This window comes from Toxorhynchites rutilus, chromosome 2, assembly GCF_029784135.1.
Source record: "Toxorhynchites rutilus septentrionalis strain SRP chromosome 2, ASM2978413v1, whole genome shotgun sequence".
Taxonomy (NCBI): Eukaryota; Metazoa; Arthropoda; class Insecta; order Diptera; family Culicidae; genus Toxorhynchites; species Toxorhynchites rutilus.
In genome coordinates, this window is record NC_073745.1 from 340102159 (window position 1) to 340678874 (window position 576716).

General features: G+C 38.2%; 4 protein-coding genes and 3 pseudogenes across 12 annotated transcripts; 4 read left to right on the forward strand and 3 right to left on the reverse strand.

Moving 5' to 3' along the window:
- Window positions 1–1810: 1810 nt before the first annotated feature.
- LOC129767318 (NEDD4 family-interacting protein 1-like) lies at window positions 1811–4095 on the forward strand. Its single transcript, XM_055768048.1, has 2 exons — window positions 1811–2127; window positions 2739–4095. Exon 2 carries the CDS (start codon window positions 2753–2755, stop codon window positions 3440–3442), a length of 690 nt encoding a protein of 229 aa, XP_055624023.1. The 5' UTR covers window positions 1811–2127; window positions 2739–2752; the 3' UTR covers window positions 3443–4095.
- Window positions 4096–15209: 11114 nt separating this feature from the next.
- Window positions 15210–16680, forward strand: LOC129767337 (60S ribosomal protein L8). The gene is made up of 3 exons (XM_055768080.1): window positions 15210–15318; window positions 15653–15805; window positions 15875–16680. The coding sequence occupies exons 2-3, from the start codon at window positions 15668–15670 to the stop codon at window positions 16520–16522; spliced, it is 786 nt and encodes a 261-aa protein (XP_055624055.1). The 5' UTR covers window positions 15210–15318; window positions 15653–15667; the 3' UTR covers window positions 16523–16680.
- A 16808-nt stretch (window positions 16681–33488) lies between these two features.
- Window positions 33489–271765, reverse strand: LOC129771963 (uncharacterized). Of its 9 annotated transcripts, none has more exons than XM_055776132.1 (14): window positions 270926–271765; window positions 213351–213365; window positions 145134–145319; window positions 113545–113890; window positions 112547–113195; window positions 111575–112470; window positions 110754–111510; window positions 110516–110683; window positions 51689–52004; window positions 51337–51357; window positions 50981–51223; window positions 45459–45635; window positions 45347–45387; window positions 33489–35404 (listed from the first exon to the last, which is right to left on the reverse strand). In XM_055776132.1, the coding sequence occupies exons 3-14, from the start codon at window positions 145236–145238 to the stop codon at window positions 34432–34434; spliced, it is 4692 nt and encodes a 1563-aa protein (XP_055632107.1). In that variant the 5' UTR covers window positions 145239–145319; window positions 213351–213365; window positions 270926–271765; the 3' UTR covers window positions 33489–34431. The 9 variants fall into 9 exon arrangements, with proteins under 9 accessions (XP_055632107.1, XP_055632108.1, XP_055632105.1 ...); XM_055776137.1 differs by lacking the exons at window positions 213351–213365; window positions 270926–271765 and adding exons at window positions 44574–44589; window positions 213131–213284 and having other exon boundaries at window positions 35261–35404; XM_055776133.1 differs by lacking the exon at window positions 213351–213365.
- On the reverse strand, window positions 181954–182025 carry LOC129772288 (U4 spliceosomal RNA; annotated as a pseudogene).
- Window positions 271766–317533: 45768 nt separating the features above from the next.
- Window positions 317534–317780, forward strand: LOC129772262 (U4 spliceosomal RNA; annotated as a pseudogene).
- A 204521-nt stretch (window positions 317781–522301) lies between these two features.
- Window positions 522302–522382, reverse strand: LOC129772195 (U4 spliceosomal RNA; annotated as a pseudogene).
- A 9282-nt stretch (window positions 522383–531664) lies between these two features.
- On the forward strand, window positions 531665–533294 carry LOC129767144 (uncharacterized). Its single transcript, XM_055767766.1, has 2 exons — window positions 531665–532955; window positions 533022–533294. Exons 1-2 carry the CDS (start codon window positions 531753–531755, stop codon window positions 533292–533294), a joined length of 1476 nt encoding a protein of 491 aa, XP_055623741.1. The 5' UTR covers window positions 531665–531752.
- The last annotated feature ends 43422 nt before the right edge of the window (window positions 533295–576716 follow it).

Below are 576716 nucleotides of genomic sequence, written 5' to 3' on the forward strand. Positions count from 1 at the left end.
ATAATAAAAACCTAACATTTGGCGAGTAGTAAAATTGAATTACAATTAAGTTCAGAAGTCAATTATACTGAAATTTCAGAATCTATAAAAATGTCAGTTGTGCTTCTATGATTTCAAACGCTAGCATTAATTAATGAAAAAACGGTCATTTTATTTAATTCGATTAATTTTGTTACAGAATAACTCCGTCCACGCAACAATCATCAGCGATGGAGATCGATCCACGGTCGAAATAAGATAGATTCATCCATACAACTGTTCTGCTCTGCACGATACATCGGGCTGCTGTTCTATAAATAACTCAATAATGATCAATCAACTGTCTTCGCTGTCCGGTGGTCTAACTGGATAATGGATGATCAGAAGGAATACTCTTACGCCTACAATGCTAGTGAGCCTAAAATGAATGAAAATAACACTTTTTTCTCCTCCAGATTATTGGATTCTGAATCCAATCGAAATGTCAAAACATCGATTGCCGATTGGATTCTTTTTGGCAAACAATTTGGTAAAAACCTGGGTCATGCGGATAGAAACAATTTGGTGGTCTAAAAGAATCCAATTGAAATGTCAAAAAAGATCCAATAATCAGGAAGGGAAAGAATTGTTACTTTCCTTATAATAAACCATTACATAAAGAAAGTATGGTTATGAAAGGCAAAAATAATCGAATTAAACAAAACGATTGAACTACATTTTTTCATCAATTAATGCTAGCGTTTGAAATCATGAAAACACAACTGACGTTTTGGTAGATTCTGAAATTTCAGTATTTTTGACTTCTAAACTTCTCTTAACTTAATTGCAATTAAATTTTACTTCTCGACAAATGTTATTATTCTGAACGCTAGAATTAAATTATTTGAACTTTTTCCATTGAAACAACTGAAAAAATTCAAATCATCCAAATTACAACATTTATTTCAATTCTAGTTTGGTCACAAAAGGTGAATACACGAAGCTCAAGTCACGAAAACGTTTGCTTCTTCTATAAAAGAATCGTTTGATAGAATGGGAAAAACCGGCAGCATGGGGAAGAAAGCTGCAATAATTTTTTTTTTCAAAAAAAATGCACTTGAAAAATAGATTCGATTGAGAGCCCCCGCAGACTGCATACTTTTTATCGGCAGACAGTTTGATCGAGTTGGCCTGTTGGTGCAAAAACCGACCCAACTGGATCGGTGTAATGTGCACATATGCATATCTCTCCATACTGCTTAAGTCGGCCGATCAAACTATCGGCCGCAAAAAAGTCTGCATTCTGCGGGGGCTGTGAGTCCGCATGACCCAGGTTTTTACCAAGGCGCTTGTATAAATGTATAACAGGTGAAGCAACATCATCCCTTCAATAAGAAGGGAATTACGGTTTGTAGAGCGGGGGTTGTTTGTTTTGTTATTGCTAGGATACGCCATTTTTGCATTTTCACATGCGAGAGTAGTGAATGAACTGGATAAGAATGAAATTCTGCAAAATCATTCCTTCATTTTCACATAAATTCGCAAAAACCGAACATAGTAGGCATCGTTTGAATAAGCGTCGTAGCAGTTTGTAGGCAGCCGCCGGCAGCGTTCTGATGATCTAGAGATTTTCACCAGAGCTGTTTGTAAACAATACCGACAGCAATTCCAATATGGCTGAAAGTGCATTTCATATGATTGTTTCACCTGGTATATATAGAGGCGCCTTGGTTTTTACTAAAACTCTCTTCATTCGCCCAATTTCAAAGCATCAAGGCACGAACAGAGAACATACAATTTCCTCAGTGTATTCAGCACTTTGAGTGTCATCTCGCTGTCAGGGCTCCTTTGTGAATTCATCCTCACCCTCCCAAGCGAATCAGCTATCAAAACGGAGAACGGCAAGAAAAACCAACAGTAGTAGATGGCCGTGGGATTAGCGACGAAAAAAAGTCACCAAAGAGAAGATAGCACAAGTTCCAATGGAGTGAAGAATCGATATAGGAAAAGAAACACGTATTTGTTTTGTTCTTCAGGGAACTGCAGAGAATAGCTCAGTGCTGTTGAATTTGACATACAAAGGGAAAAAAGTTTTCTGATCGGTAGTTCCATTGGAGGGCGAATTTTGTGTCGGGTTCGTCAAAGTATTCGCTGGGGGTAAAGTAAAAGGTAAATTTCGTATTTGGTTGATCCGTGTTCGTGGAATTTATCTCTTACATCACTGTTGTCATATATTTTTGGACGATACAATTATTTGGTGAGACCAATATGAGCGAAAGACGATAATGAAAATTGTAAAATTTGTTTTCGGTGCTTTGCAATTGCATTGACATTGTTATGATCGTTTCCTGGAAGTGAACCAGGAAAATCGATAAACTTCAAGTTATAGGGTAGTGGCGCTATCTAAATTACATTAATCAAGAGAAAGGCATTAGTGATGCTCTTGCTGGTGAGTGTTGTGGAACATGCAAATAATCGCGCTGACCGATGACACGATTCGCTCGCAAACGTGACGATATTATGAGTGTTGTTTTTTCGTTTGCCTGTATTCGAAGGTTTCCTAATTATAAGCTTTCCCGCTTTGGTGGTTGGGCTGCGAATGAAAAAAGCGGACAGTTTAATTAATGAGAGCAACATCATCGTGATGTGCTATATTCGAAAGCGCTAAAATTTCCCGTTGAAGGTCACCAATCTGTTGCATTGGCTTAAGCACTTACGAATTCGGATTGCGAATAAGCTACGAATGAATGACTTAGTTTTGGTTCTTGTTTATTTTTCAGCTCACAGAAACAAAATGCCGCCGGCCAACAATAACAGTAACAACGACGATTTACCTCCGCCGAAGGCAGATTTCAGCGCTCCTCCGCCATACGAAGCGACTGACAATGGAGCTCATAACCAATATGCTAATTCACATCATCCGGAGATGACCACAAAGTTACCAACCTATGAGGAAGTTCAGATGGAGAAGATGATCAATCACGAGTTGCCCATCCCGCCGGGAGTCAACGGGCAGCTTCCTCCGCCGCCACCGAGCATCACGGGACTCCCACTGGGACCGGCAGGCCGACCAATAGGCGGAACGAGCGGTGGTCCAGCGGTTACCTTTATAGCGATCGATGCTGACGGAGAAAATATTAACGCTGATAACAGCCTCTTGGGGACAGACATTGTTTTCGTGACTGCCTTTTTGGTAGCATTCCTGTTCAACTGGATTGGATTCCTGATGCTGACCTGTTTCTGTCATACAATCGCTGCCCGCTACGGAGCTTTGTCCGGGTTTGGACTATCTCTGGCCAAGTGGACACTTATCGTAAAACATTCAACTGATTTTGCCTCACACGAGAACTCTTGGCTTTGGTGGCTTATAATGGCCTTTGGGTTTTTGATTTGCGTTCGAGCCCTTGTTCAGTATATTAGCATCAAGCGGACGTGGCGATTGCTGTCCACCTCCGCCCAGGAGCGGTTACTTTTCTTCTACTGAGTTTCGTGTGTTGCCTAAAGCGAGCGGAAACCAACAGTCCCTAGAATGACTAGAATATACACTATCAAGTTAGAAGATAGGGCTCCGAAGCTATTAACTGAATGTTCAAGCCCATTTACAAGCTTACAATCAAATGCGATGTTCAGTAGAATGCCAGCAAGTCATCATCAGCGTTTCGCTGTTTCTAGTTTTCATACTTAGATTAGTAAGAATCATTTAATCGCGATTAAGCATTCCCCCGTTCTTTTCTCGAACATTTTGTTGCTTTAGTTTTCTTTTCTTTTTGTTTTGTTGTATCACTATACAATCAATGGCTTAACAGCACAATGTTTGCTGAATTGAGCACTGAGATACTTTTTTTTTGTTATTGAAGAATCCCTGCATTTGAAACGGCCCAAGCAAACTGGACAACATGGATTGTAGTATATTTGAGAACCAAGGCGAGCAAAAGGCAAGCTGGTCTTCGAGGGTCAAAATAGATGTACGGTCAAATGGATATCCGACTTAACTATACAGCATACATATAGAGAATATTTTTGTACGTGTAAATAGGCTTCAGTGTGAGTGAAACAAGGTCAAATCCAACTACTACTTATTGTAAACTTAATGCACGCAAATTTTATGTGAATAAAATAAATTGTAGAGAACAACAATGGCTTGTCAACTTTTATTCTTAACATTTGAAATTTTGAGTAGCAGTAGTTTAGAGTGTATTGTTTACACTGTATTTTATCGCTGTCAGTTTTACGAAAATTGGAAAAAAATTGTGTTACCCGAAAAGCAACGGCGAATTGATTTTGCGCAAATTCCGGAACTGGGTACATTAGGGTGCCAATTTTTTTTTTTTTTTTTTTTTTTATATAAATCGTTTATTTTTACAGGCTCAGTTACATTAGTTTAAAGGAGCCGAATTCTTAAGTATATGTTTTAAAACTATACATAAATAATTTTCCTAACACTATGGTTAGTAAGGTGGAAAACCGATTACTCGCGGTTTACTCGAGTTTAGAGGGTGACATCTTTCAGGAAAGGGATGGGATATAAGGGAATTGTTACAATGTTGATGATCACACTCGATTCTTAAATCTATTGTATATTTACATTTCAACTTATTTTACTGTTTATACCAAGGGGGCCAATCGCTCGCAATGGATGAAAAGGAGGGTATAAGGACATAGGTACAATCTCACACGAAGATCGATAGCTTTAAGGAAAACATATATTTGGGTCATGTAATCAAGGTCTAACCGAGCCAACACATCTCTCACCGGCACATTGGGCTGTCTTCCTCGGGCCCGAAGGGAGTTTTCTAAATTCGATCTGGCGACAAGATACATCTCGCACGACCAAACAACATGCTCGATGTCGTGATAACCTTGACCACAGACGCAGAGATTGTTGCTGGAAAGATTGAAACGAAAGAGAAGCGCATCTAACGAACAGTGATTGGACATGAGTCGGGAGAAGGTGCGAATAAAGTCCCGACTCAAGTCCAGACTTTTGAACCACGGTTTGAGGCTAACCTTAGGGATAATCGAGTGAAACCACCGGCCCAATTCATCTTCGTTCCATTTGCGTTGCCAGTTAGCGATGGTATTTTTACGGACTAAAGAAAAAAATTCATTGAAGGCGATTTGACGCTGGTAAATGTCGCCTTCAATCGCACCTACCTTTGCTAATGAGTCAGCCCTCTCATTACCCGGAATTGAGCAATGTGAAGGGACCCAGACAAAGGTAATGACATAACAGCGTCTGGATAAAGCACTCAAAATTTCTCGTATTCTCTCAAGGAAGTACGGCGAGTGCTTTTCCGGCCTCACCGAACGGATAGCTTCGACAGAGCTAAGACTATCCGTTACAATGTAATAGTGTTCAACAGGTCGTGAGGCGACGCTGTCCAGCGCCCAGTATATCGCTGCCAATTCAGCAATATACACTGAGCAAGGATTCTGAAGACTGTGGGAGGTGCTAAAAATTTCGTTGAACACTCCAAATCCTGTGGACTCATTCATAGAGGACCCATCAGTAAAGTACATATTATCACAATTGATACCCCCATACTTTGAATCGAAGATCGTTGGAGCGATCCTCGATCGTTGATAATCTGAATATCCATGGATATCCTGTTTCATGGACAGATCAAAATGCACAGAGGAATTGATGTAGTCAGGAAAACAAACACGGTTGGGAATATACGAAGAAGGATCAACCTGCATGGAGATGAATTCATGATATGAACTCATGAATCCGGAGTGAAAATTTAGCTCGATCAGCTGCTCAAAATTCCCGATCACCAATGGGTTCATAACCTTACACCGGATGAGGAACCGAAGAGATAATAAATTGAAGCGATCTTTTAGTGGGAGTAGGCCTGCCAAAACCTCGAGACTCATGGTATGCGTTGAGGGCATACATCCCAACGCAATACGGAGACAAAGATACTGAATTCGCTCGAGTTTAATGAGGTGTGTTTTGGCAGCTGATTGAAAACAGAAACTGCCATACTCCATCACTGAGAGAATAGTTGTTCGATACAACATTATAAGATCTTCGGGATGGGCTCCCCACCAGGTGCCGGTAATTGTACGGAGAAAGTTTATTCTTTGTTGACATTTTTTACTCAGATACCTAATATGGACCCCCCAAGTACATTTGGAGTCGAACCAGACCCCAAGATACTTGAATGACATAGCATGAGTGATCGGTTTACCCAAAAGTTGAAGCTTTGGTTTTGCTGGTCTATGCTTCCTAGAAAAAACCACCATCTCTGTTTTCTCCGTGGAGAATTCGATCCCTAGCCCAATGGCCCAGGTTGAAAAATTGTTCAAAGTATCTTGTAAGGGTCCTTGCAGGTCGGATTCGTTTGATCCTACGACAGACACCACTCCATCATCTGCAAGTTGTCTTAGGCTGCAATTTTGTGTAAGGCAATTGTCGATGTCGCTTACATAGAAGTTGTACAAAAGGGGGCTTAAACATGAGCCCTGGGGGAGGCCCATGTAAGAGAACCGACTTACTGCCGAATCTCCGTGAGAAAAGTTCAAATGTTTCTCACAAAGCAAGTTATATAACATATTATTCAATAGAGGCGGCAGACCCCGAGAGTGTAATTTGTCTGACAAAACCTCTATTGAAACAGAATCAAAGGCCCCCTTTATGTCCAAGAATACTGAAGCCATTTGTTTTTTTTCGGCGTAAGCCATTTGAATTTCTGAAGAAAGCAACGCAAGACAATCATTCGTCCCCTTGCCCCTGCGGAACCCATATTGTGTATCTGAGAGTAAGGCATTCGTTTCAACCCAACGATCAAGGCGAAACAAGATCATTTTCTCCAACAATTTCCGTATACAAGACAGCATTGCTATTGGGCGGTACGAATTGAAGTCGGACGCGGGTTTTCCGGGTTTTTGAATAGCTATAACTCGTACTTGTCTCCAATCATCCGGAACAACATTATGCTCCAGAAACTTATTGAATAAATTCAACAAGCGATGTTTGGCCACATCGGGGAGGTTTTTCAACAAGTTGAACTTAATTCTATCCGATCCTGGAGCCGAATTGTTACTTGAAAGGAGAGCAAGAGAGAATTCTACCATCGAAAACTCGGAATCAAGATCGCACCTATCTTGTGGTATATCTCGAACAATTCTTTGCACGGGAGCGAAATCGGGACAAACCTTTCGCGCAAAATTAAAAATCCATCGATGTGAATGTTCCTCGCTTTCATTCGATGAAGAGCGATTTCTCATGTTTCGAGCCACTTTCCATAATTTTTTCATTGACGTTTCTCGTGACAAACCTCCCACGAAATTTCGCCAATAAGCACGTTTTTTACCTTTGATCAAGTTTTTAAATTGATTTTCAAGGTCTAAATACGTTTGAAAATTGTCAATGGTTCCTCGTTTCCGAAAAGCTTTAAATGCATTCGATTTTTCTACATAAAGCTTTGAACATTGGCTATCCCACCATGGATTGGGAGGCCTTCGGTGGAACCTGGGATGGGTTTCGTTTGAGCGCGAACCGCGCTGTCATGGATCAAACGAGAAAGGAAGTTATACTCCTCCAATGGAGGTAAACCATCTCTGGAATTGATGGCTAGAGTAATCGCGTCCGCATATTTTTTCCAGTCAATGTGTCTTGTGAGGTCATATGCCATGTTTATAGATTCAGAAGAATTCGACCCAATGGTGATGGAAATTTTGATTGGCAAGTGATCACTACCGTTGGGATCCTGGATTACATTCCACTTGCAATCTAACGATAGTGAATTCGAGCAAAGCGAGAGGTCAAGAGCACTTGGGTTAGCAGGAGGTTTAGGCACACGTGTTGTTTCCCCAGTGTTCAAAACGGTCATATTGAAGCTGTTACAAAGGTCATATATCAACAATGAACGATTGTCGTCGTACTGTTCCCCCCAGGCAGTTCCGTGAGAGTTGAAGTCTCCCAAGATCAATCGTGGCTCAGGAAGGAGTGAGCACATGTCAACAAGTTGTTTGCGGCTAACCGCAGCTCTCGGAGGCCAATACAAGCTGACAATACAGAGGTCTTTGCCTTTAATGTTTGCATGACAAGCAACAGCTTCGATCCCTCCAATAGGTGGAAGGTCAATTCGGAAAAATGAGTGGCACTTATTGATCCCCAATAGCACCCCTCCGTATCTGTCATCACGGTCCAAGCGTATAATATTAAAATCGTGGAAAGAGAGATCATCTCGCGAAGAAAGCCAAGTTTCGGACAGAGCAAAAACATCACAATTGAACTTATGAATTAAAAATTTGAATGCATCCAATTTAGGGATAAGACTACGACAATTCCACTGTAAAACAGTGATATCTCCGACCTCTCTATTCAAATTAGACATCAAGAGAGATAATCATTGCAAGGAGGGGCCATGTTTGCATCAATTGTTGCAAAATTGTCTTTAGTACTGGAAGCATTGAGATGACAATGGTTCTGATGGAATCGGAAACATTAAAACACGTGAAGATTTGATCCACAAGGTCAGTCAACTTTATAAATCCCGATTGGGAAGTTGAGCTGGACGCAAAAAAAGGGACAGTTGGGGTTTTTGATGTCCCCTCGAGTGCTGGGTCGTTCGAAGGTGAACTATTCCCACGGAAGCCAGGAGGAACCTGATTTTGCTTGTCCGCTGCACTCGATATTTTAGGCAAGCTAACATGGGGTACCACCGATGGGACTTGTCGTTGAACTTTGGGAGTGGACACATTTTTGCGCCGGGAATTCCCTTTGAAAATAAACGGTGTGCCCTCGTTAGCTGTATCCGCTTCCAATTCGTCAACTGGCAGTGAAGCAAAGACATTGTTTGTTGGTAATGGTTGTTGAGCCAGTGGGGAAGCGCCCTTTAAGATATCCGCGAAAGTGCGTTTCGAGCGTTCCTTCAAAGAGCGCTTTTGTTTATCCCAGCGACTCTTGTAAGTTTCACAAGCTGAGAGCACGTGTGGGGATCCCCCGCAATATGGACACTTATGCTCAGTCGCACTGCAGGATTTCCCCTCATGTTGCTCTCCGCATGTGGCACAGCGCTCCTTGTTGGCGCAATAAGCTGCTGTATGACCAACTGACTTGCATTTGTTGCAAGTCATGGGCTTTGGCACGAAGAGTCGCACCGGCAGCCTCAATTTGTCCACCATAACGTAGTCAGGGAGGGCGGCACCAGCAAAAGTGACTCGAAACGAGTCGTACGGCGTAAATTTCTTTTCTACTCCTTCCTGGGTAACTTTTCCAAGTTGGCGACATTCCAAGATTTTGACTTCCATCGAAGGAAGCCTCTTGAACCTGCCAACTCCCATACTTTCTATAGTTTTGCACGTCAGACCCGTTTCAGATATAACGCCCCCAATTTCTACGTTATGGGAGGGAATAAAAACTCGATATTCGAGGATGAAATGCTTATCAGCAACAATATCGTTCGCGTCCTTTCGGTTAGTCACGACAACTCGCAGTTTGTTCGGTCTTACTTTGCAAATTTCCGAAACAGAGGTGTATCTTTTCAGATCTGTCATAATCTGTACGACCCTCAAGGCTTTACCATTAGGTTTGGGCCGGAAAAAAACAACCCAAGGACCAGCGTCAGGCGCATCGTCCGGATAAACCCTGACACGGGGAGCGGAAACAATAGGAGAGGAATTCGAGGACAAGGTTTGAGTGGGGACAGTAACATCAGAGGGGGGAAGGGATGTCGATGATTGGGTGGAAGTATTGGAGGAATCAGGGGAAAGGTTTGCAATCTTTTTTTTTGGAGGGGGGCTTGGTAGTGTGAGTTGACTCGTCCCCAGAAGAAGAATCTTCGGGCATAGGAGTCCGTTTAAGGGACTTACTACACCCTGCTTGAGCAAGCGAGGGGGAGTCTGAAATGTCCATGTCTAGACCCCCACCCTCCTCCATTCTTAGAACGAACGATTATTATCTATACAATTTTTTTATCTCACTTGAAAAAAAAAAAAAAACTTAAATAAAATAAAAATAATCACATAAATTTGTTGTTCCGATATGCGCTCTGTTACCCTATTAAGGGAGACACAAAAGTCACGCGCTACGGAGACAACACAATAGCAGAAGTTATTGTTGTACTCAACTGAGCGTCAACCACGTGTTGACGATGCCGTTATGGTTATTGATCCACTACAGACGCCGATCCAGACCACTGCAGAGGCGCTGCTTCCTCGGTTCTGGCTGCTTTGGGCACTTTGGGCACTAATTCACCACAGAACACACGAGAAAAAAAAACCAACTCGTTGGGGAGAAGAGAAAAAAAAACTTCGAGAACAATGCTTGAGGAGTGATGAATAGCACATCCAGCTCCATCAAGTTGTTAGCGAGGAATGAAGGGTGCCAATGAAAATGGTCATCTCTAATTGCAAAAAATAACCCCATAAAAAATGTTCACCACCTCGAAAAAACACCCTATGCCAAATATCAGCTCAATCGGAATTAAGGAAGAGTGGTGCAAAGCGGTCAAAGTTCGAGTTTTTTTGAAACTCAAAAAATCACCAAGGGGGGAGTAAAGGAAATCGGGGTTTTCGAAAAAAAAATTTTGATTCCAAATGTTATAAAATGGCATTACTCGTCGAGATTTACAGTTATCTCGAAATTTCGAGATGTAGTGTCATATCAATTTTTTTTTGTCAAAAATCGGCACTCTGGAAAACAAATTTTTGAGATAACTGTAAATCCCGAATTGTCATGCAATTTTAAGACTTTTGGCATCAATTTTTTTTCCTCGATTTCCGGTGATTTTTCGGTTTTCAAAAAACTCAAATTTTAACGTTTGTGACACCAGTAAATGAAGTCCGAATGAGCTAATATTTTGCATAGCGTATATTGTTGTACAAATGAACATTTCATAGCATGTTCCGAAAGAAAAATCGAAAGAAAGAAAACTAATTTTATTGCCCAAAACCATACTTTTCTTTTCGTATTAACGTTTAATAAATCCATCTATAGCTATAGATCTTCCTAAGGCAAACCCGTCATAAGTCTCATCATCCATGATGAGACAATGAGGCTTCTTCACCATATTCTGCAGTTCGTCACGATTTGGAGCCTTCTGCACTTTGCACGTTTGCAGTCCCTACCGGTCCTTGGCTCTCTGAACGAAAGACTTGGACAGATTCCACTTCTTGAACACATACCTGATCAAAGCATTGGAATTCTGCTTGAACGCTTTCACGACTCACTTGTGAGCCTGATCACTAATAGAACACCCATTCTGATCGCGTTTCTCCTTCCGTTCGATGCTCAGGGTTTCGTAGTAGCGTTTAATCACACGATTCACCGTTGATTGCACGATTCCGAGTTGTTTTTCGATGTCCCAATGAGAGAGTTGAGGATTCTCCAGGTACTTGCGCAAAATTAATTCGCAACATTGCTTTTCGGGAGATGCCATTTTCCAATTTTAAAAACTGACAACGATAAAAGCACAGTGTAAACAAAACACTCTAAACTACGTCTACCCATATTTTCAAGAGAAAATATCCAATGGGTAATTTTCTACAGCGTTTTTTGCAATTTGATGTGCGACACCCTTTAGTAGCATAAATAATGTGCTCTCAAACATAGGCTAGAACGCAATCCGCACATTTAGGGCTTTCCTCCTTCTTACTTCTATTTTCGCCCGATAAGCTGCTTTCCAGAATTTGAATTCTGCCCGACAGTGCCACGGATCAGCCGCCTTTTCTTATCACTTCAACGGACTTTGGTTTTTTTGAAGACAGGTGGTGATGTCGTTTGAAATTGAGAAATTAATCATCTTCTGGAATGCATTGACAAAACAAAGTTGATTCCGGTATGACGTAAGACCGTGTCGATTCCCTTTGATTGTCCTCGCACAACAGCGCTACAGCAACAGTGTACTTAGGCTGGGGTGACACTGGATTGGAGTACGCACGAAACCTTGATTGTACGATAACTGACGAAGAGAAACGAACATATTTGTTCGATTGAAGCTGGCGAATTCGAACGAAATAAGTGGGAAGCAATGTAACCAAACCAATACAATTCTATGTAGTTGTTTCTTCTTCTTGGATAGCTCTAACGTTCCAGTGGAACTTTTGCCTTCTCAACGTAGCATTACTTGCGTCATTTTTATTTGTAATACTTGGTTGAGATTTCTATGCCGAATAACTCGCCTTAAATGTACTCTGGAGTGGCAAGCTCTAGATTACGCGTGGCCGGAAGAATTTTCTTTGACGAAAAATCCCCCGGCCAGAACGGGAATCGAACCCGAACCCCCGGCATGATAGTGTGGGACGCTAACCATTTCGGCCACGGGAGCACAGACTTAATATATATTTTATCTTTGAACATTGATTTAGCTCAATTAGCTGAGATGTATCGCTCTAACCTGAAAGATCTCCGATTGAAAATTATGCTTCAATTGAGAACATACAGTAATAGAACTCGAATTCGTACTCCTCCATGCAGATCTATTTTCACTACTTTTGAAAGTCGAAAACAAGCTTTCGAAACATTCTACTTAGATAAGTTATAGTGTTCCATGAGAGTATGCTATCTGTTTTCAGGAAACTGATTTTTGTTTATTAAAAAATGATTGTAGATTATCGAATGTACGAACATTGACTCAAACTCATATTTCATCAATGGTGTAATGGATCAGAATGTTTACTCAAACATTCTGGAGGAAACTATGACGGAAAGTATCAACAAAATAGGATTTTATCAAGGATTCAATTTTCACCAGGACAATAACCCAAAGCACAAGTAACATGAAGTTCGCACATGGTTGCTTTACAATCATTCAAAAGTTATTTCGAGCTCCGTAAAAATAAACAAAGAGTATTTTTACTATCCATTATATTATTATTTGTTCATCTACCTTTTAACAATAAAACAAAAATTAAACGAAGAAAAAATATTCACAACTTGAATAGTTACAAGTTGATGAGATGAGGGGGTTCAAAAAGAAGTTGTGTCATGGATTCCTGCCCTTCTGGTTATCTGAAACAAAAAAAACCGAACAGATTCTAAATTAGTAAAAATGCCGCTATAGCATGAACCTCGGACAAGTCGAAAACATATTTTTTGACAAAATGGCGGCCATTTGTTTTTTCTTACGTTTTTCGATTTTTTAAAAATATTCAAATTTGAAAAATATTATGTTTTAGAGATTCGTGCGATAGAGAGATGCATACAGATTGTATTCATATCAATTCGACATGAATCAGTTCAGTAGAACTTGAGATATCGTGTACGCCAGTTTGAAAAATCTAGTTTCGAGAAAAACGCTTTTGAAGTTCATTGCTATGGCCGTTCCAGGCCAGATACCGCATCACTAAAATGGCTCTAACTCGGTAAATAATGGAATTTTCGATAAGTCCTTTCTAGGGTATATTCTTGAATGACTAAACTACAGAAATATGAAGAAAATTGTTTTGGATTTTTTTCAAATTTCTAGACTAGAATACTGCCTTAAGGCCGGTTTAGAGTTCTCGTGAACGTGAACGTGAACAAACTCTTTTTTGTTAATAATTCATTAGTCCATATATAAAACGCAAGAGAAACATCCTGAAACGATAGGAAGAAACATTTTCTAGTAGAAAAACATATTTGTATTATTACGATCGAACATATTGTATTATTACGATCGAATGTCCCAAAGCATTCTGAAAATTATTTCACTGTGAACTGTGAATATCAATTTACATATGTTATGTAACTCTCGAGTTTTTAGGGAAAATTTCCATGGATGCAGTTTCATCCTATCGGATCTCTGCATGGGTTGGAAAAATTCGTTGATTCGGATACACTCGACATCACTCCTATTAAGAAACTATGGGAGCAATCTGCGTAGGAAAGTTAGAAAGCATCAAATTTCCAATAACAGGATCTTAAAAGCCATTTGATGGATGGATGGATGAATATTTCTTTCTTTTCTTTACACCAAAAAGCTCACAGATTATGGCTAAAGGCAGCTAAAAGTTGGGTTATCATCAGTGTTGCCACACGTACAGATTTATCTGGAAAGATACATATTTTTTTTCCCTTATTTTTGGTACAGATTCTGTACGGTACAGAGTACAGATTTCCGTCAAAAAGTACAGATTGGTACAGATTTTTTCCGTGTGTGAAATTTCTTATATTTGAAGAAAGCAACATTAAGGTACATGATGACTTTTACGCCGCAGTATCGCTTGGTGCTGCTGATAATAAAGGATTTATAATGCAATATTTGATCACTTTCATATTGACGAATTCGTTTCCAGGGTTCTACGGGAATATACAAGATATGGAGAATAAATTCCGTACCCTTAAGGTGAAATCGATGCCTTGTTTGTATCGTTCTCCCTACGCCTCACCTCTCGGCCTCGAACAAAAAAAAAACTCTGAAATCGGTTCAGCAACGATACGATGAACACTATTTTGAAACCAAAATATTTGATCAAACATAGTGGCTTTGTACAACCATTAGCAAACACTCGAATGACTTGCAAATGTAAATGTAGTATTTGTAGTAAATGACTGAGTTTTTGGTTTCATTCAAATAAAATATATTTTTTTTACAACGAAGATTTTCGATGGTACAGATTTTTGGTACAGATTTTTTGAAGATAAAGTACAGATAAGAAAGAATTTTAACCCCTCTGGTACAGATTACAATGTGATAACATTGGTTATCATACTGATGATGGAATCCTGAAATTGATCAACGCCTTCGAAACCGAATTGAAATTTCAATTACCGTACGAATATGTGTTTGAGTCTATGTTCGTACGTTCGCTAATCTACAATATTTCTTTAAGAAATAAAAAGCATCTGTTTGAAACCAGATTTTTACACTCATGTGAACACTATGACTATGTTTTTTCAATGTGACACTATGTATAGTGGCGTGAGTATTCGAGTTTGAATCACTGTATACGCTTCGTTAACAATAAAATAGTTCTGCTTACTTAATTTAATATTGCTTTAAAAGGGGTTAGCCATAAATAGTTTTGATGAGAAAAGCAAATACAATACCCTAAACAATCAGGCTATGCATTACAAAAATAATGAGAATGAACATGATTGATCGAAACTGAGAAATACTTGTTTATTCCTGAAACGTAGGAAAATTTTGGTTAATCTCAATTATTACGAAATTTTTACTGTTTTCAACACACTTCAAGTTCTTTATTTTATTTTTGGTTTTATTTCAGTGTATATGATGCCGAACCCATAATAAACGCAGAACATTGAAACGCAATCTCTATTTTTCTGTTGTCATCTGTCAAAACAGAGAACTGCGTTCCATCGCTTCCTCCTTTGCGACATTTGCTTGCATCTCTCTTTCTTTCCGGCTCGTACCAGAGTCAAGTGAACACACATTTTGTGTATCATTAAGATTATTTTTAAGCCCTGTAAGTGAATCTTCTGTTGAATTTTTATGCTAAATCTGGTGAATCTAACTTGTTTCTTTGCGTGGTGTTAAATTTTGTTGGTTGCGTTAGCTTTTACGGGAAAAAATCTCTCAAAATCCAATTTGTTTTTGATGATGTGTGTTTGGGGTTTGGAGTGATTTTGACATTACACAAATTTTGTATCGCATTGGCAGAAATGTGAAAACATGTTGCGGTTTTAGTTTTGATGTCACATTGATCTGCGATTACCAAATTAAATAGTGAAGAACAATTGCGGTCTGCAACAACGCCCTGTATGTTTTAATCTTAACCGAAGTATTTGTTTTCATTTTAGTGAGCATAATTTGCGATGGGTCGCGTCATCCGTGCACAGCGTAAAGGTGCCGGGTCTGTCTTCAGAGCCCACACCAAGAAGCGCAAGGGACAGCCTAAATTGCGCGCCCTCGATTATGCCGAACGTCGTGGTTATCTGAAGGGAGTAGTTAAAGTGAGTAAACTTCAGTTCTCCAGCCACGACTAGTCTTATTTACTTTACACGCGCCATTGTTGATTGCAGGAAATCATTCACGATCCGGGTCGCGGTGCTCCGCTGGCCGTGGTTCACTTCCGTGACCCATACAAGTTCAAGCTGCGTAAGCAGCTGTTCATTGCCGCCGAGGGTATGTACACCGGACAGTTCGTGTACTGTGGAAAGCGCGCCCAGCTGCAGATCGGAAACGTTCTGCCAATTGGTCTGATGCCTGAAGGTACCATTGTGTGCAATCTGGAGGAGAAGACCGGAGACCGTGGCAAGTTGGCCCGTACCTCGGGTAATTATGCTTCAGTCATTGCTCACAACCCGGACACCAAGCGCACTCGTGTGAAGTTGCCCTCGGGAGCCAAGAAAGTGCTGCCATCCGCGAACCGTGCTATGGTCGGTATTGTTGCGGGCGGAGGTCGTATTGACAAGCCTATTCTGAAGGCTGGACGCGCATACCACAAGTACAAGGTGAAGCGCAACTGCTGGCCGAAGGTGCGTGGTGTTGCTATGAACCCTGTTGAGCATCCCCACGGTGGTGGTAACCATCAGCATATCGGTAAGGCCTCGACCGTTAAGCGAGGAACTCCACCAGGTCGTAAGGTCGGTCTCATCGCTGCCCGTCGTACCGGTCGTATTCGTGGTGGAAAGGGTGACGAGAAGTTCAAGGAGAAGGAGAAGAAATAAGGCGATAGTGGGAAACGGATTGTATCCGGGATTGCTGCTGTTCGTATTGATTCGGATATCTTTCTACTGTAATTATAACGCGGGAGAAGAAAGAGCGAGAGAGTGGAGGAGTAACATCCTATGGAATGGTTAAAAATAAAATAAAATTCCAGCAATTATTTGTTTTTTTTTGTTTGATGTGAACTAAGTGGTTAATTTTTTCCTACAGTATTAGTTTATTCTTCACAAAGTAATAGAAATCGAGTCGATGAGAAGTTTGCTCTTTAGCCTCATTTTACTATTGTAGATACTAAGCAAAGTCGATAGTATCGACCGAGTGAAAGCTATCGGTGCAATTGTTATAACTTTTCCAGTTGTTTGGTTTGCTCGTTGCATACCTTCAGAGAATTAGTTTGTTTTATTTTGCGTCTCTGATATTTTCTATCGGGGAACATTTCAGGAACGCTTAAATATATGCAAATTGAATTACATGAAGTTGGAGCTAGAACTAGAATCGATAGGATTAAGGTACACCGGGGTAAGTTGAAACATGAGGTAAGTTGAAACGGAAGCCATAACTTTCACTAGAAATGTTTTTTTTTGTTATCCCATTAGTGCCCAACGTATGAAAATTAATACGCAAAAATGCCCGTTTTTGAAAAACTGTTTTGATGAAACTAAAGTGTTAAGCGCATTTTAAATGATACCACATGGCAATTTAAGAGTGTTTTTTTTGTCAGTGTCATTTTATCTGTCATTTTTGTTGTTTTGTTGTGTATTGAAGCTTGCAAAGTTCGAGTTTAATAGAGTCGCAAAAGTAAACATAAATTTATCAATGTTTTATCTCTTAAAGGATTCTGAATTGCTCAAATCTGTGACACAGCACTACTAGACGAGTGTAAAAAATGATATCTAGCAAACAATCCGAAGAGAATTATGAAACCGCAAAACAAAAATGTTTATTTTTGAGCGTATGAAATTTCATACGCTGTGCAACTACGGTATATTTTTTTCTCAATAGGATATATCAGCTTCCCGATAATCCGGAGGAGCTGTGCAATTATCTGATTGATTTGGACGAAGACGCTTTCGAAAATCTAGTGTCAACAAATGATATTGGGGCTGATTCTGATGCGCGAATGTGAAGTGACAGCTCGGAAAAATTGCCTCACTCAATTCCCGAAGGCGGCTGTGAGATTTTTACCTTGAGTGAACTCTCATGAACACTCACTCAATTCCCGTGGGCGATTGCAGTGGAAAAACATGCCATTTTGTGACTTTTTAAGTCGTATCCTCATTTGTTATCGACTAGTACCAGCAATGGTAGCCAAAAATAGAATTAGGCATTTGCAAAGGATTTGAACGATCTCTAATAATTCGCCGTTCCAAACGGGCAATAGCTACTGCAGATTCAAAGATGAATTCATCATCTACTTTATGAAAATTTTCGGAAAAAATAGGCAATTTCGAATGCAATCCAGTTAAACTGTGAATTTTGAAATGATTTATATTTATTATTAACATGTAGTCAGTTCAAGTATTTGGTATGCTATTACTAATGACAAGAATATACAACTTCTGCAGCCGCTATAACGCGTTACAAAATTAAAATGTAAGTTTACAATAGTTGACCCTAACTGATACGCGAAACTCAATTCAGCATATCATTTCCTTTCTTCAAAAACACAAATCAGACTTTCAAAAATTACGAAAAGCTACTTAAGTAGTTAAAAACCGTATATGTTTAATCAACTTCTTCCATGTGTGAGGCATTCTCGGTGTCATCCACTAGTGGAGGAGCATCTTCATCAGTAGTTGCGGATGGAGTATCATCTGTGCTCATACCTTCGTCCTTATCCATTTCAAAACCCAGCTTGACCATAAGGTAGATGCGAGATGCGTGCTCACCGGGCTCATCCAGTGAGAATCCAAACGATAACAGCGCAGTTTCGGACAGTGGAATTACAAGATCCTTGACAGCTCTATCATTTTTATCGGCTCATTGTCTGTGAACAAAATTTAGCTTTTAAATTTATATAAATGCGATAATAAATATATCTTACCTTGATGGCTTTTATGTGAGGTGACTATAAAATTAATGTTCACTGTAATGTTATAAAGAATAGTCAACCTTCCGATAAACTTTTAGCAATAATTACGCTAAAATCAGCACCGGACACTAAGTGAAAAAACGAATGCGGAATCAAAACACGGATGCGAAATCAAAACAATTGAAATAACATACACTCATATTAATGCAAAGGGACTATGCAAAAACAGATTTGAAAATATATTTTTATTTGTTTTCTTATCCCAGTGATACTATTTTTCATCAATTTTAATAAGAGGAAATAAGAGGAAAACGTTTATAATGATGAACCAAATTATTTCCTGTACATATTTGTAACAAGGAATGAAAATTTTTAAAACAAAAGAAATATATATTCATGAAACACATTGAATACATAGAGCCTTTGCAAAAAAACACAAGCTTTGACATATATTTCAATGAACACTGCACCATTTGTAATTCATTGAGTATTTTACTCCAAAATGAACCTCTCACGTCTGGGCAATCGCCTTCGGCGATACGGTGACCTGGGTCATGTGACTTTGAGGAGTTCATTGTTGTCACATCCCATTCGCGCTGGAGAATCAGGCCCATTGACTTTGTCATCGTGCCCCCAAGCGGTGGAGACAGCGATGTGGATGCTGGAGATAGTGACTCGAAGGACGGCCCTTCCGGTTTTGGCAAACAAGCGAATGTCGAGGGCAACATTGAACGAGGCCAATCACAAGAATGCTCCTCGGGCAGCAGCAAGAAGCGGAGAGCCAGACACTGGGAAAAATTACCTTAAATTCGGATGCAGATGCAGCCGTTGTTCTTGAAGGACATTCACCTGATCTTAGTGATCTCTGCTCGAAACATACAGTGTCGGACAATAGAATAGGACCACAGCTCAATCCAAAACAGAAAGTGACAAAACTTTGAGAAAAAAATTTCCATTTAAGTGCATCAAACCATTTACAAATTGTAAATTCCATTCTTGGAAGAAATTAAAATCATCCGTAGTTAAACCAATTGTCCTTTATTTAAAAATGCGTTTTAAGCATACTTACTGACTAAAATAACGCGACATAAAATAGGACCGCTTTAGAATTCATGGTAAAAAAAATTTAAAAAAAAGGAAATTCATACCGTGATCGATTTGCAGGGTTAGTACTTGGTGGTATAACCCTTATTACGCATCACTTCTCGCACCCGGTTCGGCATCGACTCCACCAGCTTTTGGCACGTTCTCAGCGGGATAGCGTACCACACCGCCTGGATTCTCTCCCACAGCTGCTGCTTGTTTTTTTGATTTTTCGGTGTACACCTTACGTTTAACTATTTCCCATAGGTTCTCTATGGGATTGAGATCAGGGGACTGTGCTGTCCACTCCATAACGTCTACCTTATTATCCTGGAACCACTTTTTAACCGTTTTAGCGGTATGTTTGGGGTCGTTGTCCTGCTGGAACTGCCACTTTAGGGGCATCTCCCACTCGGCGTGTGGCAGCATTACTTCCCGAAGTATCTGGGCGTAGAGATGCTGGTCCATAATCTGGTCGATCCAGTACAAGGGACCCACCCCGTACCAAGAAAAGCACCCCCACGCCATGATGTTACCTCCTCCATGTTTGAATGTTTTATTTGTATACTGGGGCATATACGCACAGCCGAGTGGGCGATGGACCCGGAAGAGGAGAAACTATGGAGAAATGTGCTGTGGTCGGATGAGACCAAAGTGAACCTCATCGGCTCGGACGGAAAGAGTTGGGTCCATCGCCCACTCGGATGTGCGTATATGCCCCAGTATACAAATAAAACATTCAAACATGGAGGAGGTAACATCATGGCGTGGGGGTGCTTTTCTTGGTACGGGGTGGGTCCCTTGTACTGGATCGACCGGATTATGGACCAGCATCTCTACGCCCAGATACTTCGGGAAGTAATGCTGCCACACGCCGAGTGGGAGATGCCCCTAAAGTGGCAGTTCCAGCAGGACAACGACCCCAAACATACCGCTAAAACGGTTAAAAAGTGGTTCCAGGATAATAAGGTAGACGTTATGGAGTGGACAGCACAGTCCCCTGATCTCAATCCCATAGAGAACCTATGGGAAATAGTTAAACGTAAGGTGTACACCGAAAAATCAAAAAAAAAAACAAGCAGCAGCTGTGGGAGAGAATCCAGGCGGTGTGGTACGCTATCCCGCTGAGAACGTGCCAAAAGCTGGTGGAGTCGATGCCGAACCGGGTGCGAGAAGTGATGCGTAATAAGGGCTATACCACCATGTACTAACCCTGCAAATCGATCACGGTATGAATTTCCTTTTTTTTAAATTTTTGACGTAGGACTACGTCTTTCATTTCTATACCGGGGTGTAAAATCAAAGTTTCGAAAACGAAAGCGTTACGCCGGAGACCGAGATTTTGAGCGTTAATAGCTCCTAAACAACTGAACGAAATTGTATGATAGACACTTCATTCGAAAGATAAAATGTCTACGCGTTCTATAGTTGTTACTTTTTGATCCAAAAACTTGTTTCAATAGTCTTAAAATTGCTTTCAAAACAGGCTATTGAAATCACCAATCGGTATATAAGCGAGCGCCGCTCGGAAATCCACTTAGTTCTAATTGAACAGCGATTGGAGCATGTTGTCGCTGTTGTGGTGAAGCTCTTCGTTTATCATGAAAGCGCGGATGAACGGTGTCACCAAGAGCCTGTTCGTGCACCTTAGGCCAGAAGGGAATCCATCAGGAGGAGAGTGATGCCACAAACGATTCCCCGGGAAGATCTCGAAGCAGCCGCTACACACACACATACACGCGCGGAATTCTTTCCGTTTGGATGCCATTCAGCATCGAGAAAGATCCGGAAAATTATCTGCCAGTTCCTCTGGGAATTTAAAATTACATTCATGTGAAAGAGTTTATTTTAATGTTTTCTATCCATGTAACACTGTGACCAAATATGTTTCAATCAAGTGCTATTAACAGATGGTTATCGAATTAGCATTAACCACTGGTGGGCTTCCAGTATCGAGGAAAATGTGGAAATATCTAATCGTTACTGAAAATAATCTGTCAGTTCCTCTGGGAATTTGAAAATACATTCATGTGAAAGAGTTTATTTGAATGGACTTCCAGTATCGAGGAAAATGTGGAAATATCTAATCGTTGCTGGAAAATAACCTACCAGTTCCCCTTGGAATTGAAAATTACATTCAAGCGAAAGAGTTTATTTTAATGTTTTCTATCCATAAAATATCCAGATAATACATTTGAGTTTGTGATTTGTCAATCAAGTGCAGTTAGCAGGAAAGTTTCTGAAGATTATTCTTCAGAACAAGGTTTTTCGTATCCTATATTGGATGCATAAAACCTTGTCCCCCAAATATTCATTTATTCATTCATTCAGAATGGATTTAGATTCAACTTCAAACAAATAATCTCTAAATCAACGATAGTCCTACGTCACCCTTGCGGTTGTACCATAGGTATAACCCACTTCCTGTTTTTTTACCATGAATTCTAAAGCGGTCCTATTTTATGTCGCGTTATTTTAGTCAGTAAGTATGCTTAAAACGCATTTTTAAATAAAGGACAATTGGTTTAACTACGGATGATTTTAATTTCTTCGAAGAATGGAATTTACAATTTGTAAATGGTTTGATGCACTTAAATGGAAATTTTTTTCTCAAAGTTTTGTCACTTTCTGTTTTGGATTGAGCTGTGGTCCTATTCTATTGTCCGACACTGTAAATGGTCTGCCGTTCAAATGTTCCATTACCTATTTGACGCAGATTTCGTCGGACTAATCACCACAGAGACAAATAAGTACGCACTGCTAAAAGGAGATACAAGATTCCGTGTGACCGTACCGGAAATGTACAAATTTCTAGGAATTGTGCTCGTTTCCGGATACGTAGAAGTACCAAGTAAACGGTTCTACTGGGAAGCAAAAGAAGATACGTACAATATGCTGATTGCCAAAGCTATGCCAAGGAATAAATTTGAGCAAATCATGAAATATCTGCATTTCAACGACAATTTACTCAATGATGGGTCCGACAAATTGTTCAAGGAACGACCTTTGATTGAACATGCGAATGACAAATTGCAATCTATGCAATCCCTATGAACCGTTGGACAATTATGCGTAGAACGGCAGTACACGAAAGTGCTAATAAACCATACAAATGGTTATTGAAGTTGAATTTTATGAAATAAAACCGTTTTGTTCGATATTCAAATTATTTCCATTTTTGATACTGTATCGGCTCAACGTATGGAATTTCATACGTCAGATATCTTAACTTCCAAAGAACTCCAAACCAAAATATTGAGTTTCTCCCCCGTTTCGGGACTAACCTAGATGGGCTAGAAAGTGTCATGACATTTGGATCAAGTTCTTGTACACCTGGGCAGTAATGGGTTATTTACACGTATAAAATAGCGTGCAGTGTATGTGCGCCTAATACTAACAAATACTAACGCGAGGATCTTTATAGCATACTTGATAAATGTCTAAGTGTTGGGAATTGATGAGCACCTTAATGATGCACCCTTGGCTGAAGAGAGAAGAAACATTTTATAAACTGGCTACACTGTAATCACTTCTGTTCATTCCACAATATATAATTATACAGTCATTCGCGGACTGGGATTTCTTTTACACAGACAAGACCGTCGTTTCCAAATGCTCGTATAATACTAGTTTATTTCCATTCCTTTTACATTGGTGCACCCTGACTCAGAAGGCACAGCAGGGGAGATAACTGCTTGTGCTGGTTTTGCTTATCTCAGAATGTGTAGGCTAAGAGAGATAATAATGTTTACGAAGGAAACATTCTATGTAAAAGGCAATAAAAGTTTATATCTATCTATGCTATGTTTCTACTGTAATCTATCTTATCCTACAAGCCATGTGGTATAACTCCTCCGGGGTGAAAAAAGACGCGTGTCCTCAGGCGTTTTCGTTTGATGCATTTGAAGATGGTGGATTTCTAGTTCTTCTTTTTCGTGAAACTCTTGACAGTATAGTTGTTGATAGCTTTTTGTAATGTAGGAGAGCAAGGACAAGGATAGTAACAGTTATTATCGTTGAGAGTGATATTCCTCCTAGTAGGCTCCAGTTCCAAATTTCATTTTTGTATTGTTTCAGGTACACATGGTCAATCTTCTTTCTATTGGAGAGGGCTATGCTGTCTACTTCGTGCAAGTCATTTTCTTCTGGTTGTTGGTCGATGAGAAGGTTGTGCATTGCTCCTTGAACGACTGTGCTTTGGATGGTACTCTCTCTAGTTGTGAATGATTTGTTTTCGAATTGGATACTGCAGTTTGAGAATGTAATTAGAAAGTTTCCCGTAAGCGTGCGGTTATCCGGGCCGCAGTTCGAATTTAGAGATCCATTCTTCGCATTGTTGATGAGAATAAGATTGTCTGATATTGCCTGAATTTCTGTTTTGGTTGTTTGTTTTGTTTTGCATTGACTTTTTTTTCCAGCCAACATAGGATTTATACAGGTGTCGGTGTACCTGTTAAGGAACGAGCTTTGTTGTATGTACTCGTCTGGTTTAGATGTTGTGTAAACATTTTTTCCAAGCTTTATCACGAAGTCTGGGTGATTTGTAATAATTTTACCTCCTTGGTTCAGTGGGATTATGCGGATAACTGTACCTTCTTCTTGTTCCAGTTGCGGAATACGAGTGATGTACAGAAGTGTATTCTCGCTGGTAGCTATTTTCGGCTTAACTAATCTCAACGCTTCTTCAGGGAGATCAACAGTTACTCCTTGCTCTTCCAATACGGATTTAATTGTATTGATTTCGATTAGAGAAAGAATCTTGTTGCTTGCTAATGAAATTTTAGATAGCATTATGGCTTCTTGTATGTCTTCTAGGATCTTGTTGATGGTATCGATTTTGATTATTGTTCTTAGCGTCTCCATTTCGTCAAAAATTATTCTGTTCTGGTTACCTTCAATTATTTCATTAATTGCATTTGTTAACAATTGAAGTCTCTTGCCTATCTGGTTGTTCACTTGATATTGTTTGTTATTGCTTTCAATTAGTTCGTTCATCGTTTGGTTGATGATACGTAAATCTTCAGCATCAGGCGTTCCACCAATCCATTTCCAGACCGTTCCAATTATTTCGATGCTCCGTTGACGGCGGGATCTCTGCGGCTTGATTTGCATTAAATTAGCGTATAATTCCTTAACTTTATGTTTAGCAATTTGAACAAAAGGATCATCCGACTTCTTATAGACTACTGTGGTTAAAAGATTGATAGTAGTTTCTATTTCCGTTATGTTAATAGGATGTATAATATTTATATTTCTTATTTGTAATTTACATTTTCCTATCTTTACTGTGAGAATTGGTTGATTACTCACATTGGTAATTTCTAGTTCTTGGCAGTAACAATTAATATTGATCAATGTTGTGAATATTATAAATGTTAAATACATTTTGTATGTGAAAATTATATGGTATTTGTATTGTTTCTTAACTTATAATTTTGATTATCCTTATTATTGTTTATATTTTATAATCGTGGTTGAGTTTCGTGTTTCTTCTGGGTTATGAAGTTCACGATTTTTTTTTTGCGTTGAGGGAAACTGAAAAAAAAAATAATGCATGAGTTTTTTTTTGTGAAACGCTAAAACGAGGTTAATTCTTTTTTCTGTTGATGATGGTGATTCTCCTGTTGAGTGGGGACCTGGAAAAGTAAGAATTCAATTTAGTTTCCTAATTCTTTCAATTTTGTTCTTATGTCTTTTAACGTTTTTTGGGATATTTATAGTTTTTCCAGTACTCTCTACACATTTTGTCGTCGTGAAACGTGGATCTAGTTTTTTCCTCGTGGTTTTCTTAATATGAATGTTCTGACCTTCGTTCACTGTTGGTGGTTCTTCTTTGGAGTCATTGTGTTTTGTCATTTTCTTTGAGGTTTTCTGGAGATTTTTCGTTACGTTCTTGAATAACCTTTGTGAGTGCTCAGCAATCATAGAAGGATCTGTAATATTTTGTTGATTGAAAATAACCTCGTTTGGGGTAAACGATGTGGCTTGATGTGAGGTGTTGTTATATAAAGAAGTTACAATTTGAATGATCTCTGGGGATTGAAGATCTTTAAATTTATGCTTGTTGGTATTAAATATTTCAATTATTGTACTGTGAGTTTTTTCTATTTGTCCATTTGATTCTGAGGATGATGCAAATTCTATATTTGTTCCAAAGTTGGTTAAAAAGTCTCTTAGTTGAATGCTAGTGAATGCGGCTTCGTGGTCGCAGATTATTCTTTTCGGAGGGCTAAATGTTCTAAAGTATTGTGATAAGGCGTTTCTAATGTCGAATAAATTACGTGAGTTTATTTGTATCAGTTGCAGATGTTTTGAGAAAGTGCAAATTAATGATAGGTAGTAGCGTTTGTCAATGCCGAAAATGTCCATATGTACTCTTTGGAATGGAGCGTTTTCAATTGGACGTGGTGATATTTTTATGTTATACGGTTTCCTTTCATATTTGTGTTGTGCACAAATTGGGCAGGAATAGACGAGACGACGAATTTTCTTCAGCATTCCAGGAAAAAAATAAGAACGCTTTATCTGGCTTTCGACTTCGGAAATGCCTCGATGGGCTCGCTCGTGTTCTATTTTTACGATTTCGTCTTGTCTTCGTTCTGAGAGTATATCTTCGACCATGTTTTGCGTAATTACGAAATGACAATCCGAGTTGGAAAAATGTTCTTTGTATACTTCTTGGATTGTTTGAAATAGACATTCGGGAGCAAGGATAGCGCTTTGCTTCCCATTGGAACATTCTTTTAAAAAGTTAGTTATGTTTTCGTGATTATACTCAGTTGAGCATATAGTGGTTCTTTTGTAATTAGGAAATGTGTTTTCTGTTAAAATTGAATTGAAGCTAGACGTTCTGAATATTATTTGATTTCTGTAGTTGTTTATAGGTCTTTCAGTGAAATGCATATAGTGATCATCCGATGTTTGAGCTGAATGTACTGTATCAGCATGGGATGAAGGGGTGTTTTTTTCTAATGATATTGCGTCTAAAGTGTTTTTGTTTTCTACTTCGTTAATGTTGATTTCTACTGAGTGCGTCAGCGACGACGTTTGTTTTTCCAAAATGATATCTATCAGTTATTCTTTTTCTAATTCCGATAAATGTTCAGTCCGAATAAGTTTTGAAATTGTAGCCTTGTCTAATGTTGTTTTAGAGTCCATTGGTATTGGTGACAATGTCTCAAAATTATTCACGTTCAGCAACACTTTTCTAATGTTTTCTGTATTTGGTGGTTCACGATTTTCGGTTCGGACTAGAAAAGTAGTTCTAAAATTTTGAGCTTGATAAAGTCCAGGCTCAACAATAATTTCTTCTGTGAGTTTTGTTGATTTTCCTACGAACCAATCTCCATTTTTATCGCATGGTACAGTGGTTAGGTGGTTAAATTGTTCCAACTCGTTGGTAATATAATGTTTGGAAAATTTAATAATTTTGCCATTTATTTCTAATGTGCCGAATTTGTAATTAATTTTCCCATTGTATTTCGATAATGTTTTTGAGCCTATTAGTCCGTCAAAAAATGAGTGAAATTCAAGCTCATAAAATAAAAGGAGAGGCATTCCGTCTAATATTTGTGCTTTTACTTTGGAAGAAATAATACTATTATTTTTCACGCACTCTACTATGAGGGGTTTAATTTTGATTGAATTTTGCAGAATTCCGGGTCTTATTAAATTTGTATTTGCTCCCGAATCAATGAGAAATTTAAGATTTTTGTTCTCATGTTGTATTTTGAGATATGGTAAATAGTTGTGATCTATTTGTCCGGATCTGTCGCGGGGATTTCTAAAAAAATTTACATCGATGTTGTTAACGATGTCATCATCGTCTTCGCTATCCAGTAGCTCATGATTGTTAACTCTTTTATTTAAAGTTAATTTAGATCTAACTGAACCGATTTCCATTGGTTCAACTGTTGTTTCGGGTGCATCTGGTTTACGTCGCCTAAAGTCTTGTTTTGGTATGTTGTTAAATCTTGAATGTCCTTGATGTGAATGGCTGTTTTCTTGTCCCGATGAACGAGAAAATCCAGGTTCATTCTTTGGCTTAAAAAATGCAGTTTGTGCGGGTTGAGCTAAAGGCATATGAGTCAGATTTCTATTAGACTCATTCGACGTGAATTTGCATATGAACGCATATGCGTTTTCAATAGTTTTGGGTTCTGCTGCCTGTACATAGCCAAAATATGGTTTCTGTAGTCCACTGACGTACGCTGCTAGGCTGTATTCGTCGATGAAGTCATTTATTGCTTCCCAGTGGGCATTATACTTTGGATTTTGCTTCGCCAACGATTTTATACTACACACTAGTTGCTTCGTTCTTTGGTAATGTTTGTTCACATTACCGTCCATTTTGTTGTGCCATAACTGGCAATTATAAGTGGATAAATCCTGTTTGTCACCGAGCGCTGTTAATAATATGCTCTTAATTTCATTGAATGTGGTAGGGTTTCCGTTTGTGCAAAGAACGTCTTTGGCATGCCCTTCTATTTTGTTCGATACTGCTGTAAGGTAAATTTGAAAAATATCCGGAGAAACTAAGTTTTCGAATATTCTTAATGTTTTTTCTGCTGTTTCTAACCAGCTTGCTAATTGCTTTTTATTGCCATTAAAGGATGGCAACATTTTTATTGGATCAGGGATCCGGAAGGGGTCACCTTGGGTAATTTCTCTCCGAATTGAGTCGTCGGGACGATTTACAGGCGCAGTGTTTATGGTATTCTCAGTTCCGTTTCCCAATTGAGAATCATATACTGCTTGTCTAGCCGTGATATTCTCAATTGCTTGCATCATACGTGCAAGTTGTTGAGTAATACCATGTAGTGGGTTAATCTCATTTGATTGAGGCTCCGTCATGTTGAGAGTCTCTACGTTTAAGTTTAAATTTTCCACAGGAATATGCGAATATTCCTCCGACTCCGTACTCGTGTCGGATTCGTCGGAACTGGTATCGTTCTTTTTACTTTTAAGAAACGATCCTCTTGTTTGCTTCAAAACGTCTTTAAATTTGGGCATTAATTATCCCTTTTAGCACAAAGTTTCAAATTGAAATTGAAGAAAACCGTCTATCTTGTAGTGCGGTAATCTTACAGAGAGCTCGTGTCTATCTTGTAGTGCACTTATCTCACAGTGATGGATTTATTTGTAGTGGCGCGAAATTCTCTCTCTTAGAACGGATTTTCAGCGCACTAACAACTAATCATTAATCACTGGCTGGGTTTCTAATTTGATATCACTTATTTCACTTATAGTAAAAGAGAGACAAAAAAAAAGAACTCACCCTTTTTTTTTACAATCGTGTCCTATGGTTCGCGGTGAACGATGCCGGTTTTCCGGATGCCTGCGAGCGGGGGGGTCCTCAACTCTGAACGGCGGATTTAATCCTTCGGCCGTAGATGCTTGCGCGGAACCACTTTTGATACGCTTTTTTTAACGTATTACTTCCACTATTTAACACTCGCACGGTCACTTCACACGATTCCGGACGGCTGCGCCAATTATACAGTCATTCGCGGACTGGGATTTCTTTTACACAGACAAGACCGTCGTTTCCAAATGCTCGTATAATACTAGTTTATTTCCATTCCTTTTACATTGGTGCACCCTGACTCAGAAGGCACAGCAGGGGAGATAACAGCTTGTGCTGGTTTTGCTTATCTCAGAATGTGTAGGCTAAGAGAGATAATAATGTTTACGAAGGAAACATTCTATGTAAAAGGCAATAAAAGTTTATATCTATCTATGCTATGTTTCTACTGTAATCTATCTTATCCTACAAGCCATGTGGTATAACTATATATCATTCAGTAACGACGCGTTGTTGTTTTGCTCTCCGAAAGTATCCGTGGTTGTTCAGTTTGCTCTCTGGTGTTTCCCTTTTGTTCTTTTTCCGGTGTTCCGTGTATCTCTGTTGGTACCTCCATAGGTCAACAGGTTATGGGCCCAGATGCCGGAAGCTAATAAAGAAGTGCTTGTGCAGTTTTTGCTGAGAGCTGGTTTGCCGGAAAGTGCGGTGTTTTGCCTTCCGAGAAAAGTTTTTAGTGCGGAGAAAAGCGAGAGAACAAAATGGCGGACAGCACGCGTGTGTCGTTTGCAAAGTTGAGCAGCGGCAATTATGTTGCCTGGAAATTCCGTATGAAGGCGCTTCTTGAGCGTGAGGAATTGTGGGATGTGATTGAAACAGCGAAACCGGAGGAAGAGTATAATCATTATCAGCAGTGGAAGAAAAATGATGTGAAGGCTCGTGCGACAATTTCGTTGTTTATTGATGACAGTCAGTTGCGTTTCGTAAAGAAAGCCGAAACCGCGTGTGAAATGTGGAATAACCTAAAAGTCTATCATGAAAAAGCGACGATTGGCACCCAGGCAATGCTCCTGCAACAGTTGTGTTCGATTAATCTCGGTGAGGGTGGAGATGTTGAAAAGCACCTCGAAGAAATCGAAAATTTGTACGATCGGCTTGATAGTACCGGTGTTGAGATCAGTGAGCAGTTGCGGGTGATAATGATGCTGCGTAGTTTGCCTCCGTCTTTCGCGAGTTTTGTGACGTCGTTGGAAAATCGGCCTGGAGGCGATTTGACGATGGATTTAGTAGTGGCTCGATTGCGCGATGAGTGTAATAAGCGGGCAGTTTCGAAGAAGAAAGAGTCCATAAAGTGGATGCCAACGTGAACAGAGACAGAGGAAGTTGTTTTTTCTGTAAACAACCTGGCCATTACAAGAGGAATTGCCGCAAGTTTGCTGTATGGAAGAACGGGAACAGTTCAGGTGAACCGAGTAACGAATCGGGTTCGGGACAGCAGCAGAAGGCTAAAAAGATGCAGGCGGAAAATTTACAACAGCAGGGAAAACCAGTGGTAGCAGATAACGTTTTCTGTGGTGCCGAGTGTTTTGTTGCGGGTAGTGCTATTCCGGGAGCATGGACAGTCGACAGTGGGTGTACTTGTCATATGACAAATGATCGCGAGTTTTTCCTTGAGTATAAGAGCAATGTTGTTGTTGATGTTACTTTGGCCGACGGTACGAATACGAAGTCATGCGGTATTGGTAGTGGAAACGTTATCGGTGTGAATGCTAATGGTCAGCGCGTTGTTATTACGTTGGAGCGTGTACTCTATGTCCCCACCTTGGAGGGAGGACTGGTTTCGGTGCGGAAGTTATCCGAAAAAGGATTCACGGTAGTGTTCAACATGAAGGGTTGTGAAATAAAGGACTGCAACGAGAAAGTTATCGCATTTGGTGAGATGGTTGGCTGCCAGTATAAGCTGAAAATTAGTGAGCAGTGTAAAGCTGTGAGAGATTGCCATACGGATCGGTGTCAACACACATGGCACCGTCGATTCGGTCATCGTGATGTGAATGTGATGAACGTTATCACTTCAAAAGGATTGGCCAACGGATTCGAGATTAAAGACTGCGGAGAGCGTATAGTCTGTGAGTTCTGTATCAAAGGTAAATTAGTGCGAAAACCTTTTCCTCCGTTAGTTGAGCGCAGATCGAAACAGCCATTGGACCTGGTGCACACAGATTTGTGCGGACCAATGGAAAATGCGACGCCGAGTGGGAATAAATATTTTATTACCCTCATTGACGACTACAGTCGGTTCTGTGCGGTATTTCTCCTTACATCGAAGACTGAGGCAGAGCACAAGATTCGGGAATACGTTCGGTGGACCGAGAACGTGTTTGGGCGAAAACCTAAAGTGATTAGGTCTGATGGAGGAGGCGAATATATCGGTGAGTCTCTAAAGCAATTTTACAGGACCGAGGGCATTGTTTCGCAGTATTCTACGCCGTATACACCACAGCAGAACGGCATAGCGGAGCGAAAGAATCGCGCATTGCAGGGAATGGCCAACTGCATGTTGTTGGATGCAGGGCTGCCCAAACGTTATTGGGGTGAGGCCGTGGTTACGGCAAATGTAATTCAGAATCGATTGCCATCAAGGGTGGTGGATAAAACACCTTACGAGCTGTGGACCGGAAGAGTGCCGGATTTGGCTGAATTAAAAGTGTTCGGGTGTGAAGCCTATGTACACGTACCCGACCAACGACGAAAGAAATTCGACCCGAAAGCGAAGAAGTTAGTATTTGTGGGCTACGCGAGCCAGCACAAAGGCTATCGCTTCCTTGATCTCGCAACGAATTGCATCACAATAAGCCGTGATGCGCGCTTTCTGGAACTAGGAAATGGTTCAGCTGGAGGAGGAAAAAGTGGTTTCTGCAGAGAATCCCGTGGAACAGGGCGGTGATAGTGCGAGTGATTCTGAAGAGAAACAAAAAGTTTTTATTGAACATCGTGAAAATCATGAACAAGACGAGTCTGAATATGACGATGCTAGTGAAATGAATGAAAGTGATCCCCTGGGCCTCGAACCAGAGTTACTAGAAGAACAAACAGTGCTGAATCGAGGGAGCCGGCGTACCCGGAGTGTACTGCCTGAACAATTCAAGGACTATGTAGTGGGGCAAGTGACTGTAGATAAAGAGCCCGAAGATTATAGAGAAGCAATGCTAGTGACAGATCGAAAGCATGCCATTAACGCGGAGATAGCGACACATGCAGTGAATCAAATGAAGGAGTTAGTATCGTTACCTCCCTGAAAAGAAGTAATCAGAGTGAAAAATGTATTCAAGATGAAGCGGAAGAAAGCATTCAAAATCGTTTTTACCGATGTCTGCGTTTCGGTTACCCGAAAGGCGATGTCAGGTGTGCTAATGGCGATGGCTTGTTGTTGAAGCATATGTGCTGGAAAAGGGCGTTACACAAGGCGAAATTTAATCTGAACTTCAAGGCTGAACCGGAACCGTGTCTCTACCTACTTCATGGAAGGAGGAAGGTATCTCGCTTGAAAAAAAAAAGTGTTATACTAGGAAATGGCCGCCGACGCTTTTAGTATATCGATCAGTCCGGCTCAAATTGAATTAGATATAGATAGTAGTACTCGGTACTCATCCAGGAGGAGTATTGGGAATGGATGAGCACCTTAATGATGCACCCTTGGCTGAAGAGAGAAGAAACATTTTATAAACTGGCTACACTGTAATCACTTCTGTTCATTCCACAATATATATCATTCAGTAAAGACGCGTTGTTGTTTTGCTCTCCGAAAGTATCCGTGGTTGTTCAGTTTGCTCTCTGGTGTTTCCCTTTTGTTCGTTTCCCGGTGTTCCGTGTATCTCTGTTGGTACCTCCATAGGTCAACACTAAGTTCGTTGGTTTCAGTTCACGATGGGTAGACAATAAACCGTCCATTGATGGGGTAACCTCTTTTTTGCATCGGAAATCATGTTTTCGTTCCGCTTCATATGGACGTAAAAATAAGATTGCGTACGTGGGTGTAAAATTAGTGTCAGGGGGAAATGGAACTGTGGATTGAAGTCAGTGGAATGAAGAGGCAGATTTGTATTCATTAGTCGAGTCAGTTAAAATAACCACTAACTGGACTAGTTCATCAGACATCCTCGATAGTCAACGCTAGTCATTTAATTTTCTAGTCAAGTCACTTTTTGTTGTGGGCGACTACCGGAGCAGTTCTAGTCGAAGCGAAGCTACTGAGAGTAGAGTCGGTCTTCATTTTTCACCTTCGAAGATTTCTGGCCCTGGTTAGAAGTGTGTTGTGAATAAAAGATGAAAATGAAATAATACAGCGTGTCCTAATTTTGTACTTTTATGTTAACATTATGTCTTGGATATCGCTTTCTATATTTTTATCATACTTTTTAAGCTTTCCTAGAATTATAGGCAGGAATACTTGCCATCGGCCTTAGCTGCTTCCAGTCAAACGGCTCTAAACAGAATACTTCAGATGTACTTTGAGGGATTAATTTGTGATACAAATGACAACGCAAACAGCTTCTTATGTGTAGTTCAAATACAGATATATTTCCCCATTTATTTCACAATACTCAACATATCAGTTTAGTGCCGAACGACCGCGTCTTCCGATTGATTCGATTGGATCAAAACGTTGTTCTTGAATGTCTCGATTAGTTCACGTTACAATTGCCACTCTGATTACCGCCTGTCGCATCGAATCGATTATGTAATTGGAATTAAGTAAAACGGTACATACTGCTGCGGTTTGAATATTTTTGCCCTTTTTGCGTCCGTTTCCGGGTTTCCTTACCACAAGTTGGGTTTTGAATACTTATTGTTGATACTGTAGCACAGAAATAATTTATTATTTGCTTCGATCTCAGCTCGATAGGAATTATTGATATTGATTTAAACTTATTTATCGTAATCATAATAATAATAGCAATAATTTTCGCTATTCGTAACAGGCGCTTGCCCGATTCATAAAGGTTTCCTAGTAAAACTTAGCATTCGTTTTTTGGGGGAGAGTGGTAAAATGATAGAACGAGTGATTAAACGATTGCACGATATTTCCAAAAAGGGAGTAGTAATAACGTAACGATGAACATTTTTACTTAGTAGCGTCTTTTCAGCACCGTCCGTAAAATTCTCTACGAATAGAAGCAATTGTTTGGAAACAAGTTACCTTCACTTATGCTGCCTCTGCGTGTTTAGGGTAAAATGGACTGTAGGTCTATATATTTGTTATTTTCCAAAAAAGCAGAAAACTTTTGGTTTTGAGTATATAGTTTAAGCCTGTCGATTTCAAATTCAAGGGTATAATTTCATTGTCACTTTTGTTTCTATGCTATGTTTTCAAATGTGGATGTGTTTTGAATGAGTAACTGTTTCAAGCGCAAGTTTTAGATTATTGGATCACATTCATTTATAGGGCTTTTTCTGCTTTATTTAAATATATAAATAAGTATTCTCTTACTAAACTAGATAACTAAATTACTATCCTTACAATTACTATCATTATATCCAGTCAATCCGTTTGCTAGTCTAAGACTATTGATCTTATTGTTTATATCGTCCTTTCCCGCTTCGGCGATCTGCTCTCGATCATCATCGTTAACCTGTGCACCGTTGCTGCGGTTGCTCTTCTGATTGTTGTTGGAATCTCCTTCCGCTTCCATGTTGGTAACAACGTTGTCTGGGACAGTTGTTCGAGGCGGCGGCGATGGGACACGTTCACTGAGCGGCGTTACCGGAGCCGATCGAGATTTGTGCGAAATGGGCGTCGGATCCGGGAAAGTGTTGCACCCGAAGGAAGATGGTGGCTTGATTGCCGATATCTTAGGCTTTGGAAGGACAGCGAGATCTTTGCCGGGGAAAGTAGCTCCGTTCCCACCACCGTTTGTAGACATTCGGATAGAGGATTTGAGCAATTTTATCCCGTTAGCGGGCGCTGGACTGGTTGGTGAAGCGGGACCATTGATGCCCTTCTGATTTAGCTTACCACTGGGGATCGGCACGTTTCCGATGTGGGTGGTGCGAACGGATTTCATGGGTGAACCGTTGGTGTTGGTGTTGATGCTGTTGGTATTGCTAGTGTTAGTGGCCGGGTTGTTGTTGCTAAGGTTACCATGGGATCCCAGGGAAGATCGTTTTTGGCTTATAGCTACTAGTGCCGCGTTTGGGGATCCACCTGCTGCAGTGCTATTATGGGTCGAGTGCTTTATGGATGAGAGCTGCGCGTAAACGGACGAAATTTGTGTTTTTGGCTTCAGATTTAGCGACGTTCGGCTGCTGTTGATGAGTGCCGACGATGATGGTGATGATGGGGTTGTTGTGCTGTTGTTTCCTTTTGCAATGTGATGGGGATGGTTACTATGGTTGTTGGCGATTGCAGGAGATCGGAGGCCATTGCGTAGAACTGGCGCATGTGAGGGGGAAGCTGGTTCACTTCGACTGTGGAAGGGAAGATTGTCGTTAGTTGGTCAGAACAGAACATTGAGAATATAGTTTTTCTTCTCATTGACAGACCAGCAAACATTGAATCGTATAACTAGCGTATTTACAGTATCCTAAACCCCATATTTTTGCTGGTGTATTATGCTTCTAACTATCATATACATGCAAAAGCGTTGGCGATATTCATACATGACAAACGACTATTCTGATACAAATGTACGATTTATTACATAGAACAAAAAACCAATTGTCGGAAAATATTCGTGAGGTTATAATTATCTTTATAACCTCACGAACCACCATCTGTGTACACGATTACATTTATGATTGTAGAAACACAAATTATTCAATTTACTTTAAGTAGAAGGGGGATATAAATGTTTAAAATGAGTGGTGATGATGGTCAAGAAAATGTTCACACGGCTGTCTGAAATATAACTCTAGAGCAGTTAAAACTCGTACATATGATACGAACGAGATGCAATCGGATATATCATTCCTGGTTGTCGATTGTGTGTTAGTGGAAATATCATATCAAATCCATATAGAAATGGTAAAGTATGATTCAGTACCGTGTGTTTTGCGTAATCAAATAATATAAAATAAAAATATCCTTTAAATTTAAAAAAATTTCAAGCTGCTCTCAGGCCTGCTAATCTGGTAGAGATTGATTTGCCTTCCTTAATAATCAATTTAACGATCACCACCAGACGTCGACACTGCACATACGTCATCGCGGATCTAGATGTGTCAAACTCCTACTATGATGTAATATGTTTTCAATTATTATTCAATACGATTTACTGACGAGCGATTTTTCACAGCACATAATACGGGTTTTCCCAGTACTACATTGATTCAAATTATACATGAAAATTGGTATGTAGGGGTTTTTGGGGCCGGGGAAGGTTTTCGTGATATTTTGAGACCCCTCCCCCCTCTCTAAGAAGGGGGCTGCCATACAAATGAAACACAAATTTTTGCATTACCCGAGAATTAATCAAGCAAATTAAACCAAATTAGGCATATGGAAACTTTAGGGTGCAATGAATGTTTCTATGGTGGTTAGATACCCCTCCCCCCTCTCTTAGGGGTGGCTGCCATACAAATAAAACACAAATTTCTGCATTACTCGAGAATTAATCAAGTAAATGTGCGGGACGAAGTTTGCCGGGTTAGTTTCGGTCTAGTTTCGAATACTACCATAAAAGTGTCGAAATTATTCGAATTTTCATGTTTTTTAACGATTTTCCTCAAAGAGAAATTATGATCATGGTTTGTCCATCTATGATCATGATGTGTCCCAAAAAATGAGCATGGTTTGTCCGGTTTTAGAAATCACCGTTTTTTGAATGAAAAACTTCGAATTTCTAAATAGGAGTTGCGTTTCTCATTGCTTACTTAGTTTACTGTCATCATATTGATCATTCAAAATTTAGGCTTTCTTCAGAATATTGCCTTTTCTTGGAAATTTTAAAAGTATTACCCTCAACACACTCAACACAGAGAAACTTTATTTGTGCTATGCGCGAAGGACACCATAAACAAACTGCAGCGCGCCAAGCGGACAAAACAACATTAGTGAATCGGACAACTCATGATCAGAATTGAGGCCTCGAAATGCGTTAATTACGTAATTTGGCTATGTAAATCTGATACAAATGGTGTGCAAGCATGATGTTTACAATATTTGTAAGTGTTATAATTCAGAAAATGTCTGAATACGTGCCAAATAATCATCTGGTGATTGACTAAAAGTTAGCTCGAATGAGTGACGCATTGACACCAAGAGAAGGTGGGTTTTATAATCCTTTAAAACATGTGAATCCGTAAAAATATACTATAAAACTACTGTAAATCACGAAAAAGACAATTTTATTTATATGTTTTAAAACATTCGAATACCTGATTTGACACAGGTGCGCTTAATTAGAGCATTCAAAAAAGTGGACAAACCATGATCATATTTTCGACATTCACCGACATTCTCTAAAATCGTATAAAATGCGATGAATAAGTTTTTATTTAAAGCGTTTTTCAATAAGAGCGCTGCAAAAGTTTAAAAAAAAAAACAAAAACGGTTTTGGATGGCTACCACGGGCACGTTTGCAGAAGTCCAGACGCTGAATCCAATTTTCGACGGGTTTCAAGCATAAATCGGCCGATACTGCTACGATTTCACGTTCGATATTCGTACGAAGTTCATCAATCGTCGGTGACTTGTTGGCATAGACCATAGACTTGACGTAATCCCACAGGAAATAGTCTAACGACGTCAAATCGCACGACCGAGGCGGTCAATTGACTGAGCCATTTCGTGAGATAACACGCTCGCTAAACTTGATTTTCAATAAATCGATTGTTAAAGCTGTGTGGCGCCGTCCTGTTGGAACCACATATTGTCCACGTCTATATCATCCAACTGATTTGGGTCTTCCTCAACTGATGCGCTAGCGGCAGCAATATTCTGAAGACTATGGGCACTTCTTTGTCTCACAGGCACGGTAACATTTTGTACTGTGCCTGTGGATTAAAATTTTTCCAATAGACGCTCAATTGTTAAGTTGGCAGGACGATTATGACGACCATAAATTGGACGGTAGCGCTCTTAAAGTTGAGACCATTGACTCCGAATTACGGAGTCAATTTTAATAATCTCGACTCTTTGTTCGATCGTATATCTTTCTATTATGAAATGGCAAACCTCACTGAAGAGAAATGTCAAGAGAGCGGGCAAAAATATGGCGTCGTTTGCTGTCCCTATCGGCCTACTTTTGTAACGTCTAAACTCTTCAAATAATTCATTAGTAACAAGTTCCGGGCACCTTCTCTCGACTCATGTCCAGTCACTGTTCGTTAGACGCGCTACTCTTTCGTTTTAATCTTGCCGATGGCAATATCTGTGCTTGTGGCCAAGGTTACCACGACATCGAACACGTTGTTTGGTAGTGCGAGGAATACCTTGTTGCCAGATCGAATTTAGAAAACTTTCTTCGGGCTAGAGGAAGGCAGCCCAATGTGCCGGTGAGAGATGTGTTGGCTCGGTTAGACCTTGATTACATGTCCCAAATATATGTCTTCCTAAAAGCTATCGATCTTCGTGTGTGATTGTCCTTATATCTTTATATTCTCCTTTTCCTTTTCCTTCGCGAGAAATCAAATCCCTTCTTACTAACAATAGAATAAGGTGAAATGTAAATACATATTAGATATAAGATTAAGAAGGCTTAAGAATTGAGTATTATGAATGTGAGTGCGAACGTGAGTGTGAACATTGTCAACATATCCTTATATCCCATCCTTTTCCTGAAACAAAATGTCACCCTTCTAAACTCGAGCAAACCGCGAGTAATCGGTTCTCTACTTCATTAACATTAGAATTAATAAAAAATGTTTATATATAAAGGGTGTGTCACATCAAATTGCATCACGGAAAAAACGCTGTAGAAATTTAATTTTTAGGAATTATATCTTCAGCTTTGGTTTTATAATCAGATAAGAGTGTGTAGATCACGTTGGCCATGCTTCACTGTCAATTTTTCGTAAATTTGGAAAAATGTCGTCGAACGAAAAAGAGCGTCGTGAATTAATCTTGTACACTCATTTCGAGAATCCGGAGTTGTCACATCGGGACATCGGTAAGATGCTGGGAATCGTCCAATCCACGGTCAGCAGAGTACTAAAACGATACTTCGAGGACCTAACCATCGACCGGAAGGTGAAGAACGGCAAAAATGGATGCTCCGTCAGTGAAAAAGATCACAAGCGCGTAGTTAAGCAGTTTAGACGTGATCCGAGAAGTTCGGTGCGGGATGTCGCCAATAAGCTGAATTAGTCAAGTTCATTCGTCCAGCGGACCAAGCAGCGGGAGGGCCTGCGTACATACAAGGTTCAGAAGGCTCCTAACCGCGACGAAAGGCAAAACATGGTGGGGAAGACGCGAGCCCGGAAGCTGTGCACCGAAATGCTGACGAAGCCGCATTGCCTGGTAATGGACGACGAAACCTACGTCAAAGTGGACTTTCGTCAGCTGCCGGGCCTGTTGTACTTCTCCGCAGAGGACAAATTCAGCGTTCCGGAGGAGATTCGCAAGCAGAAACTATCCAAGTTTGCCAAAAAGTACATGGTGTGGCAAGCGATCTGCTCTTGCGGAAAGCGGAGCGCCCCCTTCGTGATGACCGGCACGGTAAACGGGCAGGTTTACCTTAAGGAGTGCCTACAGAAGCGCATACTACCACTATTGAAGCAGCACGAGGGCCCGACCATCTTCTGGCCGGATCTCGCTTCGTGCCACTATTCAAAGGACGTGTTGAAGTGGTACGAAGCCAACGGGGTCACCTTCGTGCCAAAGGAAATGAACCCGCCCAACGCGCCGGAGCTTCGCCCAATAGAGAAATATTGGGCGATTATGAAGCAGGCCCTCCGGAAGAACCCAAAAGTTGTCAAATCGGAGGCGGACTTCAAGAGAAAATGAATTTCTGTTCAAAAAAAACTACAACCTGACGTTGTACAGAACCTTATGGACGGGGTAAAGAGGAAGGTGCGAGCATACGGGCTTGGGCTCGAAGTATGATTAAAAAGAAAATGCCAAAAGTTGTTTAATAGTTTTCATTTTACTGTCTAAAATTTTCAAAAGGATCGGTCTACTGGGCGAATTTCTACAGCGTTTTTCCCGTGATGCAATTTGATGTGACACACCCTTTATATTTGTAACTATACAGATAGGAGTTTGGCTCCTTTGAACTTATGTAATTGAGCCTGTAAAAAAACGATTTAATAAAAAAAACAAAAAAAAAGTTCCGGGGACCCTGAAAAGGTTGCGTGGTTTTGCAGAATCATTTCGAGAAGCAACGATTCTTTCTTGCCTTTGCGAGAACAATACATTGATTGGTCATATGTCGCAATTTGTTTCTTTATATCAATGCACGCATTGCACTGAGTATTTAACGAGGGGCATCTTCCGTGCCTCGCCATTCAACCAGCATCAAACACGCGTCTAACAGATGCACACAGTTGCAGCAATAAAAATGAAACATCACGAGAATGACCGTTTATGATGAATCGTCTCGACTCTCGTCAAAAACCGCAAAAACAAAACCAAGGCGCCTCTATATATACCTTTATACATTTATACAAGCGCCTTGGTAGAATAGAAGGTGGAAGATTTACGGGTTTTGGTTGTGTTGAACTTTGATTGCATTAGGCGGCGGTGACACTGGATGCAGAAAAGTGGTCGTACGAATTGTATGCAATAGTGAAGCTAAACAACCACATTGAGTTGTATTGGTGTGGTTACATTGCTTCCCCCTTGCTTCGTTCGTATTCGTCAGCTTCTATCGAACAAAATTGTTTGTTTCTATTCGTACAATAAAATTTTCGTGCGTACTCCTATCCAAAGTAACCTTAGCCTTAGTAGCCAGGAAGATAGGAAGTTCACATACCAGGCATACCAGTCAGTTACTCAAATGGTACAAAATTGAATGCGTCAACGAATAACGTTGAAAGAGGATATACAGAAACTAATTACATATTTCCAAATCATATTTTTCGCATTATGAAAAAGAACAGAACATATCACGAACTAAAATGTTTAATTTTTTTCTTTGATTTCAGAAATAGTATTCTAATGTCTACTATGTTTGGATTCTAGAGCAACTTGGAAGTTTGCCTTTGTCAGCTATTGTAATTATTTTTCCACAATTAGGGTGCTGAAAACATCAGTCGTCTAAAACTAAGACGCAAGCGCAAGCAAAACTTGCAACCTATTTCCCATACACTGTCAAATGTTTATCCGTCAAATGAACAAAAGATTGTGTGACTCTGACTTTGATCGTTTACGTTTTTGGTCGACGTAACGAGAAGTCAAATTGAATTTAAATTAAGAAAAATACTGAAATTTTAGTTTCTGTTAGAATGTTAGGCCCTTATGATTTTGAACGCTAGCATTGATTTAGGATAAAAATAGTTCGTTCATTTCATCTGCTTATTTTTACTTTTAAAAACAACACTGTTCCCATGTAGTGTTTTTTTTTACGACGCAACTGGTCTTGTTTAGCAATGTGGGCCTTATCCAATGGCCTGCGGATCGGTGCGGCGTGTGTAGCACGACAATATTGGAGCAACTACGTCATTTATTGACGATTATAACTCACCACAATAGTGGAACAACAAAATGTTTGATCATAAAAACAATAACATCAGAACCGATATGTTGGAGCAGTGAGCGTTCGCATACTGCTGTGTAGTGGCTGAAACAAAATTTAAAAAAATACACAAGTATCATATTCATTGTTGTTTACCATTGACTTGTAGCATGCATCATGTTGAATAGATGGAATGCCGCCTTAAGAATTTTCCACAGAGAAGATGCAACACATACATTCTAGCGACAGCTTACTTACTATGCAAGCGTGGAGTTGACTTCGCAAATATTCTCTTTTCGCTTCGTTGTTTCTATTCTAGCGGCTGCATAAGTTGCCCGTTATTGACAGCTCTGTTCGGGAAGGCACACAAATGGACAGAACAAATGTATGAGGAAATGGGAATGCTTCCAATTTTCATCAATTTAAACCATATACAGACTATGGGATTATAATATATAGCATATGAAACAAATCTTATAAAATTTCCGATTCGATTGGTATGCAAATCGTTAAAATCCGTTCGCAGCAAAAATAGTTATTCACGTTAACTTTATTTTATAAAAACGTGACCTGTTTTCTGATTTGGCACCCTTAATGTAAGACGTAGTCCTACGTCAACACATCGTAAAATTGAACTTAATGACATCATATACGTAAATCAGACAGATGCAGTTCGAGAGTCACATAAACGAATAATTTGAATCAATATAGTACTGCGAAAAATAGTTTTACATGTTGTGAAATATCATCCAACAGTAAATTACATTAGATCGCAGTTTTGGACATATTAAATAACATTATGAATTTATGACATCAATCCATCTAATCCAGTTCTAAGTATTGAGTGCTCAATAAGACAATATGCTGAACTATACGTTGTAAAAAAGCTTCTTTAGACCAAATTGAAGCTTTTGTAAACCATCAATGTTTACCTGGGTAATATGCCAGAGAAATGATTTGAAAACGTTTATTCAACTGCAAAGCAGCTTTTGTTTTGATTATTTTTGTTGACTGCTTGGCATTACATTTTTAAGTGTTCTATCGGAGCAAATGGAGGATGGAGGATTATCGATGCAAAGATCGTATGTTTGAATCTTGGCCATTTCAAAAGTTCAACAGAAACTGAACAAGTTTTATCTACTCTTAGAAAAATCCTCGGTCGAAAACTACCAAATACATTTGGTAATGCAAAATTAGTAGAATGCACAAATTTTTTGTATATATCGTCAACAAACCCGCATCCCTACCAGTGATTAGTATATTTTACTCGATAACATTAGTAAGCTTGGATATTGTCATATCTGAAAAGTGGTGAGAAAAGCGCGTATTAACCATTTTCATTGTTCCCATGAGGCAATACGGAGGTGTAATAAGGATATAATTCTGATACGTGCATTTTCGGCGAGAAAATGTAGCCGATATTGGGCTTCCGAATTATGGTTCTGCTTGACATATGTGTTTATTAGTACAGTCGAAGATGACTAGAGATTGGTAGTATTTACCAAAAAAAAATTATATTTACTAATTATTCCTCTCAGTGTAGTAGCTGTAAAAAACTCTAACAAGCGTCTGTCAAGGTGCTAAACAACTAATTCTATCTATAGAGACTTGGTAGAAGAGAATAATGCATTCTGACAAAGATCTTCTTCGATATTGCTGTCTAAGTAGAGCTAATCAAATCAGAACATGGTCGGATAGACGTTTCCACCACAGCTTGAAGTTGAATAAATGTTTTCTGATTGACTTTAAACTGTATTTAACGAACAATATTGGCTATATCTCAATAATTTCTCCTAATTTGCTTGAACAAGGCTTGTATAGAGGATTTGATGACAATTAGTTCAGGCATTATAAAGCATAAAGCCGAATAAAATCATCATAAAAACGTCACACTGACGGGAAATAGTTAGTTGGGAAGATTGTTGATGTTTATTTCAAGACAGATCTACGGTACAAGTTGCGGTCGTTTGGTCACTAAGTCGGTTAGGAAAGCGGTTTATGAAAACAGTAGGAATGAAAGCGTCTACCTAAAGAACAAAAAAGAGAGGTTAAGGTCACAAATGTTCGAAATTCGGCATTCTCTCTACGAGTTCAGTGGTATTCAACTGCCACTACTGCTAGCTTTTTTGTTTGAAAATGCATCATGTGTATACGAAGTTGTATGAAATGCAAAAACACGATTTTCTATATCATTGATGGATTAAGTCGTATATCGGCATAACGATCATCCTGGTATCGTGATATATACATGTTACATAGCATTTCCGGGTCACATCGCATATCGGTGTGAAAAGCATCGCATATCGTTATATAAGACTTTATATGCGCATAAAATATGGCATATACGTATATCGTCTCTACTTTTGCGTGTATATGCCAGTTATATGCATCATTTATCATCCAAATGTGTCTTGGATGTATGTATTTCGCCTCCAATTATGACTATTCATGCAGTTTAATGTTTGCTGGGTGTATATCGTCTCCACTCTTGTATGTATATGCTAGTTAGGCGCATCATATACCACTCAATATATGGGGTGAATGATGCTGTATATTCGTTAGTTATACGATTTAAAGTTTGCTGGGACGGAGAATTGATTTTTGTTATTGACATTACGATAAGATGTTGTGACCACATGAAGAGGATATGGCATAATTACCTCGTTCAACTAGCAAGGGACAGCATGAAAGTACAGGTATAGTCAATATACAAATTCATTTTTTCACACAATAGAAATTAGTTTGTATTTTCATAAACATTTCCACAAAATAACAAACAACATTCTCTTCAACAAGTAGGGATAAACAACACCCCTTACGAGTTCGCAAGGTGGTTTTGGTAATTGATTGACTCTAGGGGGAACCATCCTTTCTGGCACCATTCCAGCGAACCCTTGTCCGGCTTGTCACTATCGCAGCCGTTCCGGACAAGCGTCCACCCGATTGTGCAGCAGGTGAAGGATGCAGATGATGTTAATAGCACACAGCAGAAAGAATGATAATAAGACATCGCAAAGAAATACCTGTCCGAGCTGAAGTCTACGGAAGCGGTGGGTTTCCGATTTTCGCCATCATTTGGAGGGAAGCCAAACGTTATCGGTAAATCGGTGGTGGGGTTTTAAGTGGACGATGCGTTTAGTAATCAATGAATAATACAATTAGCACATGATCCGAGCGGCATGTTTAGTGGGAGTTACAATGGTGTTAGTTATATTAATATTTTGGGTACAAAAACGAACAAAAAAATGTGAATTGTAACAGTTAGGAATCGATATCTGTTTGGGGATTAGGTCTATCGCCAGTCTTTATGAACAACCGATAGAAACACAGACATGAGTAACGGAGTTGACGACATTTGAAGCGGATCGCGTTCACCGCAATTTCCCGATAATAATTTATGTAAATGAAGGTGGGAGTCACCGAGTCCCAATCGATGCGGTTAATTCTAGGGGTTAGCAATCGATCGAAGAACATGGGCACAAGGGACAGAGCGCGGCAAATGGAACAATATAATCGATGGCTAATGGATCCTAATCCGTGGATAAATCGATTAGCAAGAAGACACTCGAATTCTGTGAAATTTCTAATTGGGAAGAAGTCAGCCACAAACAGAGATCGATGGGGAAGGTAGCTTATGAATGCTCTGCGTTGAAAATGAGAAGAAAAGAAAGTAAAAACAATCCGAAACTATGAGTACCGGTTGGCAAAAGCATTAGGGGCAAATAACCGGAGAAAACTTATCCGAATGAAAAAAGAAAGAAAATACGATAAATGGTTTGCAAATGATTATAATTACCTCGCTAATCCTTCCTGTCCACCGAATGACATTGGCCTTAACTGTGGGATAGCAGGAGAAATAATATCCTCATATGTTCGATAGGTGCAATAGGCAAAGTGAAGCTACTTACCCTCTCAGTCTGTGTAGCTGTGCTGATTGTATCAATAGTCTTATCACCGGAAGCTCCTCCTGCGGTACCGTCGGATACGAGCGACAATCCTGCCTGGAGCTTCTCCCGCTCGATTTCGTACTTCTCGATCAGGTTCTGCTGCTGCCGGATGGTGCGATCTTTGGCGGTTAGTTCGCCCTAGATTTTGGAAATAAACAGGGTGATTCATAAATGTTGTCTTCGTTTTAAGGCCTGCGGTTGAACTATTTTACAATTGGGATATTTGCGAATGTTTTTTTATTCAAAGAAAGCAGTGACAAAGCGCTATAAGAATTGATCTAACAGAAAGGACCGGCATGACAGGCATGGATTCGAATGTCGGAGAGAAGAAGTTGATGGATTGCTCTTACGAAAGTTATGTGCATTTTTGCGGTGCTCGTTATAATTTCAATATACAATAGAAGACAAAATTGAGAAAAGAAAAAGTTTTTGCGTGCAAATTGCTATGAATATCAAATTGATTGTCCATTAGTTGATCCTCGTAGTTGTTTGTTGCAAAGATACGGTTGAGTATCTGGATATCATGCGTCCTCGTATATTCGCACGGAAGATTTTCAAGAGATTTTATTTTTATATACCTTTTTTACGTAGAACTACGTCTTTCATTAAGGGTGCCAAATCAGAAAACAGGTCACGTTTTTATGAAATAAAGTTAACGTTAATAACTATTTTTACCGCGAACGGATTTTGGCGATTAACATACCAAACGAATCGGATTTGTTTTATATGCTATATATTACAATTCCATAGTCTGTATATGGTTTAAATTAATGAAAATTGGAAGCATTCCTATTTCCTCATATATTTGTTCTGTCCATTTGTGTCCTATTCCGAACGGAGCTGTCAATAACGAGCAACGAAGGGGAAACCGTATGATGTAAAGTATCCGTGTACAAAGGAAATGAAGAAGAACGAAGGGAAATATTTGCCCAGAGTATAAACAGTGGATCTCGCTGAGCAAACTTTCATTCTTTGCGAGGAAATCAACTGAACAACATCGTTGCTGGGCGAGCTGGACGGCGAGGGATCGAATGCCTTTCTCAAGGCAATGGGGGTAGAGGAGTAATATTATGGATAAAGTAAAGTTTTCCAAGCGCCTTTTTGAAGGTTACAGACGAATGAACTGAAGATGTTGAAAGTATCAAGCAAGGAAGGAAGGCAAACTTTCAGTATCGTTCTGTATTCAAAGCAATGGATATCGCTTTTTCTTCCTTGTTCTGCGTTATCACATGTCTTCGTTTCGGATTGAGCTGTGGACGCGACAAAATTACTCACTCGCTGATGTCTCTGGCATTACAATCATTGCATTAAACTGACGCCATTGAATTAAAGTTCTGAGCTACACAATTGTGTGGTAAATCATCAAGCTTGGCTATCGTCATCTCACCAAGAATATAAATTTTCTGGAATTTTGTCAGTGATTTGGTTTCGCATGACGGTAGGAAAACTCTCTCCACAAAGGATGACAGCTAAGCTAATCTAGACTGGCAATACAAACGCAAAGGGCTTCTGTTGAGAAGACCGCAAAACGGAGATAAGTGTGTTTATATTGAGTTGCTTAAAGCCATCGATATATGGATATTCGTACGCGCACGCGCGTGTTTCATAACCCGTACGTAAAAATAGTACATCTTCGCTACGCTGAAACCCCATTTGTATCTGCTCCCTTGTGCATTGGCTCTGTAAAGATGTAACAATTTTAAAGGCTATGATTGGTGATTGTTTGATGTTGCAAATTATGCAGTTGTAATGATAAATATAAACAAGGAGGGTAGATAGCAGGAGAGAAATATTTACGCTAGGGTATTGGTAATGAATCTCTGCTGAGGCAATTATTCAGCCTTTTTCCAATCAGTTAACATTGTTTGTTTTCTGTCATCTGTCATCTGTCATTGAGCTGACGCTATGGCGAAGCAGGTGTTAAGGTTGTGCACCAAAAAAATATTTGGGGAATACCAAGTTATTCAATAAGTTATATTAGGTTAATAATTTATTTGGGCTCGCGTGCCAGTCGCAAAACTGCTTTCAACTAAGATTGCATTTGCGCTAATCTTGTTCATAATGAAGCAGTGCTACTCTTTTCGAGGTTGTTGAGATTAACAGATAGAGTTTATTTCGTCTATTTAGTCACCAAGGAAGTAAATGTCATTCTGAAATGTTGTATGTGATTTGGTTTCACTTGCCAGTAGAAAAACTTTCTCCACAAAGGATGACAGCTGCGCTTATCTCGAGCAAGTATTGTTCTGCGAGCACAAGAATGAATCATCAAACAATTATCGTCAAATGATTCTACAATGAAATAACAATTCAGGGCGACCAAACTGGTAGAATGGTTATTTCAAAATTTTCGTAGCATTATGAAATAATATCCGCACTTATAAACAAGCGACTTGAATTAAACTACAGCGTAGTTCTACCTCAACAATGCGGTCGTGTCTTGAATACAACCTCCTATAATTTTTTTTCTCAAAAAAAACGTGTTAATTCATAATATAGAATACATGTTGGATACTTAAAAGTAAATTTAAATTATTTATTTTTATTTTGAAAATATTTTGATTCCATTTGAAATCCACATAAATTTTCGCCTTCCAATGAAAGCACACGAAGCTCAATGCCGTCAATGCGAATATGCTCTTCACAATCAGAATCAGAATTCAAATTCAATTTCAATAAAAGAAAAGCTAGATTAATCACCCTTGCAACGTTTCATTTCCATAGCTTTCATTGTTAGAAAACAACACAGAACTTGAATGTTCAGGTGTAGTTGTATTGGTAAACTCGATCGCGTAAGCGAATAATAAAACGTCAAATATTATCTACCCCATATGCACATTTCGTATTCTCCGCTATCGAATCCATAACCCATAGCACCATTTGTACGTAAACTGTATCGAATTATCCTCGATACTTCGTTTTTCGCTAGAGGCTCTATTCAGATCGGTAGCAGAATAAAAACGGGATTGGGAGAGGGAGAACATAGTGCTCTGGCGAGCGAGCGGGAACATTCTCCAGCCACTGCAAAATCACAACTACGTGGATTTCCGAGCGGTCACCTGTTTATATACAGACTTGGGTAATTTCAATAGACTGTTTCAAAAAAAAAAAATAAAATAAAATAAAATAAATTAAGCTATTGAAACAAGTTATGGGGTTAATAAGTAACAAGCATACATTCTGTCAAATATGCACCGGGAATTGTAATTTTATATTTTCACGCTGAACATTTCTATTTTTTTTTATTGGTACTACAGTCAGTGAATTTAATGTCAATTTTGAGCGATCTGTCATTTAGTTTCCTTACATCATCTTTAAGAACAAGTTTTTTTTGCTCGTCGATTTTTAATGTTGTGATAATTCTATTGGTCAAAAATATTGTGTAAAATTTATATATATATATATATATATATATATATATATATATATATATATATATATATATATATATATAGAATTTATTTTCAATTTTCACTTTCGGTTTTCAATCTGGAAAATATCTTTTTTACGCCCGGCTTGAAATGGGCTGCACATTGATGCGGCTTTTGACACAAAAAAAGTTCCACGAAAATTGAATGATCGGTCGGAACAAGTCAGTAATAAGTTCAAACACATCACAATAAGTTCTGAATTCACTCAGCAAAATAAAAATATAAATGTATTATCTTTGTTTTTTTTTACATCAGACATACGTTTAGAAAGTTTTTGTGGTCTTGAAAAGGGACGATGGTTTGCGCGGTTTTTTTTAGAAGTAGCCGAAGATGGCTGATTCAAGATTCAATCTGGTCACACTAGCTCGTTAGAACAATACACTAGCGTGTCATATGTTAAGATTTTTGTCTTTATTGCCACTCACTATTCATCTCATCTAGACACACACTGCAGCTACAAGAGATCCTACATTTGTTCCACCCCCATTATTTTTATTTCCTGACAACGCTAAAATCAACATAAATTCAATCGCACATAAACACTATACTCCTGACGTTATGGAAACCGACGAAGTGGATCCTTTATTTTGGACGGTACAATTTGAGGGACACTGATTTGAACAATCAGATCGAGCTGCGCGTTTAGATAATTCTTCACATTTAACAATCATCCAATAGTTTGTTTAAAAAAAAATATGATTTTACTTATGGTAATAGATACGTTGAAATATTTGCAATCGATAGATGTAAGCATTTTTGGAATCTATCAAGATACGATCGAGGTAATAGTGTTCGAAATATTTATTTTTTTCGGTACAAGTTCACTTTTGAGTTTTAATTTTACGCCCTAAACCTTACTGTTAAACGTAATCCTACATTGGAAAACGTTCTAATTCTCTATCGACTCAACACAAAGTAGTGCATTGCGTGCATGATAATGTGTGATATTGAAAATATTACGAAACATAAAAAGAATTTTCTTTGTCCTTGTCTTTGTGTTTCTTTGTCTTTTTGTTTCGTGTTTTATAACAACATAGAAGAAACTTACGACTCTCTAAAAATTATAATTAACACTGAAATTTTCAATGTTTTGGGACTGAGGTTTTAATCATATTTTCGTTCTTGCTTTTGAACACAACATCTAGGCGAGACAAACGACATTCAATCTTGACACGAAATTCTATTTTCAAAACAATTAATCGTTTTCTAGTTGATTAGATTTCGGAAGAAAGTCATTAAACGCGGCACCCTACAGCATAAGGATGTACTTTTGACACTTTGCCTTGGTGTCGGTCAAAACACAAACTTGAGTTTAAAAATGGTCACATTTATGACCATAAGACAACTGTGTACTATGTGAGACAAGACGGCGCACCCTAGATTATATTCTTTCTCGGACCCACCCACTCTCACAAACACAGTTAGCATCAACCAGAAACAAACAGCCAACCAGGAGATACGTGCATTCATGTTTCGGGACAATGGGTGATATCGAGAGGCAGTTGCAGGTCGCACATATTCAACGGAAAGATCACAAGAATTTCACGGGCCCAGAAGAGTGTTAGTGTGATTTTATATAATCTGACACGACACGTAACAAAAGCGTTACGTTTCATACGTAGACCTTGCGTATTTTTTGGAAACTCTAATTCAATCCCATCAATCATATATCATAATGAAAAGCATAGGACTTGCAACGTAACGAAATACAATTAATAGTATAAGTTAGAAATCAAAACGAAAATAATTCATAATGTTAGCTACCTTTCGATCCGAACATTCTTTTTGTTTGAAATACATTTTTTTCATAGAATTAAACAGGCGTTCCAAAATTAGCTGCATTGTAAGGACATAGATAAACTAACCTATATAATAGATGTCACACATCGTGCGAGTCTATCGACTAAATTTGAAGCGAAAGTCAAAACCAAAATGAAACTATACAAAACGCTCTAGCGCATCGTGTTTATCTATGTCGGGTGTAAAAGATAATCTATAGCCACTATCCCTAGTTCATGTAAAACTAAACAAACAGGAAATTGAACGTGCAAATACCTGAAGGTAAACCACCTGTCTTCTGAGATCCGCCAGCTCCTGCCGCTGGTCCTCGAGCAGAGCCAGTGCCACCACTCCGGACTCCTTGATCAGGGTGTTCTCCTGCTGCTTGATGTCCACGCTGGCGGCACTGGCACTCTCCGTTGGTGCTGTTGCGACTCCCGTCGTTACGTTTGTAGTGGTTGTAGTAGCAGTAGTGAAGAATTGCCCATTATTATTCTCAAATGGGTTGAGAGTGTCGGTCTGGCGGATAGATTAAATTATGACACCACATTAGATAATTTCGCCAAATATGTGTTTTTTTTTTATATAAAGTATTAGGATAAGTTAAAGTAATTAATTACAACACAACCTACCATCATCAAATTTTCTTCATCCTTTGGGTATATTATAATATTTTGGCAACGGAGCAGACATAAAAGGGCAACACACAGCAACGAGACGGGGAACGGCAAAAAGGATGAAGAAAATATGAAAATAAAACAAAGAAAACCAGATGAAAACAACTTAACCAACTAATTCGCGTATAACCTAGGGAAATAAATAAATAATGTACACAGTATTATTCACAAAGTATAAAATCAACCATCAGTGGTAAATGGGCATTTCAACTACGAGAGGGGGTGCATTTTACTACGTCCAGATTGTGCACACTAAAAGTGTTCGTTCACTTTTTTCAGGCCAGACCAAGGCCACATAACACCTTACCTCCTGTAGAATCCGACGGAGTCGCACCAGTTGCTTCTTGAAGTGCACCACGTCGTGGAGCATCGAGTTCCGCAGCGATTTGTCCAGCAGGGTGAGATCTTCGGCCGAGTTGGTGGCCGTAGAAGCTGAGTCCGTGTTGTTGTTGTTGAACTGGTTCAGGGTGGCCGTTTTATAGGCCGCTGAAAGGGCTGTTCGTCGAGGGAGGCTATCCATCGAACGAGGACTGTCGGAACCCAGTGTGCCACCGTTGATCGGGGTGGCATTGTTCTGCAGGCGCCGAGTCAAGAGTCGGGTAGCCCTGGCCGGGAGTTGAGGTCTGGAAAGAGGACAGATAGCGATTCTGGGAGTTAGTATATGGTGTTGTTGAATAATAAATATGAAAAAAAATTGAACATAAAATAATCTTCTTTGGTAGTAACGTTGTCATTATCAGCTATGAGTCGACGTGAGTATCCTATGCCTCGATTTTATTCACTATGGACTAGAGATGGTCAAAACGTTTCGACTCAGAACCATGTGAGACGAATCGGACGGCTCAAGGCTTTGCTTAACACTCCTATACTCGCGCATTGGTCTGTCAGACCGAGAAGTCAATAATTCGTTCATTTCTCAGAAAATATCAACACTACGACTTTGCGATTCTCTCTAGCTTCGTTATTCGTCGTTCGTCATCGTTTAGCGTATCGCATGTGTTGATACAAAGGGGAAGTGTCCCACTTTTTAACACTTTCGGTCTGACACACCGACGCGAGTATAGGAGTAACTTTTTTGGACAAGTGCCTTTTTTCATATTCTAGAATATTGTTGAATGAAATGAATAAAATAATGTTAGTGGCGTGGAATATTTATTGAATATTATGCATAAGATCATTACAGGACTATTCTTATTCGATTTCAGTCCCTTTTGTAACTGAATTGAACGGATCCATATAATGACTATTCGTCGATATATTCGTCGTTAGATTCATACGTTCAAAAGAAAATTATAAATGTTTGACTTTTGTATAGTTATTCGCTAAATATAATGGTCATACATATACACACTTGTGAAAGAATTTCACTTGTGGAAGAATTGTAAACTATAAACTGATCGGTAGCTCATGGTAATTTTTAACAATTACAGTTTCTGGGATATTTTTTAATAATGGACAATATCAAAAAGAAAACAAGAAAAAGAAAAGCAAGGTCCTAGAAATTCTTTTATATCATCTTTTTACGCCTCATCTAAAAAAGGCATTAATTCTTAGTTTACCAAGAAAACAGAGATAAAGAATATTAGAAATATGCAAACTTGATATTCCAGAACCTTTATCATCTGGTAATTATCTGGAAGGTCGTTATACATTCTTTTCTTCGATAAAAGACCCGAAAACACGCAACAACTGCATAAAATGTGAAAAAATATGTTTGTTTCGAGCATTCAGTTATGCTATGTTCTGATTCTTACTTCAATGAAACCATAATCGATTGATACGTTTTTATGTTTTTTCATAACTCTTTATAATTCCATGAATTATATTCAGTTGCTTACTTTTAATAAATAACAGTGAAAAATTTGAAATTCGTTATTTGTGTTGGAGTATCATAAATTACTCTATTTTGAGGAGGCTGACTATTAAAACATAATAAAGACGAGGAAAACATATTTTTTTGATTTTTTTCATTCAATCATACCCTCTTCTTCAAATAAATGCCAATAAAGCCTGAAAAATGCACAAAGACAACATTACAAAGAAGTTCAATTTTTGGTCTGTGACATCGTGCGCGAGTATACGTGTTATGATTTTGCACGCGAGTAGGAGGGTTAATAAGTGGTTCTTTAACATATTACACATGTAAAAAAGAGAAAAACATTTTACATTTTACGGATAGACCAACAAAAATGTGAGTTCTTTTTATGAGTGGAGGGAGAATTTTTTCCATCAAAATCATTTTCACTGCAAGTTTTACAGGCAGGGTTGCCAAGTGTTCCGCAAGCATTCTCTCCAAGATAGCGCCGCCAAGTTTCTGTTGACATCGTATTGTTTGCACCTTCAGTACCGAATCCAATCAAGTTACTTCGGTAAATAGTCCTCTACAATGCAATATAACCATCCCATCCATATAATCTACCCATCCAGGAGACCTCATTCAGTTATACAAAACAACGATATTATCAGTGTTAGAATATGGCAGTTTTTGCTTCCGATCAGCTGCCAGGATTCATATTCTCAAGCTGGAGAGAATACAATATCGTTGCTTGCGTATAGCCATGGGGTGTTTGCATTCGACACATACGATGAGTCTCGAAGTTTTGGCAGGAGTACCCCCGCTTACTCTTCGGTTCACAGAATTATCCTACAGATTTCTCATCCGTTGCAAGATCATGAATCCATTGGTGATTGATAACTTCGAAAATCTACTCCAACTGACTCCTCAGTCAAGTTTTATGTCTTTATACCATGAGTACCTTACCCACGACGTGTACCCTTCACCAGGCATCTCCAACCAAGTTTGCTTCCCATACTTTTGCAGTTCCTCTGTCATTTTTGATCTGTCCATGCGACAAAAAATCCATGGAATCCCAGATCATCTACGCTCAGATTCTATTCCGCCGATATTTTCGGCAGAATATGGGGGCATAGTTAGATCTGATAAAATTTTCTTTACTGACGGTTCATTCATAAACAGGTCCACTGGCTTTGGCATCTTCAATGAAAATTCCAGTGCCTCTTTCAAACTCAAAGATCCTTGTTCCGTGTATGTTGCTGAACTGGGTGCGATATACTACGCACTGGGGATCATTGAAACATTGCCCATCGACCACTATTTTATTTTTTCAGATAGTCTCAGCTCATTATAGGCAATCCGCTCAATGAAGGTTGATAAACGCTCATCTTATTTCCTAACAAGAATAAGACAACTATTGAGTGTTTTGGTCGAAAAATTATTCAAGATTACCTTACCATGGGTTCCCTCTCATTGCTCGATTCCGGGGAATGAGAAAGCGGACTCGCTAGCTAAGGTGGGCGCTTTAGAAGGCACTCTTTTTGAAAGGCAAATTGCTTATAATAATTTTTCCACATTCCTCGTCAGTATACGCTCGTAAGTTGGCAGCGCATGTGGAGTGGAGATGAGTTCGGTCGTTGGTTACACACGATTATCCCTAAGGTCTCGACGAGGGCATGGTTCAAGGGATTGAATGTAGGTCGTGATTTCATTCGCGTGATATCTCGGCTTATGTCCAATCACTACAACCTAAACGCGCATCTCTATCGCATTGGGCTCGCAGCAAACAATCTTTGTGATTGTGGCGATGGCTACCACGACATCGAGCATGTTGTCTGGTCGTGTATCCAGTTCCATGCTGCTCGCTCTCAGCTCTCTAGAGCACTAAGAGCAAAAGGCAGACAATCGGATATCCCCGTCCGGGATATCTTAGGTAGCCGTGATCCTGATCTTCTGCTTCATCTATACCTGTTCCTCAGAAACGCCGATGTCAACGTTTAATGATGTTTCCTTCGTTGTGTCCCCGTTTCATATCCCTCCTATCCGATCGATAAACTTTAACTTAGTCGCGGCAATACATACACACACTCTTTACAGACACACGGGCCAAAGGTTGTGCAGTCCACTGATCATTCAACAAGAGCCAAAGGTTGTACCGCTCATGACAACTCTACACGAACTGATGATTGCGCCGACTAGTGACCATTCTATCCTGGATTCCTCGAGTCGAGAAAGATGCACCACGCTAGATATGAGGTATAGACTAGGGGGGCGTTGCTGATTAATGGTCAGCTGCATCCCAATAGGAAGTATCCCGTGTCGGGCACACGTACAGAGCATTGAAGACAGCAACATCCCAATTACGAAAACACTCGTAATACTAACCTCGAGCCAACCGCGAGTAATCGGTTACATATTACTAACATAGATAATAAGAAAAATTGTATTGAACTCCCGGCCCCGTGTGGCTAACGCCATATGAGCCTTTATAAAAATATATATTTTGGAAAAAAAATGCAATATTTTCATTATACAAGATTCTCACTCGTTTCGGTAGTCTGAATAAGATCATAGAAACAATCTTTCACGAACAGTTTTCTTTCCTTTATTTAACTAATTCCATCAATATCTATTCAGTTTGGGTTACTAAAGCGCGTGATAATAACTCCAGAAAGCTGTTCTTTACATGCTCGTGGTTTATTTGAGAGCCTTGGCTTATTTTTGAAGAACTGTGACTCTTCCTTTTCCACCGCATCAAATAAACGACTCATGATCTTACACAGCAAACATTGAATCGTATAACTTTACAAAAGATAAATCACATATGAATTCGTATCAAATCACAATCACCTCAAATATCAATCAAAATATGGATCATATATATCTTATATCGTATAAAATGCAAAAACACGATTTTTCCTGTCATCGATGGATTAAGTGGTAACATTGTCGGATCGAATCGTATATCATTGTGAAAAGCATCGTATATCGTTATATACGGCTTTATATGTGTATAAAATATGGCATATATGTATGTCGCCTCCACTTTTGCGTGTATATGTCAGTTATGTGCATCATATATCATCTAAATGGGTATTGGATGTATGTATATCGCCTCCAATTATGGCTTTTCATACGCTGATCAGTACGCAGCCATATCTGATATACACAAAACGAACATTTCACACAGTAATTGATTCATAATACCATTCTATCGTGTTGTATTTTATCTGGATTTCTTTTTCTATCATTATATAAACAGAATTCCAGATGCAATATACAATTAGTAGATTATAATTTCATTCACGTACCATACATTAACTACTGGATTTCAGGATTCCAGATTTCTGATAGCCAATTATGCATATTCCACATTTGAAATTACTGATTGTAGATTGTTGATATTAATGTATCATGTATCTGCAAAAAGGAATCGGAAATCTCATGTCGATATTCAGTCGTTTTCTTGACTTTTAGTTTGCAAATACAATTTATGCCAAACTGATAATATTAAATTTAGCTAACGGATTCCTGTCCAAGCAAGCGTCCAAGCAAGAGGAGCAATGCATCAACGTTTTGCTCACATGTTGAGTTAGCAAAATTGCCTAAGGTATCAACTGTCACTGCCATGATATTCGGGTACTGTTTGTCAACAGCCAGGAAGCCTGGATCGGTGGGAAATAGAAAGCTGGAAGATGGTCAGATGGTTTTCAAGCGGAACTTTAACCTTTCCGTCCCAGGTTTGTCCGATGCTTCGTTCCAAATTTACGAGCCAATTAGTAGACCCAAGTCTTTGCGTAAGGAGGTGGAAGGAAGCCACAAATGGTTACCACAATGGCACTCGCTTCTTCCCTCGCCCTTCCTCACCCCACGCCCGATATGCAAAAAAATCAATAATTTTGCGAAACAGTGTGTAGAAAATGCTCGTTTTTGCACACTTCCCATCAAGTAATATCAACCAAACTCTAATCAATTACTCACAAGATATTAAATTTTCATCTGCCGTCGCAATGTATGAATAAAAACGTCGGAAAACTTGAGCTAGTGCTCTGAAAGTTAAATTTTCATTTTTCAATTTTCCACAATGGTTTTGTGTGTATTGGTGAAAGCATCGTTATTTTTTCGACACTGATGCCAAACAACATCATTGAAATAGCTATTGAAACCGCTCAATAAAATGTTATTCCTGAGTCATAACGTTTCATAACGTACATTTCAGGCAGACATCTAAGCTAGTTGACGAAAAACTTTAAACGCGTTTTTCCCGAAACTAGTTTTTTTTCCAACTGGCGTACACAATATCTCAAGTTATACTGAACCAATTTATGTTAAATTTATATGAATACAATCTGTATGCATCTCTCTATTGCATGAATCAATAAAAAATCATATTTTTTTTTGCCAATTTCACTATTTCCAAAAAATCGGGAAATGTAGAAAAAAAAACATTAAAAGCGGTATTTTTTTTTTTCTTAAAACGGTCACCATTTTGTCAAAAAACATGTTTTTGACTTGTCCAAGGTTCATGCGATATCGGCATTTTTACTGATTCAGAATCTGTTCGATTTTTTTACGTAGGACTACGTCTTTCATTTCTATACCGGGGTGTAAAATCAAAGTTTCGAAAACGAAAGCGTTACGCCGGAGACCGAGATTTTGAGCGTTAATAGCTCCTAAACAACTGAACGAAATGGTATGATAAACACTTCATTCGAAAGATAAAATGTCTACGCGTTATATACTTGTTACTTTTTGATCCAAAAACTTGTTTCAATAGTCTTAAAATTGCTTTCAAAACAGGCTATTGAAATCACCAATCGGTATATAAGCGAGCGGCGCTCGGAAATCCACTCAGTTCTAATTGAACAGCGATTGGAGCATGTTGTCGCTGTTGCGGTGAAGCTCTTTATTTATCATGAAAGCGCGGATGAACGGTGTCACCAAGAGCCTGTTTGTGCACCCTAGGCCAGAAGGGAATCTATCAGGAGGAGAGTGATGCCACAAACGGTTCCCTGGGAAGACATCGCTACACACACATACACGCGCGGCTATTAACAGGTGGTTATCGAGTTGGCATTAACCACTGGTGGGCTTCCAGTATCGAGGAAAATGTGGAAATATCTAATCGTTACTGAAAATAATCTGCCAGTTCCTTTGGGAATTTTCAAAATATATTCATGTGAAAGAGTTTATTTGAATGTTTTCTTTCCATGTAACACTGTGATCAAATACATTTGGTTTTGTGGTTTTTCAATCAATCGCAATTAACAGGATAGCTTCAGAAGATTATTCTTCCCCATCAGTAGGATATTTCCGTATCCAATATTGTATGCGCCCGCAATCGATTATTGCTCAGTCGCCGAAAGTTCCGAGCTCAGAGAGTTCATTCCCCTCTAGTTTGCCTTCCAAATTGTCATCGTAAACCACACCATCTCTCGATTCAATCACACACAAAAAGCATACTTAAGCGATATTCTGGTGGTGAGACACATTCATTTTTCGTGAGGACATCGACAAGACAACATCGTTGCCTAACGTGCTGGAGGAGGTGGACGGCGAAGGATCGTCACATACACGCGCAGAACTCTTTCCGTTAGGATGCCATTCAGCATCGAGAAAGTTCCGGAAAGATCTAATCATTGCTGGAAAATAATCTGCCAGTTCCTTTGGGAATTTTCAAAATATATTCATGTGAAAGAATTTAATTGAATGTTTTCTATCCATGTAACACTGTGACCAAATATGTTTCAATCAAGTGCTATTAACAGGTGGTTATCGAGTTGGCATTAACCACTGGTGGGCTTCCAGTATCGAGGAAAATGTGGAAATATCTAATCGTTACTGAAAATAATCTGCCAGTTCCTTTGGGAATTTTCAAAATATATTCATGTGAAAGAGTTTAATTGAATGTTTTCTATCCATGTAACACTGTGACCAAATACATTTGGTTTTGTGGTTTTTCAATCAATCGCAATCAACAGGATAGCTTCTGAAGATTATTCTTCCCCATCAGTAGGATATTTCCGTATCCAATATTGGATGCATAAAACCTTGTGCCTCCAACGTAACGCTCTCGTTTTCGAAGTTCTTCAAATATTCATTCATTCAGAATGAATTCAGATTCAACTTCATACAAATGATCTCTAAATCAACGATAGTCCTACGTCACCCTTGCGGTTATACCATAGATATAACCCACTTCCTGTTTTTTGTTTCAGATAACCAGAAGAGCTGGAATCGTGTATGCCCATGGCATAATTTTTTTAACTCTATTACTTCATCAGATTGTAACTATTCTAATTATGAATATCTTTTTTTCCGTTCCATTTTTGTTTTATTGTTTAAAGATGTGTGGATAGTGAAAATATTATACGTTTTATTTATTCGGATTTTGAAAAAAAGGACCGAAATTCGTGCCTCTACACTAGAATACGCCCTTAAAACATGCACAACTAAAACTCACTTCTTGCACCAAAACTGTACCGGGTGAATGTATAGAAAGTGCACCCGTGGCCGAGTGGTTAGCGTCTCACATTATCATGCCGGGTGTTCGGGTTAGATTCCCGTTCTGGCCGGAGGATTTTTCGTCAGTGAAATTTCCTTCGACTTGCACTGTGGTCACGCGTATTCTAGAGCTTGCCCCTCGGAATACATTGAAGGCGTGTTATTTGGCTTAAAAATCTCAACTAAGTATTAATAAATGACGCTAGTTAATGCATTCGTTGAGACGGCAAAAGTTCCACAGAGAATGTTAACGCCATTCAAGAAGAAGAAGAATGTCTAGAAAATATCATTCGCGATTTCCATTCTAGTCTCGCTCCAGCCAGGGAGCAGTGGACATCCTTTTCTCAAGGCTACGAATTAACTGTTGTTGTTTCGACGTAATACTTTGTCTTTCAGTGAAAGCGCGAAAGATTTTTGCTGCAAACGGATTTTAATGATTTGCATACCAATCGAATCGAAAATTCTCTAGGTTTGGTTACAATTCCCTAATCCGCATAGGGGCAAGAAGGATTTCTAAAGCTAATTTGAGGAGACAATTGACAAATAAACTCTCAACATTAACACACGCAAAGAAACCAGAAGAAAATCTACGTTTCTCTTTGTGTTCAGTTCCGAATCTGCTGTGTTCTGTTTGAAGAAAATGTGGCGATGTTTTAGTTTTCGCAGTACCATTATTGCGCGTTTTTCAGGTACTTCAATCTACGTTTAGCAACGTAATGAAACAAAAATGTGTGCTTGTTATACAAAAATTCACTCTGACCAGAGCCGGTGCACCGAACTAAATTGTGCCGCTGTTTGATTTTTCTTTCATTCTTCCATTCTTCTTACGTACCGTGCAAAAATTATCAGCATCAGGAAAGAATGCTGCTCGCTCGTTGAGACCGTGATTTGCAATCGCAAATAGGTTAATATGTATGAGTGTAGTTGAAAACAGGCGCAGCTTACATTGCAATATGGTAATATCTCTATCTCTCAATATCTCTCCACATTGCCCATAGAGTGAACGTTGCATCTGATTCGCAGTAGCATGTAAATATTGAACCTCACATATACACATGTTGCGCCTTTTTGACAGCACGAGCAGGTAAGCACGGATCGGTAGCAGAATTGGAATGCCTTCAATATTCGTTAACTTAAACCATTTACGGATTGGGGAATCATGATGTATACCATATCAAACAAATCATAGAGAATTTCCGATTTGATTGCTATGCAAAACATTAAGATTCATTCAATTGAATACGATCTGTCGATGAAACAATTTCAGATCAGCTTCGACCAACTTTCATTCCCCGTATTTTTAACCGAAAGTACCAAAAAGTCAATTGCATGAAAAGATACTTCATTGATGGGTCTCGTCTCAATGGATCCACTGGCTTCGGTGTTTTCAATGAAAATTCGAGCGCCTTCCGTAAACTGCAGGACCCTTGCAAACTGCAGGAACCTTGTTCCGTTTATGTTACTGAACTGGCAGCAATCGACTTCGCATTGGGGATGATCTCCAACAAGCCTGCAGACCATTACTTCAATTTCTCGGATAGTCTCAGTTCGCTTGAGGCTCTCCAATCGATGAAAACTAGTAGGCACCCATCTTATTTCTTCACAAAAGTGAGGCAACAGATGAGTGCACTGATCGAAAGATCTTGTAGGATAACCTTTGTATGGGTCTTCTCTCATTGCTCAATTCCTGGCAATGAGAAGGCGGACACTCTCGCAAAGGTGGGTGCCCAGAAAGGCAAACTGTTTGATACACAGATTTCATACGATGGATTTTTCAATTACTGCGTCAGAGTTCCCTCTTTAGTTGGCAAACCGATTGGGACACTGGAAATCTTGGGCGGTGGTTATATTCAATTATTCCAAATTTTTCTTTGAGAGCGTGGTTCGAAGGTTTGGACGTAAGTCGTGACTTCATTCGTGTAATGAGTAGAGTTATGTCCAACCACTACTCGCTAGATGTGCATCTCCACAGAATAAATCTTGTTCAAAGCAATGTCTGTCGGTGTGGAAACGGTTACGATGACATCGATAACGCAGTTTGGCAATGTACGGATAATTACGCAGCCAGAGAGTACCTTGTGAATGCCCTTCAGGCCCAAGGAAGACAACCCTATGTTTCTGTTAGCTACGTGTTGGGAACTCGCGACATCTTTTATATGCAGTTGATCTATATGTTTGTGAAACGGTCTAGTATAAGAATTTAATGCCTTTGTGTTTTTTTTATTTTTCGTTCTTAGTTTGTTTGTCTTGTCCCCTCATCTCACCGTCGCCCACCCTCGACAGATAGTCGAACACCAGATGCTATCCCTGGTCATTATGCACAATGCTACAGTGCGTGCGGCAACTCTCGGTTCAGACAACGATACCTCATATCCATATCCCTAACCTGACCCGTCCCACAAAAATTGTTGCCTCTCTAACCTCGAGTAAACCGCGAGTAATCGGTCCAAACCTACTAAACAAAGATTTAAGTTGAAATTGTGTATATACAAATCTTGAATTAGTGGCTCCGCAAAGTTTATGCGATTGAGTCTTACAAATAAATGAATTGGAAAAAAAATAAGATTCATTCGTAGCAAAAATAGTTATTAACCTTAACTGCATAAAATCATAAAATTGTTATCTGTTATCTGAGTTCCACATCAAAAGAGGAAAGAAAGGAAAGCGATGTGAAATAGTTGAAGTTAATTTATCTTTTTTTTTTAAACTGATGTAATAAATCATTGAATTGAACCAAATAATTTCGCGTTCCTTCGTCAACAATGTAGTCGTGGTTTGATTTTAACCCTTTCACCTTTCACAACGAGTCTCACTCGTAGTGCACTTGCGTATCATAGGGCGCGTCCTACAGCATAGTAGTGAAATTACTCGATGCGTTATACATCGAAGCGTTTGCATTTGGTCTACTCTTTTGAAAATTAACCCTTTCTCGTACAACAACGAGTCTCACTCGTGGGTACTTGAATAACATAGGGCGCTAGAACGCTCAGTATTAAATAATACGGGAAGGGGTTAAATCGTGAGCTAAAGGTCTGATGGCGTAGATTGAATGTTTAGTGACTCTTCAACAGTATAGTAGCGGAACGAGGGTAGATGAAAAGGTCCGATTAGATGTTAAATGTTCGTCAATGTTCAAATAATCCTAATTGTTTAAGAAATAGTCTCAGTTAGATGCAACTAGTTGCATTCGACTGAGAAATGTATCTAGTCTATTTGCTAATTCGAAATGACCAGCGAACACATACTATTGTGATCAGGGTTGCCAACTATAATTTTCAAAAATCAGGAAGAATGAAAATAAAAATTTTTGGGAAGACAAAAGCATCATTTAAATAGGATCAAGGTGCAATTCTCGATTAGTTCAGCCGGTGGGATTACACCCTTCAGCCATACTTCGAAATAATGTGTTGCGTTGTCGAAGCTTGCCCATCTTCTGACGGAATACATAATACATATTCTCATATAATTTTTGAATCATGTATAATTATATATCATACATGTAAAATTTACCAATCTGTGAAGCTGCCATCCTTGAAGTATGATTCTGGAGTGAGAGAAAAAAAAAGATTTCGCAACACTATCCTCGATGTCAATTCATTCAAATCTTGTTGACAGCATTAAGCTTCGTATTTTGTCATTGTGAATTGGAAATCATAATGGATGTTTCAAGTGGAATAAACGCACTTTTAAAAGGAAATTATGAATGAATTTTACTTTTTCTGCTTATACGCAGAAAAAGTAAAGAAAACTGCTGCAGGGCAGAGACTGCAGAAAACTGCTTTCGGGCATGCTAATCTGATGGAGCATCTTTCTTTCACGTTTGCATCATCTTTAATATATGTCGACAATGTACTTCCGATACAATCCGGTCAATCGCTTCGGAGTTCATAGATAATAGGGGCTGTCCACATACCACGTGGACAGAAAAAGCACGATTTCAGACTCCCCCCTCCCCCTCCGTGGACATTTAAGTTTATTTTATTTCAAATTTTACTAGCTGTACCCTGTTGTACCAGCTTTGTTGTGGCTCATTGTTGTTGTACGGTAGAGAAATGAGCAGCATAACAAAGCACATGCTTCATTTAATTTTGAAATAATTGTGAGTAAACTATATTTTTTTGTTTTACTATTATCAGCGAAGATATGCAGGCTATCTAGTTTGCTAGCACGCAAACTCGTAATGTACAGTTGACCAGGTGAAGAACAAGCCGCATCTGAATATAAACTACACAACTTCAAAGATTGATCTTGAGCTTTAAGCCGGCGCCACACGATGTTACGAATATCGGACGCTCGATGGTTCGACGCATCGTGTAGTCGATGGACGAGCTTCGAGCCTCCAATGTCGAGCGTCGAACATTCGCGTTGGAAGGTAATCCGTTCGTTGTGGATTACCTTCCAACGCGAGTGGCACGGGTCATAGAAATTTTGTCATTCGTTGATTCGACACTCGATGGTATTCGATACACCGCTACACAATTCGTCCGAATCTATCCTTGACAGATTGGTTTGTTTACAAGTTGTAGAGGAAGGAACTATGAAATTGATTCATAAAAATAAAAATATTCGGCAAAATATTGCAGCTTAATAATGTTGATTTCATTCATTTTTAATTTACAGCCTGATATCAGTACAATTGCTACGGTAGCAAATTCAACACTCGCATCGTCATCCAGTTTCCAAACGTTTTTGATGGTAAATAAAAACAATAAACCAAATCCAAATACTCGCCGATTGTTTGGACCGATTGCATTGAATCGAACAGTCACTTCACCGTGTAGCAGCACATTCGTCACAACATTTGTCGATTCATCGAGTCAAATGTTTGAGTCCAATATTCGAGTGGAACGTTGGACGAATCGTGTAGCGACATTACTAATTGAGGGGCTTAGAATGAAAGGGGTGTAAGTGGTTTGATCGATTTCTCTACATCGACTCTCTCTTCTGGTCATAACTTAGCTGCAAATACATTCCCAGTTGTATTTGACAATATGGAAGATAGGTCAAAACCTCATCTATCGGATTCTATAGCGAACTTAAATTGGAACTTTTTTGCAGTTGAGTTATTAACTAAAGAAAAACTTGATGGAGAGAAATCGATCAAGTCACTTACACCCCTTGCATTCTAAGCCCCTCAATTGTGATTGCAAACGCCAATCGAATAAAAATAAATGGGTTGAAAATCATTTTTTAATACAATTCAGGATGTTTTCAACACTTGCAATAAAATGTGGTGATATCACATAGAATACATAGATACAATAATGTTAATTCAAGTTCACAGCTTTATTTCAGAAGTGTACTTATTCCATCGGGAACATATTCGCCAGTAATAATCCAATCAACCTGATTGATTCGCTTCCATTAGTTTCGTATAAAATTCCAGTTGAACCTTTTTCACATACATATTCTCGATCGGACGAAAAATTATCCTTTCATTTTGGATTATGAATTTTTCATCGCACAGCAAATCGATGGGCAGTTGTGAAATGTTCTATACAAGACCCAGTAATTGCTTTGACAAATGCATCGTTTTATGACAGAGTTACAGCGTTCCAAAACCCACTCAAAATTTTCGATGTCGCATTCTGGTCCTTTTTTTTGTTGAGTGCAGATCTTTGCCCACTCCGGAATATGATTGATCACAGCAAATGCCGATTCATCTTCACTCTGGATTTCCGATTCACCTTTAGTCAGTAGCGCAATACGAAAAATACGAAGGTTAATGAAAGCGTATTTATAATTTTATTATTTTTCAAATCCTTGTCGACCATTCTGCAATTCATTAACGCTTTGTGGTCGTATGTCTGCTATCAGGCACCACAGCAAGCAATCATACTAAATACTTTATCCTACCACATGCAATAATTTACACTTCATTTGTACGAATTTCAATGTCTAAAGAATTTGATTACAAATTAATACGCAGTTTCTATGGATAATAGATAACGGACTCGGTGTAAACAAAAGATTATAATCGTGGAGAGATAATACGATCTCATTCAAGGGAAATTATGACGACTTACACACTTACACATTAAATCTTAGGAATTGAAAACAGAATTTCTAATGCTTTGAAAAATTTTAACTTTTCGAGAAAAGTAATACAACAAATTTATTTTACACATCTTTCCGCATGAAAAACTATACAGACATTTTTATTCTAAGACTAACTGCTCTCGAGATGGAACAAAATCTATAGAAAATTTTATTTGATTAAAAAACCATATTCGTAATATCATGAAAACTCAACCATTATGGAAATGTTTAATTTTTATAGTTTTTGGTTATAAACGTCTATGCGTAGCCTGTAACTATAAAAGTCATAGGATCATAGGAAATAGCTCAGTCGTTCACAGTTCACGTGAGTCATTTTCAGAATATGGATTTCAGTGAAGAAGTCCAATGATTTAGTCAAAATATATGAAGCACTCTCAGGCAACTCAATCAGTTTATTGATACTTACGAAATACTCAGGTTGGGCGGAGTTATAAAATTCTTGATCACGAAACAGTTTTTATTTATTTTAGAATGTATCGGTGACTATATTTGAAAAAAAAGACGGGTGGGTAATGTCAGGGACATAACCGGAGTGACGTAGGACTATACAAAGGGGACAGCTTTTGCTAAATATATATTTCGAATATATATTTTTATTTTCTTCTCCTACGTGAATACCTACCTATCTACCTGAAAAATGGATTAGTTTACTGTTTACTGTTCATGAACATTTTGGGGGTTCTGAAAAGAACCTTTGGTGTTGTGTTTTTGCGTTTTTTTTACAAACTTGATTCTTGTTTTTTTTCTGAAGGCTTTGTACTTATTAAATGTTCAACGCCGGACATCTTTCGGCGTATGCACATATCGTACAATCAAAATGATGGCTGTGATAGGAAATGCATAGGTGGTTATCAGCTTATTCACTATCATATATTTCACTATTGAGCATATTATCGTACCTTAAACTGTGGTTTCGGGGACGAATGAATGGTAAGATTTGTAGTCTCCGCAAACAGAGTAAATAAAAATGAAAAAGAACTGAGGTTTTGGAGACGAACTCTACGATCTGTCGAGAAATAAACGAGCTAGAAGCGTTCTGAAAAACCAACAGTAAATACATGGACGGATGGCCTTCGGATTAAAGTCCTTTAAAATAAGAACAGAGCAGCAGGAAAAACATAGCTCATCATGTTGATCCTTAGTTAATTTTCTATACAATGCAGATGTAACGTCAGTCAATTTTCAACATCAGTTATCAACCAAAGAAAGCAGTTCTTGCTACCGAGAAAATTCGTTAATGCCATCCTGCATACAATGTGTTGTAATTTGAAGCCACTTTTAATTCGGAAACCAAGCATGGGTTTGTGAAAACTGAATGATCAATTTAAAAGACCCCAACCATCAATAAGTTCAAGAACAAGCATAACCAAAATAAATCAGTTTATATTATATGTCATATTATGTCACTTTAGAATGCATTGGTATTGTGAATAACTTTCAATAACTCTTCTTTGAATGGTTTAATGGCCCTGAAAAGCGCCGTGTTTTACGGTGGCTGGTTTTGCCACCAAAGCAGTCTGTATAAACAAACTTTTTCCTTCATCTACCTGCTGCCGTTTTGCGATTGCGTTTGCCACTCGCTGAAACTAGTTGTTGCCTACGAACCGAATGTGCTCTGTTTTGTAGGCGGGTTTTCTTATTGTAGTGAGCAGCTTTGCAAGCCAACTCGAGCACTCCGGCGGCCGAAATTCTATAACCGCTATTAGGTATACTGGTGCTCCGGCACCAATCCGTTGATGCGATGTGATGTGAAACGATGCCATACAACCACACTGATTTACGGTTTGAAAGAGAATGATATATTTTTCAGCGGATCCGCGCCTTTTGTACTCTAGCGGTACACGCTCACAGGATAGAGACAAATCGGCAGACTCAGCCAAAGGGGCGAGTCCAACCAGACGAACGAATGAGCGTTTAAAGGCAGCGATGGCAAAAAATACATTCATTACGATTTGTTCGCTCGTTGGATTCACATACAGGCTAAAAAGGGTCCTTTTCAGGATCACAAAATTATCTAAAGAGTTTATTGTTTTGTTATCACTCGATATCCCCATCTTGTTCGGCTAAACCTTCCTGTTTAGCGATTTGTTGCCACTCGCCACAGCTTTCACAGTTGGAAAATTTCTTCCCATCCAGCTTTGTGACTTGTTTTACAGTAAATTACATTCAATGCGACGTTCCGAAGCACCACTCAGTGTCGCATTGGAGGCGATTTTAACCTGTAATTGAACATTTGCGATGACAGTGATACAGTGTCGACTTTCAATGTGGGGTCATAATTTGGACCCCGAACTCTATGTTTACAAAAATGTTCAACTAAATATGTCGCATTACATGTCCGTCCAATTAGCTAAATATCGAACTAATTGTAAATCGCTGTACTTTCAATCTGGAAACAATTTAAGAATTGGTGAAAATTGAATAATCAGGAAAGTCCCCAAGTATCAATAAGCTCAGAACAACTGCCAAATTCACATACGCATCAGATCCTGGCAAACAAATTATGAAAAAAATCAATTTGTGTTTTATTATTATTTTGGATATTATTTTAGAAAGCATTGAACTGTATTTCGTAAACTCTTTTTTGAAAGGTTTAATGGCCCTGATAAGCGCCTTGTTTTATGGAATGGTTCCAATTTAGAAAACTTTGTACTCGTGGTTTTGAAAAAAACCATTTCGAACGCCCTCGATGCCGCCTTGTTCTGGATTTGCCACCAAAGCAGATTGTAAAAAGAACAAACTTTTTTCTTCTGTTACCTGATGCCGTTTTGCGATTGCGTTTGCCACTCGCCACTCGCTGCAACTGCCTGTTGTTGTCTTGATGTCCACCGAATGTGTTCTGATCCGAATGCAGTTTTTCTTATCGTCGCGAGCAGCTTTGCCAACTAACTCGATCACTTCGGCGGCCGAAACTAAACAAGGTTCGAGCGGGATTTTGCCTTTCCCTTCACTTTTCCTCCTTTGCCATGTCCAGACATGGCTGCTTGGGTTGGTTTGTTGATGTGTTGTGATGCGAACCGATGTGGTGTACGGTTTGAATGAGAATGATCGTTACGGCAGCGGAGCGGGGATCTTTATGCTGACTGGCTGGCTCGAGAATTACGCATGTGTGAGACTGCGACCAATGTTTCGTTCATTTTTTTCTTTTTCCTTCCCAATCGTGCTTCATTCTATTTCGCTGCTGCTCTGGTTGCCCGTTTTGGTCGGTACGATTTGAGGAGCACAAAATGGACCAATCAAAAATGGGCACATAGTGCATTTTGACAATGCTTGATATTTCACAATTATTCAATTATTTATCTCAAGAAAAATGAAATGTTATTCGTTATGATAGATGCGTAGATATATTTCCTATCAATTGATGCAAAAACCTTTGCGATCTATTGAGAAATGCTCGAGTTATAAGCGTTCCAAATCTTGCATTTTTTCCTACTTGTTCAGTGCCTAGATTTCCATTTCACCCCCGATATCTTCCGGTTAGACGTAGTCCTACGTCAAAAAAATTATTATTCGTGTCCACGTGGACATACTTTATACCCCCTCCCCCCTCTCCGTGGACAAGCGTGGACATTTTGATGCCCCCTACCGCCCCCCTCCCACTAAAGTTGTCCACGGTGTATGTGGATGGCCCCATAAACGAAATGAAGGGTGAGCATCATACAAGTGCGGACCGAAGAGCATTTTTGTGTAGGCTATTATGACAGTTCTCATTAGCAGTCTATTGATGACGGATAATTTTTATTCCGATGAAGAAAAAGTACCAAATCAGCAAAAATCAGGATCATTTCGGTAAAATTCGGGAAAATTTAATGTTTGTCAGGACATCAAAGAGCGTGACGAAAAGTCTGGGAAATCCTGAAAAATCAGGAAGGTTAGGCTCTCTGATTGTGATTCACAAAAATTGTTCTGGAGAAATTGCTTTGAAAGAACAAGTGTTGAATGCAGCCAGTTGCTTTTGAATAATGGTATTTCTCAAAGAGCTAAGATCCACTGAACATAGATAAAATTTTGCCTATCCCGACTTTTATGTTTACTATATCACATACTATAGCTGTCAGCAACTCACAGGCTCGCATGGCACTTTGGATGCTTCTTTCCGCATCCAATATCACCACATTGCTCCGCCATACAAACGTAAATTGCCCACGAAGACAGCTGGGTACATGAGCGAAACAACATTGGCATTGGCTTAGCAGACAATAAGTCATTCGTGAGAATAAAAACTTTTGGTGCGTGACGGAGTCCCATATTTATATTTATGGTCGGAAACTTCGTTCAACTTTGACACGGTTTTGTGTGTACTCCGGCGGTGTTGTTACACCAACCGAAGGAAACCAAGTTCCGCTCATGGTCGCTCACCTTCAGCACCACGACCACCGCATAAACCAAAATAAAACAAACGGTGTCAGTTTCACCCCAGAAAGGATAGGAATAGACACATGCGGCAAAAATCGATTTACGTTGGTTAAAATTTAAGCGCAAACCTCACTGCTGCTGATGCGGCATCTCTTGCTCCACTTTCGGCTGTTATTGGTCTCGAAGGACCTTTTAGGGGCACAGCCGGAACGTCCGCACAGGAACTATGATGGCTTTTCACTCTACTCGGACTGGGTGTACCGCAGGTGACCATTATCCGTGGTCTCCCTGCTCCTGTCAGGGGTATTTGAAGGTGTGCTGTTCTTTGATGACTATGATTGCTTGCGTTAGTTTGTGATGTGGTTCGACGTCGTGGAAGATGTGGGGAATTTATCCTCGCTCGACCATCAGATTGGATGAACAAGTTGTCCGATGTTTGCAGGTCGGTACGTACTCTACGCGCCCCCACTGGGGAGTGTGGATTCATCGTCACTAATCGAATTAGGACTGCTCAACCGGTGCACATTCGGGGTGCCTTTATCACCGAACTTGTGTGACGGTGGACATTTGATATGTCGTTTATTCGACACCTATAACTATTGCATCGAATCTATGGCAGTTTTGTCATAAACGATGAAAAACTAATTGTTGCACTTAGCCGGAATGTTATTGGCCCACAAATATGATATCAACAGGGTGGAAATTTCTCAACTACTAACTTCAGTGGTGAATTTGGCGAAAGCTTTTCGTAATTCTTGCACTGATTGTACGCGAGGAGCTCTCTCAACTATGCTCTATTTATTATGTATGTCGTTGTTGCTCAGAGAGCGACCTCGAGACCGGCATTCGACCGAGTGTTCGTCGCTTCTGAGTGGATTACAAATATTGAACATTAGCAGACAATCGTTGCATGCTTCCTGACCATAACCACGGTACGGTTCACTATTTTGTGTGTAAACATGTTCTTCCCCTGTGAGAGCAAAGGCTAGGGGCATGCGCAAAGGGAATAAAATATGTTCATTTTTCTCAAGGAGGAGAACATTATGCTGGTGGGAGCATTGCTGGTGAGAAGTGAATAATAAACGAGAAACATTCCTTCGCTTCGTCTGTCGACATCATGTCCTGTGTATAACGAACCCACTTCATTGAATGTACCTACTGCATGGTGGCGTTTTTATGTACAAACTTCGGTCTGCCAAATAAGAGAGAAAAGGATTCCGGAAAATGATGTCATTGGCAGACACTATTATTTATGGTTGAAAAATTAAAAGAACTCAAGTTTAACAAGTAACATAGGATGAGCCATGCCAATTCCAGTGGTGAAATAATACGGGTACGGGTATTGGCATAAGCTCAATGAATTGTGGGTTGGAGTTTTTTTTCTCAAAAATTGATGATGTTTTTTTTCATCTTCCATTTTACGAATGAACTGACATAAATTACGGTTAATAATTTCACCCGCTGCGAGCCTCTGAATGCACTACGGCTGGAGGAAATTAACAGTAATTGTGGTGAATTGAATCGCCCATCATGAGCTAATGAGGACACGCGAGCATCTTTTGTTTTTTACCTCAAGATTCGAGCGAGATTGAATACAATGAACACTATGTATGCGTGTTATGGGTCCGTTTCGGGTGGGAGGAGGAAAGTACAGAAAACGGTGATTTGGTTGGGGCAAATGAAGAGAGATGCATTCATTTGGTTCTCCAATGAGCATCGATGTTAATTATACAATAACAGCAGAGTATGGTACATGTGAGTAGCGGAAAACGGAATGTATAATCTGCTTCCAAATGAATGGGAATCTTCACATCCATGGAAAGAACCTGAGGTTATGAGTTTCATTGAAATGTCAACGTTTAGAAAAGTTTATGAATAGTAATAAGGAACGAATAGGAGAACGTGAACTCTTCATTGACAACTTTGTGCTAATTACATCGCAATAGTTTTCAAAAGTTATTCAAGTGTCGGAGAAAGTATGAACTACGATATGGTGACTCGCACAAAAGGATAAATCCACTCGATCTAGTTTTGAAACAAAGTTCTACTTCTGTAATCATTCATGTGAGTTGGGTCCTTTTAAAGGATGCGAACGTTTTGAAAAAACTGTAACATCTTAGCGTATCATTTTTGCGTCATTTTGTATGAGGTTCTTACAGTTCCGTTGTCAAAAAACACGCCACGATGACGTTTTCGAGTGGCGAGTGTAAAAATACGCATGTAAGACAGAATAACTTTCCATAGAAATCATTTTCATGAGGCTGATAAGATCACGGGAAACAGCAATAACAACATTGAGTATGGTGAAATTTTCTATTCTATCGGGAACAAATCCACATGACACTTTGGATGCTTCTTTCTACATCAAATATTGCGAAAAATTGGTGTTTTCTTTAACTGCCACCAGCAGACGATACATCATTCACGAGAATCAAAAATTTGTGTGCGTGACGGGGTTCCATATTTTTTTCAATATCATGCCACTAATTATACTACTGATTGTGGTCAAATTCTATACTCTAGACTTTGGGAAGCAAATCTATATCTATATACTTCTATATTAGTGTTTCTTATTTTAATTTAAATGTACAGTAATGTTCAAAACAAAAATACAACAAGTGCTTTACTTGAAAATCCAAATCATATGAATGCGTGGTCAGTCCTTGTACATGGCAAGGTATCGGTTATTTTGAATTTGACGCTTCGAAAGCTGGAAAGGTATACAGAAACGGGTGTACCGTTTGAAATCCGTACACACAAAACTCATTCGTATTTTTATCCGGAGACGGGCGTGGAGCTGTTTCAGATCTTTCGGCACGGAATCGACATCATTCGTCTTATTCCAACCAGAACTTCTTGGCGAACTTCGACATCTTCTGGGTCCCGAGATTCTCGGGAACATCTAACATCTTTGGCAGTCACATACAGTTTTCTGAAATCTGGAATCCACTTTCACATATGTCTCGTGATCCATTACGCAGCGGTGTATTTTCGTTAACTTCTGGTCGTACAACTTCCGGCCTGACTGATTTTTTCCGGATCCACGCTTCCGATCAACAGTCAGACGTTCTTCGGACTGTTTTATGATACTAGACAACGTGGAACACTCGATTCCTTTTTTCCGATGGCACGATGCGACAGATTCTTATTCTCGAAGTACTCGTGCAAAACATTCTCCACAACATTCCACTGTTCTTTCGTCGCCATTTTCAAAACTTTTGCACACCTGATGAATTCAACTCACAAACAATACACATTAAACTATGTCTAGGCAAAAACTCAATTAATTTTATCCAACGGATTGAGTCAGAGCAATTTGAGTTTGAGTCAATCGGATTTTAAACGGTACACCCTCTAATAATGATTTTGTCCATTTGATTCGGGACAGTTTAAAGACGTTTTTTTTAAAGAAGTACTTCATCGATAGAAGCTCCAGAAGGCTCCGATACTTATACGGAAGCATCTTCAAGCTAAACCAGAATATACAGATAATACTATGAGGGGTTTTCGTTGATCAATTATAACAATTTCGATTAATTATTCCTGCTATATGTGTGATTTTACAAATTTGATAAATGTGGTATGTAACTTACATAATGCTTAACCGAATGTAACAATAATTCGAAATTTTGAATTTTGCCACTTGATCCCCTCTGACTTAACGCCGAAAATAGTGGGAAAAGCGTAACATTCTACGGTCAGAAGAAATAAAACTGAACTTGATTGGATCCGAAGGAAAACATTAGGGTTGCCACTGTCATTCTCACTTTCGCATAACATATCCCCTATTCTTTTATCCATATCTGTCACTGGACTTGTCATTCATCGTTCAAGAAGTTAAGCCTTATCTCGAACATGGGACATGTTTCTACACGTTTATAACGTTTACATTGAAAAAATGGACAAAAATTGTCGATTTTTCATGGCTTTACCTTCACACGCACTGACGAAACTACCCATGCAGCATTAATCACAGTAACCCATGAGTCAGCATAAAAAAATGACAGATCTATCAGTCGAGCTCTAACCGTGATGGCGAAAACAGTGAAGCTACTCCGTTCAGAAGTGTGCGCGTTCAAAAAACGGTATCCCACCGCGTCGAAAACGGACATCGTGCGGCACTTTGTGGACGCGGGATACGCCTGTTCCGGCATCTACAAGATCTTGGCACTATTGGACAACAATCAAAGCATCAAAAGAAAGCCCGGTTCCGGTTCCGGAAGCTCCAAAGGGTGCTGAAGAGGAAGATCGAGGGAAAAGTGGCTACATCGCTGCGTGCGCTTGGCCGAGAGATCGCTTGACAACCGGCCAAAAAAAACCTACCTAGCGAACATGGACATACATGTCAGGAAGCGGAAGTCCCGTCCACAGGTTTCGGAGCTGCAGGCAATAACGCAGCGGCAGCGGCTGAATAAGATGGTCAAGTCGATTTTCCCGGCGAATCGTGACGTGGCGGTGGTGATGGACTAATAATAGATATTTACATATATTTCATGAAGAAGAATAGATATTTTCATATGGAGAGTGGAAAGAGTAATACATTGAGTCAGCGTGAATAAGATGCTATATGAAATGCAGTAGGTAATGCATTCTATTTGACCATATTTTGAAGCGCATGCCTGTCAAACATCTCATCCGTAATTCAGGGCCATGTCCGCCCTGAAGTTAGTTATACAACTGTCCAACGATAACGTACGATTAGCGTTGGCAGAAAACATTTCATCTTTGGCAGCAAAAAAAATGCTTTTTTTGTGTACTGAAGGGTGAATTGAGTAAAAAAGCATCTGATTCAAAAGCTTTAAACTGCTTGTATGTATGGGAGCAGACAGCTCTTTTCGCACTGAAATGCATAGAAAAACAATGAAAAAAAAACTAAATGGACGTCAAATATGCTTCTTTTCATTTGTCACACCGCACAAGAACAGAAAACCGTACAAAAAAAGCGCACAAAAACAGGTTTTAATGTATATAAAAATGGATTTCTGTCTGTCTGTCTGTCTGATTCTTATGGGCGTGGGAACTACTGAACCGATCGACGTAAAAATTTGTATGTAGGGGTTTTTGGAACCGGAGAAGGTTTTTACGATAGTTCGATACCCCTCCCCCCTCTCTAAGGTGGGTCGATCGGTGGGGGTTAGGGCTGCTGTACAAATGATACACAAATTTCAGTAGTTTTGGGATGCAATAAATGTTTCTATGATGGATAAAAACTCCTCCTCCCTCTCTAAGGTGGGGGGGGGGGGGTGGTTGGTAGTGTGTGTTACTTCCATACAAATAAAACACTAATTCTCTAACTCGAGAATTAAGCAAGCACACGAACCCAAATTTTGCATGTGAAGATTTTAGGGTGCAATAAATGTTTCTAAGGTGGATAGACATCCCTTCCTCTTTCTAGGGCGGTGAGGGGTCGGCTGGTTGTGATGCTGCAGAACTCGAGAATCAATAAATTAACATAAGGGGCAAGGGGCAATAAATGTTTTTATAGTGGTTTGACACTCGCATAATTCGAGAATCAATCAAGCAAACGGAACCAAATTTGGGATGTGAGGCTTTTTAGGTGCGAGAAATGTTTCTATGATGGTATGGCTCTTCTGGAATGGAGAGGGGGTTCCACAACAATATTACACATATTCCGACCAAACATGACAATTCAAAAATTTCGGAAATCTCTGAAGGGGAATGGGAAAATTCGGAAAATTCAATTCCCATATGTTCTGTGTTTCACACAGTGACAAGCGTTGTTAGTCCATTTGATGTTTGCGCCAACGAAATCCATTCTTGTTCGAAAGTGGAAATGGATTTTAAAGTGATAAAACGCACTCCTACATCTTCTTCTATCTATCTATATAAAAAAAATGGATTGCCGAATGTGTTGATAAGAGCAAAACTCGAAAAAGGAATTATCCGATTTAGGGCAATCTTCATTCTATCAGATTTTCTGTATCAAACATTTACTCCATGTAACGGAGAAACATGTTATTTGCAAGTGATTGAAAATTTTGTCTGAAAATAACCTGATATTATAATGAAGAGTTTTGGTAGAAGTCCTTGGAAATTTATATTAAAAGTAAATTGTAGAAGATCAATTAAAAGATGAATCAATGAACAGTACTGCGATTGGAACCATGATCGTGAGTAAGAAAACCTGAATGTTTGGAGGTATTGATAACACAAAATAAATTTTGAGCGGGATGAAGTTTGCTGTGTCAGCTAGTATATTATACAATATAACATGTGCTAAAATTAACTTTGGGTGTAGGTATGCTCTAAATTCAGGAATCGTCTCGTCGAGGTGAACGACAAGAATCGCGGACATATCGATTCATTTCTTCGAATAAACCAAATAATCTTGATGGAATAAAACAACCAATATTAAAATGGTTGACAAAGAAGAAAAATACATTTGAAAGAAACATAACAAAGATATGCATTTTTTTGTGCACCTTGTGCTTCAAATCAGCTATATGTTTGGTATATTAAATGTGATAAGAGAGTTATTGGACTGTATTCCATAAGCCTAACTTGGATCGGCAATTAGGATCAATCAAACCTGCCGGCTCCCAAATAAAGCTCAGTCATGAACGATTTCAATGTTTTGGAGCATGAGGGCGACACAAGATCAAACGAATAATTGTAGGCGAGTGAAACAAAAACAAAATCCTTGGACGTTATCAAGTGCGCAATAATTCGCAATCGTATTGCTGAGTATTTGCACATGCTGATTTGTATTTAGTGTCGAAAAAACGTGAACAGTTTTTAATGCATGAAGGCGAAACTGAGCTGCGTAAAATTAGTGTATATTGGACGGAACCAGTCCGTGATAGAGCACGGTCTGGGCAAAAGCTTGATTATGGTTGCATGCATGGTTAATTTTTAGCAAAACGATTATATTGATAATGGATATATCCGAACATGTATATATGCAAAGAACCACTTATAACCTAACAAAAACATTATAATTCAATGATTAAATTTACACTCTTCAACTTTATAGCTCGAATACGTTTTAATGTATTATCACACGTAATTTACTTGACTAAAGGGTGTGTCACATCAAATTGCATCACGGAAAAAACGCTGTAGAAATTCGCCCAGTAGACCGATCCTTTTGAAAATTTTAGACAGTAAAATAAAAACTATTAAACAACTTTTGGCATTTTCTTTTCATTCATACTTCGAGCCCAAGCCCGTATGCTCGCACCTTCCTCTTTACCCCGTCCATAAGGTTCTGTACAAAGTCAGGTTGTAGTTTTTTTTGAACAGAAATCCATTTTCTCTTGAAGTCCGCCTCCGATATGACAACTTTTGGGTTCTTCCGGAGGGCCTGCTTCATAATCGCCCAATATTTCTCTATTGGGCGAAGCTCCGGCGCGTTGGGCGGATTCATTTCCTTTGGCACGATGGTGACCCCGTTGGCTTCGTACCACTCCAACACGTCCTTTGAATAGTGGCACGAAGCGAGATCCGGCCAGAAGATGGTCGGGCCCTCGTGCTGCTTCAATAGTGTTAGTAAGCGCATCTGTAGGCACTCCTTAAGGTAAACCTGCCCGTTTACCGTGCAGGTCATCACGAAGGGGGCGCTCCGCTTTCCGCAAGAGCAGATCGCTTGCCACACCATGTACTTTTTGGCAATCTTGGATAGTTTCTGCTTGCGAATCTCCTCCGGAACGCTGAATTTGTCCTCTGCGGAGAAGAACAACAGGCCCGGCAGCTGACGAAAGTCCGCTTTGACGTAGGTTTCGTCGTCCATTACCAGGCAATGCGGCTTCGTCAGCATTTCGGTGTACAGCTTCCGGGTTCGCGTCTTCCCCACCATGTTTTGCCTTTCGTCGCGGTTAGGAGCCTTCTGAACCTTATATGTACGCAGGCCCTCCCGCTGCTTGGTCCGCTGGACGAATGAATTTGACAAATTCAGCTTATTGGCGACATCCCGGACCGAACTTCTCGGATCACGTCTAAACTGCTTAACTACGCGCTTGTGATCTTTTTCACTGACGGGGCATCTATTTTTGCCGTTCTTCACCTTCCGGTCGATGGTTAGGTTCTCGAAGTATCGTTTTAGTACTCTGCTGACCGTGGATTGGACGATTCCCAGCATCTTACCGATGTCCCTATGTGACAACTCCGGATTCTCGAAATGAGTGCACAGGATTAATTCACGACGCTCTTTTTCGTTCGACGACATTTTTCCAAATTTACGAAAAATTGACAGTGAAGCATGGCCAACGTGATCTATACACTCTTATCTGATTATAAGCGAAAGCTGAAGATATAATTCCTAAAAATTAAATTTCTACAGCGTTTTTTCCGTGATGCAATTTGATGTGACACACCCTTTATACGGAACAGCCGCATTAAGCGATGTGCATCGTTAGGCAGCGTCTGAAAAACAATGAAAAACTGCGAACATGCTCATTGCACATAAAATATGATAAACAGAAGGATTTTCCAATTGCATTAAGGTTACGATGATACGCACTGAATTCTTTCACTTTCATCGTCCGACCGGTCGAGTGCTCAACGCGATCACCCCTCGCGGTGTTTTCCGCCAACCGAATAATTGAATCGGATTCGGTTCATAATAGGGTCCTACACCTGAGTTATGATTCATAATGGTTTGATTTACTCCTAATTAAGAGATGAAAGGAAGGCTGCGTGTGTTACAAAATCTAACGAGTTGAGTACGCATTGGGCGGTTTGTTTGAACATTTTTCCGAAGCTTACACATTAATCCCCCACTAGATTCATTGTATGAATGGAAAGGTTAAATTTAAACAAAGCACTGTTAAAAATTATCTAATGGAACAAACGAAACCATCCGGAACATGCATTTGTTGATGTATCGCAATGATCAGATGTCACATCTTGTCTATATTTATCAATTTTGTGCTCAGTGATTGTCACCTATTAGCAGCGAAGCGTAGGATTTATATACAGATATAACTGCCGTTCTACGCATAGTTGTCCCATGTTCCAAAATCAGCAACTGTGAAAAACGCATTAAAGTTTCCTAGCATATTTGTCTACCAGAAGCTTCATGCATCTCAATTTAGCAATACACTGAGTTTTTTTTAACTATTGTTTAATGAAATGTGAGAAGTTCTCCTCATTTGAGTCAATCAATGTAGGATACGAACTTTAAAAATCATGGTGGGACAGTTATGCCTAGAATATCAACATGGTACAATTGAACTTGATGTTGTTTTTTGAAATGCTGGGAGCAAAACAATAAGTTTTTTCGTGTTTTTCCGAAAGATTATGCATTAAAACATCGTTTTATGAAGAAGAGAGTGATCTGCAATACATTGCAGAATATAAATGTCATTGTTATTAGGCATTCGCTATCAAGCTGTACAGGTGTTCTGATAAACTTTTTTTTTATTTGTTTGAGAATTTGTTCGTTCTTCCAAACCAGAAATGAGTATATTAGCCCTGCTGAAGGCGTGACATAAAATTCTTTTTCTTGAATCGATTTATTTTATATGGATCTGGAAATACATGATGGGACAATTATGAATAGAATATCAACATTAGACAATTGGGCTTGATGTTGTTTTTTAAAAGTTGAGAACAAACTGTAGCTTTTTTTTGTGTTTTCATCGTGTTTCAAAACATCGTTTTATGAAAAAAAGTGAAGTAGTCAAAAAGTAACGTGGGACAACTATCAACAACTATGTAGAACGGCAGTATAATACAATAAATTCATCAATGCATTAGGGAATCTGAAAAAAAACAAGAATTATAGACCAATTCCACGCCAAATCGACCAAAAACAGAAAATTTTGACCCAACCCTTTCCGATTTTTTTTTAATACTTGGTACTTATGGTGGAAGCTATACAAAATCACAATTTTCATCATCATATGAACCATTTAAATTACGACAGATTTATAAATAGGGCGTATTCAAAAACGTTGATGTTTCTTCCAAAAAAATCATAACTCAAAAATGTCTGATAAAAATATTATGTTTGACAAAGTTAATGAAAAACCAACCAATTATTTAGAAAAAAATAACATTTCAAATACGCTGTTAGAAAATCTTACTCAAAAATTTAATTTAATATTCAAAACTTTTTTTTATCTAAAAACATCCCCCCTTCGATATTTTTATGCATGTTTTTATTGGAAAACCCTTCTATTTTAACAAAGTTAAAGTATAGTGGTATCGTGTCGGACTAACCAAAAGAGTAGAGATATGAGTTTTTGGAAATTTATTAATTTCAATACTTTGTGAAATCGCAACGCTATACATAACGTTTTATCCTAGGACCAACCGTTCTCGAGATATAAGATAAGCTATAAAAGATAATTCCTTATAATGAAAATAATGTTAGTAAAATATCGGATCGTCAGTCGTAGTGCAATGTTGCCACATTGAAATATTTCCGAGCTAAAAAATCTTTTTTAATCTGTAGTGAAAACAGAAAATCTGCATTAGAAACTGTATAACGGATTTGGCACCTGATAAGACTTTTGCATTAGATTTAAGTACGAAGTAATAATTGCATACTTGTAGTAAAGTGTATATATCCTGCTTATCCATATTTTGAATCTCGTGATCACTGGTATAGCTTGCCTGTAGTATCCTAAATAAGACTGTTTTTCAATTTTCAGGCCTATGCAAAAAGTTTACTGTGCAATTCTTCCTCGCGCGGAGGTCTAATTTGATCAAAAATGTGTAATATCTTAGATTGAGAGTTTTAAATTATGCCAAACAAAAAATAAAAAACATTTTAAAATGTATTTTTAGGGAAAAACGTCGAAAATAAACATGCATTGAATCCTCACTTTGCTTGTGATGTTTTGACATCATGCAGGATTTAGCTTCGATGTCGTTTGACAACTGTACTAAGGCTCTTCTCCCTCGGATTCTAACAAATAATTTCGATTTGATAATTGCGTTCACAGTTTCTGTAGCGAGACTGTTTCAAACTTTTGTTTTATTCGCATTGTATTGCGAAAAAATACGTTTTCTCTCTCATTTCTTGGCACATTTGATAGTAGCGAAAATAGTTCAGTTCAGTACTTTCGAATTGTCTGATTGAGTTTGTTAATTGTTGTGTAAACTGATCAAATATTTAAAAATTAGTTTATTTTGTTACAAAATCTGTATAAAGTCTGCATGGATATTCAATAAACTGTAATCTGTAATACAGATTCTTGGTCAAAAAACATGGTGGAAATCTGTATCATTACAGAAAAATCTGTATATGTGGCAACACTGTCGTAGTGTCCAGCAGCAGTATGTATTATCAAAAATTTCACGAGCATGATTCTAATTATTTTAAATTGGTTATATATCCAGAAGGGTTAGTCCTAGGATAAAATGTTATGTATAGTTTTTCATGTTGACTTGCATGTAGATTCTATTTTTCATGTTACTTCTCTTAAAAGGTTAAGAGTTCACAAAGTATTGAAATTTCATAAATTGTCAAAAATTCATACCTCCATTTTAAAGTCTGACACGGCACCGGCATCACTATCCGTCAAACTTTGTTAAACTAGAAGTGATTTTCTATAAAAATATACGAAAAAATATCGAAGGGGGTGTTTTCAGATATGAAAGCTTTTAATATTAAATTGATTTTTTTTAATAAAAAATTTTAACAGTGCTTTGAAATTGCTTTTTTCCTTGAATGGTTCATTGATTTTCCAACAACTTTATCACACATCATATTTTAAGGAGACATTTTGATGTTAAGTTAAGTTTTTTTGAAAGAAAGATCAATGGTTATGAATACGCCCTTTCAAAAAATCAGTCGTAATTTAAATTGGTCATATCATTCAGTGTTTTTGAATACGCTCCATTTACGAATCTGTGGTAATTTAAATTGTTCATATATTAATGAAAATTGTGATTTTGAATAGCTTTCACCATAAGTACCAATTTTCAAAAAAAAAAAAAAAACGGAAAGGGTCGGGTCAAAATTTTCAGTTTTTGGTCGATTTGACGTGGAATTGCTCTATAATTATTGTTTTTTTTTTTAGATTCCCTAACCCAGTGATGAATTTATTGTATTATACTGCCGTTCTACGCATAGTTGTCCCATGTTACTTTTTGACAATTTTCACTTTTTTTGCGTAAAAACGCCTAACCTTCCGGAAAAACACAAAAGGAAGTTATAGTTTGTTCTCAACTTTTAGAGAAACAACATCAAGCTCAATTGTGAATATTCTATTCATAATTGTCCCATCATGTATTTTTGTATTTTAGATCCATATAAAATAAATCGATTCAAGTAAGAGAATTTTATGTCACGCCTTCAGCAGGGCTAATATATTCATTTCTGGTTTGGAAGAACCAACTAATTCTCAAAAAAAAAAAAAAAAAAATTTTAATCAGAACACGTGTACAGCTTGATAATGAAATAATGAAAATTATGATTTTGGGCAGTTTCCATCATAAGTACCAAGTTTGGGGGTCTCCGTAACCACATTGGTTGCGCGTTCGCTTCGTATGCGATCGATCGTGAGTTCAAAACTCAGGGCCCTCATTGACCATCTTTGTGTTGTTACAGAATAACTACGTCCACGCAACAATCATCAGCGTTGGAGATGGATCCACGGTTGAAATAAGATCGATTCATCCATACAACTGCTCTGCTCTGCAAGACACATCGGGCTGCTGTTCTATAAATAACTCAACAAAGATCAATCAACTGTCTCCACTGTCCGGTCCAACTGGATAATGGAAGAACAGGTAGAACACTCTTACCCCTAAATGGCTACTGTGTAAATGTGTACTATATGCAATGGTATAGAAGGGTATACACTAAAGTCGAAAAATGGCAACTGTGTAATGTGCTAATTATAGATATTTTAAACATGTGACATGTACACGATTAAAATTCGGCTCGGTTACAGCTAAGATGCTAATGAGCCTAAAATAAACATAAGGGATAAAAAAGTACCAAGTTTAAAAAAATCGAAGAGGGTTGGGTTAACGGTGTGCAGATTTGGCGTGGAATTGCTCTATATGATTCATTCGATCTTTCTAAAAGTTATTGTTTCATATATTTGTTTGTTCGGAAAGTTCGTGCCCATTTTCTCATGATTTTTACAAAAGTTCTCAACAGGTCAATAATCAATTGAGACTGATAAAATGAAACTAGAATTAAATTTGTATTTTAATGGAAATTAGTGTAACGCAACAAGATTGTTTTTATCTGCAAAAAATCAGGGAAACACGATGAGTACATGACTCGACCGTGGATTATGATATAACCTCACTCAAGCTCGCATTCAATCGATTACGGACTGGTCGCCAACACCACGCTTGGCTTCGAACACCAGCGGTCAGACATCGAAGGCACGGCCAGCTGAAGCCCTCCAAGCGGACACCAAACCCAGCCGAGCGCGAAAATGCAAAGTAACGACACCTTTGCCATCAGACCGTGCCTTCCACACTCGGATGATGATTTGTGGTGGGCGGCGCATATCGCGAAATGAAAGCAAAAGTTTCCTAAGGCACTTTTTGCGGCATCCTAACAATTTATTGGCGATATCGTCGACCAGGTTTCTTAAGGGGGGACTTCAGTCTGGCAAATCGAAGAAATCAAATTTTTGTTTTTTGTATACTTGGGAAGCTTGTAGCCTCAGAAATGTTGTCCTAAAAGGATTTTCGATATTTGATTGCGTTGAAAAGTTACAGCCGAAAGTATGAAGTCACCTCAAGGGACATAGTTTTGCTGTATGAATTTTTAAACGCGTTTTTCTCGAAACCATGTTTTTTCAACTGGTGGTATCTGGTGATATATCAGGATCTACTCGACCGATTTGGCTGAAATTTTTTATCAGCATATAGAAATGAATTATCTAATAACAATAATGAATTATCTAATAGCCGTTTTTTGATATATAATTTTTTCGACTTTTTATGTGCTTCTAAACTGCGATTTTTCATGAAACATAATTCTTTTTTTTTTAAAAATGGCCGCCATTTTGGAAAATTTTCGAATTTTCAAAAACCCCTGTGTAACGCTTTAGGTACTGTCCTAAAGTTTCAAAATAATCATTGGAATTTGTTCTACGACACCCCGTTGCTTCAGAACCGATATCACTTGCAAGAAATCGGTTTTCAGACAGCATCTACGCATCCAGCTGTTAACAGCGTAACAATCATTATTCGTGCAAGAAAAAAACCAAAACAACCGAACAGTTCAGTTTAATCCTAACATCCGAAAAAAATCACGAACATTAATTATTTTTCGACCCTCCAGACAGGGGTCCCCCCTTAATGCCGGGTCACGGTGCGCTTTCAAACCGCGGGCGGTTCTGCCGCTGTGTTAATTAGATCGTGAAACGTCTTCATAATGGTATTAAAGGTTTTATTCACTCACGCTGGGCTCGTAATGAGGTCTGAACCAAGGAAAAGGATGGGGAATGAATTGCGAAGACTACTAATGACCGCGCTGAACGCAGTTGAACTAAAATAATGTCATTATCTGACAAGAAGCATTGGCATTGGAGCTTCTGCGTTCCGAAATGGGTCCGATACATTTGTTGGCAATCCCAAATCCCAGTTGATATAATCCTCCACAGCACATATGTTATATTCCTATTATTCGTTGATCTGTTTTATGAAACATATATGAGTATTTAAAAAAAATTGTGATGAAGCCCCACGCATGTGCTTAGTAGTTTATAAACATGAATTGAATAAACACTGTCTTTCAAAATTTCGATGCATTCGATAGTGATGATGTGTGTTCATTGTGTATATGCGAGTGAAATTGTCTGGCAATTGGCAATTCGCTACTGGCGGTAGAATTGCATAAACTTTAATTGTTGGAAAACGTTGCAATTTACTGCAATTTGGTACAATGACTGATGATTGAACAGCTCTGTTTATACATTTACAATTGCATCGATTGTATGCACACCACTGTTTACCAATCCAATCGTAATATAAATGTTCAATCAATCGTTGGTTTCCTGATGCGTATTATATGATTCCATCACGCGATTTATGATAACGATAAATAATAAGCTGTACAATTTTTGGCTCCAGAAAACGAAGGGTTAGCGGTCAGTGCGCCTCACACATATCTCAATGGAAGCTGGAACACGCCTAACCCTGAACTTGTCAACGAGGAGTACGAATAATACGGAACCGTATTGAAAAGCCTGGGGAAAAGCCGTAGATGACACTGCATGGCGACGCCGCGGTTCTTCTGTGAAACGCAGTGGAAAGGACAGAACAAATTTTTAACAAATGACGTCGTGGTAAATATTCAATTCACGGTCTGTCATGGATTTTGACTTAATTCGTTCCAATTAGCGTTTCACCGAGAACGATTAGTTAACTGTTGATAAAGTTTATCATTTCGCTGACTCGGGTTTCTAGTTTTCTAGCCCGATGATCAGCATCATTTCAGCTTCCACGGGGGATATAATGTAATCTCGAACACTCCCGGCAGCTGTCACTCAATTCGTCCTCTGTCGAAACACCATGGTTTGATGAAACGATAGACGAAAGTACGATCGGTGGATAATGTATCTTCAATCACAAGCAGTAACAACTAGAACTAACTCGAGATGCTCTGTTTGGTGTTTGTTAGCGGAAAAAAATGAACCGATCAACACACTTAAGCCAGCTGATGCGAGCTGTTCGTTCCATTCCGACACGCCGGGGAGGCTTCCAGGTGCAGAAAAAATATGTATGTAAATATGTTTCGCAGCTCGGCAATGTGCAGTTTTGATTTGGAGTTTTTTATAGAGTGGAACTTGTTCCGGTTTGCGTGAGCTGAAGTGGTATTTTGCTGAGACGAGTCGGAAATTGTTTTATGCGAAATAACACGTATCGCTACAGAAGAAATATATACAGAGTGATTCACAGTAATTGCCAGCGTTTTTCAATAATTTCTTGTTCAAAACTGGTACATTAAATACACATTCAAGTGGTTTTATTTCAAAAATTTTTCAAATGTCAACATGACGTGTAAATTTGTATTCAAATTTTCCTCGTCGCGAAACAGGAAATGAGTCCAAATTGTTTCTGAAAAACAAGCTTCAGCGGGATATCTTCAAGACGCTGTTTAATAGGTGTTCATTGTGTATTGTAGTATTTAACACTTCTTGTTAATATTCTGTTAAGTATTAAGTATTTTGTTTCAATATTGTGCATGTATACTTACTTATTAGTTAAATTATTTATTTATTTGTTTATTTAATTGTTTATCCATTATTTATTCATTATTATGTGAATATTCTAATGTTGTTCCGTAGATCAATTAAATTTCTTATTCACACTTGCCAAAACATAAAGAACCAATTCGAATTATACAGACTATTTTCCGTTGATCATAGCACATAACGATGTTCATAGCTTGCATGATATCGTCGTGTTGTTGTATACAATAAGCAAGTCATAGGAATGCGTTTAGGAAACATTTTGAAAACGTTCACTGTTCAAGCGATTCTTAAACAGTTTCCAGAGAACAGCTTCGAGACTGGTTCTGTGCCGGGCAGATATCGCTTGATTGGTCCTCTTTGAGATGGCACTTAAGTCACGCGCCTTGTAAAATCCGCGGGACAGTGACGGAAAAGGAGCCGTGATTTTGCACGCTACAGCTGCAAGCAGTCGGAGTTTACAGAAGATTCATCTTCCACACCATAAAATGTTTCAAGGGAAAAATTCAACCAAAACCAACAATTCGTCAGTACTTGACATGCGATGGAAATAGTTAGAAAGCGGATTAGGCGAAATCCTAATCAGGCCGTAAGATAGTTAGATAACTAAAAATATTTGTCATCCGTGCAACGATCTTTGAAGAACAGACCTCCTAAAACATTTTTTCAGAGATTCTCCGTAAACAACTAGAAACTAGGGGTTTCTGGTAGTCTAGCTGGTTGCGAGCCCGCTACTAAGCGAACGATCGTGAGCTCAAAACTCTTTGCCATTAATCAACCATATTTGTGTGTCATTCTAGCTAACCACTTTCATGCAACTCCGTTCACACACGCTCTGCTGCTCGAAGTAAGAAACATCGAATTATTGATGCTATTGATGACACAACAATAACAGTCGCATATCAATTGTCCCGCTGTGTATGGTGCAAGTGTGAACATTGAAACAAACAGGAACACTCTTACGCTGAAAAGGCGAGATTGTATAATTCACCACATGTTATCAATAGGATAAAAATGTACACGATTAATCACGGCTCTGTAACAACTCTGTGAAATTCTTCTTCTTCTTTTTATTCTTCTTCTTCTTAAATGGCACTAACGTTCCTAGAGGAACTTCGCCGTCTCAACGTAGTATTACTTGCGTCATATTTATTAGTGTTTAGTTGAGATTTCTGTGCCGAATAACACGCCTTGAATGCATTCTGAGTGGCAAGCTCTAGAATACATGTGACCACAGTGCAGAAAATCGAAGAAAATTTCTTTGACGAAAAATTCCCCCGCCCAGAACGGGAATCGAACCCGAACCCCCGGCATGATAATGTGTGACGCTAACCACTCAACCACGGGAGCACCAATGTGCAATGCTAATGCCTAAATAATTTTTTTCCATCTAGAAGCGTTTGATTTATATAAACATTTTTATGAGCGACATTTAGCCTGAATTACCCTGTAAACCGGATACTTAAAATACGTAGGATAGGTATATTTTAATCAAAATTTGAACTGCTGTAACATCTTCAAAGGTTATCTAACTTGAATGCTTGCATTATTTAACTGGAAATGGCCCGCAATAAAATTGCTAAGGTCATTTTATACCGGAGATATTCCGAATCTCCAAAAGACAATTAGAAATCGATTTAATAGCACATATCAAGAGGAGTTCAAATCACTGGTTGTTTTACCATAGCGCTTCTAGTGGTCGGTTTTGGAAAGTTTAGACAGCAGGTTGTTTGGAAAGTTTCGTTATGCTTTTTCAGTAGTTTTAGATGAGAAATTTTTCAAATTTACCTCTGCCTTATTGAATGTTATTTATCGTTTGCTGGTTAGATTGAAACTGGAAAAAAATGATATCTTTTATACACTCGACCGGTCAATTGTGCCTTGCCGCTTCATTACTTGCTCGTTTTTGTCGGCACAGTCATAACGTGGAATATTCGTATAGATAATGCTGCACATTTTTAATCATTCAATTTCAATTGGTTGTTTCTAAAAATGTATAATTACATATTATGTACAAATATTTCCAAGCGATTTATATAAGAAATGATCGAGTTATAAGTATTTAAAATCTTTCATTGTTTCGTTGTATGATCACATTTTTTATATTTTTTACATCTATGCCTTCCTATTGAACGTAGTTCTACTCTTAAAAAATCAACACGAGTTGAGACCTATCAGCCCTTGCGGTATTCCCGATAACGAATAACGGTATTGTAATTGTCATCAAGTGGGACTTGAAGTCGTATCCTATTCTGTTCTCGATTTAGGTACAAAATAGATATCTTAAGGAATGTCTTTGAATGACAAGTGCTTACATGAGGAGGTATTCCGTTTATGAAAGTCCTAATTTAATTCCAAACTAGCCTGAGTGTGGAATTGCCATTCTGATCCATGGTCTCTCGTAGACAACAAAAACAGAATCGTCCTATGTAGTGTACTTGTTGAAGTATAACCAGTTTGAGCCAAACAGAGCACAAAACAAAACAAAAAAGGTTAAAAAGTCTGTTATTGTTGAAATTCGACCATAAGCGGAGAATATTTTTTTCGATTTGAATATATACAGGATTCAATCGTTATGGAAAACGTTAGTCTTGTTCAACACTCAAAGCAGCGAACATTATTTGTTCCTATTCATCATAATAGTGCCGAATGAATCTTGTGGGACTAAACACAATAAAACAAAAAAAAAAAACGTGGGGATTGGTAGGGTAGGGCGGAGTAAGTTGGTCAGTGACGATATCTTGAAATCTGAGCGTCCGACAAATTAGCGATTTATAGATGAAAAAATGAAAAATAGCGAATTGCTGATGCAATAGAATAAGCAAATTGGAAAAACTTTTTATTAAGTTTGTTAGAAAATACGAACATGGTGCCAATTTTTCCAAGAATCATTCACTGTTTGCGCATTATAAAATTTGTTCTGAAAATGGTTAATAATCATGAAAAAACCGTTCTAACGTAGAGCAAAAGTTTATTGTATGTATTAATTTTAAATCTTAATGGGAATCGATTTGAAAATTATTTTTATTGAATTTTCATGAATATTCTATTTCATAATAGGAGTACCGGTAAGTTTCTTCGTTTTTTTTATTCAAAAATTAATGCTTGAAATTAATTCTGCAAAAATGGTTACAAATTTAATATTCAAAGTATTACCCATCGCTAGTCACAACTTTTTCCCATCTTTCTGGCTATTCACGGATCCCTTTGCGGAAGTAATTGGCCGGTTTGTTGGCTAACCACGAATCGATCCAACTTTTGACTTCATCAAAATTGGAGAAGTGCTGGTCAACCAGGCCAAGTTGCATCGATCGAAAACGGTAGTAATCGGACGGAGCAATTTCTGGAGAATATGGCGGGTGGGATAGGACCTCCCATTTCAGCGTTTCCAAGTATGTTTTGACCGGTTTCGCGACATGCGGTCGAGCATTGTCGTGCTGCAAAATATCTATATCGTGTCTTTGCTCGTATTGTGGCCGTTTTTCCTTCAGTGGAGGGCTCAAACACATCAATTGTCGTCGATAAATGTCCCCCGTAATGGTTTCATTTGGTTTTAGCAGCTCATAGTACACCACACCCAGCTGGTCCCACCGAATAGACAGCATAACCTTCTGGCCGTGAATATTCCGCTTGGCCGTCGATGTTGATGCATGGCCGGGGTATTCATACGTTGCCCGATGTTTAGGATTGTCGTAATGGACCCATTTTTCATCGCCAGTAGCGATTCGATGCAAAAAAACCCTTTCTTTTATGCCGTTGGAACAGTTGTTCGCACGTGGAAAAACGGCGTTCGACGTCTCGTTACTTCAATTTATACGGCACCCAATGTCCAATCTTTCGGACCATTCCCATTGCTTTTAATTGATTAATTTTAATTAATCGGATATGGTTTGCTGAGCTACTCCAAGTGTATCTTCAAGATCTTGTTGCGTTTGTGACGGATCTTGATCGAGTAAAGCCTTCAATTCTTCAAACTTCAAACTTTTTTGGAACGTTCTTCGTCTTCCAAGTCAAAATGACCACTTTTAAACCGAGCAAACCACGTCTGACACGTTCGCTCAGTTGAAGCATGGTCACCATAAACTTCCACCAAAATGCGATGACTTTCCGTAAGAAAACTATCTACGATTGACTTTGCCTTGAGACGACAGAAAAACTGTACTTTAGAGTTAGTTCTCAAATATTCTTTCACTCTGTAATAATATCCGAAGTTTTATTCTGAAATTGACTGAAACTATTTTATAGTCCTACATCAACAATGAGGTCGTGTTTTAGGTACAACTTTATATTTTTCAAATAAGACTATCATCTGTTTCATAGATTTTATTTATGAAATTATTCTGAGTGCTGGCAGATCTGACTGCAAGTATATCAAGATTATCAAGGGCATGAGGATCGTAATTAGACTTGGAATTGCTCAGTTATACGAAGACGTGATCGATAGTATTAGGAGACCGTTTTCGGGAATCTGGAGTAAAGGTGCCTTCCTTTTTTGAATTCACGACTGGTACGTGTTGGGTTCAGGATTTTTGCGGCAAGAAATTTTCCCAACCTACCATTTAGGTGAGACCACCATCATTATTGGAAAAGTGCATAAGAATGATACGATATTCCAGAAAAAAAACCGTAGTTTTGTCGAAACCCAACTGGAGAATTGCTTAATTTTTTTCTCGAAGGTGCAAACAAAAATTTGTTTTTACGCTCCAACAGTTTTATTTAATTCAAAAATTATCCCAATACAGAGTTGATTTCGAGTTGAATCGAGCTCAATCATTATATCAACAAATTCACGAAACAACTGCCAGAGGTTTGATGTTTCTAGTTCCTAGATTGGTATTGCAATTAGCTATAAAAACGAACGAGATAATGAGATAAAACACTCGTAAAACGGAGAAAGTTGTCATGTTCGCCCATCTCCAGTTGCAAATCATTTGGTTGATTGTCAACGGAGGCTGTTAGTCGATCTCAAATGAATAACAACTTTACAACTATTTGTAAGCGATTGGACATAACTTCTGCCAACTTTTCGTCGAGTTTACCACAAATCAACAACCGTAACTCGCACGCTTTCCCGCTACATACCTCACTGGAAAAGTAACAAACCATGACGAACTAGGAAGAACATGATGCTCGCAACACAAAAAAAACAGAGTCTACAAACAGCTTGGTGCCGGCATACCGGTTGTTTCTTTGGAAAAACTGTTCTCAGCGGGGAAGGTACGGATAGATATCAATGCTTTACCGTATGTTGCTTGGAGCTCTGTTGTTGTTTCTGCCTCTAATCATCGAAATGCAACAGGCTGTGCTCTGAAGTTGAAATGCATGGCTTGCAAAAGAATCATTTTCAGCTGGAATTGGGTCAGTGCGACCTCGATAGTCCAAGGGCCCAGAGAGCGGATGCTGATTTGAATAGAATGATTGCCAGAAAGGTGCAAATGCAAATGCGAGATGTAATAATCGTAAATTTACCCATTGTTTACAGATTTATCCAATATGACAACCGTTGACGATGGTATTTCGATGGACGTTTCACAATCCTTCATATTAGTTGCAATGGAACAAACCGCTGCTTCCCGTTTTTGGTTGCAATCTTCACTCTTGCTAGTACACTTTTCTTCAATTTTCTTAATTTCCGCCCGGAGGCAATTAAGGCACTTTTTCTTGCACCTCTGCGTTGATCTCGAAATACTTCAAATCTTCACTCTTTCATCCATCACTCTCATAGCTTATGCACGTTTGAGCTAAAAGTTGGGCACTTAGAGGGCACTCACTCTCCGTATCCGTCTCGGGTTGTTTCGATTTCCGTTATTTTGGACTATCGCAAGAATATAAAGCTTTGGCACACTTATTTCCACTAAACAACTGAACTTGTGCGGTAATTATAGCAGCGCGAAGGGCACTTTGCCAAATCACTATCACGAGTTTTTGCTGGCTGTCGTTTCGTTGACCGCCAACAGCTGATGAATGTCGACGACGTGTTCGAAACGGAATATACGAATTATCCTTTTTCAGATCACTGCATCTCGCCGCTCGGATAGAATCTTCGTTCTAAGTGGCGCATTCTTTCATCTCAAACAGAATGGAGAAAAAAAAATTCCAACGCATGCAGCTCTCTTGGCGCACCAACAGCGCGCAGATGATCGTCGACTAATTACGGAGAATGCGTTGTTCACGTTGGAAAACACAACAGAGGACTGAGGTATGAAGCGAAAAGGCTTCGCTCGGAGTTTCGGAGAGCCAAACTTTTTTTTTACACTACCCGCACATGACTCATGCAAACACACAGGCAGCAGCAGCCGTGAGGAGGGAAGGCAGCAGAATAAGTAGAAGGAATGGTTGCAATTCACCACACAGAAAAAAGGAAAAATAAAACGATCACAAAGAACTCTCGAACCTGCCGTTTGGTTGGATGGTTGGATGGTTTGTTTGCTGTTTGGATGTGGAATGAAGAAGGAACATAGCATAGAGCAACGAAAACTATCGTAACGTAGTGGCGATCGCCGCCTGTGTTGGTGTGGGCTTCAATGAATAACAAAAACCACCGCAACACTATCGATACCTGGCTGAGTTTGTCAACATAAGCCGGGAGGGGTGTTCAAGTTGGCAGTGGGTATTTGGTGGCGATTTTTCTTGTTCATTTTCTCCTCTGCATCAGTGGTAAAAATAAGAATGCCAGGAAAGGCGGCTCCTAATCTAAATCTTAATTTTACCGGCTTCCCATGAACGGCCACATTTCACCTCCATGAAAATTTAATTTTATCTAGCCCAAACTTGATATTGACACGCTAATTGGATATATTTCAAAGACTCCACGCATATAACGCAAAAGTCGTATCACAAGTTTACACTCCAATCACCTGAGATGAATATGAATAGATAATCTTTATAAACAAATGATGTTAACAGCTTAGTTTTTAGAACATTCAACCTGAATCATCATCCACCTCTGACAGAGTGTGCTATCAAACCACAACAATAATAAATAGATGACAGAGAACAAAATGAAATATACAGTGCTGATAGAAACAAGAATAGAAAGATTTAAAAACGATGTTAATATTTCTATGACTTAGGCTGACCAAGTAGTTCAGACTTCAAAACAGGACACGCAGACAAAAAAAAAGGTTATTTCAAGAGTTTCCCCCTTTTTTATGCAAAATGATACACAATAATTTTTGTTTAAGATGGTACATTATGTTATATATGAACCGTTCTGTTTTGATCTCTCAGAAAGCCTCATTATGCCCTCTTTCCAAAATTGTTGAAGCTTTTTGGCAAACAAGTAACAATCGGATGGAGCAAGGTCGGTGGATAAGGAGGATGAGATAGAACGTCGAAATCAAACTGTTTTTTGTTAATTTTTGCCATACGGCCAACGCAACATGCGGTTTTGCGTTGTCGTGAAGGAAAACGACACCTCTTTTCAATTGATCCAGTTGAATGCAGTATTTGTCAGCGTTCATCGTATCAACATGAGGAAGGAGCTACTGAACTCTCCTGTACTCGCGTGCAAAATCATAACACGTATACTCGCGCACGGTGTCACAGACCGAAAATTGAAATTCTCTGTAATGTTGCCATTGTGTATTTTTCAGGCTTCATTGACATTTCTTTGAAGAAGAGTGTATGACTGAATGAAAAAACTCCAAAAAATATGTTTTCTTCGTCTTTATTATATTTTAATAGTCATCTACTTCAGCCTCCTCAAAACAGAGTTATTTTTAATATTCCAACACAAATAGCGAAATTCAATTTTTTCACTGTTATTAATTAGAAGTAAGCAACTGAATATAATTCATGGAAGTATAAAGAGCTATAAAATAATATAAAAACGTATTAATCGATTGTGGTTTCAAAGGAGTAAGAATCAGAAAACAGCATAACTGCATGCTAGAAACAAACATATTTGTTACATTTCATGCAGTTGTTGCGTGTTTTTCGGGTCTTTTATCGAAGAGAAGAATGTAAAACGACCTTCTAGATAATTACCAGGTGATAAAGGTTCTAGAATATAAAGTTTGCATATTTCAAATATTCTCTGTATTCTTCGTAAACTGAGAATTAATGCCTTTTTTTTGATGGGGCATAAAACAATGATGTAAAAGGATTTCTAGGAACTTTCTTTTCTTTTTCTTATTTTCTTGTCGATATTGTCCATTATAAAAAAATAACCCCGAAAATGTATCTATTGAAAATTACCATAAGTCACCGATTAGTATCTAGTTTACTGTTTATAATTCTTCCACAAGTGAAATTCTTTCACAAGTGTGTGTACAAGTATGTATATGTATATGACCATTATATTTAGCGAATAGCTATATGAAAGTCAAACATTTATATTTTGCTTTTGAATGTATGAATCTAACGACGAATATATCGACGAATAGTTAATATGTGGATCCGTTCAATACATCTACAAAAGGGACTGGAATCAAATAAGGTTAGTCCTGTAATGATCTTATGCATTATATTCAATAAATATTCCATGCCACTAACATTAATTTATACATTTCATTCAACAATATTCTAAAATATGAAAAAAGGCACTTGTCCAAAAACAGAAACTCCTATACTCGCGTCGGTGTGTCAGACCGAAAGTGTTAAAAAAGTGGCGCACGTCCCCTTTGTACCAACACATCCGATACGCTAAACGATGACGAACGACGAATAACGAAGCTAGAGAGAAACGCAAATTCGTAGTGTTGATATTTTCTGAGAAATGAACGAATTATTGATTTCTCGGTCTAACAGACCAATGCGCGAGTATAGAAGTGTTAATACTTCTCCGGATGAAGTGCAGGCTCCACTACAGTTGCAGGTATATTTTCCTTAGACCAAGTGTGTTTTCGATGCCATTTTGACATGACATTTTGGTAAATCCAAGTTTCGTCTTCAGAGATCTGGAGAAGCAAAGCGCACGCATAGATGCGGTACATAAAATCGGTCTCCATCAACAGGTGTTGAACCCAAACTTCTTATCGGTTCGCATATCCCATCTTGATTAAATGCTTATGTACCGTTGTCTTGGGTATATTAGAGGCATCCACTATCTCACTCACACTATATCGCGGATTTTCAGTGAGTACAGTCTTGATAATATCTGTGTCAACCGTTGCTAGGTGGTCGCTGCGGCCTTGATCTTTTAACTCGAAATTACCAGCTCAAAGTTTTTTAAACTTATTGCGAACGGTCCTAATAATCGTTTAACCACCCCGTAAAATGACATGACATGACCAACGATGCCATAAACGGCTAAGAGCTAAGTCTGCATGTTTATATAAACACAATCATAGTGTTGCGCGGAAGAAGCTTATGAGATAACCTAACATAAACAAAAAGACATGCTTTTTAAAGACTTATTGAGTGAATAAAACCATACAATCATCTGCTTCGTTCTCTATAATTAAGGGATATTTAGAAGATGAAGAGACTTTACGAAGGATGTTATTTTTTTTTTTTTTTATCCAAAATATATATTTTTATTAAGGCTCATATGGCGTCAACCTGACGGGGCCGGGAGTTCAATATTTCGACAATGTTTGCCTTATAACTATGTTAGTAATATGTAACCGATTACTCGCAGTTGGCTCGAGGTTAGTATTACAAGTGTTTTCGTAATTGTGATGTTGCTGTCTTCAATGATCTGTACCTGTGCCCGACACGGGATACTTCCTATTGGGATGCAGCTGACCATTAATCAGCAACGCCCCCCTAGTCTGTACCCCATATCTAGCGTGGTGCGTCTTCTCGAGGAATCCAGGATAGAATGGTCACTAGCCGGCGCAATCATCAGCTCGTGTAGAGTTGTCATGAGCGGTACAACCTTTGGCTCTTGTTGAATGATCAGTGGACTGCACAACCTTTGGCCCGTGTATCTGTAAAGAGTGTGTGTATGTATTGCCGCGACTAAGTAAAAGTTTATAGATCGGATAGGAGAGATACGAAACAGGGACACAACGAAGGAAACATCATTAAACGTTGACATCGGCGTTTCTGAGGAACAGGTATAGATGAAGCAGAAGATCAGGATCACGGCTACCTAAGATATCCCGGACGGGGATATCCGATTATCTGCCTTGTGCTCTCAGTGCTCTAGAGAGCTGAGAGCGAGCAGCATGGAACCGGATACACGACCAGACAACATGCTCGATGTCGTGGTAGCCATCGCCACAATCACAAAGATTGTTTGCTGCGAGCCCAATGCGATAGAGATGCGCGTTTAGGTTGTAGTGATTGGACATAAGCCGAGATATCACGCGAATGAAATCACGACCGACATTCAATCCCTTAAACCAAGCTATCGTCGAAACCTTAGGGATAATCGTGTGTAACCAACGACCGAACTCATCTTCACTCCACATGCGCTGCCAACTAACGAGTGTGTCCTGACGAGGAATGTGAAAAAATTCGTTATAAGCAATTTGCCTTTCAAAAAGAGTGCCTTCTAAAGCGCCCACCTTAGCTAGCGAGTCCGCTTTCTCATTCCCCGGAATCGAGCAATGAGAGGGAACCCATGCTAAGGTAATCTTGAATAATTTTTCGACCAAAACACTCAATAGTTGTCTTATTCTTGTTAGGAAATAAGATGAGCGTTTATCAACTTGCATTGAGCGGATTGCCTCTATTGAGCTGAGACTGTCTGAAAAAATAAAATAATGGTCGATGGGCAATGTTTCAATGATCCCTAAAGCGTAGTATATCGCACCCAGTTCAGCGACATACACGGAACAAGGATCTTTGAGTTTGAAAGAGGCACTGGAATTTTCATTGAAGATGCCGAAGCCAGTGGACCCGTTTATGCATGAACCGTCAGTAAAGAACATTTTATCAGATCTAACTTTCCCATATTCTGCCGAAAATATCTCCGGAATATAATCGGAGCGTAGATGATCTGGGATTCCATGGATCTTTTGTCGCATGGACAGATCAAAATTGACAGAGGAATTGCAAAAGTATGGGAAGCAAACTTGGTTGGAGATGCCCGGTGAAGGGTGCACTTCATGGGTAAGGTACTCATGGTATAAAGACATAAAACTTGACTGAGGAGTCAGTTGGAGTAGATTATTGAAGTTATCAATCACCAATGGATTCATGATCTTGCAACGGATGAGAAATCTGTAGGATAATTCTGTGAACCGAAGAGTAAGCGGGGGTACTCCTGCCAAAACTTCGAGACTCATCGTATGTGTCGAATGCAAACACCCCATTGCTATACGCAAGCAACGATATTGTATTCTCTCCAGCATGATAATATGAATCCTGGCAGCTGATCGGAAGCAAAAACTGCCATATTCTAACACTGATAATATCGTTGTTTTGTACAACTGAATGAGGTCTCCTGGATGGGCGCCCCACCATGTTCCGGTTATTGTTTGGAGAAAATTGATTCTTTGCTGGCATTTCTGTTTTTCAAATACGCAATGTGTATTCCCCAGGTACATTTAGAGTCAAAATATACTCCAAGGTATTTGAAAAACATCGAGTGCCTGATCGCTTTGCCGGATAGATGAAGCTGGAATTGGGCGGGTTCATGCTTCCTAGAAAAAACGACCATTTCGGTTTTCTCCGTAGAGAATTCGATACCCAGCTTGAGAGCCCACGTGAACAGGTTGTTCAGGGTATCTTGCAAGGATTTTTGCAGAACGGCGGGATTAGTACCCGTGATGGAAATAACTCCATCGTCTGCAAGTTGTCTCAACGTGCAATCTCTAGTTAGACAATCATCTATATCATTGACGTAAAAACTGTACAAGAGGGGGCTTAGGCAGGAGCCTTGCGGTAGGCCCATAAAACTGTATCGAGAAGATTTCAAGCTGCCATGATTGAAAAACATGTGCTTTTCTGAGAGTAAATTGTACAGGAAATTATTCAGAATTGGCGAAAGTCCACGATTATGAAGTTTCTCTGAGAGAATTTCCATGGAAACTGAATCAAATGCCCCTTTGATATCGAGAAAAACGGAAGCCATTTGTTCTTTGCGAGCAAATGCGATTTGGATTTCAGAAGATAGCAGCGCGAGACAATCGTTCGTCCCTTTACCTCGGCGGAAGCCAAACTGCGTATTTGACAGCAAATTGTTCGTTTCAACCCACTTGTCCAAACGAAGTAGAATCATTTTCTCTAACAATTTACGAATACAGGATAACATTGCAATCGGCCTATACGAATTGTGATCGCAAGCCGGCTTGTTGGGTTTTCGTATGGCTATCACTCTCACTTGTCTCCAGTCATGCGGGACTATATTCAGCTCCAGAAACTTGTTGAACAAGTTCAGCAAACGCTGTTTTGCCAAGTCGGGAAGATTCTTCAATAAGTTGAATTTAATCTTGTCCGACCCAGGAGCTGAATTGTTACATGAGAGAAGTGCAATTGAGAATTCTACCATCGAAAAATTCTCATAGTCGCATTGGAGCGGAATATCGCGTACGACGCTTTGTGCAGGAACAGAATCGGGACAAACCTTCCTTGCAAATTTGAAAATCCAACAGTCAGAGTATTCCTCACTTTCATTTGTATGGTTCCAGCCACGCATTCTCCTAGCCGTATTCCAAAGAGTGCTCATAGTTGTCTCCCTTGACAAACCATTGACGAACTTCCGCCAATATCCACGCTTTTTTGCTTTAATCAGACCTTTTAGTTTGGCTTCTAGAGCTTGGTACTTTCGAAACCATTCCACTAATCCAGTTTTCCTTTTTTGAAAGCGGATGATTTTTCAAGGTAGACCTTTGAACATTCCTTGTCCCACCAAAGTGATGGAGGACGACGTCGGAAAGTGGTAGCCGGTACACGTTTCTTTTGAGCTTGAAGTGCGCTTTCGTAAATCAAACTCGATATAAAGTTATACTCTTCGAGTGGAGGAAGTTCATGCATTGAAACAAGTGCTTCAGATATTATTTCTGCAAATGCAACATCCAAAAGGATGTTATGGTTTTGATATTTTCATTATAAATTCTGTCATATTCCAGATCAAAGCTCTGTTGGAAAATAACCTTCCGGCTTTTTCGTTGATCGCGTATCATTCTTCGTAGAAAAAATCCTTCCAATAGGCATGGTACTACGAGGCATACAAAAAATGTGTCCACTCCAGGATTTGTTTTCATTTATGAAAACATTTGTACCCAATCATTCGATACTGGCACGAATTCTTTATTCCATCTTTTTATCTCATTAATTATCCTTTTTATCCTTTTTGAGCTGTCAACCAAAATGTATTCATCTATCAGAGTAGGAAATTTTATATTAATGTTATTTTGAATCTCTTCAAGAATGGAGTGAAATATGGTGCATTTATAATGTTGTGCTTCTCTTAGATTGCCCTTCCATTTTTCAATGCACCACAACGCAGTATCGTTCTGTTTTCCGTTATTGACGTAGAACTACGTCTTTCATTAAAAGTGCCAAATCAGGAAACAGGTCACGCTTTTATGAAATAAAGTTAACGTTAATAACTATTTTTCCGCGAACGGATTTTGACGATTTACATACCAAATGAATTGGAAATTCCCTAAGATTTGTTTTTTATGCTATATATTACATTTCCCTGGTGTGTAAACGGTTTACAAACTAGCAAACTAGAAGCATTTCCATTTTTCCATACATTTGTCATTTGTGAGCTTCCCTACCTATGCCGTCAATAACGAGCAACCACTAAAGGGCCTCATACATCTCTATAAGGCTCTCTATAGCATGAACCGATAGAAGTGTTAATTTCCTAAATTTTACTATTTAAAAAAAAGGAACCATTATAAAACACGTGCTAAAATCATGTTTTCATTTTCAAGCTGCCGCCATTTTGTCTAAAAACATTTTTTGATTTGTCGGAGATTCACGCCTTAGTGGAAATTTCATTTATTTTTTCGTTTCAGATAACCAGAAGAGCTGGAATTGTGTAAGCCAACATTGCTTTTGTTCTGGACCTCCCACTTCACACGCTTGTAACTCTTTTAATTTCGAATATTTTTTTTTTCGTTGAATTATTTTTTTGTTATTAAAAGATTAATAAACAAGTAATAAAATAATGGATGTTAAAATGTTAATTATAAGTACACTCACTGAATCATTGGAGAAATTCTTCAAAAACAAGATTATGCAGTTGGGTGTAAAAAAAAATCTAAAATATCAATCTGGTAAAGGGTTGAACAATTTTTCGTTCGATGAAATTCCGAAATATTTTTTGAATCTACCCAAAACTTCTAAATAAAACTGTGGTTATATTCCTGAGTTCATAAGAATATTTGATGGTATAATAAATGAAGAAAAAAATTTATTATTTTGTTCACATGAAGCAGTCGTGTGGGTATGGACAATTTCGAACGCAGGAAGGGGAAGCAATGTAGCCATGTAGATACAACTCTATGTAGTTATTTACTCCTGACGATCATCCCTGCATCGATTCTGCCAACTGAGTGATGACTATTATCGGCAAATGGAGAATAATTCATAACACGTATAGACCACGGTTACCATATATACATAATAATCTGTATGTTGTATCGTGAAATATTTCAGGACTGTTTTCCTCCAAATTAGACGAGATTTTTCTTGTCGTCTGGCAGCACTGCACGATCCAATAGATCATTGTACTCGTCTTATTATAGGTTGTCTTTTAGTTGTAAGGAATAAAGCACTCAGATAAGTTCGTCTGGTTATAAAAGCTCTATTATGTCCATTGTTCGTTAATTGTGAAATAAAGTTTAAGAACATATGCGTTAAAAATTCTCTGTAATTTGAATGTTCAAACGTGCTTTGATTTGAAATCCACAACGATTCGATCGGGAAAGTGCACACAAAAATTAAGACACAACGTAGGGTTTGACCGATCACTATATTTATACAGATTTTTCAGACTTTTTGAAGCCAAGAATCTTTAGATACAGATTATAGGTTTTTTAGGTTTTTACCAATTTAATTCCTATAGCATTCGACTCAGTCTGAATGAGAGTCATTTTGGCATTCGTATGTAGCGTGTAGTACTGCTTTTCATGTTCAATCTAACGTGAAAAAATGCAAAAGTCTGCGTCATCGGTTAGCTTTACAATGAAGAAATAATAGGGTAAATGATCTTGGTTTGTCCGATTTGGGTTTTTTTACGCAAATCGATTTGCTTCATGAAAATCACATATAATCGATACGAGTTTGGGTTTGTTGAAAAGTCCCAAGTCTCTAGTTGCTAATACTACCATAAGGCGTTGAAATTATTCAAATTTTTATGTTTTTCAACGATTTTCAACAAAGAGTAATTATGATCATGGTTTGACCACCTCTGATCATGGTTTGTCCGGCTTTAGAAATCACCATTTTTGAATGAAGACATTCGAATTCTCATATTGATCCATTCATAATTTAGGCTTTCTTCAGAATATTGCATTTTCTTGGGCATTTTAAAAGTGTTCACATCAACACACTCAACATAGAGAAACTTTATTTCTGCTATTGCGAAGGACACAGTAAACAAACTGCAGCGCGCCAAGCGGTTGCCATAGAAATCATGTGGACAAACAACATTATTGAATTGGACAATTCATGATCAAAATTGAGTTCATCAAAATGCGTTAATTTAATGGTTTAGCTATATAAATCTGGTACAAATGGTGTGCAAGAATGATGTTTACAATATTTGTAAGTGTTATAATCTAGAAAAGGTCTGAATACGTGCGAATACGTGTTATAATCATCTGGTGATCGATTAAAACTTACCTAGAATGAGGGGCGCATTGACACCAATAGATGGTGTATTTTATAATCCTTTAAACAATACAATATACTAAAGCTAAGATTAAACTTCAAAATTGAACTTATAAATTTAATTTTTTGCGGTCGAATTGGCTTCTTTCGCCTTTTATCTTTCGTAGAGAACAGAGAGAACAATGCTCTTCACATCCCCACAGGGGTTTTCAATTAATTCTTTCCTCAAGCATGGATGACAACTTTAGTTTATACTGAGTACCGTTATCTATTATTCATAGTAGCACCGTTTTGGTTCACAAGACATTAGAATTCGTTTAGAAAAATTGTTGCACAAATTCTAATTTTAGTATTTCAAAAATGAAAAAAAAATAGTTAGGCTTGACCATTTAGAGAACAAAAACGTCGGAGTTCGATTAACGAACTTCACAAGAAATCGCGCAGGATTTTATTTTGGCGAGACGGTAACAACGGCATATGCAGAACGGATACAACGAGTGGTTGTAGCTGATATTCATTTGGCTAAAATGAAATTCAATTCTGACGTCTTCAATAATCAAGACGAAAATAACATTGGGTGGAAAAACAAACTCCAAAACCTATTGAAGAACAAAAGTTCATTTGCTCATATTCACTGGTTGTCTGGATCTGTCATTTTGATTTTCGTTTGGAATATATAGGTTTTCGATGCAAACTAGCCCGAAAATCTATGCATTTGACCTTAGCGAAGATGATTTTTTTCAAAACTGCCTCCACTATATGTCAACCCAATTTGAAAAATTCATCGAAAAACCCTATTTTTCTAAAATGTTTGGCCGATTAGTCCGAAAAACAGTGTATTGTATTGCAAGAAACTGCATTTTAGTTTTGGGAAACATGACATGTTCGTATTACCCCCACCTCTCCTACTACCTCATTATACCTCTCATGAAAGGAAAAAAATGAAAATATCAATTCAAGCGAACCAAAACAAACTATAGAAGCAACGCTTTGTACACACAGAACACGTAGCATAATATTTATATAAGCGTGAGCAAGTCGTGACGAAAAAAAATCCTCTAGAATCAGCACCGAAAAGACTCTGGTCTAGGCTAGTGTGGCTTCACTAGCTTCCAACTTCTTGTTCTTTCCTCGTGGTTTCTTCCGCGCGGCTTTCTTTGCTCACGCGGTAGGCCAATCATCACGCGTAATACTCTGTGGGGTTTATTAGCTGCCAACACGAAACTGAGAAGAATGTTGTTTTTGGTTTTATTCTGGTCCCGCTATGGAGTGGCCTTGACGGCGTTGAATTTTTATATGGGGCCTTTATGGAAATTATCCCTTCGTTCAATGTCAGCGTATTGTGTTATTATGGCGATTAGTTTAAACATAGCTCGCGGGTTGATCGATAACATTTTAGTATTCGTCGTTTTGGAACAACAACTGGTGCAATGTTTTCATTTTTCTTGTTTTATCACGCTAATCGCCGATGGAACCGATGGCTCGAAACCGTGATTTCAATTACACGCTCTGATAGACGCGCGAAGGATTTGAGAAATATTACGAGGAAAAATCGTGTTGTTGGCGGAGTATGCAAGGTAAAGCTGTGAAAATTTCCTTTAACTTGAGCCTGAAGTTCACCGGAAACGGTCATCGATGCGTGACGGTTCATGTAAAGATCGACAATCAGTCATGCAACATTTGTCCCAGTGTGTACAGTGTGTGCCATAGAAATGATGATTGATACTAATATTTTATCTTTATTAGCTACCAAAAATTATGATTTTCATTATCATATGACTATTTTTAATTGCGGCTATTTTTAGACTCCATAATTGACTTGTTTAAAAAACATCATATCCCGAAAGCTAAATGTCACTGATCAAAATTCATCGTGCATAAATAGTGGCAGTGTACCGCTGAATCCAGACCTATTCTCAACAGCAGCTACCGAATATTTGCGATCATGACATCGTCCGAAGAATACATTATGCACAGTGGATTATATTGTCGATGAATTACACTCGATTTGTTTAAACAAAACGGGTTTCAGTGGGACATTTCGCCCGTTGACAGCCGCTTTTCAGAATGCAAGCAATTGTTTTGCAGAGAAAATAGATTTTGAAGTACTTGCCAGAGATGTGGAGAATGTAACCAGCATAAACCGGGGGCAATTCTTTTCAACGTAAGTTTTACAATATTATGTGGTAATCTTTTATAAATCAAACGATTACAGTTATTGCTTTCAGCTGCGGGAAGCTACTGGATGCCTTCCTCCGGTCACCGTAGCGATGCGGAAAGGTCCGAACGAAGATGGACATAAATTGCTAGACATCATTGTGGAAGTTTTTCCTCAAGCCGTTGATTTGGCGTGCAAACATAATGAGGAAATTTTCTTTGGTGAGTAAATCAATTAATAACAACTACAAACTAATAATCAATTGATTCACGACAGATAATGTGAACCTGAACGAATGTTTCGATATGTTGGGTGAATCTATGTGGAATTGCCTGAGAACAGGTTTTTATCATGTCACTACCGGAGGTTTATCTGTCAGCTCTAAACAGAAGCAATGCGTAGATTTGTTCGTGACGCGAGGGTGTCTCATGAATAGGTTAAACAAATGTGAATCACCTAGACTGATAGATATTTTTAATACGTTATGCAGACCGCTGATAAAAAAATATGAGTGCAAACAAAAATTATTTGCAACTAGGAATGACAGTGATGATTTTCGTGATTAAGAACACTAAACAGTGAAAACTTATTTCAGAGGTGGATGAAGCTTATTAAAGAATTATTGAGCTATTTAATGTCTAATGTAATGTTTACGCCTTGTCATTAGATTTTTGTTATTCGACGTTGTTTTAAAACCTTCCATTGAAGACACATGCATTTTCGACTGTAATTATCGAAACCATTCATTTGAAATGATCCTACATGCCAAACTTTACGAGAGAGTAGTTTCTGGTAGTGTGATCCGAATGAAGATTTTTTTTTGCGTAAAATAGTGATTATTCATACAGTTCAATGATTATAAACTCTCTATCTTGGAAGCAGTGGTAAGTTAAGAAGCGAAGGTTATTATTATAGAGAGCTGCACAGATCACTAATATTTTTTGTTGGATCTTCATATTCCTCTTTGCTGTTTTGGAATATTTTAATCATCCTTGCGTGTATTTTTTTCAACAATACCTATAATCTGGACACGTTTAAAACATTGTAGCTCTTGAGATATTTTAGACATAAACGATATATTCCACTTAAACAGTTGTCTGCAGTCAAAAAAGGCTATGACCAATTTTTCTGATACGAAAACAAAAAGCGGCAAAATATTGTCAGAAAGTTATCAAATATAGAAGAAATCGAATAATGTATGAAAAACATCGGCAACTAAATCATAACAATCATAATTGAGGTGCTTAGAATGAAAGGGGTGTAAGTGATTTGATCGATTTCTCTACATCGACTCTCTTTTTTGATCACAACTTAGCTGCAAATACATTCCCAGCTGTATTTGACAATGTGGAAGATAGGTCAGAACCTCATCTATCGGATTCTATAGCAATCTTAAATTGGGGCATTTTTGCAGTTGAGTTATTAACTAAAGAAAATGCATTCTAAGCCCCAAATCTCTCTACGATTCGCTCTTAGGCACTAAATTGTTGTTTCTTCTACTTTTGCTACAATACCATTCCACATGATGATCTTTGATTATCAACGTATACACAAAGGCGTTGATTTAGTGGTTTTTGATCTTCACGTAACGAAACACGTCAAATAGTTTGAGAGTACTAATTTGGTTGACCAACCATAGAAGCAGTATTGATCCTTCCATGGGTCTATACAACGTTGTACTGAATAGTAAAGGGTGTGTCACATCAAATTGCATCACGGAAAAAACGCTGTAGAAATTTAATTTTTAGGAATTATATCTTCAGCTTTCGATTATAATCAGATAAGAGTGTATAGATCACGTTGGCCATGCTTCACTGTCAATTTTTCGTAAATTTGGAAAAATGTCGTCGAACGAAAAAGAGCGTCGTGAATTAATCCTGCGCACTCATTTCGAGAATCCGGAGTTGTCACATCGGGGCATCGGTAAGATGCTGGGAATCGTCCAATCCACGGTCAGCAGAGTACTAAAACGATACTTCGAGAACCTAACCATCGACCGGAAGGTGAAGAACGGCAAAAATGGATGCTCCGTCAGTGAAAAAGATCACAAGCGCGTAGTTAAGCAGTTTAGACGTGATCCGAGAAGTTCGGTCCGGGATGTCGCCAATAAGCTGAATTTGTCAAGTTCATTCGTCCAGCGGACCAAGCAGCGGGAGGGCCTGCGTACATACAAGGTTCAGAAGGCTCCTAACCGCGACGAAAGGCAAAACATGGTGGGGAAGACGCGAGCCCGGAAGCTGTACACCGAAATGCTGACGAAGCCGCATTGCCTGGTAATGGACGACGAAACCTACGTCAAAGCGGACTTTCGTCAGCTGCCGGGCCTGTTGTTCTTCTCCGCAGAGGACAAATTCAGCGTTCCGGAGGAGATTCGCAAGCAGAAACTATCCAAGTTTGCCAAAAAGTACATGGTGTGGCAAGCGATCTGCTCTTGCGGAAAGCGGAGCGCCCCCTTCGTGATGACCGGCACGGTAAACGGGCAGGTTTACATTAAGGAGTGCCTACAGAAGCGCTTACTACCACTATTGAAGCAGCACGAGGACCCGACCATCTTCTGGCCGGATCTCGCTTCGTGCCACTATTCAAAGGACGTGTTGGAGTGGTACGAAGCCAACGGGGTCACCTTCGTGCCAAAGGAAATGAACCCGCCCAACGCGCCGGAGCTTCGCCCAATAGAGAAATATTGGGCGATTATGAAGCAGGCCCTCCGGAAGAACCCAAAAGTTGTCAAATCGGAGGCGGACTTCAAGAGAAAATGGATTTCTGTTCAAAAAAACTACAACCTGACGTTGTACAGAACCTTATGGACGGGGTAAAGAGGAAGGTGCGAGCATACGGGCTTGGGCTCGAAGTATGAATAAAAAGAAAATGCCAAAAGTTGTTTAATAGTTTTTATTTTACTGTCTAAAATTTTCAAAAGGATCGGTCTACTGGGCGAATTTCTACAGCGTTTTTTCCGTGATGCAATTTGATGTGACACACCCTTTATAACATTTCAAAACACTTCATAGAGAGCAACAACCCAAAGAAATGTTTCTAAATAGTATGTATAGGTATGAATGTCTTTCGGTATGTTACGAGCGGTATCAACAGATTGGAAATCAAGTTGAACGATTTCCTTTAATCTGTTCATTTGTCGGTGAAGCCCAATTGATGAGAAATAAATTCTGACATCGATACGAGCCTCTGTACTTATTCCTTCCGGAAGGGCTCTTTTGTTTGTTTTTGTGTTTCGCTTAGCTACATCGTCCATCCAAAGTGTGGAGTGTGACAGCTGGTCAAGACGATGGCGACAAGTAAGAAAAGATTATCTTGATAATATGATCTGTATACCTACTTAATTTTTTGTTACGCAATATTATATTGTTTACCATCAACGATTTGCTTTGAAGCTTTCAGGTATACTGAAAACAATCACTTCGAAGTATTCGTATAGCTGCAACAAAAAGTCCACTCTGTGTTAGTTCATTCTGTGTCTTTGTTTATGCTATTTTCAGAAATGATTCTATCGATTCCATTGTACTTATTTAAAAACCTTTTTTTGGTAAAGTATTCGTAAATTCCAAATTAAACTTCGTACACATTTGAAATATACGAATTCATTGACAGAAAGCATTTTAAATAAGAACAATAGGATCGATAGAAAATTTATGAAAAGCTTGTTTACTACTTAGAAGCCTTGTTACCTGATTTCCAGGTCTCTAGTACTGAAATCTGTTAATTTCCACCTTCCACGGTCGCCTGCTAGACTCTGAATGAGTTCGTTTTTGTTCATTTTTTTGAATTGTTACACTCCTGGGTCGTTTTGTTTAAGCTATTGCGATTTTAGAATATGTGAAATCGTGATATTGAACGAAGCTTTGTCTACTGTGGCTTGAATACCCCTTTTCTCAGATTGCTCGTTCAACGCAGTTGTTTCTCGTTTCTGTGAATCCCTCCAAACCCCTTGCTGTTTTTGTCATATTTTCTGCACAAATTAACCACAACTTTACTTTGAAGAAAAAGATGAATTCCTAGCGGTCAGAAAGATAACATCCGAAAAATTATTTTGTAGTTGATGTGGAAAACGAATACGTATACGTCTAGTCCGAACCATACCCATTCCGACTATCATTGGTTTCGATCGATGCAGAACGCTTTGAGTGGAATACGCTTCACTTCAGAACAGGGTATCGAAAATTGGATGGATTTATTCTTGGCTTCAAAAAATTCTTCACGACGGAAGCTGTAAATTTCCAGAAAGATTGGGAAAAGTAGTGGCTAACGAATACTTTGATAAAAGTATTATATTAATTCAGTTTATTTTTAGAAAACATTTATTTTTTGTAAAAAACGGAGCAAACTAAGTTGCACACCCAATAAATTTAGATCATCCAGATTAGGGATTCTAAAACTATTTTCGGCAAGAGACTATCCAGAGTGAAGTGATACTTTCGACCTCTAACAATAGAAAAACTTTTCGTGGGTTAAGTTAGTAAACTGGACATCATTTTCTTATCATTATAAATGTTTATCTTAAATGCAGTAAACATCAAGTGTCATTAATAATTATTATTTCTAAATTACTTACGAATACTTAAGTATGTAATTAATTTTTGAAGAGAAACATCGAAATCGCAAGTTAAAAATAAAAGAAAAATAAAAAAGATTAGTGTGATGGAAGGATGAAGGCCAATTTCTACCTATTTGATATCTATTCAATTAAATTAACAGATGCGTGTATACTCCAACGAATTTCAGACAACATTTTTTTACAACATTAATTCTTTCTACTGGAATATTAGTCATTGTTATAACAACTTGGTTCACGCAAGACAACTGCTATAGTATCTTGAAAGATTGAAAAATCAACTTGTGTTAATTAATAGGGTTCGATTTTTAGACCTCATTGCCTCACAAAATCAGTTATCGTTTATGTCGACGCCAAGAGGTCGATATCGACCACTTTGAGAATCCCTGATGTAGATGATTGGCACAAATTTAAACAATCAGTGTTAAGGGAGCATCTACATCTGTAGAAGGAAGAGTAGGCAAAGGCAGTAATAAATTATCACAAGAAAGTGTAGGTAATTTCATTTTGACGAGTAACATGAATACAGTAGAACCCCGATCCGTGGAATAGTCTGGTAAGTTTACCTCGGATAACGAAAATCGTGGATAACGCAATAAAGGACTAAAAATTAAGTGTGAAGGTGAAAAAAAGATACTTCAGCATGAAAACTATATTTGATCAGTACAGAAATCATTAAACTATCCATCTGTAAGGTCGTGTATAACAGTAGTTAGATAATGTGAAAGCCATGCACGAAACAAAAGATCAAGAGTATACCAGTCACTGATAAATTTAGGAAAGTGCTCGCGGATAATCGGGATTCTACTGTATATGGAGGATAAAATAAAAATCCAAACATTGAACATGTAGGAAAAAGATGAAAGATTTGAAATGAAATGCTTGTAAACCAGGCATTTCTGTATAGATCGCAAAGATGTTTGCATCAGTTACACAAACACAAACAACGCTTGAATCTTAAAATGTTCGCATATACGCATATCAACGAAAATCTCGAACCGACAAACTATCCAACGCGTACACGTTTGACGCATTGTAACAGGTGATCGCGTATTTAAGATTTCAGTATTTCAGCCCTCACGGTAAAATATATTTTCAATAATTTTCCCAGATTGTGAATTCTCTTTACATACATTCTAGAGAAAGGAGGGTTGTCCAACAAATGCCTGAAACCTAGTTAGAAAGACGATTGTTTCCCATATTCTTGCAAAAAACATTGGATTCATGATCATCTTATATTCAGAATTTACTCTGAAGAGAGTCGATCCCTATTTACGGATGGTTATATCGGAGATTTCTAAGTTGTGGCAGAGCTCGTATATGTTCTGAGTAGGCACTGCTAGATATTGGGAACAATCCTCGATCAACCTGAGATCTTCTTGGGATGGAAATTTTCTTAATTAAGTATAAAGATTACTTGACGGCGCCAGTGGTTGTGTGGTTAGCGTAACAGCCTCACAATCCGATCGGCCTGGGTTCAATCCCAGCTGGCGTCGTTGGGATTTTCTGAGGCGAAAAATCTCTGGTTACGTCTTCCTTCGGAGGGGAAGTAAAAGAAGTTGGCCCGGCTCATGAGTTGTTGAGTCTGATAGGTAGGAACAGGTGGAGTCGCCTCCCTGTTGTCGGTGATTGGCACTAAAGTGGCGGAAATAGGCCGACGAAAAATAAGCGAAGATAAAAAAATAAAAATATAAAGATTACTTTCGAGGGAATTCTTTTCCAAAATAGGATTAACAAATTCTAACGCAAAATCTTTAAAACTGACGATCAAAACATTTCTCTTCATGGGGCTCCCTCTTGCTTTCACTAGTCGAATGATCGCCACCGAAAGCTCTCAAAACGAGCATAAAAGAAAATACAAAGCTGTTACTTACGTTATGCTCTCACGGCTTGTGTTGTTGTTGCTGGATCGGTGTGAGCGAAGCAGCTTGCTCCATTCGTGCATCAGTTGACCGCCTTTATTTTCGAGCTCCGACCAAAGCTGCAATTCGTCCATCGAGAGCAGTGCCGAAGCACTTCCACTGGCGTTTGACCGGGGTGGTCTGGGTAACATAAAATTAAACACGATCAACACATTTCATCGACGATCGATGTATCAGAGTGGGGTTTTACCTGTCAATCGAATCCATGCTGCTGTTGAAATCCAACATAAAATCATCCGAAGCGATTGAGTCACACGGGGAGAGTGTATCCAGCGATTCCGATCGTGGCAATCGCGATCGATTCTTCCGAATCGATACCGGCGAATCGTAAACGTCCGACATAATCTTTCTTGGCTTTGGCATTGGGGCTCCGCTCCTCGAAGCGGATCGGTTCCGGTGAATCGAGGATACCGAATCCCTCAGAGTCGGAGTGTCCTCGTTGATGTGCAAATTGATTGAGGACAGATCGATCATGCTGTCGTTGTGAGCTGTCGGTTCGTCAAACATCAGTGCCGGTTGATCGGCGATCTCGTCATCGATCAGGAAATCTTTACCCCCATCGGAGAGTGACAGTGAATTCGAAGCATGCGTTGGAGTACCGGGCGAAACAGGACTGGTGAGTTCGTCAAACTCCGGCGAGATTTCATCGATGTCTTTCTCCTTTTCCATCTCTTGTTTGTCTTCGGGTCTTTTCTTGCGATTCTTTCGCGCGTCATCCGAATCCGTGCAGCTACTGACCAAACTGTCCGTCGGGGAAGTTTCATCGTCCAACAGGATGGCGTCGCCAACGGCTGCTGCAATCTCGGCGAACTTGGTTTCCTCTGTGCGGAAGATTTGGTTAGTCCCTGTTTGGTTGGAAAGAGTGTCATCGATGAAGCTATTTTGGACCTCTGACACACTGTCCAAGTTGGTTGAAACATCCATTGGCATTGCCGCCGAGAGTGAAGCTAAAATTAAAGATAAGACCATGAAAAATAATTCTCGAATTTAGTCGATAACATTGACACTCACACAATAACGAAGGATTGCCAATGGTGATGGTGACAGTGCTGACATCCTCGGTGAGCAGTTCTCTTCTGTTCGCCTTATTGTGCACATTGCTGTCATCGCTGCTGCTCAGACTCAGACTGCTACACTCCTTTGCAGCCATCGATTCACCTGCGTTGCACCAAGAAGCCCTGGAACTCCCTGGCGATGAAGTCTTGCTACAATGCGACTCAGCTAGATCCTTAATTATCGCTCCCTTGAGACTTTTCTCCGACGAATTATTATCCATCGCAAGCTTCTCCTCAAAACTTTCAACATCCGACGATGCGACGGAATCCTTCCGATCTATCTGTTCGTCGGGCTGTTGTTGTTCTGACTCGTATCGATTGTCATTGATGTCGATCTCATCGCTCAGCTGTCGGGGAAGTTCCGAAGATCGTACCAAACCGCTCAGTGGGATCGGTTGCTGATGCTGGCCTGAGCTGTTGAACGCACTTGGCAGCTTGGGAAGGGGAAGCTGAACGATTGGTTCAGCAGTTAGGGTTTCCAAATCGCGCACTTCGAACTTGTGGCGTCCGCTCATGACCATTTCCAGGTTGCGATAGCGCTGCCGTGGCATACGAATGTTTGCGGAAGTGTCAACGTCGGGATTGGAATCCTCATCGACATCATCAACGTCACGGCCGGCAGACTGTGATCTGTGGTAAAGCTGGCTTTGGAGCGTACCTTTACGGCTAATGTTCACCGCTTGTTTGGCCCCTTTTGCATCCATGGCGAAGCGTGGGGGTGCCGATGGTAGACTTATCGGGACTGGATACTGTGGCTTGGGAAGGCTCGAGCTGTGCAGGGTGAATTTAGCCACCGATGATGATGATGCTTCCGGTCCGATTGCAGCTGCTGCCTTTGGTGCGACCTTCGTTCTAAAAACAGTAAGAGAATGATTTGGTACGAAGCGTGTGAGTGAGTCATTGGGCGAAATGTTTGGTGTATACTCACAGTAAATTAGCCGCGGCATGCTGCTGTCCGGGATCAGCCGATGAGACGCACTGTCGGCCGATGGCATTATTTACGCTCAACTGTGATCGCGGTTCCTCTGCGTTACCGCCATTCGGCACCTTCTGATGTGGGTGTGATGACAGTGGATTGTGCGAAGTATTTTTCTGCTCCGCTTGATCGCATCTCTTCACCACTTGTTGCGCTCCATTGGCTGCATTGGTCGACGATTCGGATGGAGCTATTTTGGTCGCATTAGCTGACGATTGATATTTTGGTTGTGGCCTGTGAAGTGCACCATGCTGGATATGATGCGATGGCGCCTGTAGTTGCGATGTGTGATTTGTACGCGCAGAAGCCGCCGATGGGGCGCTCTTCGAACGACGCTTGTCAGTGACGTATACATTGTTATTGTTAGTAGCGTTTATGTTATTGTTGTTGTTGTAGTTGTTGCTGGAATGTTGCTTATCGCAGTCTGCAAGAGTTTTCGGCTGAAGTCCCACCGACGCCGGCCGGATAACGTTGTTTGAGCGAAAACCGAAACGGTTATTCCGGTACGGACCGCCATGCGAATCTTTTTTGGGTGGCTGAAGACGTGGGGTTGAACGGCCACTGGCTTTGGTTGTGTCGTCGTCTATTAGCTCTGTTGAATCTGAAAAAAAAACGTACAATGATGATATAGCGGAAGATCCTTACGTTTTTTCTGACAATAAATGTATGTTCACCTACGGCTTGCTTGGAATGTCGAGCTATGGATATGTGCAAAACCAAATAATGGTACCAAGAAAGCGTTCGAGAACATACTTTACAGGTGAAAGTATCTTAACAATAAATAAATAAATTAAACAATACGACTGCTGACGGTATTGTTTTAGCGCCCGTGTACACCAATACCACCAAAATCGTGACATTGGTTAGGAGTCGGCGAAAAAAAGTGTAAAACCCTAATGTATACGACCATTCTAATCGCTGTTCACCGCCCAACAAACAATCATACTCACCCATGTTGCCATTCTTATCGCTGAAAATGCCATTGACTCCTGGATTCGATATTACCGTTGCATTGTCGCTTTCCGCCGCCTTTTCTTTCTCCAAACAACCCGGTCCGAACAGAAGATTTCCATTGGCGTTGGCACCACCAGTGATAGTGCTGGCGTTGGCGGTAACTTTCTTAAACGCCCCGGTCTGTGCGCCCGTATCATCGCCACCGATGGTCGTATGGGGCAGCTTGCCGCCGCCACTCGATTGGTGTATTTTGTGCTTCTTGAATCCGAAGGACATGGCCGTGCCTTTCGTTTCATGGCCGGCGGCTGCCTTTTTGGATGCTTTCTTGCTTTCCGATTGACCCTGTGCGTGAGAGGAGAAAAAAAGAGAAGATGTACGATTTTAAGTCACACCGTCATAAAGTCAGATTCAAAGGGAGCCAAACCAAAATAGAACGGAGCTATTGTCGGTTTCAATCATTACTCACACAGCTTAACTTGTACATGATGAAGGTGATGGAACGACACAAAACAACGATATTCAAAAATCGTGATCGGAACCATTCGACGGATGGAACACAAAATTGGTAAGGTAAAATGTTCGATATGGAAAATTGTTTCACCCTTCACTTTGGAAGGCAAGAGAAATAACTATTTCGAAAGGTATACATAAAAAAGGGCTATCAAATGTCTGCGATCGATGAAAGTACGAGAGAACACGCGAGATACATGTAACTTGCGAGTGGAATTCAGCTACTTGCTTTCGTTTAAGGGAGCAGTTTGGTTTGGCAGTCACGGTCAAAGTGGTTAATCTAGTGAATGGTGTTACTAGATAATTATCGTGGGTCATAGCGACAGAGTAAATAATTGTCTGGCAAAGGGGGTGTGTAGATGGGCAATTGTTCTCGTTTGGTTGATCCGATTTTGCTCAACCGTCGAATTATGTGGATTTAGCCGAATTGTATTCCCGAACATTATGAATTTGTATAATAACCTATCAATTTATGTTTCGGAAATAATAGATTGTGAAACATTTGAAGATTAAAAGATTTTGTAGACTTTTTTTAACACGCAGTTGTCAAGCAGCAATTCAAATAAAATTTAATTTCAAAGCAAAAGAAGCAAAAAGGACTACACACAGGATAATTTTTATCGTTAATATCTGTTAATATTTTTTATCTTTTTTGTGTACTTGTTCCTAATTCATATTGCCAGTTGTTAGTTCTACTATTTATTTATTCTTTTTTTTTTTATTGCCATTCAAGTCAATGAAGTGTCCTAATGATGTATACTTTTCAATATAACTCAAATTATACCTAAACCCTGAGAGCGCTAGAAAAAAATATTGTTCATATTGTTACGGACCCAGCTTCGATAGTGTATTTATCTATTGACGAATTTCATGCCAACTCATCTTAAGAGTTGGCAGCACCATCTCAGACAGCAGTGAAACGTTGTGGGTGTAAAGACATGGGTCATTCAAGCAACTTTGCATACTTGAAATATTCGAAAAAGAATTAGAATTACAATTTTGGAAAAAGTCAATTTTTTTTTCTTAATTTTTTACAAAAATTTATAATTTAAAAACTATGATACCTATAAAATTATTGTCAAAGGATGAAATGTAGGAAATTGTTTATATTTTTACAAAAAAATACCAAAAATTTTTTGGAAAAAAATTTTGCTGACAAAAAAGTTATTTTAAAAATTAAAATTGATTTTTCTCAAAAACGTATTTTTTTAAATTCCCAAAAATAGATATATATGTATAGCCCTTACAATTTCCAACAAGTCGTCCATACATCGAAAGATGGGTACTTTTACAGGGAAAAAGTTTATCGAACAACAACTTTTTCATGTTTTCGTTGAAAAAAATACAACTAACCCTAATTTTGTTTAAAGCCAAGATAGCGATTAAGTGTATTCGACAAAGTTTTAGATCTTATTAAAATATAAACTTTTTGTTGAAGACATCAACTTTCTATCTTTTATAGTTTTTGGAATATAAGTCGTTTTTGTATGAAGACTCCTGAAAAAAAAAAGTTTTGCTTGTAACATTTTTGTGTGTAAATTCTCACGTTTGACATGTTCTTGACATGTTTCTAAATAGAGAAAAGTTAGCAGAGCATGTAAATTGCGATAATTTATACATAAAAATGTTACGAATTAAACATTAATAGTATCAAAGTATCAAAGAAAAAAAAATTAAAAACAGGAAGTGGGTTATATCTATGGTATAACCGCAATGGTGACGTAGGACTATCGTTGATTTAGTGATCATTTGTTTGAAGTTTAATCTGAATCCATTCTGAATGAAAGAATAAATGAATAGTTGGGGGACTTCGAAAACGAGAGCATTACGTTGGAGGTACAAGGTTTTATGCATCCAATATTGGATATGAAAATATCCTACTGATGGGGAAGAATAATCTTCAGAAGCTTTCCTGCTAATTGCACTTGATTGAAAAATAACAGAACCAAATGTATTTGGTCGCAGAAAAACAAAAAAAAAAAAACATTAAAATAAACTCTTCCGTTTGAATGTAATTTTCAATCCCAAGGGGAACTGGCAGATTGTTTTGCAGTAACGATGTCATCTTTCTGGATTCTTCTCGATTCTTCTCGAAGTCCACCACCAGTGGTTAATGTTAACTTGATAACCACCTGTTAATTGCACTTGATTGAAAAATCACAAAACCAAATGTATTTAGTCGCAGTGTTATATGGTTAGAAAACATTTAAATAAACTCTTTCGCATGAATGTATTTTTCAATTCCCATGGGAACTGGCAGATTATTTTTCAGCAACGATAATATTCTTCCGGAATCTTCTCGATGCTGGATGGCATTTAAACGAAAGAAGTTCCGTACGTATATATGTGTGTGTGTATGTGTGTGGACAGGTAATGAATCTCTTGATCCCTCACCATCCAGCTCGTCCAGCTCGTTCAACTCGTTCAGTAACGATGTTGTCTTGTCGATGTCGATGTGGGGAAGAATAATTTCAGAAGCTTTCCTGTTAATTGCCATTGATTGAAAAATCACAAAACCAAATGTATTTGGTTGCAGTGTCATATGGATAGAAAACATTAGAATAAACTCTTTCGCATCATTGTATTTTTCAATTCCCAGGGGAACTGGCAGATTATTTTTCAGCAACGATTAGATTTTTCCCGATTTTCCTCGATACTCGAAGCCCACCAGTGGTTAATGTCACTCGATAACCACCTGTTAATGGCACTTAATTGAAAAATATTTGGTCGCAGTGTTACATGGATAAAAAACATTAAAATTAACTCTTTCGCATGAATGTATTTTTCAGTACCCAGGGGAACTGGCAGATTATTTTGCTGAATGGCATCCAAACGAAGAGTTCCGCGCGTGTATGTGTGTGTGGCGGCTGCTCCGATCCCTTCCCGGGGAACCATTTGCGGCGTCACTCTCCTCCTGATGGATTCCCTTCTGGCCTAAGGTGCACAAACAGGCTCTTGGTGACACCGTTCATTCGCGCTTTCATGATAAACGAAGAGCTTCACCACAACAGCGACAACATGCTCCAATCGCTGTTCAATTAGAACTGAGTGGATTTCCGAGTGGCGCTCGCTTATATACCGATTGGTGTATTCAATAGCCTGTTTTGAAATCAATTTTAAGACTATTGAAACAAGTTTTTGGATCAAAAAGTAACAAGTATATAACGCGTAGATATTTTATCTTTCGAATGAAGTGTTCATCATACCATTTCGTTCAGTTGTTTAGGAGCTATTAATGCTCAAAATCTCGGTCTCCGGCGTAACGCTTTCGTTTTCGAAACTTTGATTTTACACCCCGGTATAGAAATGAAAGACGTAGTCCTACGTCAAAAATTGTTGTTCGAAATACTTTTTTCGTGTAAATGTGCCTATCGTCTGATGTATGGAAAACTTGTTGGAAATGTTAATGGCTATTTATATCTATTTTTTCAGAATTTTAAAAGCATATGTTTTCGAGAAAAAATGAATTTTATTTTCCAAAATATTTTTTTAATGAAATTTTTATCCAAAAAATTCTTAGATGTTCTTCGACAAAAGTTTGTTTTTGAACAAGATAAAATACTAAACTAAAAAACTAAACCTAGTATATCGTTATCTTGACTTCAAACAAAATTAAGATAAGTTGTTTTTTTGTCAAAGAAAACATAAAAAGGTTGTTGTTCGAAAAACTTTTTCCCTGTAAAAGTGCCCATCTTCCGATGTATGGACGACTTGTTGGAAATTGTAAGGGCTATTCATATATATATTTTTGGGTATTTAGAAAAAAACTTTTTTGAGAAAATTCAATTTTAATTTAATTTAATAATTGAGTATTGATGTCCAAACGTATAAAAAATATACACTGAGAAAAAAAAAATAGTACTTTTTTATTTACAAAAAAACTTTAATTTGTAATATCTAAATGTATATTTTTTATTTGTTTTTTTGCAAATAAATTTTAAGTCATGTAGAAAATTTTAAAAATTGGTACAAGTACAAGTAGAAACTTTTTTTGACGAACTTTGTGGAACATCGATTTTCGAAACTTCGTATTTTTGTATGTTAACAATCATTTTTAGCCAAAAATTATGGATCCTGATGTAATTTAAAATAAAAAATCTCTTCATCAATCTCCTTCTAAATGCAGCCATTCTCGAGATATTTGAAAATACATTTCTCTCGAGATATTTGAAAAAATATTTCTAATTTATTGTCTTTTCTATAGTAAATAGGCTTTATTAGGTGTTATAACGTCATGTTCATGAAATTTTATGAATTTGCTCATAATTTTCAACTACTTTTCCAAGTACATAATTATGGTAAAAATATATGTTTTGGGGTTACGTTGAAAAACATTTGAAAACGTCAAAAATAGTTTTACCATCTTGGACTCATTTTAAGCTTGAGCTTGAGCTTTGGTAGACTGTACAATTCGTAGTTGCTCTCCGTTATTGACCTGGACCAACCAAATTGCACATAGAATACACAGAATGACGCTTGGGACTAGCAAATCATTCTCGTTGTGATTCAAGCTTTGAATGGTCAATAATGACGCCGGCCACGTCCTTACAGTCACCAGGGGAAGGGAACAAAACCCATTGTACCTTGTCATGATCTTTCTTACTCTTCCGGTGGTCTATCTTTCCACTCCCGCAAATAAGTTTTTGGACGATCCAAAAATTTACGAAACATAATCATAAACGCGTCCAGACAAAGAGATATTTTTGCTCATAGTTGAAAACTTGCTTTTGCATGTGTTTGTTAACATATCGCAAATTTTATCACACATTTTGAGCTATAATGTTTTTTTTGTACAGGGTGGCAGTCTTACTTCGTTTTCACCTATCTTTACATAAAATTATTAGAACAAATTGGAAAATATGATGGTAGACACTTTATTTTGCCGTTGACTATAAGTAATATGTGTCACTGGTTAGATTTTCGCCTTTCTCTGAACGGATCTCATTGCCTACCAATAAGAAAACGGGAACAAGCATATGACAGAACAACAAATTCGACTAATTCAACTGCACCTTTGCCGCATCCAGCCACTAGTTTAACGTCTTTCACTGCCTCAGAGCAAAAAAGGCACGTGTTCGAGCCCTCGAATCATGTTTTCATGGCCGGTGTTAACCTCTTCAACTTTACACTTTTCTGACTCACGCTTTCGAACCCGATCGATATGGCTGCAGAAACAACTTTGCAACAACAATAAACACAACACAACAAAAAAGACACAACAGCATAAAATGTGTAAAACTGCAGACGGAGGGGAAAAGATTTCTGGAGCCGGCGCATGTCGAAATACGCTTGAAGTAACAATTTAATAAGAAAATAAGCGTGGCTCAGCTTTTGAACTCCGTTTCTCGTATTCGTAGTGTTTTTGCTTTCATTGAACGATGAAGTTCGTGGTTGAAGTTGTGTTTTTTTTATTGTTTCTCGCTGAGCGCTAGTAGAAGTTCTCCGGTCTGTTTGACGCTGCCATGGCTTCTCGGACCGTTGGCTGTCGTTGGGTGAAGCTCAGGTTGAAACCGGATAGGAGAAATGCCTCTCCTCATTCATGCTCCATGCAGGCAATGATGTTGGCAGAAATATTGACTCGGATCACATTCCACTGTGCAGTGCACGACGAGTTGTTCAAAGACCAAACATGTTTTCACAATCGATAAAATTGTGAAGACGAAACTTGATATGGCGTGGGGGAAAAGGGGATATGAATGGGTTTGCTGAGACCTATTTCGATGCTCTTTGGCATATCCTCTTCGGTGAAAGGTCAGCCAAGCGTGCAGCGTGAGATTGTTTGGTTAGATTGAATGTAATTTTGTATCTAGTATACAGAATAAAGTAGAAAGTTTCCCGTTTTTTTCCAAACCAAATGCCACACAATTTGCTCATCGGCAGCTATTTCAATATCACTGAAACCGCTCTATCGCCAGAGAAGCTTTATTTGTACAAGTTGCATACACCTGTAATTACACTTTTTCCCGTCCGAGCGAAGCCTCCCACGCGAGCTGTGTGTGCATAGTTGGCAATACTCACTCACTCGTGTCATTATAACGGAAGGTCAAACCACAAGCTAGTCCCGGTAGACCACAGGTCACCATTTATCCCCGTTCCCGAGAGCTGGTTGGAATTGCAGAATTGGCATTGATATTTTTTTTATTAACAACGCAACAAAGACGAGGGTAAACAGCTTGTATGGAAATTTGCATCCCTTTCCTGATATCCCGTTTGGCAAACGGTTTGAATGAGTGGCGTGGTCAATTTCAGTTTTTTGTGTTGTGTGAACCCCTCGAATAACCATCCAGGAGACCTCATTCAGTTGTACAAAACAACGATATTATCAGTGTTAGAATATGGCAGTTTTTGCTTCCGATCAGCTGCCAGGATTCATATTCTCAAGCTGGAGAGAATACAATATCGTTGCTTGCGTATAGCCATGGGGTGTTTGCATTCGACACATACGATGAGTCTCGAAGTTTTGGCAGGAGTACCCCCGCTTACTCTTCGGTTCACAGAATTATCCTACAGATTTCTCATCCGTTGCAAGATCATGAATCCATTGGTGATTGATAACTTCGAAAATCTACTCCAACTGATTCCTCAGTCAAGTTTTATGTCTTTATACCATGAGTACCTTACCCACGAAGTGCACCCTTCACCAGGCATCTCCAACCAAGTTTGCTTCCCATACTTCTGCAATTCCTCTGTCATTTTTGATCTGTCCATGCGACAAAAAATCCATGGAATCCCAGATCACCTACGCTCCGAATCTATTCCACCGATATTTTCGGCAGAATATGGGAAAGTTAGATCTGATAAAATGTTCTTTACTGACGGTTCATTCATAAACGGGTCCACTGACTTCGGCATCTTCAATGAAAATTCCAGTGCCTCTTTCAAACTCAAAGATCCTTGTTCCGTGTATGTCGCTGAACTGGGTGCGATATATTACGCATTAGGGATCATTGAAACATTGCCCATCGACCACTATTTTATTTTTTCAGACAGTCTCAGCTCAATAGAGGCAATCCGTTCAATGAAAGTTGATAAATGCTCATCTTATTTCCTAACAAGAATAAGACATCTATTGAGTGTTTTGGTCGAAAAATTATTCAAGATTACCTTAGCATGGGTTCCCTCTCATTGCTCGATTCCGGGGAATGAGAAAGCGGACTCGCTAGCTAAGGTGGGCGCTTTAGAAGGCACACTTTTTGAAAGGCAAATTGCTTATAATGAATTTTTCTACATTCCTCGTCAGTATACGCTCGTATGTTGGCAGCGCATGTGGAGTGAAGATGAGTTCGGTCGTTGGTTACACACGATTATCCCTAAGGTCTCGACGAGGGCATGGTTCAAGGGATTGAATGTAGGTCGTGATTTCATTCGCGTGATATCTCGGCTCATGTCCAATCACTACAACCTAAACGCGCATCTCTATCGCATTGGGCTCGCAGCAAACAATCTTTGTGATTGTGGCGATGGCTACCACGACATCGAGCATGTTGTCTGGTCGTGTATCCGGTTCCATACTGCTCGCTCTCAGCTCTCTAGAGTACTGAGAGCACAAGGCAGACAATCGGATATCCCCGTCCGGGATATCTTAGGTAGCCGTGATCCTGATCTTCTGCTTCATCTATACCTGTTCCTCAGAAACGCCGATGTCAACGTTTAATGATGTTTCCTTCGTTGTGTCCCCGTTTCATATCCCTCCTATCCAAACGATAAACTTTTACTTAGTCGCGGCAATACATACACACACTCTTTACAGATGCACGGGCCAAAGGTTGTGCAGTCCACTGATCATTCAACAAGAGCCAAAGGTTGTACCGCTCATGACAACTCTACACGAACTGATGATTGCGCCGGATGATGACCATTCTATCCTGGATTCCTCGAGTCGAGAAAGACGCACCACGCTAGATATGGGGTACAGACTAGGGGGGCGTTGCTGATTAATGGTCAGCTGCATCCCAATAGGAGGTATTCCGTGTCGGGCACACGTACAGAGCATCGAAGACAGCAACATACCAATTATGAGAACACTTGTAATACTAACCTCGAGCCAACCGCGAGTAATCGGTTATATATTACTAACATAGTTGTAAGCAAACATTGTCGAAATATTGAACTCCCGGCCCCGTTAGGCTGACGCCATATGAGCCTTAATAAAAATATATATTTTGGATAAAATAAACCCCTCGAATAACTCATTCTACCTTCAATTCCCGTTTACAATCAACCTACCGAGAGTGGAGTGCTTTTCGTTGATTGAGTCGAAGAGTCGGATTGTATTATTCTCGGTTTTATCAACAAATGCTTAGAGTGCCACAGATGTTGCCAGATTTATTTCGTTCCTTATTGAACGTAACGTTTTGCAGTTTAATAATACCATCATGAATTTGAAGAAGTATTTAGTTTTTGAATTTTACTCTTAACAAAACCTGTACAAATAAGCCTCGCTTTCACCTACTATGAAAATCCAAAATCTATAGAGCTGTATTACTGCAAATGTCGATTCTTTTTTCATGATTTATATTTTTGTCTTTTCTTTGCTTGTATAAATTTTTCAGACGCATTCTTACTGACCAAAAATGACAATTTGTATCATCGATTTTCCATTTTGTCTCTAGCCTTACTTTTGAGTTTAACAAAAAAATTACTCAGAAACGGTTGGTCTTATTGATGTCTTCCGCAATGTTTTAGGTTATTATATGTGCAATTCCAAATGAAATCGAACTAAATATGCAGATTTTGAAAATTTGTACTTTTGATTCGAACGAAAGTTTGTATTCCGTTTGGGTTGGAGGAAATATTAATTTTGTACTGCATTTGGGAATTTTTTGACTCATGTGTAACTATTGAAAAGGGTATATCGATTGTACTAAGAGAAATCTTTGATAATTTATATCTTAAAAACCATGAGTCGTACTGAAATAGGGTATTAGAAAAAGTTATAGAGTATTGATGCTACAACGTGAAAAAATATACACTGAGAAAACAAAAATTAGTACTCTTTTTTTATTTACCAAAAAAAAAACTTCCATTTGCAATATCAAAAATATATATTTTTTAATTTTTTTCATATAAAATAGAAGTCATGTAGAAAATAAAAAAAAGAGTCCAAGATGGGAAAACTATTTTTGACGAACTTTGTGGAACATCGAATTTTTATTAATTTTCGAAACTTCGAATTTTTGTATGCCAACAATCATTTGTAGCCACAAATTATGAACTCCGATATGATTCAAAACAAAAAAGCTCTTCATCAGTCTCCTTCTAAATGCAGCCATTCTCGAGATATTTAAAAAAATTTCTAATTTATTGTCTTTTTTTATAGTAGATAGGCTCTTTTAATATGTTTGTCGCCATGTTTATGTAATTTTATGAATTTGCTTATAATTTTCACGACTTTTCCAAATACATAATTATGGTAAAACTATATGTTTAGGAGTTACGTTGAAAAACATTATCGCTACGGCACGGTATGTATAAAAGGGAAGACAACGCATTGCAAGCGAAAAACATTGGATGTAATGAGAGGATCACATTCACCTTCTACACATCACCCCTCTTCCGAAAAAAAAACTGAAACTCAGGGATAAATAGTTCATTATGTTGTCGATTACATGATCAAATATGTATGCCATGTCATTCCGTTCTTCCGTCACGGTATACTTACAAGGGTAGAATCGTTATTCCCATTTTGCACAAGTCTGACGTTCAACAACGACTGTCTCGCCTAATTTAAAACGACATTTAAAACGACGACGAGCTCCCTGCCTTGCGCCTTCTCGAGCCTTTGCGTTCAATTCCTCCCGATAGTTTATTCATTTACAGACACTGTGATTTTAATTTTTTTTCACCGGTTTATGCAGTTCTCTGGTGATTGTGCAAAAATTGAAGACTTCATCTACTTCACCGCATTTTTCGTCATACTGGTTAACCAAACTCGCTTTCTCAAAATATTTCCAAAATCCATTACGTTTTTCGCGTGGTGATCCCGATCCACCATCGTATATGATTACCAAATCTATCAAACGCAGTCGTCTGAATCCGCTGTCATTCGTTCTAACCATCGCGGTTCGTTAATAAAAACGCAGTCGTCTCGATCCACTAAAAACACTCAAAGCGCGGTCGTCCCAATCCGCTACAAATTTTCAAAGCACGGTCGTCACGATCCGTTACAAACGCTGCGGTCGTCTCGATCCGCTATGAATACTGCGGTCGTCACGATCCGCTTTTAATAACACCAAGCGCGGTCGTTACGATCCGCTTTTAATTTTACCTAGCGCGGTCGTCGCGATCCGCTTCGAATGACACCCAGCGCGGTCGTCACGATCCGCTTTTAATTATACCTAGCGCGGTCGTCTCGATCCGCTTTCAAAAATACCAAGCGCGGTCGTCACGATCCGCTTTTAATAGCACCAAGCGCTGTCGTCGCGATTCGCTTTGGATGAACACGATTACGATCCGTTCCATCAACAATGTACATCATTACACATTTTGAAAGTTATGGATTACTCCATAACCTCCCAGCTTAGCTCACCTCTATCTAATTTATCTCAGGGTCGGCTTCCGAACTACGGGGGACTCCCTGTTCCGCGGACGACACTGTCGCAACCAAGAGAGAAGACCAATGGACTGGTTCGAAATGAAAGCTATGTAAAAGAACTGGTAATTGGTTTACGATTTACAAATTTTTATTTGAACAGTTTATTCGTTGCGGCGCCGTTCGTCGACCGTTGGGGCCCTTCGATGACACGTGGTTTGTGTAACGGAGAGAGAGGAGGGTCTGTAGCACGTACCTTCTTCGTGGTTTCGATTACGGGTTGATTCGCTAGCGAATTATCGGATCCGTGGCAGAACTTGTTATAACTGCTGTAGTCAAATTGCGCACGGGCGGTTGGAGGTACGTAATCCGGGGGCACGCTTGGAAACAACGTGGCGTGAACCGGAACGTCCCTGTTTTCTTAAACACACGCCCAGGAGTATAACACTCACTTTTCTATAACTTTTTCACTATCTTCAAATAGGTGTTGGTCGCTTCCAAACTCCAGCTAAAGTGGCCGAGGCCTTTTTCATTTCCCTCCACGAAACCTTAATCCTTCTTCCTTTTTCCGTCTACTCTCCTCTCTCAATCCTTCCTCTCCCAAATATTCCTCTATCGCATTCCTTCCTCTCTCACTATCTCTCCCACTTCCGGAACACCATCAATGAATTATCTTTTGCCCGCCGATTTTCTTCAAGGGGGCTGACGATCGTTACAAATTACACTATTGAGGTTAGTACATTTATACACTTAAAGCTAATGTTAGTTAGTACAATACAGAATTCATACAAAAAATGTACATTTAACGACAATATAATTCAGGAACCAGTCAACAAGAAACAAAACAAATTTACTTAAAGACTATTTTTCAACAATTACTACATTTAATTAAACAAAAATTGAACTGCCCCTCCTGTTGCGTCATTGGTCGGTAACAAATTCAAGCAAAAAATGCACATCACTACACATTTTCCCCACATCCAACAAAAAAAACGAATTGAGAGAAAAATACTCGTTTTCAACCATCTTCCTGGCTACCAGCGATAACACAAAAATCACAATGACACTTTTAATGAATACGATTCCGATCCGTTCTATCAACAATGTAAAAGAACTGTCAAAGAACGAATTGTTGAGCGACAACTAATAAAGTTTTTTGCACAGTGTGCCAAAATGTGGAAGTAATGGACAAAAAAGAAAAATATCCTAAAAGAGCAGCTAATTTTCAACTGCTTAAGATTAAGATTAAGATTAAGATTAAGATTAAGATTAAGATTAAGATTAAGATTAAGATTAAGATTAAGATTAAGATTAAGATTAAGATTAAGATTAAGATTAAGATTAAGATTAAGATTAAGATTAAGATTAAGATTAAGATTAAGATTAAGATTAAGATTAAGATTAAGATTAAGATTAAGATTAAGATTAAGATTAAGATTAAGATTAAGATTAAGATTAAGATTAAGATTAAGATTAAGATTAAGATTAAGATTAAGATTAAGATTAAGATTAAGATTAAGATTAAGATTAAGATTAAGATTAAGATTAAGATTAAGATTAAGATTAAGATTAAGATTAAGATTAAGATTAAGATTAAGATTAAGATTAAGATTAAGATTAAGATTAAGATTAAGATTAAGATTAAGATTAAGATTAAGATTAAGATTAAGATTAAGATTAAGATTAAGATTAAGATTAAGATTAAGATTAAGATTAAGATTAAGATTAAGATTAAGATTAAGATTAAGATTAAGATTAAGATTAAGATTAAGATTAAGATTAAGATTAAGATTAAGATTAAGATTAAGATTAAGATTAAGATTAAGATTAAGATTAAGATTAAGATTAAGATTAAGATTAAGATTAAGATTAAGATTAAGATTAAGATTAAGATTAAGATTAAGATTAAGATTAAGATTAAGATTAAGATTAAGATTAAGATTAAGATTAAGATTAAGATTAAGATTAAGATTAAGATTAAGATTAAGATTAAGATTAAGATTAAGATTAAGATTAAGATTAAGATTAAGATTAAGATTAAGATTAAGATTAAGATTAAGATTAAGATTAAGATTAAGATTAAGATTAAGATTAAGATTAAGATTAAGATTAAGATTAAGATTAAGATTAAGATTAAGATTAAGATTAAGATTAAGATTAAGATTAAGATTAAGATTAAGATTAAGATTAAGATTAAGATTAAGATTAAGATTAAGATTAAGATTAAGATTAAGATTAAGATTAAGATTAAGATTAAAATTAAGATTAAGATTAAGATTAAGATTAAGATTAAGATTAAGATTAAGATTAAGATTGAGATTGAGATATTTTGGGAAAATTAAATTTTAAGTGTTATTTTCGAAATAAAATGATAAATAAACTGTTATAACAGCGCATATAATCTCCATATAGTCCCAATAACAAATAAAAACATTGCGCAAGACACCAAATCAATCGGATCAACCGTTTTTGAGTTGTATGTTTTAGAAAATTTTCAAGTAAAGCCTTTCTCAAAAGTGAGGCTACAGTCAAAATGGAAAACCGATGATGCTAATTGTCTTTTTTGATCATAAAGAATGCAAAATTCGCAAAATTTGAGCAAAATAAAAATTATTTCTAAAGAATAGACCTACGAATTCAAATGGAATCACTCCATAGCCGGATTGTATTGAAGTCTGTAAATTTTACCGTTTGTGCCCTTTTTTCGTAACAATCTATTGGTCTATGAATATTCCTGTAGATCCGGCATCTCTGTGTATGGCATCAGAAAAAAAGCACACCACATGATAATTGGATTTTCACATGATTTTTTTTTGCCTGCGCCGCGAAAGAATTGTGTTCATCCCATTTCGATTCATAGCAACGCAGATTGTCTCGGGACGAAGGGATGCTGATCATCATTATTTCACGTTTGCAGTTCGTTCGAAATTGCTCTTGCAGAAAATTGAATTCGCGCGAATGTTTAGACGGGCTAAAGTTCAACACGATGACTGACTATCCGCATGGTTGGCAGGCGGAAGTATGATGTAGTGATTAAGTGTTTTTCTTTATTGCCAACCACTCGCAAGGGAGAATGGGAGGAAATTAGGGTAATTAGCAGCTATTCAGATCGGCGCAAGCATTTTGACCACCAACAAAACACGGGACCAAATGGACCGACTCCGCAACAACGGCACCAACATGAAATGGAAAGGTGATAAACGGAAACATAATGAACGAGCATGTACATCCGGTGCTCTCTTTCTCTATCTTACTGCAAGCGATACGAGAAGACAAGAAAAGAGGCGCTTTTTTCCCGAGTTACATGATGATTAGTGTCCAAGCGTTCCTATCTTCAGAATGTTTCTGTTTACGCTTCGGTATACAATCTTATTTGGCACAACTGTCGATGCCGCCAGTCGCCATCTTGTCTGGCGCATTGAAAAACTTGAACATCTTATAATATCAGTGATAGAGAAGCGGATCAGTTTCGCTAGAATGACAACGTTTGTTTTAGCTGATGAAGTTTTTCCGACGTACAATCCGAAGCAAAAAGCTTTGTGATTTATGACAAGCGATGCGCATGGCGTAGAAATTATGTTGCGAAATTACCACCCTGGAAAATTATACATCTGTTTGCTTGTGAGAAAGTGTAACTTTGCCGATCCGTTACTAATAAAAGCAATCAATTCGCAGCATTGCATTTAAATGCAGCCGTCAGCCGTTCAACCGTCAAATATTGTTTCGATATGCCAGTGGTTGCTGAAGGCCAGATATTGTCCAATAATTATGTGCAAATGTGGGAATTTGAGTTTTCGTCAATCAATTTCATCGTTGCCCCTCGGGCGGAACGAAGAAATTCGAAGCTGGTTGATGGCGGATGAAAGGAGGAAGCCACTCGATTGCTTGAGTGACGGGCTTGTGATGATATTGATTTTCCGGGTATTTTCCTTGCTTGCGGCATCTTGAGGTGAGGCAACCATGATGATGATGAAGATGGTTGATTGTTATGAGGATGATCAAATCAATATCATAATTTTGTTGATTCCGGTGTGATTGACTAAAAACCAAACTCAGTAGTATGAGAGCATACAATTTATTGGCTCCCTTCACGGGATCGAATCAAATGTTGAGTTGATCTTAAAAGCTATCAGATTTTTTTTCACACGTTTGTATACAATGTTATGTAATCATGCAACAAAACATATCGTAAACGCATACATCATAAACACATCTTCAATTGACTTTCGGTTGCTACTTGACACATCATTTTAGTGTAAACATATCGATCAATCATTTGTTCTATCAAAATAAAAAAGGTGCCTGGAATAGACATGATCATTGTTATGTTTGCGAATTCAACTTCTGATGGAATGTACATAGATAATTGGTTTTTAAACATAAATAAGTTATGTGAAACACTTAGTTAATTCTGAAATCGGACAGATTCAAATGCGGAAAAGTGTGAATCGGAAAAATATTTAAGAATCAGATACATGTTTAAACGCAGTTCACGATAAACGGTTTCAAATTGCCAATTGTATGTCTTCACTTTTTGGTCCGTCATCATAAAGGTATCCGTGTATTTCCTAGTATCTACCATACTGTATTTCATGCAAATGCAGCAATTTCCAAAAAAACATCTCTGGAGATGGACTCCGTGTCTGTTTGACACACCATGAATTTTTGGATATTGAAAAATTGAATTAAAATATTATACGGGTACGAGTCGGCATCGTACCACCACACCGACGGATTCAAAAGTGCCTTTTGGAAGCCACAAGTGCAGCACGAACACGATGTTGTAGGAGAAAGGGTTAAAGGAAGGTTTGACTTCGATCTCACCACAGAATAGAGTTTTTGCTCATTAAATTTGCACTGATTTTTAGTAACTTTCCAGTAACAGCATCTGCGAAGAACAAAGTCACAAACAAACAAACATTACCTCTTTATTTGAGTTATTTTGCTCGCAATTGCTTTTGATTCAGATACTCAGAGCATAGAATAACCAAATATCAAATCACAGGGCCAAACCTCACTAGCTAGTGTCTTAGCTAAAAGTAGGGAAATAAGGAGAGTGGTGTCCGATACACGACCGCCGCATTGTTAACGTATGACTATGGGTATGAGGGTGCCAATGGAAATGGTCACCTCTAATTTAAAAAAGTTACCGAAATAAAAAATGTTCACCACCTCGAAAAAACACCCTATGCTAAATATTAGCTCAATCGGACTTAAAAGAGAGTGGCGCAAAGCGGTCAAAGTTTGAGTTTTTTGAAAATCGAAAAATCACCCAAGGAAGTAAAGGAAATCGGGGTTTTTTGAAAAAAAAATTTTTGATGCCAAATGTCTTAAAATTGCATGAAATCGATACTTTAGGACTTTTGGAATACGAAACGAAACGTATGGTTTTGGGTACAAATAAAAATAGTTATTTCGATTTTTCATTCGGAACTTGCTGCTAAATGTTGATTTGCACGATAATATACCCTTCGCAAAATATTAGCTCATTCGAACTTCATTTATTAGTGTCACAGACGTAAAAAATTGAGTTTTTTTTTGAAAAACGAAAGATAACCGAAAATCAGTGCTTTCAAAAAAAAAAGGTTAGTACGAAATGTCTTAAAATTGCATTACTCGTCGAGATTTACTGTTATCTAAAAAAAATTGTCAAGGAAAACTTTTTTTTGGCACTTTTCCGTCTGAAAAGTCGATTTTCAACAAAAAACATTTTTTGAAATAACTGTAAATCTCGATGTGCCATACAATTTTAATACATTTGAGAAAAATTGAAGTTTATAGTTTATATAAATTGATAGTTTTTAAATAAAAACTACAGAATTTTGGTCGGACAATTAAGTATAGGAAACTGTTCGAGCTTTCATTGAAAATACCAAACAAATTTAAAAAAAACTACTTTAGAAAATATTTTGAAAATTTAAATTTGTTTTTCTCAAAAACATATCTTTTAAAAATTCTGAACGAAAATTATATGAATAGTCCATACAACAACCAAAAAGTTTACCATACATTGGAAAAAGGAAACTGTTACAGTGGCACTGGTAATTTCTTGATATTTTTTTTAAATTTTTTTTCAGTGTAATTTAGAAAAAAAATGGTATTTTTCATGAAAATTTAAACGGTTTCCTTCATTCCATTCTACGACCAAATTTTTTTAAATATTAATGTTTTTGAGTTGGATTTTTTGTTGAACATTAAGAAAAAGCTGGTCCTTTTAAAAAGTAGGCTAACTTATTTTTCGAAATTTCAAGTATGCAAAGTTACTCAAATGACAAATGTCTTTACATCCACAACGTTTCACTGCCAACTCCTAAGACAAGCTGGCATGAACTTCGTCCATTGAAAATGTGTACGTTATATCAAAGTTTCCTCGTATAAATTCTCAAAATTTTACTGAATTACATTGCGAGTGCATAATATCACAGTAGGCAAGGTGTACATAAATATAAGGCGTCTGTCTGCGGAGGTCGGTGAATAATCTTTCTCATGACTTCTCACGGCAAGATTGAGAATTAGCATTCATTCTCCTCAGACTGGCTTTTATCAATACTACAGGAGAATTAGTAATGCGTTAGCGTAATTCACGTTAACGAATTTGAGTTCGGAGCTCCGTATTCAAGAAGTAAACAGAGTCTAAAAGGCAGAAAATATGTGGATTTTTTAGGGCCTCAAATTTAAGTTTTATCGGAGAAGTTTATTCTAATCCATTCAACTATTCTATTATGGTCGTGTCTCCGACTTTACCCGTCCGTCTTTTTCAGATGTAGAATTACATCTACGCCATGTAAGGGTGCCAAATCAGATCAGATCAGGTCACGATTTTATACAATAATGTAACAAATAAATTCGTGTTATTTGGTATTAGAAAACCCACTTGGAACGTTAGTACCATTTAAGAGAAGATTTCAAGCGGAGAGTTTTCGTAGCTACAGCGGTTGCGCGTTCGCTTATAAAGCGAATGACTGTGGGTCCAATCTCAGCGCTCTCCATTGATTGATCTTTAAATAGACATTTTTCAAGGCTAAAGTCGGATGAATTTAGTAGTTTAAAGCCTTTATAATGCAAAAAAAAATCGCAGTTTAATCCATCTAGCGAGTAAAGGGTGTGTCAAATCAAATTGCATCACGGAAAAAACGCTGTAGAAATTCGCCCAGTAGACCGATCCTTTTGAAAATTTTAGACAGTAAAATAAAAACTATTAAACAACTTTTGGCATTTTCTTTTTATTCATACTTCGAGCCCAAGCCCGTATGCTCGCACCTTCCTCTTTACCCCGTCCATAAGGTTCTGTACAACGTCAGGTTGTAGTTTTTTTTGAACAGAAATCCATTTTCTCTTGAAGTCCGCCTCCGATTTGACAACTTTTGGGTTCTTCCGGAGGGCCTGCTTCATAATCGCCCAATATTTCTCTATTGGGCGAAGCTCGCGTCTTCCCCACCATGTTTTGCCTTTCGTCGCGGTTAGGAGCCTTCTGAACCTTGTATGTACGCAGGCCCTCCCGCTGCTTGGTCCGCTGGACGAATGAACTTGACAAATTCAGCTTATTGGCGACATCCCGGACCGAACTTCTCGGATCACGTCTAAACTGCTTAACTACCCGCTTGTGATCTTTTTCACTGACGGAGCATCCATTTTTGCCGTTCTTCACCTTCCGGTCGATGGTTAGGTTCTCGAAGTATCGTTTTAGTACTCTGCTGACCGTGGATTGGACGATTCCCAGCATCTTACCGATGTCCCGATGTGACAACTCCGGATTCTCGAAATGAGTGCGCAGGATTAATTCACGACGCTCTTTTTCGTTCGACGACATTTTTCCAAATTTACGAAAAATTGACAGTGAAGCATGGCCAACGTGATCTATACACTCTTATCTGATTATAAGCGAAAGCTGAAGATATAATTCCTAAAAATTAAATTTCTACAGCGTTTTTTCCGTGATGCAATTTGATGTGACACACCCTTTAGACAACATTCTCTATTTTCAAGCCGTCTGGTGAAGAGTGCCTCGGTATTTTGCATCTCATATCGAGTGTGTTATTTTTGATGCTCCGCATCTTCACTTCGCAATAACATCTCCCAGCGTAACATCAACGATTGGTAGACACGTGAACTTCGCTGCAATGAATGCACTGTGCGATTTTGTGCTCTTCAAAATATTCATTTTTAGGATAGTCTCCACATGGATTGCAATTGCAAAACAGTGCAATTTTGTTCGTTGAAAGCACCACGTCAATTTCATGCCGTCTGGTAATGTATTTTTATGCGTAGCAAACGTTTGCAACGATTTGCCGTTTGGAAGCATGTAGATTGAAGTTGAAGCATGTAGATTGAAGTGAAGAACAATGGTACAAATGGTGGGACAAAATATGATCGTCTGCTACCGAAGGTATGTCAAGTGCGGAGAAGTCCGCCGCAAGAGTTTTCGCGATGAATACTCAGTGTAATGCGTTCATTGACATAAGGACAAAAATCTTGACATATGAGACGCTTGTGTATTGTTATTGTGAGAACATGAATGAGTCAAGAATCTACCAATTTGAACCGCTTTTATCAAATGACCCTTTTTAGGGCTATCAAAAACTCCACTGAGAATTTTTTACCGAGTTAGAGCTTTTGTGAACTTAAGACGGTGTTCGGAACCATTGGTGACTTTTTCTGAGCAATTTTATAATTTTCGTTAATTCGAGTATTATTTTTTCGGATTAAAATAGACGTCAAAGTGCAACGCTTTTCCAGTGGTGATAGTTGTGTTCTTCGGTGGAAAACTGAAACTGAAGCTTGGTTCGGATTGTTTATTACCGTTTTCGAGATGTGTTGCATAGCAGAATTTGTGGAATATTTCTTTGAGAAACGGTGTTTTTGGGAGCGTTGAAGATGTAATTTTGCTAAGAAATATTGAATGTTCAATGTTTCAGTGTCGAACTAGACAGCGTACAACCTGAAGATTAGATATTAGATATATTAGATTTCTTCAACGATTTCGTAGTTCTACGTTAATAATGCGATCGTGTCTTGGACATCGCCTTTCTGATTTTTTTAGATCAAATTGTGCAAAAGCAAGTACAGTAGAACTCCGATTATTCGCGGAATAGTTGGGCTAGGTCACCGCGTACAACGTAAATCGCGGATAACGCAATAAAGGGCTAAACATGAAAAAAATATATTTAGTTTGACTATTAAACTAACCATCTGTAAGGTCGTGTATACCAGTGATAAGATAATGTGTGACCAAAACAAACAAAAAAAAAAACGATACCCTACCACTAACCGATAAATTTCGGGAAGATCTATAGAATTATGTGCGCTACACAAACAACGTCCCGTCACCGTTCCGTCAACTATTCTCTTGGACTTATTTAGCCGACGGCTAACTTGCCTTTGCTGGTGTATGTGGATGTTTCCATAAGAATTGCATGGGAGAATAATTGACTTAACGTGACGTGACGCGATGTGAACGTGACGTGGATGTTGTATGTGAATTGCACTTAACTAGGGAATTCGCTTTCGCGGATAATCGAGGTTCCACTATATAGAGAAAACTAACTTTTTTTTATAATGTAAGGAAATGGTTGTTTACGAAATTTTTTGTATGCAGACTAAATATTATGGAATATGTCAAACCTAACAATTACTAAATGCGTAAGAATGGTTCTCATTAATTGTTTAATTACCACATAAGATTGCAACTAAGTTAGGGTATCTAATCATATAACTGATGATGAAGCATGAGGAGTTTGACATGCAAACCAGTAAACAAGCTTCGGAAATTGGAATTAGATTTTATCAGGTAAATTACTCTCTTTTCTAATTCAATCAGATTGTGTTTCCATCGGCCCATTTCGTTCCTGCAACTGTCAGCATGCATAGGTTACATGTATTACCGGATGATATATCGATCAATTATTGCTTTGTTAATGTTTTTCTGAGAATCTCAGTGGATCAAAGGGCACTTAAAATAATTAACAGTATTATTTGAAACAGTGCCAAAATCTACGCCAATCTGTGGTCTTGAACATGATATCACATTTGCTTCAGATATTATGCTCTATGACGCAATGATTGCGGCTAGATCAATCCGATTGCGGTGCAATATCGCTCGAAAGCTCGCCTCCGTGTTAATATCTATTCCAGCTCAGGTAAACGGTGTACATTTTTTGATTTATCTGATTTACTTCAAAAGTACGTCACTAGCGGCATTTCATTGGCCACGAATATTTTTCAAGGTGTTTGCATGCGAATTTGGTGGTGTGTTTGTGTGCATGCTGGGTGAAACAATTGACCAAACAAAACTGTAATGATGTCTCTGAGGAAAACTGTCTATTTTTCTTTCGAAATACGCTGCGTTACGCCGGCCACGAACGGGTCGGTCGAATTTTCCTTCAACACAGACAAAAACAGGAAACAGGAAAGTACACATACCATGTTGTTGGTCGCAATTGCGTCGTCACTGATTGCACTGCACAGTTTCTCTATCTCCTCGAATTCTACCTCATTTTGGCATTCATCCATAGTTTGCAGATTGGGGTTTTCAGGGTCTTCGCAGGATGCCCTCGGGCTGTACAGAACCACTGTCGGGTGTGTGCTTACTCATATAAGTACCGTTTTTCCGCGAAATATCGTTGAATTGTCACTTTACAAATGAAGAATTTTTTTCTACCAAGGATATCTAGATTCACTTTACAACATGTACACTTTTCACATCACAAAACACTACATAAGAGAGACACACTTTTTCCAGACGAATCTTTTTTTTTTCTCAAGAATCGTGCTTTGTGATGTAATTATTTTCACTATTTATTTCATTTCCCCCCTAAAACTTTTATACTTATCACGTATAACTCTTCGAATCTTGATGTTTTAGCGCAATTTCGATAGATTTCAATTGATTTTCACACGATTTTGACCAACGAAAAATTTTCCTGCTGAAAGTATTCACACGCTTACGAGACTCGTCACTCAATTGCTGCAGGACTATCAATTTTCGTTGACCGCCTATGTTTTTCCTTCCACTGTGTATGTGTGTTAGTGGTATGAATCCTGGAAAAACTGTGTGTGCGCACCATGGGGCGTGCAGAGGCGAACCAGGAAAGCTTGAAGTGAACGGCTTTCCTCTCAATGGATCCCGACCGGGGATCCTGGATTGGGTTCTGGGAGTACGAACAGCGATGGAGTGTATGTTTTCAAAACAAACGCATGCGCGTGACGGCAGGATTGGAGTACACATTTTCTTTTTCTCGTGGGATGATGAAAGGAAATGGGAAAATGAACGCAACTATGCTGACATCTTGTTGTGACTGTTTCCGTTCAGTGATGAGAAACAAGGAAACAAAGCTTTTTTTGGCTCCTTGTGCAGGGAAAAGCTTTTATGCTCAACGTGGGAGCTTAGGAGCGAGAAAATAGAAAGTTTTCAAATATGCGTCAGTCGTTCTGTTGATGCTAGATGTCAGTTCCAAAATAATTTAATTTAAATTTGGTCTGTCGTCAACCAAGAGTAGACATTTTTGTTACAACCATAATTACATATTAATCCAAAGAACTTTAACATATAAAAAAGTACACTAAAAGGTTGCGCGTTCACAATAAAAAATAATAATTTTCATTTGCATAAATTTTCGTAATGCTTATTGTAACCTGTTGTCGCATGATTTAAATGTCTTAATTTCTACGATTATGATTAGCGATTAATGTATTTCCTTTTTGTACTTTCTGGAAGGTCTGAATTAATGCGACATTGTGGAAGGTCAATTGTAACTCATTCCAGTATATGGCGTTGCTAGAAAGCATTTCATTTTTAGCAGAAACCATGTCTTTTCATGGCTTGTAGCGTCATGCGTCATGCTTCAAAATGTTTGCATGTATGGAAGCAGACATCTCTTGCTTTTTTATTTTTTTAATTTTTTTTTGGGATTGCACCCAAAAAAAAAAGTCCAAACGACGTCAACGGGGATCGAACCAATGCAATGGATGAAATACTGTTTTACACGACCACGCTATCCACATGGTTAATGATGCTGTTGCGCAGAATCGAGATAATATTACATCTCATTACAAATTGAAGTTGGGATAAAGGTATAAAGGAGATTTATATTCATCTCGTTCTGAGCCGTGTACATATGTGGCAAAGTAATGCGTGAAACATGTCTCTTGTTTCACTCGCTCGTATTAATCTTATACAGGCACACCTTTTTTGTGCGGGGAATGGGGACCGCAAAAAAAATGCATGAAAAAATAGTGCAAAACTTCACCAGTAGCCTTAAAAAAATCGTGTTCGGTACACATTTTGAAAAAACCTTTTTTTTTGTGCGGAAGATAGGGAACGTATAAAAAAAGTTTCCCCCAAGAAAATAACTCAAATCCACGCCGTTCACCGTTCAATTTCCTTTCGTTTCCCTGCTTTGCGATGGGACACTTTGCCCATTTGGTTGCGCGTGGCTGTTTTGGTGCTTTTAGTTGCATGTCCAAACGTGTTGCTATTAGAAATCATGTCATGCGAACACGTAGAAAAACTCAGAGCATTTGATGGGAGAAAGGGAATGATTTCAGAAGTGGATAATTGAGTCGCAAATATGCTTTTAGCGCACTGAAATGCATATAAACCATCTAAAAAAACTAAATGGACGATAACTTCGTCAAATATGCTTATTTTCATATACCGCAAAAAAAACCCACTGGAAAAGAAAACCGCACAAAAAAAAATCGCACAAAAAAAAATTTGCACAAAAAAACCGCACAAAAACAGGTTTTACTGTATTGTCGTACCATATATATTCTACAAATGCTTACCAATACTTGAGAGTGATGACATTTTCTCTTATTTTAACGCCTTATTTAATGTAATAAATCGAGATGCCAAAACATGAGCTTAAAATCAATTTTGGTCGACCATTCAAAATATTTATTATTTTCCAAATCTTGCACATGTTTGTTTCCTGTAACAATTGATTTAGTTTGCGTGAGTTGTTCAATTCATGTAATCGGGAAACGCGTCTAATATCCGCGTTTTCTCAATCTATGAATTTTAAAAGATGGGCTACTTAGGACCAAATTTGGCCTTTTCAAGGTTAGAGACGAAAGAACTTTGTGGTTGTAGTAGTTCTATAATAGAAAAAAATAATCAAAATGAATCCTGATCATTACATCTTCTCACTAAATGTGTTTGAATGGGAACAGGATGACAGGATCGTGGAATTTCAATTTTTCAAATTAATGAGTAACGATGGACATTGGAGTGCCAATGAAAATGGTTATCTCAAATTAACGAATGGGGCTTCCTGGAAAATGTTGATTACCTCGAAAACATACACTATACAACATTTCAGCTCAATTGGACTTTATTTACTATTGTCGCAAAGACGCCAAAGTTTGAGTCTTCCGAAAACCGTAAAATCACCCAAGAAACGAGTGCATGAAATCGGAGTTTTGAAAAAAAAAATTGATGTCAAATGTTTTCAAATTGCATGAAATGTCTGTCATCTAAATTCCGAAATTCGATTTTGATAATATTCCCTGGGCGATTTTACGATCTTCAAAAAACTCAAACTTTAACGGTTGTGCGACATTAGTAAGAGCGGTCCGATTGAGCTGAAATTTTGCATAGGATATTTTTTCACGGGAATCAACATAAGGCAGGAAGTCCCTTCTGAAAATTTAAAGTTCCCTTTTTTTCATACATTCATTGGCACTATAATGTGCATAATATGTAACAAAGCAAAAATTAAAAATTAACAATTTTCTTTAAAATATTTTTACGTAATTCTCGCAGCAGGAATTGTCTTTCCAATGGCAATCCGTATTCCTCAGCACAACTAATAACTTTTTTGATTCCACATAATTCCCATTCCATTTGAATCCCAATTTTCGGACTCCTCTTTAGAGTTCTTTAGAGGACAGTTCACTTTAATGAACGGTTCAGTCACTATTCGTTCATCTGAGTGAATCAGTTATTTTGAACCGTTCTTTCGCTCTGTCGTTCAATGGTATTAATAACATAGAATGTTAGCTGGAACCCAACATAGCTGTTTAATTATTTGATATCGTTGGATTGGATAGTGTACGTATGGGATTTATATTTTTGAAATTTAGTGGGGAAGGATAAGCTGCTTCATCTTTAAAAGTGGCAAACTGTATATGAAAATATGTTTATCGGCTGACAAAAGTATATGTAATAATTTGATGCGCACAAATATGTGGAATTTTTCATATTTTCTGTTTGGACAACACACAGATTTCATGTAAGATCATATTTCATAATGTTCATTCAGAGATGAAATTCAGCAGTGATTCTTACAAACAATTACGATAAAACGTACACGCCGGCCAAACAATGGATTGAAAGCAACGAAAAAACTTTTTTCTCAAGTTGCCCTCACTGTAAGATTTTATGTTTACCTAATTCATGAATCGCCCCAGCTTCTCCTAGATTTGTTTCTGATAATCATGAAGTATATGAATGTTACGCTGAATTGAAAGAATACATGAAATTGAAAATATATAGTTTCACCTTTAAAACTACGACATTTTTAACCCAAAATTGAGTATACATTAACAAAATATACCCTGCCTTACATGCATAAATGACAATATCGTTTTATTTTTCGTATATGCGTTCTCGTTATATTTATCTATTCCATCCAGCGCAATTCAGTTCAGCTGCACTTATTCTTTCGCAAACAGTTCGCTCGTTCACTTCGTTCTTGAACAGTTCGTTCTCAAACAGTTTACTCTCAATCAGTTCTTTCCCACACAGTTTACTCGCAAACAGCTCGTTCTGAACCAGTTCGCTCTCAAACAGTTCACTCGCAAATCGTTCTTTCGGAATCAGTTCGTTCACAAACCGTTCTTTCGGAATCGTGGGGAGAACTACCGTTCTTTGAAAAAGAACGACCGTTCGTTCACTCTTTTCGGCGAACTAGTTCTTTCGTACCGTTCGTGAACGGTCATCTTCATCTTCATCAACCTAATGAAGTTCCAAAACTGATGAAATATTAGCACCCTCGGCAGTCGAAAATAAATTTCCATCATCGTAGAAATATGTGTTTGGATGCAAAATACTGAACCTGAGAAAATATTGCAACTTAAGCTCCGCCTGTGTACAAGTTGTATGTATAAACGGTATCAAAGAGATTTCCGAAATCTGAGAACCAATATATCGGTTTGGCATGGAATGGCTGAATATCGACAATTTTAGAACCGTATTGACTAACGGTCTTTTTGGAATCCAAAATGGCGACTTTGGTTTTTTTACAGTTTCATTAATCGAACAAATCAAACAACACAAAAGTCGATACAAAAACATTTTTTTCTTAATTCATGGCTACATTGAAACATTAAAAGTAAGTCTTCGAACGTAGGAATTTTCCAAAGACTTGCGCAGCTGCCAAAGTCAGTCTAGTACACTAGCTGAGGTTGTTGTACTGTTCCGCGTTCTACATAGGGATTGTTATCGATACATAACAATTGGCGTGAAATTTCCGATCAGGCGAAACGGTTTAAACCAGCGGTTCTCAAAGTGGTCCCTTGAGGTCGGTATTGGTTTCTCAGGGGTCGACATGACCGAAAATTGATTTTGGGGGTCGACGAGGTCTAAAAATTGACCCCCATTAATTAACACTAGTCCTTGTTCGAAACAAGATATAGTATGAGATGTGTTACGTGATCCAACTTGATTTCTAGTAGAAAGTATTATTGTTGTACTTTTCAAAAACTCAACAAATGGATGAGCGCGCATAAGTTCGTATAAGATGAAAAATTTGGCAAGTGCATTTGGCATTTGCGTTCTGAAATTTGTTGGAACTTGAATACACTCATACATTAGTAGAAATATAAAGAAAGTCACCGGGTTCATCTCATAACACTGATTTAAGAAAAAAATTATCATCAACGTGGGATTTCTATATATTTTTTTTCATAAATTAATTGCCTACTCCAGTATTTGTGAGTCTTTTGTATTGACATATCTACAATTAAATTAATATTTATATAATTTCACTTCTATTTATTTTCATGGGAATATGATGTCAAGTTTATCCGTTGCCAGCCTTCAGATTTGTCTGGAATCTTCCAGACTTTGGTAATGGATCCAGATATCCAGACCGTCCTTTGTCTAGTCCAGACTTTCCGCACTTTGCCCAGATTTTTCCAAATTTAAACAAAAATTCTGCAATTAAGTTGGTTTGGAAAGCTAGTTTATGCTAGTTTTGTTGAAACAGTTATACAAAATGGATCACTGATTTCACCGAAGGGATTGGGAGGCCAGACTGAGCTGGCTTTCTCAGAGCACCGATAAGCATGCTGGTTTGTACAAAGTATGTAGTAAAGACATAAAGTGTCTTGGAGGATTTAAGGATTTCTTGAAGCATGCTGCGAGTTGGAAGCACAAAAGCGACTGTTGTGATAACGAATGTTCTCGGAGATGGTCAACAAGAGGAGCCCATTAGTCATTTGTAAAAATGTATATACGTTTTTTTTCCGTCAAAGTAACAAATTATCCTTGTGCAGAATTTATTGAAGTTTTCAAATTTGTCTTTCGATTTGCGGTGCGATGGTTGTTTATTGAATAATTCATCATCAAATACGAAAGGGTAATTTTTCATTCAAATTTACATATATCTGTATGGGAAGGTCCTACAGAAAAGTTACCAAATTAAGGCTGGTTGATAAGGTTAATTAGATTTGCTGTTGAGCTGGTTAGCAACAAATTGTGTTAGTCCTGAAAATCTTTGAAAAAACAGAAAAAAATCGATTTTTCATTTCTTCCCGATATTGTTCCAATACCTGAAATTTGTAGCTTCGAAATAATGTGAATCTTATCGATATGCGTTAAATTTTCAAGAAGTTACAGCATGTCAAAAATCACTTAAAATATCCAATTTCGCACTCTGTTCCTCTAATTTTTTTGTCGAGTGTATATTTGATCAGTACACGTTGATCAAATTTTATCTGTCAAAAAGAGTAAAATATTTGGCTTCGGTCAAACAGTGTATGAGCACCTATAGAAGCCAGAACTAGCTATTGGAATGGAGGTATACTGTTCGTGAATGATTGTATTTATGACCTTATACAGGTTACCGAAACGAATCATAGAACGTTGTATGACGAGATGGATGAACTACGTAACGTAAGCGATGGAAAAATATCTATTGATCGGCTCAACGAATTTAAGGCTAATGTATTAACTTCAACTCCGGTTATGATAAATCTGACCATGATGGACTCGTCCAATGTCATTAGAAGAAAATATCAAACCATTCTACCGCTTACTGAAAATTTTCTCAATCTGGTTCTCTGAGAAATGATTCAGCCAATTGATGAGGAATTCAGAGAGCTGCACAATATTGATTTTTTATACTATTCTCCGGATGAACGAATCAATGTAGTCGTGTTTTGGGGTAGAGTTCTAGCCACAACTACCCGTGGTGGTGAAACGGCATTCCCGTTATTAAGAAAATTAATTCAAAAAAATGTACTGTATATCGAAGAAAGTGGTTTGATGCAAATGTCTGCAACCATTAAGTTTAAGTATAATGCGTCGATATATGAGAAGAAGAAATAACTGTTAAACCATGTTTTACACGTAAAAATGTTGATTGATTGATTGTGTTAGATTATAGAGACTTTAAATGTTTGCAGTTCTAGTCCTGAGAAGGGCCCTTGTGGACACACTCAATCCAAACTTGTTCACCTGCCTTGAGAAAGACATTCATTGACATTTCTCGTCAGCAAACCATGTCCGCTTCGACAAACATCAAACAACGTTCTAGTGAAAACGATCAATAATATTCGCAATAAATATAAAAAATGTCGACAAAAACCCAGACAAATCCAGACTTATGATTTTCCAACATCTTGGTTTCTGTTCAATACACCGGGCAACCCAGACTTAGTCCTTTATAAGGCCGTGGAAACTAGGCAAGGAATTGACTCAAACTTCAGAAAACATAATCCTTACATGGGGAAGAACACATTATCATTGATAAAAAATAAAACACTGAAACAGTTAAAAAAAATTGGTGGCAATATAGTTGCCACTACCCGTTAACCCCAAAAACACTGCTTTCCGCTGCCTAGTAAGCTCATTTTATTGTACCTTTGGTTATACAAAAATTAAAACAATACAGTGATGCTTCTGAATCCGGACACTTTTTCATTACTTTCAATATCATGCCAAAACCATGACATTTTTTGCATGTTGAATTGATGTGACTGATAGTTACTATTGTGTCAATTTAGTTTAGTGTCAAACATAGTACCTAGCTGTTAACAAAAAAATGTCAAAAATCAAAAATCATTGTGAATTTCACAAACTCATGTCCGGAATAAAAAGTACATTCAAAAATGATTTTAAATACGGACGGTCAAAAGTTGACGATTAAATTTTTCATTGAAGGAGGTGTATAACTACTAACTGCTACTTGCCTTATTATTTTTCAGCTTTTGGTACATCATCTGTATTGTTATCATGTTCAATCATAATGAAACCGTTGAACTTAAAAGGTGTTCTTTACTTATTTTATTTTTTAGTTTTCAGTACATTATGTGTATTATTAGTATATTTCTCTACAATAAAGCCATTCAACAATTTCTTTAAAATTTTGGATTCGCATTTTTCATAAATAACCGTATTGATGGGGTTCTGAGGGAATATGTAATCCGCCATTTTGTAGCGGCCGCCAACTTGGATTTACATTCTTCATAAATTACTATATTCTACTAATCAAACCGCCATCTTGTAGGGGTCATCTTGTGAAAATACAATAAATAATGGAATAAATAAAAATCTTTTGTACAAAACGTGTTTCCATTTAGTCTCGCTACTTATGACGCACCCGTTAATAAGTACTACCATAATTAATAAATAATTTCTCTCAAAGAATTGCAAAGAAAACACGTGTCCGGATTTAAAAGAAAAATTGTCCGGATTTCAAATCACGACACGATGGAAGAAATTTCAAATTTTGAACAAATATAACATGATTTTGTGGAATTCTGTGATTCATAACTTAGATGAAGGCCTTCTAATTCTATAGGATCGCTTATTTTTCATGCTATGATATGTCAATATTTTTTAGTAGTTGAAGTTATACTCGTAAGCGCTTAAGCGTCCGGATTTCGATGCATTACTATATCTCTAGTGCAGCGAAAAAAAATTCTATAGAATTATAAAGAAAAAATATAAAATTTTTCATCAAATACACCATTTTTTTCTATTGAAGAAACCGCATGAACTTACACAGTAGATCCTAAATAGAACACTTACAGTGAAAAACTTATCAACTTGTTGCATGCCCAGCGAATTTAAACACATGTTTTTTGCCGGCGCTCTGAAATCGCGCTTTTTACATAAAAATGACTCCCAAAATAATATCGTACTTTTTTAGCAGCCCTAAAAAAATGGAGTATTTCCAGTTACTTTTAGAAGTCTTTGGTTGAGCGGTATATTGAAATAGTTTTCCAAATGCGGCAAAAAAATATTTTCTGTGGGTGGGAATATAGTTGTTAAGGCCTTATAACCGTTAACCATCCGCAAAGTCTTTAAATTAGTAAGAATTTTGTATGAACAAGACATATACGGGTCTGAGGTATCACTTAATTCTGGAAGAGGGGTCTATTGCCTAAAATAGTTTGAGAACCCCTGGTTTAAACTCATCGATTCAATTCCCACCAAAGGCCACCAATATTGACATCCTTACGATACCAGCGCTTCGCTTCTTTCGTCGCACACATATGTTGCGAAAGTGAGCAACATAATTGGCTTAACGGAAGCCGCCAGAAATATTTTTCCTTGATTACTCTTTTTATCCATTTTTTCGATTATTACAAGTAGCCACTTTCCCCCCGCCCCGCATTCCACATGGTCACGATGAGTCTGAAATCTGAATTTCACCGATCATATTTTCATTTCGGCAGAACTGTGTTTGATCTCTGCTGACTGTTTCACCCAATTAGCGCCGAGCGCCGCCTGAGCTTATCGCATGTGTGTGCACATCTGATAATGCATGCATATGCAGATGCGATCAAACTGTAAATAATCACATTTCGAATCTCTCGCATGAATCGAGAGACCATTTCGCTGAAAGCGGAACGCTTTCAGAGGCATTCAATTCGGCCGAATGAATGTGATGATAGCACATAACTTCCATTTACACATCAAAACCAACCGATTGGGATGTATTTTAATTCTTGCAGTGGCAAAATAAATTGACCGCTGAAAAGCTAAATTCGAGATGTTAAATGTTAAAAGGGGGGGAATTGTCAAACAAAAGTTCTAAATTGTGGTTCAGCGCGTACAGGGAGCAATTTGATGGTTTGGTGGAACAGCGAGGACAATTAATTTTCCTTCATTTCAGTGACACTCAGGGATCAACAGCGCCTGGCCACAGGAACCCAAAACCGCTTGCCACATTATTCAGGTGACGGAATTTCCTTCCACTTCTGATTACCCACACATCTAGCCCCCCGGGGTTTGGGAATCGGTCAGTTGACTTATAACCGCTGCTCGTTCAGGTGTAAACCGCTGACCGAAAAATGACTGTCGCTGAAACTTACCACATTGATGTAAATGATGTCATCTTCGTTGCAGATGGCGAGATACGGGGAGCTTCCGAGCTCGTTCAGTCCAGAAACCGGCTGCTTGGAGACGCACTTTCCCATAGGGAGCCGGCGCCCCGCTCTTGGGGTGGATTCTGCAGGTAGTGGGCCAGCGCGACGGCGGGCCTCAGGATGTGGCGGGAGCTGGGGGAGAACATCAAATGTTCGACATGAGAGAGAGTCATTCAATAGATGAGTGATTATAGTTTCTGCAGTTATCAGAATAACAATCAAACAGGCATGCTTTTGGAAGGATTTTTGTTACAAATTTTGTAGATTAATTCAACTCAAAGTAAAATAAAATAACTGACACATAGCAACGCTATTTTTACAAAACCAGAAGACAAACGTTACACTCACAATAGAAAATTGTCAAGGATCGCACCTTCGAAACAATTGAAACATTTGAATAATGTCGTAATCATCGTTATTAATATTTCTCGTTTATTTATGGATAAAGCATTTTTCCCGTCAACGTGATGCGGTTCCGAATGCAGCGTTGGTCATAGGTCCGTTGCCACCACGTGTCCCGCATAGGGATGTCCACCTTCGGAGGTGTTGTGTAAAAACGTAGGAAATATTTTATACATTTTCCTGGCAAACCAGGACTTCCGGTTGGTTGCGATCACCCGGCTTGGGCTTTTTCATAGGCAGTTTGAACCAATAAAATCTAACAGAAACACGCCTCTTTCTCCATTATGGTACAGAGGTAAATCAAAATGCTAAACATTATTATTGCTTTTTCATTGTTTCATTATTACGATGCATTCATATGCATAGGACATAACTTATTTTTCATTCGTTTCATTCTGACTGTTTCCTTGGGAATGTATCCAAGTGGATGGCATCCCAGCCAATAGTCGTGCAGTTCATTTACATTTTCTCATCCATAATGTTTCTACAAGCAGCAAAGTGTTATTGTTTTCATTTCCGGTTTTTTCCTTGCAGTTTTTCGCCATTGCTCGGCGTTAAGGCAAGCAGTGAGGGAGGGGGGTATGAGGGAAAGCGAATGCGAATAGATTGAATTATCACTGGTCTGCCGGAAGCAACCAACAGCCAACCAAGGCACTATTGGATTTCCCGCACTAAGCACTATTCATATTCCGATGAATCGAATGAAGGGTAGTTATGAATATTTCGATGCAATTGAATTGGAAAACTGTGAGCAAGGCGAGCCCTACAAGTGCTTTCCAACTAGACGCACGCAGTCGTTGGCAGATTCATTATCGGGTTTACATGCGAATATAATGTTCGATATTGATACAACTGAATGGATGTTATCTCATATGCAGGTATGCATTTCTTGTGTATGGAGAGCTCTGGCACTGATTGGAACTGATCGGAAAAGCTGACGAGTTGAACTCGAATATTAATACTGGAGGGCGATTCCACAGAGGTATTGTTAGCGTTCTTATAACGCTTGTTGGAGCGGTAAATCAGAATTATGCCTTAAATTAAAAGAAGTCTTTCGAGATAACAATTATCTTCCTGTTAGTATAATTTAATGGATGATGTTACTGATTGATATGTAGTTTTCGAAGTTTTTTTTGAGAACCAGTTAACATTTTTGAAAAGACATTCGACGAATCGTTTTCCTCGCTCCAGTGAAATTTTCGAAATTTTTACCCATGAAACAAGTGGTAGTGTTTTCCGTGTGTCCGATTCTGTTCTTGTCCTTTCGAAATGGAAACACTCCATTGTTGATGGTCCGTTGGAAAATTCAGATTTCTAAGAACAAGTTAGAGCTGATGATCCCCTTCCGATTTGATCCGATTATTCAACAGTACCATAAATAATACTGAACTGTCGCTTTGTCTGAATAACATGGCATTCTTAAAATGAGAAATTTTCATTCCAATGGGTCCCCTTTCGTAAAGCTCAAGAACCCGATTGGGAAGGTACGACGGAACAACTTCCTGTATTAGAAGCAGTTGTATGTGGCGTGACAAATTGTTCCAGTTTCAACGTAGGACTACGTTATGGGGTGTAAAATGAAAATATAAAAACTGAACATGCAACGAAAAACTGAATATTTCGAACGATATTAACTTGACTCAATCTTGACAGCTCGCAGAGGTTTTTACATCAATCTGTTAGAAACATTTTTACGCGTCCATTATAATCATGAATGTTATACTTTACATAACAAGCTTCAGAGGAATTGAAAAATGTTAAGCATCATCTTATAAAAAAATCCACGTTATGATTAGTCCATTGACAACTACGAAGCTAAAAGAAATAGCTTGTGTGCATAGCTTGTGTGAAAAACATGTTGTTAGGTTACCAGTACATAAATATATTTAGAATAACATTTACAAATAAAATTTATGTGATCGGTATTAAATAAATATTCCACTAGCATATGAAATCGGACTCTTTGAAAAAAACACGTTTATTGTTCTTGAATGGTCCAACATATTTTATTCAAAGTAATGACCATTGCACTATGGTCCAGGAGGTGCATTTAAGTGGAAATTAGCATCTAGAGCTCGACAGTGATTCTCTAGACAAAAACTGTCTTCGACAAAGTTGTTACATATAATAGAGCGCTCATTTTTATGTTATCGAAAATAGGGTGACCAAAATTTTCGATGAAATGAAAAATCTAACTTTCTTATCTTTATAGATAGAGGTAAACATAGTTCGACAATATTGTAGCCCTGGTTATTTAAGTAACTTTGTGGAACAATATTTCTTTCTATCTCTTCAAATAACCGATATAGCGCTTTTTCTCTAGGTTGAGTTAGGGTTACCATGAAAAAAAAAGGTTTTTTTGCTCTAACTTTTATATGTAAAATTCTACATCAAAACTGTCTTCGAATGGCTTTTAGAGCTTTCCAATCCACGCATTTTACGGTGCATAACTTGTATGTATCTTAATTCTACTCAAAGTTATTGATGTTTTTTCCCCGAAAACACGACCTTTTCATTTGCTAGTCGTTCTTTTTAGGGCAAACATAATAAAAAATTATTGATGGCATTTTAAAGAGCACATTTGATTCTACATAAGGTGTAACTTCCGAAAGAGTGTTATTTTTTGTATTTGAGTAAATTAAATTTGAAATTATGAGTTTTTGCATATAAATGAACTAGTTGCAATTTTAAATGCATATAGTAAGCGTAGACTTTAAAGCAGCATCACTTCAGTTCGTCTTATAGCCAATCAACATGGAGGTTCAAAGAAGACACATTGTTGATTTCCTTTTTCGGTGGACGAAATATAGAAGACGTTATACAATTATTACGGGAAAAATTTCTGACTATTTTCTTTTTCTACAATAAAATATATTTATTGTATAAAAAGAAAAGCGGGGACCGACAAATTCTCAAATGCTTCCTGAATAGAAACTGTATGAAGAACAACTCGGGGCTCGACGTGTTATTTTTACCTGTTTTAGTTATTATAATGGAAATTAAATTCATAGTAATAAATAAAAATCATACAAATAAAAAACTACAAAATCAAATGCTTAGCATTTTCCGGAATCAGAAGATCGGAATACTCTGGTGTTTGCCTATTACTAAGAGATAATACTGGATCCGAAGCTGTTGCGAAGCCCAGTTCTTCAGCAGAAAATTTTTCTGTAATCTCCCGAACACGGTTACGCTTCATCCTTTGGCTCAGCATTTGGCTTTTCAGACACTTTCTTGCACTCAAAACACATATATCTTGGCATTTTTCTCGTAATAATTGTATAACGTCTTCTGTATTTCGTCCACCGAAAACAAAAACAAATATGTGTCTTCTTTGAAACTCCATGTTGAGTGGCTATAAGACGAACTGAAGTGATGCTGCTTTAAAGTTTATGCTTATTATATGCATTTAAAAATTGCAACGTGTTCATTTATATGCAAAAACTCATAATTTCAAATTTAATTTACTCAAATACAAAAAATAACACTCTTTCGGAAGTTACACCTTATGTAGAATCAAATGTGCTCTTTAAAATGCCATCAATAATTTTTTATTATGTTTGCCCTAAAAAGAACGACTAGCAAATGAAAAGGTCGTGTTTTCGGGGAAAAAACATCAATAACTTTGAGTAGAATTAAGATACATACAAGTTATGCACCGTAAAATGCGTGGATTGGAAAGCTCTAAAAGCCATTCGAAGACAGTTTTGATGTAGAATTTTACATATAAAAGTTAGAGCAAAAAAACCTTTTTTTTCATGGTAACCCTAACTCAACCTAGAGAAAAAGCGCTATATCGATTATTTGAAGAGATAGAAAGAAATATTGTTCCACAAAGTTACTTAAATAACCAGGGCTACAATATTGTCGAACTATGTTTACCTCTATCTATAAAGATAAGAAAGTTAGATTTTTCATTTCATCGAAAATTTTGGTCACTCTATTTTCGATAACATAAAAATGAGCGCTCTATTATATGTAACAACTTTGTCGAAGACAGTTTTTGTCTAGAGAATCACTGTCGAGCTCTAGATGCTAATTTCCACTTAAATGCACCTCCTGGACCATAGTGCATTGGAAGCTGGACATTTTTCCATCTTTCAGTAATTTACGAATGATTCGCAAACAAATTATTTGTTTTTTCGAGCCAATTGTTATCGAGCAATTTTCACTCACTTTCGTATAAATTGAAGTGCTGCTTTGCGAGTGCGTATTTCATCGATGGAAACAAATTGTAATTGGAATGAGCCAATTCTAGCGAATATGCAGAAGTCGAATCCAATTGAGTAGCTCAACAGTTTCATCGGTTTTCAATATGTCGTACCAGGTTACACTCCGCTGATCTCAGAAAACATGCATGTCTTCTTTCCAAAGGAAGGTGTGGCCGGTTGCTATGGGTCATCTTTTGCGCTACGGGATCTTCGAATATATTCAATTTTCATCTCCGGTCACAATCCGATGCCTTTTTTTGTAAGTGGCAAAATTTCGCATTTTTTATTGCTGTCTGTCGCTCAAATTATGTGGATTCCATCTTACAAACTTCAAGATCTTTTCCATCGTTTTTTTTCCGGTCAACTTGCATTTGTTTTGCGAGTTTTTGTTGAGTTTGTCTATCGTCTTCGTCTAAAAAGGTATGCAATTCGGCGTCTTTCGGTTGTTCTCCATATTACTTGTTTCTTACATCAAAATTACCGTTTGAATTTATGAAATCTAAAGGAATGGAAGCTTTTCCTGAAGACAAGGAAAAATCATGAGAAGAGGTCGTGAGCGCAGCGTAACAGGATATATTTTCAGAAGCTGTATTTTTTGAAGAATGCAATTGCAATATTTGTAACAACAATTTCACATTACACTCCCATCTCCATTGTGAAACATTCTCTACCAGTTATCAAGTTCTGATTTCATGCACATTAGTTTTAATTTCACTTCATATTATTTGATTGTCCAAAAAAAAAAAATGGTTGGGTTATACAGCGCGGACTCGATTATATATGGTCTCTGATTTCTTTTCACTGTATACAATCGAATCCCGTACATAATCGAGTCAAAAAAAATTTTTTTTAATCCGTTTTTTATGGATGTATTTTTCGTTTTTTGTATATAAAAGAAGAATTTGATTTTTGATTCATCCCCTTAAAGTCAGAAAACACCTTTCTCACACGTAAAAAAAAATTATCCAGATTCTCTCAGAAGGTGATAGACGATCATATTTTATGAACAAAATCCTCCTACGCATATTTTGGAATTTCAACAATCTCAGAGTTATAGAACTTTTTTGTGTTTCGGACTCTGTTGCCTCAAACTGGCTCTACATTAAAAAGTACGCTACGTAATACGATACCGTTTTATTTATATATAAAACGGAATCTCAAATCTCAAATGTCTCAAATTCCGAACAACAAAAATGCATTTTTTTTAAATCATAACGTTTAAACTACTAAACCGATTCATATGATCGATATATCAAATTAAAGTCAATTAGCTAATCTTCTTTGGAAAAATGTAATGCTCGCAAAACAATAGGATTCTGCTTTTGTAATTATTGATTGTATTTGTTTCTTATAGTTTACATGGTTTCGGAACCAAGGGCGCTATATCGGTATCGATACTTGTAAATGATGTTGAAATGAAGTCTATAATCCAAAGAATGTCAGGGTTTTGAATATTAAATTATCTATAAAATTAAAGTTCAGTAAATTCACATTTAAAAATGGAGTGTTCGCAATTTGAATCATGCGTTGAAACTTGATTCATATTCCGAACAATAATTTTGATGAAGATTTCTGCATAAAATATCGTTTTATTGCATCCATTTATTGTTGATTATTACCATTTCTAGCACTTGACATGAAAACAACAAACAAAATAGTTGAAAAAACTACAAAAACGGAAAAATTATAGATTCTTGTATTTTTGCAGAATTGGCTAACGCAATCATTTTATCATTGGTTTTGATTGTCACTTTTTTTGCAAATGCATGAAAATAAAAATTATAGGCTGTATCGATACCTGTAAATTATGTTAAAATGAAGGCTATAACCCAACGGATTATAGGGTTTTGATTATAACATTGAAGTTTAGTAAATTTACATTTGAAAATGAAGTGTTAGGAATTTGAATCATGCGTCGAAACTTGATTCATATTCCGAATACTACTCCAATATTAATTTTAATGAAGATTTCTGCATAAAATATAATTTTTTTCACCCATTTATCGTAGGTTCATACATTCTCTAGCACTTATCATGAAAACAACAAACAAAATAGTTGAAACAACTACAAAAACTGAAAAATGGACGATGTTTGTTTTTTACGGAATTTGTTAACGCAAACATTTTATCATTGGTTTTGACTGTCACTTTTTTGCAAATGTATAATATTATAAATTATAGGCTGTATCGATACCTGTAAATGACTACCTCAAAGAATGTCTTTTCATGTGTTTTCATTATTCAATTGTTCATAACATAAAAGTTTAGTAAATTTACATTTAAAAATGAAATGTTCGGAATTTGAGACTGTTCGGAATATGAGACAAAACGGTACTATTGCTTTCATTTGAAAGATTATAAATTTTTGTACATGATATAGTAGTGGAGCATCTAAATTTGTGGATTTTAATAACATTTTGGGTGTGAAAAACTTAAAAGTTAATTATTTTTAATTTGTTATTTTTTAATTTTTTTTTTTCAAAAAATTGATTAATTGATTGTTTCTATTAATTAAATTGAAGCTCTACAATTTGTTCTTTGCCACCCAACTTCTATACTTCTTAATTTGGCTGCAATATCGACATAAAGAATACCTGGTGAAAATTCAAGCAAAATCTTCAAAAATCACGATTTTATCCCCATTGTACATGTAATAGCCACATAAATTTCATCTTAATGTTGAAAGGTTACATTTTTTCTTGAGATGAGTCATATTAATTTAAAAAAAAATATTATAAAAAATATAACTGTATACAATTGAGTCCAAAATTGTATATAATCGAGTCCGACTTGTAACTATGATATAACCGCAAGGTTGACGTGGGACTACCGTTGTCTTAGTAAGTATTAGTATTGTATTGATAAAATTATCGATTGAATGAAACAATTTTCGAATTCAATTGAATTCAACATATTTGATTTGTAAGTAAAAAGTTTGAACAGTTGCTATGTTAAGGTTATAAATACAAACTAATACTTTCAAATATTCATGTTTTCTTACTGAGCGAACTTTCGTAAGCCCAATCGCAGAACTCTCTCTCTCCATCGATCAATTACCTTTTGACCTTTTTGAGTGCGTTATTTCGCCTTAAAATCCATTTTCACTTTCGAACGAAAATAATTTCATTAGCGCAAACGTCAAATGGACTAACAACGCTTATCATGATGTAATTTTTTTTATCTGTATTATAGTGATTTTCAACTCATTTGGCTGGTTCGTCACTTGATCATGATGTAATTGTAGAACATATGGGATTTCAATTTTCCGAATTTTTCGACCTTTCAGCGTTTTCCGAAAATTTTCAGATTTTTCTCTCAGATTTGTTGATCTTCGGGAAGAGACGGATACAACAAAATAAAGACAGCTGAAATCGGACCGAGCGGATTTTCCGCTTATCAACACATTTGGTCTTTCATTTTTATTTATATAGACAACAATACTCGGCATAAATAATAGATTATTAGCGTGGAAAGATGAGAAGAACATATTCAAGGTATTTTTATTCGAATGTTTCGAAGCTGTACAGATAAACCTGTTTTTGTGCGAGGGATAGGAACAAAAAAATCACATAAAAAATCGTCCTTAACTTCACCAGTAGCTTTAAAAAATAGTTTTAAAGTTTCCTTAAAAAAATAACCTAAATCCTAATGATTCTATTCGTGATCAACGTTTGATTTTCTTTTGTTTTCCTTCTATACGTTGAGATATGTTGCCTCTTAATTTTTTGTTCGCATTCGCGCACACAAACATGTTTTACTGTATTTCATTGCCAACGAAGATTTTCATTCTCGATAATATGCGTTTCAAATAGGCATGAATGAACGCTTGACATCGCTGTTGCATTTATTCGATAAGCTTGGCTATAGTACCTGGAGCGATCTTGCTCCATTCAGTTGCAATTACTTGCCGTACCTGTTGAAGGCTTGTTGAATTATTTTCTTGACCTTTAACTTTAAAAATAGTCAAATGTTGAATTTTAGCAATGCTATCTTTGCTTAGTCGAACGATATCTGTAATTTGACGGTTGCTTTTGCCCGTGACATCGTGTTCTATTATCTGTTTTCGGGTACTTAGAGAAATTTTATGTTTTTGAGTTTTCTTCAAACAGCACCAACTTTCATAACGGAACTTTCCAAACAAGGAAATAACAAATGCATGGAATGTTCACATTCGACTAAGTGTCGATTAATCGTTCGATTAATTCAAATACATCCACGTTTTTGAATTGGAAAACAATGAAAAATCCGCGTGAAGAAACAGGTAACCTGAAATCCACATGAGAATCGTGACTAATTCCGGTACTAATTCCCGTCGTAAGCACCAATCACCGTCACATGCTCTGAGGGAGCATGAGAGAAATGTGATAATGCTCAGGAATTTTACGCGTTTCTCCTTTTATTATTAATAAATCGTTAATAGATTATTTTTGCAGATATTCGATTACACCCAGGTTTTCAGGCGGTTTCTCTAACCGTGGTTTTTTTTTGCGAGATGTTTTATGCGGATTTTCCAATTGACGCGGTTCATGTAGATCACACTTAGATGAAATTTTATTCTTGCAGAGTCTGGATGTGTATACTTTGAATATGCCCTGAACCATACCCACTTGTCCAGACTCCTGAGTTGACTAGAGCAACGGTTACGGTGAATTTAATATGCTACTCGAAAACTGTTCGACTCACAGAAATAACTACAAAAAATTGAAATGGTAAATTTATCAACATACTGAAATATGATTTCATTCAAAAACTACTATTCTGCACTTTGGTTTTTATTTAAAAAAATAATATTTTATATATATTTATAAATTATGACAGTATAATCTTTTTTATTATCAATACCTGTATATCATTATTGCAAACAAAAACAAATATTCGCCAGATCAAACGAATACTGAAACACAATTACTCGAATTAATCGATTATTTTAAAATGCCTCACCGATTGATCCATAATCGATTTAAATTATTTGAGAAAATATGAGATAAATACAAATAGCCTCATTATTATATCAGGTGCCAAGCGAAAATAAGTGTAAGGGTGGATAACTTTTTTTTTACATACACCCAGGTTTTTTTTTACGCGGGGGATATGTACCTCGTAAAAAAACCGCGTTAATTGGAAAATCCGCGTAAAAAAAACCGCGTTAATTCGAAAATCTGCGTAAAAAAACCATGTCAACAAATGATAGATATCAAATGGGACTATCCTTACGTAGAACGGAAGTAAAAAGTTGAGTGTTACTCACTTCCGAAAACGCGTAGTTTTTTCCTGCAATTTCGATGGTTACTGCTAGCTATAGTTCGGTTTCCTCACGAATGAGGACATCTGCTGTTGCTAGAAGATTGTGATTTGTACACTCTACTGCCGAGGCACGTGCAGTACCACTGTTGGACCGTCCAGAGCTAAGTAGACAGGGAAATCCATTCACGAATCGCTGCCCGTAAAAACCATGTCCCGTTGTACAGCCCGCTGAGTTACCCGTTACCTGACACCTAAAATCCACGTAAGAATCGTGATAAGGTGCAGCACTAATTTCCTTCATAGGCGCTAAGCTCCGTAATATGCTCTGAGGGAACATAAGAGAAAAATGTGAGCTGAGGGGGAGATGTGATATTGCACTGGTCTTTTTTTACGCGGGTACCGCGTAACAAAAACCGTGTTAATTGGAAACACCGCGTAAAAAAAAACCTTAATTGGAAAATCCGCGTTAATTGTAAAATCCGCGTAAAAAAACCTCGCAAAAACCCGCGCAATAAAACCGCGTAAAAAACCTGAAATTTTTTTGATGACTTTTTCCACTTCAATATTTGAACTGGGCCTATAAATGCCGAATACTTTTCCAATTATTTCGGCTGGAATCTCGGTTATGACTTAACGAGTGATGATCAGCAGAAACTAATAAAGAGATCAACAATAGTAAGTCTAGTGTCAAATCGCATGATATTGTCGTCGCCAGAACTCAAATTTACGCGATTTGTGATCTTTTCAAGCAATTACCATTGTTGTTCGATTGTCAAACGACTCTGGAAATAAACAAATAACAATGATGACATCCAAGTTTGTCGACCGTCAGAGAACGGACCACGGAATGGATAAGTCTGTATATTTAGTATCATGCCGATATTACAACTACAATACCAATTTTATGTTTTTAACAATATCAAATCCAATGATAATTTTCTTCAATAGGCACACACTCTTGTTAAAAAATCCACTCGAAGAAACTTTTCAGCGAGTCCTATGCTCAGAAAAATTACCGTCAATCACATAGACCGGAAGGCGAGCTACGTAATCGAATAGATATCTCCCCACCCATTGGCTGAATCGTTTACTATTTCCTCCCCACCGTCTAATCTCAATTGATTCAATTTAATCTTACCACGGGTCGGAATCAAATCAGTGGGAGGTAGAAGTTATCCCGTAGCACTAGCGCGTTTCCTTCCCTGCTAGTTGACAGCTGCGACAGTCAACCATCAAGATGTTATCGATTGTTATTTGCTGATGGAAAGTACGATCTGATAGCTTCTGTAGGAGGAGGAGGAGGATTGGGAGCAAAAAAATTGAGTAAGGAAAAGAAAAAATAACATCCGCTTCGACACAACTAATGGCGGGCCAAAGGAAAGGAAATACGACCTCTTACTATACCTCTCTACATAGATTTGAGAGGGAATGGCAATGAGCGACTTTGCCAGAACGTGATATTTTCTGGTTTGGTTCTGGGAGCGTTGTCACAATGGCATTACTCAGCATATATGATTTCCAGAATGCAATGCGAATGATGATGGGTTTTCCGATTGTAACATAATATTTTCTTCGTAAACAATTGGATCAATTTTCCTGGCAAAGCATGCAAATAAGAAATCGCAAATGGAGGGAAGATTTTCTCGCTACCGATCCGTTAAAAGCTGGTTGCGGATGCACATATCTGGTCAAGTGAACAAATGTCTACTGGCGACCTTGAAGCAGACGAAAATTTCGGTTTTCAGTTTAATCCCCTCCGGGAAACTTCGAATTGATTCGGCCTATTCTACAATTCATCCAATCTGAAGTGAAAAAAAAACCAATTTGTTCGCATATCTGTTCGAAATAGAAATGAGCTTCGCTTCTGACGATTAGTCGAGAGCCTTCGGAATCATTGGGATCTCGAAGCTATCCATTCAGTTCGAAGATGAATGAGAATGTACACTGCTCTGGATGCTATCCCATTTGTAGAGGGGTTTTTCCTCGAGCAAAACCTTAAAGCGTACACAGCAAACAGAGTTTAGCCCCAAAACCGAACCTATGAGCTGGTCTGTATACCGAGTAAACAACCGTATCGTTGCCCTCTATTCGCCTACGCTAAACACATTATAAATGTATCAGTGTATCATTTCCATTGTCAATTTAGGGCCATCTTCGACCGACCACCGATTGCCGGCCAACCATGTCCACGAGGAGAGGCTTAACCCGGAAATGGATGGTCAGGAGTAGCGCATAATCCGGTTTCTAGAAGGGGAGGAATTTCGGTCGATGGTAGATCAATGGTATTCCATGTTAATCAAGGACGACAATGATGAACTTGGCCAAGATTTGAAAAATTGAAATTGTGCTAACCGGACGGCTCGAAGATTTTACGTAGTCGAAAGTAAGATTGTTAAATTCTGTGATTGATATGGGAAGAATTATTTATCCAATCAGTTCACCAAAGCAGTCTGCGTCTCAGAGTACCTCAACAATCCAGTTCTTCTGTTTCTAAGATCACCATTGGAGACGAAGGTGATTAAAGTGAGCTCGACCTGCCCCACCATCCAGTTTTTCATATGTGTATTTCAGTGTTACCCATTTTTTGTAAAATAAATTCACAATGAATAAACAGTATCCGCAATAAAATCTGTGTTTTTGATCTAAAAAAAAATCTTTTCATCTTAGTTTTTTCTCAGGTTTTTCTCAGTTTATTTTCTCAAATTCGTATTGATATCTGTTTTAAAATTCATGCGTCCAATTTTGAAGAATAATCTTAGCTCCTGTATCATTTAGTATCAGTAAGTAGAATATAATATAGCATAATATAGCCATATGTTTTGGAAACCGATAGATTTTGATAGAATCATTCTGAACAAATTAATTGGATATTTTTTTGTTAAATTTATATTTTTATTCGCAATTTCGACACACAACCGTTCTCGATTCCGCGATTCTGCGATTCCACTGATAGCCTGAAAAACTATTTTTCTGTTCTTACTCAGAGTTTTCGTTTCTATAACCACAACATCTAGACTGTCAGGTGCATTACAATGGAGCAAAAATATCACCAGGGCTTGGAAATATTGAGCTTATTAAATAATATTGAAAATAAATTTTTATCAGTGTAACGCGCTCATTTCTCTTGTCGGTACTGCTGTCATTCATCCGACGTCAAACAAATTTACTACTGTGTTCATTCATATTCATTCTGTTGTATCTGAGCTTTCTTTAAAGCTCGAGTCATGTGACTTCATTTTCTTTCATTCATTGCCATCGAATTGTCAGGAATTTTGTGACCGTTCATTCTCAATATCCTGACAAGTTTGTGATTTTTTCATTGAGACAGTGTTTATTGATTATTTAGTGACATATTCTGTTAATTTATACCGTTATTTCTGAAGTTACTCCGAAATGGCAACCAAAATCAGTGGTTCAAATGGAAATGCCAACAAGAGAGTGAGATCTGCACGCACATTTACAGAAATCGCTAAAGACTACATTGGCTTGGACGGGGAGGAAGCATTTTGCAAAATCGATCCGACTAGCGAATGCAAACTTCGTCAACCAAAGCTGGATGTTGGCAATTTCATCCGCCATTTCCGATCGCAACACCCGGAATTATCTACCGAATACGGTTTGCTGAAGGAGTTCGATTCGTCTGCGAAGAAAGCTCGACTTATCCCCAAGCGTCTGGTTCCAGTTGATCATCAACTATTAGTTGAGTATGTGATCAAAATGATCGCTAACCGGAATCTTCCCATTTCGTTCGTCGATTGGGATGAAACAAAACTACTTCTGGATCGATTGTCCGAGGCTGTTGGACCAGGAATTTCATTCAATGGGAAGATAGCTAAGAATCATCTGCAAGCAGCTGCGGGAAAAGTGAAAAGTGCGATAGCTGACGAGATGAAAAATAAGCTTATCTCGATTAAGCTCGACTCCGCAAGTCGCCATAACCGCCACGTATTGTGCATAGATGCTCAATATTGCATACGCGACGAGATTGTCATTCGGACGTTGGGTAAGATTTAGTTTGAGTAGCTATGTAAAACCGTTAATGAAAAGCTTCATATTATAGGTATACTTGAAATCAAAGAGAGTCAGACTGCCAACTTACTGAAACAAAAAATAATGAATACGTTGACAAGCTACGGAATGACCCTCGACCAAGTATTTTCAATGGTAGTAGATAACGGTGCTAATATGTTGGCAGCCGTCAGAAAACTGAAGGAGGAATTGGTCATGTTGTCTTTGCGAGAAGATGATGATAGCGAAGAAAATTTCGAGTCAAACGACACACTTACGGTCAGCCTGTGCGAGGTGTTCAGAGAGCGATTAAATCTCATCAGGTGTGCGGCACACACGTTGCAGCTAGCTGTTTTGGACGTAGTAAATAAAAGCAATGACTCTATTAAGGAAATAACGGAAATAGCGAAAAAATGTAAAAACGTCAAATACACGACAAATTTCGGTCATCACAATGCCACTTACCCGCCAACTTGGTGCCAGACGCGGTGGGGCGGCATTTATGTAATGATAAGCAGCTTCCTGAAGCAGAAACAGTTTTTCGAACAGTTGGCTGAACAATTTGCAGAACTAGGTACTATCAGGTTTTCTGATGAAATATAATATTTTTGATTTACCAGCAATATTTTATTCGTTACAGATCTCTCAAGCCACTGGGAGTTTATTGGAAGTTATGCAGAAGCATTCAAGCCAGTGTACATATGCTCTCAAAATCTGCAGGGTTCACACGTATCGCTTTCAGATTTTTATATAGCATGGTTGATTGCTATAGGCGAAGTTCGTCGATTTCATAAAAATTCGTTGGCTATGAAACTCTTCAGAGCAGGCTTTCCAAGCTACGACTGTCTCAAGCTTTCAGAATGGCCCTGTACTTGGATCCAAGACTGAATTTTGTCAATTCAGCTATTTTCAACGGCAAAGAAAAGGAGCTTATTCAGGTATGTCAAATTGAAAAATAAATTATTTCCAAAATTGTACTGATGCATTCGATTATTCTAGGGTTTCATCACAGAAACTTGGAACCACATATGTCGACTCAATAATACTGACGATAATGCTGTCTCTTCAACTACTACGATTTCATCATCTGATGCCATGGATGCAAGCGATGGCTACATCACCGAGCTTTTCGGGGGTTCAATTGCTGCTGAAATAGACACAAATCAATCAGCATTCAAACTTCAGCTCAAAGCGCTGGATATCGAGCCTCGTCAGAAGCATAACTTCGATGTTTGGAAACATTGGAACAAAAGAAAGAGTTCGCATCCTGAACTTTACGCAGTGGCCAAGGTTGTATTTGCTACTCCTTCTAGTCAGGTATCAGTGGAAAGGGCATTTAGCGCACTCGCACTGGTGCTCTCTAACCAGAGAACATGCTTGAAGGAAGAGACTCTGGCCAATATTATGATCATCAAACTGAATAAAGACGCCTTCGATCAGATACTGCCAATACTATATAAATGGAAGGATGTCGCCACCTCGGTGGCAACTGAGCCATTGTAGATTCGAATGCTTCGATTTTTCCTACGTAAAATAAAAATTAAATAAATTTATATTTTTTTAGCCATTTCTCAAATATTTTTATTTCAACTGTAGCTGAATCCACTTTTTGTTTAGTTACGCAATCTTACACCTCTTGTCTTTCTTAATTTAATTTGAATCCAAATCCAGGAGTACCGTTCCTAATACATATTGTTAAAAATATTCCCCACGGATGACGTTCGCTTTATGTTGGGAAATGCTCTCACGAAATCTTCCATCTGAACAATCGTCTTATCGATGAACCTATCAAACGGGAAACCCATATGTCAGCAGACGTGAGCCGACGATTCACTGCCACTCTCCCATTGGTAACTTGCACCGAAACGTCTCCAATTGTTACACCAGGGAATCCCAGTTCTTGCTTAGTATCGAGTGTAAGGTTCCCGCGGACGGGCCATCAAACACAGGAATCCTGTTCTCCAATCGGACATGATGAATGAAGAATGAATGTAGAATTTTGTTCGCAAATCAATCGCATATATAGAAAGACAAAACTGAATGTTAACTGCTGCGAAGCATCACTTTTATAGTTTGCAATTTGCATACCTGGTTAGGTGAATAAACTTCTATAACAGTATGACAGTGTCCGAGAACGATGTTGATATTGAATGAACTGGTGCATTAATATCAATGAATGGCAAAACTTGGGATATTTCTTTTTGTTTACATTTCGTGAACGCAGAGCAGAGCGAAAGAGGAAATGAACGAAAGTGAATGAATCAACTGTCAGTGGCTTGCTGTTATTGTGAGGCTTGGCGTTGGTTCATTTTCGATATCCCGAATACAATGGTATAATGATCAAAGGTGGTCTTAAATTTCAGCTGAAAAAATTGATGTGAAACTGATATTTCCAAGCACTGAATATCATGAATGCCTCATGAAATGTCTGAGCAAAAAGCGCTCAGAATTGGATAGTTTTCGTGACGTGAATGTCAGATGTGCTAGGTCTTCCAAATCATTCTGAAGTTCAGAAGGGCATATAATCAATGTGTTCCATTGACATTAATTGATATGAATATAAAATCCAACTGACATTGCTTCCGTTTACATCAATTCCATTCCGTAACCAATTTTTTAAATTTTAACAATTAATTTCAAAGATAATTTTAAAGCAACGAGTTTTTTTTTATTTGCTTTCCCACTAGAAAATTATTTGTTTATCTAATTCATGCATTATCCCAGCTTTCTCTAGATTTTTTCTGATAAACAGAAAGTATATAAATATTACACACAAACATGTTGTTTGTTTCTCTCCCCCCACAGCACCAGCAGCGAGTAAAATCTAAAAAACATACCTACTTTATTCGCCAAATTGTTTACTTGTTTTACTATTTACACTGTTTGTTTTATGATCAAAAAAATTCTGAATAATTTTTTCCATCTAATGGTATATAGTATAATATTATATATATCGCAAAAATTGTTTATTTGTTTCTTATGGTCATCCAATTTATACTATTTTTTAGTTCCAAACAGCATTAATACTATCCATGGCCTAATCTCTTCTATTTGACGCATAGTTCGTAATCAAAAGAGATAATACATACTTTGCATAAAATGCATAGGCACTATAGTGTTTATTTTGCAAGTATGCATACTATGTATATTTTTCCAAGAAGGCTTTCATGAGCGAGAGGAAATTTTTGAGGATATATTATTTTGATCTTGATACCAAAATTTGGTTTGAACAAGCCTGAAGAATTAAAATACCAAATAATACATTTTTGATTTCTATATTGTGAGGTCACCCTATAAAAAATGCAACGAAAAATTAAGAAAATTCAAATGCATATTACGCAAAACCATTTTTGCGATATATATTATACTACATATATACCATTAGATGGAAAAATTTATTCAAAATTTTTTTTGATCATAAAACAAACAGTGTAAATAGTAAAACAAGTAAACAATTCGGCGAATAAAGTAGGTATGTTTTTTAGATTTTACTCGCTGCTGGTGCTGTGGGGGGAGAGAAACAAACAACATGTTTGTGTGTAATATTTATATACTTTCTGTTTATCAGAAAAAATCTAGAGAAAGCTGGGATAATGCATGAATTAGATAATCAAATAATTTTCTAGTGGGAAAGCAAATAAAAAAAAACTCGTTGCTTTAAAATTATCTTTGAAATTAATTGTTAAAATTTAAAAAAAATGGTTACGGAATTTATTCTCTGATTGAACTATTATTAAATATATTTGATGAAACCTAGGTTGAGTCAATGCAAGGTCATTCATATGTGAAGCTACTGTTACGGCCCGGTCCGTGAAATCGGAAAACAAAAAACCTAGAAAATCACATTTTTTCAACCGTTTTTTTCACAAAAAAACCCGGCACGAAAACACTTTGTTTACACGAAAGTTACACATCTAAAACACATAAAAATCTGCAGCGAAAGCTCTGGATCCGCACCTGACGAAAAGGAAGAATAATTAATGTTTTATTCTTTTTTTTTTTTACACAAACACCTAGCACAGTATAAACAATAACATTGTATAATCAAAACAATAACAATCGAATTGTCATAAAATAGGAACGGATGGAAACGGAACCACTTTAAAACAAAGCTCCATTGTAAATATTCCAGAATACCCGAGCAAAGATACAACAATAGAACTAACAGAAGCGTGTACCGTATAAATAGGGCACGAAATGTTCAGTACTTCGTTCAGTCGCAAATAAACCATCGCCATGAAATAGTGAAACAGTGAAACTATCTAGTGTTCTGAAAATCACGTGGAACCGAAAAGTTTACAGAAACGTTTGCTCTAATCGGAAAGTGAAACTCAGCACAGTTGAAAGTCCAGGCGGAATGATTAACCACCCATCAATATGGACCAACCAGCTTTGGATACACTTAAACATATTTCTTCTACATCATTGAAGTGTGGCAAGTCTCATCATCTCTGGAATTCGGTTCAGAAAATCATTCGGGCGGAAACAGCTACTGTAAGATAATGGCTTCGTATAGAAATATTAATGGATCGGCGACCGATCCATTAATATTTCTGTAGGAACGGATTCATTAACAAGGATTTTTATGAACATTTATGAACATTTATGAACATATTATCTATCTGATTTTCGTTCAATGAATTGTTAATGGTTAATAGTTCCGGATTCTTTCTACCACTACAGCTCAGTTTGAAGTTCAGTTCAGTTCATACAACAAACGATTTTCAAAGGGTCACTATTTGGAATTAAATTTACGGATTCGTGAACAGTCAGAAAAACGCAATTCAAAAGCAATTGCCCTCGAAGTCCTACGTCTAGTTTTCGTCTGTGCCTCTGGGGAACCCTTCTACTTTTTTTGAGCTTTTCAATACAAAAATTTGATAATTTCAATTCCAGTAATAATTTGAACAGAGTTCCGGTATTGAAGGTGCTCATTTTAGTATTGGTATAATATTGTTTTACTTTATTATAAATTATTCCAGAATTCTAGTACATAGATCACTGTATAAATCAGTACACGGAGTTTGACAGATTTTTTTTCGTTGCCGTTTTGACATGTCCTTATTCAAATGTTATCGAATGGGAGCTGAAAGAAACCTCGCAAAAACCGAAAGTAAGGACAGACATCGTGCATGGATGATTTGGTTTCTTTTATTCTACACTCTTTGTTATTGTGAAAAAGACAACATTAAAATTGGCCAAAAGTAACATTACAGAAATGCCAACATTCGCTTTAGAAGATAACAAAGGATTGAGGTTAGGTCCGATGAAGTGATCTATATTCCCATGCACTTCAATTTTTTCCCCATGCCACCGTTTTTGACAAGAACATGAATGATAAACCAGGTTCGATCGTAGGAATTGTAAAACATAACCACACCTAGATGATTTTTTCCACTGAAAAAAATAGAAATTTCTACTCGTCGTCCAACAAGTGAGGACAAGTGCACTAGGGTGCCAATGAAAATGGTCATCTCAAATTTCTTAAAGTTACCACATAAAAAATGTTCACCACCTCGAAAAAACAACCTATGCAAAATATCAGCTCAATCGGACTTAAGGGAGAGTGGCGCAAAGCGGTCAAACTTTGAGTTTTTTGAAAATCGAAAAATCACCCAAGGAGGGAGTAAAGAAAATCGGGGTTTTGGAAAAAAAATGTTTTGATGACAAATGTCTTAAAATCGAATGAAACATCGAGATCTGGTGTCATCTCGAAAACAAAAATTGTTAAAAATCGAATTGTTAATTTTTTTTTCGAGAACCCCGATTTCCTTTACTCTCCCCTTGGATGATTTTTCGATTTTCAAAAAACTCAAACTTTGACAATCTTTTTTTCGAGTTGGTGAACATTTTGTATACATTCATTGGCACCCTAATATGCACACATCTCGAAATTTATTGTCTCCTTTCTCGGCGAGGCTGGAAACCTGACGGTATAATTTATGTTGAATTAAATGCTTCATTGACTGGGATAATTGATTTATGAAACGAGTGCCATCCCTGACACATAAATCCTCGGTTAAATAACGTCTATTTCCGTCCGCTTTTTGTGGACATCTCGGAAGCGCAAAGACAAGACTATCTAGACGACGACTCCCCAAAAGTACGACTACTGCCGCGGACGTGAAATGAACGAAAATCGAAGTAAAATCATTATATGTTGATTTATTGGATTTTACTTAATCGTAGGGAGATAAATGGCTACGCGATGCCTCCAGCATCCAGCGCGCATTTTGGTGCCTCGCACGCTTCCGGTTTCGGTTTTTTTTTTAAGGGTGAGGGAATACTGGTGCCACTGTCTGTCCCACGGTGCTACCGATATTATCGAGCGGCTTAATTTTGAGAAAACGAACTTTCGGTTTTCCAATTTTAGCGCGAGAAGATCCTGTGGGTGATAACGGCGTGCCATTCACTAATAAATACTAAGAATTTGCCCTTCCCGTGAAAGTTGAGCAATACTTCCCACGCCTGTTGCTATCATGATCCGATTCGAATACCACCATCCGGGTCCGGGTTCGGGCGTTTCCACCACTTTTCGCAGCGTATTGAAATGAAGCTATCGAACGGGGTGGGTTGCTGTCGACGAGCGGAAAGGAACTATATTCCGTATTGGGAGGAACCTTCTCAGTTTATTAGCACCGTGGAAACTTTTCAAAAGCGAGTTTTCCAAAAAAAAAACCGAGAACACAAAATGCCGAACTCTGATGGGAGGAAAAGTTTTGTCATTTTGGAACGAGTGCCAATTTGGTATGGATGATTTGGCTTTCCGTGATCTGACTTGTTCCTTCAGCTTCTAGGTGTTCTCTGGGGAAGTGTCACCTTTTGGCTTCTGGCATTACACAGCACGAGCATGAGCAGACTCTAACCCGTCTATATTAGGTGATAATTCCGCTTCCAGTTTACAACCCCTCCGAGAGCCGAACTGAGGATCGTAACTAGAAAGCGTTGGGTGGAATTCTGGGGGAGGATTTGCGTGTGACTCTGTTTTCCATAGCAACCAAATTTGTTCGGCAGCTTCAAACTTTCCATCTCTATCAGGATGTATTGAAACGATCAATTGACTGAGAACAACAAGTCTTAACAATCAATTGAAATGCAATTCAGGCCACTCTTTACAAGCCTCAAATTAATTTATCACAACTAAACACCACACCAGCTGATTATAAAAGGCACTAATTTAATAAACAGGAGCTATGATCCAGTTACCGCGAGCGCTGTGTGCACCGACATGTTTCCATTGCCACGGCTCCATCTCCGCCGCCGTTGCGATATGTATATTTGAAATTTAATCACCCTAAAATGATGAAATTGGAATGAGTATCAACTGTACACTCGTTAATTGAATTTAATTATTGTATGATCTCGCACTTCCTGGATCGGAAATCAATATCCGCGAACGACCTAGCCGCCCGACGTTGGAGCGTTGGAAAACTAACACCACCCACGAAAAGTGCGCCCATCAATCAATTTGCTGGCAAATTCAATCTCACTCACTCATTCACCCACTTCCACCCTCATTGTTTTCGTCTCTCCTTCCACCTTCCGCTTATGCTTGGTGTTATGCTCGGTTACAAGCGGAACGCTCTCCTCCGGCGGCATTTGGTCGTTAGTCGGGCGATAATCAGACGATGGGAAAACATCAATTGACTGCTCTTAATTACTATTTCTTTTGTGTGTTGGTTTGTGTTTATTTGCACGTTTTACGATCCCATTTATGATTGCTTTTTTCTCTCCCTTCTTTCATTATCGCGATTAACGAATTCGTATTTGGGGCCATTTCTCACCCATCTCATCGTACATTACGCGCATTACATGCGATTAACAAGCAATAAATATAATGGTATGTTGTGAGCCTATGTTTTTCGTCCGTATCTGCGCGTATCTGCTTTAATGTGATCGGTTTCTGTTGGCGGAAACAACCTGGCACAAGCTGAAAGGTAAAGTTAAACCCTTCATAATGGTCTTCGGGAAACATTCTCCTACTTTGCGGCCCAAATCCACGCCACACCGTAGATTCAAATTCGGGCCGGAGAATTGGGTCAGTGCCGAGAAACGACTCTATTACTAAGCCCCAAAAGCATCCTCCGGCTTGGAATGATAATGCCGGCCACTGTTCAACTTCCCCTAAACGTTTGGGTCGTCGGGCTTCCGTTTCAAGTGCTTTTTCAGAACATTTAGCAAACACTGATTCACACATCCTCTGCATACAAATTGCATAAATTCATTATCGCTGATTCTATCCATTCATAAACGTAGGTACGAGAGCTGCTGCTTGCTGTTACTGCGAGAGTCTACTGCTGCTGTTTGGGATTTACCCGGGATTCTGAAGGTAGATCTGTACACAATACTTCTACCGAAAGGAGGGGGACAGAATCGGTTTAAAATGGGAAATTTTGGTGGGGCGATTTCATCTGAGGGAAGGGTCTCTTTTTTGGGCATTAAATTCATAATTTTTATGCACTTCGTTGGATCGTTTGGAGAGATTTTGGTTTCACAGTGATGCCAAATTCGGTTAAGCACAAGTGATCCTTATAAAATTTGACCATGACAATTCATTGCTTATGTCGCAATTATTGAATTGTATTTCATTTATTATTGTTGTTTTGTATTTAACACCTTGAAATAAATTCAGTTTGTTTGCCATATGTTATTTTTTATTGACGTAGGACAACGTCTTACATTAAGGGTGCCAAATCAGAAAACAGGTCACGTTTTTATGAAATGAAGTTAACGTTAATAACTATTTTTGCTGCAAACGGATTTTAATGATTTGCATACCAATCGAATCGGAAATTTTATAAGATTTGTTTGATATGCTATACATTACAATTTTATAGTCTGTATATGGTTTAAATTGATGAAAATTGGAAGCATTCCCATTTCCCCATACATTTGTTCTGTCCATATACGTGCCTTCCCGAACAGAGCTGTCAATAACGGGCAATTTATGCAGCCGCTAGAATAGAAACAACGAAGAGGGAAAGCGAAAAGAGAATATTTGCGATATTTGTGTTGCTTGTTCTCGTTGCGCGAAACTTAGAACTTGTTCATTTCCCGTACATGTAAGTAGCACTACTTCGATACTTTTAGTTGCCATTCGTATTTGCTCTCGTGCGCATCGGCTCTGTTCTGATGCAACGAGCTCCTAGCTTTGTTGACGGTTTTGATCGAGAGTCGAGAAACGATTTTTCATAAACGGTCATTCTCGCGATGTTTCATTTTTATCGCTGCAACTGTGTGCATCTCTTAAACGTGTTTGATGCTTGTTGAATGGCGATGCACGAAAGATGCCTCTCGTTAAATACTCAGTGTAATGCGTGCATTGATATAAAGAAACAAATTGCGACATACGACCAATTAGTGTATTGTTCTCGCAAAGGCAAGAAAGAATCGTTGCTTCTCGAAATGATTCTACAAAACCACGCAAGCCATTAAACCTTTTCAGGGTCCATGGAACTTTATACTTACTTTAGGGTTATTTATGAAATTTCGACGTATTCGCAAATAATATCCTACTTCCTAGACGGGCGTGTCTCGGATATAACCCCTCGAATGTTTTTTCTTCATTTTTTATAACTCAAAAACTATATATATACCTACAACATTTTGGTCAAATAATAAAATGTAGGAAATTGTTTAAATTTACATGTAAATATATATATATATATATATATATATATATATATAAACAAGATTACACGGGAAAATATATTTTGAAGATTGAAATTATTTTTTCTCAAAAACGTATTTTCCCAAAACTCTCATTAAAAAATACCAAAAGTAACAGTGCCCCTCAAATGTATGGGAGACTTGTTGGTAATTGTATAGAATATTCATCTAACTCTCGTACAGAATTTAAAAATAATATATTTTTGAGAAAAACAAGTTTTTGTTTTCAAAAGAATTTTGTTTAAATTTTTTTTTCTGAAAATGAGTTTGCTATTTTTCAATGAAAACTTGACTAATTTCATATATTTCATTGTCTGGCCTAAATTATGTAGTTCTTAGAGTTTTTGGGTAAGATTTTTTTTTGAAATTATATGTTATTTTCAGCTTGTTTCGAAAAACATTAACTTAAAAACTTTGAGAGCTAAAACATTTTAGTCAAGTAATGAAACAACCCAAACAGCATCACAATAAAACAATATGAGCTATGTTTCTGAGTTCTTTATTATGCTTCGATACAACGTACAATTTCGAAAGTGAAATGTACGTTATATCGAAATTGTCTTGTACCACTGTAGCTAAACCAAAAACCAATTGAACTTTCGAAACCCGTTGCATAGGAGCCGAAAACACCGAAGCCAAAGAGAGCAGCAAGCAGCATGGTTTTGAAAAAGTTACAGTCATCACACATCACGTACAACACGAGGGATTTTGTTTTCAACTAGTGAAACCCAGTTCTTCTTAGAACCAAATATTACTTTGAAGCGAAAGATTTATAATTTACTGCGAACAAATACATTATTGTTGTAATTTATTCGTTCAAGTGCGATAAGTTTAATATTACGTCTTTCGGCAACTTATTGAGGGGGTAATGAAAAAGAATTCATTCCCGTTCAACGCTCGCCTGCAAACGTTGTTTATTCAACAATTTCTCAAACAGGAAGTGGGTGTTGTGAGGAAGGCAGAGCAAGTGCAACATTCTTGTAGACTGATTAGGAGCGACATATTTTTTGACGTCTTTTAATTCTGTCCCTGGGTGTAAGTTCAAAGCTTCGAAAGCGAGAGAGTGACGCTGGACTGCAAGGTTTTGAACGTTAATATCTCTTTACCGGCTGAATGGACTGGTACAATAATCACTGCTGATAGATAAAAGATAAAATGTCAACGAGTTATACGATTTTCACTTATTGGTCCAACAAATCGTTTCAATAGCTTAAAAATTGCATTGAAAGCAAGCTATTGAAATCATAACAATCAAGCTCATTGATGATGATTGGTAATCGCAATGTGTTCCCGAACACGGACGCAAAATCTAGGCACCTAGAGAAACCGTCATAGCGAAATCACATGCAAGCTGTGATTTCTTTTTCTCGCTTGCATTGGTGTTTGGGACACATGCAAGGCGTGAGTACTTTTACTCGCGTCAGTTTCGGTTCTGCTTTCGTATGGAACAGTCATGAAAAATTGTCACATTACGATAAAAACGAAATGAATTTTATGCAAGGTTATATAGACTTTATTTCGTTTTTACCATGAAATGGCGCCCTCAGCTTCTATTCTGTGCATGGAGTGATCATGAAAAATCTCGTGTTATTCTCACAAAAACAAAAATCAATCACGTGTCAAACATCTTCAGTTGCTTTTACAAGGCCACTCAAATTACATCGGTTCGCTCCGGGACCACCAACAAGTTCGAAAGAGTTGAATTTTATGTTAATAACAATTCCATACTTATACTCATCCACCCACACACTAGAAAGAAAAACTTCCATCATTCTTTCAAAATATTCATTCATTCACAAATTAAGAATTGATTCAGATGCAATTTCAAATGAATGATTACCGAGCCAACAGTAGTCCTACGTCACAGATATAACCCACTTCTTGTTTTTTTTATTGTTTACACTTTGCAACGTTTACAATGCAATCGATGTTATGTAAGAGTATTGATAAACGAATATTTTGCATAATCCATATCAATTGTGTATTAGTCTACACTGAGAGTCAAAATGCGGTGCTCACCTCAGCATCTTTTAAATTCCTCTCATTTATTGGTTCAAATTAAAGTAAGCATTCTGTAGTCTTCTGGGATATCCTATTTTCATATCGTTTTTAAGTTTCACCTAAGGAATACTGAATAGAAGAGTTTTACATAAGAAATAAAAATTCAATTTGTGTTTTGTTGAAAAAAAGTGCCCACTTCATTTTGACTTCAGAAAAGATAAATGAAAGTAAAGGAAAAGCTTTTTTATTATGAACTGCTGACCCGGCAAACTTCGTCCCGCTCAGAATGGAATTTTTGTTATGAATAATTTCGAACATTCACGTTTTTATAATAAACGAACGTTCAACGTTCTAATTGACACTTTACAATTTCCTTTTACTATGAACTTCCTAGTACTTATACCATAACTCGTCATTATAATATTCACAATTCTCGTTCACGATTTTTCAATCACTTACAAATATCATGTTTCTCCGTTTCATGGAATACATGTTTAATATTAGCTGACCTGGCGAACATCGTCCCGCTTAAAAAAAAAATTCTGATATGAAAACAATCGAACATTTACATTCTCTTACCAAGCAAGATCATTGGTTCAATCTAGACCTAAAGGGTGTGTCACATCAAATTGCATCACGGAAAAAACGCTGTAGAAATTTAATTTTTAGGATTTATATCTTCAGCTTTCGATTATAATCAGATAAGAGTGTATAGATCACGTTGGCAATGCTTCACTGTCAATTTTTCGTAAATTTGGAAAAATGTCGTCGAACGAAAAAGAGCGTCGTGAATTAATCCTGCGCACTCATTTCGAGAATCCGGAGTTGTCACATCGGGACATCGGTAAGATGCTGGGAATCGTCCAATCCACGGTCAGCAGAGTACTAAAACGATACTTCGAAAACCTAACCATCGACCGGAAGGTGAAGAACGGCAAAAATGGATGCTCCGTCAGTGAAAAAGATCACAAACGCGTAGTTAAGCAGTTTAGACGTGATCCGAGAAGTTCGGTCCGAGATGTCGCCAATAAGCTGAGTTTGTCAAGTTCATTCGTCCAGCGGACCAAGGAGCGGGAGGGCCTGCGTACATACAAGGTTCAGAAGGCTCCTAACCGTGACGAAAGGCAAAACATGGTGGGGAAGACGCGAGCCCGGAAGCTGTACACCGAAGTGCTGACGAAGCCGCATTGCCTGGTAATGGACGACGAAACCTACGTCAAAGCGGACTTTCGTCAGCTGCCGGGCCTGTTGTTCTTCTCCGCAGAGGACAAATTCAGCGTTCCGGAGGAGATTCGCAAGTAGAAACTATCCAAGTTTGCCAAAAAGTACATGGTGTGGCAAGCGATCTGCTCTTGCGGAAAGCGGAGCGCCCCCTTCGTGATGACCGGCACGGTAAACGGGCAGGTTTACCTTAAGGAGTGCCTACAGAAGCGCTTACTACCACTATTGAAGCAGCACGAGGGCCATTTTAGGGCAATGGTTTCTAAAAAATGGCCGCTCTCGTTGTACGCGAATATTTCGAAGTTTTACAAAAAAAATCAGATTTTTTCGCCTCAACATTGATCTAAATACAAAAAACTAAAGACAGCTCAAATCGGACGATTCTTTCCGCGAGTTTGGCGCTTAGGATCACATTTGTTGATTTTTTTCAATTTATATGGATATAAATCATTTTTAGACAAATTTTTGTTCAAGATTTAACCCGACCTGCAGAGAATGTTAATTTTAGTAAATGATTTTTGTTCCAAAATCGTGCTTATTCCACCTGAAAATCCATTAACATTTTCACGAATACAATGGCAAATGCTGTGTCGGCGTTGCTCACGATAGTGTCTCGCAAGAGAATGTGTTCCTTCTTACACCGCTTTTGTTGAGTGTGTCATAGAAATCGCAGTCGTTCGCTCTCTCCTTTACCATAAATTGTTGACACAGCTCTTGACAACAATTATCATATGATACACATAGCAATCCATCGAGCGCACTCTCTTGTTTGTTTCGTCTCCTCTTTTTATAATGTTCATTAACATTTATTCAAAAACAGTAATGATGTTTATAGTGCATGAAGTTCCTATAACTAAATACTTGTGCAATATCCGTCTTGTTCTTTCAGAACAACTGAGGGATTTTTCGTCAAAGAAATTTCTTCTGATATGCACATTGATCACACAAACTGTAGAGCTTGTCACTCAGAATACATTCAAGGAGTATTGCTTGACATAAAAATCTCAACAAAAATGACGTTGAGACGGCGAACGTTAGTTTCATTGAAGAAGTCTTATGAACGGTGTGTGTCTCATCGCCGAATCCAGATTGTTATTTCATTTTAGAACTCCACATTACACACAATTTCTCGCGTTGCAGTGCAGTCGCCTTCCATGATTCCAGCAACGTCTTCAATAACATGTGCACTGCCGTTCTACGCATAGTTCCCATGTTACTTTTTCACAATTTTCACTTTTCTTCATAAAACGATGTTTTTATGCATAATCTTCCAGAAAACCACAAAAACAACATCAAGTTCAATTGTCCCATGTTGATATTCTAGGCAAAACTGTCCAATCATGTATTTTTTTCCATAATGAATGAATCGGTTAAGTATTTAGAATTTTTTTGTCACGCTTTCAGCAGGGCTAATTCACTCATTTCTGGTTCGGAAAAACGAACTAATTCTCAAACAAATAAAAAAAAGTTTAACAGAACACGTGTGCACCGAATGCCTAATAACAATGAGATTTATATTCTATAAAGTTGTTACAGATCACTCCCTTAGTTATAAAACGATGTTTTGTTAATGGTAATCTTTCGGGAAAACACCAAAAAACTTATTGTTCGTTCCCAGTATTTTAAAAAATAACATCAAGTTCAATTGTCCCATGTTGATATCTAGGCATAACTGTCCCACCATGTATTTTTGAACCACAATCAAGCTTGATTGATTCAAGTGAGAGGAACTCTTCACGTTCCAATAAACAATAGTTTACTGCTTATAAAAACCCAGTGTATTGCCAAACTGAAATGCTTAAAGCTTCTGGTAGATAAATATGCTAGAAAACTTTGATTGCGTTTTTCTCAGTTGCTGATTTTGGAACATGGGACAACTATGCGTAGAACGGCAGTGCATTGGATCTACTCACATGCTCTGCAGTTGGTGTTGCAATCCGAGCATTTCAATAATTCATTGTGCTCAATATATGAGGCTTCATATTCGCCGGTGATGCGTCAAGTTTTAGGCTAATTGAGGTTACTTGGGCATATGGGGATGGAAGTTCAATGAAGCAGACGTAGCGCCATTTTTTATTCAATAACGTAAATAAATTCGTTTTGTGGATAAATGTATTATTTAGATAAAAGTTTATAATAACAAAGTTTATAAAAATATTTGAATCACGATGTAAAAATAAGGAATATTTAGAAAAAATCCTTCTTTTTCTACATAGGGCCACGCTAATCGGTACTAAATATACAGTAATCGATATGCTAACGGTATCATATATAGTTAACGACCTATTCTCAAGGCTAACAATTTTTTTGCGCACAATTTCGTTGAAATCGGTCGAGCCATTTTGGTGGAGTTCGTCCACGAACTTCGTGACACTAGATTTATATATATATATATATAGATTGTGTTTACAAAAATACTAAAATCGCGAAAAAAAAGTAAAAAAATGGGACGGGGTTAAAAGAATGAAAATTTGGGTTCTCATGTTCTTTTCCGAAACCAAATTAAAAAAGAACACAAAACATTTATTCGATTCATTTAGCAAAATTGATTTTTTTGCATAGTGTCACCCTAATCAGTATTGAATATGTGGTAATCGGTATCCTAGCGTAACATAGTTCACGACCTATTCTCATGCTTAACAAACGTTTTGTGTATAATTTCATTAAAATCTGTCGAGCAGTTTCAAAGGAGTTCAGTCACGAACATCGTGATACGAGATTTTTATATATATAGAGATAATATAGTACAGATAGCTCAAATCGGACGATTCTTTTCTCGAGTTTTGCGTTTACCAACACATTTGCCTATCCATTTTTATTTATACAGATTCTTCAGATTCTCCAAAGTCAGAAGTGGTAATTTCGTTCTTTATCGCAAAACATTAGACCCGTTTTTTTTTATTTTTTCGTTAGAATGACCATTTCCATTTTAGGGTGATCCAAAAAATCAACTTTTTTCTCGTTTTTCCTAAAAGTACTTGTTTCCAAAAATTCATAACTTCTAAACCATTGAATCGATTTTGATGATCGACATATCAAATTGAAGGCATGAAGGAGCTAGCCTTTTATTGAAAAATATTGAACTTGCAAAAAAAATGGATTTCATTTTCATCATTATTGATTGTAGTCGTTTTTTATTGTTTTGATGGCATTGGACTTTTGCGAAAAGTATGGATTTTCGTTTTTGTAATTATTGATTGAGTTAGTTTTTCATAGTTTTCGCGGTTAAAGATAGAGGGTGCTATATTTTTATATATTTTTTCAGGAAAGCTGAGGTTTTTTTTTACATAATATATCCGAAAATCAGAGATGTAGAGATGTTTTTGAGTTATTGTTATGCAAATTTAACATGTATTAAGTCTTCGTTCAATATTCCTGTGTGACTAGACTAGACCTATGCGACTAGACCTATCCAAGGTTGCTACATTTGCACAACCCGATTCAATTTGACTCGATCAGATTAAAGAATGCAACATTGTGCTAATTCCTAATCCGACAGGATTGCGGAATAAGGGTTTATTTTACCGAAAAAGATTTGAAGGAACGTCACTAGAGCCCCGAAGCAGGTTTACCCCTGAAGAAAGCCATGGTCTGGGTCTGGGTAGGATTGGGAAATAAATCTGTATCCTGACTCAGGATACAGGACAGTCCTGACATGAGTTTCTACCAAGTTTTACCAAGTACTGCTCGCAGCTGAATGTATCAAAATCAACGATTCAGAACTCTTGTGTTTTCTCTTGAAGAGAAAACGAAGAAGTTCTGAAAGGATGGATTTTTCAAGTTGCGTGAAGGATGCGGATATATTCAGTGCTGGACACAGATTTTCGCGCACTCGAGCTCCCAAGAGTAAAGAGAGTGTAAGAGAGTGTGACTCACTCGCACCAAGATTTCTCCCAGCTAGCGCACACTGGCTTTTTATGTATTAGCCAGTGAGAGGGAAAAGCGCATGGTTTCTCTTTGGTGCGTGATGACCTCAGCTTAGGCATGAAATTAGCGCGCGGGTGTACCATTTCAGTGAAAAAGCCATCACCGTTGCTTGGTGTCCAAATTACGCCGATTAGATTGCCAAAATTGAAGCAGTGCAGCGGAAATTCATCCGATACGCTCTCTTGCGAAGAGATCTGCTTAAATTGCCGTAAGACAAAAAAATAAAGGGTGTGTCACATCAAATTGCATCACGGAAAAAACGCTGTAGAAATTTAATTTTTAGGAATTATATCTTCAGCTTTCGCTTATAATCAGATAAGAGTGTATAGATTACGTTGGCCATGCTTCACTGTCAATTTTTCGAAAATTTGGAAAAATGTCGTCGAACGAAAAAGAGCGTCGTGAATTAATCCTGTGCACTCATTTCGAGAATCCGGAGTTGTCACATCGGGACATCGGTAAGATGCTGGGAATCGTCAAATCCACGGTCAGCAGAGTACTAAAACGATACTTCGAGAACCTAACCATCGACCGGAAGGTGAAGAACGGCAAAAATGAATGCTCCGTCAGTGAAAAAGCGCGCGTTAAGCAGTTTAGACGTGATCCGAGAAGTTCGGTCCGGGATGTCGCCAATAAGCTGAATTTGTCAAGTTCATTCGTCCAGCGGACCAAGCAGCGGGAGGGCCTGCGTACATACAAGGTTCAGAAGGCTCTTAACCGCGACGAAAGGCAAAACATGGTGGGGAAGACGCGAGCCCGGAAGCTGTACACCGAAATGCTGACGAAGCCGCATTGCTTGGTAATGGACGACGAAACCTACGTCAAAGCGGACTTTCGTCAGCTGCCGGGCCTGTTGTTCTTCTCCGCAGAGGACAAATTCAGCGTTCCGGAGAAGATTCGCAAGCAGATCTGCTCTTGCGGAAAGCGGAGCGCCCCCTTCGTGATGACCGGCACGGTAAACGGGCAGGTTTACCTTAAGGAGTGCCTACAGAAGCGCTTACTACCACTATTGAAGCAGCACGAGGGCCCGACCATCTTCAGGCCGGATCTCGCTTCGTGCCACTATTCAAAGGACGTGTTGGAGTGGTACGAAGCCAACGGGGTCACCTTCGTGCCAAAGGAAATGAACCCGCCCAACGCGCCGGAGCTTCGCCCAATAGAGAAATATTGGGCGATTATGAAGCAGGCCCTCCGGAAGAACCCAAAAGTTGTCAAATCGGAGGCGGACTTCAAGAGAAAATGGATTTCTGTTCAAAAAAAACTACAACCTGACGTTGTACAGAACCTTATGGACGGGGTAAAGAGGAAGGTGCAAGCATACGGGCTTGGGCTCGATGTATGAATAAAAAGAAAATGCCAAAAGTTGTTTAATAGTTTTTTATTTTACTGTCTAAAATTTTCAAAAGGATCGGTCTACTGGGCGAATTTCTACAGCGTTTTTTCCGTGATGCAATTTGATGTGACACACCCTTTATGGATGGGCTTTACCTATGATATAACCGCAAGGTTAGCGTGGGGCTGCTGTTGGTTTAGTAATCGTTTATGTTTTTTGACGTAGGACTACGTCTTTCATTTCTATACCGGGGTGTAAAACCAAAGTTTCGAGAACGAAAGCGTTACGCTGGAGACCGAGATTTTGAGCGTTAATAGCTCTTAAACAACTGAACGAAATGGTATGATAAACACTTCATTTGAAAGATAAAATGTCTACGCGTCATATACTTATTACTTTTTGATCCAAAAACTTGTTTCAATAGTCTTAAAATTGCTTTCAAAACAGGCTATTGAAATCACCAATCGGTATATAAGCGAGCGCCGCTCGTAAACCCACTCAGTTATGATTGAACAGCGATTGGAGCATGTTGTCGCTGTTGTTGTGGAGCTAATTTCGTTTATCATGAAAACGCTGATGAACGGTGTCACCAAGAGCCTGTTTGTGCACCTAAGGCCAAAAGGGAATTCATCAGGAGGAGAGTGATGCCACGGTTCCGCTTGAAACATCGGATCAGCCGCCACACACACACACACACACACACACACACACACACACACACACACACACACATACACGCGCGGAATTCTCGTTGCTATCATCGTTGCTGAAAAATAATCTGCCAGTTCCCCTGGGAATTGAAAAATACATTCATGCGAAAGAGTTTATTTTAATGTTTTCTATCCATATAACACTGCAACCAAATACATTCGGTTTTGTTATTTTTCAATCAATCGCAATTAACAGGAAAGCTTCTGAATATTTTTTTCTCCATCAGTGGAAATTTTCGTATCCAATATTGGATGCATAACATGAAAAACGGAAAATGTTTCACATCGCGAAAATCAAGTCATTTTCGAGCGATTATTTGCTTTCTACTCATATAATGCTGCGACCAAATACATTTCGTTTTGGATTTTTTCAATCAAGTGCGATCAACGTAAGACCATGTCTTTCGGTAATTTATTAGAGGTGCAATGAATCTTTAGGAATTCCCGCTCTACGCGCACTGGCAAACAATGTTTACTCAACAATTTCTCAAACGAGAAATGGGTGTTGTGAGAAAGGATTAGCGAACGCGAAAACGACAAACGGGAGAAAGATACGTTTGGAGGTTGAAGGAAATTGGCAGAAAACTTCTTCATTCTATCATTCAAATAATGTGATTCATACCACATCGTTTTGCCAGAAAGAGATTATTAATGTTCAAAGGAGGAATCGAGTCCTCCGAGGAAATTACCCAGCGCAAATTAGAGTCGACTATCGATTGCGGCATTCGTACACAAATAATTTTATAATGCAGTTTCACCAAAGTGATTTATTCGGATATATTCACTACATCATGTCATGTATTTCATATTCTTCATTATGAAATCCATATCCATGGCACCTATCGGTAACGAATTATTATCAAAACCACGATTTTCGCTAAATGCTCCTTTCAGTTCGGCCTGTAAAAAACTTTTCTGTACTCTAATCCATCAAATTTGGAGCCATGAAAAGGGCCGTTGATTATATGCTAAGCTAATATAGCACGCTCTCCTCGGATACGAAGGGCCAGCTGGATGTCCTTGGGCATGATGTGACGCGTTTTGCATGGATAGCACACAAATTGGTATCATCGAATAAGCCTCCTGCAGCGTCATAGCCGCGGAACTTTGGAAGCGCAAGTCGGTTTTGAAGTCCTAAGCAATTCCACGATCCAAATGCTGCAAAGGTAGCTGCGGATCAGCAATTCGGTCGACTTCTGATAGCGATGAATTTCACGCAAAGCTCCCGGTCGATAGCGATGTGGCTTCTCCACCTATCCTGCTACTGGTGCGCTTATCCGAGCTGACTTCGTGTGCCTTACCACCGAATGACTAACGAGCTGTCTGCGAAAGACTAACGAGCTCGAGTCCTCACGGTGCGAGAGTAGAGTAAGAAATGAACGAAAGCACTCGCACCGTGAGGACTCGTTTCATCGGGACTAAGCAGACAGCTCGTTAGTCCTTCGCTGGTAAGGCACCACGAAAGCAGCTCGGATAAGCGCACCAGTAGCAGGATAGGTGGAGAAGCCACATCGCTATCGACCGGGAACTTCATATGAAATTCATCGCTATCAGAAATCGACCGAATTGCTGATCCGCAAGCTACCTTTGCAGCATTTGGTTCGTGGAATTGCTCAGGACTTCAAAACCGACTTGCGCTTCCAAAGTTCCGCGGTTATGACGCTGCAGGAGGCTTATTCGATGATACCAATTTGTGTGCTATCCATGCAAAACGCGTCACATCATGCCCAAGGACATCCAGCTGGCCCATCGTATCCGAGGAGAGCGTGCTATATTAGCTTAGCATATAATCAACAGCCCTTTTCAGGGCTCCAAATTTGATGGATTAGAGTACAGAAAAGTTTTTTACAGGCCGAACTGAAAGGAGCATTTAGCGAAAATCGCGGTGTCGATGATAATTCGATACCGATAGGTGCCATGGATATGGATTTCATAATGAAGAATATGAAATACATGACATGATGTAGTGAATATATCCCCATATCGAAGAAATCACTTTGATGAAACTGTTTACCGTTTGTCGTTTTTAAGTGTTGGGTAAGGGCATTATTTTTGCTGAGTAAATTCCAAGAAAAATCCCATTCCTTCTTTAAGCGTGATTCATTCTGCTTCGGATCAACGGAACAGTGATAATCATTTCATACAAAAGATAAAATGTCCAAAAGTTATATGATTGCTATTTATTGAGTCGGAAAATTGTTTCAATAGCTTAATGATAGCTTCGAAAACAGGTTATAAAACGACGCTTCCTTTGCTTTCGTTCATTTCTTACTCTACTCTCGCACCGTGACGACTCGTTTGTTTGGGACCAAGCAGATAGCAGGTTAGTCTTTCAGTGGTAAGGCACACGAAAGCAGCTCGGATAGGCGCACCAGCCGCAGGATAGGTGAAGAAGCCACATCGCTATCGACCGGGAACTTTGCGTGAAATTCATCGCTATCGGAAGTCGGCCGAATTGCTGATCCGCAAGCTACCTTTGCAGCTTTTGGTTCGTGGAATTGCTCAGGACTTCAAAACCGACTTGCGCTTCCAAAGTTCCGCGGTTATGACGCTGCAGGAGGCTTATTCGAAGATACAAATTTGTGTGCTATCCACGTAAAACGCGTCACATCATGCCCAAGGACATTCAGCTGGCCCGTCGAATCCAAGGAGAGGGTGCTATATTAGCTTAGCATATAATCAACGGCCCATTTCAGGGCTCCAAATTTGATGGATTAGAGTTCAGAAAAGTTTTTTGCAGGCCAAACTGAAATGAGAATTTTCGTTTGGATGCCATACAGCATCGAGAAAATTCCGGAAAGATCTAATCGTTGCTGAAAAATAATCTGCCAGTTCCCTGGGAATTGAAGAATACATCCATGCGAAAGAGTTTATTTTAATGTTTTCTAATTATATGGCGAACACAGCGACCAAATACATTTGATTTCGTAATTTTTCAATCAAGTGTAATTAGCTGGAAAGCTTCTGAAGATTATTCTTTCCCATCAGTAGGATATTTTCGTATCCAATAATGGATGCATAACATGAAAAACGGAAAATGTTTCGTATCGCCAAAATTATATAATTTTCAATCGATTATTGCTCAGTCGCCGAAATTTTCATACTCAGAGAGTTCATTCTCCTCTAGTTTGCCTTCCAAATTGCCATCGTAAACCACACCTTCTCTCGATTCAATCACGCACGAAAAGCATACTGAAATGATATTCTGGTGGTGAAACCCATTCATTTTTCGTGAGGCGTCGTGCACAAATTACGTAACGCGATAAGGGTGGAGGGGTTAGATGTTGCGTTACTTTCTGTTTATTAGAGATAGGAAATTGCGTTACGAAAGGGGGGGGGGAGGTTCAAAATACGGATTTTTGCGTTACGTAATTTGTGCACGACGCCTGAGGACATCGACAAGACAACATCGTTACTGAACGAGCTGAACGGCGAGGGATCGAGGTATTCATTACCTGGCTTGACCTGACCTGAAATGCAATCAGTTTGTTTTAACTGTGAGGGAGCGCAGAAAAGCCGATCGATCAGAAGGAGAAGAGAAGGTGACCAAGAGAGTATCAGCATCGAAATACGGTTCCTCGGGAAGACATAGAAGCAGCCGCCACACACACACATACACGCGTGCAACTCTTTTCGTTTGCTGGTTATCGAGAGGAAACCTGGAAAGAAATGATCGTTGCTGAAAAATAATCTGCCAGTTCCCCTTGGAATTGAAAATTACATTCAAGCGAGTTTATTTTAATGTTTTCTATCCATATAATACTGCGACCACATACATTTGGTTTTGTGATTTGTCAATCAAGTGCAGTTAACAGGAAAGCTTCTGAAGATTATTCTTCAGAACAAGGTTTTTTGTATCCAATATTGGATGCTTAAAACCTTGAGTCTTCAAAGTAACACTCTCGTTTTTGAAGTCACCCAAATATTTATTTATTCATTCATTCAGGATGGATTTAGATTCAACTTCAAACAAATGATCTCTAAACCAACGATAGTCCTACGTCACCCTTGCGGTTATACCATAGATATAACCCACTTCCTGTTTTTTCAACTAGCAATAATCGCGCCTCGGATTTCTCTCATTAGGTACGATATCGCCACTGCGCAAAGCTATCATTTGTGTGTATTGATTTAATTATTGATTAAATTAGTGAATGAATGAAACAATTTATTTAATTCAATTGTAAACAAATTCCAATTCAGGGCAATTCATGCATTGTGATGGATTACGTCCTTCGTAGCAAGTAAATCTAATGTCTAAGTCTGACCGTAAGTTATCATTTTACGTATGGCATGATGCCTTGGTCATTTAATTCATTTATCGGTGACTTGATGTCAACAGAATAATTGTCAAACGATCAATGTACATTTCACATTTCCCTCTGAAGTTATTGCATCTCCTGAGTGTTCGTATTTCTCTAACCGCAAATTTGCGTGATTTGATAAACTTCAGGCACTCAGTTTTGATTTTGACATGCACGTTGAAAACATATTGTTGAATTATTAACATTTGGCCGAATCATCAAAGGGTATGCGTAGAAGTTCAGTGAGCTGACGATATGAAGGGATATCTTCCAATGCAGTCTTGAATAACCATGCCAAAGCGTTGTATTTGTACCCGCTTTTGTAGTCCGTGTTAGCGAAATGCATTCCGGAGTGCAAAAATGCATGGAGGTGTAAAAAGTTCATTCGTCTCCAGCCCTGAGAAGAGCCCTTCTGAAGAAAACTCTACTTCGAACTCCTTCCTGACCTGCCTTGAAAAAGACGCTTCATTGTCGTTGACGCTCCTCAGCAAATCGTGTCTGCTTTCGAGATCATCAAAAGAATATCTGTTGGAGTGGATTTCCGAGGGGGCATCCGCTTATACACTGCGTTTCACAACTATAGAACCACTGATTTTTTTCGGAGTTTCCAGAGTTATGTAAGAAGTCGGTTGAATTGAAGTATATAGTGTAGGATATAATAACTATCTTCATTTATAAGACTGGCCATTTGAATTGTTGAATTGTTGTGTCCAGGCGCAAAACATACAAAAAACTAAAATTCCAGTGTTCCATAACTACCAGATGGAAAAACTTTCATCCCTTTAAACATTAACGTCGATTTCACATGAATTACAATAATTTTCTAATTCGTAGGTCATCTTTAGTTCTCAATCAGCACAAATAACCAATTCGGGGTGGTTTTGACCAAGCTGCACCGTGTTGTAGTGTGTATCTCGTTCTACGCAAAGGATACTGCTCATTAAAGCTCTTTAAATCACTCATATTTACTGGTTGTAATCTGCATTTACTATTCGTACTATCACTCCTCAAAAGTTTTTGTTGGGTTTTGATCTGGTAAACAAGCTGATCAGTCCAGAATCTGAAGCCCCTTTTCATGAAACCATGTCATGAATTGATTCCGGATTTTATGAATTGATGCCAAATTGATCAATTATCACATTGTTACATGGTTTTGATGCAAAAACAAACCATAAAAATCCCATTTCCAAAGCTGCGGATCCAAAAACTAATGTGGAAGCAAATCCCATGGATGTCACTATTTCAGGAGAACTTCTCTGATAGGAAGAAATTCAATTTGAATAGAATTTCTTCATACTGGAAAGACTTACGGAACGCGTCATGTAATTATTCTACTCGTAACTTTGCGGGGGGCAGTTTGATGGTTTGAGGAAAATAATTTCTGAAAGGCCTGGTTCAGATAGCTTCTCATCAACACGAATGCACAGTCGGTAGTGTAATGTGTACCGTACTTCAGAATCATTTACTTCTGTTTTTGGATTTCAATTCATAAAATCCGGAAAGTCATGGCATGGTTTAATGAATGGAGGATTCAGATTATGGACTGATCAGCTTGTTTACCAAATCAAAACCCAACCCAAACTTATGAGGAGGGATCGTTTTAGGTGCAGCTTACAGATGAACTAATGATGACCTACGAATTAGAAACTACGAATTAGAAATTCATGTGAAATTGACGTTAATTTTTTAAAGGAGTGAGAGTTTTTCCATCTGGTTCTATAGTTAAGAAACACTGGAATTTTAGTTTTTTAGGCGCGAAACATAGCCTGGACGCAACAATAAAGTTCAAATGGCCAGTCTTATAAATGAAGATAGTTATTATATCCTACACTATATACTTCAATTCAACCGACTTCTTATATAACTCTGGAAACTCCGAAAAAATGAGTGGTTCTATATTTGTGAAACGTAGGGTACACAGAATCGTGTGATTTAAATAGCATGTTTTGAAAGCTATTTTAAAGCTATTGAAACAAGTTTTGGATCAATAAGTAACAAGCATAACGGGTGTTAAATAAAAAATGAGAATTTTTTCAATCACATATAAAAATTTTTTTTTTTCATCAATTTCAGTATTTTTTATTAATAACATAATGTATTTTCTTCAAAAAAATGTCAGTGAATGTTTGAATAAGGGCCGTGGTCTGCTGTTCGACGCAACTTTGTCGCGATGCTCTCACAAGAACGTTGTACGGCACTTACGTCCATTTTCCGGATACAATTCCGGATTCTTGTAGTCAGTTGCTTCGTGTCCTTGGCCCTCCAATTGTTTTTATACACTAGGGCACTGAGCCAAAGAAATCCTCTATTAGGCGGCACTGGGGCAAGTTTGTTGGATTACGATCTTTCGGCACGAACGGTATCTTTTTCTCCTCAAGATACGCCGGCGTCTTCTTGGCGTAATGGGAAGAAGCCATCCGCGTGATGCTCGTTCAGGAACGGCAGCAGGATTTTATCGAGGCACTCTTCTCGATAGATTTGTTGGTTGATTGCCAGACCGCTCGGCTTAAACCAAGGCTTTGAAATGCCCCGGTCGGAAATGGCGATGTACAACATAACCTTTTTTTTCAAACTTGTGCTTGAACTTGTATTTCACTTCAGGCGGTGTGAATGACTTGTCCCTGGAGTAGTAATTATCATTTCCTGGAATATGCGTTTTGGACAGCGGAAAATAGCTTTCGTCGTCCAGAACGAAAGACGTCCCGCGGTATTTTTTGGTCATCCACCGACACTGTGATTTAACCGTCTCAATCTGCTCCTCCGTGTAGTCCGGCGACCTCGTCTTCTTCCTGCAGACGATTCCTTCCATCTTGAGGGTCCGAAGGATCAATACGTGGGAGCAGCCATATTTCCGACCGGCGTCACGCAGGCTGGCTGCGTCCTTGTTGTCAAACAGATTCTTTAACGATGTCTTCCTCAGCTTCGTCATTATCGTCACCGGACGACCACTTCCGACCTTCCGCTCTACGTTCAGGGAACCCAGGATACGATATACCGTACTGACAGGTACATTTTCTTCCTTAAAATGTGCCACCGTGAACTTTTTTCCTTGCTGGAAATGCGTTTCGTAGAACCGTACAATGCGTTCGCGGAGCACGTGCTGTTTCGACGCCATCTTTGCTTTTTTTTTTTTTTTATTAAATCGTTTATTTTTACAGGCTCAGTTACATAAGTTTAAAGGAGCCAAACTCCTATTTGTATAGTTACAAGTATATATAAACATTTTTTATTAATTCTAATGTTAATGAAGTAGAGAACCGATTACTCGCGGCTTACTCGAGTTTAGAAGGGTGACATTTTGTTTCAGGAAAAGGATGGGATATAAGGATATGTTGACAATGTTCACACTCACATTCGCACTCACATTCATCATACTCAATTCTTAAGCCTATCTTATATCTAACATGTATTTACATTTCACCTTATTCTATTGTTAGTAAGAAGGGATTTGATTTCTCGCGAAGGGAAAGGAAAAGGAGAATATAAGGATATAAGCACAATCACACACGAAGATTGATAGCTTTTAGGAAGACATATATTTGGGACATGTAATCAAGGTCTAAACCAGCTAACACATCTCTCACCGGCACATTGGGCTGCCTTCCTCTAGCCCGAAGAGAGTTTTCTAAATTCGATCTGGCAACAAGATACTCCTCGCACGACCAAACAACGTGTTCGATGTCGTGGTAACCTTGGCCACAAGCACAGATATTGCCATCGGCAAGATTAAAACGAAAGAGTAGCGCGTCTAACGAACAGTGATTGGACATGAGTCGAGAGAAGGTGCGAATAAAGTCCCGACTTAAGTCCAGACTTTTGAACCATGGTTTGAGGCTAACCTTAGGGATAATCGAGTGAAACCACCGGCCCAATTCATCTTCGTTCCATTTACGTTGCCAGTTAGCGATGGTATTTTTACGGACTAAAGAATAAAATTCATTGAAAGCGATTTGACGCTGATAAATATCGCCTTCAATTGCACCTACCTTTGCCAATGAGTCAGCCCTCTCGTTACCCGGAATTGAGCAATGTGAAGGGACCCAGACAAAGGTAATGACATAACAGCGTCTGGATAAAGCACTCAAAATTTCTCGTATTCTCTCAAGGAAGTACGGCGAGTGCTTTTCCGGCCTCACTGAACGGATAGCTTCGACAGAGCTAAGACTATCCGTTACAATGTAATAGTGTTCAACAGGTCGTGAGGCGACGCTGTCCAGCGCCCAATGTATTGCTGCCAATTCAGCAATATACACAGAGCAAGGATTCTGAAGACTGTGGGAGGTGCTAAAAATTTCGTTGAACACTCCAAATCCTGTGGACTCATTCATAGAGGACCCATCAGTAAAGTACATATTATCACAATTGACACGCCCATACTTTGCATTGAAGATCGTAGGAATGATCCCCGATCGATGACAATCTGGAATTCCATGGATTTTCTCCTTCATGAACAGATCAAAATGTACAGAGGAATTGATGTAGTCAGGAAAACAAACACGGTTGGGAGTATACGAAGAAGGATCAACCTGCATGGAGATGAATTCATGATATGAGCTCATGAATCCTGAATGAAAATTTAGCTCGATAAGCTGCTCAAAATTTCCGATCACCAATGGGTTCATAACCTTACACCGGATGAGGAACCGAAGAGATAATAAATTGAAGCGATCTTTTAGTGGGAGTACGCCTGCCAAAACCTCGAGACTCATGGTATGCGTTGAGGGCATACATCCCAACGCAATACGGAGACAAAGATACTGAATTCGCTCGAGTTTAATGAGATGTGTTTTGGCAGCTGATTGAAAACAGAAACTGGCATACTCCATCACTGAGAGAATAGTTGTTCGATACAACATTATAAGATCTTCGGGATGGGCTCCCCACCATGTGCCGGTAATTGTACGGAGAAAGTTTATTCTTTGTTGGCATTTTTTACTCAGATACCTAATATGGGCCCCCCAAGTACATTTGGAGTCGAACCAGACCCCAAGATACTTGAATGACATAGCATGAGTGATCGGTTTACCCAAAAGTTGAAGCTTTGGTTTTGCTGGTCTATGCTTCCTAGAAAAAACCACCATCTCTGTTTTCTCCGTGGAGAATTCGATCCCTAGCCTAATGGCCCAGGTTGAAAAATTGTTCAAAGTATCTTGTAAGGGTCCTTGCAGGTCGGATTCGTTTGATCCTACGACAGACACCACTCCGTCATCTGCAAGTTGTCTTAGGCTGCAATTTTGTGTAAGACAATTGTCGATGTCGCTTACATAGAAGTTGTACAAAAGGGGGCTTAAACATGAGCCCTGGGGGAGGCCCATGTAGGAGACCCGATTTACTGTCGAATCCCCGTGAGAAAAATTCAACTGTTTCTCACAAAGCAAGTTATATAACATATTATTCAACAGAGGCGGCAGACCCCGAGAGTGTAATTTGTCTGACAAAACCTCTATTGAAACAGAATCAAAGGCCCCCTTTATGTCCAAGAATACTGAAGCCATTTGTTTTTTTTCGGCGTAAGCCATTTGAATTTCTGAAGAAAGCAACGCAAGACAATCATTCGTCCCCTTGCCCCTGCGGAACCCATATTGTGTATCTGAGAGTAAGCCATTCGTTTCAACCCAATGATCAAGGCGAAACAAGATCATTTTCTCCAACAATTTCCGTATACAAGACAGCATTGCTATTGGGCGGTACGAATTGAAGTCGGACGCGGGTTTTCCGGGTTTTTGAATAGCTATAATTCGCACTTGTCTCCAATCATCTGGAACAATATTATGCTCCAGAAACCGATTGAATAAATTCAACAAGCGATGTTTCGCCACATCAGGGAGGTTTTTTAACAAGTTGAACTTAATTCTATCCGTTCCTGGAGCAGAATTGTTACATGAAAGGAGAGCAAGAGAGAATTCTACCATCGAAAACTCAGAATCAAGATCGCACCTATCTTGTGGTATATCTCGAACAATTTTCTGCACGGGAGCGGAATCGGGACAAACCTTCCGTGCAAAATTAAAAATCCATCGATGTGAATATTCTTCGCTTTCATTCGTTGAAGAGCGATTTCTCATGTTTCGAGCCACTTTCCATAATTTTTTCATTGACGTTTCTCGTGACAAAGCTCCCACGAAATTTCGCCAATAAGCACGTTTTTTCCCTTTGATCAAGTTTTTAAATTGATTTTCACGGTCCAAATACGTTTGAAAATTCTCAATGGTTCCACGTTTCCGAAAAGCTTTAAATGCGTTCGATTTATCCTGATAAAGCTTGGAACATTGGCTATCCCACCATGGATTGGGAGGCCTTTGACGAAAAGTGGAGCCTGGGATGGGTTTCGTTTGAGCGCGAACCGCGCTGTCATATATCAAACGAGAAAGGAAGTTATACTCCTCCAATGGAGGCAAACCATCTCTGGAATTGATGGCTAGAGCAATTGCGTCCGCATATTTTTTCCAGTCAATGTGTCTTGTGAGGTCATATGCCATGTTTATAGATTCAGAAGAATTCGAACCAATGGTGATGGAAATTTTGATTGGCAAGTGGTCACTGCCGTTGGGGTTCTGGATTACATTCCACTTGCAATCTAACGATAGTGAATTCGAGCAAAGCGAGAGGTCAAGAGCACTTGGGTTAGCAGGAGGTTTAGGTACACGTGTTGTTTCCCCAGTGTTCAAAACGGTCATATTGAAGCTGTTACAAAGGTCATATATCAACAATGAACGATTGTCGTCGTACTGTTCCCCCCAGGCAGTTCCGTGAGAGTTGAAGTCTCCCAAGATCAATCGTGGCTCAGGAAGGAGTGAGCACATGTCAACAAGTTGATTGCGGCTAACCGCAGCTCTCGGAGGCCAATACAAGCTGACAATACAGAGGTCTTTGCCTCTGATGTTTGCATGACAAGCAACAGCTTCGATCCCTCCAATAGGTGGAAGGTCAATTCGAAAAAATGAGTGGCACTTATTGATACCCAATAGCACCCCTCCGTATCTGTCATCACGGTCCAAGCGTATGATATTAAAATTGTGGAAAGAGAGATCATCTCGCGAAGAAAGCCAAGTTTCGGACAGAGCAAAAACATCACAATTGAACTTATGAATTAAAAATTTGAATGTATCCAATTTAGGGATAAGACTACGACAATTCCACTGTAAAACAGTGATATCTCCGACCTCTCTATTTAAATTAGACATCAAGAGAGATAATCATTGCAAGGAGGGGCCATGTTTGCATCAATTGTTGCAAAATTGTCTTTAATACTGGAAGCATGGAAATGACAATGGTTCTGATGGAGTCGGAAACATTAAAACACTTGAAGATTTGGTCCAAAAGGTCAGACAACTTTATAAATCCCGATTGGGAAGTTGAACTGGACGGAAAAACAGGGACAGTTGGGGTTTTTGATGTCCCCTCGAGTGCTGGGCCATTCGAAGGTGAATTATTCCCACGGAAACCAGGAGGAACCTGATTTTGCTTGTCCGCTGCACTCGATTTTTTAGGCATGCTAACAGGGGGTATCACCGGAGGGGCTTGTCCTTGAACTTTGGGAGTGGTCACATTTTTGCGCCGGGGATTCCCTTGGAAAATGAACGGTGTGCCCCCGTTAGCTGTGTCCGCTTCTATTTCGTCAACGGGCAACGTGGCGAAGACATTTTGTGTGTTGATTGGTTGTTGTTGTTGGGCCAGTGGCGAAGCGCCCTTTAAAATATCCGCAAAAGTGCGTTTCGAGCGTTCCTTCAAAGAGCGCTTCTGTTTCTCCCAGCGACTCTTGTAAGTTTCACAAACTGAGAGCTCGTGTGGGGATCCCCCGCAATATGGACATTTATGCTCAGTCGCACTGCAGGATTTCCCCTCATGTTGCTCTCCGCAAGTGGCGCAGCGCTCCTTGTTGGCACAATAATCTGAAGTGTGACCAACTGACTTGCATTTTTGGCAAGTCATGGGCTTTGGCACGAAGAGTCGCACAGGCAATCTCAATTTGCCCACCATGACGTAGTCAGGTAGAGCGGAACCAGCAAAAGTTACTCGAAACGAGTCTGACGGCGTGAATTTAGTTTTTCCCTCTTCTTGGGATACTTTTCCTAGTTGGCGGCTGTCCAAAATTTTAACACCCACCAACGGGAGTCTTTTAAATTTACCAACTCCTTCTTTTATCATTTCGCACGTCAGACCAGTTTCAGTTACCACCCCCGAGATTTCTACGTCATGGGAGGGCACGTAGACGCGATACTCTAGGGAGAATCTCTCGTCGATCACAACTGCATTCGCGTGTTTCCGATCACTCACGACAACACGCAGTTTGTTCGGTCTAACCTTAGAGATTTCGACCACGGAGGAATATAATCTTGCCAGATCTTTCGAAACCTGAATGACATTAATTGCCTTTCCTTTTGGTTTAGGCCGGAAAAAAACAACCCATGGACCAGCTCCAAGTGCATCGTCTGGATAGACCTTGACACGAGGAGAGGAAACAACTGAGGGGGAGGACGAGGTCGATTGTTGAACGGGAGCGGTATCAGTAGGGCTGGGAGGCAAGTTCGGTAGTAGAGCGGAAGCGGGAGCGGGAGATTGAGGGGGCGAAGAGGAAAAGTTTGCCAATTTTCTTGAGGGGGGCTTGTTAAGGTAGATTACCTCTTTCTCTGAAGAGACATCTTCTGAGGGGGGAACGCGTTTAAGCGACTTCCCAGCCCCCGTTGTAGCTAGTGAGGAGGAAACAGTAGTTTCAATCTCCATGTCAACATGACCTTCTGCCATTACGGCAGATATAAAATAATATAATTCTTATTTTTTTTGTATTTCTAAACCTAATATATATTATACCTAAATCGCACACCAATGCGAATGAAATGAAGCGGTGTCTCAATCGAACCGCGTGGCAATCGCTCGGCACAGATGCAACGGTATATCGCACCACAACACGATGATGGAATCGATGACGATGCTAAAGCACACACAGCGATGATATGGCACACGCACCGCGTCCGCCGTGGAGGACTTCTTCCTCACGCTGGTAGTGATTGCTGCTCTCCTCACTCGCGCAATAAAGAGAACCCCGTTAGGGCGAAATAACTTCACCAGCCACGAACTGATAACGGTATAATCTCCACTTTATAATAGACGCGAACATCTTTGCTTTGACTAAATTCAAACTAGCAAAACCAAACACGCCTACTGTTTTTAGGGAGCCCAAAGAGCAATATTCTTGGAGAAAGAAAATTTTACGCTCTTTATTTGAGTTACTGAAAGGTATTGAAAAAAAACTCATTTTTATTTAACACACGTTATAACTCGTGGATATTTTATCTTTCGAATGAAGTGTTCATTATACCATTCCGTTCAGTTGTTTAGGAGGTATTAACGCACAAAATTTTGTGGCTCGGGCGTAACGCACTCGCTTGCTGCCTTTCACAAAGGACATAAAGGACCTGTGATTATTTTAAAGAGGTGTAAATTCCTATCAGTGAGCTACCCTGCATACCCTAAACAAAGTGCCGGAGCGCGTTCAACGTTCGATGGCGGGTATCACAAGGAATGTGTACATTTATATCAGAAATGAAAACTAATTTTATTGATGTTTTTCTATGAAAGTGCAATGAAATATCTTTGTTTTGATTGGTTATTCTTTTTCGTATTCCTTTCTTGTGATACAAGTGATTTCTTCCATACGGATTCTAAGTGGATAATGCTTTATCAAAAAATATACTTTTGAAAAAAAAACCCATCCCAATATATTGATTGATTGTATATTGATTGTTTGGAAAGTAATTTGGGATTCCCTCACCGCAGGTCAGTTTATCTTGAAGTCAATCTCCAACAGCATTGTTCGACAGCTGAGATCAATATTAAAATATACATCCTAAATTTGAAGCAGTGAAATCACAGTTATTGAAATGTCAAATGGAGTTTTCCAGTCTTCGACAAGGATTTTCACTTCTACTCACTCTGCACTCTTCTTCGTACCTGCTACATCTGCTCATCTGGCATCAATATTCCATACATGCACTTATCACCTCCCTGTCTTCAATCTGTTCCGCATTGTCGGTCCACTGGGGCTTTTGTGCTCTCTGTCCCGTCACGGCTCGAGCTGCACAACCCCGGCGGCAGGCGAAGGCTTGGCCACACGCCATCTTTTATTTATCATTTTGCTCTTTTATGTTATCGCTTTTATAGTTATTGCCATTGTTATTGTCAAAGCATTATCGCGAAATAATGTAGCGCTTATTCGCGCAATTCAGTTGGCTCACACACAGATGGGCCTCGGGTCGTAGAAGAAGGTCCTCACACGATGAAGTACATTACGATCAAGATTGGAGTCAAAACAGGTGCGAGCCTCGGCTAATCATGTATTTATTGGCTTATTAATTTTCCAAGCAGTTTCACACCAACACATTCTTCGCGGGGGCAAACATCGAACGGACGGAACATGCCCCGGGGGATCTTAATACTAATTCCACATCTCGAATGAAATCTCGTATTCGAAATACGAATCAAGTAGAAACTCGTGTGTGTTTGGGTGGAGCGGGATGATGGCAAAGTACTAATCAAGCAAGGATCGGAGCAGTGGCAGCTGTAATTGGTTTTTACGACGTTTTAATTTTCGAATCGACCAACCAGGCAACGATTTGATGCGGCGTTAATTGCATCCATTGTTTGCACCTTTGGCGTAAATTGAATTATAAATTGGCACTTCTAGCCTTTTGAATATGTGTGTGTTGATTGAGCGGAGAGGAAATCATTTCAATTGACTTTGAGTGGATTACCATTTGTGATTGAACTGAAGTCATATCGCACAATAAATTGAATTCTCCAAGTCGAGACAAAACTCACTTTCCCCGTGGGCATCACAAAATAATAGAGTGAATGAAAACGAAAAACAGGAACAAATTTTCTCTTAATTTTTATCAATCACTAAGATCTTCGTCATTGCGTTCCAGGTGATTTTCACTTTCGTGCCTTTGCAGTCCAACCACTTTCCCTTTCATGGTCCTGTAGAGAGTACACACACAAAAAAAAGACAGCTCAATTTTGTTCCGTTTCCTTATTCACAATGTTCGCCACATGTACCCTTCTATTGGAAGGTGTATTTTGGATGGAACTCCCCAGAAGTCAATTTGTATGCCCTTCCCGGGAAAAACAGTAGAGTGTAGAACTCCCCCAACAGTTCCTTCGAGTTTGCCAGTTGCCCATGATTGTTTAGGTAGTTATGTCTGTATTTTGGCACGATGCCCCGGCAGGTAAAAACGAAAGTCGAGAGACGGCACGTGTGGCAGACGGTGTGTTGAAATGTGCGTTTCATGGTTTGCACCTAGCTCTGCAGGCGTTACGCTATCATACCGAATGCATCTTTCTTTCTTCCAGCTCGGCGAGCAGATGAAATGGTATACCGGTGTTACGGTGGTTTGATCAGATGGAAGATCTGCCAACTGGCGTCTCTTATGGGTATTCATTTTGTATTGATACAGTCTTGTTGAAATTTTAGATGATTTTTTTTTGTTTTGTTTTCGGCCCAGAATCACACTTTTCGAACATTTTGAGAAAGACTGCTTCCGATTGGGCCCTGATCTCATCGGAGAAGGACAAGTTCCTTCTATCCCTCCAAAGTGGAAAGGCTACACAAAATTCAAAATTTCTATCTTTGTAGGCATATAAAGCTACGTATTGCTAAGCTTTCATGATCTAAACGGCACATGTACCCAGTGACATCTACCAGGCTTGCTGGAGTTACTCTTCGGAGTATGTAAGCTAAGTTCCACTTTCTGCTACCCCCTTTTACCTTTACCTTTTTTACCGTCCTCATAAACAAGAAATTTATTTCCTGTTTTTATGATTCTGTAAACCACTGCCCCTCTGTTCCTCGCATTCTCAGTGATCCAATTATTATGGAGTTGGAAAACCCCTTTCTTTCGTTGGAAACAAACCCTCACATTAATAACTACTATGAAGCTTCAAATAGCCCGTATTATGTATTATTTCGCCCCCGCCAGAAATCTTTCCGAATATTGACATTTGTCATAGATCTCAGGAAGAATTCTAGCTCGGTAGAATGTGTACAACAAATTAGGCAAAACAAGTTTAGCGTGGTAGTTAAAGACCGCATGCAAGCCGCTGAAATTACTCAGTGTAAACTTTTTACGGAGGAATATCTTGTCTATATTCCTTCAAAGGATATAGAAATTGGTGACGTCATCACCGACCCCAGTCTAACGTGAGATGAAATATTACACAAAGAAAAATATCGTTTCAAGGATGCCTATCTTGATCCATTAAACATAATCTCGTGTAAAAAATTACATTCGGTATCTTGTTCCGAAAAAGGAAAATAATATTTCGAATCAGGCTTGTTTCGGGTAATCTTTCCCGGAAAAGCATACAGAATCCCACATGATGCAACATGATACGATGTGGGAAATTTGGTGGGATGTATGAAGAAAAGTCATGCACTGAAGAAGCTGACAACTGCAATTTTTTGTAAAGGTGATATCCTCAAACCTTCGGCGTGTCCAGCCTTTCAATCACGGGAGGAGAAGTGTAGTGATTTGGTCATGTGTGTGGTTCATCGAAAACAAAAAATACAATTTTATGTAATATATTACAATATTAAAATCAGTAACAATGTTCTGGGATCGATACCAGGTGTCTTGGCCAGAAGCAAGACCTGAAAAATTGCATTGAAACCATTTCGAATTCTGCATGAATCTTTTCACTGTTGTTCGAGCATTTTCAAATACTTTCGATACTTTGTATAAAGAAAACCGTCCTTGATGGCCTGCGTTGCTCTTTCAAGCTCCTCTTTCTTCCAACGTTGTCTGTTCAACCCTTTTGACGTAGGACTATCAGCTGTTAGCGTTCGTTAAATTTTCCTTCCACCAGCTGTAGAATTACATTTCTTAAATTTTAATATTCGTCAGATATTATGGTTTCATGGAATTGTCTAGCATTTTCTCTCAGGAAAAGCTTATTCAGTCAATTCACAACTATCGTAAATATTGACAAAAAGTTCGGTAAAGCTTTGGATAAAAAAAATTGGTGTAAGCATTATACATTTGATCAGGCACCACTGTTAACAGACTCATGCGACTTCTGTACAGCTCTAAAAGATACGTGTCATGTTATAAATAGTTTTGATGAGGAGGAAACCACACCGATGGCTGTGCTTCGATTGTGCCCGTAATATCCCATTGAAGTCCGCAGTACCGCATTTTTAGAATCCAGAGCACTCTGTGAACGAGTCATTTCCAACACTCACCAACTATATGGATATATTTTTATCACCATTTTTTTCACAATTTTTTTTCACAAGCTTGCTCTCTATTCTGTGAAGTCCAGATATGTTATAAAAATATGAAGAAGAGCAAAGTCGTTGGAAAACTAATGGACTGCTAAGTCAGAATAATATTTTCAATACACTGTAAAAATTATTATTCAAATATAGAATTCAAAGCTTAAAACTTTTGTATCTTTTGTAACGGAAATCGTTTTCTAATAAAAATATATTCAAAAATATATAACGAAAGGGGCGGGGTGTCTTTTAATATTTTAATATTTTTAACACTAAATACAATTTTTTTAGGGGAATACACCTGTAAAGTATTAGGAATGTTATTTTCCCTAAACAGTCCAATGGTTTCTCAATAACTTTCTAGTACATTACATTTTAATCAGACATTGCGATTTCGAAAACAATAAAGATTCTGCACATGCCCCTATAAAAATTCCGTAATTAAAATTGGTTTTATGATAATGAAAATTGTATTTTTGGGTAGTTACCACCATAAAAGATCAAAAAAATCGGAGAGGTGAAAATTGACCGTTTTACGACTGATTTGACGTGGAATCTATTCAAAGGTGGGATTTGAGATAAGGAACAGAGAACACTACAGTATTAGCATATTTTTGATTTAGAACAAGTACCGATTTTCATTATTATGTAACGGAATTATATTTACGAGTATCTACATTCGCAAATTCAGTTACATGTAAAACGAATTGGGTGAATCTGACAGCTTCAGTGTTTTTGAATGATTCATTTGTATTTCACACTTAACAGTAGAACACATACTACTCATGGATATTATGTCCAAAGTTTGAAAACAAAATTGGGTACAATAATTTTAAAAATGTTTGTGGACAACTTTAATGGGATATGAGTTACGAAAATGTCCACGCTTGTCCACGGTGAGGGGGGAGGATGTATAGACAATTTCCACGTGAACACATGGATTTAATATTTTTGAATATTACTATCCCATAGAAAAGAATGAAATCTATTTTGCATTTTCACCTTATTCATCCTGAGTGCTTCGTATTTTTCTATACAAGGGTTGAGCTGTTAGGAAGTGCAGTTCGATCGAACATACTAGTCTTTTTTTATCATATCATATTTAAATTTAAAATACAAATTTTAAGTAAGATTTTAAAAATGCGTTTTCAATTTTAACTAGACTGAATGAAATTTAATTAATTTGTAAGTAATGAATAAACATAAATCATTCTAGTCCGTAAATATTTTAATTCATCGAAAAATGGAAGTAATCCGTAGAATCCATACATTTGTTCTGTGCATTTTTGTGGTTACCTATTCGTGCTGTCAATAATGATCAACTAGCGAAACACAATTTCAATATACTTCTGCGAATCAGGCGTGCGTAAACCTGCTCGCTCGGAATGCAAATGCAATGATTGTTCTACATCCATGAAGGAGAGAGGAAATACTCGTGTAAATCACTCGCTCGAGATTAAAATACAATGTTTTCTCTAGGACACTGAGGAGATCAAAAATTTAGTGTGAGCATTATACATGTGCGGATCGGAGAGCTACTATGACAATTCTCATTTCCAAACAAGAATGCTTTGAAAGTGATCCCAGCATATTTTTTACGGATAATTTTTATTCTAATAAAGTAAAAAGTACAAAAATCAGGAGAAATCAGAGTCATTTCGGAAAAATCCGGCAAAATTGAGTATTTGTCAGGGAACATTCCAAAAATTTGGGAAATCCGGAAAAATGAGGAAGGTTGGCATCTCTGGAGACTCCTGAAAAAATAATGTCTTACTAGTAACATTTTTTCTAAATAGGAATAAGTTTGCAACACATGTCGATCGCGATAATTTACACATAAAAATGTTACGAGTTGAACGAATTGGTAATTGTATAGGCAATTCATATTTTTTTTTCAAAATTTAAGAAAATATACTTTTGAGAAAAAATGAATTTTAATATTCAAAATATTTTTTTTCCAAGGATTATTTTTTAAAATTTGTTTGATTTTTAATGAAAACATAAATAATTTCCTACATTTAATCTTTAACCAAAATTTTGTATAGTTTTTGAGTGAATAATTTCATGAAATTTTTATTTTTGTTAATTTTTTCGAAAAATTTTGACTCAAAAATTTTAAGAACTACAAATTGTTGGTTAGATAATGAAATGTAGAGAATTTATTATGTTTTAATTAAAAACTATCAAACAAGTAAAAAAACACAATTTTATATAAACAAAATTAATCAATTATAACATGCTTTTTGAAATTCTGAAAGAAAATATTAAATGCCCATACAATTACCGACTTGTCGACTTGTACCCATACATCAGAAGGAGCAGCAAGGAAAGAGTTTAACAACAACTTTTTCATGTTTTCTTCGAAGAATTACTATTAATTTTTATATATTAATTAATATATATTAATATATTAATATAATTAATATATATTCAACTCGTACCATTTTTGTGTTAAAATTTTAGCGATTGACATGCTTTTCAAAAACATGTCAAACGCGAAAAGTTACACACGAAAATGTTATGAGTAAAATATGATTTCTTTAGGAGACATGCGATATATTCCAGAAACTATAAAAAATAGAAAAGTGACGTCTTCGACAAAAGTTCATGTTTTAATGAGATCCAAAACTTTGTGCAATACACTATATCGCTATCATGACTTTAAACAAAATTAGAATAAGTTGTAATTTTTTCAAAGAGAAAAAGGAAATGATTTTGTTGGAAAAACTTTTTCCCTATAAAAGTACCCATCTTCTGATGTATGGGTGACTTATTGAAAATTGTAAGGGCCATTCATATAGAATAAAAAAAAAGGTTTTTGATTTTTTTAAAAATAATTCTTCATTTTTTAATATTTTGTTTGCTATTTTTTCATAGAAATTCAAACAATTTCCTTCATTTAATGCTTCGCGCAAATTTTTTTGAGCTTAATAATTGAGAGTTATAAATGTTTGAAAAAAATTGAGAATAAAATTCTGGCTCTTTTTAAAAAGAAGTTCTTTTCTAAATATTTCAAGTATATACGTTGCTTAAATGACTAATGTCTTTACACCCACAATGTTTCATTGCTATCTGATATGGTGCTGTCACCTCCTAAGGCGAGTTGTCATAAACTTAGTCTATTGTGTGTACAAGTATGACTTGAATGACTAATGTCATTCTGTTGGCATTTGATCGATCGCATTGAAAAAGTCTAAATTTGTACCGGAAGAGCGCCATTAGCTGGAAGTTTTTTTGCATTATTTTATCTAGGTAAAAATGCAGTCATCGAAGCTTGTCGAAGCTCCAAAATAATATGCTTCATCGGTAAGCATTTCTGAAAAGTGGTTTGAACAATTTTGATTTGGATGATAAAGAACAAGAAAAAACAGGTTCTTGGATATGTCAAGAATTATCTAGAAAGTGTGAATTGGAAGCCTATACGTCACCTGCCATACTCCTCAGACATTGTTCCCTCAGAGAACTATTTGTTCCGGTCCATGGGATTGGCCCTTTCTGAAGAGCGATTCTGATGTTATGAAAAAAATCAAGATGGACTTGATAACTCTGACCCAACCAGATTTATACCGGTATGTATTCTGCGTTTTTTATGAAAGATGGTTCATGGTTGCGACTTCCGATGGAGACAATTTACTTTTCTTATTAAAGGGGTCGGTGGAAGTGAGAATCTTATCAAACACATTACGTGAACTGACTTTAGGTATCCGTCCACGCGCGATGACGCCCGTGACCGTATTTTTCCGACCTCGTGCATTGATTAATCACATCTTCCCTGAGAAGCTGAAAAGTTCAACGAACTGGGAATGGAACGAACTGGGAAAAATCATTTCAATATACACAAGCAGAAGATCACCGACATTAAGTCATTCATCTCACGTCTGGAATATTTGCTCTGGTTCCTTCAGCTGATTAGAAGAAACCGCATCGGTTGCCGCCTATACTCGCATCCAACCCTCTATTTCTGATTTATCATCAACTCGTTCCATCGCTCCAATCCACAGGAAACCACCGAGCTCCGGGTGGCCTCGTTTCCTACCAACATCAATCAAGTCCATTGCAATTTGAATCGAGATGCATTCTGTGGCAACCAATGGTGGCGGTAACCAATCAACCACAAACTACCCGACGAAGAGCTTGTTTACGAGCACTTTCAGACAGCGACCGGAGGTCTCCCCGACAACTTCTAGCCGATAGAAGGAAGTGGAATTTAATTGAAAAAATCACTGAATTCATCATCATTATCCATGCCGGTATCCCTCGGTTCGTTGCTCATGCGACAACAGTACATCCTGGACGGAGAGAACAAAATATAACGCCGGAAGCTAACATCTTCCCGACTATTTCCGCCTATACGCGGGGCAAGAAATATGCCAACCGCTGTGCCAGTAGAGGATGTCAAATGTGACAACTGGGAGTTGTTGGGATGAAATAAATAACAAAATATAAATAAAATACCAACATTTATCATCTTCCCGTTCCCCGCGAAAATCGGTCGCTTCCACCGTCACACATATCCACTACCCCCCCCCCCCCCCATTTGCCCCCTTCTTCCTCACAAGCAGTGAATCCGGGATCCCCGATAGCAGCAGCAATTCGCGATAACGGTTAAATAGACTGGCTGCCAGTCCACTTCCGTTCTCACGCCGCTGCAAAGCGCTCTATGCGAGGAGCTTTTTTTGAAACTTGACGAGCACATCTCCACCCTCGTGCAGCCTTTCCGTTCCCGGTTTGCAGTTCGGGGTTGGTTCGCTCACAAATCTAATACCAAGACTCATCTATCATTCCGGTTTCTTGCTTGGCTCCTTTTTGAGCAGAAAATTCCCTTTTCCTAAGTGGGCTGGGAAAAACTGTGCGGCAATGTGCGCAAGGGGAAAAATAACAGCTAATCATGGTTAGTATATTTATCACTGTAGGGAGGGTACTCCAAACGTCGTCATTGCTTCGGGTGGCCGAGAACGGGAAGCAGGATCATTCAGCTTCTGGATGATGGAGTGTTGAATGTGTGTCTTAAACAGTCAACACATAAGGAGCCGTTTACGGAGTTTAAAAATGGTGCAATGTGTGACGTGTAAAAGAAACACTATAGCTACTCTATGTGCAATTATATTGTTCATTCCACACGATTGGAATCGTCTGTCAAAGCCATTTCCACCTGATTCAACATTTACACTTCCATTCATTTCTAAGTTATGTCTCCCAGTTGTAACGCTCGCCCCCCAATCAACCAAGACAGGTGATTTCGGCAGGAAACCTTTGATGCTTTTCCATATCTAATTAATTGGAGGGGACGGTGCCATACCTTGACGTTTGTTCTGATTGTGGAATAGAATTTTAGACGAGGCCTGAGTCACCATTCCTAGAAACTCGGATGTATTTGTGGCCCAATGTGTAGCTTGTAGGATGACAGCCAATCAAGGACCGTGTTCTGTGGGACTACAAATTGGGTAAACAATATCTTCTGGTGGGAACGATCCAGCCGAGCATATCCGAAACAATATTGTTTTGGGAACTGCTTTCAAATTGTGCTGGAGATTTCAGCAGCATCACCATGATCGGTGGGGGTGTGGGGGCTATATTTACGTTTGCGCTTGCCAGATTGTCCCGAGGCAGGCCTTTTCTTTCCGACTCTGTTGTTATCGTTTTTTTTTTATCTCATTCATCCAAGAGAAACGATACAGCGAGAAAGCCTTCCTTCCGGTCTTATTACACTTTTAATGAATCACTGATGAAAAGAATATGTTTGCAATACGATTCTCAACCCCGGATGGGGCTTCCTCCCGGGAGTTCATTCTGACAAACAAAGAGATACTACCTGTGGTTTCCGCATTTTCGGATGGACATAATCAAGTCTCGGTGCGTAAAGAATGCTTTGCTTCTTGGGATAAATGCTTAAATTCGACTGCTTCTGTCTTCAGCGAGTTTTATTTTGAGACTTCAATGTCTCAGTTTTTGAGAATAAGTTTTTATGATTATTTTAACAATTTTATAAACTTGACCGTTTAATATAAACCAAAAGTTTTTAACAATCCTTGTAGGTGTTACGCACTAACTATTGGAAGTGGGGAGAATATAGACATGTTAAAAAGAACTTCAATTGTACCTTTTGAAACTCATGTTTCTCAAAACTTTAATGCAGTTTCTTTCGGTTCAATATACTGTTTTTCGTATTAATCGGCTCTTTTTTAAAAAAAAGCTCTTGTTCTTTTTTTGAATATTTCTAGTATGCAAAGTTGCTTGAATGACCAATGTCTTTGCACCCACAACGTTTCTTTGCTATCTGAGATGGTGCTGTCAACTCCTGAGACGAGTTGGCATGAAATTCGTCTTATGAGAACTAACGATTAGATTAGTGAAACTTAACAATTTATAATTGTCCGATAATGTCAAGAACGGCCGGCAACAAGCCAAGTAGGGAAAATCAGGGTAAACGTCTCACTTGACTGACTTATTCTCTTGTAAATTCTCCGATGCCATTTGTAAAGTTTGCCATTTCTTGCGTTTTGAGTCCCCCTAGAGCTGCGGAAATCGCATTGTTGTCAAAATAAATAACAACACAAAACCGATCAGCAAAGTGGTAAAATTCCGTGTCAAATTTCGCTAGTGTAGTTAATGGTGTTCGATAGGATTTTTTTCAAATCCGATACTTTTTGCGAGCCTAAGTCATCTAAGATCATTGTTCAGTGTATTCTGTGAGAATGTAGGTGGTTTCAGAGCTGCATTTTTTCATCAATGTCACTGACAACTGACGAGCCACGTTAGTCACTTCCTACTGACAAAAATCTTGGTCAAATGGTGACTGATGGAGTACGATGCAACACTATGCCTGTTACTGAGCTTCGTCAAAACGTTTTGACCGGTAAGCGGTTAAATTGTCTGCATCGAATTGATAATTATCGCGGATTGAATTTTATCTTCATAGAGCAAAGGTTCGATTTTCATTCCGGTTGTTGTTTCTAGTATTTATTGAAGTAAAAACTATGTCGAACACGCGATAACGTATGAGCAATAGTAAACCATTTAGGCAACGGAACACATAATTGACCGAAGCTTAAAAATTCTCTACATGCTGAAATAATGAAGAAATTTATCTCTTCGTTGAAATTTCTGCCCGAGATCGAAATTCACGTATTTGAAGGTCCGTTTAGTTTTAGTCCTTGAAGTTTTAGCATTTTGTATAAGAATGGTATTCAGGTAACCCAACGTGAACAAATGCACCCTGGTAAACGTGTAAACATCCATTACATCAAGTGACATGGTACTTCCCGGCTTGACGATCATAGGGCACTGACTTGCAATATGCTTTGATCGTCAATCCACTCTGATAAACTCTATAGCATCGAAGAGTGAGGAATTTGTTTTGTTGGTTTATATTTTGTTGCACGTCGTTTGGTGATAATGTTGCAATGGTCGTCTTAGTAGCCTAAATATATGCAATGATAATGACAAATTGCAGCTCTGGGTGGTTTTGTTGATTGTCAATGCTCAAAATCATTATTTTCAAGTTGATCTGGGTTAAAACCGACACCTACTTTGTGTTTCGCTGACTGTAAAAAATACGTCCTTAATTTTTTTGTAGATGCCTCGTGTTTATATTCGGCACACAGAACGGCAGAGCTGTACTGCTATTTAGCCTGAAACAGCCATAACCAACGTTATAGCTTTCTGTCAGGCTACTAATTCAACGTCGAGCGATTCTAGTATCATGATGACCGCTTCGAGACGACACCTGAGGCTCTTACAAACCTCAATAATCGTTGTAAAATCGTACTGGCGCACTAGAAATATCTGAGAAAATATTTGAGAACATGCTTTTAAGATCATACATATTTCTGTTGTTGTAGTTGTATGATTGATACATTCTCGTGAAAAACATGAATGTATCAATCAAAACAAACACTCTTCGAAACGTAACCGAAGGATCAGAAGGTCGTTCCTAGTTCGAGACATACGTTAAGCCGATGTGTGTTTATTAGATTTTTCCGAATATTGTGTTTATATGTCCGATTTTTGAGGAATAAATTGGTTCGATTAGTGATTAACGTTGTTTTTTTAAATCATATAAGGTTCTCGAAGGACGAGGACAGAGCTACGTATCATAAGATTGTTCAAAATAGATATATTTTTCAACCGTTCGATCTGAGAAAGGGGTTTCTCGTAAAAAAATATGGGATAAAATGCTATACAAAACATTGCATTGACGTTTTTTGAATCTCAAAGGCTAAATAAGGTAAAAGACAACACAAAATCGATTGTTGTACTCACAAATTGAGCCTTTGCAGTATCTTGCCTGCGACGCTTCATACAAAAAAAAAGATAGTTTGACGAGGTTCTCAAAGCGGGACACTTCGTGACCTATTTTTAGATTTGGTATCAAAGACGTTGTCCTACGTCAAACATGGAAATGGAGTCACGAAATCATTTTGTTTGTCTCCTTATACCTTTTTTTCAAATGCAATGAATGTTCCGGGAGGAGCCTCGTCGTCTCAATGAAGTGTTTGTTTGATAGTTTCAACGACTTGACCAACATGTGGCCGAACATTGTAATGCAACAAAACTTCTTATCGTATCTTTGCTTATATTCCGCCCTTTTTACCCTAATTCAAAAGTTGTGTTGTACAATGTTTCAGGGAACGAATTTGAGCAGAAATTTCCACCTAGAGCCTGACAGTTATTTATTTATTTGTTCTGGCATCAACAGACTACAGTGTTGTTGGTCAACCTCAGCGGTCATTTCATTACACGATCTCTTCATGTTAGCTGTATCCTGAGTCTCTTTGGCACCCTTCTTCAATTTCCGCTTGATAATTGAGCAATATCTTTTGAACAAAAAGCTCTATCGAAATTCGGATTCAATGTTTAAAAATACTGACTTGATCGTATTTTTCAAAATTTCCCCATATTTTCAGAATCATAGACATTTCAATTATTTAACATGAGATAACAAACAAATCATTCATAGACACCAAAGCTTTAGGTAAAGTGAAATAATACTTCAGAATGACAAAAAAATCTATGAGAAAGATAACGACAAACACCAAAATATTAAAAAGAATCCTTCCGAAACGTTACATAATACTCTAAACAGGATCACATTGGTATACGTTAATATTAAATATAAAATCAATTTTCAGCAATTTTTCACTTTTTAAATGAAAGCGCTATGTTACAAGGGCAGTCCGATAAGTACTTAGCCTACAAAAATAAAACAAAAATTTTGGAAAAGTGGCTGATCATAGTGGGTGGGCGTAGCGTATTCGGCGAAGTTTTATGAACTGTAGAACCCTGATTATCCACAGAACTTCTACATTTCATTTTGACCAAACTTTCTTAGGTCTTCCATGTATTAAGTTGAAATTTTTTGTAACCATCATTTAGGAAAAAAATGAGACCTATGAAATTTTAGACAACAAATGAAATCAAGGAAATTTACATATATAAAAATGGATTTCTGTCTTTCTGTCTGATTCTTATGGACTCGGAAACTACTGAACCGATCGACATGAAAATTGGTGTGTAGGGGTTTTTGGGGCCGAGGAAGGTTTTCATGATAGTTTGAGACCCCTCCCCCTCTCTAAGGTTGGGCTGCCATACAAATGAAACACAAATTTCTACATTTCTCGAGAATTATTCATTATTCAAGCAAATGAAACCAAATTGGGCATATTGAGGGTACAATAAATATTTCTATGGTGGTTAGACTCTCCACCCTCCTCTCTAAGGGGGGGGGCTGCCATACAAATGAAACAGGAATTTCTGCATCACTCGGGAATTAATCAAGTAAATGAAACGAAATTTGGCATATGGAGGTTTTAGGGTGCAAAAAATGTTTCTATGATAGTTAGACTCTCCACCCCCCTCTCTAAGGGGGGGGGGTCTGTCATACAAATGAAACGCGAATTTCTGCATTACTTGAGAATTAATCAAGCAAATGGAACCAAATTTTGCAGGTGTAGTTTTTAGGGTGCAATGAAAGATTCTATGGTGGTTAGATACTCCTCCCCCCTCTCTTAGGTGGGGCTGCCATAGAAATGAAATACAAATTTCTGCATAACTCGAAAATTAATCAAGCAAATGAAACCAAATTGGTATGTGGAGGTTTTAGGGTGCAATAAATGTTTTTACGGTGGTTGTTCACTTCACCCTCTCTCTAAGGGGGAACTGCCATACAAATGAAAGACGAATTTCTGCATAATTCGAAAACTAATCAAGAAAATGGAGCCAAATTTGTCTTGCGAATGTTTTAAGGGACACGAAATGTTTCCATGGTGAATAGACACTCCTCCCTTCTCTCTGAGGGGGGGGGGGGACTGCCATACAAATTCTGCATAATTCAAGACATATTCTGCATAATTCAAGAACTAATCCAACAAACTGAACTAAATTTGGCATGTGGAGGTTTTAGGGTGCAAGAAACATTTCTAAGGTGGTTCAACACTCCTCCTACCTTTCTGAGGGAGGGAGGGGGGCTGGTGGTCTGCCAAAGAAATGAAACACAAATTTTGCCAAATTTTGCGTGTGAAGGTTTTAGGGTGCAATAAATGTTTCTATGATGGTTAGACACTCCTCCCGCTCTCTAAGGGTGGCCTGTCATACTAATAAAACACAAATTTCTGCATAACTCGAAAACTAATCAAGCAAATGGAGCCAAATTTGGCATGTGAAGGTTTTACGAGGCACGAAACGTTTCTAATCAATTCCCACATGTTACACAATTACATAATGACAAGTGCTGTTACTCCATTTGATGTTTGCGATAGCGAAATTGATTTTTGTTCGAAACTGGAAATTGATTTTAATGTGGTTAAACGCACTCATATATCTTTTTTTTTATCTATACCAAAAAAAGGATCGCCGGATGTATTGATAAGAGTAGAATTCGAGGAAGGAATTGTCCGATTTAGGGCTGTCTTTATTCTATCATATTTACTGTGTAAACCATTTATTCCATGTAACAGAGAAACATGTTATTTGCAAGTGGTTGAAAAATCTTGAACGAGAATTGTGTCTGAAAATAATCTGATATTATAATGATGAGTTTTGTTAGAAATACTAGGAATTTTATAGTCAGAGGTAAATTCAACGGGGTCAATTAAAAGATCAATTAATGAACAGTTCTGCGATTGGACTCAGAAAACGTGAATGTTTGAAGGTATTGATAACAAAAAACAAATTTTGGGCAGGACGAAGTTTGCCGGGTCAGCTAGTTATTTATATGTACATTTCAAAATAGACGGATTTCATGCCAACTCGACTGGTCATTGGCCGCACAATCTCAGATTGCTGTTGAATGTTGTAAAGACATTGGTGACTTAAGCAACCATGTATACTTGAAATCTCCAAAAAAATAGGCTATTTTTCGAAAATGGCTAAAGTTTTTTTTCTTAATTTTTTTACGAAAACAACACACATACTATAAGATCTGATCAAACGAAAAAATCGAAGAAAATGTAGGAAATTGTTGAAAAATTTCATAAAAAAAAACAAAAAAAAAACATTAAAAAAATATTATAAAAATTGAATTTTTCTCAAAAATGTATTGTTTCAAAATTCTCAAAAAAAATTTCATATAATTATCAACAAATCATCCATACATCGTAAGATGGACACTACTACAGAAAAAGTTTTTCTAACATCAACTTTTTCATGTTTTCTTTGGAAAGAATACAACTAGTCCTAATTTTATTTATATTCATGATAGAGATATAAAATATTCGACGGAGTTTTAGATCTTATTAAAGTAATTACTTATGTCGAAGATGTCAGTTTTCTATTTTTTGGAGTTTATGGTATATGGCAGTTTTGTATGGAGACTCCTGAAAAAGTAATGTTTTACTCGTAACAATTTTGTGTGTAAATTTTCGCGTTTGAAATGTTCTTGACTTATTTTTAAATAGAAAAAAGTTTGCAGAACAAGCTAATCGCGATAATTTACACACAAAAATGCTAGTAAAATTTTAGTAAAATATTAGTAGTAATTTTCAAAGAAAATATCAAAAAGTTGTTGTTATAAAGCACTTTTTCCCTGCAATAATGCCTATCTTTCGATGTAAACTTGTTGGTCATTTTATGAACTATTCTTTTTATTTATTTTTTGAGAATTCAAAAAAATTTTTTTAAGAAAAATGAATTTCAAATTTAAAGTATTTTTTTAGATGTGATTTTTTTAGAACGTTTTTCCGAACTTTTTGATGAATTTTTAAACAATTTCCTTCTTCGATCATAATTTTGTAGTTTTTTAGTTAGGAATTTTCATAGAAATTTAAGAAAAAAACTTTAGCCATTTCGAGTACCGTCGATGGGGGTGAGATTGGTTCAAAAACGGAAAAAATCAACGAATTATTAATAATTATAATGCCTTAATTATAATACATCAGGAGTAGAGAAAATATGTCTCCTTTTAAACGGTTCACAACTTTCGAAAATATTCACAATATTTGTCAATCTCACCCAATCTCACCTTCATCGACGGTATGCAAAGTTGTTTAAATAACCAATGTCATTATATCCACAACATATTATTGCAATCCGAGATTGTGCTGCCAACTGCTAAAATGAGTTGGCTTGAAATTCGTCAATAACTAAATATTATATTACAGGCAAACCTTTTTTTGTGCGGGGGATAGGGACCACACAAAAAAATAGAATAAAAAAATCGTGCAAAACTTCACCAGCAGCTTTAAAAAATGGTGTTCGGTGCACATTTTGAAGAAAACTTTTTTTCTGTGGTAGATAGGGACCGCATAAAAAAGTTCCCCCTAGAAAATGACTCTAATCCACGCCATTCGCCGTTTAATTTCCTTTTGTTTTCCTGCTTTGCGATGGGACACTTTGCTTTTTCGGTTGCGCGTGGCTGTTTTGTGCTTTTAGTTGCAAGTCGAAACGTTGCTGTTAGGAATCATGTCATGCAAAAACTTAGAAAAACTTAGAGCATTTGATGAGAGGAGGGGAATGATTTCAGAAGTGGATAATTGAGACGCAAATATGCTTTTTTCGCACTGAAATGCAAATAAACCATCGAAATAAACTAAATGGACGATAACTTCGTTAAATATGCTTCACCGCACACACCGCACAAAAAAAAAATCGCACAAACAAAATTCGCACAAAAACAGGTTTTTCTGTATAAAAAAAGTAATTTTGGTGAAGTAAAATAGTCATTTTTCTCAAAAATGTTTTTTTTCAATTTTGAAAAAATATATTTAAAATAGTCTACACAATAACCAACAAGTCATTCATACATCAGAAGCAGTGCTAGGAGAAGTTGTTGTTAGAAAAACTTTTTAACTATAGAAGTGCCCACCTTCCGATGTATGAATATCTCATTGATTATTATATGGATTATTCATATAATTTTTTTTAAATTCAAGGAAATACGTTTTTGAGAAAAAAATATTTTAATTTCTTAAAGATCTATTTTCTTAGCGTAAATTTTTCATATGAAAATTTAAATAATTTCCAACATTTACTTGTTTGTCCAAATTTTTGTAGGTCTCATAGTCTAAGTTAGAAATTTTTGAAAATACTTTAGAAAAAACTTGGGCCATTACCAAAAAGTAATCTTACATATTTTCATATTCAAGTACAGGAAAACCTTTATTTGTGCGGGGGATAGGGACCGCACAAAAAAAGTCGCATAAAAACAATCGTGCAAAACTTCACCAGCAGCTTCAAAAAATCGTGTTCGGTACACATTTTGAAAAAAAACTTTTTTTGTGCGGTAGATATGAACCGCATAAAAAAAGTTTCCCCCAAGAAAATAACTCAAATCCACGCCATTCACCGTTAAATTTCCTTTTGTTTCCTTGCTTTGCGATGGGACACTTTGCCTTTTCGGTTGCGCGTGGCTGTTTTGTGCTTTTAGTTGCATGTCGAAAAGTGTTGCTGCTAGGAATCATGTCATGCAAAAACTTAGAAAAACTTAGAGCATTTGATGAGAGGAGAGGAATGATTTCAGAAGTGGATAATTGAGACGCAAATATGCTTTTTTCGCACTGAAATGCATATATACCATCGAAAAAAACTGAATGGCGAAAAACGATAACTTCGTCAAATATGCTTCTTTTCATACACCGCGCAAAAAAAATCGAGCAAAAAAAATCGCACAACAGAAAATCGCACAAAAAATAGCACAAAAACAGGTTTTGCTGTATGCAAAGTTGCTTAAATAACCAATGTCTTTACACCCACAACGTTTCATAGCAATCTGAGATGCTGTTGTCTCTCCTAAAAAGAGTTGCAAGATTTTCTTGAAACAATCCGTTCTCATTCGAATGCTGAACATTTAAGTGGTTATGAAATTTGAAACGACCACCAATCGATCTGATAAATTTTGACAAGATACAGTTCCATGTTGGATACATAGAGCTTTCACTTGTGAATTTAGCTAAAAATAAAGAATTCGTATAGCCAGCTTGCGCTTATTATTTAAAAAAAAAAATGAAATATATGTAAACGTTAATTACTCTTCCCCGCAGACCCCTTCATTTCGCAATATCGAATGTGGTATACCTATTTTCATGGTTGTAAGCCAATTTGACTCATGAAATGGTTTGATAATTAATTGCATAACATGAAATTTATTGCTTCTATCAGGTCTTGTCAAGTTTTAAGTTTTGAACAATAAGGAATGGACGGTTACAGAATCACAATTATGAGCCTTTTTGCAATTTTATTTGCTAGAGGAGCGTTCATTCAGAAGTATTCATATCATGGCCCCGACAATGTCTTGAGATAAATTTATAGACATACTTCGGTTCATACGCTTTGATAAAACAAAATGAACGCAGTGAAAGACTGAAGTCAGACAAATTTGCCTTGTTTTCAAAAATATGTGAAAAAAATTATGGGGAATAGCCATGCTTGTTACAAACCGTGCTTGGGCAGGGATGAATCCCGAGGAACAAATTTTTTTTTTTCCAAAATATATATTTTATTAAGGCACATGTGGCGTTAGCCTGACGAGGCCGGGAGTCCAATATTTTGACAATTTTTGTCTTACAACTATGTTAGTAATATTTAACCGAGTACTCGCGGTTGGCTCGAGGTTAGTATTACAAGTGTTCTCATAATTGGTATGTTGCTGTCTTCGATGCTCTGTACGTGCGCCCGACACGGGATACTTCCTATTGGGATGCAGCTGACCATTAATCAGCAACGCCCCCCTAGTCTGTACCCCATATCTAGCGTGGTGCGTCTTTCTCGACTCGAGGAATCCAGGATAGAATGGTCACTAGCCGGCGCAATCATCAGCTCGTGTAGAGTTGTCATGAGCGGTACAACCTTTGGCTCTTGTTGAATGATCAGTGGACTGCACAACCTTTGGCCCGTGTATATGTAAAGAGTGTGTGTATGTATTGCCGCGACTAAGTAAAAGTTTATCGATCGGATAGGAGGGATACGAAACAGGGACACAACGAAGGAAACATCATTAAACGTTGACATCGGCGTTTCTGAGGAACAGGTATAGATGAAGCAGAAGATCAGGATCACGGCTACCTAAGATATCCCGGACGGGGATATCCGATTGTCTGCCTTGTGCTCTCAGTGCTCTAGAGAGCTGAGAGCGAGCAGCATGGAACCGGATACACGACCAAACAACATGCTCGATGTCGTGGTAGCCATCGCCACAATCACAAAGATTGTTTGCTGCGAGCCCAATGCGATAGAGATGCGCGTTTAGGTTGTAGTGATTGGACATAAGCCGAGATATCACGCGAATGAAATCACGACCTACATTCAATCCATTGAACCATGCACTCGTCGAGACCTTAGGGATAATCGTGTGTAACCAACGACCGAACTCATCACCACTTCACATGCGCTGCCAACATACGAGCGTATACTGACGAGGAATGTGGAAAAATTCATTATAAGCAATTTGCCTTTCAAAAAGTGTGCCTTCTAAAGCGCCCACCTTAGCTAGCGAGTCCGCTTTCTCATTCCCCGGAATCGAGCAATGAGAGGGAACCCATGCTAAGGTAATCTTGAATAATTTTTCGACCAAAACACTCAATAGTTGTCTTATTCTTGTTAGGAAATAAGATGAGCGTTTATCAACTTTCATTGAGCGGATTGCCTCCATTGAGCTGAGACTGTCTGAAAAAATAAAATAGTGGTCGATGGGCAATGTTTCAATGATCCCTAATGCGTAATATATCGCACCCAGTTCAGCGACATACACGGAACAAGGATCTTTGAGTTTGAAAGAGGCACTGGAATTTTCATTGAAGATGCCAAAGCCAGTGGACCCGTTTATGAATGAACCGTCAGTAAAGAACATTTTCTCAGATCTAACTATGCCCCCATATTCTGCCGAAAATATCGGCGGAATAGAATCTGAGCGTAGATGATCTGGGATTCCATGGATTTTTTGTCGCATGGACAGATAAAAAATGACAGAGGAATAGCAAAAGTATGGGAAGCAAACTTGGTTGGAGATGCCTGGTGAAGGGTACACGTCGTGGGTAAGGTACTCATGGTATAAAGACATAAAACTTGACTGAGGAGTCAGTTGGAGTAGATTTTCGAAGTTATCAATCACCAATGGATTCATGATCTTGCAACGGATGAGAAATCTGTAGGATAATTCAGATTAAATAAAATAGGAACAAATATTCCCTTTAGCGAATTTGTAGTAACTTATCTTTCAGGTCCATAGTTGGGCTGTGGACGAAATATTACCACATATAATTTTTTAGCTAGCATTTCACTTGCAGAGAATGCTTTGGTTGGCACTCTGAGAATTGTACCCTGACCATTTATGGAAGCAAGCTTAATAAAAAAAAGTTTTAATTTAGTTATTAAGTGCAAAACATAAAAATAGAACAATTGGAAAAAAATTGTCCCAGAAGCAGCAGTATGGCGTTGATATACTTGATCAAATGGTCAGAAAATATAGCGATAAAGCAAGTTTACCCAGATGGCCTCTACAGGTTTTCTAAAACATTTTGGATTTAGCAGAACATTTCACGAAAAGATTTTATTTTGCAATTGACTGGAGAGCTAAGAAGTAAATATAGAGAAGAAGTCGAGAACACTTCAATTCCAATGCCGGAAATTCATGCTACTGATGCACGGAAGAATTGTCAAGTTCAACAATCATGCAAAAGAAACCATTGTGCTGAGTGTAATAGAGATGTTTGCGGAAAATATTTTTCGAAACATAGTTTATGTGTAAAAAATGTTTTCCATGATTTTTTTGATAATAAACATTTCATTTAAATTGATTCGGAACTACTTTGTTTGCAAAAAACTTAAATTTTCTTATGTGAGCCATATTGGCTCACTCAAGTCGAAGTAGGTATATAATCACCATCCGTAAATCTCGTGTTAAAACATAGATTAGCTTAGTACAAACAATCACATCCTCTAATTTACCCAAATTCTTCGCCCACACCATCGTTCGCCGACGGTTCTCAATTAGGGAATAATCATTTTCCAAGAAACACCGGAAAAGCAAACAATTACCTGTCTCGCAGAGGGAAGCAAGAAAAAGTATTACCTATTTTTTCTACACACGTCACAATCTTTATTACAAGCAGCATAAAATTACATGCAAACACAAAGCGTTGCTGTTAGTAATATTAGCGCCATAACGAACTTTGGCGCTGAGCAGAGCTTCACTGTTTAGTTTTTGTTCCATACCACCATGGTTCGAACCGAGCTAGCTGACTGAGAACATGGGAACCGTGTATGTCATCACAGAAGCATCTGAGCCGCCACCATCACCATCACCAACACCCGGAGAAGCTGCGGCGCCCGATAGTGTCAGTCAGTCAGTCAGTTGCCGTCATCATCAACCGACATGACCAAGAACTAAATTGCCCCGGTATGAAAAGCTGAACGCGTGGAACATGATTATTACTTGTGTCTATGTTTCCTGAAAGAAAAGAGAAAGAGGGAGAAAAAAAAGAACATGAGAACTCTGTGGGAAACATTGGTTGGATTTTCTAGGGAAAATGCGAGAAATTTTCATTCCTCACGAAACTGACGTTCGAGTTTTAATAGGACTTTGGCTTCCTCTCTTGCCTTGATGCGTACTTTTTAAAATGTCGGCAGATTATGGCGTGCATTTTCCTGGTGCCGTGGAAGCCATTGTAAGCGGAATGTACAACAGCAAGTAAACCTGTCCGGGACAAGTAGTTGGTGGAGCACTCAGCGGTAAGTATGGGTTTACTATACATTGTTTCGTGCTCCCAGGTGGAAGCTGCACACAGTGAACGAGGCGGCCAGGGGGAAGGAGAGTCATGCGTAAAGTACTTATCTTGTATACAACGAAAACGATTATCTTAATAGGCATAGTCGGAGGCTAACCGAAAGAAAAGCAAAGTACTTTACCAACCATACCCACTTATGGTCTTTTGTTACAGCGCCCTGACAAAAACAGGCCCCATCACATATTGTTAAACGAACGTAAAATGGCTCCATTTTACATGATTTTTCCTACGTGTTAACACGCCTTTGTCTTTCGGTTGATGCATTTATTTCAACAATAAGGTAATGTAGTGTAAAACGGGAGAGAGTGAGTGTGTAAAACTTCAAAAACCACAGCTTAACGTTATTTGGTTAAATTGGTGGTTGGTTAATTGTTCTCGGACGGGAAATATGGCTTTCATCGCTGTAATATAATTATTTCATTCACAACAATTTATGGCCACTCAAATATACCAGTAGCGTTGCGCTGCATAATAAATCTCATTGCGGAAAACCCGCGATTGTGGCACTTGTATGACAAATTAGCTTTTAAACAATTTCCGACAATCCTATTAGTTTCTGGGAGAAATTAAAAGTATGCTTCGTTTGTTCCAACGTTTTTTTTTCCTAGACGTCTGCCACATTCATTCGTTTGCTGGCTCGCTGAAAGTTCTCGCATTGCTCAGCATAATTTTGATTTAATATTCATTTCAATTTATCCCACCATTGTTTCCGCTGGTTGTGTGGACCGGACCACGTTCCCCAGGTGGATGGAGCCTAGCAGGAAAGCCAAACCGCTCTGGATGGCGATTGCACAGCGAGAAGCACCATAATGTGAAATCATTCTGGCTAAACAGTTTTTTGCTGTTGTTGCTTTTTTTGCCCCTGTGAAAGATGTTTGTCCCACCTGTGATTAGGCGTTTCTCCGGTGAATTGCAGATGTGCTAAATTTGAAATCATCTATCATTCTTCATGCTGGGTGGGTTAGGAAGGTGAAGCCAAAAAAAAAAACATATGAAATGTTAGGCTGAGCGGTGTTTTCTTGCGCTTGAACCATCCGAGCCTAACGAAGGGAAATATTATGGCTTTTCGCTAGGATCCACTCCAAAAAGAACCATCAAATTTGAAACACAAAAATTAATGTCTAAATAATGTATACCTGCAATGAGTACTATCATTTGGCCATTTCTCACCGACCAGCGGAACAAAAGCAACAGCGGGTCCACTTGTTGGATTATCGTTTTTGAAATATTCATTCCCTGGCTAGCTCGGATTGCTCCATTGTGCTTTCGGGGTCTTAGTGAGGAAACAGAAGGACGGATAAAGTGGTTGTGGTCGCCCAAATTTGCATACCCAAAATTCATGAATGGGCTATGAAACGGAACTGCTAATTCAATTCATGTCCAAGTGTGTATTTTCCATGTCCCAGCAATAAACTTCTAGGCTGGCGCTGGGCGCTGTTTTGTTTTACAGACGAGATAGTTATAAAATGAAGATTTTATGGTGCGAAGTACTGGTTAATGTGTGTTATATATGTAGCACTGATTATATTGAAACTTTGCCTTCAACTGTCTTCTACAAAAGTATCCGTAGATTTACTGGTTTGTTCAATTTTCACGGAAATACAAATCAGTGGGGAATGTATGTTGTTTCGCTTCTTTCAGAGTTCTTCAAGATAGTAGTATGATACTCCAATGGACAGTGAGATGTTTTGAAATTTTCTGCTTAAAATTTTCCAAACCAGCGTTTAAGGAAATTTTTCAACAAAACATTTCATAAAATTTTGTGACCTTGGCACCAGTAGGGGAAAAGGGGGGGAATTTGGACCGCCTAAGCAAATATTACCAAACCAAATATTATGTTTGCCTAAGCAAACATTACCAAACCAATACGGTCTGAATAAAAAATGTCACATTGTATACTAAGCTACACTTGTTTTCTCTCAATCAATAATGTTTAATCATTATATCAACCTTTAAACTACCAAATATATCATAAAATAAAAGAGATGATTTTTGGACATTAAAATTTGATGCGGTGTGATTTGGACCATCTTTGGGGTGATTTGGTCCAGTGTGTTTCATCGAAAAAAACCTACTTATGTTTATGTGAGTATTTTGGAATAATGTTACAATCAGTAACAGTTTTCTGGGATCGATACCAGGTGTCTTGGCCAAATTCCAGACCAGAAAAATTGGATCATCCCGAATTCTGCATGGATTTTTTCACTGTTGTTCGAGCATTTTCAAACACTTTCAATGCTTGGGCAAAGAAAATCCGTTCTTGATGGCCTGAGTTGCTCTTTCAAGCTCCTCCTTCTTCCAACGTTGTCTGGCCATCCTTTTTTCTGTAATTCAGCGGCACCTGGAATCAGTTAGACCGAAGAAAAACCTCAAATCTGTAGGACCAATTCACCCCACAAAAACATGTCCATGTCACCCCATAAAACATGTAAAAATTAAAATGCAATTAATTTCAAACTTACAGTTTCGCTGTATCAAATTGTTCCTCTTCTGTAGGCGAACAGAACTTTACTGCACAATACACGAAAAGTTTGGGTAATCAGCAGGGAAAACCTTAAAACCACGATCGGAAAATTCACACGCTTGCTGCGTTCATGCTACCATTTCCTTCCACCTGTTGAATTTTACCAAAGTTTTTTTTACGTTAGTTACATACGGTTCATAATGAAAGAAGATGACATTATAAAAAATCCTAGTTGAGCCGTACTTTTTGAGATAATGGGGTGGTCCAAATCACCTCGTATGCCCAATTCACCCCGTGTTACCCTACTGGTTTTAAAAATAATTTTTCTAAGAACCGTGATCAATTTGCCCTCAGTGTAAATTAAAACAAGCCTAAAAGTGGAACATTTTTTCGATGCGGGTATAATGGACATGTAGTGGGGGAAATATGGACAGGTTTATAATATACGAAGCGTAGAAGTTTATCGCTCGCGAGAAGAATAATTTCTCACTCTCGCAGTGTTTGTGTGTCCAGTAACTGAAATAGAACAAACAGAGAAAGCAATAGAAAAAAGAGTTGAATATTCTTCCCTTCACTTTCCATCGTGCATTGGATGTGATCTTGGATGTGACCGTCCATTTCAACCCCAGCAGTGCAATTATTTCAATAATTTTAATTAACCACTCACGAATGAAGCCGAACGAAGCATATCCGCCCAACTTGCCAGAACTTTGCATTATAGAAAAATTCAAAGTATCAAAGTAATACTTGAACAGTATTGTTTTGGTATTGAATGTGTATAATACATGTGTTCAATGTTATGACAGGTACGATTTATTCAAAAATTATTCTAGAATTCTAATACTATGATCTCTACACAGATCAGTGCACGGTGACGTAAGTTCGACAGTTTTGCGTGGTTTGTTTCAGCTCCAATTCGTCGCAATTTTTACAAAATTCGCATTAGAAGAAAAAAAGACCGAAAACTAAGCACATTACACAGTTGTCATTCGCCAGTATTCCTTCTATACCATTACATATGGTACATTCACACAGTAGCCATTTAGGCGTAAGTGTATTCTATCTGTTCTTCCATTATCCAGTTGAACCTCCGGAAAGCGGAGACAGTTGATTGATCATTGTTGAGTTATTTATAGAACAGCAGCCCGATGTGTCTTGCAGAGCAGAGCAGTTGTATGGATGAATCGATCTTATTTCGACCGTGGATCGATCTCCATCGCTGATGATTGTTGCGTGGACGTAGCTATTCTGTAACAACACAAAGATGGTCAATGAGGGCCCTGAGTTTTGAACTCACGATCGATCGCTTACTAAGCGAACGCGCAACCAATGTGGCTACGGAGACCCCCAAATTCATGTATTGATCAATATTATAAATTATTTAGATCTCCCACTTCCCATTTTTCTGATATACACATGTGGTATACCTATCTGAACCGACAAAATAACCGGTCGTGATTTTAAATGTTTCTAATACCAAAACTGCTTAGAAACTACTTCAATCTGCCACTACGGTGCTAGCTAATCAAAATTTCCGGAACAATTTATGCTTCTAAATCACGAAATTCTAAAAATTTCCCAGATAAAAAAAACATTCTATATCAAAAAAGAATTCGTTTGTTGTTTAAGGCTTATCAGTGTCTGTGTATTGTAGTTTCTCTCTCTAAGACAAATATGTAAAACTTTTCAAATCGAATACAGGTTGGACTCGATTATATACAGACTCGATTCTATGTGATTCGATTATATACAATTTTGGACTCGACAGTTTGGAACAAAATTTGTTATATTTCAAATATGGCTTATTTCATGAAGAAATGTAACCTTTCAACGTTAAGGTGAAGTTTAAGTGGTTATTACATGCACAGTGGGGTAAAAATCGAGATTTTTGAAGATTTTGCTTGAATTTTCCCCAGGAATTGTTTATATCGATATTGCAGCCAAATTAAGAAAAATAGAAGTTGGGCTTTGAGGAACAAATTTTAGAGCGGTTAAAGAACTTGAATTTAATTGAAAGAAACAATCTAGTTTAATATAAATTTTTAGGATAAAATTAATTATAACACATTAAAAATTATTAACTTTTAAGTTTTTCACTTCCAAAATGTTATTGAAATCCACTGTTTCACTACTATACCCTGTACTAAATTTTCACATCTTTCAACTGAAAGCATCAGAATTGTTTTCCGTAGCGTACAAACAAAAAAAACTATAACTCTGTCATTGTAGAAATTCGAACATATGCGTAGGAGAATTTTTTTTATCAAATATGATCATATGATCTGAGAGAATCTGGATATATTTTTTTTCATGTGTTTTTTGACTTTAAGGGGATGAATCAAAAATCAAATTCCTCTTTTATTTTCAAAAAACAAAAAATACATGCAAAAAAAAAATTTTTATTTTGACCTCGATTATATACGGGATTCGATTATATACAGTGAAAAGGAATCAAAAACTGTATCTAATCAACTCCGCGCTGTATTGTTTATTTTCATCCCCACATCTGCAATTTATAGTCAAGTTTCATATATTTTATCGAATTGTGAAATTGCTGAAATAAAAAAAAAAACAACTCATTCCATCTTCGCATTTTTTACATTTGCACACAACACCTTTCAAAGCATTTCGGATTCAATTATTACTCCAAATTTTACAGTTGTTTCCATGAACGTCATGATTTTCAATCAAGCAATTCGATTTTTGATGCATTTCGTCGGAGTGCCTGAAGTTTTCCCACGCAAACAACAACTTAATTTACGACGATCAACAGCGGCAAAGTTTTTACCCAGATCCGAAAATAGCCCCAAATATGTAATAATTACGCACTTCCACCCACCTTTCTGAGCGGAGATGAATCAAAACAAAAAGCTATTATGTTTGTTGTCTCAGATCCTCAGCCGACAAATGCAAAAAGCACCATCAGCAGCAACGGGAGAAATGTTTACGCCATTCCGCTAATGAAAAACTACTTTTAGAATTCGATTTCCGGGCGCGTGAAACAAGAGTCCACGGGGGTCCGTTAGCCTGGACAGGTATTCGTCATTCTTCCACTCATTCTGCAACTTGTTGAATGGTTCAAAGTCATCGGGCGGGAGTACTTCAAAACAACTCTTTCCTCAAGGGTTTTTCAGTGTAAGTAGTTTTATTTTCTCTTCTTCTGCGCGCCCTCCGACGAGAAACTTTCCGCCGAGATCTTCATTATCCCACTTACCGTAAGACGGCGTCATTATTAGCAAATGCTGGTTGTTGTTCTGTGAGCATTGATGTATTGCTTTTCTGCGTTCGTTGGAATAAATCGACTGTCTCGCGGAGAAGTGCAAGGACCGAAAGTGTTGTTTACCGCTACCCGTTTAGTTTAGTTCGAGTTATTTGTATTGGTTCGCCGGATTGAATGAGGTGTTGTTTCAATTCGATGCAAAAAAATGAGAAATTGTGAAACGAAAGTTTGGCCTATGGTAGTGGATTTTTTCGCACTCACGATTTTTGTCAAATGTAAAATGAAAGAAAAACTAATTGACTTTATTGTGAAGTTTCAGTCGCGAGCTGTTTTGCTGTATTCCTTTTTTTTAACTGGCTCGTTGACGTCATTGCCTTGCAGAACCAATTTCGGTTTTTTTTGAACTTTTGAAGGCAATTTTCAACAAGCTTAGACCATGAAAAAATGTTTTATGTACCGCGAAATTTGTCATATAAAGGAATTCAGTGCAACAGGTATAAAATTGTTTCTATGTGGGACTAGTGATGCTAATGTTTGAAAGATATCGAATTAGATTACACGTAGAGCCGTACTAATTGAATGAAATAACGAATTTCGGTCATCTTTGACTGCTCTGTTATATTCCCATATCAATAGAATATCAACAAATATTCAGGAGTAACGAATATGATTTTGTTTCAGTGTAAATGATATTCTTTTTCTTCTTCTTCTTCAATGGCACTAACGTTCCTAGAGGAACTTCGCCGTCTCAACGTAGTATTACTTGCGTCATTTTTATTAGTACTTAGTTGAGATTTCTATGCCAAATAACACGCCTTGAATGCATTCTGAGTGGCAAGCTCTAGAATACGCGTGATCACAGTGCAAGTCGGAGGAAATTTCTTTGACGAAAAATTCCCCCGACCAGAACGGGAATCGAACCCGAACACCCGGCATGTTAGTTATGATGCTAACCACTCGGCCACGGGAGCACCCGAATGTGATATTCATCACATTCGAAACGATATTCGTTTTGGCAGTGAATTTGAGTAAAAATTCAAAAATGGGAAAAATAGTCAGGCTGGACCATTCAGAGAACAAAAACGTCAGAGTACCATGAAACGAACTTTACAGGAAATCACGCGGAATTTTATTTGCCAAGACGGTAACAATCGCATATGCAGAACGGATACAACGAGTGGTTATAGCTAATATTCATTTGGCTAAAAAGAAATTCAATTCTGATGTCTTCGATAATCAAGACGAAAATGACACTGGGTGGAAAAATAAACTTCAAAACATAGAGCAATTCCAAATGAAATCGACAAATGACAAGTATGACAAGTATGACAAGTATGACAAGTATGACAAGTATGAGTATTTTTGATTCGAATGAAAGTGTGTATTCCGTTTGGGTTAGAGGAAATATGAGTTTTCCATAGCAATTGGGAATTTTTTGACTCAAGCGTAACTTTTGAAAAGGGCGTATCGATTTTAGTAAGAGAAATCTTTGGTAATTTATATCTCAAAAACTATGAGTCGTACCGAAATAGTGTCTTAGAAAGAGTTAGAGAGTATTGATGGGTGACACTGTGACACTGTGTGACACTGAGAAAAAAAATTAGTACTCTTTTTTTTATTTACAAAAAAAACTTCAATTTGCAATATCCAAAACACATATTTTTTATATTTTTTTCAATTTTTACATATAAAATAGAAGTCATGTAGAAAATTTAAAAAATGGGCCCAAGATGGTAAAACTATTTTTGACGAAATTTGTGGAACATCGAATTTTTAGGAATTTTCGAAACTTCGAATTTTTGTATGTTAGCAATCATTCTTAGCCACAAATTATGAATTCTGATGTGATTTATAACAAAAAAGGTTATTATAAATCTCCTTCTAAATGCCACCATTCTCGAGATATTTAAAAAAAATATTTCTAATTTATAATCTTTTTTATAGTAAATAATCTCTTTCAATATGTTTGTCGTGTTATATTGTCATGTTCATGAAATTTTATGAATTTTATTATAATTTCCAAAAAAATTTTTTTATTAATTGTATAAAGATTTTTTTTTTTTTTTATTAATCCGTTTATTTTTACAGGCTCAGTTACATAAGTTTAATGGAGCCAAACTCTTAACTATATTTCAACTAGCATATATCAACATGTTGTTTCCTTAATTCTATGGTTAATGAAATAGGAAACCGATTACTCGCGGTCGACTCGAGTTTAGAAGGGTGACACATTTTCATTAGGAAAAGGATGGGATGTAAGGAGATGTGTGTTTACACTCGCACTCACATTCACATTCACATTCTCATTCACACTGACACTTCACACTCAATTCTTAAAACTATCCTTACATCTAATATGTATTTACAATTTAACTTATTCTAATGTTAGTAGGAAGGGAACCGATAGCTCGCGAAGGACGAAAAGGAGGGGAAAAGGATGTATAAACAATCACACTCGAAGATCGATAGCTTTAAGGAAAACATATATTTGGGACATGTAATCAAGGTCTAACCGAGCCAACACATCTCTCACCGGCACATTGGACTGCTTTCCTCCAGCCCGAAGGGAGTTTTCTAAATTCGATCTGGCGACAAGATACAACTCGCATGACCAAACAACGTGTTCGATATCGTGGTAACCATGGCCACAACCGCAGAGATTGCTGTCGGCAAGATTAAAACGAAAAAGCAGCGCGTCTAACGAACAGTGATTGGACATGAGTCGGGAGAAGGTGCGAATAAAGTCCCGACTCAATTCCAGACTTTTGAACCACGGATTGAGGCTAACCTTAGGGATAATTGAGTGGAGCCACCGGCCCAATTCATCTTCGTTCCATTTGCGTTGCCAGTTAACGATGGTATTTTTACGAACTAAAGAATAAAATTCATTGAAGGCGATTTGACGCTGATAAATTTCGCCTTCAATTGCACCTACCTTTGCTAATGAGTCAGCCCTCTCATTACCCGGAATTGAGCAATGTGAAGGGACCCAGACAAAGGTAATGACATAACAGCGTCTGGATAAAGCACTCAAAATTTCTCGTATTCTCTCAAGGAAGTACGGCGAGTGCTTTTCCGGCCTCACTGAACGGATAGCTTCGACAGAGCTAAGACTATCCGTTACAATGTGATAGTGTTCAACAGGTCGTGAGGCGACGCTGTCCAGCGCCCAGTGTATTGCTGCCAATTCAGCAATATACACTGAGCAAGGATACTGAAGACTGTGTGAGGTGCTAAAAAATTTGTTGAACACTCCAAATCCTGTGGACTCATTCATAGAGGACCCATCAGTAAAGTACATATTATCACAATTGACACGCCCATACTTTGCTTCGAAAATCGTAGGAACGATCCCCGATCGATGATAATCTGGAATTCCATGGATATCCTGCATCATGGACAGATCAAAATGTACAGAGGAATTGATGTAGTCAGGAAAACAAACACGGTTGGGAATATACGAAGAAGAATCAACCTGCATGGAGACGAATTCATGATATGAGCTCATGAATCCAGAATGAAAATTTAGCTCGATCAGCTGCTCAAAATTTCCGATCACCAATGGGTTCATAACCTTACACCGAATGAAGAACCGAAGAGATAATAAATTGAAGCGATCTTTTAGTGGGAGTAGGCCTGCCAAAACCTCGAGACTCATGGTATGCGTTGAGGGCATACATCCCAACGCAATACGGAGACAAAGATACTGAATTCGCTCGAGTTTAATGAGGTGTGTTTTGGCAGCTGATTGAAAACAGAAACTGCCATACTCCATCACTGAGAGAATAGTTGTTCGATACAACATTAGAAGATCTTCGGGATGGGCTCCCCACCAGGTGCCGGTAATTGTACGGAGAAAGTTTATTCTTTGTTGGCATTTTTTACTCAGATACCTAATATGGGCCCCCCAAGTACATTTGGAGTCGAACCAGACCCCAAGATACTTGAATGACATAGCATGAGTGATCGGTTTACCCAAAAGTTGAAGCTTTGGTTTTGCTGGTCTATGCTTCCTAGAAAAAACCACCATCTCTGTTTTCTCCGTGGAGAATTCGATCCCTAGCCCAATGGCCCAGGTTGAAAAATTGTTCAAAGTATCTTGTAAGGGTCCTTGCAGTTCGGATTCGTTTGATCCTACGACAGACACCACTCCATCATCTGCAAGTTGTCTTAGGTTGCAATTTTGTGTAAGGCATTTGTCGATGTCGCTTACATAGAAGTTGTACAAAAGGGGGCTTAAACATGAGCCCTGGGGGAGTCCCATGTAGGAGACCCGACTTACTGTCGAATCCCCGTGAGAAAAATTCAAATGTTTCTCACAAAGCAAGTTATATAACATATTATTCAATAGAGGCGGCAGACCCCGAGAGTGTAATTTGTCTGACAGGACCTCTATTGAAACAGAATCAAAGGCCCCCTTTATGTCCAAGAATACTGAAGCCATTTGTTTTTTTTCGGCGTAAGCCAATTGAATTTCTGAAGAAAGCAACGCAAGACAATCATTCGTCCCCTTGCCCCTGCGGAACCCATATTGTGTATCTGAGAGTAGGCCATTCGTTTCAACCCATCGATCAAGGCGAAACAAGATCATTTTCTCCAACAATTTCCGTATACAAGACAGCATTGCTATTGGGCGGTACGAATTGAAGTCGGACGCGGGTTTTCCGGGTTTTTGAATAGCTATAACTCGTACTTGTCTCCAATCATCTGGAACAATATTATGCTCCAGAAACCGATTGAATAAGTTCAACAAGCGATGTTTCGCCACATCAGGGAGATTTTTCAGCAAGTTGAACTTAATTCTATCCGATCCCGGAGCAGAATTGTTACATGAAAGGAGAGCAAGAGAGAATTCTACCATCGAAAACTCGGAATCAAGATCGCACCTACCTTGTGGTATATCTCGAACAAATTTTTGCACAGGAGCTGAATCAGGACAAACCTTTCGTGCAAAATTAAAGATCCATCGATGTGAATATTCCTCGCTTTCATTGGATGAAGAGCGATTTCTCATGTTTCGAGCCACTTTCCATAATTTTTTCATTGACGTTTCTCGTGACAAACCTCCCACGAAATTTCGCCAATAAGCACGTTTTTTCCCTTTGATCAAATTTTTGAACTGATTCTCAAGGGCTAAATACGTTTGAAAATTTTCAGGAGTACCACGTTTCCGAAAAGCTTTAAATGCATTCGATTTTTCTACATAAAGCTTGGAACATTGGCTATCCCACCATAGATTGGGAGGCCTTCGGAAAATGGTGGAACCTGGATTGGGTTTCGTTTGAGCGCGAACTGCGCTGTCATAGATCAAACGAGAAAGGAAGTTATACTCCTCCAATGGAGGTAAACCATCTCTGGAATTGATGGCTAGAGTAATCGCGTCCGCATATTTTTTCCAGTCAATGTGTCTTGTGAGGTCATATGCCATGTTTATAGATTCAGAAGAATTCGACCCAATGGTGATGGAAATTTTGATTGGCAAGTGATCACTACCGTTGGGGTCCTGGATTACATCCCACTTGCAATCTAACGATAGTGAATTCGAGCAAAGCGAGAGGTCAAGAGCACTTGGGTTAGCAGGAGGTTTAGGTACACGTGTTGTTTCCCCAGTGTTCAAAACGGTCATATTGAAGCTGTTACAAAGGTCATATATCAACAATGAACGATTGTCGTCGTACTGTTCCCCCCAGGCAGTTCCGTGAGAGTTGAAGTCTCCCAAGATCAATCGTGGCTCAGGAAGGAGTGAGCACATGTCAACAAGTTGCTTGCGGCTAACCGCAGCTCTCGGAGGCCAATACAAGCTGACAATACAGAGGTCTTTGCCTCTGATGTTTGCATGACAAGCAACAGCTTCAATCCCTCCAATAGGTGGAAGGTCAATTCGAAAAAATGAGTGGCACTTATTGATCCCCAATAGCACCCCTCCGTATCTGTCATCACGGTCCAAGCGTACAATATTGAAATCATGGAAAGAGAGATCATCTCGCGAAGAAAGCCAAGTTTCGGACAGAGCAAAAACATCACAATTGAACTTATGAATTAAAAATTTGAATGTATCCAATTTAGGGATAAGACTACGACAATTCCACTGTAAAACAGTGATATCTCCGACCTCTCTATTTGAATTAGACATCAAGAGAGATAATCATTGCAAGGAGGGGCCATGTTTGTATCAATTGCTGCAAAATTGTCTTTAATACTGGAAGCATTGAAATGACAATGGTTCTGATGGAGTCGGAAACGTTAAAACACTTGAAGATTTGATCCAAAAGGTCAGACAACTTTATAAATCCCGATTGGGAAGTTGAGCTGGACGGAAAAATAGGGACAGTTGGGGTTTTTGATGTCCCCTCGAGTGCTGGGTCGTTCGAAGGTGAACTATTCCCACGGAAGCCAGGAGGAACCTGATTTTGCTTGTCCGCTGCACTCGTTTTTTTAGGCAAGCTAACAGGGGATATCACCGGAGGGACTTGTGATTGAATTTTGGGAGTGGTCACATTTTTGCGCCGGGGATTCCCTTGGGAAATAAACGGTGTACCCCCGTGAGCTGTGTCCGCTTCCATTTCGTCAACTGGCGACGTGGAAAAGATATTGTGTGAGGAGATTGGATGTTGTTGTTGTTGGGCCTGTGGAGAAGCGCCCTTTAAAATTTCCGCAAAAGTGCGTTTCGAGCGTTCCTTTAAAGAGCGCTTCTGTTTCTCCCAGCGACTCTTGTAATTTTCACAAGCTGAGAGCTCATGTGGGGTCCCCCCGCAATATGGACACTTATGCTCAGTCGCACTGCAGGATTTGCCCACATGTTGCTCTCCGCAAGTGGCACAGCGCTCCTTGTTGGCGCAGTAGTCTGCTGTGTGACCAACTGACTTGCATTTGTTGCAAGTCATGGGCTTTGGCACGAAGAGACGCAGCGGAAGCCTCAATTTGTCCACCATAACGTAGTCAGGGAGGGCGGAACCAGCAAAAGTTACTCGAAACGAGTCGGACGGCGTGAATTTTGTTTTTCCCTCTTCCTGGGACACTTTTCCTAATTGATGGCAGTCCAAAATTTTAACTTTCGTCAAAGGGAGCTTTTTAAATCTGCCATCTCCCTCTTTTATTAATGCGCTCGTCAGACCCGTTTCTGTGATCACCCCCGAAATTTCTACGTTATGGCAGGGCACATAGACGCGATATTCTAGTACGAACCTATTGTCGACAACAATCTCGTTAGCTTGCTTCCGATCAGCCACGACAACACGCAGTTTGTTCGGTCGAACCTTTCTAATTTCGACCACGGAGGAATAATTTTTTGTCAGATCTTTCATGATCTGAATGACGTTGAGCGATTTCCCGTTGGGTTTTGGCCGGAAGAAAACAACCCATGGGCCAGATCCAGATGCATCTTCTGGATAGACCTTGACACGCGGAGAGGGGACAACTGAGGGGGAGGACGAGGTCGATTGTTGAGCGGGAGCGGGAACAGTTGGGCTGGGAGGCAAGTTCGGGAGATAATCGGAAGCGGGAGCGGGAGATTGAGGGGGCGAAGTGGAAAAGTTTGCCAATTTTCTTGAAGGGGGCTTGTTGAGGTTGATTAACTCTTCCTCTGAAAAGACATCGTCTGAGGGGGGAACGCGTTTAAGCGACTTCCCAGTAGTTAGTGAGGAGGAAACATCAGATTCAATGTCCATATCAAGAGGATCGCACTCTGCCATTATGGCAGATATACAATTATACTTTTTCTTTTTTTTTTTTAAATCCTTAACCTAATATATATATAAACTAAAATACTTGAAGCGCACGGTGCGGATGATTTGTAACGGTGCTCCAATCGAACCACGTGATGATCGCTTGGCACAACAGCAATGGTGTATCGCACCACAATACGATGACGAGGAACGGCACACGCTCACAGCGCCCGCAGTGGAGGACTTCTCCCTCCCGCTGGTTGTGATTACTTATCACTTCACTCTCGCAATAAAGAAAACACCGTTAGAGCGACACAATCACTTCAGCGAAACCGATAACGGTATTGTTCCAACACAATAACGGACACGAACAACTTTGCGTCCGGCGGCTTCGGACTGCGCGAGCTGACTGTGTATAAAGATAAAAAAGATTTTTTTGTTTCGCTACGTTTTGTATTAGCCCACATGTCTTCGAATGTTTCGTAACGTAACTCCTAAACATATGTCTTTACCATAACGATGTACTTGGAAAAGTTGTTGGAAATTATAAGCGAATTCATAAAATCTCATAAACATGATGTTATAACACGACAAACATATTTAAAGGGCCTATTTACTATTAAAAAGACAATAAATTACAAATATTTTTTTAAATATCTCGAGAATGGCTACATTTGGAAGGAGATTGAAAATAACCTTTTTTTGTTTTAAATCACATCAGGATTCATAATTTGTGGCTAAAAATGATTGCTAACATACAAAAATTCGAAGTTTCGAAAATTCCTAAAAATTCGATGTTCCACAAATTTCGTCAAAAAGAGTTTTACCATCTTGGGCCCATTTTCTAAATTTTCTACATGACTTCTATTTTATATGAAAAATTTGAAAAAAATATTAAAAAATACATATTTTTTAATATCGCAAATTTAAATTTTATTTTGTAAATAAAAAAAAAGTGAACTAATTTTTCTTCTCAGTGTATATTTTTTTTTCAAATTAAGCCAACAATACTCTATAACTCTTTCTAACACACTATTTCGGTACGACTCATTTTTTGAGATATAAGTTACACTTGAGTCAAAAAATGAACCATAATGATGTATACGGAAAAGTTGTTGGACATTATAAGCAAATTCATAAAATTTCATGAACATGACAATATAACACGACAAACATATTAACAGTGATTATTTACTATAAAAAAAAAACAATAAATTAGAAATATTTTTTTAAATATCTCAAGAATGGTTGCATTTAGAAGGAGATTGATAATAACCTTTTTTGTTTTAAATAACACCAGAATTCATAATTCATAATAACTCGAAGTTTCGAAAATTCCTAAAAATTCGATGTTCCACGAAGTTCGTCAAAAATAGTTTTACCATCTTGGGCCCATTTTTTGAATTTTCTACATGACTTCTATTTTGTATGAATTTTTTTTTAAATTAAAAAATATGTATTTTGGATGTTGCAAATTGAATTTTTATTTTGTAAATAAAAAAAGAGTACTAATTTTTTTTCTCAGTGTACATTTTTTTCATTTTCAACCATCAATACTCTATAACTTGTTCTAAGACACTATTTCGGAACGACTCATAGTTTTTGAGATATAAATTATCAAAGATTTCTCTTACTAAAATCGATACGCCCTTTTCAAAAGTTACGCTTGAGTCAAAAAATTCCCAATTGCTGTGAAAAACTCATATTTCCTAAAACCCAAACGGAATACACACTTTCATTGGATTCAAAAATAATAATTTTTAAAATCTGCATTTTTTGGACGATTTCATTTGGAATTGCTGCAGGGTTATAAACACCAAAAATTTTAATGTTGTGTTCCAGTAGTTCAACTATTAGAAAGTTATTGAGACCATCTACCATTTCGAATATCTTCCTATGTTTTAACGTAGATAGCACAAAAATAGAAACTCCACCGTCTCGATCGGATCTACACGAATGGTATACATCGTAGTTGATTACATTTCAAATTTCATTGAGATAAAGCCACGTTTCACTCAACACTACTACATGGATGTGCTACAAGTTATCGATCATCTGGACTAGATCATACAGCTTACCACGCCAGCTCCGCGTGTTAAGGAGTAAAATATTTAAATTCGATGCAGGGATCGCCACCGTATCAAGACGATGTTCAATCTCGATACCTAGATGCTTTCCCAGTTGATCCACAATCGAAATAGAAGAAAAGCGTTGTAGTGGTTACACAAAAAAGACGAGGTTATTGCTCGATTCCAGAAGATAAATCTGCTCTCGATAGGATACGTACGGCTGGAGAGCTTTCGTCTTTTTTGACGTAGGACTACGTCTAACCGGAAGATATAGGGGGTGAAATGGAAATCTAGGCACTGAACAAGTAGGAAAAAATGCAAGATTTGGAACGCTTATAACTCGAGCATTTCTCAATAGATCGCAAAGGTTTTTGCATCAATTGATAGGAAATATATCTACGCATCTATCATAATGAAAAACATTTCATTTTTCTTGAGATAAATAATTGAATAATTGTGAAATATCAAGCATTGTCAAAATGCACTATGTGCCCATTTTTGATTGGTCCATTTTGTGCTCCTCAAAACGTACCGACCAAAACGGGCAACCAGAGCAGCAGCGAAATAGAATGAAGCACGATTGGAAAGGAAAAAGAAAAAAATGAACGAAACATTGGTCGCAGTCTCACACATGCGTAATTCTCGAGCCAGCCAGTCAGCTTAAAAATCCCCGCTCCGCTGCCGTAACGATCATTCTTTGTGTGGACACCGACTGGACAACATCGTTGCTGGACGAGCTGGACGGCGAGGGATCGAGTGCCTTTCTCAAGGCAAGAGGGCGGAGGTGGTAGCGCTGGAGTAGAGTAATAGAGTAGAGTAGAGTTTTTAAAGGGCCTTTCTCAAGGCTAGAGACGAATGAACTGCAAAAGTTTAAAGTCTCTATAATACAAGACCTTCTTTCCTTCCGTAACGATCATTCTCATTCAAACCGTACACCACATCGGTTCGCATCACAACACATCAACAAACCAACCCAAGCATCCATGTCTGGACATGGTAAAGGAGAAAAAGTGAAGGGAAAGGCAAAATCCCGCTCGAACCGTGTTGATCTGGAGATCCCCGCAAGGGTAGCTAGGCAGGAAATACAGTTCAATGCTTTCTAAAACATTATCCAAAATAATAATAACACACAAATTGATTTTTTCATAATTTGTTTGCCAGGATCTGATGAGTATGTGAATTTGGCAGTTGTTCTGAGCTTATTGATAGTTGGGGACTTTCCTGATTATTCAATTTTCACCAATTCTTAAATTGTTTCCAGATTGAAAGTACAGTAATTTAAGTTCGACGTTTGGCTAATTGGACGGACATGTAATGCGACTTATTTAGTTGGACATTTTTGTAAACATAGAGATCCAAATCATGACCCCACATTGAAAGTCGACACTGTACCACTGTTATCGCAAATGTTCAATTACAGGTTAAAATCGCCTCCAATGCGACACTGAGTGGCGCTTCGGCACGTCGCATTGAATGTAATTTACTGTACAACATGTCACAAAGCTGGATGGGAAGAAATTTTCCAACTGTGAAAGCTGTGGCGAGTGGCAAACGCAATAGCTAAACAGGAAGGTTTAACCGAACAAGATGGGAATATCGAGTGATAACAAAAACACAACACCAAAGGTTCTTTTCAGAACCATCAACATATTCATAAAGAGTAAACAGTAAACTAATCCATTTTTCAGGTAGATAGGTAGGTATTCACGTAGGAGAAGAAAATAAAACAATATATTTAAAATATATATTTAACAAAAGCTGTCCCCTTTGTATAGTCCTACGTCACTCCGGTTATGTCCCCGACATTATCCACCCGTCTTTTGATGTGAATGTACCCTTTGTTGAACCATGCGAATTTGTAGTTGTGCTCTTTCTTGTAACTTCGCACTGATTGTAACAAATTTTGATTTTTGTGCGTCAAATAATGGTTGAAGTAGATTCGCTGATCTATTGAAAAACCGAGATTTCGACACGACAATGTGATTTTCTTCGCAGTAGTCATTATTTTTTCCTTCACTACCCGATTGGAGAACTGAACCAAGATCGGCTCAATTTGTTTAGAATTTCGTGTTGTTAAACGGGAGATGGCAAGAATATCACGAGAGAACAGCTCTACCTCAAGAATCTCGCTAATTTTACACACAATTGCACAAAGATCTTTATCAGCAGTTTTTATAACGTTCGATATAAGCATGTTGTTCGAGAGTTGTTCTTGCTGGATATAATTCAAGTCCCGGTCCATGGAAACTAACTGCGAAGCGATCTGTGCGTGATTTGCCTTTAGAGATGTCACATCGATATCCAACTGTTTTAATCCTTCCGTCGTTGTGGAAAGACTTTCTTTAAAATTCTCGAACTCAGAATTTATGAAACTTTGAGACCGTTTAACTTCCTCCACTTCACTACCAAGTTTTTTCAACTCGTCTTTCATATCAATGATACTTCTCTGGATCTCATCTTTGGAAGACTGGATTTCACGTTTTAACAGTTTGTGTAATTCTGCTAGCGTCATACTCATATTAATTACACTTTCTTGTAACGCTCGTTTCGCTGGATTTTCTGATGCGATTGTTCCTATTGGCACCCTCTGTAGGGCTAATTTCCAAACGTTTTTTGGACTGATTTCTAGTAGTACTCGGCATAGAACACTTCAGCAATATTGTGCATATGAACAATAGGTAAAGAATTGTATTCCCTATGAGAGCTAAAGCAAAGACGTCTTGACTGTTCGAGAGCTCAACTGAACCTCAACTTTAAAAAAAAACAGTTCAGTCTGATCGGATGGTTTTTAGTGACAAGATGTACAATTTACAAGAAGGTGTATTTTTAGTGAAATCGTATTACTCGAGCAACCGAAGCCTTAATGAAACTTTGTCCTCTAATGGCAAGAATTTCAAAATCGATTACTTCCTCTGGGGGTACGTGAAGGACCGTTGCTATGTTATTAAGCCACAAAATTTGGAGGAACTTAAAGAAGAAATAACTCGGATTTTCAACAGCATCGAAGTTTCTTTTTTATCTGTATTTCACTTTTACTTTTACTTTTACTTAGAATGTCGGGAGTGAGAATTGAACTCGTGACCTTTATCGTGAGAGGCATGGATGTTACCACTACGCCAGATCGCCTCCGCATCGAAGTCGTAATGTGAGAGTTGCGCATGAATAATTTTGTTCGCCGTTTAAAACGCGTATTCGAAAAAAGGGGTGGTCACATCGAAAATGTCCTAAAATAAGCTTTATTTTCGTTTTAAAAAAATAAAAATCGGTTCACTTTTGTAGAAGTTATTAAAATTTGTTACGTGTGCGTTTAATCTGAAAGACCCTGTAGTAGACGTTATCATCGTAAGCGCTTAAGTGTCCGGATTTCTATGCATCACGATATATGCCGGAATGTCATTACCCCAAAAAATAATATACAGAATGAATGGCCACTAGGCGCGGCATGAATCTGGAATTATTAGATGAGTTCACGAAAAACCTAGAACTTCTTCCATACCAGAAACCTCAAGCGGGGCATGTATGCCACTCAGTTTGTGAAACCTTCTCCCGCCTATCGATGGAAGGTAGCATCAATTTCCTCGCATGGAGAATCTTCAATGGCTTAATTAGCAAACACACGCGATCACCCATAATCGTGTCAACAGAGCAGGTTAATTTAATTTCGCACCCAAGTGTGACTCTATGTGAGCAGCAGAGCGGGAAATCAATTGTTTCGGTAGAGTCGATAGCGATGTGGCTCTGTTTACTAATTAAATGCAACTGCGGTAACGATAGCCATTACCCCCGGTCTGGAACAAGAAAAGGGACAGAATCTGGTGGCGATTGTTCGATTGTTATTCTACGCCATCGGTTCGTGGGGTGGGGTACAGGATTCGGGACTCTGGGCGGGACTGATAGTCAAGAGAACGTCTTTTCAATTTCTTTCGGTGCGATTTCATCCTGGTTATCACGTGGCAAACGGGGCGCGCAGTTTGCCCGCAAATCGTACGTTAAAAGTGCTTCCATATCTAATCCTCTCACGTTCCTCATGTAAACATTGAGTTGTTCCACGGATTTCTGGTCCTTGCTCGTTCGCTCGTGCTCTGCGGTGCCGTTGCTACCTTTGGTTCAATATTTATCCATGTCCGTCCCTCTCGCGGGGGTTTTAGCAAAGGTTGGCACGAATAAAGAGTCCTCGCTCGGTGTGTTCGTGCAGCAACCGTTTAGTGGCTACCTTTGGGACCGATGCTGCTGCAGGCAAACGTTAGGATGGCAATAGAGGTAAGGAAAAAACGCTTACCCCGGGAATACGAGGGAAAAAAACGAATACAAGCTTGTGCACACAGAAGCGATAATCACATATAGACGAGAGACTGGGGCAAAGCAAAGCTGCAGAAATAAAAAGAACGATCCGATAAAGCTAGTTATCATTCATAATCATGCAACCGAAAGGAGAATCGTCCATCTAGCCGACTTATGCAGAAGAGTGTTTTGGGTATGATTTTCGGGACGGGACTGTTCGGGACGCCTTCCCGCTCACGACTCTACCCCTGTATTTCATCTCTCCGGAAGTGTCAGACAACTGAGTGGCAAATGAATGAAGGTTTGTTTTTTCTTTTATAAATATTTACGATCACTCTTCGTGTACAGACATACACACATACCCTGCACAAGGTCAACTCCAGAACAGACGGTCCCCAGAAGAACCTGAACATCCCGACCATTCTGGTAAAGCGTGCAAGTCAGAGAATCTTTTCCTCTCACATTCGCACGTACCGATTTACCCGAGTGGGATAAAAATATTACAATGTAATCAGAGTGCTAGGAAGAACTGTACGTTGAGTCCGGATGGCAGCAGGGTCATGAAATATGTATTCAGGAGAAACAAATATGCTTTGCACAAACCTGTCCGCCGGGGGAAGACCCCCGGAGGAGACCTCTTTATTTCCAAATTGAAACAGTTGTGCTCTGCAACTTCGACTTATGTTAATCTGATTTTAATTCAATGCTTATTACAGAACAACGTGATTCACAAACAAATTGCCCCTGGCTAACGAAACTTTTACCACATTCCCTTCCGGCGCCGATGTTTGGTTTGGTAACGAATTTAATTTCAGCTCTGTCATGCAAACGGTATTATTTACATAATAACCAATCCGCTGATCAATCGAAGCCATTGTGAATAATGCTTAAGCGCTGCTTTCGAACGGATAAATTATTGTGCGATTTAATTGAGTTGGAGAAATATTTTTTTCATTATGTTGTGCCGTCGAGTCATGATTTTTCATCAACCTCCGTGGTCCATAATCATAGACCCGAATCGTTGACCAATTTGCCTTTTTCTTCATTCTCTGTAAAACCTTGCTTCGGCTTTCAATGCCTGCCTAATGGGACTTAAATTGTACTTTATTTACATCTGGATACTGGAAACACACTGTAAGCCGATTTGCTCGACTTTGGTGCAATGTTTTCATAAATCATACTCTGAGCTATCAACTCAGCGAAACACGTGCGAACAGGCGCTGGGAGATTTGCTGGAACAATACGGACACACGGGTTTTGGGTGGCGGCGATGCATCGCTCCGCAGACCGACCCATCCAAACAATTTACAGTGGTTTAGACACGCGCCTCTGAATCAGGGGCTACTGAAAATCGCGGCAGAAAAGTTACTTTTTAAGCCCAACGCGCTTTTCACACGCTTTCACCTATTCCTGTTTCTAACAAACGGTTGGGCGATGGACTAATGAATAATGTTGTTTTCATAGCATAATTAAAAGCTTACATTTCGGGGTTACCATCATTGTGGGTTTATATTTTTTACGAACAGAACAGAATCCCGGGGCACAATTCAACGCTGGAGGTGAGAAAAATGTAGATAATTATTACGTTTTGTGCTGGCCCCGAAGTTATTATCATACAATTGGCGACTTGGTTCTGTCTTTTTTTATCGTCACTTGTTCCACATTTCTACGAGCGCGAGTGTTTTAATTACCCACGCTGCTGTTGTTGTAGAAACGAGGATTCACGCGCGATAAGCTTTTCCCGTACTGATAAGCGATAATAGTGCAGATAAACATGTATTTTACGCGAAGAAAACGTGCGAACGCAATATAATACATGTAGATTTTGCGCAACCCTTTTACAATAGGAACATAAAATCAACTTTTTGTTGATACTTCGGGAGAGACAGAGCATTTCAATGTAACATTTCCGAAGAGCAAGGCAAGGTCTCTAATTTGAATTTTAAATTGTATTTACTTGATTTCATATTCATTTCCCACTGCACAAGTTGTGTCTTCTGGAGGACGGGAAAGTTGTTCCGGCGAACTAATTTCAAATCATTAAGAGTTGTTCGTTGGAAAAATATTTCACTTCCACATTCCGATTCTCGTTCTCATGTGCGTTTTTGCCCTATCTTTCTGCGAAAAAAGGCCTTTTTTTATTGGAAATCAGGTTTTACTTGGATGCTATTTTTGCAATCGACAAAGTTCTGATTCTATTCGCAGGATTAATGGGGTTCAATGGAAAGGCTCTGTCTCAAATCGATTGGGTGTGAAAGTATTTTATTTTCGCCGATTTGTACGATCTTCGTGTGTTCGAAAAATGCCATACAAATGAAGCATAAATTTCTGCATAATTCGAAAACTAATCAATCAAATGGAGCCAAATTTGGCATATGGAAGTTTTAGGGGACACGAAACGTTTCTATGGTGAATCCACACTTCTTCCCCTCTCTAAGAGAGGGGCTGCCCTCTGTCTGAAAAGTAGGGGGACTGAATAACTCCAGAACTAATCAAGCAAATGGAGCCAAATTTGGGATGTGGGGGTTTTTGGGTACGAGAAATGTTTCTATGATGGTATGACACCCCTCTCTCCTCTGAAGTGGAGAGGGAGTCCAGTAAAAATAATACACAAATTCCAACCAAACATGACAAGGAAAATGGGAAAATTAGGAAAATTCGAATTCGCATATGTTCTACAATTACATAGTGACAAACGTTGTTAGCCCATTTGATGTTTGCGCTAACAAAATTAATTTTTGGTCGAAAGTGGAAATGGATTTTAATGTGATAAAACGCACTCCTATGTCTTCTTCCATCTATATAAAAAATGGATCACTGAATGTGTTGATAATAGCAAAACTCGAGAAAGGAATTATCCGATTTAGGACTGTCTTTATTCTATCATAATTTCTGTATCAAACATTTATTCCATGTAACGGAGAAACATGTTATTTGCAAGTGGTTGAAAAATCTTCGAGAATTTTGTCTGGAAGTAATCTGATATTATAATGAAGATTTTTGGTAGAAGTACTAGGAAATTTATAATAAAAGGTAATTTTAAAGGGTAGATCAATCAATGAACAGTTCTGCGACTGGACCCACGAACGTGCGCTTAGTAAGAAACTTTTGATTGTTTGAAGGTATTAATAAGGCATCGTGCACAAATTACGTAACGCTAAAAATCCAGATTTTGGTGTCCCCCCAACGTAACGCAATTTCCTATCTCTAATACACAGTAAGTAACGCAACCTTAACCCACTCCCCCTCCTTCCGACCCTTCACGCGTTACGTTATTTGTGCACGACGTCTAACAGAAAATAACTTTAGGGCGGGACGTAGTTTGCCGGGTCAGCTAGTATATATATATTATTGCTCGTTTTCAGAACGCTTATAAAATGACTATTTCTCAACAGATCACATATATGTTTGCTCAATCGAATGAAGATATTTCTACGCATCCATCACAATTTAAAAACAATTATTGAATAATTGTAGAATCATAAGCTGATTTTCCGGATTTCGCACCTTTTCCGCGCTGTTACTAATCTTACTGATATAATTATATTAGCAGATATCGCATACGACGAATTTCATGCCAGCTCGACTGGTCATTGGCAGCACCATTTCAGATTGCAGTGAAATGTTGTGAGTGTAAAAACATTGGTCATTTAACCCATTCGTGTCACGCATTGCCAAGACGATTATACTCGTCCTACTTTAAATATATTATAACATGCAGACTTTTGAATTAGCATTTTTTTTTGTGGACACAAAAATAAATATAAATACTTTGGTTTTCTGCTTGTGAATGATTATGTATGATAATGAACCTGATCACGAACGTCACTTCGGAAAACGGAATAAAATGCATACAAATTGCATACAATTCATTTCGTTTTCACCGTGAAGTGACGTTCGTAATCAGGCCCAATATATGTGCTCTTACCAAGAAATAATAGGGTTTTGGTAAATAATAACACTCAAAATATAAATAGTAATGGGAATGACTTCATATAATTTAGGCTTGGCAGCGAATGGGTTGATAAACTCTGCATACTTGAAATTTACAAAATTCTAGTAATTCTAAAATAGAATATTTTCAAAAAGGTTCAATTTTCTCCTTTTTTTACAAAAAACTTGAAAACTTTAATACCTACCAAATTTTGGTTGAAGAATGAAATGTTTGAAATTGTTTAAATTCGCAATTTTTCATGAAAAAATACAAATTTGGAAAAAAAATTGAAAAAATTAAAATTCATCCCATTTGTTTATTTAGGCTCATTAGCATTTCAGCAGTAACAGAGCCGAATTTTTAATCGTGTATATGTCACATTTTTGTCATATCTCTAAATAGCACATTACACGGTTGCCATTTTTCGGCGTAAGAGTATTCCTTCTGTTCTTCCATTATCAAGTTAGACCAAGGACAGCGGAGACAGTTGATATGATCCTTGTTGTGTTATTAATAGAACAGCAACCCGATGTTTCTTGCAGAGCAGAGCAGTTGTATGGATGAATCGATCTTCATTCGACCGTGGATCGATCTCCATCGCTGATGATTGTTGCGTGGACGTAGTTATTCTATAACAACACAAAGATGGTCAATGAGGGCCCGGAGTTTTGAACTCACGATCGATCGCTTACGAAGCCAATGTGGCTACGAAGATCCTCTTAAAACTCATGTTCTTGACGTGTTTCTAAATAGAAAAAAATACTATACACTATATCGCTATCTTGACTTTCAATTGACTTTAAATTAGGATTGATTGTAAGTTTTTCAACTAAAAATAAATACATGAACAAGTTGTTGTTGGAGAAACATTTTTCCTCTAAAAGTGCCCATTTTTTATGTATGTTTGACTCGTTGGTTATTTTATGGACTATTTATTGATTTTCTTAGATTTTTGAATTTCGAATTTTTTTTTTATAAAAATTAAATCAATTTTCTGCATTTCATTATTTGATTAAATTTTGGTAGGTATTATAGTTTTTTGAGTTAGAAATTCTTTACAAAATGAGAAAAAAAACTTTTGCCGTTCTCAAAAAGTATGCAAAATGACCAATGTTTCAAAATGTCCTTCCTCAAGGTGCGTGCAGTGCAGTTATTGAAGAACTGCCAAAAATCTTCTTTTTTTTCATTCAAAGTTCTGTGAAATTATTTCAGTTTTGACGTAGGGCTACAACTTTCATTTTTGTACCGGGGTGTATGTTCAAAGTTTCGAAAACGAGAGCGTTACACTAGGAGTGTAAGGTTTTGATCGTCAATACCTCTTTGTGACTGAACGGAGCGGTATAATGATCACTTCATTTGAAAGACAAAATTTCCAAAAGTTCTAAGATTGTTAATTATTGATCCGAAAACTTGTTTATAAAACAATTCTGTTTGAACACTTATGTCCACTCGGAAATTCATTTAGTTGTTATTGTGATGTGAGATAAACGTGGTCACGTACACGCGCCTATGCATTATACACCTCTCTCCCCATTCCATTTCTTATCTGCAGCCGGACTGAACAGAGTTGTATTGTTAGGTGGCTATTATCGAATGCTCGCGAATGGCGTTTGGGTATTTTTAGAATCGATTCCTCCTTTCAGCGAAATAATTTTAAAAATTCCGTCTAAACGAATTGGTATGATAATCATGTTATTCGAAATATGAAATGCATAAGAGATATGTGCTTGTTACTTATTGATTGCCAAGCCAACGTTAGTTCACCTTGCGGTAATATCACATAAATAACCCTCTTCTAGTTTTTATTAAAAAATATTTAACAATTTAACAAAAATTCGATTGAAAAAAAAAATATTTCAAAAATGAAATTCGTTTTCCCAAAAATATATATTTTTAAAGTTCTGAACACTGCTCCAGGAAAAGAGTTTTTCTAACAACAACTTTTCATGTTTTCTTTGAAAAATTACTTGAGAAAATGCCAAAAATGTCACTTTTTTCATTCACAGAATAAACAAAAAGTATTTAGGAAAATGAATCTTTTTTTTTCAAAAACAGGTCGTTTTAATGGAGCACGGACATGAAAACAGACTTCACTTGGCCCAGCTTATATAATATAGAACAAATACTTTACATGGTATAAATGCTCATATAGAGCAGATATAATGCTAAAAAGGCGAGACATAGGACTTTTAAAATGTTTCAGTACTATATAAACTTCAAGTTCTTCTAGAAAAAATCGATCAATCCCAGAAGCGCGTTTTTATATGCATTTCATAACCAAAAATGCTTAATGGATGTTGAGGATTCAGTAGTTTTGTTGTTTATTCGAATTTACGTAAATTACGTAAATGTGATGAAAAACTTCCCTGGTTGGATACGAACCAAGGTAGTTTGCAACATCTGATGTCTGAACTTTATCGATACATCTAAATGCGTTGAAAATAATTGCTTTCCAATCACCGTTTGCAGTCAGACGTCTTAGTTATACTCAGTAGTTAGTCTTATATTATCATTAGCTTAAAGCTTTTTTCTAATATTAGTAAGCATTAAATGACAGCATTATTTGCGCATATAACGCCCTTGTTGTTGTGAATTTTCATTAATGCTGATATACTACAACCAGACATAAGATATGCTGGATTAAATCTATTATAGGACTTTAAGTTGATGCTTATGTTTACTTGGGTATAGCAAATATATTTTTGTGGGCCCCACGTGATTCATCTTCTTGGATAGCACTAATGTCTCTAATGGAACTTTTGCCTTCTCAACGTAGGTATTACTTGCGTAATTTTTATTAATGGATCTTAGTTGAGTTTCCTATGCCAAATAACACACATTGGATGTATTCAGAAGTGGCAAGCTCTAGAATACGCGTGCAAACGCAACCACAGTGCAAATCGGAATAAATTTCTTTGAAGAAAATTCCCTCGGTCAGAACGGGAATCAAACCCGAACTCCCGACATGATAATGTGGAAAGCTAACTACTCGGCCACGGGAGCACTGTACGTGATTCATACAGATTTTAAATTTGCGCAAAATGATTGCACCACATAAATTTATTTGCAAATACAAAACCGAATTTGTGAAATATATTTTTATCTAAAGAAGTAATTTTATACATATTTATGGATACAAATAGTGGCAAGAATATGTTTTGCGTTATAGTTTATGAATGAAATACACTCGGAAAAAATTAACGTCTGTTACTGCAAGTTTACAACATCCTGATAAATTAACACATGGAGATGTGATATATATCTTTTAAAGCTACAAAATGCTAGCTATGTGTGTTCGCTTGATGAACAATAATAATTTCTGGGGGAACGTGCTTGTTCGAAACTATTCAAATCAAAATATCAATTGTGAGGGGGACGAAGTTCGCTAGATCAGCTAGTTCTAAATATAAAAAGTCTACGAGTAATGTTTGTTACTTACTGCCACGGACCCTTACATGAACTACAACACTGAGGGAATCGTCAATGCGTAAGACCGAACTCACTGTTTCATATAATTATTATCATTCTTGATGTCAGTCGGAATTCAATGTTCTATCGCAAATTTTATGCGGGAGTTCAGAATTGTTCCGAAGACTCCATCAATGAGCTGGTAATCGAATAGTTGTTTTTTCGTTTTAGAACAGCCATACTCAACATTCGGCGCGGCAGGTGGCGGCGAGGTTTTGTAAATAGTTTAATTGAGTTTTCAATATTGGCCTTTTCAAAGCTAGGAGCGAATGAAATCACCCCAAAATTCAAACCAGCACACACATTATCATACCGGTGGTTCGGGTTCGATTCCCGCTTTGACAGGGGTACTTTTCGTCAAAAAAAAAACTTCTTCCGACCGACACTGATACACGCGCACTCTAGAGTTTGCCACTTAAAATACATTCAAGGCGTGTAATTCGACAAAAATAATCTCAACTAAGCATGAAATGACGCTAGTCAATATCTACAATGAGACTACAATGAGTTAACGCCATTCAAAAAGTTTATTCAAACCATGATCATCATTTCTCAAGTCAGAGTCTCGCTCCAACTAGCAGACAGCAGTCTGCCAATGTCAGACACAGCTAGTCAACACACAGAAAGAATAGATGTCGCATAAAGTGTTGCAATTTTGTTCGGTGGATGCATCGCGTCGATTTTCATGATGTCTGATAATCTCGAAAACGAGAGCGTTACGTTTGGGGTGCAAGGATTTGATACAAGGACGTCACTACACCTGTGTTTGCTATTTATTGGCCCAAAAAATTTTTTTTCATAACTCAAAAACTACTTCGAATGCAAACTATTGAAATCACAAAATAATGATGAATTCACAAAAAATCTAAAAATATGCTTGAAAGTCCATCGAAGTCAAGATTGGTCTGCGGTTGGTGCATGTCGTCGGATGGTTCGTTTGTTTATTTGTTTATTTGTGTCGGCGATCGATACACGCCGACCTTACGACGCGAGTTGGGTTGCCGGTCAGTATTCGACGTTCTGCTGAACAGACCGTCCAAGACTTAACCAGAAGTTAGACAATGAAAATCCCGCGTAACGAGAACTCCAATGATAACTTCCTTGCAAGGGAGAGGTTTGGTTAGAACCGTCCTGCAGTACAGGCCAATTCTAATTCCAAGTTTGTTGTAAGTTGTTGTTTCTATGTTCCACTTGCAGCACAAGTGAAACAGAGTAACTCAGGATTTGTAGCGAAGTGAAAGATGCAACTTAGTAAACTTCCTCACGCCGGAGGAAAACCTTTTTCGGATGTAGAGGACCCGAACGTACTACTTGAATATTCTTTGGATACTTTATTGATACTGATTATTTACATGCTTTGTGGGTTCTTAAATACTAAGATAATGGATTGTCAGCAATTTTGATGCCCCTTGCTTCCCAGTGTGAAAGGAGTTACAATTTCATTCAATAATATTTTGCCACCCGGGAAGCAAAGGGCGTTCGAATTCGGTATCCCTTTCGAATCGGGAATATGTGTCCATGCTATACTTTTTATACAGTATGTTCTCTTCCAGTCGCTGGTTAGGTTAAACCGCGACGAAATCTAATTGCTGATCCTAGCACAACTGACCTATATCCATACTCGCGAACGCGTGCGCGTAATGAATCAGCTCTTTGTAATCTGATCCCCCGCTCGGTCAGTGGCACGGCAGCGCGCTCATATTGTCGCTTTACAGCTGGTGGAAGGAAAATTGAACGAACGCTAACAGCTGATTTCAGCTAGCGGCGACAATTTGGATTATAGGCTGTATGCCCGTTAGCCTTCTTAAAATTAAACATGAATACAGAAAACATAAAAAATACAAACTTAAAACTTATAAATGCAGTTGGTCTTCTTCAAATTTCTTCTGATGTCATATTTACAAATCTGGTTGCCGGTTCATGCTGGGTGTAGTTTCTGTTCCTCAGGGGTGGGTTAAACATCCTCCGTAGAATTTCGTCTTTCGGGGGCATTTGTGAAAGAGGACTTCACGCGCTTTGTGCAGCAAACGATAATTGCGAATGAAATTGTTTAAAAATAATATTCTTTTTATTTAAAAATTTTATAAAACCCACTTTTTATGTGTGTTTTTCATTAACCCGTTTTAAGCCAAGTGTTCTAAAAATCGAACAGTAAATATAGTAAGGTTTTGGCATCAAATGTTAGCTTAATGTATTAGCTACCACTTACTATCAATTTCATTCAAATCTGTATCACTTTATTGAGCATAAAAATCAATTTGAAGCAACTATGTGCGGAAAGTACATAACCCAACAGAAAACAAAACCTTACCAAATATGAAAATATGTATAACATTTCTAGAATATTACTACGGTAAAAGATCACACATTGTGATGTAAGAAAAAAAGCATTGGATTGAACCTCATACAGGAACAAAAATGTAGGTTTTGGCCAATGTTTTTGTTTGGCGCTTTTCTGATTTCTTGTCATTTTCCTGGAAACGGAAGAACGGAAAAACATAATTCTTGAAGATTGGAGTTTCTGTAACGCCAATAATCAAAATTACACCAAAGGGTTTTGTTAAAAAAATATTTTTTGCACCTTGGTCGTTAATGAGTTAATACAACTTTTGTGACCTAATCAGTTATCTGCGTTCCTTAGTATTTTTTCAAATATACCCAAACTCATCCGCATTTTTGGCATATGTTCACAAAATATGCTCCGCACTTAAACGGTTTAACGAAAGAGATCGATCCATCGTCACGCCTAAGTCACGAACATTCTCTACTTGTTGTAGATTCGAACCTCCCAGCCTATAGTCGAAGCTTATCGGCTGAACACTCCTTGTAAAGTTCATAACAGACCATTTGTTGAGGTTTACGCTCAGTTCATTGTTCTCGACGAACCTCTCAAAATTGTCCAAATCCTGCTGAAGTAGATGACAGTCAGCGATGTGTCTCACTGGCTGGAAAATCTTTACATCATCCGCGTAAATAAGCACTACTGCGTTGGTCAAGAATGATGGAAGACTATTCATGACTATGACAAACAGAATAGGCCCCAAATGACTTCCTTGTCGAACTCCTGAGTGGAAACCAAATGACCTAGATGAATTGTTGTGCACTTTCGCATATTGTGTTCTGCTCTCCAGATACGTCCTAATCCATTCGAACATTTTACTGTGAATGCCGAAATCGGATACTGCGCGCATTATGCTAATTATCCCTACCACATCGAAAACCTTGCTCATATCTGTATAAATACAGTCCACCTGATACCCTTTGGATATACTGTCCGTGACGGTAGAGAAAAAGTCGCATAGGTTCGTGACAACTGACTTTCCTTCAAGAAACCATGCTGTGTTGGCGAAACACGGCCGTCAATACGTTCGTAAAGGTGGGAATAAACAAGTGGCTCAAATAATGTTGGCATCGCAGACTGGATTGCAACGCCCCGGTAGTTTTCAGCATCCGAGCGAGGGCCCGTCTTATAGATTGGAGTAATATGGGAAATTTTTCACAACGGCGGGAAGTAACCGGACAAAGTGAAAAATTGAATAAGGCAGTTCAGGCAGGGGTTCAACAAGTTCATGCTAGAATTCCTTCAAATATTTTGCGGGGAGTCTGTCTGGTCCTGCTGACTTACCCGAGTCTAGATCCGACAAGCCTTCAATAACTTCAACGAGTCAGCGGTCCATGGTCGTAAACATTATAAATATTGCGATCCCTCTGGCCAACCTCAGTTTTTATATTGCTACCTTGTAGAACGGCAGTGCAAATTTTTTCACCTCAGAATTCATTCTCAGAATTTGCGCGAAATATGCATAGTGCAGAGCTTTAGCTGACGGGTAGAAGTGAAGCAGAAGAGAAATATTAAATAGGACGTGTCGCGTCGGTTTTCATACCGTTATGAGATTTGTTGTGTCTGATGTTTCTTTCAGTTTCTTTCAAAAAAGTTGTTGATTTATTTATTGTGGCTAAATATGATAATTTCAGCTGTCCAGTTTCTATAAGACCACTTCAAAATTCTTAAGTATTATCAATGAAAAATTCTACACGATCGGCTGATTGACATGTCAATAATTGGTAACCTTGCCATTTCTACTAATAATCTTGAAAATTCGTGTTGGTATACTATTTACCAAATTCTGCTGAACGGATTTCTCGATATGTTTCCATCTTTCCGAAATTGTGACCCTGAGCTTTTCAATCGTAGTGTACCGTTTTCCCTCAGTGTAGACTCTGCGTATAAGGATCTCCCCTATGATTTTCAACAGGATTCAAGTCTGGAGAGCAAGCCGGTCAGTACAAAAAAATAAGTTTTTGGCCCTTAATCCATTGCTTAGTTTCCTTACTGGTATGAATAGTAGCATTGTTTTGCTGGAATGTGAATTGTTTGTGACGATATCAGCGAAAAAACGGTAGGAGAGAGGATTCCAGAACATGTATGTAATCTTTGGATGATGTGAAAGCTATCTTCAGCTTTCCAGTTGCACAGAATCCCGCCCAAACCACGTACGAGCCTCCACCGAAATTCCTGGTTGAAAAATACTATTCCTTCTTCCGTAAATCACACCAGTACCCGTTGAAACCATCAGACCATCCAAATTGAACTTTTTTTCGTCAGTGAAGATAACCTATATATTGAAACACTTTTCGTTGTGGTATATAGCAAAATGTATTGTTTTTGAAACATTCATTGTCATAACATACCATGTCCCACTATCGGTTCATGTGAGCTTTGACAAAACGCAGACGTCTTCCGATGTGAGATGGTGTAAAATGATGAGCATCAATCTTTGAAGTCCTCCTTATGTGAGGATTTTTTTACCAAAACTTGACGAATTGTCATCCGATTAACATTTAAATTGAAATGCTTTGCTTTATTTGCATAAGCGATTTTGAGGTATTCGAAGCTGTTCTATTTCCCGCTAATCCCGGACAGAGAGCTTCGATTTACGTGGAACCCTCTTTTTCATACCGAATCCTTGAGGATTCGCCAAATAATTGAGCGCTACTTGATGGGATCGTCCAATCCAACGAGCAATTTCTCTGATACCAACATTTTCTTGGTGAAATTCATCGAGTTGTCTCTCTTCTTTCTCCGTGAGCACTTTTCCCTTCGGCATTTTCTCGATTTATTAATCAAAACAACTTTAATAACGAAAACTGTAACTGGTCTTATAGAAACTTGACAGTTGAAAAATACGAAAACATTCGTTTATGCTCAGCGCTTGCACACACACATATGAAAATCATGCAGTGTATGGTAGTCACCAATACCTACACACTAGAATATAAATTGAAGTATCGTTTGTTTACAATGCCACAAAGCAGGAAGATCACTGGTTTTATAGAAGTTGGACAGAGTGTATATGAAACTTTTGTAAATGTCAACAGTGTTCCTTCGAAATCCCTATTTGCGAAAACATTCTCTCCTCAGAATCTACAGCGTTCAAATGATAACCCAGATATGGATGAGTTAAACTTCGACCGAATCGTAACAAAACAACAACGTGAATCAATGCACCGCGCACGCGGAAGCTAATAGCACTTTTCGGCGAACGCCATCGTTCACCCAAGCGTGTCTAGGTCACAACAATACGGTGTCATGCTTTTTTTGAATGCACCTCCGGAAAGGCGATCCTAACCTCGTTCCAATCACTTCTGTTTCGTGTAGGAAGATGTTGAATTTGTGCGTTTCCGAGTCACGGTCGAATGAATACCGCGACAAGGTGAATTGGGTCAGTCGGTACTAAGTGTGGCAGCATTCGGGAATCGATCGTTTCGTAAGCTGGTTTTGTTCTAAGATTGTTCACTACGAAGAACCAGGTAGATATATTAACGGAACTGATGAAATTAAATAAGCCATTCCGTTACATAATTCCTTAAAATCGCGTACTGGTGGGACGAAGGCCAACGAGGAATTCGGTAAATTACAACCCAAACTTTCGAAGCAGTAAAAATGTTTACCTTCCATGGGCAGCTGAAAAGTTGACTGTCGCGCGAAAAATGTCATCCAAAAATTCTACCATGCAGTGAAATTTAACACACAAAACTTGAGGATGCAGTTCACCACAAAACCCGATTCGAGTCAACCGAGGATGCGTGGGTGGGTGGACGGTGAAGCAAGGGGTGCACAAAACCACAGTAACAAAAACGCAACATTCGTTTCGGCGAATGAAAAAGTTGTTCTGCAGCGCTTCAGAAGCGCATTCTCGGCTGCCTCCAATTGATTCCAGCCTCACACGAGGGTATGTGTAGTTCCAATTTGGGGCTCGTATGGACAAATGCGGTAAAAATTATCATCAGCAGACCCGGCGAGCATAAACGCGTGCACGAATCCATAGAGCGTAGGTTTTCACACAAACACACGTGGTTTATGGGCTCTCCCCCAACTCCACCTTTGCACCTGCAGAAGCGGGTGAGAGTTTGATTTAGCCGCAAATCATACCCGAGCATGCATTAATGTTGAAAATTCATTCAACTATGCTTCGGTTGGCATTACCGCGGGCGGTAAGCGAACGGAAAAAAAATACAACGTAACCGCACTTAATAAAAGTCCCACCGATTGTTATTAATACCTGCGGTGGAGTTTACAATTTTGCATCGAAAAAAAAAAATGAACGCACAAGTCGAACAGAATGAAAACAGGCAGAAAACAGTAATGCCGAACGGAACTCTCGCGCCAGAACGGAAACCACGAGGTTTGAATTTGCAAATTACTCTCCGTTGTCCCGCAGTCTCTTCCCCCTCTTCAGGCGTCACTGGGAATCCTGGCACTTACGATGATGATGATCACCGGCGTGGTTATGGGCAATGTTCACTACTGGCAGAACATTTAGCAGGATGAAGCGGAATTAGTTTCAATTCCGGGCTACGCGCTGCTCGCTCTAGCCGCCGAGCACGCGGTCATTTAAATAATCCAGCTGGATGCATTTATTGGTAGTAACGCATTTCCCGCGTGGGTGGTCAGAGGAAGCAGCTGCGTACGTGCTCAAGTGATGGTGTTTCAGCCCAACATGAGTGATGAGAACATTGATGTAAACGAACCATTCTATTGATTAGTGTAAATTCACAAATATTATATATCTATGAATAAATGGAAATTACCCACTAATGGGAGTGGGTACAATTGGCACTCGAGTTTTTTTTCTATGGAAAAATATTATGCTATAGCTGTAGAACAATAATAAACGATCCGTGTTGGATCGTGTAATCTGAAGTTGATAGGGTATATAAATCGAGATTGGTTTAATAAATAGCGGTCAGTTTTTTTTCCTCTCGGAACTTTCCTGGTTTCAATACTGAAAACTTATTTGTTATTTCAAACGTACCAAATGCTTTTTTAAATTTTCATTGTACGATAGCCTTCAACGACGTTCAGCACTATCACCTTTAATTAAATCTGTTACCCTCGATTCCATAACACAAATTTTGTTTTTTTTTTCGCAATTTTGTCACATCATTGAAACCAAAGGTTTCCCCACCACACCAACCGTGCAACTGGTCATTTTTTTCCGCTTTTTTGTTTATACATGGAGAGACAGGATGGGAATCCAAAGTTAAGCTTTTAATGACATAATTGCCATTCGATCGTGTTAATGCGTTTATTCGCCGTTGTTGATCGAATATATTGTTATTTTTTCCTTTCGTCGGTGTATCATGTCCATACGGTCGCTTCCAAATGGTCACAGCCAGCGTGCATTAAATTGTTGATACAGATGACCCGACCGTTACTGCTGGCTTATGAGCAAACCAGACCATAAGAATAACCAAAATATAAATATATCGAAATTTTGGCGGTTATTTACTTGTCAGTAGCATATCAGAAACAAATCGTGACATTCAAGCCAAATCCTTAGTATCATTTCAATAGCTCTTGATGTTCTACATAGGATGATTTTCGTTATATTTATTGTATTCAGATTCTGACCCCAAACAATACTATCGGTTGCATTTTAGATGCGATCGAGCAAGCTGCAATTTAAAAGAAAAATGGAGAACAGGCAAACAAGAATGGTCAGTCCAGAATTAATTTGTTTATATGAATTCTTTCGAACATTTAAGGTTTCTCACTAAGCGAACTCTCATCTTCTCATTGACCCTCTTTTGGTTTCTTTTTACTATAAATTTCCTATTACTTCTACCAAAACTCTTCGTTATAATATTAATTTATTTTCAGATACAATTTTCGCTCAAAATTCTCGATTCACTTATAATCCATTGCCATTTTCGCTTCAACGGAACACGAAGTTTAATTCCGCTAACGCGAAATTCAATTGGACTTACAACTTAAAATATGGGAATTCAATTTTTCGAATTTTCCGACCTTCCTTCAAAGTTTTGCGAAAATTTTCCTATTTTTCTCTCCGTTACATTGGTCTACGGAAAGAGATGAATATAACAAAATGAAGACGGCTTAAATCGGACTATTCCTTCCTCGGGTTTTGCGCTTACCAACACATTTGGCCTTCCGTTTTTTTATTGCCCAAAACACACAAGCTAAGTCTGACATGTAGGACTACGTGCTTATTTCATTCAATTCGTTCGTTTATCGCTTTGAATGTTATTTTAGAATGCGTCGAAATTTGAAAAATAATACTTATTAGAATGTTTCGGTGATCCTGAAAAGAAACGATGGTTTGCGTGGTTTTGTAGAAGCAGCTAAAGATGGCTGATACATGATTTTTGTTGTCCTCGTAGGAATAATGCAAAGGCTAGTTATATGTATTTCAAATTGTAGCAGAAGTGTTATAGAAGCTCTACACTTTTCGGTTCATTCCTGGAAGCCCGGTGACTTCTGAATACTGACTGACTGTGTATTCGAAAACAGGCTTATTTAATCCCAAAATGTTAAAAACGGGCGGAGCTTAAATTGTAATATTTTCTCTTTTCACATTGTCCGTAGTGGCGTAGCGTGACCGGAGCGGGTTATTAAGGTGTTACCCCTCCGTAATATATATTTTTCGCTTTCGAATAAAAAATCAAACTATCTAACAAGAAACGTCTTTATTATAATATTAGATAGGACGAACAAGCCATCATAAAGTATTCACGCGTTGGTCACTGGAACTGACAGTTGCAAAATAATAAAGAGATGTGACTCAAATTAATATCTTTGGGAGCTGAGACCGCCACTGATATTGTATAAGTGCTTCCCGTTAAGTGCTCTCTTGTAGCGGGCTCAATGGAATGCGCCGTAATAACGGTACTGACAAGTTTTTAATTAATTTCAACTCTGATAAGCCTCTCCACAAGATTCCACAGAATCGTACACGTTTAGAAACAGCTTCAAACTCACTGTAAAATTTGGAACCGATTCTTGGAATTCTCACTTCATGATTAACTGTAACACATCCAATGCAATCTAATGATTGACATTAATTTGAGCGGCCTTCAAATGTCTACGAAGTATCACTAGCAAAAGCTGCCTTTCCGAAACTTCATAGTTGCCAGTTTGAAATGCTTAAGGGGGGACCCCTGTCTGGAATGTTGAAAATTATTAATTTTTGGTGAATTTTTCTCGAATGTTAGGAATAGTGTGAAGTGTACGGGTATTCTGGTTATTGTTCGAGGTATATTTGAAGATGTATTTTCCTTTTTTAAGTGCTCGAATAATAATTATTACGCCGTTAAAAGCTGGATGCGTAGAAGTTGTCTGAAAATCGGTGCCTCGCTGGTGGTATCTGTATCGGAAGCAACTGGGTGTCGCAGAACGAATTCCAGTGAATATTTTGAAACTTTAGGACATTATCTAGAACGTTAATTTCGAAAAATTGACGATTGTTAAAAATGAGTTATTTTTCATGAAAAATCGCTGTTTAGAAGCTCACAAAAAATTGTAAAAATCAGATATCAAAAAATGGCTATGTAATGCTTTAGATAATTCATTTTTTCATACAACAATACTATATCCCTTAAGGGGACCTTATACTTTTGACCGGTCCCGGTTTTAAAAATTTTGGCTTCTTCAGACGATTTTAACCGTTCTTGTAATTCCCGAAGAAAATGAACAATGTACTCCAACATCCCTCCTTATATATTTGAATCGAGTCCGGAAGGTAAGGAAGGAAGGTAATTCTCCTTTCAGGAGCAAATTTTTAATCGTTTGATTTTAATAAAACCTTCTTAATGGTGATTTCGACTAAACTATTCCTATTCCAATTCCTTTCAAGAATAATTACCAGTGCATTGAGTCACAACGTTACTCAGAGATGGTCCTTTAGTTTGCAAATATTCTGGGCTAGATCTACCTCATGTAGTATAACGCATCAGAAGTACAGATAACACCGAACTATTAAATCATAAACTTCTGGTAGGAGGGACCGTGAACTCAATCCAGTGTTTAAGTTGCTCAATAATCCAGTGACTGTGATCAGTACATAAATTGGTTTCACAGCATTATAATGAGCACTCCATCCAGTTTGCGACAATCTTTTAACATAACAAATAATGGGCCGTATTATAGAAATCGAGGCGATAAGAATTTTGCTCGTTAGACCTATTTTACTATTATAGAAATCGAGCAATTCGATAGCACCGAGCGAGTGATAGCTAGCGATGCAAGTGTCAGAACTTTTCGAGTTGTTTGGTTCACTTGTTGCATATCTTCAGAGAATTATTTTGTTTTGGTTTGCGTCCCTGATATTTTCCTTTAGGAAACATTTCAGAAACGCTTGAATATATGCAATTTTCAACACATGTTCGTTTGTTTTGATCAGTATTTGTTTTACGGTGCTGCCAGAATAGTCTATACAAGGTAATTGTTCAATCCAACATTATTCATATTAATTAAGTTATAATTTACAATGCAGAACTTACTTCCAGCACATATTTCAGTGGCTGAAAACGAGTGGACAGACAAATCACCACCTGTTTGAACGACTCGTTGAACCAATGGAAGCGAATGTAAACATTGCTCGAGGTATTTGTGGAGGAAGTTCATATAAAATCCAGGTTAAGGTAACGTTGGAGGAATTTAGTGAGGAGCTTAATGCGCTGAGACCATCAATGCGTCTTGGTTCAGAATGCCAGAAAGTAAGTGTTTCTTCTACGATACATACAACTTCATAAGTAAATTTTATCATATTATTTGAATTACTATCAAACGAATTTCCTACCTAAAAATGTCTTATTCCTGCTAGCGTATGTTAGTACGTGTTACTTTTGTCAGCAATTTTCTTTTTTATTGCTATACTATACCGAACTTTCTATACCATATGCTAAAGCTGAAATGTCTTGCAAAACAATTATGATTTTTTTTAAATTACAGATTTGGATTGACATGAGGTGAAAAGTAAATAAACACTAGCACACAACAAGCGAGAATTCAGGGCCAAAGGTGGTGACCCAATACAATAATGCTAATGACGCCGCTACAACAAGAAATCGACACTAAAAGAGAATTACATAAAAAAATGTTTTCCTTAAAAAAGTGGAATTTATGTGTGACTCCTTACGGAATTACATAGATTGCTGTTGTGAAAATAAATGAAAAGATTCATTTTCTAATAATTATATTTTTGTAAAGCAAATTGTTCCATGATATCGTTTTTATTACACATCCATGCATGCATTATGCCTATTAAGCTTCATTCGTTGAGGGAATATCAGTTTTCTCCAAAACATAACCATATTAATACTTTTGGAAATACATTTTCATAGCAGATACCTCAAAAAACGATTTGGCATCCTTTCTATAGTGCTTCGTGAAACATTTCAAGCTTGTTTCAAAATATTTCATAACAACCGCTGACATTCGAGCTTGCTAACGAATCGAGCAGTTTTCCTCGATTTCTATAATTCCAGATTTTACTCGGTGTGATAGTGATAGTGATTGTATCGAATCCTCGATTCGATTTCTATAATAGGGCCCAATCAAGCAAACCATTTGTCATGACAATTGTCATGCGAAAATGCGAAAACGGAAGGTTGGCGTCGACATCATGCCTCATACCGTATGTTTCTATTCTGTTTTCGCATTTACGCATGACAATTGTCATGACAAATGGTTTGCTTGGGCCCAATGAATTACTCTCATAAGCCCAAAAAGTTGTCTACAAACCCCACGGATACCGCTTTTATATTTTGTTTTCCCTATAAAACCTGAACTCCTTCACTTGATCCTGGAATGGTTGGAACGGTCGATAGCCTGCGAACAAGACTTCATGAAAACTAAACTCTGACCTTCTAGTTGTCGAAAGATGTCGTTATTCAAATCTGCAACTTTTCACACCCAAAACAAAAACACTAGGACCTACTCCTATATCAACCTCCGTACATCCGAAATATGTTTTCCGTGAAATAAAAAAATCAACAAGGGAACTTCTAGTTAACAGCCCAAATGTGTGCGAAATCATATTTTACCCCTTGGATGCATTCACAAGCAAACGATTTTGCATGTCCGTTCATCACGGCAGCTAAAGAGCCACGGACAGAGATTGGCCAGCATCCACCGCAGACCAATCGAGACTGAAATGAAATTTCATACCGCTATTTATAATGATTTCACCCTTTCACGACCAAGGGAAATATACAAATTCCCTTCTACAAAAATCGTTATCGTTTGTTCAATTTTTTTTTACTGAATGTCAAAATAAAGCATATGTCCTTGCTGCCTTGGATGTGTTTGTGTTTCTGAACCAAAAAAAAAAAAGAACTGGCAAACATGGTCCGGTTTGACTTAACAAAGACCACATAATAAATGCGCTATGTGCAATGTCCACTTGTGCTTCACAAGTAAACGTATTTTTTTCGTAGAATACCATAACTGACTATTTATTTTACTTTTCTGATAATTTTTATTAGGTTTTTTGAATTACAAAGCAATAAATAAAATACCGATATAATAAACCTCTTCACTCTTCAACTTCAACTTCTTCAACTCTTCACTTATTTACTTTTATGGTCAATTGGGAAAAATATTTCCCATGAAATTAAAGGTAGCCTATACACCCTGCTAGGTTTTTCTGGTGACATTCTCTTAATTAACATCCACAATAGCTAAAATATTGTGTTGTATTGGCATATTTAGCCTTGGACATCTCATGGTCCTGAACAGGTTAAATAGTTTGCTTTCGACGCAGTTTTGAGCTATTGAAACAAGTTTTTATGACCAATTAGTAAAAACCATCTCTCGTAGATCTTTTATGTTTCGAATAATGTTATTTTCATCTCACTTCGTTCATCCGGTAGAGAAATATTATCGCTCAAACCCTTGTACTTCAAACGTAACCCTCTTGTTTCGAGACATTAATTTACACCCCACTACAGAGATGAAAGATGTAGTATGACAAAATAATGAACACAAAAAAAAATCAAAAAAGCTTATATAACATAGACTTTTCCATTGTGACATGTTTTGTTAGATAATACCATAAGTAATAACCGGATACCTTCATTCAAAATCAGGATTTTTTACAATATAAAAGTAGAAGGGTCTAAGCCTAGGGGCACGGACGGAAGTTTGACGTAGGACTGTGATTGTTCAAAACACTTGGTTATTTTAAATGTAATTCTTTTCATTGTTCAGAAAATTGTTAGTTTGACTCTTTTGAAAATGAAAAGGACCGTTTGTTGTATGTACTCATAACCTTCACACGGTTTGTAACGAACAAAGAAAGAGAATAAGCTTCTGGCAGGATGTTCAATTACAAGTGATTACCTTGAATATGAAATTTATGGGGAAGAAACAATAAAAAAAAACAGTTGAAAATACTCACGATTTCGTAATATTTTGAGGTAAAATACACATGGAATCATGAAGTTGCTTTATTTTTAATGGATAGCTATGGTATTGTGTTTTCTTTTCATTGCACAATGGTCCAGGAGATGCATTTAAGTGGAAATTATCATCTAGAGCTTAACAGTTATTCTCTAGACAAAAACTGTCTTCGACAAAGTTATTACATATGATAGAGCGCTCGTTTTTATGTTGTCAAAAATAGGGTGACCAAAATTGTCGATGAAATAAAAATCTAACTTTCTTATCTTTATAGATAGAGGTGAACATAGTTCGACAATTTTGTAGCTCCAGTTATTTGAGACATCTTTGTAGAACAAAGTTTTTCTCTATCTCTTGGAGTAACCGATATAGCGTCTTTTTTCTATGTTACGTTAGGGTCATCATGAAAAAAACTGTTTGTTTGCTCTAACTTATATATTCCAAATTTTACATGCGAACTGTCTGCGAAATATTTTTAGAGCTTACTAATACAAACATTTTTCGATGCAGAACTTGTCAATATCTCAATTTTACTCAAAGTTATTTATATTTCTTCCCGAAAAACACGCTCTTTTCATTTGCTTATTTTAATAAACGTTAAATTTTTAGTAGAGTGACCCCCCTCTATAGAAATCAAAGACGTAGTCATGCGTCAACACAGTGGTACACACACTCTTTACAGATGCACGGGCCGAAGGTTGTGCAGTTCACTGATCATTCAACAAGAGCCAAAGGTTGTACCGCTCATGACAACTCTACACGAGCTGATGATTGCGCCGGCTAGTGACCATTCTATCCTGGATTCCTCGAGTCGAGAAAGACGCACCACGCTAGATATGGGGTACAGACTAGGGGGGCGTTGCTGATTAATGGTCAGCTGTATCCCAATAGGAAGTGTGATCGAATTGAAAGAGGAAGTGATGTTCATAGATACAATACAAGAAACGCGAATGATGCAAGAACACCCAACTTTATGTTTAGTAGGTCGCAGAACTCGTTGTTATATAAAGGTATAAATTTCTTCAATTCGATGCCCAGAGAAATTAAACGTGCGGCAACAATGGCAGAGTTCAAGAAAATGTGTATTCCACACGTAAAATCTGTTTTGTAAACAGGTTTTATAATATTTTTTTCCTAAATCATTCATTTATGTTTTCAATTGATAAAAATTAATAAAATTTATTTACAGGTTAAACTACCATGTTCGTACTGATGATGATGATTTTTTTTTGTTTTGTTTATGTATATTGTAAAAAAAAAGTAATAAGCGTTGTCTACGAGAGTTTGAGCCTCGCGCGCGTTTGGTCGGCCTGGACTATGTTAATGGAACACTGGCAGAACACTGATATATAATGAAATTTTTATGTGGGTCTGAAGTGGAAACTGGAATGGGGATAGCTCATTCAGAATTGTCGTAAACTATCTTATCATAAGATGGTTATATCGAGTATTTGTGAATGTGGCAGATCTCTATCATGTTCTAAGTAGACACTTTTAGATATTGGGTTCGATTCCCAATCTGTCAAGGATCTTCCCGGGTTGGAAATTTTCTTGACATGCCTTAAAAAAACTTTGGGTCTGAAGTTGGGATTATCATTATGATAATGTCGATAAGGATAGGACCATTGTTTTTCTTTTAAAGTTTTTGCCTATTTATGATGTTCGATTAATAGAATATCATGCCTGCAACAGAGTCAGTTCGCTGTTTTGTTTTATAATACTGATATCTTAATTTGGTTAAATATAAATATTATCTATTAGATAAATCGGCCAGTTCAAACCTTTGTAGGGGTATGAGGTGGGTCATCATCATCTTTCTTATAAGGAAGTATCCCGTGTCGGGCACACGTACAGAGCATCGAAGACTGCGACATACCAATTATGAGAACACTTGTAATCGCGAGTAATCGGTTACATATTACTAACATAGTTGTAAGCAAACATTGTCAAAATATTGAACTCCCCGTTAGGCTGACGCCATATGAGCCTTAATAAAATATATATTTTGGATAAAAAAAAACACAGTGGTTTAAGGGTATACATGATTTACGATATGATCCATAACACCAAACCTACCATCATTTTATATATACCGATTTCTACCACTGGTGGTCAAATGATTGCTTTTCGAGTGAACGTTATGTTTCCTTAAATTGATCGTGAAAAATACAGAATCTTGCATAGACATTGAAACACAAATTATTTGAAAATCTTTACAGATGTGAGGGTTTTACTGAAACCTTTTTCTTTTTGCAATATCCAATTTGACAGGTTTTTCGTCACTCTGAAATTTTGCTTCAATCTCCTAAAGTAGATACTTTTTGATACTTTTAAATTTTTGTTCCTGAAAATCTTGGTATTCAGTGGCCAGTTCCTCTGCCAACTGAAATATGCATTCTTGTCGCGATATGTTTTCTCCGGTTGTTTGCTTGTATAAAGCAGCCAAACTTGAAAAAATGAAAAATACATGAGCAGGCCATCTTTGAGATTGTGATTTTGTGCTATAGTTTTTAGCCATTTGGTCAGTCATATCCACACCATATTTAGTGTTGCTATAATATGCAATAGTCTCAGGTACACCCAACCTAGCGTTGCTAGAAAGCATTTCATTTTCGGCAGAAACCATGTCTTTTCATGCCTTGTAGCGTCAATTGAGCAAATAATGTCATCTTTCCCCCAACGCTTTGAAATGTTTGTTTGTATGGAAGCAGACATCTTTTTCTTTTTTCCTTTTTCTAGCTTTTTTTGGGATTGCACCAAAACAAAAGTCCAAACGACGTCAACGGGGATCGAGCCAAGGCCGACTGGAATGTAAGACTGTTTTACACGACCACGCTATCCTCATAGCTAATGATGCTAATGATGCACAGAAATGTGATAATATTACATCCCTTTACAAATTGAAGTTGGAAGGTGTTTTCTAATTTTACTTTTAGAAAACACTATCTATATCCAGCCGTGTACATATGTGGCAAAGTAACGCGTGTTTTTTTGAATCGTGTCTCTTGTTTCGCTCACTCGTATTAATCTTATATTGCCGTACCATATACAGTCAACTCTCCCTAACTCGATATCCAAAGGAACCATCGAGTTAGGGAGGTATCGAGATACAGAACATTTTTTCCTAATTTTTTTTTGTGTCTCAAATTGTCATATATTAGGGTAAGTGTCCCAATTATGGTATGAATTTGAATTTTTGATTCATTCCCTTAAAGTGAAAAAACACCTTTCTCATATAAAAAAAATATTTTTTCCAGAATCTTTCAGGAGGTGATAGACGGTTATATTTCACGAAAAAAATCCTTCTACGCATATGTTAGAATTTCAACGATGACAGACTTATAGAACTTTTTCTTTGTTTCGGATTCTGTTGGCTCAAACTGACTCTACATTGAAAAGTATGCTACGTAATCCGATTTTGTTGCTTTCATTTGAAAGATATGAAAATTTAGTACAGGATATAGTAGTGGAACATCTAAATTAGTGGATTAAACATTTTTGAAGTGGAAAATTTAAAAGTTTTTTTTTATTTGTAATTATTAATTTTATCCTAAAAATTCATACTAAACTTGATTGTTTCTATCAATTAAATTAAAGCTCTCTAACCTCTCTACAATTTGTTCTTTGACGCCCAACTTCTATCTCTCTTAATTTCGCTGCAATATCGATATAAACAATTCCTGATGAAGATTCAATCAAAATCTTAAAAAATCGCGATTTTTAACCCACTGTACTTATAAAAGCCACTTAAATTTCACCTTAATGCTGAAAGGTTAATTTTTTTTCTTGAAATTATTCATATTTGAATTATAAAAAAAAACTTTTTTTTTCAAACTGTATACAATCGAGTCCTAAATTTTACATAATCGAATCATATAGAATCGACTTTGTATATAATCGAGTCCGACTTGTATGAGGCACTAGTTAACAAAGAAAATATTGATTAAGTATGTTACTCAAACTGAATTCTAACGATCACGCAGGAACTGTTCAATCACAAAGAAATGTTCGAATAGTTTCACAGGAACATTTTCAGTTGATTTCAATATTCCGGACATATTCTTCAGGTTTGATTAAACGTTCGAATTAACATCTCAATAGAACTACTATCTTCAGCGTTTTTCTCAGGTTTTTCAACACTTTCCAGTATATTGGTATCTGGCATCAGATCACAGCAAATCACGTTTTGGTCCTTTTTGCACTAATTATTAAAAGACATTGAGCAATCGAACGGTATTGTACCGTCGACATCGCTCACGACACATTAATTTTGCCAGCGGAATATCACTCCCGTCCATGTTGGTGGTGCTTTAAAGTTAGGATTTCCCAGTTTCTGGACAAATTCTCAAGCCATATCCCGAAGAATAGAAGAGGGGTAAATTATTTTGTCTAGCTTGACAAGACAAAAATTCATTGACCGCTCCAGCTTCTCGATTCTGACCAACCTTATATGCTTTTGGTCTAGATACAATTTTCCATTCCGATTCCATTTTTACTTTAGTTTGAGTAGTGTTGATACCGCACTTTGTGCAATACTGAAATTATTTGCAGCTTCAGACCTCTTCCGTCCATATTTTTTCGACCTGCTCGATGATGCTCAAACCTTGCGCAATGGTTAGCGTTTTGATTGTTCGCTTGAAAGGTTTCTCGTGGTTTTCCATACTTGAAAAGAAATTGTTTGATGACACGAACACTCCGTCTTCACTTTCAAGGGCAATTGAAATCTGAGGTAATAACGCACAAAAACATGTACGCGAAAATCAATCGAGTTAGGGAGGTAAAAATCCATGGAAAAATGAATCAAAACACATCGAGTAAGAGAGGCATCGAGTTAGGGAGGTATCGTCGGTCGAGTTAGGGAGAGTTGACTGTATATTATACAAATGCTTACCAGTATATGAGAGTCATGACATTTTCTGTTATTTTTACGCTCATTCAATTTTGGGTGTATAAAGCGGAATTCTTCCAGGTCCAGAGCCATGTGGAATTTTCTTCCAAACAGTTCTCTTCACAATGATCTTCGGAACTAGAGAACAATTTCATTCTTTTTTGTCCTTAACATGTGTTCACATTCTCTTCCACATTATCGGTGGATTGAACACAATGAACACCTGGAATTTAACAATTTTGATTGAAGTGTCAAAAGCGGACCGCTCTGGTAGGATTAGTGTTGATGTCGACTGTTTCCATCTAATGTTCCGATGCAGTGCACTCAGAACGCAGGTAATGGATAAGGAATATTATAATTGAGTGCAAATGTTTTGATAATTCAATTATTCGTTGATTGGTTTCGGTACAGATGTGTTGTTTAATCAAACATTTGGTTAACAACTAAACTACTCATGATTTATAGCAAAGATTCCGCCTATATTGCCCGACCCGAATATTACAATCCAGAAAATTCATTCATGTTCAAAGCCTCGAAACTTAATGTACACACTGTGTAAGTGTGTAATCCAAGAAAACAGAACAGAATGTAATTGAGTCCCATGACTGAAAAGGATTCAATTCACGATCAGACATTTTATTCGGCAATACAACCTTAACATGTTGAGCCCCAGCTTGCTCGTGCTGCGCTTTCCATTCAGTTCTCATCAAGAGTGTTTGTGCAATATCAGTGTCGGTCACAGTTCCCAAAAATACGTATTGTATGAGAAGAAAATAAACAGAAATTCGACTAGAAAATAGTCATATATCGTAAAACATCCGGAAACAAACCATGCTTTTATTTCCTTATTTAGTGACTGTCAGTCCCAGGGATTACCCTTCTTACTAACGAAAAGCTCAATGTCAGTCCCTAAAGACCGACACGGGGTTAATGGTATTAATCTCGAATCAAATTAACTGACAACAAAATGCAACACGTTGGTAATTCAAAGTTCTTCTCAAAAATTCACCTAAGTAAGTTATGCTAAAAATTACAACAACTAATCTTTGATTTATGCTGACAAATCTAATAAATAATCAGGGATGCATATGAAAATGATAATGTAGATTGGTCGAAGGTTACATACATTTTAAAACTAAAATGAATAATCACATATCTCTCTGTGCACAAATATGGTTTATACTCATTCTCCACCGCGGAAATATCTTCACAACGTCATTCGTTTGCTCTACTCGAGAGCGTTGTATACGCGTTCCAAATGTGTTAGACGTGGGTGTGATGATTCAAAGACGCGATACGATGTTAGTTTATCCCTCACGAATGTTATTAACCTTGAATATCGCTATTTGCAATACCAACAAATTATTTTTTACCCATATCATCTCAGCTGCTATTTTCAATTCAGGTGGAACTATAGTACACATAGTGCTGGACATGGTAAGCACTCGTGTCAATAAAACATGTTCCCTCAATCACTGTTAAATGATTTATCACCGCTGATTATGTTATCCAACATGTAAGCCCTTTGTTACCCCAACCTTTTCCCCCCAAACACCTTTTTCCATTATTTATGTTTTTTTACACACCAAACAGTGCACCCGAAGAGACACAACAAAAGATAGCACGTAGTCCAGAGATAGCATCAGCAATCAGCGATGTTCCGGAAATGGGTGGCGGCGCTGGGGTCCCTTTGTTTGACCACATTGTGTCCAATGAACCGCATACATATGCTGATAAGTTGATGATAGGCGTGAAATATTCGGGAAAAGTGAACTCCCAATAAAGTCCGGTGTAGTGACAGGGAAAATTATCGATGAGCATGATAAACCCGTCAACGGCATGTGTTCATAACTAACTAGACCACTTCTATGCCATGCTATTTTGTGCTCGACCATAGTTTGAAATATTCATAAACACCGGAAAATGTCAAGCTTTCTTCTTTTGTATTCGCTTAAAAAAGAGTTCGATGGTAATGGCATTGAAAAGTGATTAGAGATACAACCTTTGGCTCTGACATCCGCGTGATACCGATATAATCCGATGTCCAAATATGGACAGACAGTGGCGAACCGTTTACCGGTTTTCCGCTTTCTCCGTTGCAGCGTTATTTTGGATGACCGAAGTGTCGAAGAAGCTATAATCAATTTGCCAACAGCCTTAATTATTATTCTCGATTCGTCTACTTCTTCATTCCCTTTCGTTGTGGAATGGAACATGTTGGAAGCGATGATGTAAATCGCGCTCTCAACCTTCATGGTTTTATCACGAAAGGCTGCAATTAATCACCAATGCTTGAGACAGCATTCGATTCAGTTGCTCGCGCGCGTTGATGATTGAGCCACCACCACGGGGTGTTAATTTCCATCGCTCAACGGTATCTTTATGCTAACTAGTGTGGTAAATCCCGTTACCGATTGCGTTCTACATGACGTTTCCCATAAAGACATGGAGGCGAATGTTTGATCTTCAACCGATAATCAATCACTCGCAGCACTTTCCAGTCATTTCCCACGGAATCGTACGCGGAACGGGGAACGATTCGTAAACTCACTCTTGAGGGGGGGTGGGGGGAGTGGAATTCAAGCAGAAGTCTGTTGATTGCGACTGTTTCAAATAACGCACTCCAATTTAGGGCACACGGATATAAGGAAACCCGAAAAGTCCAGCCAACGGTCAGACGGTTCTGGAAGGGGTGTGTGTAATTGTTTTGGGCTTTCTCGTCTCAATCCAATCTCAACCGGCGGCCAGCAGGTTTTTGCCCTCGCTCAGGTGAAAGAAGCTTGTTTCAGCCCATTCGCATTTTTTTTGTGCCGCTTCCCCGCAGTGCCTTTAAAAGTCATGAATCATGCCCCTTCGATACAGTTCCAGTTCCAGTTCGCGCGGGGATAGTGAGCATTGCTGGAGTACAGATCGGGACCGAACGAGTTGATCAGCAGCTCGACTGTCGACTGTGGAAGGAGAAGCTGCAGCTGCGGTGGTGCTGTTTCGTTCCTTGTGGACACAGCCGTGAGCCTGAGTACATGGTCATAAAGTTTCACTACGCACGACAGCGGTGACGCGTCAGTGCTGGGAGATGCATAAAGGATGGTATGCAGTGACGGTTGATATATAAAGTTACTATTACAAATGCAATAAGTATAGCCTTTTCATTTTCATGTCATTGTATGAAATCGTAAATTAGGGAATTTCAAAATGTATTGCACATCAATCATGGTCGGTGTTGAGTCAGACTGGACCATGTGACATTTTTCAGATTTCAAGAAAAAACCAATTTGAAGTTTGGTGCTATAAGGAGTTTTCATTGAGCACTCACAACAATTTCGATACGTTATTCCTGATGTACGCGTGATTTTGCAAATCTGATGTGTGGTTTGTAGCTTATGTCATGCTTAACCAATTACTGCCCAAGTGTAGGTTATGTTTACTTTGCGACTTTTGTGGGAAATTCGAACTTTGCAAACTTCAATACACAACAAAAGAAAAAAAAAGACAGAAAAAACACTCTTAAATTGTCGTGTGGTATCATTTAAAATGCGCTTAACACTTAAGTAAAACGGGCATTTTTGCGTATTAAATTTTATACGCTGGGCACTAATGGGTTAACCAAATGCAATCAATAACTAATTATTTTTAATTTTGCGAACGCCCATATACAAATTATATATTTTTCAACTTCATGTCCTCCCCGTCATCCTCTTTCATTAGTTAGCAGAACCTAGCCTCTATCAAGAACAGCGTCAAAAAATGTGTAAGCAGACGTCGCCCGTAGGACACAAAACTTTTTCCACTTTGCGTTGTAGCACAGATGTTGTTATCCACTGTTGGCAGGGGTTATCAGACTGGAAAAACGTTTTTGCCAGTAGCCGCAGAAGATGAAAAAATACGTAAACGAAAGTTAAATACATACAAGTAAAGTAAAAAATTCAAAGTAAAAAAAAAAAACAAGAATTGGTGAAACTTTGCGAGTTTTGTTAGATCAATCTGTACCTTTTTTTCCTCTGAACTTGCTTCTAACATGTTCATGGGGCTAATGACAAACGTAGTCGAAATAAATGTATAAAAATGTGCTAACGTGTAATTTGAACATCTGTCAATATCATCACACATCGCAAATAGTTGGCAGTTGCAAGAAGCTGCAAAAACTATATGTATACTAACTGACCCGGCAAACGTTGTTTTGTCATATAAATTATTTCAAGTAAATATTTTAGTTGTTAAATAAAAAAATCACTACTGTATCGTAAGTGTTTTTGAATATTTTAACGATTGAATGTGATCGAATGTGATCAATAAAACAGAACGAATGAAACGATTTGAACGAAAGTGTGGTTGTTGTTTATGCTGCCGGAAATGACGCATTGTCATTCGATAAAAAAAACGTGCAACGCTCGTGACTCATCTATTCTATCCTGTTCTATTGTTTTCCATTAAGAATATAAATCTTTATTCTATATTTCATTTATTATACTATATTTATAATTATTATCTTTATTCAATGTATGTAAAAATTGTAAGAGGTGAAAAACTAAGAATATATAAAAAATTGTTACTCGATGTCGATGTTAGTCATAGTCCTGACCTAACTTAACTATTTCTCTGATCAACCTCGCATTTCAGTCAAAACTTTATCCATAATATAAAATTATTATCAGACACAACTTTCGTTCAAGATTTTTCCCCATTTGCAGATAATGAGTTACTGTTACAAAGAACACATATTTGATAAAAGAGAGTGTATTTGTTACACCCGAAAATCTATTATCATTTTCTGTTCAAAGAATTGGAACACGAAGCTCAATGTCGTTTGTGTGGCAAAATTGCTATATTTGCTACATTTGTACATTTTTAAACTAATCAAACTAAAAAGGGGAGTACGAGGCAATTCTCGTTTTTACCCTCACCCGAATACATCCTACAACGTGTAAAATCGAATTTGTGTAATGTAGTAATAAAGCTCATTGAAGACATAATTTCTAGTTTGAACACACGTGCTGTAATGCTATGAAAATGCATTGCGTTTTGGCCTGGCAATAGCAAGGGCTGTGTCGGCGTTGCTCATGATAGCGTCTCGTAAGAGAATAAATGCTTCGCAGGAATCGCAGCCGTTCGTTCTCTACCTTCGAGTAGACGTCGAAAATGAATTATTGCGACAGTCTAAAACAGCGTAGAATTACGCTGTCCTGACCATGTCGAGTCGTCGTACCATACACATAAAAATCCATCGAGCTCTCGCCACTCTCTTGTTTGTTTCATCTCCTCTAAACGCGTGTTCATAAGTATTGATTCAAAATAAGAATTGACGTTCATAATGAATGCTGTAGATGTGGCGAGATCTCGTTGTTTAATGTTTATGCAATATCCGTATTGTCTGTTCAAAACGGCCGGGGAATTTTTCGTCAAAAAATTTCTTTCTACGGATTATTGTTTCTCCTTTCGAATCACAATTTCTCACGTCTTTCCGCAGTCCCCTGCCATGATTCCAGTAACGTCTTCAACAGCATGCGCATTCGATCAATAGCGTGATTATCTTTTTGCAATTCGAGCATGTGTGATTTGAAGAATTTTCTATAATTCATTGTACTCATACAAAAATGCTTTAAGCGAGAGGAGGAAGAATGTTCGAAGAAGCGGATGTAGCGCCATCAACAACGTGTATAAATTCGTTTGTAAAACAAACCACGATTAAATTATATGTACATTTTCCATATATAAATACTAAGCGCGATTAAAAATAGGAAATCGTGGTAAAAATCTAGGGTTATTTGTATTTTAGAAGCCGAATTTAAGAAAAAAAAATCAAAAATAAAATAAAAATTATTCAGATCAGAACCACCCTAATCGGAATTAAATGTAAAGTAATCGGTACCCTAGCTGTATCATATATAGTATACGACCTGATGTTTGCCAAGTTTTTTGTGCATAGTTTCACAGAAATCGGTTGAGCCGTTTCGAAGGACTTCGACCACGAACATCGTTACACGAGATTTTTATATATTACTAGCTAACCCGGCAAACTTCGTCCCGCCCATTTACTTGATTAATTCTCGAGTAATGCAGAAATTTGTGTTTTATTTGTATGGCAGTCACCCCTAAGAGAGGGGGGAGGGGTATCTAACCACCATAGAAACATTCATTGCAAAACTTTCACATGCCAACTTTGGTTTCGTTTGCTTGGTTAATTTCCGAGTAATGCAGAAATTTGTGTTTCATTTGTATGGCAGCCCCCCCTTAGAGAGGGGGGAGGGGTCTGAAAATATCACGAAAACCTTCCCCGGTCCCAAAAACCCCTACATTCCAATTTTCATGTCGATCGGTTCAGTAGTTTCCGAGTCTAGAAGAATCAGACAGACAGACAGACATCACTCCATTTATATATATATATATATATATATATATATATATATATATATATATATATATATATATATATATATATATATATATATATATATATATATATATATATATATATATATATATATATATATATATATATATATAGATAGATAGATAGATAGATATATAGATTAGGGTGGCAATGAATGTATGGAATCGAATGTATCGAATTTCAAAAACCGACCATGTACATTTTGTTTATTGACCCAAAAAAATGACATGTGTAAAGTTTCAGTTTCAGCACAATCGGACATGATTGAGTGGTGGCTCAGAGCGTCCAAAGTTTGATTTTTTGACCACTCAGACTCCCAAAAAATGTCTCAAAAGGGAAATTGTCGACCAATTTTTTTTTCTAGATTACACTATATGTTTTATGCATTTTGGTGCATTTGGCATCGAAAACATTTTTTCGATTTTCCTAATTTCATGTACACCCATTCCCAATCCCCTTGTAAGATTTTCGAGGGTCAAAAACCCAAAACTTTGAGGCACATCTAAAGCATGTCAGATTAAGCTGAAATTTTGCACAGCTATTTTTTTTGGGCCAATAAATAAAATGGCGTTGGAGAACTTAAATTCATCGATGGAATCATGACCAAGGAGGTTTATTTGGATATTTTGAAGCGGAAACTACCAGCGTCTGCACAAAAGCTAAAATTTGGGCGCAGATAATCCGATCGAGCATCTCTGGTCAATTTTGAAAATATTTCTCCAGGAGCAAAACCCAACAAGCAACCAGCAATTGTGGCAGGTAATCTCAATTGAATGGGACAAAATCATCCCGGAAACAACCGCAACAAGCTCGTTGATTCGAAGCCACGACGATGCTGAACAGTTACTGAAGCCAAAGGTGGTCTCACGAAGTACCAAAACTATGTGAGCAAGAGTGTTGGATATACTTTTTCTGCGTTATTTTAGATTTTTCTTTACAAAATGCAAGACTTTTTTTTAAATTTTGAACACACATGAATTGGTTTGGTTTTTACACAAATAATAATAAACAGAACAACAGTTAACCGTGTTTAATTTTCTGGTGGGTTTTTTGGAAGAAATCTAATTTTTCATTGATAGTGGATAAACTTTTTTGCATACTGTATACAGTACGAAGTGCCTGCCGGAAGTTGTCGCCTTCATCAAGAAGTATCACTTCAAGAAGGATGCGTTCTTTTGGCCGAACCTGGTCTCGGACCGCCCACTCTTCCAACATCCATCAGCTACGACGGATAGAAATTATTTTCGACAAACCTCAAACAGAGGATCTACTCCAACAATTTCATTGGCCAAAACGAAGAAGCAGTTGATTGCTAGGGCCACGGAAGAACTGAAGAACATATCAACATCCATCTATTCATCGGCTATGGCTAAGGATGTCTCAATCGCATGACACTTCACACAACTCTATATTTTTGGCACAATAGCAGCTGTATTCGAATATCTAGCGAAATACGATTGCCCGGGACTGTGCTTTGTCACCATAAATTGTAACTGACGGAATGTGGCAAGAGTTTCTGATGATTGTTTCAACACAATCTATAAACGTACTGAAATTTCAGGAGTTTCATTGAGGAATTTAGCTTAATATTTATGGTTAAGATAAATTTAACAAATCACTGTACCGTTTACAGTGATCTTCAAGAAGCAAAATGGGGGGAGGGGAGGCTAAGGGGTACTCACTTCAATAAGCCGCGAAGTTCGTTTGACGGTAAAATATTGAACACGGACCGTAGAGCAGATAGAGCAGGAAGAAGGAAAAACTCATTTCCAACTGAATGCGAAGGCCGGTGGCTCCATAGTCCACTGATTATCCCCAGTGGAATATTCAATAAGCCGCAATAAGCCGTGGTGGGTCGAAATAATTTTATTAACAGATGATGTATATTAGATAATTGGATAAATTGTTTTTAGCACGTTTTTTATGATGACTTCAAGTCCTTTTGAATAATAAAATTATAAAATAATCATTTCCTATAGGTCATGCGATAGAGAGATGAATAATGACTTATTCACATCAAATCTGGAACAAAACGGTTCGGGAGAAATTGAGATATAGTGTTCCCGTGGCCGAGTGATTAGCGTCCCATAATATCATGCCGGTGATTCGGGTTCGATTTTCGTTCTGGCCGGGATACTTGCGACTTGCACTGTGATCACGCGTATTCCAGAGCTTGCCACTCAAAATGCATCTAAGGCGTATTATTTGCCATAGATATCTAAACTAAGAACTAATGAAAATGACGTAAGTAATACTACATTGAGACGTCAAAGTTCCTTTAAAAAAATTTCTGAATATAATCAGAACAAAAAAAAAAGCTTTGAAATCGGCTCTGCAACGATACGATAAGCGCTATTTTGAGTTCAAAAGATTTGTTTCAACATAGTTGCTTTATATAAACATTATCAAACACACTGATGACTATGTATGTAGTATTTGTAGTAAATAAATGAGTATTTTTTTCATTCTAATAATATATATTTTTTCTACAATATTCGTTGGTTTGATGGTACAGATTTTTGGAAGAAAAAGTACAGATGAGAGAGTTGTTTAGCCCCTCTGGTACAGATTAAAATGTGGCAACACTGGTCACGAGTACAATATTCACTCCCAACATTTTTTCAAAAATGGCCGAAGCAGTGTTGAAAGTCTCTATATAACAGTAAAAAACCAAAAAAAAAAACATGTAAGGTAGAATGAAGAAATTAGGTTATAGAGAGTAACGCCGAATTGTTTGCAAACATGTCTCCACACGTCGCAAATAGTGAGTAAAATCCAGAAAACCCATCATTAAATTGTTCACTTGTGTTACTACCTTCACTGTTTTTGTTTTAAGCAAAATAAAGGTGAATAAATTTTCCGTATAATGTTATATAGTATAACAACGAATGATAAAAAGGATAGTAGTTTGCCCGGATACCGTATACCGGATATCCGCCAAGCTTCGGGCAGCCGGGCAGCCGGCTCTTCATTTGTGAATACAAAATTTAAAGAAACTGCATGTGAGCATGAAACAAGTAAAGAATTACATTTTAGGATTTTTTATTATTATTTATGAAAATGTGTTTATTAATTTTACATAAAAATAATAAACGATTGGGACTGTTCCAAATAAGTGGCAAGTGAATAAAAAATAGTCAGCGTCGTGTTGGGAAAAAAAACCCGTTGCTAAAGAATTGACTGTTCTGTGAAAGTATTTCATACCTGGAACTCTAAGCAGTACCCCCATTTGGCAAGGTTTGCTAGAATTTACCTTTAAATTTAAAGTGTTCACAGCGAAAAACTGTTCTCTTAAGCTAACCTGGTAAAATAGAAATAATACTGTTAATTAATTATAGTCCGTATAGGCTGGTTATTACCAGATTTTCGTGAAAATGGGTTGTTTTGTTCCTTATCGCATAATATTAGACCCTTTTTTTAAATTTTTGCTTATGGTGCTCATTTTCATTTTAAGGTGGTCCAAAACATCATTTTCCTTTTTTTCCCAAAATGAAACTTTTTCAAAAATTCATAGCTTCTGATTCGCTGAACCGATTCAGATTTCTCGTGCTTAAACTTCTTGAAAGATTTTTGTACCTAGTTTTGATCATCTGAATTACTGCAGAGATATTGAACGGCATTTTGATATATTCATTTGTGAATTTGTGAATTTGTGAATAGTGATAGTTAGGTTCATCGATCAAACGTTTCTAGAGCTAAAAAAAACCTTCGTTTGACTCTGAGCGCGTTTTAGGTGTTGTCTCCGCCCAGAGAGGCATCTGAGCAGAGATCCGAAAAGTTGATGAGTAGAGATGAGATCGAATATAGACAAGAAGGTTCACCTATACTGATCGATGAGTTTATTGTGACTGACCCTGTTCTGTACATTTCTTGCCGTATTTATACCATTGGCATAGTCATTTGAATAGCGCAGTTGTTGTATGGGTTGCGTCTAGAATATTCGCCATAAACAATTACACTTTGTATAGCGGATTCGTTTCCATCCGTTCCAATCTCTTAACAATTTGTTTGTTATTGTTTTGTATGTTGTGATTGTTTGTTTTGTGCTGTCGTTCACCGCTAGTGGTAAGTACTCTGTGTTGTACAATTATGTCAATCAATAATTATCCTTTCAGGTGATTGTTCTGGACATCCGTGGACGACGATAAAAGGTGAGTGACAATAAATATACTACTATATATCTGCGCTAATTATTCTCGTTTTCCAGGACTCAGGATGAGTGTTTCTAGTGTGTTTAGTGTTAAGTATTTTATAGTTTTTGTTTATGTGTTGAATGAAGTTTTTATGAATGAAAGAAAATGTGTGTTGTTTTTAATTTGTCTGCCTGTCTGGGCCGTAACAGGTGTATTTATAGCTTGTGTAGAACTTCAGAAATAATTCCGTTCATATTTTCCATGCATGAATAAAACTTTAAAATATTTTATCAAAACATGCTTATTAACGATGAACTATAAAAAAAAGTCTGTAATGGATTGGATACGAATTCATAACGAAGTGTAATTAGGTAAGCCAACCATTTATCCAACACAACCGTGTTTAATGACCTGATACCAATTTGATGGACAGTGAAAATTTGTTAAATTTGTTGAAAAAAAAACACTCATAATCGTTCAAAGAGAGTTTTACGACTTTTGGTTTCCATCACTGATCGTAAGAATACATATTATTTCATTTCACTTCATAATCATTCTTTCATCGAACATCCAAACAACGTCCAACATGTGCCGGCTATAAATATCCGACGTTGGCAATTACCATCGAACATCCAGATCCAATCTAAGCAACGGAACCCGACAAATATTCGGGTACAGTTATGCTCGTAACTCCCTAATGATCTGCTACTTTTCATCGTAATTCCATCTGAGATTTGCATCGCTACACTTCTTCCCGCCGCCGCACTTAAAATTCCCACTGCGAGCGTTGGTGTTTAGCAACTTGCCGCAAGGTGTTTCTCCATTGCTCTGGCGCGCACTCCGCACAATCCATCGGTAGGTACGATGGTCCGAGCGCCGCAGCAACAAAAAAAAAGCACAAACCGGTATAAAAGTGAATGGAATGCAAATAACCTGCTTGAAATGCAGTTCCACACACCGAGGAGCCGGTGTGATTCCACCGGAAAAAGCCAGCAAAAATCCAACCTACCTTTTATAGGTGAATGGGAGCTTCTCCTCTCGCTTCTCCTGCTCTCGACTTCTCGTTTTCTAGCGAGTCCTCCCACCCACGGGTTGCTGCTTCTAACGTGCCGTCTCTCACACAGGCTGGCAGCAAAGAATTCCACTTCGTTGTCCTTGGCAGTTGGATTTGATTGGATTAACGCCAAGAAACTATGCTGGGCGCGTCGCACCGCCGTTGATGAACACTAATCAAATTGAGAGCATCTCGCTCACTCCTCCTCTGACTCAGCTACAATACTCTTAATTATTATCCCGATCCAGGAAACTCATAATTGCTACCATCTTCTCAAACATGCCGGCATATCCACTTTCACACTCTTTGCCACTTATTCCCTATTTTCCAATCGACGAACATGTAGGGTAACAATTTGCATCAAAGTATAGCTATGCGAAGTAGGCATCAGATGCTGCTCACACGACACAGATCACATTCACTCGATGCTTTTACGATCATAACACATCCCTTCGGAATTTGCACAATAACAACACAACATGCTCGATCTAATTTCAGCTTTGAACCACTTCCGACCGGCCGAAATTAAATGATTAAGTGATGTTTTTATTTGTGCCGCCAGATGCGAACGTGTTTTTCCTCTTATCGGGTAAAACGCAGCGCGATTCGCGACAACAACCGCGTGAGTCACACACCTTCGCACGTCACAAACACACACACACACACACACACACACTCACACACGTGAGTCGATTCGAGATATACGCGCGACGATAAGCCCCGTTTGGTTGTTGATGCGCAGAGCAAGTCTTGAGTATTGACGGCATTCGCGCATGGTAGCCGAACCGCGTTCCGAAGCGAACTGAGAGCGAGGTGCGTTTGCGCCGTGATGAATATTCCCTCGCTCTGCAGGTGTGAATGCGCCGTTTCACCGGGAGAAGAAAAAAAACAAAAGAGAGGATCGTGGGAATCGAACGCCAGGTGGAAGAGATGCTGAGATAGACTCTTTAACTGCATTCGAATTCGCCGATGTGTTCTCAATTCACTCGGGAAAGGATAACACAATTAGTGCTAATTCTTATGAAGTCAACCTCCCCCTTAAAAACCACTTTAAGCCACATTAGCTCTCGAGGACCAGCGGGGGACCGAATTCACATGACGATGTTTCGATCGCTCTGCTGCCCTTTGCGAAAGTTCGAAAACAGTTTAATTCAATTAATTAGCGTCGTCGGATGTTCCCAGTGTAGCCTGCAGCTTTGTACCACCTCGGATGAGCTTATTGTCACACAAATGCAATTATTTTTCACATTTTACACACCACCATCGTACTTGACCAGACGGGACACCCTCACAGAAGCTCACAGGTCCCATGGTTGGCGCCGCCGGCGTTAGCCATTGTCCAGTTTGTAGAATTGTTCCACCCATCCACCATATCCATTGATGGTTCGGTCTCGATAATCAGTCCCCAGTTCCCGGATCGAAATTGGAAAATTATTTGAAGAATGGGCACGGGCGAACTTTCCCATCCCTTTTATTCCCGAACGGGGAATCTAGAGTATGTCAACACCCGTATCCGTTTACGGCGGCGGCGGCTTCATCTGCAGGAATGGAGTGGGCGAACCTGAAATGGAATTAGTTTTTGCACCAACGGAACTACGACTTCTCGCCGGCAGTTATTGACGCCCAACCGAGCGAAGGACGACGAGTGCTGTTGCCGCTGTTGTCCTTTTTACAGATGAGAGAATGTTTTGCGACAATCCGATTAGAAACGTATACACACATCGCAGGCGTTGCCTGGGTGGATGAACTGGCTGAATTTGGACGTGTAAGCCCCCGGGGAGTGAACTCTATTTCGATTGGGTTTCATGCTTGGCGCCTGGCAATCGGCGCTGGCGCTGGTCATCGCACTGTGGGACAAAGTGGGATTATAATAGAAGCTGGAGCTGTGTGATTTTCCCGCATGGTGGAGGTATGTGAATTATATTATTGAGCCGTTGAATAATCCTTCATCAATATTCGCACAACTTTCTATTTTTATACAGAAATTTCCACATTTTCTAGGAAAAAAATAGTTAAGTTTGTACTGTGTAGTTGATTCTAGCTCCTGATTTTGACGTAGGATTACGTCTTTCGGGAACATATTGGGGTACAACTTGAAAATCGAAAATCGAGCGCATCGTGAAAATTGTCCAATTTCAAATGCTTATTGCTCAGTCATTTCACGATGCATTGATGAGAATTTTGCGTCAATCAATTTCGGCACTCCATAACATTTTTTTACATTGAATAAAATAATATATGTCATGAAACTAACTATCGAACAATTGGAAAATCTCAACCCATATCCCAACGGAAATACCTACTTCTGATTGGTCGAAATCGACGACACATGCGGCAGGTCCCTAACAGAGACATCAAAACCAAGCTGCCTGGCGGAATCGGCATTGCAGATACATGAAAGTAGGGGGAGCTTTTTTTCCCACCGACATGTATTCCCTAACAGAGATTTCAAATCCTAGGTGTCTGGGGAAAATCAGCATGTAAATACCCTCGATAGTTTAACTAACTAAGTGTTCATTGTAACTAGCGTGGGCATTTCTGATTGCATACGTGCTGGCGAATGAGTTGGTAGAGATGAACGAGTAGCTGAATAGAACTTATGCTTGATAGAATATAACTAAAATTTAAATTTGGAACTTTTATGTTGGTTGCTTCGTAAAACTTTTAGCACAACTGTAAGTGTAAAATTGTATATGGTAGCTATTGTGTTAAAATGACTTGAAATATGAAACGATTTTTTTTTCTCCCAAGGAAAGTTCATGCGACGAGCAAAATTGGTAAAATGAAGGAATATTCGAGAAAGTGATTTCACATATTCTCTACATATCGTATTGGGTGCTGTTAGCATAATTGAAATTCGCATTGAGGCATGCAGCATCGTGTTCCGTTGGGTTTAAAATGAAAAGGAAATGGATTGAATAAACACTCAGAAAATAAAAAATTATGAATGGAATTACTTTTCCATTTCAAATATATTTTCTCTATACTATAGTAACACTTTTTTTCGGGTGAGAAAAATTGTGTTCGATAATGATAATTATCTTATATTGCTTTGATGAGCTTTTTTTTCTTTATTTCATCCACACATAACACAGGAGCCATCTCGTCTAGGACCACAGAAGGCGGCTTTGGTACGTGATACGCACTATCTAATGACTAATCACCATCCTTCTATCATTATCACTCGGTTATGGACACTGGTGAAGTGAACAAACAATACCTAACAACCAGGCAAAACGGACCCAAATCATTATTGAAGAGTTTAACAATGTAATTCTTCAAGCATATCCAAAATCAGCATACAGCAGATAGCCTAATGGAATCCTACGTCAACTATGCGGTCGTGTCTTGGACACAACCCTCCTGTGACTTTTTTCCTCCGAAACCAATTTTCTACTGATTATAACGGGTTGAACGTCAAATCATGAATATTTGGTTTGGTTTTCTTGGTTTTCAGTCTCTCGGCTCTCGGCTCTCGGTAGGTTGCGAAAAATAAAATATCGGGATGGATGTGTAAATTTTCGGGGTTTCGATGAAAAACTAATCCCATCAGGAATAAGATAATATTTATCCAGCATTTTCTATTGATCTTTATCCGGGTCCAATCAGATATTGCAGAATTCTAAAAAAATCGAGGGGTTGTAGCGAGACACGACCGCCTAGGACGTAGGACTACGCAATCTTTTTTTTTTTAAATTTGTTGGTTTATCATTTCGGATATTATTTGCGAATACGTCGGAAGTTCCGAAATAGCTCTTTAGTAAAAAGTTCCGCGGACCCTGAAATGGTTTAAAGGCTTGCGTGGTTTCGTAGAATCACTTCGAGAAGCAACGATTATTTGTTACCTTCGCGAGAACAATATACTAATTGGTCATATGTCGTACTTTGTCACCCCTATTCTGTATTTCGATCGATTCGAAATATTTCAAACGCATTGATAAAATTTCATACTGTATTCCGTTCGAGTTGTTATTGCATTTCGTTCGATCTGTTTCTCTTAGAACATTAAATGGGCAAAACGTTCGAAATAGGGAATGCGAAATTATAACTCGAACGAAATTACGGTTTCGAACGAAATGGAAATCCGTCGGAATACAGAATAGGGCTGTGTTTCTTTATATTTAACTAGAGGCATCTTCCGTGCATCGCCATTCAACAAGCATCAAACATGCATCTAACAGATGCACACAGTTGCAGCGATAAACTTCAAGTGAAATATTCGCTAGCGTTCACAGCTGGAGGGGAAACATGAAACACAAAACGAGCAGAATAAGTGACCTTTGTTGTTTCGGGTATAGATAGATTCTAAGAATTTTCCTCAGAGGAGATTCAATATTTATACGCTAGCGACAGCTTACTTACATCGCAAATATTCTCTTTACTTTATCCCCCTTCGTTGTTTTTTCTTCTTCTTCTTCTTTTCCTTTATTTACGGAGACTTTTAATCCAACGATTCATTCGTCTCCGACTGCATAAGTTGCTCGTTATTGACGGCTCTGTTCGGGAAAGCACACAAATGGACAGAACAAATGTATGGGAAAATGGGAATGCTTCCAATTTTCATCAATTTAAACCATATACAGACTATGGGATTGTAATGTATAGCATATCAAACAAATCTTAGAAAGTTTCCGATTCGATTGGTATGCAAATCGTTAAAATCCGTTCGCAGCAAAAATAGTTATTAACGTTAGCTTTATTTCATAAAAACGTGACCTGTTTTCTGATTTGGCACCCTTAATGTAAGACGTAGTCCTACGTCAAAAACTTATTTTACGAGACTCAATCAAAAATAAACGATCAAAATTTCAGAAATAAACACAATTAGGAACAGTTTTTTAATTTTCAACGCGATTTCCTTTTCTATTTTTCCTGATATTTTGAAGGATCCCTGAATCTGCCATCTTCAGCATCAATTTGATCAGGATGAAGTAGTTGAGGAACACATCGCGCTGAGTTTTTCGAGAAACCAAGTGCAATACGTGCCTACCAATGATTGAAGGAACCTATTGAAGCCTATTGAAGAAGCAACCTCGGTAACGGTGAGGCACTTATAATACTTATAATACTTAATATTGTGTAAACCATCGAACATGTAGAAAATCAGGATTGAAATATTGTTATCAATATTTTCCCGGATTCGTATAAAAAAATCTGTTTAGAACCAACAACTTCATTCAATTTAGAGTTTCTACAGAGATCGAGAAGTCAGAGAATGCTGCAAATATATACATTCACGTCAAACGTCATTTTTTCAAACTTTTAAGAAGATATGTGGTCAAACGTTGTATAAGCATAAAACGACAACTTTCCTATTTGCTGCATATATATAGTAATGCATCGAAATCCGGACGCTCAAGCGCATACGAATATAACTTCAACTACCAAAAAAAATTGATATATCATAGCATGAAAAATTAGCGTTCCTATAGAATTAGAAGGCTTTCATCCAAGTTATGAGTCACAGAATTCCACAAAATAATGTTATATTTGTTCAAAATTTGAAATTTCTTTCATCGTGTCGTGATTTTAAATCCGAACCCTTTTTTCATCAGGTGATAATCGTTTGGTGCCAGGTCCGAAATATATGGTGGATGCATTAAAACATCCCAATCAAGCTCCCGGAATTGTGTGGCCAATTCTGAACGTTTCTGGTCAATCGCTAAATTCAAACGGTCCATTTGTTTAAAATGAACAGGGTTGGTAAAATGAACCAGTGCTCAAACTTCAATAATTTAACTATAAACCAATTGATACTTCTTCATCATCCTATTCTTAGTAGATTTGAAGCTATTTAAGACACCCTGTTATGTATGAAACTGTCAAACGTAAAAAAATTATAAATAAAACAAAAATTTCTCTCACGGTAGCCATTCGGTTGTAATTTTGCACGCATCGTTTTTAAGGAATTTCTCGTGAAATTTAAATTATTCGATCTGATATGTTCAACAAATCATCACGATAAAAAAAAAGGTTGATTTTACATCTTTTTTTCTTTTAATGAAAAATATACTATTTTTATTTTTTATAATAAAAACCGTTTGATATCTTGAACAAAAATTAGTTAAGCTTTAACTTCTCCCCTACTGATTTTCGAATAGTTCTGTCATTTGTGTTTTTCCAAGTCTTAAACTCGACGACAATCTGATGTGCATTGAAACCTTGTTCATCGAACTATGTGGCAAAACGGACGCAAGGCCGTGGTTATCGAAAGAGAAAGTCAATGAAAAAAAATCGATCAAAGCAGAAACATTAGTACGAAGTAGATTGAGTACGTGGCATGAAATAGTTAATTTATTTAGATTGCTTCAAAACACCACATTGAACACATACTTTATACAAGAACTCGATTAACCAGAGCCCCGAACAGACTCTGAGGGATAGGAAAAGGCACTAAAACGTAAGACAAAATTGGTATAAATTTTATCCTCAACATACAATTTAAAACGATCCGAACGAACGAACGAACGAATGAAAGGACGCTACGAATTTGTAAAGCTACTTCCATCTATTAACGCGACCCGTGAAGTAACGATTATTATTTGGCGTTTAACCCTTTCACTACGAGCGTCGTCTATAGGCGACATCCACGCGATGAGCTGTCGTCTTTAGACAACATGAGGGTGATACTGCACATCGATCACACCAGTGCGATATGCATACCTTTCGTTCAGCTGTAGCACTCCGACGGAGCACACTGCTGTAGTGAAAGGGTTAATAGTTAGTAGGGGAAATTGCATTCGTTTATACTGATGAAAAGCCCGATATCACTTCTAGGTGGATTAATTCGATTTTTTCATCATTTAACGGACATTCGTGATGAGTTCAGTTGAATAAAATTGTTCTTCTCGCGATCGATAAACCTCTATGCTTTATGTATTATAAACCTGTCCATATTACCCCCACTATATGTCCATATTACCCGCATCGAAAAAAAAGTTTTACTTTTCGGTCTGTTTTAATTTCAGTAATAAACATTGAAAAACACTTTTTTGTAGATTATTTGGCCTATTAGGTCGAAAAACAGTATATTGAATTGCAAGAAACTGCATCAAAATTTTGGGAAACATGAGTTTCCAAAGATATAATTGAAGTTCTTCTTAACATGTCCGTTCTACCTCCACCTCTCCTAATTAATAGGGTTCGTGCGTAACTAATTTTGAACCATAACTAAAATCCGAATGGTTTATTCCGACTGGTTTTCTACAACAAAGAATAGTTGACCGACAAAGAAGTAGGGTAACACGGGGTGAGTTGGACATATGGGGTGATTTGGACCACCCCATTATCTCAAAAAATATGGCTCAACTTGGATTTTTTATAATGTCATCTTCTTTTATTGTTGAACCGTATATAACTAACGTAAAAAAACTTTGGTAAAATTCGACAGGTTGAAGGAAACGGTAGCATTAACACAGCAAGCACTTTTATTGTCAAAAAATGTGAGTTTTCCGATCGTGGTTTTAAGGTTTTTCCCACTGATTAAACAAACTTTTCGTGTATTGTGCAGTAAAGTTCTGTTCTCCTACAGAAGAGGAGCAATTTGATGCAGCGAAACAGTAAGTTTGATAACAATAAATGAAATTAATTGCATTTTAATTTTTGGATGTTGTGTGGGGTGACATGGACATGTTTTTGTGGGGTGAATTGGTCCTACAGATTTGAGGCTTTTCTTTGGTCTAATTGATTCCAGATGCCACTAAATTACAAAAAGAGGATGGGCAGACAACGTTGGAAGAAGGAGGAGCTTGAAAGACCAACGCAGGTCATCAAGAACGAATTTTCTTTGACCAATCATCGACAGTGTTTGAAAATGCTCGAACAACAGTGAAAAGATCCATGCATAATTCGAGATGGTCCCAATCCTATTTTTCTGGTCTGAAATCTGGCCAAGACACCTGGTATCGATCCCAGAACACTGTTACTGATTGTAACATTATTTCTAAATACTTTAAATAAACATAAGAATGTTTTTTTCTATGAAACACACACTGGACCAAATCACCCCACAGATGGTCCAAATCACCCTACATCAAATTTTAATGTCCAAAAATCGTCTCTTTTATTTTATGATATATTTGGTAGTTTGAAGCTTGATATAATGATTAAACATTATTGATTGAGAGAAAACAAGTGTAGCTCAGTATACAATGTGACATTTTTTATTTAGACCGTATTGGTTTGGAAATATTAGGCGATTTGCTTAGGTGGTCCAAATTCCCCCCTTTTCCCCTACTACTGAGAGTCCGTGCAGTGAAACGGACTGTGAAAATGATGCTAAATGACAATAGATCGCAAACGCGATCCTCACTCGTAATGGTCTTAATATTCTCTGCTGTTTTTGTTTCTCCCTCAGACAAATAATGTTCACTAACTTCTAACCGACAATAACGGTTAGCATAAAATTATTGTAAGGATAAACGTTTTCGTGTAAAAGTGAAATGCATATTAAATTTCCTTCTATAATCTCTCAAATTTAACTACCACATCAACAAATTGTTATATCCAATTAACACATCATTAGTCTTTCAATCCTATACAGTAGTCTTTAGGTAACAGGGCGAGAAAGAAAGTCCATAAATACCTGGGCGAACGCACCTAGGAACCATTTTTTCGCTATCCACTTCTGTCCACCAAAAGTCCCGCGAGCACCCACTGTGGCACTTGGAAACAGGGGGACGGGATTCCTAATGACAAAAGGATCTTTTCGATCGGATTCCGTGTATGCTTTTAGCGCACGGGGGACAGTCTATTTTGTGGTTTCCATTTAATTTTATGTTTTATTGCCACCGAAATAAATTTGTATTCGAACAGTCGAACTTTGTCCTAGTTGATGAATTCGTCGCTGGGTGTACAATATGGTTACATTGTTGTAATGAATATAATGACAATGTATCGAATATGCTTTTCGTTGTGTATCAAGCTCGAATTCACATATTCAATCAGAGACTTGCTAATAAGATTCGACATATTCTCGTGGGCATAAAATAAGTAATAGGCCGAAAAGAATTAACGTCGGCCGATGGAATACGTATTTCTTACTGATATATCTGAAAACCACTGGAGAGGATTTTGCGATTAAATATTGTTGATTGTTGCATATCAGCTTCAGTGATTCTCACAATAACATAACATTCAAATATGTACTTGCTAGAAGCAGCAGAAGTCTTCCTTGTCACACATCTTCTTCTTGAATGGCGTTAACGATCCCTGTGGAACTTTTGCCGTCTCAACGTATGCATTAACTAGCGACATTTATTAATACTTAGCTGAGATTTCTTAAGCCAAATAACACGCCTTGAATGTATTCCGAGGGGCAAGCTCTAGAATACGCGTGACCACAGTGCAAGTCGAAGGAAATTTCTCTGACGAAAAATCCCCCGGCTAGAACGGGAGTCGAACCCGACCGCCCGGCATGATAATGTGAGACGCTAACCACTCGGCCACGGGTGCACTTACCCTTGTCACCAGAGATGCCAACCTTCCTGATTTTTCAGCATTTCCCAGACTTTTTGGCTCGTATCCTGACATCCTGACATACACTCGATTTTGCCTGATTTTTCAAAAGTGATCCTGATTTTTCCTGATTTTTTAAGTCTTTTATTTTATCACAATAAAAAAGAATCCTGGTTCAGAACTTTCAGAATAGCCTACATAAAAAGCTCTCCGGTTCTTCCTTGTATAGTGATTGCTCTTTCTTTCGTTTATTATTCATTATTACGTATTAATATTTATTTGAATGCTTAAAACACGTAGTGCGTTTATTCCACCTGAAAATCCATTATGTTTTTCGCTTCACAATGACAGAAAATGAAACCGTCAACGCCAATTGAATGGATGGACATTGAGAATAATTTTGCGAGATCTTTTTTTTTCTCTCTCTCTCTTTCTCTCTCTCTCTCTCTCTCCAGAATATTAAGTCAAGGATTAAAGAGTAATAGATATTTCGCTTTTTTTTTGTAAAGTGTATAATTATAAATTATTCAAAAACCGTAAAAAATGTATGACATTCATTGTCGTAGTCATAGTAGCACGAACCACAATACTAATAATGCATAGTTGTGCAAATGCCTAAAAAAGAACGAGTGGAAGTTTGCGCTAGTAAGGTTCAGGTCTCTACAAAATTTATTCAAGGGCAAGAACTTCGATTCTATGGACAGCATAAAAAATACCTTGAAAATTTTTCGACGAGAAAGCCAACATGATCTGGTTGGATATAATTTTAGGGCTGCATGAAACATGGCGAAAGATTGTGAAACAAAACTGTGCCTATAAAATTGAAGGAATGTATGTCTGCACATGTATACCCGAAACAGACGAAAGCTTCAGGTGGAATGAAATTTATTTTTTCGCTTGAAATTATTAGTTTGGAAAACAATTTTACATGTTTTCAATACACAGAACCTGCAATTATGCACATCGCTGGATTCCATCGTGGAATGCTTATAAAGTGCGAACACGAAATTATTGCGACACCGAAAATGTCATGCCAATTTTTTTATAATGTTTAGAATCAAACCAATATTTTTGGGAAGTTTTATACATATATTTACTTCAAAAATCAAAAGAAAAGTTAATCGATGGAGCCTTGAGTGTAAAATTGAACGCATTTTCGCTTGATGCTCTCCATCAAAGTCTTTACAGTGTTATCCGGTACCAGTTTCTCAGTTTTTTTTCATCCTTCTCGTCTTTGACTGCCTTCTTGCTCTTCCGAAGTTCCCGCTTCATTATTGCCCAGTACTGCTCCACCGGGCGCAGCTCCGGACAGTTTGGCGGGTTCATGTCCTTTGGAACAAAATGGACAGAATTGGCCTCATATCACTCCAGGACACTTTTAGAATAGTGGCATGATGCCAAATCTGGCCAAAATAGCGGAGCTTCGTCGTGCTGCTGCAAGAACTGCAAAAGGCGCTTCTCGAGGCACTCAGATTTGTAGATCTCGCCATTTACTGTGCCCTTTGTCACGAAAGGCTCACTCCTCAGTCCGCAAGAGCAGATGGCCTGCCAAACGAGATATTTGGAGGAGAACTTTGACATTTTCTTCTTCTTCTCTTGCCGGTGAAAAACTCCAACCCCTAAATTTGCTTAAAATCGGTTTTTATATACGTTTCGTCGTCCATCACACAGCAGCCATATTTTGTCAGCATCTTCTCGTAGAGCTTCCGTGCCCGAGTTTTAGCCGTCGATTGTTGTCGCTCATCGCGGTTTAGGAAGTTCTGTACCTTGTATGTATGTAGTCCAGCTTCTTTGCATTCTGGACGTAGCTCTGCGACATGCCGATCTTTTTAGCCAAATCACGGCTTGAGACGTTGGGATTTGCTTTAATCATCCGCTTCACCTTTCCCTCCGTCTTTTTGTTCTCCGGTCCCGGTTTTCTTCCAGCTCCTTTGCCGTGGTCCAACGTCAACCGCTCCTGGAACCGCTTCAACACTCTGGAGACGGTTGAATGGTGAATGTTCAACATTTTTCCCAACTGCCGGTGCGACAGGTCAGGAAATTCCAGGTGTTTGGAAAGAATTTGTTCTCTGGACTCGCGTTGGTTCACCTCCATTTTCGTTGAATCGAAAAACGCTTCTTCGAGTTTGACAGCATGTAGACAATATACATCAATGAGAAAGTGTGCAAAATTTGGTTGATTTTTACCCAATGGGAAAAAAGTTATGCCCTGTTGAATGTGTCGCAATAATTTCGTGTTCGCCCTTTAGGCGTTGATGCATAGCCCTCACACCTCGGTGAAAACGTTTTTGTTTTATCCGGTTGCGCTTTGAGGCACCCCTAAATTATGTCCTGAAAGCTGAAACAAGATGTACATGGTCGGTTTTTTGCTGCCACCATAATCTAGAGTCATTGAACTTTTTTCGCATTTTCATGATTTCAGAATAGAATCAATAGAATTAAATTTTCAAATTTGTCAAAATTGAATCCAATGTAATCGCTCCAGTCTAAACTGTTATTTTGCGATCACTCACACTGAAGACCAGTAATTATCCTGTCAGCTTCGAGGCCGGATAGCCAGATATCCGGCGGCCGGGTGTTCGATTCTTTATTAGCAAAACAAAAAATTGAGAGAAACGGCATGTGAAATGGTGCAAATAAAGTGTTAAATGAGAGTTACATGCAATCAGTAATTAATTATTCTCATTGAGATTGAGAACAAACTTAGAACTGTCTTCGGGGAGGGTAGTCTGAAGGGGGAACACTTACTTCACTACAAATCGAAATTATTATGATCGGCGACAAATTCACAAATTTTTAATTCACAAACAACTGTTAGGCTTGATGGAGAAGTGCGTTGGGCTTTTATAAATTCGAGGTAGTTCCACATTTTCCTGCATCAAAAAAGTATTTGGATATGGACGAGACTACACAAAGAACACCGAACTTACTTCATATGAGAACCTATTTAAACGCTGGATAGGCCATTTTAACTACTTAGAAGAAGTTCAAAATTATCTGATTGCAACCTTTTTATACCCGAGGTTCAGGTCAGACAATTTAGGTGTTCTCGAAACGTAAACGGACAGGCAAAAACTCATTAGAATCAAAATCAACTTGCAAAAATATCTCGAAACGAATGTTGATAATTCAATTTCAATAACATTTTGACACGTCAATTATTACACAATATTTTTAACCACGTGTGGATGATGTTTATATGATATTGTGTTATAATTTATCTCATCTTAATAATATTTTTTTTAAATACCCAATCATTATCTGGCCGGATAGTTACCGGATATCCGTTTCATCTCTAATCTGAATGCATACTATGAAGTGTTTTCGTTGATCATTCGAAACTATTCCGATCCCGTATTCCTGTTGTTCGCCTGATTTTCCAAATCTGTGAAATGTAGTATGTAGCTTACAGAATGCTTAATCAATCAATAATAGAAATTTTCAATTTCGCCAATTGGTCCCCTCAGACCATCTGATAATGAAAATTATGACTTTGGGGAGCTGCCACCTTATGTACAATGCACGATAAAGAAATCGATTATATTTCGGCTGATTTGGCGTGGAATAGTTTTATAGACTAAGGGTGCTCATACACTGTTTGACCGAAGCCAAATATTTGACTCTTTTTGACAGATAAATTTTGTCCAACGTGTACTGATCAAATATATTCTACACAAAACACGACAAGCAAATATTAAATTATTGGATGCCTAAAATATTTTTTCAGTCTGTTCTTCGAACCTGTCGGTATATGGTTAGGTTACCTTGAATATTTCAGTTGATTTTTTCCTTGTTCGGTGTTTGATATTGTTTACTACTGTTGGAAATTAAAGAGTGGCAAACAAAATAGTGTTTGTACAAATATCAAATCAAACCTTATCTGTCAAATAATATCAAATATTTGACCTCCGGGCAAACAGTGTACGGCCACCTTAACAATTATTCAACAAAGCGAAAATTGGAAAAAAAACAAACAATTTTGAATCATGAGTTCATCCCTGTATTGCGCATCGAAAAAGTCTATTAGCGCTTCTCTGGAGAGAAAGAGTACCGATTCGAACACTCACCGGCTCTCGTATTTTTTTAACTTTTCAAATCTATTCGAGAACTTTGCTGGAAGCTTTCACTCTCTTTTATATACCATCATTTGCTCTCTCAAATGTCTCGGCTCTCAACTCTACTCTTTTCGATAAGTATGGTTTGATGAAGCTTTTCCTTTTTCTTCTCCAAATCCCTAGTTGATTTACTTGATCATGCGCATATGAACAAGCTCACTTAGAATTCTTTCGTGCTGTTAATTGGACGTTGTTTTAATTTGTGCATATGACCCTGTTTTTATAAATGACTCAATTATAATATTAAACCTCAACCTCAATATTTTTTCGTTTTAAAATAACCCCAATAACGATTGTGGAAAATAAATGATCATTCACACACCAATAATCGAACACCGAGTGCGACTTGTATGATTCAGGAACAAAAGAGATATTTCGGACGATAGAGTAGAGCAGCACTTGTGATCTCGCGACTCGTCGTGAACCTTGAAGGTTATAAGTTGATTAGAAGGGAGCAGCAATAATTTACAATAGGTTTTGCACCTAGAAATACTTGTACACGGCAAGGTTTGATGGGTGACTTTCAGTTTACGCTTGAAAATGGCATCAAAATGGCTGTGCTCTACTTTCATTCTTCTGTGCGATCGCAGATCTCAGTTCTCTGGTAATTTGTTCAGTTTAATCAGTTCATTTTTCAAGAGAAGTTGTTTCTGCATGATAGCTGGTAATTTCAGTTACGCAATCCTCAAGAACAGTATGAAATGATAAGTTCGAATGAACAGTGTCATTCAGATCGTTACATTCTTGTTTTTTGAAGGTTTCGAATTGTATTAAAACATACATAGAGCCCCTCAACAAAACAGGTTATTTGAGATAATTGAATTATTATGATGGTCCTATATCTTTTCCCTACACATGTTCATCGCCGAACGAGTTCTTATCTCAAATATTAGGTTGGGGAACAAGAAATTCGTTATTATCTTTGAAGATGGCTGTAGTGATCGATATCTCGTATTGTGTCGATCAAACAATTTTATATTTATGCCCGTTGTCGAGGTGAGCATTTTCTTTTGCTGTTTTTTGTTTATTCCTTTCAGTTGTGAGTTACAGGGTGTTAAAAAACTATGTCAAAAAAGAGGAAGTTCAATACATTTTTCCTACGATAAAGGCGAAAATGGAAGCCAGACCGTTGTAATTGTGAATGACGTTTATGGTGTCGATTCCGTGCAATTTTGATTTCGTCGATTCCGTTCAGGCATTTTTGATGTTAAATATTCCCTCGCACAGGTCGGCCCGTCGTCGGAAATGTCGATAAAATCACAACAATAATCGACATGTTAGTAATCGCAGCATCACCCAGGAACTAAAGATCAACCATAAAAAAGATTCAAAACCATTTGCGTAAAGCATGATTCGAAAAGAAGCTCGATGTTTGTCTACCACACCAATCAACAACACAAAAACATGATGGATCGAATTCCCATCTGCGAAGTCTTAACCAAACGAAATGAAATTAACCCATTTCTCGTACGGATGATGACTGGGGATGAGAAATGGGTCTCACACGACAATATTATGCGAAAACGATAGTGGTCAAAGTGTGGTGAGGCAGCTCAAACGGTGGCCGAACCAGGTCTAACGGACAGAAGAGTTCTTTTGTGTATTTGGTGAGACTTGGAAGAAAGAATGTATTATTAGTTGCTTCCGTATGTGTTTGGCAACGAATTGAGATCTCTACTGTCAACAACTGGACCATTTGAAGCAAGCGAGTGACCAAAAACATCCAGAAATGGTGAACAGGAAATGTATTGTGTTTCATCAGGACAACGCAAGACCTCACACGTCTGTAGTGACCCGTCAGAGACTCCGGGAGCTTGGTTGGGAACTTTTAAGGTGAAGGTGGAAGCTAGCCATAAATGGCTGCCACAATGGCGCTCATTTCTTTCATCTCCCTCCCTCACCTCTCGCCCGAAAATCAATAATTTTGCGAAACAGTGTGAAGAAAATGATCGTTTTCGCACACTTCCCATCAAGTAATATCAACCAAACTCTAATCGATTACTCACAAGATATTAAATTTTCATCTGCTTTCGCACCGTATAGTGAAGAACGTCGGAAAACTCGAGCAAGTGCTCTGAAAGTTAAATTTTCGTTTTTCAATCTTCTGCAATGGTTTTGTTTGTATTGGTGGTAGCATCGTTATTTTTTCGACACTGATGCCAAACAACAGCATCGATACAGCTATAAAAACCACTCAATAAAATGTTATTCCGGAGTCATAGCGTCCCATGTCATGAAAATCAATAGAATAAAATTGTGTTGATATCAATACAATTATTATTTTTACGTTTAATGGGTCTATAATGTAAGTTTTAGCAACTTTAACATTGGGTAAGAAAATTGTATTGCAGAGCTCGGAACACTGCCGGCTGCCTATGCTTTCAAAAACAGTAAACGGAAAAGTATTAAATTCAATCTAAATGCCTCGGCCAACGATGAGAAGGGTTAAGGCTTTCTAACGTGAATATGTGAAAACAATACGATCAACGAAGGAAAATATAAAGGAATTATCAACATCGAGTTACTATGCGGAAGAACTTTTTAATACCAAAAGAGCCCCAATTCGCATGTGTTATAAATTTGCTCATGTTACGCTCGCGTATAATCAGAATCATATGCAAATGCACCTTCTATATATATTTATATCTGCAATTGTTCATCGGAACATATCGTTCATACATTTTACTTTAGTATTGAATTGTTATTTGTTTTTTTTTTTTCAAATGTATTCAAAGACTCGTGTCAATGAAGCGCCACACAGTCTGATAAGTGAATTGATCTATTTACGTGTGCTTTGCTCCTCTCTCACAAACACTATTACCCCATTTTTACACGAGGGTTTACCTATACTACTACAATGGCTAGCTTCCACCTTCACCTTAATGCATACCAATGGATTATCACATTTTTCTCTCATTGGAAAACTTCCTGAAATGGTTTGTAGAAATCGATTATTAGAATTTTTCGCCAATAATACCAAAACTTTTATGAGAGAGAAATTATGAAGCTACCTTTAGACAGGCAAATTTTACAACAAACGGTGCATATTTGAACCCAATCGGACAATTCGAAACATATTAAATAAAGTTTTGAATTTCACGCAAAAATAATGGATTTCTGTTTTCCCAATCTAATATAATATCGTTTCTTAGTATTGAATCCAACATAGAAAATAAATTACGATCTAATACCAATTATCAATTGATTTTGATAACATTTTTGTATTTGACGAAGAGATAAGCCTTTCACTGAGGGTGCCGAAGCAAAAAAATGTGTATTCTTTTTATGAAATTTAATTTTAGCGTTAATGATTCTTTTGGCTTCGAAAGGATTTTGATGAATTTTATACTTGTACTAGCTGACACGGCAAACTTCGTCCCGTCCAAAATGTTTATAATTTCATTCAGTTTTAATAGTCATTTAATTCAGCCACTTCATTAATCCTCGGTCTGTCAGAACGCGAGTATAGAAGAAATTAGAATGCATCAAACTGTTGCATTGTATTCAAATAACTCTTTAGTGAAAAGTTCGGTGGCCCTGAAAAATGTGATGCTACCTCTTTTTCTTGTTTGAACTAGGACTGGACGATCTTTAGAAAAAGATCGATCTTGACAAATCGATTTTCCAAACGGCGTAGGGATCGATCCACTGATTAGATCGGTACCAAAGAATCGATTTTTGCCGAATCGATCTTTGAAAAATATAAATCTTTTTTTCCAATTTATCTCCTTCTTCTTTAGAAGTCTCGTCTTTTCTTTAATCGGGGAATACAAATTTCATATTTAAATTCAAACATCAAAAGCATTTTGTTTTATTCCTCAAATTATGTCATATATGTCCAAATGTTGACATAATGTTTGAAAAAAATATATAGGTGGTCTTTGGTTAGATTGAAATTGATGTATACTGAAAACCAAAGATACAAAAAGATCGAAATCTAAGATCGAAAAAATCGATTTGCTCGATTTTCTCGAGTAAAAACGATCGATCCAAAAAAATCGGAAATCGGGATGGAAAAAATCGATCTTCTGAAAATCGATTCAACATCGCCCAATCCTGGTGTGAACTGCTTCCCGATTAGTAAAGGAATAATCGGTTCGGAACGGAACGGTGAAATTTATCTCAATTTACTGACTGTAGAATCAATCAGGGGTGGGGATTGCGACCAATGTTTCGCTCTTATTCAGGCTTGTACGGAGTAAAACCGTTGTTTGTGCCAGCAGCCTTAGGAAAGTAAAGGATAGCAGACAACAGCTCGCTGGCTTGTGTGTGTGTTGACTTCGTTGTTTTAGTTTTAAAACTGGATAGATCAATATGCACGAAGGATAGCGACGTTCGTCTTCGCAGTAGTATTGATGACTTCAAATTGTATTCCGCTCATAATCTCGTCTTTTTTGCTCGTAACAATTTGAGGAGCTCAAATTGGGTCAAAAAACGTAGGATTTAGCGCGTTTAGATAATGCTTGATGTTTTACAATTACAGGACGGACTCGATTACATACGATTCGATGATATGTGATTTTGGAATATTTTTTTTGAATTTTTTTTAAATATAATCTTTCAACGTTAAGGAGATATCAAATAAGTACAGTGGGCGTAAAAATAATGATTTTTGAAGATTTTGCTTGAGTTTTCACCAGGAATTATTCATATCGATGATGCAGTGAAATTAAAAATGATAAAAGTTGAGTATCAAAGAACAAATTAAAGAGCGGTTATAGAGACTCACTTTAATTGATAGAGACAATCGAGTTTAATGTGAATTTTTGTGTTAAAATTACTTATAGCACATTAAAAATTACTAACTTTGAATGGGATGAATCAAAAATTAAATCATTCTTTTATATTCTTTTATATTCAAAAACGAAAAAGATGTGCATAAAAAACGATCAAAAACATTTTTTTGACTCGATTATATACAGTGAAAAGAAATCCAGGACTGTATATAATCGAGTTCGCCCTGTATTGAATAGTTAAACCAAATAAATAGTTTTTTTTTATTGTGATTTTGTGTACATGTCACATGTTTATCATATCTATAATAAGCACATTACACAGTTGCCATTGCGTGGACGTAGTTATTCTGTAACAATACAAAGATGGTCAATGAGGGGCCTGAGTTTTGAACTCACGATCGATCGCTTACTAAGCGAACGAGCAACCAATGTGGCTACGGAGACCCCCTATTTATTGTGATAGATGCGTAGAAATATTTTTGCGATTTATCAAGAAATGATCGAGTTATAAGCGATCGATTTTTCTCATTATATACACGTTTAGCGTTTATATTTTAATTTTATTATTCACATCTTCCTATTAGACGTAGTCCTACGTCAAAATTGTACTAGAATTTTATTACAGTTCAAAGCTGCACCGATTATAACAAAGACGTAGCACCACTTCAATATATCGTATATCGTTTCACTCGTTTAAAATGGCTTGTCTCTTCACTCTGATGTCTACGGTGCCTTCCGTCAAATAAACACTATTTCGCAGCAAACATCCAATTTAGAGTCACATACCACGTGGACGGAAAAAGCACAATTTTAGACTCCCCTCACCCTCCGTGGACAAGCGTGCACATTTTTCCTTATTTTATTAGAATAATGGAGGAACTAACTGAATTGCACATGAATTAAATTTTATTTCTTTTTAAGTTTATTTTATTTCAAATTTTACTAGCTGTAGTCTGCCTGCCACGCTTTGCTGTGAACAGAGTGCCAACACAAAGCATAAGTTTCATATGAGTTTAATGATGAAATACTTGTAATACTTTGTTTTACTATTATCTGCGAAGATATAAAGGCTACCTGGTTTACCAATACGGAAACGCGCAATATACAGTTGAACAATTCGCATTCGAATATAAATCACACAATTCCTAAGATTGATCTTGAGCAACGCCAATCGAATAAAAATAGATGTATTTAAAATCATTCTCAGATACAATTTTAGTTCACGATTTTTCGAGCACTTGCAAGGAAATGTGTTGCTATCACATAAAATACATATTCATTACTAAAAATTAAATTTACACAGCTTTATTTCAGAAGTGTGCTTATTTTATCTGAAAATCTTAAAGCTCCCTGAGCAACAACTATCCTCGAAGTGGATTGCACATTGTGTCAAAATATGAGTTCTATCAGTATCGAACTTTAAATAAAGTAGTCAGTAGTATAAAGTAGGAAGCATGCTATATAAATAATGATGACATGAAGATAGAAAATACAGCATTTGCCAGCTACAAATTTTTTATTTAGGGATATCGTACGTACATATTTTTAGTTTTATGTCTATATGCGTTGTAAACAAAAGACATTGCTAGAAACAATAAAGCGTTTCTGGATTTCTTTTGAAGTTTCTACAGATTTCAAAAATATATTCCCAATAACAATCCTACCAACCTGACTATTTCGCTTCCATTTGATGTATAGAAAGTTTTAGTAGAACTATTTTCTACAGTGGTATTCTCTATCGAATGAAAAATTATCCTTGATTTTGAACTAAGAATATTTCATGAAATAATGAACGCACAGGAAGTCGCTGGTCAAAACTGCCCACTGCAAACTTGAAAATGTGCTATACAAAGTTCAGTTGTTTTGACGAATGTATTATTTTATAACTTTATTACATGTTTCAAAAATCACTCATATTTCATGCTCCTCTATTTTTTTGTCGAGTGTAGTTCTTTTTTACTCCGGAATATGATTGGTCACAGGAAATGTCGGTTCATTTACATACTCGTTTCATTTTTAATCGTCAGCACAATACGAAACCTTTTCCGCAATAGTTCGGGAAATTTTCAGAGGGTACAAATAGCGTATTCAAAGTATTATGAACATATATTTCTTTCTATTTTTCAACTGCTTATTGATCATTCTGTATTGAGTGTCTACACCCCTATTCTACATTCCGCCGGGTTTGCATTTCGATCGAAACCATCATTTCGTTCGAACTATAATTTCGTATTCCCTATTTCGAACGTTTTGTCCATTTAATGTTCGAAGAGTAACAGATCGAACGACCTGCAAAAACAACTCGGACGGAATACAGAATGGAATTTTAAGAAGTAGTTCGAAATATTTCGAATCGATCGAAATACAGAATAGGAGTATTAGTTTTCCTCAGCTTCAATTCGTATCAAAACATCGCTTATAAAATTCGAACAGTTCACTAGAGAGCAATTCAACGCCAAAATTATCAGCCACTGCCACGATCCTCCCCATTTTTTTTTTAAATTTGTTCATTTTTCCCAAAAAATCTTAGAAACCTGCTCGATTGAAACAAGACCATTAACTTTTTATTAAAATTGAAAGAAATGTTTAAACTGTTGAGAAAACTTCCTCATAAATTGAATAAAATATTGAAAACTATTATATCGTTTTTTAATATTGTTATATACAGGTTGTTAGGTAACTGGTCCGGAATATTTTAGGTGATAGAGGATCATATTTGATGTGAAGAACCTTCAAAGTTCATGGTCAAATCTCAACAACGAAAGAATTATTGAACTTTCCGTGAGACCGGTTTTATTTACCTTAAACTGACTTTAATTCAAAAAGTACGCTGCTTAGTACGATCCAATTGCTCCCATTTGAGGAAAGTTTTGCATACAATTTTGTTGGGAAACTTCTAGATTAGTGGAACATAACAATAAGTATAACAGTTTTGTCTCAAGGAAGGTATTGTTGAGTGGTTGCTAGAAACAATCCAGTTTATCATGCATTTTTGGAAAATTAATAAAAACTCATAAAAAATACAAAATTTCTAGTTTTTTCTTTACCTCTAAAAGTTACTTGGTTCCATTCATTTGAATCTCATGCAAATGTCGAAATTAAAATATTTGGAAAAATGATTTCACACGCAACGACATTATTATCTTAAGACTAACTGTTCTCGAGATATAACAAAATCTATAGAAAATTGTATTTGATGAAAAAACCATTTACGCATATAATGAAATCTCAACCATTATGGAATCTTTTAATTTTTACAGTTGTGTGTAATGAAGGTCTATGCATACCCGGTAACTATAATGGTTTGACCATAGGAAATAGCTAATACAGATTCCACTGAAGAAGATCAATGATATGAGGAAGCGTATATGAACGTTTGACTGGGCAGTACTCTCAGGCGATTTATTGATAAATAGGGATAATTTGAAATTCTAGAATATGCGTAATTTAATTTTATTTTGAATGTGTAGGTTGTATCTAAAAAAATATTCTTCCTGTCCACGTGGACTCGGTCTTACCCCCTTCTCCCTCTCCGTGGACAAGTGTGGACATTTTTTTACCCCCTACCCCCCTAAAGTTGTCCACGTGGTATGTGAACAGCCCCTTAGGCACATAACGAAGCGTTTCCCATCGTGTTCAAACAGCTGTGAACGCATGCTGGAACGACGCAATCGTCTATTTGTAATCACGATCTAGCCAGAGGACATTTAGACGTTAAGAGGAAGCAAATCGTCTTTTAGTGAATCTGTAAGTCCAATTTGTGTCAATCGCTTATGTTATTTTACTCTTATAAACAAAGGTAATCGTCTAGTACAGCAATTTCATTTCATTCTAGTAATATTTTCGATGTGATAAACAAGCGAATTGAAAAAAAATATTTCGTAGTCCTACGTCAAGAATACGGTCGTGTCTTGTACACTACCTTCCATAATTTTCATTTATCAATGTTTTTTATTCGAGTGTAAAAATGTGCTTTGCTATGACTATTCATATTTTTTATTGTTTTTCTTGGATGCATCTTAATTAAAAACAAAACATACATTATTTGTTTTTGACCCTTTGCGGTCATACAAAACTTTCATATCGGTGTCATACTGGTCAGAATAATATTTCCTTGAAAGAGCAGTGATGCATAAAATGTAGGATTACTGTGTAATTTGTTTTCATTCTAATTCACGAAAGAGAATATCCAGGGTCGTGACCATCTTTTTATTTTTCTACGCTGTTTATTTTTTGTTTATAGCGAATATCATTAGCTATTGTTCATAGTAGCTTCAAATTAATTCGTGAACAGGTTCGATAGACGTTAGGATTCGTTTAGAAAAAGTGTAAACTGATAAATGGTTGTACAAAATTAGTATTAGTATGGTTCTTTGCTGTGGTGGCTGAAAGCAGACATACAACCATAAAGTGTTAATTTTGCTCCTATTAACGAATTTCATGCCAAATCGAGTGGCCGTTGGCCGCAATCTTAGATTACAGTGAAACGTTGTGAGTGTAAAGACATTTGTCATTTAAACAACTTTGCATACTTGAAATAATCAAAAAAAGAATTAGACTACTTTTTGAAAAGGGCCAAAAAATTTTCCACATATTTTCTACAAAAGTTTTTAACTCAAAGTCAAATATGAAAATGTAGGAAATTGTCTGACTATTCGTTATTTTTTGGAAAAAAAACAGTGAAAAAAAGTTATTTTCAAAATTTAAATTCATAGTTTCTCAAAAGCGTTTTTTTTCTTTAATTCTTAAAAAAAATATATATGAAAAGCGCTTACAATTTACAACAAGTCCATGCATCCATGCATCGGAGGATTGGCACTTTCACAGGGAAAAAGTTTTTATTACAACAACTTTTATTTTGTTTCTTTGTGAAAAAATTACAACTTATCCTAATTTTGTTTAAAGTCAAGATAGCGATAGAGTGTATTCGATTAAGTTTTAGATCTTATTTAAATTTGAACTTTTTTGGAAGACGCTAACTTTATATTTTCTATAGTTTCTGTAACATATGGTGTTTTTGTATGGAGACTCCTGAAAAAATATGTTTCACTCGTAACATTTTTTTTTCATATTTGAAATGTTGTTGACATGTTTCTTAATAGGAAAAGGTGTGTGGAACGTGTCGATTGCTATGATTGCTACTAGAACAACTTGTTCACTATATCAGTGCCCTTCTTTCGATGTATTGGTGACTTGTTGTTAACTGTGTGGGCAATCGATATATATTTTATTCAGAATATTAAAAAAAAAAATTTTTAAGAAAAATGGATTTCAATTTTTCAAATATTTATAAGTATCCAAAGTCGCTCAAATGACCGATGTTTTTACACCCACAATGTTGCACTGTTATCTGAGACTCCTAAGACGAGTTGGCATGATAAATATTCGTCTGTTCTCAAATGCTCGTTATCAGTCCGTTCGCATCTCGGTCAGGGTCATGCTCGATATCACACCAGCATAACGTATTGTCGGTGGACGATAACCACCGAAAACGCTTTATTTTGCTGCAAGCAAAATTTCACTCCAACACAAAACTTTGATAAGCAGATTTGTAACACTTCCTCCCAGGCAAAATACGACAGCGTTTCCACGTGAAGAATCACCCTGAATAGAGCAGTGTGGCAGGGAGGAACGAAAAGTACCAAAGTTGACGCTAAGTTGTCATTCACAACCGAGTAAAGCCCGGTCAGACAGAGCGAGAAAAGTCTTACCGAAACTTTGTTTTCCACCTTTATATTTCATGAGCTGAGAACAGATATTTTCGCTTTTGGTCAATGCCAAATATGCTGAAAATGAGAGTGGAAAAGTTGGTTGTAACTTTTGAAGAGGAACCACCAAACACCGAATATCGATTACGTTTCGAAAGTTTGTTTTTTGATAACAATAAAAGTTCTTCTTGATGAATTCACGCCTTCATATCGGGCAAAGCCTTATGATGATGAGTGGAGCAACTAGCGCCTGTGAGGTCAAAGCAGACATATACAGATGGGAAAGCTTTTATGCGAACGCGAGCTTTGAGTGCCTTTGAGTGGGCAGCAGTGCACTTCAGAAGATTTTTTCGAGCAGTTTCCAGCGCATGATCAGTGTAATGTTTTGAAACGGAAGGTAAACTACTCGATTCCAACGATTTTCTCTCTCGCCGTACACTTGAATACACTCAGGGACATCGGCATTATTTGAGTACATTCCGGACTTGTTGGCAGTCGCCTCCAGGAAGTTTCCGCAAAGCTACAACTAAAAAAAACAAATGCGGGACCTGCATGAGTAACGGCCTTCTAGTGAGTATAATATTTTATATTCAGCCATTCGTATGCAGACCTTCTCTACTCTGGTGTGATCAATGTATGTATAATATATAGGGTTGTGTGTTATCCTCGTGCTCTCTTTTTCCAGAGCCTCTTTGCGGCATGAGGTGGCCGGGTGGGTGGTTGTCTGTGAGCAGTAATCGGGACAAAACACAAGAGAGCAGCAGCGGAGTCGCATTGATTGGAATCTCTCCTCCACTCGTCGTTTCAAGGTCCCTCGTATTTGCTTTGCGTCACTGTTTGATTTGGTTATTGTTTCGCTCGTTAATTGACTCGGAGGTTTGCGTGAACTGTGTGCCTTCTTGGTGGTGAAGGTGTTAGGAGAGGGGGTTGTGGTACTTTTCGTTACTGTAGTCAATATATGTTGGATGCTTTCGGTGGCGCTTCATGTTACATACATGCTTGTTGTCTTAGGTACGGCTCACGAAAATTCGTGAAGGTGAAATTTGTTGTGTTTCCAAGTAAAACAAGCGTATGTATTAAGTTTATATAAATATTTGGATTGAAGCTGCTTTCACAAAATTTTAATGATATGCCACGCTCATTCTATGGAATGTTTCAAGGCCATTAACCTATCAGAGGCTCGTGTAACTTTCATACGAGACGTAACTCATTATTTATGCATCCAGTTTCAAGGTTCTTAGTTATCGAATCAGCTGTTCAAAATTCCATGCTTTTTTGATTTAATCTTCAGCTACGTTAATTCAATATAATCAACGATATATTGGATGTTTTGATCTTTCTCCATTGGATAAATTTGTGATACAGCGTTCGTAGAACGTTTTTCACTTATTTGTTGAGAAAATCACCAAGTTGCTGTTTGATGAACTAGAGATCTACCATCGGAAAAGTTTTGCAATGAGTGATATGAATGGAAATCTATTGGTCTATCATTTTAGCCAAATCGTAACGCATTGATGTGATCAAATATCAATAATTAACGATTGAACAAATCAGTACGTTCATGTGTGATGAGCATTTTCGATGTTTAACTACGTCAGCTTCTTTTACCTGTACCATGTGGACAACTGGGAGATGTGTGATAAACCACTCGCACACAATGAATACTTTTGTTGGTGGTCGTTTTACGAACATTCATTTTCTTCAAAACTTAATTGCTTAGCACATCATATGGAAAAGAGGAGGCGCATTTCCTACATTTTCTGTCCAATAGAATATTTCCTGTTAGTGATCAGTATGTATTGGGTATTAAATACTAAATAAGAAAAAAAACACTATTTTTTTTTTTTAATTCGTTTATTTTTACAGGCTCAGTTACTTAAATTTAAAGGAGCCGAATTCTTAAATATATTTTTAAAACTATATATATATAGAAACAATTTTCTTACATCTATGGTTAGTAAGGTGGAAAACCGATTACTCGCGGTGTACTCGAGTTTAGAAGGGTGACATATTTTTAGGAGAAGGATGGGATATAAGGAAATTGTAACAATGTTGATGAGCACTCAATTCTTAAATCTATTCGTATATCTATAGTTTATTTACATTTCAACTTATTCTACTATTTATAGCAAGGGGACGAATTACCCGCAAAGGAAGGAAAGGAGGGTATTAGGATGTAGGGACAATCACACACGAAGATCTATAGCTTTAAGGAAAACATATATATGGGACATGTAATCAAGGTCTAACCGAGCCAACACATCTCTCACCGGCACATTGGGCTGTCTTCCTCGGGCCCGAAAAAAAAAAAAAAAAAAAAAAAGAAAAAAAAAATTTTGAGTACCTCCTTGAGGTTCTCAAATGGGGATCAACACTAGGGTAGGAGCCTGCCCGTTGGTCTCAAATGTTCCTATCTCACGCCTCCACGAAGATCATATGACGACATTTTTAGATCGGGCGTGAACTGGAAACACACACCTGGTCTTGGCTCCGAGAACGGGTGTCGAAAGTGGCTAAGTGAGGGGGTGCGAGCGAGTCAGAGCGCTATATCTCTCCCGGGGAAGGCCTCCCGGGTCATGGAGGCCTTGCCAACCCGCTGTCTCCCGGGCAAAGGAGATACACCCAGAAAATGGAGCTACGTTCACGAAGAATACTTAGAATGCGATCGCCCGAGGAGGGTCCCCGAACTGGAGCTGGTCCTGGAACGGGAGTAAGAGCGAGCGGCCAGCGGCTGGAGGGCGAGGTGCAAGAGCGGGCCACCAGCCGGGTTCAACCCGAAGAGCTACCGCCACACGGAAACAGCAGCCATCGACATCACCAACGAAACGCTGCGCCTACGAGGCGTGTTGCGACTGTCAGACGACAGTCGTCCACACTTGTGGGTACTACTAGGCGACGGATCATGTGGACACACGAAATGAACGAATTCGTGATCCGCGCCTATTACATCTGCACTGCTTTGGAGACGGACATGAGCGGTCGCCCTCGAATACTAACAATGTTCGAGGAAGTGTATCCAGAGTTCGTCGGGAGGCTTGACCAAAACGCGATGAACGCGAGGCGTAGAGCGATTGTACGCAACAATATGCTCTCCCAAACGCAAGTCGACGAGATCAAGCAGCAGGTGCAGAGAGAACTAAGCTCCAGAACAAGCAGAGCAAGCGATGTGTCGAGACGAAGTTCAGTACGGCTGAGCAATTCATTCGCGAGTGGGGCACGCGAATCAGCACCAGTGGAGGCCACAGTACTACAACCCTCTGAGCCGGAAGATCCACAGCCAGATCAACAACTACTACGCGATCTGGTCTTCCATTACGACGAGGCGATCTCACAGTTCCGCGACACGGACCCTTTGTCGCGCCCCAGGATCCCGAAGTTACAGCATTCCCGCAGGCTGACAAGTGCAGTAAAGCTCATGAACGAGCACGTTCTTCCGCTGCACTTGGTTGATGCTGAGAACATGGAGGAGCTGCAACTGAAAGTTTACTGTGCTGCTGTGGCGACCGCCAAAAGTTTAGGATACCGTATTAGGTCAAGAGGCAGACTGCTCCAACATCTCCGTGAAAGGCGTGAGCCTCCATGGCGAAGGAGATTGGAGCAACGGATCCTAAACAAGCGCGCCGCAATTGGAAGACTGATGGCGTACAAAAGAGGCAGCAGATCGGCGAAATTATGTCGCCAAGTTGCTGTGATCGTGCGGCCTACTGAACTTCGCCAGCTGGGAGCTCACCAGCTGACGGAAAAACTCGACACACTGGTACAGCAATTGAGCGTCCTAACTAAACGGCTGAAACGTTACTCTGACTCTGCAAAGCGCCAGGAACAAAATCGGATGTTCAGAGATAACGAGAAAGCGTTCTACGACCACATTAGCGACGAGAAGCCCGACTACCGCGAAGGTTTGCCAGATATTAGCGATGTGACGAACTTCTGGGCTGGTATCTGGGAGACCCCAGTAGAACATCGCGACGGGCAAATGTGGTTAAGACGGGAGGAGGAGAGTTGTGGTGAAATTGGAGAGATGCCAGCTATCATCGTCGGAGAGAACGATGTCCGCGAAGCCTCGCGGTACCTGAGGAACTGGGCAGCACCGGGCCCCGATGGTGTCCAGAACTTTTGGCACAAGAAGCTGACCGTCGCACATCCAAAGATAGCTGAGTGCTTCAACAAGGTGCTACGTGACCCACACAACCTTCCTGAATTCGCCACCCGTGGCGTCACCTTCCTCCTCCCGAAAGACAGCAACACATTGAACCCATCAAAGTACAGACCGATAACGTGCCTATCGAGTCTGTACAAAATACTGAGCAGCATAATTACCGCCAAAGTTTCTGCTCACTGCGAACAGCATCACATCATCGCAGAAGAGCAGAAAGGATGCAGGAAAAATACGCATGGCTGCAAAGACCAGGCCATCATCGACGCAGCCATAGTCGGCCAGGCGGTTTATAACCAGCGGAACCTAAGCATGGCCTATATCGATTACAGGAAGGCTTATGACTCCATACCTCACTCGTTTCTCGTCCGGGTATTGGAGCTCTACAAAATTGATCCCTTCGTCGTTAGGTTCCTGCAGCATGCGATGAGGCAGTGGAGTACGTCTCTGCACCTCAGTGATGGGGAAAATGTGTTGCAGTCTAGAACGCTGCAGATAAAGAGGGGGATATTCCAAGGCGACTCTTTCAGCCCGCTTTGGTTTTGTCTGGCACTGAACCCCCTCAGTAGGACGCTCAATAGAAACGGTCATGGCTATAAAATAAGGTATGGCGACGGCGCCCACGAAGAAGTGACCCATACCTTCTACATGGATGATCTCAAGGTCTACGCTGATTCACGTCAGCGTCTAGGTGTAGCTATCCGGGTTGTCGAAGACATAAGCAGGGACATCTGCATGGAGTTCGGCCTCGACAAGTGCCGCTGTGTCCATCTGCTGAAAGGGCAGCTTACCGAATCCGGAGGTTACGAGGTCTATGACGGCGAGTTCATAAGAGACATGGTTCGTGGCGAATCCTATAAATATCTTGGATTCCGACAGCTTACCGGGATTCGCCACTCCGACATCAAGACGGAGCTGCGACATCAAGACGGAGCTGCGACATCAAGACGCCTAGTTAAGAAGTGAGATAAGTCTGCCAAAAAAACACTATTTAAGACTTATCTCACTTCTTAACTAGGCGAACCTAGCCAGAATTTTCACCTGCCCCCGAATTTTCACCTGGCTTCTGAATGCCAAAGGGGGACTAGGCTCTGCGGAATGCACGTATCTGCATGCTCGTGCTGTTTTAGTCCTGACCGAGGAATTGTCGGACAATCGCGCAGGTGCTAAGGATGACCGACTTTTGGATGCCGGCCAATTCCTTCTCCATGTTCAACACCTTTAGCGCTTCCAGAAGTGTCTTCGGGACAATTCCAGTTCCAGAGAGAACGACTGGAACAATTCTTGGGACCTCCCTTAGCCCCCACAGTTCCTTGAGCTCCACGGCCAATGGTCGGTACTTGCAGATTTTGCGACCGTGGGTCTCCTCCAGATTCTGGTTCAGTGGAATAGCGACATCGATGATGGTGACTTTGCGGTCGCTCTTGTCGTAAACCATTATATCTGGACGGTTGTGGTGGATCGAGAGGTCGGTCAGAACAGTGCGATCCCAGTACAGCTTGAAACGGTCATTTTCCAGGACAGGTGCAGGCTGGTACCGGTAGTTTGGTACGTTGTCTTCCAGTAGAGCACATTGGAGCGCCAGTTGACGATGAACAATACGGGCCACGTTGTTGTGGCGCTCGGTGTAGGCTGCGTTGGCCAAAACGGGACAGCCTCCCATAATGTGCTCTATGTTTTCACCTGGTTGATGGCACATCCGGCAAATGTCATCAACGTCTTGATGCCAGACGTACCGCCTGCAGTTTCTCGTCGGCATTATCCTGTCCTGGATGGCTATCATGTCGGCTTCTACTACTGAAGAGAGTTCACCACGCGTTAGCCACAGATTAGATGCGGCCTTGTCGACGTGTGGCCGATCCAGTTGATGGGGGTGGGCACCATGCACTGCCTTCTGCTTCCAAGCTGCAATCTTCTCCTCCACTGTCTGCAGATTGCAGTTGAGTTGGTACTCCGCTTGCGCCAAGTGCAGAGCGCTGTATCCTCTGTCGGCGGCGCAGACAGCCCGGTATAGCGCGTTTTGGTTGGCGCGTTCTGCGAAGTACTCGCGCAGTTGTCGTACCTGGGCAACACACAGTGCAGATATGTCGACTATTCCAAGTCCCCCTTCTTTGCGTGGTAGTGAAACTCTCTCCAGTGCCGATTGAGGATGGTGCATTCCGGCCTCTTTAAATGCTTTCCTCATCCTCCTCTCAAGGTCCTCTAGGTCAGTTTTGCTCCATTTGACTACACCAAAACTGAAGGTCAGCAGGGGAACCGCGAATGTGTTGATCGCGCGTACCTTGTTCCCCGCGTTGAGGAAAGTCCTCAGGACACAGTTCACTCGACTCAAGAACTTGTCTCGCAGCTCCGTCTTGATGTCGGAGTGGCGAATCCCGGTGAGCTGTCGGAATCCAAGATATTTATAGGATTCGCCATGAACCATGTCTCTTATGAACTCGCCGTCATAGACCTCGTAACCTCCGGATTCGGTAAGCTGCCCTTTCAGCAGATGGACACAGCGGCACTTGTCAAGGCCGAACTCCATGCAGATGTCCCTGCTTATGTCTTCGACAACCCGGATAGCTACACCTAGACGCTGACGTGAATCAGCGTAGACCTTGAGATCATCCATGTAGAAGGTATGGGTCACTTCTTCGTGGGCGCCGTTGCCATACCTTATTTTATAGCCATGACACTATTTTAAATAAGTTGAATTTGTTCAGTATTATTGTATTATACCTTATATCGGTGGGGTTTCTGCCAAAACGAGCCAAGCGTCTTTTTTTTTAAATTGAGTTACTTACACCATTGAATGCAGAAAATAATAATCTATCGACTGTGAAATGACCATGTCATTCGGATAACTGATTACAGCTCCAAAACAAAAATTCTGTGTAGCAGACTGTGGAAAAACGAAATTGCATTCAACCAAAGCGAACCATAAACCCACAATATGGCATCGGACGATAGTGATCGTTTTCTCCAAGAAGGCAGATCCGAATCTTCAACAGATATTCGTGCTTCGGACAGTTCCTGGAATCTAATTTCGTCGGGATCTGGTAAGTAAGATAGCCTACGGGCTGCAATGAAGTGTAGAAGTGCTGACCTGCATTTTTCAAAATTCCGTTCAACCAAAGTGAAACAAATGTAATGCATTTTTGAATCAATTTATTATCATTTATTAAGATATTGTTTTGCCATAAACAGCAAGTGAGTCCATATATATATATCATTCATGAAATTAGTCAAGAGCCGTTACAAAATACTGATGTGTTATGTAATGATATTATGTTAATAGCTAGCATGGACATGGTTCGCTCTGGCTGCAAAGAAAACGAAGTGTAGCGTGTCTAGCAGAAACATAATTTTGTTTTTTCATATTTCTAAAGGTTATGAATCGGAAATTGACGAAGATGTGGGCTTACAGCATGAAAGGGAGTACAGGTCGGACTCGATTATCCGGAGTATCGAATCAAAAAAAAAGATTTTTCTCTCGGTAAACGTTATATAATTGAGGCGCTTAGAATTCAAAGGGTGTAAGTGACTTGATCGATTTCTCTTCGTCAACTTTTTCTTTGATTAATGACTCAACTGCAAACACGATCCAATTTGAGTTTGCTATAGAATCCGATAGATGAGGTTCTGACCTACCTTTCACGTTGTAAAATACAGCTGGGAATGAGTTTACAGCTGAGTTATGACCAAAAGAGAGACTCGATGTAGAGAAATCGATCAAACCACTTACACCCCTTTCATTCTAAGCCTCTCAATTATGATTTGCAATTATTTATTGAACGGTTTTATCTAGCTTGGACCGGTTTGTATGTTTGTGACTTTGTAACTTTGTAACTGTTGATGATACACTATGCAAGCGTTTGCATGCCCATGCAGCAAAATTAATTTCGCCCGATTTTAGGGATAAAAAAGTCACAGGAGGGTTGTGTCCGAGACACGACCGCATAGTTGACGTAGGATTCCGTTAGGCTATCTGTGGATTTTGGATATGTTTGAAGAATTATATCGTTAAACTCTTTGATAATGATTTGGTCGCCCTGACTAGGGCCGTTTTGTTTGGTTTTTGGGTACTGTTTGATCACTCCACCAGTGTTTACCGAGTGATGATGACAGAAGGATGGTAAACAGTCATTGGATGGTGCGTATCAGATAAAAGATACAGAAGTGGAACGAGATATGATGAAAACCTCACTTCTAGACTTCTGATTCTAGACAAGATGCCTCCTTTGTTATGTATGGATGAAATAAAGAAAAAAACTCACCAATGTATTGTAAGATAATTACCAATACCGAACACAATTATCAATTTTTCTCATCAGTAAAAATATGTTACTTTAATGCACAGAAAACATATTTGAATTGGAACAGATAATTTTCTTTATTAACTTTTACTTTCTAAATATTTATTCAACCCGATGCGAATTTTAATTGGATTAACAGCACCTCATAATATTTTCCACTTCCACTTCCACACTTGTGCTAAATTTTTCACAATACACGATCGGTCATTAATATGAAATTTCACAAAGCAACCAACATTAAAGTTCCAAATTTAAATTTTTTTTGCTAGAATTAATCGTATCACTCACCTTACTTGCAATATGAAAATGCCCCCGACTTGTATATATTTGCAGGGCCGATTTCCCCTTAGCACCTTGTTTTTGATGTCTCTGTTAGGGAACACATCTCGGTGGAAACAAAAGTTCTCTTTACTTTCATGTATTTGCAATGCCGATTTCCCCCATGCAGCTTGGTTTTGATGTCTTTGTTAGGGACCTGCCGCATGTGTCGTCAATTTCGACCAATCAGAAGTGGGTATTTCCGTTAGGATAGAGGTTGAGATTTTTCAATTATTCGATAGGTAGTTTCATGACATATATTATTTTCTTCAATATAAAAAATTGTTGTGGAGTGCCGAAATCGATTGACGCAAAAATTTCATCAATCCACCATGAAATGACTGAGCAATAAGCGTTTGAAATTGGACAATTTTCACGATGTGCTCGATTTTCGATTTTCATTTTGTACCCTAATATGTTCCCGAAAGACGTAATCCTACGTCGAAACCAGCGTGTCTGGTAACCCTGCTTTTTCGCCGCTGATTTATGTTTACATATTCTACTAAATTGACAGACAGTTCACACAAAGCATTCAATCGGACAGGACGTTTTTATTCATGGTGAAGAAAGTGAAAATTGATAATAGAGGAGAAAGTAAAGTTAAATAGTAGAGTTGAAAGTTGAAAAAAAAGTTGTTGAAAGTTGAATTAGAAAGAAAAGTGAAGTGATTGAAAAATAGCAAACAAGGACAACACAACGTAGGAAACGAAAGGCACGGATTCAACATATAAAAGTGGTGCCGTGACCAGGATTTTCGGCCCAACGTGTCTACGGGAAACGTCATTATGATTCGCTGGACAGTACGAGGACCTATTGGAGGCGCCATTGCTGTGCGGAAATCGTGATCGATTGTTCGAGAAGCTTTGAAATCTTTATCTTGATTGATTCAAGGCTCGTTCAATCGGAAATCAGGTAATTACCTGTCCGATTTTTTCTGAGTAACCTCACAGGTACGCTTGAGATCTGCATTTCTTTTCTTTTGCATACTCTTGACGGTTCCTGAGCGTTCAGGGACAATCGATTACCGCCATCCTTGATTGGGGTACATCGCAATGGCTATCCGGCACCATTTCGAGGTGCTAATTGTGTGTAGCACAAGAAGGAGTTGTTCCTATTCAGCCCGGAGGAAACTATTGAGGCATTCAGGCCATACAATCGACCACGCTGCGCCATTTTAAGCATCAAGTGACTGTTTTTGGACATCGCCACGCCATCCAGTGGATCTTCGAGTGCTTCGAGAAGCATTTTCAACGACTTTCGACGATTTTTCTAATGTTTGCGGTCGCGAACCGAATCGCATTGGACGTTTCTGTGCAGCTCAGGTCGAGCTTCGAGCATTTTTTGATTTTTCAAGGACAACACAACGTAGGAAACGAAAGGCACGGATTCAACAGTAACTTTGTAAGCCCTTTCATTTGATACTCATATTGATGGGGTTCTGAGAAAATATGTAATCCACCATTTTGTAGTGGCCGCCATCTTGGATTTGTATTTTTCATAAATAATTGTATTCTACTAGTCAAGCCTTTTGATTTGATACACATATTGGCTATTCAATGTGGAATTTTTATACAAATTATTCAAAATTTCTGAAAATCAAAAATAAAATACTCCGGATAATCGAGTCTAAAATTCCGGATAATCGAGTCCGAACTGTATTATGTTTGACATCATGTTTGTAACACGTGAGCGATAAAATGATAGATTTGATCCGACACAGTCAATTAGTGGGGGCCCCAACTTCAAATTGAAATATCTCAAAATAATGTTTTTGGCAGAACCCAGACCATATCAGTTTCCATTTGAAAAAAATGAAGAAATCGCGTTTTTGAGAAATAATTTGTACACATTCAATCCAATCTAATTCCAATGAACATTTCTCATAGGAAATTCAACCTTTCCCCATCTTTCTGGAAAGAGGACGGTACCATATTGATAAGACGATGTCGGTTCCGGAACAATTTCTTCGTTCACATATTCTCGGACTTCTCCAACACTGAAGCTATGATGCATCTCTAAAAACAAGTTACCAAGTCTATGCATATGAAACCGGTATTCCCCGATTTATAGCACCAACATACCAATGCACAATGGTCCAGGAGATGTATTTAAGTGCAAATTAGCATCTAAAGCTCGACAGTCATTCTCTAGACAAAAACTGTCTTCAACAAAGTTATTACATATGATAGAGCGCTCATTTTGATGTTGTCAAAAATATGGTGATCAAAATTGTCGATGAAATAAAAAATCTAACTTTCTTATCTTTATAGATAGAGGTAAACATACTTCGACAATGCTGTAGCCCCAGACATCTTTGTACAACAAAGTTTTTTTTCTATCTCTATCTCACCTTTTTCTATGTTACGTTAGGGTCATCATTAAAAAACCTGTTTCTTTGATCTAAATTTTATATTTCAAATTCTACATACAAAATGTCTTCGGAAGACTTTTAGAGCTTACAAATACAAACATTTTGCGATGCAGAGCTTGTCAATTTCTCAACTTCACTCAAGGTTTTTGATATTCCTTCCCAAAAATACGCTCTCTTCAATTGTTTGTTATTCTTTGTGGGGCAAACATAAACAAAGTTTATCGGCGGCATTTGAACGAGCTTATTTCACTCTACATGATGTGTGACCTTCAATACTATCTTATTTTTTGTGTTAGAGTAAATTAAAGCTGAAAATTGTGAGTTTTTGGGTAAAAAAACATCATTAAGCAGGATTAAGATATTGACATGTTCTGCATCGCAAAATGTTGGAATTGATTAACTCTAAAAGTCGTACAAAGTCAGTTTTGATGTAAAATTAGAAATATAAAAGTTAGAGTAAAAAAACCCACTTTTTCATGGTCACCCTAATGGAACTTAGAAAAAAAGCGCTAAATCTATTAGATTTACCTCTATCTATAAAGATAAGAAAGTTAGATTTTTTGTTTCATTGACATTTTTGGTCACCCTATTTTTGATAACATGAAACTTTGTCGAAGACAGGTTTTGTCTAAAGAATAAATATCTCCCACAAAGATGTTTTTTAACTAAGTTGCATTAGGGTAACCATGAAAAAAGCGATTATTTTACTCTAACTTTTCTATTTAAAATTCTACATCAAAATTGTCTTCTTACGACTTTCAGAGCTTATCAGTACCAACATTATGTGATGCAGAACTTATCAATATCTTAATCCTACTCAATGTTATTGATGGGTTTCCACACAAAAACTCATGATTTCAATTTCAATTTACTCAAATACAAAAAAATATTTTTACAAAAATATTTAAACATATTTTTAAAAATCACATATTATATATAGTGAAACTCGTTCTTTCAAATTCCGCCAACAAACATTTTCTATGTTTGCCCCAGAAAGAATGGAAAGCAATTGAAGAGAGCATATTTTCTGGGAAGAAATATCAATGAATTTGAGTGAATTTGAGATATTGACAAGTTCTGCATCGCAAAATGTTCGTATTAATATGTGCTAATAGGGAAAAAACCAGTTTTCTTCATGGTGACCTAACGCAACTTAGAAAAAAGGCTCTATATCGGTTATTTCAAGAGATAGAAAAAAACTTTGTTCTACAAAGATGTCTCAAATAACTGGGACTACAACATTTTTGGACTATGTTTACCTCTATCTATAGAAATAAGAAAGTTAGATTTTTTATTTCATCGAATATTTTGGTCACCCTATATTTGACAACATCAAAATGAGCGCTTTATCATATGTAACCACTTTGTCGAAGACAGTTTTTGTCTAGAGAATAATTGTCGAGCTCTAAATGCTAATTTCCACTTAAATGCATCTCCTGGACCATTGTGAATTGGTGTGTGTGTTTTCTATCGGTTCCATCGGCTTCTTTCAGCAAAATACTTTGAATCTCAAATGTCATTTTTACGCATAACGGCGCAATAGTAGTAGTGATCACTTCATACACAGCTGACTGCGTTCGTTCTGTCGCGCTTGAAGATGCAGAAAGGATTTCGAATGAGGGCGGGTTGAAATGATGAAAGGTTTGAACCCGGTAATCATTATTACTTACTTGGTAGTATTGTGAGGTGTAGCATGCGGGTTGTGTGGAAAATACTTAAAGGTGAAGAAGTTTTAGCCAAACATAAACGAAAACAAGAATATTCTGAAAGTATGGTAATTTCTTCTTCATCCATACTATTTTTTTTTTATCCAAAATATATATTTTATTAAGGCTCATATGGCGTCAGCCTAACGGGGCCGGGAGTTCAATATTTTGATAATGTTTGCTTACAACCATGTTAGTAATATGTAACCGATTACTCGCGGTTGACTCGAGGTTAGAATTACAAGTGTTCTCATAATTGGTATGTCGCAGTCTTCGATGCTCTGTACGTGTGCCCGACACGGGATACTTCCTATTGGGATGCAGCTGACCATTAATCAGCAACGCCCCCCTAGTCTGTACCCCATATCTAGCGTGGTGCGTCTTTCTCGACTCGAGGAATCCAGGATAGAATGGTCACTAGCCGGCGCAATCATCAGCTCGTGTAGAGTTGTCATGAGCGGTACAACCTTTGGCTCTTGTTGAATGATCAGTGGACTGCACAACCTTCGGCCCGTGCTTCTGTAAAGAGTGTGTGTACTATGTATTTGAAATATTTTTTTTCTGAAATTGTCTAGGACACTATGAGCAGTTTTAACAGGCGGACGAGAGTCCACTGTGTTTTATACTCTTAATTTTTTTTGATTCTTTATTTGAGAGGCTTTCAGCCTCCTGGGCTGGTTCGCCTCGTGTTTTATACTCGATTTTATTCACTCAATAATTTTTTTTGATAATATTAAAAGTATTATTTTTTGGCTTACGTGTCCCAATTTTATTCCTGAACTATTTGATCGGCCCACTACTATGGGCTCCGCAAATTCTTAAGGTCCAACAAACTCCGACCCGACTCCGACGAGGTGTATCACGTACAAATCCCAAATTCGACAGATTGTTCTCTATGGGCATGAAGCATGGACGATGCTTGAAGAGGACTCACAAGCACTTGGTGTTTTCGAACGCCGAGAATCGGAGCAGCCAGGAGATGGAGAACTGCAGCTATAAACCGAGTACATTGGCGGAACAACGTTGTGAATCAGAACCAATCTCTTCAAGGGATGTAGCATCATTTTAATTGTTCTAAGCAATGCAGTTATTTCTAAATAAATACACGGAAATCCACATGATCAAATCTTCAACTCTGCGTGATTTCTATTCACTAGAGAACTCTATTCCGCTCACCATATTCATCAGATACCATCCTTTCCATGTGCGCGGTCTAACTAATGCTATGATGATGCCGAAAAATGGACAAATTGGAGAGTTTTGGGAATGTAACATAAAATAGTACTAGCATTTGTCAAAAATTCTGAAAAACATTTTTTGAAAGGATGCATTGAATGATTTCTTTCATTCATTCAAATGAGGATTATCTTCGTTCGCCTCAAAAATGGACACAATTATTACTGGTCATGGGTCATGGGTTGATTTGTATTTGATATCATTTAATCATTTAATCTTTTAAGATTGTCCGTTAGCAGGTAGAATTCGGAGTGTATGTTCACAACAACAAAATCTGTTGAATTTCGTGAACGACAAAATAATCCTTCCGAATGAAGGCTCGTTTTCGTTTTCGAGTGCCATTAAAAAAACTTCACCCAACTATTCTGCAAGCGAAAGTGCCCTCGTAAAATCGTCTATGTTCGAAACACAACCAGGGACAAAACTTCAGTCGGCTTAACCTACAACAAGTCCCAGCACAAAGCGGAAATTGTCACAAGAGTTAGACACAGCAATGAAATGAATGAGTAAATGTTTCTTCCGTTCGCTCCCTCCCCTTCTAGCGGCGCAAAACAGTTTAACCAAGGATCCGAGCGGTAGTAAATGATAACACAACCGGATGAGCATTTTCACGTTTCGGAGCGACAAACGACGTCGTCGAGGATGTCAACGGCAGCGGATTCGCTTCCTCCTTCCTCGATTACATTCGACTTGTATAGCCGCGAGTGGCGTGGCCGGAATGCTCGAGGGAAATCAATTTAATTCGGTTATGGAAATTGGTAAAAGTGCGTTACTTAAAGTTTTAACGAGCGCCATCATCGAGGCCACGTCGTGACTGTTAATGGCTGAACGTGAAAAAAGCCCCCCCTCACTGTCCGCCATTGTTCGTGAGTCGAATGCGAGAATTATCCGCTCTCGGTTGCTACTTGGTGACGCTAGTATTATAATAATTGCTATTAATTTTCCACTTGCAACGACTAATTAGTCTGCGTTTGATGTTGGTCGGCGATTCACTCCGCTTTATGATACATAGCTTTTCAAATGCAAGTTCCTTTTCATGAAATGCTACTTTTGTTTGGCTTTCAGATGTTTCATAATTTCGGTCCTTGTCGGGTCGTTTTTTGTGCGACTTTTCTTCACATGCTCTTTTCCCTTTTGTTTGCAACCCCTCGACGTCGTTTGTAATTTGTCAAATTATCTAACGAAAAGGAAGTCTGAAATAGGTGTTTCTGGGAAGGACCTCAATTATGCTACATCTCAGTTAAATATTATTCTTCCCCACAGTAGTTTTTGTAAAGACACGCTTAAAATAGAACACAACAGATATTTCTGTATAACCCGGCGGCACTGAAAAGAATCATTACTCTCAATGTGTTTTATAGCTTTTGTTTTTATTTCTCATTACGTGCGATAAAAGCCTGCAAAGTGAAAGCCAGATTCACCCCAACTCTGATCAAAGAGTCGGGGTGAATCTTCCCCGAGGGGCTACCAAATTGACAAAACTTCAAGGAAAAAAGCAAAACTTGTATCTTCCCACACGCCGAAAACCCAAAGACAAACGATAACGAAAATTGTAAATTAGTTTATTACGGCTCGTAAGCATTAACGAAGATGAAAATTTATACGTTCTTTTCGCGTTGAAATCACATACACACATACACACACAACCACGGAAAAATTTTCACAATTATTGAACCCTGAATCACCCACTTACGTCCCCTTTCCGATACGAACACCGCCCCCGATAAGGGATGAGTGCGAAGATTCGGAACTGATATCTGAGTCTCTGGGATTTTGGAAGATCGTAGCGCGAGAAGTCTCTGTGTGTGTGTGTGTGTGTGTGTGTGTGTGTGTGTGTGTGTGTGTGTGTGTGTGTGTGTGTGTGTGTGTGTGTGTGTGTGTGTGTGTGATGGTTTTGGCACGCAATAAACAGAGAAAGTGTGAGACCCGCCCAGTTTTGTTCATCCCTATAATTTCCAACTTCTGCCCAAAATGCTGTTTACGATTGTTTTCCAAGCCGGGGAAATTATCGAGATAGTAATGGAAATGACTGTTTTCAAATTAAGGGCTTATGCTGCCCGAATTCTGGTATCCGTCGAATGGGTGAAATGAATGAAGTGATTCAAATGTAAAATGTTTCAAACTGGCACGTGACCGGAGGAAGATCCGAGAGCATCCTGTTGGATTGTTTTCATCGTTTCGAAATGCTTTTTACAGCCGATCAAATTACCTGTTAAATAGTGACATTCAAATAAATCCGGCACAATTAAATTGAATGCTGGCCTGATGATCGGATTTCGAGTCAGTCTTGTTCATTTTATTCAGATCCTGGGTAGATTATAGTGGGAACAATTCGGCAGCTAATTGATTTCATTTTGCTAGACAGTATAATTATACTCAGACATCTGGAGAGAATTAGAAATCGTAGGAACCTGAAACTTATTTCGCCAAATATGGTTTTAATTACTCAGATAAATCGATTGATTAGTTTTAGCTTATACCTATTTCTGTTGATTTGGTAGAAAAAAAATTATACACTATGTTTCATAACTATAGAACCATTCAATTTGTTTCAGTTTCCAAGAAGCTCGTAAGATGTTTTACGTTTGTAGGTTAAGCTTTATGAGCTTTTTTGTCGGAAAATTATCACTTTTTATTACAAAACTAACTTTAATTTTCCGAATTAAACGTCGTTTTCTGAACGAAATTTATACCAAACGATTTGCGATGTTTACAATGGATTCAGTTAATTCCAAATTAATTTCCCTTCGAAGCAGTTTCGGACGTACTTTTTCACATAATTTTAATTTTTTCCCTTGGCTAAAAAAAACTAAATTTCCAATTCGTTTGAAACGATATGCTTCAGATCAGCGGTTCTCAACCTTTTTATCATAGGGGCCACAAACACTTGTTAGTCATGGTGTCGCAAAAAAAATTAATAAAGAAGGGTTATATCCAAGTCACGACCGTATTGTTGACATAGAACTACGGCGTTGTTGTCGTTAAAGGAATTAAATAATAAAATTTGATACAAATATTTGATAATCTTTACAAGGGCAGATGAAAGAATACTTTCACTGTGTGAGGAGCGTGAACTTTCCGCGAAGCAATTTGAATTAGTCAGCATTAGGCATTAACATGTACTGTTGATCGCTCGCTGTCTAGAGCACTGAACTTCATGAATATCTAAGTAGTTTTTCAGTATGTATGTAGCAAAATTCCATCAAGTTGCCGCATCTGCAACAGAGACGGTGGATCTGGTCACCCGGTATCTAAAAGCGACGCTTCAACGGAAACGTTACACGCTGTCAGGGAGAATAATCGTGACGCAGACTCTATCGATCTGTCAATCGACCAGATCCGGCTGAATCATACGATCGACCACACTGATCCTGGCGTTGAGTGGAGCGGAGTGAATTGATTAAAATTATTATCACTACCTAAAGATTGGTTTCTACCGTATGAATTTATTTAAATACCTAGTGTAGTGTACATTATTTATTATATAATTTATTATTCTAGATCCCACTTCCGTGGCGATAATGTGCGGTTTCTAACCCCAAAAATGAACTAAATGCACTAAATTGTAAGATGTGAATGAAATACCTTAAATTGTTATAAAACCTAATTAAAATTCTTTCGCAGCTTTGAAGCAGATAAATACATGCTATCAAACTTTAGTGAACGGGGTTAGGCTGACCAAATAGATCGGGACGAAAAACGGGACACGCAAGCAAAAAAAACCCATTTTTTAAGAAAAAATGTATGAAACTAAGAATTAAACCAAATAATTATACCTTCTTATACAGCCACTTCATGCTAAACCGATTCTCATATTTCATTCAAATTGGTAATTTTGTCCCTTTTCGCAAAATACTAGACCCGATTTTTTGAATAAAAGGGGAAAAAATTTATTCTTCGGACCACCTTAAAGAAAGAAGTAAAAAAAACGGGCCTAATACTTTGCGATAGGGAACAAATCTACCAATTTTAACGAAAACCTGAGAACCGCTTTATCGCTTTGGATTGGAATGGCTGCATAAGTGCCAGGTTAGTTCTCTACCAGGAATGAATATTTAGATTATTATGTTTGGAAATTTACTCATACATTTTGTCACAAACCAGACAAAAGTTCTATTTGATAATTATTTATGATTTTAATATTGAATCGTGATTTTTCCGTTGTCCACATAATGTTCATCATGGAAAAATCATTCCAACTGGTGCGGTACTACTAGACACACATGAAATATAATAAGTAAGCTAAATTACACTACAGGAATTCATTTTCCATTTCTGAGAAACTTTGCGCCCAATGATTTGCAACTGGCAAGGATTATTAGTTCCATCGCCACCTTAATGCTACTTTGAATGGTCAGTTAGGAATGGATATTAATTGAATCCATTTATACTGTTGTGCGTGTACTAGACTTTCTAACTTTCCATTTTTCAATATACTCCAACGCTGTATCGTAATTTTTTGACGTCTTTCATTTCTATATTGGGGTGTAAGTTCAAAGTTTAGAAAACGATAGCGTTACGCCGGAGAACGAGATTTTGAGCGGTCATATCTCCTAAGCAACTGAACGAAATTGATAAACACTTCATTCGGAAGATAAAATGTCTACGCGTTCTATGCTTGTTACATTTTTATCCAAAAACTTAAATAATAGCCTTAAAATAGGCTTTTGAAATTACACCAATCGGTATAAAAGCGAGTGTCGCTCGGAAATCCACTCAGTTATGATTGCGCAACGTTTGAGGTAAGATCGCTGGAATGAATGGATGTTTCCCTAACATTAAAGTGACCAGATGGTCAGAGGTCTAACGCGGAACACAAAAAACAAAACGTTATGTATATACGTTATGTGAACAAAAACCATAGTTTAGAGAGTCTTATTTATTCGTGAAACTCTTAACATGTGTCCTAGCAATTAAACCTGACCTGTAATCACTCAGTTGTGATTTTTCGGAGGTTTAGATTTTGGTTACGCCTGAAAATCTCTCACTCGGTCAGAGCATTTAGGTCTGGCAAGCACGATACAAATTCTGAAATTTTCTTCCAATTATCGAATGGAATGCTCGAAAATTCCAATCCATTTTTCATCGATTTTAGTGTTAACGTATGCATTAAAAAAATGGACTAATTTCGGATGGCGATGAAAAAAAACTACAAAAGACAATTTAATGCAACAAATTTTACTTAAATGTTAGGTTTATTAAGCCTAAACAAAAATGATTCAAGGCTGTTGATTCGCAGCAGCAGCACTGTCAAGCAACTTGATGAGTTTTTCATACTGTCAGCTCTACCCACAGTGAAGGAGTTGGACATTCTGAGGCACTTTGTGTCCGCCAGATATAGCCAATCTGGTATTCACAATATCATCTCTTTGCCGCTCCTTAAGCCGGGAGATCGAAGCAACCGGTCAAATGATGAAGGAGAATCTGGCCAAAAAGGACATTTGTATGCGGAAGCGTCAGACGAGATCGGCAGTATCTGAGCAGCAAGCAATCATCCAGAAGGAGTAGCTTCAAGTGCTGGTGAAAGACTTCTTTCCGGTTAAAGAAGTGAAAAACTTCTTTTCGTACTCATAATGAAAGACAAAACGTACTTGATGCTAGAATTCAACGAATGCAAGGGACCGGATACTTTACGTTCCCCAGATAAGTGATGGCGACGAATATATCACCCACATCAAGTTCTCTAAGAAGATCATTCTCTGACAAACGAGAAGGGAATGTTCAAGCCGCTCTTCCTTCGAGTCATATGGTAAACTGGGAGATATACAGTACGAAGTGCTTGCCGGAAGTTGCGAAGGTTGGCCATTATGCCAAAAGATCACTGGAGGGTGGATCGGCTGGAGATAAACCGCCAACCTTCCCAATGTCTCCAAGCTGCGACCGCTCAAAAACTTTTGGGCGAAAAGTAAAAATGAAGAGACAGCCGACCAGCAAAGCCACGAAAAGGTAAAAAAACATGCTGACATACATCTTCTCATCGGTCATAGTTGAGGTTCCGGCCAACTTACATCAGGCCGCCAAGCGTTCCATTGACGATACTTCATGAAACAACCCTGTCTCTTCCTGTCCCGTATACACTAGTTATTCCGGCTTATTAAACACGTTAAGCCCTGACCGAGCTAGGGGACCAAAGATGAACTTTTCGTCTGACTGACGTTGGACCCTGCGGATCAATAGGGGACTTTTATAAAAAACATTTTCTAATTTTTGTTGCTGTCGTTTCCATTTGACACTCTCTAAACAAAAAGTCCACTGTCGGTGCGATGAAACCAGCTCAACGTATTCATCTTTGGATGCATTGGAAGATCTCTTGAACAGTCTGTTAAATAAAAGTTTTGACGTAGGATTACATCTTTCAGGAACATATTGGGGTACAAATTGAAAATCGAAAATCGAGCGCACCGTGAAAATTGTCCAATTTCAAATGCTTATTGCTCAGTCATTTCATGATGGATTGATGAGATTTTTGCGTCAATCAATTTCGGCACTACATAACAATTTTTTACATTGAATGAAATAATATATGTCATGAAACTAACTATCGAACAATTGAAAAATCTCAACCCCTATGCTACAGAAATACCCACTTCTGATAGGTCGAAATTGGCGACACATGCGGCGGGTCCCAAACAGAGACATCAAAACCAAGCTGCCTAGGGGAAATTGGCATTGCAGATACATGAAAATAGGGGGAGATTTTTTTCCCACCGACATGTATTCCCTAACAGAGATTTCAAATCCATGGTGTCTGGGAGAAATCAGCATGTAAATACCCTCGATAGTTTAACTAACGACGCGCACAAATGAATAGCGCTCATTGTAACTAGCGTGGGCATTGCTGATTGCATACGTGCTGGCGAATAAGTTGGGAGCGATGAACAAGTGATTTTTCGTTCCAATAAGAATCTTTCGATTGAAGAATGTTTCAATGAACGTTCTATTCAGTTCTATACTTGATAGAATATAAATAAAATTTAAATTTGGAACTTTTATGTTGGTTGCTTCGTAAAACTTTTAGCACAACTGTAAGTGTAAAATTGTGTATGGTAGCTATTGTGTTAAAATGACTTGAAATATGAAACGGCTTTTTTTCTCCCATGGAAAGTTCATGCGACGAGCAAAATTGGAAAAATGAAGCAATATTCGAAAAAGTGATTTCACATATGCGCTCTACATACGTATTGGGTGCTGTTAGCCCAATTGAAATTCGCATTGAAGCATGTAGCATCGTGTTCCGTTGGGTTTAAAGTGAAAAGGAAATGGGTTGAATAAATACTCAGAAAATAAAAATTTATGAATGAAATTACTTTTCCATTTCAAATATATTTTCTTTATACTAAAGTAACACTTTTTTTCTGGTGAGAAAAATTGGGTTCGATAATGATAATTATCTTATATTGCTTTGATGAGCTTTTTTTCTTTATTTCATCCATACATAACACAGGCGCCATCTCATCCAGGACCACAGAGGGCGGCTTTGGTACGTGATACGCACCATCTAATGACTAATCACCATCCTATCATTATCACTCGGTTATGAATACTGGTGGAGTGAACTAACAATACCTATCAACCAGACAAAACGGAGCCAAATCATTATCGAAGAGTTTAACAATGTAATTCTTCAAACATATCCAAAATCAGCGTGCAGCAGATAGCCTAACGGAATCCTACGTCAACTATGCGGTCGTGTCTTGGACACAACCCTCCTGTGACTTTTTTTTTGTGGCTCATCCATTTAATAAAATCAACATGATCAAATTGTAATATTGAAATATATTGATATCGCGGGACATTTCCGTTTCTTTTGCCTAATGCGGAACGTAATCTTACGCGGAACATTTTGTTGAAAAGCGGGACGTCTGATTAGTTTACCTAACACAGATTTCAAAACCATGAAGCCTGGGGAAACTGGCATTGCAAAATAGATGCAAGTTGCGGGTACTTTTATAGTCGCTTGCGTTTCTGCAAATCGGAATGTATCCCTAACACGAATTTCAAAACGATGGAGCGTGGGGGAAATTGGCATTGCAAATGAGATGCAAGCTGCGAGTACTTTTGTACTCGCTTGCAATTTTTGCAAACCGGAATGTGTTTTCCCAAAACAGATTCCGAAACCAATAAGTTGGGAAAATCGGATTTGCAGATCTCGGCAGTATTCTTATACCCCCATGCATTTTTACACTCCGGAATTCGTTTGCTAACACGGTCTACAAAAGCGGGTACAAATGCAACACTTTGGCTCGGTTATTCAAGACAGCATATCCCTTCAAGTTGCCAGCTCACTGAACTTCTACGCATACCGTATGATGATTAGGCTAAATGTTGATAACTATTTGCTGCGATAACCACTACCAAAATGCATGAAATGACCTAAATTGGGATTTGTTTGCAATTGAATTCGTAAATTGTTACATTCATTCATTAGTTTAATCAATAATTTAATCGATGCATACAAATGATAGCTCTGCGCAGCAGCGATATCTTACCCAATGAGGAACATCCGAGGTGCGATTATTGCTAATTGAAAAAAAAAATTACTAAGTCATCGGTAGTCCTACGTCAACCTTGCGGTTATATCAGGTATAACCCATCCATAGTTTTTTTTAAATAGATTTCGTATACTGTATTTCATCTTAATCAACCAAACTTTCAAGACCACTTTGCTTTCGACACCGATGAGGTGAATTTCTGTACCGGTTAAGAGATCTGTTCCATAGTGTTTTCCTTTTATACAGGGTCTCTCACGGGACGTTCACTCAGCCTTGGGAATGAATATAACCCGGACTTCTCGCCATTTACTAGGAATGTAGCATACTAGTTTTAAACATCTCCGTCAGAATGACGAGTTTTGGTAGAAGTACTGGGAAATTCCGAGTAAAAGCAAACTTGTGAAGAACCGATTCAGGACCAACAATTGTAAAGGAACAACCCACAAACGTTCGTTTATTAAGAAAACGTGAATGTTCGAAGTAACTCATATCAAAAATTAGTTTTGAGCGGGACAAAGTTCGCCCGGTCAGTTACTGATAAATAAATAACACGGTTTAGCTTTTTCATACTATAGCATAGAGAATGTAAAACACAAAAGAGCGCTCATACTCACGTGAATTTCCATTTGCTTTCAAAGTTTTTCAAATATTGAAAAAAATATCTAAAACAAGGATCGAGACGATTTGACGCATGATTATATTTTCAAGAATATATGTTTCATATAAAAAATTGTCAAATTTGGCTTTTATGGCAATTTTTCGATTCATGATGTTTTCTACCAATCGATCTAGACACTTCTTAACAATTTATTGTAATGTCATTATAAAATTTCCAGTAGCTTATATGTCAAAATAGCGTTGAAAATAGAACTTCTATTTTCCCATATATTTATGCAGAACACAAGGCGTTGCCTTAACACGAACTAGAAAATCGGGCTAGTTCGAATTAGAAAAACACATTGCGGTTTAGACATTTATAGCATTTTTTGGCACAACTCAAAGCGAAAACAAGGGATTAACTCAATTCAGGGCATATGGAAGCTCAAACCATTGAAAGTGCTGAATTCGCCCGCAAAAAATGGCTCTCACTGGAATCTGTCGTTAAAAGTAACCTAGAGAGATTCAACTACAGTCGAAACCAAAAAATGAAATGAAGTTTGAATCGTTTAAAAGATTTGATTATCACATCTATTTTACTGTTTTTTAATCACGTTTTGCTATTGATTGTTGAATTGAACAAAACAAACTGAAAAACCTGAATTTTCAAGCGTTGACAGTTCTACAGTGTTTGAATAGTTTCCTTACTATCCCACCTTTTAATTCATTACAACCATTACTTTTTTGTGTGGCTTTACGTGGATACCAACAACATCGTCTAATCAATAATAATTAACTATATAACTATGTCTATGACATGATACTAAAGCTAAAATTATGCTTCAAAATTGAACTAATAAATTTAATACAGATTTTTTGAGAAAAAACTAAGATAAAAAGATTTTTTCAGACTAAAACCACAGATTTTATTATGGCAAACCTGAAAGTGACAGCCAACGATCGTCAGAGGGAAACAAATCATAACATTGACATAAGATAATAAGCCATATGAATAAAAACAAACCTTTACTTTACTTCATTCGAGCAGTCGAGCAGTGAGACTTAGTTTTTACTACGTTTGGTGTGAATAAAATTAACAACTAAGTATTTACTTTTCGAAAATGGATGTTTAGCTGATTTCGAATGAATAAAACAGCAAGTATATACTTCGTTATTTTCAAGTGTGCTCATGAGCATACTTTGGATCTGAAAACACATTCATTCGTTTTGATGTTATATCCGATGCTGCTATCTTGCGCTTGAAGTTAAACAAGTTAGGGGAGCGTAACAAAATTTATTGATTTTCAGGCGGAATGAACAGGTTTTTAAAATTTAAATTATGAATGAAAAATGACCTTTCCGCACCAAATTAGCATTCTGTTTAAATGAAAAACACTTCTGTTTGCAGGTGGCGAAAAAATCTTGTACGAAAATTGTTGCTGAAGACAACTTTATACTATAATGAAAAGTTTCAGTAATAATATTGGGAATGTATAGACAAAGGGTTTAATAAAAGTCCGGAAAGTGTTTTTAAGTGATTAAATAACATGATGTGAAAATTTTCATTCAAATTTTAACATTTGAAAACTGGCTTCGTGCCTTCTAATCTGATAGGTATTACACTAACGAGATAGGGACCCAAACTATGGTCCCTAATTGAAAGTCGCCACCAGACGTCGACACTATTCCTTTGTCATCGCGAATACACGCTTTGTCCAAAAAAAAAAAAAAAAACGTTTTGAAACGAAACCTAAATATTCAGTTGACAGATGTTTGACCAAGTAAAAACTGTGTTCGAATTTGAACATGCGTTAAAATGAAATTAGTAAAGCAAACTTTTATTCATACGGATTCAAGTAAATACTAGGAAAGTTTACTTTACTTGGAAACGGGCAGAGTAAGTAAATACTTTATTTTATTCATACGACTCAATGACTATAAGTGAATAAAAAAAAGTATTTACTTATTCTGCCCGTTTCCAAGTAAAGTAAACTTTCCTAGTATTTACTTGAATCCGTATGAATAAAAGTTTGCTTTACTAATTTCATTTTAACGCATGTTCAAATTCGAACACAGTTTTTACTTTGTCAAACATCTATCAACTGATTGTTTAGGTTTCATTTCAAAACGTTTTTTTTTGACAAAGCGTGAATTCGCGATGAAAAAGGAATAGTTTCGACGTCTGGTGGCGACTTTCAATTAGGGATAGTTTGGGTCCCTATCTCGTTAGTGTAATACCTATCATATTAGAAGACACGAAGCCAGTTTTCAAATGTTAAAATTTGAATGAAAATGTTCACATCATGTTATTTAATCACTTAAAACACTTTTTTCCGACTTTTATTTGACCCTTTGTCTATACATTTCCAACATCATTACTGAAACTTTTCATTATAGTATAAAGTTGTCTGCAAAAACAATATTCGAACAAGATTTTTTCACCACCTGTAAACAAAAGTGTTTTTCATTTAAACAGAATGCCAAATTGGTACGGAAAGGTTATTTTTCATTCATAATTTAAATTTTAAAAACGTGCTCATTCCGCCTGAAAATCAATCAATTTTTGTACGCTCCCCTAAACTAGTAAACGAAGCTCAATGCCATCAATGCGGATCGTTAACTTTTTTAACTTCAAGCGCAAGATAGCAGCATTAAACATAAATCGGATATGACATCAAAACGAATGATAGTGTTTTCAGATCCAAAGTATGCTCATGAGCATACTTGATAATAACGAAGTAAATACTTGATGAATGCTGTTTGTCCCATTTATTTATTTCTTTATTTCAGGCTCATTGGCATTTTAGCTGTAACAGAGCCGAATTTTAATCGTGTACATGTCACATATTTATTATATCTATAATTAGCACATTACACAGTTGCCATTTTTCGGCGTTAGAGTATTCCCTTCTATACCATTCCATATGGTACACATTTACACAGTAGCAGCCATTTAGGCGTAAGAGTTTTCTATCTGTTCTTCCATTATCCAGTTAGACCGGACAGCGGAGACAGTTGATTGATCATTGTTTAGTTATTTATAGAACAGCAGCCCGATGTGTCTTGCAGAGCAGAGCAGTTGTATGGATGAATCGATCATATTTCGACCGTGGATCGATCTTCATCGCTGATGATTGTTGCGTGGACGTAGTTATTCTGTAACAACACAAAGATGGTCAATGAGGGCCCTGAGTTTCGAACTCACGATCGATCGCTTACTAAGCGAACCCGCAACCAATGTGGCTACGGAGGCCCCCTATGAATGCTGTTTCATTCATACGAAATTAGCTAAACATCCATTTTCGAAAAGTAAATACTTTGTTGTTTCTTTTGTTCATACCAAACGTAGTAAAAACTTAATCTCACTGCTCGACTGCTCGAATGAAGTAAAGTAAAGGCGAATTTTGTTTTTATTCATACGGCCTTATGTGTGAAATCGGCGATTACTTTTCAGGCAACCCAATGCTTTGTCTTTGAGCAGTTCCGTCAGAATGGAACTAAATTGTTCGATAGGTTCTCTCAACTGCTACAGCGCTTTTGCATGATGTCGAAATTTGCAGAGAATGGGGTGCAGTGTATCCACCAAATTATTCGGGATCTTCGGTTTTTCAGGAGTGCCCGAATGTGTGCGTATCTTAAGTGACGGAATAGCTTACACAATGATATCGATGGATTGGAAAAGGCTTTCCTTCGAACCATCGAGATCGGGCAGCGTCGGAAGTGCAACGTTTGAATACAGGGAGGAAGCAGATAACGGTGCGGGGCTAGATTGACCAGAGGTTGATCTAAATATATATAAATGGATATCTGTCTCTCTGTTTGTCTCTCTGTCTGTCTGTCTGTCTGATTCTTATGGACTCGGAAACTACTGAACAGATCAACATGAAATTTAGTATGTAGAGGTTTTTGGGGCCGGGGAAGGTTTTCGTGATAGTTTGAGACTCCTTCCCCCCTCTAAGGGGGGTCTGCCATACAAATTAAACACAAATTTCTACATTACTCGGGAATTAAGCAAGCAAATGAAACGAAATTTGGCATGTGGAGGTTTTAGGGTGCAATAAATGGTTCTATGGTGGTTAAACTCTCCACCCCTCTCTCTAAGAAGGGGCTGCCATCCAAATGAAACACAAATTTCTGCATTACTCGAGAATTAATCAAGCAAATGAAACCAAATTAGGCATATGGCATACTGCCATACAAATGAAACATACATTTCTGCTTAATTCAAAAACTAATCAAGCAAACTGAACCAAATTTGGCATGTGGAGGTTTTAGGGGGCAAGAAACATTTCAAAGGTGGTTCAACACTCCTCCCATCTTTCTGAGGGGGAGGGGGGAATGTTTCTATGATGGTATGACACCCCTCCATCTTCTGGAATGGAGAGGGGGTCCCATAAAAATATTACACATATTTCAACCAAACATGACAGTTGAACATTTTCGGAAAACTCTGGAGGAAAAAAGGAAAATTCGGAAAATTAAATTCCCATATGTTCTACAATTACTTAGTGACAAGTGCTGTTAGTCCATTTGATGTTTGCGCTAGCGAAATTGATCTTTGTTCGAAACTGGAAATGGATTTCAATGTGATGAAACGCACTCTAAACGCACTCGCACTTCTATCTATACCAATAAAAAAGTATCGCCGAATGTGTTGATAAGAGCAGAACTCGAGGAAGGAATTGTCCGATTTAGGGCTGTCTTTGTTCTATCATATTTTCTGTATGAAACATTTATTCCATGCAACGGAGAAACATGTTATTTGCAAGTGGTTGAAAAATCGTGAACGAGAATTGAGTCTGAAAATAATTTGATATTATAATGATGAGTTTTGTTAGATATACTAGGAATTTTATAGTAAAAGGTAAATTAAACGGGGTCGATTAAAAGATCAATTAATGAACAGTTCTGCGATTGGACCCATGAACTTGCTCATAGTAAGAAAACGTGAATGTTTGAAGGTATTGATAACAAAAAACAAATGTTGGGCGGGACGAAGTTTGCCGGGTCAGCTAGTATCTTATAAGTTTTAGGGCTGTTTTAGCTTTCACTCCAAAACATTTTTCTTCGACTTTGTCATTCAAATCGTTTCCCAATACCAATCTTTCATTATCGTCCAGTTATACGTATCTCAAACCGGTTTCAACAGTTCAATGTGAACCGAGTTGGTCTCATCAAATGCACAACATGATCTTCGACTACAAAAGTGTGACTTGGTGCCTTCGATGCTGTTTGATGGCCGTGGTAATCGCACAATTTGTTTTCGCTTTGGATTGACGCAATGTATTACCTTTTGATCTCCGATAACAATACGATTCAAGAACCCCTTTCATTTTGACGTAGGAACAGCTGTCCGTCAAGGACCATTTGACGTCACTCGGCTTCAGTTCGTATGGAACCCAGTTCCGGTGAGTTTTTCGAAATTATTCCCAGAGCTCACAGATGACACAAAATGGCTTGTCGAGTGACGAATAATGGTTCTGATAGTACCAAACGGAACGACTCGAATCCTCGTGAAAAAGTGCATCCAATTCTGCATCTTGGTTTCACCATTCTTAGATGCACCTTGTCTTCGATGGTAAATCTCCATTTCTACAGGGTTGAAACCATTCGTGTTCTGTCACTTATAGCGGACACGCTACAGTATCAGGATGTACTTCTGCCGTATATTTCTTCCCTTCTACTAGCATCACCTGATGAAAAACAGCGGATTTTTTTTTGCAAACATAATAATACCGAATACCTAATACCAAATAATACCTAATAACGCCTAATAATCGCCCTTACATAAAAAGCAACAACATCATTTCGACCATTTCGACAATTTTTCTGAGTCGTTTCATGTTATGAGTTATAATCCCTGGTCATTTTAGAAAAAGGAATTAGAAACAATTCCCGCACTATAAGTCATCCAGGTAAACTGCATACTATGAATAAAACATTCCTGGAACTCAATCACACATAGTGCTACTCAACAGTACTTTTTTCTCGTGTTATCAACGACGGCATCAAAACTTCGCTGCAACGTCCAAAATTCAATTGGAGATTAAAATTTCATTTACCTGCGCTGACACTTTGAATCATGTTTACATTCTCTTTCTTCGGGGCTGCTCTTGTCAGTAACGACGACTGAAAGCCTCACGTGCTAGTGTTTCCTTTCTCCGTATAAATTATGTCTGAAACCAAACCGACATCATCACTCTTTGTTTGTTTTTAATTCTCCTGTCCTCTCGTCTTGAAATTCGCGAATTTCCAAAAACGGAGAAACATAACCCTCATTGCATCAAAACTCGTCCCGAAGTGAAACTTTCCTTTAACATTTCCTGCCAGGCTGAAACCAACTCATAGCTCCTTCCGAGCAATCCATCCCCACCCCCAAACCTCGGGTGAGAAGAAAGAGAGAAGGAGGTTGGCAATGGTTCCGAATTCCCATTTCAGGTAAGAGCACTTCCTCTAAACTCTTTCTGACACGACAGACACGATACGGCGGGGGTGTTCTGTGCTGTTTTTCGTCGCCCCGGGGCACGGGGGCGGGAATCGCAAGCGGAAACAATGCACTTCTGGCCCCCGGAACAGACCATAACAAGGGTACCTGCCGTTTGCACGTGATAGCGAAAAGAAAGCGGAGGACTTCGGATTCGGATTCAGGGGGTGGGGGTGGGTTTTTGTAAACAGTACACTCTCACCGACAACACGACAATTAAAGGTATTTAATATTTCATTTTCTTCACGGGGAAAAGTTTTTTATTAATACAGACACAATTATACCCGTTTAGGGTTCGGCTCCATTTGCTGACGATTCACTTCGAAATCGGGCTGTGGAAATTCAGCTGGGAAGAAACTCAAAAATAGGCTAACACTGTTGGTGGAAGAAACGGCATGAGGGACCAAAGCAGAGAAACAGTTTTATTGAGATTGGTTCGTTGAAGTCGTTGAATTTCCCCAACAGTGTATTTCATGGCGACTGATCACGCGATATGTTGTGTACTTTTCATTTAACGAACCATTCCAAACGGACCCATACGGAACTATTTTACGGGCGAAAACTTTGTCCTTTTCGTAATAGGTAACTCGAGCACACTGTGCTTTGTTTCTCCTCGACGCCTCCATAAATAAACAAATAAAATTCAGGTTAGCTGGTAAAACGACGGCAATGATGTCTACAACAAAATAAATCAAACCAACACAATAGCCAACCAACTGGCAGAGGGGGCAGGAATGCTCGTTTTGTGCTGTAGCAAACACATTCGCCGTTTCGAAAGTTTACCGAAAGTGTTCCTCTTCCCTTTCAGGAGAAGGCACCGCAGTATTTTGCCGGGACAACTACCGAACCTCGGTGCGATATTGCCGTTCCATTCATCTAGGTTCGATTTCGGCAGAGCCTTCTGAACACACCGAGATAATATTAACATCCCAAACAACGGCGGTGGCGGCGGCAGCCAGACGGTGGACAATTTATACGACCATGTCGTATTGTAAATTGGAAATTAAAATATAAAGTTTAATAATAAAGTTTTTCACAGCCGATTACACCCTCGCCATTAGAGGATGGTGTCTACGGTACCGAGAGCTAAGTACGGAACACCTTTTTGGCTGATACGGACAGTGCAACTTTCCATGCTGTTCGTTTCACCGAGAATGGCAGGTTGGACGTGTCCAGAAGGATATGAGAAATATACGGGCCTGAGTTTTTCAATCGCTGCTAGGGGCGTGCGGCGCTTTACCAGGAGCTTTAACTGCAGGGATGGCATCGATGCGATGAATGTTCATAGCATTTCATTTATTTCGCTTAAACTCTTCTTCATAATGATGATTCGTGAAAGAATTGATTATGATTATTATCATTCTAATATGATATTGTTCAGCCTAAAGTGCCCTGTGAAACTTTCAATCAAATTCTTTGAAATTATGAATTGAACTTCTCATGTCTTGATTAAACTTCAATGTGGTTTTGTATAACACAAAACTGTATATAACGCAAAGAGTAATAGAACTGAACTAAGTCAAATGCCATGATTATGTCTTATCAATTGTAGCTAGTTTTCAAGAAAAAATCAATATCAAATTCTCAAATTCATTATCATGCATTTTGATTTTGAGGCCCGTGTTAGGACCTTGTGATCTGCACAAATGTATGGGAAATTAGAAGCTTTCACGTCAATGCTATAATAACAAACTAACTATTAGTAAATATATCGTAACATATTGTTAGACAGTAACCAAATCGATTGATGTAAAACTTATGTTAATGTAGCAATAAATGGCTAAGTAATCAGCACTCAAATATGAACGTTTATCGTGACACGACCGATATTTAAGATTAATTTTTCAATTTGTGCCCCAATTTGTCTCCCAAAAACTCTATTCTTCACCAAAAAACCCAAAATTCTCATTATTCACCTGGTTCTAGCCATTTCAGTGATGCGATTTTTCCAAACTGGCGATCTGAAGTACTACAAGTACTTTAAAATGTGGTAAACACATTGTTTATACATACATGTTCATCGCATGAACCAACATTTTTTTTATAATTTTCATATTAAGAAAAAAAACTTTCGCCAAACTCGTTTATATTTTGAAACTGCCACCGTTTTGGCTAAAAACAGTTTTTTGGCTTGTCCGAGATTTATACTATAGCGGTATATTTACTGATTAAGAATCAAGTGATTTTATTTGTTTTGAATAACCAGAAGGTCTGAAATCGTGTACGGCAGGACCTTCCCCACTTCACATACTTGAAACTTTTTAAATTTTGGATAAATTTTTGAAAAAAATACTTGGGAATGTTCAATTTACAAGATAAATATTAGATGTGCAACGTAAGAAGTTGGTCAGATTAGTGATTTACGTAGAATTTAAAGGAATGGCGAAAGGTATTCTATTGATGGAAGAGGGGCGGAAAATAATAAAGATATTCAGTGAACAAATCGTAACAAAAATTGGTCGATCTGAGAAAGTGGTACGGAATTTGTTTAAATAGTGCCAGAAAGATGGGATATAACGACCAACAAATGGGAACACCAAAAGTACCTTGCGTCGTCAAGGTCGAATAAGACACGAAGCAACCAGGAAACAATGTCCTGCTCATACATCAAGGCAGAATCGGTTGCTCCAGTAACGAAGAGGCATATTGCGCGCATGTTGTATGAATCACCAAAAATCTTGTGGAAGAAATTTCAAGGGAAGCCGAAACTGACCGCCACCCATAAGCAGAACCGTCTCATTTTCGCCCGGCAATACATGGAATGGAAACTAGAATGGAGAAATGTTGTATTTTCCGGCGAAAAAAGTTCAATTTGGATGGTCCGGACCAGTCTTGGTAATGGTTACCATCGTATCACTAATTATGGAGACGTATGTGCTGTGTCATTAATGAACATCATAACATGAACAGTCAAAGTACCGTCGATCTAAAAATGTCATATGACATTTCGGTTTTTTTCCGTCTCATTCATTAGCTGTTCATCGTCCCGTAATTAAACAACAGTGTTCACGGGGAACGCTCACCGCTTGAAACGTTCATTCAACACATTCGCACTTGATTGGGAATAGTTTGCTTTGCTTGAATCTAAACAATCCGTCTAAATATCATCCATCGTGTATGGATGTGTGAGTGAGAAGGTGGATGTATGTGTGCAGCTACGCTTGAACCAGAATAAAGAGAGAAGAAAAATGCATACCACTGCAGTTTTAATGTCAATTGACATTAAAACTACAGTCAAAGTAGCCGGAATTAAAGGATGGTTATGAGCACGAATGGTAGAATAGAAATAGCATATTTTCTCCACTCTTCTGGGTACGTTCGACAGAAAGAGAGAATATATAAACGTTCAATTGATTGTCGTGTTTGCGGCTGTGCGTTTATTTTAGAGGTGACTGTGGGAACCGAGCAATGCTTTCTTTTCACATTCGCAATACATATTGAGCTGTGACTCTCGCGCAAGAGCAGTATGCGATGGTAGAGAGAAAAGTCAACCGTTTACAACACTGGTCCGGACTGTTACAGTTGCTATTGGTACAATTTAAGTCAACGGCATGCCGTGAGATCGAAGCGAAACTTTGGGAGCGGAAGTTTGACAGTGTTGGGAGCCGTTTCCTATCACAGCAGCTTCTCATTTGTTTCATTTTCACCCGAATGAACTCCGAAAAGTATCTTAAATTACTGAAGGACGTTTTTGATTGGCCATATTGAGAATAATGCTACCGAGGATGTCGTTTTTTCAGCAGGATTATGCACAGATCCACGTTTTCAAGCAATCGAAGGCATGGTTTGCCGAGAAGAACATTCCGCTTCTTGAATGACCTGTTGGCAGTCGATTGAAATCCCATAGAGAACCTATGGAGAATCTTGACCGAGATGGTCTATGCAAACGGATGACAATTTGGTAACATTTCCAGTCTCAATGCAGTAATTCAGGAGTGTTGGGCTATAATCAATATGGCAACACGCCAAATCGAGTTTTCAAAGTGATCCGAAATGGAAGTGGACATACTAAATATTAGCTACCGATTGGACTCGAAATTTGCCGCACAAATTTTCGTTTATTCAAATTTTAGGATGCGGCTAAACGAATGTCCACCTGATTCCACATATTTGAATTACTTAGAAAATAAAAAGTGAATTTATACTTTTTTTTAAAATGAATTCGATGACAATAAACAATAATAGTCTTTTATGAACAAAACTGTACAAAGAATTGACTTATTTTTAAAAATATTGAGGAAAAATAGGGTGCGGCTAGTGGAGGCGATCTGGCGTAATGGTAACATCCATGCCTTTCACGCTAAAGGTCACGAGTTCAATTCTCACTCCCGACATTCTTCCAAAAATGGAAGCAAAAAGTGACGAACCAGCCAAATGAGTTGAAAGTCACTGTAATACAGTAAAAAAAAGGGTGCGGCTAAACGAATGTCTACCACTGTATACTCTACGATGGTTGATTAACGAATGAAAATCGGTACATTACGCGCCCTATTCATATGATAGGCGCTCTAGTAAATTCTATTGTGGATGGTGTTATCTTTGCTCGGGTTGTTCTAGAATGTTCGCTATAAACAACAGACCTCATATTATAGCAATAGAATTCCTCTGCCCCTGTCTGATACCTTTCTAGAAAAGTTAGTTATTAGATTAATTAGATTAATTGCTATTGTTTGGATAACGCCTTTTGAGGTAAGTTGATTGTTTGAAATAATACCTTTGACTTCAATTTACATTTCAGGTAATTGTGTGCCCTCTGTAGCTCCTGTACAATAAAAATTAAGTAAGTAACAATTAATTTAACAAACTAATCCATATTCTTTTTTTTTTCAGGTGAGTCTTTTGTGTTTTAATGTTTAGTTTTAGTGTTTTAGTTTAGAGTTTTTAACTATAATTTAAGTGTAATTTGAAATTATTTGTGTTTAATTTTGTTGTAAATAAAGTGATATAAATATAATGAAATGTGTTTCTTTTTTTTCTGCATTTAAGTTCCTTCTTGGCTCTGGCCGGAACACTATTATTTGTTTTATGTTTTCAGAATTTGAAAAAACGTCCTAAAAGTAGAATAGAATCATATCGTAGAAACTCCATGAGCTGTGATTCGAAACCTCCTAAGACCAGAGATGCCAACCTTCCCCATTTTCTGTATTTCCCAGACTTTTTGGCACATTCCCTGATGTTCTGACAAATAATCAATTTTGTCTGTTGGTGTTAAATCAGAGGGGACCAAGTCGCCTCGAAAAATTTGGAGTTATTGATTGCATCAGGTTAAGCATTTCGTAAGCTACATACCACATTAATCAGATTTGGAAAATCACGCGTGCAGCAGGATAAACGTATCGAAATTGTTGAAAGCCCCTCATAGCACCAAACTTTTCTCGAAATCATAAAAATGTCACATGGTCTGACTTAACATCGACTAAATGATTCTAATTTTTTTGATTCATTGGTATTACGATTACCCGTACTTATTATAATAGGACCCCTGTCAAAGATTTCCTGGCACAAAAGAAATCTCCGTTTCGATCTTCTATAATGCTAACTCTTCCTTTTTTTATCCCAACAGTTTATTTTATTAGGCTCATTTAGCAATTCAGCTGTAACAGAGCCGAATTCATTCGTGTACATTTTTTATCTTAAGATAACTTTTGTTGTATATTACACTGTTACTATTTTGAGGCGTAAGAGTATCGCTATCTATCGATGAACATTTTTGTTTATCTATAACACAGTAGCCGTTTAGGCACAAGAGAATTCCTATTCTATCGATGCACAACAGATGTCGCCTTTTTGCGGCGTAAGAATATGGCTATTGTTCGAATATTCACAGTTGGGCTGTTCACAGCGGGACTGTTGATATGAGGCTTCCTTTGTTGCGTTATTAATAGTGCAAATTACCGATGCAACAGACCGAAATGTGAGCGGTATGGGACTGGGATTACCGACACATGATGATAGTTGCGTGGACATAGTAGCTAGAATAACACACTAAGATGGTCAGTTGAGGGGCCCTGAGTTATGAGCTCATGATCGTTCGCTTAGTAGCGGCAACCAATTAGGCTACGAAGACCCCCTACTCTTCCTTTTGTTTATCATCTATCATAATCTTCCTTTTGTTTATCATCTATCTATTCCGTAGTGACATTAACAAGTTGAGCTTCGACCGACAATATACTTTTCATTTGGCCAACGTCGGTCCCTTCGTAGACTTTCCTAAAAGTAGTTTTATAACTTAGTTGTTGTCGCTCCCATTACCGTCTTTCTCCGAACAAAAAGTCCACTTTTTGAAATACTTTTGAAAATTGGAAAAAAAAAAGTTCCTGTGTTACTCATTATACATAATCTATTTCTCATCATAAATTCGATATATCGTATAAGAATATGTAATAAATGTAATAAACGCTACGAAAACGCCTTTTTTCAGGAAATCGTGATGGGAGATAAAAATGATGTAGGTACAACAATGTAAAAATAGCTTGAATAGTCGAGAAAGCAAAAATGTTCCGGGAGGATAGAATCTCGAGGCTACATGAAAGATTGAAAAACTGTGTATATTAAAAAATGGATATGTTTTTCCCAAAAAAGAACTACAACGAGCTTTCTGAACAAATAAATCCAAAAATAGCAGCGTTTCAAACTAATCCGTTTCGGATGCTTTTCTGTTAGTTATTATTAGTAAATTAATAATGAATAATGTATCGTTATTATTGATTGTATTATTTTTTTATTGCTTTCATAGTCTCGGGACCAAGGGCACTGTATTTTTTTACATTTTTTTGAAAAGCTGAGGATTTTTCACATAACAAATTTTCATGTTGAATTGTATGTAGATTCTATTTTTCATGTTACTTTTCTTGCGACACAGCACGGCATGTCAAATTTTGTCAAATTAGGTCGGGTTTTCCAATAAAAAGTATAAACAAATATTTCGAAGGAAAGCTATTTAAAAAGTTTTTAATAATAAATTAAATTTTTGAGGAACATTTTTTGACAGTGTAGTTTTTCCTAACTAGTTCATTGAATTTCCAACAACTTTGCCAAACATCATAGTAAAATGCGAAATCTTGATTTAGAATTACGGTTTTTTGAAAGTGAGATTTTTTATTTCTTTAATTCTTTTGAAACGCTTCTTTAGAAAACCAGTGGTAATTTAAATTGGTTATATGATGATGATCTGTCCAGTTGAAGGATTATCGCCAAAAAAAGGCCTAGGTGATTTTGCGGATATTTTGACGTAGGACTACGTCTTTCATTTCTATACCGGGGTGTAAAATCAAAGGTTCGAAAACGAAAAATGGGAGCTGAGGAAGAGATGTGATATTGCACTGGCCTTTTTTACGCGGGTACTACGTAAAAATCCGCGTTAATTGGAAAACCCGCGTAAAAAAACCGCGCTAAAAAACCACGTAAAAAAACCTGAGTGTATTTACATTTCCGATGATAGTCAAAACGTCTCCGTCGCTAGTTTCAGTTGTTTTCTGATAAAATCAAAAAGGTTTAGAAGAAATTTAGTGAAATGCCCTGAAAAGGTGCTCTTGATTTGTTGCGAGTCCATGATAGTACCTTTTTCCTGAAGAATACTGTGGGATATGATAAGAACAACAGGTTCGTGTTTTTTCAATTAATTGATTTTGTAAAGGCTTTCTGCAATGTTGGTAATCTGAGCAACATGATTTACTGATACCACGATCAATCGCATAAATATGTTGGGGTGACTTACACCAACGGTATGAGTAAATGCTGAGTATGTTGAATAATTCTATGTTGAATCCGAGGAGTTTTAATGCTAAGAACCAATATTATTTTAATTTTACTACTGATCTGATTGTTTCATTACCTACTTGAAGATTCAAATGCAGAAATTTAGGTAATTATAACATTAAAAAACAATTTCCTCTATTTGTTCATCGCACTACAGTGTACAGAAAATAGTAATTATATGAGCAGCGTTTCAATGGTTTCTTATGTTCATCTATTAAGAAACACTAAGTAATAAGACACTATCGTGACAGACATGTTTGGACTCCACAAAGAATATGATTCAAATGTAGATCTAGCTTATAGCGCATAATACTGATAATTATTGATTTTCGAACGATGTATGAAAGCTGTATGGAACTACGTCCGTTATGCGGACAAGCAGTGATTTTTCGGAAACGTTTTTTCAAAATTGCTCAAATGTTTTCGAACAAAAAAGGTTCGTTTGCATGTACAGCAAACGTATTACCGTTCCGAATCATATTTCGGACACTTAAGGCATATGATGCAGAAAACATATCTGAACTTTATGCACAGGGATTAATTGGTAGATATTTTTAAAAAATTAGTTCAATATGCTTTCAAGCTTTCTACTTTGGTACCTATTTGATTGAAAACATAATAAAATCATCGAATAAAATGCTTTTCAAATGAAGCAAATAAGAATCAAACTTCGGACATTAAATCAAATTTCGGAGATTGAATTCAAATTTCAGACACATTGAATTCAAATTTCGGACACTTTATTTTGTAATTTTATGGACGAAAATTACATTACACTTGATTATATTGTATAGTCAACAGCGAAACACTTACCAAGCAATCACAGTAAACTGTTAACAATGATGAGAACTGATGAAACACGGGAGAAATTTAAAGTAAATTCTACGTGCTCACGCAAAACAAACGTCAAACACAAACGAAAATGAGTGGTGTCGTTGAATTTTTTCCTACTATGTGATAACTCAAATGTTATTCTCAAATGAAGTGATAGTGAAACCAAGGGATCACTTTAAAGAAGCAATTGTGATATTAAATTTATAGCTATATCATCAGTGCATGAAGCATTTAAAGATATTAGAACAAAGTGTCCGAAATATGATTGAGAACGGTACATTGTGTAGAATGCGAAACAGCGAAAAAGTCGATTTTATTCATTTTGTCGTTTACGCCTACTATACAAACATGGGTAGTGTAATTTTTGAAGATTCTAATTGAATGCTTTTTTTTTATTAATTCGTTTATTTTTACAGGCTCAGTTACTTAAGTTTAAAGGAGCCGAATTCTTAAATATAATTTAAAACTATATATATATAAACAATTTTTCTTACATTTCTTACATTTTCTATGGTTAGTAAGGTGGAAAACCGATTACTCGCGGTGTACTCGAGTTTAGGAGGGTAACATATTTTTAGGAGAAGGATGGGATATAAGGAAATTGTAACAATGTTGATGAACACTCATTTCTTAAATCTATTCGTATATCTATAGTGTATTTACATTTCAACTTATTCTACTATTTATAGCAAGGGGACGAATTACCCGCGAAGGAAGGAAAGGAGGGTATAAGGATGTAGGGACAATCACACACGAAGATCTATAGCTTTAAGGAAAACATATATATGGGACATGTAATCAAGGTCTAACCGAGCCAACACATCTCTCACCGGCACATTGGGCTGTCTTCCTCGGGCCCGAAGGGAGTTTTCTAAATTCGATCTGGCGACCAGATACACCTCGCACGACCAAACAATGTGCTCGATGTCGTGATAACCTTGGCCACAAACGCAGAGATTGCTGCTGGCAAGATTGAAACGGAAGAGTAGTGCATCTAACGAACAGTGATTGGACATGAGTCGGGAGAAGGTGCGAATAAAGTCCCGACTCAAGTCCAGACTTTTGAACCACGGTTTGAGGCTAACCTTAGGGATAATCGAGTGAAACCACCGGCCCAATTCATCTTCATTCCACTTGCGTTGCCAGTTAGCGATGGTATTTTTGCGGACTAAAGAATAAAATTCATTGAAGGCGATTTGACGCTGATAAATTTCGCCTTCAATTGCACCTACCTTCGCTAATGAGTCAGCCCTCTCATTACCCGGAATTGAGCAATGTGAAGGGACCCAGACAAAGGTAATGACATAACAGCGTCTGGTTAAAGCACTCAAAATTTCTCGTATTCTCTCAAGGAAGTACGGCGAGTGCTTTTCCGGCCTCACTGAGCGACAGAGCTAAGACTATCCGTTACAATGTAATAGTGTTCAACAGGTCGTGAGGCGACGCTGTCCAGCGCCCAGTATATCGCTGCCAATTCACCAATATATACCGAGCAAGGATTCTGAAGACTGTGTGAGGTGCTAAAAAATACGTTGAACACTCCAAATCCTGTGGACTCATTCATAGAGGACCCATCAGTAAAGTACATATTATCACAATTGATACCCCCATACTTTGCATTGAAGATCGTAGGAACGAACCCCAATCTAAGATAATCTGGATTTTCATGGATTTTCTCCTTCATGAACAGATCGAAATGTACAGAGGAATTGATGTAGTCAGGAAAACAAACCCGGTTGGGAATATACGAAGAAGGAACAACCTGCATAGAGATGAATTCATGATATGAACTCATGAATCCAGAATGAAAATTTAGCTCGATCAATTGCTCAAAATTTCCGATCACCAATGGTTTCATAACCTTACACCGAATGAGGAACCGAAGAGATAATAAATTGAAGCAATCTTTTAGTGGGAGTAGGCCTGCCAAAACCTCGAGACTCATGGTATGCGTTGAGGGCATACATCCCAACGCAATACGGAGACAAAGATACTGAATTCGCTCGAGTTTAATGAGGTGTGTTTTGGCGGCTGATTGAAAACAGAAACTGCCATACTCCATCACTGAGAGAATAGTTGTTCGATACAACATTGTAAGATCTTCGGGATGGGCTCCACACCAGGTGCCGGTAATTGTACGGAGAAAGTTTATTCTTTGTTGGCATTTTTTACTCAGATACCTAATATGGGCCCCCCAAGTACATTTAGAGTCGAACCAGACCCCAAGATACTTGAATGACATAGCATGAGTGATCGGTTTACCCAAAAGTTGAAGCTTTGGTTTTGCTGGTCTATGCTTCCTAGAAAAAACCACCATCTCTGTTTTCTCCGTGGAGAATTCGATCCCTAGCCCAATGGCCCAGGTTGAAAAATTGTTCAAAGTATCTTGTAAGGGTCCTTGCAGGTCGGATTCGTTTGATCCTACGACAGACACCACTCCATCATCTGCAAGTTGTCTTAGGCTGCAATTTTGTGTAAGGCAATTGTCAATATCGCTTACATAGAAGTTGTACAAAAGGGGGCTTAAACATGAGCCCTGGGGGAGGCCCATGTAAGAGACCCGACTTGCTGCCGAATCTCCGTGAGAAAAGTTCAAATGTTTCTCACAAAGCAAGTTATATAACATATTATTCAATAGAGGCGGCAGACCCCGAGAGTGTAATTTGTCCGACAAAACCTCTATTGAAACAGAATCGATAGCCCCCTTTATGTCCAAGAATACTGAAGCCATTTGTTTTTTTTCGGCGTAAGCCATTTGAATTTCTGAAGAAAGCAACGCAAGACAATCATTCGTCCCCTTGCCCCTGCGGAACCCATATTGTGTATCTGAGAGTAGGCCATTCGTTTCAACCCATCGATCAAGGCGAAACAAGATCATTTTCTCCAACAATTTCCGTATACAAGGCAGCATTGCTATTGGGCGGTACGAATTGAAGTCGGACGCGGGTTTTCCGGGTTTTTGAATAGCTATAACTCGTACTTGTCTCCAATCATCTGGAACAATATTATGCTCCAGAAACCGATTGAATAAATTCAACAAGCGATGTTTCGCCACATCAGGGAGGTGTTTCAACAAGTTGAACTTAATTCTATCCGTTCCTGGAGCCGAATTGTTACAAGAAAGAAGAGCAAGAGAGAATTCTACCATCGAAAACTCGGAATCAAGATCGCACCTACCTTGTGGTATATCTCGAACAATTTTTTGCACAGGAGCGGAATCAGGACAAACCTTCCGTGCAAAATGAAAAATCCATCGATGTGAATATTCTTCGCTTTCATTCGTTGAAGAGCGATTTCTCATGTTTCGAGCCACTTTCCATAATTTTTTCATTGACGTTTCTCGTGACAAACCTCCCACGAAATTTCGCCAATAAGCACGTTTTTTCCCTTTGATTAAGTTTTTGAATTGATCTTCAAGGGCTAAATACGTTTGAAAATTTTCAGGGGTTCCACGTTTCCGAAAAGCTTTAAATGCATTCGATTTTTCTACATAAAGCTTGGAACACTGGCTATCCCACCATAGATTGGGAGGCCTTCGACAAATAGTGGAACCTGGGATGGGTTTCGTTTGAGCGCGAACCGCGCTGTCATAGATCAAACGAGAAAGTAAGTTATACTCCTCCAATGGAGGTAAACCATCTCTGGAATTGATGGCTAGAGCAATCGCGTCCGCATATTTTTTCCAGTCAATGTGTCTTGTGAGGTCATATGCCATGTTTATAGATTCAGAAGAATTCGACCCAATGGTGATGGAAATTTTGATTGGCAAGTGATCACTACCGTAGGGGTTCTGGATTTCATTCCACTTGCAATCTAACGATAGTGAATTCGAGCAAAGCGAGAGGTCAAGAGCACTTGGGTTAGCAGGAGGTTTAGGTACACGTGTTGTTTCCCCAGTGTTCAAAACGGTCATATTGAAGCTGTTACAAAGGTCATATATCATCGATGAACGATTGTCGTCGTACTGTTCCCCCCAGGCAGTTCCGTGAGAGTTGAAGTCTCCCAAGATCAATCGTGGCTCAGGAAGGAGTGAGCACATGTCATCAAGTTGTTTGCGGCTAACCGCAACTCTCGGAGGCCAATACAAGCTGACAATACAGAGGTCTTTGCCTCTGATGTTTGCATGACAAGCAACAGCTTCGATCCCTCCAATAGGTGGAAGGTCAATTCTAAAAAATGAGTGGCACTTATTGATCCCCAAAAGCACCCCTCCGTATCTATCATCACGGTCCAAGCGTATAATATTAAAATAATTGAATGCTGATCAGGAACTGTTTAAAATGATATTGCAGCGAAATTAAGAAAGATAGAAGTTGAATATCAAAGAACAAATTGTACAGCAGTAAGAGAGCTTTAATTAGGTTGATAGAAATATCATGATAATCAAGCTTATAATTTTTTGGGATCGCTTCCAAAATGTTATTTAAATCTACAAATTTAGATCTTTCAAATAGAACCAATAGAATCGTCTGTCCGTGCGTACTTTTTGAGGTGGAACAGGTTTAGAGCAAATATAATCCGAAAAAAAGAAGTTCAATAACTCTGTCATTGTGGAAATCCGAACATATGCGTAGAAGGATTTTTTTCATCAAATATAAATCTTCTATCATCTCCTGAAAGATTCCGGATATATGTAAATTTTTCATGTAAGAATGGTATTTTCGAACTTTAAGAGGATAAATCAAACATTGAATACTTCTTTTATATTCCTAAAACAAAAAAATTATATGTATATAAAACAATAGATTTTTTTTCGATTCGATTACATACTGAGAAAAAATATGGAGACTGTATATAATTAAGTCCGATTCGATATGCAATTTTACATGAAAATTTATACATAATTTCTTATCTCAAGACTAAAATTTAAAGGAATGGTTTTTATAGATAAATGTTTTTTGTCCGCTCTCGTCCGAGCCCAGGTTTTCTTGGGGGGTCTAATTGACGCTTTGTATCAGGTATCAGTAAACAACAACAATAGCTTAGAGACTTGGAATACAGGATCGCCCGAATAATTCACAAGAGCCATGTTTTCCGAACTTACGAGTAACTTCTCAGCGTTAAGTATTTTAAAAACTACATCCTCGCAATGCATTCTCCATACGAACATTCTTTTTGATTTCAGCTCATTCAAAACTCCCAAGCTAATAAAATAATAAAAGATACCTGGTACGTAGATGGGTTAAAATAGATTAAGTTAGCTCTAGTAATGATCATTATTATTGTAGACCTCGAAACTTTCGTTGCTTTCAAACCGTTCAGCAAATCACCTTGGTGTTTTAACTCGAATTGGGGAGATTTTATGAGCCATTTCGGAAAAGTTTTTCATGTTGGTGACAAATCGTTTTTCATATATAATTTTTTTTTCGAAATTTTGTTTGTTCTCGAATTCTTATTACTAAATGTATGAAACGCTTTTCGATGTGCTAGTTTTTACTGAAAATCCATTATTATTTACACATGAATAGCAATGTCGTCAAAATTAATTCCAGTTTAAAAAAATCAACTCCAATTGGACAAACTTTTCACAACAGAACAAATGTGCGACTGTTCGTGGAGGTGAATGCGTCATATACACGAAATAAGCGCGATTCAATTCGTGAATTTCAAAAACTCCTAGAAGGTAGATTTTCGGTCAAAATGCTAATTCTCACATCACAGTATATGCAGATAATATAACAATCATCATATCATATAGGGAGGTACTTTCGTATCAACAGGATTTAGCATCCAAGGTGAGAAGACACAGAGACATATGTGCGATTCCAGAAGTAACGATCCACTTCAATGAGATCATTGACGAACTTATCAAGCCTAGACGAATCACTGAGGAATCGACAACACACATAATGTATAAACACATTCTGGAATAACAACCAGAAAACAGGATTCAGAATGTTACCGCGTATGGAAAGAATGTAGACAGTAAAGCTCTGGCTCAAATTCCTACAAAGTCTTATCAGTTTTCTTTTCCAGACCTAACAATTTCCGAGCTATACATTTTTAATTTAAATTCCACCCAAAATGATGATGATTGAGTCTGATTGATCCGTCATTTGGCGTAGAACTGCTCTACATGTGAGTTTCCGTTTTCATATCTTCATCATAACTTTAGTCATCTAATAGCTCAGCCCTGAACGAGAGTCCATCATCGTTATCAAGCTACAAATCACCCCCACCTAATGTCTCCAGCATGGTCCAAATTCGAAATACGAGCTTGGTCTTCGATCTCGATAGCTCAGTTGAAGCGCACAGTGCGAGTAATTCCATAAATTTTAATTCAGCTCCGAAACCATTTAATTCAGCATTCCTTCCGATAGATGGATACTGCTGGCCCAGACTTCAGCCCCTGGTTCACGGAAGCCGAGCAAACGAGATCAATATTTTCCCGTATTCTCGTCCGCCCCTAGCATTTATTAAATCCATAATGATCTGGTTTGGCAGCAGAATCACATCCAGATTCACCATCTCCGAGGGTGGCTTCTGGCAAAGTTTCACCCCCATGCTCCAAAAAACAGAAGGGGGAAGAACTGTGAGGAAGTGGGAGAAACTATGCGGTTCACATAAATATGAAATAAAATAGAGTATTAGATTAAGTTCTCGCTAGCCGATTACGCTTCTTCTTGGTTCAGACCGCGAACCGAGCGCCGGAGCGAGAGGGAATGGCATTTCATCCACGCCGAGCGGACAGAGCCTGGGAACTTTCCGATCCGTTCTACCAACCCCCCCCCCCCCCTTTCGGCATCGAATCTCACTCAAAAGTTAGCCACCAGCCGAATCGGGGCGGAGGAAGCAATTCCCTGATTTATGTTTTGTGTATTTAGTTAAATGGCACTTCTGTCTATATTTTGTATTCGTATAGATTCGGCTCCGTTGTGGGGGTGGTTGGCCAGGCGGGGTGTGGAGGACTGAGAATTTCATTTTCCGGATAACAATCATATTCGGCAGGTCTTTCCGTTCCATCTCTGTCTCTCGCGCTGGTTGTCTATAATAATGGTGGAAGAGGACCCTTAGACAACGTGCAGAGAGTGGTTCAATGGGGTGGAATTTTTAATAACCTGTACCGAGGGGGCCAAAGAAACCGAAATCCGTAACAGCCGTCGTAACAACTAAGTCGTTTTATATTAATCGTAAAATGCCGTGCGTTGGGCTCTGTTCTCTTGTCTGAATTTACAGGAAATTTTGGTCAGATTGTCGGTGTGATCAGTGTGTTCGGGAGGATATTTTTAATTTATGATTGTAATTCGCAGTTTGTAATTGGAAAAGTTCAGGTTATTGGACATGTCATTTGAAGATTATTATGACAAAGTATGTAATTTCTTTATTAGCTATCGAAAGGAATCTAATGGTGACGTTTAATTAAACTCGGATCTAAATTTGAAAATCGTGCATCGACTCACAAGTTACGGGTTCTTCTGAACCGAAGCAAGGATGGATTGATTTTCCGAATCAATTTCCACGTCGTTCGCTACCGTTGATATCGAAAAGCAATTGTGCCAACATCAATCACTCTTCAATCGAAGATTTTCAATAAACTCGTCACTTTTTGTACTGAACAACCGTCGCCGCCATAGCACTTCAGCAGCGCGAGCAAAGCAGAGGTGTTGTCCCAGATATTGGAGCACCGGTTCCCGTCGAAGCTTTCGTTTCCTGTGGCATTATATTTTCGCGAAATCCATCACTTTTATTCATGCAACAATTTCATCAATTTGCTCTTTTTCCGCATCGCATAGCCCCGCCGGCTGCCGAATCCTTTTAGTTTGCGCGCCTCGGAACGCGCTTTGGATTTTCATTCACGTGGTTCCATCATTCCTGTCCTTTTGTAATAGCTCCAGGGCACCCGTGTTTTATGACCCAGCAACGGCATATTCGCGGAGGGTGTCGTTTGCCTCTTGATTTGCTGCAATGCATGGAGGATTTTTTTTTCAACAGCTGCTCTTCCAGCGCTGCAACCTACCATTACATTCACTCGGAGGGAATGCCGTTGATGGTTGAAAGTAATTCTCGTGTGGCTACCTGCATTCACCTGTCATTTTACTGAGTCGGTACTATCTGTTACATGTGTGTTTGTTCAGCGGCATCGTTCGAACGGAGCGGAGAAAGCGAACAGAACAGGATCTTCCGGTGCGGAACTGACTGTTTGTTGTTCGTTTCTGTGGAGGAATTCCAGAAATGCTCCTAACGTTTGGGAAATGAACAGCGTCGCTGTTGACGGTGTCGATGCCGTCACTTGTAGTACTTGTTACTTTCTGGATGGTGTAACTCCTGTTGGGATTTAGCTGAAACAGTAACATACTTTTAGGCATATGTAATCATGGTTCTTTTTTTCAAAATGTGATTGAGTTTCAATTTAGTTACGGAACCTTTTTATTATTTTGTAACAAGTCAAGAAACAAGAACAACAAGAACAAGAACAAGTCGTAACAAGAACAAGTAAAATCGTTAGAATTAAGGATCTTTTTTGCCCCTAGAACGTGTATTCTTACAGCTATCAAATCCAATTTATGATTTGCAATCGAGGTCAAAAAGATGCCGAAGCACCCCGGAACATTTGCGACGTGTATAGAAGAGGTTCACGAAACGGAAATATTTTGCAAAAATTAAAAAAATGCGATTTTGACGTCGATGACACGCCCCATCTAAATTCAATAAAGAACTTCTCGAATCTCTTTTAAAGGAGAACTGTCACCAAACCAGTCGTGAATTGGCGGAAAAATGAACTACAGCGAATATGTAATTGGTTAGCTTATTGATATAAGTATTGTTTGTTGTTAAAATAAAAGCTACTCTATGAACCCATTCCCCAACCCAATAATTACAGCGGATGATGTAAAGCTCAACAAAATTCAAGCCATTCAAGATTGTCATTGAAAGTCGTTTTTAAAGAAACTTCATTAAAGACTTTGCCAACTATGCCAATGGGGTGCTCCCTTGGCCGAGTGGTTAGCGTCAAAACTAACATTCCGGGTGTTCGGGTTCGATTCCCGTTCTGGTCGGGGGAATTTTTCGTCAAAGAAATTTCCTCCGACTTGCACTGTGATCACGCGTATTCCGAAATTCAAAAAGATTCTGACTATGCTTTAATTACGTAAAGTCTAAGCTCAAAAGCAATAACTTTCCATCGCAGATGCATCTCGATGAAGAAGTAGGGCGTTCTTCGAACGAAATTTGTAATCTCTTTGCAAATTTCTTTCAGAATGTATATACCACATTTTTCGAAGGAAATCGCGATCGGGACTACTTTTCATTCTACCGGAATATCCAAATGACATATCGGTGAACTATCTTTCACAACAAGAAATATGCCATGTATTGAAGAAACTAGATGGAACGAAAGGACCAAGACCTGACGGAATAGCACCTGTATTTCTGAAGAACCTGTCTGAGGAACTCATCCTTCCCTTATATTGCATTTTTAATATGTCACTACAAACTGGAATATTCCAAGAAGAATGGAAACAATCTTTTTTGGTACCTATCATTAAATCAGGCGCTAAATCTGACGTACGTAATTATCGTTGAATTGCCATTATCTCTTGCATTCCTAAACTATTCGAAACAATAGTGAATGAAAAAGTCTTCCAACAAGTAAAGAATAGAATAACGTGTATGCAACATGGCTTCTTCAAAGGCCGCTACAACTACAACTAATTTGTTGGCATTTGTGACTTTGGAAAAATGCAATGCAATGAAAATGGTAAACACGTAGAAGCTCTTTACACTGACTTCACTAAAGCAATTGACCGCATTGACATTCCATTACTACTCTTCAAATTGCAGAAAATTGGAATGGAACAAGGACTCTTGAATTGGCTCAATTCTTATCCAACAAATTGTGAACAATTTGTTCATTTTCAAAATTCTCTCTCAAATCCAGTAAAAGTCACTTCGGGAGTCCCACAAGACTCTTATCTTGGTCCTCTTCTTTTCATTCTGTACGTTAATGACATCTCCTTCGTTCTCACGCGTATGAATGTACTTGTGTATGCAGACGACATGAAGCTTTTCGCAGAAATTGGTAATGAAAACGACATCGAAGCATTCCAGAACGAAATACATGTATTCCATACTTGGTGTTATACAAATCTACTAAAACTGAATGTAAAAAAATGTTACTCCATTACATTTAGCAGGAAAAATCATGTACCCAATATTGTAATACGTCTTGGAAATCAAAATGTAGAGAAATGCGAAATAGTTAGAGATCTAGGCGTCGTCCTGGACTGTAAACTCACATTCATAGAACACTACAATTCAGTAATCAATAAGGCGAATAGTATGTTAAGCTTTATCAAACGCTTCTCACATAACTTCCAGGACCCATACTCAATCAAGCTTTTGTATATCACATACAAAAGCATTGAGTCAGTCCAGAAACAGTTTCTCTTATTTGCACTCCGTAAGTTGAACTGGACCTCATTTTCACTTCCTTCATATGAAGCACGCTGCATGCTCATAAAGATCCAATCACTAAAGAAACGTCGTAAATTTGCAATGCTCTCTTTTGTTAATGATCTAATTTTGCAAGAGTACAATCAGCTGAATCACTAGCAAAATTAAATTTCTATGTACCTAGGCGTCACCTAAGAACACGCAATTTGTTTCTAACCAAAACATCCAGAACAAATTATGCAAACAACGCTCTTATCAATCGCATGATGCGTGATAATGATTGTGATAATTTAAGCAAAATCTTCAAAAATCATATAATGTACATATAATAGCCACTTAAGTTTCACCTTAACGTTGAAAGGTTACAAATTCAAAGAAAATACTTCCTTCCGAAAATGAAAATAAAAGTCCAAAAATTTCTAAAACTTTGTGAATTTTCATTTTTCAAAAGCTGACAGATTGTCACCCCTACGATATCGTGATTCCTATCAAGACTAGAACGATACAATTGATTGTGATAACGAACCAGCAGTGAGGTCGATAGAAATAAGAGGACTCTTAGATGAGGCTTGTAACAATAGCGAGGCGAACTGAATCGTAGAAAGGTTTCATTCAGCTCTTGCTGAGATTTACAGATTCCTCAAAGAACGCCACGAGGACTTATTTACAACAAAAAGAAAAAAGAATATTGGTGGGTTATATCTATGATATAACCGCAAGGTTGACGTGGGACTACCGTTGGCTTAGCAACCATTTGAATTGATTCAATTATTGATTTAATGAAAAAAAAATCGAATTCAATTGAATTCAACATATTTGAATTTGAACAAATGCCATTGAACACCAATTGATGAATTGTATTAGGTATACCGGTAAGTGTATTCGGTTTTACAACAGATGGCGTAACTTGATTATTATTCCAGTGAACCAAATTTCCAGACATTCGTTGGAAATCTACTGTCATTGCGCGTCTTTTTCAGTATATGTCAAAAAGTTGAAGCGTAAACAACATAGTTTTTTGCCACTTCGAATAAGTCGAATTTCGTACCAACAAGATTGTTTTTGGCGGGGAGTGTTACTTCATTACTTCAATATGAAGAAAAAAGCTGCGAAAAGTCATTGCATTTTGGTGGAAGTTTATGGTGACCATGCTTCAACTGAGCGAACGTGTCAGACGTGGTTTGCACGGTTTGAAAGTGGTAATTTTGACTTGGAAGATGAAGAACGTTCCGAACCGCCAAAAAAGTTTGAAGATGAAGAATTGGAGGCTTTACTCAATCAAAATTCGCCACAAACGCAACAAAAATTGCAGATACACTTGGAGTCGCTCAGCAAACCACATCCGATCTTTTAAAAGCAATAGATAGGACATTGGATGCCGTATGAATTGAAGCCACGAGACGTCGAACGCCGTTTTTTCACGTGTGAACAACTGCTACAACGGCATAAAAGAAAGGTTTTTTCATCGATTCGTTACTGGCGATGAAAAGTGGGTCCATTACGATAATCCTATACGTTGGGCAACGTATGGATATCACGGCCATGCATCAACATCGATGGCCGCGCGGAATATTAACGACCAGAAGGTTATGCTTTCTATTTGGTGGGATCAGCTGGGTGTGGTATACTATGGGCTGCTAAAACCGAATGAAACCATTACGGGGGACCTCTACCGATGACAATTGATGCGTTTGAGCCGTGCCCTGAAGGGAAAACGGCCCAAATACGAGCAAAGACACGATAAAGTTATTTTGTAGCACGACAATGCTCGGCCGCATGTCGCGAAAACCGGTCAAAACATACTTGGAATCGCTTAAAAGAGAAGTCCTATCCCACCCACCGTATTCTTCAGACATTGCTCCGTCCGATCAATACCTTTTTCGATCGATGCAACATGGCCTGGTTGACCAGACTTCTCCAATTTTGATGAAGTCAAATATTGGATCGATTCGTGGTTAGCCGACAAACCGGCAGAATATCTCCGCAAAGGGATCCGTGAATTGCCAGGAAGATGAGAAAAAGTTGTGACTAGCGATGGGAAATACTTTGAATTTTAAATTTGTAACCATATTTGCAGAATAAAGCATTAATTAAATAAGTTTGATGTCTTGAAAGGGCCAGGTCCTGACGGAATTCCCTCGGTTTTTATAAAAAATTTGGCATCTGAATTAATTCATCCACTTTTATGGCTTTTCAATAAGTCATTGGAATCAGAAAGGTTCCCAAAAATATGGAAAAACTCTTTTCTTGTACCAATATTCAAATCCGGCAAAGGACGCTCAACAACAACAAATTTGTTGGAATTTGTCACATTCACTTTGAATGCAATGGATAATGGCAATCAAGTTGAAGCTCTATACACTGACTTAAGTAAGTCTTTCGATCGCGTCGATATACCCTTACTCCTTCTTAAACTTCAAAAAATAGGGATAGAAGTCAAGCTATTGAAATGGCTAGAATCATATTCGACTGACAGCACGCAAATGGTAAGATTTAATGGGAAAATTTCAAAACCAATATTTGTTACATCCGGAGTTCCTCAAGGCTCTCATTTGGGGCCACTTTTGTTCATTTTATTTTTTAATGACGTTTGCATTTTTCTTAACAGTGTTAAGGTACTTATCTACGCAGATGATATGAAGCTGTATATGGAAATAAAGAATGAAAAAGACTCTCAGACATTCAAAAATTAAGTTGATATCTTTTATAATTGGTGCACTAAGAGTTTATTGCAGCTCAATGTTAGGAAATGCACTTTGATGACTTTTACAAGAAGAAGAACACCATTGAACAATGGTGTTAAGCTGGGAAATCAACCCATTAATAGATGTCAACGAGTAAGAGACTTAGGCGTGGTCTTAGATTCGAGACTAACTTTCGTTGATCATTATAATACAATCATCAATAGAGCAAATAATATGTTGAGTATTGTATGGTCCCTCTACATAACTTCACACGAAGACAGTATTGAATCTGTACAAACATTATTATTTGCACTTCGTAAACTATGCTGGTCTTCATATCATCTCCCTCCATATGAGGCACGTTGCATGCTAATCAATGTGTAAAGCTTAAAAGAACGTCGGAACTCTGCCATGATTCTGTTATGGACATTATGTCACAACGAGTGGACTCAGAAGGAATATTAGGAAACCTAAATTTTTACGCACCCATTTAGTACCTGAGAAACCCTAACATTTTCTACATAGATTACCGAAGAACGAACTATGCCAAATATAGTCTTATTAATCGTATGATGAGCCTCTGTAACGAACACAGGTTACATGCTTAAAGACTATCTGAATAGAATAAGATATAGTTAAATTTCTCTGTAATATTTGGGCAAAGTAGTATTAAGAAGGTACCGGTCTACAATTTTGATTGACAATAATAAATAAATAAATAAATTAATAAATTAATATATAAATAAATAAATAAATAAGATAAATAAATTTTTGAATAAAAAACGAAGAAACTTGTCGGTACTCCTATTAGAATATGAAAAAAGTTACTCCTATATTCGCGTCGGTGTCTCAGACCGAAAGTGTTAAAAAAGTTGAACACGTCCTCTTCTTAGCAACACATGCGATACGCTAAACGATAACGAACGACGAATAACAAAGCTAGAGATAATCGCAAAGTCGTAGTGTTGATATTTTCTGAGAATTTCTCGGTCTGACAGACCTACGCACGAGTATAGGAGTGTTAATAATCTTAAAAACATTCCTGATCTGTTGTTCAGAAAATATCAAGAAATAACCAAATTGTACCGGCAATATTGCCACATTTTAATCTAATCTGTACTTTTTTTCCCAAAAATCTGTACCATCGAACATATTCGTTGTAGAGAAAAAAATAATTTATTAGCATGAAAAAACAATACTCAATTTATTATCTACAAATATTATATTTAGACATGCAAATCATTCGTGTGTTTGATGATGTTTGACGACGCGAATCCATACAGACGATTCTTGTAAGGAATTCCGTTCTTATGAAACTCATTAATTATTGTAAATGATTTTATTATCAGCAGCACCAAGGGATACTGCGGCGTAAAAGTCGTTGTTCAGGAATGTAGATAATTTTCCTAGCCTAGACCTAGAAACACGGAGAAAGCTCGCTAACTTTCGAGCTCTCGCTCAATTGGTCAGCTTGACCTATCGTAAAGCTTATTCTCGCGCTTTTAATCTGACCAAGACTATAAATATTAAAGCGCAACGCAGAATCACTCTCTTCATCAGTCGGAAATACATACTGAAATACTAAACATCTATCGTGTTATCGCTGGAATATCAGACAGAGTTAAGTTCAATAAAAATCTAACCAAACTGACCGCGTGTTTTAGCACCATCGATTTTCGATTTCTTAACAGTCGTCATGTACCTTAATATTGCTTTGTTCAAATGTGAGAAATTTCACACGTGGAAAAATCTGTACCAATCTGTACTTTTTGACGGAAATCTGTACTCTGTACCGTACAGAATCTGTACCAAAAATAACGAAAAAATCTGTACCTTTCCAGATAAATCTGTACGTGTGGCTACACTAGTAACAAGTTTAATTCTTACTCCCGACATTCTTCCAAAAATGGAAGTAAAAGTGGTGAACCGGCCAAAAAGTGTTGAAAGACAGTACAGAAAAAATCAGAAAAGTCAGGAGCAATCAATCGAGAACTAGATGTAATAAGGAGTAAGAATAAATAACCAGCACAAAACAATAATCTACAAGTAGGAATTAACAGAATTCTCGAAACACATATAAATGAGCTAACAAACTCATTAATCGAATAGCACCATTACGAAAAAAATAATCAGGATACGTCAGGATTCCTATAACACACTAAACGATCACAATTTTACTTATACTCTCCTTTAATAATCTTTTAAAATCGCTCATCAATCGGATCAATGATTATTGAAGAAATGTGATCGAATATAGTCAAAAGTTTGACCTATAGGGGAGAGGGGGGCACATTCGGACCCTCCGGACATAAAATGTTATGTTTATCAACAATTGTTTCCGTTTCCCTTTGTTTCCAGCATATTCTGCATTTTTCTGTTTATCATTATTTGTCTGAAAGGAAAATGCTTGCTATGAGAGTCAGTAAAAATTCGTGATTTTACTTCCTTCCGTTTTCGAGTGGTGGTTTTCCGCGGTGAAATTATTGGAAAAGGTTCAACATCTTCCGGGGACAAAGTTGCCAAAGTAAAATCCATCTGTGCTGTAGACGCAATGTTTTGCAGCATTGTTGTATTACCCGATGAATCAGTTGCTACCTCCGCTCCAGTAAGTGAAATCATTTGAGCATTTAAAAGCCTTGTCCAAAAAAACCGTTCTTGAGAATGGATGGGAACCTGTCATTTTGAATCCAGCTAGGATATTACTCAGATTGAAAGACGCATTTTAAGCCGATGCAACTATTTATACCTGAAAGGTCGTGTACAGAAATAGTTTTCCCAGGATGGTTGAGTAGCCAATCGTTCTGGGAAACTGAGAGCTTTTGCTTGAAAGGGCCCATAACTCAAACATCCAGCGGTTGTAAGCGATTTGTGACATAAGGTGGAAAAGATACATGAATTATGCAATATTCAATTGTTTCCAAAGTGCAATGACTTTTTGATTGATTTTAGATTTTTTTTGAAATTGATTCGTTTACGTTGCTTTTTGCTACCCATTTCAAATGTTCCAGAACATTGAGAAACAGTTTTCCCGTTATGCAACCGTTAGTTGGGAAATTAGCAAAGACAATGGACCCAGTTGTGAGCCAACTGTGAGCTTGAATCATGAAAACGATTCTATTCGAAGCTAGTTTGACAGCTCTTTCCATTTAATCTTCGTTGATGCTGGTTCTATCGGTTTTCTTTTTGTAGTTTCGAACCATCATTAGGTATTAGAATCAGACTAGATTGATGTTTATTGGTAAACAACAGTCAGACACAAATTTTATGAGTTATTAAACAGTATCCGAATGTGCCCCACCACCATCTGAAGACAAATCATAATTTTATCTAATAAATATACCTTTATTTATTTATGCACGTTTTTTTCAACTAATAAGTTACTAACTGAGGTGGTGTACTTAAATTTCTAAATCGTTTACAAAGGAATTAGGGAAATACTTACAACTTCAAGCTCAAAAGTTTCGAAACGTGTATGAAAGAGGGCAGTGTTGTTTTCGTAAGTAATAAACGACAAGGAGATGTCAAACCACAAGACAGCTGGTGGTGGAATGTCTGTGTGCTTACTTATATTTTTAATTTGATGAAAATTGTACCACTTAATTTTTACAAGCGTTATCCGAAACTGCCCCCCTTTCCCCTACTGATCGAAGGATTTATTGCGACTGAACTGATATTAAACATGTTTGTCCTACTTATATGATTACTCCCATAGTCACTTGTATTGCGTAATTGTTGTATGGGTGGCGTCTGGAATATTCGCTATAAAAAATGACTCATTGTATAGCGGACCCGTTTCCATGCGTTCCTGTCTTTTGACAATTCGCTTTGTGGTATCCTGAATTACAGTGCAGCTCTAATGAGGTATTGGTAAACAAAGAAAGTTCGGATTGATACGCCTTGGATAGAATGTGAGCGATTGTTAGGCGTATTTTTAATTTTTTTAAATTTTTGACGTAGGACTACGTCTTACATTAAGGGTGCCAAATTAGAAAACTAATTGTATCACTCCCGAATCCTGAGTCACGTTTTTATGAAATAAAGTTAACGTTAATAACTATTCTTGCTGCGAACGGATTTTAAAGATTTGCATACCAATCGAATCGGAGATTTTCTAAGATTTGTTTTATATGCTATACATTACAATCCCATAGTCTTTATATGCTTTAAATTGATGAAAATTGGAAGCATTCCCATTTCCCCATACATTTGTTCTGTCCATTTGCGTGCTTTCCCGAACGGAGCTGTCAATAACGGGCAACTGATACAGCCGCTAGAATAGAAACAACGAAGGGGGATAGTACGTAAGCTGTCGTTAGCGTATAATTATTGGAGATGCAAGAGATTGGAGATGCTGAGGAAAATTCTCAGAATCTTTCTGTGCCCGAAACAACAAAGGTCGCTTATTCTGCTCGTTTTGTGTTTATGTTCATTACCTGTACATGTGAATAGCACACCTTCGATACTTTTAGTTGTCATCCGTATTTGCTCTCGTGCACATCAGCTCTGTTCAAGATACAACAAGAAATGGTTTTTCATAAACGGTAATTCTCGCGATGTTTCATTTATATTGATGTTTGTTGAATGGCGATGCACGGAAGATGATGTTAAATACTTAGTGCAATGCGTTCAATGCATACAGATACAAAATATGTCGCAATTTGTTTTGAGCAATTAGTCTATTGTTCTTGCAAAAACAAGAAAGAATCGTTGCTTCTCGAAATAATTGTACAAAACCCTCGATTTTTTTTGTAAAAGATTTACCGGTGTTTTATGAAGTATCACACGCTTGTTATTGTTTCTGTGTTGTGATTGTTTATACGTTGTTTTCTTGCAATTCTTATTTTGTGCTGCGGTAAGTATTATGTGTGATACAATTAGTCAACATTCTTTTCAGGTGATTGTTCCTGGTAATCGAGGTAAGTGAGAATGAATATTTTGATCTATATCTATTCTTCTTTTTCAGGTGCAGATCCAGGCCTGTTACTGTTTCGTGTAGTGTATTTAGTGTTACGTATTTCTAGTTGTTTCTAGTTTTTTTTTCGTGTTTTCAATAAAGTGTTCTTATAAACATAAATTTGTGTTGGTTTTTTATTCATGGTTCCGTCTAGACCGTAAAACAGTCGAATTAGAAATTACCGTAAAGAAGCTAGAGACACAAAATATAAAATAACTATCACTGATCAGGCATATGAATGTTTTTGAAATTGCATAATATTTGGGCCACGAGGTGCTTAGCTGAGCAACAAAATGAACGAGGGGTTCGGACGAGGGGTTCGGACGTTGGACTCCGGGAGAGGAGTCAGCAAATTATCGATAGTCTTTGTTGAGAATATATTCAGTCTATGTGTAATCGTAGATGCACTGACTAGTTCTCATGTACTTTGCTTCAAAAGAAACATGCTTTTGTTTATTTTTCGTGAAGTTACAAACTTTTAAAACCACTCAAGAAATGATGAGGCATTCTGTTGTCCTTTTTTTCTGTCGAATATACATTCATGACAAAAACCATTCTTTCAAATATTTTAAACTCTTCGCTGATTAAAAAAAATCAATCAACACGTTTCAACGTAATCTAATTTTAAAAAACATAATATGAAAGCACCAGTGTCATGAGAAAAGGTATGCTCGAACCAAAATTGATTAAAACGTTTTAGCAGCAACGGTCAAAATACGAAGGTTAGCTTAAAAACGAACTGGATATTCTGTGAAAATCTGTGTCTAGACTTTCTGTTTCATTAAAAAAACTCAAACCAACCCTTGCCTTGTTTTGACACTGAAACCACCTACGTACTGCGTCATACTCAACGTTATCATCCAGCATCATCAGTTCGGTACATTTACGCTCTTCATTTACAAACGAAACAATTAGGACTGTTTTCGACTGAATGAAGGCGCCATTAGCTTACTTCGTTCGCCTAGAATCGAATCTGTTGACTCAGCCGAATCCACTTCACTGCGACTGCTAATCGCAGATATAAAAAAAACATCGTTTGGCCCATTTTATGACTCCCAGCAGATTGGATAAATTAATTAGGAAAGATAAAAACAACTCTACCCAGAACTCGTTTCGGCACTCGTGTCGAAGCGAGAAACCACAAAAACAAAGTCAAACAACTTTCCAGACTGTATGTCTCTTTTTTTCATATCGCTGCTGTTTTGTGTCCACCAATATCTATCTAGGGTCAATCCTATCTGGGATAACTGTCAGCAGAAAACTTCCCCACGCGCGCGTTCGAATCTGTCCGAAGCAGTCAAATTATCATAAATATCCGGAGGAAATAATTTTCGGGCTTAACCATATTTGCCTGCCGTCGTTTCTGCAGCAAATTTAGTTCTCATTTTGTCCAGAAGAAAATAAGTTAGGCAACCGTTCGTCCTTTCCCCCTTCCGCTATTTGGCGGCTTTCCAAGTCTACTTCATTTCCAGGCGCAACACCCCCGATAGGAGTCACTTTCGGTGCTCGTGTGTCCGTTGCAGACAAAGAAAAACCCATAAAAAATTAATTTAATAAAACGATCCTGGACTCGTTTCTCGTTTCTCGAACGGTCCTGCATCCGCTATTCGCACGCATATGGATTTCCTCTTCTAGGAACGAGAACGAGGACGCATCTCGGTTGTGTTTGGTCCTGCCGATGACGCCTAGCTGAAGCTTAAGCGGGAGCGGAAGAAAAGCATATTTGTACACAGATGAGAAGGCCGTTAACAACAGCCATATCATTGGCTCGTGTCAGCGCGACTATTGGCTGAGGCAAATAGCAAAACATTGTTGCGGGACGTTTGTGACGAACGGAATGAATTCTTTATTATGATTTTTATGCCTTCTTATCAGTCGACAATAACCTTTGGTCTCCGGGGACGATTTCGTCCTTCCCGGGAAAAAAAACGAGAGACGTTTGGGAAGGAAGAAAACGAAACTTATTATCGAATTCATTTCAAATTTCTTGACGTTTGACGATCGGTTATCGTTCGGAAATTTGAGTGTTGAAATTGTGTCGGACATTTTACATAGATTGGGCTGAAGGTGACAATGGAAAATTGAATTCGTGTTCAGGAGTGAGGAATTCAGCTTCCCAAATACTTAGCGAGATGTTCAGACACGTTTCGTTTATGTTGGATTTATTATTATTATCGTGAAACTTAGGTGAATTCTTGAAGTTATGCTAGAGAAATTTGATAAAATCACTATAGTATTGGAGAATTTCCGATTTGATCGAACTGATACACGACATAATTTAGCATGAAGCTTGTACGCTAGTTTGTTCCTAATTATTAATACGTTAGGCCACGAATTGTTCTTGTTTCGCTTTCCATTCAGCTCGAATCAAGAGTTTTTGCAGAATGTAAGTGTCGGTCCCGACTCACAAAATAAATTTATTGTATTAAAAGAAAATAGTCAGACATTCGACTAGAAACTGGCCATACATCGTAAAACATCCGAAAACAAACAATTTTGATTTCCTTAATTTGTAACTGTCAGTTCCAGTGATCATTCCAGTGAAGTTTTCATATTTTTTTTTCAAATGCTAGAAGTGAGCTTAACCCTCTACCGCCCGAGTTTTTTATTTATCTAAAAAAACCTACTCCACTTTTATCTCGAATTTCCGACTTTCAACATAAAATACTCCTAGAAGAACGCTACCAGCATAAAAACAATGTGTATGTGTGATAGATGAAAATATTCTAAAGACGTTCTAGTAGGGGGACCATTGAAAATAATGTCAGAATAATTTGAAAAGAGAATTCGCGAAGCCCGTCTAAAGGCGGGCTTGGGCTGTAGAGGGTTAAAGCCTCTATAATTAAAAACAACATTATTGCACCAATAAAAATCCAAACATACTACTGAATTCCACAGGAGCTTCCTTCAGCTTCAAATAAATATAAATTAGATTTTTAAAATGGATCGAAATTTCTAAAACGACAGGGGCCGTCTGCGTTGTTTTATAGACGCAGCTGAAGATGATTGATTCATGATTCATTCTTGTTCTCGTGAGAACAAAATACGCACTCAGAACATTACACGTAATGCACTCAGTATACATCGCGACATTCTTCTCATACTACCCATAGTGCAGCTACAGGCTACAGGTTTTCCACTTTTTCCAGAAAATGATTTTTTTCAAAAAATCGTAACTTTTGAACTACTGAACCGATTTAGAAGATCGACATATCAAATTAAAGCCAATCACCAGAGAGGCGTTTCTTTCAAAAAAAGGTTAGCTAATTGGCTTTAATTAGATATATCGATCATTTGAATCGGTCCAGTAGTTCAAAAGTAATAAATTTTTAAACAAAGTTATTCTTGGAAAAAAGTGAAAAATGATTTTTTAACTTTGAAAAATTATAACTCAAAAACGAAAAACGCCTCTCTGGTTTCGACATATGTTATGTGAAAAATCCTCAGCTTTTCAGGAAAAACAATATAAAAACATATAGCGCCTTTCGTCCCGAGACTATAAAAACAATAAAAAACGATTACAAACAATAATAACGAGAACATAATTCGAATTTTCTGCAGGAGTATTATTTTTTCGAAAAAGACCAGATTGGCTTCAATTTGATATGTCGATCATCTGAATCGGTCTAGTAGTTCAAAAGTTATGAATTTTTGAAAAAAGTGTTTTTTGGGAAAGAGAGGAAAAAGTTGATTTTTCGGGCAACCCTAAACACTGATTTTTGGGTATGTTATGTAAAAAAAGGTTTCAAGAAAAAATATAAAAAAATATAGCATCCTTGGTCCCGAGACCATGTAAACTATAAAAAAACTAATACAATATATAATTACGAAATCAAAATCCATCTATTTTCGCAAGTCTAATATTTTTCAAAAAAGACTATCTAATTGGCTTTAATTTTATGTGTCGATAATCTAAATCGGACCTGTAGATCAAAAGTTATGAATTTTTGTGTTGGAAAACTATGAATCATAATTCAAAAACGAAAAAGAACGCTCTCAGGTTTCGACATATGTTATGTGAAAAATTTCTGCTATCCAGAAAAAATATAAAAAAATATAGCGCCTTTGGTCCCGAGACTATGAAAACAATGAAAACACGAATACAATCAATAATAACGAGACCAGAATTCGAATTTTCTGCAGGTATAGGATTTTTTTAAAAAAAGACTTGGATTGATTGGCTTTAATTAAAAAATTTAAAATTTAAATTTTTAAAAAAATTTAAATTTAAAATTAAAATTTATTACTTTCGAACTACTGGACCGATTCAGATGATCGATATATGATCATCTGAATCGGTCCAGTAGTTCGAAAGTAATAAATTTTTGGAAAAAATCATTTCTGGGAAAAAGATTTTTTGGGATTTTATGGGATTTTAAACAATTTACTACATTTCATTCTGTGACCAATATGTTGTAGATATTATAGTTTTTGTGTTAGAATTTTTTGTTAACCAATTGAGAAACAAACTTTGGCTCTTTTCAAAAAGTAGTCTAATTTACCGTGCGATATATGCAAAATTGTACCCACAAAATTTCACTGCAATCTGAGATGGAGATGGCCAGAGGCTTGGTCGAGCTGGCATGGCATGCGTCATATGCGATATGATCACAAAACATAAACTTAGAATCGAGCATGACTCCTAAGTCCTTGACGCAGTCAACCCGCTGTGGAGCAATATCTCGAAGCAGTTTATAACAGAGCGTTTACGAGTAGAATACGAAATATTTGATATGGTGTGGTGAATATTTCACCATATCAAAGAAATTATATTGATGAGGGCAGTGTTAAAAAATAATTGGTATGCGAATACCGCAATCGATCGTTTCCAATTATTGGGAAGGGGGTATTATTTTTGCTGTGTAATCTCGAGGAGAAATCCATTCCTTTTTAAGCGTTTATAGTTATGTTTCGGGTCAACGAAATGGTATGATAATCATTTCATACAAAAGATAAAATGTTCAAGAGGTATATAATTGCTACTTAAAGGGTGTGTCACCCCAAATTGCATCACGGAAAAAACGCTGTAGGAATTTAATTTTTAGGAATTATATCTTCAACTTTCGCTTATAATCAGATAAGAGTGTATAGATCACGTTGGCCATGCTTCACTGTCAATTTTTCGTAAATTTGGAAAAATGTCGTCGAACGAAAAAGAGCGTCGTGAATTAATCCTGTGCACTCATTTCGAGAATCCGGAGTTGTCACATCGGGACATCGGTAAGATGCAGGGAATCGTCCAATCCACGGTCAGCAGAGTACTAAAACGATACTTCGAGAACCTAACCATCGACCGGAAGGTGAAGAACGGCAAAAATGGATGCTCCGTCAGTGAAAAAGATCACAAGCGCGTAGTTAAGCAGTTTAGACGTGATCCGAGAAGTTCGGTCCGGGATGTCGCCAATAAGGTGAATTTGTCAAGTTCATTCGTCCAGCGGACCAAGCAGCGGGAGGGCCTGCGTACATACAAGGTTCAGAAGGCTCCTAACCGCGACGAAAGGCAAAACATGGTGGGGAAGACGCGAGCCCGGAAGCTGTACACCGAAATGCTGACGAAGCCGCATTGCCTGGTAATGGACGACGAAACCTACGTCAAAGCGGACTTTCGTCAGCTGCCGGGCCTGTTGTTCTTCTCCGCAGAGGACAAATTTAGCGTTCGGAGGAGATTCGCAAGCAGAAACTATCCAAGTTTGCCAAAAAGTACATGGTGTGGCAAGCGATCTGCTCTTGCGGAAAGCGGAGCGCCCCCTTCGTGATGACCGGCACGGTAAACGGGCAGGTTTACCTTAAGGAGTGCCTACAGAAGCGCTTATTACCACTATTGAAGCAGCACGAGGGACCGACCATCTTCTGGCCGGATCTCGCTTCGTGCCACTATTCAAAGGACGTGTTGGAGTGGTACGAAGCCAACGGGGTCACCTTCGTGACAAAGGAAATGAACCCGCCCAACGCGCCGGAGCTTCGCCCAATAGAAAAATATTGGGCGATTATGAAGACCTAAAAGTTGTCAAATCGGAGGCGGACTTCAAGAGAAAATGGATTTCTGTTCAAAAAGAACTACAATCTGACGTTGTACAGAACCTTATGGACGGGATAGAGAGGAAGGTGCGAGCATACGGGCTTGGGCTCGAAGTATGAATAAAAAGAAAATGCCAAAAGTTGTTCAATAGTTTTTATTTTACTGTCTAAAATTTTCAAAAGGATCGGTCTACTGGGCGAATTTCTACAGCGTTTTTTCCGTGATTCAATTTGATTTGTGTATTGATTCGGAAAATTGTTACAATATCTTTAAAATAGCTTTGAAAGCAGGTTATTTGAATCACACAAATACACATATAAGCTGGCGCCCGCTCGAAAATTAATTTAATTGTTGTTGCGATGTGAGATAAGGGTGGTCGCGCTCACACGCTTTGCATTATGCCCAATTCCATTTCTTTTCTGCAGCCGGACTGAATGGAACAGCATTTTTTGGTGAAAACTAAAGTTTTATTATCGAATGCTCACAAATGCCGCTATCGACCGATGATTCCAACTGTCGGAGCTTGGGGAAGCGGTATTATTTGCGTTTGGTATTTCCGCGGCGGAATCGATTCCTCCTTTGAGCGTTAATAAACAAAGTTTTGTTTATTTGTTCAATTCGTAAAATTCAACTGACAATTGGTGTCTCAATTGGCCAGCAGTACGGAATAGATAGAGGAGCCGTTGTCGGAAATTGCTGGCAGAAATATTGAGGTCGAAGAGACCGAAATTGTCGTTAAAGAGCTGGCAGATTGAACGAAAGGGCTCATGTAATCCATAATTTCTGCTTCGTGGTTCCAACAGCAAAAAATCACGTTGGCGAAGTAGTCTTTCAGGAACATACACATTCAGTTGAGCCAGCAATGGAGGGCAGTAAAATTTTCCTGCAAATAATTTAGCAGCAAATGTAGCTTGAGCGATCTTGCGTCTAACTGCAAGAGGTTGAATGTTCAACAGACGGCAACGTTTTTCGTAGGGTGCCAGGTTTCGCGGGTCGCGGGCCAATCAAGAAATCGAAGGGCGTATCTAACAAACTTCTTCTGTATAGCTTCAATACGGGCGATCCATCTGGCGTGATAGGGACACCAAAACAACTAAATTCGATTCCAATATTGACCGAACAAATGAACAGTACAGGGACCTGGGACATAGTGGGTCACGAAAATCGTCGGAAATTTTGAATATGAAGCCCAATTGGCCATTGGCTCTAGCTCTAGCAATATCGTGGTAATGAATCCGATGCGTGGAAATTTGATTCATATTCCGAACACTCATTCAATACTAGTTTTAATGACGATTGCTGCATCAAATATCATTTTTTTTTCATCCATTTATGGTAGATTCTTACGTTTTCTAGCACTTGACATGAAAACAGCAAACAAAATAGTTGAAATAACTGCAAAAACTGAAAATTGAACGATGTTTGTTTTTTACGGAATTTGCTAACGCAAACATTTTTTAATTGGTTTTGACTGTAATTTTTTTGCAAATGTTTAATGTTATAAATAATAGGCTATATTGATACCTGTAAATGATGTCAAAATGAAGCCTGTCCCCTAAAGAATGTCAAGGTTTTCAATATCCAATTATTTATGACATAAAAGTTTAGTAAATTTACATTTAAAATGAAGTGTTCGGAATTTGAATTATGTGTAGCAACTTGATTCATATTCCGCACACTTCTTCAATACTATATATCTAATAATATATAATAAATTAAAATATCCTTTTTTTCAACCATTTATTGTAGATTCATACCTTTTCTAGCACTTAACATGAGAACAGCAAACAAAATAGTTGAAAAAACTACAAAAAACTGAAAAATTAACAATGCTTGTTTTTTTTTAGAATTGGCTAACGCTAACATTTTATCATTGGCTTTTTTGAAAATGCTTATTATTATAAATTATAGGCCGTATCGATACCTGTAAATGATGTTAAAATGAAGCCTATACCCCAAAGATTGTCAGGGTTTTCATTATTCAATTATTTATAACATAAAAGTTCAGTAAATTTGCATTCAAAAATGAAGTGTTCGGAATTTGAGACGGTTCGGAATATGAAACAAAACGGTTCATTCTTGGGAGAACTTTGCTTTGTGACACTTTCCTCGTTCAAATGGAATAGGATTTTTAAAACGAATTCGATAGAATAGGTACCTAAGTGTAGCTATAGGATATGTAGAAAAATAATAAAATTTTAACCATATCTTTATAATGTTTATACTATACTTTTTATCAATTTATAGTGCGGCTAATTTGTACCGCAGCTTTCTGCGAAACCCATAGAATATGACTATGGACTGTGTTATTGTTGTTAATTCATCTTCAAATAAAATAAAATATTGTTAGATCATGTAAAAATTGTCTACAAACTATGTTTGATCTTCATTTAATAATTTATTCGCAAGAAAAATTCGATTTGGGCGACGAACGTGTTATTTGAGCTAGCCAAGGCAGCCATATGCAGGAAATCATACACTCGACAAAAAAATTAGAGAAACAAAGTGCGAAGTCGGAAATTTTGAGTGATTTTTGACATACTGTAACTTCGTGAAAAATCAACGCATATCGATGGGATGTGCATCATTTTTAAGCTACAACTTTCAGGTATTAGATATATAGATATAGATAGATATAGGTATTTTACGTATATATTTTTATCTTGGTGTGTGTATGTGTAGTCGGCAACAATATCAGGAAGAAACGAAAAATCGATTTTTCATTGTATTTTCAAGAATATTCTGGACTAACACAATTTTTCGCTAACCAACTCAATAGCAAATCTAATTAACCTTATCAATCCGCTTTTATTTGGTTCCAAGAACGTTCCTGTAGGACCTTTCTACACAGAGATATTTCAGTTCGAATGAAAAATCACCTCTCGATTTTGATGATGAATAATTCAATAAACAACCATCGCATCACAAATCGAGAGGCAGTTTTAAAAATTCCAATAAATTCTGCAATAGGATAATTTGTTTTTTTGACGAAAAAAAAAATATTTAAATTTTTTGCATTGATTTCAAAAAAGTGCCAAAAGCATGATTTTTATAGTGCTTTACAAAATCTACTGTAGTTCTGCAAATATCGCAGTAAGCTCCAATGTTTGCAGGCAAATTTTTAGCCTAGTGTATTCCTTAAACTTCCGTGAACGTTTCATATTGATACGTTCAGCCGTTTTTTCTAGCCGATTTTTCAAAGTTTGGAGTAAATTAGAGGAGCATTTAATCGCAAATCGTATCAGAAGTACAAAATCCTAGGCGACTCTAAGAATGAACCATTCGTAACTTTCGTTTTTATGCGTTTGTTGGTACAAATATTGTAAAGAGTGATGATACTTACACATATTCATACGCATAAATATTTTTATTTTTTTATATTATATTCTGCATAAAGTTTAGATTTGTTTTCTGCATCATATGCCTTAAGCGTCCGAAATATGATTCAGAACGGTACCTGTATTTTATTTCTATTTAAAGTTCTGTGTCTCTATAAAATATAACCTGTAGTAATTAACATCAATATTAGAAAATAATATATCCTTAAGAGTGCTCATCGAACTGGGATCATTATTTTCCTGTAACATGACACTTGAAACCATGTTCTTCTGCTCCTCGAAAGAATTCCTTCATCGGTCCCATCGATAATCCAAGCCGAGCAAACAGCAACATCTCAGGTGTGAGATAAGGGCCAAGTGTTGCAGAGCAACAGCAGCAACAACTCCAATCTACTCAGTTAAGCTCGATTAACTGTGCTCCTGCTCATGCCATGGCTGTGCATGCATGGTCGATTTTGTCCTAAAGATTTTCAAAGCTTCGTTCCCCTGCTATCTGATGATAAGAGGGGGAGGCAATTTTTCGCAGCCCGAAGTTCAAATTCGTTCAATTTGTCTTCCGGATTGTTGCAGTAGTGTAAGAAACAAATCGATTGGCCTCTTGCTCTTAATCTTCAAGTCGGTCGGCTTCGACTTGCCTGATACCTGATGTTTGCACGGGTACACACACTCGGGTTTCGTTATCGGATGCTTTTTGAACCTGGGAATAAATTTGACTATTGTAAGCATGAACTGTGGGGGGTTGAGGAATGGCGCCGGGGAAAGCGGAACAGTACATGAGATATTTGTCTGCCCGAGACGAGAGAACCAGAGTAGTAGTAAGCACACAAGGTGATAGTCATAAAATTGGTAGATATCAATAACTGCTGTGTGTTCGTGTTTTGGCTCGTAAATGTTTGCTCTATAGTGCATGAGAACGGAATAATTTTATTGGTTTATGGTCCGTTTATGGAAAGCAAAACTTTGGATATCTGTGAACGGGAAGTCAGCTCCGGAAAAAAACAAGAGTCTTCAACAGGAAACACCTGAAGCATTCTTATTATTGATCAATCGAGTGTCACTTGGAGTCAGTTCGCTTGATTGAAACTGTATGGAGAACAAAATTATCCTCCGTCAAATTTTCGTCTGCCAATGTTGGACAGCAGACACGACTGTGAGTCAAAAGCACCACCAGGGTCTTATAAAGCTCCTCATTGGCGTCGGAGCGAACGAAGCAGATAAGATGGAAGCATTTTTAGCGAGCGAGGAAAATCTTTCAAGCCATCAAGTGACTATCCATAAAAAGTACTCTTCAATTTTCACTTGTAATTTTCAAGATTTTATGATCCACGCTGGGAGGAAGGAACATTCGCGTACTGTGGTCAATCGTTGGAGCGTTGAAGCTAGGATATACATTTCCGGAGAGCACAGTCTTGTCTTGATGCTTGATGAACTCTGGTAGTGTTCCATAAAAAAAATGACAAAAACTCGTATCCACCCCAGTGGCAGGAGCAAAAGGTCATGAATTCTGCAATCTACTCGAGTGCTCTCAAGAAAAAGAGATTCTTTGGCAGTCGTTATGAAAAATGGAAAATGGACACCGTGTGAAGTGGCTATCAGAAAGCAAAACCGAGGACGCGTTCGAGTGGCAACGCTTTTGAAATATATATATTTTCTTTTATTTATTTGAAGTTGATCTCGGTCGGTGCCAATTGCATTCAATGTCGAGTCAACATTGATCGTTGTGGAAATTTAATTGGATTCCAATGGTCGAGAACCGACGATGGATGTCTCGTAGCGTCTGTGCTTTGAAGTTTGAAAAATAGTCGCTACAATTGTCACGTTTTAGCGAAACTACCCTGAGATCGTTAAACCAGCTGTCGTGGAAACTTTACCAGCATATTATTGCTAGATTTTTTCCCCTAAACATCTACAAATCCACGAGAAAATTGGAGTTGATCTATTCAAATAATAGAATTATAATTTAATCATCCTCAATTTCCCGACACTGCAACCGAAAAAAAGGAGAAATAATTCCGAAACATCGGGAAAAAAAGGGCAGCAAAATCAGAAAAATCCCCCGTTTGCCCTCGGCTACTCGAGCGAGTCCAGCAATAACACTCAACTCACATTTGTGGCTGATGTGGTCCATTTCACAATAACATTTTTTTATCCCGCTCCTTTCCCCCCGACCGACGATTCTCGCGCCTGTGCCGACAACTTTGGTTCACATTATTATTGCCTGACAGAGGGCTCCGAACAGAAGGGAGATGTGTGAGTGCGGGTGGAAAAGTTGACAAATAAAAAAAACTTTTTTTTGCCCCATCTTGCCCCATCTTGCCCCATCTTGCCCCACCAATGGCGGACAGGAGGCTTGCCAACAGAAATAAAAATAACCAGCATGGATGGACGATAAAGTTTTGTGCGCCATTTTCCGGGGCACGAAATCTCATCCAGATAGTATAGCATCCAACACTCCGACCGATGCAGTTCCCGATTCCCGACGAAATGAAAAAAAAAAAGAATGAAAACTTTTTCCCACGAACAAAACCGGGCGACCAAACTTTTGTATCACAGTTAGCGGCTCCATAGGGCTATATGATGATGATGATGATGATAAGCAATAAATGTAAATTGCTGATAGGAAAATCCCTTTTCTGCGTCCTGCTGAGGACGACTTTGGGACCCAGCATGAGAAACGTGAACGTCTAATTTGAATATTGTAACTTTGTGGACTTTGCTCTTGCACACGGAGGCCTTCCCCCAGGAAAATATTGTACGGGTCGTGCGGGCGAAGGAAGAGAAACGGACAAAGTTACGTGTGTGTAGTGAAATGGTTTTTAATTCAATTTTTTCGTTTATTACGGCTTATTTTACTCGGCGGACATGAGTTCATCAGTTCACCGTTCGGCTTCCTTCAGAACTTACTAACGAAGGATAGCAGGAGGTTGTTGAGTGAAAAAAAGTTTGTTATTTTATTGACATATCCACTGATCTACTTAATTTATGTTATTCAAATCTTCTCGGAAAAAAGGGAATTTTCGATCCGCTGATTGGATTCATTCCCAACGCAGATTGCGTACGATATGCCAACGCGCGAAGCGCTGCAATAAAACATCACTCGGAAGACAAATGGCACACTTTTGTTTATTTCGATTAATTTAGCAGCCCATGCGTCTCCATTTTCCACCCCAAGCGTTGCGCACAGTGTGGGAGTCGCTCGGTTGAGGCGCCCCCATCAATTCTGTCCTCTGACCGTGGACATTGATTGAGTCCTATTTTTTCAGCTTGCTCTCCCACTCTCATTCCCGGGCTCTTCCCTTTTTCATCCTTTCAGCCGGAAGGAATAGGAATTACCGTGCAATAAATCTCCGGCTCAGACTGCGGGACTGTGTCCTCAATCCCCCTGGCCGTGATTCCGAGAAAAATGCTTATTTGTTCCAACGATGGTTTCCACCGGGAAAGAGTGGTTCGCTTGTTGTTTTATTTTCGCACTCGTCAAATACAAACGGGCCTTTGTTTCCGCCAGCACAGTCTGCAGCGGTCCTTGTGGCACACAAGCGGAAAAAATCCAGGGAAATCTACGGAAATTTAAGCGAATGGTGAAAATACGCCTCCGCGGAAAGGAGCGTGTGAGTTGTTTAAAATAACTTAATCTTGGATAAAATATATCCTCTGCCGGGGGAGGGAACTTCCCTCTGAGCGTTTCGATGGAAAGGTGGGTGCGTCCCAAGTGACGCTTCGTTGTCGTCTTTTATTACGCCAGTTACTCAAAAACTGCTGAAAAGCCCAATTACCCAGTAAATCTGTTTCCTGCGTCGTAAATTTCTTCTCCCCGGTAATGATAATGTTATGTACGAGTGTTAAACGCTCCAATATTAGCGCCACAATTCACCAAACAGCTTCCGCTGACAATGCAATGCGCCTTCACCGTCTTTTTTTCGGCCCTGCGAAAAGCTTTCGCAAAGTGGTTTTATTACTCTGGCATATGGAAATACGCGTGCTATCACTCATTTCCCTGTTCTTTTTTTTCATTTACTGCGTAGCATCTTTTCAGCGCCACCGAAATTGTGTTTGCCACCCCCGCTTCCACCCCCCCGGGGCTGGTGGCGACGTGTGGCTAGAAGAAGACACGCACAGCACATTTTGCGGTTGTAAATGCACGCGAAACGACGAGCCCTTAGTCCTGGTTGCTGCCTACCTCTCCGTCCGTCATTAGCATTCGCGTATATATATATATCATATTTAGGGACTATTCGCGCCCACCGCTGGCGCTGCACAAATTTGCCTCAGCTCCGAAAACAGCACAATTTTGTCGCAAACAACCAACACATAGTTTTTCATGTCGTGTGGTCGGTTTGCGGGGGTTGATTCGGAGGTTTTTTAGCGAAAAAATGGCAATGTGGTAAATTCCACATTTAGTGTAGTGTCAGAGAAAAACCTAATTTACTTTAAACTAATCCATTCTCAGCAAAGCAGAACAATTTAGGAAAAAATCGATCCCGACCATCTTGGTTTTTTTTTTTGAAAAATATTCTTCAATAATTGGCAGCTACAAAAATTACTGTTTTTTTTTATAGGCGTATGTTTATTTTCCAAAAGTTAGAATTAAGCTTTAAATTGTATTAGGTGTATAACTTAATTCGTTCCGTTTCCGTTTCCTCATTTTACTGGATATTTACGGATACCACCGCGAAAGAAGCGTTCATATTTTGAAGCCAAGGATGAATCCAGCCAATTCTGGATGCCCTATTCAGAAGCAAAGTGTATTCCCCTCAAAGCGTCGTGCATCGATCGAAACAAATGGCAATCGGAAGAGGCAAGGTCTTGGCCATAAGACGCGAGAACCGGAATTTCCCATCTGCTATTTTCCAAATAGTGTTTAATTCGAACAACAACATGACGCCGAGCGTTGTAATGAGTATTATCGACCCGTGTCTGGACGTTTTTCGACAATAAATCGCTGCAAACGGATCAATTGTTGTTTCCATTTCCATTCGTTTGATCAAGTTTAAGCTGCTCATACAACTGTTTTAGCATAGTAGTCCCATGTTTTGAAATCATCAACTGAGAAAAATGCAATCAATGTTTTCTAGTATATTTATCTACTTGAAGCATTAAGCATTTCAATTTAGCAATACATCGGGCAGTGAACTATTGTTTGATGAAATTCGAAAAGACCCCCTCACTGAATCGTTCAATCCGGATTATGGGTTTCAAAATTCATGGTCGGACAGTAATGTCTAGAATATCAACATGGAACAATTGAGCTCGATGTTGTTTTTTTTCCAAACTGGGAACATTATTTTCTGATTATTTTTTCATTGATCAATCAGTCCATTGAATTGGTCGATGAACCTGATAAAATAAAACAGCCGGTTAATAGTAGTTGTAGATTTGAAAGTTTTCACCCAATTAAGATTAAACGAACTTAGAACTACTTGCTTTCCTTTAGTAAAAACGGCTGAAGTGGATAATGTCAATGCTAGAGTTATTCAAGATTGCTCTCATGTCATCAATCACATCTTGCTGGACCTTATTAATAAATCTTTGCTAACTGGGCATGTGCCTAAGGTGTGGAAGGAATCTTTAATAGTTCCAATTCAAAAGGTTGCTGGAACGATTGAAGCCGAAGAGTTTCCCATCGTCCCATCAATATGTTGCACACGCTAGAGAAAATATTAGAAGTAGTCGTTAAAGGCCAGCTGCTGGAATATTTAGATTGCAATGCTTTGCTAATACCCGATCAATCGGGATATCGGGAAGGTCATTCCTGTGAAACCGTATTGAACTTAGCAAAATGGAAAGAGAAGCAAGAGTGCGAAGAGAATATCATTGCTGTTTTCTTGAATCTAAAATGCGCTTTCGAGACAATTTCTAGGCCCTTGTTGTTGAACACGATCAAGCGCTTTGGATTTACGAGTACTGCATATAAATGGTTTGAAAGCTATTTAAATGATAGAACTTAACGGACCAGTTTTAATGATTCAATTTCCAATCCCCTAGGCAATAATCTTGGAGAACCTCGGGGAAGTGTATTGGGGCCCCTTTTATTTATTATGTATATCAATGACATGCAAAGAGTTTTACGATTTTGTGATATCAATCTTTTCGTAGATGATACTGTGTTATTCATTGCAGCTAATGATTTAGATCAGATCGTTTTATATTTGAATGGAGATTTACATTCTCTAAGTAGATGGTTGAAGTATAAGCAAATGAAATTGAACATAAGTAAAACTAAATATATGGTAATCTCGCGAAATCTTTTAAATGAAAACGTCTCCATCGTTATTGATAATGAGACTATTGATCGAGTTCGGGACATTGAATATCTTGGCGTGATTATTGATGAAAAACTCAAGTTCAACACTCGCATTGACAATGTCATCAAGAAAATTGCCAAAAAGTATGGAATCTTATGTCGATTGAAAAACGATTTAACTATTAGCAGCAAAATACAGCTATACAAATCAATCATCTCTCCTTATTCAGACTTTTGCTCCTCCATTTTATTTTTAGCCAATGATACACAAATATCGAAATTACAGCGCTTGCAAAACAAAATAATGCGGTTTATACTAAAATGTAACAGATGTTGGACGCTCTGCAATGGTTATCCGTGAAGCAAAGAATTGTTTATTTAACTATGGTATTCATGTTTAAAGTTATCAACGGTTTGCTGCCTCGATATTTGTGTGATCGATTTGAAAGAAGAAGTGACTTTCATAGTTATAACACTAGAAACGCGAATGAATTAAGTACACCTCATTTCTTGTGTTTCATTTCTAGAAGCAAATCACAAATCTCATTGTTCTTCAAGCGAATAAAAGTGTTCAGCTCGATGCCAATACATATTAAATGCGCAACAACACTTACAGAATTTAAGAGGCACTGTATTTCACACGTTTTATTAACAGCCGAACGAGTTTTTTTTTTATTTTATGACTAAGATCTTTACTGACGAAGTTCTATACGAACGGATAATTTAATGTGGACATTAATGTGGAATCTGACGAATTTTTTTTCGAACGGATTATATTATGTAGACTATTCAATTTTTTTGAATTATCTTTTTTTTAATTTGTATTGATCTCTATTATGTCTGTCATGATCTTGGTGATGATAGAGTATTTTTATTTTTATTTAGTCGTTTTTATAGTTGTATCAGTTAAAAGAAAATAAAAGTAGTCTACAAAAGTTTGAGCGTCGCGCGCGAGACTCAGATATAAAGGATATTTTAAGTTTTTTTAGTGCCAATCTAGGTTTTTTTCGTAAAGGAAATTTTCTCGATTTCTCTGGATGAGGGTATTCATAATCAATCCAAAACAAGGCTGGCGGTTGGACTTGTGCTCTGGTCGACCACTTGGCTGCAAGAGCCTGATCGGGACCGTATCGGCTCTGTGGCGGACATGACTGAGTATTGGCTTGTCATTTAACATTACAATTTTTTGAACTTATATCTGTAAATAAAATCAGTTCGTTTTTTATTGTTTGCTAAACTGATTTCAATGTTGAGAAAAAAAATAATTATCTTTTAGATAACTCGTCTTGCTCAAACCTCTGTAGGGGAAGGAGACCATCATCATCAACTTTAAATAAGTTTTTTTTTGTATTTTTCAGGAAGATTATCCATAAAAACATCGTTTTATGAAGGAAAGTGAAAATTGTCAAAAAGTAACATGGAACAACTATCTACGCGTAGTTGGCAGCAAAGTGGATCCAAATATCAACCAAATACAGGAATTTTTTTGCCACAGTGGACTTCGACTTCGGCGTTGATTACTCTGTTTGCGTTTGACACGAATCTTGATCGAGTAATGTCTCTAATTGTTCGTCTTCAAACTTTTTCGGTTGATCTGGACGCTTTTTGTCTTTTTTTTTCCAAATATGTTTATTAATCAAACTCAATTATTTATTATCTAACGTGTACAGAATCGAATTTCACCCTAAAATATAACTTATTTTCTATATACTTAAGACTCACAATATAATAATAACTAAATCTAACAAATAATTGGACAGGATTAGGATTTAGGATTAGGATGGAGCGAGTGGAGTAGTTTGGTTTGATGGGGAAGGAAGGAATCAAACTGAGATATCATTTTATTTGAGAAATTGGTAAAGAGGAAGCATTAGGTTGAGGTCGCGACTAGCCAAGATGTCTCTAACCGGTAAGTCAGATTGCTTCCCTAGTGCCCTGAGTGAATCCGATAGATGAGCCCTGGCAGAACGAAAATTTATACAGGACCAGACCACATGCTCGATGTCATGATAACCATCACCACAAACGCACTTATTACTATCAACGATCCCAATGCGATACAGATGTGCATTTAACAAGTAATGACCGGTTCGTTGATGTAGGATTACGGTTCAAATATTATGAATTTTGGCAAACAAATCATTTTTGGATAAAGGTGGAAAAATGATTTTCGAACCATCCATTTACTTTGAAAGATCATATCTGAAGAACGAAAAAACATCTCATACATCGAGATATGCTGTGTAAAAAATCCTCAGCTTTCAAGAAGAGATAAAAAAAATAAAGCGCCATGAAAACAATAAAAAACCACTACGATCAATAATTACGAAAATTAAATCTATTTTTCCTGCAATATTTCAATATTTTTAAAGAAAAGGTTAGCTCAATGGCTTGAATTTGATATGTCGATCATCTAAATCGGTTCAGTGGTTCAAAAGTTATGATTTTTTGAAAAAAAAACATTTTTGGGAAAAAGTGGAGAGAAAAGATTTCTCAGACCACCCTAAAATGGAAATGGGTATCCTAATAAAAAAATATAAAAATACTTTTGACGAAAATCTGAGAACCACTATTTCGGTTCGGCATGGAATGGCTGAATACTTGATTCAAAAGCAAAATAATTGTGTTAATTCCAATGAATTTTGAAAGATAGCTCTTTGTCATTTTTATTTTATCTTAGCTGACCTGGCGAACTTAGTCCCGCCCAAAATTGAATCGTATGATAAGCCTCATATTTTCTGTATCAAACATTTATTCCATGTAACGGAGAAACATGTTATTTGCAAGTTGATGAAAAATCTTGCACGATAATTGTGTCTGAAAATAATCTGATATTATAATGTCGAGTTTTGGTAGAAGTACTGAAATTTTATAGTAAAAATAATAATTTTGAAGCGTAAATTAGAAGATCAATCAATGAACAGTTCTGCGATTGGACCCATGAACGTGCGCTTAGTAAGAAAACATGGATGTGATATAACGAAAAATAGTTTTGGGCGGTACGAAGTTTGCCGGGTTAGCTAGTTTATAATAATAATTTATAAATTATCTCTTGAAAAGACTATCATTTTGAAAAAAAAAAATAGTTTTTCTAACACGCAAGCGCAACTGGTATATTCCTGTACGGAAGGTTTTGAAGGCATTATCAACCCCGTTATGTATTGAGACCAATCATTGCTAGAATAAACCTATTCTCCATCGTGGGAAAGAAACACTGTAGAGTGAATACATAAACCGAATAATATGAACCGACAAAATATGTAAACATGTGGGCGAAATGTGCATTTTCGGTTTCCCAACAGCGACTTTATGTTAAACGTTCATTACATGAAATACTAGTTAAGTGCGCAGATCTTTATGTGATTTGTCCCTCAAATGAAATACTATACCCCGGAATAGAGATTCGTTGTTTTCCTCAATATTACATCGAATTCTCGACCCGTCACCTACGCTCCCAAATGAGGCGGCTAGGGAACAGCCCGAAGGTACGGCCATACGTTGAGACGGGCGCGTGATGAAATAAATAAAAAAGTGTCAATAAAAGGACTTTCGTGCATGCGAATAAATTTATCTTCACGACATCGTCTTCCGAGGCTCTCCCTGAGAAGCGGTCCTGGCAGCAGTGTTAGCGGAAAACGCCAAGCGGAGCTCTTTTGCATTTTATCACTTTCGGTGAGGATATTTGGACTTGGTTTGCGCGCTTTATTCTCACCGCTTCCTCCCCCCGGGTTGCCACCCCTTCCTGCAACATTGTGGCACAAACTGAGGGGGCTTTTCCGGGAAGGAAATGTTATTACTCATATAAGAAAACATATGTACGTCTCCTAAAATGATGAAGCACCGCACGAGCATCAAGAGCTGTTGAGAGATGCAAAATGAAGAAGTATCCCACAAAATAATAATTTCACACACATACACACACGCACGCACATAGAGCAGCGAGGCGCCCAAGTACATGAACACGTGCTGCTCTGGTTCATGATACCATTTAAAATTTGTGGTAAAATTGTTTTACGTCTTGACACATGGTAAATTTGTCTCAATTTATGGAGTGGCGTATATATCACCCAATCTTCGTCGAGTGGAAGTGTCTTATATTAAGTTGTGGGACAAGCTGTGGATGTTGTGGATTGAGAATTAAACCTGCGTTAAATTGACGTCGGTCTATCCATGGGGCCGTAACCTGATTCCTGTTTCCTGAAAATATCGTATCATAACCGAGAAATGCTTCACACTGGGATAGGCACAGAAACAGCTCGAGCCGGCAGCTATTTTGATAAGCAGTGAGACGGTCGGAGTGAGCAGTCGGAGAGATGGATGAAGGTCACACATGAAATCTTGCAGACATGTACAAAGTAATAATTTCCAGTTCTTGTGGATGGTTGCGGTTTGGGGCCGGCCAATGAGCCTATGAATTATTCATGGAGCGAATTGGCACAGGACACGAATAATATCTCAAGCTTTCATGAAATAATGCTAGCTGGAAAATCTCAGCTAGCTATTCGTGAGTGTCTTGGGGATGCAAAAATGGGGGAAGAATTCCTATCTCAGCAGGAGATAGAATATGGTATGACTAACAAGATAACTGGAGCATCGATCGTAAATTATAGAAACCGAGAATGCTCGTTGAGCCCGAATGAGACTTGATGTCATCTTCATGATACAAAGGATGAGCCACCGATGCAAATTTGGACACAAAATTTGAGACTCCTTTGAAGTACTTGGGGGCAGAATACTCGAGAACGTTGAGTGCGAAGGTATGCCATAAGCAGAGTTAAGTTCTTTGATCTGAATCGTACATATTGCTAAATGACACCGAATAGAAGCGAAGAGTGGCGGCAAAAACTGCTTCATATTATGAGAAAGGAACTTTGGAAGGAATATTCATAACGACCTACACGTTTGATATGGGATAAACAAGTGATGCTCCACAGCTAGCGAAACCTTCTTCTTTCGTATTTTCCATATTTTAAAATTCAACCACACAATCACAAACGCTAGATTCTCTGGCCCAGAATCGGGGGAGCAACGTTTGATGCACAGAAGATGACATATAATTTCAAAGAAGAAATATTCATTTCTCCCACAGCTGAGCATATTTTGGAATTCATTTGGTTTTTTTTTTCTTGCGTTCCTGGCCGCGTCACTCTTCGATGGCTTCAATTTGTCGGTCCCTTGGTTCGGCTCGTTAGACGCAAATTCTTTATTATCGTCAGAAAGGGGGAGACGGCAGCAAGAAAGAAACAACCAAATATCTAATCTAATTCCGCTTGTCTCGATGTCAAACGGTTTGCTGGCTTTTATCTTGAAGACTTCAAGGCATCTATCACCCCTCTGGTTGACAGAATTTAAGAACATCGGGGTAGTCAGCTAGCAGTGCCTTTTTTTGGTTTGTTTTCATGTTTTCATGTCATGTTGAGAATATACAAGGTGCGTGCCGAAGTGTTTGTTCAATATTGAATATTGATGATTGTCTGATTTTCAATTAAAATTTCCATATGTACAAACTTCATGTTGCTATATTTAATCAATGGAGAGACACGGTTACTATCAACAAAACGCTAACATTTTATTGTTTTTGTATTTAAAAAAAAATGTATATCAAACAAATACAAACAAATATAACAAATACAGAATCCTGATTTTTTAGATATATCATATAAAATACCATGAATTTGAAAAAAATGTAAATTATGGACTTAAGATTCTGTGCTAAATTAAAACATGTTGAACTATAGTTTTACATCTACACTCTGTCTAACTTCTATAAGACCAGGTGATGATCTTGCTGCTTTATATCATTGTAAACAAACAATGCTTCTATTTATATTCTAGTGTGTAGGTTAGGGTGCCAATGAATGTATGGGAAAAAATCGACCCTAAAATTTCAGATTTTTGAACAAAATGTTCACCACCTCGAAAAAACATCCTATGCCAAATATCAGCTCAATCGGACTTGAGGGAGACTGGCGCAAAGCGGATAAAGTTTGAGTTTTTTGAAAATCGAAAAATCACCCAAGGGGGGAGGAAAGGAAATCGGGGTTTTCGAAAAAAAAATTTTGATGCCAAATGTAGTAAATTTGCATGAAACGTCTAGATCTAGTGTCATCTCGAAAAATTTTTTTTGTCAAAAATCGACACTCTGGGGCTTAGTTTTTTTCGGAATACGAGACGAAACATATGGTTTTAAGTACCAATAAAAATATTTTTCTCGATTTTTTTTCGGAACTTGTTGCGAAATGTTGATTTGCACGATAATATTTCATTTATTAGTGTTGCAGATTTCAAATTTGTGTTTTTTGAGAACCGAAAAATCACCGAGAATCGGGGCTTTCAAAAATTTTTTTTTATGCCAAAAGTCTTAAAATTGCATGACACGTCGAGATTTAAAGTTATCTCAAAAAAATTTTTTGGTTAAAAATCGACTTTTCAGACGAAAAAAAGAGTGCCAAAAAAAAATTTTTACAAGGTTTTTTTTCGAGATAACAGTAAATCTCTACGAGTAATGCAATTTTAAGACATTTGGCACCAACAATTTTTTTTTTGAAAACCCAGATTTTCGGTGATTTTTCATTTTTCAAAAAAATCAAATTTTAACGTCTGTGACACTAATGAAGTTCGAATGAGCTAATATTTTGCATACAGTATATCATCGTGCAAATCAACATTTCGCAGCGAGTTCCGAAAAAAAAAACGTCATAACTATTTTTATTGGTACCCAAAACCGAAAAAAAAACAAAGTCCCTGAGTGTCGATTTATGAAAAAAAAATTTTTTTCGGGATGACACTAGATTTCGACGTTTCATGCATTTCTAAGACATTTGGCATTTTTTTTTTCGAAAACCCCGGTTTCCGTTACCTCCCTCCTTGGGTGATTTTTCGATTTTCAAAAAACTCAAACTTCGACCGCTTTGCGCCACACTCTCTTAAGTTCGATTGAGCTGATATTTGGCATAGGGTGTTTTTTCGAGGTGGTGAACATTTTTTATGGGGTAACTTTTTGAAATTCGATATGACCATTTTCATTGGCACCCTAATATATGTATTAACTTAACCATGTATTTTAATGTGAAGATTTTGTCGCTTGAGACACTTATGCGATTATTCAAATAACATGGGACATTTATGCAAACAGCAGTTCTGATATTTATGAACAATCTTTTCCATCACATCAACATTATTATGCTATTATGGTTTTTGTCCCATATTTCTAAGCATTCAACGCACAGCGCGTGGTCTTGTGTGGGTGACTACTTTGTTTGATACTGAGTACCGTTATCTATTACTCATAGGAGCACTGTATTGATTCGTGAACAGGTTCACTAGACATCAAGCTTCGTTTAGGAGAAGCATAAACTGCTACTTAGTTGAGTAAAATATAAGATTAGCATGGTATCTTGCTGTGGTGGCTGGGAGCAGACAAACGACCACAAAGAGTTAAATATTCGGGAGTCATAATGTCACTTATCAGTGAACGACCAACTATAACGTCAGAATCAAGATATTTCTTATCGAATGCCCAACGGTTGCTTTGAAATGACATCATGCGGGACGAATATTGATGAAGAAAGTGTATCCTTGTTCTAAAATAAGTCTATACTCATGTTTATTTGTCAATTTATAGATTACAAACAAATCTACAGATTCAAAGGCAAAATCATCATCGATCCGGATCGTTATTGCTAAAGGGTGTGTCACATCAAATTGCATCACGGAAAAAACGCTGTAGAAATTCGCCCAGTAGAACGATCCTTTTGAAAATTTTTGACAGTAAAATAAAAACTATTAAACAACTTTTGGCATTTTCTTTTTATTCATACTTCGAGCCCAAGCCCGTATGCTCGCACCTTCCTCTTTACCCCGTCCATAAGGTTCTGTACAACGTCAGGTTGTAGTTTTTTTTGAACAGAAATCCATTTTCTCTTGAAGTCCGCCTCCGATTTGACAACTTTTGGGTTCTTCCGGAGGGCCTGCTTCATAATCGCCCAATATTTCTCTATGGGGCGAAGCTCCGGCGCGTTGGGCGGGTTCATTTCCTTTGGCACGAAGGTGACCCCGTTGGCTTCGTACCACTCCAACACGTCCTTTGAATAGTGGCACGAAGCGAGATCCGGCCAGAAGATGGTCGGACCCTCGTGCTGCTTCAATAGTGGTAGTAAGCGCTTCTGTAGGCACTCCTTAAGGTAAACCTGCTCGTTTACCGTGCCGGTCATCACGAAGGGGGCTTTCCGCAAGAGCAGATCGCTTGCCACACCATGTACTTTTTGGCAAACTTGGATAGTTTCTGCTTGCGAATCTCCTCCGGAACGCTGAATTTGTCCTCTGCGGAGAAGAACAACAGGCCCGGCAGCTGACGAAAGTCCGCTTTGATGTAGGTTTCGTCGTCCATTACCAGGCAATGCGGCTTCGTTAGCATTTCGGTGTACAGCTTCCGGGCTCGCGTCTTCCCCACCATGTTTTGTCTTTCGTCGCGGTTAGGAGCCTTCTGAACCTTGTATGTACGCAGGCCCTCCCGCTGCTTGGTCCGCTGGACGAATGAACTTGACAAATTCAGCTTATTGGCGACATCCCGGACCGAACTTCTCGGATCACATCTAAACTGCCTAACTACGCGCTTGTGATCTTTTTCACTGACGGAGCATCCATTTTTGCCGTTCTTCACCTTCCGGTCGATGGTTAGGTTCTCGAAGTATCGTTCTAGTACTCTGCTGACCGTGGATTGGACGATTCCCAGCATCTTACCGATGTCCCGATGTGACAACTCCGGATTCTCGAAATGAGTGCACAGGATTAATTCACGACGCTTTTTTTCGTTCGACATTTTTCCAAATTTACGAAAAATTGACAGTGAAGCATGGCCAACGTGAACTATACACTCTTATCTGATTATAAGCGAAAGCTGAAGATATAATTCCTAAAAATTAAATTTCTACAGCGTTTTTTCCGTGATGCAATTCGATGTGACACACCCTTTACCAGCGAATATAGAACTCATATTTCTTCAAACTAATTACGTTAGCATTTTACAAACCGAAATAGATCAGCATTGTGCAATTAACTGTTCTATGCAGGGCTCTGCATAGTCATAGTCAACTGAGGATAGTCAGCTGACTAACTGACTGACTATACCCGTATTCAGTTAGTAATGACTTTTGGCTTCTTCACGCAGTCTCTCCGCCAAAACGACTAAACAGCCAGTCGGACGTTTAGTCGCTATTTCCTTCTACCGACTCAACTATGTCATTTCATTCTTCCCTGTCAAATTGTCCTCATTGAATTTTGAAGTGACTTCCCCCAAAACGAATTCGTTCTTCTCTTTCTCTCTCCCATGTACGTGTGCATGCATCGATGTTTGAGTTCAACGTGGTTTGACATACGCTACAGGTGAGCTAGATTCTTTTGTATCATACACGAAAATTACTCACACGTATAAAATAGCGTCAGTATGTATACGCTGGTTTGCTGTTGGTTTTGTAACGCGAGGACCTTTATAGCATACTTGATAAATGGCTATGTTCGTTGGTTTGAGTTCACGATGGGTAGACAATAAACCGTCCATTGTCTAGTCAACGCTAGTCAATTCATTTTCTATTCAAGTCACTTTTTGTTGCCGGCGACTGCCGAAGCAGTTCTAGTCGAAGCGAAGCTACTGAGGGTAAAGTCGGTCTTCATTTTTCGCCTTGGAAGATTTCGAGCCCTGGATCTATGTATAAAAGGTGTTGCATTAAAGTGATTTTGAAAAGTGTTTCATTTATGTACCATTTGGAAATCGAAAGACATTGTCTGTTATCGTTCACGAATGCATGAAAATAAAATCAATTTCGAGTGAAAATTTATAAAACAAATTTTGGCGATTATTCGCAATCTACCCTGTGGTCTGGGACAATCGTGGGACAATCCTGTTTGAAAGATGAAAAAAAATTATATAGTATACAGTTGTGAAACCTCCAAATTAGTGGATTTAAGTAACATTTTAGAAGTGAAACACTAAAAAGCTAGTGGATTTTAGAGCGCTGTTCTTAATTTTATCCAAAAAATTAATTATAAACTTGAATGTTTCTATCAACCAATTTAAAGCTCTCTAATCGCTCAACAATTCGTTCTTTGAAATTCAACTTCTATCTACCCGTCAAATTGACGGATCTGACAATTTCAAAGTTGATTGATTGAAGTAGATGTAGTTGATCAGATGGCACGCAAATATAGCGTAAAAGCAGGATTTCGTAGTTGGCCTTTGCAAGTGTTGTACTATATTTCGGACTTGGAAGCAATCAATTCGTGGATTTTATACAATGAGACTTGTGATGAGAACATAACCAGAAAACAATTTTTGTTTCAATTGGCAGAAGAACTTTCCAATGAACATAAGTGCTGCATAAAACAAGCTTCCTCCAAAAAAGAACCAAACAAAGCAATGGATTGTACTACAGAAAACCTAACTAAAAGACCTCAAAAACGAAAATCTTGTCAAATACAATTATGCAACAAAAACAGATTCACGTATACTTGCAATACATGCAACAAATACGTTTGTGGCAAGTGTTCATCCAGAATAACATGTTCTTGTAAGATATGTGCCTCATAATGATAGACCTATAAATGTAAATATAAACCTTTTCGTTTATTTGTTTAATTAAAAACATATGAAGTGCTATATTGAATGTTGTTTTTGTCAAATCACATTCTTTCATTAACATAAACTAAGTAAAAAAATACAACAAACGCGCTAATAAGAAATCCGTCAATTTGACGGGTGCGGTAGAACTAGGTATATATTAAACGTCGGTAGTTCTAGTGTTAAACAATTCCTAGTTAATTTTCAGCAACAATCTACAAAAATCACGTTATTTAATTCCCTCCACTCATAATAGTCAATTATTTTCACTTCAACGTTAAAATATTTCATTTTCGCTTGAAATAAGTCAAATTTAAAATAAAAATAAAAAAAATGTTTTTTTTTAACTGTATATAATCGAGTCAATATATAATCGAGCCCGACCTGTATTGAAAAAGACGAAGAAACAAGTTTTTGAATGCTTTTTATAGTACCGTCAACCGTGGGAAAATTGATCAAACGTGTTAATGGAAACAAACTGAAATTTTTGAAAGTATTGTTCAATTAAATATGAAACTTTTTTTTATGACAAGTACAATAATCTTTTGCAGATTCCTTTTGTCAGTGGTTCTCATCGAGCCACTTATTAAATTGCATAACAATTTATCTTTTTCTGAACAGCATTTTCGTTCTCATTTTCAAGCATGGTAAACAAACATATTTCCAACACATCAAAACGATATTTATAAACGCTGAACATAGTAATTTACATTCAGTTGATTCTTTATGAGTTGTAATAGTAATCAGATAGTTACAATTACAATTAAAACAAGTGAGAAAAACCAATTTTACAAAAAAGCACCATGAAAGATAACTTTTTTTTCCTAACCAGACAACCAATGTCGCTCTGTTTTCTCGGAAACGGCTGAATTGGATGCGACTAGATTCATTTGAAAACCTACTTTTTTCGATTGAGAACAGCACAAGTTTTATCGGAAGTGGTTCACGGTTCCACGAGGGAATAATCTCTTTATGACCAGAACCAAGTCCCATTATGCAACATATCGAACTTCATGGTTTGTCAATACTAGCTCGTTGGTGACTATTTCAAGGGTTTATTGTCACATTAGCGTTACCCGGATCTCCCGATGACATGCAGCTCAAACTTTTGATCGAGATATGAGAAAGGCACGACTACAACTTTATGTGAATTAAATCAAATTTGGTTATCTCAAACCCTTAATTTTTTTTCTTTTACCATAGGTAAAGAAATCAGTGAATTTCTATACATTTTCGTTCTTATTACACTGGAAAATAACGAAAAAGATCCGTTGATCAATTTCACTCCAAAGGCATATTTAGAAATTTTCCAAACCATCGTTTAAGGAAATTTTTCTATAAAACATTTCATAAAATTACTTGACCTTGGCATCAATACTCTACCGTTCTACGCATAGTTGTCCCATGTTCCAAAATCAGCAACCGATAAAAACGCAATCAAAGTTTTCTCGCATATTTGTCTACCAAAAGCTTTAAGCATTTCAATTTAGCACTACACCGGGTTTTTTATAAGCATTGTTATTAGGCATTCGCTAACAAGGTGTACACGTGTTCTGTTAAACTTTTCCTTATTTGTGTGAGAATTAGTTCGTTTTTCCAAACCAGAAATGAGTGCATTAGCCCTGCTGAAAGTGTGACATTAAATTCTTATACTTAAACCGATTTATTCGATATGGATCAACAAAAAATACATGGTGGGACAGTTATGAATAGAATATCAACATAGGACAATTGAGCTTGATGATGGTTTTTTAAAAGATGGAAACAAACCATAAGTTTTTTTTGTGTTTTTCCGTAAGATTATGCAACAATATGTTTTATGAAGAAAAGTGAAGATCGTCAAAAAGTAACATGGGACAACTATGTGTAGAACGGGAGTACTAGTTTTAAAAATAATCGGGTATAGATTAAACAGAACATTTAGAAAATATTTAACGGTACTTGTTTTTAATTTATAATATTTACATTAAATTCTTGAATAACAATTATTTGAGAATTTATTGTTAAATGTATAAAATTATTTAATAGGTTTTCAAATACAAACGAATTAATGCTCCAGTACTTATCGCCTCTTTCAAAAACATAACATTCAGAATCAGCAGCGGTTTTCACTTTTTCGTGATTTTTCTTCCTTGATGGTCCTCTTGTTTGTTTTTCCTATTTACGCGGCATTACTTCAGCCGACGCCCTTCAAAGAGAAAAAAAACAAATATTTTTCGTTACGTGTAGCACTACGTGAAAAAGAAGAAAGCAAGTACTAGAAGGGGAATTTTCGTGTGTGATTGAAGTGCGGATCAGCCTCACCCAGTTGAAATTATAAACAAGAGCCGCTAATGATATACTGTCAGTCATTTCAACGACGCGTTACGCGTTATTTTCGTTTCCAAGCCAAACGCGGAAGGCGTCGATGCTGCTAAGGTCGTTTACTGGATGGGAGAGAATTTCATAACCTTCCGGAAGGATTCATGGGCTTCCTTTTGTGAAGACTGGATGTTTCAGGAAGTGTCGCAATAAAATTCAATGAGAACACCGAAAAAAAGATAATATTAGTTGTGAGCGATCCACAATGAAAGGTTTACACACCCAAACCGTATGCTTTGTATGTTCTGAAACGTCGTTTCCAACACAATAAAAACGAAACCTGCCAATAAAAAATCATGACAAACAAGTTGCCTTTTTACGTCGCATCGTTGCTTTTGGCGTCAGTCAACATCCAGAGATATTATTTGTTACCATAACCCGTGGCATTTTCCGACAATCCAGCCTTCCACTCCCACTCCAGTTGTATAACAGATGATAAATTAGCATCATACACATTTGTCTTTTTTCATATCTTCTTCCAGTCTCCACCTCCCATTACTCCTACTACGACCCGTTCGGTGGAACTCCTACGAAGGATTCATCTCCGTCTTCCCCGAAGACAGCTTTACCACCGAAACTCTAACCTCAAATCCAAGCAAAATGTACACCAAAGCGAAATGTTTACCATCGCTCCTTCCCATGGCTGTCTGTTTCCACGGCCTCGTGACATGCCCCAGAGCGCCACCTGAATTTGGGGTGGTTTCTTCGCGCGGTAATATGCGTTATCTGAAATACTGTTCGCTCTGTTGAGTTACCAACGGCTTAACCCCCGAAGAGCACATAGCTCGTACGCATCCGCACACACATACACATTCGGGTAAGCAAATCTTCTTGGAAGCTTGAAGTATGAAGAGCGCAGAAGGAAGGCTTCATTGAATATTTCCACGGAGAATTCATATTGGTGGCATAGGGTATAGATCATCGTCCGCTACCAGAGAGTCCCCGTTGTGGATGCTGGGTGAGTTCCAGATAAAACAAATGGGGTCTGATATGAAACTGCTGCTTTACTGCTTCCGCGCCGAGCAGAAATCAAGTCGTTCTAAGCGTTTCATTAGGAGACGAGTGAAAGTACCGCTCCGTACCGCGCGTGGGTGTAATCGCGATGCGAGAAAGTAAGTACGAATATGAGATGTGTGTGCTTTGTGACGGCTGACGTCAGTAGCAAATGAAAAATTGGCCGAATACGGTGCTGTTTACTGCCGACAGCGGATGATACTTTGTACAAATATTGCACTCGATCAACACGGGTTGTGATTGCATGATGTAGTACACATTTTTGCGCCTAGGACTTCAACTATAAATTAAACTTAATGCCAATCGAAGCTTATAGCGTTACCAAGGTTTGTCATCTAAGTAAGTGTGTACTCGTATTTGCACTCGAATAGGATATTGGTTTTTCTACACGAATGTGTATGCCGAGGAAACGGAGTTCATATACCCACGGGGGAACGATGAAGGCGCCATCGACAGAGACATAAATAATGGTGATCACTTTGCACGCACTTTGCGCGGATGAAGTCTTTCGAGTCCCTGCATGCCCATAAAACCGTCAAGAGGCTTCTTAAGAGGATTTCTGACGAAGGAAAACGCGAAAGGATATTTTAACATCACACCGAAAAATGGATGATAATGGGTGGGGGTGTGTGCTGTATCCGCAAATTGAGTTTTTACCATGTGGAGTAACCGTAATTTCGAGTGTTCTTGATTGATTGTCTTCGAGCGTAACGAATACGCTTTGTGCTCTATCAAGTTTATGGTGACGGTAATTTACAGGTTGTCCCGTTAATTGTGGGGGCCTCTTTGTTGGATTGTAAAATTTATTCCGGATTACCAATTACGGACGTTTTTGGTTTTTCATTACAGCATTGGAATTTACACCATCATAATAAATATTGTACCGGGGGTGCGTTATATACGCTATGAATTCACACTTATTTTTTTATTTTAATTTGTTTATTTTTACAGGCTCAGTTACATAAGTTCAAAGGAGCCGAATTCTTTACTAAATATATAAACTATGTATCTTTATATATTTGTCTATAAACAAATTACCTTAAGGGGATATTCTAGTGTAGAGACACGAAATTCGGACGTTTCTTCGAGCTCCGTAAAAATAAAACTAATTTACCGATGAGCAGAAAACCGATTATTCGCGGTCGACTCGAGTTTGGGAGGGGTACATATTATTATAAGGAAAAGGATGGGATATAACGAGATTGTAAAAAAGTTGTTGACCACTCTCAGTTCTTAAACTCATCTTATATCGATGACTAGCTGTACCCTGCCACGCTTTGCTGTGGCACATAGTGGTTATATGGTTGAGTTGTTTTTTTTTAAATTTTTTATATTGTAACAACAATCCAAGAAGTGTAGGTTGTTTTGTATAATGTATCATAGTTTGAGCTTAATCAATTCCGATCTTTTCGAGTTTTTGACGCCTACACAAACGAACACAACATTTTTATATATAGAGAGATAGAGGAGGGAAATCGATAAATTTTTAATCATTTCGAGACACAATTTCAATTCACGATTTTGTCAAACACTTCGAAAATAGGTGTTTCCATCACATAAAACTCATAGTTAATACGGAATGGTCGATTTTCATTAGAAGTTTAATTTCAGAAATGCACTATGGCCATATGAAAAATAATTTCTGTCCATTTTTTTCAATTGTTCATACTGTAACAACATTCCTTGGAGTGCGATATGAATTGTGTCCAAGTTTGAGCTCAATCGGTTCCGCATTTTTCGAGTTTATGACGCGTACACAAACGAACATAACATTTATATATATATATGTAGAGATGTATCTACAATTCAACTTATTCTATTGTTAGTAAGAAGAAGGGAAAGGAAAAAAAAGGAGGGGATAAGGGTATAAGGACAATCACACACGAAGATAGATAGCTTTAAGGTGAAGGTGAAAACTAGCCACAAATGGCTGCCACAATGGCGCTCATTTCTTTTATCTCCCTCCCTCACCCTCGCCCGAAAATCAATAATTTTGGGAAACTGAAAATGATCGTTTTCGCACACTTCCCATCAAACAATATCAACCAAACTCTAATCGATTACTCACAAGATATTCAATTTTCATCTGCTGTCGCCATGTATAGTGAAAAACGTCGGAAAACTCGAGCTAGTGTTCTGAGAGCTAAATTTTCATTTTACAATTTTTGACAATGGTTTTGTTTGTATTGGTGAAAGTATCGTTATTTTTTCGACACTGATGCCAGACAACATAATCGAGACAGCTATAAAAACCACTCAATAAAAAGTTATTCCTGAGTCATAGCGTTTCATGTCACAAAGATCAATAGAATAAAATTGTGTTAATATCTATACAATTATTATTTTTACGTTTAATGGGTTTATAATGTAAGTTTTAGTAACTTTAACATTGGTTAAGCAAATTGTATTGTAGAGCTCGGAACACTGGCACGACTACCTCTGCTTTCAAAAATAGTAAACGGAAAAGTATTACATTCAATCAAAATGCCTCGGCCAACGAAGAGAAGAGGTAAGGCTCTCCAACGTGAATATGTGTAAACAATACGATCAACGAAAGAAAATAGTAGGGAATTATCAACATCGAGTTACTGTGCGGAAGAACATGTTAATACCAAACGAGCCCCAATTCGCATGTGTTATAAATTTGGTCATGTTACGCTCGCGTATAATCAGAATTTTATTTCATATGCAAATGCACCTTCTATATATATTTATTTTTGCAATTGTCCATCGGAACATATCGTTCATACATTTCACTTTAGTATTGAATTGTTATTTTTTTCAAATGTATTCAAAGACTCGTGTTAATGAAGCGCCACACAGTCTGATAAGTGAATTGATCTATTTACGTGTGCTTTGCTCCTCATTTTTACACGTGGTTTTACCTATACTACAATGACTTCCTTGCACCTTCACCTCGAGGAAAACATATATTTTGGAGATGTAGGGGAAGGGAGGGCATAGTGGTCACCATAAGGAGTATGCCCATTTACAATGTCCACATATCGCTTCAATTCCAGTTTTTCGAAGAATATTACAGTTCAACTCATTGTTGTTCAAGATAGCAAACTGATTTTACTATAGAAAATCTAAATGGTACATTTTTCATCATTAGAAAAAAAGTCGAAAAATCGAACTTTTTTTGCTTGGAGGTAAAGTGGTCACTCGCAAATATGTACTCGCTAAATGGGATAGATTCATGCATTTTTTCGCCCAAATTTGTTCATATCATATTTGATATAGTAGGTACATGTATGAAATAAGCATGGCCTATTCACTTAGAGTTTCAATTTAAATTTGCTCATGCATATAAAAACGTAGTTGGAAACACATACCTTTCCGCATAATGGGGCTTGATTTAGTTGGATTGTCACATTTCAACAGGGTCAAAGCCACAAGAGGAACCTCTTCAAGAGCGGAATATGATGAGGTGTATCAGCTTTAGTAAACAGAACTTTGCGCCCAAACATCGAAGTAATTTCTATGCTAATTAATCGTTGAGATTTAACAAAATATCTGTTTACCTCTCCTAGAATATGTGAACAGTCGTCCAAACTGATGATTTGTTCAACATATCAGATTGAATAAACTAAATTTCACAAGAAATTCCTTAGATACCATGCGCACAGAACTACGGCCGAATGGCTATCGAAAGAGCAATTTCTATTTTTATTTATATTCTGACATGCGACAGATCTACTGAAGTACAGGGTGATTCAAAAGTCATTAAATTCTTCAAACATAATGTGACTATCAATACGGCATCTATAGTCAATAGATATATACTAAACAAGCAGGCTTCCACTGAACAAATTCTGCGGAATATCGCTGTGACGACCTGAAATGAAGCGATTTGGAGCGTTTTGGATATTTCCAACAATTATACATAGCAATACATACATAGTTTTTTTTATTGGTTTGAAAGTTTTTTTACGTAGGACTACGTCTTTCATTTCTGTACCGGGGTGTAAGTTCAAAGTTTCGGAAACGAGAGTGTAACGCTGGACTGCAAGGTTTCGAACGTTAATACCTTTTTACCGGCTGAATGGAGTGGTGTAATAATCACTTCATTCGAAAGATAAAATGTTAACGAATTATATGATAACGATTGATATGATTATTGGTCCAAAAAATCGTTTTAATAGCTTAAAAAGACGGGTGGGTAATGTCGGGGACATAACCGGAGTGACGTAGGACTATACAAAGGGGACAGCTTTTGCTAAATATATATTTCAAATATATTGTTTTATTTTCTTCTCCTTCGTGAATATCTACCTATCTACCTGAAAAATGGATTAGTTTACTGTTTATTCTTTATGGACATGTTGGGGGTTCTGAAAGGAACCTTTGGTGTTGTGTTTTTGCCTTTTTTTTTTACAAACTTGATTCTTGAGTTTTTTTCTGAAGGCTTTGTACTTATTAAATGTTCAACGCCGGGCATCTTTCGGCGTATGCACATATCGTACAATCAAAATGATGGCTGTGATAGGGAATGCATAGGTGATCATCAGCTCATTTACTATCATATATTTCATTATTGAGCATATTATCGTACTTTAAACTGTGGTTTCGGAGACGAATGAATTGTAAGATTTGTAGTCTCCGAAAACAAAATAAATAAAAATGAAACAGAACTGAGGTCTTGGAGACGAACTCTACGATTTTTCGAGAAATAAACGAGCTATAAGCGTTCTGAAAAACCAACAGTAAATACAGGGACGGATGACCTTCGGATTAAAGTCCTTTAAAATAAGAACAGAGCAGCAAGAAATACATAGCTCATCATATTGCTCCTGAGTTATTTTTCTATACAATGCAGATGTAACGTCCGTCAATTTTCAACATCAGTTATCAACCAAAGAAAGCAGTTCTTGCTACCGAGAAATTTCGTTAATGCCATCCTGCATACAATGTGTTGTAATTTGAAGCCACTTTCAATTCGGAAACCATGTATGGGTTTGTGAAAACTGAATGATCAATTTAAAAGACCTCAGCCACCAATAAGCTCAAGAACAAGCATAAACAAAATAAATCGGTTTATATTATATGTCATATTATGTCACTTTAGAATGCATTGTGAAATGTATTGTGAAAAACTTTTAATAACTCTTCTTTGAAAGGTTTAATGGCCCTGAAAAGCGCCGTGGTTATGGTGGCTGGTTTTGCCACCAAAGCAGTCTGTATAAACAAACTTTTTCCTTCTTCTACCTGCTGCCGTTTTGCGATTGCGTTTGCCACTCGCTGAAACTAGTTGTTGCCACAGAACCGAATGTGCTCTGTTCTGTAGGCGGGTTTTCTTATTGTCGTGAGCAGCTTTGCAAGCCAACTCGAGCACTCCGGCGGCCGAAATTCTATAACCGCTATTAGGTATACTGGTGCTCCGGCACCAATCCGTTGATGCGATGTGATGTGAAACGATGCCATACAACCATACTGATTTACGGTTTGAAAGAGAAGGATATATTTTTCAGCGGGTCCACGCGTTTGGTACTTGGTACACTCACAGGATAGAGATAAATTAGCAGACTCAGCCAAAGGGGCGAGTCCAACGAGACGAACGAATTACGATTTGTTCGCTCGTTGGATTCACATGCAGTTGTTTCTAACAAGGTACCGAAGACTAGTGGAATAATGGAAAAGCCGCCAAAAAGTTCGGCACGGCGCAGAAGAATATCTCGGAAACCGACAAGAAGTAGGAAAAGGAATCATATGCTATCTACATCATAAGGTGCTGAATCAGGATCATTCTGACACCGGTTTCTCATCGAAGGCGATGAGCGTCATGAGCTTCGTCAATGCATCTTTGAGCGTATCATAGCGGAAGCCCCGGGTCTGACCCACTACAATATGCGGTCAACCATTACGGCGTGGGAAATTCAGATCGCAATCAGTCTGTTGCTGCCCGGTGAACTTTCATGCGGTTTCCGAAGGTACCTGTTGTTGTCTTGACCACCGAACCGAATGTGGTTTGTTCTGAATGCGGGTCTTCTTATCGTCGCGAGCAGCTTTGCCAGCCAACTCGATCATACGGCGGCCGAAACTACACAACGCCGGCTAGGTGGACTGGTGCACTGGTACTAACGCGCTCGGCCTAGCTACCCTTGCGGAGCAATTGGCGGATACACATACGGGGAACTGGAGACCAACACTGTTCGAGCTGGATTTTGCCTTTCCCTTCACTTTTCCTCCTTTGCCATGTCCAGACATGGCTGTTTGTGTTGGTTTGTTGATGTGATGCGAAACGATGTGGTGTACGGTTTGGATGAGAATGATCGTTACGGAAGGAAGGAAGGTCTTGTATTATAGAGACTTTAAACTTTTGCAGTTCATTCGTCTCTAGCCTTGAGAAAGGCCCTTTGAAAACTCTACTCTACTCTATTACTCTACTCCAGCGCTACCACCTCCGCCCTCTTGCCTTGAGAGAGGCACTCGATCCCTCGCCGTCCAGCCCGTCCAGCAACGATGTTGTCCAGTCGGTGTCCACACAAAGAGTGATCGTTACGGCAGCGGAGCGGGGATTTTTAAGCTGACTGGCTGGCTCGAGAATTACGCATGTGTGAGACTGCGAGCAATGTTCCGTTCATATTTTTTCTTTTTCCTTTCCAATCGTGCTTCGTTGCATTTCGCTGCTGCTCTGGTTGCCCGTTTTGGTCGGTACGATTTGAGGAGCACAAAATGGACCAATCAAAAATGGGCACATAGTGCATTTGGACAATGCTTGTTATTTCACAATTATTCAATTATTTATCTCAAGAAAAATGAAATGTTATTCGTTATGATAGATGCGTAGATATATTTCCTATCAATTGATGCAAAAACTTTTGCGATCTATTGAGAAATGCTCGAGTTATAAGCGTTCCAAATCTTGCATTTTTTCCTACTTGTTCAGTGCCTAGATTTTCATTTCACACCCTATATCTTCCGGTTAGACGTAGTCCTACGTCAAAATTGCTTTGATAGTAAGCTATTGAAATCATAACAATCTAGCTCATTGATGATGATTGGTGATCGCAATGTGTTCCCGAACACGGACGCAAAATCTAGGCACCTGGAGGAGCCGTCGTAGCGAATACATGCAAGTTGTGATTTGTTTTGCTCGCTTGCATTAGTGTTTGGGAAACCATAGCGGACACACGCGAGGCGTGAGTACTTCCACTCGCATCAGTTTCTGTTCTGCTTTCGCATGAAACAGTCATGAAAAATTGTTTGCGTGTGAATGTGTCCGAGCGAAGGAATATTCGCACCCATTTACTCATTCGACTTGGTGTTCTTGTGATACAATCCAATAGCATATTTTTCAGTCCTGCTTCAGCATGGAACAGTCTTGAAAAATCGCCACATCACGATAAAATCGAAATGAATTTTATGCAGGTATATAGGTATATAGGTATATAGACTTTATATAGACTTTATTTCGTTTTCATCGTGAAATGGCGCCCTCATTTTCTATTCTGCGTATGGAGTGATCATGAAATATCTCGTGCTATCCTCACGAAAACAAAAATGAATCATGTATCAAATATCTTTTTATTGCTTTGTAGGTCACTCAAATTCCATCGGTTCGTTTCGGGACCACCATCAAGTTCGAAAGAGAACAATTCTATACTTATACTCATCCACCCACACACTAACAAGAAAAACTTTCGGCAATCTTTCAAAATATTCATTCATTCATGCAGTAAGAATTGATTCAGATGCAATTTCAAATAAATGATTACCGAGCCAACGGTAGTCCTACGTGTACCTTGCAGTTATTGTTCCGTCTGATGGGAACTGTGGGATGGACTGTATATGTATGGTTGTTCCACTCATGAAGACAACCGGTACGTGGAAGAAACCCTTGTGTTCCTCACGCCTTACTCATCTGGGTGGGAGCCCCTGTAGCTCCGCTCTATGCTCTGAAAAGAGCATGTAAACTCTTTCAGGATGTGTTTTAGAAAACTCTTCGTGGAATGAGAGTAGCGCGGAGTGAAAGCATGGGGATTTGCAAGTATCTATTCTATATACATTTTATTTCTCTAAATCACTGAATGTTCGATTTACACTTTGAAATTTGAATTTAAAGATCAGATTGCGTCACTGTTAAATTTCTCCTGTACTGATAGTATTAGTGCCACCGCTGATGTGGTTATGTTTTCATCGATGTTGAAACTCTTGCTGTTGTGGGCTACTCTTGCCGCGACTGTTCTTGTTGTTCTTGCTGCTGCTGATGTAGCACTTTTGCGATGATGTGTTGGTTGCTTCTGGGTGTTGTTCTTGCTGCTTGCATTCTTGCACTTGTTGTTTGTACGCTGATGGTTGAAAAAAGACTGTCCCTGAGCGCGGTCGGGTGGCTACTTTTATGCTAGGCGTCACGCTGTTGCTGTTGCGTCACGAAGAGAAAAAAGGGGGTGGGATTTTCGTTCTGATTTGTTTCCCTCTTCAGTGCACTTCTCGGACTGAACAGTTATATCACAGATATAATCCACTTCTTGTTTTTTCTTTTTGATATGGTTGAAACTTATAGTCGATTGCAATTTCTGTATATTTCACGACCATCTTATTAGAAGAGCTTATCTTTTTAAGTTTCAATGAAACTTTTGTAACATAATAGCTATATTTGGTATATTAGCTGAATTTTCCAGACTTCGATTGAGAATCAAGTCCACCTTCCTTCATAAGCTTCACTCTTTCCCCTTTTCTCATACTCTAATGACATACAAATAGTTGAAAATCCTTCAAATTTTCAATTGCTGATAACAATGTTTTAAAATAAAAAAGGCGGGATCAAGAGAAGATTGTAAAAATCTATTGCTAGAGTTTTCCGCCAACAAGGACCAAGACCTCTATGATAGAGACGTTGTGAAGCTTTTGAATTTCACCAAAAAACAATGGATAACTTTTTCCCCACCTTATATATATTATTTTTGTAAATTGATGAAAACTTACATAAAAATGGAATCTACATGAGAGTGTGCATAAAAAAACTATATGCAACTCATGAGGTGAGGTCCCCATGGCCTAATGGTTAGCGTGGAGGCCGCCAAGAGGGGGCTTCGAGTCCGATTCCCGTTCGGGCCTGAAATTCTATCGACAAAGGTCGTTTTTAATTGAGAAATTCCCCAAAACTGTTCTCATTAATTTTTCTTACGAACTTGGAACATATGAGATGCTCTTAAGAAGCGGGCTCACAGTAATCTGATACATGACCCATTTCTTGAATACCGATATCAAGTTGCTCTTTTGACTGTCCTTAAGGCTTTCAATTAGCGGCTTCAGCAATTCTGGAAAATGTGGCTTCGGCAAAGTTGTCGCTAAGGGAATGTTTTTCTCCTTATACATGCGAAGAGTTTGCCTCAAATTCCGCCATGTCTAGGGGCGGTGTAATAAGTGTTGAATTTGGAGAATTGCTACTAGTTGTGAGTGTATTGGTGTTTTTTCGCATGTACATTGCAACTTAGTTGTATATGTTGAATTTTATGCTTCACCCTATCTCACCCCCACTCAGTGTAAATAAGAGATTATTTCAAAAATTTTGAAATTCCAATGGCTTTTTTGATGTTCAAAATCAGCAATGAGTCTGACAAGACTTAAAAGAATCATTCTATCCAATATTTAACATTATAGTAGTTTTGTATAATTCTGGGCATGAGATTTTTCTGGGGTGTACTTTGATGAATTATTAAATAATAACTATTTGTACTACAGATAAGTATTATGCATTGGAAGTAGTGAAAATCTTCTATCTAAGTTCGTTGGTTTGAGTTTACAGTGAGTAAAGAATTATGTTGAGAGGCGTTGCCTAGCGGTCTAGGCAACTGGATTTCTTTTCCGTTCTAACAAGAGAGACAACGACCGTCCTCTTTCGTGTCTCAAAACTCACTCCCTTTTTATTTTTCTCATTCCTCTTAACGAAACCTAATCTTACGATAAGCTCCCCGCTATCGTAACACCAAAACATAAACAAAAATTCCTATCTTAAAACTAGACGCTATAAATCACACGATCCTCAAACAGGATCGTGCAGGAGAAATGTATTTATTTATGTTCGGGATCGACCCGAGCTTATCGTAAACTAGACCTCACACGGGTCGTGCAATAAAATGTTTCCCTATCTGAAAAACTATGAATCATATGATCGTAAAAGAAACGGATTTATTTATTTATTCTGGATCGTTCCGACCTTATCTTAAAACTGACTCACACGATCCTCACTAAGGATCGTGCGATAAAGATGTTTTTATTTTGCCTCGATCGGGCCCTATCGTAAACTTGGGTAAATAAACCCGTCTGTTATTATGGGGTCGCTGCATATCCCCCTACTCAATGAGTTTTAGGGGAAACTAAAAGAGTTTTCCCTAAAATTGGTTCGAAAGGCTAATATATTCTAATCAATTTGTTTTATTATTTTTTTTTTATAAATTAATCTTTTTTCATATATGTATAAATGTGTATAACAATATCTTGTTTGCTATGTTATCTTTATCCTAATCTACCGTTTTTCTGTATATATTAGATTCATACTATTATTATTATTTTAACATTGAATTTACTTCTTTTTTTTTTAATTGCATTATCTCATGTGCATTTTCTCATAATTATAAATATAATATTTTTGTTATTATTTTTTTTTTCCACTCTTGCATAAACTTTTCTTGTTTTTTAAATAAAATCGTTGCTCTTATTGTCCGTCCGCTGACTGGCTGCTCACCTTCCACTGTGACTCGTCAATTGGTTGCTTATGTTCCGCTGTGACTCGTCAATTGGTTGGTCTCTGATACTAGGTGTGGGCTGCCGCTTGCCTCCTCTTCACGTCACGTTATCTGTCTTTCTCTCTGATGCGTGTTCCTGGGTCCTATTCTAGAACAACCTTTTAGAATGGTCCCTAAGTCCACCACGCCTTCCATTGTTGGATTGAAATTAATTTTGTTTATCAGTTTTTTTTTTGGAATTTCATTTGCATCTTCAATTGTAATGTTTGCAATATAGTTTTTCCATTCATTTAAGGCTTTTCGTTCATCTTTCATCAATACTTTAAACATCATGTGCCTCCTGTTCATTTTTAACAGTATTATCAGTTTCCGGCGATAAATAATCATTTTTTGAGACTGTTGTAATCTTTTACTTCAACGTAAAGTGTACAAAGTCATTACTCCAATTATGGAATCCAGTTCCATCATGAATTCTACTACTTTCACTCCAGTGTCCTTAGGATCAGATGGTGATCACGATTCCCGCTTTACTCGACTCTCGAATTGCTCCATGTTGTTTTGGCTCCATCGTCTCACAACATCCAACACCGTTGACCATCGACCTTCCGCATGACTCGTCGTCCTCTTCTTGCGAGCATCCGGCTGGGATGCCGAATCGTTCCTCTTCCCATCAGCGTTATGCTGAGATCTGTCTTTGCCTGCCTGACCACGTCTCGCTCCTCGTTGAAAATTAATTTTCGTCTTACCAGTTTGACCATTTTACAGTGTACGTAATTACAAATTTTTTTTTTACATTGTTTCGTTCTTTGTTTTTATTTCATACATTGTTTTGATTTGTTTTTTTTACATTGCCGATCTTTTTTCATATTTCTAGCTTTTGAGCAAATTACCAATAAAATTGATTTAACTTTTTTAAAACGTGTTCGATTATTCTCTTCTCATTCATTAACACATTTTTTTTCTCATAATTTCTCTCTTTTCTTTTTTTTTTGTGTATTTTATCCAGAACTCTATTGAAAATTTATTCCTGTTTTTTTTTACCGTTTTTTTTTTAAACCTTCTTACCATTCTTCTGTTGATAGATCGCGTCTTTCTCCTCTCTGCTGATGTGTGGCGTCACTCTGTTCCGGTCCTAAAAACAAACTGTGGATGCGGTCTCTCCCCCCTCCTTTTGTAGGTCCTAGGTGGGATCTGTGAAAATACTTGGAACTTTGTTTATGATGGGCAGATACAATTTTAATTTCTACTAGAGGTTATAAGTAATTATGTTGATGAATGGAGATCATAATGATGTATCTCCCTAAATGTTTCTTGAATTCTATCCGTATCGACCATAGCTTTGTTTACAGTTCTTTGTGTACCTTAATTTTTTTTTCTCATAAATTTCTTTGTTTTATGTATTTAGAGGGTAATAATTCCTCTTTTTCCAAATTTTATTTTCCTTGCATTTAATTTTCGTTAATTCATGAGATAAATTTTTATAATTCCACATCTGTAGTTATTTAAAAATTAAAGTGTTAAAGTTTTAGTCCTATATGCCCTTACAGGAGCCCAGCAGCCCTTCGGTACTTTCAAAAGCTATTATTGCGATTGATGGACTCATTCTTGTTATAATTTGGCTGTAGGCAAATAAGATACAGCTCTCGCAATTTTCATAGAATCAAAATTAATTCCTTCAATTCTGTAATTTAGCAATTCTGAATGAAAAAAAAATAAAATTATCATTTCTCCATAAAATTTCCCAAAACGTCTTATCGACCAACATTGTTGAGCTTTTGCAGCTACATGAAAAATATCTCTTTGTATAATATGTTTATTAACATCTTCTGGTTCACTCTTTTATTTCTTTCTTCATACATTTGAAGGGTTTGTATGCCTCTTCCATTATCAATTATTTGAAGGGTGTGTATTCCTCTTCCATTAATTATCTTCGCCTTTATAACGCTATTATGTTTCTTTTTTATGTTTGATAATATAATTTTGACCCACATTTTGAATTACTCATAAACTTAAATGCAAATTTTGCATTTTATAAAAATCCCACTTTCAAAGTGTGTTTGTTTTAAATTCAAAATCACACATTTGAAATTCGATAAGTGCATTTCCCCATATTTCCCTGATCATACTATTGAAGTATGGGAGATAGAAATGTTTTTTCAAACGAAATTAGCATTTTTTTACAGAATTGATGGAATACTGTTAATAATAGTTGTTCCTTCTTTGATTCCACTTTATGTTTCGAGAAGAGAAAAAAAAATTAATAAAGCCACATCAATTAGAAAATTTTCCCACATTGCCCCTTTTTAAAATATCCAAATATTGGGGATATTTAGCTTGATAGCTTGTTTGATATTACCATCTTATTTTTATAAATGACTCCTGTCTGCTGTTCAGATTTGATTTCTTTGGTTCATTATTCTTCTTTGTTTCCATATCGTTGTTCTTCCAATCTTCCATTTCTTTCTTTTTAGCAGCAACGATAAGATCCGTTTTTTCTTTTTCCAAAGTGTTCAATTCTACCTGAAACTGTCCAATCAATGTGTTCAGACGATGGTTTTCCATTTTGGTTTCATTGTGATTTTTCCAATTTCTTTTCCAGTGCCTTAATCGAGTTTTTCAATCCCATTATTTCGTCCGTCGAGCAATTGTTTTTGTCGTTCAAACATAGTTTTTCTTGTTCCTTAGTTGTCAATTCGTTCTTTAATGATCGACATCGATTGTCCAAAAGCTCATTTGTATTATTTAACTCGGCGTTATTACTAGCGCACAGTTCCAATTGATTCTCTGTCGTTTTATTTTTTTCTTCGAGTTCATGATTCCTTTTTATCAGTGCTTTTAGCTGCGTTTTTGCTTGATTGTTTTTCCTTTTTTCTTGTTCTAGAGCGAACTTATTTTCTTGCAGCAACGTGCGCAGCTCCTCGACTTCTCCAGACGTTTTCCGCTTGTATTCTTCCAATAGCAAGTGTTTCTCCGTTAGCTGTGTATTTTTGTATCTTTCATTTTGAAGCTTCGTTTCGCTTTCTTTGAGCCTGATTTTCCAATTGGCAGTATTTATTTCGTCTGCTTTTTTCGATTCGGAGTGCTGCATCTGCAGGCGCTCAATTTTTTTCTCTAGCGAGATTTTTGTGCTTTGAATAACTGAGTGCGAATTTTTCTCATTTTTGAGTCGTTTCTCTAGCCGACTGATATCTTGAAGCCTTTCTTCAACTATTAATTTTAAGCCAGTTTTTTCGCTAATTTCCCGGTCCAAATTATTCTCCAATTTCTTGTTTGATTGTTCTATTTCATCAAAATTACTCAGTTTGTTTAATAACTGGCATTTTTCATGTTGAAGGTTTTTTATATCCACCTTCATCTGGTGTTTCTCATTTTCTAGTTCTATAATTCTTCGTTCAAATGCGAGGAATTTAGATTCTATCCTATTATTAATTTCGTTGCAAATTTCGATCGTACCTATAAGTTTGTGTAATTTATCACCAGCTTGTACTGTTGGAGCAAATTTGCCTTTCCATTCGGCAACATCTTTAGAAATATTCTTTTTGAAGTAAATAAATCGTTCTTTCACTTCTCGTGTGAACCGATTATACGATGATATGAAATCCATCGCGATCTCATTATTTTTGTATAATAATATTACAATAATTTATCCGACGTTTGCTTTTTCAAACATTCACCCACTTAAACTCACACCCTTTGAAGTTTATTTCAATAAATATAAAGAAAGAATATATTGTGCAACAGCGAACTAAATTTTATGAGTTTAGAAATTATAATTGACTTGAAAAACCATTCATTGAATGACTACCGCCCCAATTCTTCCACAAAAACGGAACTGTTAAAAGTGTTTTGTTGGGGTGTTCTTTACAAAGTTCCAAATGCCGAGAAAAAAAATAGAATGGATGACTCTCATTTGTGAATCAATTTTTATAAATTACTCAAGATGTTTATTTCAGCTTTGAAGCCTTGAAATAGTATGTAACTAGAAAACCTCTTCTAATTCGAACATTTTAGCGTTCGGTGTCAAAATGGGCCATAAACTTATATTCATGTACACACTTATATTCCTCTAGGAATATTTATCTTATATTTCCGCCTGCTGGATTGTTTCACGTTTTCCCTCTTCTTCATTCATTAGCTCAAAACAAAATATTCTTCCCGTTTCTCTTAGCGTACACCCGTCAAACAGCAATACTCTCTCGCTTCAAATTAAAGAAAAAAAAAAACAATGATTACGCCGAGACAACAACTAACACTGCTAACAAGAGTGAACGAATGATTCTAAGTTAAAAGCCTTACTTTTTTTTTTTTTTTGATGATATTTTCTGCCAATATTAGGAGTTTTATTGGAATAATATCTCCCAAAAAAATCCACATACACTATTATATTGAAATGTCTTCACAAAATCAAATGTTTTCAAAATGAATGTAATGTATATGCATGAATGCGTCAATCCTATATGTTCTATGGCCATGTGGAAATTATTCCCGATTAAGCCGAAGTATTTGTAATTCAAAAATTAAAAAAAAACTCACCTTATCAATAAAATTTGGAACATCCTCATTCTCCACGAGAACATTCCTCGGGTCCTGTTGCTTTTTTTTTATTTTCACTCACTGGAATAAAAATTTATTCGGTTTTCGAAACACAAAGAGTCCACAAAGTTCCTTTTTTTTCACTGATACCGACACTAAGCGATTCGTTGCCAGATAGAGGAAAAAAAAAAACGTTTTTCGATAACTTATAAAATATTGCTGGGAAATTCCCCCCGAACAGTTTCTTTTTCCTTCTTATGCTCGTTTTCACACACTAATGCACCGTTCGCTCACTTATCCAGAGTCAGCCTTGGACTTTTTTTTTCTTTTTCTTGTAACTTTAGGAGTATCAACACTTTTCCCACACTTTTTGAGAAAACTTTGCAAGTGTTTTTCTTTTTTCTGAGTTTACAATTCACCGGAATTTTGTTAAACTATAGCAAACTGTAGATGATGTTCTGCTAGTATCGTATTTTTTTCACCACAAATAACGGAATATGCTCTCTCTATCCAGTCAGAAAATGGCCCTGTACTTAGAAGCACTTTTTTCCGCTGTCACCACATGAGAGGCGTTGCCTAGCGGTCTAGGCAACTGAATTTCTTTTCCGTTCTAACAAGAGAGACAACGACCGTCCTCTTTCGTGTCTCAAAACTCACTCCCTTTTTATTTTTCTCATTCCTCTTAACGAAACCTAATCTTACGATAAGCTCCCCGCTATCGTAACACCAAAACATAAACAAAAATTCCTATCTTAAAACTAGACGCTATAAATCACACGATCCTCAAACAGGATCGTGCAGGAGAAATGTATTTATTTATGTTCGGGATCGACCCGAGCTTATCGTAAACTAGACCTCACACGGGTCGTGCAATAAAATGTTTCCCTATCTGAAAAACTATGAATCATATGATCGTAAAAGAAACGGATTTATTTATTTATTCTGGATCGTTCCGACCTTATCTTAAAACTGACTCACACGATCCTCACTAAGGATCGTGCGATAAAGATGTTTTTATTTTGCCTCGATCGGGCCCTATCGTAAACTTGGGTAAATAAACCCGTCTGTTATTATGGGGTCGCTGCAATGTTGTCCGTTGTTGTTGTTGTTGTTGTTGTTACTACTTTTTTGCATCTGATATTAAGTTTTCGTTTCACTTTATATGGAAGATTGTGTGCGAGGGTAACGAGATTCGTTTCATGGGTAGTACTAGTGTGGGTTGAAGTCAGGTTGAATGAAGAGGCAGACTGGTATACATTAGAAACATCAATTATTTCCATTTCATTTTCATTTTTTTATTTTCGATGATTTCTTGCCCTGAATACCACTCGCAACGTTCGTCGCCCAACGCGATACGGTTGAGTTTCAGGGCCCAACTTGCGAAAAAATTAATCAATCAGCCATTCTGTGCCAAACCGATATGATTCTCTGATTTTCGTGAAAAGTGGTAATTTTGTCACAAGACATTAGACCCGTATTTTTATATTTTTTCGTTAGGGTGACCATTTCCTTTGAACGGTGGTCCAAAAATCAACTAAAGGGTGTGTCACATCAAATTGCATCACGGAAAAAACGCTGTAGAAATTCGCCCAGTAGACCGATCCTTTTGAAAATTTTAGACAGTAAAATAAAAACTATTGAACAACTTTTGGCATTTTCTTTTTATTCATACTTCGAGCCCAAGCCCGTATGCTCGCACCTTCCTCTTTACCCCGTCCATAAGGTTCTGTACAACGTCAGGTTGTAGTTTTTTTTTAACAGAAATACATTTTCTCTTGAAGTCCGCCTCCGATTTGACAACTTTCGGGTTCTTCCGGAGGGCCTGCTTCATAATCGCCCAATATTTCTCTATTGGGCGAAGCTCCGGCACGTTGGGCGGGTTCATTTCCTTTGGCACGAAGGTGACCCCGTTGGCTTCGTACCACTCCAACACGTCCTTTGAATAGTGGCACGAAGCGAGATCCGGATAGAAGATGGTCGGGCCCTCGTGCTGCTTCAATAGTGGTAGTAAGCGCTTCTGCAGGCACTCCTTAAGGTAAACCTGCCCGTTTACCGTGCCGGTCATCACGAAGGGGGCGCTCCGCTTTCCGCAAGAGCAGATCGCTTGCCACACCATGTACTTTTTGGCAAACTTGGATAGTTTCTGCTTGCGAATCTCCTCCGGAACGCTGAATTTGTCCTCTGCGGAGAATAACAACAGGCCCGGCAGCTGACGAAAGTCCGCTTTGACGTAGGTTTCGTCGTCCATTACCAGGCAATGCGGCTTCGTCAGCATTTCGGTGTACAGCTTCCGGGCTCGCGTCTTCCCCACCATGTTTTGCCTTTCGTCGCGGTTAGGAGCCTTCTGAACCTTGTATGTACGCAGGCCCTCCCGCTGCTTGGTCCGCTGGACGAATGAACTTGACAAATTCAGCTTATTGGCGACATCCCAGACCGAACTTCTCGGATCACGTCTAAACTGCTTAACTACGCGCTTGTGATCTTTTTCACTGACGGAGCATCCATTTTTGCCGTTCTTCACCTTCCGGTCGATGGTTAGGTTCTCGAAGTATCGTTTTAGTACTCTGCTGACCGTGGATTGGACGATTCCCAGCATCTTACCGATGTCCCGATGTGACAACTCCGGATTCTCGAAATGAGTGCACAGGATTAATTCACGACGCTCTTTTTCGTTCGACGACATTTTTCCAAATTTACGAAAAATTTACAGTGAAGCATGGCCAACGTGATCTATACACTCTTATCTGATTTTAAAGCGAAAGCTGAAGATATAATTCCTAAAAATTTAATTTCTACAGCGTTTTTTCCGTGATGCAATTTGATGTGACACACCCTTTATTTCCTCTTTTTCCAAAAATGAATTTTTTTCGAAAATTCATAACTTTTGAACTACTGGACCGCTTCAGATGATCGATATATCAAATTAAAACAAATCTCAAAATACTGCACTTGCAGAAAATTTGTATTCTGTTTTCGTTATTATTGATTGTATTTGTTTTTTATTATTTTCATAGTCTCGGGACCAAATGCGCTATATATTTTTTTATATTTTTTCTGGAAAGCTGAGGTTTTTTAACATAACATATCTTGAAACTAGAGAGGTGTTTTTTTCGTTTTTGAGTTATGAGTTATTTTCCTTTTTTTTTTCTTTCTAAAAAAGACTTTTTTCTAAATTTTCTCAATTTTACTTTTGAACTACTGGACCAATTCGGATCACATACACATCAAATTAATTAGCCAATTAGCTAGCCTTTTTGAAAAAAAATTCACATTTGTCAATTACAGTGAAAGCTCTCTATAGCGACATCGCAAGGGATCGTCGTTATAGAGAATTGTCGCTATAAAAGATTGTATAGAGAGCTCAAATGTCGCTATAAGGAGAGAAACGCCCAAGCTCACGAAAAACAATCAAATCATATCAGAAACAAAAGCAATTGATGTCTAACCATCTTGGAACTAAAAACATCAAACAATGAATATGAAATTCAATGTAATTGATTTTTTTTTGTTAACACTTCTATACTCGCGCATTGGTCTGTCAGACCGAGAAATCAATAATTCGTTAATTTCTCAGAAAATATCAACACTACGACTTTGCGATTCTCTCTAGCTTCGTTATTCGTCGTTCGTCATCGTTTAGCGTATCGCATGTGTTGGTACAAAGGGGACGTGTGCCACTTTTTTAACACTTTCGGTCTGACACACCGACGCGAGTATAGGAGTAACTTTTTTGGACAAGTGCCATTTTTCATATTCTAGAATATTATAGAATGAAATGTATAAAATAAAAGTTAGTGGCGTAGAATATAATGGAATATAATGCATAAGATCATTACCGGACTATTCTTATTTGATTTCAGTCTCTTTTGAAACCAGACTGAACGGATCCATATATTAACTATTCTTCGTTAGATTCATAAGTTCAAAAGCAAAATATAAATGTTTGACTTTCGTATAGTTATTCGCTAAATATATTGTTCATACATATACACATTTGTGAAAGAATTTCACTTGTGGAAGAATTGTAAACAGTAAACTATAAACTAATCGGTAGCTTATGGTAATTTTTAACAGTTACAGTTCCGGGATTTTTTTTTTATAATGAACAATATCGACAAGAAAACAAGAAAAAGAAAAGGAAGTTCCTAGAAATCCTTTTATATTATCTTTTTATGCCCCTTCTAAAAAAGGCATTAATTCCTTGTTTACTAAGAAAACAGAGACAAAGAATATTAGAAATATGCAAACTTTATATTGCAGAACCTTTATCATCTGGTAATTATCTAGAAGGTCGTTATACATTCTTCTCTTCGATAAAAGACCAGAAAAACACGCAACAACTGCATGAAATGTAAAAAATATGTTTGTTTCGAGCATGCAGTGATGCTATGTTCTGATTCTTACTCCAATGAAACCACAAGCGATTAATAAATTTTTATGTTATTTTATGACTATTAAAACATATTAAAGACGAAGAAAACATATTTTTTGGAGTTATTTTCATTCAATCATACCCTCTTCTTCAAATAAATACCAATAAAGCCTGAAAAATACACAATGGCAATATTACAAAGAAGTTCAATTTTCGGTCTGTGACACCGTGCGCGAGTTTACGTGTTATGATTTTGCACGTGAGTACAGGAGGGTTAATAAACCAGCATAGATAATCTGGAAAGCACCTGTTTGCTGGTTTTGAGAGGATGGGCTCATAGTTTAATTGTTAAAAGCTCCATCAGTCCCTGATTTTATAAATGATTGATCGCCAGACAAAATATATCAATTGAACATCATTGAAGTCATTATTCTTACCCTTTTCACGACTCTAGTCCATATTTTTGATGATAAATGAATTCGCATTGTGCGGCACATTGAATTCATTAGACAAGGTTATCTTTTTAGTATCTTTTACGAACATTTGAATTATGTCCAATTTGTTTTTAGCGTTAAGGGGGTATTTTAGTGTAGAGACACGAGTTTCTAACGTTTCTCCGAACTTCGTGAAGATAAAAGAAAGAATATTTTAACTATCCATTATATCATTATTTGTTCATCTACATCTAACTCATTTTGGGCAGTAAATGTTTTCGAAGTGAAACAACGATACTTCAAGTTATTGCCTGATTTCGATATTAAAAGCTTTATCCATAAAACAATTGCGTAAACAATACATTCATGTTTAAATGTATTGCAAAATGAAATTTATTCTTTTGCTCTGGGACATTCTTTTTTTTTTATTAAATTCGTTTATTTTTACAGGCTCAGTTACATAAGTTTAAAGGAGCCGAATTCTTAATTATATTTTTATTACTATACATAAACATTTTCTAAATCTTAGGTAAGAAAGGTAGAAAACCGATTACTCGCGGTCTACTCGAGTTTAGTAGGGTGACATATTTGTTCAGGAAAAGGATGAGATATAAGGAAATTGTTACATTAATGATAATCTCACACACTCAATTCTTAAATCTATTCGTATATCTATTGTGTATTTACATTTCAACTTATTATACTGTTTGTAGCAAGGGGACCAATTGCACGCAAAGGATATAAGGATATAAGGATAATCACACACGAACATCGATAGCTTTAAGGAAAATATAGATTTGGGACATGTAATCAAGGTCTAACCGAGCCAACACATCTCTAACCGGTACATTGGGCTGTCTTCCTCTAGCACTGAGGGAGTTTTCTAAATCCGATCTGGCGACAAGATACAACTCGCACGACCAAACAACGTGCTCGATGTCGTGGTAACCGTGGCCACAAACACAAAGATTGCTGTCGGCAAGATTAATACGAAAGAGTAGCGCGTCTAACGAACAGTGGTTGGACATGAGTCGGGAGAAGGTGCGAATAAAGTCTCGACTCAAGTCCAGACTTTTGAACCATGGTTTGAAGCTAACCTTAGGGATAATTGAGTGGAACCACCGGCCCAATTCATCTTCGTTCCATTTGCGTTTCCAATTAGCGATGGTATTTTTACGGACTAAAGAATAAAATTCATTGAAGGCGATTTGACGCTGATAAATTTCGCCTTCAATTGCACCTACCTTTGCTAATGAGTCAGCCCTCTCATTACCCGGAATTGAGCAATGTGAAGGGACCCAGACAAAGGTAATGACATAACAGCGTCTGGTTAAAGCACTCAAAATTTCACGTATTCTCTCAAGGAAGTACGGCGAATGCTTTTCCGGCCTCACTGAACGGATAGCTTCGACAGAGCTCAGACTATCCGTTACAATGTAATAGTGTTCAACAGGTCGTGAGGCGACGCTGTCCAGCGCCCAGTATATCGCTGCCAATTCAGCAATATACACTGAGCAAGGATTCTGAAGACTGTGGGAGGTGCTAAAAAATACGTTGAACACTCCAGATCCTGTGGACTCATTCATAGAGGACCCATCAGTAAAGTACATATTATCGCAATTGATACGCCCATACTTTGCATTAAAGATCGTAGGAACGATCCCCGATAGAAGATAATCTGGAATTCCATGGATTTTCTCCTTCATGAACAGATCAAAATGTACAGAGGAATTGATGTAGTCAGGAAAACAAACACGGTTGGGAATATACGAAGAAGGAACAACCTGCATGGAGATGAATTCATGATATGAACTCATGAATCCAGAGTGAAAATTTAGCTCGATCAGTTGCTCAAAATTTCCGATCACCAATGGGTTCATAACCATACACCGGATGAGGAACCGAAGAGATAATAAATTGAAGCGATCTTTTAGTGGGAGTACGCCTGCCAAAACCTCGAGACTCATGGTATGCGTTGAGGGCATACATCCCAACGCGATACGGAGACAAAGATACTGAATTCGCTCGAGTTTAATCAGGTGTGTTTTGGCAGCTGATTGAAAACAGAAACTGCCATACTCCATCACTGAGAGAATAGTTGTTCGATACAACATTATAAGATCTTCGGGGTGGGCTCCCCACCAGGTGCCGGTAATTGTACGGAGAAAGTTTATTCTTTGTTGACATTTTTTACTCAGATACCTAATATGGGCCCCCCAAGTACATTTGGAGTCGAACCAGACCCCAAGATACTTGAATGACATAGCATGAGTGATCGGTTTACCCAAAAGTTGCAGCTTTGGTTTTGCTGGTCTATGCTTCCTAGAAAAAACCACCATCTCTGTTTTCTCCGTGGAGAATTCGATCCCTAGCCCAATGGCCCAGGTTGAAAAATTGTTCAAAGTATCTTGTAAGGGTCCTTGCAGGTCGGATTCGTTTGATCCTACGACAGACACCACTCCATCATCTGCAAGTTGTCTTAGGCTGCAATTTTGTGTAAGGCAATTGTCGATGTCGCTTACATAGAAGTTGTACAAAAGGGGGCTTAAACATGAGCCCTGGGGGAGGCCCATGTAGGAGACCCGGCTTACTGTCGAATCTCCATGAGAAAAGTTCAAATGTTTCTCACAAAGCAAGTTATATAACATATTATTCAATAGAGGCGGCAGACCCCGAGAGTGTAATTTGTCCGACAAAACCTCTATTGACACAGAATCAAAGGCCCCCTTTATGTCCAAGAATACTGAAGCCATTTGTTTTTTTCCGGCGTAAGCCATTTGAATTTCTGAAGAAAGCAACGCAAGACAATCATTCGTCCCCTTGCCCCTGCGGAACCCATATTGTGTATCTGAGAGTAGGCCATTCGTTTCAACCCAACGATCAAGGCGAAACAAGATCATTTTCTCCAACAATTTCCGTATACAAGACAGCATTGCTATTGGGCGGTACGAATTGAAGTCGGACGCGGGTTTTCTGGGTTTTTGAATAGCTATAACTCGTACTTGTCTCCAATCATCTGGAACAATATTATGTTCCAGAAACCGATTGAATAAATTCAACAAGCGATGTTTCGCCACATCAGGGAGGTTTTTCAGCAAGTTGAACAAAATTCTATCCGATCCCGGAGCAGAATTGTTACATGAAAGGAGAGCAAGAGAGAATTCTACCATCGAAAACTCGGAATCAAGATCGCACCTATCTTGTGGTATATCTCGAACAATTTTCTGCACAGGAGCGGAATCAGGACAAACCTTCCGTGCAAAATTAAAAATCCATCGATGTGAATATTCTTCGCTTTCATTCGTTGAAGAGCGATTTCTCATGTTTCGAGCCACTTTCCATAATTTTTTCATTGACGTTTCTCGTGACAAACCTCCCACGAAATTTCGCCAATAAGCACGTTTTTTCCCTTTGATCAAATTTTTGAACTGATTCTCAAGGGCTAAATACGTTTGAAAATTTTCAGGAGTTCCACGTTTCCGAAAAGCTTTGAATGCATTCGATTTTTCTATATAAAGCTTGGAACATTGGCTATCCCACCATAGATTGGGAGGCCTTCGGCAAATGGTGGAACCTGGGATGGGTTTCGTTTGAGCGCGAACTGCGCTGTCATAGATCAAACGAGAAAGGAAGTTATACTCCTCCAATGGAGGTAAACCATCTCTGAAATTGATGGCTAGAGCAATCGCGTCCGCATATTTTTTCCAGTCAATGTGTCTTGTGAGGTCATATGCCATATTTATAGATTCAGAAGAATTCGACCCAGTGGTGATGGAAATTTTGATTGGCAAGTGATCACTACCGTTGGGATCCTGTATTACATTCCACTTGCAATCTAACGATAGTGAGTTCGAGCAAAGCGAGAGGTCAAGAGCACTTGGCTTAGCAGGTGGTTTAGGTACACGTGTTGTTTCCCCAGTATTCAAAATGGTCATATTGAAGCTATTACAAAGGTCATATATCAACGATGAACGGTTGTCATCGTACTGTTCCCCCCAGGCGGTTCCGTGAGAATTGAAGTCTCCCAAGATCAATCGTGGCTCAGGAAAGAGTGAGCACGTGTCAGCAAGTTGCTTGCGGCTAACCGCAGCTCTCGGAGGCCAATACCAGCTGACAATACAGAGGTCTTTGCCTCTGATGTTTGCATGACAAGCAACAGCTTCGATCCCACCAATAGGTGGAAGATCAATTCGGAAAAATGAGTGGCACTTATTTATCCCTAATAGCACCCCTCCGTATCTGTCATATCGGTCCAAGCGTATAATATTAAAATCGTGGAAAGAGAGATCATCTTGCGAAGAAAGCCAAGTTTCGGATAGAGCAAAAACATCACAATTGAACTTATGAATTAAAAATTTGAATGTATCCAATTTAGGGATAAGACTACGACAATTCCACTGTAAAACAGTGATATCTCCGACCTCTCTATTTAAATTAGACATCAAGAGAGATAATCATTGCTTGGGACATTCTTGTACAACAATGCTTCGATTAATTTGTTTCAATAAGCTTTTCCCTATCTTTTATGGATTGAATTTCTGTTTTTGTAAGTATCCGAAAATTCAAATCAGTTGGGCATGAACAAATGTTCACAGTTGATTAAACTTTATAATACACAACATAGATTATTTACGTTCGTAGGCACTAACATTTACACACACACTATGAGTGGAGTGAAATTGAAAATTGTGGCAATAGAGGATGTTATGTTTTAGTGAATAGAAGCGATAATGTGTCGTTATAGGGAAGGTCGTTATAGAGAAATGTCGCAATAAAGAAAAGAATTTCTATCCGATTTTGAAGGGACCTTCAAACATGTCGTTATAGAGAGATTTGTCGCTATAAAGATTGTCGCAATAGAGAGCTTTTTTTTTATCCAAAATATATATTTTTTATTAAGGCTCATATGGCGTCAGCCTAACGGGGCCGGGAGTTCAATATTTCGACAATGTTTGCTTACAACTATGTTAGTAATATGTAACCGATTACTCGCGGTTGGCTCGAGGTTAGTATTACAAGTGTTCTCATTATTGGTATGTTGCAGTCTTCGATGCTCTGTAAGTGTGCCCGACACGGAATACCTCCTATTGGGATGCAGCTGACCATTAATCAGCAACGCCCCCCTAGTCTGTACCCCATATCTAGCGTGGTGCGTCTTTCTCGACTCGAGGAATCCAGGATAGAATGGTCACTAGCCGGCGCAATCATCAGTTCGTGTAGAGTTGTCATGAGCGGTACAACCTTTGGCTCTTGTTGAATAATCAGTGGACTGCACAACCTTTGGCCCGTGCATCTGTAAAGAGTGTGTGTATGTATTGCCGCGACTAAGTAAAAGTTTATCGTTTGGATAGGAGGGATATGAAACGGGGACACTACGAAGGAAACATCATTAAACGTTGACATCGGCGTTTCTGAGGAACAGGTATAGATGAAGCAGAAGATCAGGATCCCGGCTACCTAAGATATCCCGGACGGGGATATCCGATTGTCTGCCTTGTGCTCTCAGTGCTCTAGAGAGCTGAGAGCGAGCAGCATGGAACCGGATACACGACCAGACAACATGCTCGATGTCGTGGTAGCCATCGCCACAATCACAAAGATTGTTTGCTGCGAGCCCAATGCGATAGAGATGCGCGTTTAGGTTGTACTGATTGGACATAAGCCGAGATATCACGCGAATGAAATCACGACCTACATTCAATCCCTTGAACCATGCACTCGTCGAGACCTTAGGGATAATCGTGTGTAACCAACGACCGAACTCATCTTCACTCCACATGCGCTGCCAACTTACGAGCGTATACTGACGAGGAATGTGGAAAAATTCATTATAAGCAATTTGCCTTTCAAAAAGCTTTGCTTTGACTGTAGTTGGATTCTAGTCGCATACACGCATACAATATTGAACGAAAACTGAAAACATGTTAACTTTGAAAAATCATAAGATAAAAACGAAAACTAACACATCTGTGCTTTCAACAAAAAATATAAAAAATACAGCATGCTTGGTGCCGAAACCATGAAAACTCTAAAAAACTGATACAATCAATAATTATGAAATAAAAATCTTTTTTTTTTGGAAGTCTAATAGTCCCATACCTGGGTGACGGGGCGACAAGCGTGTTAAATAATTACAAGAAAAAAATCAATGATATTAAATTCTAATTTTTATTAACTTTAAATTACTCTCTGCTTTTCAAAAATTACATTAAACTTGAGATTCTACAATCTATCCTAATTTAAATTGATGATATGACCAAGGCTCAAGAATTCAAAACACAAATTGTGGTCGTGGAAATCAATTCAATTCGTCAGCAAACGATTGAAACAGGAAACATTCATATTGTGAATGAGTTGGAATAATTTTTCTTTCCCATTATTATTGCCAGCCTTTCACATCGAATGAACTGAAAGAGGCGTTTCTGTGAAAAATGTGCCAGCACCATTTAGCGTTTGCTATCAATATTCGACATTGATTGACGTTGGGAAAAATACCGCTGGAAACAAAAAAAAAATGACCGAAGTCTTTTATCCACCTGCCAAGACGTCATCATCGGTTTCAAAATGCATCCATAGACTTTTGTTTTTTTTTTATCCAAAATATATATTTTTATTAAGGCTCATATGGCGTCAACCTGACGGGGCCGGGAGTTCAATATTTCGACAATGTTTGCCTTATTACTATGTTAGTAATATGTAACCGATTACTCGCGGTTGGCTCGAGGTTAGTATTACAAGTGTTTTCGTAATTGTGATGTTGCTGTCTCCAATGCTCTGTATCTGTGCCCGACACGGGATACTTCCTTTTGGGATGCAGCTGACCATTAAACAGCAACGCCCCCTAGTCTGTACCCCATATCTAGCGTGGTGCGTCTTCTCTTTATTCTACTTTTGTTGATGTATTTAATTATATCGAACGGAGAGGGGTGAATTTCATTTTTAACAGCTTGAATGAAGCTTGGTTCAATTGAATACACATCGGACTCTCCAGTGGAAGCTGGAAATGTAGAGAGTTGGGTTGAACCAATCCTGCAAATCGATATCACATGGAACATTGCCGTAAACTGCCGATTTGAGTCACGTCCAGTTGGCAAAACATTTGCACAGAGAGCAGTAATGGGTTAGGTATAAAGATGATTCTGAAAGCTGCGTGTGCTAATGAGTGGATGGGTAAACGTGAGGCACAACTTAGATCATTCGTGACGGTACCTTTATGTCGTCGGAGTATCAGAAGACGGTAGGACTCAGAGTTATTTGGGTTCAAGATAGACATCATAATTGTTCTCATATAGGCAACTGCATCTCAACCGACATTGCAGATGCTACTCACTCGATGCCTACAGGGACAGTTTTTAGACATTCATCTGACGGGGTAGGGGTGAAGCAGGTGAGTCGTGTCCTGTGAGTTTGGTGATTTTGAGGTGGTCTGAACCATGAAGCTGTGTTTCGTCCTCAGTCTTATTATCGGTGTGGAGTGAACGGTAAAGTTTTCCGAAAGGTAATGGAATAATATCATATTACTATTATCTGCTTGTAGCTTTGTGTTGTCTTACGAATATACTTGTCCGTGAAGGGGTTTCTCTGAGGCCATCGCTGTCAAGCAAGACTGGCAGTGTCTGGGTCCTTCGGTAATAATTGGAGTGATGTTGATGATCCTGATGACGATATAGCCACAAAGGATCTACGTGTTCAGCAAGAAATATGATGTGAAACATAATTGCTTGGCTCAACTAGTCTAGTGAAGAAGAATTTCTAGAAGAGTTGATTTTTTCTATCATCAATAGATATTTCAAACACTGTTATCAAAATCTTGTAATTCAGAAGATAAATCAGGTTGAATAATGAATAACGAATACCGCAGCGAATTGTATTAACTCGGGAATGAGCCTACTGTTTAACTTGAATAAATTTGTAATCCCGCGAGGTCTTGCATGGTGCCAGGTGACACGAACCATGTCATGGACGCGACGTGCTCATCCTTATCCCCTCTTGTCCTTCGCCAAACAAACGTCACCAAGGGGTAAAAAGATCCGATGCAAGAGATAAACTCAATTACAGCAAAAGTCGCCGACTAACTAATTTGCAACGAAATTTCGTATTAATACAGCCTCATTAGATATTCCGCTCACATTTTGCATCACGCTCGAAAGTGTGTGTGTGTGTCCTCTCAACGGTATCAGTTTAGTGAATTTACTTGGAAGTATCGTCACAAGGCGACTCACATAATCACGACCATAAGCCGACACACAGTCTGTTTACGGCACTATAACTGCACGTGTAACCTACCCGAATGTCGAAGAAGTTACACCTGTGCGCAGTCGGGACCTAATTGGTGGAGACCTTTTTGTGGCCACCTCTTGGTCTTTAAATATTTTCGTTTTCACGGCATCCCGTTGTCGAAAGTTTACCGCTTAATTTGAAACCACTTTGGCGGATCCCAAAACTCCGGTGTGTGTGATCACTTCGTTTCTAGCGAGGGAAAAGAAGAATCTGATCTACCGCTACCCACTCTGTCCATAATAACATTTAATTATTATTCCACATGAGTAAAGTTTGTCGTCGTGTGCGGAGGTCCACTTCATAAAAGAAAAATTTTACTGCTCCGGAAAATGGGGTGATTGCGAAGACTATCTTTCCTGTTCGCTTTTCAGCTTTCCAACGCGCGTGGAATGGTATGTAAATTTTCTGCATCGTTTCGCCTAACAAGGTGTAAAATTAAATTATTTTGTCAAAAAGTTAGAAACGGGGACCAGTTATGGCGCACTACTATGCTGCCTCCAACTCGGAACATCACCACAGACTACCGCTTTTAATTAGCTAATTTTGTGTCCTTTTGCCAACTAAAAGAGGGGAAGGTTTATTAATTAGCAGCTCATTTATAGCCACTTTGATGGTAGTGTAAGACCGAGTCGAACGAGCGCAGTGTTTAAGTTTATAGGTCTGCGCGTCCGAAGTCGTTAAAAATGTTACTGGCACTGGGAATGCTTGCTACATGTGTCCAAACGCTTCCGGCAGAAATATTTTGGGGATGCAAATAGATATTTTCAGCAAAATATCAACATTGGATGAAAAATAAATCGGTTGGTCAGAAATGGTTACAAAAGTTGAAGTGACCGTAATAAAAATAACTGAAAAATGAAATCAATGCTATCCAAACCAATGTTTATTTGTATCTACACTAAAAATTCTGTCATTAGCAACTCTGTTTTTCACTTTGTTTCATTCATTCAATTGGTTCAAATTGAAATTGAAACCGATATCTCATTTATAACAAAACACCAACAAAATTCACGTGAGCACACAAAAGAAAAATTTGTTTGCATCAAATCAGTGACAAAAAAGGTATTCGTTTCGAAAATCGATATCGTCATCACAGTCGAGAATTTTCGGGCGATTTTCGATGCCAGGCTTTAAAAAACTAGTGTTACCAATAGAAATAACTATTTTGAAGTCCTGTGGTGGCACCATAGCACCTCCATGAGCAGGAATATTAGGTGAGGTAGATGGTAGAGTTTGCGAGCGTAGTGTGCGTGATAGCATGCGCTGCCATAGCTACTATTTATATCGTGACGTCAATATTTGTGTTTACATTCAATCAGTCTTCCATGTTTCACAAAAAACACTGCGTCCGGAATAAACATGTTCACGCTGCTGTTCATAGTTTTGTGTTTGAGTACAAACATGATTTTTTCGTACCTATGTTAGAAAATGTGACATGTTTGTATTCGTGGTATGTTTGGACATACGATGTTTAATCCCAATGTTTCACATGATGTTCGAACATGGTGTACAGTTTCTTTTGCATTTTCACCTCAAGCACCGGCAGTGCGTAGAGTAGAAGAAGCGAATCGGACACCACACCACCACAACCACTCAACGCGTGGTGTGTTGGTATGTTGACGTGGAAAAAATGCTTTCCTTTCATTACAATGGGTGCTTCATCAAAAATATTGGGCAAATAAAATAAACCTCTTTTTCTGTTCTGAACAAAATAAACATCGATTGATATGAGAGTTTTTCACATTTGATATCATTATTTAGTGCACGCATCAATTTATATATTGAATTCATGTAACATTCGCTATTATTAGCTATTTGAACAAGTACTAGAATTGAATTATTCAGCAGTGACATGTTAGGCGTGACGCTAACCACTCGACCACGGGAGCAACAATTTTGGCTGGATCTTTGAATACAAATGGCCAATACTGCTTGTTCGCGATGATCGCGACCCGAGCTATAAAACGAGCGGAGAAGAGGAGAAGAAAGAATGATGCAATCGCATGCACACATAGCATATGTAGTGCAGTGTAAGTGTAGCTTTTAGTTTTTTCCTTCATTCAGTTTGTGATAACATCGAGAAATTAATGGTGTGTTTTAGCTGCTGAAATTTCTCTGCTGGTTCTGCTGTGTGCCGCTGAAGGTTGCATCTAAAACTAATTTTTGGGTATTTATTTTTTTGGTCAGCATTTGTACGACGTCGCCCGCTATGCAGTCGGCTCCCCAGACTTCAATTGCCAACATGCACGCAAAAAAATAGAAAGCTTCTTTCTATTCAGAGAGTGTTTTCTTTGAACGAAACCAAGGATTATTTAATCAGACTTGCAAAATGTGCATGAACGATCTATAAACTTTTACTTAGTCGCGGCAATACATAAACACACTCTTTACAGATACACGGGCCGAAGGTTGTGCAGTCCACTGATGATTCCTCGAGTCGAAAAAGACGCACCACGCTAGATATGGGGTGCAGACTAGGGGGGCGTTGCTGATTAGCGGTCAGCTGCATCCCAATAGGAAGTATCCCATGTCGAGCACACGTACAGAGCACTGAAGACTGCAACATCCCAATTATGAGAACACTTGTAATACTAACCTCGAGCCAACCGCGAGTAATCAGTTACATATTACTAACATAGTTGTAAGCAAACATTGTTAACATATTGAACTTCCGGCCCCGTTAGGCTGACGCCATATGAGCCTTAATAAAAATATATATTTTGGTGCATGAACTTATAGCCTCTTAGTTCGTGCAATTTTTGAAATGCGAACGAAATTTCAAGTTCGTTTCTGTGAAAAAGTATTCTACGAAGAGATAATTTCTTTCCGTGTATGAAAAGAAACGAAACGAAAGCAATGAATACTGCGACATCGGGTGATATGTTTGTACATGATGTTCTTGAATTATAAACATCGTGTTTGTTTTCAAATGTTTATGTTTGTGTATCATTGTTCGTGTTTGGGATAGACATTCAACACTAGCGAAAATCATGTTCGAATTCAAACAAGAACATGGAATTTTCACATCGCGTGGACATGTGTAAGTGTTTTTCGGAAGACTGCATTCAATTGCTTCCCATATCCATGTGAAAACGCTATTTTTAGCAAGTTTTTTTTTATCAATTAAAAATAGATCTTTTTTTTGTGTTCCCACTGAATATGTGTATAACGTGACAGTGTGCACTAGATATTTGTCAAATGATATCGGAAAAGATGAATTGAAGTGATGTTTTTGTGTGTCATTTTCACTCTCTCACCTTCATAGAAACAAACAATTTTTCGATATTTTCACGGTGATATGATGATATTTTCAAGGCTCAAAGTGTCGGTGTATGTGATTTTAGAAAAATAGTTTACAATTAAGCAACATTTTATTGAGAATACGTATATTCTAGCTGAGAAAACTAAGAAAACGTCTGTTCTCTGAACCTTTCTGCTCCTTAAATGATGGTAGTGAGTAACAATACAATTATCTCTATATCTATATATATATATAAATGGAGTGATGTCTGTCTGTCTGTCTGATTCTTATAGACTCGGAAACTACTGAACCGATCGACATGAAAATTGGTATGTAGGGGTTTTAGGGGCCGGGGAAGGTTTTCGTGATATTTTGAGACCCCTCCCCCCTCTCTAAGGGGGGGCTGCCATACAAATGAAACACAAATTTCTGCATTACTCGGAAATTAACCAAGCAAACGAAACCAAAGTTGGCATGTGAAAGTTTTAGGGTGCAATAAATGTTTCTATGATGGTTAGACAGTCCTTCCCCCACTCAAAGGGGGGGGGGGGCTGCCATACAAATGAAACACAAATTTCTGCATTACTCGAGAATTAATCAAGCAAATGAAACCAAATTTGGCATGTGGAGGTTTTAGGATGCAATAAATGTTTCTATGGTGTTAAGATACTCCTTCCCCCTCTCTTAGAGGGGGCTGCCGTACAAATGAAACACAAATTTTTGCATTACACGAGAATTAATCAAGCAAATTAAACCAAATTAGGCATATGGAAACTTTAGGGTGCAATGAATGTTTCTATGATGGTTAGATACCCCTCCCCCCTCTCTTAGGGGTGGCTGCCATACAAATAAAACACAAATTTCTGCATTACTCGAGAATTAATCAAGTAAATGGGCGGGACGAAGTTTGCCGGGTTAGCTAGTAATACATAAAAATGTTGTGTTCGTTTGTGTACGCGTCAAAAATTCGAAAAGTACAAAACCGATTGAGCTCAAAGCTGGACACTATATACATTTCACTCCGAGGAATGTTGTTACGACATAAAAAATTGAAAAAAAATGGAGAAAAATGATCTTTTATATGGCCATAGTACGTTTCTGAAATTGAGCCTCACATGAAAATCGACTATTTCGTATCAAATATGAATTCTATGTGATGGAAACATCTTTTTTCCAAGTGAACTGAAATTGTGTTTCGGAATGATTTAAAATTTATTGATTTCCCTCATCTATCTCTATATATACAAAAATGTTCTGTTCGTTTGTATTTGCATCAAAAACTTTACAAATAGTAAAAAAAATTAAAAATTCAACTCAACCATGCAACCACAATGTGCCACAGCAAAGCGTGGCAGGGTACAGCTAGTCATGTATAAAAAGTTAACAATTACATTCGTGTAGAGACACGAATTTCGGACGTTTTTTCGAGTTCCGTAAAAATAAAACAAAGAGCATTTTTACAATCCTAGGTTCTTGATGTCGTTAAGATGCCGTTATCGCATGAACCTCGGACAAGTCAAAAGCATCTTTTTTGACAAACTGGCGGCCGTTTGAAAACCAAAATGCGGTTTAAAAAGTTTTTTTTTACGTTTTCCAATTTTTAAAAAATAGTAACATTCGGGTGTTCGGGTTCGATTCCCGTTCTGGCCGGGCGATTTTTCGTCAGAGAAATTTCCTTCGACTTGCACTGTGGTCACGCGTATTCTAGAGCTTGCCCCTCGGAATTCATTCAAGGCGTGTTATTTGGCTTAAGAAATCTTAACCAAGTTCTAATAAATGACGCTAAAGGGTGTGTCACATCAAATTGCATCACGGAAAAAACGCTGTAGAAATTCAATTTTTAGGAATTATATCTTCAGTTTTCGCTTATAATCAGATAAGAGTGTATAAATCACGTTGGCCATGCTTCACTGTCAATTTTTCGTAAATTTGGAAAAATGTCGTCGAACGAAAAAGAGCGTCGTGAATTAATCCTGCGCACTCATTTCGAGAATCCGGAATTGTCACATCGGGACATCGGTAAGATGCTGGGAATCGTCCAATCCGCGGTCAGCAGAGTACTAGAACGATACTTCGAGAACCTAACCATCGACCGGAAGGTGAAGAACGGCAAAAATGGATGCTCCGTCAGTGAAAAAGATCACAAGCGCGTAGTTAAGCAGTTTAGACGTGATCCGAGAAGTTCGGTCCGGGATGTCGCCAATAAGCTGAGTTTGTCAAGCTCATTCGTCCAGCGGACCAAGCAGCGGGAGGGCCTGCGTACATACAAGGTTCAGAAGGCTCCTAACCGCGACGAAAGGCAAAACATGGTGGGGAAGACGCGAGCCCGGAAGCTGTACACCGAAATGCTGACGAAGCCGCATTGCCTGGTAATGGACGACGAAACCTACGTCAAAGCGGACTTTCGTCAGCTGCCGGGCCTGTTGTTCTTCTCCGCAGAGGACAAATTCAGCGTTCCGGAGGAGATTCGCAAGCAGAAACTATCCAAGTTTGCCAAAAAGTACATGGTGTGGCAAGCGATCTGCTCTTGCGGAAAGCGGAGCGCCCCCTTCGTGATGACCGGCACGGTAAACGGGCAGGTTTACCTTAAGGAGTGCCTACAGAAGCGCTTACTACCACTATTGAAGCAGCACGAGGGCCCGACCATCTTCTATCCGGATCTCGCTTCGTGCCACTATACAAAGGACGTGTTGGAGTGGTACGAAGCCAACGGGGTCACCTTCGTGCCAAAGGAAATGAACCCGCCCAACGTGCCGGAGCTTCGCCCAATAGAGAAATATTTGGCGATTATGAAGCAGGCCCTCCGGAAGAACCCAAAAGTTGTCAAATCGGAGGCGGACTTCAAGAGAAAATGGATTTCTGTTCAAAAAAAAACTACAACCTGACGTTGTACAGAACCTTATGGACGGGGTAAATAGGAAGGTGCGAGCATACGGGCTTGGGCTCGAAGTATGAATAAAAAGAAAATGCCAAAAGTTGTTTAATAGTTTTTATTTTACTGTCTAAAATTTTCAAAAGTATCGGTCCACTGGGCGAATTTCCACAGCGTTTTTTCCGTGATGCAATTTGATGTGACACACCCTTTAGTTAATGCATACGTTGAGACGGCAAAAGTTCCACAGGGAACATTAATGCCATTCAAGAAGAAAATTCAATAAACATCATTTTTCAGGATCATGCGATAGAGATATGCATACTAAAACTAAAATCACACTAAAAAAATATTTTACTGTTTTTTGTTTGTTACATTCAGTTGTGAGTTAGAGTGTTTTAACGATGGAGATCAACAAAGATAAAGTTCGGTACATTTTTCCTTTTCTAAAGGCAAAAATGTAATCCAGTTCGCTGAAATAACGATTGTGATGCTTGTTTATTATTCTCATCGCATTGTTCTCGCGTGGAAAAGAATGGATCATGGCTCACTCATCTTCATCAGATTCTATGCAACTACGACTCTTTCCATACCACTAAAATATTCTACTAAAAAGTTATTTCAAAAATTTCGATGCATTCTAAAGTAATATTCGATGTGATAAACAAGTGGATTGAACAATATAACTCCGTAATTCTACGTCGAAAATGCGGTCGTGTCCTAGGCACAACCCGTTACAATTTTTTTTATTACAAATTACTATTTTCATTGAGTAAAACTCATTTTTTTTTCAGTATTCCATGAGTGAACTTAAAAAGAATGTTTGATTTGGACCAAATGAATGAGAAATTGAGTGCACCCGTGGCCGAGTGGTTAGCGTCTCACATTATCATGCCGGGTGTTCGGGTTCGATTCCCGTTTTGGTCGGGGGATTTTTCGTCAAAGAAATTTCCGTCGACTTGCACTGTGATCACGCGTATTCTAGAGCTTGCCCCTCGGAATACATTCAAGGCGTGTTATTTGGCTTAAGAAATCTCAACTAAGTACTAATAAATGACGCTAGTTAATGCAAACGTTGAGACGGCAAAAAAACCACAAGGAACGTTAACGCCATTCAAGAAGAATGAGAAAAATAAAAAAAATGATTATATTTAAATTATCATAGGTCAAAAATAAATTAAATATTTTTACTGATTATATCGAAATTGTTATTGGAAATTTATTTTAATCATACAAAAAAACGAGGTTGTGCTCAAAGCACGACCGCATTATTCACGTAGAACTACGCTGTAGTTTAATTCAAGTCGCTTCTTTATAACAGCGGATATTATTTTATAATGCTACGAAAACTTTGGAATAGCCATGAAATAATCAACACCTTGTAACGTTTTCCCGTTGTTATAAATAAAAATGAATGAAAAATTTAAATGAATAAATTATAGCAACCAGTGCGGAATTAATAATACACAATGCCATTTATGCGTCGTAATTCCCAACTATTTCTTTGGGGTCCAGCTCCTCTCAAATAATTGCAAACGAGAAGGGAATATTCGGCGAATTTCTTTGAAAGAAATTTCACGGGCGGAAATCAATGGCCATTTGGCATACCACATACCTGTAATTTTTTGGAACTCTCGGCCATTTCGTTTGCGAAGCGGTCAGAGAGCGGAACGTTTTTCTTTAAGTGCGAATAAGTACAAAAAGGTATTTTAGTGGAATAGTATTTCGTTAATAGAAAAAAGTAGTGTAATCAGTTTATTTTATTGTAACTAGATTTTTCCATTGGTGCAGTTATAAAGTTAAATAATTACATAATTCAAGTTTCGCTTTATTTAAGTGTTTTTGGAGAAACCAAGGTGAATTTGATCTCTTCCCAACCTAACCCAACACTCAAATGAGCGTTTATGTTGAACAGATCGCCTGTTCGACAGGCAGCATATCCGGGATTCTGGATATCCCATTTAACCAGAATAAGGAGGGCTGAGGATTCTTCATTCGCAACGAACGGGCGTGAGTCATCGAGGATCGCCCGACCGACACTCGGCGTGTTTCGCAGTGTCCCGTATCGGCCGTCCCCATACGCTGCGTTTTTGAGTTTCCTGACCGTGGAATCCTGTTCGGTAGCATCGAGCAACAACGGTGGCTTACCGTCAGCAAATTCAGCTACGACTGTATCCAGCTCTTTTTCATCGCACGCTATCAGTCCGGTAAAAACCCTGCGCGCAGGTAGGTGACGAAAGTGAACGCATGGCCATAGCGTAGAAACGTAACGCTACTAAATTTCAAGTTTTATTGAGAGTGTTGGGAAGAGAGAGCTTATGTTGAGAGTTTAGGATTTGAGTAGGGAAATAGATGAAGATGAAGGGAGAAGGAAATAAATTGTAAATAGGGATGTAAATGAGTTTTTTTCTTTCACGAAATAATATTTCGTTTAGATTAATTTTTATTCGGAATCTTTTCTGGTTGATTCCATCTCCTAAAGCTACCTAATCGAATTGGGAAGGTTCCTGAAAATTCAAATATTCTCGGAAATCGGAGTTTTAGGTTATAGCATTTTTTTTTTGTAGGGAAGTTCACGTAGGCTTCGTGACCTTTTCCCTATACCGTGCGTGGTCGTTCGAGGCTAGCTTGATCCTGAGAGAAATTCTAGTTAGTCGGGCAAATAATACGACAGGTGGTCTCCCTTTGGGAGTGGCGCTTGAGCCACCTGATTTAGCTAAACTCACGTGTCGGGACTTCGAACGGTTACAACTTGCATCACCATAGCGTCAGTTCAATGCATTGATGACAGAAGACAAACAATGTTAACTGCTTGGAAAAAGGCCTCAGCAAAGATTCATTACTAATACCCTAGCGTAAATATTTCCCTCCCGCTATCTCCTCTCCTTGTTTATATTTATCATTTCGACTGCATAATTTGCAACACCTAACAGGTTATGAAGCTTGCACGTACGCACACAAATATCCATATATCGATGGCTTGAAGCAACTAAATATACCCACATTTAACTCCGTTTTGCGCTTTTCTCAACAGAAGCCTTTTCTGTTAATATTGCCAGTCTAGACTAGTTTAGCTGTCATCCTTTGTGGAGAGAGTTTTCCTACCGTCATGCGAAACCAAATCACTGACCAAATTCTAGAACATTTATTTTCTTGGTGAGCTGACGATTGATTAGCTTGATGATTCTACTCATTATTGTGTAGCTCAAAACCTTAATTTTTTGTAAAAAATTAAGAAAAACAAATTTGGCTTTTTCTAAAAAGTAGTCCAATTATTTTTCGAATATTTCAAGTACGCAAATTTGCTTAAATTATCTATGTCTTTACACCTACAACGTTTCACTGCTATCTTAAATGGTGCTGCCAACGGCCAGTCGAGTTGGCATGAAATTCGTCAATTTGGTCGCGTCCACAGCTCAATCCGAAACGAAGACATGTGATGACGCAAAACAAGGAAGAACAAGCGATATCCATTGCTTTGAATACATAAGACTAAAATGAAATCGTGGGACATATGATGAAGTCGTTAATTGTGGATAGTGGAAATCCAACGTGCCCCACGATTTTATTTTAGTCTTATCAATGTCCTACACTAATGAAGGAGAGGTGTGATAACTGCTAACTACTACTTACCTAATCATTTTCTAGCTTTTAGTACATTATTATGTTATGATTTAACACGATTTATTATGTTTAAATTTTTTTTAATTTTTTTTTACTTTATTTTTTTATTTTTTATTGGATTTCTCAATATAAGCAGTTTTAAAATGACAGTAGAAATAAAGGTATTTTATAAATTCGATTAGTTCTATTGGTCAAATTTCTATTAACAACCCTACAACCCCACACAAACATACATACGAACAGTTCAAGCTAAATAAAACCGTTTAATAAAGTTATTTGCTATTTTGTGATTGCGGTCATCTTGGATTTGGATTTTTCATGATCTACTGTGATCTACTATTCAAGCCCTTTCATTTGATACCCACATTAATCGGGTTTCGAGAAAATAAGCGGTCCACCATTTGATAATGGCAGCCATCATAGATTTGCATTCTTCATAAATAACTGTGTTCTACTAGTTAAGCTCCTTCATTTGATACCCATAATAATAGGGTTTTAAGAAAATATGTAGTCCGTTATTTTGTAGTGGCAGCCATCTTGGAATTGTATTTTTCATAAATAACCGTATTCTACCAGTCAAGCCCTTTCATTTGATACCCATATTGATGGGGTTTTGGAAAACCCATATTGATGAGGTTCTGAAAAAAAATGTGATTCGCCATTTTGTAGCGGCCGCCATCTTGTATTTTCAAGATTATGGAATACGCAGTTTTATAATGACTACAGAGATAAAGGTGTGTTCCAAATGTCAGATCAATCGGTCAACAGGAAGGGGGTCAAATTTCTATTAATTTCTATTAATGTGTCAGCGCTACATACAAACATACAAACATACAAACAGATTACAGGGCAAGCTAAATAAAACTGTTTCAAAACACGCTTCACTCCCAGGTTCTACATAATTATTAAAATAGTGCCTGGGTGCACTCCTTCCACAAAACACTCTTTTCTCCATGGCGCGAGATTGCTATGGTTAGTGATACCAATTGAACCACAGTGATGTCACCACATATGAGGAAAATCCTACTGCGATTCACAGATAGATAAGTAAACATCTGGGAATCCATCATTCGAAAGTGTTGAAGTCACACAGCCAGACACCAACAGAAAACCGAAGACAGTTGTCCCGATGAAGGTTTGGAAGGCGTTGAATCTGCTCGAGCGTCGGCCGAACCTTTCGATCCGCGATGCGTCGAAGAAGTTGAATGTTTCCATTAGTTTTGTCCAAATAACGCATAAACCACGCCGGCCTTCACGTCTACAAGATCCAGAAGGCACCGAACCGGAACGAGAACAAAACCCGCGAATAAGCTGTACCGAGAAAGGCCTACGAAACTCAGATGCGTCGTGAGAGTATATCGAGTCCTACATGAAGCAGTTTCTGAGGGAGGACTCTTATATTGCTGCGTCACGGTTGGCCGTTCGTTAGGAAGTAAGGAATTTGAAAAATTCGACAAAAAGTTCATGGTTTGGCAGGTCATCATCACGTACATCACGACGAGCACAATAAACGGGCAAATCTAACGGGATGGATATCTCTAGAAGCGCTCACTGGCCTTCCGGCGAACCACGGATGCAAGACGCTGTTTTGGCCGAATTTGGCATTGCTTGCCATTACGTGCATCCAGTGTTGATGTTAGCCGGAATTTCATCCGACTGAGAAGTTTTGGTTCATCATGAAGACAATACTTCACAATACATCTTAGGTGTTGGAGAGTGTTGTATTGGATAAGAAGTCGGTTCCACTATTCCCCAAATCATGAAGTGTTGGACAAATGCAGGCATTCGAAGAGAGGAGATCCAATAAAGCAATGAAGTAGAATTTTCAACCATAATATTGTAATTTGTTCTCGAGAGTTTGAAGAAAATCTAACTGAGAATGACTTTTTTCAACCATAGTTACTGAAGCTATTCACATCAAAATATCATACTTATTTCATAGTATGGCAATGTTCTACGCATTTTGTCAAATTTAACCGAAATAATCACTGCTGTATATCAGAATGTTTCCATACAAAGATCGATCCACCCGTGGAACTTGTTGAAGCTAGAACTATATTTTCTGAGAAATGATTGCTGGTATGGCAAATAAAACATTCTAGCAAACACTTTCTTCTCAAGATTGACATTTTCATAGTCTTATCCAATCCGTGATCTGACGGAAATGTATCTCAAATATATTTCGATTATTCTATTTCCCGTGCGACGCACTGAACCGTAAAATGCTTGGAAAGCCTCCTCCAAACCGCTTCTGCTCATCCTTACAGCATGGTCAGTCACACTCGGTAGCCGCCGGTGACCATTAAAATGTCCATTTGAATCCCATTAACGTCGGTAAGTATTTATTACGCAATAAATTATTTTATTTCCTCCCACCAACGCCACCGCCTCATTGCGAAGCCCCTTTATCAATCTCAGTCGAACTGAAAACTTCTGCGGTGACCAGATGGGGAACGGTGGACCAGGTAAGCAGTCCCGGTGGCCAGCTCGAGAGAGAGAGAGCATATTGAAAATTTATTGGAGGATTTTCGTTTAATAACCGAACAAATTGGCACGCAGCGACATGTCTGCAGTCACACCGAAGCATAACGAGAGGCACTGCGGCCAACGCTCCAGCCCAACCCAGCCAACCAGCAGTGACTAGGATTTATAAGTAGATCCAATTTAAGTTCCTGTTCTCCGAATTGACCGCCATTTCCGGTTGTCGCGTAGTCAGCGAACGCAGTCGCGATTGGTTTCGCATTCGACGGCTTATTTTATGGTTAAAATCGGTACTGCCATTATGACTATGTTGTATGCTGTGGCCGATGGGATGGGAGGGAAAACACCTGAGCAACAAAGGGGAATCTGAACGGGAGAGATGAGGAACGAATCAAAACATCGATATTCGATCCATAGGAAACTCGAACTAATTGGATGTGATTGAGTGGATGGTCAAAGAGAGGGACTAGGCAGCAATAGTGGGGGGTACGACCTGTTGATTGTGGAATTTTGACGGAGGGTAAACGGCACTTGGTGAGCTAGAAATGTTGTAAAATCCATGTTGTACATTGCCGGCTTGTGTTGTCGGGTAAATCATTGCCAATCGGTTTGGGTGAGGGGTAAACCCGGAGAAGGATGGCTATAAATTTGCTTTCGGTCTTGTTGTAAATAAACAGTAAGTGAATTAATTACTGCATTTATGTTCGTTGGCATGGAAAACAACTAAATGATGCTCTTGTTTTATTCGAGTTGACAGAACCGTATTCTAACGAAAAATATAATTATGAGTGTGAATGGTGGAAAATGATTTTCCACAATTCAACAGTCGTTGTTTTTTATACTCAAAGGATACCCCAATTTACATCCCTTGTTCGAGTTACGTTCAATGTTAAAGCCGTTTTCCGGGTAACTGATTCCATAGCACAACTCGATGCCTCACGTAGGCGAATACACAGTTGCGAACTAATTCCGTATTCATTATGTGTAGCTACATACAACTCTCTGCGTATTATTGAAACAAAATACGTGTATCAATATCCCGGGAATCGATACGATGCGATCCCAACCATGGTTGCTCGCAGCAGTAGCAGGAGAGTACCGCATAACACGCATCCCTACTTCGTTTATCCGGATAAGGAGAGCTCATTTGTCATTCCTTGGTATGATGAGAGCAGCATTGCAAATGCATTCGTTTGCCTTCGCTCAGAAAACCTTATAAACGATGATTATTCTAAGTAATCAGCATCACAATTGAGTGATTCAATGTGGAATTTTGTTCTAGAATTGACGGTTGGTGCAATAGAGAAAATGCTTCCATTTACCCTCTCTTCAGCGATTTCGTGGGTTTATCCACGGTCCGCATATGTGGCGCTTGGCAGAGCTGAACCGAGCAGGATGAATTAATTATGAGCAGGAAATTAATGTTCGATCGAGCCAGGTAATGATGTCCATCTATCTCACTTCCCTCTGCTGTCGACACGCTTAATTTAGTGCGAAATGTAATAGGTTTTTCATGTTGGCAAAGCGATCCACATACTGAGCGGTGAACGCCAAAACAAACTCAGCTTCCCGTTCTCTGTTTTTTTCGAACACATTTGTCTGTCGATAATAGAACTAATGGATTTTAAGTGTAAAATTAAACTCGGTTGCTTTTGTTATCTTTTATATCCTCTTTGCTTGCTCGATTCTAATCTCCTTTTACCTGTTACTTCATTAGTCAACCTTTTTCATCCTTACATCCGTCTATACAACAATTAAAATGCCACTCACTCAGACAGCGTTCCGCAGAGGCTGCATTTGAGCAGATAAACTATGTTGTACATACTGAGAACAGCTTATGTGTTCTCTCCAAAACAAATATTAATCTAACACTTTTCCAATTTAAACTTCAGTTTGATAGTTCTGTCCGTCAGTTCCGGAACCCGTTTTCCCTGTTTTCCGACCACTTCACGATTAAATACACTGGCGAATTTTCACTGTTAACTTCACAATAAATTGCTTCCCCTCATACGGACCCCTCCCCTCTGGTCCACCACTCATTGGAGCTAGCTTTGCCACTTATCATTATTGCCCTTTCAGCTTCTCCGCTTATATTCCCAGTGTAGGAGCAATAAATTTAACACCACATATGCTGGTGTGATTTAGAGGGTGTTTTCTCGGGGCCTTGGGTGGAAGCTTTCCTTAGGTTTTTTCCCTGCGTTGCAAATAATCCGCTTCCAATTCGCTTTTACGATGTTCGTATACTCACAGAGAGAGAGAGAGCTATTTGCTCCGTTTCGAAAATTGTCGGCGGAATGGTTTTGAAATTTAGTTAATTAATTTTCTCAGCTGAATAGCTGCTACTAGAGTGCTGGAAGGATGTGTGCTCAAGACGTTTGCTCTGATTTGACCTGGGTAGCGCTTCAAAATGAAGCGTGTTGGGCAAACAAAGATCGGCGGAATATCGCGATTCGTTTGGTGGTGTCGTTTATTCAGCTTTTTTTTTTCCAAAATATATATTTTTATCAAGGCTCATATGGCGTTAGCCTGACGGGGCCGGAGTTCAATATTTTGACAGTTTTTCTTATTATCTATGTTAGTAATATGTGACCGATTACTCGCGGTCGGCTCGAGGTTAGTATTACAAGTGTTCTCGTAATTGGGATGTTGCTGTCTCCAATGCTCTGTACCCGACACGGGATACTTCCTATTGGGATGCAGCTGACCATTAATATTTTTTTCAGCTTTTTGAAAATGATAGCTTTAAACTTTCGAAAATATATTATAAATTAATCAAAAAATGTTATGGTGATGATGATTATAATGATGATGATGAATTACATTCAGTTATAGGTCGGACTCGATTATATACAGTTTCAAAAACGATTTTTTTATATGTATCGAATATGACTTATTTCAAGAACAATGTAATATTTTTACTTTAAGATGAAATTTAATTGGCTATTATAAGTACAGTGAAGCAAAAACCGTGATTTTCGAAGATTTTCATTGAATACTCACCAGGAATTACGTTTTACGATATTTTAGCAACATTAAGAAAGTTAGAAGTTCGATGTCAAATAACAAATGTTAGAGCGGCTAGAGAGTTTTCGTTTGGTTGATAAAAACAATTAATTTTATTATGAATTTTTGGGATGAAATTGATAATGACACCTTCAAAACCATTATCTTTTAAGTTTTTCACTTCCAAAATGTTATTTAAATCCTTTAATTTAGGTGTTCCACAACTGTATTCTGTACTAAATTTTCTCATCTTTCAAACAGAAGCAACAAAATTGTTGCGTCAAATTGACGCTTGTTCGTAGTGACAGGTATATAAAAAACGTCCGTAAACCTAGTGTTAAGGGTAAACCATAGGATACACTCAGCCGGTGTTACTGGCGTAGCTTTTTAAACTATAACTATAACTACAACTACAACTACAACTACAACTACAACTACAACTACAACTACAACTACAACTACAACTACAACTACAACTACAACTACAACTACAACTACAACTACAACTACAACTACAACTACAACTACAACTACAACTACAACTACAACTACAACTACAACTACAACTACAACTACAACTACAACTACAACTACAACTACAACTACAACTACAACTACAACTACAACTACAACTACAACTACAACTACAACTACAACTACAACTACAACTACAACTACAACTACAACTACAACTACAACTACAACTACAACTACAACTACAACTACAACTACAACTACAACTACAACTACAACTACAACTACAACTACAACTACAACTACAACTACAACTACAACTACAACTACAACTACAACTACAACTACAACTACAACTACAACTACAACTACAACTACAACTACAACTACAACTACAACTACAACTACAACTACAACTACAACTACAACTACAACTACAACTACAACTACAACTACAACTACAACTACAACTACAACTACAACTACAACTACAACTACAACTACAACTACAACTACAACTACAACTACAACTACAACTACAACTACAACTACAACTACAACTACAACTACAACTACAACTACAACTACAACTACAACTACAACTACAACTACAACTACAACTACAACTACAACTACAACTACAACTACAACTACAACTACAACTACAACTACAACTACAACTACAACTACAACTACAACTACAACTACAACTACAACTACAACTACAACTACAACTACAACTACAACTACAACTACAACTACAACTACAACTACAACTACAACTACAACTACAACTACAACTACAACTACAACTACAACTACAACTACAACTACAACTACAACTACAACTACAACTACAACTACAACTACAACTACAACTACAACTACAACTACAACTACAACTACAACTACAACTACAACTACAACTACAACTACAACTACAACTACAACTACAACTACAACTACAACTACAACTACAACTACAACTACAACTACAACTACAACTACAACTACAACTACAACTACAACTACAACTACAACTACAACTACAACTACAACTACAACTACAACTACAACTACAACTACAACTACAACTACAACTACAACTACAACTACAACTACAACTACAACTACAACTACAACTACAACTACAACTACAACTACAACTACAACTACAACTACAACTACAACTACAACTACAACTACAACTACAACTACAACTACAACTACAACTACAACTACAACTACAACTACAACTACAACTACAACTACAACTACAACTACAACTACAACTACAACTACAACTACAACTACAACTACAACTACAACTACAACTACAACTACAACTACAACTACAACTACAACTACAACTACAACTACAACTACAACTACAACTACAACTACAACTACAACTACAACTACAACTACAACTACAACTACAACTACAACTACAACTACAACTACAACTACAACTACAACTACAACTACAACTACAACTACAACTACAACTACAACTACAACTACAACTACAACTACAACTACAACTACAACTACAACTACAACTACAACTATAACTATAACTATAACTAAAATGTACTCCAGACTTCCGAATTTCGTCTCGTGAATTGCTGTGTAAGAAGAATTGGTTTGTTAAATTTTGATATAATTTTTGTTGATAAAGGGGTAAACCTGTGGGAGTGACATTGCTCTAGTATTCTCTTCTCCCATAGACACAAACCTCAATACCTAATCATTTCAACGAACATTTAGTTTTATAATATAGAACGATCTCACCAAATAATTTCACGAGTGCAGAATTACATCCCCTCGATGCTACCTAAGCAGGCGTTGAATATGCCACGCACACAAGGCTACACACAGTTGTCGCTTGAAGCAGGAAAAAAAACTTCGACAGCTTGATGCTTTTTCCAAAATGCCGCACACTTGTACTGCACTCGAATCGAACCATACACAGAAGCTGCCACACACTCAACTCTCAGTGATATTATCACGCTCAGAGAATATCATACACAGACGTTCGACGAAACATGAAGGCAGAGAGGCACGCTCGCTTTGTGCACAATCAATTATCACTCACACAGTACACAAGAGGAAGAGAGAATTAGAACACATACACTCGAATCAAAAATGCAACGCGTACCATTTTCTCTATCGAGGAAACATATTCCGGAAACAGACTTTTTCCATCACTTTTTTATCACATAACTGCTTCCCTTCCATAGAAGTTAAACTTCCGGTGATACTATCACGCTCAGAGACCAACATCCACGGTCGTCCGTTCAAACACAAAAGCAGCGGCAGAAAGCACGGAATATTAATCGATTCCTAGACGAACGGATAATTTTCGCCAATGTACCGGCATTACCGGCTTGCACACACGTTGACTGCAACACAATAAAGCTCCAATGTAGAAACAATTCCATTCGGACATAGCTTCGTGTACTTCATTCGGTTGCTGTTTTTCATGGCACTACAATTCAATGATTCTATTCACCACCATTTACAACACAAAATACCATTTGCACTATGACGCCATTATGCAGGCGAAATGAAACACAGCGGAGCGATCAAAAACACGTCTGTACGCGACGAATACCCGAGCCTCCTTTTTTGACTTAATTATATACAGTGAAAAAAAATCGAAGACTGTATATAATCGAGCCCAATCTGTATTTGAAACCTTAAATAAAGACAAAAAAATAAACCATATTTTGTGAATTTGTCTCAATAAACATAATATACCTGAAAGTTAGGTTACTACCCCACCCGCCATATTCTCCAGCTATTGCTCCATCCGATTACTACCTTTCTCGATCGATGTAACATGGCCTTGTTGACCAGCACTTCTCCAATTTTGATGAAGTCATAACATGGATCGATTCGTGGTCATCCGACAAACCGGCTGATTATTTCCGCAAAGGGATCCGTGAATTGCCCGATAGATGGGAAAAGTTGTGACTAGCGATGGGCTATACTTTGGATATTAAATTTGTAACCATTTTTGCAGAATGAAGCATTAATTTTTGAAAAAAACAACAAAGAAACTTACCGGTACTCCAATGAATACAATATATGGGAACACTTTTTCGAAAGCAAAGGTTGTTGAGGAAACTGCCGGGTCATCTATTCCAGCTGGACTTTGACATCATAAAACACTTCCATAACAAATCGAGCAGTTCGGTATTTTTTATTATTTCGAAACTATTATACATCACGTATGAATATATATAGTGATAAACACATAGAGCGAGCGCCTACCATATCTACTATTTTTAGTGGTCTAATTTAAAAATTCAATTCACTGTTTCGACATGTAAGTTAACACCAAAGTAATGGTAGTTATGATCCAAAGAGTAAATTCAGTTACTAGTCGAACATTTCAATGACCGTCGATAGAGGTGAGAATGGGTCAAAACGAAAAAAAAGTTACTAAAAGAAACTAGTTGATCCGGCGAACGTTGTTCTGCCACATAAATTATTTCTAGTGAATATTTTGGGTGTCAAATAAAACATAATTAATGTATTGTAAGTATCTTCGAATATTTTAACGATTTATAAAATTAATCGAATGTGAATGTGAATGTGATAGAAGAACGAATGAAATGATTTGAACGAAAGCTTGTGTGATGTTTTTTGATTCAATATGTTTCATCAACGCAAATGACAATGAAAGTTGAATGTTAAGAGGGAAAAGTAATACATTTTTGTCGTAAATTAGAAAAATTAAATAAATAAAACCAATATTCATTTCATCTAAATGCTGTCTCGTTGGAGGAAAATACGCACTTATCATTTTCAAGATGGACGGCCTCATTTATAACTGCTAGATTCCATTTATGGATTGCAAAACCAACGATACGCCCGACAGCTTCAATAAAGCTGATGAACCATCCTTTCTGGAACCACATACAAACTGTCTTCGAAAGACTTTTAGAACATACTTATACAATCATTTTGCGATGCAGAAAGAATGACAAACAATTGCAGAGAGCGTATTTTTTGGGAAGAAGTATCAATAACTTTGAGTGGAGTTGAGATATTGACAAATTCTGCATCGAAAAATGTTGATATTAGTGAGCTCTAAAAAGCGTTTCGAAGACTTTTTGTATTTAGAATTTAAAATATAAAAATTAAAGCAAAAAAACAGATTTTTTCATGGCAACTTAGAAAGAAGGCGCTATATCGGTTATTTGAAGAGATAAAAAAAAAAATTTTCTACAAAGATGTCTCGAATAACTGGCTATGTTTACCTCTATCTATATAGATAAGAAAATATTTTTTTTTATATCATCGACAATTTTGGTCACCCTATTTTTGATAGCATAAAAAATGAGCACTTTATTATGTGCAACAACTTTGTCGAAGACAGTTTTTGTCTAGAGAATAACTGTCGAGCTCTAAATGCTAATTTACACTTAAATGCACCTCCATAGTGCATTGGTGAATTCTTTAGCCAAACGTTTTGTACATATTACATCTGTCATTTGAGACGAGAAAAGTTTCAGATCACCACATGGGCTATGAACCATGCTTGTGCCAACAGTATCGAACAGTCATTAATATTCAGGAATCCGGTTGGTTTGAAACTCGATCGAGTTTTAGAACATTTACTCTCTATCAGATTGGCAGACCTGAAAGCAATTTTGAATTGTTGAAATTTGAATGAAAATTATCACTCAATGTCGTTTAAATACATAGAAGACATAGACATGGTCAAGACATCTTAACTGTTTTCTATAAATTCCTTGCGTTCCTTGAATTTCCACCAAAATTTTAATTTCAAATATTGGTTTCAAAATCGTGTTTATTCCACCCGAATATCCATTCCTATTTTTGCTTCACATTGCACAACATTTGCACAACTCGATTGTAGTTGATTCAAACGAAATTGCTATTGATTCAAAGTTGATTCAAACGAAATTGCGAAATTGCAATTCATTCGGGTCATTCTAACTCGATCAGATTTCAGAGTAGTAAATCAGTAGACAGAACTGGAATTTTTGAGGTAATTACAATATTGATTCCCTCATCGCATGGAATACTTTTTCACGTGCTGTAATGTCATGACAATGAATTGTGTCGGCTTTGCTTATGATAGCGTTATACTGCTTTATTCCTAACGCCGCTTTTGTTGATTGTGTCGGAAGAATCGTAGTCGTTCGTTCGGCTTTAGACGAAGTGACGTTACTTGCAAATCACCATCTGTCATTTAACAACATAAATAATTTAGTTCTGTTTGAAAAACGAAAGACGGTTAAATTATTTGAATATTGTTTATAAAAAAAAATATTATAGGAGGTTGTGTTCAAGACACAGCCGTTTTTTTTTTATCCCATCCGTTTATTAGGCTCATTTAGCAATTCAGCTGTCACAGAGCCGAATTTATTCGTATACATTTTTATGTTAAGAAAACTATTGTTGTATATTATTTAGGCTTAAGATTCCTATCCATCGATAAACATTTGTTTTTTTATGTATAACACAGTAGCTGTTTAGGCCTAAGAATATTCCAATTCTATCGATACACAACATATGCCGAGTATTCCATTTCTATCGATACACAACACATGCCTTTTTCGGCGTTAGAATATTCCTATTGTTCGAATGTTCACAGTTGGACTGTTCACAACGGGACTGCTGATATGAGGCTTCCATTGCTGTGTTAGAATTAGCACCAATTACCGATGCAGCAGATCGTAATGTGAGCGGTAAGGGACTGGGATTACCGACACATGATGATTGTTGCGTGGACGTAGTAGCAGTAGTAGAACCGTATTGTTGACGTAAAACCACGCTGTGGTTCAATTCAAGTCACTTGTTTATAACTGCAGATATAATTTTATAATGATACGAAAATTTCGAAATAGTCATTTTACCGGTTTGGTCGCCCTGAAATGGTTTTTTTTATTGTAGAATCATTTGACGATAATTGTTTGATGATTCATTCTTGTGCTCGAGATAAGCGCAGCTGTCATCCTTAGTGGATAAAGTTTTGCTACTGGCAAGCGAAACCAAATCCCATACAAAATTCCAGAACGACATTTACTTTCTGGGTGACTAAATGAACGAAAAAAAAACTCTATCTGTTAATCTCCATTACCTCGAAAAGAGTAGCACTGATTCATTATAATCAAGATTAGTGCAAAAACAATCCAAGTTGAATGCAGTTTTGCGGCTGGCACACGAACCCAAATAAATTAATAACTTAATATAACTTATTGAATAACTTGCTATTCTCCAAAAAAAATGCAAATACAAAATACAAATGGGGTTTCAGAGTAGCGAAGATGCACTATTTTTACGTACGGGTTATGAAGCTCGCATGTATGCACATAAATATCCATATATCGATGGCTTGAAGCAACTAAATATACACACACTTATCTGCGTTTTGCGCTCTTCTCAACAGAAGCCCTTTCTGTTAATATTGCCAGTCTAGATTAGCTTAGCTATCCTTCTTTGTGGAGAGAGTTTTCCTACCGTCATGCGAAACCAAATCACTGACAAAATTCCAGAACATTTATCTTCCTGGTGAGCTGACGGCAGTCTAGCTTGATGATTCCCCACACAATTGTGTAGCTCAGAACATTAATGCAATGGCGTCAGTTTGATGCAATGATAGCAATGCTAGAGACATCAGCGAGTGAGTAATTTGGTCGCGTCCACAGCTCAATCCGAAACGGAGACATGTGATGAAACAAAACAATGAAGAACAAGCGATATTCATTGCTTTGAATACATAACGATACTGAAAGTTTGCCTTCCTTTCTTGCATGAGACTTCTTCAGTTCATTCGTCTCTAACCTTCAAAAAGGACATTGGAAAACTTTACTTTATCCATCATATTAGTCCTCAACCCCCATTGCCTTGAGAAAGGCATTCGATCCCTTGCCGTCCAGCTCGCCCAGCAACATTGTTGTTCAGTCGATTTCCTCACGAAGAATGAAAGTTTGCCTCAGCGAGATCCACTGTTTATACTCTGGGCATTCTTCTTCGTTCTTCTTCTTTTCGTTTGCTCACGGAGACTTTACATCAAACGATTTCCCCTTCGTTGCTCGTCGGTAAGTTGTTCGTTATTGACAGCTCTGTTCGGGAAAGCACACAAATGGACAGAACAAATGTATGAGGAAATGGGAATGCTTCCAATTTTCTTCAATTTAAACCATATACAGACTATGGGATTGTAATGTATAGCATATCAAACAAATCTTAGGGAATTTCCGATTCGTTTGGTATGTGAATCGCCAAAATCCGCAAAAATAGTTATTAACGTTAACATTATTTCATAAAAACGTGACCTGTTTTCTGATTTGGCACCCTTAATGAAAGACGTAGTTCTACGTCAAAACTAAAATCGCGATTAAAAATAGGATATGGGAGCTGAAATTTGAGGTTATATGTATTGTTTGAGGCTAAATTCAGGAAAAAAAATTCAGATTTTTGTTCTACAGAGGATCCGCCTAATTGGTATTAAATATATAATAATCGGTATCACAGCGGTATCGTTTATAGTTTACATCCTATTCTCATACCTCAAAATCGGTCGAGCCGTTTCGGAGGAGTTCGGTAACAAACACCGTGACACGAGACTTTTATATACAGGTCGGACTCGAATATATACAGACTCGATTATATGTGATTCGATTATATACAATTTTGGACTCGATTATATACAGTTTAAAAACATATTTTTTTATGTTTCAAATATGACTTATTTCAAGAAGAAATGTAAGCTTTCGATGTTAAGGTGTAATTTAAGTGGCTAATTCATGTACAGTGGGGTGAAAATCGTGATTTTTGCAGATTTAGCTTGAATTTTCACCACGAATTGATCACATCGATATTGCAGCCAAATTGAGATAGATAGAAGTTTGGTGGGTGTAAAAGAACAAATTGTAGAGCGGTTAGAGAGCTTCAATTTAATTGATAGAAACAATCTAGTTTAATATGAATTTTTAGGATGAAATTAATAATAACACATTAAAATTATTAAGTTTTAAGCTTTAAACTTCCAAAATGTTATTAAAATCCACTACTATATCCTGTACCAAATTTTCTCATCTTCCAAATGAGAGCAACAGAATGGACTTCCGCAGCGTACTTTGTAATTTAGAGATAACAGGGTCCGAAACAAAAAAAAAGGGCTTAAACTCTATCATTGTTGAAATTTGAACATATGCGTAGAAGGATTTTTTCATCAAATATGATCGTCTATCACCTCCTGAGAGAATCTGGATAATTTTTTTTTCATGTGAGAAAGGTGTTTTTTGACTTCAAGGGGATAAAGCAAAAATCAAATTCCTCTTTTATATTCAAAAAACGAGAAACATATGCAAAAAAACGAATTATACACTATACACAGTGAAAAGAAAACAGAAACTGTATATAATCGAGTCCGCACTGTATTTAATTATCTTCAAGATAACTCGTCCAGGTTAATCCTTTATAGAGGAATGAGGTGCAACCATCATTATTATTAAAAAAAAAACAGTGTCGGCATATACCATAATGTGAATCCATTAACTCTCTACCAGATTGACAGTCCTGAAGGCATTTGAATGAAAATCATTACTTGAAATTATATTGAATACTTGAAACAAGTAGTGCAGGCCCTTTCTTATTAATTTTTGTATTAATTTCGAAATTTCTCGGCTATTGTGATTTACAATTATTGTAAGACACATATTTCTTTCGAGTTTTTTTTACTATTTACAAAAAAATACATAATTAATATTGATAACCAAATTATCATTTTCAGATCGGAAGATCTATTGCTTTTCTAATTCTTTTGTTGTTTACATTCGAGAAAAACAAAATTCAGCATCGTGAATACATCAAACATCAAACAAAAATATATTTTCCCTTTTCCTGGCACATTACACATAGAGAGATCGGTGATTGAGGATAATTTTTATACCAAACCTAACCAAACTAAACTAAAACGCAAAACATAATGAAATGATTTTCCATTCAAACATGCTACCCTAAAGGTTCGACATAAAAAAAAACTGACAAAAATAACCCTCTAGCCCCGAAACAGCCATTGCATGTAAATTGAATATTAGAAGAAAACTAGCAACCAACTGTTTCATCTCTTATAGTTTAAACTATAATGATGCCAGCAAATGACGAAACTTGGAACTACATCGCGCGATGGGAAAGTTGAAAGAAAAAACACGCTTGTTTTCCGATGTCGTGGCAACAAATGGCACCACTATTCCAATGGCAGTTTTCCGGTTCCACCACATCGACGGAGCGCGGTGGTGGTCATCGAGGACCCGATTGTGTTACGACTAGCAATGAAACGAATCAGCTTTCCCCGATCCTGATGCACCCCTCCCCCTCCCTCTGGTATCTGCTTAGGTTCCTCTATAGCTAAGAAACGCAGAATAACGGCCGAAAGCGTAAGATAGGAGAGAAAAAAGGAAACTTTTCCTTTGCACCACTCGAAGACAATAGCGGTAGCAGTAAAAGTTAAGGGAAGAAAATCATTTATTGAATTTTCGTGTCGAGCAAGCACCAACGTTAGCAGGAAGAACTGGAAGGAGGAAAAACAGTTGAAATCTTGGAGAAATCAGATCGATTAGAGGTTCAGAATCAAGCAAACATGCTGTCGGTGGACGAAACCAGAAGTGAAGAGCGAAAGAGAAAAAGGATGTTAATTTGATTCCTCGGTGATTTGATAGGAAAGTTTTCCGAATGAGATATTGAATCTTGATGCTGTTAAGAGATAAAAGTGGAAAGTGGTGTTTCACGGTGTGATGAGTTCCAAGTATTTTACACAATAATTGTGAAGCTTTCAAAAGTAAGGTTAATGGCCACCACGATGGCTCGTGGAGTCGTCAGAAACAACAGTTTCTACAATAATACAACAGGAAACCCACAGCGCTGCCGGGAAATTAATTGGGTAAGTGTCGCGCACTATATCAACATACAGAACTAATTAATTTACAGTGAATTCCCATTATCATTAAAACAATACAGCTTGGACGAAGAATCACATAAACGCATCTAGCACGGAACTAAACTTTCTCATTTGGTTTTGAGTAGAAAAAAATCATACATGCAACGAGTAGCAAAAATGTTTTTATTTAGTTCGTTAACCAGTTGCGCAAACGAATATCCTTCTTTTCTTGGAGCCAGCGGAAGGAAGTGAATAGTTCTGCGATTCAGTGGACAGCATTGGTCAGCAGAAAAAGAACAAACCCGGAACAGTACAAGACAGCTTTTCGGTCCAGATTCATGCCAACTGTTTGTCTTGAGGGACTAACAGAAGTGTTGAGCGTTGTAAAAAGAGCACTCGCGGAGGAATAAATTAAAAAAGACAAACTGGAAAAGCGACGAAAGTGTAGGGAAACAAAAAAAAACATCATGTCTGATAGTAGTTTTCTGTTCCTTCTTTACAAGCTACTGCTGAGAAGAGAGTAAAAAAAACACGAAACGCTCTGGTAAATTATAGCTACAAGCATCCTCTTTTTTGTGATTTTCCGGAGCAAACAATTATTTTTCATCATTTGTCTGAGGGAAAATTATGCAACTATTTGTGACACTTGCTTCCAGTTGCTCCTGCTTCTTTATTCAGCCTCGGGGACAGAGCGAAAGCTGCACTCGCGTCCCCATCTTCAGGATGTAATAAAATCAGATATTTATCCGGCAAACCCAACGCTAACGCCGGGAAACTGTTGCAGTTTATTACCGAGAATGGTTCTCCCGTGGCTCATAATTTATGGCAAATTATCGCCTTCCATCAGCGTTTCGCGACGTTCACTCCGAGGCAGATGCGAATAAAGTAATTTTTTCCCTCCCCCTCCGCGTTATTTATGAAACTCACCTGAATTGAGTTAGTGTCGCGGAGTCGAAGATCAATTTCCCTACCCACTATACCCACTACTGGTGGCGATGCACCAAACACATTATACACTTGACACAAGAACGACAAAATTCTGCCCGAGAACAAAAGTCAGGCTAAGTGGTGTTATATCACTTTCGCGATTTTATTGCCATGTCTGGAAAGCGAGAAAGTGGGGAATAAAATTCAAATGATCAAACTCTCAAACTCGGTACAGCGGACGGATGAATTGGAATGAGGCAGTCAAGTTTGTAATAGATGTTGCAAATGCTGTTTAGCAATAACATTGCACTAAACTTAATAGTTGGGGGGTTTATGGCTAAATTCGGCGCTGGATAGATTTGCTTTCGGGAGAGTACTTCGGCGTGTTCAGCGCGGAGACGATGTTTAATATTGATGGAGAATACGGTTTAGCACGGCGATCTGATGAAAGTTTTATATTTCATAAGGAACAATCCTCTCTAGAGCCAGTTGACTGTAGGAAGTGTGCAAACAGTTATTTTAGAACGAATCTTCGGCATAATCGACGATATATATGTTGTATATGCTGTTATCCTAAAGCTGTTAAATAAGCTTTAGGATAACAGCATATACAGCTCACCATGAATAAAAAAATGAGCTCCGTAAGTCGAGCTATTCGTTGTGAAATAGTACATGAAATTTTCGAAACGTTTTCAAAAATTAAAACCAACGATTATAATAAAAACATTATGTTTCTATTTGTTATCTTTGAAAGTTGGCCGCAACTGCAGCTAATATTTTTGTCTACAATTCCTCCATCATAGTCGTTTTTTTACAGACAGTTGGAAGGAATGTAGGACGAAAAGAAAAAATATAGGAGGTTGTGTTCAAGATACGACCGCATTGTTGACGTAGAACTACGCTGTAGTTTAATTCAAGTCGCTTGTTTATAACTGCGGATATTATTTTATAACGCTACGAAAATTTTGAAATAACCATTCTACCAGTTGGGTCGCCCTGAAATGTTTTTTTTAATTGTAGAATTATTTGACTATAATTGTTTGATGATTCATTCTTGTGCTCGCAGAACAATGTATACTCGAGATAAACGCAGCTGTCATCCTTAGTGAAGAAAGATTTGTTACTGGCAGGCGAAACCAAATCACATACAAAATTTCAGATCGACATTTACTTTTTTGGTGACCAAATAAGCGAAATAAACTCCATCTGTTAATCTCAACAATCTCGGAAAGAATAGCACTGCTTCATTATAATCAAGATAAGCGCAAATGCAATCCTAGTTGAAAGCAGTTTTGCGACTGGCACGCGAGCCCAAATAAATTAATAACTCAATATAACTATTAGAATAACTTGGTATCCCCCAAATATCTTTTTGGTGCACAACCTTAATACCTGCTTCACCATAGCGTCAGTTCAATGCACTGATGACAGAAAACAAACAATGTTAACTGCTTGGAAAAAGACTGAATATTTGCCTCAGCAGAGATTCATTACCAATACCCAACAGAAGCCCTTTCTGTTAATATTTCCAGTCTGATTAGCTTAGCTGTCATCATTTGTGGAGAGAGTTTTCCTACCGTCATGCGAAACCAAATCACTGACAAAATTCCAGAACATTTATCTTCCTGGTGAGCTGACGGTAGACTAGCTTGATGATTCCCCACACAATTGTGTAGCTCAGAACATTAATGCAATGGCGTCAGTTTGATGCAATTATTGCAATGCCAGAGACATCAGCGAGTGAGTAATTTGGTCGCATCCACAGCTCAATCCGAAACGAAGACATGTGATGACGCAAAACAAGGAATGATTTTGCTTTGAATACAGAACGATACTGAAAGTTTGCTTTCTTTCCTTGCGTGAGACTTTAAACTCTTCTTCTTTTCGTTTGCTCAAGGAGACTTTACATCTTACGATTTCCTCTTCGTTGCTCATCGATAAGATGCTCGTTATTGACAGCTCTGTTCGAAAAAGCACGCAATTGGACAGAACAAATATATGAGGAAATGTGAATGCTTCCAATTTTCATCAATTTAAACCATATACAGACTATGGGGTTGTAATATAAAGCATAGCAAACAAATCTTAGGGAATTTCCGATTCGTTGGGTATGTAAATCGCCAAAAATTCATTCGCGGAAAAATTAGTTATTAACGTTAACTTTGTTTCATAAAAACGTGACCTGTTTTCTGATTTGCCCCCCCTAATGAAAGACGTAGTTCTACGTCAAAAAGAGAAGACCTTGTGTCATAGAATCAACTCAGTGTTCTAAGGCTTAAACAATTTTATAACCTATGAGAAGCTAACCAATGTTCCCTGTCGGGATCGGAACAATATTTATATATTATTGCGATTTAGACGCAATAATATATAACATGGAACAAATTATAATTGTGTGTGACCGAGATGGTGTCAACTGCGAAAAACACCCAAGAACATTGACATAACGGCACAATTTGCGACAAACTCTATGATTAGAAAGTAGCGGAGATTTTAAAATACGCAAACTTATTTTATCTCCTTCACAATATGATACCTAGGGTGGCAATGGATGTATGGGAAACATTTAATCATCGAATTTCAAAAACCGACTATGTACATTTTGTTTGTTGTATTTTGTATAAAATGATCTGTGCAAAGTTTCAGCTCAATCGTACATGATTTAGGGGTGCATCAAAGCACTCAAAATTTAGATTTTTTGGGAACTCAGGCTAAGTCCCAAAAAGTCGATTTCCAGCCAAAAATATTTTTTTCGAGATAACACCAGATCTCGACGTTTTATGCATTTTAAGTCATTTGGAATCGAGAAAAATACGATTGTCTAAATTTCCTTTACTCCCCCTTTGTAAGATTTTCGTGGATCAAAAAATCAAAACTTTGAAAGCTTTGAGGTACCCCTAAATTATGTCCGATTGAGTTGAAATTTTTGCAAAGGTCATTTTTTGGACCAATAAACAAAATGTACATGGTCGGTTTTTGAAATTTGGCATGACCATTTTCGCTACCACCCCAATGATATCTCTAAAGCAACACACATGTGCCAACGCTTGACCCAGTCCTCCATGCATCCCTGATAGGCCGACGAAGGGATGGCCTTTGATTTCCTCGTCGCATTCTCTTTGATCTTTTTGATCGATTGAAATCTCCTCCCACGAAGTGGCAGCTTCAACTTGAGGAACTTGATTTACTTGATGTTTGGTCAAATAGTTCAGTACAATTCGTGCTCGGTGTGATGGCGCGTTTATTCCCGGTACTTTCTGATCATAGTGTATGGTCAGCTTGTGTACTGTTCACGTGAAGCCAGGAATGAATCATCGATCAATTTAGCGTCACCACAACTTTCTACTCAAGTGTTATTTATGAAATTTCGATGCATTCTAGAATGATATGCGAAGTGAAGAAAATGGGTGAATCGAATAAAATATTTGTGTTGTCCTATCTTAACAATGCGGTTGTGCGTTGAACATGACCCCCTATACCAAAATTTTTTACACTTTCAGGTAGCTAAAAACCTCATAAATGTTGTGTGAAAGGATTTCTCTAATCTGAATATCTGGTTCCTCCACAAAGCTACAACGAGAAATATAGAGTCACCTCTAGCCACTTTTTTATGTTCAAACATTGTATTCGTATTCTTGACTAAAAGAACTGAAGAAGAGAATTATAAGCTTTCAGTTGGACACATATGTTCACGCGGTAAATACCAGGGAGATAGCATGGGGGAAATACTGTGAATAGCGGTATGATACACTGGTTATGACATGGAAAACGGACATGATACGAAAATGAATGAGACTCGACGTTAAAGGCCTACAGTTGTGCTATCCTGCTTCCTGAGTAAGGTTCTTATGCTGCTCCGGCTCCGGCTTGAAAAAGAAGTCCTAGGATTCAAACCACGACCGTTCGCTTGGTAAACGGACACGCAGCGCTTTATGCTACGGAGACCCTCTATTGGATAACCATGGAATCACGAAAGGCGACTATGTACAATGAGTGCAGATGCGGAAGAAGTTCAGAGGTAACCATTGTATAATCACCATAACCACAACCAGTAGCAACAAACCACAAGGAGAGCAGCAAGCACTCCATAAAGATTTTTGTTTTGTACCAAAACATATGTTTTACATGTTAGGGATACAGTTTCAAGTAGTTCCAACATGACGGAAGCCAGAAAGAAGCCAGGCGGACAAATTGTATGATTTTCTAAAGGATGAAAATAAGATCCAAACAGCTAACGATGAACGTCAGATCCGCCGTTATGTTCTCTGAACTTGAGTGAAAGGAGCAGCAGAGGAGAGCGAAGGTTGCTGAAAAGGCACTGATTGAGACCACAGAGAAGATGATTGAGGTACTACACCCAAAGTTAATTTTTAGCACATTTTCTGGCATCCCAATTCATTACATTAAATGAGCTGAAAGATAACATAAAATGTTCTACTCCCAATATGAGTCAATATGAGGGAGCGAAACAGGAGACACATTCAAATGAAAGCATATGAAAGCTTTTTGTATAGTTTGCCAAATACACGGCCCAGACAGAGAAAGATATATTCTCGTTCATGTTCTATTTTATCGGCTTAGAAAACACCTTCCAACTTCATTTTTTGATGAGCTGTAATATAATCACGCTCCTTTATAATAGCGCTGGCAGCTATATGGATAGGGTGGTCGTGTAAAGTAACTTCGCATTCCAGCCGGCCTTGGTTCGATCCCCATTGACGACGTATGTACTTTTTTTTTGCACAATCGCCAGAGGCGAATTAACTAAAATGTTTAAAACCTCTATAATTCATCACGTTCGTTCGTTTGCACAATCCCAAATGAAAAGAGAAAAGAAAACAGAAAGAGATGTCTGCTCGCATACATACAAACCATTTCTAAGCTTCAAAATAGCTCATTATTTTCGTATTTGACTCTCATGACCAGGAAATGGCATCTTTTCTGCCAAAGATGGCATGTTTTCTGCCAACGCTAGTTTGGGTGTAGAGACATCGAAGGGACCTCCAATCCCGTGATCGAACAAATGAAGGAAGAACGCTCCAGGAAATGAAGAAGACCAGAAAAGAGGCAACTAATGACAATCCTGGTAAGCGGATTGCATACTATCGAAAAACGAATAAACGAGAAAAACAGGAGGAAATTAAGAAAAAAGGGGAGCGCGAGGAGAGGAAATCTATGCTTCAAGAGGAGCGAAGTATGGATGATGCACTAATCGTTGAGGTGACAGAAGTACTGACCTACGCAACACTCCTGCGGAAAGTGAGAGCCGGTGCTCAGGCGCACCTGGAAAGGTAAGATGCTCTTTAAGCTTAACAAAGATTCAGCGGTTATGAACGTTAGGCGAGGAGACTAGTCAATAACCTCGCGGCTTCGATACGGCTCCAGAGAGACGCATAATAAAACAGCGAAGAAGGGCAACATAAAAGTAGGATAGTTCATCTGTTCGCTGAAAGCAATCCCTCGGGTGACCTTCGGTCAGCAGACGAGGAATTGCAGAGTTCCTGATAGATCAAATCTGTGCAGAAAGTGTGGCGCTGTGATCACGTCGCTACACCCAAACTAGCGTTGGCAGAAAAGATGCCATTTCCTGTGCGTGAGAGTCAAATGCGCAAATAATGAGCTATTTTGAAAGCTTAAAAATGGTTTTTATGTATGCGAGCAGACATCTCTTTCTGTTTTCTTTTCTTTTTTCATTTGAGATTGTGCAAAAAAAAGTCCATACGACGTCAATGAGGATCGAACCAAGGCCGGCTGGAATGCAAAGTTACTTTACACGACCACCCTATCCATATAGCTGCCAGCGCTATTATAAAGGAGCGTGATAATATTACCTCATCATAAAATGAAGTTGGAAGATGTTTTCTAAGCCGATAGAGAAGAACATGAACGAGAATGTATCTTTCTCTGTCTGGGCCGTGTATTTGGCAAACTATACGAAAAGCTTTCATATGCTTTCATTTAAATGTGTCTCCTGTTTCGCTCCCTCATATTGGCTCTAGCATATATATTATACAAATGATATACATGTATTGGGGAGAAGAACATTCTATGTTATCTTTCAGCTCATTTAATGTAATCAATCGGGATGCCAGAACATGTGCTAAAAATTAACTTTGGGTGTAGAGACTGCACGAAGCAACCGTGGTGTATGCTTTGTGATAAGGAGGACGGAAATGACCACGGGCACACTGCTAGAGCCGCTCAAGCCACCCCTTTACTGGGAAACGAAAAAAGAGCCAGACTTGTTCTTTTTATTTTTCGTTAGGGTGATCATTTCCGTTTTAGGGTGGTCCGAAAATCACTTTTTTTCACTTTTTTCCTAAAATGTTTTTTTTTTTTCAAAAATTCACAACTTTAGAACTACTGGACCGATTCTAATGATCCAATTAAAGCCAATCACTTCATCTTTCTAGGAAAAATACTTCAGCTGCAAAAAATTTAAATTTTGTTTCCGTTGTTATTGATTGCATTTGTTTTTTTATGGATTCGGGACCAAGGGCGCTATATTTTTTTTTGCATTTTTCCTATAAAGCTGAGGATGTTTTCCATCAAAAAACGAAAAAAACGGGTCTAATTGTTTGCGACAAAGAACAAATATACCACTTTTAACAAACATCTGAGAACTATATCTCTGAGAAAGTATATACCGTTTTGTTTCAAATTCCGAACACTTCATTTTTAAATGTAAATTTACTAAGCTTTTATGTTATAAATAATCAAATAATAAAAACTCTGACATTCTTTGGGGTATAGGCTTCATTTTAACATCATTTACAGGCCATCAATTTATAATATTAAGCATTTGCAAAAAAGTGACAGTCAAAACCAATGATAAAATGTTTGCGTTAGCAAATTCTGTAAAAAAAATGAGCATCGTTCATTTATCAGATTTTGCAATTATTTCAACAACAGGTTGGACTCGATTATCCGGAGACTCGATAATCCAGGATTCGATTATCCGGAGTATTTTATTTTTGATTTTCGGAAATTTTGAATAATTTGTGTAATAATTCCATATTGAATAGCCAATATAGGTATCAAATGAATGGGCTTGGACTAGTAGAACACAGTTATTTATGAAAAATGCAAACCCAAGATGGCCGCCACTACAAGATGGTGATGATATATATTTTTTCACAACCCCACCAATATGGGTATCACAATAAAGTGCTCGACTGGTAGAACACAGTAGATCATGAAAAATCCAAGTCCAAGATGGTCGCAGTTCCCAAATGGACAATTACTTTTTATGGTTTCATTCAGCTTGCCCTGTTTGTATGTTTGATTGAGTGTTTGTAGGATTATCCCACATTAATTGAAATTTGACCTCGTTCCTGATCACTGATTGATCTGAAATTTGAAACTTACCTTTAATTCTACTGCCATTATAAATCTGTGTATTTAATGATGTTGAAAAATTCAATTTTGCCGCCGCTAAAAAATGGCTGAATAGCTTGACTTGGAGAATACACTACAATATGAGCAACATAAATTCGAAAAGGTCGCCGTCACAAAATGGTCAACTATGTATTTTTGCAATCCCTTCAATATTGGTATCAAACGAAATGATTTGACTAATAGAATACAGTACATCATCGAAATATTCCGAAGAAAGTTAGGAAAGAAAAAAAAAATTTAGAAAAAAGTTGTATGGTTTTATTGTTGAGAAGAATACTCATTATACAGATAATTTACTAAAAACTAGAAAATAAAGTAAGTAAAAAATACTTTTTAAGTTAAACGGTTTAATGTACTAAAAGCTTGAAAATAATTAGACAAGTAGCAGTTAGTAGTTATCACATCCATTCCTTCATTAACCTAAGGCAGGGTTTCTTAAAGTGGTCGATATTGTCCTCCTGGGGTCGATTTCGGTTTCCAAGGGGTCGACATAAACAAAAATTTATTTTGGGGGTCGACGAGGTCAGAAAATCGACCCCTATTAACAATAGGTTTACGGGACGCATCATTTTGACGCATTTCGACTTTTATAATGACTCTTATAATGACTTTTATGCATTAATCGAGGTAAATATATATCGATGACTATTTTCTTTCAAGCCTTGATATATTGAAATTTTCTATGTAGTATACCTATCTCTACGGATATGCGTCAACTTGACGCGATCGTAATGTAGACAAAATTTTGCGTAAACATCACAACAATAATAAATAGGAATGTACCAACAATACTTCGATCCGTTATCATCGTTATCCGATATCGTTATCTCAAATGAAACAAGAAATAAACAACTGTTGCCGAGAGAGAACAATAAAAAGAACGAATATCAATATGTAGGCAGAGTGCGAAGAGGTTTTAAAAATTTCAGTTGCTTAGTTCGAGTATTGGAAAATAAAATACTAGAATATTTTTTGAATCAGTATCACTTATTATGTTATTGTGAACCTCAATTATACATATTTCCATTTTTACTTATAGTATACTAAGTGTTGGTGTATGTATTCGTTTAACTTTTAATTAGGGTGCTCACTTTCATTTTAGGGGTTAAAAAAATCAATTTCCCCCCCCTTTTTTTTTTTTCTAAAAAAGCCTTTTTTAAAAAAAATCGAAACTTTTGAACAATTGGACCGATTTAGATGATCGACATATCAAATTGAATCCAATGATCTAGTCTTCTTTGAAGAAACATTACATTTGTCATTTCGGTTGACTTTGAACAATCTTCAATTGAAAACGACGAACATTTTTGAATATGTTTTGTAAAAACCTCAGTTTTCAAGAAAAAATGTCAAAAAATATAGCGCCCGTCTAGCCCAAAGCCATGAAAACATTAAAAATCAAACACAATCAAAAATGACGAAAACAAAATTCAATTTTTTGCAATTCTAATATTTTCCTAAAAATTCGAACTAATTGTCTTTAATTTGATATGTCGATCATCCGAATCAGTCCAGTAGTTCAAAAGTTATGAATTTTAGAAAAAAAAATAAAAAACGCTCTAAAACGCAAATGGACACCCTAATGAAAAGATAAAACATACGGGTCTAATATTTGGCGATAAAGAACAAATCTACTGCTTTCACGAAAATATGATAACCAATATTCTTCTAGGCAGTATCTGTCATGCTGGCTAGGATTTCTTAGTGTCTTGCGAAATTTCTATTATACGTGTGAAATTCAAATTGTTTTTTCGTCAAAAGTGTATCCACGTGAACTGTTAGCTACGCGATATCAAACCGTGTACAGTGTTTGCAAAATTATCGTCATTATAGATGCAAACGGATTCAGCTCGCGCAGTCCGAAGACATCGGTCGCAAATTTGTTCGCGATTATTATAAAGTGGAGATTATACCGTTATCAGTTCGTGGCTGGTGAAGTTATTTCGCCCTATCGGGGTTCTCTTTATTGCGCGAGTGAGGAGAGCAGCAATCACTACCAGCGTGAGGAAGAAGTCCTCCACGGCGGACGCGGTGCGTGTGCCGTATCATCGCTGTGTGTGCTTTAGCATCGTCATCGATTCCATCATCGTGTTGTGGTGCGATATACCGTTGCATCTGTGCCGAGCGATTGCCACGCGGTTCGATTGAGACACCGCTTCATTTCATTCGCATTGGTGTGCGATTTAGGTATAATATAAATTAGGTTTAGAAATACAAAAAAAAATAAGAATTATAGTATTTTATATCTGCCGTAATGGCAGAAGGTCATGTTAACATGGAGATTGAAACTACTGTTTCCTCCTCACTAGCTACAACGGGGGCTGGGAAGTCGCTTAAACGCGTTCCCCCCCTCAGAAGATGCCTCTTCAGAGAAAGAGATAATCTACCTTAACAAGCCCCCCTCAAGAAAATTGGCAAACTTTTCCTCTTCGCCCCCTCAATCTCCCGCTCCCGCTTCCGCTCTACTACCGAACTTGCCTCCCAGCCCTACTGATACCGCTCCCGTTCAACAATCGACCTCGTCCTCCCCCTCAGTTGTTTCCTCTCCTCGTGTCAAGGTCTATCCAGACGATGCACTTGGAGCTGGTCCATGGGTTGTTTTTTTCCGGCCTAAACCAAAAGGAAAGGCAATTAATGTCATTCAGGTTTCGAAAGATCTGGCAAGATTATATTCCTCCGTGGTCGAAATCTCTAAGGTTAGACCGAACAAACTGCGTGTTGTCGTGAGTGATCGGAAACACGCGAATGCAATTGTGATCGACGAGAGATTCTCCCTAGAGTATCGCGTCTACGTGCCCTCCCATGACGTAGAAATCTCGGGGGTGGTAACTGAAACTGGTCTGACGTGCGAAATGATAAAAGAAGGAGTTGGTAAATTTAAAAGACTCCCGTTGGTGGGTGTTAAAATTTTGGACAGCCGCCAACTAGGAAAAGTATCCCAAGAAGAGGGAAAAACTAAATTCACGCCGTCAGACTCGTTTCGAGTAACTTTTGCTGGTTCCGCTCTACCTGACTACGTCATGGTGGGCAAATTGAGATTGCCTGTGCGACTCTTCGTGCCAAAGCCCATGACTTGCCAAAAATGCAAGTCAGTTGGTCACACTTCAGATTATTGTGCCAACAAGGAGCGCTGTGCCACTTGCGGAGAGCAACATGAGGGGAAATCCTGCAGTGCGACTGAGCATAAATGTTCATATTGCGGGGGATCCCCACACGAGCTCTCAGTTTGTGAAACTTACAAGAGTCGCTGGGAGAAACAGAAGCGCTCTTTGAAGGAACGCTCGAAACGCACTTTTGCGGATATTTTAAAGGGCGCTTCGCCACTGGCCCAACAACAACAACCAATCAACACACAAAATGTCTTCGCCACGTTGCCCGTTGACGAAATAGAAGCGGACACAGCTAACGGGGACACACCGTTCATTTTCCAAGGGAATCCCCGGCGCAAAAATGTGACCACTCCCAAAGTTCAAGGACAAGCCCCTCCGGTGATACCCCCTGTTAGCATGCCTAAAATATCGAGTGCAGCGGACAAGCAAAATCAGGTTCCTCCTGGTTTCCGTGGGAATAATTCACCTTCGAATGGCCCAGCACTCGAGGGGACATCAAAAACCCCAACTGTCCCTGTTTTTCCGTCCAGTTCAACTTCCCAATCGGGATTTATAAAGTTGACTGACCTTGTGGATCAAATCTTCACGTGTTTTAACGTTTCCGACTCCATCAGAACCATTGTCATCTCAATGCTTCCAGTGTTAAAGACAATTTTGCAGCAATTGATGCAAACATGGCCCCTCCTTGCAATGATTATCTCTCTTGATGTCTAATTTCAATAGAGAGGTCGGAGATATCACTGTTTTACAGTGGAATTGTCGTAGTCTTATCCCTAAATTGGATACTTTCAAATTTCTAATTCATAAATTCAATTGTGATGTTTTTGCTCTGTCCGAAACCTGGCTCTCTTCTCAAAATGATCTCTCTTTCCACGATTTTAATATAATACGCTTGGACCGCAATGACAGATACGGGGGGGTACTATTGGGGATTAATAAGTGCCACCCATTTTTTAGAATTGACCTTCCACCTATTGGAGGGATCGAAGCTGTTGCTTGTCATGCAAACATCAGAGGCAAAGACCTCTGTATTGTCAGTTTGTATTGGCCTCCGAGAGCTGCGGTTAGCCGCAAGCAACTTGTTGACATGTGCTCACTCCTTCCTGAGCCACGATTGATCTTGGGAGACTTCAACTCTCACGGAACTGCCTGGGGGGAACAGTACGACGACAATCGTTCATCGTTGATATATGACCTTTGTAACAGCTTCAATATGACCGTTTTGAACACTGGGGAAACAACACGTGTACCTAAACCTCCTGCTAACCCAAGTGCTCTTGACCTCTCGCTTTGCTCGAATTCACTATCGTTAGATTGCAAGTGGAATGTAATCCAGGACCCCAATGGTAGTGATCACTTGCCAATCAAAATTTCCATCACCATTGGGTCGAATTCTTCTGAATCTATAAACATGGCATATGACCTCACAAGACACATTGACTGGAAAAATTATGCGGACGCGATTGCTCTAGCCATCAATTCCAAAGTTGGTTTGCCTCCATTGGAGGAGTATAACTTCATTTCTCGTTTGATCTATGACAGAGCGGTTCGCGCTCAAACGAAACCCATCCTAGGCTCCACTATTCGTCGAAGGCCTCCCAATCCTTGGTGGGATAGCCAATGTTCCAAGCTTTATCAGGATAAATCGAACGCATTTAAAGCTTTTCGAAAACGTGGAACCATTGAGAATTTTCAAACGTATTTGGACTTTGAAAATCAATTTAAAAACTTAATCAAAGGGGAAAAACGTGCTTATTGGCGAAATTTCGTGGGAGGTTTGTCACGAGAAACGTCAATGAAAAAATTATGGAAAGTGGCTCGAAACATGAGAAATCGCTCTTCAACCAATGAAAGCGAAGAATATTCACATCGATGGATTTTTAATTTTGCACGGAAGGTTTGTCCTGATTCCGCTCCTGTGCAAAAAATTGTTCGAGATATACCACAAGGTAGGTGCGATCTTGATTCCGAGTTTTCGATGGTAGAATTCTCTCTTGCTCTCCTTTCTTGTAACAATTCTGCTCCGGGATCGGATAGAATTAAGTTCAACTTGCTGAAAAACCTCCCTGATGTGGCGAAACATCGCTTGTTGAATTTATTCAATCGGTTTCTGGAGCATAATATTGTTCCAGATGATTGGAGACAAGTGCGAATTATAGCTATTCAAAAACCCGGAAAACCCGCGTCCGACTTCAATTCGTACCGCCCAATAGCAATGCTGTCTTGTATACGGAAATTGTTGGAGAAAATGATCTTGTTTCGCCTTGATCATTGGGTTGAAACGAATGGCTTACTCTCAGATACACAATATGGGTTCCGCAGGGGCAAGGGGACGAATGATTGTCTTGCGTTGCTTTCTTCAGAAATTCAAATGGCTTACGCCGAAAAAAAACAAATGGCTTCAGTATTCTTGGACATAAAGGGGGCCTTTGATTCTGTTTCAATAGAGGTTTTGTCAGACAAATTACACTCTCGGGGTCTGCCGCCTCTGTTGAATAATATGTTATATAACTTGCTTTGTGAGAAACAGTTGAATTTTTCTCACGGGGATTCGACAGTAAATCGGGTCTCCTACATGGGCCTCCCCCAGGGCTCATGTTTAAGCCCCCTTTTGTACAACTTCTATGTAAGCGACATCGACAATTGTCTTACACAAAATTGCAGCCTAAGACAACTTGCAGATGACGGAGTGGTGTCTGTCGTAGGATCAAACGAATCCGACCTGCAAGGACCCTTACAAGATACTTTGAACAATTTTTCAACCTGGGCCATTGGGCTAGGGATCGAATTCTCCACGGAGAAAACAGAGATGGTGGTTTTTTCTAGGAAGCATAGACCAGCAAAACCAAAGCTTCAACTTTTGGGTAAACCGATCACTCATGCTATGTCATTCAAGTATCTTGGGGTCTGGTTCGACTCCAAATGTACTTGGGGGGCCCATATTAGGTATCTGAGTAAAAAATGCCAACAAAGAATAAACTTTCTCCGTACAATTACCGGCACATGGTGGGGAGCCCATCCCGAAGATCTTATAATGTTGTATCGAACAACTATTCTCTCAGTGATGGAGTATGGCAGTTTCTGTTTTCAATCAGCTGCCAAAACACATCTCATTAAACTCGAGCGAATTCAGTATCTTTGTCTCCGTATTGCGTTGGGATGTATGCCCTCAACGCATACCATGAGTCTCGAGGTTTTGGCAGGCGTACTCCCACTAAAAGATCGCTTCAATTTATTATCTCTTCGGTTCCTCATCCGGTGTAAGGTTATGAACCCATTGGTGATCGGAAATTTTGAGCAGCTTATCGAGCTAAATTTTCATTCTGGATTCATGAGCTCATATCATGAATTCATCTCCATGCAGGTTGATCCTTCTTCGTATACTCCCAACCGTGTTTGTTTTCCTGACTACATCAATTCCTCTGTACATTTTGATCTGTTCATGAAGGAGAAAATCCATGGAATTCCAGATTATCATCGATCGGGGATCATTCCTACGATCTTCAATGCAAAGTATGGGCGTGTCAATTGTGATAATATGTACTTTACTGATGGGTCCTCTATGAATGAGTCCACAGGATTTGGAGTGTTCAACGAAATTTTTAGCACCTCCCACAGTCTTCAGAATCCTTGCTCTGTGTATATTGCTGAATTGGCAGCAATACATTGGGCGCTGGACAGCGTCGCCTCACGACCTGTTGAACACTATTACATTGTAACGGATAGTCTTAGCTCTGTCGAAGCTATCCGTTCAGTGAGGCCGGAAAAGCACTCGCCGTACTTCCTTGAGAGAATACGAGAAAATTTGAGTGCTTTAACCAGACGCTGTTATGTCATTACCTTTGTCTGGGTCCCTTCACATTGCTCAATTCCGGGTAACGAGAGGGCTGACTCATTGGCAAAGGTAGGTGCAATTGAAGGCGATATTTATCAGCGTCAAATCGCTTTCAATGAATTTTATTCTTTAGTCCGTAAAAATACCATCGCTAACTGGCAACGTAAATGGAACGAAGATGAATTGGGCCGGTGGTTTCACTCGATTATCCCTAAGGTTAGCCTCAAACCATGGTTCAAAAGTCTGGACTTAAGTCGGGACTTTATTCGCACCTTCTCTCGACTCATGTCCAATCACTGTTCGTTAGACGCGCTACTCTTTCGTTTTAATCTTGCCGATGGCAATATCTGTGCTTGTGGCCAAGGTTACCACGACATCGAACACGTTGTTTGGTCGTGCGAGGAGTATCTTGTTGCCAGATCGAATTTAGAAAACTCTCTTCGGGCTAGAGGAAGGCAGCCCAATGTGCCGGTGAGAGATGTGTTAGCTGGTTTAGACCTTGATTACATGTCCCAAATATATGTCTTCCTAAAAGCTATCAATCTTCGTGTGTGATTGTCCTTATATCCTTATATTCTCCTTTTCCTTTCCCTTCGCGAGAAATCAAATCCCTTCTTACTAACAATAGAATAAGGTGAAATGTAAATACATGTTAGATATAAGATAGGCTTAAGAATTGAGTATGATGAATGTGAGTGCGAATGTGAGTGTGAACATTGTCAACATATCCTTATATCCCATCCTTTTCCTGAAACAAAATGTCACCCTTCTAAACTCGAGCAAGCCGCGAGTAATCGGTTCTCTACTTCATTAACATTAGAATTAATAAAAAATGTTTATATATACTTGTAACTATACAAATAGGAGTTTGGCTCCTTTAAACTTATGTAACTGAGCCTGTAAAAATAAACGATTTAATAAAAAAAAAAAAAAATAGATGCAAACTTGCAAATATCATTTCCTTTTTCGTGATTGAAAGTACCGGCTTCCCCAAATAACATCTGGCTCCGTATTGAGCCGTGTTACGGCTGAGGGTTTGGGGAAGGGACCCAACAATGACTAGTGTTATCTGTAATGTGTGCTCGAAGAGTATCTCCAATGAAAACGACAGAATTTACTGCTTTGGAGGATGTGAACAAATTCTGCATAATCGCTGCTCAGATCTAACTCTCGCTGGTGCCAAAGCCGTACAAGAGAACAATGCGCTGAAATATATGTGCTTCACCTGCAGGAAAAAACAAACCACGTTGAATGATATACAGAAGCACTATGGTCAGCTGACAAAGCAGATCGAAGAACTGTTTGAAAATTTGAACCAAAACATTCTGACGCTGCCGGGCTTGGTAAAAGCTGAAATTGAAAAAAAATAATGCAGTTCTATTACCACGTATTCTTTCGTCTTTTAAAAATGAAAAAAGAAGCTCCTTTTTCCACACTGCAAGTTCTGTAATTGAGCCCATAATTGATGATAAACCCTCTTATGCTGATATAATCCAGAACTCGAATGAATCATATCCAAGAGGCAAAAAGCGTAAATCCGACGATTCAGTTTTGAACTACGATAAGCGCAAAGCACTGGTCGAGAACGCAGCAACGGTAACTCAGAACAAAACTCATTCTGACGTTAACTCTGAGGAAGGCAGTGTGTTGCGCTCAGGAAAGCGTCGAAATAACGTACAGCAATCCAACAGCAACTCAATCAGCACCTCTCTACCGCAATCGTCACCACAATCACTTAACCATTGCAGTCCATCCTCTCCGCAGCGCAAATCTATCAAAATTGTGAAAATGGAACAAACCGTTCTGATTAAACCTATCGTAAAACAAACAGCCGAAGTGATGAAACGCGACGTGTGCGATAAGCTTGATCCAATCGCATTTTCCGTAAAAGAATTATATCTCAGGGAATCTGGAGAAATAGCCATCAGGTGTGAAAGTCAGGATTTAGCTGCAGAGCTTGCTGAGACTGCTACTAGCCAATTATCGGAAAAAAACATTATCAGTATTCAGAAACCACTTAAGCCGAGATTCAAAATCGTCGGTTTTTCGAAAGTTATGGACGAAGAAAAACTGCTTGCTTCTCTGAGGAAACAAAATCAAGTTGCCGAATCGTTAGAACTAAGAGTAATTCGCATCACACGCAACGAAAAACGAAAACTAAATCAGATGTCTGCAATAATCGAAGCAAATGCGCAGGGATTCGATGTTTTGATAAAGCAACAGAAAGTCATCCTTGGCTGGGAGCGGTGTAGGATAAGAGAGGCGACCGATGTTATGCGCTGCTTTAACTGCTCAGAGTACGGACATAAAGCTGATCCTTGTAAAAAGCCTGCGTGCTGCCCCAAGTGCTCAGGCAATCATAAAATCGAGAATTGTGAGGCGATTTTTGAAAAATGCGTTAATTGCCAACTTGAATTCAAAACAACAATCGTCCAGGGATGAGCTACTCGATGTCACTCATTCATCATGGAGCAGTGAATGTCCCATTTATCTAAAGCATCTAAAAAAAGCGAGACAACGAATTGATTTCTCAATTTAGCAATCAAACATCGATCACTTCGATGGACTATACGCGTGTTCTTCCTCTAACCAGCCGGATGTACTGGCTCGCTCAGCATCGAACAGTTTATCATCGTTGGACATCTCAAACCAGCTAACAGAACTGGCTGGTCCAGGTAATGCTACATCAAATATATGTCCTGCCGAAGCATCTGTGGATACTGCACCTCTCCTAAGTTGTATCAAACCATTACAGGTGAGGTTGGAATCCGTCTCCGATAATGGTTCCTCTAAAGCAGCAGGAGCAGCATCAATTCCCGAGCAGGATAGTAATCCACTCCGCGCAACACACTCCAGTAAGCTTGAAATCTATTACCAGAACGTGCGAGGTTTGCGTACAAAAGTTGAGGATTTTTTTCTCGCAATCTGCGAATCACATTACGACATAATTGTGCTTACCGAAACTTGGCTCGACGAGAAGATATTCTCTTCTCAGCTTTTCGGTAATTCCTATAATGTGTACAGGAATGATCGCAACCATCTCAATAGCACGAAAATCCGCGGAGGAGGAGTGCTAATTGCCGTTTCAGTCTTACTAAGCTGTTTTCTGGATAGAACTCAAGTTATTCATTCACTCGAGCATCTGTGGGTTACCCTAAAGTTGTCCGATTCAAACATAAGCATTGGTGTATTGTATCTACCACCAGATCGTAAGAATGACCTGATCAGTATGAATGACCATATCGATTCTATCAGAGCCATTTTCTCCAATCTCAGAGTGCATGATCACGCACTCCTATTCGGGGACTATAATCAGTCGGGATTAGTATGGAACTCAACCAGTCCCGATTATCTTACTGTGAATGTTTTGGAATCGCATATTTCTTCTGCGTGTACTGTGCTGCTCGACGGTTTTAATTTGAATAATTTGAGACAAATCAACAAAATTCACAATAGATTAGGACGTCTTCTCGATCTAGTGTTGATTACGGACTCATTGATTGGACAGTGCAAACTATCTGAAGCCATCGAGCCGCTTACCCTCAATGACTCTAGTCATCCAGCCCTTTCAGTAGAGATTGAAGTGCTAATTCCTCCTATATTTGAAGAACTGCACTCAAACGCCGTCGAACTAAACTACCGTAGAGCTAACTATGTAGCGTTGAATGAAGTTTTCCATCAAACATATTGGACGTTTCTTGAACAATCAGCGAATGTGGACGATGCCGTCAGTCATTTCTCACAGTCGGTAAACGAAGCGTTGGCGGAACATGTTCCTGTTCGAAGACCTACTCCCAAACCGCCATGGGGGAATGCTCATCTACGACACCTAAAACGTATCAGATCAAGAGCTCTTCGTTGGTATAGAAAAACCCGGTGTCCTTTTCGTAAGCAGGCATTCGTTTGCGCCAGCAACAGCTATCGCCTTTACAATCGGTATCTGTACAAACGATATTCTCTCCGCACACAAGACAACCTTCGAAGAAATCCTAAGCAGTTCTGGAATTTCGTGAACTCTAAACGCAAAGAAAACGGACTCCCTGCTGAAATGTTCCTAGATCATGATGTCGCTTCCTCCTCTTCTGAAAAATGCAGGCTTTTTGTCACCCACTTCAAGAGTGTATTTAACAGTTTTATCGCCTCCGCTGAACAAGCCGCAGCTGTATGTAGAAACACCACTATCAACGCATTTGAATTGAGAAATGTTGTTATCAACCAACAACAGGTTGAACGCGCCATCTCTAAAATGAAATTCTCATCAACTAGTCCGGATGGGATTCCGGCCTGCGTTTTAAAACATTGCTTGAGCTCACTGATTCGTCCTTTAACGCTACTCTTCAATATGTCCCTTCGTGAAGGTATATTTCCTTCCAATTGGAAATTGTCGGTTATGTTCCCTGTTTATAAAAAAGGAAATAAGCAAAACATTGAAAACTATCGAGGTATTACATCGTTATGTGCATGCTCCAAAGTATTTGAGATTATCGTCAATGAAGTATTGTTTGTAAGTTGTAAAAATTACATAACAGCTGATCAACACGGCTTTTACCCCAAGCGATCTGTCTCGACAAATCTAGTGCAGTTTACATCATTCTGCTTGCGCAATCTAGATGCCGGATCACAAGTTGACGTGATATACACTGATCTCAAAGCAGCTTTCGATAGAGTCGATCATAAGATACTGCTTATAAAACTGGACAAGCTAGGAGTTTCGAATGACCTCATTAGATGGTTTAAATCATATCTCACGGATCGAAGACTATGTGTGCGAATTGGATCTGAGTCATCTGAATTTTTCACCAACATATCAGGTGTCCCGCAGGGGAGCAATCTAGGACCTCTTCTATTTTCTATTTTCATCAACGAGTTATCAAAACTACTGCCACCGGGATGTCGCCTTCTCTACGCGGATGATGTCAAAATATACACAGCCATAAATCACATCCAAGATTGCTACACTCTACAACAAAAGATCAATTAATTCGAAGAGTGGTGCACAAATAATTTATTGACGATCAGTATCCATAAATGCAACGCAATATCGTTTCATCGAAAATTAAACCCAATCATCCACAATTACAATATTTCTAACGAGCCTCTAGTGCGTGTTGATCAAATACGCGACTTGGGAATCATCCTTGACACAGGGTTGACTTTTCGCCCCCATTATGACAGCATAATTGCAAAGGCTAACCGACAACTAGGATTTATATTTAAAGTATCCAACGAATTCCGTGATCCACAATGTCTTCGGTCACTTTACTGTGTACTGGTGCGCTCCATTCTGGAATCAAATGCAATCGTGTGGTGTCCGTATCAGTTAAACTGGATAAGTAGATTCGAATCAATACAAAAAAAAATCATTAGATACGCGCTCCGTAGTCTTCCATGGCGAGACCCGTTGAATTTACCACCGTATGAAGAGCGATGTAGGCTCCTCGGGCTTGACACGTTGGAACGCAGGAGATATGTTGCCCAAGTTATGTTTGTCGCAAAAATACTTTTGGGCGATATTGACTCAGCGGAAATATTGACACAACTAAATATATATGCACCTATTAGAGCCCTTCGACAGCGGGACTTCCTGTTACTAGACGGTCGTCGTTCAGCATATGGTCAATACGACCCCATTCGATTTATGGCGACAAGATTCAACGAAGTCTATCAGATGTTCGATTTTAACTCTTCTGCTGCAGCATTCAATCGAAACCTATTAAATGGATAACACCCAACATTGGAATACTGAAGAACCACCACGATCAGCAGCTTCACTGTATACATTTTATTATTCATGACTCTAATTTTATTATTATGATTTATGAGAATGTTTGTTTTTATGTTTTTTCTCTGTACTATGTACTTAGTTATTGTTAATATTTTATTGTAGGAATTATGAAAAGATATGAGGTTTTTATGCCCTTTTGTGTAAAACATCCAACAACTCAAAAGGGCTTTTCCTCATCTTATCGGTACATGTGATATCATTAAGGCAACTAGCCAGATGAGAAATAAATATATAAATAAATAAATATATAAATAAATAAACCATATCGGTTTGACATGGAATGGCTGCATATGAGAAACGTCCTTAAACCTAGGATTAGGTAACACAAGTTCTTATTTATATATTATTCTAGATGCTGCATAAGTAGTTTGAACCACCCTGTTATAAGAATGACAAATATTTTGGTAGGAAATATTATTGCTGTACATTTTAGAAATTCAACAAGACGATGAGCGTTCGCAAGATGAAAAGAAAAAAAAGTTCAAAAAGTACAAAATGAAAAATTCGGCAAGTAAAAAAACGTGAACAGGTTCGTGCAAGATAATGTGTTTGAGTGTACAGATCTTCCAGGCACGTTTACAATTTCTCTGTTTTTTAAACATATACACTATTTAACATGAAAGAATCATATGTTACTCACTTGGACATATTACACAATGATTTTACTAAGATCTTTTAGGGTTTTCAACATTTTTAAATTCCTCAGTGTAATGAGCCAAGGTGATAATGCAAGAAGAGTTGATTATCATCAGCACAGATGTCGAGCTCAAGCAGGAGTACAACCAAGCAGGAATGCCATAATAAAATCTGTATTTTTGGTCTCAAAAATTTTTTTTATCTTAGTTTTTTCTCAAATTATCTGTATCGAAATCTGTATTAAATTTATAAATTCAATTTTGAAGCATAATCTAAGATTTAGTATCTTGATTTGGTATAATTATTATGAATTTGACGGTGTTGATGGTATCCACGAGGAAATTCGCATTCACTGTGGTTTAGTACGAAAAATAAACAATGTTTTTATTTATTTTTCGTCTTAAATTGAACATGAGAAAGCTTACACGTACAGAAAGTACTTCACGCTACAAAAGAATCTTGAAAAATTTGTAAATCCGTACTAAACCTAAAAAATCTGTAATCTGTAACTACAGATTCATGGTTTCAAAAAATCTTAAAAATCTGTATAAATACAGATTATTCTGTAGGTATGGTAACCCTGCAACCAAGGTTATCATAAGTGCTAGTTACAACACAATATTGAAACACAGTATCTTGCGTTGTGGGACATTCCTAAAAAATATCTTCTCATTTTTCCATCATGATACCTTGTCGAAAAAGGCTTCAGTGTGGTTACAAACAACCCGAAACCGAATGAACCATTTGAAAATCAACGAACGCGGAGATTTAAGGCTTTAAATAACCAAAATTGAACCGTATTTTGATATTTTGGTAGGTGCGGATAGATTGGTTTGTGATTTGAATTTGTTTATAGTTTGTGAGTAACATGTAATAATAATTATTAATTACACTTGATATTTACTAAATTTCATGTCTATTTATTTTGTTGGATATGATGAGAAAATAATGTCAAGTTTACTCATTGAACTAACTGCAATGTTTCTAAATTGATGATTATTTAGTAAGAAAAAAACCTAGAGATAGTATTTTCAAAAAAATGTAGGTACTTACGTATTAGCGTCACCAGAGTCGCAATTCAATCGATAGCAATTTTATTTTTCGCTCGGGCACTCAGTTATCTTTTGTATTGTCTTTTGCTGTTTGCACAGTTTTGTAGTTTGGGATAGCTTGTATTTGGGATTTACGGAAATACGTGTGAACGCCACTGGAGCTCTACATTTCACGTCACGTTTCAGAGACCGATTGAGTCGCTTCCGACGGCGGGTCGGCGGTCGACTCGGATTGCGTCACGGCTTGGGGCCGCCTCGGTTCCTTATCCTTTGATTGAGACCTCGTCACCATTACTTTAACCTTGAATAAATTTCATTACGAAAAGTAAATTCATTATGAAAATTGTGCTCCGGTAGCGTTCAAACGTAAACACCGCAAATCCCAAAATACGCTTTTTCGTAACACTAAATAATAATAAACACTGCAAGGAATAAGGCAACAACAATAAAAAAAATAACTGAGTGTCCGTGCGAACACTACCGAAATTTAGCTATAGAAAGTCTGAGGTATGATTTCACTCTGGAAAAGGGGTCTCTTGCCCAAAATAGTTTGAGAACTCCTGATCTAGGGCAATGATGAGACTAAAATAAAATCGTATATGATGAAACAACTAACTGTGGATAATGGAAATCTAACGTTTATTTCTTATCTAATTTGCTTCGGAATATTTTCATGATGTAATGTATTCTATTAGTCAAATCATTTCATTTGATACCAGAATACATAGTCGACCATTTTGTGGCAGCAACATTTTCGAATTTTTGTTGGTCATAATGCAGTGTATTCTACAAGTCAAGCTATTCAGCCATTTTTTAGCAGCAACCAAATTGAATTTTTCAAGATCATGATTTCATAGATTTATAATGGCAGTAGAATTAAAGGTATGTTCCAAATTTCAGATCAATCAGTGATCAGGAACGGGGTCAAATTTCAATTAATGTGGGATCCTACAAACACTCAAACATACATACAAACAGGCCAAGCTGAATGAAAACATTAAACAGTAATTGTCCATTTGGGAACTGCGGCCATCTTGAACTTGGATTTTTCATGATCTGCTATGTTCTATTAGGCGGGTACTCTCATTTGATACCCATATTGATTAGATTTTGAAAAAAATATATATGGCGCCATTTTGGATTTGCATTTTTCATAAATAACTGAGTTCTACTAGTCCAAGCCCATTCATTTGATACCTATATTGGCTATTCAATATGGAATTATTACACAAATTATTCAAAATTTCCGAAAATCAAAAATAAAATACTCCGGATAATCGAGTCTAAAATTCCGGATAATCGAATCCTGGATTATTGAGTCTCCGGACAATCGAGTCCAACCTGTTGTTGAAATAATTGCAAAATCTGATAAATGAACGATGCTTGTTTTTTTTACAGAATTTGCCAACGCAAACATTTTATCATTGGTTTTGACTGTCACTTTTTTGCAAATGCTTAATATTATAAATTGATGGCCTGTAAATGATGTTAAAATGAAGCTGAAACCCCAAAGATTGTCAGAGTTTTTATTATTTGATTATTTATAACATAAAAGCTTAGTAAATTTACATTTAAAAATGAAGTGTTCGGAATTTGAAACAAAACGGTATATACTTTCATTTGATGCCCATATTGATAAGGTTTTGAAAAAAATATATATGGCGCCATTTTGGATTTGCATTTTTCATAAACAACTGTGTTCTACTAGTCAATCCCATTCATTGGATATATATATATATATATATATATATATATATATATATATATATATATATATATATATATATATATATATATATATATATATATATATATATATATATATATTGAAAAATGGGAAAATGTATAATCCGTCATTTTGTACCGGCCGCCATCTTGAATTTTTAAGATTATGGAATACGTAGTTTTATAATGACACCAGAGATAAAGATGTGATCCAAATTTCAGGCCAAACGGTCAATAGGGAGGGGTTTAAATTTCTATTAATGTGGGACAGCGCTACAGACAAAGTTACAAAGTTACAAAGTCACAAACATACAAACGGGTCCAAGCTAGATAAAACCGTTTAATAAATAAGTGCAAATCATACCCATATCACGTTTTTCGAGAGAAAATTCGTTTTTTTATGATTAGATTATCCGGAGTGAAAAAAAGCAATACTCCGGATAATCGAGTCCGACCTGTATTTTGTTTGCTTTTTCATGTTAATTGCTAGAAAAGGAAATCTACTACCACTGAGTGACCAAGGCCTCAACCCTCACCCTCTTAAACTGCCACCTGGTATATGTAGACAGCCTCTTTTATGGACCTTAACTTTCAAAGGTACGAAGATGTTCCATATGCATTTTTGCTGTTCGGAATTTGAGTTAGTGACATATTTTTAGTTTTTCACCATTTGTAAATCAATTTTATTGTAGTCAAATGAAAAAAAGCGCGGTTGTATCCAAAAATTAAATCAATTTCGCGAAAAAGTACCATTTAGAATAATGAGACACTGTTTAATGGCCATTAAAGCCTTAGTGTTCGGAATTTGAGACAAAATGGTATATGTTGGAAAGGAGTCCACGTGGGCATTGTAGAATCAAACGGGGATTACTTCAAAATTTTTTTTTAGATTTTCCTGAAAAAGATGTGTATTATTTATTCATCGAAAAAAAACGAACAATTTCAACTTGTGTCACCCATGTCATTTGTTTACTTGTGTTTGTCACAATTCTCGAATTGACTGGAAATGAAACCTATAACTACCTCCATGATTAGTTACTTTAAACAATTTTACGGATGCATAACTTTTTCCCATATGAGAACATCGTCGAAATCCCTGTGCTGGTTCTTCCAGTGATTCGAGGTGGAAAATGTCGAACACGTTCGTTAAAGTTTGGTGGGTAATTGAATTTTTCGCTGAAAAATTGTACCAGAAAGTTTCACTAAGCCAACATTTCCGATCTTGAAGTTCTGGCGTTGGAAGCTACATTCCCCATAACGAAGCCTGCATTGTGACGGAAATTATTGATTTCAATTTTCTCCCCTCACCACACCGCCGTCGTACGCCTCCACCGATGTAGGAAGTTATGACCAAGTTGAGGTTGAAATCGCTTCCACCGACGCTATTTTGCAACTTTTCCCAGCAGAACATTACAAGCAGAACCCTGCAGTTTTGGTTGAATAAATACAAGAGCAACGGTAGAAGAGAAAAAAACTACTAGCTTAGCGGAAAACTGCACTTGCGTTACGAAACCTAGATCAGGCAAACGCGAATGGAAGATATCGGGGTCAATGCAACCAACAGAACGTCAATTTTTCTTTATCTGGTTTCGAGAGTGGCCTTCGAAGACGAAGACGGGGAGATCGGAATGATGAAAACGGATCTGCAAAGCCGTTAAGCTTCTTTTTTTTCTCCCCCCGATAAAGCATGCTTCGGATGGGTTTAGCGCAATAAATGAGAAATATGTTGCTTAACATCGATACGGAAGACGCGCGGATGCTATAAGGAAAGCTTGTGCCCAACAAGAAGTAGTGTATATTCTCAAACGGAAATTTATTGCCTCCGGAAAGGATGAGCAAAAATAGAATGGGTGGACTGAAAAACAATAAACGGCCAGCGCGTTGTAGCAGCGAAATTTATTTACCACCTATTTGTTTTGTTAGCGGAGAATTGAAATTAATAGTGTATAAGGCCTGCCGGCGTGACAACAGCGCCGGAAAAGTTGGGCTAATGGAAATATCAAATTATCGCGAACGTAAATCAATTATTTATCAATACACACATATTTGTGGCAATGAGGCATTTCTAAAACTCGTTTATTTGGCGTAAACCATAGTTACTCCAATAAGGTGTGGACAGATTTAATTTTCATAAATTCAATTTAATTTCGGAATTAAAATCGGTCGGAAACCCCAATTCTTCGTCTGTCGTCACGAAATTCCTCATCAAACGAGAAATTCCCTGTTGCTACCGTTTTTGAAATAAATTTTTCATCCTGTCAGCTGAAATTATTTGCTCAACCAACAACGGCCCCAAACCCACAACAGCTCCACCGGGAGTCGGCGAATGCTCCCACACTCCTCTCGACTGTCGGGTCTTTGATTTACAATTTTATAATCCCCACCGAAAAAAAGTTCCATTGTTCCACCCTCAAGCCGGCTGTTGATAAACTCCCTTCCTCCCTTCTCTGCACGGCGCTGCGGTCCAGTCATCGAACCAGGGTAAATTTAATAAACTGAAACGCCTGAACCCAACCGAGGGACTATGCTGGTCGCATTCCTCGGATCCTCGTCTGCCATTGAGACCCGCCTACTGCTAACGGTGACGACAATTACACGAACGCTGGCAACCGGAAATGATAGCAACGATAGCAATTTGAAAAACTTGCTCCATAACAAACAACAGAGGCGGAACCTTTCGTCCTATTTATCCCCCTCAGTGTGAAGCAGCGGTTAACGCAAATATCAACAGGAGAGAGATTCCATTTTCGGAAAAGAATGCTAATTAGACAAAGCCGACGGTTTTTTTTACGTCCCCAGAATCGATTTCGGTAACAATAAACACTTAATACGTAGCATAAATTTAAAGGCACTGTGGGACACTCACACCTTAATAAATGAGTTTACCTGTTAAATACGTCGCCATGATTATTAATCTTCATTTCATATTCATGATCTCGGTTCGTTCTCGTTCAGTCCCAGGGATAATAATGATCATAATCCGTAATAATTCCGTACATAAATTACAATATTTTCCCTGTCTTGTGTCACCAACTAAAACTACAATCCGTCGCCAAAAAGAGGAACGCGAATTGTAAACACTGAGGGCGATCCACTCTGCCATTATTCCACGAAAAGCTCCGCTGTCTACAAACCTTACAGCAGAACTCCTGAAATCCATCTTCTCCGCCTCCGAAGGGAAGGTTCTGTCCCAAATCGCTCTGACAATCTGTGTGCTGAAGGTGCGCTTCATTTTCATATTCCTTTCATTTTTCGCCTTATTTCCCTCGTTTACGTTGACTCCAGCTGCTGCTGCCTCTGCTGGTTCTGCTGGTTCTGACTGAACGGCACTTTTCACTGTTGCCGTGGCTCGCAAGAGCGGGTGGGCGGCGCGTTTTCTTGGAAGTATTTTTCATCATCTCGACTCCGGAAAGGAAGCGCTTAATTAATCTTTTCGTGACATTGTCGCCTTGGGGCAATACTTCATTACACAGAAAGCGGGGAAAAGAACGGCGCGGTGAGCCGTGTCGTGGCATAGCCAAGGATTCTTGCTGATACCACCGGATGCAGTTGTTGCACAAAACGAAAGGTGTCAGCGGACTTAATGGTCCATGACGGATTATTCCTTTCTCCTTTTTTTTGGTGATGGTGAACGAAAAGTTACGGAGTGTTCCTTTTCTCTTGTTGAATAGGTTTGCAAATAGGATTAACATGACTTGTAATTTTAAATGGAGTTTCATGCCAATATTGGCCATGCTATATTCAATAATGGTGTTCAATTTCCAAATAGAATATTCCTTCGCCAAATGACAAATGTGCCAAATTCAGTTGGCTCTAATTTGCATGAAACGTGGGACACAACTTTATTCGGGAAATGATAGCTAGAAACCCTAAAAAAGAAAAGAAAAACTGTGGAAGACTTAGTTGTAGGGAACTAAGGCGTTGTAGAAAGAATGCACTGAGAAAAAAAATATTGGAAAAAGTAAATTTAATAGTGCATTATGAGATCATTTTTATTTCTCCTTTATTTTTGGAGTGAAAATTTTTCCGGAGGATTAAAACGTTGATCCCAGTGTCGGTCCCTAGGGACTGACGTTGAGCTTTTCGTTAGAAAAACGTTGATCACTGGGACTGACAGTTACAAAATAATGTTTAACGATATCTGACTACATTCTAGTCAAATTTTTGACTATTTTCTTTCTGTGCGAAAAAATATCTGTGGGAGCGGGGACCGACACTGATATTGTGCAAATGCTCTTAATGCGTGTTGAATAAAAAGCGTAACAAGAATAATTCAGGGCTCAACATGTTAATTTCTAGATTTTTATTCAGCGTAAATCTTCAAAAAAAAAAAATCAAATCCTTACTGTTTGAAGGATAACCATAATTCTTTGATTTAAAAATTGGTCCAGTCCAGACTGGCACATTTAATTCTGTAAAATTTTCTGAAAAAATCTGTATAGGGGAGAGGGAGGCAAGTTGGCGAGGGAGGCAAGATGACGAATCGGTAATTTGACCCGTTGTAATGGAGGTAGCGCCACCTACTTTTTACTGAAGATGCATCATAACAAGGCCAAACTTTGTACTCGGTAACTCTGCCGAAAACGTTATCACAAAAAAAGTAAAAAATAAAATGAGAAAAATCGTGATTTTGTTATTTTTTTCCGTTTTTCCAAATTTCATTATCCACTTTATGAGAAAAGTTAAAATTTCAAAACAATTTTATACATGATAAAGGTACTCTATTGTACATAATCTGTTTGCTTCCGGCGAGTTTCAGTCATGATTTTTTTTCGGCTAAATTTTTTTTATTGAAAAACTTGCCCCCAACAACATTATGTTAATTTTTGGTTTTTTATTGCAGATGGTTAGTGTATATTGATTATCCGCAGTGTATTTTGATTTTGTATTTATTGATGAACTGCATTACATTTACGTTACATTTAATAACTAATTAACGAATTACTACATAACATTTAAACATTTCTTCAAATACGATAGGCACAAGTATATTGATGGACGATTGACGGTACAATGGTTTCAAAAAGATCTCCTCTTACAATAAAACTATAGTACAATACCCTATTCTTACGAACATTTAAATTGAACTCCGACAAATCTAGTACCACAATGAGTCTACTTGCACTGGTAAGCGTGCGCCGAGAAATACCCAATAGAAACCCTCACCGAGTGGACACCGTTCACAGCTCTTGAATCCCGCAACAGTTAGAACTTATAAGCGAAAAAGAGACCAATATTGGTCGGACACCAGTTTGGTGAATGTTATGAAAGCTGTAGAAGAAGGATTGCCTGTTCTAGGTGCTTCAAAATAGTTCGGTGTGCCAGAACCAACTTTGAGACGCTATCGAGAAAATATTCAGACATGGAGGTTAGACTATCAATTCAGCATTTGCGTTTCCATGTTCTTTATGCAGGAAATATTAAATCTGTATCAATTTCAGGATACGTCGTCTAATAAAGGCCGCTTTAAAGCCACCTTCAGGTCCAGTTTCGAAGAATTGCCTATTCGTTTGCGGTTAAAAATGGCATAGAGCACTCTTTCAAAGGAACATGCGCTGGACGGACATGTTTATGAAGGCTCATAAGCTATCTTTGAGAAAGCCAGGAAATGCCTCAGCGGATCGATTTATGGCGTTCAGTAAATAAAACTGTGACTTATTTTTTCGAACTTTGGGAGATATACGAGCTCAGTATCATTTTCCTGCGTGTGACATTTACAGTGTTGATGAAAATGGCATTTCCACTGTTCCAACTAAGGATAAATAAATAATTTTTATTACATTGTGTTGATTTTTAGGTGACCAAACCATATTCGCCAACTTGCCCCCAGGCATTCGCCATATTGCCACCAGATGGCGAATTCGACGCTTTTTGCGCAAAGCTTTTGGGTGGACAAGTTTTTTAGTTTTTTTTTTGCCCATCCAATAGATAATATGATAGAAAACATTTCAGGCTATATGAACCTGCATCAACATTAAAAAAAATAATTCCTAGATCCAGAGCTCGCCAAAGCTTAACGTCGCCAACTTGCCTCCCTCTCCCCTATCTATATTTTTCTGTATCCAAAAACTAACGGAAAAAATTAAAAGAAAGATTTATTTTTAATTTGGAATATATTTTTTTTATTAATTAGTTGTTAAAGTCGTATCAATACAAAATAAATCATAAAAACTTCGCCATTATGTTTTACCTTCGCATTCTAACAAATGAAAAAATGGCATATGGTCCAACATTTTCATAAATCAAGATATCTTCATGACTCAACGAAAAAACATCAATGTTTACTAATAAGAAGGTAGATAAAAAAAATCACTGTGAGAAATTTAATATTTAAAATTGAACTTTTACAAAAAAAATCTGTAAATTCAGTATCTTTGCTGAAAATGTGTAATTCTGTATAAAAAGATTCTGTACATACAAAATATTTTGTACATGTTGCAACACTTGACCCAATGCACAATGGTTCAGGAGGTGAATTTAAGTGGAAATTAGCATTTAGAGCTCGACAGTTATTCCATAGACAAAAACTGTCTCCGACAAAGTTGTTACGTATAATAGAGCGCTCATTTTCATGTTGTCAAAAATAGGATGATCAAAATTGTCAATAAAATAAAAAATTAAATTTTCTTATCTTTATAGATAGAGGTAAATATAGTTCGACAATGTTGTAGTTCCAGTTATTTGAGACATCTTTGTAGAACAAAGTTTTTTTTTCTATCTCTTGAAATAACCGATATAGTGCCTTTTTTCTAAATTGCGTTAGGGTCAAAAATGTTTTTTCGCTCTAACTTCTCTATTTCAAATAATAGTTACAAACTGTCTTCGAAAGACTTTTAGAACTTACTAATACAAACATATTGCGATGCAAAACTTGTCAGTATCTCAACTTCACACAAAGTTATTGATGTTTCTTCCCGAAAAATACTCTTCTTTCTGGGGCAAACCTAAATTAAGTTTATTCACGGCATTTGAAAGAGCATAGTTCACTGTACATGATGTGTGATTTCCAAAACTATGTTATTTTTAATGTTTGAGTAAAATGAAAGTAAAATCATGAGTTTTTGGGTAAAAAACCATCAATAACTTTGAGTAGGATCAAGATATTGACAAGTTCTGCATCGCAAAATGTTTGTGTTAGTATGCTCTAAATGTCTTTCGAAGATAGTTTTGATGTAGAATTTGAAATATAAAAGTTAGAGCAAAAAAAAACGCTTTTTAATGATCACCCTAATGCAACTCAGGAAAAAAAACGTTAATTCGATTATATTTAAAGATGGAAAAAAGCTTTGTTCTACAAAGTTGTTTAAAATAATTGAGGCTACAACATTGTTGAACTATGTTTATACCTATCTATGAAGATAAGAAAGTAATTTAATTTTTCATCAACATTTTGGTCACCCTATTTTTGATAACATAAAAATGAGCGTTCAATCATATGTGAGGGGCTTAGAATGCAAGGGGTGTAAGTGACTTGATCGATTCCGCTTCATCAACTTTTTGCAAATACGTGTTATGATTTTGCGTGCAAAATCATAACACCTATACTCGCGCACGGTGTCACAGACCGAAAATTGAACTTCTCTGTAATGTTGCCATTGTGTTATTTTCAGGTATTATTGGCATTTATTTGAAGAAGAGGGTATGATCGAATGAAAAAACTCCAAAAAATATGTTTTCTTCGTCTTTATTATGTTTTATTAGTCATCTTATTCAGCCTCCTCAAAATAGATTTATTGTTGATACACCAACAAAAATAACGAAATTCGAATTTTTCACTGTTATTAGTTAAAAGTAAGCAACTGAATATAATTAATGGTAGTATAAAGAGCTATAAATTAACATAAAAACGTATTAATCGATTGTGGTTTCATTGGAGTAAGAATCAGAATATAGCATAACTGCATGCTCGAAACAAACATATTTTTTACATTTCATGCAGTTGATGCGTTTTTTTCGGGTCTTTTATCGAAGGGAAGAATATATAACGACCTCCTGTCTGCTGTCCACCTGTCTGTTTTTTTGGTAAACTAAGAATTAATGCTTTTTTTTTAGATGGGGCATAAAAAGATGATATAAAAGAATTTCTAGGGATTTCCTTTTCTTTTTCTTGTTTTCTTGTGGATATTGTCCATTATAAGAAAAATATCCCCGAAACTGTAACTGTTAAAAATTACAATAAGATTACCGATTAGTTCATAGTTTACATATCATAGTAATAATATGACCATTATATTTAACGAATAAACTATACAAAAGTAAAACATTTATATTTTGCTTTTGAACGATTCATACGATTCATAACGACGAATATATCGACGAATACTTACAAAAAGGACTGAAATCAAATAAGAATAGTCCGGTAATAATTTTATGCATTATATTCAATAAATATTCCACGCCGCTAACATTAATCTATACATTTCATTCAACAATATTCCAGAATATGAAAAAAGGCACTTGTCCAAAAAACTTACTCCTATACTCGCGTCGGTGTGTCAGACCGAATGTTTAAAAAAGTGGCGCATATCCCCTTTGTACCAACACATGCGATAAGCTAAATGATGACGAACGACGAATAACGAAGCTAGAGAGAATCGCAAAGTCGTAGTGTTGATATTTTCTGAGAAATGAACGAATTATTGATTTCTCGGTCTGACAGACCAATGCGCGAGTATAGGAGTGTTAATAACTCTCCTATACTCTAACTGCAAAAACGTTCCAATTTGACCTATCTTTCACATTGTCAAATACAGCTGCGAAATAGTTTGCAGCTAAGTTATGACCAAAAGAGAGAGTCGATGTAGAGAAATCGATCAAATCACTTACACCCCTTTCATTCTAAGCCCCTCATGTAAAAACTTTGTGGACGACAGTTTTTGTCTAAAGAATAAATATCTCCCACAAAGTTGTTTTTAAATTAAGTTGCATTAGGGTAACCATGAGAAACCCGTTTTTCTACTCTAACTTTTATATTTAAAATTCTACATCAAAATTGTCTTCGTACGACTTTTAGAGCTTATCAATACCAACGATGCAGAGTTTGTCAATATCTTAATACTGCTCAAAGTAATTGATGTGTTTTCACCCAAAAACTCATGATTTCAATTTCAATTTACTCAAATACAAAAAATAACACATCTTTGAAAATCACATATTATATAGAGTGAAATTTGTTCTTTCAAATTCCGTCAACAAACATTTTTTATGTTTACCCTAAAAAGAATGGAAAAATGGAAAGCAATTGCAGAGAGTATTTTTGGGAAGAAATATACACTTTGAGTAAAGTTGAGATATTGACAAGTCCTGCGCCGCAAAATGTTTGCATTAGTATGTTCTAAGACTCTTTCGAATACAGTTTGTATGTAAAATTTTAAATATAAAAGTTAGAGCAAAAAAACAGTTTTTTTCCATGGTGACCATAAGGCAACCTAGAAAATATCGCTGTATCGATTATTTCAAGAGATAGAAAAAAACTTTGTTTCGCGAACTAGGTTTACCTCTATCTATAAAGATACGAAAATTACATTTTTTATTTCATCGACAATTTTGGTCACCCCCTTTTGATAACATGGAAATGAGCGCTCTATCATATGTAACAAGTTTGTCGAAGGCAGTTTTTGTTTAGAGAATGACTGTCGAGCTCTAGAAGCTAATTTCCACTTAAATGCATCTCCTGGACCATTTCGGTGCCATCTCTCCAATCAAACCTTGTTATGAAGTCTTTCTTACACTTCTCTCATGAAAACTAAAATTTACCGAGTCAATCAACTCGTTTATTATAATATTAAATAAAACAACAAGTAATCAAAAAATCTTTACGCGTCACAATAAACAGTGTTATCTGAACACATCGTGAAACACAATAGAGTTAGAACATTTACTTTTAATTGACGGTCCCATCGTTGACCGAAAATATTTTCAACTTTGATAAACCTCTTTTTGTAAGCTGCCACAGAAACACAAACTGTTAGTAACAGCTTCTGAATCACTGTAAGATTTGGGAGCGTTTCTTGGGAGACCCATTTCACGATAAACTGTAACACATTCAATACTACCATCCAGATTAAATTCAGCGGCTTTCCAATGTCGACTGAATCATTTTTTTTCTTCGAAATTTCGTCGTAAATTTTTTTCTGTTCCGGAATCGAAGTTTTCTTTTTGCTGTCAGATGCTGATAACAAGTGCCGAGCATAAATTGCTTCAAAAATATTCACATTTTTTTAGATGATTTTGATTCTTGTAATTCCCGAGGCCGAGAAGGTCGATCATCTAGCGCTTGCTTACCTTATGACCAAGGTATATATACAGGGTGGGCCATTTAAAGTGGAAGCATCTGGCAACTCCATAACTTTTGACAGAGATGTCAGATTAACAAATGTCATACCGCGTTGGAAGCGTCATTTCAGTACAATTTTAACCATGGAACAATACACACCTAAACAACGCGCTGAAATTGTTCAGCTGTACATTCAAAATAACTTCTCAATTGTGGCTTTTGGCAAAAAATCATAATGTCTGATGAGGCGCATTTCAACTTGAATGGAGGAGTGAATAAACAAAATTGTCGGTTTTATGCTACTGAAAACCCTCAATTCATCGAAACGGAACCTCTTTACGACCAAAAAGTTACTGTGTGGTGTGGCATTTATGCCGATAAAGTCATCGGCCCGTACTTCTTTGAAAACGAAAATGGAGCAACGGTAATCGTGAATGGGGAGCGTTATCGGACAATGATAACCGATTTTTTATTGCCATTTGTTCGTGAAAATGAATTGGACACTTACTGGTTCCAACAGGACGGCGCTACATGCCATACAGCGGCTGCCACGACCAAATTATTGCGCGAAATGTTCCCCGGAAGATTAATATCGAAAAACGGCGATTATGACTGGCCACCGAGATCACCTGATTTGACGCCTCCTGACTTTTTTTTATGGGGATATTTAAAATCCAAGGTATACACTGGTAAACCAAGGACCCTGGCTGCGCTGAAAGACAATATCCGACAAGAAATTGCTGCCATATCGGCCGAAACATTGGGCAAAGTGATGGAAATTGCCGAAAAAAGGGCACATTTTGCGGTCAAGACCAGAGGCGGTCATTTACGAGATATCATAATCAAAAAGTAGTTAGAACAAATCTCCTTGGACCAAAATAAATGAATTTCAAATTTTTTTTTTTAAATTCCACTTCTTTACTTTGCTATTGCAAAAACAAATCCTTCCACTTTAAATGGCCCACCCTGTATATACTAAAGGTGTGACCGTGTCGTCAATAAGTGCGCGAGGGGAAACGGTATAAATATAAAGAGGACAGTGGAAAGGCATTTGACTGCAAAACGCGGGAAAAATATTACTGTCAAGTTTGGCTCTGATGAATATTATTGTTTTCCATCATCAACCGACACCGAGAGTCGATTTGTTCTCTTGAGCTGAAACATAAAATAAGATAGAGTATATTACAAATCTAGCTTTGACCGTAAAAGACTTACCTTTCAACTTTTCAATGCTCTTATTGCCACATTTCCAGTCATTTTTACATCACAATTTTGCCCTTATCCATCAACACTCTCACCCTGCATAAATTAGGAATAACCAAAACAATTCCACATACTAAAAGTAAAAAAAAAAATATTGCTGATTGTTTACACACATTGCAGAAAAAATCCAAGGTGGCTGGAAGGCCTTTGTCATAAGTCGCGGTACCGTATTGTATTTATCGTGGTTATGACGAATTCCCCTTCCAGACTTTTGAATGGCCTTTTCGACTAGATTGTTCCTTCCAGCAGGAAGAAAAAATATCAGTGCATTGAGTCTGGTCACATCGTTATCCTGAGATAATCCTTCGGTTTGCAGATAGTTCTGCCCTATATCTACTTCATGTAGTACATCGCACCGGAAGTACAGATAGCACAGAAACATAACATCACAAACTGCTGATAAAAGAAACCGTGCGCTTGATTTGGTATTTGAGTTCCCGACACGACCGCACAAAACCTCAACGAAGTTTGCATCAATTGGTTTCACAGTATTATAATGAGCACTAAATCGAGTTTGTGATAACATTTTTACCATCAAACCTGTATGGTTCAGATGCATGTCGCAGAGATGAGTCGAAGCAGCGAAAAAAAAATCCCAGACTTCTCAGTTCAAAAGTACGTTTTAGGGAAATATCTTCCGGGTATAAAAGAACTCAACACCAAAAAAATACCCCCGACTTGCATGTATTTACAAAGAAGATTCCCCTAGGCACATTCATTTTGAAGTCCGTGTTAGGGAAACTCAGCTCAGTGGAAAAAATACCCCCAACTTGCATGTTTTGACAAAGCGGATTCTCCTTAGGACATTGATTTTGAAGTCCGTGTTAGGGAAACACAACTCGGTGGGAACAAAAATACCCCCGACTTGCATGTATATTTGCAAAGCGGATTCCCACAGGCACATCGATTTAGAAGTCTGTGTTGGGCAAACCGTAAATCGGGCCAATCAAAACTTGGCAGTAGGACGTTTAAATAACGCTTGACCATTTTACAGTTATTCAATTGTTCATCTCATGAAAAATAACATTTTATTAATTGTGATAGACGCGTAGAAATATTTCCTATCAATTGATGCAAACATCTTTCCGATCTGTTAAGACATGTTCGAGTTATAAGCATTCGAAATACGAGTAGGGTTAGTACACAAATCGGCAGAACAAATGTATGGGAAAAAAGGAAGTTCTTTTAGTTTTCATGAATTTAAACCGTTTAGAGATTAGTGAATTGTAATGTAAAGCATTTCAAACAAATCTTAGAGAATTTCCGATTCGATTGGTATGCAAATCATGAAAATTCGCTCGCAGTGAAAATAGTCATTAACGTTAACTTTATTTCATAAAAACGTGACCTGTTTTCTGATTTGGCACCCTTCCTGAAAGACGTAGTTCTACGTCAAAAATACAGATGTAATTACTACACACAATCACAGTCCTATGTCAAGATCTCGTGCGTGTCCAGGCTCAGACCCATTAACTTTTTTTTTTATCAAAATTGCAAGTTAGCGGAAAGAAATATGTATTGTTACACGTACAATGATAATAAATATGAATTGTCGTGGAAATACATTGCAGGAAATAGCAGATATAGTCGAAAGAACTCACTTTCCAGCAAATAAAATCAGAAACAAGTGGAAATTCGAAGGAACCATGCAAAATCTCCCGAGTAGAAGACGCTAACGTTTCTGGTCTTCTGATGATGAACGAGTAATTATGCGAACATTGCGAAAGAACCCTATAACAAACATTCCTAAATTTACTACCGAAGTGACCGGCATCATTGGAAGACTTGTCAGCGCAGATATTGTCCGGAGAGCAGTATACAGGAACAATCTGAGAGGTCGTATTGGCCGTGAAAATGATTTCATCTCAAAGATGAATATGAAAAAAAACGACTATAGTTTGCTAATGCATGTGTAAACAGACCTAAGGAGTCAAGGTCTTTCATACGGATGAGCCGAAAACCAATCTCTTTGAATCGGATTAAAGACAGATGGTGTGGAGGAAACCTGTATCGGTGCTCCAGGTTCAGCATTTGGTTCCCACACGGCTGCGGGAGTTAGATGATATATGGTACATTGGCGGCTTCTGGATCTGGAACCATGTAGTTTATCGATTCAGCGTTGGACAAAATGGATTAATTGATCTTCCTGAAACGTAACCTGCGGTCTCCCGTTTTGAAATTGGGTCTCCCTCGTGATTACTACTTTCAACAGAATAATGACCTGAAGCAAACTGACCTCATCGTGCGGGAATACCTGCTCTATAATGTCCCAATCAACTCAAAACACCTCCGCAATCACCGGACTTCTACAGATTGAGTATCTATGGTGGGAAATCAAGAACCATCTGAAGAATAAAAATCCAGGAACAAAGCGGAACTCAAATCGACGATTACGGAAATCTGGGAGGCACTTCCGTCTACAGCGTTCAGAAATCTCGACACGGCGCTTGCAGGAAGTGCTGGACGCCAAAGGAGGACCATACCAGATAGGGGATTGATTTTTGTTGTCTGTTAACATTTCTGAACTGATTTTAATTTTCTTCTTAAGAGAAACTTGAACTGTACACTCAATTTCGACACGTCTTGATTGGAGATTTTTTGTTTGTATTTTATATATGAAGTAGAAATATGACAATTTTAATTTTTTCTTATCACTACATGAGAGTAAAATGGATCGATTCTACGATGAATGTAAGTCGCATTTAATTATTTATTTTTGAACCCCGAAAAACTCAAAAATAACAAAGCTGCATGAGGTGTATACTTAATTTTGCGATAGACTGTAACTCTACTGCGGATAATCGAAACTAGTTCATGCCCCCTCCTCTACCTAGCTACGTTCAATTTTGTTCAAATAATCAGATTTAAAAAAATATATTAATAAAGTTTTCTGAAAAAATCTAAGCTAAAATACTCCGGATAAATACCGGCTAAAATACTCCGACCTGTATTTGTAAATACATTCTAACAACTTTTTACCAGGAATTTGTAATTTTAAACCTTTCTTTTTTTTTATTTTTTTTTTTTATTAAATTCGTTTATTTTTACAGGCTCAGTTACATAAGTTTAAAGGAGCCGAATTCTTAATTATATTTTTATTATTATACATAAACATTTTCTAAATCTAAGGTAAGTAAGGTAGAAAACCGATTACTCGCGGTCTACTCGAGTTTAGTAGGGTGACATATTTGTTCAGGAAAAGGATGGGATATAAGGAAATTGTTACAATAATGATAATCTCACACACTCAATTCTTAAATATATTCGTATATCTATTGTGTATTTACATTTCAACTTATTCTACTGTTTGTAGCAAGGGGACCAATTGCACGCAAAGGATATAAGGATATAAGGATAATCACACACGAACATCGATAGCTTTAAGGAAAATATAGATTTGGGACATGTAATCAAGGTCTAACCGAGCCAACACATCTCTCACCGGCACATTGGGCTGTCTTCCTCTAGCCCTGAGGGAGTTTTCTAAATTCGATCTGGCGACAAGATACAACTCGCACGACCAAACAACGTGCTCGATGTCGTGGTAACCGTGGCCACAAACACAAAGATTGCTGTCGGCAAGATTAATACGAAAGAGTAGCGCGTCTAACGAACATTGGTTGGACATGAGTCGGGAGAAGGTGCGAATAAAGTCTCGACTCAAGTCCAGACTTTTGAACCATGGTTTGAAGCTAACCTTAGGGATAATTGAGTGGAGCCACCGGCCCAATTCATCTTCGTTCCATTTGCGTTGCCAATTAGCGATGGTATTTTTACGGACTAAAGAATAAAATTCATTGAAGGCGATTTGACGCTGATAAATATCGCCTTCAATCGCACCTACCTTTGCTAATGAGTCAGCCCTCTCATTACCCGGAATTGAGCAATGAGAAGGGACCCAGACAAAGGTAATGACATAACAGCGTCTGGATAAAGCACTCAAAATTTCTCGTATTCTCTCAAGGAAGTACGGCGAGTGCTTTTCCGGCCTCACCGAACGGATAGCTTCGACAGAGCTAAGACTATCCGTTACAATGTAATAGTGTTCAACAGGTCGTGAGGTGACGCTGTCCAGCGCCCAGTGCATTGCTGCCAATTCAGCAATATACACTGAGCAAGGATACTGAAGACTGTGTGAGGTGCTAAAAAATACGTTGAACACTCCAAATCCTGTGGACTCATTCATAGAGGACCCATCAGTAAAGTACATATTATCGCAATTGATACGCCCATACATTGCATTAAAGATCGTAGGAACGATCCCCGATAGAAGATAATCTGGAATTCCATGGATTTTCTCCTTCATGAACAGATCAAAATGTACAGAGGAATTGATGTAGTCAGGAAAACAAACACGGTTGGGAATATACGAAGAAGGATCAACCTGCATGGAGATGAATTCATGATATGGGCTCATGAATCCAGAGTGAGAATTTAGCTCGATCAGCTGCTCAAAATTTCCGATCACCAATGGGTTCATAACCTTACACCGGATGAGGAACCGAAGAGATAATAAATTGAAGCGATCTTTTAGTGGGAGTAGGCCTGCCAAAACCTCGAGACTCATGGTATGCGTTGAGGGCATACATCCCAACGCAATACGGAGACAAAGATACTGAATTCGCTCGAGTTTAATGAGGTGTGTTTTGGCAGCTGATTGAAAACAGAAACTGCCATACTCCATCACTGAGAGAATAGTTGTTCGATACAACATTGTAAGATCTTCGGGATGGGCTCCACACCAGGTGCCGGTAATTGTACGGAGAAAGTTTATTCTTTGTTGGCATTTTTTACTCAGATACCTAATATGGGCCCCCCAAGTACATTTAGAGTCGAACCAGACCCCAAGATACTTGAATGACATAGCATGAGTGATCGGTTTACCCAAAAGTTGAAGCTTTGGTTTTGCTGGTTTATGCTTCCTAGAAAAAACCACCATCTCTGTTTTCTCCGTGGAGAATTCGATTCCTAGCCCAATGGCCCAGGTTGAAAAATTGTTCAAAGTATCTTGTAAGGGTTCTTGCAGGTCGGATTCGTTTGATCCTACGACAGACACCACTCCATCATCTGCAAGTTGTCTTAAGCTGCAATTTTGTGTAAGGCAATTGTCGATGTCGCTTACATAGAAGTTGTACAAAAGGGGGCTTAAACATGAGCCCTGGGGGAGTCCCATGTAGGAGACCCGGCTTACTGTCGAATCTCCATGAGAAAAGTTCAAATGTTTCTCACAAAGCAAGTTATATAACATATTATTCAATAGAGGCGGCAGTCCCCGAGAGTGTAATTTGTCTGAAAAAACCTCTATTGAAGCAGAATCAAAGGCCCCCTTTATGTCCAAGAATACTGAAGCCATTTGTTTTTTTTTCGGCGTAAGCCATTTGAATTTCTGAAGAAAGCAACGCAAGACAATCATTCGTCCCCTTGCCCCTGCGGAACCCATATTGTGTATCTGAGAGTAGGCCATTCGTTTCAACCCATCGATCAAGGCGAAACAAGATTATTTTCTCCAACAATTTCCGTATACAAGACAGCATTGCTATTGGGCGGTACGAATTGAAGTCGGACGTGGGTTTTCCGGGTTTTTGAATAGCTATAACTCGTACTTGTCTCCAATCATCTGGAACAATATTATGCTCCAGAAACCGATTGAATAAATTCAACAAGCGATGTTTCGCCACATCAGGGAGGTTTTTCAACAAGTTGAACTTAATTCTATCCGATCCCGGAGCAGAATTGTTACAAGAAAGGAGAGCAAGAGAGAATTCTACCATCGAAAACTTGGAATCAAGATCGCACCTATCTTGTGGTATATCTCGAACAATTTTCTGCACGGGAGCGGAATCGGGACAAACCTTCCGTGCAAAATTAAAAATCCATCGATGTGAATATTCTTCGCTTTCATTCGTTGAAGAGCGATTTCTCATGTTTCGAGCCACTTTCCATAATTTTTTCATTGACGTTTCTCGTGACAAACCTCCCACGAAATTTCGCCAATAAGCACGTTTTTTCCCTTTGATCAAATTTTTGAACTGATTCTCAAGGGCTAAATACGTTTGAAAATTTTCAGGAGTTCCACGTTTCCGAAAAGCTTTAAATGCATTCGATTTTTCTATATAAAGCTTGGAACATTGGCTATCCCACCATAGATTGGGAGGCCTTCGGCAAATGGTGGAACCTGGGATGGGTTTCGTTTGAGCGCGAACTGCGCTGTCATAGATCAAACGAGAAAGGAAGTTATACTCCTCCAATGGAGGTAAACCATCTCTGGAATTGATGGCTAGAGCAATCGCGTCCGCATATTTTTTCCAGTCAATGTGTCTTGTGAGGTCATATGCCATATTTATAGATTCAGAAGAATTCGACCCAGTGGTGATGGAAATTTTGATTGGCAAGTGATCACTACAGTTGGGATCCTGTATTACATTCCACTTGCAATCTAACGATAGTGAGTTCGAGCAAAGCGAGAGGTCAAGAGCACTTGGCTTAGCAGGTGGTTTAGGTACACGTGTTGTTTCCCCAGTATTCAAAATGGTCATATTGAAGCTGTTACAAAGGTCATATATCAACGATGAACGGTTGTCATCGTACTGTTCCCCCCAGGCGGTTCCGTGAGAATTGAAGTCTCCCAAGATCAACCGTGGCTCAGGAAGGAGTGAGCACATGTCAGCAAGTTGCTTGCGGCTAACCGCAGCTCTCGGAGGCCAATACAAGCTGACAATACAGAGGTCTTTGCCTCTGATGTTTGCATGACAAGCAACAGCTTCGATCCCACCAATAGGTGGAAGATCAATTCGGAAAAATGAGTGGCACTTATTGATCCCTAATAGCACCCCTCCGTATCTGTCATATCGGTCCAAGCGTATAATATTAAAATCGTGGAAAGAGAGATCATCTTGCGAAGAAAGCCAAATTTCGGATAGAGCAAAAACATCACAATTGAACTTATGAATTAAAAATTTGAATGTATCCAATTTAGGGATAAGACTACGACAATTCCACTGTAAAACAGTGATATCTCCGACCTCTCTATTTAAATTAGACATCAAGAGCGATAATCATTGCAAGGAGGGGCCATGTTTGCATCAATTGCTGCAAAATTGTCTTTAATACTGGAAGCATTGCGGTGACAATGGTTCTGATGGAGTCGGAAACATTAAAACACGTGAAAATTTGATCCACAAGGTCGGACAACTTTATGAATCCCGATTGGGAAGTTGAACTTGACGGAAAAACAGGGACATTTGGGGTTTTTGATGTTCCCTCGAATGCTGGGTCGTTCAAAGGTGAACCATTCCCACGGAAGCCAGGAGGAACCTGATTTTGCTTGTCCGCTGCACTCGTTTTTTTAGGCAAGCTAACAGGGGGTATCACCGGAGGGACTTGTCCTTGAACGTTGGGAGTGGTCACATTTTTGCGCCGGGGATTCCCTTGAGAAATAGGCGGCGTGCCCCCGTTAGCTGTATCCGCTTCCATTTCGTCAACTGGCAACGTGGCGTAAACATTATGTGTGTTGATTGGTTGTTGTTGTTGAGCCAGTGGAGAAGCGCCCTTCAAAATTTCCGCGAAAGTGCGTTTAGAGCGTTCCCTCAAAGAGCGCTTCTGTTTCTCCCAGCGACTCTTGTATGCTTCACAAGCTGAGAGCACGTGTGGGGTTCCCCCGCAATATGGACACTTTTTTACCGTCGCACTGCAGGATTCGCCCACATGTTGCTCTCCGCAAGTGGCACAGCGTTCTTTATTGGCACAATAAGCAGCCGTATGACCAACTGACTTGCACTTTTGACAAATCATTGGCTTCGGAATAAAAAGTCGCACGGCTAACCTCAATTTCTCTACCATCACGTAGTCCGGGAGAGCTGAACCAGCGAAGGTGACTCGAAACGAGTCGGACGGCGTAAATTTGGTTTCACCCCCTTCATGGGATACTGTTCCGAGCTGGCGGCAACCCAAGATCTTAACAGTCATCGAGGGCAGTTTCTCAAAACGGCCAGTACCTTCACTCGTAATGTATTCGCACGTCAGACCCGTTTCGGTTATCACACCCTCAATTTCAACTACGTGAGAGGGAATGTAAACCCGATACTCAATTGTAAAATGCTGGTCGACAACAATCTTGTTTGCGTCCTTTCGATCAGTCACGACAACTCGCAATTTGTTTGGTCTAACCTTCGAAATTTCCGACACGGAGGTATACCTTGCCAGATCTTTCGCGATCTGCATGACTTTCAAAGCTTTTCCATTTGGTTTGGGCCGAAAGAAAACAACCCATGGGCCAGTTCCAGATGCATCTTCTGGATAGACCTTGACACGGGGAGAGGACGTACCAGGGGGGGAAGACGAGGACAAGGATTGAGTGGGAAGGGAGACAACATGGGGAGTAGGCGAAGGTAAGGATTGAGTGGTAGCGGGGATAACAGAAAGGGAACCCGAAGTGGAAGGTAGGGTGGGAGCGTCAAGAGGTGGAGAGGAGAGATTTGCGATTTTTTTATGAGGGGGCTTATTAGCATGAGCTGATTCGTCCCCAGAAGAAACATCTTGCGATTTAGGAACACGTTTAAGTGTTTTCCCTTTTTTACCTGATGGGGGGGATTCATTGGTTTCATTGTCTGAGATCTCCATATTCGGAGACCCCCCACCTTCTGCCATTATAAATGGCACTTAAATTCTATTTTTTTAAAAATATTTCACAATAATAAAATAAAAAATTATAATATTTCAAGAAAAAAAAAATAAAATATAATATTTATATATATTTTCTCTAAATGTATTTTTATGCGTATTCACCTAAATGCGCACCCCGCACAGATAATATTCGACTCGTTCTGCACCGTCCAGTTGATTACGTGTTGGCGTCTATTGCTACACTGCTGTAGGTGTATTGGTGAGCGAGCGCACCTACGTCGGCGGTGGAAATGGCGATGATTCGGCGATCAAAAGTGTCTCTCTATAGACCTTCACCAGTATCTGCTGTGAGAAGCTATTCACTCCAGCTGGTGGGAATTGTTGAGCGCACTTCACTGTTCCCACAATTAACACGCGATGGAAGAAAGTTCTTTTTTTTAAGTTGGTGCTACTTTCGGTGGTCAAATTTGAGCGCGATGTGTCATTTAGTTTGTTTACAGCGCCTTCAAGAATAAATTAACTTTTTATTGCTCGGCGATTTTTCATAAGGATAATTCTATTGGTCAAAGATATTGTGTGAAATTTTGTATTGCAAACCAATTTTCATGTATCATTTAAAATTGCAGAATATATTTGGTGACGTAACTATGTCGAAAACACAGGTTTATGAATGATAGAAGACATTCAAAGACGACTGAGAAGAGAGTTCAGATCCCACGTTCATCCAACGCATAATTATGGCCTCGTATGACTTTTGACGTAGGATTACGTCTTTCGGGAACATATGGGGGTACAAAATCGAAAATCGAGTACATCGTGAAAATAATCCAATTTCAAACGCTTATTACTCAGTCATTTCACGATGGATTGATGAAATTTTTGCGACAATCTATTTCGGCACTCCATAAAAAAAAATTATATTGAAGCAAATAAGATATATCATGAAACTAACTATCGAATGATTGAAAAATCTCAAGCCCTATCCTAACGAAAATACCCACTTCTGATTGGTCGAAATTGTTGACACATGCGGCGGGTCCCTAACAGAGACATCAAAACCAAGATGCCCCGGGGAAATCGAAATTGCAAAAACATCAAAGTAGGGGGCACTTTTGCTCCCACCGAAATGTGTTCCCTAACAGAGACATCAAAACCGAGCTCCCTGGGGGAAATCGGCATTGCAAATACAGTCAACTCTCCTATAATGCGGTACTCTCTGAGCGCGGTTTCCATATAACGCGGAGACGAAATTGCGACAGCCCTCCTATAACGCGGCCCTCGTAGAGTGCGGTTTCCGTTTAACAATGTACCATCAAACAACTTTGTTCGATAGAAGCTGGCGAATTCGAACGAATCAAGGAAGAAGCAATGTAACCACACCAATACAATTCAATGTGATTGTTTACTTTCACTATTACATACAATTCGTACGGCCACATTTCCGCATCCAATATCAACACTACTCTTGTATTTAGTATTTATTGGACTCCATATAACGCGGTACGAATGATGTAATTTCTACTAGTTCTGAGTTTCTTATAACGCCATACAACGCGATAGATGGTTTCCATACAACGCGCTACCAATTAGCTTGGTTTGTATGGTTAAATTCGAGTTTCTTATAGCGCGGTTTCCATATATTGCGGAACGCACTCACCGCGCTATAGGAGGGTTGACTGTATATGCAAGTCGGGGGAATTTTTATATTGCAACTAAGGTGAGTGATACGATTGATTCTAGCAAATAAAATTTAAATTTGGAACTTTAATGTTGCTTTGCTTCGTGAAAATTCAAATCAATGACCGATCGTGTATCGTGAAAAATTTAGCACAAGTTTGAGTGTAAAATTGTATATCAAGTCTTGTTGCGTTCAGTGTTACCCCCACTTAATGGCCTACCCTTGCATTCGCGCTGCACTTGCGTCTGGAAATTTCTAGTGCGTTTGCTAGCATCCGCTGTCACCAACACATACACAAGAGGAGCAAAATGTGCAAGTTTCCCCCTCCCATGTTAGAATAAAAAGAGTTCTAGTTCGATCACCGCACAACGAAGGTTAGGTTTTTTTTACTCCCGCTATTCCCGAACAGTGCAAGCACGTTTGTACTAGTTCAAATTTGGTTTGGTTTGGTGAAAAATTGTCCCGCTTGGATTCCCTCCCAGTCACAAGTCTTTTTCAACACGCAGCAGTTGCGTCAAAAATGACTTCATTTATGAAACGATTTATTCCAATTTTCATAAATAAAACCAAGGTGTTTCCCCGCTTGAGAACGGGTCGTTTGGTTTGAGCTGTATGTTTTGTCGTGTTCATTTTCACCCAAGGAAAGTGAATACGGCGCGAAAAATTGGAAAAGTGAAGAAATATTAGAAAAAGTGATTTCACATATGCTCTGCATATAGTATTAGGTGTTGTTAGACCAATTAAAACTCGCATTGGGTTGAATAAACACTCAGAAAGTGAAAAATATAAAAGAAAATTACCTTTTCCATTTCAAATATGTTTTCTGTGTATTCAAGTAACATGTTTTTATTGATGAGAAAAATTGATAATTGTGTTCGGTATTGGTAATCATCTTATACTACATTGGTGAGTTTTTTTTCTTAATTTCATCCATACATAACACAGAAGACACCTCGTCTAGGATCACAGAGGGCGATTTTCATCATATCTCGTTCCACTTTGGTATATTTTATTTGATACGCACCATCCAACGACCGTTTACCATCCTTCTGTCATCATCACTCGGTAAACACTGGTGGAGTGAACAAACAATACCCAACAACCAAACAAAACGGGCTGCCCTTTTCAGGGCCACCAAATTATTATCAAAGAGTTTAACGATGTAATTCTTCAAACATATCCAAAATCAACAGATAGCCTAACGGAATCCTACGTCAACTATGCGGTCGTGTCTCGGACACAACCCTCATGTGACTTTTTTTCATGCTTTTTCTCTACAATGAATTTTTTCGATGGTACAGATTTTTGGAAGAAAAAAGACAGATGAGAAAGATTTTTAACAACTCTGGTACAGATAAAAATGTGACAACACTGGTCACGAGTAAATGGAAGTAAAAGTGACGAACCAACCAACAGTGTTGAAAGTCACTATAATACAGATGAAAAAAAAACATAAAAACGCATTCGCTGCGTGAACTGAAGGCAATTCCTGAATATAAAATATGAAAAGTATTTTGATTTTCATTTCGCGATTTAGCGTGTCAAATTGAAACGTTGAAATGGGTGGATTCCGATGGAATGTGCCCGCAAAGTGCTCGTTCTTCTTCCTTGTTGAGAAATATACAAGTTTTAAAAATCACAGACACGTATATGAATTACGTGGGTAGCTAGTGTCATTCAAAGTTAAAACTTTCTGCTGGATAAAGAACATACCAAAAAATGAATTTATTCGGGCGCCTATAACAATTTTAAGCTGAATAATATCTTAGAACAAATTTCAGTCCTATCGCGCCGAATGAATTTAATTTTCCCTTCCAGAAAATAGCGACATTTTCCGAATTCCTTTAAAAATGGTTGCCCATTTCATCGCCTCCGATGGTGAACCTAATATTCTAGCTTCATAAAATAAGATATGCCGCTTCCAATTCCGCCCACTGAGGGAAACGACGCCGAATGGTAGTTTAGTTTCCGATCGGTAAGGGCTCCTGCGGGGATTAACCGATCGGAGCCGTGTTCTGGCTCTTTCCGTTCGTAATCCGTACGTCTTTCATTGTTGTAAAAATTGAATAAGGACATCGATGAAAACGGGCAAAATTTCCACGCTATACCCAATCGGGCGACACCATCGATTGAGGGAGAGAGCGTATTCGATGGCTTTCCAATTTATTTCCGCTTTTGCCCCTCGATAGTGTGGAATAATGGAATGGATGGCTTGGAAGGGGAGGATAATGAGGTACCTGCTAGCTCACGGGAAAAGCCGGTAATGAGATGTGTGTGGTTGATTAAATTCGGAGGAAAGCTCTTCGATGCAATAATGAAATCCGGAATCAATTTGGGTAAAATTATGATGTTATTTGATTTCCAAGCTGGAAATCACTCATCTCCAATCAAAATTCAATGAACCGTGCGTTGTAAACAATATAGGAATACGCATATGATTTACAATACTCGAAAAAGTTATCAAAACTATAATCTCCCTGAGCATCTTCGCAGATCGTAATACTTTCGAAACCACACAGGAAAAAAACTACAAAGATTCCAAAGCTGTAAAGCCCCTTACCAAATTATAAATTGTTGAAGATTTGCAATCTCTGCTCTTCTCGGTAATAAAAGGTTGATTTCATTACGCAGGAATTTCTTCTGTACCCCGGCTCTCCTGGCAACGAATGCCGAGTGAAACCATGTTAGCTTGCTCATAATTTCGTGCAGCAAGTTGTAAAATACGAGCGAACATTGTAACAAAATTTGCCTAACTTAATGTACCGTTTAAGTACCGCTCAACTTTCCCCCTCGCTTCCTGTGTTTTTTTTCCTGCTTCTCGTCCTCCTCTGATGTTATGTTTTCCCCATTTGCTCGCATTATTTGGATCAAATCCGGGAAAACACCAAAGAGCATGAAGTGGCTCCCGCTGGCAGCCAGTCATCTCGTTTATGGTTTTTATCTCATTTTCCCGATTTAACATTTTGGGGTAATACGAGTCCGGGAGAGACAATCGTCTCCGCCCGGCGAGAAGCGATTTAAGGGATAGTAATTTAATTTCCTGATTCTCTCGCTTTAATGATTTTATGCTTATATTCAGTAATCTTTTCGAATTTTTTGTGTTCCTTAGGAAAGATGTCCGACCGAGATGCTGGTTATCCGTTCTTTTTTTTCTATTTTCTTGCAGGCGATTCGGTCCCCTCGCAGCGGAAATGCTGGCGAACTAACCAAATGGCCGATTTCCGGTTTTCCCCTGTCCACTCGAAGGTTGTAATGCGATGAAACTTCACTTTTATTGCCACCGCCGCCACCATCGGAAAGAAAGCATCAAACACTGGACTTTCCAAGCCACGAGCTTCGAGTGGGCAGCAGTAAACTAATAAACATAAACGATCAGCTTCTGATGTTTTTATCGCGAGGATTTGGATACTCAAGTGGACCAAGTGGACTGGAGACTCCCCCGCCGCTTGTACGACTTTTGAGAGAGCGGCTTTTGATCTTTAGTCCCATGTTTATGGCTAACGGAAAAAAGGGCAAATGGTTTGAGATTAATTAATTTATGGCTCCATTACACATGTGGGAATGGCTCGAGAGTAGCGGTTTTTACTGGCTACCATTGAATTAATTTGCGATTGCTGGATCTAGGAAGAGGATGCGTAACGTATGACAAAGCCGTTTGATTCCAATCGTTTCACGATTATCCTTCTGTCGCAAATCGTCTATGGAATGAGAACACGAATCACCGGTACAATTGAAGATTCGTTTGAGATAACATACATTTTCTTACGAAAACTCGCACTCTCCCATGAGATCTGAGTACTGATCTGAAATTCCGGAAGGACTGAAAGGACGTTTTATTGAACTAAAAAAGAATGATCTAACGTTCTTCCGATCAGGTGTCGCATCGCCACTAGACCGTTTTGACGGGCCCTCTAAATTTGTCAAAACGGTGCTGAACGCAGAAACTATACCTGTTCCCTTTTCAGACACAGTGAGGCTTCGACAGTTGAAGCTTTAACACGTTGTCCTGACCACTCGTGACTCGGTTGAAGAAGTTCAGCACCAGTGAAGTTCGGTGACATGCCGCGTCCCGGAGCCCCGGTATTAAGGCCGGAGTTAGTTTTCCGCACGCCGTCTCATCTCAGACAACCGTTAGAGATGAACAGCCGCGAAGTCGGCGAAAACACTTTTCGTGTAGAATTCGCGAACATACCAAAAAAGCCAACCTCAGAAGAGGTACAAACATTTGTCGGGATTCAGCTCGGCATTACACGTACTCAACTGGTGAAAATACAATTGAGCAACACAGACAATTGTGCCTTTGTTAAGGTAACGGAACAAGCTATTGCTCAACAAATTGTTGACCAATACGACAACATACACGATTATGAAATCAAAGGAGTTAAATACAAACTAAGGCTTCGTATGGCGGATGGCTGTGTAGAAGTGAAACTCCATGACCGATCCGAAAACATTTCGGATGAACAAATCGGAAAGCACATGTCGGTTTACGGAGAAGTTCTCTTTATACAAGAACTTTTGTGGAATGACAAACATCACTTCCTTGGGTTCTCATCTGGCATTCGACAAATCAGGATGGTTCTCAGATAACCGATCAAATCATATATCACGATCGACGGAGAAACTACATATGTGACATACCCAAAGCAAAGACAAACATGTCGTCACTGCGGATAATTCATGCATACTGGGATAACATGCGTTCAAAACAAGAAGCTGTTGGCACAGAAAATTGGTTTGAACGATCGGCTAAGAGGATCATCGTATGCTAGTGCTGTGCGAGGCAATTCAACAGGACTCTCCCGCTGAATCTGCGAGGAAAGGAACATCTGGCACATCGGGAAGATCCGGATTCGTCTTGGACTCGTCAACCAACATGGATTCTTCTGGACGAGATGGTGAAGCAAACCCTGCGACAGGTTCTGACACGACGCTGAATGAGGTAGCGGCATTCACTGAGGTGAACATCACATCAAACGTACAATATGTGGATACTGTTCTTCCTGATCAACCGATCACGGCGAGAAGTGGAGAGGACGTAGTCAATGGATCATCAGGAGCATCAGACATCTCCGAAGCAACTTAGACACAGACGACTAACTCAAAACCTTCTGGAGGTACTATTCAAGCGTTATTGAATGTTTTCAATACTGACGGTAAAGAACAAGTGGGTAAGCATAAACCAGATGACGATGGAACCAGTGATGAATCAAATGCATTTACCGTAGTCGACAATAGCGGCCGAGGTCGGCCAAAAAAGATCAAGCAGTGACTAATATAACAACTATATATGCTTTGGAATGGCTTCGATGAGTTACAAAATTGCTACAATTAATATCAATAACATTACTAATCAAAATAAGCTTAATGCTCTTCAGCATTTTATCAGAATTATGGAACTGGACATTGCACTTCTTCAGGAAGTGGAAAATGATAAAATAACTATTCCAGGATTTACCATTATATTCAATGTCGATAATTCTCAAAGAGGAACCGGGATAGCGTTGAAAAACTTTATTAAATTCTTACAGGTAGATAGAAGTTTAGATTCTAGGTTGATTTCTCTTAGAATACACGATACGTTCTCTATCATCAATGTCTATGCACCCTCTGGTCTTCAGAACACACTTACATTACGCATAATTCGGCTTCCCGCATTGATCGTTTCTCTGTTTCGTCAGGATTACTGAGAGATCTAAAACAAATTGACACTCACGTCTGATCGTTTACTAACCATCATGCACTAACAATGAGGCTATGTTTACCAAGCCTCGGGAGAGATGTAGGTAGAGGATACTGGTCAATAAGACCCCACATTTTGAGTCAGAACAATATGGAAGAATTTCAACTGAAGTGGGATTACTGAACTCGGCAAAGGCGAAATTACAGTTCAAATAGGCTCTCTGTTCAATTCTAGGATGCTCATTAACGGTCATCTCTCTCGAGAGTTACCAATACAAAGATCGGTTCGTCAAGGCGATCCAATAGCAATGCATTTATTTGTATTGTAAAGGGTGTGTCACATCAAATTGCATCACGGAAAAAACGCTGTAGAAATTCGCCCAGTAGACCGATCCTTTTGAAAATTTTAGACAGTAAAATAAAAACTATTAAACAACTTTTGGCATTTTCTTTTTATTCATACTTCGAGCCCAAGCCCGTATGCTCGCACCTTCCTCTTTACCCCGTCCATAAGGTTCTGTACAACGTCAGGTTGTAGTTTTTTTTGAACAGAAATCCATTTTCTCTTGAAGTCCGCCTCCGATTTGACAACTTTTGGGTTCTTCCGGAGGGCCTGCTTCATAATCGCCCAATATTTCTCTATTGGGCGAAACTCCGGCGCGTTGGGCGGGTTCATTTCCTTTGGCACGAAGGTGACCCCGTTGGCTTCGTACCACTCCAACACGTCCTTTGAATAGTGGCACGAAGCGAGATCCGGCCAGAAGATGGTCGGGCCCTCGTACTGCTTCAATAGTGGTAGTAAGCGCTTCTGTAGGCACTCCTTAAGGTAAACCTGCCCGTTTACCGTGCCGGTCATCACGAAGGGGGCGCTCCGCTTTCCGCAAGAGCAGATCGCTTGCCACACCATGTACTTTTTGGCAAACTTGGATAGTTTCTGCTTGCGAATCTCCTCCGGAACGCTGAATTTGTCCTCTGCGGAGAAGAACAACAGACCCGGCAGCTGACGAAAGTCCGCTTTGACGTAGGTTTCGTCGTCCATTACCAGGCAATGCGGCTTCGTCAGCATTTCGGTGTACAGCTTCCGGGCTCGCGTCTTCCCCACCATGTTTTGCCTTTCGTCGTGGTTAGGAGCCTTCTGAACCTTGTATGTGCGCAGGGCCTCCCGCTGCTTGGTCCGCTGGACGAATGAACTTGACAAATTCAGCCTCTTGGCGACATCCCGGACCGAACTTCTCGGATCACGTCTAAACTGCTTAACTACGCGCTTGTGATCTTTTTCACTGACGGAGCATCCATTTTTGCCGTTCTTCACCTTCCGGTCGATGGTCAGGTTCTCAAAGTATCGTTTTAGTACTCTGCTGACCGTGGATTGGACGATTCCCAGCATCTTACCGATGTCCCGATGTGACAACTCCGGATTCTCGAAATGAGTGCGCAGGATTAATTCACGACGCTCTTTTTCGTTCGACGACATTTTTCCAAATTTACGAAAAATTGACAGTGAAGCATGGCCAACGTGATCTATACACTCTTATCTGATTATAAGCGACAGCTGAAGATATAATTCCTAACAATTAAATTTCTACAGCGTTTTTTCCGTGATGCAATTTAATGTGACACACCCTTTATATACAACAACTAATGATGAAACTTGAACAAAACCTCAACGATGTAGATGATCTTGTTGTAGCATATGCAGATGACGTAACCATAATAACGATAAGCGTAAGTAAAATTCAAAGAGCACGAAAGATATTCGAAATATTCGGAAGATCGTCGGGTGCTAAACTCAACCTTGCAAAGACAGTCGCCATAGATGTCGGGCAAATACGGAACAATAACCAGCTGATCGTGTAATGGTTAACAAGGACTGATAAAGTGAAGGTGCTTGGAATTATTTACGCGAATAGCGTGAATGCAATGATTAAATTGTGAAAGTGGAGGTTCAAATCTTCATCTTCCGAGCTTCAAATGCAAATCGCTACTAATCAACAGACATTTGAAAGAACGTGATTCAATGCCCTTCTACATTTCATTTTTGTCAAGATCAGCTAATCCACCGAACCTAGGAGAGATTCCCACGCAATGTCCTTGCTTACGCACAGTATGCCAAGAATTGGCTTACCTACCAGAACAAATACGAACAAATCCGACTACAAAAAAAAACTCACATCCTTATTAAGGAAGGTTGAAATCCCAAAAATAATGCAAACGTTCCCAGAGGTCAGTTGGAAACGCGTTTGGCTGAACATAGGATCCCGAAACCTAACATCTGATGAAAAACGTCTCTACTACACTTTAGTAAACCATAAATTTCCTCACCTGTTTGATGTACAATTTGGTTGACGAAGACTTAGAACATCGTTTTTCAACATGCCAGAGGGTTTAAGATGGCTGGGCAACATTGACAATGATGATAGAGGCTTTAGTTAAGGAGATTTAGTTTTTCTGACTTGTTATTTACCAACATTAACACTTCAAGAGAGAACAGATACAGAATAATGAAACTTTTCATAAATTACGTCAAATTCATTAACGTGGAAATTAATGACGATATTGACGCAAATGCTGTTAAATTTTATTCAGAAAATTTGTAAACTTTAAATGTGATGTTATACTGTAGACTAATAAAGGATTTTACAAAAAAAAATGAGATCACTGTGTGATTGTTTTAAAAGTGAAAACTAATCCAGAGTCACTCTCACGAAGAGCAAGAGGATATGGAAATTCAACTCTTCTATTTTAGAAAATTATTACATAGCTGAAGAATTTGCTATACAGTACAGATAGAAATGGGTGGTGGAACTGGTTGTAAAGTAAATGTAAACAATTTTACAAAAAAAACAAAAGTTCGTCAAATAACCAAATAATTTTTAATGCGAAATTTTATTTTCCTGAGATTTTTAAAAATTCACACATAATATGAGAATAGTTATATCAGTTGAGTAAAATCACGTCTAATTGAAATGAAGTACGACAGGTTGAAACATTATTACAGCAAAGCTGAAAATTTTTCGCTTATGCAAGTAGAAACATAGAATGCTGTCCAATATTTTTTCTAAACTCCAAAGAACTCGAGTCAGAGCAATAATACGAAGCTGAAGGAGGGCAACATGATAACGAAAATAATTTTGATAAAACCCATAACTGTAGATGGGTTGCGTGATATTTTGAAAATGTGTACCAAAAAAAAAACTCCTGGACCAAATAGTTTTAATTATTAATTCTATTCGAAGCATTGAATAGATCATTGAATATATCAATTGGATGTGCAACTTGATTCGTTCCGTTGGCTCAATGTACTCTGAATAGTCGACGGCGAGACGGAGAGATTTAGAAAAAGATTTTTGTTGAATCGTGCAGTATCGACATCTGTGAACCAAATATTGTTTACAAGTCTTTGAGTTTGGCACAAAAAGTTCAATTTTTATTGTTTCGAACATGTCGAGTTTCATTGCAAATAAGCACCATTTGCCAGAATTTTTGATTTTCTGCTTCCATTGGAAGAAAAGTGCAGCTAAAGTGCATCGTATGCTTGTGGAAGTTTATGGTGACTCAGCACGAACGGATTTGGGCGATTTAAAAGTGTTGATTTTAGTGTTGAAGACAAAAGACAAAAAGCGTCCGGATCAACTGAAAAAGGTTGATAACGAAGAATTAGATGTATTACTTGTCAAACGCAAACAGAGCTTGGAAGTAACTCGAAAACCTATTTCCAAACGGCTTAAAGTCGCAGGACACTTCCAAAAGCAAAGAAATTATGTTCCATATGAAATGGAAACGAAAGAAGTCGAACAGGGATTTTGCATGTCCAGAATGTTGCTTGAACGGAATAAATGGACGTCTTTTTTGCATCGAATAGATACCGAAATCTATATATCTATATATATATATATATATATATATATATATATATATATATATATATATATATATATATATATATATATATATATATATATATATATATATATATATATATATATATATATATATATATCTATCTATCTATATATATATATATATATATATATATATATATATATATATATATATATATATATATAAATGGAGTGATGTCTGTCTGTCTGTCTGATTCTTATAGACTCGGAAACTACTGAACCGATCGACATAAAAATTGGTATGTAGGGGTTTTTGGGGCCGGGGAAGGTTTTCGTGATATTTTGAGACCCCTCCCCCCTCTCTAAGGGGGGGCTGCCATACAAATGAAACATAAATTTCTGCATTACTCGGAAATTAACCAAGCAAACGACAACAAAGTTGGCATGTGAAAGTTTTAGGGTGCAATAAATGTTTCTATGATGGTTAGACAGTCCTTCCCCCACTCAAAGGGGGGGCTGCCATACAAATGAAACACAAATTTCTGCATTACTCGAGAATTAATCAAGCAAATGAAACCAAATTTGGCATGTGGAGGTTTTAGGATGCAATAAATGTTTCTATGGTGTTAAGATACTCCTTCCCCCTCTCTTAGAGGGGGCTGCCGTACAAATGAAACACAAATTTTTGCATTACCCGAGAATTAATCAAGCAAATTAAACCAAATTAGGCATATGGAAACTTTAGGGTGCAATGAATGTTTCTATGGTGGTTAGATACCCCTCCCCCCTCTCTTAGGGGAGGCTGCCATACAAATAAAACACAAATTTCTGCAATACTCGAGAATTAATCAAGTAAATGGGCGGGACGAAGTTTTCCGGGTTAGCTAGTATATATATATATATATATATATATATATATATATATATATATATATATATATATAAATGGATTTACGTCTGTCTGATTTTTATGAACTCGGAAACTACTGAACCGATCAACATGAAAATTGGTATGTAGGGGTTTCTGGGGCCGGGGAAGGTTTTCGTGATAGTTTGAGACCCCTCCCCCTCTCTAAGGGGGGCTGCCATACAAATGAAACACAAGTTTCTGCATTACTTGAGAATTAATCAAGCAAACGCACCTAAATTCGGCGTTTGAACGTTTTAGGGTACAATAAGTTTCTATGGCGGATAGACACACCACCCTCTCTGTAAGGGGGGGGGTAGTACTGTCATACAAATGAAGCACAAATTTTAGTATAACTCGAGAATTAATTCACAACTGGGTTGCACAACCAATAGAAGAAGTAGTCTTGAGCTTTTTCTGCTATTTTTCGTTGAATTTGTGATATTTAAGCTTTATTTTATCATCATAATGTCAAATCATTACTAGATACAATTTCAGTTCAAGATTTTTTCAGTACTTTTCAGTACATATTTGGTACGGAATTGCGTGGTATAGTTAGCACATTTGCACAACTCGATTAAAGTCGAATGCAACATTGTTTTCCGCTCGGGTTATTCTTACCCGAATTAGTTTTAGAATGAGGGTGGTTATGTAGGGGAGAAGGGAAGAATTTGGACCACCTAAGCAAATCTCCCAATATTTCCACACCGATACGGTTTAAATAAAAAATGTCACATTGTATACTAAGCTACACTTGTTTTCTCTCAATCAATACTTTTTAATCATTATATCAAGCTTTAAACTACCAAATATATAAAAACTACCAAATAAATAAAAGAGATGATTTTTGAACATTAAAATTTGATGCGGGGTGATTTGGTCCAGTGTATGTTTCATCGAAACAAACATACTTATGATTATGTAAAGTATTTTGGAATAATGTTACAATGTTATGTTATGATGCTTGTGTGGTTTTGTTTTTACGCAGTGATTTTTTTATGGGTACAACGAAAATTAGCTGACGGTAGACCACTAGTCCACGGATGCACATGTAGCATGGTCCATGTTATGTATTATATTTTCAGTTGAAGTTTTTGTTTTCAGTTACTTTGACGTTAGCAGTGAGCCCACGAGGGAGGGAGTTTGGTATGGTCTTCTTTTTTTCAGGCAGTGTGAAATCTGCCAAAAAAAATCAAATCAATCAAATTTTCACATTTCAGAATAACGAATATTTAATTTACCCATCTCAATGATGAAATCAAAACTCATGTCCTGGATAGAATTGTATGGTTTATTTCATGTCAACCTTATCGGTCTCCGTCGTTCAGTATATAACATCGGTTCAAATGATGAGCTTTGCACTGCCTTTGCATGTTTGCATAGAAGATTAGCGTTGGGAAAACGCAATTTTGTTGTTTTTTTTTTTGCCTACAAGCGTAACCATGCGAATTTTCAATGAAATTATCTGTCCAGAAGGAAGGATATCGGCAAAAAGAAGAATTTTGCGGATTAAAACATTTTTTTTTTGCATTTCGAAAACGCTTAAGGTGGGACCAGAATGCTGCGTTATGCGTCGCGTTGCAACAGTTGTGCTTTGACAGTTTATTTTGAATATGTGTGTTTCCATATAGTCGCTCACAATGATGCGTCGTGTCATTTGCATCGTTGTACTAAACTCTGACATTTGTTGTAAACTGCTTGCGTCGAATGTGTCAATGTGTTGTTTTTAAAAACATTCTACTGGTGCCATGGACACAACAAGAAAAAGATTTTCCCACGATCTGAAATTCGTTGAAAACGGAGTGTGAAACAAATCTCTTTGAATTTGTGAAAACAAACGAGTGCTTCAGTTCGAAGGAACATCGACTGTATGAAACCAGCCACACAAGAAAGAAAATTTGGACTGATATACCAAATGCACTGAAACAAGGAGGTATGTTACAGTTGAACATTTTTCAAATATTAGGACATCTTTTTTTATTTGTTTGTATGCTTTTTTTTGTAGTGGAAGTGTTGAAACGAAAGTGGAAGAGCCTTTGCGTGACAGATATTCGCGTAATAAATGCGCTTTCACAAGCTCCAAGTATAGGATTGGCACCGACGGCGGCTTCATCATGACAGTATTTTAACAGTATAAACCTTTAATTTTTGTAAACACTTATCAGCAGATGAAGGTAAATAAAAGATTTAGTTATTTGGATACTCAATGTCTTAACTGTTTTTATATAGTGGAACTGCCAGCAACTACGACCCTGAATGATCAGTTCTCGTGTAGAAAAAATCGAAGAAACAACAACTGCTGGGAGTGATCACAAAACTCCACGGAAATGGAACAAACAGCAGCACAAAAATATTGATCTCCGTGACATTAAGCTCATGGTGAAAACAATGTATGCAGCATAACCTCCGAGCCATGATTCATTCGCAAAAAAACCTTGATTGTGTCCTAAATGATCACAATTGTTGAGGAATGAAATAAAAACGCCATGTTGTCTATTTTTTAATTTTTTATTCATATTGAACTAATTTAATTATCTTTTACATAACCGGTGAGTGTGTCACGTAGCTGAAACGAAGCCTTACTAGAATTGTTCTTATTCATATTTTGCTGCTGATAAATCCATACGAAGTGTAACTTTAGTACACCATTCTCTCAAATTCATAGAACTTTGAAAACTCTCTACACCTATAAAGTTGTGAAGCGCCGTTGCGATTTTCTCCACCAGATGCATCGAAGTCAGAAAACAATCGCGGTCTCTTTGTCGCATCAGCTATACCAAAAATCGCGGTTCTAGTTCGAAAGTCAAATTCACCATCTACGGGAGCCAGTGTCTCGCATATTATTTCGGTTAAAGGGTGTGTCACATCAAATTGCATCACGGAAAAAACGCTGTAGAAATTTAATTTTTAGGAATTATATCTTCAGCTTTCGCTTATAATCAGATAAAGAGTGTATAGATCACGTTGACCATGCTTCACTGTCAATTTTTCGTAAATTTGGAAAAATGTCGTCGAACGAAAAAGAGCGTCGTGAATTAATCCTGTGCACTCATTTCGAGAATCCGAAGTTGTCACATCGGGACATCGGTAAGATGCTGGGAATCGTCCAATCCACGGTCAGCAGATACTAAAACGATACTTCGAGAACCTAACCATCGACCGGAAGGTGAAGAACGGCAAAAATGGATGCTCCGTCAGTGAAAAAGATCACAAGCGCGTAGTGAAGCAGTTTAGACGTGATCCGAGAAGTTCAGTCCGGGATGTAGCCAATAAGCTGAGTTTGTCAAGTTCATTCGTCCAGCGGACCAAGCAGCGGGAGGGCCTGCGTACATACAAGGTTCAGAAGGCTCCTAACCGCGACGAAAGGCAAAACATGGTGGGGAAGACGCGAGCCCGGAAGCTGTACACCGAAATGCTGACGAAGCCGCATTGCCTGGTAATGGACGACGAAACCTACGTCAAAGCGAACTTTCGTCAGCTGCCGGGCCTGTTGTTCTTTTCCGTAGAGGACAAATTCAGCGTTCCGGAGGAGATTCGCAAGCAGAAACTATCCAAGTTTGCCAAAAAGTACATGGTGTGGCAAGCGATCTGCTCTTGCGGAAAGCGGAGCGCCCCCTTCGTGATGACCCGCACGGTAAACGGGCGGGTTTACCTAAAGGAGTGCCTACAGAAGCGCTTACTACCACTATTGAAGCAGCACGAGAGCCCGACCATCTTCTGGCCGGATCTCGCTTCGTGCCACTATTCAAAGGACGTGTTGGAGTGGTACGAAGCCAACGGGGTCACCTTCGTGCCCAAGGAAATGAACCCGCCCAACGCGCCGGAGCTTCGCCCAATAGAGAAATATTGGGCGATTATGAAGCAGGCCCTCCGGAAGAACCCAAAAGTTGTCAAATCGGAGGCGGACTTCAAGAGAAAATGGATTTCTGTTCAAAAAAAACTACAACCTGACGTTGTACAGAACCTTATGGACGGGGTAAAGAGTAAGGTGCGAGCATACGGGCTTGGGCTCGAAGTATGAATAAAAAGAAAATGCCAAAAGTTGTTTAATAGTTTTTATTTTACTGTCTAAAATTTTCAAAAGGATCGGTCTACTGGGCGAATTTCTCCAGCGTTTTTTCCGTGATGCAATTTAATGTGACACACCCTTTAGTACGACGACGGCTGCTCTCCGATGTCGGTTCATGTCTTTTTCAGTTCCAATTTTTAAACTAGCTGTAATCTGCATACATAGAATTATTAAAATGAAATACAAGATTAACTAGTTGATTGAATTTGTTGAGTGTTTTATTTCGTTTTTGTTTACGTGAAAAGCGACGATGCGAACGCTACATTGTGATTACAAATCAAGAGATTGCGTCAGGCAAACGCTTTAGTACAAAACGCAAGCAATGACAGCTGATGAGAAGCGACGCACAACGCGGCATTCTGTTTCCACCTTTACGTCTATTTATGCGGACGATCAATCGTTTCAATGAACATTTGTTCTCATACCTGGACTTAATTACCAGGTTGCTCTGTCTGTAGCGTTAGTATTTACATTTCCGATAATAGTCAAAAAGTCTCCATCGGTAGTTTCAGATGTTATCGGATAAAATCAAAAAAATATGATTGGGGATTGTTAACCGGTTGTACCGGTAATACCGGGTCATTTTTTATTGTCAAATTACCGATAATTTTACAATCAAAAACCGGTTATTTCGCTAACCTTCATTTTTACACTGTAGTGACCCTTTTCACGCGTCCCATTAGAAATAATTTCAATAAGAAATCTAATGGAGAAGATTCCCACTGGAGACAGGGGAAAATCCAACCAAGGATCTTCCAATAGGATAATTGGAATTTTCCATACTAATGGAAAATTCCATACATACAGAAGGTAGCAAATAACATAATTTTAGTTTTGTGAGAGATGTACATCCTCAGTGAAGGATTAGGTTAAGAGAGAAAATAAAGTAGAGGAGTGCATCATCAGTGCCTCCTGCGGAAAGAAAAGAAGAGTTTTATTCTTTTTAATGCGTAAAGAAAGTGCCCTAGACCGCTCGGGGCGTTGCAACACCATATATAAGATTGGCCTTTATGCCGCTTCAAAATATTACCCGAGAATCAAAACAAGGTCGAAAAAGCAGAACTAGCAGTGTTGCGTCGATTTTACGACCTCCGAACTTCAGTTCAAAAATCGTTGCTCGATCTGAAAACAAAACACAGCTTTTGCGATGAAGAACTGACAGCAGTGAAGGAATTGGTTGATGCCCTCGAACCAGTTCTGGTCGATGTTGAACTGCTATTGCGGAAGAACTGCACCCTTAATGAACCTGATGTCGGATTTCAATTTATGCTAGAACAGCTATCGCTGTCACCATCAGAAAATTCTATGCAGCCCAGATTGCAGAAAAAACGTTTGGTATGTGCAGATTTGTTCGCGTATATTAATAATAATTCTTGTGGTCATAACAAATCTAATGATGACTCCGGCGTTTTCTATCAAACGTCACGGACTGCATTGATCAAGCAGGAATTTGAAATTGTTCGTAACATGATGAAATTATGGTATTGATTTGGTAGCCGGACAATAAGAGGGAAAAAATCCACTGTACAATGCAGAACTTGCAGAACAGTTGTGCATCAAGGAAAAACTTGAACGACGATTGCTGCTATCAAAGGTATCAACGTCTAGTCCAAGCTCAACGTCTATAAACGGATTGATGAAAACCTTCAGACAAGAGTTTCCGTACAGAGGACATCAGAGGTAAATACAAGGCAATGGTATTCGATGCTCTTCGTACTGTAGGCCCAACATCATTGGACTCTGAACGTGCCTTTTCCTCTTTTGGAAATTTTGGAAACTAGATTAGAAGACGACAAAATTAGCATTATTTGTGTTCTTAAGTATTACTTTAATTAACAAACTAAGCAAAAACTTGAAATTTTGTTCATGTGAACTAATAATTATCGTTTCATTAAAAAATGGTTTATTTTAAAGTATGGTTTACCGGTAATTTACCGGCTTTACAGGTAATGGAATTTTGATTACCGAATCACCGGTTATTGAATTTTGGGATGGTAATGCAATCCCTAGATATGATAGGAACAGCAGGTTCGTGTGTTTCAATTGATTGAATTTTTAAAGGTAATCCGCAATGTTGGTAATTTTAGCAACATGATTTACCGATATCACGATCAATCGCATAAAGAAGGTGGAGTGACTGCTATAATACCGCTGATCTTCAGCAATTGAATAGGGTCTTCAATGACAACAACAGATTACTCGATCTTTGTTTCGTCAGCCTCGAACTTGCCTCTAATTGCGCGGTTCTTGAGGCACTCGAACCACTAGTCAAACGATGCAGGCATCATCCACCGTTGCAAGTAACATTACGTTTCCGTCAGGCTTTTTCATTTCGTAGTACAATAGACACCCTTTCCTACGATTATCGTAAAGCTCACTTCGAGGGAATGATCGCTTTTTTTTAATCATATCAACTGGAACGATGAACTTCGAGATTGTGACGCGAACGCAGCCTCATCCATTTTTTAGAATATTGTTGTTTATGCAATCGAACAGTTCGTACCAAAGAAAATTCCGTCCCCACCTATTAACCCACCTTGGTCCAATCTTCGACTGATGCGACTAAAGTCATATAAACGCTATAAAGAAATTTGGCAAACAGCGTACGGCCGTGTCAAAACGGAATTATAACAACGTCAACAAACAGTATAAGCGACTTAACAATCGGCTTTACCAAGCTCATCAACGTGAACTACAAAACAAGCTTAAAGTGAATCCGAAAAGTTTCTGGAGACACGTGAATGATCAACGGAAAGAGTCTGGGTTACCTTCTTCTATGTTCAATGCAGATCAAGAAGCAACGGATACAGTGGGGATTGCTGATCTGTTCCGGTCGCAGTTTAGCAGTGTTTTCGTCAACGAACATTTGTCTAAAGACTATATCAAATATAATGTCATATATCAGCTGCCGCTAGTGAGGATCCTACACATCGTGCCATCGGGTCGCATCCGCCAATTTCGGGTGATGACGTACAGAAAGCTAGCCTCCGTCTCAAGAATTCTGTTTCCGTTGGTCCAGACAGAATACCTTCGCTCGTCATTTAGAACTGCATTGAAGTTTTGTTCTCACCATTAGCATCGATCTTCAACCTCTCGTTGAATTCTGGAATTTTCCCCGAGATCTGGAAGTTCTCTTTCGTTTTTCCTATATTCAAAAAAGATGATAAGCAATCGGTTACGAACTATCGCGGTATCGCTGCTTTATGTGCAGTCTCTAAACTATTTGAACTGTTGGTACTGGATTATTTGAAGTACGATTGTTCCAGCTACATTGCCTCCGAGCAACACGGGTTTATGCCGAAGAGATGTACTGCTACAAATCTCGTACAATAAACCTCTTCAATCATACGCGAGATGGTAAAGGGACATCAAGTCGACGCTATTTACACCGATCTCTCGGCTGCATTTGATAAAATTAATCATGACATTGCAATTGCCAGATTAGAGTTACTTGGATTCCACGGTTCTCTTCTTAATTGGCTTCGCTCATATTTTACCGGTCGACATATGGCAGTAAAAATAGGTGATCATATTTCCGAATCGTTTCCAGTATCTTCTGGCGTGCCTCGGGGTAGTCACCTAGGACCCTTCATCTTTTTACTCTATTTGAACGACGTTCATTTTTATATTCGTTGCATGTAGCTGTCTTACGCCGACGATTTCAAATTGTATTCTGTTATAAAGGACCGAGGTGACGCTTTATTTCTGCAGCAGCAGTTATACGTTTTCGCTGGTTGGTGTCACAAGAACAGAATGGTTCTAAACGCCTCAAAATTTGCAATTATCACGTTCTGCAGGAATAAATCGCCGATCTGTTTCGCATATTGCCTGACGGATCGTATTATCAATCGTGAGTCAAACATCAAAGACTTGGGTGTCATACTTGATTTGAAACTAACCTTTAAGGATCAGGTTGATTACATTTCCGCCAAGGCGTCAAGACAACTCGGTTTCATATTTCGGTTCGCCAAAGAATTCAGGAGTGTTTTTTGTTTGAAAGCTCTCTACTCATCTTTGGTTCGCTCAACACTGGAGTACTGCTCGGTAGTATGGGCTCCTTTTTACGGTAACAGTGTGAATCACATCGAATCCATTCAACGAAAATTCGCACGGTTTGCTCTTCGTTGGTTACCTTGGGGGAATCGGCTCAATCTTCCAGATTATAAATGCCGATGCATTTTGATGGACCTACAGTTTCTAAGCGTTCGCCGCGATGTTTCAAAATCTATATTTTTTCGCTGATCTGTTGCGGTCTGATATTGATTGTGGTGCATTATTGCAACAACTGAACATCAACATCAGACGCGTGAATTTACGTTCTTACTATTTTTTAAACGTCCCAGTCTTTCGTACGAACTACGGTGCAAATGAGCCAATAACCGGCATGTGCAAGGCGTTCAATAAGTGTTACAATTGTTTCGATTTCAATGTGTCCCGTGTTAGGCTTAAAAATTTGTTTTACGGTGTTCTTATTAATTGATTGTTTTTGTATCCAGACCCTTTTTAATGTGTTCGCGTTTATTTTAAGATTAGTTTTAAGTAAATGTATCTGTAGGATTTTATGTAGTCTGTTGATACGTAAAAGATGAGGTTATGCGCCCACTTTGTGGGCTTTTCCCTCCAATAAAAAGAATAAAATTGCTCAAATGTTTTCGAACAAAAATGTTTGTTTGCATGTAGAGCAAACGTATTACACTGCGTATAATGCAAAACAGCGAAAAAGTCTGTCGATTTTGTTCATTTTGTCGCTTACGTCTCCTATACAAACATGGGCAGTGCAGTGTTTAATATTTCCACTACTCTGCATATCCCGGACGTTTCATGAGTGTCCACCTGCACTTGAATTTCTATGTGCGACTGTAATCGATACGACTGTTCTGCGCTTGAAAAAAGTCACATGAGGGTTGTGTGTGAGACACGACCGCATAGTTGACGTAGGATTCCGTTAGGCTATCTGTTGATTTTGGATATCTTTGAAGAATTACATCGTTAAACTGTTTGATAATAATTTGGTGGCCCTGAAAAGGGCAGCCCGTATTGTTTGGTTGTTGGGTATTGTTTGTTCACGGTAAACGGTCGTTGGATGGTGCGTATCAAATAAAATATACCAAAGTGGAACGAGATATGATGAAAATCGCCCTCTGTGATCCTAGACGAGGTGTCTCCTGTGTTATGTATGGATGAAATAATGAAAAAAAACTCACCAATGTAGTATAAGATGATTACCAATACCGAACACAATTATCAATTTTTCTCATCAATAAAAACATGTTACTTTAATACACAGAAAACATATTTGAAATGGAAAAGGTAATTTTCTTTTATATTTTTCACTTTCTGAGTGTTTATTCAACCCAATGCGAGTTTTAATTGGTCTAACAACACCTAATACTATATGCAGAGCATATGTGAAATCACTTTTTCTAATATTTCTTCACTTTTCCAATTTTTCGCGCCGTATTCACTATCCTTGGGTGAAAATGAACACGACAAAACATACAGCTCAAACCAAACGACTCGTTCTCGAGCGGGGAAACACCTTGGTTTTATTTATGAAAATTGGAATAAATCGTTTCATAAATGAAGTCATTTTTGACGCAACTGCTGCGTGTTGAAAAAGACTTGATATACAATTTTACACTTAAACTTGTGCTAAATTTTTCACGATACACGATCGGTCATTGATTTGAATTTTCACGAAGCAAAGCAACATTAAAGTTCCAAATTTAAATTTTATTTGCTAGAATCAATCGTATCACTCACCTTAGTTGCAATATAAAAATGCCCCCAACTTGCATATACAGTTAACCCTCCTATAGCGCGGTGAGTGCGTTCCGCAATATATGGAAACCGCGCTATAAGAAACTCGGATTTAACCATACAAACCAAGCTAATTCGTAGCGCGTTGTATGGCGTTATAAGAAACTCAGAACTAAAGTCTGCTTCATTTAATATTGGAACACAAACAATTGCGTGTAGTTCAGTCATTTATTAACGAATTCATAATTTGTTTTTCATACAAATGTAGCATTTTCTTTACTCTTTCATAAAAAAAAATTAAAAAAAGTTTCGAAGAAATTCTCGTACTTTTACCGTAATACGGCACATTAGGCGGCGCACACCCTTTTCGTCCACCGTTTAGGCGATTTGATTCTACCAGTTCTTCATTTGAGTCATGTTCCTAACAAGTTTTCCCTTTGCCTTAAGCCTCCGCTTCGTGATTGCCCAGTATTTCTCTATCGGCCGGAACTGGGGGCAGTTTGGGGGGTTGAGGTCCTTCGGTATTACGCTGACCCCGTTCGTTGCGTACCATTCCATAACCGTTTTGCTGTAATGGCAGCTTGCGAGGTCCGGCCAAAACATTACTGGACGGTCGTGGGCACGAATAAACGGCAGAATCCGTTTCTGTAGGCACTCTTTTTTGTAGACTTCTGATGTCATTGTCTTGTCAGTGAGAAAGACTTTGGTTTTCTGTCCACAACTGCATATCCCCTGCCAAATCATGTACTTGCGGGCGAATTTATCCGCAAACACGAACTTAAATTTTGCAGGTACATCCCCCCGAGCCGTCACCAAATAAAATTTTTGACCTGGGATTTGCCCAAAGTCCGCCTTCACGTAGGTCTCATCGTCCATCAGAATACATCCGTCGAACTTGGTCAGCACTTGGTCGTACAGCTTTCGAGCACGGATTCTGGCCACATTGTTCTGCTTCAGCGTCCGATTTGGCTGTTTGCTGGCTCGGAATGACCTTATTCCTTCCCGGAGACGAATTCGTCGCACCGTACTGTGAGCGGCCTGGAACTTATTGGCCAAATCGCGGTCTGAAAGATTGGGATTCCTCTTGACGGCCTTGATGACTTTCCCACGCAGTTTCCGGTCGACAGTTCCACTCCGACGCTTCGAATGCGGCTTCCGAGCCGTCGTCAATGTTTCCTTGCACTGCTTGATAACACGCCATACGGTATTTCTGGGCATTTTAAGCTGTTTAGCTAGCTTAGATGCCGACAACAATGGATTTTCAAGAAAACTGTGCACAATTTTATCTCTCCGTTCGGCTTCCATGGCGGTTGTTTACAAAATGCTATCGTTTGGTGTTATGACATAAATACATGGTGTAAGGTAATGCATTTCCCGACACGTGGGTGAAAAAAGTTTCCAAATCCGTCCACTAGGAGCGCCACAATGAGCAAAAGAATTTGTTCCAATATTAAATGAAGCAGACTTTAGTAGAAATTACATCATTCGTACCGCGTTATATGGAGTCCAATAAATACTAAATACAAGAGTAGTGTTGATATTGGATGCGGAAATGTGGCCGTACGAATTGTATGTAATAGTGAAAGTAAACAATCACATTGAATTGTATTGGTGTGGTTACATTGCTTCCTCCTTGATTCGTTCGAATTCGCCAGGTTCTATCGAACAAAGTTGTTTGATGGTACGTTGTTAAACGGAAACCGCGCTCTACGAGGGCCGCGTTTTAGGAGGGCTGTCACAATTTCGTCTCCGCGTTATATGGAAACCGCGCTCAGAGAGTATAGGAGAGTTAACTGTATTTGCAATGCCGATTTCTCCCAGGGAGCTCGGTTTTGATGTCTCTGTTAGGGAACACATTTCGTTGGGAGCAAAAGTTCCCCCTACTTTGATGTTTTTGCAATTCCAATTTCCCCGGGGCAACTTGGTTGTGATGACACTGTTAGGGACCCGCCGCATGTGTCATCAATTTCGACCAATCAGAAGAGGGTATTTTCGTTAGGATAGGGCTTGAGATTTTTCAATCATTCGATAGTTAGTTTCATGATATATCTAATTTTCTTCAATATAAAAAAATGTTATAGAGTGCCGAAATCGATTGTCGCAAAAATTTCATCAATCCATCGTGAAATGACTGAGCAATAAGCGTTTGAAATTGGATTATTTTCACGATGTACTCGATTTTCGATTTTCAATTTGTACCCCCATATGTTCCCGAAAGACGTAATCCTACGTCAAAAATCAAAACAATGATCCCTCCCGTTTGAATAACACGAATACGTGCCAAATGACAACACACTTCGTTCTGTAATAGAACATGAAACAATATTTCAAATTATGTTCTCCACGCCAAGTCGAATTTCCGCTGAGTCCACTGTTCCGATCGGCGGAAGTGTGAGCTCCAGTGTTGTTTGTGTGCACATTCGAACCCCATCGACCGGTGCCATAATAATCACGTATACCGCGCACTTCGCACTGACGGGTGGAGATGATGGGGGTGTTTCTAGCAGCAGACTCGCTGACTGCTGATGATAGTGAAAACAGAATACCAGCCAGCCAGGCAGAGCGTGGCTGCTACGAAATTGAATATAATCGGAAACGTCAAAGCGAGAACCCTCCGGTTCGGAGGGCGGATCGGTCGGATGGCTGGTTCGTTCGTTTATGTTTTTCACTTTTCATTACAAACCCGTCAGACGGAGGGTAAACTGAATCTGACATTGATGAGCTGACATCACTGTATGTACTGACACAATACGGTAATTGCTTGTTTGTTGTGGAATGTTTATTTACGCCGATACAAGACGGGGGAGGGGTAAACCGGATCCGCCTCCGGAGGAAACACAGCTTTCCTCTGAATTGGTTATATGTTGCGATCCGTTCGGGGATTGAACAATCGGTGTTTCAATTACTGTGCTCCTGCAGAATCACGACCCGTATCCGAGCCGCAGGATGAGGTTGGGTCGTTCAATAGAATCGATAACTAGACTTTGAGAGACCTTTGGATGTCATTATTCGACCCATTACCATAACCGTTTCGTTGCAGTTGGATCGTTTCAGGTTTGTTACGAAATTTCGCTCCTAATGATATGAATTGTAACAGGATTCACTTTGTGCGTTGTGCCTCAAAAAAAAAAGGTCTAGGTCTTCGTCCATCGCCTTTTGAATATTATCGTTCCGTTTCATTAATTTACGACAGCGCCGTTTTACATGGCGTTATCAAATAATTAAAAACAACAACGAGGAAAAGCCAGAAAAAAATAAACAGGAGACGGAAGGCAAAATCACAGGCCGCATCCGTGACATGAATGAAGCCAGCCTTATTATCAACGTGGCGGTTCTTCGGCTCATTAATCACTCACGGTTTTTTTTTGCTCGCTCTAGATGCTGCGGGTGAAATTGATACAATTTAATTAATTATTATTATTTTGTGTACTCATAATTTTTGCGGATTATTTGTTTCTAGGAAAGGATATTGCGATTGATGATTCCGGGGACGGGGCAGTTTACATGGAAAATAATTGAGCATTTGTTGACCAGTCAAGTAATATCTACTCGCTAAGCAAAGTAATAATTTCCGAGATTTTTTTTTAAATTACCAGACTGAAGTCTGGGATTATTTCGCATTAGTCGAAGAAAGCAAGTTTTCATCGCGCCAGCTCTAATTGTCATTCATAACCGATCGGTGGACGCGCGCCCCTGGAGTTGATATTGAGTGTTGTTTGGAAAATTATATTTTTCCCCAAAAAAACAGATTCGGTGGTCGGTTTGGGCCAAACGTAGAAAAATTGCTCCTGAACAAGTGCTCAGCAGAAGTGGAAAAATATTGCTTGGCATAAATCTTTGCCCAGGAGTACCGAAAAAGGGATGGAGCGGAAGACGGCAGGAAGCGGCCCAATGCTGTTGTTTTAGCGCGCGCCTCTCCGCGCTACCCACGAAACTCTTGAACATGACGAAACGATTTCCCGCAATTCCCTTGAAGCTAAGACTAATAACAAGTTGTTGTTTGTCAGCCGGCGTGAAAAAGTGCGACACTAAGAAAGCAATACTAGCATTATTTATGATTTTAATGAATTTTCGCTCGGTTGACGTTGATTGGTTTGCCTTCCTTCCTTTTCGCCGATGATGGAGGGAATATTTATAACAAATTTTCTCTTCTTAATTTGCAATTTACTCCAAACGATCGCAAGGGATGGCTTAATTAGCTAATTTCCCAAGCAGACGAAGATATTAGTTACCTCAATGACAGCAGTGGCTAAGCTTTTTCCATATTCCATTAAACCTTCGTCCCGACTTTGGCCTATCGAGTTAATCCGGGTCGACTTTAAAAGGATGATATTGCATATTTTACGTGTCTTCTGCAGCGGTTCTGGCGAAATGAAGTTATTGCAATTATTTTAATGGCTTCGTCGGATGAAGAGTTGGATTTATTATTTTAGGGGAAATAAAAAGTGCGCTTTGGAATTTTTAATTACTCACCCACTTTCTCGTTCTACAGACAGGATTATGGCTAAAATTGAAAGTTGATTGGAAATTTTGTTGGTGCATTTATTCTAGGAATCGGATCGCCACGGGCAAACTATTTCTCATTGCATTCCCAAATATTGCTTATACGATACCTCCTACGCAAATCACCGTGGGGGTTCAATCCTACTGAAATTGCTCTCGCGGTTTGTAACATTGATGTCACACAAAAATTTCATCTATGCATTTCACTCAACAATTTTTTTCGGGTTCAGACTGAAAAAAAGTTTGCCCCGTGCAAACTCGCTTCTGTACTTTTACCCCTCCATAATCCATTTCCCGACGTGGAAAACAGTATTGCAAGCGCAACGAATAAGTATATTGTAACAGCCATATTCATCTGCTTGTCTTGGTTTTCTGGCGCCGAACGGGGGCTCAAAAATAAATTGATTGGAATGAAACGTGATATTTTTTGAGAGCTCAAAACGGGAGAATGCCAATCAGCTGATCGGAGAAAAAAATATATATAACGAATACAACAAAAACATTCATCTTATTTCAGGCTAAAATTTTCGTGCTGTCGATGCAAACCGTGACCACCACCATCGAGGTAATCTCGGCCGTGCTCAACGAACCTCCTGTTTGCCTCCCACCCAACCCAAAAGCTTCCGCTTGCCCGCTAAAGCCCCAACGAGAGCCCACTTGCGACGAGATCCACGAGGGCGAAAGACAAATATTTGATATTTGCAAAAGTGATGTTTTATTCTGATATACAGAGAGGAGCATATTAATCAGCTCCGCACGGGGGTCCACGGGTGATTTGTTGGGATGCTGGATGAAAGTCGAAGGGACAAGATTAACGTTGGGCACACCGTTCGCACAACGATATGAGATTTTGTTCCGGGAGCGGTCGATATTGAAATCGGATGTAAATATAAAACTTAAATTTAACATTGTTTTCAAGGCATGAGCTTAGGGAGGGTGGCTAGAAGAATTCTCGCACAGAAACCGATACAAATAGATCTCGTGATTCCCAAAAACACTCGAAGTTGAAGTGTTAAGCTCTAATAATAACGTAAACTTCGTAAGCATCTCTAAACTCAAATGTTCAGATTTTTTTCATTTTGGCTCGGAAGAGGTGCATTGTGATATCGTTTTCAAACCATTGTGGAATAATCATAATCAAAGTTTTACCTTGTTCCAATACTGGTTTTAAGTATTAGTGTACATTGACGTAGAATGGTAAACTTGTTCGGTTGATGTCTAAAAAGTTAGTGTTCTCACTCTCCGTTGTCTTGTTTGTCCATAATTCAGTAGCTAATTGTTATTGTCAGACTTATCTCACTTCTTAACTAGGCGAACCTAGCCAGAATTTTCACCTGCCCCCGGGCTTCTGAATGCCAAAGGGGGACTAGGCTCTGCGGAATGCACGTATCTGCATGCTCGTGCTGTTTTAGTCCTGACCGAGGAATTGTCGGACAATCGCGCAGGTGCTAAGGATGACCGACTTTTGGATGCCGGCCAATTTCGAGGGCGACCGCTCATGTCCGTCTCCAAAGCAGTGCAGATGTAATAGGCGCGGATCACGAATTCATTCATTTCATGTGTCCACATGATCCGTCGCCTAGTAGTACCCACAAGTGTGGACGACTGTCGTCTGACAGTCGCAACACGCCTCGTAGGCGCAGCGTTTCGTTGGTGATGTCGATGGCTGCTGTTTCCGTGTGGCGGTAGCTCTTCGGGTTGAACCCGGCTGGTGGCCCGCTCTTGCACATCGCCCTCCAGCCGCTCTTACGCCCGTTCCAGGACCAGCTCCAGTTCGGGGACCCTCCTCGGGCGATCGCATTCTGAGTATTCTTCGTGAACGTAGCTCCATTTTCTGGGTGTATCTCCTTTGCCCGGGAGACAGCGGGTTGGCAAGGCCTCCATGACCCGGGAGGCCTTCCCCGGGAGAGATATAGCGCTCTGACTCGCTCGCACCCCCTCACTTAGCCACTTTCGACACCCGTTCTCGGAGCCAAGACCAGGTGTGTGTTTCCAGTTCACGCCCGATCTAAAAATGTCGTCATATGATCTTCGTGGAGGCGTGAGATAGGAACATTTGAGACCAACAGGTAGGCTCCTACCCTAGTGTTGATCCCCATTTGAGAACCAAAGCCATGTGAATGTTTTTTTTTTTTTATTTAATTCGTTTATTTTTACAGGCTCAGTTACATAGGTTTGAAGGAGCCGAACTCCTTACTGTATTGTTACTAGTATATATACATTTTTCCTTAATTCTAATGTTAATAATATAGGAAACCGATTACTCGCGGTCAACTCGAGTTTAGAAGGGTGACATATTTTCTTCAGGAAAAGGAGGGGATATGAGGATATGTTGACAATGATCACACTCACACTCTCAATCACACTCATCACACTCAATTCTTAAACCTATATTATATCTAATATGTATTTACATTTCATCTTATTGTTAAGAAGGGATCCGATCTCTCAGTGACAGTGATTGGACATGAGTCGGGAGAAGGTGCGAATAAAGTCCCGACTCAAGTCCAGACTTTTGAACCATGGTTTGAGGCTAACCTTAGGGATAATCGATTGGAGCCACCGGCCCAATTCATCTTCGTTCCATTTGCGTTGCCAGTTAACTATGGTATTTTTGCGGACTAAAGAATAAAATTCATTGAAGGCGATTTGACGCTGATAAATATCGCCTTCAATTGCACCTACCTTTGCTAATGAGTCAGCCCTCTCATTACCCAGAATTGAGCAATGTGAAGGGACCCAGACAAAGGTAATGACATAACAGCGTCTGGTTAAAGCACTCAACATTTCTCGTATTCTCTCAAGAAAGTACGGCGAGTGCTTTTCCGGCCTCACTGAACGGATAGCTTCGACAGAGCTAAGACTATCCGTTACAATGTAATAGTGTTCAACAGGTCGTGAGGCGACGCTGTCCAGCGCCCAGTGTATCGCTGCCAATTCAGCAATATATACCGAGCAAGGATTCTGAAGACTGTGTGAGGTGCTAAAAAATTCGTTGAACACTCCAAATCCTGTGGACTCATTCATAGAGGACCCATCAGTAAAGTACATATTATCACAATTGATATCCCCATACTTTGCATCGAAGATCGTTGGAACGATCCTCGATCGAAGATAGTCTGATGTTCCATGGATATCCTGCTTCATGGACAGATCAAAATGCACAGAGGAATTGATGTAGTCAGGAAAACAAACACGGTTGGGAATATACGAAGAAGGATTAACCTGCATGGAGACGAATTCATGATACGAGCTCATGAATCCAGAATGAAAATTTAGCTCGATCAGCTGCTCAAAATTTCCGATCACCGATGGGTTCATAACCTTACACCGGATGAGGAACCGAAGAGATAATAAATTGAAGCGATCTTTTAGTGGGAGTAGGCCTGCCAAAACCTCGAGACTCATGGTATGCGTTGAGGGCATACATCCCAACGCGATACGGACACAAAGATACTGAATTCGCTCGAGTTTAATGAGGTGTGTTTTGGCAGCTGATTGAAAACAGAAACTGCCATACTCCATCACTGAGAGAATAGTTGTTCGATACAACATTGTAAGATCTTCGGGATGGGCTCCACACCAGGTGCCGGTAATTGTACGGAGAAAGTTTATTCTTTGTTGGCATTTTTTACTCAGATACCTAATATGGGCCCCCCAAGTACATTTAGAGTCGAACCAGACCCCAAGATACTTGAATGACATAGCATGAGTGATCGGTTTACCCAAAAGTTGAAGCTTTGGTTTTGCTGGCTTATGCTTCCTAGAAAAAACCACCATCTCTGTTTTCTCCGTGGAGAATTCGATCCCTAGCACAATGGCCCAGGTTGAAAAATTGTTCAAAGTATCTTGTAAGGATTCTTGCAGGTCGGATTCGTTTGATCCTACGACAGACACCACTCCATCATCTGCAAGTTGTCTTAGGCTGCAATTTTGTGTAAGGCAATTGTCAATGTCGCTTACGTAGAAGTTGTACAAAAGGGGGCTTAAACATGAGCCCTGGGGGAGGCCCATGTAAGAGACCCGACTTACTGCCGAATCTCCGTGAGAAAAGAAAAGAAATGTTTCTCACAAAGCAAGTTATATAAAATATTATTCAATAGAGGCGGCAGACCCCGAGATTGTAATTTGTCTGACAAAACCTCTATTGAAACAGAATCAAAGGCCCCCTTTATGTCCAAGAATACTGAAGCCATTTGTTTTTTTTCGGCGTAAGCCATTTGAATTTCTGAAGAAAGCAACGCAAGACAATCATTCGTCCCCTTGCCCCTGCGGAACCCATATTGTGTATCTGAGAGTAGGCCATTCGTTTCAACCCAACGATCAAGGCGAAACAAGATCATTTTCTCCAACAATTTCCGTATACAAGACAGCATTGCTATTGGGCGGTACGAATTGAAGTCGGACGCGGGTTTTCCGGGTTTTTGAATAGCTATAATTCGCACTTGTCTCCAATCATCTGGAACAATATTATGCTCCAGAAACCGATTGAATAAATTCAACAAGCGATGTTTCGCCACATCAGGGAGGTTTTTCAGCAAGTTGAACTTAATTCTATCCGATCCCGGAGCAGAATTGTTACATGAGAGCAGAGCAAGAGAGAATTCTACCATCGAAAACTCGGAATCAAGATCGCACCTACCTTGTGGTATTTCTCGAATAATTCTTTGCACTGGAGCGAAATCGGGACAAACCTTTCGTGCAAAATTAAAAATCCATCGATGTGAATATTCCTCGCTTTCATTGGATGAAGAGCGATTTTTCATGTTTCGAGCCACTTTCCATAATTTTTTCATTGACGTTTCTCGTGAGAAACATCCCACGAAATTTCGCCAATAAGCACGTTTTTTCCCTTTGATAATTGTGAATTTTATTGGTTATTAATTTGATCAAATTTATCGTTCAAATATTTTTTTTCAAATGAATTATCTGTTTTTCGGGATGTACGTTTTATAGATTTCAATATTTTTTCTATGAATTTTTTGCGATTACTTGTAAAATACAGTTTTCTTCTACGGGAAAGAGCTACATGATACAAATGAATAGATAATATTTATAATTAAATTTTAAAATCAACCTTTTATATAACACTATTATTTTAATTGATATAAAAGTGAATCTAAATCACTTTTCCACAATTTTGAAAAAAATATAGTAATACTAGCTGTCACGCTTTGCTGTGGCACATTGTGGTTGCATGGTTGAGTTGAATTTTTAATTTTTTATGTTGTAACAGCAATCCTAGATGTGTTTGGTTGTTTTGTATATTGTATCATAGTTTGAGCTCAATCGGTTCCGTACTTTTCGAGTTTTTAACGCGCACGCAAACGAACAAATTTTTTTTATATATATAGAGATAGATGAGGAAAACCGATAAATTTTTAATCACTTCGAGACACAATTTTAGTTCATTGTTTTGTCAAACCTTCACTTGATTTATTTGTTGAAAAAAAAAACAATATTTATTTGAAGTTCACTGTGAAAACATAAATATAAACGTAACATAACCGTTATTGAATTGCATCCATGGTGAAAATAAAAACATTTTTCATTTGAAATTCATTTTTAATTGTTTTTAAGCTATTGTTTATTTTTCTTCCTCATCTTGGATTCGGTTCTAAGGATTCCGACGCATTGCCTTGGAGCGCTGTTGCTTCGTTGCATTGTTTGAGGTTCGAAGAGACAGATGAAGGTTCCTCATGAAGCTAGATGCCTAATCTCTTCCTACCAGTTTTGTAACTTGGTTGAATTCGTGCTGGAGGTTGTAGGCTTCCAATAAATCAAACGCCAGACGACGTAAATCTTTGAGAGTCATGCCATAGAAAGCTTTGTCGAGTACTCTGCAGTGGTCCTCCAGATCCTCAGACCGCTCACTTGTAAACAGGGTTACCATATCTACAGAATATTCTGTATTTATACAGATTTTTCAGTCTTTTTTAAACAAAGAAACCGTAGATACAGATAACATATTTTTTAGGTTTCCATACAGATTTACAGATTTTTCAAAATAACGATCCAATATTAGATATGGCTTGATCACAATAATATTTTTTCCCAACTCACCAATTTTTACAGCGTGTAGCGTGTAATATTGCTTTTTCATGTTCAATATAAGGCGAAAAGATGCCAAAGTCTGCGTCATCAGCTAACTTTACAATAAATAAATATCACTGTTTATCTTTTTCGTACAAAAGCACAGAAAATGCGAATTTTTACGTGGATACCATCAACACCGTCACATTTATAATAACTATGCCAACCAATGATACTAAAGCTAAGATTATGCTTCAAAATCTTATGCATAAAAAGATTAATCAAGGTTTTTCCCACGTGCGTATAACTCATCATCACAAGAGAACAGCTGATCAGATTTGAGTCGTCTTTATATTGTTGTGTCTGTCTCCACTCAAATTAAAATGATAGAATGCTTCGAAGAATATTTTTAAAAAAGGAAAATTTAAAAAAAGGGCTACGCATATGTACTGCAGTGAAAAGTGAAATCGGAAAAAAAGATTACACATTTGTTCTACAATGTTAAGTTCCGATTGGAGTTATTATAATTTGAATTAATTTTGACGACATTGATATCTATGTTTCGCCATTTTAATGGATTAATGGATTTTCAGGTGGAAAATGAAAATGATTCGCCAAAATGTAGTTATCAAATTCGAGTAAAGATTGTCCGATTAGAGCTGAGATCCCTCCGTAAATCAATGTAACGGTGAAAAAAAATGTTTTTTTGGAAATTTTGAAGGAAGAACGAAAAAAATCGGAAAAAAACTGAGCAATTTGAAACTGCTCTCGAGCTTGATAATCTGATAGAGTTAATTGCAAATTATAGATTGATATGTATGTTCTATGTATCTTTTTATTTTTATGTCTACCAGTGACAAATGCCAATTGAAAGATTGATCAAAATTCTGAAATTCAAGCCACGAGCGTTCGCTTTCTGAAAGAACGTGACTGTTCAGAAGTATTCATTTAAAAAAAAAATCATTTTAAGCAGGATAAAGTAAGCCGGGTCAGCTAAATGAACTTATAAATTTAACCCTTTGCGGTGGTCTTAAATTTCGACATGTATCGACACATGTCGTACTGATCGCAATTGAAGAAGCAGTGATGTATAACTTTCTAAAATGAACAAAATTCCTTTATTTTTGTAGACTTCTGATAAGAATTTACGAAACAATGTTTATGATTGAAAAAATATTTGCTTTAATTCTTTTTCGCGTGATATCTGTTGCATGTATCACCGAAATAGTTAGTTTGTCGTCTTTCGCCTTTTATCTTTCTGTTTGAACATACAAAACAATGCTCTTTACATCTATACAGTGCCGCAATATATGGAGCTTTCCATTAATCCTTTTCCCGAGCACGGATGACAATTTTTATTTATACTGAGTACCATTACCCATGATTCACAGTAGCACCGTTTTGGTTCATGAATAACTTCACAAGACATAAAAATACGTTTAGAAAAAGTGTGAACTGATACATTGTTGCATAAATTATTATATTAGTATACTTCTTTGCTGTGGTGGTTGAAAGCAGACAAATGACCACAAAGAGTTAATAAAGATTTCGATTTTTGAACTAATCGATTTTTAAAAAAATGCTCTTGAACATTTTCACAAAAACCAATACGCACTATCATCTGCTATACAATGAAGGTTTCCTTGACAGTGTAGTTTTGAACTTTCCAGTTATTTTAGGTAAGTTAATCATCATCTCCATAACTGAAAAAATTAGATCAAAACATCGCAATACTCTTTTTACCTTTTTTCCATTTCCATGAAATGTATCTTGTTTATATGTGTGAGCTGTTGGTGTAAAAATGTATCACACAAATACACTCTTGTCGAAATTTTATGCTCGGTTGCTTCAAAAAGGCCAATGCGCACTTTTGCCCTGCACTACTCTAGAACGCGAGTAATCGGTTTTCTGCTCTATTAACATTAGAATTAAAGTAAAATATATATATATATATATATATATATATATATATATATATATATATATATATATATATATATATATATATATTTTACTTATATATATATATATATATATATATATATTATATATATATATATATATATATATATATATATATATATATATATATATATATATATATATATATATATATATATATATATATATTATCAGCATAACGCGCATGAGCCAGTAATCTGAGAATGGGCGATTGCCAGTTATGCTGACTGCAGCGAAAAGTGTCACGTAGACCACCGCCACGCGCATAGCTGGAAAGCATAAGTCAGAATTAATAAAATTGATTCCAACCGGGACCTCCGAGTGAAACACATGTGTTATTTTATTTCTTACTGAAATAAAATAACACAGGAGGACTGAGCACCCCTCTCTAACGGGGGGTGCCATACAAATTAAACACAAATTTCTACATAACTCGAGAATTAATCAAGCAAATGAAACGAAATTTGGCATATGAAGGTTTTAAGGTGCAATAAATGTTTTTATGGTGGTTAGATACTTTTCCCCCCTCTCTTAGGGAGGGGGGGTCTGCCATACGAAAGAAACACAAATTTCTGCATAACTCGAGAATTAATCAAGCAAATGAAACCAAATTTGGCATGTTAAGGCTTTAGAGTGCAATAAATAAAACTCAAGTTTCTGCACTAATCGAGAATTATTCAAGCAAATGAAACCAAATTAGGCATAAGGAGGTTTTAGGGTGCAATAAATGCTTCTATGATTGTTAGACTCTCCACCCCCCACTATAAGGGTGGGCTGCCATACAATTGAAACACAAATTTCTGCATTACTCGAGAACTTGAGAATGAAACCAAAGAGGGAACTGTCATGTATATGAAAGACAAATTTCTGCATAATTCGAAAACTAATCAAGCAAATGGAGTGAAATTTATCATGCGAATGTTTTAAGGGACACGAAACGTTTCCATGGTGAATAGACACTCCTCCCCTCTCTCTGAGGTGGGGGACTGCCATACAAATTTCTGCATAATTCAAGAACTAATTCAGCAAACTGAACCAAGTTTGGCATGTGGAGGTTTTAGGGGGCAAGAAACATTCGTAATGTGGTTCAACACTCTGGAAACTGGAAAAGGATTTTAATGTGATGAAACGCACTCCTATACCTTCTTCTATCTATACCAAAAAAAGGATCGCCGGATGTGTTGATAAGAGCAGAACTCGAGGAAGGAATTGTCCGATTTAGGGCTGTTTTTATTCATATTTTCATATCATATTTTCTGTATAAATTATTTAATCCATGTAACGGAGAAACATGTTATTTGCAAGTGATTGAAAAATCTTGAACGAGAATTATGTCTGAAAATAATCTGATATTTTAATGATGAGTTTGATGATGAGTTTTGATAGAAATACTTTTTATAGTAAAAGGTAAATTCAACGGGGTCGATTAAAAGATCAATCAATGAACAATTCTGCGATTGGACCCATGAACTTGCTCATAGTAAGAAAACGTGAATGTTTGAAGGTATTGATAACAAAAAAAAAACAAATTTTGGGCGGGACGAAGTTTGCCGGGTCAGCTAGTTTACAACAAAGAAGACAATAAATTAGAAATATTTTTTAAATAACTCGAGAATGACTACATTTAGAAGGAGATTTATAATGAGCTTTTTTGTTCTAAATCACATTAGGATTCATAATCTGTGCCTAAAATTGGTTGTTAACATACAAAAATGACTTATAAAATATAATGAGAAAAATTAAAAATGAAAATAAAAATATGTATTTTAGATATTACAAATTAAAGTTTTTTTTATGTAAATAAAAAAAGGTACTAATTTTTTTTTCTCAGTATATATTTTTTCACGTTTTAAAATTAATACCCTATAACTCTTTCTATGACACTATTTCGATACGACTCATAGTTTTTAAGATATAAATAATCTAAGATTCCTCTTACTAAAATCGATACACCCTTTTCAAATGTTAAACTTGAGTGAAAAAAATCCCAAACGCTGTGGAAAACCCATATTTCCTCCAATCCAAACGGAATACAAACTTTCGTTGGAATCATAAATACAAGTTTTTAAAACCGGTATTTTTAGTTCGATTTTATTTGGAACTGCACGTAGGCTAAACGTACGCACCTTGGACTTTACACTACCCATCAAATATTGTGCAACACCTGCGCCATCTTTCTTTCATACTTCCATCCACTCTTTCTTCAAACCCTGGTCGTTTCAAAAGACCTTCCTTGTTTTCCGGAACATGCTCTTCATGATCGCCCTGGAGTTTTTCTATTGGGCGAAGTTCTGGCAAGTTTGGCGGATTTGTCTTCTTCGGCCAAAAAAACAACATCGTTGGCTTCGTACCACTCCATCACCGCGTAATGGCACGATGCCAGATCCGGCCAAAACAGAGTGTCACCTTCTTGAGACCGGAGGAAGGGCATCTGGCGCTTCTGGAGGCATTCTTCGATATGTATTAGCTTTCCTTACCTTGAAGACATGAAGTCCGGCTCGCTTCATTGTCTGCTGGACAAACCAGGCGGAAGAATTGATCTTCTTATCTACGTCCTGAATCGAATTCTCGGATTGCACCTGAATTAATCCCTCACCTTCCTTGCCATCACAGGGTCGGTCGTCTTCGCTTTCCTTCCGTTGTCAACTCGCCGCTGGAAAGACTGGGTCTTCTTGAACGATTTTAACACACGGGACACGGTCGAATGGTCGATTCCCAAATAATTCGCAATCCACCTGAGGGACTGGCTGGGATTTTCCACATCCGCGCCTATATTTTTTGTCGAAGCACTTCTCGCTTAGAATTCGTCTCGAAAACCGCCTGACGAAATTTTGCACATGTAAACATTACACTCTAAACTAGTCCGTAGGATTGCTGTGAAAGTTCGTTTTTACATCATCGCGTGTGTGCAAATTGATTAGGCTACAGTTAAAGAACCTGTCATTTCAATCGCTTATGATCTATTTCTCAGTTAGAATACGATTATAGAACACACCGCGGTTTTATATCCGAACTTCATTAAAGTTGTTCGTACTCCGGTTGAGACACACTATTAGGTTGAGACAGGAGTTACTGAACAGAGGTCTCAAGTTAACCACTTTATGTACGATGTCAGAGTCAGCATTTGACAGTTATATCTAATTTGGCAAAATATGGGAGAAAAAAATAAAAAATTTTCACGAAAATGTTCATCAATCAAGAATAATGCCTTTCTCATTTCAGCGCCTTATCGGTGGATTTTTACCATATACTACTCTTATTTATGGACTTCCACACAGATATATTTCCCAACCGCAATCTGAGCGATGCGAAGCGATTATCGATAGTCTTTGGAATTGAAAAATTGTGAGCAAACATACACACCAAACGGGTGGTAAGTGCCAATAGATTTGCGTAGCATCAGTTGGAGGAATTTCCACAATCCCGACACAATGGCTGAGTGGGATGTAGCCGTGTTTTTCCCAGACACACCGACCTCGCACACGTGTGCATATTTTACGCAAAGAAAAATGTCTGACATTAGAGGAGAATCGAAATCCAATTGTTGTGCGAAAAAAAAAACACGAGACGTTGTTCGGTAATATGGGTGGGAAATAAGATTCGACGAACGAACGGAACTGCCTCCGAGCGTCGATTTACATTCGATAAACACTTGATTCCCTTTGTCGCGTCTAGTCGTGTGGTATCGTGTTACTGAACCTGAATAAGATATCGTGAGTGGCTGGATTCGATTGTTTATTGTTGTGTCGAGAATAAATGTTCCAAATTACAAGCCACAGGGATTTTGAATGGTAGTTCTCGCGGGGCATTCCACGTTAAAATGATTGTTTTCAAATCGATGAATTGGCCTTTCTCACTCGTATAATCATTAAAAATTAGATTTTCATCCTCTGGCAGTTATTGACATGATAGGGTAGATCCTGGCATTGATATTCAAAGCAGTGCAGATATTTGCAACCGACGAGACCGCAAATGCAGCAGCTCCCCAAACGGTTCCCCGTTATGGCTCAATTATGAGAATAGCACCATTTCATCTTGATTTGGCGGTAACTGGCGACCAGCGAGTGGCCAAAATCGTGAGACGTGTCGTGCCGTGGTTTCAGATGGTGCAACTAAATTTCATTTCATTGCTCCCGAGTGCTATATTCGGCAAAAGGAATGGTACTTTTTTCCGTTAGCTCCTTTTTCCACTTCTCTCTTCGGGGAAAAAATACGAAAGCAGCTGGAACAGGAAAGCGGGGGAAAATTATTCCAATCTCGTTTGCCTAAACTCTCTGCGGCAATTTTTGAGCCAATGCCAATCTGTCGGAGCGCAGGAATCACTTCGGTTTTTTGTTCAATTAATTTTTAGTGAGTGTAATCATTGGCAGCTTCCTTCAACGGAAGCATAATTGTAATCGAACCTTAACGACATTGAGTGGAGCGTGGAAAATTGGGAATGTGGAGGGAAGGTGGTTTATAATACATTGGTTCGATTGAGCTATAATAGGCGATAACGTTTCAAGCCATTGCTGTTGTTTCCTAATGAAATATATAAAAAGTTTCGTGAATTCGTCAAATTTCAACGTCTGGAGGAGGAGGAGATGAGTGAAGATTATGAATCTGTGGTGACCGTGACCGCTTTTTGTGTTGTTTTTTACGAAAAAAAAGTCGTGCCAGAAGATGGTTTAATATCATAGATGTGGTAACAGGGGGATTTTTTCGTCAAAGAAATTTCCTTCGACTTGCACTGTGGTCCCGCGTGTTCTAGAGCTTGTCCCTTGGGATACATTCAAGACGTGTTATTTGGCTTAAGAAATCTCAAATAAGTATTAATAAATGACGCTAGTTAATGCACACGTTGAGACGGCAAAAGTTCCACAGGGAACGTTAACGCCATTCAAGAAGAAGGTAACAGTCGCAGTTCACCAGTAATTGATTATCAAATCTGCTTCATCGGAAAAATTGTATGTGCATAATTGTCAGTGTTGGCTCGTCACGACTTCTTTCCTCGTGTAACATTGTCCAACGTCGATAGCTACTCAAACACTCACTCGAGTCCATTTCGCTTACCCGTTAGTAAACAAAAGTAACTCACGTTTACTAACCACTAACAATGCGCAAAGCTAAACCACAACAATTTGCTGCAAAAACTGGCGATGAGAATGATATGAAGCGCTCAAGAAAAGACCTCGATGGTTCGGAAGATCAAATTGATTGAGTGGATGACTTGTATTCAAGGATGCAAGCAATGTTCAACGACACCAACAACAAAATTGAGGCCCGCAAGTGCGATCTGCGAAACGAAATATCTACGCTGCGGGAGAATGTCCAGCAACTCAAGTTGAATTGTTCAAGAGAAGTTAAACAACGGGTAACCCTCGCACTAGGATACTCTGATAAGGGATTGGACGTAAACAAGCGGATATACTTCAACGGAAACCTTAGGGACTCGTGCAGGAAAATAAAAGCCGAAGCGTTAAAACTTAAGCAGTCTGGGGAGCTGTTCAGCGTCTTCACGAGGGATGGATTTGTTAATTAAAAACTATCTGCAGGAGAGGTCCAAACGATTCTTTCGTTCGACAAATGTGAAGCAAAAATTCTTTCCACCACCCATGAATGCTATCGTTGCTTCCTGCTCCTTAAAATTGTAATACATCGATAACCTTTCCTATATAGCTGTTCGAATTTTCAAAGTATCACCCATACAGTGATCGTTCATTCATTAGGAGGAGGCAGCGATTATCATGCGAGGACTTATTGAGATCGGCATAACATAGCACCACAAAAATAAAACGATATGAAATATTAATAATCTTCATGACTCATATTCATAATTCTCAATGACTCAATTCCTTCTATGATAGATTGAGTGGTAGAACCAACACGACTTGATTGTGGTTGTCTGCAAACGAACATTATTTCACCGAAAAAGCTACTGATCTTGGTGCCTAATAATAAGAATAAAACAATGGGAAGAAATCACAACACCATAGCTATTAATTAAAAATAAAGCAACTTCATGATTTCATGTGTATTTTACCTCAAAATACCACGAAATCGTGAGTATTTCCAACATATTTTTTCGTTTCTTCCCCACAAATTTCATATTTAATGTAATCAATGACGATATAATTATTTTGTTTACCCATTCACATATACTTCATCTACCATTCCACCGTGTTATGTATCCCACTGATATTCATTAATCATTTTCAGTTCGACAGTTGAACTTCCTGCCAGAAGCTTATTGTCTTTCTTTGTTAGTAACAAACCGTTTGAAGGTTATAAATACATACAACAAACGGCCCTGTTCAGAGCTACGATTTAAAGTTTCAAAAGAGTTAAACTAACAGATTGTTGAACAATGAAAAGAATTGCATTTAAAATAACCAAGTGTTCTGAACGACATCAAAATTCCGTCCGTGCCCCTCAGACGCTTCTACTTTTTTTTCCATGTCTCCGCTCCCTAGATATTTCCATGATTTTTCCGTCCTTAAAGTTTCATATCGAACTCACTGGAACTGTTTTCCTGCTGGCAATCGCATCGTTACTGTTACTATTTGCTACTGCTCAGTGCCGAAAATATTCACGTTCACGACATTCGAATACGGCGAATTTTAATCTACCTTGTATTGATAATCTACTGTTCAAGTGAGAGTCAATAAATATGAAACAACACTATTAATTAACACGAGTAGGATGAATAACAACATTAACATGCCATGAAGTTCATTTTTGATTTGCATCTTCATTTCCGTCATGATATTCGAATCATCGAACTTGAAGATCACTGCGTGTTAGTGAGATTCAAAGCGTAAAATTTAACGTCAACCAATTGAGAGTAAAAACAATTAGGAGAAAAGGGGGGAATTTGGACCACCTAAGCAAAGCGCCTAATATTTCCAAGCCAATACGGTCTAAATAAAAAAATGTCACATTGTATACTAAGCTACACTTGTTTTGTATCAATCAACAATGTTTAATCATTATATCAAGCTTTAAACTACCAAATATATCATAAAATAAAAGAGATGATTTTTGGACATTAAAATTTGATGCGGGGTGATTTGGTCCAGTGTGTGCTTTATCGAAAAAAACATACTTATGTTTATGTAAAGTATTTTGGTATTTTGGTATAATGTTACAATCATTAACAGTGTTCTGGGATTGATATCAGGTGTCTTGGCCAGATTTCAGACCAGAAAAATTGGATTGGGACCATCTCGAATTCTGCATGGATTTTTTCACTGTTGTTCGAGCATTTTCAAACACTTTCGATGCTTGGTCAAATAAAATCCGTTCTTGATAGCCTGCGTTGCTCTTTCAAACTCCTCCTTCTTCCAATGTTGTCTGCCCAACCTCTTTTCGTAATTCCGCAATTAAAATGCAATTAATTTCATTTATTGTTATCAAACTTACAGTTTCGCTGCATTAAATTGTTCCTCTTCTGTAGGCGATAAGAACTTTACTGCACAATAGACGAAAATTTGTTTTAATCAGCGGGAAAAACCTTAAAACCACGATCGGAAAACTCACATTTTTTGACAATCAAAGTGCCTGCTGTGTTCATGCTACCATTTCCTTCCACCTGTCGAATTTCACCAAAGTTTTTTTTACGTTAGTTACATACGGTTCAACAATAAAAGAAAATAACATTATAAACAATCCAAGCTGAGCCGCACTTTTTGAGATAAAGGGGTGGTCCAAATCACCCCGTGTTACCCTAATGGTAAGGGAAGGCATAAAATTCTTGTTTTTGGTGACTTCGGCATTGAAATGTATAGTATAACTCTTTGACTATGTTTTATGAGTCAACTCTCGATCGTCCGGAAACGACATACACCCCCAATCATATGGGCAATGGGAGAAAATAATAGACGAACGGAAAATGAACCTATTCTTGTTTTGATTTCCGGTTTAATGATACTCAGCCGCTTACCACCACACAACGGACAACGCTCAATGAAACCCATAACGTTGCCTTTCCGGATACCTGCTCCTTTCTTTGTTTCTAAATATGGAGATTAAACACGTTCTCAATAAAAATTCACTGCAAGCGATGAAGATCAATTTGGCTTACGTGATAATCATCAAGAATAATCGACAGTACGGAAATTGCCTGAATGCAGGCTTTTTGAAATTTATTCGTGCTGTTTTCGTTTAATATACTGGGCAGGTGTCACGCGTCTCGACTCTTGTGTTATCAGGGATGCCAGGTTTGAAGACATGTCTTCATTTTGAAGACATTTGATTTTGTGAAGACATTTTGAAGACATTATGAAATATGTAAAGACATTTAGTATGATAGCCCATGTAAATTTTTGAGAGATATTATTTCCATAAAATTCAAACTATTGGCCGAAAAGATCGTCAAAAGAAATGGGACTTTTGTCTCATTGTCATTCGCTCGCTTTTTATCGCGTGTCACTTGTTTACTTTTGTTCTTGTTAATCAACGGAGACTTTTATCTCGGGTTTTTTTTTTAGTTCAACTAACAATAATCGCACCTCGGATAAACCTCATTGGTTATGATATCGCCACTGCGCAAAGCTAGCCTCAGGGTTAATCACTCGCTTTTTTCAAACTTTTTCAAGCAGGAAATCCACAAGTATATAGAATTAATTCAACAAGAAAGCGACTGTTAACTTCAAATATGGATCTGGAGAACTTCAAGCGGTTTGAATACATATTGTCCCTATGAGACATTAGCTCATGTGCATTAGAAAATTTGAATAATTGTGACATTGTATTGTATGTTTATTACTTTGGCCTATATGGGAAATATTCACTCAATAAACGGTATATTAAACTAATTATTATTTCTAAACTCATGAAATTTAGTTCGCAGTTGTGAAATATATTCGTTGTTCACAGTTATTGAAATAAACTTCAAAACCTCATGGCAAGTTTAGTGAAATGCGCTATATAACAATGCCAATTAAAATAAACATTGAATAAGCCATCAAACTTTGTTCAAAAATAAGCTATGAATTTTAGTTTCCTTCGATATGATTGTGAAGACATTTGAAGACATATTTTCGTACCATGTGAAGACATTTGAAGACATTTTCTCGTACCATGTGAAGACTTTTGAAAAAATTACCTGGCATCCCTGTGTGTTATACTCATTATGACGGATATGATGTTCAGTATCAACAGAAGAGAATTCATCCGAGACTGGGAAAAAGTTAATTCCTCCATTCGTGAATATTTTTTATAAGTTGTGGCACTGGTTCTGCTACGTTAACCGGAGATGTGCGATTAAAGATTCTGTTCGAATCCAATCAAATGCACCATGAAAGATTGATATGTGAAGTTATTAGGTATCAAACAAATGAATTCCATTATACTTCACTCACTATTTTTGATAACTGCTGGGTCCATGGTGTTAATTCCATGCATGCTGTCTTCTCGTTGTTCATCTCGTCTTTTCGCTTCAGATGTTGGCTAGCGAATCTGCTTCCCCTACAAATCTAGGCATTGAATGTATCGAACGTGTTGTAATGAACTGTGCATTACCTTCGGATAAAAAGCTTATGTGCACGCCAAATGTCCAAATTTAATGAGTTGAAACTTTGCATAATTGACAGTAAAAATCGATATACTACGCCTCACTGAAACGTGGATTACTGTTACAATGAATGAAAATGTAATTGCGATTGAAAGGTATAAACTTATACGGAACGACAGAAAATATTATTAAAGAGAAGGTATTTGTATTTACTTCAGGAATAATATTGATTTTGATATATTTGCACAATCTGAATTTAGAGCCATGTATGACACCGATTTAACAGAGTATTTGCCGATGTTTTCTTTGAACAGAACAAGTTTTTGCTTGGCACTTTCTGTAACCCTCCTAGAAGTAGTTGCTCTGAGGTATAGTATGATAGGGGTAGTATGCTCCCTTGGCCGAGTAGTTAGCGTCACAACTAACATGCCGGGTGTTCGGGTTCGATTCCCGTTCTGGTCGGGGGAACTTTTCGTCAGAGAAATTTCCTCCGACTTGCACTGTGATCACGCGTATTCTAGAGCTTGCCACTCAGAATGCATTCAAGGCGTGTTACTTGGCATAGAAATCTCAACTAAGTACTAATAAAAATGACGCAAGTAATACTACGTTGAGACGGCGAAGTTCCTCTAGGAACGTTAGTGCCATTGAAGAAGAAGAAGGGTAGTATGGGATTTCAATGTTGATTTGGTGCAAAATGGTTTTTTTTTTATAAATTCGTTTATTTTTACAGGCTCAGTTACATAAGTTTAAAGGAGCCGAAATCTTAAATATATTTTTAAAACTATATATATGAACAATTTTCTTAAATCTATGGTTAGTAATGTGGGAAACCGATTACTCGCGGTGGACTCGAGATTAAAAGGGTGACATATTTTTCTTCTCAGGAAAAGGATGGGGTATAAGGAAATTATTACAATGTTGATAATCACACACACTCAATTCTTAAATCTATTCGTACATCTGTTGTGAATTTACATTCAATTCTCCTGTTTATAGCAAGCGGACCAATTACTCACAAAGGAAGAAATGGAGGGTATAAGGATATAAGGATAATCACACACGAACATCGATAGATTTAAGGAAAACATATATCTGGGACATGTAATCAAGGTCTAACCTAGCCAACACATCACTCCAATAGGTGGAAGGTCAATTCGAAAAAATGAGTGGCACTTATTGATCCCCAATAGCACCCCTCCGTATCTGTCATCACGGTCCAAGCGTATAATATTAAAATCGTGGAAAGAGAGATCATCTCGCGAAGAAAGCCAAGTTTCGGACAGAGCAAAAACATCACAATTGAATTTATGAATTAAAAATTTGAATGTATCCAATTTAGGGATAAGACTACGACAATTCCACTGTAAAACAGTGATATCTCCGACCTCTCTATTTGAATTAGACATCAAGAGAGATAATCATTGCAAGGAGGGGCCATGTTTGCATCAATTGTTGCAAAATTGTCTTTAATACTGGAAGCATTGATATGACAAGGGTTCTGATGGAGTCGGAAACATTAAAGCATGTGAAGATTTGAGCCACAAGGTCAGTCAACTTTATAAATCCCGATTGGGAAGTTGAATTTGACGGTAAAATAGGGACAGTTGGGGTTTTTGATGTCCCTTCGAGTGCTGGGTCGTTCGAAGGTGAATTATTCCCACGGAAGCCAGGAGGAACCTGATTTTGCTTGTCCGCTGCACTCGATTTTTTAGGCATGCTAACATAGGGTATAACCGGAGGGACTTGTCCTTGAACTTTGGGAGTGGTCACATTTTTGCGCCGGGGATTCCCTTGGAAGATGTACGGTGTGCCCTCGTTAGCTGTATCCGCTTCCATTTCGTCAACTGGCAGCGAAGCGAAGACATTGTTTGCGGTTAAAGGTTGTTGCTATTGGGCCAATGGAGAAGCGCCCTTCAAAATTTCCGCAAAAGTGCGCTTCGAGCGTTCCTTTAAAGAGCGCTTCTGCTTCTCCCAGCGACTCTTGTAAGTTTCACAAGCCGAGAGCACGTGCGGAGTTCCTCCGCAATATGGACACTTTTGCTCAATCGCACTGCAGGATTTGTCCATATGTTGCTCTCCGCAAGTGGCACAGCGCTCCTTGTTGGCGCAGTAAGCTGCTGTGTGACCAACTGACTTGCATTTCAGGCAAGTCATGGGCTTTGGCACGAAGAGTCGCAGCGGTAGCCTCAATTTGTCCACCATAACGTAGTCAGGGAGGGCGGAGCCAGCAAAAGTGACTCTAAACGAGTCGGACGGCGTAAATTTCGATTCTTTCACTTCCTGGGAGACTTTGCCGAGTTGTCGGCATTCTAAGATTTTAACCTTAATCAAAGGCAGCTTTTTAAATCTGCCATCTCCTTCCATAATTGATTTGCACATCAGACCCGTTTCGGTTATCACCCCCGAGATCACCCCCGAGATCTATACATGGGAAGGCACGTAGACACGATATTCCAGGGTAAACCTCTGGTCGACGACAATACCGTTTGCGTCTTTCCGATCAGCCACGACAACACGCAGTTTGGTCGGTCTAACCTTCGTAATTTCTGTCACGGAGGAGTATCTTGCCAGATCTTTCATGATCTGAATAACATTAAGTGCTTTTCCGTTTGGCTTAGGCCTGAAGAAAACAACCCACGGGCCAGTTCCAGGTGCATCTTCAGGATAGACCTTGACACGTGGAGAGAAGACAACAGGAGGAGAAGGAGATGACGAGGATTGAAGGGGATCGGGGACAACAGGATGGGGAGGCGAAATCTGAGCTGGGGTAGGAGCGAGGGGGGTTGGAGAGGAGATATTTGCAGGTTTTTTAGAGGGGGGCTTGCTAGAGTTAGCAGACTCGTCCCCGGACGAAACATCCTCTGATGTAGGAACGCGTTTAAGTGTCTTCGCTGTTCCTTTATTAATTTTATCAACCAGAGGGGAGTCATCATCAGAGATCTCCATATCTGGAGATCCTCCCCCTCCTTCTGCCATTCTGTAATTGGTACTTATAATCTAATAAAAAAGCACACCCGGGCGATAAAAAAAATAACAGTCAACGGTAACCGAAAACAATGCTTTAACGGAGACGCTCACAGCACATGACCGTGCAAAATGGTTACCGAAGCAATAATTTTATAAATGCTATTGAGAGCTCCGGTTTCGAATGTGCTGAGACTGAGACTAGTACGCTTTTTGACCTAATGATAACTAATAACCATATTCTTTAATTCAATTTCAATCAAGTTTCAGGTCCCGGATTTTGTAAACATGATCATTTTTGGTTCTACAAATATTACAAAACCGATCCAGTACAACGAAACTAAATATTATTAGGGTTATTCCAACATTGATACTGTTTCACTCACTGCTACTATTTGTTCAATGAACTGGAATTTGCTAAATACACAGTATGACATATTCAGATGTAGCAGAAACCTTCTTTAATTGAAGTGTACTGGAACTTTACGCAACTTTTATCCCACTTCGCGTATGCATACCTAAAAAGAATACATGGTTCAATAAAGGAATCTTACGATCTATGGTGAAACAAGACTTCAACAACCTTTAGAGCTTATCAAGAAAAATATTTTGCGATACAGAACTTGTCAATATATCAATCTTACTTAAAGTTATTGATGTTTTCTCACCCAAATACTCATGATTTCAATTTTAGTTTACTCAAATACAAAAAATAACATAGTTTTGGAAATCCCATATTATTAAGATCTTCCAAATGCCGTCAATGAATATTTTTTATGGTTTTGATGGTAGTGTTGGGGAAACCGTAAATCGGGCCAATCAAAACCAGGTAGTTAGGGCGTTTAGATAACGCTTAACATGTTACAGTTATTCAATTGTTCATCTGATGAAAAATAACATTTAATTAATTGCGATAGATGCGTAGAAATATTCCCTATCAATTGATGCAAACACCTTTCCGATCCAGCAAGAAATGTTCGAGTTATAAGCATTCGAAATCTTTCATTTTTCCTGCATGTTCTGTGTTTAGGTTTTAGACGTAGTCCCACGTTTTTTTTCATGGTGACCCTAACGCAACATAGAAAAAAGCGCTATATCGGTTGTTTCAAGAGATAGAAAAAAACTTTGTTCTACAAATTTGCTTAAAATAACAAAGGCTAAAACATTGTCGAACCATATTTACCTCTATCTATGAAGATAAGAAAGTTGGATTTTTTTATCTCATCGAAAATTTTGGTAACCCTATTTTTGACAACATCAAAATGAGCATTTTATCATATGTAATAACTTTATCTCTAAATGCTCTAGATGCTAATTTCCACTTAAATTCACTTCCTGGAGCATTGTGCATTGGTGTGAAGCGTGAATGGTGATAGATTCTCAGATAGAATAACGCACATTAAAAATAAAAGTTATGAATGAAAATTTACTTTTTCGTATCAAATATTTGTTCCTTGTAGTGAAGAAACATGTGTTTTGCAAATAATTGAAGGATCTTGAAAGAGAATTATGTCTGATAATAAGCTTATCTGATAATAACGAGTCCCGTTAGAAGTATTAGAAAATTCATAGAAAACTAGCTGACCCTGCAAACTTCGCCATGCCCTAAATATATCTGTCGTTATCACATCCACCAAGCATCTTGAATGTCTTACTGGAATGTTATGAGTTATTTGGGTTCGCGTGTCAGTCGTAAAACTGCCTTCGACTATAATTGCATTTGCACTAATATTGATCATAATGAATCATTGATACTGTTTTCGAGGTTGTGATTAACAAAAAGAGTTCGCTTGTTTAGTCACCAAGAAAGTAAATGTTGTGGCATTTTGTATGGGATTAGGTTTCGCTTGCCAGTAGCAAAACTTCCTCCACTAAGGGAGAGCGTTGCGCTTCTCTCGAGCATGGGAAAGTTATGCAACTCTTTTCGAGGCCAGTAATATTAACAAAAGCGTTTCTTTTGAGAATAGCGCAAAATGATGAGAAGTGTTTATATTCCTAGTAGTTTCAAGCCACTAATGTATGGCTCTGTATGCATGCTATGGCGAACGCTTGTTTGGCGCTTGGTTTACATTGTACGAACGATGTCTAGAGGTGTGATTCCTTTGAGGCAATAACATGTAGCATGATATTTGATACTTGCAAGCGTTGTCACTGTTGTTGTTTCCATGCGGTGCCAAGGATATATTGATGTACTTATGAGATGTGGAATAATGGAGCTGGTGCAACATGTATATAATCGACTCTAGCCGAGTCTATGTCAATTTCGCAAAAGGCCACCGGAATAGCCTTCGTGGTAAATTTTCAATGCACTGACATGAAATAAATTGCGACATACTATCAGCTAGTGTATTGTTTTGCGAGGGCAAGAATGAATCATCAATCAATTATCGTCAACTGATTCTACAATGCAAAAACCATTTCAGAGATTATTCTATTAAGCAGTTGTTTCTAAAGTTTCACAGCATTATAGAATAATATCCGAAGGTGTAAACAAGCGACTTATATAAAATAACAGCGTAGTTCTACGTCAACAATGCGGTCGTATCTTGGACACAACCTCCTATAATTTTTTTTTCATTAGATAAACAATTGAATAACTGTAAAATATTAGGCGTTATCTAAACGCCCTAACTGCCTCGTTTTGATTGGCCCGATTTACGGTTTCCCTAACACAGCCATCAAAACCAAGCAGCCTTGGGGAAATCGGCATTGCAAATACATGAAAGTATGGGGACTTTTGTTCTCACCGAAAAATGTTCCCTAACATAGACTTCAAAACCAAGGTGCCTGGAAGAAATTGGCATTTCAAATTCATGCAAGTCGGGGGTATATTTTTTCCGACTGAAATATGTTTCCCTAACACAGACTTCAAATCCATATAGCGTGGGGAAATCGGCATTGCAAATTCATACAAGTCGGGGATATTTTTGTTCCGAATTGAATGTGTTTCCCTAACACAGACTTCAAAACCAAGTTTCTGGGGAAATCGGCTCTGCAAATAAATGCAAACGGCGAGTACTTTTGTCCTCGCTTGCCTTTGTGCAGACTGGAATATGTCTGTCCTAACACCATCTTCTAAGCTTAGGCCTGGGAAAATCGTGCAGACACTAAAAGCAAATGAACTTTCCAGTTTCAAGCAAATTCGCGGTTCGAGAAGTACGTACACTTGAGAGATGTTAATTTCAGAGGGAAATGTAAAATAAAATAATCGTTTGATAATTTTTTTGTCTTTATTAGAGAGATTTTCAGCCTTAGGCTGGTTCATCAAACGTTTGATAATTCTTCCGTTCATATATTTTGTCCTAAGCATCATACCAAACGTAAAAGGTCTGTCATTGAATTTACTTGTAACGAAGATGAATCTATCACAATTCATGAATTGACTTTACTTGGCATTTGTTCAATCTTTTTACTCATAAAGCAACTATATTGAGTTCAATTGAATTTGGAAACTGTTTCATTCAATCAAGAATTTAATCAATACAAACGAATGATTGCTAAGCTAAGGTAGTCCCACGTCAACCTTGCGGTTATATCATAGATATAACCCACCCAATTTTTTTACTAAGCGCACGTTCATGGGTCCAATCGCAGAACTGTTCATTGATTGATCTTCTAATCTACCCTTTAAAATTACCTTTTACTATAAAATTCCTAGTACTTCTACCAAAACTCGTCATTATATTATCAGATTATTTTCAGACACAAATCTCGTGAAAAGATTTTTCATCCACTTGCAAATGACATGTTTCTCCGTTACATGAAATGAATGTTTGATACAGAAAATATGAAACAATGAAGACAGCCCTAAATTGGAAAATTCCTTTCTCGAGATTTGCTCTTATCAGCACATTCGGCGATCCATTTTTATTTATATAGATAGAAGAAGCTATAGGAGTGAGTTTTATCACATTTAAATCCATTCCCACTTTCGAACAAAGGTCAATTTCGTTAGCGCAAACATCAAAAGGACCAACAACGCTCGTCACTACGAACTTATAGAACATATGGGAATAGAATTTTCGCAAATGTTCCTATTTTCTTCATAATTTTCCGAAAATTTTCAATTGTCATTTTTGGTTGGAATATGTCTCATTGAAATATGTGTATTATTTTTATGGGACCCCCCTCCATTCCAGAGGAGAGAGGGGTGTCATACCATCATAGAAACATTTCTCGTACCCAAAAACCCTCACATTCCAAATTTGGCGAGGAAAGGGAGGAGTGTTTACTCACGATAGAAACGTTTCTTGCCCCCTAAAATAGAATAGTTTTGGGATTGAATCTAAGATCGTACTTAGTAAGAATATATGAATATTCGAATTATTAGAAATCAAAGTATCTCAAATCATAAAAAATCAGAATGTAGTATGTGAATTGCCATAAATAAGAAATCGATCCGAATCCTTCATTTTCTGCACTTTCTCATGCTACCTTTTGATTGGCGCTAACATTCCCAGTGGAACTTTTGCCTTCTCAACATAGGTATCACTTGCTTAATTTTTTATGTAAAACTTAGTTGAGATTTCTTTGCCGAAAAAAGGCTTTGAGTGGCATGCTCCAGACTACGCGTGACCAAAGTGCAAGTCGGAAGAAATTTCTTTTAGGAAACTTCGAAACAGAACCCCCATCATGATAATGTGTGACGCTAACCACTCGGCCACGGGAGCACTATATGCTACTACCAATATTACTGAGTTATTATTCAGGTATTATTCTTAATTTTTTAATTAATAATATAATTATTTCGATTCATTCGTGCTGCGTCGTTTCAGCAGTTTTTTCCTCCACAAAATCATCAGAAACGAACATGTATTCGCACAACGATGAAATCAGATAGAGATCCAGCCACCGAATTAAATTAGATGTCTCAATGAAAGCAAAACTACAACCAATAACATGCTACTAGAAAGGGGGCTGACAGTTGTTCGTTCCTCCTGTCGGATAAATGGAAAATCACATGGTTCCACCCCTGCTCGGTTTCCCACCATTCCCCTTTGCAGGAGGAAAAAGGAAAAGAATTGAAAAATTAATTAAAAAATCTACTTCCCGGGCAGTGGCCAACGCCACTGACTGCCTTGGCTCTTTTATGACAGAGAAAACTTTTCTTTTATGACTGCCATAAAATATGTTTTAAAATTAACTCTCAGTTCCGCAAAGCGCCTCCACCATCCTCTTTCCCCTTTTTATCCAAGGTTTGTTGTTTAGGGGTGAGTGGGGGTGTGATAATCTTGTGGCAGCTGTGCGATCGTCGTGGCCAACTGCGCCCCACGGACGTCGGACCGTCGAAGGGGAGAAGCAAAGTTAAGATGTTGCCAGCAGCGGTCTAGGTCTAGTAAGCCGGGCTGTCGTGAGCTTGAATTAATTTATCGCGCTCACCACTCGGACGACAACTTTGTCAACAGCATCCAACCGCCCGAACGAACGAACGAACGAACCAAGCGATGGACAACGCGTCTCAAGTTGTTGACTTGCTGGATGAAGTTCACCATCTGAGATTTACGGCTGAGCGAGATGTACTGAATGCCTGGAAGACGTACAATGTTTCCGAGAGGACCCGCCAGCTGCTGAGTGAGGCAGGAAGGGTAATATACGCGGAGGCGATTTCGTTCGACGGAAGCGAGGGATCGAAGACGCATTTCCCGAAATCTTTGGCGACACTGGCTGTGGAATGTTTGGCCCAAGCGTTCCAGGGTGGATCGGTTCCGGATGCGCTTACGTGTCAACAGCAACGGGATTTCGGCGGCATGCTGGATGTTGATCTTCCCATTCTTCAGCTACTCGAAGTCGATAATGAATTATTTTGGAAGCGTGTTGCCAGAACCAAAATTAGGAGATTTGGGGATTTTTTGGAGCTTGAACGTGATAAACACTTCCACTGGAAGCCAATAGGTATTGAATTGAAGGTAGCGGAAGCGATTTCTGGGGAAGATCCTACATACTGGTTTGAAGGTTGTCTGGAAGATATTTTGATTAAGTCGGCACCATTCGTCAAAAAACTCATCGTTGCTCATCTGCAACATTCGAAGACCGTAGAATTGGCTGAAGGGTATGAGGGTTATAAACTGTACAATGTTCCATCGGAACTTTCTCATCACGGCTCGTTGAAGGTATTGAGACATCTTCAGAATTTAACTTCTTTAAGTTTGACGTTCGGACCAGAGGATCGTTGTAAGCAATATCAGCGAAGGTTCTTTCAGTGCTCGCTTGAGGATATGGAGAATCTGGCCGAAGCGCTGGGAAAGTTACAATTTTTGGAGCACTTTAAAATTTCAAAAAGTCGACTGAGTCCGGAAAAGTTGAAGGTACTGCTCAACCAATTGGCACTGAAGCAGCTTAAGGTGTTGGAGTTTCCCTATTGCAATCTTTCTGATGATACGGGAATTCATCTGGGGAAGTACATCAGCAAGTGCCCTCCGTGCCTCCATACTGTGAACCTTTCGGGGAATTTCCTGAGCGGAAAAGAAATAGAGAACTTTGGCTATGGAATCTACGTTTATGAGGGTATTCTAGATCGGCTGGATATTTCCTACAATCCTGTTGGGGAAGCGGGAATACTAACACTTGGCGGAGCTGTAAAAAAATCAAAGCATTTGCGAGAGTTGAACGTTTCCGTTTGCGATATTGGCGAGCAAGGTGCCCTCAGAGTATGTAGACATTTTTCCCGAGGGGAAAAGCCGTGATTTAATGCGTCTTCACAATTATTTCTGCAGGTCGCACAACTGCTCGGATTTCACCGGCCACTGGAGGTTCTACTCATGGATTGTGTACCTCTGGGGAAAACTGGCGGTAAAAAACTAATCCAAGTGCTGAAGGAAAACTGGTTCGTCCAAGAGGTACATTGTAAATCCTGCGGGCTAAAGGAAAGCCAGGAAGAGCGTGTCAAAAAAATTCTCAGAAGAAACAACAAATTCATTCGGTCGCAGCGAATTTCTAGCACTTGCGGTGCTTCCGAACCTACAAATGCAGAATCTGAGCCGCAATAGCGCTATTGTAATAAATTTTGCTGTTTTCTTGTAAGCGGCAAACCGACGAAAAACTGCATCAACCGGGGGAATCATTATCATTTATATGGCGTCATAAATTCCTGCTCGCGGTTCTAATTATCATTTCGTATTAGACTTTACCGTCAATCACCGAGCTGCTAAATTTTCCGGTGCCATTGCAGCGCCACAATTTTGCCTCCGGACATCACGGAAAACGTGAAGTCATAAAATAACCGACGGTTTTCCCGCTCGGAGAGACTAGGAAGTGAATTGCTTTGTAGTGCCAGCCGTACATGTCACATGGTATGCTACAAACGGGGACTGCCAAATGCAACTAAGGAGGGATGGGAAGCTGAACATAAGACCCAGAGACTATTATTCGGAAATGGCGCACGTTATGGAAGCCACATTCAATGAAAAGCCAGTGATTATTATTGGAGATCTTGTATGAATCCATTCCGAATCGATTACGCTGATTGGTTAAACTATGTGACAGAAACGAATTCCCGATCGTGAATGTGTAGTCTACTATTTCGAAGCGAAATTTACGAGGTCAAACTGAGCAAGTGCTAAGAAGGATTAAAACGCATAAACAGGGGAATTAAATTTCCATGAAGAAGAATTACAATGTAAACCCACCACCGCATTGGCAGTTATGGCTAGTCGTCCCGGGTCTGGTTTGTGCCAACTTTTCGAGTGCACTTCGGACTTGCAATATCACACCGTGCCACCGTGAGCTACCTCCAACACCTGCTGTTTCGAGTCGAGAAGATGCAAATTGTTGGCTCCTCAAGTCGTAAGCTTGGGGAGGTGGGAGTCCGTAAATCCGAAAAATTCATCGAGTTTACAATAAACTTTTGACACCTTTCCCCACCTTCTTTCTCTCGGTTTTCTTTATGGACAATTCATTTCGAGAAGAAAACTTTACAAAACGCCCAAGATAATCTTCATTCTAAGGAAGCATACCAAGCGCCACAAGAAACCACCCGGAAATGAATTAGGTGTTACTAAACGGGGACTTTCCAATGTCCTTCCGGTCATCGTTATTCACAATGTTCTAAATAGAACTTGATCAATTGTATCATTTACAGTTCAATCTTGGTAAGCCCGAAAGGAATGACCAAAACAGGTGAACAAAGCCATAAAGTCCGCACTCCAATTTTGTTGGGGACAGCTTTTCGGAAAAGACACATTTCATCATCCCACCAAGAACAGTTGCTCTGCACAATTGCATCGTAAAATATTTTACTTTATCCTCCTGAGAGCTACGATGGAAATGTGGAGAATTATCCTCCTTTCGACGAAACTTACGGTCATCATTTTATTGTTGATCGATCATCGTAAATATTGCATCGCTTTTTAACCCCATCAAATGGTAACACATCTTTCCTATTTTATTGGATGTCAAATTTTCGTTTACGATGCATTTCCATCTCTCCACAGGCAACCCAAGAACGGTATGGAAGAAAATAGCTGAGCCTCTCGATGAATCTACCGCAAGAACGCCATTTTTGGGGGGAAATTTCGGGCTGCTGTTTATTGGTGATGATTGGAAAATATGGCATTATGACACTGTTGTCATTGTGGATTCGTTTGCCTTTATACTTTAGTGATGATGCAGATGACGGTATAATTTGAGTTCCTTTCTTGGGAGGAGAAATTGGATTTCTTGTTGAAATTGAGACAGTGGTTGTAACAAGGGATCGCGTGAAAGGAAATGTACATATCAATGAATTTGTCATATCACTGTTTCGCTACTTTTGTGTTTATTGTTTTGTGTTATATATGAAACGATTCAGCGAAATCGAAATCGAAACATATCACAGTAAATGATTACAAATAAAAGTATACAGTTCTTGCATTCATTCCATGTTGTGGGGTATGCAAATCGAGAAACTATTTCGGCAAGCTAGCATCAGTACGACATGAAACACTAAGTTTGCTTCCCAGGGGAGCACAGCGAGTTTTAGTCAATCGAATAGATTTATATCCTTGACTACTTCAAAAAAGTGACACACTTTTGTATAAGTAAAAAAAAGAGTATTGAGTATAAGCATTTGTATTCTAGTATAATGCTTCCCATTCATATATTAGTTTTTATTGTCAATGTTAACATTACCACTGATATACTTATCCCTACGTGAAAGACATTTCTTTACACTATCACTAAAGAATTCTTAGGACTTTTAATGAATCCAGGACTTAACAGCTTCTTTCACCTCATCGCTTACGTTGCAGTGACATGTTGATGCGGAAGAGTCAGATGGAGATAGACTCTGTACCGAAGTCCTCAAACCCTCCCCCAGCTGCGACCGATAGAAAATTGCTGGACGAACCATAAACGGAGTGTCTACTGCAAAAATTTTATGGTCAAATAGAGAAATAGCTGATCCGGCAAGGCGTCGAATCATTTTTAGAAGGCTTAATAAATGTAGCATCCAAAGAAAATTTGGTTCATTGAATAATCTTTTGTAGTTTTGTTTTCATCGCCATCCAAATTTAATCCATTTTTTTTATGCACATGTTATGATCCTGGATATAAGGAACAGCAGTGTTGCCACACGTACATCTTTATCTGGAAAGGTACAGATGTTTTCGTTATTTTAGGTACATATTCTGTACGGTACAGAGTACAGATTTTCGTCAAAAAGTACAGATTGATACAGATTTTTTTCGTGTGTGAAATTTCTTACATTCGATCAAGGCAACATTAAGGTACATGACGAATTTAAAGCCGCAGTATCGCTTGGAGCGATTTTTTTGAATTTCTATTCATGATAGTACACAATCTAGATTCAAAAAAATATGTATAAGCATTATAAAACACAGGAAGGACTTGCAACTGTAAATGTAGTATTTGTAGTAAATAAATGAGTATTTTTTCATGCTTAATTTCTACAACGAATATTTTCGATGGTACAGATTTTTAAACGAAAAAGTACAGATGAGAAAGATTTTTAACAGTTCTGGTATAGATTAAAATGTGACAACACTGGTGTTGAGTAGGTTAAAACTTGTGTCCATAATACTTCTACGGCTTAAATACACCGGAATGAACTCAACGAATTCACAGCGCGCATACGAAAACAGTGTAAATGATTCTTCCAAGTCCCTCCTTACGTTTTTACATAAAAATAGGCGCCTATTGTGCATAGTTTTAATTCAATATGTACAGCCATTCCATGCCAAACCCGATATAGTGGTTCTCAGATTTTCGTCAAAAGTGGTAATTTCATTCTTTATCGCCCGTATTTTTATTTTTTTATTAGGGTGCCCATTTCCATTTTAGGGTGGTCCAAAACTTCAATGTTTTCCACTTTTTCCCAAAAGTAACTTTTCTCAAAAATTCATAACTTTCGAACCAATGAGCCGATTTAGATTATCGACATATCAAATTGAAGCCAATTCTATTCTTTAAAAAAAAAGAACTTGCAATGAAAATGGATTTTTTTGTAATTATTGATTGTAGAGTTTTTTTATTGCTTTCATGGCTTTGGACTAGAGGGCGCTAAATTTTGTTTATATTTTTTCTTGAAAGTAATTTTTTCCCTTTTATCCAAAAATGACCTTTTGCAAAAATTCATAACATTTGAACTACTGAACCGATTCAGATGATCGACATATTGAATTGAAGCCAACCTTCTTCAACCTATCACAAAATATCACATACGGGAAGATTGGATTCTAGTCGAATGAATCTAGTCTAGTCACAAAGAAATATTGAACAAAGACTTAAAACATGTTAAATTTGCAAAAAATAATGACTCACAAACGAAAAATAACACCTCTCTGATTTTTCTCTGAAACCTCAGCTTTCCAGAAAAAAAATATAAAAAAACATAGCGCCCTCTATCTTTAACCGAGAAAACTATGAAGAACTAACTCAATCAAGAATTACAAAAATGAAAATTCGATTTTTTCTTAAAAGTAGTATTTTTTAAAAGAAGACTAACTCATAAGCTTAAATTTGATATGTAGATCATCTGAATCGGTCCAGTAGTTCAAAAGTTATGAATTTTTGTAATGGAAAAGCGGAAAAATTGTTTTTCGAACCATCGGTTAACTTTGAAAAATCATATCTCAGAAACACAAAAAATAGCATCTCTGGTATCGAGATATGTTGTGTAAAAAATCCTCAGTTTTCAAGAAAAAATATAAAAAAATAAAGCGCTCTCTAGTCCACAGCCATAAAAACAATAAAAAACAAATAAAATCAATAATTACGAAAATAAAATCCATTTCTTTTGCAAGTTCAATAATGTTTAATAAAAGACTAGCTCATTGGCTTCAACTTGATATGTTGATCATCTAAATCGGTTCTGTGGCTCGAATGTTATGCATTTTTTAAAAAGTCATTTTTGGGAAAAAGTGGAAAAATTGATTGTTCGGATCAACTCCAAATGGAAATGGGCACTCTAATGGAAAAATAGAAAAATACAGGTCTAATGTTTTACGATAAAGAACAAAATTATCACTTTTGACGAAAATCTGAGAACCACTATATCAGTTTGGCATGGAATAGCTGTAGGGGAACCCGGGGCAAGATTGCCACCTTAAGCTAATACGCGTTTTTGAATGCTTCTTTTGTTATATTTGTTTCATTTTTTTGCTGGTTTGTTCATTTATACTCCTATTTAGGTGTAGCTATGCATCAAATTGTTCAAAAGTTATGTTTACTATGAAAATGTTTCATTTACAACAATGATGTTTTTGGCTTGTATTTTTCCAGTACGGGGCAAGAGTGCCAATCTTATAAAAATATAATTTTTGATGAAAAAAGCACTGTGAAATTCACGGTGGTTCCAAAGAACGCAAACTCAAGTTCTGGTGGCGTTCACGAAAACCGGCAAGCCAATCTTCTCCGGCCAATTTGGATATTTTGTCGAAAGAGTGATCTAACTTATTTCACTCCGTGATTTACAGAATGCACCGCAACAACCATAGTTTCCATCTGCCACTGGTTTCGGATCGAAATCCGTTCATGTTTACAAACCATGATCACAACAAACACAACCACGTTTACACCATTTGCGTTTGACAGATCGAATTCGAGGTTACGACTATGGCATTATTGCCCCGGTAATAATGGCTCCTTTTGCTCCGGAAGTTGAGAGATAACAAATTTATTTTTATTGAAAAAAATGCGTACGATTTAAATTAATTAAAAAAGTTGAAGAAAAATGATTATTCTATTTGTATTTATGGGTGGAGTCATGCAAACATATATATGCGTTCTTATATAGATTGCAGTTGTAAGAAGCTTAGTTAGTATTTATCTGTTTTCCAATAAAAAAATATTTAAGGTTCTGGCTGAAAATATGTGAGATATATGCAGTATCTGTATAAAATAAAGTTCTGTAGTTAAATAATTGTAAAAGATGGAAATAGGCAAAATAATCAGATGGGCACTCTTGCCCCGGGTTCCCCTATATATTAACGGAGTGATGTCTGTCTGTCTTTCTGTCTTTCTGTCTTTCTGATTCTTATGGACTTGGAAACTACTGAACCGATCGGCGTGAAAATTTGTGTGTAGGGGGTTTTTGGGGCCAGGGAAGGTTCTTATGATGGTTTGAGACACCTCCCCCTATCTAAGGGAGGACTATAGGGATTATTAACCGGTTTTACCGGTAATACCACGTCATTTTTCGTCACCGAATTACCGAATTATACAATCAATAACCGGTAATTTTAGTAATTTTTATCTTTATACCATACATAATATTTGCCTTTATGCCGCTTCGAAATATTACTCGAGAATCAAATAAGATCCTCTTCTTCTTCTTTTTTGGGTTTAAACTTTTCAGTTCATTCGCCTCTAATCAAATAAGATCGATATAACACAACTAGTAGTGTTGCGCCGATTCGACGACCTCCAAACTTCAGTTCAAAAATCGCTGCTCGATCTGAAGCGAAACACGAGATAAGTTTCAGCGATGAAGAACTGACAGCGATAAAGGCATTGGTTGATGCCCTCGAACTAGTTCTGGTCACTGTTGAACTGCTATTGCGGAAGAAATGCACCCTTTATGAAGCTGACGTCAGATTGCAATTTATGTTAGAATAGCTATCAGAGCATTATAAATTTCAAAGCAGCTGCATGAAGCCCTGAGTGTAAGGTTTGCAAAAAGACGTTTCGTATATGCTGATTTGGTCCCATATATGAATAATCATTCTGCTCGTGGTCGTGACACAATTAATAATGATTTTGGAGTTTTCTATCGAACATCACGGATTGAAGTGATTAAACAGGCATTTGAAATTGTTCCTGATCTGATCAAATTTGACGGTGATGATATTGATTCAGTAGCTGGACGAAGGGAGGAAAAAATTCACTGGACGGAAGCAAGGAAAACCTTGAACGAGGATTACAATAACCCAAGGTATCAAGCCCAAGCTCAATATCTATAAACGGATTGATGAAAACCCTCGGACAAGAGTTTTCGTACAGATTGACATAATTGATAATTGATAATTGATAATAATTGAGACATAATAGGACTCTGAACGGGCGTTTTCCTTTTCTGGAAACTTTGTTAATGAGATCCGATCTAGATTAGAAGACGATTAAATTCACATTCTCTGTGCCCTTAACAGTGGCGTCCAGTGATGCTTTCGCACCCGGGGTGGAAGAGTTGAATTGCACCCCCACCCCCACCAGAAAAGGAATCAATCAAATTTATCCAATTTCTTCATACAGATTCGGTTCATTCTGCACCCTTAAAATCGTGTACCCGGGAGCAGTCCGTCCCCCTCACTCCCCCAGTCGACGACACTAATTTTTAACACGTTAAGCCCCGTGTCGATCCCTATGAACTAACGTTGAGCTTTTCATTAGAGCGAACACTGACACTGATATTGTGCGAATGTTCCTGATGCGGGCTGAATGGAAAGCGTAGCATGGAAAACTCGGGGCTCAAGTATTACATTAACCAGCAAAAACTTGCAAAATATTTTTTTTTGTAAACTTATCATTATAAATAAAAGAAAATGGTTTATTTTAAAATATGTTTTTCACCGGTAATTTACCGGTTTTACCGGTAATGAAATTTTCATTACCGAATAACCGGTTATTGAAATTTTGGCACGGTAATGCAATCCGTAGAGGGCTATCGTACAAATGGAGCATAAACTCCTGCATAACACACAAACTTCTGCATAAATCGACAACTAATCTAGCAAATGGAGCCAAATTTGAGATGTGAGGGTTTTTGGGTACGAGAAATGTTACTATGATGGTATGACACCCTTCTCTCTTCTGGAATGGAGAGGAGGTCCCATAAAAATATTACACATATTTCAACCAAACATGATAACTGAAAATATTCGGTCGAAGTACTAGGAATTTTATAATAAAAAGTAATTATAAAGGGTCGATTAGAAGATCCATCAATGAACAGTTCTGCGATTGAACACATGAACGTGCGGTTAATAAGAAAACTTAAAAGTTTGAAGGTATTGAAAACAAAAAAAAATTTTTTTGGGGCGGGACGAGGTTAGCCGGTTCAGCTATCTTATTTATGAAACAAGGATATTCAAAATAAAAAACCAAAATTCGAAAAAAAAGAGTCACGCATATGTGTGTTTCGCAGTGAAAACCCTCATTTAGATAGATTTAACAGATCTGAACGATAACCTACAAACTCTCTTGAAATATATTCGTTATTTTTGCTAACCAAAATATTTTCTAGAAATAAATACCTACTAGCCGGGTCAGCTAGTAGGTATATAAAAACTGTCGGTAGTTCTTGTATTAGAAATGATCGTGTACGGAATTATGTTTTACCGACCTACAACACGTCCCATAACGGTAATACTTTTTTGTAATGTAATTTTGATAAATTGTAAAAGTATTAGTTTGCAATTGAAAAAAGATTTCGCTAGTTACACCGCGCTTTGCAATAATTTAAAAGGATTTTTCATCACACTGTAGCGTTTATATGCATACATTGAAATATCCCTATTTTTTTAGTTTTCTGGGTACGTTTTGGTTGGATAAAATTTAACGAGGTTCTGGTGAGTTATCAATAAAGCCATCCATTCATTTTCTTGTGTAGGGATTCATTCGCTGCTTTGGAAGCCAACTAATTTCCTAGAAAATATCTCATTTCCTTGCGCGCCGTTGCAAAACCACTAATTACAAATAGGGAAAGTTGAATCTGAATACTTTTCTGCCTATTTGAATGCAGAAGAACGAAATGTTCCACCTGCTCGGCTATGGCTGCATTTCAGTTGAATATATTATATAATCGTGTAACGTCTTCCGGGCGAAACAAACTTTTCCTCAAACAGCCATTAGGTAAATGCTCACGTTGCAGGTTTGATTGAGTAACTTCGAGCGTCACGTAATACATTTTTCAGTGAACAAGTTCGTCGTACCTCCCACACGTCACGTTCCAAACTGAAGCACTTTAATTGTTTCCTAAAAACACGCGGCTCGGATGAAGACAGCATCCCAATCATAAGCTAATTAGTTTAATTTGTATCGGCATTATGTTGCTTCTCCACTGACGCTGGGCGCGCGCGAATATCGCGCGATGGATTATTGTCGTTCGTCGTTGCTAAGCCGATTTAAATTCTGTTTCATTACTTTCGTAAGCCCTTGTCGTTTCCATCATTTTCGACCAATTATTCTCTGCCGGCTAAAAACGCGTCTGACAGCTCGCCAATATTGTCTTCCGAAGTGGGTAATTAATTGGTCTTTGTTTTCGACTTATTGACTGGAATCTCTCCTCCGGGAAAAGATGCGCTCATCGTCTTCGCGGGATAATTATCGAATTATCTGAGAGTGATAACACGAAGAGTCGTTGAATTTTCGTGGAACGATTATTTGGTTCAATGAAATTGAAGAGACGAATTATGGTTTGGGTGATGAATTGACCTCTCAATTTTTCATAAGAAACGCATGTAATTATTTCACTATTAACAAGCTGAAAACTCTCGACTGCTTTGCAGTTGGGAATCGAGATACCCTTTTTGCGTCGAGGAGCCGTGACATAGCAGTTTGTCTCTAATTAATTTCACAACCTCACATCAACTTGGACTTTCTGCACTCAAATTGACTCTGAACTGTGGACCCATCGTCCTCCGGTTGTCATATAAATTCACTCAAATGCAATTATTAAAATAACCACATGCCTCCGCTTTTCCCTCGTCCCTACTCGATGACCAACTGCAGCAGTTTGACCTCTGTCGAAACCCTTTAATTAACAACTCCAACACCCATGGCTTCTCAAAATTCACTTGTTCTCGGTTCTCGGACAGCAGACGTTTGGTCGATGACCGGCGGCTGGCAGCCGGAGGCAAAAGGTCGTTCACAGTTCGTTTCCAGTTTGCTTCATATTTTATGAACTTCCGACCTCCAGGATGACCATCCCTCGCCGGTGTGGCCTCGAAATGATGCCAGTGCGCATCGACTGGACGTTGCCACGAGCCGGCATCGAAGTTTGACATCACTTCTCTTCGAATCAACCCGGGGAACAGGAACCGTTCGTTCGATGTTGCTTTAAATACACAAAACCGCCAGGACCATTTCAGTTGCACAACTTATCAAAACTTGATACTGACCGGTCGAACCAGTAACCAGGCGCCGTGTCTGCTGCAGAGAGCCATTGCAAATCTCGAGTTGAGGCTAAGAAACACACAAATGGTTTGTTGATTGCTGCTGTTGAAATGTATTGCATCTGCAGAGTTCTGTTTGTTCGATTATGTGGCGCAAATGAAGTTAGTCCTGACGCTTAGTGCAGAATAGAGGACATTTCAAGGGGGAGTAAGGGACATGGGATCGGTTTCAATCATTGCGAGAGCACAAGAACCGGTGTGCAAATAAGTATTTCGATCGGTCGAACAATGTGCAAGTGTTTAATTGAAACTTAATTAATATCGGATGATGTTTGCGATGCACTTTGGGGTGAAAGTATTAATTGCGGAAGAACTGCAAAGTACGTGAAGTGGACTCATTGTGATATATATGATTAAAACTGCGCTTTTGATTGACGTCTACCAAAAGCTCAATCAGTGAACTCAAACAATCAGTAATCATACAGGATTAAACTGCTTCTATCGTCTCAAATATGATCTGTATAACTGTATAGTCTATGTAGGCTATGTAAGTTTGTGTGAACTTACTACGTTATATACGTGAAAAATATTCCACGAAACGATAAACATGCGTGCCTCAGCAAACAAAATCGACCAGAATATATAGCATAATATACCACATATATGACGCTACTGATCGAACATATATTATGCAAAATATAATAACGATTTTGAGTTGTGCAGTTTATTCATCCCTTATCAATTTTCAAATTTCCTTCAAATAATTCTCCAAATAATTCCAATAATTCCAATAATTCAATACAATTTATTGAAATGGTGTTTATTTTTCTAGCGGTGAAGTTAAATTCAAATCATGGTCATGTTATACGAAGTAAACTTGTTCAATTTTTGAGATCATATGATTGAAATAACAGCACAGAATATGCACCTTAACTTTGGTTTGAGATCGAGAGATCAAATCAAATGTCTTTTTTGCTTATTTATTCATTTATTCTATACGAGTGTCGCCTTTTCTTCAAGCAGAGAATACAAATTTCTTATTTCTATTCAAACATCGACAGCATTTTGTTTCGTTTCGCAGAATGAAAGCAACAAAAAAAAAACTTAGAGGTGAAATAAAACCATGGAATCATTTTGTAAAAACAAAATATTGACAACTTGTCCAGAAATGGCCATTTCTAGAAATCAACCTTTCATTAGGAACTCATCATTTAATTCAGTGATCACTGCATAATGGTCCAGGAGGTACATTTAAGTGGAAATTAGCATTTAGAGCTCGACAGTTATCCTCTAGACAAAAACTGTCTTCAAAATTGTTACATATGATAAAGCGCTCATTTTCATGTTATCAAAAATAGGGGACTAAAATTGTCGATGAAATAAAAAAATATAACTTTCTTGTCTTTATAGATAGAGGTAAACATAGTTCGACAATGTTGTAGACCCAGTTGTTTTAGATATATTTGTAGAACAAAGTCTTTTTTCTATCTCTTGAAATAACCGATATAGACGAATTTCATGCCAACTCGTCCTAGGAGTTGGCAGCACCATCTCAGATAGTGGTGAAACGTTGTAAAGACATGGGTCATTTAAGCAACTTTGCGTACTTGAAATATTCGTAAAATGTTTAGACTATTTTTTGGATAAAACCAAATTCTTTTTTTTAATTTTTTTTCAAAAATTTATAACTTAAAAACTATGATACCTACAAAATTTTTGTCCAAGGATGAAATGTATAAAATTGTTGAAATTTTCACAAAAAATTACCAAAAAAAATTGCTGACAAAAAATTTAATTTAAAAATTTAAATTATTTTTTCTCAAAAACGTATTTTTTTAAATTCCTAAAAATATCTACAATTTTATTTTCTACAATTTCCAACAACTCGTCCATACATCAGAAGATGGGCACTTTTAAAGAGAAAAAGTTTTTCGAACAACAACTATTCATGTTTTCTTTGAAGAAAAATACAACTTATCCCAATTTCGTTTAAAGTCAAGACAGTGATATAGTGTATTCAACAAAGTTTTAGATTATATTAAAAAATAAACTTTTGTCGAAGACGTAATCTTCTTATCTTTTATAGTTTTTGGAACACATGTCATTTTTGTATGAGGACTCCTGAAAAAAATAATGTTTTGCTCGTAACATTTTTGTGTGTCAATTCTCACGTTCTTGACATGTTTGTAAATAAAGAAAAGTTAGCAGAGAATTAAAAATGCGATAATTTATACAAAAAAATGTTACGAATTGAACATTAATAACATTTTTTCAAAGAAAAACATGAAAATGAAAAAATTGTTGTTAGAAAAACCGATGTATGGAAAATTTGTTGGAAATTTTAAGGGCTATTTATACATATTTTTTTCAGAATTTTGAAAGCATACGTTTTCGAGAAAAATGAATTTTAATTTTCTAAATATATTTTTTTCAATGAAATTGTTTTCCAAAACATTTTGCGATAATTTTTAATGAAAACCAAAATAATTTCCTACATTATATTCTTTGACTAAAATTTTTTAGGTCTAATATTATTTTTGCAGTTTTTTTTTTCAATTTTGAGTTTTTTCATTTTTTTTTCGAAAAATTATAATTTAAAAACTATAACATCTACAACAAGATGATCAGAGAATGAAATGTAAGAAACTACTTTGGTTTTCATTAAAAATTATCAAAAAAATTTTTGGAAATAAATTTTATTGAAAAAACAAAATATTTTGAAAATTCAAATTCATTTTTCTCGAAAACATATGCTTTTAAAATTCTAAAAAAAAATAGATGTAAACAGCCCATAGAATTTCCAACAAGTTTTCCATACATCGGAAGATGGACACATTTACATGGAATTTTTTTTCGTACAACAACTATTTAATTTTTTTCTTTGGCGTAAAAAAAAATTCGCAATTTACATGCTCTGCTGACTTTTCTCTGTTTGAAAATATATCAAGAACATGTCATGTGTTTTAATTGAATGTGAATTTACACAAAAAAATGTTATGAGGAAAACATAATTTTTTTCAGGAGTCTTCATACAAAAATGACTTATATTCTAAAAACTATAAAAGATAGAAAGTTGAGGTCTTCGACAAAAGTTTATATTTTAACAAGATCTAAAACTTTGTCGAATACATTATATCGCTATCTTGACTTTAAACAAAATTAGGATAAGTTGTATTTTTATCAAAGAAAACATGAAAAAGTTATTGTTGGAAAAACTTTTACCCTGTGAAAGTGCCCATTTTCCGATGTATGGACAACTTGTTGGAAATTGTAAGGCCTATTCATATATATATTTTTGGGAATCTAAAAAAAATACGTTTTTGAGAAAAATGAATTTAAATTTATAAAATAACTTTTTTGTCAGCAAAGTTTTTTTTCAAAACTTTTTTGGTAAATTTTTGTGAAAATTTCAACAATTTCTTACATTTCATCCTTTGACAAGAATGTTGTGGGTATCATAGTTTTTAAATTATAAATTTTTGTAAAAAAAATTAGAAAAAGAATTTGGCTTTTTCCAAAAAGTAGTCTAAATATTTCTCGAATATTTCAAGTATGCCAAGTTGCTTAAATGACTCATGTTTTTACACCCACAACTTGTTGCTCAAATGACCCATGTCTTTGCGATGCGGAACTAGTCAATATCTTAACTATACTCAAAGTTATTCATATTTCCCTTAAAATTCGCTCTCTTCATTTGTTTGTCATTCTTATCAAGGTCAACATTTTGCAATGCAAAACTTGTCAATATCTTAATCCTGCTCAAAGCAATTGATTGGTTTTCACCCAAAAACTCATGATTTCAATTTTAATTTACTCAAACACAAAACATAACATAGCTTTGAAAATCACAAATTATAAAGAGTGAAATTTGTTCTTTCAAATTCCGCCAACAAATATTTTCTATTTTTGCCCCAGAAAGAATGAAAACAAATGAAGAGAACGTATTTTTTGGGAAGGAATACCAATAACTTTGAGTAGAGTTAAGATATTGACATGTTATGCTTCGCAAAATATTTGTATGCTCTGAAGGTCTTTCGAAGACAGTTTGTATGTAGAATTTGAATTATTAAAGTTAGAGCAAAAAACAGTTTTTTTTCATGGTGACCTTAACGCAACCTAGAAAAAAGCGCTATAACAACGGAAAACAATTCTGTTGCTTCCATTTGAAAGATGTGCAAATTTAGTATAGGATATAGTAGTGGAACCTCTAAATTAGTAGATTTCAATAAAATTCTGCAAGTGAAAAACTTTAAAGTTAGTAATTTTTAATATGTTAATCATAATATTTTTAAAGCTCTCTAACCGCTCTACAATTTGTTCTTTGACACTCAACTTCTATCTTTCCTAGTTTCGCTGCAATATCGATATAAAAAAATTCCGATAAAAATTCAAGCAAAATCTTCAAAAATCACGATCCAATGTACATATAATAGCCACTTTAATTTCACCCTAACGTTGAAAGGTTGCGTTTTTTCTTGAAATAAGTCATATTTTTCAATCTGTATGTAATCGAGTCCAAAATTGTATATGATCGAATCACATATAATCGAGTCTCTATATAATAGAGTCCAACCTGTATCCAGTGTTGCCATATTTTCATCTGTACCAGAGAGGATGACAATCTTTCTCATCTGTACTTTTTCTTCCAAAAATCTGTACCATCGAAAATATTCGTTGTAGAGAAGAAAAATTATTTTATTAGCATGAAAGAATACTCATACTGTGTTTATAATACTATATTTACATTTGCAAGTCATTCGCGTCCGACGCGAAGCCTTTCCGACGATCCTTGTAAGGAATTCCGTCCTAATGAAACTGATCAATTATTGCATTGTAAGTGCTCTTATGATCAGCAACACCAAGCGACACTACGGCGTAAAAGTTATCATGTACCTTAATGTAGTTTTGTCCAAATTTCTCAAGCAGAAAAAATCTTTACCAATCTGTACTTTTTGACGAAAATCTGTACTTTGCACCGTACAGAATCTGTACCAAAAATAACGAAAAAATCAGTACCTGTATCATGTTATATTTGTTCAAAACTTGTATATTATACGTTGTGTCGTAATTCGAAACCCGGACATTTTTAAATCAGGATTTGAATTCCGGACACATCCGAACACATTTTGTTAGCAGCATTTTTTTGAGAGAAATTAGTTATTAATTAATTGTATTTATTTAATTTTATTTTAATGTTATTGAATTATAATTTCAAACCAAACATCAATAACAAAAAAAAAGTTATGAAATGAATTTTATGATTTATTTATTTATAATAGTGATAAAACGAATAGTGATTTGGCCGGACACCGGATACCGGATATCCGGCAAGATTTGAAGCCGGATGGCCGAATATCCGGCTCTTTATTTGGGTATATGAAATTAAGAGAAACTGTATTTGTGCGAAACAAATAAAGGATAAGAATATTTCAGGGAGAGATAAACAGATTTTTATAAGAAAAAAAAAAATAGCGAATAATCCATTCTCCGTTTGGAATGAATATCCTTCCATAGAGTATCATGTTTTCTGCATGGTATTTTGAACAATATTATTTTCCTGACAATGACGAGATCACTTTGGTGGGACAAGGAGTGTTCAAAGGTCTACCTTGAAAAATCATCCGCTTTCAAAAAATTCCGGAAAACTGGACTAGTGGAATGGGTGGAATGGGTGGAATGGAAAGCACCAAGCTCTAGAAGCCAAACTAAAAGGTCTGATTAAAGCAAAAAAGCGTGGATATTGGCGAAAGTTCGTCAATGGTTTGTCAAGGGAGACCGCTATGAGCACTCTTTGGAATACGGCTAGGAGAATGCGTGGCTGGAACCATACAAATGAAAGTGAGGAATACTCTGACCGTTGGATTTTCAAATTTGCAAGGAAGGTTTGTCCCGATTCTGTTCCTGCACAAAGCGTCGTACGCGATATTCCGCTCCAATGCGATTATGAGAATTTTTCGATGGTAGAATTCTCAATTGCCCTCTTCTTATGTAACAATTCAGCTCCGGGGTCGGACAAGATTAAATTCAACTTGTTGAAGAATCTTCCCGACTTGGCAAAACAGCGTTTGCTGAACTTGTTCAACAAGTTTCTGGAGCTGAATATTGTCCCGCATGACTGGAGACAAGTGAGAGTGATAGCCATACGGAAACCCAACAAGCCGGCTTGCGATCACAACTCATATAGGCCGATTGCAATGTTATCCTGTATTCGTAAATTGTTAGAGAAAATGATTCTACTTCGTTTGGACAAGTGGGTTGAAGCGAACAATTTGCTGTCAAATACGCAGTTTGGCTTCCGCCGAGGTAAAGGGACAAATGATTGTCTCGCGCTGCTATCTTCTGAAATCCAAATCGCATTTGCTCGCAAAGAACAAATGGCTTCCGTTTTTCTCGATATCAAAGGGGCATTTGATTCAGTTTCCATGAAAATTCTCTCAGAGAAACTTCATAATCGTGGACTTTCGCCAATTCTGAATAAATTTCTGTACAATTTACTCTCAGAAAAGCACATGTTTTTCAATCATGGCAGCTTGAAATCTTCTCGATACAGTTTTATGGGCCTACCGCAAGGCTCCTGCCTAAGCCCCCTCTTGTATAGTTTTTACGTCAATGATATGGATGATTGTCTAACTAGAAACTGCACGCTGAGACAACTTGCAGACGATGGAGTTATTTCCATCACCGGTACTAATCCCGCCGTTCTGCAAAATTCCTTGCAAGATACCCTGAACAACCTGTTCACGTGGGCTCTCAAGCTGGGTATCGAATTCTCTACGGAGAAAACCGAAATGGTCGTTTTTTCTAGGAAGCACGAACCCGCCCAATTCCAGCTTCACCTATCCGGCAAAACGATCAAGCACTCGATGTTTTTCAAATACCTTGGAGTATATTTTGACTCTAAATGTACCTGGGGAATACACATTGCGTATTTGAAACAGAAATGCCAGCAAAGAAACAATTTTCTCCAAACAATAACCGGAACATGGTGGGGTGCCCATCCAGGAGACCTCATTCAGTTGTATCAGTGTTAGAATATGGCAGTTTTTGCTTCCGATCAGCTGCCAGGATTCATATTCTCAAGCTGGAGAGAATACAATATCGTTGCTTGCGTATAGCAATGGGGTGTTTGCATTCGACACATACGATGAGTCTCGAAGTTTTGGCAGGAGTACCCCCGCTTACTCTTCGGTTCACAGAATTATCCTACAGATTTCTCATCCGTTGCAAGATCATGAATCCATTGGTGATTGATAACTTCGAAAATCTACTCCAACTGATTCCTCAGTCAAGTTTTATGTCTTTATACCATGAGTACCTTACCCACGACGTGTACCCTTCACCAGGCACCTCCAACCAAGTTTGCTTCCCATACTTTTGCTATTCCTCTGTCATTTTTGATCTGTCCATGCGACAAAAAATCCATGGAATCCCAGATCATCTACGCTCAGATTCTATTCCGCCGATATTTTCGGCAGAATATGGGGGCATAGTTAGATCTGATAAAATGTTCTTTACTGACGGTTCATTCATAAACGGGTCCACTGGCTTCGGCATCTTCAATGAAAATTCCAGTGCCTCTTTCAAACTCAAAGATCCTTGTTCCGTGTATGTCGCTGAACTGGGTGCGATATATTACGCATTAGGGATCATTGAAACATTGCCCATCGACCACTATTTTATTTTTTCAGACAGTCTCAGCTCAATAGAGGCAATCCGCTCAATGAAAGTTGATAAACGCTCATCTTATTTCCTAACAAGAATAAGACAACTATTGAGTGTTTTGGTCGAAAAATTATTCAAGATTACCTTAGCATGGGTTCCCTCTCATTGCTCGATTCCGGGGAATGAGAAAGCGGACTCGCTAGCTAAGGTGGGCGCTTTAGAAGGCACTCTTTTTGAAAGGCAAATTGCTTATAATGAATTTTTCCACATTCCTCGTCAGTATACGCTCGTAAGTTGGCAGCGCATGTGGAGTGGAGATGAGTTCGGTCGTTGGTTACACACGATTATCCCTAAGGTCTCGACGAGGGCATGGTTCAAGGGATTGAATGTAGGTCGTGATTTCATTCGCGTGATATCTCGGCTCATGTCCAATCACTACAACCTAAACGCGCATCTCTATCGCATTGGGCTCGCAGCAAACAATCTTTGTGATTGTGGCGATGGCTACCACGACATCGAGCATGTTGTCTGGTCGTGTATCCGGTTCCATGCTGCTCGCTCTCAGCTCTCTAGAGCACTGAGAGCACAAGGCAGACAATCGGATATCCCCGTCCGGGATATCTTAGGTAGCCGGGATCCTGATCTTCTGCTTCATCTATACCTGTTCCTCAGAAACGCCGATGTCAACGTTTAATGATGTTTCCTTCGTTGTGTCCCCGTTTCATATCCCTCCTATCCGATCGATAAACTTTTACTTAGTCGCGGCAATACATACACACACTCTTTACAGATACACGGGCCAAAGGTTGTGCAGTCCACTGATCATTCAACAAGAGCCAAAGGTTGTACCGCTCATGACAACTCTACACGAACTGATGATTGCTCCGGCTAGTGACTATTCTATCCTGGATTCCTCGAGTCGAGAAAGACGCACCAGATATGAGGTACAGACTAGGGGGTCGTTGCTGATTAATGGTCAGCTGCATCCCAATAGGAAGTATCCCGTGTCGGGCACACGTACAGAGCATTGGAGACAGCAACATCCCAATTACGAAAACACTTGTAATACTAACCTCGAGCCAACCGCGAGTAACCGGTTACATATTACTAACATAGATAATAAGAAAAATTGTATTGCACTCCCGGCCCCGTGAGGCTAACGCCATATGAGCCTTTATAAAAATATATATTTTGGAAAAAAAAAAAATGACGAGATTTTGGTGGATTTTTTGAATCAATTTTTTTTAATTCAAGATTAATAATTAGTACTGTCTTCAGTGGTTATAATCTGAGAGGGGCTACACTTACTTCAATACACATCAACATTATCATAGGCGGCTACACACTCTCTAATTAGACGACATATCAGAAGAGCTTTATGGAGCAATGCGTTGGGCTGCTGAAACCGTTCGAAGAAATAAAAAAAATGTTCTGGCCCCTTCCATGTTTCTGCATAAAAAAAATATTTGGACGAGGTCGAGACTGAACACCGAACTTACCTCGCTTGAGATTTAAACCTTTTTGGACCTGAGTTTCAAGTTAGACTATTCAGAAGTTCTGCTAACAGAAACAGTCCTGCAGAATTTTTGTTTATGTATATCAAATATCTTGCGACATATATCCTGGATCAAACCTTACATGCAAAGCTTACGACACCTTTTGGGGCCGTTTCAAGGAAGTGGCAAATGTAAATAATAGTCAGCGTCGCGTTCGGGTAAAAAAATCCCATTGCTAACGAAACCGACTGTTATGTGATTCGACACATGCCGAATCGATTGCAATCACGATGCTTATAATTGGTGGTCATTAAAATTCAAGCAGTACCCCAAATTAGCAAAGTTTGCAAGAGTTTATCTTCCAGCTCCTTGCAGTAGTGTTTTGTTCTTTGTTTTTTAAAGCAGACCTAGTGTACGAAGCGAAGCGTGATCGGTTGTCACCATCAACTGCTGATTTTTTTTTATTCATCATAATTTACTACTGATTAATTTTGAGTGCTGATAATATATTAATGTCATGAGTTAACATTCATTTGATTTTGGAAAAAAATTGGCGTTTCAGTAATCAAACCTTATTTTTAATCGTGTAAAGGGCGAACACGAAATTATTGCGCCACATTCAACAGGGCATAGGGCATTTTACCATTGGGTAAAAATCAACCAAATTTTGCACATTTCCTCATTGATGTGTATTGTCTACATGCTGTCAAACTCGAAGTCGTGTTTTTCGATTCAACGAAAATGGAGGTGAACCAACGCGAGTCGAGAGAACTCTTTCCAAACACCTGGAATTGCCTGACCTGTCGCACCGGCAGTTGGGAAAAATGTTGAACATTCACCATTCAACCGTCTCCAGAGAGTTGAAGCGGTTCCAGGAGCGGTTGACGTTGAACCACGGCAAAGGAGCTGGAAGAAAACCGGGACCGGAGAACAAGACGGAGGGAAAGGTGAAGCGGATGAAGCGGATAAAGCAAATCCCAACGTCTCAAGCCGTGATTTGGCTAAAAAGATCGGCATGTCGCAGAGCTACGTCCATAATGCAAAGAAGAGAGCTGGACTACATACATACAAGGTACAGAACTTCCCAAACCGCGATGAGCGGCAACAATCGACGGCTAAAACTCGGGCCTGGAAGCTCTACGAGAAAATGCTGACAAAATATGGCTGCTGTGTGATGGACGACGAAACGTATATAAAAGCCGATTTTAAGCAAATTCTGGGGTTGGAGTTTTTCACCGGCAAAAGCAAGTTCGATGTGGACGACAAATTTAAGAAGAAGAAAATGTCGAAGTTCGCCTCCAAATATCTCGTTTGGCAGGCCATCTGCTCTTGCGGACTGAGGAGTGAGCCTTTCGTGACAAAGGGCACAGTAAATGAGGAGATGTACATATCTGAGTGCCTCGAGAAGCGCCTTTTGCCGTTCTTGCAGCAGCTCGACGAAGCTTTGCTATTTTGGCCAGATCTGGCATCATGCCACTATTCTAAAAGTGTCTTGGAGTGGTATGAGGCCAATTCTGTCCATTTTGTTCCAAAGGACATGAACCCGCCAAAATGTCCGGAGCTGCGCCCGGTGGAGCAGTACTGGGCAATAATGAAGCGGGAACTTCGGAAGAGCAAGAAGACAAAGGACATGTTAAGAAAATGGAAAAAAAACTGAGAAACTGGTACCGGATGACACTGTAAAGACTTTGATGGAGGGCATCAAACGAAAATGCGTTCAATTTTACACTCAAGGCTCCATCGATTAAATTTTCTTTTGATTTTTGGAGTAAATATATGTATAAAACTACCCTAAAATTTTGGTTTGATTCTAAACATTGTAAGAAAATTGACATTTTTGGTGTCGCAATAATTTCGTGTTCGCCCCTTATGAATGATGTTAATGAACCATTTTGTTATATTCACCTTATGTTAATGAGAAAATATTTTTTTCTAATATTCGGTATCCGACCGGATAGCGAATATTGCCCGAATACTGTACCATCTCTAATTTATAGTCGATAATAACCATGTGCGATTATCGCATTCTTACACAACTAGTTGCTTGACCAAGTTATTAGCAACACTCTTGGAGTGTTCCAGGTGTCTTTATGGCTTTATGCGATGGGTTTTGAGGGTATCCAGCTTTCTGTGATTCTTGACGACTTTTCGTAACTTTTCCACTCCACAATATATTTTTTTCGTTGAAAAGAATGCTGCTGCAAAGAGTGGCGTTCTTTAATCCGATCTCTCAGTGCACTCTTTAGTATACCAAAGAGCTTTGTGGTCTCCAGGATCGAAAATTTTTCTAGGGCTTGTAACATACTCTTATGCAACTCCTCCAATATAAAATTTCATCATAAACATTTGGTCCTTCCGGATTTGAAATATTCATCTAAAAGGTTTTTTTTCTGTTCCGGGCATGGTTTTGTCCGAATATTTGTTTTGATTTTTGATATTATTTTATCATCACTTATATACTATGCTTTAAACTACACTAAATTGATGCAATAGTAACTATGAGCCACATTAATTCAATATTCAGAGGATGTTATGATCAGTGCCGAAAATATTCACGTTCACGGCATTCAAATACGGCGAATTTCAGCCTGCCTTGTATTGACAACCTACTGCTCAAGCCAGAGTCGATAAATATGGAACAACACTATCAATGAACATCAACATCAGCTTGCCATAAAGTTCATTTTTCATTTGCATATTCATTTTCGCCATGATATTCGTAACGTCGAAATTGAATATCATTGCGTGTTAGTGAAAATAAAAGCATAAAATTCAACGTCAACTAATTGAGAGTGAAATCGATTAATGGTAAATGATAGCCATTTATTATACAAAATTCTTGTTTTTGGCGACATTGGCAATGAAATGTATGGTATAACTCTAGCTATATTTTATGAATCTACTCCCCATTGGCCAGAAATGGCGTACACCCCAATTATATGGGCAATGGGTGACAATAACAGACGAGCGAAAACGAACATAATCTTGTTTTGATTTCCGGTTTGATGATACTGGCTATAAATGACTAGCAATCATATAAAACCCCTACGATATGGGTATTGGATGGAAGGGCTTAAACAGCGGAAGTCGAATATCGTATTCCGGTGGCTTCCGGTGCATTGAAAACCCTAGGAGACCGAAAATGGAGTTAGTGAAATGGAGTTAGATGAAGAAAGTGTTAGAATCTAAGATCGTGTTAGAGCGAAATGGCGATAGTAAAAGATCATATAAAGCGGAAACGGAAACGGGAACGGACCGTACCCTTCACGGTAAAGATCGCGAGTTGAATTCTCACTCCCGACATTCTTCCAGAAATGGAAGTGACAAGCCAGCCAAAAAGGTGTTGAAAGTCATTATAATACAGTATAAAAAGAAACGGAAACGGAAACGGAACGCTCAACGCCGTTCAACGCTAGATGACGCTCAATCGCTCAACACCGCACAACGGTCAACGCTCAACGAAAGCTAATGTTGCCTTCTCCGGATTCCTTTGTTTCTAAATATGGAAATCAAACACGTTTTCAATAGAAATTCACTGCAAGCGATGAGGATCAACTTAACGTTCGTGATAATCACCTGAAATTATTGACAGTAATGGAAGTGCCTGAATGCAGGCTTTCCGAAATTCGTTCATGCTCTATTCGTTCAATATACCAGACAAAGTTCACGCGTCTCGACTCTTGTGTTATACTCATTATGACAGATATGGCGTCGAGTTTCAACAGAAGAAAATTCATCCGACACTGGGAAAAGCTAATGTCTTCATTCGTGAACAGTTTTTGATAATTTGTGGCACTGGTTATGATATTGATACGATATTGAATATAATGAAAAAGTGCCCGGATTAAGAAGCCATCCAGATTCAAAAATATTACGGTACTCCATTATTATGAACATCATTACACAATTTGAATATTTATAAACATGTGGTTAGTGGAAACGAAACAAACAAGAGAGTGCGCTCGATACATCTTTAAGTTAGTCATTTGATGAATAGATGCGGTCAGGACAACGTGATTTTACGATGTCATAAGCTGTACCAACAATGCATGGTCAATATTTGCACAAAGATAGAGAGCCAACGACAGCTATTCCTACGACGCATTCAACAAAAGCGGCTTAAGGAAACCGGCATTGACTTGCGAGACGCTATAATGAGCGACAGCGACACAGCCTTTGCTATTGCCAGGCTAAAACGTAATGCATTGTCATGACATTACAGCATGTGTGTTAAAACAAAAATGAAGTCTTAAATGAGTTTCATTACAACATTACATTAGTTAAAGAAAACTAGTTTATCCGTTAAGAAGATAGTAGTCATTGTTGAGAAAAAAAATCCTACTTTCATTCCGAAATTTGGTCAGTAAGTTGCAAAATTCTAGAATAGACACTAAAAATCGATGTAAGGTTAGTAAAAATACTTGCCGAAACGAGTAACCGCTGTGAAAAATTTTATGCCAATATTTTTACAGACGCGAAAGCATGTGTAACTGTGTAGCGATAGCCCTCTGGGGTGCTTTCATGCTGTTCAAACCATGATGAGATAATATTATTTTCCCTTCCACAGTTCAATTACGCCTTAGCGGAGAACGACACGCTCTTTAGCGGTACCCGGCCTCAAATCGATTAATATCGTCACACGCCGACCGTATCCAGTTACAATTATCCGCCCTCTAATGGGCACTAGCACCCAATAATCATCATCTAGTGGGCTGTCAACTTGGCCATTTTCATCCGCTGCCAAGAATTGGGATCAATTTTCCAACGTCGACTCGCCTCGCGCAGAAGCCCTCTTCTCCGTGTTTCTGGATTAATCTACTAAAGCACCACTTCGAATCATATAACGCAAGTCACTCTGGGCCTCTTGATATAATTCTCCTGGAGGCATAAATAAACATCACTCGTAGATAGCAGCAGGAGCCGTAAAGTCGCTTTTACCTATCCCGACCTTTTGTGTGTGTGCATCATTGTGTGGGCGGTGGAATAAGGGAATATCTCTCGACCACTGCGGTAATGATAATAATAATAATAACATTGTTGTCGGTACTGATCGTGATGATGATGGCGATGATTCCCTCAGCGGCAGCACAGGCCCAGACAGAATTGTGTTCAAGTTGACTATCAGTCTTCCGTAGACCGAGGGGAGAGCTTTCTGGCTGAAATTATCCTCAAGTGAGAAGTAATGTTGTTCGACATTACCAGTATTGACTCCATAAACATCTAACGACTTTTATTCACCGCCGCATTTGTTCGTTTGATCATGTATGCGATACAGAACCCATCAAGGAACTGTGAAACTCTCAAATGCCATTCACAACAAATGTAGCTACTTGTAATGAAAAGCATCGCTGCAAATTGCAGGAACTCTTGTATTCTCGATTGCAGTGTTTCACAAAATTATTATTCCTATTATTTCCATTTGTGAATAAAAGAAAGCGCACTGTTCTCTTCTATCGCCTATGCGGCCATGCCTCCGGAGATCGAAATTCCTGTTAGCACTGTTTATGCGAAACTGCCGAACTCCATAACAAAAGCTGTTTCTCATGTTTCCACTTGGGCTTGGGAACATTCAAAAGGGGTGGAAGCATCAAATCCTAACCCGGAAGAGGTGAGACTGACTTCATGAAAGTAAAACCAACGGGTGAATTCCCAAAGCCATTATTATCCCAAACCTCCGACCTCCGTCATTTCTGGTCTCTCTCTCACTCGCTCATGAAGTGCCTGCCATGGCAGCATGAATAATGTCAACGCCATTTTGTATTCATCTTCACAATTTTTATGGTCCATGTTTCGTTTCACCTCCCATCTGCTCCCTCCTCTCCGACTAAATTCCAGTTGGTGTTATTACTCATATTGTGCCAACGCCGAACTAGCAAGCAGCTACCGAAGAAACACGGAGACACGGACCCGAGGTTTCAGACTATAACACTCAAAAACAATAAAGTGAGTGCTTTACGGCCCCCCCCCTTTTGCTGCTGGTCCCTTGGTGACCCCAACGCAGGTTCCCCCCCATCCCACACAACCCTACGAATGCGACTTTTGTGGCGGCCACATGGTAAAAGGTGATGCACTTTGCACTCCTTCCCACCGCAGGAATCTCGGCGGCAGAGCACCCCCTCTCACCCCCAGCATCCTGCACCCGGAATCCAAATTGTTTGCTACAAAAAAGCCGCTTGATTTATGGTGTGTTTATTACATATTTTGTAGTTTCATTCATTCTTTTTTTTTTACTTTTCATTATTTCACAAAGGCAATGAATGTCGGTACAGGGTTTCGGTCTTTTGCTTGATCCCACGAGGGTCGGTTGCCTGTGTTTTCGGAGAATAAGGAATGTGACGAGAGAGGGAAGGATATTATGTAGCGACAGTTGGTCGCGCTTGTGCTTCTGGCGAATGCATAAAATGGATGATCGTATGGATGGTTCGAATGTTCCATTATTTATGCACTACTGAGTTTGATAGGAAATCATAACTGAAATTCTAAACAGAATTCTTGTATAAATAATCCCGTATTGGAAAAATAACTGATATTCATTCGTATAAACACATTTACATTCTAAATATACACAAATGCAATTGCCCTTTTTAACACGCTGAGTCCCGGATTGTTCTCGCTGCTCTCTCCATTTAGTCCGCATCAAGAGCAATTGCACAATATCAGTGTTTTATACAATAAATATCCGATTGCGAGCTTCCAACATTTCGATTACCTTTCTGTAGTACGAAACGTCAAAGTCTCTGAAATATGCCTCAGTGCCACTCTGCAGACTGCCTATTGGACTCAGGAGTGTGGTGATGGTTCCACGTTTCATCCATTGTCATAAAACGTCGAAAGAAGATCACTCGAATACGCTTCAACAACGCCAAACCGGCTGTTGAATAATCAACGCGCCGCTATTTTTGGTTGACGGTCAGCAAACGCGGCACCAATCGCGCGGATAGCTTTTTCATGTCCAAGGATGCGAGGTGCATCTGCGGTGTTTGTACGGCCCGTTTTAAGTTTACTGAATCACTGATTAACTTTGGCTCTCAAAGGAGCAGAAGTGGAATAATGTGTTGTCAACCGTCGCGTTGATTGTTCAGGAGTTTATCCCATCAAAAAACAATGTTTGATCAACATACGATACAGTGATGCTTCTGAATCCGGATGCTTTTTAATTCGGACACTTTTTATTATATTCAATATCATGCCAAAACCATGACATTTTTTGCATGTTGAATTAATGTGACTGATAGTCACTATTGTGTCGGTTTAGTTTAGTGTCAAACATAGTACCTAGTTGTTAACAAAAAAAAAGTGAATTTCACAAACCCACGTCCGGAATGAAAAGCACATTCAGAAAATGATTTTAAATCCGGACGGTCAAAAGTTGACGATTAAATTTCTCATTGAAGGAGTTGCATAAGGATATGCTAGAAGCCTTAGTATGGTGTATGGAGTGTGGGGCAACGATTTTCGATCTGTGAAACTGCAAAACTCTTCGGTATACAGGACGGGGTCGATTATATGACCCGTTTTTATGTACTTGGGTAACTTTGTAATTTTGTCTGTAGCGCTGTCCCACATTAATACAAATTTGACCCCCTTGCTGTTGACCGATTGATTTGAAATTTGGAACACATATTTATCGCTGCAGTCATTATGAAACTGCGTATTTCATGATCTTGAAAATCCAAAACCATCCAACCACCATAAAATGGCGGATTTTATATTTTCTCTAAATCCCAACAATATGGGTATCAAACGAAAGGGCTTGACTAGAAGAACACAGTTATTTATAAAAAATTCAAATCCAAAATGGCCGCCAGCACAAAATGGTGCCATATATATATTTTTTTCCAAACCTCATCAATATGAGTATCGAATGGAAGGGCTTGACAAGTAGAATACAATTATTGATGAAAAATGTAAATCCAATATGGCGGCCACTACAAAATGGTGTATTACATATTTTCTCATAACCCCATCAATACGAGTATCAAATGAAAAGGATTGACTATTAAATCACAGTTATTTATGAAAAATGCAAAATGGCCGCCACCACAAAATGGTGTGATATTTTTTTTTCCAAACTGCATCAATATGTGTATCAAATGAAAGAGCTTGGCTATTACAAGACACTTATTTATTAAAAATGCCAATCCAATATGGGCCACGTCAGATTTCCATTATCTACAGTTAGTTGTTTCATTACATACCCAATGATTTTATTTTAGTCTCATCAATGACCTAGATTAATGGAGAAAGGGGTGTGATAACTACTAACCGCTACTTGCCTAATTATTTTCTAGCATTTAGTATATTATCTGTGTCATTAGTATTAGTATAAAACCATTCAACAATTTCTTTACAATTTTGGATTTGTATTTTTAATAAATAACCGTGTTCTACTTGTCAAACCCTCTCGTTTGATACCCATATTGATAGGATTTGGAAAATATATATGATATGTCAATATTTTTTAGTAGTTGAAGTTATATTCGTAAGCGCTTAAGCGTCTAGATTTCGATGCATTACTATATTCCTCTATTTCCATTTTCTATACGAATGTTCAGGTAGTTTCACTTAAGGTGAAGGTAGAAGCTAGCTACCAATTGCTGCGACAATGGCGCTCATTTCTTTCATCTCCCCTCCTCACCCCTCGTCCGAAAATCAATAACTTTGCGAAACAGTGTGAAGAAAATGATCGTTTCCGCACACTTCCCATCAAGTAATATCAACCAAACTCTAATCGATTACTCACAAGATATTGAATTTTCATCTGCCGTCGCACTGTATAGTGAAAAACGTCGGAAAACTAGAGTTAGTGCTCTGAAAGTTAAATTTTCATTTTTCAATTTTCCGCAATGGTTTTGTTTGTATTGGTGAAATCATCGTTATTTTCCGACACTGATGCCAGACAACGTCATCGAAACAGTTATGAAAACCACTCAATAAAATGTTATTCCTGAGTCACAGCGTTTCATATAATGAAAATCAAAAGGAAAAAATTGTGTTGATATTAATACAATTATTATTTTTACGTTTAATGGGTATATAATGTAAGTTTTAGCAACTTTAGCAAATTGTTTTGCAGAGCTCGGACTGCCACGGCTGCCTATGCTTTCAAAATTAGTAAACGGAAAAGTATTACATTCAATCAAAATGCCTCGGCCAACGAAGAGAGGAGTTAAGACTCTCCAACGTGAATATGTGAAAACAATACGATCAACGAAGAAAAATATTAAGAAATTATCAACATCGAGTTAATATGCGGAAGAACTTGTTAATACCAAAAGAGCCCCGACTCGCATGTGTTATAAATTTACTTGCGTATGATCAGAATTTTACTCCATATGCAAATACACATTATATATATATTTATATATGCAATTGTTCATCGGAACACATCGTTCATACATTTTACTCTACCATTGAATTGTTATTTTTTTTTTAATGTATCCTATGACTCGTGTCAGTGAAGCGCCACACAGTCCGATAAGTGAATCGATCTATTTACGTGTGGTTTGCTCTCACAAACACTATTACCCCATTTTTACATGTGGTTTTATATATACTACTATGTACAATGGCTTTCTTTCACCTTCACCTTAAACAACTGTAGTATGTGAATATATAAACGAAATGTCATGAAACTTCACACATAAGATGAACCTCTCGACATGAATCTTGTTCATTTTTAGGAACATCAAAATCCCGGGACTTTTCTATCCATGTTGTATGGACATCCATAGTAATCGATTATCTGGAAAATTTTCACATGAAAAAGTCCAACATGTGCTGAAGATAATTTGGGTTTCTAAGAATAGCAGACATTTTGGTATCCCATTTTCTCCCGTATCCAGCCAGATCACATCCGAAAACATAAATAACCCGTACAATATGTATTTATCGACTACTCACGACATTTCCCGGTTGCCAGTGTAACCCCGTGTAGAAAAATATGATTCCGTCCATTCCATCATATCGATACATAGGAGCGAGATAAAAAAAATCAAATATCACACCATGCCATATCCCTCCTGCACATATTACACACATCTTGTGCCATCCCGTTATCGCCTGATTTGACAAAAAAACATTCCTCAGCACCCACGCAAACGGTTCATCATACAATAAATGTGAGGATTTCTGAAGCCAGCAAAATAATAATAAGTGTCAATTATGCAGCCCGGAAACAAGTTTTTTCTTCCACATCTTCTTTTTCATTTCCACGAAAGGCTCGCTCTGGCGTTATCCTCGTTTCGGTGTGAACATGTAACACGACGGAGCGGGACGGGATGGGACGGGATGGGACGGGATGGGACGTGCGCAAGGCTGGACAATAGATGACATCGTATATCGCCGCCGTTGGGGTCACAACCGACACATTTGCGACATGTGTGATTACGCCTTTCGGGAAACTTCATCTGATTACGATGTCAGTTTTTGTCAGGATCGGTTGTTCTTCGGTGGTGGGGATGGAGGGACGGAAAATATCCTATTATTATCGCAATTTTGTCGGTTTGGGGCCAAATAGTTTGCCAGCTTGTGAGAGTGAACTAACCACGAATACGGATATTAAGTTTGTATGATGAAAATTGATTATCTCGGAAATCAAAGCAAAAATATATCACGTACATTCGTAATGGTCGAAAGTTGTAGAATCACTGCGGTGATAAGTCTAGCGAGGCAAAAGCGACAAAACCTAATCCACCAAATCTTGGCCAAGCGGAGACAGGAAACAAAAAAGTGCAATTATTCGCTTTCATGCTATACATCTTCTAGCTTTTGTCCGACGAACAAGGACACGATGGTAGGTTCGAACCACAAATGGTAGGTTTTTATCGGTGGAAGAGAATGATGATATCAAGCCGTCTTCATCAGGGCTATTTCTGCTAATCACAAATGCTCACTGATGGGTGTAACGTACATACACATTAGGACGAATACATAGTATTGTCATTTCAGCTGATACTGTTGAGGACATTTCGGTACGCAACGAAGGAAAAAAAGTCACAAGAAGGTTGTGTCCGAGACACGACCGCATAGTTGACGTAGGATTCCGTTAGGCTATTTGTTAGTTCTGGATATGTCTGAAGAATTACATCGTTTGATAATGATTTGCTGGCCTTTTTTTTGGTTGATGGGTATTGTTTGTTCACTTCACCAGTGTTTACCGAGTGATGATGACAGAAGGATGCTAAACAGTCGTTGGAATGAGATATGATGGAAACCGTCCTCTGTGACCCTAGACGAGATACCTCCTGTGTTATATGTTATGATGAAATAAAGAAAAAAAACTCACCATTGTAATATAAGATAATTACCAATACCGAACACAATTATCAATTTTCCTCATCAGTAAAAACATGTTACTTTATGTTACTATGTTAATAGAGGAAACATATTTGAAATGGAAAAGTTAATTTTCTTTACTTTCTGAGAGTTTATTCAACTCAATACGAATTTTAATTAGACCAACAGCACCAACAACACCTAATACTATATGTACTATATGTTGGGTGAAAATGAACACAACAATACAGACAGCTTAAACCTAACGACCCGTTTTCGAGCGAGAACACACCTTGGTTTTTATTTATGGAAGTTGAATTAAATCGTTTTATATATCAAGATAATTTCACATTTACACTTTTGCTAAATTTTTCAACCAACATTAAAGTTCCAAATTTAAATTTTATTTGCTAGAATTAATCGTATCACTTACCTTACTTGCAATGTAAAAATGCCCCCGACTTGCATATATTTGTAATGGCGATTTCCGCCAGGCAGCTTGGTTTTGATGTCTCTGTTAGGGAACACATTTCGGTAGGATCAAAAGTTCCACCTACTTTCAAGAATTTGCAATGCCGATTTCCCCCAGGCAGCTTGGTTTTGATGTATCTGTTAGGGAACCGCCGCATTGTCGTTAATTTCGACCAATCAGAAGTGGGTATTTCCGTTAGGATAGGGGTTGAGATTTTTCAATTGTTCGATAGTTACTTTCACGACATATGTTATTTTCTTCAATATAAAAAATTATTATGGAGCGCCGAAATCGATTGACGCAAAATTTCATCAATCCATCATCAAATGACTGAGCAATAAGAGTTTGAAATTGGACAATTTTCACGATGTGATCGATTTTCGATTTTCAATTTGTACCCCAATATGTTCCCGAAAGACGTAACCTACGTCAAAAAAAGAAATCTCTGGACGTTAAATATACGCTCCGAGCTCTTGGGCGCAGTGTCCATTTCGGATTTCAAAAGCAATGGTTCGGAGAGCTCTCGAAGCAAAGATAAATTCATCTATCGTGTTGGATTTGGGGGGTCCAAATGGCAATGGTCACAATGCAAGCATTTTCCTTTGAAATTTAATTCATAAATTCCATAGAGGTTGCGATGAACTCTAGCGAAGCGTTGTCTCGATATCATCGGTCGGATACGCTAGAGTTTGACACAATCTCTTGAACATCCCTTGGGAAGGATACGCAAGTGTGTATCCATTTTTTTTTTTTGTTTTTTGCTCTAATCATTTTTTTCCCAAGCTACTTCCTCCGGCCATAGAACAAGAGCATGTCTGCGAAGCGCAATTTTCTGCTATGTTTACATGGTCGTTGATGGAGAGAATCCACAGCAAAAAGCACAAAAGACAGCGCGAAATGGTTGATTGCAAGACTAAAGGAATGCTTTTATCGAAGCACCCAACTGCCAGTACCGGATTCGGTAAAGAAACAACAACTACGAAAAAAATAAAGTATAATACGAGTAAAAGGAGCCAAACCAAAAGGATTGAATGCGCCCAGCGATGGATGGATGGATGGGTGGAAGCCAACGTAAAGAATGCGATTTGGAGTTATTGTGTGCTATTTCGTTGCTACCGTCGTCCCGTTCCTCTCGGAGCGCAAGAAATGATAAAAAAGGTTCAACAAGAATTCATCAAAAGTATTTAACTAGCGATTTAGTGCCACGTTGGTCGCATCCAGAGCCCCTTATCAACATGGAGAAACGTGAATGCAAGTAGTACCAGAGTTATCTAAGGATGCGGAGTGAATCTGTGGTTTTGTTCGGAAAGCTCTGTGGATTCAGGTCATTGCTGAGATTAACAGGATGTTGCGTAGCTTGGCGAAAACAAGATCCAATCGGAGAAACATGATTTTCAAATTTCAAGGGCTTTATAGTTAACCCAACTTGATTTTTTAGTATTTCTGATGAATACTCAAAAGTCACTCTAGGATAGGGGTTTGTATTTAGGTTATACAGTGTTGCACAGAAATTTTCAACTGACTAAAAACAGTTAAACATTCATTAGTATTTTGATAAATAGTCTTCAAACATTTGTTTCTAGTGAAATATGTTCTAGCGGAAAAATTTGCAATGCAATGCAATTTTTTGTAATTTTCATCCAATATATATCTTAGTAACAATACACTCTGTCAAACTTCTATAAGGCCACCTTTAATATATTCAACTAGCTAACCCGGCAAACTTCGTCCCGCCCATTTACTTGATTAATTCTCGAGTAATGCAGAAATTTGTGTTTTATTTGTATGGCAGCCACCCCTAAGAGAGGGGGGAGGGGTATCTAACCATCATAGAAACATTCATTGCACCCTAAAGTTTCCATATGCCTAATTTGGTTTAATTTGCTTGATTAATTCTCGGGTGTTTCATTTGTACGGCAGCCCCCTCTAAGAGAGGGGGAAGGAGTATCTTAGCACCATAGAAACATTTATTGCATCCTAAAACCTCCACATGCCAAATTTGGTTTCATTTGCTTGATTAATTCTCGAGTAATGCAGAAATTTGTGTTTCATTTGTATGGCAGCCCCCCCCCCCCCCCCCTTTGAGTGGGGGAAGGACTGTCTAACCATCATAGAAACATTTATTGCACCCTAAAACTTTCACATGCCAACTTTGGTTTCGTTTGCTTGGTTAATTTCCGAGTAATGCAGAAATTTGTGTTTCATTTGTATGGCAGCCCACCCCTTAGAGAGGGGGGAGGGGTCTCAAAATATCACGAAATCCCCGGCCCCAAAAACCCCTACATACCAATTTTCATGTCGATCGGTTCAGTAGTTTCCGAGTCTATAAGAATCAGACAGACAGACAGACATCACTCCATTTTTATATATATAGATTGTACCACAAACAGTTAGAATTTCAAAAAGATATTTTCATACATTGTTGAATGCTTATAACAAAGTATACTTAACATCTAAGAGTCGTTTGTTTATTTATTGGGCTTAAATATGATAATTTCATCTGCCCAGTTTTTATAAAACCATTTTAAATTTTTCAAGTATTATGAAAGAAAAATTAAAAAAAGCGGCATATTTGCATATCAATAATTGGTATCCTTGCTATTTCGGTAAATAACCTGTAAAATTCGTTTTGACATACTGTTTACCAAACTCTGCAAAATGGATTTCTAGATATTTTCCCATGTCTCCGGAATTTCGGCCTTGAGTCACATGCCGTCCAACGTTCGCTAACAATCGGTCTTAACCTTAATAACCGGGCAATCGGTGGAACATAGGTTTACTTGCGATAGGCCGCCGTTTCCGGTAGCGGGTCGGCGGCCGACTCGAATTGCGTCATCCCTGCGGCTTGAGGCCGCCTCGCTTCCTTACCCTAGTTAGATTGGGACTTGATCCCTATCAACCCCTATAAATCTATTGATCTCAGAATACATTTCATGAGGAAAAATAAATTGTGGCGTTACCAAAAAGTACCGAAAATATTAAAATTTTATACAATTTTTCTATCTTGAATCCGCGCTATTCTTTCGCGTTTATTTTTCTCGTTCAAAATATTGGAATTGAATCTAACAAACGTGAATATCTTAATAAATTAATTCAATAAAAGTACCTTCTAATTGAATATAGCTTTAAATAGTACATTCGGGTAAATGTTGCATTCGGGTAATTGTTTATTCGGGCATATGTTACATTCGGGTAATTGGAATTCGGGTAGCTGTCTTTCGGATAAATGTAACACAATCCTCCAGAACATGTACCGTTCTGAATCATATTTCGGACGCTTAAGGCTTATGATGCAGAAAACAGATCTAAACTTTATGCACAGGTATTAATTGGTTGATATTTTTAATAAATTAGTTCAATATGCCTTTAAGCTTTCTACTTTGGTACCTATTTGATTGAAAACATAAAAAAATAATCGAATAAAATGCTTTTCAAATCAAGCGAATAAGAATCAAACTTCGGACACTAAATCAAATTTCGGACAGTTTATTTTGTAATTTTTCGTACGAAAATTACATTACACTTGATTATATTTTATAATCAACTGCAAAACACTTACCAAGCAATCACAGTTAACTGTTAACAATAATAAAAACTGATGAAACACGGGAGAAATTTAAATATTTATAAACGGGTAAATTCTACGTGCTCACGCTAAGGGAACGTCAAACACAAACGATAATGAGTAGTGTTGTAAGATTTCTGCCGATTATGTTATAATTTAAATGTAGTTCTAATGTAAAATGATAGTTAAACCAAGGGATTACTCTAAGGAAGCAATTGTGATATTAATTTGATAGTTATATCATCAGTGCATTAAGCATTTCAAGATATTAGAACAAAGTGTCCGAAATATGATGTTGTCCGAAATATGATTCAGAACCGTATGTAATCTTTGCTATCCGTTTTGAAGGATGTAAAAGCTATCTTGTACTTTCCGGTTGCACAGAATCTCGCCATACACGAGCCTCCACCACAGTTACTGGTTGAAAAATGCTGTTCCTCCTTCCGAAAATCACGCCAATATCCGTTGAAACCATCAGAATCATCCAAATCGAACCTTTTTTCGTCACTAAAGATAACCTAGCAACGTTAAAAGTAAAAAAAAAACATGCCATTCTACATTGAAGACATCGATAGGGTTTTAAGCAAAATGTATTCCTTTGGAAACGTTCTTTGTCATAAGTCACATACCATGTCCCACTTTCGGTTCAGGCGAGCTTTGTCAAAACTCAGACGTCTTTCGATGTGGGGTAGCGTAAGATCAGGAGCTTTAACCTTTTTAGCCCTCTTCATGTAAGGAGTTTTTACCAAAACTTGACAAATTGTATCCGGGGAAACATTTAAATTCAATGATTGCCTCTATTTGCATAAGCTATTTTGAGGAGGTCGAAGCTATTTCCCGCTTATCCCGGTCAGAGAGCTTCGATTTACGTGGAGTTTACTTCTTTTTACCTTATCCGAATAATTGAGGATCGTCGTCCAATTCAACGATCATTTTCTCAGATATCTATATTTTCTTGGTGAAATGCATCGATTTGTCCTTTTTTATCTCCGTTTCTTGAAACATAGTATTTAAGATGAAAACTACTCAAAATCACAATTTTCATTATCATATAACTAATTTAAATGAGGACTGTGCGTATTTTAATCTTTCGTTCAAAAAGTAGAAAGGTCTGAGCCTAGGGCAATTTGAGAATGTGTTAGTAGGGAAGGTAAGTTATAGGATACACTCAGCCGGTGCGACTGGCACAGCTTGTGATTACTAATAATTAATGCTCAGTAAAGCTATTACTTTACTATCATTACTATTACTATTACTATTACTATTACTATTACTATTACTATTACTATTACTATTACTATTACTATTACTATTACTATTACTATTACTATTACTATTACTATTACTATTACTATTACTATTACTATTACTATTACTATTACTATTACTATTACTATTACTATTACTATTACTATTACTATTACTATTACTATTACTATTACTATTACTATTACTATTACTATTACTATTACTATTACTATTACTATTACTATTACTATTACTATTACTATTACTATTACTATTACTATTACTATTACTATTACTATTACTATTACTATTACTATTACTATTACTATTACTATTACTATTACTATTACTATTACTATTACTATTACGGGGGAACAATTTTCGTCCATCCATGATTCTCCATTGCTCTTTTCGTGTTAGTAAATCATATGCGGCTTTGAAGTCGGTGAATAGATGGTGCGTTAGGACTGCGGAGGATCTGCCGCAAGGTGGAAATCTGGTCAGTAGCCTGATCACCTCCAACGAATCTATTTGTCAGTGGCACTCTAAAAAATCTTATTTGTGGTTACTATCCCATTAAATTAATACTTTATTTATTGGCAACTTTCTTACTGAATTTCGAAACGAAATAGTAAAAACAAGTGTTGTTCATAAAAATCGACATACTTTTCAGGCATTCGAACCAACTTTTGAAGCACTTGTTACACTTCGTTTTTGCTGCACATTGATTGAAATTTCTCAACATTTTTTTCGAGTAATCAAAACGAGCTGGTTTTTGATCTTTGGTCAGAATATGCTATCCTTTCCGAACAAATTAATCTGTCGGCCCAATGTGTGTGCAATATTTAATGTATTAGATTTCCAAAAAAGGAATTCTTCGTCAACTTGTTTATGCGATTTGTAGCATAATCTCAAAATTAATTGACCCTTTGTGGGTTTGAAGATATTAACTAATTATTCATGCTGCTCAAACTTCATCTAGACTGTAAATTTGAGTAGGCCGAAACTTTTTCTTGCACTTTTTTTATAAATCGATATACACCCAGGTTTTATTACGCATTTTTTTCGCGTTTTTTTTACGCGGATTTTCCAATTAACGCAGTTAACGCGGAAATTAACGCGTTTTCTACGCGGTATCCGCGTAAAAAAATTCCAGTGCAATATCACATCTCTCCCTCAGCTCACAATCCTCTCTTATACTCCCTTAGAGCATATTACGGTAATTAGTGCTTGTAACAGAGATTAACGCCTATGAAGGAAATTAGTGCCGCACCTTATCACGATTCTTGCATCGATCTTAGGTGTAGGGTAACGGGGAGCTCACCGGGTTGGGTAACGGGACGAGGTTTCTACGGGCAGCGATTCGTGAATGTCTTTTCCTGTCTACTTAGCTCTGGACGGTCCAACAGTGGTACTGCACGTGCATCGCCAGAAGAGTGTACAAATCACAAGGGAATCTTCTAGCAACAGCATTTGACCTCACTTGTGAGGAAAACCGAACTATAGCGAACAGAAACCAACGAAATTGCAGGAAAACACTACGGGTTTTCGGAAACAAGCGAACACTCAAGTTTTTACTTCCGTTTTACGTAAGGATAGTCCCATTTGATATCTTTCATTAGGTGACATGGTTTTTTGCGCGGATTTTCCAACTAACGCGGTTTTTTTACGAGGTACGTATCCCCCGCGTGAAAAAAAAAGACGGGTGGGTAATGTCGGGGACATAACCGGAGTGACGTAGGACTATACAAAGGGGCTTTTGTTAAATATTATATTTTAAATATATTGTTTTATTTTCTTCTCCTACGTGAATACCTACCTATCTACCTGAAAATGGATTAGTTTACTGTTTTCTCTTTATGAATATGTTGATGGTTCTGAAAAGAACCTTTGGTGTTATGTTTTTGTTATCAATCGATATTCCCATCTTGTTCGGTTAAACCTTCCTGTTTAGCTATTGCGTTTGCCACTCGCCACAGCTTTCACAGTTGGAAAATTTCTTCCCATCCAGCTTGTGACATATTGTTCAGTAAATAACATTTAATGCGACGTGCCGGAGAAACAATTTGCTACTCACTGAAACTAATTGTTGCCTTGATGAGTGCCGAACCGAAGCTGCTCTGTTCTTGATGCGGGTTTTGTGATTGTCGTGAGCAGCTTTGCAAGCCAACTCGAGCACTCCGACGGCCGAAACTCTATAATCGCTGTTAGGTATACTGGTGCTCCGGCACCAATCCGTTCGGCCTAGTTACCCTTGCGGAGCAATCAGTGAATGCGACCAACAGGGAACTGGAGACCTGCACGGTTCGAGTGAGACTTTGCCTTTCCCTTAACTTGTCCTTCTTTGTTACGTCCACGATGTCGATGCCGTACAACCACACGGGTTTACGGTTCGAAAGAAAATAAGATATTTTTTTGGGGTCCGCGTGTTTTATACTCTAGCGATACACACTCACAGGATAGAGACAAATCGGCAGACTCAGCCAAAGGGGCGAGTCCAACGAGACGAACGAATGAGCGTTAAAAGGGAGCGATGGCAAAATAATACATTCATTATGATTTGTTCGCTCGTTGGATTCACATACAGACTAAAAAGGGTCCTTTTCAGGATCACAAAAAGTCTAAAGAGTTTATTGTTTTGTTATCACTCGATATCCCCATCTTGTTCGGCTAAACCTTCCTGTTTAGCGATTTGTTGCCACTCTCCACAGCTTTCACAGTTGGAAAATTTCTTCCCATCCAGCTTTGTGACATGTTGTACAGAAAATTACATTCAATGCGACGTGCCGAAGCGCCACTCAGTGTCGCATTGGAGGCGATTTTAACCTGTAATTGAACATTTGCGATGACAGTGGTACAGTGTCGACTTTCAATGTGGGGTCATAATTTGGATCTCTATGTTTACAAAAATGTCCAACTAAATTAGTCGCATTACATGTCCGTCCAATTAGCTAAATGTCGAACTAATTGTAAATTACTGTACTTTCAATCTGGAAACAATTTAAGAATTGGTGAAAATTGAATAATCAGGAAAGTCCCCAACTATCAATAAGCTCAGAACAACTGCCAAATTCACATACTCATCAGATCCTGGCAAACAAATGATGAAAAAATCAATATGGATAATGTTTTAGAAAGCATTGAACTGTATTTCCTAAACTCTTTTTTGGAAGGTTTAATGGCCCTGAAAAGCGCCTTGTTTTATGGAATGGTTCCAATTTAGAAAACTTTGTACTCGTGATTTAAAAAAAAACCATTTCGAACGCCCTCGATGCCGCCTTGTTCTGGATTTGCCACCAAAGCAGTTTGTATAAAGAACAAACTTTTTTCTTCTGATACCTGCTGCCGTTTTGCGATTGCGTTTGCCACTCGCCGCTCGCTGCAACTGCCTGTTGTCTTGATGTCCACTGAACCGAATGTGTTCTGTTCCTTATGCGGGTTTTCTTATCGTCGCGAGCAGCTTTGCCAGCTAACTCGATCACTTCGGCGGCCGAAACTATATAACGCCGGCTAGGTGGACTGGTGCACTGGTACTAACGCGCTCGGCCTAGCTACCCTTGCGGGGAACTCCAGATCAACACGGTTCGAGCGGGATTTTGCCTTTCCCTTCACTTTCCCTCCTTTACCATGTCCAGACCTGGCTGCTTGTGTTGATTTGTTGATGTGTTGTGATGCGAACCGATGTGGTGTACGGTTTGGATGAGAATGATCGTTACGGCAGCGGAGCGGGGATTTTTAAGCTGACTGGCTGGCTCGAGAATTACGCATGTGTGAGACTGCGACCAATGTTTCGTTCATTTTTTTCTTTTTCCTTTCCAATCGTGCTTCATTCTATTTCGCTGCTGCTCTGGTTGCCCGTTTTGGTTGGTACGATTTGAGGAGCACAAAATGGACCAATCAAAAATGGGCACATAGTGCATTTTGACAATGCTTGATATTTCACAATTATTCAATTATTTATCTCAAGAAAAATGAAATGTTATTCGTTATGATAGATGCGTAGATATATTTCCTATCAATTGATGCAAAAACCTTTGCGATATATTGAGAAATGCTCGAGTTATAAATCTTGCATTTTTTCCTACTTGTTCAGTGCCTAGATTTCCATTTCACCCCCTATATCTTCCGGTTAGACGTAGTCCTACGTCAAAAAACCTGGGTGTAACTTGAAAAATTCGTCGTATATTAAATTCTTTCGTCCCATAAAATAATTATACGTTGGTAAGCAAATAAGGTAGTCATACCATCATTGGCATTGTTGTTGTAACTCCAAACTCGAACGGAAACATGATCTAAATGTGAAATAATTAGTTGCGTGTTATTTAAGCATAGCTGTCCTGTATCAGCTCGTTTTTATGAAGCGAATTAATGAAACAGGTCAGGAGTATATGACATATCTCTTGATACAATTAATCACTTTCTGATGTAGAACTGCGTTTAACAGTCCAGTAGCAAAAGATCATTGTAGTTAACGTGCCAAGAATAAACACTACATTTCATACAGTTTGCAGTTTTACAGTTTTTGATTTATTGTCATTATTGTCATTATTTATTGTCATCATTGTCAGCTACTTTCAAATTTCAACACGTCACGAGCTTGGAAAAAGTAATGAACATTTTTTCAATACGATTACGACAATGTCCTAGAAAAAGGGTAATGAAGATGGTCGTGTTTCGAGCGACATAGCATGCGCTGCCATAACTATTTCGCAAATAGTGACGTCAGTCGTTGTGTTTATCTTTGATTGCCCACCGCATTCATGTAAAAATGCTATTTTCAGGAAGTAATTTATCAATTAAAAACGTACATTTCTGTAGAGCTCCCGCGAAATATGAAGCTAATGTGTTAGCGTGAAGTGAATAGTTGTGAAATCACGTCGAAAAACACGGATAAAAGTGATATTTCAATGTGGCATTTTCACTTCCCCACGTTCATAGAAACAAACGAAGTTTTATTATTTTACCGTTATGAAGTTGATTTTTCGAAGGCTCTCAGTGTCGGTGTGTATGTTGTGAGATAATAATCGTCAATTAATCAAAATTTCACCGAAAATGTTACTGGTGTCGAGAACTAAGCACACGACTGCGACCACGAAATAATTGTCATCTGTTAAAAAATCACAGGAGGTTGTGTCCGACACGACCGCATAGTTGACGTAGGATTACGTTAGGCTGTCTGTCACATGCTGATTTTGGAAATGTTTGAAAAAATATATTGTTAAACTCTTTGATAATGATCTGCTGGCCCTGAAAAAGGCCATTTGGTTTGGTTGTTGGGTAGTTTTTGTTCACTTCACCAGTGTTACAATCGAGCTTCCGGTATCAGTGATAGAAAGTTGTTTCAGCTCCGATGCCCGTTTACGGGATCGGCACTCATATCGCGTAAACATTTATTGCGACATATTTACTCGCATCAAACTTTCTAGAGTTTTCGTTGACACCACCACAGCGAGCAAAACGACGGATAGCGAGTTTGATACACTGGATGTTGTCATGTAGAACGATTCTTGTGATACGCTTCGATCCTTCTTTGCCTTCCTTGCCGCATGAAGTCGTGTTGGTTTATGTTGATTTGATGTGACCACACTTGAAACACTAAAAACATAGATGTTTACCGATCTGAGCGTCGAATAAGAATGAGAAATCTGACTGAGCAGCATCAGCAGGGAGAGAGATTATGACACGAGACACAGCTCGATTGTTATTGTTAGGCCTCGATGTTTAACGCCGCCGCTGCTGCTATTGCCACTTAAGTTCGATGTGAGACACAACTAAATTGTTGACCGCTCGGATTCGATGCTCGTCTTGAATTTCACTGCTGCACCTTCACCATGTCAAGAAGCACGTTCTCGCACTTCTGACGGAGAGAGCGTGCCCGAAACGCTCCGCTCGTGATACTTGCTGCTGCCACTAGTAGTAAGTAGTAGTTTGCCGCTGCTTATACTGCCATAGAAACTCAATGTGAGGCACAGCTCGCCTATTGACCACTCAGCTTCGATGCTCGCCTTGATATAAGCTGCTTCCATTATTGCTGCTGCTACTTGTTGTCCGTTGTGAGAATGAATGATATCTACGAGTGCTTCCTCGTTTTATATCATTTGGTATGTGTGAACTACGCGCCTCCTACTTGCTTGCGTTACAAATATTTGGCTTGTCGGGCGCGAAAAAGCGAAGCGAAGTTTTAATATAGCTTTTAAAAGTATAATATCATAACCCTTTTCATCATCGATGCATTTTCAACAAATAGTCGCTCAATTGATCGAATACTTAAAAACAATTAATCGATTGAATAGGTTATTATAAAATGCCCCAACGAATGTTCCATGATCAATTGAACGAAAATTTTAGACATTTCTAGCCGTTATACGACGGTTCCCTGTTAATTGCACCTGGTCATAGAAAAAGCAAAACTTAATAATATTTTTGATCATAGTTTTACATCATTTTTATGATTAGTGGAAAACAATAAATTAAACTCTTTCGTTCAAAGCAATATCGATAGTCCTGAAAAGGACTGGTTGATTTCTCTGTTCATGTTCATGTTAGTCGGATGTAGGCAGTTGTTTACTTTTTAGCAGCGGTAGTTTTCTCCGAAGCCGCTGCTGCTTTCCTTGGCTTTGGCATCTTCGGCTTCTGTGCGTCGGTTTGCTTGGGGGTTTCGTTGACACCACCACGGCGAGCTGAACGACGGGTAGCGTGTTTGATACCTTGCATGTTGTCGTGCAGAACCTCGCGATACGCTTCACTCCTCTGCCTCCTATACCTCCCTTGCCACATGAAGTCGTGTTGGTTGATGTGAAGAGAATCATTGACCACACTTGAAGCACAGTGATGCACACAGATGTTTGCCAATCTGAGCAGCGAACAAGAATGAGATATCTGACTGAGCAGCAGCAGAGAAAGAGAGCATGCTTTAAACTCTCTACTCATGATGTTTGCTGTTGCCACTAGTAGTGGACCGATGCGAGACACAGCTCGATTGTTGATGTTTGGCCTCGATGTTTACCGCCGCTGCTGCTGCTACTGCCACTTAAGTTCGATGTGAGACACAGCTCAATTGTTGGCCACTCAGATTCGATGCTGCACTTTCACGATGCCAAGAACACGTTCTCGTACTTCTGACGAAGAGAACGTGCCTGAAACGCTTCGCTCGTGATGCTTGCTGTTGCCACAAGTACTAGACCGGTTTCAGCAATCGTTGCTACTGTTTGCCGCTTCTTATGCTGCCATAGAAGCTCGATGTGAGGCGCAGCTCACATTTTGACCGCTCAACTTCGATGCTCGCCTTAAGAAAAGCCGCTTCCACTGCTGCTGCTATCCACTTGTTGTTGTCCGTTCCACGTCCGTTGTAAGAATGGATGAGATCCACGTATACTCCTTCCTTTTATATCATTTGGTATGTGTGAAGTAGGCGCCTCCTACTCGATTTTCATGCAGCTTGCCGGTGAACGAACGAATCGGACGCGAAAATAAATGACGTCAATTTCAACCAATCAGGACTGGGTATCTCTGTTTTAATAGGGGTTGAGATTTTTCAATTGTTCGATAGTTAGTTACATGATATGATACTATTTTATTCAATGTGAAAAATTGTTATGGAGTGCCGGAATCGTTTGATGTAAAAATCTCACCAATCCATCATGAAATGAATGAGTAGTAAGCGTTTGAAATTAGACATTTTACACGACGCGATCGATTTTCGTTTTTCCATTTGTACCCCAATATGTTCCCGAAAGACGTAATCCTACGTCAAAAACAAATGAATGATTTCATGAGAATTTTGACTCAAATTATCATCCAACCGTAAGTACTTTAAACATTGTTTTGTTTCTTCCATATACATTCCATATTGAATGCAAATAATTACGACACGATATTTGGTTTGCCAATACAGATACACTTCGCCTACTGCTCCACCTCTATATGTACCTCATTGCGATTACGATATGATTTACTATATGTAATTTGACCAAAAAGGTATTATGATATAGTATCTTTATGAACGATATACCACTATCGGAACGAACTTTGGAGTACTTTAGAGCTAATTTTTCAGAATTGGATTCAATTCATTCTTCTTCTTCTTCAATGGCACTAACGTTCCTAGAGGAACTTCGCCGTCTCAACGTAGTATTACATGCGTC

Bases quoted from the DNA above. Each gene is read 5' to 3' on its own strand.
- LOC129767318 (XM_055768048.1), top strand. From the start codon at position 2,753: ATGCCGCCGGCCAACAATAACAGTAACAACGACGATTTACCTCCGCCG.
- LOC129767337 (XM_055768080.1), top strand. From the start codon at position 15,668: ATGGGTCGCGTCATCCGTGCACAGCGTAAAGGTGCCGGGTCTGTCTTC. The intron at 15,806-15,874 runs GTGAGTAAACTT...TGTTGATTGCAG, and splicing joins ATCTGAAGGGAGTAGTTAAA to GAAATCATTCACGATCCGGG.
- LOC129771963 (XM_055776129.1), bottom strand. The intron at 113,891-145,133 runs GTAAGTTTCAGC...TCTCACGCACAG, and splicing joins ACATCATTTACATCAATGTG to GGTCAATCGGAAAGCAAGAA. The intron at 35,405-45,346 runs GTAATTATAATC...TCCCTTCCACAG, and splicing joins GGACAGGAAGGATTAGCGAG to TCGAAGTGAACCAGCTTCCC.
- LOC129767144 (XM_055767766.1), top strand. From the start codon at position 531,753: ATGGACAACGCGTCTCAAGTTGTTGACTTGCTGGATGAAGTTCACCAT. The intron at 532,956-533,021 runs GTATGTAGACAT...TTATTTCTGCAG, and splicing joins GCGAGCAAGGTGCCCTCAGA to GTCGCACAACTGCTCGGATT.